The 576,716-nt window shown below is 43.8% G+C and overlaps 1 protein-coding gene across 2 annotated transcripts; it reads right to left on the reverse strand.

Annotated features, from left to right (window-relative positions):
- Positions 1-137,034: 137,034 nt before the first annotated feature.
- SH3D19 (SH3 domain containing 19) lies at positions 137,035-461,967 on the reverse strand. Of its 2 annotated transcripts, XM_069242645.1 has the most exons (21): positions 461,315-461,967; positions 340,636-340,675; positions 273,429-273,469; positions 239,017-239,059; positions 232,067-232,202; positions 225,052-225,241; positions 223,082-224,065; positions 201,182-201,289; positions 199,179-199,297; positions 184,666-184,724; positions 176,372-176,630; positions 170,130-170,198; positions 169,892-170,020; positions 167,739-167,811; positions 167,101-167,231; positions 165,204-165,256; positions 160,579-160,790; positions 156,661-156,713; positions 147,901-148,087; positions 146,276-146,376; positions 137,035-137,967 (listed from the first exon to the last, which is right to left on the reverse strand). In XM_069242645.1, exons 1-21 carry the CDS (start codon positions 461,415-461,417, stop codon positions 137,860-137,862), a joined length of 3,198 nt encoding a protein of 1,065 aa, XP_069098746.1. In that variant the 5' UTR covers positions 461,418-461,967; the 3' UTR covers positions 137,035-137,859. The 2 variants fall into 2 exon arrangements, with proteins under 2 accessions (XP_069098746.1, XP_069098747.1); XM_069242646.1 differs by lacking the exons at positions 169,892-170,020; positions 170,130-170,198 and having other exon boundaries at positions 137,709-137,967; positions 461,315-461,910.
- Positions 461,968-576,716: the final 114,749 nt, after the last annotated feature.

Consider the following 576,716-nt stretch of genomic DNA (forward strand, 5'->3'; position numbering starts at 1 on the left):
TCCTTTACCCTCTTAAGTAGGGGCCAGAGTTGCGGCAGGGTCAGCGACATACAGAAGGACGTCATTAGCATAGAGGGATATCTGCTTCCTCCACCACTATTCTGCCCCTCACCCATGCTCCACAGCTTTGACCCAATTGGCCAAGGGCTCTATACAAAGAGCAAACCAGAGCAGGGAGAGCAGACATTCTTTTCTGGTCCCGTGCCCCAGCGGGAATGAAGTCGAGGTTGCACAGTCCATGTGTATAGCTGCTGTGGGTTCATCATAGATTAGAGAAACCCAGTCACTGAAAGGTGGGCTGAGACTAAAATGTCTCAGTACTGCAAACATATAAGACTAGAGACATAGAAGACCAGTGTATCAAGTCAAATGCCTTCTTGGCATCTGTGGACACAATTGCCAGTGGATGGGGGGTATCCCTTACTGCATCTAACAAGGCGTGTAGTTGTCAAAGGTTCTGTCTCGTTGATCGACCATGCATAACAACTGTCTAATCCTTGTGAATCAATGTAGTTATCACTCCCACTGAGTCTGTGGGCTACTATGGCAGCCAGCAGCTTGGCTTCCACGTTCAAAAGGGTGACTGGGCGGTATGATTCACAATAATCCCTTGGTTTGCCTTGCTTGTGGATTATCAATATGATAGCATGTTGGAGCTCCAGGGGGCACAGTCCCCTTTCATGGGAATCATTATACATGGTCAAGAGATGAGGTCCCACCAGGTTCCACAATCACCTAAAGAATTCTGCCAGGAATGTTTGGGGCCCCACATTTTCCCACTTTGTATGGATGCTAGTGCCTTGTATGGATGCTAGTGCCTTTGATATTTCTCACAGAGTGGACTCGCCATCCAGAGACTCAGCAGCCTTCCTCTCTGAAATGGGGAGGCTCATAGAGTCCAGGAAGCATATTCTCTCCCTTTCAATTCTCTGTGGCCTGGGGGCATAAAACACTAGATAATAATGGGCAAATTCTTCAGCAATATCAGGTGCCTGGGTAATTTTCCTGCAGTTGGTGGCAGTGATCTCCTCCACCTATCTCCTCCCTCCTCTCTATGACTCAGCCACACGAGCAGGTGTCCCTCCTTGTCACCAACATCATACAGTTTTCATTGCTGTGAGAGGTATTGTCGTCTAGCCACATCCTTTGCAGCATCCCAGTATTCAGCTCTCGCTTAGGTCAAAAGGTGGGAGTTCTCTTCTCCGGACCGTAGCACCACCTGCCACTCCAATTGGTAATCATGTTGCTCCAGGGACTGGACTTGCATTGTTTTAGCCTGTTTCTTACAGGCTATCATAGATTGTAGTCTGTCTCGCATAACTGTCTTTTAGGCCTCCCAGGCCTCCACGAAGAATCACTTGAGTCCTTATTTTCTTCAAAATAAACCATAGTATCTTCCCCCATCTGGTTCACTATTTAAGGATCTTGCAGCTCACAGGCAAAACGCCATTGTGGAATTTCCTGTCTTCTACCTCTTTCCAAAATGACCAGTAGAGGGGAGTGATCAGTGATACGACTTGTGAGCTACTCCGTGCTTTCTATCGAGAGGGCCATCTCCATGGTCGAGAAAAGATAATCTTTTGTGGAAAAGGACCTGTGGGCCCCTGAGTAGTAAGAATATGCCTCTGTATTTGGGTGCTTCTGTCTCCAGATGTTTATGAGTCCCAACACCCTTGCAAACTATGCCATGTGTCATGAGACAACCGCCTCCCCCATCTACCATGGTCAACCTGTCCAGTGCTGGTGTGATAACGTCAATCCAGTCACCACCCACTTGTTGAACAGTATTCTCTGCCTCTAACAATATCAGGCCTACCTTCACCATTGCCTCACCCCATAGCTGGGGTGGGGGATAGACATTAATGAATGTGAAGGCTTGGGTACTGCTGGTTTCCTGGACACAACGCCATTCCCTAAGGGTCCTGCCACAATTGTGTTACCATAAAATGGGGTTTCTCTTACCCAGTATTGCTACTCCCGTGGTGCCTTGGAGAACCCAACATGTCCCAACAATTCGTACTTACCTTGTCCCAAGAATCTACAATCTGTACCCGATAGATGTGTCTCATATAGGAAGACGACATTCAGGGCTTTGCGTTGTATATATTGAGCAACTACTCCCCTTTTAATCTTATTGCCTAACCCATTCACATTCCAGGATAAGACTTTAAGGCTGTCTATCTTATTCCTCTCTACCGATATAGCCCAACGGCTGCATCCACCCCATGCCCTGAACCCACCCCTACTGCCTCATATCCCCTCCAACGTTCATGTGACTGCTCAAAAATCTAAACGATACTCAACTTCCCTATCCCTCCTCCCACCCCACATTTCCTATTCATAAGCAATAACATGCTTGTCCCCAACACAGAAAAGTTGTGTCGTCCCCCGGCCCCAATTCAAAAAAAAAAAATGACAGTTACCAAATATGACTGTCTAGTCCACTTCAATCAGCCTGATGGGTAGTGTCAGGGGAGAGGGGGAAGAGGGCAAAGCAGGTATACATACAGGTGGGTGCTCTCCCAGCACCGCACTCACTCCACCGCTTATACCAAACAAGGTCCAACTACCAAAGAGATGCACTGGGCAGCTATGCCTCTTGCGACCTGAGGTGTGCATAGTAGATAGGTGCCACAGACTGATCATATCAGCCCATTCTCAGTCATGGGGGGGGGGTCACCAAGGGTCCCAAGCTAAGGGGGTCCACTGTTGGCTGTCTGTGAAGAATCTCTGAACTCACAATTAAAAATACATCTTTTGGTGAAGTTGTTTTTTGAATTGTGAGTTTGAAAATGCCACTTTTAGAAAGTGGGCATTTTCTTGCTTAACCCTTCTAAGCCTTTGCCTGTCTGCTGAATACACGTTTGGGTCAGGATGACAGTTGGTCTGTTTGTGCATTCACTCTAGACAGTAACCCAAAGTGAGCTGAGGTGTGCCCTGCATATCCTTATGGTTCATTACCAGGCCGATGGGTCTTCCTGAGCTAAAGTGTTGGCAGGAGGGGACACCTGCACCTGAATAAGGATGTGCCTATCCTCACACAAAGCAGTGTCCAATCCCCTGGAGTGTGTCCGGAGCCAGGGCAGGGAAAGCCAGCGTCTTGTGCACTACAAAGACTTCTCTTTGAAGTTTGCCTACTTCAAAGGCAGAAATAGGTATAAGTACTGGACCTCTGACACCACTGAGTTAGAATCATTTTGACCTGAGGAAATTCTGCTAGGAAGAAGAGCTGGGTGCTGCTTCTGTCCTGGGAGTGAAAGGACTGGACTTTGCTTTCTACATCCTGCTTCCAAAGGTTCTCCGAGGGCTTAGACGACTGAGCTTGCCTCCAATTAAGAAGTCTCAGGGACATCAAAGACTTCACCTGCCAGTGCCTGGGCTCTCCTGCTGAGAGTCCTGACTTGCCAAGTAGTGCCCAATCTAGTTCCTAGGCCAATGGGAGTGAGTTCTGGTGCAACAAAAAAGAAACTAGTACCTCAACTTCCAGAACGACTTCAGAACTGGTACTGCTGTCTGACCCCGTGCTACTGCCTGCACCGGAGGTATGGTCCCTGCAACGACCGCAACCTACAACGCACGCCTGACGATGCTGCAGCACCTTCGAAGTCCCAACACACCATGAGTCCAGAGTACCATGGAACCAACGTCCGTGGCACCTGACTAAAACTCTGCCCCAACACCACAAAGTTGACGCCTCGCATTTTGACCTGCTGGATTCATCCACCCTGCCTTGTTGTTAGGAAATGGCGACTCGCCTCCAACGCCACATCACCTCCTCTGTGACCATGAGGAACTAACGCCTAACCTCCTCTGCCAAGCAGTAAGGAACCAATGCCTCAACTTCCCGGTGGCAGTAAGGAACCAACACTGCACCGACCCCAGCGATGCCTCATCTCCTCGACTCAGTGCAACTTCTTTGTTTCATCATCGTTTTCCAAGGTACTGTACATGGGGTGCGTGCGACTCCGGGACCGGCACACACACTTGAGCAATGTCAGACTGTTGGAAGCGTCTCCATCAAGACTCTGAGATAGCCCCAGTTGGAGCCATTGTGTTTGGAAGTGACTCCGTCAAGCCATTTTGATAACCCCAGATGGAGATATTGTTTTTGTAAGCGCTATACTACATTTAATCTTTGAAAATACGTATCTTTATTTGTGTATGTTGGATTTTTGTTGTTTTGGTCTTGTTTTACTCAGATAAATATTGGCTATTTTTCTAAACTGCCAACTAGAGACCCCATTTCTAACAGTAACCACAAAGGCTTTGCTGCTATTTGGTCCCGATGGAGAAACTAAGATAGTTTGGAATCAATAGTGACCTCGAGATATTGATAGTTGGAAACAAGTTCAATTGGGTGCATTTCAATATGCAAGTCAAAATGCTTCCCCTTCTACCTAAAAGCCAAAATTTTAGTTTTGGAGGCATTGATAGTTAGGCTGTTGGCAAAACTGAATGAGGTTAAGTTTGTTAACTGTGTCTGCAGACCCGAAGGGTTTAGAGAGAAAAATCGCCAGATCGTCAGATTAGGCGAGATAGATCAGCCACCCAGTTTAGGAGGTAAACCTTCCGAATGGCTCAAATAATTTGAGCTGCTTTGCACAGCAAGAAAAGCAAGGGAGCGAGTACGCATCCCTGCTTTACCCCATTTCCGATATGTTTTTTAGGAGAAATATCCTTCTGAATGGACAGAATGACCCTTGTACAAGTGTTAGTATCAAGGCTGTAATTAAGTGCAATAAAGGCCGATCAAGGCACTAATCAACAAGTTTCTTCCACAATAAGGTGTGGCTGCTTTTAATAAATGCCAAACTACAGTTGATAAAGCAGACATACAGCAATTTGTTTGTCTTGATGTTTTTTCATCCAATAAAGTTAGGGCTCAAATGTTATCTGCCATAGAGTACCCAGTCCGGAAGCAGTTTGGTTAAATGGTAAAAGCTTATTTTCCAGAACCCATTCCCTGAGTTTGATCTAAAGTAGTTTTGCAAATAGTTTGCCTTCCGCATTGAGCAGAGCAATACGATGACAGTTTTTAGGATTGCTTGCCTATACCTTCGTATATATTGGATATATCAGTGACCCCTTCCAAGATCCATATATCAGACCACTTTGTAAAATTAGACTTAAGAGGGCACAGAGTAATGTAGTCCACAGCTCCGGATTTCATTTAATCAAAGCAATTGGGAGACCATTAGGGCCCAGAGCGCAAGAGGATTTAGCCCGAAAGGATTTTGGGGCATATTTATACTCCGTTTGCGCCGAATTTGCGTCGTTTTTTTCGACGCAAATTCGATGCAAAACTAACTCCATATTTATACTTTGGCGTTAGACGCGTCTAGCGCCAAAGTTCATGGAGTTAGCGTCATTTTTTTGCGTGAACACCTTCCTTGCGTTAATGATATGCAAGGTAGGCGTTCCCGTCTTAAAAAATGACTCCGATGCATATGCGTCGTATTTATACTCCCGGGCAAAAATGACGCCCGGGAGTGGGCGGGTCTAAAAAACCCGCATTAGCGCCGGATTTTAACGCCTGGGTCAGGGCAGGCGTTAAGGGACCTGTGGGCTCAGGATGAGCCCAGAGGTGCCCTCCCCTGCCCCCAGGGACACCCCCTGCCACCCTTGCCCACCCCAGGAGGACACCCAAGGATGGAGGGACCCACCCCAGGGACATTAAGGTAAGTTCAGGTAAGTATTTTTTTAATTTTTTTTTTGTGGCATAGGGGGGCCTGATTTGTGCCCCCCTACATGCCACTATGCCCAATGGCCATGCCCAGGGGACAGAAGTCCCCTGGGCATGGCCATTGGGCAAGGGGGCATGACTCCTGTCTTTGCTAAGACAGGAGTCATTTCAATGGGGGTTGGGAGTGAAAAAAAAATGGCGCAAATCGGGTTGAGGCGATTTTTTTGCCTCAGCCTGACTTGCACCATTTTTGGACGCCCATACTCCATTTTCCCCCTACGCCGGCGCTGCCTGGTGTACGTCGTTTTTTTTAACGCACACCAGACGGCGCCGGCGGCTAACGCCGGCTAACGTCATTCAATAAATACGGCGCCCGCATGGTGCTTCAGAATGGCGTTAGCCGGCGCTAATTTTTTTGACGCAAAACTACGTTAGCGCAGTTTTGCGTCTAAAAGTATAAATATGGCCCTATGTACCTATTCACTTATCTTTCCAGACTTCATAACCCTGTTTAGGGATCCTACTCTTTGAAATGTCCACTAATAACAGATCCACAAGGATTCATACTTCAATATATTTATCATTTCTTTAGGAAGGATGATGTTTTATGGCCATAAACATTGGGAAAGAAACAGTAGGAATTCTCTATTGAATTAGAAGTTTTCTATTCTGGGACTCGGTTCCCTTTCTTGACTTCCATTATCCCTTAAGACATTATTTACAGAGACTACTTGCCTGCAGTGTAGTGGCACATTGTGATCTTTAAGAGTGGCAGGGTGCAATATTTACCCCGAATGTCATGAATGTTAGCGCAGTTTTGCGTCAAAAAGTATAAATATGGGCCTTTATGTTCTGCAAATTGTTTTCCTTTCAAGACGGAACTACTTGGTAAATATGGATCTGTGTTGCCATTCCCAGAGTCACTGGTCTGATGAAAGAATGGTCCTGCTCTCAGTCTGTCAATCCTCGTCTTTATTTACTGCAAGTGTATTACTTAGAAGGCCCCCAGGTAATTAATCCATGTCTGGAAAATGGATGGCAGAAGTAGAATTGGGCTGAGGCTGCTCTATGTCTTAACTTTTGTCTAACTAGGTATGCTCTGAGGTTAGGTTCCTGATTATACGAATCAGTGTTTACATTTTGCCGCAGGTCTGTTTGTCAGAAAGCTTTGAGTGCTTTTACTGAAGGAACATAGCATGGACAGCCAAAGCTCCAAGATGTCTGTGTCTTCGTCACAGAATGTTGAGGCTGACTGAAAGTTGTGAAGCAGTTGATGAGATTGATTCAATGGTGGATTCAAGGTAGAGTTTTTGTTTTGTTTAAAATACATGCGACCCCATCACGGCAGGCCATAGGAGGGAGTCCCAGGTTCCTAATGTTTGATTCCAACTGAGGTGAGCCTAACTATGACATTGCTGTGGTATAGTGAGGTCAGACGTGGATCATGTGATCACAGGTGAATCAATAAGATCCCAAACTAAGCAGCATCCATTGAAGGTATATATTGCCCTTTTGTTTCTACATTGTTATTTATTGTATATAGCAGCATCCATGAACCACAGCATCTGTAGTGTCAAGAACACTTCCTGCTGGCAGGTCAGCCCTTTTGGCCTCTCCGGGGCTCCTCCTGGCAGGAGCCGAAGGGGATTGAAGGGGCCGAGCAATGATTCATCACCAAAGAGCTGATTAGGAAGGCAGCATTCTGCTAATGTATGCCTGGTGCTTAATTCACCTATGGCATCCCTCACATATGCAAAATCCATGTTATTTAGCAGATATACTGGACATGCCCCCAGCATTGCAACATGTCTCCTAAAATTTACCCTCCAGGGCACCAATCATCACACTTGTGTCCAACTAGTTCACATAGAGCAGAAGGGATGGGGCCTCAAGCCTGTTCCAGCTTCTGGTAGGGCTGTGCTTCCAGCCGAAGCAAAAGCTAGTGGGGGGCAAGAGGTAAGTCTTGTACTTGTTACTCCTGGTCCTGCCTCTGTCTGTTTCCTTGTTTCTTGCTGACTCCTATGTCCAGCGCTGGACCCCTGCCCTCTTCCTGCCATGGAGGAGTTGCCAGTAAGCAGGTGAAAACATGCAGTGTTGCTGCTCCATTAATGAGGGAGTGAATGAGAATGTATGTGTATCAGTGCGTGTGAGTGAGAGAGAGGAGAGAGTGTAAGAGTGCGAGTGAGGCAGTTTGAGTGAGGGAGTCAGTAAATGGAAGAGTGAGCGCTTATGTGAGTGAATGGGGTGAGTATAAGAACTGAGTGAGGAGTGTGAATGATGAAGTATGAGTAAGAATGAGCAAGGGGAGATACATCGACTTAGTGAGTATGTGTGTGGAGTGCAAATTAGAAAGAGTGAGTGAAGGTGCATGTATGAGTGAGTGTGTGTTAGGTTTGTGTGTCTGCAACAGGTCATGTCATAATTAAGGTATTTTGTGGGGGCACTCATGGCACGATTGTAGCACTTATATTTTCGAGGTAATTCTTTTGCAAGGGAGGGCACCAATTAGCTAAAATGCAGGCCCTTGCATACTGGAGATACCCATGGAGTTAATTTTTGTTACAGGGGTGCATATGGCAAGATGCTGCTGCTGGTATATCGAACATAATTCTTTGCCTCAATGAGGGCACAATGGCACACAGGATGGGAGCAAACAATGACAAAATGCTGGCCCTGACATACTGGAGATCATTTTTGACATTTCGGTAACTCATGGCACAAGCTGGTATCGATGGCAAAATTAAAGTATTGCCATATTGTATGTAATTCTTGGCATAAGGGGGCACCCATTACATATGCTTGGCACCTGTAACAAAAAGCTGGCAATGTCACACTGGCGGTAATTCTTAATACATTCGAAGTGGGGAACCTATGGCAATTTTTAAAAAATATTGGGTTCACTGGTACACCATAAAATACTCATTCATATGTGCTCCTTGTTTTTTTTAGCACGTTTATGTGAAAAGTGTGGTTTAATATGCACTATTTAACACCGTATTATTTCTTTTTAGTTCCGGGCGAGAGTTCCCCTTCATTACTCCACAGACCCTTCGAGAAGAGTTGACGCTCCTTTATTTTCTCATTGACATTCGGGGTAAATATTGCACCCTGCCACTCTTAAAGATCACAATGTGCCACTACACTGCAGGCAAGTAGTCTCTGTAAATAATGTCTTAAGGGATAATGGAAGTCAAGAAAGGGAACCGAGTCCCAGAATAGAAAACTTCTAATTCAATAGAGAATTCCTACTGTTTCTTTCCGAATGTTTATGGCCATAAAACATCATCCTTCCTAAAGAAATGATAAATATATTGAAGTATGAATCCTTGTGGATCTGTTATTAGTGGACATTTCAAAGAGTAGGATCCCTAAACAGGGTTATGAAGTCTGGAAAGATAAGTGAATAGGTACATAGGGCCATATTTATACTTTTAGACGCAAAACTGCGCTAACGTAGTTTTGCGTCAAAAAAATTAGCGCCGGCTAACGCCATTCTGAAGCGCCATGCGGGTGCCGTATTTAATCAATGACGTTAGCCGGCGTTAGCCGCCGGCGCTGCCTGGTGTGCGTGAAAAAAAATTACGTACACCAGGCAGCGCCGGCGTAGGGGGATATGGAGCTTGGGCGCCAAAAAATGGGGCAAGTCAGGCTGAGGCAAATTTTTCACCTCAACCCGATTTGCGCCATTTTTTTCGACTCCCAACCCCCATTGAAATGACTCCTGTCTTAGCAAAGACAGGAGTCATGCCCCCTTGCCCAGACGTCCCCTGGGCATGGTCATTGGGCATAGTGGCATGTAGGGGGGCACAAATCAGGCCCCCCTATGCCACAAAATAAATTAAAAAAAATACTTACCTGAACTTACCTTAATGTCCCTGGGATGGGTCCCTCCAGCCTTGGGTGTCCTCCTGGGGTGGGCAAGGGTGACAGGGGGTGTCCCTGGGGGCATGGGAGGGCACCTCTGGGCTCCTTCCGAGCCCACAGGTCCCTTAACACCTGCCCTGACCAGACGCTAAAAAACGGCGCAAAAGCGACTGGACGTCATTTTTTTTGACCCGCCCACTCCCGGGCGTGAGTTTTGCCTGGGAGTGTAAATACGGCGCACATGCCTCAGAGTCAATTTTTTAGACGGGAACGCCTACCTTGCATATCATTAACGCAAAGTAGGTGTCCACGCTAAAAAATGACGCAAACTCCATGGACTTTGGCGCTAGACGCGTCTAACGCCAAAGTATAAATATGGAGTTAGTTTTGCGTAAAAAAAAAGACGCAATTCCGGCGCAAACAGAGTATAAATATGCCCCAAAGTCTTCTTGCATGCTAAACGAACATTCCTGTAGATGTTTAGAAATGGTTTAAGGAAGAATCACGAAGCCTATGTTTTTAACTTATCACATAAAACGCAATAACATAATGTTTATTTGTGGAGTATATGTAAACCCCTAGGGTCACCTTGGCATGGATTACTGTTCTGACTTTATTCGTCTCAATGGTGCTCACAGAAGGGTGAAAGGCTGAATTGACTCATTGGAATTTGAACCTGTGACCACCATGAATGTTAGTTTACCAAAATGCCAGGGGTTGCGAAGTGACATTGCATGCCCTTTGACCTTCAATTTCACTCACATACACTGCTTACAGATACACACATTCACACACATTAGGCTCCATGTGTTTCAGCAAACTTGGTGCCTTTAAACTGCTGTTTTTACCCGCGACTGTTTGAAATTTCCCTCCTACTTTTTTACTGACTGCATAAAGCAACCCACCCACTTTTTTGTTTTTTGCTACATACACCTCAGTGGTCAACCAGAGTGTCTTTAGGAGACTGCTTAATCTGTTCTGTGATTTAAACTGTTAGGAAAGGGTATGCACCACTTGTTTTTGCCTTGCAAAAGGCATATATGTGAGTGCGTGGCAAGCAGTACTTCAGTGGTTTCAAATCTCTCCCTTACCTGGAAAGTAGACTCTGGTAGCTTGGAAGTGTGGATTCTGCCTGTCTGTATCCAAGGAGAGTCTGAATAGAGGATCACCTCCCTCCTCCCTTCCACAGGGGCTTGGGCCTGGTGATTGGCTCTCTAGTTCCCAGGCAACCCGAGCCCATCTTTTTATACCTGTACTGGGCCTTTAAGTTTATGGAGGGAACCCCAAAACAGCCACCTCCATTTTGTGAGCCCAGCTTCCCCTGCGCCCTAATACAGCTCAGTGAGCACGAGTCTTAGAAGACTGGTAAGTCCCCAGACTTTCTGTGCATTCTTGTTATTTGTTTAAAAGTTTTTATCTCCTAGATGTGCCTGTTTTCATTAGGCTCCCTGTGTTTCAGAAAACATGGTGCTTTTAAACTGCTCTTTTCTTACCTGTGACTGTTTGAAATTTTCCTTCTAGTTTTTCACAAAGGCTGCAAAAAGCTTCCCCCCACCTTTTTCTTTTACAAAAGGCTACCTACACCTCAGTGGCTAACCAGAGTGTGTTTAGGAGAGTGCTCAGTCTGCTTTGTGATTTAAACTGTGTTTGGAAGGTGTATGCACCACTTGTTTTTGCCTTGGAAAAGGCATATATGTGAGTGCATGACAAGCAGTATTACTGTGGTGTCAAATCTGTCCCTTTCCTGGAAGGTAGACTCTGCTAATTTGGAAGTGTGGATTCTGCCTGTCTGTATCCAAGGAGAGTCTGAATAGAGGAGCACCTCCCTTTCACAGGGGCTTGGGCTTAAGGTAACTTGGCCCTTATATAAGTTTCTATTGGTTGTTGCATATGTATGTGGTTGTGATTGATTGCTGGGGCTAGTATCTCTATTGGCTTAAGGGTAAGGCGTGCGTTCTGATTGGTACTAGGGCTAGAGTTCCTATTGGACTAAGGTTTTAGGGTTGGCTAGGGCTGTGATTGGTACGAGGGCTGTGGTTCCTGTTGGACTGAGGTTTTAGGGTTTCTGTTGTGATTGGCTGCCAATGCTGTGATTGGTACTGGGCCTAGGGTTCCTATTGGACTGAGGTTTTAGGTTTATTGTTGTGATTGGCTGTCAGGGCTAGGACTGTGATTGGTTAATAGGGCCAGGTCTCCCATTGGCTCTAGGGTTAGAAATCTGATTGGTCAGGGTTAGAGATAGGGCTCCATTGGTCAGTAAGGCTATTTAAGCCGAGGGCTCAGGGCAGCTCAGCCCGGGCATCGGGGCTAAGGGTGGAGAAGACAAGGGCAGTTGCCTGGTTGGGGCTGTTCAGGCCAGGTCCAGAATGCTGCCCAATTTTCCATTTACCAGAAAGGACCTTATTCCCTCCACATCCTCCAACATCCAACCACAGTATCAGCAAAGGCATCCAAGTCATGTCACAAACACACCTAATACAGATTTAATTGTCTCAATAACAACCACAAAATCCACACCTAAACACCACACCTAAACACATATCCACCACAACTACAATATTATGACACCTGCATTCTCACACCAAACACAACTCTGTCCATTATCACTTACACATCCACACATCGCTCAAACAACACAAAGCCACATTATACATAAATTTCATCCATCCAGACACACACTCCCTGTTCATACAAAACACCAGCACTATCCTCTAGTTGCTCCTATCAGACCCCCTTTTATCATGAAAAAATCTATACTCAGCCTTCCATCACACGATCCACCAACACCCTCCTCATCCTTTTACACAAAACCATACAATCCTTACGCTCCAATCCACCACACATATTACCTCTACTAGTGATCAAATCTAACACATTCTTTACTCTTGTCCACCCCCTAACTAAAAACATACACTCTTCTCCAAAACAAATCACCACTCCCTGTACTATTCAAACACCACTCACCAGCAGTAGCTCGCATACAAATCCTTCACAGAAAAACCACTACATCAATATCTCCTCACTACTCCACAAAAACAAAAACAAACCACACACATCAAAATAACACAAACTTTCATAATACTTTCCTTCACACCAACTCCCACCCTCATTACTACACAAATACAAATCCTGACCAATCTTTACACCAAAATTCTCACTCTTTACAAACATCAATCTCATACACTCTGACACAGGAACATTCATTCACCTGCATCTCATCCATTTTGCAATTTAGAGCCTTAGATTATGATCCACATGCTCCTCCACCACCCCGAACCCATACTCCTTCCACCCTAAACAGATACAAACATTATAAACAACATGCCACTCTTAACAACTTCACATCCCCCTGTCTATTACACAACGAAGCTACTCTACAAAAAGAACTAAACTCATCAAGTCACTCTCAGCCACCAAGTCCACCACCAACACACACAGACCCCAAAAAATGCCTTTTAAGACTGGTGGACGAGGAACACAATATAGAAAAACACTATTGTGTCCCTCATACAGTTATATCAACTAATAACACACCTGCTCAAAATATACTGCAGACCCTTCTCTAAAACAAAATTACACCACCAAAACACAATTTCTAAACTGCCTGCTCATAAATGCTCGATCACTCTATAAAAACAAGCACCACATCTACGAACTGCTCACTGACACACAACCTGACTTACTATTCATAACAGAATCATGGTTGGGAGATGACATGGCCCCATTGTTGCCTGAAGCAGAAAACCGTATAGACAAAAGACGAGGTGGACTAGCTATTATATTCAAACAAGCAATAAATCTCAGCAAAACAAAAAACATTCCCATACAAGGTTGTGAGGCCCTCATCACCTGATGCAACCCTACACCAACTTCCTCCTGTAACTTTCTCCTCCTTTCTAGACCTCCACCTAACAATTCAACATTCCCAGACACATTTATAGACAGAGTTTTAAACCTTATAACATTATACTCCAACCTCTGCATTCTTGGTTAACTAAACATTTGGTGTGACATACCCAATAGGCCACATTAAAAAACTATCACCTCTGACCTAGTCACACCGAACCTACATAAGATTGTATACAATCCCACACACATCTCTAGACACATCCTAGATGTCATTTTTGCAAACCCAGAACTAGTATACTGTTCAAAACATCACACCAGTAGCATGGTCAGATCACCATTTGGTAACTTTCCAACATAAAACCCCACAAATCAACACACCTAATACCACCTTACCTACATCCATCTATCAACCTTGGAACAAACTCAATTTTGAAAACTTAGAAACACAATTAACAGCCAACACAGATTTAGACACAATAAATTCTGTTCAAAAACTTTATGAGTGGCTACAGGAAGCTTTTGATATCCTAATACCACTCAAACGAAAGCCAACACCTTGGAGAAATACAAAACTAAAAAAGATAAAACAACAAATCAGAAGGCTGCAACGAACCTGGCTCAAGACAAACAACATTCAAGACAAACTTCACCTACCCATACTTAACAGATTATACAATCATCAATCAAAAAGCTAAAAAAGTTACTACTCAGACAGAATTCCAAATGCTAAATCTGCAAATAAAGAATTTTATAAAATTCTCAGCGAATTTCGAAAACATAAATGCATGGAAGGAACTCATCCCTTTACTCAAGATTTCACAAACAAACTGCCAAATTATTATACAACCATGGCAGACACATTGGACTCCTATTTAACACAAAGGAAATCCACCAGCACCAACCCGTTTGGAGCCATTGTGTTTGGAAATGACTCCGTCAAGCCATTTTGATAACCCCAGATGGAGATATTGTGTTTGTAAGCGCTATACTACATTTAATCTTTGAAAATACGTATCTTTATTTGTGTATGTTGGATTTTTGTTGTTTTGGTCTTGTTTTACTCAGATAAATATTGGCTATTTTTCTAAACTGCCAACTAGAGACCCCATTTCTAACAGTAACCACAAAGGCTTTGCTGCTATTTCGTCCCGATGGAGAAACTAAGATAGTTTGGAATCAATAGTGACCTCGAGATATTGATAGTTGGAAACAAGTTCAATTGGGTGCATTTCAATATGCAAGTCAAAATGCTTCCCCTTCTACCTAAAAGCCAAAATTGTAGTTTTGGAGGCATTGATAGTTAGGCTGTTGGCAAAACTGAATGAGGTTAAGTTTGTTAACTGTGTTTGCAGACCCGAAGGGTTTAGAGAGAAAAATCGCCAGATCGTCAGATTAGGCGAGATAGATCAGCCACCCAGTTTAGGAGGTAAACCTTCCGAATGGCTCAAATAATTTGAGCTGCTTTGCACAGCAAGAAAAGCAAGGGAGCGAGTACGCATCCCTGCTTTACCCCATTTCCGATATGTTTTTTAGGAGAAATATCCTTCTGAATGGACAGAATGACCCTTGTACAAGTGTTAGTATCAAGGCTGTAATTAAGTGCAATAAAGGCCGATCAAGGCACTAATCAACAAGTTTCTTCCACAATAAGGTGTGGCTGCTTTTAATAAATGCCAAACTACAGTTGATAAAGCAGACATACAGCAATTTGTTTGTCTTGATGTTTTTTCATCCAATAAAGTTAGGGCTCAAATGTTATCTGCCATAGAGTACCCAGTCCGGAAGCAGTTTGGTTAAATGGTAAAAGCTTATTTTCCAGAACCCATTCCCTGAGTTTGATCTAAAGTAGTTTTGCAAATAGTTTGCCTTCCGCATTGAGCAGAGCAATACGATGACAGTTTTTAGGATTGCTTGCCTATACCTTCGTATATATTGGATATATCAGTGACCCCTTCCAAGATCCATATATCAGACCACTTTGTAAAATTAGACTTAAGAGGGCACAGAGTAATGTAGTCCACAGCTCCGGATTTCATTTAATCAAAGCAATTGGGAGACCATTAGGGCCCAGAGCGCAAGAGGATTTAGCCCGAAAGGATTTTGGGGCATATTTATACTCCGTTTGCGCCGAATTTGCGTCGTTTTTTTCGACGCAAATTCGACGCAAAACTAACTCCATATTTATACTTTGGCGTTAGACGCGTCTAGCGCCAAAGTTCATGGAGTTAGCGTCATTTTTTTGCGTGAACACCTTCCTTGCGTTAATGATATGCAAGGTAGGCGTTCCCGTCTTAAAAAATGACTCCGATGCATATGCGTCGTTTTTATACTCCCGGGTAAAAATGACGCCCGGGAGTGGGCGGGTCTAAAAAACCCACATTAGCGCCGGATTTAACGCCTGGGTCAGGGCAGGCGTTAAGGGACCTGTGGGCTCAGGATGAGCCCAGAGGTGCCCTCCCCTGCCCCCAGGGACACCCCCTGCCACCCTTGCCCACCCCAGGAGGACACCCAAGGATGGAGGGACCCACCCCAGGGACATTAAGGTAAGTTCAGGTAAGTATTTAAAAAAAAAATTTTTTGTGGCATAGGGGGGCCTGATTTGTGCCCCCCTACATGCCACTATGCCCAATGACCATGCCCAGGGGACAGAAGTCCCCTGGGCATGGCCATTGGGCAAGGGGACATGACTCCTGTCTTTGCTAAGACAGGAGTCATTTCAATGGGGGTTGGGAGTGAAAAAAAATTGCGCAAATCGGGTTGAGGCGATTTTTTTGCCTCAGCCTGACTTGCACCATTTTTGGACGCCCATACTCCATTTTCCCCCTACGCCGGCGCTGCCTGGTGTACGTCGTTTTTTTAAACGCACACCAGACGGCGCCGGCGGCTAACGCCGGCTAACGTCATTCAATAAATACGGCGCCCGCATGGCGCTTCAGAATGGCGTTAGCCGGCGCTAATTTTTTTGACGCAAAACTGCGTTAGCGCAGTTTTGCGTCAAAAAGTATAAATATGGGCCTTTATGTTCTGCAAATTGTTTTCCTTTCAAGACGGAACTACGTGGTAAATATGGATCTGTGTTGCCATTCCCAGAGTCACTGGTCTGATGAAAGAATGGTCCTGCTCTCAGTCTGTCAATCCTCGTCTTTATTTACTGCAAGTGTATTACTTAGAAGGCCCCCAGGTAATTAATCCATGTCTGGAAAATGGATGGCAGAAGTAGAATTGGGCTGAGGCTGCTCTATGTCTTAACTTTTGTCTAACTAGGTATGCTCTGAGGTTAGGTTCCTGATTATACGAATCAGTGTTTACATTTTGCCGCAGGTCTGTTTGTCAGAAAGCTTTGAGTGCTTTTACTGAAGGGACATAGCATGGACAGCCAAAGCTCCAAGATGTCTGTGTCTTCGTCACAGAATGTTGAGGCTGACTGAAAGTTGTGAAGCAGTTGATGAGATTGATTCAATGGTGGATTCAAGGTAGAGTTTTTGTTTTGTTTAAAATACATGCGACCCCATCACGGCAGGCCATAGGAGGGAGTCCCAGGTTCCTAATGTTTGATTCCAACTGAGGTGAGCCTAACTATGACATTGCTGTGGTATAGTGAGGTCAGACGTGGATCATGTGATCACAGGTGAATCAATAAGATCCCAAACTAAGCAGCATCCATTGAAGGTATATATTGCCCTTTTGTTTCTGCATTGTTGTTTATTGTATATAGCAGCATCCATGAACCACAGCATCTGTAGTGTCAAGAACACTTCCTGCTGGCAGGTCAGCCCTTTTGGCCTCTCCGGGGCTCCTCCTGGCAGGAGCCGAAGGGGATTGAAGGGGCCGAGCAATGATTCATCACCAAAGAGCTGATTAGGAAGGCAGCATTCTGCTAATGTATGCCTGGTGCTTAATTCACCTATGGCATCCCTCACATATGCAAAATCCATGTTATTTAGCAGATATACTGGACATGCCCCCAGCATTGCAACATGTCTCCTAAAATTTACCCTCCAGGGCACCAATCATCACACTTGTGTCCAACTAGTTCACATAGAGCAGAAGGGATGGGGCCTCAAGCCCGTTCCAGCTTCTGGTAGGGCTGTGCTTCCAGCCGAAGCAAAAGCTAGTCGGGGGCAAGAGGTAAGTCTTGTACTTGTTACTCCTGGTCCTGCCTCTGTCTGTTTCCTTGTTTCTTGCTGGCTCCTATGTCCAGCGCTGGACCCCTGCCCTCTTCCTGCCATGGAGGAGTTGCCAGTAAGCAGGTGAAAACATGCAGTGTTGCTGCTCCATTAATGAGGGAGTGAATGAGAATGTATGTGTATCAGTGCGTGTGAGTGAGAGAGAGGAGAGAGTGTAAGAGTGCGAGTGAGGCAGTTTGAGTGAGGGAGTCAGTAAATGGAAGAGTGAGCGCTTATGTGAGTGAATGGGGTGAGTATAAGAACTGAGTGAGGAGTGTGAATGATGAAGTATGAGTAAGAATGAGCAAGGGGAGATACATCGAGTTAGTGAGTATGTGTGTGGAGTGCAAATTAGAAAGAGTGAGTGAAGGTGCATGTATGAGTGAGTGTGTGTTAGGTTTGTGTGTCTGCAACAGGTCATGTCATAATTAAGGTATTTTGTGGGGGCACTCATGGCACGATTGTAGCACTTATATTTTCGAGGTAATTCTTTTGCAAGGGAGGGCACCAATTAGCTAAAATGCAGGCCCTTGCATACTGGAGATACCCATGGAGTTAATTTTTGTTACAGGGGTGCATATGGCAAGATGCTGCTGCTGGTATATCGAACATAATTCTTTGCCTCAATGAGGGCACAATGGCACACAGGATGGGAGCAAACAATGACAAAATGCTGGCCCTGACATACTGGAGATCATTTTTGACATTTCGGTAACTCATGGCACAAGCTGGTATCAATGGCAAAATTAAAGTATTGCCAAATTGTATGTAATTCTTGGCATAAGGGGGCACCCATTACATATGCTTGGCACCTGTAACAAAAAGCTGGCAATGTCACACTGGCGGTAATTCTTAATACATTCGAAGTGGGGAACCTATGGCAATTTTTAAAAAATATTGGGTTCACTGGTACACCATAAAATACTCATTCATATGTGCTCCTTGTTTTTTTTAGCACGTTTATGTGAAAAGTGTGGTTTAATATGCACTATTTAACACCGTATTATTTCTTTTTAGTTCCGGGCGAGAGTTCCCCTTCATTACTCCACAGACCCTTCGAGAAGAGTTGACGCTCCTTTATTTTCTCATTGACATTCGGGGTAAATATTGCACCCTGCCACTCTTAAAGATCACAAGGTGCCACTACACTGCAGGCAAGTAGTCTCTGTAAATAATGTCTTGAGGGATAATGGAAGTCAAGAAAGGGAACCGAGTCCCAGAATAGCAAACTTCTAATTCAATAGAGAATTCCTACTGTTTCTTTCCCAATGTTTATGGCCATAAAACATCATCCTTCCTAAAGAAATGATAAATATATTGAAGTATGAATCCTTGTGGATCTGTTATTAGTGGACATTTCAAAGAGTAGGATCCCTAAACAGGGTTATGAAGTCTGGAAAGATAAGTGAATAGGTACATAGGGCCATATTTATACTTTTAGACGCAAAACTGCGCTAACGCAGTTTTGCGTCAAAAAAATTAGCGCCTGCTAACGCCATTCTGAAGCGCCATGCGGGTGCCGTATTTAATCAATGACGTTAGCCGGCGTTAGCCGCCAGCGCTGCCTGGTGTGCGTGAAAAGAAATGACGTACACCAGGCAGCGCCGGCGTAGGGGGATATGGAGCTTGGGCGCCAAAAAATGGGGCAAGTCAGGCTGAGGCAAATTTTTCACCTCAACCCGATTTGCGCCATTTTTTTCGACTCCCAACCCCCATTGAAATGACTCCTGTCTTAGCAAAGACAGGAGTCATGCCCCCTTGCCCAGACGTCCCCTGGGCATGGTCATTGGGCATAGTGGCATGTAGGGGGGCACAAATCAGGCCCCCCTATGCCACAAAAAAAATATAAAAAAATACTTACCTGAACTTACCTTAATGTCCCTGGGATGGGTCCCTCCAGCCTTAGGTGTCCTCCTGGGGTGGGCAAGGGTGACAGGGGGTGTCCCTGGGGGCATGGGAGGGCACCTCTGGGCTCCTTCCGAGCCCACAGGTCCCTTAACGCCTGCCCTGACCAGGCGCTAAAAAACGGCGCAAAAGCGGCTGGACGTCATTTTTTTTGACCCGCCCACTCCCGGGCGTGAGTTTTGCCTGGGAGTGTAAATACGGCACACATGCCTCAGAGTCAATTTTTTAGACGGGAACGCCTACCTTGCATATCATTAACGCAAAGTAGGTGTCCACGCTGAAAAATGACGCAAACTCCATGGACTTTGGCGCTAGACGCGTCTAACGCCAAAGTATAAATATGGAGTTAGTTTTGCGGAAAAAAAAAAAGACGCAATTCCGGCGCAAACAGAGTATAAATATGCCCCAAAGTCTTCTTGCATGCTAAACGAACATTCCTGTAGATGTTTAGAAATGGTTGAAGGAAGAATCACGAAGCCTATGTTTTTAACTTACCACATAAAACGCAATAACATAATGTTTATTTGTGGAGTATATGTAAACCCCTAGGGTCACCTTGGCATGGATTACTGTGCTGACTTTATTCGTCTCAATGGTGCTCACAGAAGGGTGAAAGGCTGAATTGACTCATTGGAATTTGAACCTGTGACCACCATGAATGTTAGTTTACCAAAATGCCAGGGGTTGCGAAGTGACATTGCATGCCCTTTGACCTTCAATTTCACTCACATACACTGCTTACAGATACACACATTCACACACATTAGGCTCCATGTGTTTCAGCAAACTTGGTGCCTTTAAACTGCTGTTTTTACCCGCGACTGTTTGAAATTTCCCTCCTACTTTTTTACTGACTGCATAAAGCAACCCACCCACTTTTTTGTTTTTTGCTACATACACCTCAGTGGTCAACCAGAGTGTCTTTAGGAGACTGCTTAATCTGTTCTGTGATTTAAACTGTTAGGAAAGGGTATGCACCACTTGTTTTTGCCTTGCAAAAGGCATATATGTGAGTGCGTGGCAAGCAGTACTTCAGTGGTTTCAAATCTCTCCCTTACCTGGAAGGTAGACTCTGCTAATTTGGAAGTGTGGATTCTGCCTGTCTGTATCCAAGGAGAGTCTGAATAGAGGAGCACCTCCCTCCTCCCTTTCACAGGGGCTTGGGCTTAAGGTAACTTGGCCCTTATATAAGTTTCTATTGGTTGTTGCATATGTATGTGGTTGTGATTGATTGCTGGGGCTAGTATCTCTATTGGCTTAAGGGTAAGGCGTGCGTTCTGATTGGTACTAGGGCTAGAGTTCCTATTGGACTAAGGTTTTAGGGTTGGCTAGGGCTGTGATTGGTACGAGGGCTGTGGTTCCTGTTGGACTGAGGTTTTAGGGTTTCTGTTGTGATTGGCTGCCAATGCTGTGATTGGTACTGGGCCTAGAGTTCCTATTGGACTGAGGTTTTAGGTTTATTGTTGTGATTGGCTGTCAGGGCTAGGACTGTGATTGGTTAATAGGGCCAGGTCTCCCATTGGCTCTAGGGTTAGAAATCTGATTGGTCAGGGTTAGAGATAGGGCTCCATTGGTCAGTAAGGCTATTTAAGCCGAGGGCTCAGGGCAGTTCAGCCCGGGCATCGGGGCTAAGGGTGGAGAAGACAAGGGCAGTTGCCTGGTTGGGGCTGTTCAGGCCAGGTCCAGAATGCTGCCCAATTTTCCATTTACCAGAAAGGACCTTATTCCCTCCACATCCTCCAATATCCAACCACAGTATCAGCAAAGGCATCCAAGTCATGTCACAAACACACCTAATACAGATTTAATTGTCTCAATAACAACCACAAAATCCACACCTAAACACCACACCTAAACACATATCCACCACAACTACAATATTATGACACCTGCATTCTCACACCAAACACAACTCTGTCCATTATCACTTACACATCCACACATCGCTCAAACAACACAAAGCCACATTATACATAAATTTCATCCATCCAGACACACACTCCCTGTTCATACAAAACACCAGCACTATCCTCTAGTTGCTCCTATCAGACCCCCTTTTATCATGAAAAAATCTATACTCAGCCTTCCATCACACGATCCACCAACACCCTCCTCATCCTTTTACACAAAACCATACAATCCTTACGCTCCAATCCACCACACATATTACCTCTACTAGTGATCAAATCTAACACATTCTTTACTCTTGTCCACCCCCTAACTAAAAACATACACTCTTCTCCAAAACAAATCACCACTCCCTGTACTATTCAAACACCACTCACCAGCAGTAGCTCGCATACAAATCCTTCACAGAAAAACCACTACATCAATATCTCCTCACTACTCCACAAAAACAAAAACAAACCACACACATCAAAATAACACAAACTTTCATAATACTTTCCTTCACACCCACTCCCACCCTCATTACTACACAAATACAAATCCTGACCAATCTTTACACCAAAATTCTCACTCTTTACAAACATCAATCTAATTCACTCTGACACAGGAACATTCATTCACCTGCATCTCATCCATTTTGCAATTTAGAGCCTTAGATTATGATCCACATGCTCCTCCACCACCCCGAACCCATACTCCTTCCACCCTAAACAGATACAAACATTATAAACAACATGCCACTCTTAACAACTTCACATCCCCCTGTCTATTACACAACGAAGCTACTCTACAAAAAGAACTAAACTCATCAAGTCACTCTCAGCCACCAAGTCCACCACCAACACACACAGACCCCAAAAAATGCCTTTTAAGACTGGTGGACGAGGAACACAATATAGAAAAACACTATTGTGTCCCTCATACAGTTATATCAACTAATAACACACCTGCTCAAAATATACTGCAGACCCTTCTCTAAAACAAAATTACACCACCAAAACACAATTTCTAAACTGCCTGCTCATAAATGCTCGATCACTCTAAAAAAACAAGCACCACATCTACGAACTGCTCACTGACACACAACCTGACTTACTATTCATAACAGAATCATGGTTGGGAGATGACATGGCCCCATTGTTGCCTGAAGCAGAAAACCGTATAGACAAAAGACGAGGTGGACTAGCTATTATATTCAAACAAGCAATAAATCTCAGCAAAACAAAAAACATTCCCATACAAGGTTGTGAGGCCCTCATCACCTGATGCAACCCTACACCAACTTCCTCCTGTAACTTTCTCCTCCTTTCTAGACCTCCACCTAACAATTCAACATTCCCAGACACATTTATAGACAGAGTTTTAAACCTTATAACATTATACTTCAACCTCTGCATTCTTGGTTAACTAAACATTTGGTGTGACATACCCAATAGGCCACATTAAAAAACTATCACCTCTGACCTAGTCACACCGAACCTACATAAGATTGTATACAATCCCACACACATCGCTAGACACATCCTAGATGTCATTTTTGCAAACCCAGAACTAGTATACTGTTCAAAACATCACACCAGTAGCATGGTCAGATCACCATTTGGTAACTTTCCAACATAAAACCCCACAAATCAACACACCTAATACCACCTTACCTACATCCATCTATCAACCTTGGAACAAACTCAATTTTGAAAACTTAGAAACACAATTAACAGCCAACACAGATTTAGACACAATAAATTCTGTTCAAAAACTTTATGAGTGGCTACAGGAAGCTTTTGATATCCTAATACCACTCAAACGAAAGCCAACACCTTGGAGAAATACAAAACTAAAAAAGATAAAACAACAAATCAGAAGGCTGCAACGAACCTGGCTCAAGACAAACAACATTCAAGACAAACTTCACCTACTCATACTTAACAGATTATACAATCATCAATCAAAAAGCTAAAAAAGTTACTACTCAGACAGAATTCCAAATGCTAAATCTGCAAATAAAGAATTTTATAAAATTCTCAGCTAATTTCGAAAACCTAAATGCATGGAAGGAACTCATCCCTTTACTCAAGATTTCACAAACAAACTGCCAAATCATTATACAACCATGGCAGACACATTGGACTCCTATTTAACACAAAGGAAATCCACCGGCACCAACCCGTTTGGAGCCATTGTGTTTGGAAATGACTCCATCAAGCCATTTTGATAACCCCAGATGGAGATATTGTGTTTGTAAGCGCTATACTACATTTAATCTTTGAAAATACGTATCTTTATTTGTGTATGTTGGATTTTTGTTGTTTTGGTCTTGTTTTACTCAGATAAATATTGGCTATTTTTCTAAACTGCCAACTAGAGACCCCATTTCTAACAGTAACCACAAAGGCTTTGCTGTTATTTGGTCCGGATCAGAAACTAAGATAGTTTGGAATCAATAGTGACGTCGAGATATTGATAGTTGGAAACAAGTTCAATTGGGTGTATTTCAATATGCAAGTCAAAATGCTTCCCCTTCTACCTAAAAGCCAAAATTGTAGTTTTGGAGGCATTGATAATTAGGCTTTTGGCAAAACTGAATGAGGTTAAGTTTGTTAACTGTGTTTGCAGGCCCGAAGGGTTTAGAGAGAAAAATCACCAGATCGTCAGATTAGGCGAGATAGGTGAGCCACCCAGTTTAGGAGGTAAACATTCCGAATGGCTCAAATAATTTGAGCTGCTTTGCACAGCAAGAAAAGCAAGGGAGCGAGTACGCATCCCTGCTTTACCCCATTTCCGATATGTTTTTTAGGAGAAATATCCTTCTGAATGGACAGAATGACCCTTGTACAAGTGTTAGTATCAAGGCTGTAATTAAGTGCAGTAAAGGCCGATCAAGGCACTAATCAACAAGTTTCTTCCACAATAAGGTGTGGCTGATTTTATTAAATGCCAAACTACAGTTGATAAAGCAGACATACAGCAATTTGTTTGTCTTGATGTTTTTTCATCCAATAAAGTTAGGGCTCAAATGTTATCTGCCATAGAGTACCCAGTCCGGAAGCAGTTTGGTTAAATGGTAAAAGCTTATTTTCCAGAACCCATTCCCTGAGTTTGATCTAAAGTAGTTTTGCAAATAGTTTGCCTTCTGCATTGAGCAGAGCGATAGGATGACAGTTTTTAGGATTGCTTGCCCATACCTTCGTATATATTGGATATATCAGTGGCCCCTTCCAAGATCCATATATCAGACCACTTTGTAAAATTAGACTGAAGAGGGCACAGAGTAATGTAGTCCACAGCTCCGGATTTCATTTAATCAAAGCAATTGGGAGACCTTTAGGGCCCAGAGCGCAAGAGGATTTAGCCTGAAAGGATTTTATGTTCTGCAAATTGTTTTCCTTTCAAGACGGAACTACTCAGGTAAATATGGATCTGTGTTGCCATTCCCAGAGTCACTGGTCTAATGAAAGAATGGTCCTGCTCTCAGTCTGGCAATCCTCGTCTTTATTTACTGCAAGTGTATTACTTAGAAGGCATACAGGTAATTAATCCATGTCTGGAAAATGGATGGCAGAAGTAGAATTGGGCTGAGGCTGCTCTATGTCTTAACTTTTGTCTAACTAGGTATGCTCTGAGGTTAGGTTCCTGATTATACGAATCAGTGTTTACATTTTGCCGCCGGTCTGTTTGTCAGAAAGCTTTGAGTGCTTTTACTGAAGGAACATAGCATGGACAGCCAAAGCTCCAAGATGTCTGTGTCTTCGTCACAGAATATTGAGGCTGACTGAAAGTTATGAAGCAGTTGATGAGATTGATTCAATGGTGGATTCAAGGTAGAGTTTTTTTTTTTTTTAAATACATGTGACCCCCATCACGGCAGGCCATAGGAGGGAGTCCCAGGTTCCTAATTTTTGATTCCAACTGAGGTGAGCCTAACTATGACATTGCTGTGGTATAGTGAGGTCAGACGTGGATCATGTGATCACAGGTGAATCAATAAGATCCCAAACTAAGCAGCATCCATTGAAGGTATATATTGCCCTTTTGTTTCTGCATTGTTATTTATTGTATATAGCAGCATCCATGAACCACAGCATCTGTAGTGTCAAGAACACTTCCTGCTGGCAGGTCAGCCCCTTTGGCCTCTCCGGGGCTCCTCGTGGCAGGAGCCGAAGGGGATTGAAGGGGCCGAGCAATGATTCATCACCAAAGAGCTGATTAGGAAGACAGCATTCTGCTAATGTATGCCTGGTGCTTAATTCACCTATGGCATCCCTCACATATGCAAAATCCATGTTATTTAGCAGGTATACTGGACATGCCCCCAGTATTGCAACATGTCTCCTAAAATGTACCTGCCAGGGCACCAATCATCACACTTGTGTCCAACTAGTTCACATAGAGCAGAAGGGATAGGGCCTCAAGGTAGGGCTGTGCTTCCAGCCGAAGCAAAAGCTAGTGGGGGGAAGAGGTAAGTCTTGTACTTGTTACTCCTGGTCCTGCCTCTGTCTGTTTCCTTGTTTCTTGCTGGCTCCTATGTCCAGCGCTGGACCCCTGCCCTCTTCCTGCCATGGAGGAGTTGCCAGTAAGCAGGTGAAAACATGCAGTGTTGCTGCTCCATTAATGAGGGAGTGAATGAGAATGTATGTGTATCAGTGCGTGTGAGTGAGAGAGAGGAGAGAGTGTAAGAGTGCGAGTGAGGCAGTTTGAGTGAGGGAGTCAGTGAATGGAAGAGTGAGCGCTTATGTGAGTGAATGGGGTGAGTATAAGAACTGAGTGAGGAGTGTGAATGATGAAGTATGAGTAAGAATGAGCAAGGGGAGATACATCGACTTAGTGAGTATGTGTGTGGAGTGCAAATTAGAAAGAGTGAGTGAAGGTGCATGTATGAGTGAGTGTGTGTTAGGTTTGTGTGTCTGCAACAGGTCATGTCATAATTAAGGTATTTTGTGGGGGCACTCATGGCACGATTGTAGCACTTATATTTTCGAGGTAATTCTTTTGCAAGGGAGGGCACCAATTAGCAAAAATGCAGGCCCTTGCATACTGGAGATACCCATGGAGTTAATTTTTGTTACAGGGGTGCATATGGCAAGATGCTGCTGCTGGTATATCGAACATAATTCTTTGCCTCAATGAGGGCACAATGGCACGCAGGATGGGAGCAAACAATGACAAAATGCTGGCCCTGACATACTGGAGATCATTTTTGACATTTCGGTAACTCATGGCACAAGCTGGTATCAATGGCAAAATTAAAGTATTGCCATATTGTATGTAATTCTTGGCATAAGGGGGCACCCATTACATATGCTTGGCACCTGTAACAAAAAGCTGGCAATGTCACACTGGCGGTAATTCTTAATACATTCGAAGTGGGGAACCTATGGCAATTTTTAAAAAATATTGGGTTCACTGGTACACCATAAAATACTCATTCATATGTGCTCCTTGTTTTTTTTAGCACGTTTATGTGAAAAGTGTGGTTTAATATGCACTATTTAACACCGTATTATTTCTTTTTAGTTCCGGGCGAGAGTTCCCCTTCATTACTCCACAGACCCTTCGAGAAGAGTTGACGCTCCTTTATTTTCTCATTGACATTCGGGGTAAATATTGCACCCTGCCACTCTTAAAGATCACAAGGTGCCACTACACTGCAGGCAAGTAGTCTATGTAAATAATGTCTTGAGGGATAATGGAAGTCAAGAAAGGGAACCGAGTCCCAGAATAGCAAACTTCTAATTCAATAGAGAGTTCCTACTGTTTCTTTCCCAATGTTTATGGCCATAAAACATCATCCTTCCTAAAGAAATGATAAATATATTGAAGTATGAATCCTTGTGGATCTGTTATTAGTGGACATTTCAAAGAGTAGGATCCCTAAACAGGGTTATGAAGTCTGGAAAGATAAGTGAATAGGTACATAGGGCCATATTTATACTTTTTGATGCAAAACTGCGCTAACGCAGTTTTGCGTCAAAAAAATTAGCGCCGGCTAACGCCATTCTGAAGCACCATGCGGGTGCCGTATTTAATCAATGACGTTAGCCGCGTTAGCCGCCGGCGCTGCCTGGTGTGCGTGAAAAAAAATGATGTACACCAGGCAGCGCCGGCGTAGGGGGATATGGAGCTTGGGCGCCAAAAAATGGGGCAAGTCAGGCTGAGGCAAATTTTTCACCTCAACCCGATTTGCGCCATTTTTTTCGACTCCCAACCCCCATTGAAATGACTCCTGTCTTTGCTAAGACAGGAGTCATGCCCCCTTGCCCAATGGCCATGCCCAGGGGACATCTGTCCCCTGGGCATGGTCATTGGGCATGGTGGCATGTAGGGGGGCACAAATCAGGCCCCCCTATGCCACAAAAAAAATAAAAAAAAATACTTACCTGAACTTACCTTAATGTCCCTGGGATGGGTCCCTCCAGCCTTGGGTGTCGTCCTGGGGTGGGCAAGGGTGACAGGGGGTGTCCCTGGGGGCATGGGAGGGCACCTCTGGGCTCCTTCCGAGCCCACAGGTCCCTTAACGCCTGCCCTGACCAGGCGCTAAAAAACGGCGCAAAAGTGGCTGGACGTCATTTTTTTTGACCCGCCCACTCCCGGGCGTGAGTTTTGCCTGGGAGTGTAAATACGGTGCACATGCCTCAGAGTCAATTTTTTAGACGGGAACGTCTACCTTGCATATCATTAACGCAAAGTAGGTGTCCACGCTAAAAAATGACGCAAACTCCATGGACTTTGGCGCTAGACGCGTCTAACGCCAAAGTATAAATATGGAGTTAGTTTTGGGTAAAAAAAAAACGACGCAATTCCGGCGCAAACAGAGTATAAATATGCCCCAAAGTCTTCTTGCATGCTAAACGAACATTCCTGTAGATGTTTAGAAATGGTTTAAGGAAGAAACAGGAAGCCTATGTTGTTAACTTACCACATAAAACGCAATAACATAATGTTTATTTGTGGAGTATATGTAAACCCCTAGGGTCACCTTGGCATGGATTACTGTGCTTACTTTATTCGTCTCAATGGTGCTCACAGAAGGGTGAAAGGCTGAATTGACTCATTGGAATTTGAACCTGTGACCACCATGAATGTTAGTTTACCAAAATGCCAGGGGTTGCGAAGTGACATCGCATGCCCTTTGACCTTCAATTTCACTCACATACACTGCTTACAGATACACACATTCACACACATTAGGCTCCATGTGTTTCAGCAAACTTGGTGCCTTTAAACTGCTGTTTTTACCCGCGACTGTTTGAAATTTCCCTCCTACTTTTTTACTGACTGCATAAAGCAACCCACCCACTTTTTTGTTTTTTGCTACATACACCTCAGTGGTCAACCAGAGTGTCTTTAGGAGACTGCTTAATCTGTTCTGTGATTTAAACTGTTAGGAAAGGGTAAGCACCACTTGTTTTTGCCTTGCAAAAGGCATATATGTGAGTGTGTGGCAAGCAGTACTTCAGTGGTTTCAAATCTGTCCCTTACGTGGAAAGTAGACTGGTAGCTTGGAAGTGTGGATTCTGCCTGTCTGTATACAAGGAGAGTCTGAATAGAGGATCACCTCCCTCCTCCCTTCCACAGGGGCTTGGGCCTGGTGATTGGCTCTCTAGTTCCCAGGCAACCAGAGCCCATCTTTTTATACCTGTACTGGGCCTTTAAGTTTATGGAGGGAACCCCAAAACAGCCACCTCCATTTTGTGAGCCCAGCTTCCCCTGCGCCCTAATACAGCTCAGTGAGCACGAGTCTTAGAAGACTGGTAAGTCCCCAGACTTTCTGTGCATTCTTGTTATTTGTTTAAAAGTTTTTATCTCCTAGCCGTGCCTGTTTTCATTAGGCTCCCTGTGTTTCAGAAAACATGGTGCTTTTAAACTGCTGTTTTCTTACCTGTGACTGTTTGAAATTTTCCTTCTAGTTTTTCACAAAGGCTGCAAAAAGCTTCCCCCCACCTTTTTCTTTTACAAAAGGCTACATACACCTCAGTGGCTAACCAGAGTGTGTTTAGGAGAGTGCTCAGTCTGCTTTGTGATTTAAACTGTGTTTGGAAGGTGTATGCACCACTTGTTTTTGCCTTGGAAAAGGCATATATGTGAGTGCATGACAAGCAGTATTTCTGTGGTGTCAAATCTGTCCCTTTCCTGGAAGGTAGACTCTGCTAATTTGGAAGTGTGGATTCTGCCTGTCTGTATCCAAGGAGAGTCTGAATAGAGGAGCACCTCCCTCCTCCCTTTCACAGGGGCTTGGGCTTAAGGTAACTTGGCCCTTATATAAGTTTCTATTGGTTGTTGCATATGTATGTGGTTGTGATTGATTGCTGGGGCTAGTATCTCTATTGGCTTAAGGGTAAGGCGTGCGTTCTGATTGGTACTAGGGCTAGAGTTCCTATTGGACTAAGGTTTTAGGGTTGGCTAGGGCTGTGATTGGTACGAGGGCTGTGGTTCCTGTTGGACTGAGGTTTTAGGGTTTCTGTTGTGATTGGCTGCCAATGCTGTGATTGGTACGGGGCCTAGGGTTCCTATTGGACTGAGGTTTTAGGTTTATTGTTGTGATTGGCTGTCAGGGCTAGGACTGTGATTGGTTAATAGGGCCAGGTCTCCCATTGGCTCTAGGGTTAGAAATCTGATTGGTCAGGGTTAGAGATAGGGCTCCATTGGTCAGTAAGGCTATTTAAGCCGAGGGCTCAGGGCAGCTCAGCCCGGGCATCGGGGCTAAGGGTGGAGAAGACAAGGGCAGTTGCCTGGTTGGGGCTGTTCAGGCCAGGTCCAGAATGCTGCCCAATTTTCCATTTACCAGAAAGGACCTTATTCCCTCCACATCCTCCAACATCCAACCACAGTATCAGCAAAGGCATCCAAGTCATGTCACAAACACACCTAATACAGATTTAATTGTCTCAATAACAACCACAAAATCCCACATACCACACCTAAACACATATCCACCACAACTACAATATTATGACACCTGCATTCTCACACCAAACACAACTCTGTCCATTATCACTTACACATCCACACATCGCCCAAACAACACAAAGCCACATTATACATAAATTTCATCCATCCAGACACACACTCCCTGTTCATACAAAACACCAGCACTATCCTCTAGTTGCTCCTATCAGACCCCCTTTTATCATGAAAAAACCTATACTCAGCCTTCCATCACATGATCCACCAACACCCTCCTCATCCTTTTACACAAAACCATACAATCCTTACGCTCCAATCCACCACACATATTACCTCTACCAGTGATCAAATCTAACACATTCTTTACTCTTGTCCACCCCCAACTCACAACATACACTCTTCTCCAAAACAAATCACCACTCCCTGTACTATTCAAACACCACTCACCAGCAGTAGCTCGCATACAAATCCTTCACAGAAAAACCACTACATCAATATCTCCTCACTACTCCACAAAAACAAAAACAAACCACACACATCAAAATAACACAAACTTTCATAATACTTTCCTTCACACCCACTCCCACCCTCATTACTACACAAATACAAATCCTGACCAATCTTTACACCAAAATTCTCACTCTTTACAAACATCAATCTCATACACTCTGACACAGGAACATTCATTCACCTGCATCTCATCCATTTTGCAATTTAGAGCCTTAGATTATGATCCACATGCTCCTCCACCACCCCGAACCCATACTCCTTCCACCCTAAACAGATACAAACATTATAAACAACATGCCACTCTTAACAACTTCACATCCCCCTGTCTATTACACAACAAAGCTACTCTACAAAAATAACTAAACTCATCAAGTCTCTCTCAGCCACCAAGTCCACCACCAACACACACAGACCCCAAAAAATGCCTTTTAAGACTGCTGGACGAGGAACACAATATAGAAAAACTCTATTGTGTCCCTCATACAGTTATATCAACTAATAACACACCTGCTCAAAATATACTGCAGACCCTTCTCTAAAACAAAATTACACCACCAAAACACAATTTCTAAACTGCCTGCTCATAAATGCTCTATCACTCTAAAAAAACAAGCAGCACATCTACGAACTGCTCACTGACACACAACCTGACTTACTATTCATAACAGAATCATGGTTGGGAGATGACATGGCCCCATTGTTGCCTGAAGCAGAAAACCGTATAGACAAAAGACGAGGTGGACTAGCTATTATATTCAAACAAGCAATAAATCTCAGCAAAACAAAAAACATTCCCATACAAGGTTGTGAGGCCCTCATCACCTGATGCAACCCTACACCAACTTCCTCCTGTAACTTTCTCCTCCTTTCTAGACCTCCACCTAACAATTCAACATTCCCAGACACATTTATAGACAGAGTTTTAAACCTTATAACATTATACTCCAACCTCTGCATTCTTGGTTAACTAAACATTTGGTGTGACATACCCAATAGGCCACATTAAAAAACTATCACCTCTGACCTAGTCACACCGAACCTACATAAGATTGTATACAATCCCACACACATCGCTAGACACATCCTAGATGTCATTTTTGCAAACCCAGAACTAGTATACTGTTCAAAACATCACACCAGTAGCATGGTCAGATCACCATTTGGTAACTTTCCAACATAAAACCCCACAAATCAACACACCTAATACCACCTTAAATTCATCCATCTATCAACCTTGGAACAAACTCAATTTTGAAAACTTAGAAACACAATTAACAGCCAACACAGATTTAGACACAATAAATTCTGTTCAAAAACTTTATGAGTGGCTACAGGAAGCTTTTGATATCCTAATACCACTCAAACGAAAGCCAACACCTTGGAGAAATACAAAACTAAAAAAGATAAAACAACAAATCAGAAGGCTGCAACAAACCTGGCTCAAAACAAACAACATTCAAGACAAACTTCACGTACCCAAACTTAACAGATTATACAATCATCAATCAAAAAGCTAAAAAAGTTACTACTCAGACAGAATTCCAAATGCTAAATCTGCAAATAAAGAATTTTATAAAATTCTCAGCGAATTTCGAAAACCTAAATGCATGGAAGGAACTCATCCCTTTACTCAAGATTCCACAAACAAACTGCCAAATCATTATGCAACCATGGCAGACACATTGGACTCCTATTTAACACAAAGGAAATCCACCAGCACCAACCCGTTTGGAGCCATTGTGTTTGGAAATTACTCCATCAAGCCATTTTGATAACCCCAGATGGAGATATTGTGTTTGTAAGCGCTATACTACATTTAATCTTTGAAAATACGTATCTTTATTTGTGTATGTTGGATTTTTGTTGTTTTGGTCTTGTTTTACTCAGATAAATATTGGCCATTTTTCTAAACTGCCAACTAGACACCCCATTTCTAACAGTAACCACGAAGGCTTTGCTGTTATTTAGTCCGGATGGAGAAACTAAGATAGTTTGGAATCATTAGTGACGTCGAGATATTGATAGTTGGAAACAAGTTCAATTGGGTGTATTTCAATATGCAAGTCAAAATGCTTCCCCTTCTACCTAAAAGCCAAAATTGTAGTTTTGGAGGCATTGATAGTTAGGCTGTTGGCAAAACTGAATGAGGTTAAGTTTGTTAACTGTGTTTGCAGGCCCGAAGGGTTTAGAGATAAAAATCGCCAGATCGTCAGATTAGGCGAGATAGGTGAGCCACCCAGTTTAGGAGGTAAACATTCCGAATGGCTCAAATAATTTGAGCTGCTTTGCACAGCAAGAAAAGCAAGGGAGCGAGTACGCATCCCTGCTTTACCCCATTTCCGATATGTTTTTTAGGAGAAATATCCTTCTGAATGGACAGAATGACCCTTGTACAAGTGTTAGTATCAAGGCTGTAATTAAGTGCAGTAAAGGCCGATCAAGGCACTAATCAACAAGTTTCTTCCACAATAAGGTGTGGCTGATTTTATTAAATGCCAAACTACAGTTGATAAAGCAGACATACAGCAATTTGTTTGTCTTGATGTTTTTTCATCCAATAAAGTTAGGGCTCAAATGTTATCTGCCATAGAGTACCCAGTCCGGAAGCAGTTTGGTTAAATGGTAAAAGCTTATTTTCCAGAATCCATTCCCTGAGTTTGATCTAAAGTAGTTTTGCAAATAGTTTGCCTTCCGCATTGAGCAGAGCGATAGGATGACAGTTTTTAGGATTGCTTGCCCATACCTTCGTATATATTGGATATATCAGTGGCCCCTTCCAAGATCCATATATCAGACCACTTTGTAAAATTAGACTGAAGAGGGCACAGAGTAATGTAGTCCACAGCTCCGGATTTCATTTAATCAAAGCAAGTGGGAGACCTTTAGGGCCCAGAGCGCAAGAGGATTTAGCCTGAAAGGATTTTATTTTCTGCAAATTGTTTTCCTTTCAAGACGGAACTACTCAGGTAAATATGGATCTGTGTTGCCATTCCCAGAGTCACTGGTCTAATGAAAGAATGGTCCTGCTCTCAGTCTGGCAATCCTCGTCTTTATTTACTGCAAGTGTATTACTTAGAAGGCATACAGGTAATTAATCCATGTCTGGAAAATGGATGGCAGAAGTAGAATTGGGCTGAGGCTGCTCTATGTCTTAACTTTTGTCTAACTAGGTATGCTCTGAGGTTAGGTTCCTGATTATACGAATCAGTGTTTACATTTTGCCGCCGGTCTGTTTGTCAGAAAGCTTTGAGTGCTTTTACTGAAGGAACATAGCATGGACAGCCAAAGCTCCAAGATGTCTGTGTCTTCGTCACAGAATATTGAGGCTGACTGAAAGTTATGAAGCAGTTGATGAGATTGATTCAATGGTGGATTCAAGGTAGAGTTTTTTTTTTTTTTTAAATACATGTGACCCCCATCACGGCAGGCCATAGGAGGGAGTCCCAGGTTCCTAATTTTTTATTCCAACTGAGGTGAACCTAACTATGACATTGCTGTGGTATAGTGAGGTCAGACGTGGATCATGTGATCACAGGTGAATCAATAAGATCCCAAACTAAGCAGCATCCATTGAAGGTATATATTGCCCTTTTGTTTCTGCATTGTTATTTATTGTATATAGCAGCATCCATGAACCACAGCATCTGTAGTGTCAAGAACACTTCCTGCTGGCAGGTCAGCCCTTTTGGCCTCTCTGGGGCTCCTCGTGGTAGGAGCCGAAGGGGATGGAAGGGGCCGAGCAATGATTCATCACCAAAGAGCTGATTAGGAAGGCAGCATTCTGCTAATGTATGCCTGGTGCTTAATTCACCCTAGCATCCCTCACATATGCAAAATCCATGTTATTTAGCAGATATACTGGACATGCCCCCAGCATTGCAACATGTCTCCTAAAATGTACCTGCCAGGGCACCAATCATCACACTTGTGTCCAACTAGTTCACGTAGAGCAGAAGGGATGGGGCCTCAAGGCCCGTTCCAGCTTCTGGTAGGGCTGTGCTTCCAGCCGAAGCAAAAGCTAGTGGGGGGCAAGAGGTAAGTCTTGTACTTGTTACTCCTGGTCCTGCCTCTGTCTGTTTCCTTGTTTCTTGCTGGCTCCTATGTCCAGCGCTGGACCCCTGCCCTCTTCCTGCCATGGAGGAGTTGCCAGTAAGCAGGTGAAAACATGCAGTGTTGCTGCTCCATTAATGAGGGAGTGAATGAGAATGTATGTGTATCAGTGCGTGTGAGTAAGAGAGAGGAGAGAGTGTAAGAGTGCGAGTGAGGCAGTTTGAGTGAGGGAGTCAGTGAATGGAAGAGTGAGAGCTTATGTGAGTGAATGGGGTGAGTATAAGAACTGAGTGAGGAGTGTGAATGTTGAAGTGTGAGTAAGAATGAGCAAGGGGAGATACATCGACTTAGTGAGTATGTGTGTGGAGTGCAAATTAGAAAGAGTGAGTGAAGGTGCATGTATGAGTGAGTGTGTGTTAGGCTTGTGTGTCTGCAACAGGTCACGCCATAATTAAGGTATTTTGTGGGGGCACTCGTGGCACGATTGTAGCACTTCTGTTTTAGAGGTAATTCTTTTGCAAGGGAGGGCACCAATTAGCAAAAATCCAGGCCCTTGCATACTGGAGATACCCATGGAGTTAATTTTTGTTACAGGGGTGCATATGGCAGGATGCTTCTGCTGGTATATCGAACATAATTCTTTGCCTCAATGAGGGCACAATGGCACACAGGATGGGAGCAAACAATGACAAAATGCTGGCCCTGACATACTGGAGATCATTTTTGACATTTCGGTAACTCATGGCACAAGCTGGTATCAATGGCAAAATTAAAGTATTGCCATATTGTATGTAATTCTTGGCATAAGGGGGCACCCATTACATATGCTTGGCACCTGTAACAAAAAGCTGGCAATGTCACACTGGCGGTAATTCTTAATACATTCGAAGTGGGGAACCTATGGCAATTAAAAAAAAATATTGGGTTCACTGGTACACCATAAAATACTCATTCATATGTGTTCCTTGTTTTTTTAGCACGTTTATGTGAAAAGTGTGGTTTAATATGCACTATTTACTATATATTATTTCTTTTTAGTTCCGGGCGAGAGTTCCCCTTCATTACTCCACAGACCCTTCGAGAAGAGTTGACGCTCCTTTATTTTCTCATTGACATTCGGGGTAAATATTGCACCCTGCCACTCTTAAAGATCACAAGGTGCCACTGCACTGCAGGCAAGTAGTCTCTGTAAATAATGTCTTGAGGGATAATGGAAGTCAAGAAAGGGAACCGAGTCCCAGAATAGCAAACTTCTAATTCAATAGAGAGTTCCTACTGTTTCTTTCCCAATGTTTATGGCCATAAAACATCATCCTTCCTAAAGAAATGATAAATATATTGAAGTATGAATCCTTGTGGATCTGTTATTAGTGGACATTTCAAAGAGTAGGATCCCTAAACAGGGTTATGAAGTCTGGAAAGATAAGTGAATAGGTACATGGTCTTCTTGCATGCTAAACGAACATTCCTGTAGATGTTTAGAAATGGTTTAAGGAAGAATCACGAAGCCTGTGTTTTTAACTTACCACATAAAACGCAATAACATAATGTTTATTTGTAGAGTATATGTAAACCCCTAGGGTCACCTTGGCATGGATTACCGTGCTTACTTTACTCGTCTCAATGGTGCTCACAGAAGGGTGAAAGGCTGAATTGAATCATTGGAATTTGAACCTGTGACCACCATGAATGTTAGTTTACCAAAATGCCAGGGGTTGCGAAGTGACATCGCATGCCCTTTGACCTTCAATTTCACTCACATACACTGCTTACAGATACACACATTCACACACATTAGGCTCCATGTGTTTCAGGTGCCTTTAAACTGCTGTTTTTACCCGCGACTGTTTGAAATTTCCCTCCTACTTTTTCACTGACTGCATAAAGCAACCCCCCTACTTTTTTTTTTTTTTTGCTACATACACCTCAGTGGTCAACCACTCCCTGTACTATTCAAACACCACTCACCAGCAGTAGCTCGCATACAAATCCTTCACAGAAAAACCACTACATCAATATCTCCTCACTACTCCACAAAAACAAAAACAAACCACACACATCAAAATAACACAAACTTTCTTAATACTTTCCTTCACACCCACTCCCACCCTCATTACTACACAAATACAAATCCTGACCAATCTTTACACCAAAATTCTCACTCTTTACAAACATCAATCTCATACACTCTGACACAGGAACATTCATTCACCTGCATCTCATCCATTTTGCTATTTAGAGCCTTAGATTATGATCCACATGCTCCTCCACCACCCCGAACCCATACTCCTTCCACCCTAAACAGATACAAACATTATAAACAACATGCCACTCTTAACAACTTCACATCCCCCTGTCTATTACACAACAAAGCTACTCTACAAAAAGAACTAAGTCACTAATTCAAGTCACTCTCAGCCACCAAGTCCACCACCAACACACACAGACCCCAAAACATACCTTTTAAGACTGCTGGACGAGGAACACAATATAGAAAAACACTATTGTGTCCCTCATACAGTTATGTCAACTAATAACACACCTGCTCAAAATATACTGCAGACCCTTCTCCAAAACAAAATTACACCACCAAAACACAATTTCTAAACTGCCTGCTCATAAATGCTCGATCACTCTAAAAAAACAAGCACCACATCTATGACCTGCTCACTGACACACAACCTGACTTACTATTCATAACAGAATCATGGTTGGGAGATGACATGGCCCCATTGTTGCCTGAAGCAGAAAACCGTATAGACAAAAGACGAGGTGGACTAGCTATTATATTCAAACAAGCAATAAATCTCAGCAAAACAAAAAACATTCCCATACAAGGTTGTGAGGCCCTCATCACCTGATGCAACCCTACACCAACTTCCTCCTGTAACTTTCTCCTCCTTTCTAGACCTCCACCTAACAATTCAACATTCCCAGACACATTTATAGACAGGGTTTTAAACCTTATAACATTATACTCCAACCTCTGCATTCTTGGTTAACTAAACATTTGGTGTGACATACCCAATAGGCCACATTAAAAAACTATCACCTCTGACCTAGTCACACCGAACCTACATAAGATTGTATACAATCCCACACACATCGCTAGACACATCCTAGATGTCATTTTTGCAAACCCAGAACTAGTATACTGTTCAAAACATCACACCAGTAGCATGGTCAGATCACCATTTGGTAACTTTGCAACATAAAACCCCACAAATCAACACACCTAATACCACCTTACCTACATCCATCTATCAACCTTGGAACAAACTCAGTTTTGAAAACTTAGAAACACAATTAACAGCAAACACAGATTTAGACACAATAAATTCTGTTCAAAAACTTTATGAGTGGCTACAGGAAGCTTTTGATATCCTAATACCACTCAAACAAAAGCCAACACCTTGGAGAAATACAAAACTAAAAAAGATAAAACAACAAATCAGAAGGCTGCAACGAACCTGGCTCAAGACAAACAACATTCAAGACAAACTTCACCTACCCAAACTAAACAGATTATACAATCATCAATCAAAAAGCTAAAAAAGGTACTACTCAGACAGAATTCCAAATGCTAAATCTGCAAATAAAGAATTTTATAAAATTCTCAGCGAATTTCGAAAACATAAATGCATGGAAGGAACTCATCCCTTTACTCAAGATTTCACAAGCAAACTGCCAAATTATTATACAACCATGGCAGACACATTGGACTCCTATTTAAGACAAAGGAAATCCACCAGCACCAACCCGTTTGGAGCCATTGTGTTTGGAAATGACTCCGTCAAGCCATTTTGATAACCCCAGATGGAGATATTGTGTTTGTAAGCGCTATACTACATTTAGGCCCATATTTATACTTTTTGACGCTAAACTGCGCTAACGCAGTTTAGCGTCAAAAAATTTAGCGCCGTCTAACGCCATTCTGAAGCGCCATGCGGGCGCCGTATTTATGGAATGGCGTTAGCCGGCGCTAGCAGACCGGCGCTGCCTGGTGTGCGTGGAAAAAAAACACGTAGACCAGGCAGCGCCGGCGTAGGGGGAAAATGGCGTTAGGGCGTCTTAAAATGGGGCAAGTCAGGTTGAGGCAAAAAAATCGCCTCAACCCGATTTGCGCCATTATTTTCGACGCCCAGACGCCATTTAAATGACTCCTGTCTTAGTAAAGACAGGAGTCATGCCCCCTTGCCCAATGGCCATGCCCAGGGGACTTATGTCCCCTGGGCATGGTCATTGGGCATAGTGGCATGTAGGGGGGCACAAATAAGGCCCCCCATGCCACCCAAAAAAAATTAAAAAATATAAAAAATTATACTTACCTGAACTTACCTGAATGTCCCTGGGGTGGGTCCCTCCATCCTTGGGTGTCCTCCTGGGGTGGGCAGGGGTGGCAGGGGGGGTCCCTGGGGGCAGGGGAGGGCACCTGTGGGCTCATTTTGAGCCCACAGGCCCCTTAACGCCTACCCTGACCCAGGCGTTAAATAGTGGCGCAAATGCGGGGTTTTTTGACCCGCCACCTCCCGGGCGTGATTTTTGCCCGGGAGTATAAATACGACGCATTTGCGTCGCCGTAATTTTTTTAGACGGGAACGCCTTCCTTGCATCTCATTAACGCAAGGAAGGCGTTCACGCAAAAAAATGACGCTATTTGCCCATACTTTGGCGCTAGACGCGTCTAACGCCAAAGTATAAATATGGCGTTAGTTTTGCGCCGAATTTGCGTCGAAAAAAACGACGCTAATTCGGCGCAAACGGAGTATAAATACGGGCCTTAATCTTTGAAAATACGTATCTTTATTTGTGTATGTTGGATTTTTGTTGTTTTGGTCTTGTTTTACTCAGATAAATATTGGCTATTTTTCTAAACTGCCAACTAGAGACCCCATTTCTAACAGTAACCACGAAGGCTTTGCTGTTATTTGGTCCGGCTGGAGAAACTAAGATAGTTTGGAATCAATAGTGACGTCGAGATATTGATAGTTGGAAACAAGTTCAATTGGGTGTATTTCAATATGCAAGTCAAAATGCTTCCCCTTCTACCTAAAAGCCAAAATTGTAGTTTTGGAGGCATTGATAGTTAGGCTGTTGGCAAAACTGAATGAGGTTAAGTTTGTTAACTGTGTTTGCAGGCCCGAAGGGTTTAGAGAGAAAAATCGCCAGATCGTCAGATTAGGCGAGATAGGTGAGCCACCCAGTTTAGGAGGTAAACATTCCGAATGGCTCAAATAATTTGAGCTGCTTTGCACAGCAAGAAAAGCAAGGGAGCGAGTATGCATCCCTGCTTTACCCCATTTCCGATATGTTTTTTAGGAGAAATATCCTTCTGAATGGACAGAATGACCCTTGTCCAAGTGTTAGTATCAAGGCTGTAATTAAGTGCAATAAAGGCCGATCAAGGCACTAATCAACAAGTTTATTCCACAATAAGGTGTGGCTGATTTTATTAAATGCCAAACTACAGTTGATAAAGCAGACATACAACAATTTGTTTGTCTTGATGTTTTTTCATCCAATAAAGTTAGGGCTCAAATGTTATCTGCCATAGAGCACCCAGTCCAGAAGCAGTTTGGTTAAATGGTAAAAGCTTATTTTCCAGAACCCATTCCCTAAGTTTGATCTAAAGTAGTTTTGCAAATAGTTTGCGTTCAGCATTGAGCAGAGCGATAGGATGACAGTTTTTAGGATTGCTTGCCCATACCTTCGTATATATTGGATATATCAGTGACCCCTTCCAAGATCCATATATCAGACCACTTTGTAAAATTAGACTGAAGAGGGCACAGAGTAATGTAGTCCACAGCTCCGGATTTCATTTAATCAAAGCAATTGGGAGACCATTAGGGCCCAGAGCGCAAGAGGATTTAGCCTGAAAGGATTTTATGTTCTGCAAATTGTTTTCCTTTCAAGACGGAACTACTCAGGTAAATATGGATCTGTGTTGCCATTCCCAGAGTCACTGGTCTAATGAAAGAATGGTCCTGCTCTCAGACTGGCAATCCTCGTCTTTATTTACTGCAAGTGTATTACTTAGAAGGCATACAGGTAATTAATCCATGTCTGGAAAATGGATGGCAGAAGTAGAATTGGGCTGAGGCTGCTCTATGTCTTAACCTTTGTCTAACTAGGTATGCTCTGAGGTTAGGTTCCTGATTATACGAATCAATGTTTACATTTTGCCGCCGGTCTGTTTGTCAGAAAGCTTTGAGTGCTTTTACTGAAGGAACATAGCATGGACAGCCAAAGCTCCAAGATGTCTGTGTCTTCGTCACAGAATATTGAGGCTGACTGAAAGTTGTGAAGCAGTTGATGAGATTGATTCAATGGTGGATTCAAGGTAGAGTTTTTTTTTTTTTTAAATACATGTGACCCCCATCACGGCAGGCCATAGGAGGGAGTCCCAGGTTCCTAATTTTTGATTCCAACTGAGGTGAGCCTAACTATGACATTGCCGTGGTATAGTGAGGTCAGACGTGGATCATGTGATCACAGGTGAATCAATAAGATCCCAAACTAAGCAGCATCCATTGAAGGTATATATTGCCCTTTTGTTTCTGCATTGTTATTTATTGTATATAGCAGCATCCATGAACCACAGCATCTGTAGTGTCAAGAACACTTCCTGCTGGCAGGTCAGACCTTTGGCCTCTCCGGGGCTCCTCGTGGCAGGAGCCGAAGGGGATTGAAGGGGCCGAGCAATGATTCATCACCAAAGAGCTGATTAGGAAGGCAGCATTCTGCTAATGTATGCCTGATGCTTAATTCACCTATGGCATCCCTCACATATGCAAAATCCATGTTATTTAGCAGGTATACTGGACATGCCCCCAGCATTGCACCATGTCTCCTAAAATATACCTGCCAGGGCACCAATCATCACACTTGTGTCCAACTAGTTCACATAGAGCAGAAGGGATAGGGCCTCAAGGCCCGTTCCAGCTTCTGGTAGGGCTGTGCTTCCAGCCGAAGCAAAAGCTAGTGGGGGGCAAGAGGTAAGTCTTGTACTTGTTACTCCTGGTCCTGCCTCTGTCTGTTTCCTTGTTTCTTGCTGGCTCCTATGTCCAGCGCTGGACCCCTGCCCTCTTCCTGCCATGGAGGAGTTGCCAGTAAGCAGGTGAAAACATGCAGTGTTGCTGCTCCATTAATGAGGGAGTGAATGAGAATGTATGTGTATCAGTGCGTGTGAGTGAGAGACAGGAGAGAGTGTAAGAGTGCGAGTGAGGCAGTTTGAGTGAGGGAGTCAGTGAATGGAAGAGTGAGCGCTTATGTGAGTGAATGGGGTGAGTATAAGAACTGAGTGAGGAGTGTGAATGATGAAGTATGAGTAAGAATGAGCAAGGGGAGATACATCGACTTAGTGAGTATGTGTGTGGACTGCAAATTAGAAGGAGTGAGTGAAGGTGCATGTATGAGTGAGTGTGTGTTAGGTTTGTGTGTCTGCAACAGGTCATGTCATAATTAAGGTATTTTGTGGGGGCACTCATGGCACGATTGTAGCACTTATATTTTCGAGGTAATTCTTTTGCAAGGGAGGGCACCAATTAGCAAAAATGCAGGCCCTTGCATACTGGAGATACCCATGGAGTTAATTTTTGTTACAGGGGTGCATATGGCAAGATGCTGCTGCTGGTATATCGAACATAGTTCTTTGCCTCAATGAGGGCACAATGGCACACAGGATGGGAGCAAACAATGACAAAATGCTGGCCCTGACATACTGGAGATCATTTTTGACATTTCGGTAACTCATGGCACAAGCTGGTATCAATGGCAAAATTAAAGTATTGCCATATTGTATGTAATTCTTGGCATAAGGGGGCACCCATTACATATGCTTGGCACCTGTAACAAAAAGCTGGCAATGTCACACTGGCGGCAATTCTTAATACATTCGAAGTGGGGAACCTATGGCAATTTAAAAAAAATATTGGGTTCACTGGTACACCATAAAATACTCATTCATATGTGCTCCTTGTTTTTTTTAGCACGTTTATGTGAAAAGTGTGGTTTAATATGCACTATTTAACACCGTATTATTTCTTTTTAGTTCCGGGCGAGAGTTCCCCTTCATTACTCCACAAACCCTTCGAGAAGAGTTGACGCTCCTTTATTTTCTCATTGACATTCGGGGTAAATATTGCACCCTGCCACTCTTAAAGATCACAAGGCAAGTAGTCTCTGTAAATAATGTCTTGAGGGATAATGGAAGTCAAGAAAGGGAACCGAGTCCCAGAATAGCAAACTTCTAATTCAATAGAGAGTTCCTACTGTTTCTTTCCCAATGTTTATGGCCATAAAACATCATCCTTCCTAAAGAAATGATAAATATATTGAAGTATGAATCCTTGTGGATCTGTTATTAGTGGACATTTCAAAGAGTAGGATCCCTAAACAGGGTTATGAAGTCTGGAAAGATAAGTGAATAGGTACATAGGGCCATATTTATCCTTTTTGACGCAAAACTGCGCTAACGCAGTTTTGCGTCAAAAAAATTAACGCCGGCTAACGCCATTCTGAAGCGCCATGCGGGTGCCGTATTTAATCAATGACGTTAGCCGGCGTTAGCCGCCGGCGCTGCCTGGTGTGCGTGAAAAAAAATGATGTACACCAGGCAGCGCCGGCGTAGGGGGATATGGAGCTTGGGCGCCAAAAAATGGGGCAAGTCAGGCTGAGGCAAATTTTTCACCTCAACCCGATTTGCGCCATTTTTTTCGACTCCCAACCCCCATTGAAATGACTCCTGTCTTAGCAAAGACAGGAGTCATGCCCCCTTGCCCAATGGCCATGCCCAGGGGACGTCTGTCCCCTGGGCATGGTCATTGGGCAGAGTGGCATGTAGGGGGGCACAAATCAGGCCCCCCTATGCCACAAAAAAAAAAAAAAAAATACTTACCTGAACTTACCTTAATGTCCCTGGGATGGGTCCCTCCAGCCTTGGGTGTCCTCCTGGGGTGGGCAAGGGTGACAGGGGGTGTCCCTGGGGGCATGGGAGGGCACCTCTGGGCTCCTTCCGAGCCCACAGGTCTCTTAACGCCTGCCCTGACCAGGCGCTAAAAAACGGCGCAAAAGTGGCTGGACGTCATTTTTTTTGACCCGCCCACTCCCGGGCGTGAGTTTTGCCTGGGAGTGTAAATACGGCGCACATGCCTCAGAGTCCATTTTTTAGACGGGAACGCCTACCTTGCATATCATTAACGCAAAGTAGGTGTACACGCTAAAAAATGACGCAAACTCCATGGACTTTGGCGCTAGACGCGTCTAACGCCAAAGTATAAATATGGAGTTAGTTTTGCGTACAAAAAAAGACGCAATTCCGGCGCAAACAGAGTATAAATATGCCCCAAAGTCTTCTTGCATGCTAAACGAACATTCCTGTAGATGTTTAGAAATGGTTTAAGGAAGAAACAGGAAGCCTATGTTGTTAACTTACCACATAAAACGCAATAACATAATGTTTATTTGTGGAGTATATGTAAACCCCTAGGGTCACCTTGGCATGGATTACTGTGCTTACTTTATTCGTCTCAATGGTGCTCACAGAAGGGTGAAAGGCTGAATTGACTCATTGGAATTTGAACCTGTGACCACCATGAATGTTAGTTTACCAAAATGCCAGGGGTTGCGAAGTGACATCGCATGCCCTTTGACCTTCAATTTCACTCACATACACTGCTTACAGATACACACATTCACACACATTAGGCTCCATGTGTTTCAGCAAATTTGGTGCCTTTAAACTGCTGTTTTTACCCGCGACTGTTTGAAATTTCCCTCCTACTTTTTTACTGACTGCATAAAGCAACCCACCCACTTTTTTGTTTTTTGCTACATACACCTCAGTGGTCAACCAGAGTGTCTTTAGGAGACTGCTTAATCTGTTCTGTGATTTAAACTGTTAGGAAAGGGTATGCACCACTTGTTTTTGCCTTGCAAAAGGCATATATGTGAGTGTGTGGCAAGCAGTACTTCAGTGGTTTCAAATCTGTCCCTTACCTGGAAAGTAGACTGGTAGCTTGGAAGTGTGGATTCTGCCTGTCTGTATCCAAGGAGAGTCTGAATAGAGGATCACCTCCCTCCTCCCTTCCACAGGGGCTTGGGCCTGGTGATTGGCTCTCTAGATCCCAGGCAACCGGAGCCCATCTTTTTATACCTGTACTGGGCCTTTAAGTTTATGGAGGGAACCCCAAAACAGCCACCTCCATTTTGTGAGCCCCGCTTCCCCTGCGCCCTAATACAGCTCAGTGAGCACGAGTCTTAGAAGACTGGTAAGTCCCCAGACTTTCTGTGCATTCTTGTTATTTGTTTAAAAGTTTTTATCTCCTAGACGTGCCTGTTTTCATTAGGCTCCCTGTGTTTCAGAAAACATGGTGCTTTTAAACTGCTGTTTTCTTACCTGTGACTGTTTGAAATTTTCCTTCTAGTTTTTCACAAAGGCTGCAAAAAGCTTCCCCCCACCTTTTACTTTTACAAAAGGCTACATACACCTCAGTGGCTAACCAGAGTGTGTTTAGGAGAGTGCTCAGTCTGCTTTGTGATTTAAACTGTGTTTGGAAGGTGTATGCACCACTTGTTTTTGCCTTGGAAAAGGCATATATGTGAGTGCATGACAAGCAGTATTTCTGTGGTGTCAAATCTGTCCCTTTCCTGGAAGGTAGACTCTGCTAATTTGGAAGTGTGGATTCTGCCTGTCTGTATCCAAGGAGAGTCTGAATAGAGGAGCACCTCCTTCCTCCCTTTCCCAGGGGCTTGGGCTTAAGGTAACTTGGCCCTTATATAAGTTTCTATTGGTTGTTGCATATGTATGTGGTTGTGATTGATTGCTGGGGCTAGTATCTCTATTGGCTTAAGGGTAAGGCGTGCGTTCTGATTGGTACTAGGGCTAGAGTTCCTATTGGACTAAGGTTTTAGGGTTGGCTAGGGCTGTGATTGGTACGAGGGCTGTGGTTCCTGTTGGACTGAGGTTTTAGGGTTTCTGTTGTGATTGGCTGCCAATGCTGTGATTGGTACGGGGCCTAGGGTTCCTATTGGACTGAGGTTTTAGGTTTATTGTTGTGATTGGCTGTCAGGGCTAGGACTGTGATTGGTTAATAGGGCCAGGTCTCCCATTGGCTCTAGGGTTAGAAATCTGATTGGTCAGGGTTAGAGATAGGGCTCCATTGGTCAGTAAGGGTATTTAAGCCGAGGGCTCAGGGCAGCTCAGCCCGGGCATCGGGGCTAAGGGTGGAGAAGACAAGGGCAGTTGCCTGGTTGGGGCTGTTCAGGCCAGGTCCAGAATGCTGCCCAATTTTCCATTTACCAGAAAGGACCTTATTCCCTCCACATCCTCCAACATCCAACCACAGTATCAGCAAAGGCATCCAAGTCATGTCACAAACACACCTAATACAGATTTAATTGTCTCAATAACAACCACAAAATCCCACATACCACACCTAAACACATATCCACCACAACTACAATATTATGACACCTGCATTCTCACACCAAACACAACTCTGTCCATTATCACTTACACATCCACACATCGCCCAAACAACACAAAGCCACATTATACATACATTTCATCCATCCAGACACACACTCCCTGTTCATACAAAACACCAGCACTATCCTCTAGTTGCTCCTATCAGACCCCCTTTTATCATGAAAAAACCTATACTCAGCCTTCCATCACACGATCCACCAACACCCTCCTCATCCTTTTACACAAAACCATACAATCCTTACGCTCCAATCCACCACACATATTACCTCTACCAGTGATCAAATCTAACTCATTCTTTACTCTTGTCCACCCCCTAACTCACAACATACACTCTTCTCCAAAACAAATCACCACTCCCTGTACTATTCAAACACCACTCACCAGCAGTAGCTCGCATACAAATCCTTCACAGAAAAACCACTACATCAATATCTCCTCACTACTCCACAAAAACAAAAACAAACCACACACATCAAAATAACACAAACTTTCATAATACTTTCCTTCACACCCACTCCCACCCTCATTACTACACAAATACAAATCCTGACCAATCTTTACACCAAAATTCTCACTCTTTACAAACATCAATCTCATACACTCTGACACAGGAACATTCATTCACCTGCATCTCATCCATTTTGCAATTTAGAGCCTTAGATTATGATCCACATGCTCCTCCACCACCCCGAACCCATACTCCTTCCACCCTAAACAGATACAAACATTATAAACAACATGCCACTCTTAACAACTTCACATCCCCCTGTCTATTACACAACAAAGCTACTCTACAAAAAGAACTAAACTCATCAAGTCACTCTCAGCCACCAAGTCCACCACCAACACACACAGACCCCAAAAAATGCCTTTTAAGACTGCTGGACGAGGAACACAATATAGAAAAACACTATTGTGTCCCTCATACAGTTATATCAACTAATAACACACCTGCTCAAAATATACTGCAGACCCTTCTCTAAAACAAAATTACACCACCAAAACACAATTTCTAAACTGCCTGCTCATAAATGCTCGATCACTCTAAAAAAACAAGCACCACATCTACGAACTGCTCACTGACACACAACCTGACTTACTATTCATAACAGAATCATGGTTGGGAGATGACATGGCCCCATTGTTGCCTGAAGCAGAAAACCGTATAGACAAAAGACGAGGTGGACTAGCTATTATATTCAAACAAGCAATAAATCTCAGCAAAACAAAAAACATTCCCATACAAGGTTGTGAGGCCCTCATCACCTGCTGCAACCCTACACCAACTTCCTCCTGTAACTTTCTCCTCCTTTCTAGACCTCCACCTAACAATTCAACATTCCCAGACACATTTATAGACAGAGTTTTAAACCTTATAACATTATACTCCAACCTCTGCATTCTTGGTTAACTAAACATTTGGTGTGACATACCCAATAGGCCACATTAAAAAACTATCACCTCTGACCTAGTCACACCGAACCTACATAAGATTGTATACAATCCCACACACATCGCTAGACACATCCTAGATGTCATTTTTGCAAACCCAGAACTAGTATACTGTTCAAAACATCACACCAGTAGCATGGTCAGATCACCATTTGGTAACTTTCCAACATAAAACCCCACAAATCAACACACCTAATACCACCTTACCTACATCCATCTATCAACCTTGGAACAAACTCAATTTTGAAAACTTAGAAACACAATTAACAGCCAACACAGATTTAGACACAATAAATTCTGTTCAAAAACTTTATGAGTGGCTACAGGAAGCTTTTGATATCCTAATACCACTCAAACGAAAGCCAACACCTTGGAGAAATACAAAACTAAAAAAGATAAAACAACAAATCAGAAGGCTGCAACAAACCTGGCTCAAAACAAACAACATTCAAGACAAACTTCACGTACCCAAACTTAACAGATTATACAATCATCAATCAAAAAGCTAGAAAAGTTACTACTCAGACAGAATTCCAAATGCTAAATCTGCAAATAAAGAATTTTATAAAATTCTCAGCGAATTTCAAAAACCTAAATACATGGAAGGAACTCATCCCTTTACTCAAGATTTCACAAACAAACTGCCAAATCATTATGCAACCATGGCAGACACATTGGACTCCTATTTAACACAAAGGAAATCCACCAGCACCAACCCGTTTGGAGCCATTGTGTTTGGAAATGACTCCATCAAGCCATTTTGATAACCCCAGATGGAGATATTGTGTTTGTAAGCGCTATACTACATTTAATCTTTGAAAATACGTATCTTTATTTGTGTATGTTGGATTTTTGTTGTTTTGGTCTTGTTTTACTCAGATAAATATTGGCTATTTTTCTAAACTGCCAACTAGATACCCCATTTCTAACAGTAACCACGAAGGCTTTGCTGTTATTTGGTCCGGATGGAGAAACTAAGATAGTTTGGAATCATTAGTGACGTCGAGATATTGATAGTTGGAAACAAGTTCAATTGGGTGTATTTCAATATGCAAGTCAAAATGCTTCCCCTTCTACCTAAAAGCCAAAATTGTAGTTTTGGAGGCATTGATAGTTAGGCTGTTGGCAAAACTGAATGAGGTTAAGTTTGTTAACTGTGTTTGCAGGCCCGAAGGGTTTAGAGAGAAAAATCGCCAGATCGTCAGATTAGGCGAGATAGGTGAGCCACCCAGTTTAGGAGGTAAACATTCTGAATGGCTCAAATAATTTGAGCTGCTTTGCACAGCAAGAAAAGCAAGGGAGCGAGTACGCATCCCTGCTTTACCCCATTTCCGATATGTTTTTTAGGAGAAATATCCTTCTGAATGGACAGAATGACCCTTGTCCAAGTGTTAGTATCAAGGCTGTAATTAAGTGCAATAAAGGCCGATCAAGGCACTAATCAACAAGTTTATTCCACAATAAGGTGTGGCTGATTTTATTAAATGCCAAACTACAGTTGATAAAGCAGACATACAGCAATTTGTTTGTCTTGATGTTTTTTCATCCAATAAAGTTAGGGCTCAAATGTTATCTGCCATAGAGCACCCAGTCCGGAAGCAGTTTGGTTAAATGGTAAAAGCTTTTTTTCCAGAACCCATTCCCTGAGTTTGATCTAAAGTAGTTTTGCAAATAGTTTGCCTTCCGCATTGAGCAGAGCGATAGGATGACAGTTTTTAGGATTGCTTGCCCATACCTTCGTATATATTGGATATATCAGTGACCCCTTCCAAGATCCATATATCAGACCACTTTGTAAAATTAGACTGAAGAGGGCACAGAATAATGTAGTCCACAGCTCCGGATTTCATTTAATCAAAGCAATTGGGAGATCATTAGGGCCCAGAGCGCAAGAGGATTTAGCCTGAAAGGATTTTATGTTCTGCAAATTGTTTTCCTTTCAAGACGGAACTACTCAGGTAAATATGGATCTGTGTTGCCATTCCCAGAGTCACTGGTCTAATGAAAGAATGGTCCTGCTCTCAGTCTGGCAATCCTCGTCTTTATTTACTGCAAGTGTATTACTTAGAAGGCACCCAGGTAATTAATTCATGTCTGGAATATGGATGGCAGAAGTAGAATTGGGCTGAGGCTGCTCTATGTCTTAACCTTTGTCTAACTAGGTATGCTCTGAGGTTAGGTTCCTGATTATACGAATCAGTGTTTACATTTTGCTGCAGGTCTGTTTGTCAGAAAGCTTTGAGTGCTTTTACTGAAGGAACATAGCATGGACAGCCAAAGCTCCAAGATGTCTGTGTCTTCGTCACAGAATATTGAGGCTGACTGAAAGTTATGAAGCAGTTGATGAGATTGATTCAATGGTGGATTCAAGGTAGAGTTTTTGTTTTTTAAAAATACATGTGACCCCCATCACGGCAGGCCATAGGAGGGAGTCCCAGGTTCCTAATTTTTGATTCCATCTGAGGTGAGCCTAACTATGACATTGCTGTGGTATAGTGAGGTCAGACGTGGATCATGTGATCACAGGTGAATCAATAAGATCCCAAACTAAGCAGCATCCATTGAAGGTATATATTGCCCTTTTGTTTCTGCATTGTTATTTATTGTATATAGCAGCATCCATGAACCACAGCATCTGTAGTGTCAAGAACACTTCCTGCTGGCAGGTCAGCCCCTTTGGCCTCTCCGGGGCTCCTCGTGGCAGGAGCCGAAGGGGATTGAAGGGGCCGAGCAATGATTCATCACCAAAGAGCTGATTAGGAAGGCAGCATTCTGCTAATGTATGCCTGGTGCTTAATTCACCTATGGCATCCCTCACATATTCAAAATCCATGTTATTTAGCAGGTATACTGGACATGCTCCCAGCATTGCAACATGTCTCCTAAAATGTACCTGCCAGGGCACCAATCATCACACTTGTGTCCAACTAGTTCACATAGAGCAGAAGGGATGGGGCCTCAAGGCCCGTTCCAGCTTCAGGTAGGGCTGTGCTTCCAGCCGAAGCAAAAGCTAGTGGGTGGCATGAGGTAAGTCTTGTACTTGTTACTCCTGGTCCTGCCTCTGTCTGTTTCCTTGTTTCTTGCTGGCTCCTATGTCCAGCGCTGGACCCCTGCCCTCTTCCTGCCATGGAGGAGTTGCCAGTAGGCAGGTGAAAACATGCAGTGTTGCTGCTCCATTAATGAGGGAGTGAATGAGAATGTATGTGTATCAGTGCGTGTGAGTAAGAGAGAGGAGAGAGTGTAAGAGTGCGAGTGAGGCAGTTTGAGTGAGGGAGTCAGTGAATGGAAGAGTGAGCGCTTATGTGAGTGAATGGGGTGAGTATAAGAACTGAGTGAGGAGTGTGAATGATGAAGTATGAGTAAGAATGAGCAAGGGGAGATACATCGACTTAGTGAGTATGTGTGTGGAGTGCAAATTAGAAAGAGTGAGTGAAGGTGCATGTATGAGTGAGTGTGTGTTAGGTTTGTGTGTCTGCAACAGGTCATGTCATAATTAAGGTATTTTGTGGGGGCACTCGTAGCACGATTGTAGCACTTATATTTTCGAGGTAATTCTTTTGCAAGGGAGGGCACCAATTAGCAAAAATGCAGGCCCTTGCATACTGGAGATACCCATGGAGTTAATTTTTGTTACAGGGGTGCATATGGCAAGATGCTGCTGCTGGTATATCGAACATAATTCTTTGCCTCAATGAGGGCACAATGGCACACAGGATGGGAGCAAACAATGACAAAATGCGGGCCCTGACATACTGGAGATCATTTTTGACATTTCGGTAACTCATGGCACAAGCTGGTATCAATGGCAAAATTAAAGTATTGCCATATTGTATGTAATTCTTGGCATAAGGGGGCACCCATTACATATGCTTGGCACCTGTAACAAAAAGCTGGCAATGTCACACTGGCGGTAATTCTTAATACATTCGAAGTGGGGAACCTATGGCAATTAAAAAAAAATATTGGGTTCACTGGTACACCATAAAATACTCATTCATATGTGCTCCTTGTTTTTTTTAGCACGTTTATGTGAAAAGAGTGGTTTAATATGCACTATTTAACACCGTATTATTTCTTTTTAGTTCCGGGCGAGAGTTCCCCTTCATTACTCCACAGACCCTTCGAGAAGAGTTGACGCTCCTTTATTTTCTCATTGACATTCGGGGTAAATATTGCACCCTGCCACTCTTAAAGATCACAAGGTGCCACTGCACTGCAGGCAAGTAGTCTCTGTAAATAATGTCTTGAGGGATAATGGAAGTCAAGAAAGGGAACCGAGTCCCCAGAATAGCTAACTTCTAATTCAATAGAGAGTTCCTACTGTTTCTTTCCCAATGTTTATGGCCATAAAACATCATCCTTCCTAAAGAAATGATAAATATATTGAAGTATGAATCCTTGTGGATCTGTTATTAGTGGACATTTCAAAGAGTAGGATCCCTAAACAGGGTTATGAAGTCTGGAAAGATAAGTGAATAGGTACATAGGGCCATATTTATACTTTTTGACGCAAAACTGCGCTAACGCAGTTTTGCGTCAAAAAAATTAGCGCCGGCTAACGCCATTCTGAAGCGCCATGCCGGCGCCGTATTTAATCAATGACGTTAGCCGGCGTTAGCCGCCGGCGCTGCCTGGTGTGCGTGAAAAAAAATGACGTACACCAGGCAGCGCCGGCGTAGGGGGATATGGAGCTTGGGCGCCAAAAAATGGGGCAAGTCAGGCTGAGGCAAATTTTTCACCTCAACCCGATTTGCGGCATTTCTTTCGACTCCCAACCCCTATTGAAATGACTCCTGTCTTAGCAAAGACAGGAGTCATGCCCCCTTGCCCAATGGCCATGCCCAGGGGACTTCTGTCCCCTGGGCATGGTCATTGGGTATAGTGGCATGTAGGGGGGCACAAATCAGGCCCCCCTATGCCACAAAAAAAATTAAAAAAAATACTTACCTGAACTTACCTTAATGTCCCTGGGATGGCTCCCTCCAGCCTTGGGTGTCCTCCTGGGGTGGGCAAGGGTGACAGGGGGTGTCCCTGGAGGCATGGGAGGGCACCTCTGGGCTCCTTCCGAGCCCACAGGTCCCTTAACACCTGCCCTGACCAGGCGCAAAAGCGGCTGGACGTAATTTTTTTTGACCCGCCCACTCCCGGGCGTGAGTTTTTCCCGGGAGTGTAAATACGGCGCACATGCCTCGGAGTCAATTTTTTAGACGGGAACGCCTACCTTGCATATCATTAACGCAAAGTAGGTGTCCACGCTAAAAAATGATGCAAACTCCATGGACTTTGGCACTAGACGCGTCTAACGCCAAAGTATAAATATGGAGTTAGTTTTGCGTCGGAATTGCGTAAAAAAAAACGACGCAATTCCGGCGCAAACAGAGTATAAATATGCCCCAAAGTCTTCTTGCATGCTAAACGAACATTCCTGTAGATGTTTAGAAATGGTTTAAGGAAGAAACAGGAAGCCTATGTTGTTAACTTACCACATAAAACGCAATAACATAATGTTTATTTGTGGAGTATATGTAAACCCCTAGGGTCACCTTGGCATGGATTACTGTGCTTACTTTATTCGTCTCAATGGTGCTCACAGAAGGGTGAAAGGCTGAATTGACTCATTGGAATTTGAACCTGTGACCACCATGAATGTTAGTTTACCAAAATGCCAGGGGTTGCGAAGTGACATCGCATGCCCTTTGACCTTCAATTTCACTCACATACACTGCTTACAGATACACACATTCACACACATTAGGCTCCATGTGTTTCAGCAAACTTGGTGCCTTTAAACTGCTGTTTGTACCCGCGACTGTTTGAAATTTCCCTCCTACTTTTTTACTGACTGCATAAAGCAACCCACCCACTTTTTTGTTTTTTGCTACATACACCTCAGTGGTCAACCAGAGTGTCTTTAGGAGACTGCTTAATCTGTTCTGTGATTTAAACTGTTAGGAAAGGGTATGCACCACTTGTTTTTGCCTTGCAAAAGGCATATATGTGAGTGCGTGGCAAGCAGTACTTCAATGGTTTCAAATCTGTCCCTTACCTGGAAAGTAGACTGGTAGCTTGGAAGTGTGGATTCTGCCTGTCTGTATCCAAGGAGAGTCTGAATAGAGGATCACCTCCCTCCTCCCTTCCACAGGGGCTTGGGCCTGGTGATTGGCTCTCTAGTTCCCAGGCAACCGGAGCCCATCTTTTTATACCTGTACTGGGCCTTTAAGTTTATGGAGGGAACCCCAAAACAGCCACCTCCATGTTGTGAGCCCAGCTTCCCCTGCGCCCTAATACAGCTCAGTGAGCACGAGTCTTAGAAGACTGGTAAGTCCCCAGACTTTCTGTGCATTCTTGTTATTTGTTTAAAAGTTTTTATCTCCTAGCCGTGCCTGTTTTCATTAGGCTCCCTGTGTTTCAGAAAACATGGTGCTTTTAAACTGCTGTTTTCTTACATGTGACTGTTTGAAATTTTCCTTCTAGTTTTTCACAAAGGCTGCAAAAAGCTTCCCCCCACCTTTTTCTTTTACAAAAGGCTACATACACCTCAGTGGCTAACCAGAGTGTGTTTAGGAGAGTGCTCAGTCTGCTTTGTGATTTAAACTGTGTTTGAAAGGTGTATGCACCACTTGTTTTTGCCTTGGAAAAGGCATATATGTGAGTGCATGACAAGCAGTATTTCTGTGGTGTCAAATCTGTCCCTTTCCTGGAAGGTAGACTCTGCTAATTTGGAAGTGTGGATTCTGCCTATCTGTATCCAAGGAGAGTCTGAATAGAGGAGCACCTCCCTCCTCCCTTTCACAGGGGCTTGGGCTTAAGGTAACTTGGCCCTTATATAAGTTTCTATTGGTTGTTGCATATGTATGTGGTTGTGATTGATTGCTGGGGCTAGTATCTCTATTGGCTTAAGGGTAAGGCGTGCGTTCTGATTGGTACTAGGGCTAGAGTTCCTATTGGACTAAGGTTTTAGGGTTGGCTAGGGCTGTGATTGGTACGAGGGCTGTGGTTCCTGTTGGACTGAGGTTTTAGGGTTTCTGTTGTGATTGGCGGCCAATGCTGTGATTGGTACGGGGCCTAGGGTTCCTATTGGACTGCGGTTTTAGGTTTATCGTTGTGATTGGCTGTCAGGGCTAGGACTGTGATTGGTTAATAGGGCCAGGTCTCCCATTGGCTCTAGGGTTAGAAATCTGATTGGTCAGAGTTAGAGATAGGGCTCCATTGGTCAGTAAGGCTATTTAAGCCGAGGGCTCAGGGCAGCTCAGCCCGGGCATCGGGGCTAAGGGTGGAGAAGACAAGGGCAGTTGCCTGGTTGGGGCTGTTCATGAAGCAGAAAATGAAGGTTTTGATTTATTAACGCTTAAACGTAGTGCTGAAACAATCATGTGTGACATTAACCGAATTAATAAAGATTGTACGGGGACAAAATGTGCCCTCAGAGTAGTTTGCCATCATTTATACGCGTGCTTTATATAACGTGGTGAATTAGAATTGCACTAATCCGACATAATCATAAACGTGTGCTACGATTTGCTTGTTTGGAATGTTTTAGCTTAGCATTACTTTAGCAGAGGCTTTGGCCTAGTTGCCTGGTCTCACGGTCTAGATGCTCGTATTTTTCCACTGTGCTAATAAACGTGTATTTTTGCTTGAAGCTGTACTTTTCCACAGAAACTGTTCACATGCTTATCTTAAAGTTAGTGCCAGCCTGGCATATTTTCTCTTTAATTCAAGGTCGACTTGCAGGTGCGGACAATGGAGGCTCTGAGAGTAAGCTAATTGGGAAACAATGTTGCGATCTGCGTACCCATCTCCAAGGATAATGTATGCTTAAGTAAAAGCTTGAGAACTGTCGTTTTTGATTGGTCAATTTGAAGCTAACCTATGAACCCTCCAATGGAGACCCTACAGGACTTGAACTGTTGTCTATAAAAATCAGGTGCACGAGAAGAAGGTAGCCATTACAGCCATTTGCCATTTGCCCGCGATTACGCCATTTTGACTTCGTAGCTATTATGGCCCACTTCGCTGCGACGCCATTTTGAGAGACTTTGATGCTTTCTCCATTCGAGAGAAAGAGACTTTAATGATTCTTGCCCTAGAGACTGTAACTTTGATTTGATCCCTTTTGCATGATGTAATAGTTTCACCTTGCCGCCGTGAGGCATTTGCCCCGTTCACCCCTGCCCCTTTGTCCCGTCCCATGCTGACCGAGAAACGGTACCCATGATGACCGAAGAACGGTACCTGTGAGACGAAGACTTCCTTGTATGCTGATCGTAATTGGTAAATATGAAAGGAAATTGTAAAATTGCATTGTGTTTCTTTTAGGTAACCAACTGCTGATTTTGGTAAGAGCCCTAGTTAAGAGTTTTCTAAATTAATGTTGCTAAATTGTTTTTGCATGAAGTCCCACATGCCGATGCTAATTTGAGGTTAGATGAGGATTCCATATGTCGCACGATGCAATTTGAGATCTTGTTATGCTGACTAAATGTATGCCATTAGTTCATTACAGATTATCGTATTAGTGATTTGCATTGCCATCATTGAGTGCCTTGTGATTCAAATGCTTCATAGATTGCACTTGTTTCGACGTTATGGACAGCTATTAATGTTCATATATGTTTATCATTTGGTGTTGAGACACATCTATATTGTGCTAGCTTTGTTAATATAGGGAAATAAATTCACTAACTTTGCATTAAACTGGTGTGGTTATTCCTGACTGAAAGGTCAGGGTTCGCCGAAATGTATTCTGGATTAATTGTAAAGTGTTATGTCGTTCAAGGGGTTGCTTATGTTCGTTATTGATTATTGATTTGATGTGATTGATCGATTAAGAGTACAGAGAGTTCCCACTTAGTCAAAAGATTCATCGGCCTAAAGAGCGTCCAAACGTAGGTAAATTTGTTACCACGTTCCGCTCTATCAGTAGATGGTAGCAGAGGATGGTTACGTCTTTTGGGACCCTGTACTCCTAAAGTACATGGTGTTGAATTAACGGTTACGCATTTTGAGACCCCATTCGAAAAGTTGAATTAGATTTTCTTGGATAAAACAGATTGACGAGATGATGATGGGCTAGGTCCACCGCGACTTTCCCGGGATCTCGGAGCTTGCGAATGGAGAGAACGGAGATGTGGAATCAGCGCTGGCGGTACTAGTGATGGTATGAGTGAAGTTAGGGTTTTGCGCTTGCACAGCTTATTGCCGCAGGGTGTGTGTGAAAAGGTTGCGAGGGTTTTCTTTTTGAGGATAGCGGAGGTGCGACTCCGAGTGTAGAAGTAGTGAAGTCGTCGAACTTCATAGAAATAACGGAGGTGCGGCTCCGAGTGTGAGAGTAGGGAAGTCGTCGAACTTCATGTGCGTCTGGCGCTTTGTGCATAAAAAGGTCCACGTGGTTGTTGCTGTTGAGACGGGCCCTGCGAGGTCAAGAGACTCCGGAGTATGTTGATCCATGTTGTGGTCTGGGCGGTTTAGTAGGTTGATCGGGCGTGGTCAACAAGTCGGGTACGTGTGTTAAGGAGTGAAAGAAACTTCGACTTCGGGCTTTGACAAGATTCTAAGTGCACTAGAACAGATCATTGACAAGTTGAGAGTAGGTCTGCGGGTCAGATTTGCTTGCGAATGTGGGGACTGAGAAAGACCGAATAGCGGCCGAGGCTGGTGAAAGAGATCGAATAGTGGTCACGGTTGGTGAAAAGTCCCTAAGGTCCTGAAGCGACTGTGTTACCCTTCCTGTAGTAAACCGACAGATCTGTTTTATTTTTTGGTAGCTCGCAATATAAGCAAGAAGTTGTTACGAGAGGAGGTGAGTGAAGGAAGACTAGCCGCGAGGCTTTGTCAGCCGCAGTGTGTGTGAGTGTGACGTCACTAAGAGCCGCACTGAGATAGGTTGGTGGGTGAGACGGGTCGCGCACGGATTGGACGCAGTCCGTGGGACTCGATTGGAAGGGGAAAGGCAGGTGAAGAGTATTCCGGGAATTAAAGTCACCTATTGATTACAAATTTTGTGCAATTAAAGTTACCTATTGGTTAAAGTTTTGTGGAATTGAAGTCAAATATTGGTTATAAACTTTGTGAAAATAGAAGACGAGAAAATGAAATTCCTTAAAGCATTCTGGAGCGCGATGAAGGGTGAGTCTTACATTAAAGCGAGCGTAGGAGAGGAGACGCCGCCTGAGGGTACACCAGCTTACATTGTAATGGAAGAAAAGGGGGTAGCTCCGTGCCTTTGGCTAAAGCAATGGCATAAGTTGACAGAAAAACATGGGAGCGTTCCCGATATATGGGACATTCAATATAAAGATTTTAGAAAATTTGAGATTCACGATGTACGACATGAAAGTGCCTCCAAGGCCAGCACAGTTTGAGGCTCTAGCAATTTGGGAACTGATGGCCAGACAGCAACAGCAAAAGAAGTTCGAGACCAGAATGAGGAAGGTAGAAAAGACATTAGCGGATGCTAGGTGGGATAATGCACAGAAGGTGTGGAGGTCAGATGTATTGCAGGGGATAAAATTGTTCCCCGCAATTACTAAGGAAGGAGAAGAAACAGGGAAGAAAGCCACCTGTAAGACAGACAGAAAGTGTTCCAAGGATAGAGAGGACGAGGAAAAGTTGAGAAGAGAAGAGGAGTTAGAGGATGAGGAGTTGATAATGCAATTGCTGAACGACCGTCCACCGCCTTATGCAGAGAATGGACAAGGTCCAAGTACCAGTTCTGCCCCTCCAGCACCGATACAGAGCAATGAAACCCAGAGTTCTGGAGCATCATCGGGATCTAAGGACCCGAGTCTGCTGCTCACCCCGCAGATACCGCAGGTTAGGAGAATATATCCAGATGTGCCCGTGTTGAAACCAGCAGAAAATGATCAGCCGCAGATGCCAGGGTACTACAGTAGTGATAACGGTGCAGGAATGATTTTAGATCCAACCGTAAGGGGAGTACAGAATGGTTACAACCAAGCAATGACACAAGCTGAATCAACTCAGTTTATGATGCCTCAAAAGCAGATGCAGGGAGGAAACGCACATGCTCAAATGACGGGGAGCCAGATGGGCATGCCGGCAATGATGTCCCATGGTGTGGGAATGAACATGCCTCAGAACATGGGGAACGGACAGAACCCAGACGCGATATCGTTACCCATAACTGTAGGTCCAGTGGTACCTCTGTATAGTCAGCCTAATTCGGGCCTGAACAGTCAGGGATCAATGCTGCAGAATGGGACAGAAAGAAGGTGCATAGAAAACATTCCAGGGATAACTCCGATACCGGCTCAGCCAACTGGGTCTGGATCCTTGATGGAGTTTAGTCCCGTATGTGCTCAGTCAACACTGGTGAGGTCGAGCCCCCCACTGATAATACCTCTCACATCGAACACTGAAAAACTGCCGCAGCCATCGATGGCAGTCGATGTGAACGCTACCCTGATGGGGGTGAATGCGCAACAGTTGACACAGTGGTTCAACAGTCTGAATTCCACACAAAGTCCAGCTAGTGGGAAAGGAGAAGACTACATGAATAGGGTCAGGTTGAACATGGAAGCACAAGAATTGGTGGAAGGAACTATGGGTGTGAACAGGTTAGAGTCCTACACGGAAGAAGAGCTGAGGTATCTATGTCCCAGAATTACGAAGGAAGTGAACAAGATACATAAGAGCTTGCAAGAAGCAGCTGACAGAAACGGGATTGACATAGACAAGACGAAGCACTTGAGCAGGAGCTACAGGTTAGATTTTGGGACCACAGATTTTGAACACATGAGGTCAGCAGGCATGAAGACACACCTTAAAGAATTGCTGCAGAGTGCACAAGTGTGGAGGTGCTTAGACAAATGGGAAAGCAGGTGGGTAAAGAGGAAGGACAAGAGGAGGGACAGTGCTACAGAGCACAATGAGAAAAGACCACAGAGTGGTGATACAGTAACAATGTTACCAATGAGGGAAACAGCAGGAGGAAAATTAGTACATGTACCATGGCACAGAAGCGACATTCAGTCCTTTACGGACGATTTTCCCAAACTAAGAGAGAAACCAATTGAATGGTACCAGCAGACTGATAGGTTTGTGAAACTTGCTAAATGTCTCTGGGAAGACCTGAATACCCTGTTTGAGATTGTGGTTCCGGCAGATTTGTGGGAGGATTGCAAAAGAGCTGTAGGTTGGCCGACAAGTGAACCAGAGAGACACAGGGAGACGGGCGCACCATCACCTATGGTGATGAGCTTGTACTACAAGGTGATTGAGCATTTGAAAACGAAGGTACCCGCGAAAAACGTGGATTGGCAAAAGATTGACCGAACTGCCCAAGAGACTAAAGAATCGATTCATAGTTACTATGAGAGATTGTTGAAGGCGTTCAAGAATTACAGTGGCACGGAAACAATTGAGGCGAAAGACATGTTCACTATGTCTTCAGATTTGTGGAAGGGCTGAGGCCAGAGATAAGCCAAATGATAAAGTCGCATTTGATTTTTTGGCAGTCTAAACCGATTGACGAGGTTTTGACTTATGCGAAATACTGTAGCGACGAAATTGAAGTGAAACAGAAAAGGCTGAAAGAGAAGGTGATGATGATGCAGCTTAAGGCAGCTCAAACAGGTTTCCAAGGTTTGCAAGGTCTGCAAGGTTTGCAAGGGATGCAAGGGTTCCAACAGCAGGTACCGCAACAGCAGTTGCAGTTGCAGGGAAACATGGCGTTTCAGCCACAGGCCAGAGGCAGAGGTCGAGGAGGTTTTGTGAATAATGGTCCGGATTTGAACACTGTTGTGACGGGTGTGCAGGCAATGAAGAAGGTGATGCCGTGTCACGTGTGCGGGATCGTCGGTCATTGGAAACGCGAGTGCCCGATGGTGGTGCAGGAAGGTGCAGGTGTAGGTGCGGGTGCAGGTGCAGGTGTTGGTCAGCAAAACAATGATGTCAATGCATTTCAGACAATGAGAGGACCGAAAATGAGAGGTCCAAACCCAAATTTTCAGACTGTAAATCAATTGCAGGGATTACAACCTATGCAGCCGCAGCAGATGCAGATGCCTCGTGTGCAGATGACGCAAATGCAGCCGATGCAACAGCAGTTACCTATGGTACCTAATCAGCAAATGCAAATACCCTTGGCACCAATGAGTCAGCAGCAAGTGATGGTTCCTCCACAGGTAACGGGTCAGGTAATGAGTACAAATGGCACCGTACAACAGTTCCCCTTACACAGTGAGAGTGGAATAAACAACGTATGGGAGAGCGAAAGTTCAGGAGAAGAAGGAGACTGTGTGCTTGCGGCATCCTTGGAAGTTGATCAAAGGGGTCCGTACGTAGAGGGAAGAGTAATGGGTCATCGTGTCTCATTCTTGGTTGACACGGGAGCCACACGTTCAACAGTCAAGAGCAGTGAAGTTCCAAATTTGCCACTCTCAGGGAGGACAGTTCAAGTGGTGGGAGTAGCAAACAGACACCTGACGAACCCAATTACAGATCCGGTTCCAGTCAGCATCGGTAACTATCAAGGGGTACATCAGTTTGTGGTGTGTGACTCAAGCCCGATAGCACTGTTAGGAAGAGACCTATTGTGTAAATTGGGTTGCTCGATTATGTGTTCGAACGAAGGAATAACAATCCAGACGAGCAGTGATGGGGAAGAAGAGGACAGTGTAGAGGGGGATGAGATGGAAACTGTCGATGAGGAGTATCCTCTGATTTGTCTTTTCCCGATGATAACTGAAGAAGACATCCCAGCTGAATTACGGGAAACAGTCGGAAAGGAAGTGTGGGACATGACAGGGAAAGAGGTGGGATTAATGAAAGGAGTGGAACCAGTAAAAGTGATGGTAAAACCCAATGCGATCTTTCCCCAGACCCCACAATACCACATGCCACAAGACACCCTCATGAAAGTTGCCCAACTCATTGACGAATTTGTAAAGCAGGGGGTACTGAAAGAAGTGCTAAGCAGTCCATGTAATTCACCAATAATGGGACTAATAAAGCCAAGTGGAAAGGTCCGACTCGTGCAGGATTTGAGGAAAATAAATGACATCATAGTCAAGTGCTGCCCTGTCGTACCGAATCCAGCTGTGATAATGTTTCAAGTTCCTTGCGATGCTGAATGGTTCTCAGTCATCGATTTGTCACAGGCATTCTTTTCTGTGCCTCTTCATGAGGACAGCCAATTCCTCTTTTGTTTCAAATTCCTAGACAGAGTGTATAGTTGGTGTCGAATTCCTCAAGGGTTTTCTGAGTCACCGTCAATATTCAATCAGATTCTAAAGAAAGATCTGGAAGCATTAGAACTGCCATTCGAGTCAATTCTAGTACAGTACATTGATGATTTACTGGTTGCATCAAAGACAGAAAGTGGCTGCACAGCCGATACCATTGCTCTGTTGAACCATTTGGGAAGGAATGGACATAAAGTCTCCCCTTCCAAATTACAGTTTTGTCAAAAGAAAGTGAAATATTTGGGTCACCAAATAGAGAAAGGGTCACGGAGAATAATGAAGGAAAGAGTCACAAGTATACTCCAAATGAGTCCACCAAAGACAAGGAAAGAGGTGAGGAAGTTTTTGGGAATGGTGGGATATTGTCGCCAGTGGATACCCAACTTCTCGTCTCTAGCGAAACCCCTACTGAAATTGACCCAGAAGGATGCCTTGGATGAAATTGAACTGAAAGGAGATGAGATGGATGCTTTTGTTGAACTGAAGGAATGCATGTGCAGGGCTCCAGCTTTAGGTATGCCTGATTACACGAAGCCTTTCACATTGTTTTGCCATGAACGTGATGCATGTTCTTTGTCTGTCTTGACCCAAGCCCATGGTGGCGTAAACAGACCAGTAGCGTATTTTTCAGCTACTTTGGATCCGGTTGCAGCAGCACTCCCAGGGTGTTTGCGCGCCGTAGCAGCAGTTGGTATCAGCCTCACTCAGAGTGAAGGAATAGTGATGGGACACCCAGTAACAGTCATGGTCCCTCACTCAGTTGAGATACTTTTGACCCGCTCCCGAACGCAACACATGACTGGAGCAAGACTCACGAGGTATGAAACGATAATTCTGGGCTCACCGAATGTGCAGCTGAAAAGGTGCACTACGTTGAATCCAGCTACCTTGCTTCCTGGAGAAAATGCTGAAATTGAGAACGCTGAAGACGTCGAGCATGACTGCCTTCAGGTGACTGAATTTTGCACAAAACCTCGACCGGACATTAAAGATACCAAGCTTGATGAAAATGACCAAATTCTTTTTGTCGATGGTTCATGTCTAAGAGATGGGATGGGGATTTTGAAAGCAGGATATGCTGTATGTACTGTAACAGGTGTCTTGGAAGCGGGATGGCTTCAAGGAGTCTATTCTGCACAAGTAGCAGAACTTGTAGCCCTTACCAGAGCATGTCAACTGTCTGCATTGATGAAAGTCACCATTTACACTGATAGTCAATACGGGTTTGGGATTGTGCATGACTTTGGACAACTATGGTCACAGAGAGGTTTCCTGACTTCTTCGGGATCCCCAGTGAAGAACGGGGAGAGGATAAGGGAATTGTTACATGCCATTCAAGTGCCAGCCGAAGTTGCAGTGGTAAAGTGCAGTGCTCACACGAAAGGACAGGACTATGTGTCTCTGGGAAATGCATATGCGGATCAAGTCGCAAGATTTTGTGCTTTGAACTGTATATTACTAAGGGATGATTGGAATACAATAAGTGAACCAGAACTCGAACCAGCTGAAGCATTTGCCTTAAAGGTTGTAGATACAATAGAGGAGCTGAAAGCACTACAGAATAATGTTGGGGAGGATGAAAGAGATTCCTGGGTCAAATCACAATGTATAAAGAGACAGGACGAGTTATGGGTTTCACATGAGGGAAAATTTGTTTTGCCAAATAGTCTCTTATCACAGCTTGCGCGGTTCTATCATGGGCAAGCTCACCTAGGGAGAGATGCCATGATAAGATTGTTCAAAACTGATTGGTTTAACCCCAGATTTCGTCAAGCTGCAGAAGCAGTTTGCCATCGATGTGTCACTTGCCAGCAGATGAACCCAGGAAAGGGAACAGTTGTGAGTGCGAGTCACATTGGTAGGGCAAGCGGTCCTTTTAGCCGAATGCAGATGGACTTCATTGAGATGCCTGTGCATGGGGGTCTGAAATATGTGTTGGTGATTGTGTGCATTTTTAGTCACTGGATTGAGGCATATCCTACACGTAGAAACGACAGCCTTACAGTTGCCAAGCTATTGTTGAGAGAGTTGATACCACGTTTCGGATTCCCGATCTCTTTAGAATCAGATAGGGGAAGTCACTTCAACAATGAGGTAATGAAGTTACTTTGCGAAGCACTGAACATTGAGCAAAAGCTGCACTGTAGCTATCGCCCTGAAGCATCAGGACTGGTGGAGCAGATGAATGGCACGCTGAAATCGAGAATGGCAAAAATATGTGCATCGACAAATTTGAAATGGCCTGACGCATTGCCCTTAGTGCTAATGTCAATGAGAAACACTCCCGATAGAAAGACTGGATTGTCTCCGCATGAAATTCTCATGGGCAGGGCTATGAGACTTCCTGCAGTTCCCGCAAACATGCTTTTGAATATTACAGATGATATGGTGTTAGACTACTGCAAAGGACTGGCTGACGTGGTTCGCTCTTTCTCTCACCAGGTGGAAGCGACCACCTTGCCACCGATCCAAGGTCCAGGACACGCACTGAAAGCAGGTGACTGGGTCGTGGTAAAGAAGCACGTGAGAAAATCGTGTCTGGAACCCCGTTGGAAAGGCCCTTTCCAAGTGATCCTGACGACAACTACCGCTGTGAAGTGTGCGGGGGTTCCCAACTGGATTCACGCCAGTCACACAAAGAAGGTGTTGTGTCCCACAGATGAGGAAGTTGAAGCGCTGAAAGTACCAGTGCCTGATAAAGCAGTTCCGAGTGCTGAGACAGAACAAAAGCGAACTGAAAGCGAACAGGCAGAAGCAGGAGAAAAAGAGATATTCTCCGACAACGAAGACACCAACTCACTTGGGGGAGACCAAGGAGAAAGTTCAGACAGCGACGAAGAAGCTGCAGGTGACAAAGAGCCTGAAGAAGCTGAGGGTAGCAAAAAGCCTGAAGCAGCTGAAGGTGACAAGGAGCCTGAAGCAGCTGAAAGTGATAAAGAGCCTGAAGAAAGTAACGGTGACGAAGGGCTCGAAAAAGGTGAAAAAGCAGGAGAGCCTGATCAGAGGAGGGCGTTCCCAGAAGCAGACGATACAGAAAAAGAAAAGGAGAACGTGATCGATTCCCCGGAAGAAGGGGACAAGGGAGAACAGAACGAAAGAGTTCAAGCCTCTACAGAAAAGATCGCAGGTCCATCAAATGGACATGGTGCAAAGAGAAGACTAAGTATCTCACCAATAAAAGAAAAGGGTAAAGAAAGTTTGAACGAAGGAGGAAGGCCGAAAGTGAAAGAGAAAAGAAAAGAAGTGACTGTTGTGGATCAATCGTCAAGTGAAGAAAAAGACTTGACAAAAGAGGAAAGTACCAGCGAAGCAGAATCAAAAAGGGAAGCTAAATTGAAAAGGAAAAGAATACCAAACAGGAGGTATTCCGGTCCTGAATGGGCATATGCAGTCAATGATGATTGGACTGACGAGTTTGTATCTCTAAGCATCGAGAACGAAGAAGAAGAAGAGATACCGATAGAAAAGAAAAGTTTCATAGACTCTGTCGATTGAAAGAGTAAATGACATCGCTTGCTACAATATAACGTGAAAGAAACAACCAGCTGAGACATTGTTAAACCGGATGAGACATTTGCTAAACTGATAAAGACTGAGTTATTGCCGAATTGAGACAAATGCTGCTAACCGATAAGTGACTGGCCTTTTGAAGAAGACGGTGTGAACATTGGGCTCGTTCAGCTTTGCAACTGAATTGCTAAATAGTTTCATTTATAAGTGCTTCTAGCTCTCTGATGCTATACAGATCATGACGCAAAACAATAGAAAGAAATTTTGTAAATATGTGTGTATAGGCTTGGTAATTACATGTGTAATAATAATAATGGCAATTGTGTTTGGAATGCATGGAAAGGGTGAGAATGAGACTATTGCTGCTTCTACTATTGCTCCTGTTACTGTCACTGAATTAACACCATTGAAAAGACTGGCATTGGATGAGAGACTCTTGCATGATAAGAAAGAGCTTTCGTATAACGTTTTCTATCGCTTACTAACAGAATATGTTGAGACTATGGATGCGAAGGATTGTTATGTGTGTACACAGATACCGACATCAGTAAAGGAAGGGGTAACTTATCACCACATGCCTCTTACATATGGGATTACGTGTAGTATAGTAATGTCTAGGTTTTATGGTCAAACTAACATACAGTATTTTTACTCGAATTATGATGTTACCTTTGCTTATGTTCCTATAATAGCGCAGCTAAGCGAAACTGCAAGATATTGGGATTACAAAATTATGAGGGACTTTTTCGAGCCAATGCAACCTTTTGAAACGGCTCATGCTCATAGGGAAAACCTTACCTGCTCAGTCTCTGCTGTAGAAATAAGCTTTTTAGATCGCACAGATGATAGAAGGGCTCAAATGAAAGCGAAATTAGAAAAGGAGCTACATAAGAGGACTTCAGTAGATAATTATGATTTTGCTGCTATAAAGACACAAGGGAAAATAGCTTTAGATGCTTGGCATGTAGGGAAATTTTGTATATATCGAGGAGAATCTTATTACGACAATATTTTTGTAGGAGCGAGTGAGTGCAAACATACGTTTATTTTTAAGGCCAAATGGACATTCATGATGGACGGACTTGACCCTGTCATTCCAGGTGTATATTACATTTGTCGGCATAATGCTTATTATCGTCTTCCCAAGGGATGGTGGGGGAGATGTTATTTGGGTATAGTGTTTCCAAAGGTTTATCAACTGGATGACGTATCGATGATTCAAAAGACATCTGGATCTCATAATATCCAGAAAAGAGAGACCGCAGCTGCTGTGGTAGGTGATATATTTGGAGCCATGATTCCTTCATTGGGAGTTGTGCTGAATTCCATCAAGATACGAAAGTTGTCTACTATAGTGGATAACATGCTGACAAAGTTTTCAGGTGCTATAATCCTGATAGATGCTGAGCTTGCAGCGGAAAGAGCTATGACTCTTCAAAATAGGCTTGCTTTAGACATTCTTTTAGCAAAGGATGGAGGCGTTTGCAAAATGATTGGTGCACGTCACTGCTGTACCTATATACCTGATAATAGTGTGAAGATTAAAACTATGCTTGCTAATCTAACAAAAGAAAGTGCAGATTTGAAGGAACTGAAAGAACCAGGAGTGTGGGAGAAGGTTGGAAAGGGAATAGCTTCAGTGGGACATTGGCTTGGGGGAATTTGGAATGGAATATTATTGAAAATAATAGAGGGAATATTAATAGTAATAATTTGTGTATTTGGAATTTGGGGAATAAAAAGGGGAATAATAATGATTATGAAAAGAATTAAAAGAAGAAAGGACGAGAAAATTATGAAAAGAATGGCAGAAGAATACAAAGCGCAAACTAGGGGAACTAAAAGGAAAAGGGAACTGACAGAATTTTAATGGGATAAAATTTGTGGGCTAAATTTGTGTGATGACTAGTAGTCATCAGAGGAGGGATTGATGAAGCAGAAAATGAAGGTTTTGATTTATTAACGCTTAAACGTAGTGCTGAAACAATCATGTGTGACATTAACCGAATTAATAAAGATTGTACGGGGACAAAATGTGCCCTCAGAGTAGTTTGCCATCATTTATACGCGTGCTTTATATAACGTGGTGAATTAGAATTGCACTAATCCGACATAATCATAAACGTGTGCTACGATTTGCTTGTTTGGAATGTTTTAGCTTAGCATTACTTTAGCAGAGGCTTTGGCCTAGTTGCCTGGTCTCACGGTCTAGATGCTCGTATTTTTCCACTGTGCTAATAAACGTGTATTTTTGCTTGAAGCTGTACTTTTCCACAGAAACTGTTCACATGCTTATCTTAAAGTTAGTGCCAGCCTGGCATATTTTCTCTTTAATTCAAGGTCGACTTGCAGGTGCGGACAATGGAGGCTCTGAGAGTAAGCTAATTGGGAAACAATGTTGCGATCTGCGTACCCATCTCCAAGGATAATGTATGCTTAAGTAAAAGCTTGAGAACTGTCGTTTTTGATTGGTCAATTTGAAGCTAACCTATGAACCCTCCAATGGAGACCCTACAGGACTTGAACTGTTGTCTATAAAAATCAGGTGCACGAGAAGAAGGTAGCCATTACAGCCATTTGCCATTTGCCCGCGATTACGCCATTTTGACTTCGTAGCTATTATGGCCCACTTCGCTGCGACGCCATTTTGAGAGACTTTGATGCTTTCTCCATTCGAGAGAAAGAGACTTTAATGATTCTTGCCCTAGAGACTGTAACTTTGATTTGATCCCTTTTGCATGAAGTAATAGTTTCACCTTGCCGCCGTGAGGCATTTGCCCCGTTCACCCCTGCCCCTTTGTCCCGTCCCATGCTGACCGAGAAACGGTACCCATGATGACCGAAGAACGGTACCTGTGAGACGAAGACTTCCTTGTATGCTGATCGTAATTGGTAAATATGAAAGGAAATTGTAAAATTGCATTGTGTTTCTTTTAGGTAACCAACTGCTGATTTTGGTAAGAGCCCTAGTTAAGAGTTTTCTAAATTAATGTTGCTAAATTGTTTTTGCATGAAGTCCCACATGCCGATGCTAATTTGAGGTTAGATGAGGATTCCATATGTCGCACGATGCAATTTGAGATCTTGTTATGCTGACTAAATGTATGCCATTAGTTCATTACAGATTATCGTATTAGTGATTTGCATTGCCATCATTGAGTGCCTTGTGATTCAAATGCTTCATAGATTGCACTTGTTTCGACGTTATGGACAGCTATTAATGTTCATATATGTTTATCATTTGGTGTTGAGACACATCTATATTGTGCTAGCTTTGTTAATATAGGGAAATAAATTCACTAACTTTGCATTAAACTGGTGTGGTTATTCCTGACTGAAAGGTCAGGGTTCGCCGAAATGTATTCTGGATTAATTGTAAAGTGTTATGTCGTTCAAGGGGTTGCTTATGTTCGTTATTGATTATTGATTTGATGTGATTGATCGATTAAGAGTACAGAGAGTTCCCACTTAGTCAAAAGATTCATCGGCCTAAAGAGCGTCCAAACGTAGGTAAATTTGTTACCACGTTCCGCTCTATCACTGTTCAGGCCAGGTCCAGAATGCTGCCCAATTTTCCATTTACCAGAAAGGACCTTATTCCCTCCACATCCTCCAACATCCAACCACAGTATCAGCAAAGGCATCCAAGTCATGTCACAAACACACCTAATACAGATTTAATTGTCTCAATAACAACCACAAAATCCCACATACCACACCTAAACACATATCCACCACAACTACAATATTATGACACCTGCATTCTCACACCAAACACAACTCTGTCCATTATCACTTACACATCCACACATCGCCCAAACAACACAAAGCCACATTATACATAAATTTCATCCATCCAGACACACACTCCCTGTTCATACAAAACACCAGCACTATCCTCTAGTTGCTCCTATCAGACCCCCTTTTATCATGAAAAAACCTATACTCAGCCTTCCATCACATGATCCACCAACACCCTCCTCATCCTTTTACACAAAACCATACAATCCTTACGCTCCAATCCACCACACATATTACCTCTACCAGTGATCAAATCTAACACATTATTTACTCTTGTCCACCCCCTAACTCACAACATACACTCTTCTCCAAAACAAATCACCACTCCCTGTACTATTCAAACACCACTCACCAGCAGTAGCTCGCATACAAATCCTTCACAGAAAAACCACTACATCAATATCTCCTCACTACTCCACAAAAACAAAAACAAACCACACACATCAAAATAACACAAACTTTCATAATACTTTCCTTCACACCCACTCCCACCCTCATTACTACACAAATACAAATCCTGACCAATCTTTACACCAAAATTCTCACTCTTTACAAACATCAATCTCATACACTCTGACACAGGAACATTCATTCACCTGCATCTCATCCATTTTGCAATTTAGAGCCTTAGATTATGATCCACATGCTCCTCCACCACCCCAATTCCATACTCCTTCCACCCTAAACGGATACAAACATTATAAACAACATGCCACTCTTAACAACTTCACATCCCCCTGTCTATTACACAACAAAGCTACTCTACAAAAAGAACTAAACTCATCAAGTCACTCTCAGCCACCAAGTCCACCACCAACACACACAGACCCCAAAAAATGCCTTTTAAGACTGCTGGACGAGGAACACAATATAGAAAAACACTATTGTGTCCCTCATACAGTTATATCAACTAATAACACACCTGCTCAAAATATACTGCAGACCCTTCTCTAAAACAAAATTACACCACCAAAACACAATTTCTAAACTGCCTGCTCATAAATGCTCGATCACTCTAAAAAAACAAGCACCACATATACGAACTGCTCACTGACACACAACCTGACTTACTATTCATAACAGAATCATGGTTGGGAGATGACATGGCCCCATTGTTGCCTGAAGCAGAAAACCGTATAGACAAAAGACGAGGTGGACTAGCTATTATATTCAAACAAGCAATAAATCTCAGCAAAACAAAAAACATTCCCATACAAGGTTGTGAGGCCCTCATCACCTGCTGCAACCCTACACCAACTTCCTCCTGTAACTTTCTCCTCCTTTCTAGACCTCCACCTAACAATTCAACATTCCCAGACACATTTATAGACAGAGTTTTAAACCTTATAACATTATACTCCAACCTCTGCATTCTTGGTTAACTAAACATTTGGTGTGACATACCCAATGGGCCACATTAAAAAACTATCACCTCTGACCTAGTCACACCGAACCTACATAAGATTGTATACAATCCCACACACATCGCTAGACACATCCTAGATGTCATTTTTGCAAACCCAGAACTAGCATACTGTTCAAAACATCACACGAGTAGCATGGTCAGATCACCATTTGGTAACTTTCCAACATAAAACCCCACAAATCAACACACCTAATACCACCTTACCTACATCCATCTATCAACCTTGGAACAAACTCAATTTTGAAAACTTAGAAACACAATTAACAGCCAACACAGATTTAGACACAATAAATTCTGTTCAAAAACTTTATGAGTGGCTACAGGAAGCTTTTGATATCCTAATACCACTCAAACGAAAGCCAACACCTTGGAGAAATACAAAACTAAAAAAGATAAAACAACAAATCAGAAGGCTGCAACGAACCTGGGTCAAGACAAACAACATTCAAGACAAACTTCACGTACCCAAACTTAACAGATTATACAATCATCAATCAAAAAGCTAAAAAAGTTACTACTCAGACAGAATTCCAAATGCTAAATCTGCAAATAAAGAATTTTATAAAATTCTCAGCGAATTTCGAAAACCTAAATGCATGGAAGGAACTCATCCCTTTACTCAAGATTTCACAAACAAACTGCCAAATCATTATACAACCATGGCAGACACATTGGACTCCTATTTAACACAAAGGAAATCCACCAGCACCAACCCGTTTGGAGCCATTGTGTTTGGAAATTACTCCATCAAGCCATTTTGATAACCCCAGATGGAGATATTGTGTTTGTAAGCGCTGTACTACATTTAATCTTTGAAAATACGTATCTTTATTTGTGTATGTTGGATTTTTGTTGTTTTGGTCTTGTTTTACTCAGATAAATATTGGCTATTTTTCTAAACTGCCAACTAGATACCCCATTTCTAACAGTAACCACGAAGGCTTTGCTGTTATTTGGTCCGGATGGAGAAACTAAGATAGTTTGGAATCATTAGTGACGTCGAGATATTGATAGTTGGAAACAAGTTCAATTGGGTGTATTTCAATATGCAAGTCAAAATGCTTCCCCTTCTACCTAAAAGCCAAAATTGTAGTTTTGGAGGCATTGATAGTTAGGCTGTTGGCAAAACTGAATGAGGTTAAGTTTGTTAACTGTGTTTGCAGGCCCGAAGGGTTTAGAGATAAAAATCGCCAGATCGTCAGATTAGGCGAGATAGGTGAGCCACCCAGTTTAGGAGGTAAACATTCTGAATGGCTCAAATAATTTGAGCTGTTTTGCACAGCAAGAAAAGCAAGGGAGCGAGTACGCATCCCTGCTTTACCCCATTTCCGATATGTTTTTTAGGAGAAATATCCTTCTGAATGGACAGAATGACCCTTGTCCAAGTGTTAGTATCAAGGCTGTAATTAAGTGCAATAAAGGCCGATCAAGGCACTAATCAACAAGTTTATTCCACAATAAGGTGTGGCTGATTTTATTAAATGCCAAACTACAGTTGATAAAGCAGACATACAGCAATTTGTTTGTCTTGATGTTTTTTCATCCAATAAAGTTAGGGCTCAAATGTTGTCTGCCATAGAGCACCCAGTCCGGAAGCAGTTTGGTTAAATGGTAAAAGCTTATTTTCCAGAACCCATTCCCTGAGTTTGATCTAAAGTAGTTTTGCAAATAGTTTGCCTTCCGCATTGAGCAGAGCAATAGGATGACATTTTTTAGGATTGCTTGCCCATACCTTCGTATATATTGGATATATCAGTGACCCCTTCCAAGATCCATATATCAGACCACTTTGTAAAATTAGACTGAAGAGGGCACAGAGTAATGTAGTCCACAGCTCCGGATTTCATTTAATCAAAGCAATTGGGAGACCATTAGGGCCCAGAGCGCAAGAGGATTTTGCCTGAAAGGATTTTATGTTCTGCAAATTTTTTCCTTTCAAGACGGAACTACTCAGGTAAATATGGATCTGTGTTGCCATTCCCAGAGTCACTGGTCTAGTGAAAGAATGGTCCTGCTCTCAGTCTGGCAATCCTCGTCTTTATTTACTGCAAGTGTATTACTTAGAAGGCACCCAGGTAATTAATTCATGTCTGGAAAATGGATGGCAGAAGTAGAATTGGGCCGAGGCTGCTCTATGTCTTAACCTTTGTCTAACTAGGTATGCTCTGAGGTTAGGTTCCTGATTATACGAATCAGTGTTTACGTTTTGCCGCAGGTCTGTTTGTCAGAAAGCTTTGAGTGCTTTTACTGAAGGAACATAGCATGGACAGCCAAAGCTCCAAGATGTCTGTGTCTTCGTCACAGAATGTTGAGGCTGACTGAAAGTTATGAAGCAGTTGATGAGATTGATTCAATGGTGGATTCAAGGTAGAGTTTTTGTTTTTTAAAAATACATGTGACCCCCATCACGGCAGGCCATAGGAGGGAGTCCCAGGTTCCTAATTTTTGATTCCATCTGAGGTGAGCCTAACTATGACATTGCTGTGGTATAGTGAGGTCAGACGTGGATCATGTGATCACAGGTGAATCAATAAGATCCCAAACTAAGCAGCATCCATTGAAGGCATATATTGCCCTTTTGTTTCTGCATTGTTATTTATTGTATATAGCAGCATCCATGAACCACAGCATCTGTAGTGTCAAGAACACTTCCTGCTGGCAGCTCAGCCCTTTTGGCCTCTCCTTGGCGCCTCGTGGCAGGAGCCGAAGGGGATTGAAGGGGCCGAGGAATGATTCATCTCCAAAGAGCTGATTAGGAAGGCAGCATTCTGCTAATGTATGCCTGGTGCTTAATTCACCTATGGCATCCCTCACATATTCAAAATCCATGTTATTTAGCAGATATACTGGACATGCCCCCAGCATTGCAACATGTCTCCTAAAATGTACCTGCCAGGGCACCAATCATCACACTTGTGTCCAACTAGTTCACGTAGAGCAGAAGGGATGGGGCCTCAAGCCCGTTCCAGCTTCTGGTAGGGCTGTGCTTCCAGCCGAAGCAAAAGCTAGTGGGGGGCAAGAGGTAAGTCTTGTACTTGTTACTCCTGGTCCTGCCTTTGTCTGTTTCCTTGTTTCTTGCTGGCTCCTATGTCCAGCGCTGGACCCCTGCCCTCTTCCTGCCATGGAGGAGTTGCAAGTAAGCAGGTGAAAACATGCAGTGTTGCTGCTCCATTAATGAGGGAGTGAATGAGAATGTATGTGTATCAGTGCGTGTGAGTGAGAGAGAGGAGAGAGTGTGAGAGTGCGAGTGAGGCAGTTTGAGTGAGGGAGTCAGTGAACGGAAGAGTGAGTGCTTATGTGAGTGAATGGGGTGAGTATAAGAACTGAGTGAGGAGTGTGAATGATGAAGTATGAGTAAGAATTAGTGAGGGGAGAGACATCGACTTAGTGAGTATGTGTGTGGAGTGCAAATTATAAAGAGTGAGTGAAGGTGCATGTATGAGTGAGTGTGTGTTAGGCTTGTGTGTCTGCAACAGGTCATGGCACACTTAAGGTATTTTGTGGGGGCACTCGTGGCATGATTGTGGCACTTATCTTTCGAGGTAATTCTTTTGCAAGGGAGGGCACCAATTAGCTAAAATGCAGGCCCTTGCGTGCTGGAGATACCCATGGAGTCAATTTTTGTTACAGGGGTGCATATGGCAGGATGCTGCTGCTGGTATATTGAATATAATTCTTTGCCTCAATGAGGGTACAATGGCACACAGGATGGGAGCAAACAATGACAAAATGCTGGCCCTGACATACTGGAGATCATTTTTGACATTTGGGTCACTCCTGGCACAAGCTGGTATCAATGGCAAAATTAAAGTATTGCCATATTGTATGTAATTCTTGGCATAAGGGGGCACCCATTACATATGCTTGGCACCTGTAACAAAAAGCTGGCAATGTCACACTGGCGGTAATTCTTAATACAGTCGAAGTGGGGAACCTATGGCAATTAAAAAAAAATATTGGGTTCATAAAATACTCATTCATATGTGTTCCTTGTTTTTTTAGCACGTTTATGTGAAAAGTGTGGTTTAATATGCACTATTTACTATATATTATTTATTTTTAGTTTCGGGCTAGAGTCCCCCTTCATTTCTCCACAGACCCTTCTAAAAGAATTGACGCTCCTTCATTTGCTCATTGACATTCGGGGTAAATATTGCACCCTACCACTCTTAAAGATCACAAGGTGCCACTGCACTGCAGGCAAGTAGTCTCTGTAAATAATGTCTTGAGGGATAATGGAAGAAAGAAAGGGAACCGAGTCCCCAGAATAGCAAACTTCTAATTCAATAGAGAGTTCCTACCGTTTCTTTCCCAATGTTTATGGCCATAAAACATCATCCTTCCTAAAGAAATGATAAATATATTGAAGTATGAATCCTTGTGGATCTGTTATTAGTGGACATTTCAAAGAGTAGGATCCCTAAACAGGGTTATGAAGTCTGGAAAGATAAGTGAATAGGTACATGGTCTTCTTGCATGCTAAACGAACATTCCTGTAGATGTTTAGAAATGGTTTAGGGAAGAATCACGAAGCCTGTGTTTTTAACTTACCACATAAAACGCAATAACATAATGTTTATTTGTAGAGTATATGTAAACCCCTAGGGTCACCTTGGCATGGATTACCGTGCTTACTTTACTCTTCTCAGTGGTGCTCACAGAAGGGTGAAAGGCTGAATTGACTCATTGGAATTTAAACCTGTGACCACCATGGATGTTAGTTTACCAAAATGCCAGGGGTAGTGAAGTGACATCGCATGCCCTTTGACCTTCAATTTCACTCACATACACTGCTTACAGATATACACATTCACACACATTAAGCTCCATGTGTTTCAGCAAACTTGGTGCCTTTAAACTGCTGTTTTTACCCGCGGCTGTTTGAAATTTCCCTCCTACTTTTTCACTGACTGCATAAAGCAACCCCCCACTTTTTTTTATTTTTTTTGCTACATACACCTCAGTGGTCAACCAGAGTGTGTTTAGGAGACTGCTTAATCTGCTCTGTGATTTAAATTGTTTGGAAAGGGTATGCACCACTTGTTTTTGCCTTGCAAAAGGCATATATGTGAGTGCGTGGCAAGCAGTACTTCAGTGGTTTCAAATCTGTCCCTTACTTGTAAAGTAGACTCTGGTAGCTTGGAAGTGTGGATTCTGCCTGTCTGTATCCAAGGAGAGTCTGAATAGAGGAGCACCTCCCTTCTCCCTTCCACAGGGGCTTGGGCCTGGTGATTGGCTCTCTAGTTCCCAGGCAACCCGAGCCCATCTTTTTATACCTGTACTGGGCCTTTAAGTTTATGGAGGGAACCCCAAAACAGCCACCTCCAGTTTGTGAGCCCAGCTTCCTCTGCGCCCTAATACAGCTCAGTGAGCACGAGTCTTAGAAGACTGGTAAGACCCCAGACTTTCTGTGCATTCTTGTTATTTGTTTAAAAGTTTTTATCTCCTAGCCGTGCCTGTTTTCATTAGGCTCCATGTGTTTAAAAAAACATGGCGCTTTTAAACTGCTGTTTTCTTACCTGTGATTGTTTGAAATGTTCCTTCTAGTTTTTCACAAAGGCTGCAAAAAGCTTCCCCCCACCTTTTTCTTTTACAAAAGGCTACATACACCTCAGTGGCTAACCAGAGTGTGTTTAGGAGAGTGCTCAGTCTGCTTTGTGATTTAAACTGTGTTTGGAAGGTGTATTCACCACTTGGTTTTGCCTTGGAAAAGGCATATATGTGAGTGCATGACAAGCAGTATTTCTGTGGTGTCAAATCTGTCCCTTACCTGGAATGTAGACTTTGGCAATTTGGAAGTGTGGATTCTGCCTGTCTGTATCCAAGGAGAGTCTGAATAGAGGAGCACCTCCCTCCTCCCTTTCACAGGGTCTTGGGCTTAAGGTAACTTGGCCCTTATATAAGTTTCTATTGGTTGTTGCATATGTATGTGGTTGTGATTGATTGCTGGGGCTAGTATCTCTATTGGCTTAAGGGTTAGGTGTGCGTTCTGATTGGTACTAGGGCTAGAATTCCTATTTGACTAAGGTTTTAGGGTTGGCTAGGGCTGTGATTGGTACGGGGGCTGTGGTTCCTGTTGGACTGAGGTTTTAGGGTTTCTGTTGTGATTGGCTGACAATGCTGTGATTGGTACTGGGGATAGGGTTCCTATTGGACTGAGGTTTTAGGTTTATTGTTGTGATTGGCTGTCAGGGCTAGGACTGTGATTGGTTAATAGGGCCAGGTCTCCCATTGGCTCTAGGGTTAGAAATCTGATTGGTCAGGGTTAGAGATAGGGCTCCATTGGCCAGTAGGGCTATTTAAGCTGAGGGCTCAGAGCAGCTCAGCCCGGGCATCGGGGCTAAGGGTGGAGAAGACAAGGGCAGTTGCCTGGTTGGGGCTGTTCAGGCCAGGTCCAGACTAGGGCCAGAATTCTGCCCAATTTTCCATTTACCAGAAAGGACCTTATTCCCTCCACATCCTCCAACATCCAACCACAGTATCAGCAAAGGCATCCAAGTCATCTCACAAACACACCTAATACAGATTTCATTGTCTCAATAACAACCAAAAAAAAACACATACCACACCTAAACACATATCCACCACAACTGCAATATTTTAACACCCTTATTCTCATACCAAACACAACTCTGTCCATTATCACTTACACATCCACACATCGCCCACACAACACAAAGCCACATTATACATACATTTCATCCATCCAGACACACACTCCCTGTTCATACAAAACACCAGAACTATCCTCTATTTGCTCCTACCAGACCCCCTTTTATCATGAAAAAACCTATACTCAGCCTTCCATCACACGATCCACCAACACCCTCCTCATCTTTTTACACACAACCATACAATCCTTACGCTCCAATCCACCACACATATTACCTCTACCAGTGATCAAATCTAACACATTCTTTACTCTTGTCCACCCCCTTACTCACAACATACACTCTTCTCCAAAACAAATCACCACTCCCTGTACTATTCAAACACCACTCACCAGCAGTAGCTCGCATACAAATCCTTCACAGAAAAACCACTACATCAATATCTCCTCACTACTCCACAAAAACAAAAACAAACCACACACAACAAAATAACACAAACTTTCATAATACTTTCCTTCACACCCACTCCCACCCTCATTACTACACAAATACAAATCCTGACCAATCTTTACACCAAAATTCTCACTCTTTACAAACATCAATCACATACACTCTGACACAGGAACATTCATTCACCTGCATCTCATCCATTTTGCAATTTAGAGCCTTAGATTATGGTCCACATGCTCCTCCACCACCCCTAACCCATACTCCTTCCAGCCTAAACAGATACAAACATTATAAACAACATGCCACTCTTAACAACTTCACATCCCCCTGTCTATTACACAACAAAGCTACTCTACAAAAAGAACTAAACTCATCATGTCACTCTCAGCCACTAAGTCCACCACCAACACACACAGACCCCAAAAAATGCCTTTTAAGACTGCTGGACGAGGAACACAATATAGAAAAACACTATTGTGACCCTCATACAGTTATATCAACTAATAACACACCTGCTCAAAATATACTGCAGACCCTTCTCCAAAACAAAATTACACCACCAAAACACAATTTCTAAACTGCCTGCTCATAAATGCTCGATCACTCTAAAAAAACCAAGCACCTCATCTACGACCTGCTCACTGACACACAACCTGACTTACTATTCATAACAGAATCATGGTTGGGAGATGACATGGCCCCATTGTTGCCTGAAGCACAAAACCGTATAGACAAAAGACGAGGTGGACTAGCTATTATATTCAAACAAGCAATAAATCTCAGCAAAACAAAAAACATTCCCATACAAGGTTGTGAGGCCCTCATCACCTGATGCAACCCTACACCAACTTCCTCCTGTAACTTTCTCCTCCTTTCTAGACCTCCACCTAACAATTCAACATTCCCAGACACATTTATAGACACAGTTTAAAACCTTATAACAATATACTCCAACCTCTGCATTCTTGGGGACCTAAACATTTGGTGTGACATACCCAATAGGCCACATTAAAAAACTATCACCTCTGACCTAGTCACACCGAACCTACATCAGATTGAACACAATCCCACACACATCGCTAGACACATCCTAGGTGTCATTTTTGCAAACCCAGAACTAGTATACCGTTCAAAACATCACACCAGTAGCATGGTCAGATCACCATTTGGTAACTTTCCAACATAAAACCCCACAAATCAACACACCTAATACCACCTTACCTACATCCATCTATCAACCATGGAACAAACTCAATTTTGAAAACTTAGAAACACAATTAACAGCCAACACAGATTTAGACACAATAAATTCTGTTGAAAAACTTTATGAGTGGCAACAGGAAGCTTTTGATATCCTAATACCACTCAAACGAAAGCCAACACCTTGGAGAAATACAGAACTAAAAAAGATAAAACAACAAATCAGAAGGCTGCAACAAACCTGGCTCAAAACAAACAACATTCAAGACAAACTTCACGTACCCAAACTTAACAGATTATACAATCATCAATCAAAAAGCTACAAAAGGTACTACTCAGACAGAATTCCAAAGGCTAAATCTGCCAATAAAGAATTTTATAAAATTCTCAACTAATTTAGAAAACCTAAATGCATGGAAGGAACTCATCCCATTACTCAAGATTTCACAAACAAACTGCCAAATCCTTATACAACCATGGCAGACACATTGGACTCCTATTTGACACAAAGGAAAACCACAAGCACCAACCCGTTTCCTAAAATCCCCTCCAAAAGTAAGCCAACCCAGCCTCTGCACTCCTTCAAACAAATATCACAAAGAGAATTTATGGATTTGATCAAAGCATGCGAACCCTTGTCCAGCACACATCTTCAAGAACATTCTTTTATCTACTTCTGCTGCCACACCAGTAAGAAGAATCATGAATAATTCTTTAACTATGGGAACCCTTCCAGAAGACCTTAAAAGGCATATATAAGCCCGTTATTAAAGAAAACAAACCTAGACCCTCATGGCCCCAACAACTATAGACCAATTACAAATGGACCTTTCCTGGGCAAACTGATAGAAAGAGCAGCATTCGCCCAGATGTTACAATTCATTTAAGATAACTCCATCCTTTTGAACTACCAAACTGGATTACCCCCAGGAAGAGGCACTGAATCCGCACTCATTGCAATCTGGGATGATATTACAAACACAATGCAATGGAGTTGCTGCACTACTTCTTGTGGACCTCTCAGCTGCCTTTGACACAGTTGACCATGACACCCTAATTCAAAGACTTCACAAAGCTGGCAAAGAAGGGATTGCTCTCAACTGGATCACATCCTACCTTCAAAATATAACAAATGTAATCTATTCTCCCTCTTTCTTGTCCAAATCCTACTTCACAAAAGCAGGGGTCCCTCAAGGATCAATCATCTCACCTATGCTTTCCAGCATCTACATTATGTCATTACCCGAATTGATCAATTAATTACAACTATGCAGATGACACACAAATTGGAATGCCCCAAAGATGTCGGAAACTCACAAATCTTCAGTTGCCTCAGAGTTGTTGATCAGTGGATGACTTGGAGCCATTTCAAACTAAATGCTTCCAAAACGGAAATACTCACATGTGGCAACTGGAAAAATGATGACCCACTCTGTGCCTGGCCTGACGATCTGGGACCACCTCCTCAGGTATCTAAGGGAGCTAAAAACCTTGGAATTACCATGGACTTGAATTTAACAACGAATGACCAAGTGGACAAATTAGCATGATCAAGCTTTATCTCCTTGATAACTCTGCGATGCATCTTCCCCTACCTCGAGTTAGGTAGGGGAAGGTCCAGGTCCAGGCTACTATCTCTCTTGTAGTATCTAAACTAGATTACACCAATGGCCTCTACCATGGATCATCTCTATCTCCTATGAAAAACTAAAAAGCATTCATAACTCTGCTGCCAGACTACTACATGTAAATCCACAAGTCCACATCTCTCCTGCCTTGAGGGCACTATATTGGTTATCAATTGCCAGGAGATCTACCTTCAAGCTGCTTTTTATCACCCACAAAGCAGTACATGGAACAAGACTGCTTTTCATCAGGAAACAAATTCACCAAATACATTCAACAAAGAAAGCTTTGCTCAAGATTGGCACCCAACCTTAAAACACCACCATACAAGAAAAAGACAATAGGTGGTACATCCTTCTCTGTTCAAGCAGCTAAACTATGGAATTCATTACCCCAAATATAAGATCCACTGATAACTATCTTGTCTTCAGAAGAATACTCAAGAGTTGTCTCTTTCCTTCATAACCAACAAATCTAAACAGCAATGGCCTGCATATGCCTGTGTTGGTAAACATTTATAATCTGATTATGTGTATATATTTAGATATGTGTATTTCTTTAAGAAATAGTTATACTTACTATTTCATAATACTAAAATATATACATACTCTTTAAGCCTGTTTAACAAATGTATATTTACTCTCGGTTAAATGTACATATGTGTGTGTGTATGTATATATGTGTGTGCATATATGCACATATAAGTAGGTATATAATGTATGAATGTGTGTGTGTATATACATATATATATATATATATATAAACATGAGTAAGGCTGTTGCCGAAACGCGTTGGATTTTGTGCTGAAATAAACAGAATTTTCATATTGGAGGTGTCCTGGTTCTCCTGATATTGGAAGGAGTGTCTAAGGTTATATTAGGGTCTCTCGGAACCCATCCAGGACCGCTGTGTGGAGCACCTGCATTCCGGGACTTGGTTACGAATATATATAAACATATATATATATATGTATGTGTATATTTTATGCCTAACAGGTTCATAGGTCATTGCATAGTTCATAGACAAGTTGTTAGATTAGGTACTTATAAATCCCTGCTTTCAATTGATCTATCACAATGAGCAAATGTTATCTTAACTATTTTAGCAGAAAGCATTTCACTATTGAAAATTGAGGAAAGATAAAAAAATGTTAGAAAAGTACAAAGAAGTACACAAATAAATTAAGTTCAAATATTGCAAAACTTGAAAATCTGTGTTCATACAACACAACTTTAAATCTCAAAATATGATATCCATTATTTTATTTCTTACACACATATTCCTTTACTATATATTTATGTATCTATTTATTTATTACTTTAGTCCTACTTTACAAGAGGGAGATATAAATATTATTTCATAAGCTTTGCTCTGTCTCCCCATCAGTCTATACCTCTAGCAATCTCTCCTCCATCCCCACTCTCTGACTCATCCCTGGGCCATCCTACTACTGTGATCTCCCAAAAAACCCTACTAAATTCTCCCCACTTATCTCACCTTTGACTCATCCTAAACCTCTTCTTTTACTATGATCTCCCTAATCCCTTTCTATAGACTCCTCCTCCTCCATCTCTCCTTTACTCAGCCCAAGCCTCATCCTGTTACTATAAACTCCCAATTACCAATTCTGGATTCTTCCCTCTTCTATCCCTCCATTATTCTATTCAAACCTACTAACAAACTCACATATAATCTGCTCAAATTAAGTCATACTAATACTGTACTCATATTTCCCTATACTAATCCACCACTAATCCTTTTGGCAGTGGTGGTTTCTGGTCCAGGGCAGCGGGGGTCCGCCCTCTTTACATTCACAATGAAAAATAATGCATTGAAGCAATGCTGAAGTTGCTTCTTTAAAAAAAACTTGTATACACTTTGAATTATCTTGCTGGGGCTGCTCTACACTCCCACTCACCGTACTCATTGTTGCTGTAATGGCAGTGAGGTGACACTTTCCTTAAACATACCCCCCTGGGGGGAGGGCCCATAGCCTACAGTAATTGCCAGGCTGAAAATCTCACAGTCCTGAGGCCTGTGAGGTCATCAGCTCGGCAAGGACACTGCATCAAGGACCAGTCTCCACCCACTGGTGACTTTAGGGTAGAGTTAGACCTGGGGGTTTTAGATTCAAGTCCTGCAGAGCTAGGCCTCCAGGTCAATCAGGGAGTGGAGAATATTGTCACCACACCCTTTTCCAACTCGTCACCTGGTGGGGTGGTACCACACCCTGTGATGAGTTGGCTGTGTTAGCGTGTCGAACCTTAATGAGTAAACTTACAAGGGGACGCATATAGGTTGATGAACCTTTTGATTGGTTCAAGGTGTTCTTACCATAGTTTTGGTACAGAGACAATAATAAATGCATAATAATCATTAACCATTAGTCAAAATCAATGGAGTCAGTAAAATTCACACATCATGACTTTTCAGCCATGAATAACCACACTTTTAGTAAAAGTTTAGTAAGTTTATTTCCCTATTATGAACAATTTTAAAGTCATGAATTTTAATCACAAAATCAATCAAACAAAATTAATAATGCTTGTTAATCAACAAATCGCAAGAAACATGCTCTAATCAAAGCTTGAATCAAAAGACATTCCAAAGCATCAAAACATTAATAAAAATAATTTCAGCAAGGCTAGGATATCCATAATGTTCAGCAAAATAGTCCGGCAACCATTTGTCTCTGCAATTCGTCAGTCATCATGTGAATAACCCTAACTAACCCAGATTAGCATCAGCATGTGGGTCTTCATGCAAAACAATTTAGAACACAAATTTGGAAAACATCTAGCTAAAGAAAGTATTTAGACAGCGCAGTTGGTACCTAGAAAGAAAAGGCATAACATTAAAATTCAGTCATTGTCATATCTACCTATCCACGGTATGGGTCAGCAAGCAGAATCAGTCTTCGTCCTCAGGTCATCAATCGATCAGCAAAACATCACGCTCTCAGTCAGAGAGTATGAGCCCAATGACAGAATCTTGAATCTCTTCTTCTTCTCAATATCGCATAATATGGTCTCACCTGTAGTCTCTCTCCAAAAAATCTGAAATCTTTTTCCTCTGTCACGTTGTTATATCAAAATTCCCCAAACTATCCCCTAATTTCCAATTGGTCAATTAATCGTACGTTTTCTGTCCAGTAATGTTCTTGTACCCAATCTATGAATTCTAATATTTCACACTTCACACATCATTGATTGGTCTGCTTTATGATGTTCTCATCATCCGGCTCGTCAGATATCAAGTTTGTGCATCTTCCTCTCCAGTCAGTATCTTCGTTGTTCGCGTCCTGGGAGAGTACATCTCATGCACATTACACACATTTGGATACATTACTAGAGTCATAATCTCCTGTCCGTCAGAACCCATAGAAAGCTTCTGCTAAGCATTTTATTTAACCAATGAGCATTTCACAGTTAGTTCACTCTGTCAGTGTTTTTTTCATTAAACGCTAACAAATACAGCTTCTGCATGAGGCCTACAATTAATAAGCAAAAACATAATTCATAAAACTTAATATGACATATTACTACATTAATCTAATACATTTACAATATTTCATATGAATTAATTACAATTAGTGCATTTCATGAACACTGGTGGCAATTCTTCGAGGTCACATTTTCCAACGTGCACATTATTTTTCTCTACATTCTTTATTTTCTACAGAATTTATTATTCAAGAGACATAAAAACTCATTAATACATTTTTAATTAAGACATCGGCTTCAGCAATCCCTCCTCTGATGACTAAGTGTGTCATCACATCAAATTTACCACCCACAAGTTTACAGTGCAATTTCTTCAACATTTTGTTTTCTTCTTGAATTTTCCCTATAAATTCTTTCCCTTTTCTTTTCTTCCCTCCTCTGATTATTTTTAGACCTTTTCAATTTGATCCTTTTGCATAAATTGCATAATCCCCATATTCCCAATAAACACCCTATAACAATTAATATTCCCTGTATAATTTTTTAACAGCACCCCATTCCAAATACTACTCAGCCAATTTCCCACTGAAGCAAACCCCTTACCAACCTTCTCTGAAACACCTGGTTCTTTCAGCTCCTTCAAATCACTATTTGCATTAGTCAGATTAGTAAGTAAGGCCCTCATTACAACCCAGGCGGTCAGTGATAAAGTGGCGGTAATACCGCCAACAGGCTGGCGGTAATAACTGTGAAATGAAGACCACAGCGGGAACAGCTCAGACAGACAGCTCCTTTAACACACCGACCGCCAGGGCGGACTCAACAGGCACCACAGCGGTAACCGCCTACAGACTGGCGGGAGACAAAGTTCCACCTACTGTATTATGAGACAGAAAACTGCCACCTTTTCCAGGGCGGTACCAACGACATCAAAAGCCGCCGGAAACACTGCACAGAAGGGAAAAGACTCACCTGTGGAGACTCTGGGAAGAACCACGCCACCATGGAGCCTGAGTTGCATGTCTACCCCATGCTCTTCTACGTGCTGCTCCACTACGAACACCAACGACGGCGGGGATGACGATGGTGAGTACTGCCGCCTAGCACACGGGGGGAGGAAAAATAGAGTGACACACACATGCAACACGCTACACCCCCACCCCCAATACCATACACACAAGCAGATGCAGAAACATAACATATAGACTCCGTACCCCTCAGGAATAATGCAAGGACAACTACAATAGAGTAAAAAGATAAATATAGCAGTAATACGTGAATCCAAATAAAAAGTATAAACATTTTCCAAATCAAGGGATACTGCCAAGTTCTCAATGTTCGTGGGCCACAGGGCCACATCAAAAAGTTCAAGGCCCCACCTCACTCCTGCAACAACACAGAGAGAACACACATCAGGTCGAAAATAGCCAGGCACCTCAGGGGGACGAGAAACAGGGGGGCCCCTCAGCCGGAAGATGTTACAACGCCACTGGTCCTGGAGGGGGCAACATGCCCATCACTCTGTCCTGGGGAGTGCAAGGCCACAGTCTCCCAAGTGGGTGACTTGCCCACATGCTCTGGAGGGGACTTCGTGCCCAGTGAGCTTCATCCTGTGGAGGATGGGGTTAGTGGATGTCTTCTCCACTGGTTCTGGAGGGGGCATCGTGCCCAGTGAGCTTCATCCTGTGGAGGGTGGGGTGAGTGGATGGCTTCTCCACTGGTTCTGGAGGAGGCATCGTGCCCAGTGAGCTTCATCCTGTGGAGGATGGGGTGAGTGGATGTCTTCTCCACTGGTTCTGGAGGGGGCATCATGTCCAGTGAGCTTCATCCTGTGGAGGATGGGGTGAGCGGATGGCTTCTCCAATGGTTCTGGAGGGGGCATCGTGCCCAGTGAGCTTCGTCCTGTGGAAGATGGGGTTAGTCGATGTCTTCTCCACTGGTTCTGGAGGGGGCATCGTGCCCTGTGCTCTTGATCTGGGGAGGCTGGGGTTGGTTGGTGTCTTACCCACTGGTTCTGGAAGGGCATCGTGCCCTGTGATGCAGATCTTGGGGAGTGCAAGGTCACAGTCTCTCAGCTGGGTGTCATACACACAGGCTTTGCAGGGGCCAGGCCGCACAACAGCCCATGGACGCAGGACTACACACTGTCTGCCGGCGGTGACGGCTGTTCAGTGGTGGCAGTGGTGGTGGTGCTGCTGGTAGTGGTGGGGGGAGGCTCCAGCCCATCCCTTGCAGCCTCGGACGGCTGCCCACTGGGGCTGCTGGTGGCGGTGCTGCTGGTGGCGGTGCTGCTGGTGGAGCTGGTAGTGGTGGGGGTAGGCTCCAGCCCATCCCCTGCAGCCTCGGATGGCTCCACCACCATGGTTGGTGGTGGCTCTGACTGAGTCCCAGCACCAGGCCCCTTGTCTCTACTGCCTGTTGTTGCAGGCCCCTTGCCCTTCTTTCCTGCAGCTTGGGTTGGCTCCTTGCCCTACCTTCCTGCAGCTGGGGCTGGCTCCTTGCCCTTCCTTCCTGCAGCTGGGGCTGGCTACTTGCCCTTCCTTCCTGCAGCTGGGGCTGGCTCCTTTCCCTTCCTTGTAACACTTGGGGCAGGCACCTTTTCTGTCTGACTGGTTGGTGGCCTGGATCCTTTCCCACCTGGAGTTGCTGGGGATACTACTGTACCGTGGACTGGGTAGCTAAGGTGCTTGCCTGGGTTTTGACCCCTCTGGCCTGACGTGAGGGACGGGGGGAAGGCTAGGGAAGAGGTCAATGGTGCGAGGAAAAGCTTCTTAGGGACATTGGGGCGGGAAGAGGGAGATGGTTTGGGAGTGAAGGAAGAGGGAGTGGTGGTAAGAGGTGTCAGTCTGCTGTGTTTGGGTGCAGGTGCATGGGCTGGATGCTGTTGTGAGGTGGATGGCTGTTGGGTGTCTGAGTGCTTGTGTTTGTGTGTTTTGGGAGGAGGGGGCACAGACACAGTGGAAGAGGACACAGGGGACATGTGCATTGATGTGGAGGTGGTGACTGCCAGTGAAGGGTGTGTACTGATAGGTGTGCTGGTGATGGTGGTAGTGGCGGAGGATGTAGTGCATGTAGGTGTGAGTGGAGACGCTACTGGGAGAGAGGTGGATGAGGAAGAGGATGGGGCCACAGTCGAGGCAGTGAATGTTGTTATGTCTGCTTCTGGATGGTGTTTGTGTGAGTGCCTGTGGGATGAAGTGTGGTGCTTGTGTTTGCCATGTACACTCTTGTGTGTTGTCCTGTGTGTCTGCTCGTCTGACTGTGTGCTTGGGATAGGTTGGGGTTGAGGGGAATGGGATTGGGAACAGGAAGTTGGAGGGTGGAAACAGGGACAATGACTGCCATCAGAGAGGAGGCCAGAGCCTGGATTGATCTCGGTTGGGCTGCCAAGCCAGTGTGACTGCCCTCCAGAAATGCATTGAACTGTTGCATTTGGGCTGCCAGCTCCTGGATGGCATTCACAATGGTTGACTGCTCCACAGAGATGGATCGCAGGAGGTCAATAGCCTCCTCACTCAGGCAACAGGGCTAACTGGGGTAGGGCCTGATGTGCCTGGGGCAAAGAAGATGCCCACCCTCCTGGGTGAGCGGGCATGAGAAACTCGCTGAGGGGCTTCAGGGAGGGTGGTGTTGGTACGGGGGGTGGTGGCTGTACCAGTAGCTGGGGTGGGCACAGAGGTGTCCGCCACCACCAGGGAGCTTCCATCGGAGGAGCTATCCGTGTCCGAACTGTCCCCTCCAGTCTCCGCCGTGGTGCTCCCCTCGCCCTTCGTCCCACTGGTGCCCTCACCTGGGGTGAATTCGGCCTCCTGGGTCCTGTGGGATGCAGCTCCCTCCGTCGCTGGTGCCTCTGCTCCTCCGCCAGATGATGCTAATGCACATAAGGACAGGGTGACAAAACAAAAAGGGGGGGAGAGACAAAGGATACACTTGGTCAATGGCGGCACCAACACCACTGTTGGTGTACACAACACACACACACACACACAGGTAACAGCCCTACGCATTAGGCAATGCACTACTAGTCACAATGCTAGTCACCAGCCCATGGATAGGGACACCTAATGCAAATTGCAGCATACCTGAGACCCATAGACCCCTGCCCAGTAGTGGATGCCTACTAGCTTGGTTGGAGAACTTTCACATCAGAACCCTGCCCAACATGGGACCTACTCTGCAATGCCAGGCCTGGCATAGGGGCACCCACAGTTCCCACACACCCCACCCGGATACCACCCCACCAGGCGTAAGTTGTAATGTAGGGCACTGTATTCACCCCCTTGTTGCTGCTGTGATGCCCCCAAGCACCCATCTTGCTCCGGATAGGCCACCGCCAGTATGTGGGCCATCGGGGGGTCAGGCTTTGACGGGCACCCCTTCCTCGTTGGGAGGCGATCCCCAGCTAAGCCTTCGCCATCTTCTGTGCCCAGCGTCTCAGGTCCTCCTACTGTTTCCGACAGTGGGTGCTCCGCCTGGCGTAGCCCCCTCAGGGTCTGCACGTCCTTGGCACGCCATATACCCTTCTTTTGATGGGCGCTAACCTGCAGGGAAATAGACACAGAGAAAGGTATTAGTCCGACCGAACTGTCTTTACACTTATGGCCCACCATGCCCCTTCCCATCCCCATTAGCACAGACATGGCCCAGCATAAATGCTGCATGCTGCCCAGGGCCTATCCATCAACCCCCTCCCTACATGAGGCTTTCACACACAGCACTCCATGCATTCACGCCCCATGCATCGTACTCACTGTGTACTCGCCTGTTGGTCTGGAGGCCCATACAGCAGTTGGTACTGGGGTAGGACCCCATCCACCAGTCGCTCCAACTCCGCCGAGGTGAAGGCAGGGGCCCTTTCCTCAGTAACATGAGCCATGCCCGGTTCCAGACACAGGTCACCGCAGCTCATGCAGTGTAGGTCCTCTCCTGTTGAAGGCCAGGTAGTAAGTGAGTGAACAGAATGAAAATGGCGGTCACGTCCGCGGCGGTGCGTACCGTCACTGCCGGCGTGCATCACCATTGGCCACTGTACCCTAATGATAACCAATGAGGAGCTACATGGCAGTTCTCGCCCGCCTCTCGCAACGGCGCACAACGTCAGAGGAATTACCTCATTTACACCTGTCCCTCCATACAGGACAGGTGGACGCCATTTCAGGGTGGGTTGCAAGCCATGGATCCTAACTGCGTCACAGTACACAAATTTACATTTTGGACATATCCCACCAAAATAATGTTACAGTCACAACATGCATTGAACTGTAGTGGTACATATAATGAACAGCTGCTCACTCTTTTGCACCATAGATTGCAACCGCTGCGGATGAATAGGAGATGGAGACATCACCCATGTACAGACCCCTGGTGGACTTGGCAACAATGGAGGACAGGCACATTATCCTCACCTATAGACTTGGCAGGGCCACAATCACTGAGCTGTGTTGCCAATTGGTGCCTGACCTAATATCTGCTATCCTTAACCCCATCGGGATCCCTCCGCTTGTGCAAGTCCTATCAGTGCTCCATTTCCTGGCAACTGGTTCTTTCCAAGTGACAGTGGGCTTGGCAGCAGGAATGTCACAGCCAATGTTCTCAATAGTGCTGACCAGAGTGATATCTGCCCAGATTAAACACATGTGCAGCTACATCGTTTTCCCCCAGGTGGAGGATTTGGCCACAGTGAAAGCTGACTTCTATGCAATCTGACATATCCCCAACATCATTGGGGCAATAGATGGAACACATATTGAATTTGTCCCCCCAGGCGAAATGAACAGGTGTTCAGAAATCAAAAGAGTTTTCACATCATGAATGTCCAGATGGTGTGCCTGGCGGATCAGTACATCTCCCAAGTCAATGCTAAGTATCCTGGGTCTGTACATGGTGCCTTTATCCTGAGGAATAGCAGCATCCCAAATGTGATGGCCCAACTCCAGAGGCACGGGTGTGGCTAATAGGTGAGCCCTGGTTCCCACCCAGTGGAGGTTGGTGTATGGGTATGTTGTGGGCCCTAAGGATGAGTGTGTGGCTAAAAGTTGTCCCTCTATATTTGCAGGTGACTCTGGTTACCCCAGCCTCTCATGGATACTGACCCCTGTGAGGAATGCCAGGTCAAGGGCAGAGGAACGTTACAATGAGGCACATGGGTGAACAGGAAGGATTATAGAAAGAACCTTCGGTCTCCTGAAGGCCAGGTTTCGGTCCATCCATCTAACAGGTGGATCCCTGGGCTACTCACCCAAGAAGGTCTGCCAGATCATCGTGACATGCTGTATGTTGCACACCCTTGCCTTGCAACGCCATGTGCCTTTTCTGCAGGAGGAGGAAGCTGGAGATGGCGGTGTGGCAGCAGTGGACCCTGTGGACAGTGAAGATGAGGAAGCAGAGGATGAGGACAACAGAAGTGCAGTTATTTGTCAATACTTCCAATGAGACACAGGTAAGACAGTGTTATTTCACATATAATTGACAGTTTGATGTGTGACATTTTCACTGGCAGGCTGTGAATTCCTACTTCTATGCCCACTCACTGTAACCTTTGGCTCCTGGTGTGTTCAGTGCAGCCAACTACAGGTCCTTCCTATGTAACCATTACTGTACAGTGGAATTGCAATGTTTTAACCTGGTTAAACAAACACATTTTGAAAACATTTGACATACACTAGGCTTGTATTTTATCAAAGTGTGTTTATTGCAGTGCTCTGAAGAAGAGGGGGTAGTGCAATGGGCTGGGGTGATGATGGAGGAAAGTCCAAGTTAGAGTTCAGTCTATTTGTATCACAGGTGCAGTGTCCAAGGGGACATAGGAAGGGGAGCAATGGCAGTTCAAGGTGGACAGGTTGACAGAGTGGGACACAAGAGTGACAATCAGGAGAGTCTTATTTCCTGGCGGGGGTCTTGGCAATAGCCTTTGGCTTCTGCCTGGATTGCAGGGAACGTTTGCGGGGTGGTTCTCCTTCTGCAGGGGTAGGGGTGCTGGTGGCCTGTTGGTCGTGTATCCGCAGCGGAGGTGGAGGGCTGTTCAGTAGTCTGGCTAGTGTCAGGGGCCCGCTGGTGTGCCACTGCCTCCCTCATACTGTTGGCAATGTCTGCCAGCACCCCTGCAATGGAGGCCACAGTGGTGTTAATGGCCTTCAAGTCCTCCCTGATCCCCAGGTACTGTCCCTCCTTCAGCCACATGTTCTCCTGCATCTTGTCCATGATCTGGCCCAGGGTATCTTGGGAATGTTGGTATGCTCCCAGGATCGCGGTGAGTGCCTCCTGGAGGGTCGGTTCCCTGGGCCTTTCCTCCCCCTGTCGCACAGCTTCCCTGTTGTCCTGTGCCTCTCTCCCCTGAACCGTGTGCCCACTGCCACTGACCCCAGGCCCCGGATTGTCCTGCGTTTGTGGGGTGCCCCGGGGTCCCTGTAGTGGTGGACTCCCTGCTGATTGACGTGTCCTAGAGAAAGATGTATGGGCCCGCTGGGTGGGTGCTGTGGTGTTGTTTTCTGAGGGGGAAGGATCTGTGGTGGTGTGAGACTGTGGCTGGGTAACCGACTGTTCGGAGGTCCTTGATGGGCCAGGTTGGCCATCCAGATCCAGGCGACCAGAGCTGCTGTCATCACTGTGGGCCTCTTCGGGGGGGACTGGATGTTGCTGGCACCTCTTCGCCGGTGATATTGGCTGGGTTACCTGTGGGGATGCAAATGCAGTGTTATTGTTTCTGAGTGTGACATATTGTGCATGGGTGTGTTGCCCTCTACGGTTGTTTTTGCCCTGGCAGCTTTGCCTTGTGTGAGTTGTTATTTGGTGGGCTAGGTGATTCTCTCTAGTGTGCATGCTGTGGTGATAGGTGTCCATGCAGGTCTGTGAGTGGTATCCATGCATTGGGAGAGCATGCAGGGCTTGGCAATGGGATGAGTGGGTTGTGATGGCGGGGTGTGTGGGAGGTGGTGGAGTGATGGAGTGATGGAAATGAGGGTTAGGGTGGGGGTATGTGATGGCATTGAGGTAGGGGGGTGATAGTAATAGAGAATTAACTTACCAGAGTCCAGTCCTCCTGCTACTCCTGCCAGGCCCTCAGGATGCATGATTGCCAAGACTTGCTCCTCCCATGCTGTTAGTTGTCAGGGAGGAGGTGGGGGTCCACCGCCAGTCCTCTGTACAGCGAGTTGGTGTCTTGCTGCTATGGAACGCACCTTCTCCCATAGGTCATTCCACCTATTCCTGATGTCATCCCTTGTTCTGGGGTGCTGTCTCACGGCGTTGACCCTGTCCACTATTCTCCGCCATAGATCCATCTTCCTAGCAATAAATCTCTCCTGCACCTGTGATCCAAATAGCTGTGGCTCTACCCAGATGATTTCCTCCATCATGACCCTTAGCTCCTCCTCTGAGAACCTGGGGTGTCGTTATGGTGCCATGAGTGTGGTGTGAGTGGTGTGGGTGAGGGTGTGTAGGGTGATGCGTTGGGGTGTGTGATGTGGAGTGCGTGGGTGGTGTATAGGTGTAGGTGGTGTGTGACTCTGGTCTTGTCTGTGGTCGTGGTGTCTGTCTCGTGTCAATGATTTGTATTCGTAAAGGGCTGTGGGTGATGTAGGTGTGTGTTTTATAGTGGTGTGGGTGTGGTGTGTGTATGGGTGTCAGGTCTGTGTAGTTTGAATTGTCCAATGTGATGTTGTTTTGTTAGTGAGTGTGTATTTTGAGCGTGGCGGTATGTACCGCCAATGGTTTACCGCCATTGAATGTCCGCTGTGTTGATTCGTGGGTCATAATGTTGTGGGCGTAGTTCTGTTGGCGTAATGGTGTGGGTTTTGATACCGCCAGTTTATCACTGACCTTTGGGCTGGCGGACTTGTGTGTGTGGCTGTATAGTGAGGGACTGGTATGTACGTGTCATAATATGGTTAGTGGATATCTGCCGCGGCAGCGGTATGTTGGCAGCAGTCAGCATGGCGGTAAGTGGAATTTACCGCCAATGTTATAATGAGGACCTAAGTCTCTTATCTCCTTACTGTTGTTAGGAATGTAAGAGCAGCAATGCTTAAAGTTAATCATTTTACAGACTCCACCGTTTTTCGCTAAAAGAATGTCTAAAGCAAGACAATTTTAAAGAGTCATAGCTCTACCCGCAGCCAATTCAGTATCGATCAGGAGTATAGCCCCTGAAAAATTTGTCAGCATGTTATCCACAATAGTAGACAACTTTCGAATCCTGATTGAATTCAGGATGACTCCCACTGAGGGAATCACCGCACCAAATATATCTCCCACTATTGCAGAAGAGGACTCGCTCCTCTGTCTCTTTTGATGTAATTCTGTCAATTTCGGAAACGTTTTCAAATCCTCCGTTTGGTTAGTCTTTGGGAATACTATCCCCAAATCACATGTCCCATACCATCCTCTTGGAAGACAGTAATAAGCATTAAAACCACAAATATAATGCATCCACCGGAATCGTAGGGTCCTGCCCATTCAACATAAATGTCCTTTTATTCTGAAACAAAAACACATGCCTACATTCACTCGTACCCACAAATAAAGTGTCAGTGCATGACTTTGGCCTATATGCACAAAGCTTATTTACATGTAATGCATCTAAAGCTAATTTCCCTTGCATCTCAATTGCAGTGTAACCATCATCATTTCTGTAATTCCTTTTCTCTAAACCTTTTTCTAATTTCTCTTTCAGTGCCTTTCTCCTGACATCAGTATGATCTAAAAAGCTCTTCTCTAATCAATCAAATTAAATCAAAATAATTTCTTAAGCGCACTACTCACCCGGTAGGGTCTCAAGGCGCTGGGAGGGTGCCATGTTTTAAGGTGCTTTCTGAAGGTTAGGAGGTCCTGAGTCTTGCGTAGGTTGGTGGGGAGGGAGTTCCAGGTCTTTCGGCGAGGTGGGAGAAGGATCTACCACCGGAGTTGGTGCGTTGGATGCGGGGGACTGTAGCGAGGGCAAGGTCGGCGGAGCGGAGCTGTCGAGTTGGTATGTGGAAGTTTACTCGTTCGTTGAGGTAGGCCGGTCCAGTGTCGTGGAGGGCTTTGTGAGCGTGGACGAGGACTTTGAAAATGATCCTTTTGTTGATGGGCAACTAGTGTAGGGATCTGAGGTGGGTGGATATGTTTTCCTGGCGAAGGAGGTTGAGGATGAGACGTGCGGCTGCGTTCTGGATTCGCTGGAGTTTTCTTTGAAGCTTGGCTGTGGGTGGTCCCTGCATAGAGGGCGTTGCCGTAGTCCAGTCTGCTTCTAATGGTGTAAGCAAGCATGTAAGATTATTTTTATGAGCATAAGCTGTCCCAAACGTTAGTGTAGATTCAAAGAATCCTCCAACTAGTACTCTGTCATTATTTTTAGCTACTTTGCTCAAATAGCTAATAATAGGAACAAACGAAAACACAAGGTCTTTATTAGAGTACAAATACTGCATGTACTCCTGGTTATAGAATCTTGTTAGTAACAGATTACAACTTATCCTGCATGTTAGTGGAAGACTATGGTAAGTGACTCCTTCCTCAACTGATGAAGGAATCTGCGTACACACAAGACAGTCCTTTGCATCCATCGTCTCAACATACTCACTCATCAAGCAATAGAAAACATTAGAAGAAAGTTCTCCTTGAACATTAGTAAAGTCATGCAAATATTTTTCATCTAACTTGAACCGTTCTAAGGCCATTAGTGTAGTAGTATGAGAAGCAGAAGTATGATTGGCTCCTTTTGCATCAAGAACAGACACACCCACAATCACCACTATAGACAAAATCCCACACATAATTGCCAAACCAATGCTCATATATTTACAGCGCTTAACATCCCTAATTTGCTTATCTACATCAGCCATGATCTGTAAAGAATCAGAAAGCAGAAGTAACTTAGAAAAACATGCAGCAAAATCAAAAATAGCCAATTCTTTCAGCAGATCAGTTTCCCTTCCAGGAACCCTTCTCCTTGTCAAAATCGGTTAGCAGCTTTGTCAAAATCAGGTTGAAGAAGTTATATCAGGTTATCAATGTCTTTTTCGGTTACTTTCATCAGTCTCTTAAAAATATTTCTCAGATTGTTTCAACAGTTCAGTTCATCTATCTTCTTCAGTTCACTTCAAAATATTGACTCAGAACTTCCCTATCAAAACAAAAAGACAAACTCTTGTTGCCATTCGTTTGTAGTTGCATACGCCCATTCAGGACCTGCATTGCTTTGACTTGCTCTCTTTCTTTTCAACTTCCAATCACCATTCAACTCTCCTTCAATTAATTCTTCTTTTCTCGTAGGATCTACTTCTTCTATTGTTTCATCGATAATCACCTCTTTCCTTTTCTCCACTTGCAAACTCGGCCACTTGTCTCCTTTTCGTGTACCTTCCTTCGATATTCTCTTCAGGACTGAACTTGAATCCTTTTCTTTCTTTATGGTGTTTTCTCTTGACGGACCTGCAACAGGTTCAGGAGGAGTCAGCTCACTTTGACTCTGATCCACCTCAACTCCTTCCCCTTCTGGATCTGGCACTTGCTCTGACTGTCTCTCTGAATCGTCTGCTTCTGGGAGAACCCCCTTAGTGCTAGGCTCTCCTGCTGGTTCAGTTGCAATAGGTTCCTCAGCACCCGCGTGGAGATCTCCACCTTCGTCTCTCACAGGGGTGATGGAACTGTCCTCAACGAGCTCAGGTTCAGCTTTAGCTCCTCCTTGCTCCTTTTCCTGTTCTGGTGCTTGGATTTGTCTCACGGCTGTTGGGACTCTCAACAACGCTTCTTCATGATCCAGTGGACATGCCACTTTCTTCGTGTGACTCGTGTGAATCCAGTTCGGGATCCCAGCACACTTCACAGCTGTCGTAGTCATTAGAACCACTTGGTATGGACCCTTTCAACGAGGTTCCAAGCAAGTCTTGCGAACAAGTTTTCGTACAACAACCCAGTCGACCAGCTCTCAGGTTGTGCCCTGGATCATGGATTGGTGGCAGTGTGGTGGGCTCCACCTGCTGAGAGAAAGAGTGGACATCATCAGCCAGACCCTTGCAGTAATCCAACACTGTATCATCTGTGATGTTGACAAGTGCATTTGGTGGAACTGCTGGCAACCTCATTGCTCTGCCCATGAGAATCTCATGGGGCGACAATCCTGTCTTCCTGTCAGGTGGGTTTCTCATTGACATCAACACCAAAGGCAATGCATCAGGTCATTTCAAATGTGTAGCTACGCACATTTTTGCAGTTCTTGACTTCAAGCTACCATTTATCTGCTCCACTATTCCTGATGCTTTTGGGCGGTAGTTTAATCACCTCATTATTGAGGTGCGTTCCCCTATCTGATTCTAAAGAGATTAGGAATCCGAAATGTGGTATCAGTTCCCTAAGCAACAATTTTGCTACTGTGAGACTATCATTTCTTCTTGTAGGCTACGCTTCAATCCAATGACTAAAGATGCACACAATAACCAACACATATCTCAAACCTCCACATGCAGGCATCTCAATGAAATCAAATTGGATTCTGCTGAATGGACCTCCTGCTCTTCCAGTGTGGCTCAAATTTACCACTGTCCCTTTCCCGGCATTTAATTGCTTACAAATGACACACCGATGACATACTGCTTCAGCTGCTTGTCTAAACTTGGGGTTAAACCAATCAATTTTAAACAAACAAACCATGGCATCCCTCCCAATGTGTGCATGACCATGATAGTACCTCGCCATCTGTGACAACAGGCTATTTGACAAAACCATCTGACCCTCTTCTGAAACCCACAATTCATCCTGTCTTTGAACACATTTCATTTTGCTCCATGACCGTTTCTCTTCCTTGTCGACATTACTCTGCAAAGTGTTTACCTCTTCTAAAGTATCAACTACTTTTAATGGAAAACTTGTACATGTTGTGTTTTCTTCAGGTAACAATTCTCACTTCTCTTTGAATGATATACAGTTCAATGCGCAAAACCTTGTGACTTGATCCACATATCCATTCCCTAGTGACACGTAGTCCTGTGACTTTAGATGTGCACTGCATTTCACCCCAGCAATTTCTTCAGGCACCTGAATTGCATATAACAACTCCTTTATTCGCTCACCATTTCTTACCCGTGATCTGGTAGAGGTCAGGAAACCTCTCTGTGATTACAATTGACCAAAATCATGAATTCCGAATCCGTATTAGCTATCTGTGTAGATAGTGACTCTCAATCGAGCAGAAACATGACACGGTCTAGTAAGAGCGACCAACTCCGCTACCTTAGCAGAATACACTTCTCGAACCCAGGAAGCTTCTAGAGTACCTGTAATTGTGCACACTGCATATCCTGCTCTCAGTGTCCCTGTGCTGTCTCGTAGACAAGAACAATCAACAAAAACAATTTGGTAATTTTCTTCCAATCGGGTATCTCTAATGTCAGATCTCGGTTTTGTGCACAACTCAGTTACTTCCAGACAATCATGTTCAACATCTTCCTCTTTCTCAATTTCAGTAGTATCACTTGGAAGTAAAGTTGCCGGGTTCAGCACTGTACATCTTTTCAGTGTCACGTTTGGAGCACCCAAGATGCTCGTCTCATATCTAGTCAGCCTAGCACCAATCAAGTATTGAGTTTTCGTTCTTATCAGTAAAATCTCAATCGAGTGAGGGACCATTACAGTCAGGGGATATTCCATCACTACGCCTTTGCACTGTGAAAGACTGATCAACTGCGGCAACAGCACGCAAACAACCTGGTAAGGCTGCTGCAACTGGGTCTAAAGTAGCTGAAAAATATGCTACTGGGTGATGAGCACCTCCACAGACCAGCGTCAAGACAGACAATGAACATGCATCACGCTCATGACAAAACAATGTGAATGGCTTCATGTAGTCAGGCATACCCAACCCTGGAGCTCTGCACAAACTCTCTCTCAATTCAGTGAACGCTTTCATCTGATCTTCATCTAGCGCTATGGGGTCTGTGACATCCTGTTGAACTTCTACAATGATTTTGAGATTTCTGAAAAATTCGGAATCCATTGGCGACAATAGCCCACCATTCCCAGGAACATCCTAACATCCCTCTGCAAAGTCAGGGGATTTATTTGCAGTATCATTGTGATCCTTTCTCTGGATATTTTTCTCAGCCCTTTCTCAATTCGGTGTCCCAAATACTTCACAACCTTCTGACGGTACTGCAGTTTCAATGGTGACACGTTATGACTATATTTTCCCAAATGATTCAACAGGGCAATAGAGTCGTACTTACACTCGTCCCTTGTCTTGGATGCAATCAATAAGTCATCAATGTACTGTACCAGAGTCGACTAGAAAGGTCATTCTAACGACTCAAAATTCTTTTTCAAGATCTGATTCAATAAAGAAGGTGACTCTGTGTACCCTTGAGGAAGTCTACACAAGCAGTTGACCCAATCTAAGAATTTGAAACTGAAGAGAAATTGACTATCCTCATGAAGAGGCACAGAATAATGCTTGTGACAAATCAACCACTGTGAACCACTCTGCATTACATGGAATCTGGAACATTATTACAGCTGGGTTGGGCACTACGGGACAGCACTTAACCACAATGTAATTTATTTTTCTCAAATCCTGAACAATTCGAACCTTCCGACATGGCTTCTTCAAACCCATTTTTGGTGAATTACATGGGCTGCTTAACACCTCCTTCAAAACTCCCTGCTCCACAAAATCTGTAATTATCTGAGCCACTTTCAGCAGAACATCTTGTGTCATGTTGTACTGGAGAAGCTGCGGAAACACTGCATTCAGCTTTATGGTGACCTTAATCGGCTCCACTCCTTTGATCAGTCCCACTTCTTTCCCTGTCAAATCCCACACGTTCTCTTTCACTGTTCCCTGCAAATCGGAATGGAGCTCTCTCACTGTGAACATCGAGAAAACTCAATCAAGGGGTACTCCTCATTTGTAGTTTGACACTCTGTTTCTGGGGCTGGGTCTTCCTCATCATCACTATTTGTCTGAATCTCAACTCCATCGGTTGAACAAGTAATCAGACGGAATACCGGACTTGAATCACAGACTACGAACGTATGCAGTCCCTGGAAATTACCAATCTCAACTTGCACTGGATCTGTAATTTGGTTTGTCAAATACTGATTTGATACTCCCACAACTTGAACTGTTTGACCTGAAAGGGGTAAATTCAGAACTTCTGCACTTCTTACTGTAGAGCGTATAGCTCCTGTGTCCACTACAAATGAGACTCGGTGACCCATCACCTTTCCTCTCACAGAGGGTCCTCTCTGATCTACTTGTGGAGAAGTCACAAGCACACATGGCTCCTCATCAGAACTATCGCTCATCCATTCACCGTTTATTTCATTCTCACTGTGTAATGGGAATTGGTGCACTGCGTTACTACTTCTGTGTCTGACCTGTTGAGACAGCATCATCTGTTGCTGCTCTATCGGAGCTTGAGGTATCTGCATTTGTTGTCTAGGTACCATAGGAACCTGCTGCTGCATTGGCTGCAACTGTAACATTTGTGCACAAGGCAATTGTACCTGTTGCATGGGCTGAAAATACTGCATTTGATTCTCATTATTCTGAAAATTTGGATTCGGACCTCTCATTCTTGGTCCTCTCATGTTTTGAAATGTATTGATGTCATTATTTTGCTGAACAACACCCTCTTGCACCATCATCGGACACTCCCGCTTCCAGTGTCCCACAGCTCCACAAATGTGGCACGGTAGTAGCTTCTTTATTCCCTGCACATCATTCTGAATTACTACAGTATTCAAATCTGGACCGCAATTCATGTTGCCTCGGCGACCCCTACCTCTCATCTGAGGCTGGAACATGACATTTCCCTGCTGTTGCGGCATCCGCTGTACAGAAGTTCCCTGCAACCCAGTTTCAGCTGCCTTAATCTGCATCACCATTGCCTTCTCTTTCAACTTTTTCTGCTTCCATTCAATCTCATCACTACAGTATTTTGCATACTGCAACACCTCATCAATCGGCTTAGCCTGCCAGAAAATCAAATGACTCTTAATCATCTGACCTATTTCAAGTCTTAACCCTTCTACACATCTAAACACGAAATGCAGCATGTCTTTTGACTCAATTGCTTCCTTACCACTGTACTCCTTGAATGCCTTCAACAATCTCTCATAGTACGTATGTATCGACTCCTTTACTTCCTGCACTGTCCTGTCAATCCTCTGCCAATCAATATTTTTGGGTGAAATTCTCATCTTCAGGAACTCAATCACCTTATAATAATGTTTCATTACCTCAGGAGATGGTGCACCTGTACTCTTATCTCTCTCTGGCTCACTTGTCTGCCAATCTACTACACTCTTACATTCAACCCATAAATCAGTTGGGACCACTATTTCCAGTAAGGTATTCAGGTCTTCTACAGACATTTCGAGAGCTTCACGAACCTATCTGTCTGCTGATACCTCTCAACCGGCTTCTCTCTCAATTTTGGATAATCATTTGTGAATGACAGAATATCACTCTTACGCCAAGGGACATGAACAAACTGTCCCCCTGGGATTTCTCTAATTAGTAAAATCTTTACTGGATCCTTGCCCTGTTGTACATTCTCAGGCACCTCTAGAGAATCTAGTTTCCTTTTATCTCTTTTCTTTGCCCATCTGCCTTCCCACTTCTCTAAGGCTCCCCAAACCTGAGCACTTTGCAATAATTCTTTAAGATGCACCTTTATTCCGGCTGACCTCATGTGTTCAAAATCCTTTCCCCCAAAGTACAATCTGTAACTTCTCTTCAAATGTTTAATTTTCTCAATTTCTATGCCATGCTTCTCTGCCAAATCTGCCGATCTCTGATGTACCATGCTCACTTCCCTTGTGATTCTCGGGCATAAGTATTTCAACTCTGCCTCTGTGTAAGACTCTAATCTATTCACCCCCATTGTCCCCTCGACCAGTTCACCTGCTTCCATGCTTAGTCTGATACAATTGATCTGCTCTTCTCCCTTAGCAGCATTCTGCAGAGTATTCAGCTTGTGCAACCAGTCGGTCAACTGCTGAGCTGTCAATCCCTGTAACGAAATGTTACTCGCGTTCACCTGTGGCACCTGCTGTACCACTGCACTTGATGTCTACGGTGTCACTAATTTCAAGCTTCCATTCACAGAATCTGGAAGTGCAACTGGTGGAATAAGATCTAACAATGATCCTGACCCATCAAAGGTCTGACCCATAGAAGAGACTACCTGCACTTGTTCATTTAGTCCCCTCCTCACTAGACTCTGGGACATCTCTACTTGCTCACTCATGCTTGGTTTCTTCTGTGCAAATAATGGTACAGCTGGACCAACAGTAATTGGCAGTGATATTGCATCTGGGGCTGCTCTAGCACCCGAACATTGTGGGAGATTAACTCCCATACTTTGATGCATTACTGGAGTCAAGTCTGACTGTGTCCCTGTAATTGGCGTAAATCTCGGCATCACTTGCGGCTGCACCTGGGGTAACAAAATTGGAGTCGACTTAGTCTGAACCAACAGTGGTCTTGGAACCACTTGCTCTGTAGATACCACTAAGTTCGAAGTTGTCTCTAAGACAGGCACATCAGGGTAGATTCTCTGTATTGATGGCAGATGCATCTGTGCCTTAACTACTGGAGTAGTCAACACATTAGGTCCTTGCACTACACCCTGTGTCTGGCTAGTATTAACCTGTATCAGACTCACTGTCCCCACTGGGGCTGTTGGATCAGCACTAGTACTCGGACCGTCGTCATATACCGCATACAGTGGTGGTACAGTATCTGTGTAACAAGATCCTCAGCATCAGAGTCCTCCTCTACTATGGAAGACTTTCTTGCTTCCTTACTTTCAGACGGACCTTTGCTAGACTTTCTAGTCGCTTTCTTTCCTTCCATCTCATCTTCCTGCTTAATTGCCGGAAACAATTTAACATCCTGCAATGTCACTGCTCTACATTTCTTCTGCTCCCAATCCCATCTTGCCTCTGCTATTGACTTTTCTACTTTTTTTACTTTCCTCTCAAATTTCATTTGTTGTTGCTGACTAGCTACCAGCTCCCAGACTGCTAATGCCTGAAACTGTGCTTGTCTCAGAAGGGGCTTCGATTCATATAGCGCAATCCGCAATTGCTCCAGAATCCTCAAATTAAACGTCCCATTCTCAGGAAACGCCAAGCTCCCATTTTTCTCTGTCAACTTGCACCACTGCTTTGACCAAAGACATGGTGCGACACCTCGCTCCTCCATTACAATGTAAGCCGGTGTATTCTCTGTCGGGGTAGGCTCTCCTACACTCGCTCTAATGTATGTATCTCCCCTTAGGGCACTCTTTTATGGCTTGAAAAACTTCATCTTTTATACTTTTTGTTTATTGAAAATCGGATCAGGAAATGACTTTTACTCCCAAGATTTCTTTCAACCACGTTCTCAACCAATTGCCTTTAACAGATGGCTGCCAATCCGTGCGCAGCCCTTCTCACTAACCAACCTATCCCAACGCGGCTCCAATGACGTCACACTCACACACACTGCGGCTGACAAAGTCTTGTGGCTCGTCTTCCAAAACTTCAATCCACACAAAGCTAATGCAAATTATTGAGAGCACTAATCAAAATCCAATAATCCAGAAAACAAATCTGCTGGTTTACTACAGGAAGGTCACACAATCGCTTCAGAAACCTTACGGATTTTCACTGATGGCCCTTTCGCTCATGGGGCGATTCCTCTTTCTCGGTCTCCCATGTTCGTAAGCAAAATTCGACCTGCAAATTTTACTCTCAACTGATCAATGGGTCTGTCCTGGTGCACTTAGGACTCGCCAAATCTCAGTCTAAATTTTCTCTCACCTACTTCAACTCACACACTGACTCGTTGACCATGCCCAGTCAACCTACTAAACCAGACAGATTACAACATATAACCAAGTGTTTCATACACTTTTGAATATACTCCAGAGTCTTAGACCACGCAGGGTCCGTACATCAACAACCACGTGGATTTTTTTTTAGCACAAAGCGCCACACACATGTGAAGTTCGATGACTTCCCTACTCTCATACTGCGGAGGACGCACACTCCTACTAAAACTTCATCTGGAGTACGCAGACTCCCTAAATTCCCTCACATAGGTCACAATTCATCTGCGATTTGCATTAGCTTTGCAGGCGCAACCTATCTCTCTCACCCTATCACTAGCTGGCCATCAGTCTCCTACCACAACTGCTAACTCCTGTCACCCTGTACCAAACACCTATGGCAAGCCCCTAAAGAAACAAACCATCAGTCTGCTACCATAACTGTTAGCGCGTCGATCCTTAATAAGTAAACTTACAAGGGGACTCGTATAGGTCGATGAAACTTTTGATTTGTTTAAGGTGTTCTTACCATAGTTTCGGTACAGAGAGAATAATCAATGTATAATAATCAATAATCATTAGTCAAAATCAATAATCAATGAAGTCAGTAAAATTCACACATCATGACTTTTCAGCCATAAATAACCACACCTTTAGAAAGTGTAGTAAGTTTATTTCCCTATTCTTAACAATTCTAAAGTCATGAATCTTAATCACAAATAAATCAAACAAAATTAATAACAAATTGCAAGAAACATGCTCTAATCAAAGCTTGACTCAAAAGACATTCCAAAGCAGTAGCACAAAACATTAATAAAACCAATTTCAGCAAGGCTAGGATATCCATGAAGTTCAGCAAAATAGTCTGTCAACCATTTGTCTCTGCAATTCGTCAGTCGTCATGTGAATAACCTCAACTAAGCCAGATTAGCATCAGCATGTGGGGCTTCATGCAAAACAATTTAGAACACAAATTTGGAAAACATCTACCTAAAGAAAGTATTTAGACAGCGCAGTTAGTACCTAGAAAAAAAAGGCATAAAATAGAAATTCAGTCATTGTCATATCTACCTATCCACAGTATGGGTCAGTAAGCAGAATCAGTCTTCATCCTCAGGTCATCAATAGATCAGCAAAACATCAGGCTCTCAGTCAGAGAGTATGAACCCAATGACAGAATCTTGAATCTCTTCTTCTCCTCAATATCGCATAACATGGTCTAATCTGTCGTCTCTCTCCAAAAAATCTGAAATCTTTTTCCTCTGTCACGTTGTTATATCAAAGTTCCCCAAACTATCCCCTAATTTCCAATTGGTCAAATAATCGTATGTTATTACTCTGTCCAGTAATTTTCTTGTACCCTATCTATGAATTCTAATATTTCACACTTCACACGTCGTTGATTGGTCTGCTTTACGATGTTCTCATCATCTGGCTCATCAGGTATCAATTTTGTTGCATCTTCATCTCCAGTCAGTGTCTTCATTGTTCACGTCTTGGGAAAGTACATCTCATGCACATTGCACACATTTGGATACATTACTAGAGTCATCATCTCCTGTTCCCATAGTAAAGCATAGTAAAGCATTTTATTAAACCAATGAGCATTTCGCAGTTAGTTCACTCTGTCAGCATTTTTTTCATTAAACGCTAAGAAATACAGCCTCTGCATGAGGCCTGGCAAACTAGGCTAAGACACTTGCTAAATTAAGGCCTACAATTAATAAGCAGAAACATAATTCATAACACTTAATATGAAATATTACTACATTAATCTAATACATTTTCAATATTTCATATGGATTAATTACAATTAGTACATTTCGTGAACACTGGTGGCCATTCTTCGAGGTCACATTTTCCAACTTGCACTTAATTATTGTTCTCTATGTTATTTATTTTCTACAGAATTTATTAGTTGAGATAGTTAAACACTCATTAATAAATTTCTAATTAAGACAGCTTCAGCAGCTGCAAGCGGTAAGCCACGAAATCGAGCCTGTGCAGTTTGTCATCTGGACTTTTGAAGGTACACTACGCAGACTCGAGGTGCTGCTTCCCACGCTGCAGTTCATGCTGAATGCTATTTGAGCTCTTGTGTGTCCTTAGATTTCCTGCCAGCAAGCAGACTCATGGAGACAGTGGAGCAAAGAACAAGGTGCATTGCAGGTGCTTGTGTTTATGTGAATTAGTCAGCATCCCTGACTCACCTGGCTTGAAGCTTCCCTCCATGTCACCAAGTGAGGCAACAAAAATGTCAGCTGTGCTTGGCCCATTTTGGATAGTTGCATTTATTGAAGGCTTGTTAATATGAATACCCATTGCGTTGCTTAGATAATAATTACCTCCTTCGTACTGTTTCAAGGGTTTTGGAAGCCAGCGGCTATTATTATTGGACTATTATGTGGGGATTACAGAGACACTCAACACGTTCCTATGTTGAACTTTAAGGTCACTGAGCCTGAGATCAATGACATAAATACATAATTTGAATCACTTGGATAAGTGATTGGGACACTCCAAAAAGCAGAATAAATCATTGCACTGTAGCACTCTCTAATCGGCGAGGAGTTGAAATGGAAGGCTGAGGACGGCATGTATATTTGAAACTTTTTCCACATAGAGGTGTTTTATCACTGTGAACTTACGTACCACAGTCCCTGCTGTCTATGCAGTCAAGCTGTAAAATGTGAAGTAAGACCCTTAGGGGAGGGGTTGCCTGAAGTTCTTAGTATTCATACGAGTTCTTTATAATAGCCACCAGTTTCAGCGTTTCCCTGTCCACCTGTGCCAGCTGCTAGCCACTGACTCCAGATTTTCACATACTACCCACCAGAATGTTGTGGTCAACACTCCATGCCCCTTCATTACAGGGCTTCTCCTGGAATTAAGGCCCCATGCTGTAATTGTAGCCGTTTTCTGGATAAATCTCAGCTGTGTAACACAGTCAGTAATTAACACCAATTTGTAGTAGAGTGTTTAATATATTTTTCTTTGTTCCTAATTAGTATTCGCTCCTGAACAAAGCAAGATAGCTTGTCTCTACTGTTCTCATACATTTCTAGTGCTCAAGGTTTAACCTGCAGTTACCTTAAGCCGCTTTGCATTGAGATACAGTACGTAAGGAAAATAATTGTGCTGCACTAAATTTCAAGCAGCAGGATAAAGGATGACTTTCACCTTTCTCCGATGGAGCAATCACGCACAACAAGTAAACTGCGTTTATTTTTATCGCTCAGCATTATTTGTCAAATGCAATTCTTGGATGTCTGTGGTCTGGAAAGTGACATCAATAGACATTATTCTAAGTGGTCAGGGGTTAATATCGCTTATCTATTTCCTTGTAGCCTGCAACCAGTATGTTTTAATAGCCTTAAAGGCTGGGCCTGAAAGCTGTGCTCTTCAGAGTCCGATCAGTGTGTATTGGAAAGCATGTAAATGAGCGAGGCAAAGTTCAGGATTTTATTTTGTGTTAGTGAAATAGTATTTGTCCCATTTTGTTTTCAATCTCTCTGATTACAATGTTGCAGTAATATCCGATTGAAAAGAAAACATGCATTTATTTTCTTCGAGCTGGGCATGATTGGATATTCATGAGGCATCTATAAAAACTTTTGATTTGTGTAGTTGATGTTCTCCGACTTTAAAAATAGTTTAGTTTTGGTTTCTCCGAGAGCACCTTGGGGTACGTCAGTCTTCTGCCACTGCCTTCTTGGATGGGTGTGCGTTTTTTGCGTGGGCAGAGCCGCACACTAGTTTGTGGACAGACGTTGTGGGCGCGTGTTAAAATAAAAAGGGCTTGTTTTTATTTAGGTTTTTTTTTCGGCATTTTCTAAGCGCCGAACAGTCGACATACATGCTTTCACTGTACACTATTCTGTGCAGTATTAACTTGTAGAGGATTTGTTTTTAGAGTATATGTTGTGACAATGCTATTAGTGCTCATAATATTGGTTTATTTAGTCTGTGTGCATGAAAACACGCTATTTACAGTATATTTGCATGTGAGCTTTGCATGGGCACAATTTAATCCGTGCATATTATCAATGTACAGTTATTTTGATGTGCATGTAGAATGTATATGGTTCGTACAGTCTGTGGCATACTGTGCATACACATTATGTGCCCAGTTTATGTGTGCATTGCCTATACAGTAATACAGAATACATGACAATTTTGCTCATTTTATTCAGTGCATATTGCAAATGTGGCTAGAATATAATGTAAGCATGCTCCAACTCACTGCACCATTTTATCTCCTTTACGTTAAATAAGATGTGCACAGGAAATGGCGACTAGCCTCCAAAAAATGCCATCCCCCCTGCCCCCTGATGTGACCCTCTTTTCCCCCCACCCTATGCCAAGCACAGCCCCACCACTCCCAAACTTCACCAGCTGCCACTGCCTTTTGGGTTCCGGAGTAGCATGCTACTCCCCGAAAAGCACTTCAACGCCTCTTCATGGGTAGTAAGCGCTATATAAATACAATTACAATTACATTCTCATGCAAACACACTCACCCTCAAGCATGCACACAACATACATTTCAAAGCATATTTTTTATTTACCTCAGCTGCCAGGAAGGGCCATAGTCCAGCTAATTATACTAATAATGAATAATTAAACATTAATTACTATTAGTGTAATAAAAAAAATGAAAGAAAACAAAGAGAAAAGAGCCCCAACCCACGTGCTCCCATTGTGTTCTAGGCACTGTTTTTGCCACCTCTGAATCTAGGGATCGCAAAGACAGTGCCAGGGGCTGCAAAGGTCAAGGCGACCCCTAAATAGCGTCCATGGTGACCATGAGGCCAAACACCGATTGCTGAAATATAAGTATCAGTTCGCTAGACCACAAGATCCGGCATATCTGGTCCGTTAGTACAGGCATCTCAATGACAGCCTGACGCACTATCCTTCCGATATTCCGACTCACCAATGCGTACGTCGCACGGTCGCACCATAAAATTCGCAGCAGTGGTTCCCAGGAAATGTTAGACTCGCTCACCACACTTTGCAAAGTAAGCCTGATTGGTAGCCCTCTTAATGCTATTGATACATTGGTATGTGAGGATTGTACTTTATATCAATTTCAGAGATTCAAATTCAAGGCCACAAACTTCAAAGGGCCTCTAGATGGCAGCATTGTCTACACATTGCGGGTATCCATTGAGTAAAACAGGACATCTAAAATATTTTTTTTTAAAGCCGCGCTCTTTTTTCCCTTAAGGTAGTACTTTATCTGCAGACGGCAGTAGAATGCAAGGTATAACTAATATTAAAAAGGGAGCTCCACTAAAGCAAACTTTCAGCGCGGAATGTGTCAGTTGACTATTTCGACAAATGGCAGAGCCGGTATCAGAAAACAAAACATATCAACAGAACGTACGCCTGAGTTTTACGAATAGACATAAATGAGTTAACTCGCTTTAAAGGACGCTGATCCAGGTATTGTAATAGTGTGATTGTTTTAATTTATTGGCAGCACATTTTTAGTATGAACAAAAGTGCAGTTTTTTTCCAAGATACGATGGCCTGGAGCAGTTTAAGCCATGACGCCAGGGTCGTATCCTGAAACATGTTAACCTCTTAGCTACTGGGCCTTTCCCTCCCCCCCCCCCCAGTGCTGAGCCCTTTTTTGGCTATTTGGGGTAGTTGGCGCTTAGGCCTTCATAACTTTTTGTCCACATAAGCTATCCACTCCAAATTTGCGTCCTTTTTTTCCAACATCCTAGGGATTCTAATGGTACCCAGAGTCTGTGGTTTCCCCTGGAGGAGACCAAGAAAATAGCCAAAATACAGTGAAAATTTAGTTTTTTCCAAAAAAATGGGAAAAAAAGGGCTGCCGAAGAAGGCTTGTGGTTTTTTCCCTGAAAATGCCACCAACAAAGGGTTTCTGGTGCTGAAATCACTATCTTCCCACCTTTCAGGAACGGGCAGACTTGAATCAGAAAACCATATTTTCCAACACAAATTTGGCATTTTACTGGGACATACCCCATTTTTACTATTTTTGGTGCTTTCAACCTCCTTCCAGTTAGTGACAGGAATGGGTGTGAAACCAATGCTGGATCCCGGAAAGCTAAACATTTCTGAAAACTAGACAAAATTCTGAATTCAGCAAGGGGTCATTTGTGTAGATCCTACAAGGTTTTCCTACAGAAAATAACAGCTGAAATAAAAAAATATTGAAATTGAGCTGAAAACAACAGCCATTTTTCTTTATGTTTTACTCTGTAACATTTTCCTGCGATGTCAGATTTCTGAAAGCAATATACCGTTTTGTCTGCTGGACTCTTCTGGTTGCGGGGATATAAAGGGCTTGTAGGTTCATCAAGAACCCTAGGTGCCCGGAGCCAATAAATGAGCTGCACCCTGCAGTTGGTTTTCATTCTATACTGGGTATACAGCAATTCATATGCTGAAATATGAAGAGTGAAAAAGAGGTATCAAGAAAACCTTTGCATTTCCAAAATGGGATCAAGATAAGGTTTTGAGGAGCAGTGGTTATTTGCACATCTCTGAATTCCGAGGTGCCCATACTAGCATGTGAACTGCAGGGCATTTCTCAAAAAGACGTCTTTTTTACACACTCTATTATATTTGGAAGGAAAAAATGTAGAGAAAGATAAGGGGCAATAACACTTGTTTTGCTATTCTATGTTCCCCCAAGTCTCCAGATAACAATGATACCTCACTTGTGTGGGTAGGCCTAGTGCCCGCGACAGGAAATGCCCCAAAACACAACGTGGACACATCACATTTTTTGACAAAATACAGAGCTGTTTTTTGCAAAGTGCCTACCTGTAGATTTTGGCCTCTAGCTCAGCCGGCACATAGGGAAACCTACCAAACCTATGCATTTTTTTAAACTAGAGACCTAGGGGAATCCAAGATGGGGTGACTCGTGGGGCTCTGACCAGGTTCTGTTACCCAGAATCCTTTGCAAACCTCAAAAAGTGGCTAAAAAAACAAGTTTTCCTCACATTTCGGTGACAGAAAGTTCTGGAATCTGAGAGGAGCCACAAATGTCCTCCCAATCAGCGTTCCCCCAAGTCTCCCGATAAAAATGATACCTCACTTGTGTGGGTAGGCCTAGCGCCCGCGACAGGAAATGCCCCCAAAACACAACGTGGACACATCCCATTTTTTGACAAAATACAGAGCTGTTTTTTGCAAAGTGCCTACCTGTAGATTTTGGCCTCTAGCTCAGCCGGCACATAGGGAAACCTACCAAACCTGTGCATTTTTGAAAACTAGAGACCTAGGGGAATCCAAGATGGGGTGACTCGTGGGGCTCTGACCAGGTTCTGTTACCCAGAATCCTTTGCAAACCTCAAAAAGTGGCTAAAAAATAAAGTTTTCCTCACATTTCGGTGACAGAAAGTTCTGGAATCTGAGAGGAGCCACAAATTTCCTTCCACCCAGCGTTCCCCCAAGTCTCCCGATAAAAATGATACCTCACTTGTGTGGGTAGGCCTAGCGCCCGCGACAGGAAATGCCCGAAAACACAACGTGGACACATCCCATTTTTTGACAAAATACAGAGCTGTTTTTTGCAAAGTGCCTACCTGTAGATTTTGGCCTCTAGCTCAGCCGGCACATAGGGAAACCCACCAAACCTGTGCATTTTTGAAAACTAGAGACCTAGGGGAATCCAAGATGGGGTGACTTGTGGGGCTCTGACCAGGTTCTGTTACCCAGAATCCTTTGCAAACCTCAAAAAGTGGCTAAAAAAAACAAGTTTTCCTCACATTTCGGTGACAGAAAGTTCTGGAATCTGAGAGGAGCCACAAATTTCCTTCCACCCAGTGTTCCCCCAAGTCTCCCGATAAAAATGATACCTCACTTGTGTGGGTAGGCCTAGCGCTTGCGACAGGAAATGCCCCAAACCACAACATGGACACATCACATTTTTTCATAGAAAACAGTGCCTACCTGTGGATTTTGGCCTCTAGCTCAGCCGGCACCTGGGGAAACCTAGCAAACCAGCACATTTTCAAAAACTAGAAACCCAGGGGAATCCAAGATGAGATGACTTGTGGGGCTCTGACCAGGTTCTGTTACCCAGAATCCTTTGCAAACCTCAAAATGTGGCTAAAATAACACATTTTCCTCACATTTCGGTGACAGAAAGTTCTGGAATCTGAGAGGAGCCACATATCTCCTTCCACCCAGCGTTCCCCCAAGTCTCCCGATAAATATGATACCTCACTTGTGTGGGTAGGCCAGGTGCCCGCAACAGGAATAGATCACACAACGGTCAATGTTGGTCCTTACGTGAGGCAGCTGTTGACCCTGGGGTGATCCATTCCTGACACAGGCACTAGGTGTAGGCACTCAAGTGGGGTAGTGTTTTTATCAGGACAGGTGAGGAGTCACTGGGTGGTAGGAATGTTGTGGATCCCAGCATATTCCTGTAGTTTGTGTGACAGAAATGCGAGAAAAATTGAGGTTTTTTTCAACATTTCAGCTTTGCAGGGTATTCTGGGTAAGAAAACTTTGGGGAATCCACACAAGTCACACCTCTGTGGACTCCCCCCGAATGTCTAGTTTCCAGAAATGTTTGGGTTTAGTGTGTTTTTCTATATGGCCGCCGAATCCAGGACCAAAAACACAGGTGCCTGCCTTACAAAACCAGTTTGTTTTGCCATAGATAATTTTGATGTCTCCACAATATGATTTGGGTGGTGGAATTTGGGGCTGAACTAAATTGGGGAGCTCCCAAGAGAGCACTCTCTCTCTCTCTCTCTCTGCTTGCCGCCACATTCACCTGCTCTCTGGGTTGGGCTAACCCACTATTACCCAGTTGTACAAACAGCTTGCGAAGGGACAGCAGGACTGTCCTCATCACCTCGCTCATAATGTACTGGAAGAGGAGTTATCGAATGGGACTCCTCTGACTGAAAAATCACTCCCAGAGTCTGCGCCATTGTCCTATCCCTCAGATGCTGTCTCAGTATCTGATGTCTCAGTCTCTGATGTCTCAGTCTCTGATCCTATGTCAGAGCGGTCCTCCGTAACCCGAGTGCAGGCAGCAGTCATCCATCAAGATGCCATCTCTGCTATTGGCTAAACTGTTGCTCTAAAACACTAGCCTGCGTAGACAGTCACAAAATCGATGGTGTGTGTGAGATACGTGCAACAGTAGAGGCCACCTTACCTGCGCTTCTTCCCTCAATCAGCACGTACTTTCAAGACACTCAAAAAACACCTTGGCACATACCATTCGTCACAGTCTTTAGCACCTCCTGTGCCCAGTCCAACAATCATTATTGGTGCTCCCACTCCCTCCTCCTCGGATTCCCTCATTACCACCCAGCAAAAGTGCCCTTCATCTCTCCATAGCTGCCGTCCACCCCGCACATACATTTCATTGGTATTATAGCGCAGGTAATGGCTGACTTTACTAATGTACTCAGCTATTTACATAAAATACAGATTTGCTCTTTGCAGTAGGCATATAAACCTTCTGCGCTTCTTTATGGCACTAAAACTGCCACTAGACAAGTCGGACCCTTTTCCCCCCAGGGAAACCACACACATATTGACAAAAGTGATATATATATGACAGCCAACCACCTGAAACTCAACTCAAGCAAAACCGAAATAATCCTCTTTGGCCTACACAAAAACACCTGGGACCCCTCATGGTGACCCACCACGCTAGGCCCTGCACCCACCCCCGCCAACCACGCATGCAACCTCAGCATCATCTTAGACTCCTCCCTCTCGATGACCCAACAAATCAACGCTCTCACCTCCTCATGCTTCAACACACTCCGTATACTGAAAAACATTCAAATGGATCCCCACAGAGACCAGAAAACTGTCACTCACGCACTCATCAGCAGCAGGCTTGATTACGGAAACGCCCTCTACGCCGGCACCACTCTAAAACTCAAGCGCAAACTACATGCATCCAGAACTCAGCAGCACGACTCATCCTCGACCTCCCCCTACACAAACACATCTCTCCACACCTCAAATCCCTCCACTGGCTCCCCATTGACAAAAGGATCACCTTCAAGATCCTCATCCTCGCACACAAATCACTCCACAACACAGGCCCTGCCTACCTCAACGAGAGTCACCTTCCACACCCCCACACGAAACGTCCGCTCAGCTGACCTCTCTCGCGCCTCTGTCCCCCGCATCAAACACACCACCACCGGGGGTAGATCCTTCTCCTACCTTGCACCCAAAACCTGGAACGCCCTCACAACCCACCTTCGCAAGACCCAAAACCTACTTCTTTTCAGGAAGGGCCTCAAAACCTGGCTTTTCGAACAGTGAACCTCCCAGCCCCTTTCCCTCCCCCAGCGCCTTGAGACCCTCACGGGTGAGTAGCGCGCTTTATAAATCTCTTTGATTGATATATATAGATCTACCTCTATATATATATATATATACATATATATATATATATCTACATAGATATATCTACATAGATATATCTATGTACATAGATATATATATATATATAGATCTATATATAGATCTATTTTTTTTAGTTGTTGAATGGTTTCCTTGGGGGCCAAAATGGCCCCCAGCGAAACCCTACAACATCTAAAAAAAAATATTGCCCCCACAGGGGGGTCACCCTGCCCACGGGCGACCCCCTGTCATTTTTTTTTTTTTTTTTTTTGGGGGAAAAAAAAAAATTCCCGGGGGGGGGGGCCTTTTCCGAGGGGGCCGCCCCCCCCAAAGTGAAATCCCTGGCATCTAGTAGGGCCAGGAAACAGTTTCAGAAGGCCTCGTAAGAAAGGGGAGAGTCTCCCCTTTCTTACGAGGCCTTCTGAAACTGTTTCCTGGCCCCCGATCGCAGCTGTGCTGCGATCGGGGGCCAGGAAACACTTTCAGGAAGGCCTCGTAAGAAAGGGGAGAGTCTCCCCTTTCTTACGAGGCCTTCCAGAACGTGGGGAAGGCCGTTTTCCCCATCGAAGCAGGAAGCGGCCGCAAGGCTGCTTCCTGCTTCGATGGGGAAAACAACTTTGTAACGTCACAAAGGGGCGGGTGGGGGGCGGGGGGAGACACAGAAGCTTCCGTGTCTCCCGGGAAAAGTAAAAAAAAAAAAAAAAAGTTGCACCCGAAGATTTATTAACACCCTCCCTGGTGTCGGCCACTGGTCGTGACCCGCACCAGGGAGGTAGTGAGGGCGTCGGCCAGTGGCCGTCGCCCGCATTTAAGGGGTTAAAGGTTTCACTTGCCTCTACCTTCGACGTGGTGTGTGTAGTGTTCTGGGCGCTAAGCCCACATGCTACTTAGAATGATGAGATGGACACCAGTGGGTCATGTAGAGAACTGGCTGCGGGCACGTGCACTCAGGCCCCTGTATTGGCAGGGTCACCTGACCAGTGATGCCTGTGTTAGATGGGTGTAAAGTCCATTCCTCGGGGAGTGTCTGGCAAAATACTACGTGCACAAACGCACTTGTGTCCAACAGGGCACTACATTCCTCTCAAGCTTTATTGAAAATGGAACAAGTCCAACCTGTAAGAGCAAAACAAAAAAACACATAAAACACCAACTATGTTTCTCAGCCTCGAGAGGCAGTCCGCAGGATGGCAGTCGACAGGTGCAGTTGGGAGGACACGGACATCTCTGCACGCATCCATAATTTAACCAGCTGCTGCTGGGCAGGAACGCTGTGTGAATGGAGTCTGGACATACTCAGTGACGGCGGGTTGGTTGGTTCAATGCCCACTCACGCACTGTGGGTTAGTCCTGCGAGTTCTTGCGGTGGTCCGGTTGGTGTGAATAGTTCAAACTTGATGCATCAGGAGCATTAGTGGAGTCTGCTGCAGATATACTTTGTGAGGCATTCTGACTTCATGAAGGCTGATCCCGCTTAGACTGTGGTGATATGATGCCATTCCCTGAAGCCCTGGTGCGTCCTGATACCTTGTCAGTGGAGCAGCTTCCAGACCACCTCCGGTTTACGGATTCCTTACTCAGGAATTTCCTTAAAGCCCTTTCAATGGGTCACCATGGGACCGTCGTGCACTGTGCTGGGCTGCGTGTGGGCCATCTGCGGGCTGCTGCAGGCTCTCCGACAGAAGCCACAGTCAAGTCATTTGTGCAATTGCAACGGTGGATGATAACTGGTCAGTGCACTGGCCAACAGAAACCAGGTGCGGCTAGGCTCTCAGTTTCTGGGCAGTTGGTATCTCACATTGCTAGGAGTGCCTCGTTGGTCTCTTGATTTTTTGCGGAGGTGCAATTCCACTTTGGTGTTGAGATACTCCTTTGTTGGATCAGGTGATGCACATGGCACTGATTGGTGTTTGCTGTTAGTTGACCTGGACGTTAGGTGTTGATGTTGCTGGAGTGAGTGTAACTGGAGAACATCAGCATAGCTAGTGCAGTCTTTCTTCTTTATCATATGCTGTTGCTAGCAGAGATGCCTTCAAGCAGCCGATGACAGGTGGCTGGGCGGTCGCACTGTGAAGCGTGGGGCAGGTACGCGGTTCGAGCATGCAGGCGGCTTACATTCGGTACACTCGCTGAGCTATCTCTAGTGATGTTGCTGCACCCCGTGGCTGGCTTGTCTCTAGGTGCACTCTCAGGTAGTAGTATAAGTCCTCCATCTGGTCCCCTGTGATCTTCCGCTCTTACTCATCTGTTGTCACCAGGTATCCATCGTCACACGATCTTTTCTCCTCTCCCTTTCCTTCCTTTGTGGTGTGGCATCATGCCATGCTCTAGACTTGCTTAATGTGGTGTGGCATCCAGCCACATGTCCTTCTTGTGTGTACGTCTCGCAGGCGCGGTGCTGTCTGAGGACTAGGCATCTTCTCTGTCTTACAGTGGTGGCAGCTTGCTACCTAGGGTGTGCGACTCTCCTCTTGCCCGTTGTGGGTCACTGGCACCTCAGCCTTGATGCAGTGTGAGGGAGGACACTCTTTGAACAATCTCTGGCCCACTGCGGGGCAGTGAGGATGGGTCACTTCCTTTCCACCTCCTCTTCGCTCGAGGGCGCAGTGGCAGCACCTCAGGGCTGACCCATCACAGCGCTCAGTCCTGCCTTAGTTCGTGTGGGCGGGCTTGGCACTCTGGGTCGCACCTTGTGACATTCTCCTTCACAGGCCAATGCTGGCCATTGGGTTTGAGGCAGCCAGCTGATACAGCCTTCATGGCATTGTCTCTGGGTATGTGTTGGGCTATTCTGGCTGTCAGAGGGGCACCGCTCTGAGTGATGCCCCCCCCCCCTTGCGCCTGTTCCTGAGGCTCCCTTGAGGGGCAACACGCCTGCAGCCTGAAGAAAGCTGCTGCAGCAGAAGTGACTGTAGCGCCACCTGCGGCATCTTGCTGCACCGCAATCAGCCACATTGGCTTGGAGCAGAAGATGCATGAAGCTGAGGCTTATGGAATGGTTGCACTGTGTCCGACAGCTTTTCAACCAGGCAACTTAGTCTATGACCAGGTACGGTCCTATCTCAGCGCCTCTCTACTCTCTCCCGCCCAGTATTAGCTTTTTTGCCAGTTGCTTCCTAGTTTTTGCTGGGCACTCTGTTCACAGGTGCAGACAAAAGTTGCAGTGGCACACACTGTGCAGTCCAACTTTGCTGGGAAAGCGCTCCCCCTTTCTTTTCTCGCCAGGACTGTTAGAGGCAGACGGGCAGCTTGCTGGAGCCTTTATGACGTAGGAGGCGCAGGGTCACTTGCTGCTTTCCTGCTGGTGACACTCAGCCGCTGGCCTTTTCACAGCTTACTGTGACAGGCGGGGGCACTCCTTTGTCACGGCAGTGACCACCTCAGGCCACATGCAGCAGCGAGGGTCATGCAGGCGACAGCTTGGTCACCTATGGCAGTAGTGCGGCTGACTGGTGCTTACAGAGAGCTCGTCAGGGTGTACATATGCTGATGCTGCACTGTGGCTGAGGTGCGTGCCTCACTGGAGGTAATGTGCATGCACTTATTTTGTTGGGAGTGCACTGCTCCTCTCACCTCTTGTTATAGAAGGAGGCTGTCTTGGACAGGTTACGGGGCCTGCTTGTAATGTTGTAGGCTGTGGGCTCCGTCAGACCCGGAGGGGTCACAGCGCATTCCCCCTTCGGTGTCCTGCAGACAGCACTGCCAGCTGATGGCAAGATGCTGGAGACAGACAGTCTCCGTCCTCTCCACCTTTTGGGCAAAACCAAGGATCACCCTCTTCTATGGGTGACATGCCCACTTACTATGGGCATGATGCACTGGCAGTACAGACCCGAGCTCCTCCACAATCATGGGGGTCACCTCCTAGGCAGCACAACATAGGGACAGAACCCCCATCGCCAATGTAGTGTTCTGGGCCCTCAGCCAACATGCTACTTAGAATGATGACAGAGACACCAGTGGGTAGTGTAGAGAACTGGTCTTGAGCACTTGCACTCAGCCCCTTTATTGGCAGGGTAACCTGATGGTTGACACCTGTGTTGGATGGGTGCGGGGTGGGTGTAAAGTCCAGCCCTCTGAGAGTCACTTGCAAAATACTACGTGCAGAAATGCACGTGTGTCCAGCAGGACACCACAGTGTGCTTTATTGAAATGTTAGAATGTTCTGCTTACGTGCATTCTGATTCCAGGCTGCTGAAGTAGTTGAGCAGTAGACAGTTGGAGCAGAATTGCATGGATGCCATATGGTGGGCTTGTTTCTTCTTCTAAGAATCTACAATAAATATCTAATGTATTAACTTATTTTTCGCCTGGAAATCAGTCATTATCACTACATATTTGGTGACGCGTTTTGGAATGGAAAGAAACGGCTCATCAGCACTATGGGAGCAATTTTGGCACCCTTTAGCATAATTGTAAAGCAGGATATTGGTTTAGGAGTGGCGTCCTCCAAAGTACAGAGATTACCACTTGTGATTTTGTGGAAGTGAGGCAATTCTGAGCTGCATCGGAGGAGTACTAATACTATAAAAGGGCCTTTAAAGAAGGGCAAGCAGCTGAAGCAGTGTTGTGGTGTGTCACCTTCAGAAATGTAATGGGACTAGTCAGGCAGCGTTGAGAATGGTAGAAGCCTTGGACAGCGCATAGCAACGTAAACAGCGTTGTGACGTATTATCTCCAGGCAAGCAGTGTGACCAGTCATGCAGAGTCCGTCAAACAGAGAAGGCGGTCATTTTAATAATACGTGGGTATGCACGCAACGTACTGGTAGCCATCTTGAAAACAATAACATCCACTGTGGGCAAAGACATGTTACATCCAACGTGCAAGATTGTTTATAATCTTTTTAAATGTGAAGGCTTTCTTCATTGAATGACACTGCCATGCGACCAATGCTTATATACAGTAAAAGGCATAAATTGGAAATTTTATTTAATAACATTTTACATCTGAAATATTATAAAATGAATTATTATTGATAGTTTTGTTCATCATGGCTAGTGGCGGGCAAGTACAACAACCTCCACATTTCGTGACTAGTCCAGGCAGATTAGCATTAGAATGGAAAAGGTGGCCATTTCACAACAATCTGGAGGCTACAGGTGCTACTGGATTTTCACCGAATAGAAAGTTTGCAGTATTATTTAACTGTTTGGGTAATGATGAACAGAAAGTTTTTGACCATTTGCCAGCTATACAACCACCAAGTGGGGATTCAGGCAATTCTGCAGATTGGAATGTCTTCTTTGAGGCTGAGAAAACACTATCACAGCATATTTCAGAAGAACGTTTTAAATATTATTCTTGTAAGCAAGATGCTGGAGAATCTATCGATCAATACGTAGCTGCACTAAGGGTATTAGCTAGTACACATACATTTGATAAGTCAGTTGATCAGTATCTTAGGGATCAAATTGCATTGAATTGTCAGTTAAAAAAAGTACACGAACATCTACGTTGGAACAAAAAATAAAAATTGCAAAGGGGATTGAACGTTCTGTTCAATCTGTGAAAATTCTGGAAAAAGCGGATGACTGCGACAAGTCAGAGTGTAAATCTGAGTGGGGTTAAGAAGACTCAAGATGGATTGAAAGAAAATAATTGAGTACTTCGCAGTGGTGTATGTTTCAGGTATGATTCATGCTACCATATGGGCAATATTGTAAAGTGTCCTGCACTAGGAAAAAAGGCAACAAATGCAATAAAGTAGGCCCCTTCATGAGAGAAAGTAAAAGTATCAAAAGTGAAGTAAAAGTAAGTTGTCTTACTGAAATTGGACAACAGAATATAAGTAATACTACAACAACTTCTATTCCTACCGTGGAAGTGAACCAAGATGCAGGTGAGGTTCCAACTAAGAAAGGACCTTATTGCACTTGAAGATTGGTGACATATGTTTAAGTATCATGGCAAATTCTGGTTCACCTGTGACGATGTTATCGAAAGAAACATTCAAGTTTTTATGGAAAAATATACAGCTTTAGAAAGCAGACATTAGAGCTGTAGCTTATGGAGATACAGAGATTGAAACACTGGGATTTTTTGTGGATGAGTTACATTTTTGTATGGAATGATTGTTACTAAAATGTATGTGGCAGTAAATTTCAAAAACATTATGAGATGGATAGATCAAGGCAGATTAGGTATTGTGTTGAGACTGGGTATGAATGTTCTGATTATGCTGGTCGAACATAAGTATGACAATGTGAATGACATATTGAACAAATGTCCTCAAAGTTTTGTTGATAAGATAGGCAGTGTGAAGGGATATGAGTACAAAATTATTTTGAAGCAGAATGCTACACTAGTGGTGCACAAGGTTTGTGATGTTCCTTCATGCGTAAGAGAGGAGTTGAGGGAACATTTAGATAAAATAATTGAACCTGTGACTGCAGTGGAGTGGGTGAGCGCTGTAATGATAGTTTTTTTTCAAGATGTACCTGGAGTACAGGCCTTTCAAGAGGACATCATAAGTTTTTACTAAAACCATTAATGAACACAACTGTATTTTAGATAAAGTTTGATCTACCTTCAATGATCATGGAATTACTGTATTGAGGGACAAATACAAGTTATTGACCAATTCTGTAGAATATCTGGGTCATTGTATAATATCAAAAGGTATAAGATCAAAGGAGGATTTGATCAGGACTTTCAGAAAGGGACCAGCTCCACAAAACAAGAATGAGCTTAAATCGTTCATTGGCTTAACTCAGTGGTTCCCAAACTGTGCGCCGCGGCTCCTTGGTGCGCCGTCAAAATTAGCCAGGGGCGCCGCACACAGTCTGGAAACCACTCGGAGGTGCTTTTAATCGGTAGCTTTTCACCGTGGTTTTGGAAACAAAACCCCCTGCATTAATTATTGTGACCAGCGGAGGGCGCCAGAGTACCATTAATAATATCCCTATGACAAAAGAAAAGAAATAGTTTAAAATAAATGGTTTTCAGGAACCTGAACGAGAGAATAAAGAAGTCAAACTGTAAATAGTGTAGGTACAGGTACAGGCTGGGATTACGTTCCCCCACCCGCCAAAAAAAAGTAACATAATGGGGAGCCGTGGCCAACACGGCCAATAGGTCAAAGGAGCCGGGGATCGAAAAAGTTTGGGAACCACTGGCTTAACTGAGTACTATGCAAGATTTGTGAGTGGATATGCAACTCTGATGGAACCACTCAAGGACCTTAAGGAAAAAAGAAAATTTTGTTTGGGAAGATATTCAAACAAAAGTATTTGAAGATAAAAAGAAAATCCTTTCTGCTGTACCCGCTCTTAAAACCTTTGTCAGTGGTTGTGCATGTATAATATCTGTTGATGCTAGTACTGTGGGACAGGGAGCAGTCCTATGCCACAGGATAGGTACAGAAGAGTATACCATGGCTCATGCTTTAAGGGTACTTTTGGAAGTGGAGAAAAGATATATTACAATTGAAAGAGAAGCATTAGCATGTGCTTGGGCAATTGAGAAATGCACTATGTATATGTGTGGGGAACTCAATTTGTGTAATGCACTCATAAGCCCTTGGTGTACCAATTGGGGGAGGGAAAGGATGGTCTGCAGTCTCCTCTACACCGCTTCAGATTCTTTTGAAATTGCAAGTATACAACTTTGAAATCAGTTACATACCAGGAGCAAAAAATGCAAGTGGGATTTGTTTGTAAAGATTACCTCTAGGGGAGACAAAGGAAATTATGGATTCTGTGAATGCTGATCTGAATGTGTAGTTGCTGGCATTGATGTGACTGATGTATGTCAAGGAACTGTTAGCAATGAAGAGTGGAACAAAGAATATGAAGAAGACAATGTTTTATCCAAGATGATAGATTATGTCAACAAAGAGTGACCATCACTCAAACAGTTTTAAGTGATTTACATTGCTTTGGTCAGATGGCAGCTCAGCTAACAGTAGAATCAGGTATTTTGTTGAGAGCTGGCAAATTTGTTCCACCAACAAATCTAAGATGTAAAATAATTGGGCATTTGGGAAACACTGCCACTAAGAAAATGCTAAGATGTCATTTTTGGTGGCACTGAATGGATGCAAATGTGGAGGATTATGTTGAGAAGTGTGAAAAGTGTTTGCTATCCAACGAAAATTAGCAACTGAGGGAAACATCTTTAGTGCCTACTCCTTCACCAGACTGCCCCTGGAGTAAAGTAGCATTACATTTTTAAGGACTCATTCCAGTTTTGCCAGAAGGCTTGAAGAACTTGACAGTACTTACTGATTATTATACTAAAAGGGTCTTTTATGAGTTTGTTAAGGAAAAAAAGCACACAAGTTGCTATTGAGTTTTTAAACAGGGTCTTTGTAATGGAAGGTTATCTTCAAGAGCTGGTAACCGATAACGTGTTCAGTTAGTTTCTGAAAAAATGAAATCTTTTCTCAAGAACTAAGGGATCAAACATTGCACTGCTGTATTATATAGTCTGAGTTCTGACGGAGCTGTTGAGAGGTTAAATACATTACTTAACCCCTTCCCCGCCAGGGACGTAATGGTTACGTCCATGGCAGCGCCCGTGTGGCGCCATGGACGTAACCATTACGTCCTGGGACTGGCAGTCGGGGGAAGCGCTAGCGCTTCCCCCGAGGGCCGCCCCCCAACACCCCCAGGCCAGGGCTGAAAGGGGAATCCCTTCCCCTTTCACGCCCACCCCCCCCCCCTCCATGACATCAGCGCGCGATCGCGCGCTGATTTCATGGAAAGGGGGAATGACGCGCTGGAAGCCATTTGCTTCTAGCGCGTCAAGGGAGAAGGTGAGTATTTCACCTTCCTGCGGGGTGGGGGTGCTCTGAGAGAGGCATCGAGGGAAAGGAAAGGGTTTTCCTTTCCCTCGATGTCTCTGAGCATTCCTGCTGCCCGATCGCGATGCGATCGGGCAGCAGGAATGCCCACTAGACACCAGGGATCTCGTTATGTGTGTGTGTGTTTATTGGTGTGGGGGAGCGACCCCTTGGGCAAGGGTCGCTCCCCTTTGGGGGCAAATGTTTTTTACGTCGTTTCTGCCCCCCCTGGGGGCAGATTGGCCCTATTTTTAGGCCGATCTGCCCCCAAGGGGGGCAGAAAGCCACTAGACACCAGGGATTTCGTTATGTGTGTGTTTATTGGTGTGGGGGAGCGACCCCTTGGGCAAGGGTCGCTCCCCTTTGGGGGCAAATGTATTTTACGTCGTTTCTGCCCCCCCGGGGGCAGATTGGCCCTATTTTTAGGCCGATCTGCCCCCAAGGGGGGCAGAAAGCCACTAGACACCAGGGATTTTATTGTTGATTTTTATTTTTTGTGTTGGGGGGCGGCCCCTTGGGCAAGGGTCGCCCCCAGAGGCCCTCATGTATTTTTGGGCAGTTCTGCCCCCCTTGGGGGCAGAGAGGCCTATTTTTTTTAGGCCTTTCTGCCCCCAAGGGGGGCAGAATCCCAATAGCGCCAGAAATAGTATGTATGTATGTGTGCTTTGTGTTGGGGGGTGGCCTCTTGGGCAAGGGTCGCTCCCCCCAGGGGCGCAATGTATTTATTGTCGTTTCTGCCCCCCTTGGGGGCAGATTGGCCCTATTTTTAGGCCGATCTGCCCCCAAGGGGGGCAGAAAGCCACTAGACACCAGGGATTTTATTGTTGGTTTTTATTTTTTGTGTTGGGGGGCGGCCCCTTGGGCAAGGGTCGCTCCCCCCGGGGGCGCAATGTATTTATCGTCGTTTCTGCCCCCCTTGGGGGCAGATTGGCCCTATTTTTACGCCGGGCAGAAAGCCACTAGACACCAGGGATTTTATTGTTGGTTTTTATTTTTTGTGTAGGGGGCGGCCCCTTGGGCAAGGGTCGCCCCCAGGGGCTCACATGTATTTTTGGGCAGTTCTGCCCCCCTTGGGGGCAGATATGCCTATTTTTTAGGCCTTTCTGTCCCCAAGGGGGGCAGAATCCCCATAGCGCCAGGGATACTATATGTGTGTGTGTGTGTGCTTTGTGTGGGGGTGTGGCCCCTTGGGCAAGGGTCGCCCCCCCCAAAGGGTGCAATGTAATCTGGGCGATTTCTGCCCCCTCCCCTTGGGGGTAGATTGGCCTATTTTTTTTTAGGCCCATCTTCCCCCAAGCAGAGAAGACTAGACACAAGGGAAAATGAAAAAATGGTTAGTGGCGGAGTGTTTGTCAACTGGCGAAGTATTTGCTTTTATGATAATAACTGTTTTTCTCCTTTTTGTTCTAGTTCAAAGCTTTTGCTGACTTTGCTGTGGCTTGTTGCAGTTTTGGCAGTAGTTGTCCTGCGGTTTGCGTAGTTGCATGTTTTAGGTAAGTAAATAAATTTACTCCAAGTGAGTATTGTTGCAATGCATGAATGACACGTTTGTAGGTGGTGTACTGAATGCAGGATTGTGTGTGAAATTGTCCTTAGAGTTATGCACAATGATTATTGTGTTGTCTTATGTCTAATTTGCTTTTTTTTTTCTCTTTTTAGTGGGATATCGTTGGTGATTGCTGTGGCTGTGCAGAGTAGTTGCTGGTGAGTCAAGCTTTTTCAGGCAAGTGAGCAGTATAGTTTTTGAGTTTATAATTCTTAGTGATAAACCTATACTTTGTTACTTATCTTACACAGTGCTGGTTGTTGGTGGTGTATTTGTCCAGTTAATTTTTGTAGGAAGGATCATGGCCAGCCGTAGGATGACTGCTCAGCAGGTTGTTAGTGTGCTTTTTGAGTCATCTTCTGACCATGAATATGAGACTGACTCTGCATCTGAGGCAGAGGAGGAAGTGCAGGATTCTGGAAGTGAATTTTCTGTCAGAGATGAATCATCTGATGATGAAGCCACTCTCAGTGCTGATGAAGGGCCTGTTTTAGAGGAGGACAGTGATGTGCCAATGGTGCAGGAGCCAGCGGCTGAAAGGCTTCCCATTGGAAGACCTGACGCATGGGTTGCACCAAACATGGAGCAGCCACAGTTGCCTGCGTTTACTGGTTTTCCAGGGTGTCGAGTTAATACGGAAAACTTTTTGCCCGTCAACTATTTTGAGTTGTTTATGGACGATATATTTTTGGAAGAGATTGTTGAGCAGACTAATTTGTATGCAGAGCAGTTTTTGAGGGACAACGCTGCCAGACTTAGGCCACACTCTAGAGCTAGCCGGTGGATTCCCACAAATCTGGAAGAGTTGAAAAAGTTCTTGGGTTTAACTTTTTTGATGGGGCTGATAAGGAAGCCGTCGCTGTCTTCATATTGGTCTACTAGTCCCTTGATGGCAACTGCTATATTTCCTGCCATCATGAGTCGTAACCGGTATGAGCTTCTTCTTCGGATGTTGCATTTTGTAGATAATGCTTTAGCCTTGCCACGAGATCATCCTGATTCTGACCGTCTTTTTAAGATTAGACCTGTCCTTGATCATTTGGTAGATCGGTTTTCAGAGATCTATGTTCCAGGGAAAGAAATATCTGTAGATGAGTCTTTGGTCCTGTTCAAGGGTTGTTTGGTTTTTAGGCAGTACATTCCTAGCAAGAGAGCACGGTACGGAATTAAATTGTATATGCTGTCAGAAAGTAGTACAGGATATGTTTATAATTTCCGGGTCTACACTGGTAGGGATTCCAATATTGACCCCCCTGGTTGTCCTCCCACTTGGAGTTAGTGAGAAAATTGTGTGTGAACTTGGTAGACGACTGTTTAACAAAGGTCACCATTTATATGTAGATAACTTCTACACTGGAGTTCGGTTTTTCAAGGAGTTGTTCAGAGTGGACACTGTTGCTTGTGGCACAATCCGCTCTAATCGGAAAGGCTATCCAAAAGAGCTTGTCTGTAAAAAACTTGAGAAAGTGCAGTGCCTTGCGGAATGATGAGCTGCTAGCTCTGAAATTTGTAGACAAGAGGGATGTATACATGCTAAGCACCATCCATGATGAGAGTACTTCACCTGTGGCTGTTTGGGGTCAGGTTGCCGAAGTGCGCAAACCTGTGTGCATCTTAGACTATAATAAGCACATGGGTGGTGTTGGTAGAGTAGATCAGAGGTTAGAACCTTACACTGCTGCTCGTAAGTCTTATGTGTGGTATAAGAAATTAGCGCTTCACTTGTTCCACTTGGCAACTTTTAATGCTTTTGTTGTGTTTAAGGATAGTTCTCCAGAGTCAAGGATGACATTTGTGAAATTTCAGGAGTCTATCATAGCTAGCCTTGTTGTGCTGGAACAGGCAAGAGTTCCTAGAGAAGCAGTGGTGGAGGATGTGGCTAGATTGAAAGATCGTCACTTTGCTGAGCACATTCCTCCCACGGCCAAAAAAAACTTTCCTGCTAAGAGATGTAGAGTCTGTGCTCGAAGAGGTATCAGGAAGGAGACTAGGATGTACTGCCCTGATTGTCCTTCAAAGCCTGGGCTGTGTGTGGGTGGCTGTTTCAGGAGCTACCACACACAGAAGAATTATTGGGAAATTCCGTGAGCGTAAACTGGTGTTTTATATTTTTATATGTTCGGTTTCACGGTTGGCATTAGTCATGTATTCAGTTAGAGCTTTTGTGTTTGTAGTTTTGTACTAATTTATGATTAGTGGTTTCTTTGTTGTTTAAAAAAAAAAAAAAGGGGATGGCATGTGTAGAGTGGCGCTTGGCTGGCGGCATGGGTGGGGTGGTGCTTGGCTGGCGGTGTGTGTGGGGTGGCGCTTGGCTGGCGGTGTGTGTGGGGTGGCGCTTGGCTGGCGGTGTGTGTGGGGTGGCGCTGGGCTGGCGGTGTGTGTGGGGTGGCGCTTGGCTGGCGGTGTGTGTGGGGTGGCACTTGGCTGGTGGTGTGTGTGGGGTGGCGCTTGGCTGGCGGTGTGTGTGGGGTGGTGCTTGGCTGGCAGTGCCGGCCAAACGCCAGTCCACACACTCATCAGCTGGTGTGATTGCTGTATCAGGCATGTGGGCGTATGAAAGTGATGGGCCCTTGACTGGCGCTGTCTGTGGATGCGAGTCTTGTAATGTGCTGGGCCCGTGGCTGGCGGCGTGAATGGTCTAGTGCATGTCATGTATGAAAGGTGTGTGAATGGACTGAAAAGCGGTTGATGCCTTGTCGTGGCTTTACAGCTCACGAGCTGTGAGTCATTGGTTCAGTTTTTTGGCCTTTCAGTTATTACCAGTGCATTTCACTTTTGTGAAATCTCTTGTTAATAAAATTTGATCTACTGAACCATCACTCACCCTCGTGCCAAATCCAACCAGTATGTGTAGTACAAATGACAAAACCTGCTCCGCTGTAATCAGGCGTCGCAGCACACTTGAGACACGCTAGGTGCCTCGGGTGGGACCCCGATGATGAAGCATGCCACCAACTTGGTTGGTGGGTGAGGGGTCTTCTTCACATAACCTAAGTGTGTTTCTTTTCACAATTTTAGTGTTTGGCACATCACGGACGTATGGGCACACATCAAAGTGATATATTCCAAAAATACCTGTGTTTGGGGGGGGAGGGCCCACCTATGTTTTTGGTCCTGGGTGCGGCCGTCATGTAGGGAAACCTACAAAACCCAGAAACTTTTTAAAACTAGGCACCCCAAGGAGTCTAGGGAGGTGTGGCTTGCGTGGCTCCCCCAACATTTTCTTACCCAGACTCCTCTGTAAACCTCAAAATTTGCATAAAAAAGCATATTTTCCTGCTTTTTCTTAGTAGGATCACCGCTCCAGCACAAAATTCCTACTCCCCAGTTTTCCCCTCAGTCTCCCAAGTAAAATGACACCTCACTTATGTGGGTCCCCAAAGCAGAGTCCGTCTAAAGATGTATAAAGGAATATGCCCTTATAAACTTGCTGTGCTATCCCTTCTATCCCTTCAGGTTTTGGGCCTTATTCTGTTGCAGGCACCTGGCCCACCCACACAAGTGAGGTATCATTTTTATCGGGAGACTTGGGGGAACGCTGGGTGGAAGGAAATTTGTGGCTCCTATCAGATTCCAGAACTTTCTGCCACAGAAATGTGAGGAACATGTGTTTTTTTAGCCAAATTTTGAGGTTTGCAAAGGATTCTGGGTAACAGAACCTGGTCCGAGCCCCGCAAGTCCCCCCTCCTTGGATTCCCCTAGGTCTCTAGTTTTCAGAAATGCACAGGTTTGGTAGGTTTCCCTAGGTGCCGTCTGAGCTACAGGCCAAAATCCACAGGTAGGCACTGCTTTCTTTCAAAAAATGGGATGTGTCCACGTTGCGCTTTGGGGTGTTTCCTGACGCGGGCGCTAGACCTACCCACGCAAGTGAGGTATCATTTTTATCGGGAGACTTGGGGGAACGCTGGGTGGAAGGAAATTTGTGGCTCCTCTCAGATTCCAGAACTTTCTGCGACAGATGTGAGGAACATGTGTTTTTTTAGCCAAATTTTGAGGTTTGCAAAGGATTCTGGGTAACAGAACCTGGTCCGAGCCCCGCAAGTCACCCCTCCTTGGATTCCCCTAGGTCTCTAGTTTTCAGAAATGCACAGGTTTGGTAGGTTTCCCTAGGTGCCGGCTGAGCTAGAGGCCAAAATCTACAGGTAGGCACTTCGCAAAAAACACCTCTGTTTTTTTCCAAAATTTAGGATGTGTCCACGTTGCGCTTTGGGGTGTTTCCTGTCGCGGGCGCTAGGCCTACCCACGCAAGTGAGGTATCATTTTTATCGGGAGACTTGGGGGAACGCTGGGTGGAAGGCAATTTGTTGCTCCTCTCAGATTCCAGAACTTTCTGCCACAGAAATGTGAGGAACATGTGTTTTTTTAGCCAAATTTTGAGGTTTGCAAAGGATTCTGGGTAACAGAACCTGGTCCGAGCCCCGCAAGTCACCCCTCCTTGGATTCCCCTAGGTCTCTAGTTTTCAGAAATGCACAGGTTTGGTAGGTTTCCCTAGGTGCCGGCTGAGCTAGAGGCCAAAATCTACAGGTAGGCACTTCGCAAAAAACACCTCTGTTTTCTTCCAAAATTTAGGATGTGTCCACGTTGCGCTTTGGGGTGTTTCCTGTCGCGGGCGCTAGGCCTACCCACGCAAGTGAGGTATCATTTTGATCGGGAGACTTGGGGGAACGCTGGGTGGAAGGCAATTTGTTGCTCCTCTCAGATTCCAGAACTTTCTGCCACAGAAATGTGAGGAACATGTGTTTTTTTAGCCAAATTTTGAGGTTTGCAAAGGATTCTGGGTAACAGAACCTGGTCCGAGCCCCGCAAGTCCCCCCTCCTTGGATTCCCCTAGGTCTCTAGTTTTCAGAAATGCACAGGTTTGGTAGGTTTCCCTAGGTGCCGTCTGAGCTACAGGCCAAAATCCACAGGTAGGCACTGCTTTCTTTCAAAAAATGGGATGTGTCCACGTTGCGCTTTGGGGTGTTTCCTGACGCGGGCGCTAGACCTACCCACGCAAGTGAGGTATCATTTTTATCGGGAGACTTGGGGGAACGCTGGGTGGAAGGAAATTTGTGGCTCCTCTCAGATTCCAGAACTTTCTGCGACAGAGATGTGAGGAACATGTGTTTTTTTAGCCAAATTTTGAGGTTTGCAAAGGATTCTGGGTAACAGAACCTGGTCCGAGCCCCGCAAGTCACCCCTCCTTGGATTCCCCTAGGTCTCTAGTTTTCAGAAATGCACAGGTTTGGTAGGTTTCCCTAGGTGCCGCCTGAGCTAGAGGCCAAAATCTACAGGTAGGCACTTCGCAAAAAACACCTCTGTTTTTTTCCAAAATTTAGGATGTGTCCACGTTGCGCTTTGGGGTGTTTCCTGTCGCGGGCGCTAGGCCTACCCACGCAAGTGAGGTATCATTTTTATCGGGAGACTTGGGGGAACGCTGGGTGGAAGGCAATTTGTTGCTCCTCTCAGATTCCAGAACTTTCTGCCACAGAAATGTGAGGAACATGTGTTTTTTTAGCCAAATTTTGAGGTTTGCAAAGGATTCTGGGTAACAGAACCTGGTCCGAGCCCCGCAAGTCACCCCTCCTTGGATTCCCCTAGGTCTCTAGTTTTCAGAAATGCACAGGTTTGGTAGGTTTCCCTAGGTGCCGGCTGAGCTAGAGGCCAAAATCTACAGGTAGGCACTTCGCAAAAAACACCTCTGTTTTCTTCCAAAATTTAGGATGTGTCCACGTTGCGCTTTGGGGTGTTTCCTGTCGCGGGCGCTAGGCCTACCCACGCAAGTGAGGTATCATTTTGATCGGGAGACTTGGGGGAACGCTGGGTGGAAGGCAATTTGTTGCTCCTCTCAGATTCCAGAACTTTCTGCCACAGAAATGTGAGGAACATGTGTTTTTTTAGCCAAATTTTGAGGTTTGCAAAGGATTCTGGGTAACAGAACCTGGTCCGAGCCCCGCAAGTCACCCCTCCTTGGATTCCCCTAGGTCTCTAGTTTTCAGAAATGCACAGGTTTGGTAGGTTTCCCTAGGTGCCGGCTGAGCTAGAGGCCAAAATCTACAGGTAGGCACTTCGCAAAAAACACCTCTGTTTTTTTCCAAAATTTTGGATGTGTCCACGTTGCGCTTTGGGGTGTTTCCTGTCGCGGGCGCTAGGCCTACCCACGCAAGTGAGGTATCATTTTTATCGGGAGACTTGGGGGAACGCTGGGTGGAAGGAAATTTGTGGCTCCTCTCAGATTCCAGAACTTTCTGCCACAGAAATGTGAGGAACATGTGTTTTTTTTAGCCAAATTTTGAGGTTTGCAAAGGATTCTGGGTAACAGAACCTGGTCCGAGCCCCGCAAGTCACCCCATCTTGGATTCCCCTAGGTCTCTAGTTTTCAGAAATGCACAGGTTTGGTAGGTTTCCCTGGGTGCCGGCTGAGCTAGAGGCCAAAATCTACAGGTAGGCACTTCGCAAAAAACACCTCTGTTTTCTTCCAAAATTTTGGATGTGTCCACGTTGCGCTTTGGGGTGTTTCCTGTCGCGGGCGCTAGGCCTACCGACGCAAGTGAGGTATCATTTTTATCGGGAGAGTTGGGGGAACGCTGGGTGGAAGGAAATTTGTGGCTCCTCTCAGATTCCAGAACTTTCTGCCACAGAAATGTGAGGAACATGTGTTTTTTTAGCCACATTTTGAGGTTTGCAAAGGATTCTGGGTAACAGAACCTGGTCCGAGCCCCGCAAGTCACCCCATCTTGGATTCCCCTAGGTCTCTAGTTTTCAGAAATGCACAGGTTTGGTAGGTTTCCCTAGGTGCCGGCTGAGCTAGAGGCCAAAATCTACAGGTAGGCACTTCGCAAAAAACACCTCTGTTTTCTTCCAAAATTTTGGATGTGTCCACGTTGCGCTTTGGGGTGTTTCCTGTCGCGGGCGCTAGGCCTATCCACGCAAGTGAGGTATCATTTTTATCGGGAGACTTGGGGGCACGCTGGGTGGAAGGAAATTTGTGGCTCCTCTCAGATTCCAGAACTTTCTGCCACAGAAATGTGAGGAACATGTGTTTTTTTAGCCAAATTTTGAGGTTTGCAAAGGATTCTGGGTAACAGAACCTGGTCCGAGCCCCACAAGTCACCCCTCCTTGGATTCCCCTAGGTCTCTAGTTTTCAGAAATGGACAGGTTTGGTAGGTTTCCCTGGGTGCCGGCTGAGCTAGAGGCCACAATCTACAGGTAGGCACTTCGCAAAAAACACCTCTGTTTTCTTTAAAAATTTAGGATGTGTCCACGTTGCGCTTTGGGGTGTTTCCTGTCGCGGGCGCTAGGCCTACCCACGCAAGTGAGGTATCATTTTGATCGGGAGACTTGGGGGAACGCTGGGTGGAAGGCAATTTGTTGCTCCTCTCAGATTCCAGAACTTTCTGCCACAGAAATGTGAGGAACATGTGTTTTTTTAGCCAAATTTTGAGGTTTGCAAAGGATTCTGGGTAACAGAACCTGGTCCGAGCCCCGCAAGTCACCCCTCCTTGGATTCCCCTAGGTCTCTAGTTTTCAGAAATGCACAGGTTTGGTAGGTTTCCCTAGGTGCCGGCTGAGCTAGAGGCCAAAATCTACAGGTAGGCACTTCGCAAAAAACACCTGTTTTTTTCCAAAATTTAGGATGTGTCCACGTTGCGCTTTGGGGTGTTTCCTGTCGCGGGCGCTAGGCCTACCCACGCAAGTGAGGTATCATTTTTATCGGGAGACTTGGGGGAACGCTGGGTGGAAGGAAATTTGTGGCTCCTCTCAGATTCCAGAACTTTCTGCCACAGAAATGTGAGGAACATGTGTTTTTTTAGCCAAATTTTGAGCTTGGCAAAGGATTCTGGGTAACAGAACCTGGTCCGAGCCCCGCAAGTCACCCCATCTTGGATTCCCCTAGGTCTCTAGTTTTCAGAAATGCACAGGTTTGGTAGGTTTCCCTGGGTGCCGGCTGAGCTAGAGGCCAAAATCTACAGGTAGGCACTTCGCAAAAAACACCTCTGTTTTCTTCCAAAATTTTGGATGTGTCCACGTTGCGCTTTGGGGTGTTTCCTGTCGCGGGCGCTAGGCCTACCCACGCAAGTGAGGTATCATTTTTATCGGGAGAGTTGGGGGAACGCTGGGTGGAAGGAAATTTGTGGCTCCTCTCAGATTCCAGAACTTTCTGCCACAGAAATGTGAGGAACATGTGTTTTTTTTAGCCAAATTTTGAGGTTTGCAAAGGATTCTGGGTAACAGAACCTGGTCCGAGCCCCGCAAGTCACCCAATCTTGGATTCCCCTAGGTCTCTAGTTTTCAGAAATGCACAGGTTTGGTAGGTTTCCCTGGGTGCCGGCTGAGCTAGAGGCCAAAATCTACAGGTAGGCACTTCGCAAAAAACACCTCTGTTTTCTTCCAAAATTTTGGATGTGTCCACGTTGCGCTTTGGGGTGTTTCCTGTCGCGGGCGCTAGGCCTACCCACGCAAGTGAGGTATCATTTTTATCGGGAGAGTTGGGGGAACGCTGGGTGGAAGGAAATTTGTGGCTCCTCTCAGATTCCAGAACTTTCTGCCACAGAAATGTGAGGAACATGTGTTTTTTTAGCCACATTTTGAGGTTTGCAAAGGATTCTGGGTAACAGAACCTGGTCCGAGCCCCGCAAGTCACCCCATCTTGGATTCCCCTAGGTCTCTAGTTTTCAGAAATGCACAGGTTTGGTAGGTTTCCCTAGGTGCCGGCTGAGCTAGAGGCCAAAATCTACAGGTAGGCACTTCGCAAAAAACACCTCTGTTTTCTTCCAAAATTTTGGATGTGTCCACGTTGCGCTTTGGGGTGTTTCCTGTCGCGGGCGCTAGGCCTATCCACGCAAGTGAGGTATCATTTTTATCGGGAGACTTGGGGGCACGCTGGGTGGAAGGAAATTTGTGGCTCCTCTCAGATTCCAGAACTTTCTGCCACAGAAATGTGAGGAACATGTGTTTTTTTAGCCAAATTTTGAGGTTTGCAAAGGATTCTGGGTAACAGAACCTGGTCCGAGCCCCACAAGTCACCCCTCCTTGGATTCCCCTAGGTCTCTAGTTTTCAGAAATGGACAGGTTTGGTAGGTTTCCCTGGGTGCCGGCTGAGCTAGAGGCCACAATCTACAGGTAGGCACTTCGCAAAAAACACCTCTGTTTTCTTTAAAAAAAATGGGATGTGTCCACGTTGTGTTTTGGGGCGTTTCCTGTCGCGGGCGCTAGGCCTACCCACACAAGTGAGGTATCATTTTTATCGGGAGACTTGGGGGAACATAGATTAGCAAAACAAGTGCTATTGCCCCTTGTCTTTCTCTACATTTTTTCCTTCCAAATATAGGAGAGTGTGTAAAAAAAGACATCTATTTGAGAAATTCCATATAATTCACATGCTAGTATGGTCACCCCGGAATTCAGAGATGTGCAAATAACCACTGCTCCTCAGCACCTTATCTTGTGCCCTTTTTGGAAATGCAAAGGTTTTCTTGATAGCAATTTTTTACTCTTTATATTTCAGCAAATGAATTGCTGTATACCCGGTATAGAATGAAAACGCACTGCAGGGTGCAGCTCATTTATTGGCTCTGGGTTCCTCAGGCTCTTGATGAACCTACAAGCCCTATATATCCCCGCAACCAGAGGAGTCCAGCAGACGTAACGGTATATTGCTTTCCATAATCTGACATTGCAGGGAAAAATTACAGAGTAAAACGTAGAGAAAAATTGATGGTTTTTTCACCTCAATTTCAATATTTTTCTTTTTCAGCTGTTATTTTCTGTAGGAAACCCTTGTTGGATCTACACGAATTACCCCTTGCTGAATTCAGAATTTTGTCTACTTTTCAGAAATGGTTAGGTTTCTGGGATCCAGCATTGGTTTCATGCCCATTCCTGTCACTGACTGGAAGGAGGCTGAAAGCACAAAAAAATGCAAAAATGGGGTATGCCCCAGTAAAATGCCAAAATTGTGTTGAAAAATTGGGTTCCTGAAAGCTAGGAAGCTGCTGAGTTTAGCACTGCAAACCCTTTGTTGATGCCATTTTCAGGGGGAAATCCACAAGCCTTCTTCTGCAGCCACTTTTTCCAATTTTTTTGAAAAAAACGAAATTTTCACTGTATTTTGGCCAATTTCTTGGCCTCCTTCAAGGGAACCCACAAAGTCTGGGTACCTCTAGAATCCCTAGGATGTTGGAAAAAAAGGACGCAAATTTGGCTTGGTTAGCTTATGTGGACAAAAAGTTATGAGGGCCTAAGCGCGAACTGCCCCAAATAGGCAAAAAAAGGCCTGGCACAGGAGGGGGAAAAGGCCTGGCAGCGAAGGGGTTAAAGAAGGAATTAAAACAGCTTTCACCTGTGTTATGAATATGGAAGAATTTGTGAGGAGGAAAGTATGGGCATATCATAATACCCCTCACAGCAATACTGATTTATCATCTTTTTCCTTGTTGAGGGGTAGAAGTGCCAATACTGGTTTGGATAGTTAGATGAAAAGTCATCCTCTAGAAATGAACAAGAGCAAATGGATATGATGAAACAGATTTAAAGTGGAGAAACCACAAGATAAAATGAAAAAAGATTATGATCAAACTCATTAAGTGAAAAATAAGGACATTTGTATTGGGATCTGAGTAATGTTGAAGAATATGAGACCTAAAAAAGCAAAATAACGAGTTTCATTTTAATGGTCCATTTAAAGTAACAAATGTTGCTCGTACAGCTGTACAATTGGAAGACGGACGTTGGTGGTCCAAGAGGAATCTAATTCTTCTACAGGAATTTAAAAAATATGTCATAATGAGAAGATTGGGTGAACAAAGTAATGATTTAAATCCTTTTTTTATTTCCCAGCAAAGTGATGATGTAAATAATTCACAACAAGAAGTGCCTAATGTAAGTGCATCAACATCTGATGAGATTGATTCTTCTAGGTATGTTCAAGGAGAGATGTCTCTAAATGATCATCAATATAGTGATCAGTATTTTAATGCTAACAATAACATCATCACCACGAGGTTCGGTCGTGTATTGAAGAAACCCAGATATTTACAAGAAATCGAAATGTAAATAGTTATTTAAAGTAGCACCATTAAAATGAATAGAAATGTAATTATTGTTAAAATATCTTATTTGTTTATTTTAGGAAGAGACAAAATGTGTAGTGGTAATGATTGATTTCCAGGTGAAAGGTAAGTTATTACATTGGATATTTATTGTAGATTCTTAAAAGAAGAAACAAACGCACCACATGGCATCCATGCAGTCCTGCTCCAAATCCAACTGCTGACCTAGCGCAGCAGATTGGAGTCAGAATGCATGTAACCAGAACATGCCAACATTTCAAGAAAGCACACTACATTTAAGGGACAAGTAAGTGAAACCTTTAACATGTTCCAGGATACAACAGCCAGCCCTATGCAATAAATTATATATGAAACATACATACGTATACATACACATACAAAAAAGGAGGCTAAAGTATCGCTCTTTATTCATTGGTCTGTTCAGATGTCATTCACGCTTTGCTTTTGCCTACTGCAGCATATGAGAGCGGGGCACGACTGGAGTGAGAATCAAAAGCAACTCTGGTGGAAATGTTCAAAACAGCTTTGCTCCCTTCCTTCCTCGCTGACCCTATCTTACTCTTCCCACCCAAGCATTCTCAGGCCCTCATTCCTTTTCTCCCCTCTCCCTTTCACTCACACTGTGTCTGCTGCGCTGGAGAAAGTAACAACACTAGCCTCTGTCTTCAAAAACGGTCTGCAATGGACCCAGCCTCCCACTGACCCCGAGGAGACTGACCAGTCCATCTATGGCATGGGATAAAAGCTAAGTCCACTTTAGCCATTGGTTTTCTTGGACTAAATTAATATTCCTGATCATGTGTACAGCTGTATAAACAAGCATTAGCACAGCCAATAGGTTTCACCTATTCAAGAGCTATTGGCTTTGGTAATATGTTTTTGCCATATTAGGCACCAGTGTGGCTGCCGTTCAGCATAGCTTAAAGTTATTGGTGTGGAGTGTCGAGGAGTGGAGTGGGGGAGTAGAATACCAGAGAGTGGATTTGTTGGAGTAGAGTGTTGTAGAGTAAAGCAGGGGGAGTAGAGTGTCGTAGAGTTGAGGAGAGGAGAGTAGAGTTGAGTGTTTCGGAGGCAGAGTGTTGCAGAGTGCAGTGTCGTGGAGTGGAGTGGGGTGGAATAGGTGGAGTGGGTTTGAGTAGATTGATGTAGTGGGGTGGAATGGGGTGAGGTGGATTAGATCAGAGTGGGGAAGATTGAGAGGGGTTGGGTTGACGGGATGGGGTAGATTAGAGTGGCATGGATTGAAATGGTGTGAGGTGACAGATTAGATTGTATTGGGGTGGATGGACTGAACAGGAGTGATAGGACTGGGGGGATTTGATTGTATTGGGGTGGGGTGGATTGAAGTGGTATGGAGTGGAGTAGGTTGGATTATACTTGGCTGGAGTGTGGTGGATTGTATTGGACTTGAGTGGGTTGGATTTGATTGGACTGGGGTGGACTGTGTTCACTGGATTGGAGTGTGGTGGACTGGACTGGGGTGGGGCGGACAGGAGTGGAGTGGACTGAATAATGCAATTCCAAAAGGCAAAGAGCTACTTTTGAATTTAAGTGAGTTTGATGTATCAGTGATACTAAGAAATGAAATACTTCAGTTGCAAAGTAAGTCCAATAGGGAATCATTTTTCTCTCCTTTTTATACCAACTGTATACTTGTTGAAATATACAAACGGGACAAAAAAAAGTACAGCTAAAGCACCAGGCATCGTGTTGAAAAGATGGTAGGTATTTTTGGTGGGATTTCCAATAAAGGTTTACTTCAACAATTAGTTTCGGAATAAAATAGAACAGTACAGCCATTGTAAAATTATCACAAATCAGTTTCACGCATCTTTTCACTAACCTAAAGATTCTTTGCATTGCTACTGAACTCCCTGAAAATATTTTAACCATCTAGTTTCTCACCATACGCTCACAGTCACCCACCCTCCACTGACCCTTTGTTCATGTATAGAAGGTTTTTGCGGAGGAAACGTTTCAAAGTTGACAACAACTGCAGTTGCCATGGTTCTCTGCTTGCTGAGATGTACCAGACCAACTTATGGCTGAGAGGATATGGGCTCCCAGGTGTCACTTTAGAAACATCACATCACTTTAAGCAATCAAAGGAAATTTGAGAGGTCAAATTGATGACCAAGTGCCGACAGATTCTAAGGAACATACATCCATCATGCAACAAAAAAACTTGACTAAAAGGTTTTGAGAAGTGGTGCAGCGGATTTCTAAGAGTTCACATTTAACTGATCATTTAGAATTTTGGATGTTGATACTGTAAAATTACTGTGATACGCTATTCTTGCACAGCACTTTACATAAACCCAATAGAAAAATGGAGAACTTACATGTGGGCAAACTGCCAGTCATAACGTGACAAAGTGAGAATGCCCTTAGATCCTCCGGCATTGGACAATATTGGAAATCATACGATGTTCACAAAAAGAAGAAATTTATTGTGTGAAAGTCTATTGAACTAGACTATGTTTCCTTTACAGACTGTCATAATGAATACATGTTTAGATAGTCAGACAGATGACACACCAAAGTACACAAATAAGGCAATACGGCCTTCCTTTTAGAGAATGACACTGAAAGTTTTGGCTGGAAAAACTACAAGGGCCAAACACTACCTCTGGTGGCACATGTGTAATGGAATACTGGCATGTCAGGCTCTCTGCACAAAGATTAGGCTTGTCAGATGTGTCACTATGCAATATATATCGCACAGCACATGAGTGTTAATACATTTGTCATGACTGTTTCTAAGTAGACTTTTCTCTGTTGTTTCTGTGGTGGGTCTTCTTAGTCCATCGATATGCTCAGTTGTGGCTCCTCTAATGTCCATGTTCTCTAGGTTTCCTCATTCAACAGTTTTCCTCCAAATTTCAACACTAACTATAGCACCATCCTGCTGTTCGAAAAATAAAACTTCTTCTAATAAACAACAGATTAAAAAGTCATGATCGACCTCCTCTACAAATAGGTCATTTGTTGAAAAAAGGCATTTTTTGAGTCTTTAATAAATCCAGTTAGAAAGACCTACTTTATCAGACAATATATACAGACATAGAACACGTGTTTTTCTTACAAAGCAATAGTGCAAAACATTTTCACACGTGATTTTAGAGAGTAAACGTTCAAGTGGCACCAAGCGTGGCATTTCCAGTCTGAAGACTGAAGATGGTTGTAGATCGCCATGTTGCCCTAAGTCTCAGTTTGTATGAAAGAAGTGAGCGTTCAGGTTCTCTTTAGTGTGCCTAGAGAACCTGCACAAAGTTCCTGGGGAACATTCCAGATCTTCCTTGCAGTTCTCCACTCATCCAGTCGTCATCTATATATTTGAGCACCGTGATCATGCTTCCTGCCTGCAAAAGAAAAGCATTCAGATTATTACAGACCCTAAACATGCTTACTAAAACTGCAGGAATTCACCCTATTGCGGACACAACTGCGCTTTGTGCCCGAGGAGAGCACGGTTAGAGGCGCTTCAGTCTGCCATTTTTTGGGAGTAGAGACCTGACAGGTCTGTGGGTCATTCCTATTTTTAAATATTTTTTTATAACAATGCTTTTCACACATGTAACTTGGTATACTTATACAGTGCATGACGTCACTTAAAGGTACAAAAAAAGTACAAGGGAGAAAATGCTTTTTCAGTCCATAATGAGTCAGGTAGATCAATCAGAAATACCAGAAACAGGGAAACAACAAGACCAACTTTTTGTTGCAGTTGAACCACAACTCCTCCGCTCTACTTAGTCTTCCTCTGGGTGTTTTGGTTGGGGGTGGTGTAGTATGGGTAAAGGTCTAGCAAACAGAGTGAACAGAATGGGACAATCAAGTGCTCAGGCTGCTTGCTTGTGTAGTTTCAATCACAATAATGCTATTTTTATGTGCATTAGAGGCAATGTTCTCTCTAATTTTTTTCCACTGTGTGCGGCAGTGTGCGGTCTCTGTGTGCTGCAGCCAAGGATACGTGCGCCAAGAAATTGACCATTCATGCGCGCGCAGCCCATAACTAGCCAAGATCTTTGGCACTGACCTCTCCATACCACTAAAGCAAAAAAGGGATATCATTGTTCCATGCAATAGGGCATCAAGGCAGTTTTGTGACCTGGTTGCACACCCCAAGGACATGACCTGTTAGGGGAGCACGTATATTGCTCTAAAAGGCTTATTTAGGCTTAGAAAGTGATAACGAATATAAACTACCACAAAGTATAGGAATGGTGGAACATTTGATACCAGCACATTTTCTACTGTTCTGAAGCATTTCCTAGCTCATTAACCATTAATTTCCAAGACAAATATCACTTTCTCGCTTGTATGTTAAAGTACTCCAAATGATGTTTAAAACACTCCCCGCGGCATTTAAACGCTGTTTTCATGGACTTCAATCCAGATTCAAATATGAGCATTATCTGCCTTAGGGGAGCACGTATATTGCTCTAAAAGGCTTATTTAGGCTTAGAAAGTGACAACGCATATAAACTACCACAAAGTATAGGAATGGTGGAACATTTGATAACAGCACATTTTCTACTGTTCTGAAGCATTTCCTAGCTCATTAACCATTAATTTCCAAGACAAATATCACTTGCTCGCTTGTATGCTAAAGTACGCCAAATGATGTTTAAAACACTCCCCGCGGCATTCAAACGCTGTTTTCATTGACTTCAATCCAGATTCAAATATGAGCATTATCTGCCTTAGGGGAGCACGTATATCGCTCTAAAAGGCTTATTTAGGCTTAGAAAGTGATAACGTATATAAACTACCACAAAGTATAGGAATGGTGGAACATTTGATAACAGCACAACGTGCGCGCTTGCCAAAGGGGCCTGCGCGATGGGGGAAGGAAAGGTGCGCGCGTGCCTTACAGGGAACATTGATTAGGGGTATATTCACATAAATCAAGTGTTATAGCTACAGCTAGTTCCGAGTCTTGAGCACAAAATCTCTTCCTCTCAGCTTAGGAAAGAAGACCAAATTCGATTAAACACCTTTGTTGATTATGAATGCTATGGACGATTTTCTTCGTAAGGAGCAAACCAGAAAATCTCAGTCATTCAACGTGGGTTGCAGTGCCGGGTGAACGCCAGTGTTGGAGTATGCATACTTTCATCACTGCCAGAGCAATGGAAAATTCCTTTGTGTGATAGTAACAGTATTTACTGTGACTGGTCAATATTTAGTGAATGTTCCACATGAATGAATGACAAATACATTAATTCTTATTTTAAATAATTGTAGTTCATGTATTTCTCCTAGAGGTATTTCTTCTTTGGGATACCACAAAATGCGATTCACTTTTGATCCATGGGATAATACAGTAGACCCATATACAATGAGGCTCAAGGCACTATACCTTGACTTGGCAGTCGTGTTTCTCTACTTATTGCTATGTTGCCTATGTGGCATACACAATTGCCAACTTATCAGAGCTGACGGGAAACCCACAATTCAAGGTAAAGTACATACATTAGAAACAACATTATGAGAACTCATATTGAACGCACTGGTTCACTGAAAACCTGACAATCCAGTCAAAGCCCTCATCACCCTGGTACACTCAAGAGCTGAATGAGAATAAATTTACTATACGAAGAAAGAAGAAAAGGAGACAATCAACCTCATGGGTGACCTCAACCTTCCCAAACACTGCTCTCATCGCTGATCCCTTATCTTCACAGTTAAAGCATCTTCATACAATACTACCATCAGTTAGGCAATCAATAGAAGCAAAGCCCTCATCAAGGCTGTCAAACACTGCAGCAATTCTCTCCCAGAATTCACAGTCCCGGCTACAGTTGGGAAATACAGTGCCATCAACTCCTCTACTGAAATGGACAAAATCAGATCCACCCTTGTTAACACTTTACCTTCACTTCCAGCCATGCCCCATTGTCTCCAAATGGACCTCTTTCAATCAGGTCTCACAGAGGAAGCTCTCCAATAGCCTCAAAACTCTCAGTCTAACTACTTATGAAGATGATGCCCTTTAGTCTTCCATCATCAAACTACTCCAAGAAAAGGTCTTCATATTCCTTCTTCATATGCCTCCCTAAACCAAGATGCCTTCCCAAACACCCTTAAAACCGGCTTGATGTTTTCCAAGCTGAAGAAACCATCAATTGATACTGCACCTTCACCAACTTCCACCCTATTAACCACCTTCTGTTCAGTACTGAAAATCATTGAGAACCAGCTAAAGGAGCACATTGCAAGAATAATCTACAGAACTACCAATCAGACTTCGGCCATGATGCAGCACTGAGGTAGTCCCACACCAAGTAGTTGACAACACCCCCTCAACAAAAGAATGACATCCAATGCTTGACCTCTCTGCAGCCTTCATCACAGTCACCCACCCAGTTCTGATCAGTAACCTGAAATTATAATTGCGATTTTCAGGCATTGTCTTGAAATGGTTCACAATATAGCTACTGGTGATAGCTCACACATATACGTTACTTAAGAATACAGACACTCCCCGCTTCCTGCAAAGTACCCCAGTGCTCCATCCTCACTCACATCAACTATAATCTCTACATGGATCTCCTTTGATCCATTCTCACAGACAGCAACATAAAGATCCATCCATATGCAAATAATTTCCACTTCTACCCAACAACATCCTCAACCAATGACATACCGATACTCACATTTTGCAGCAGAATCAACCAATCTTAGATGTCAACAAACTTCCTGAAGCTAAACCCCACCATGACTGAATTCCTTATGTTTGGCAATGGCACCAAACACCACCAGATCCAAGCCTGGCTCTGCAATGTAAACCTACCAGGCTTCACCACCCAGCTAACAGAATGTGAAAGTCCCTAGGATTCAACCTCGACATAGTCCTCTCATTCATAAGACAAATCACCATTATGACCAAGGGACCTTGGTTCCAACTATCCCTCTTGAAGAAAGTGAAGCTTTTTTTTCTCCAGAAGATGACCTCAGAACAACCATATTAACCATATTCCTTTCCCATCTGGACAGAGGAAACACATTGGTTTCCCTGGTACCGCCCTAGCACCCCTGGAAAGGTATCCCACATGTAGTGCCACAGCTCACCAAGGGCTCAAGGATATTCATCCCAATCACCTATACATTAAAAGCCATATGCTGGCTTCCTCCTCCAAACAGTTTTATCTTCAGGATCACCGACACCACTTGTAAAGCCCTTAACAATAAGACCCCAGCTTACCTGATAAACAAATCAACCATACCTAGGGGACAATACTCAACTAGTTGCTTGGATGGTGCCAAGCTGGAGAAATCTTTTTCCATGAAGTGAAAATCCAGAAGGCAAGCCTTCTCCAAGGATCTGGAACAGCATCCCCATCGCACCAGTGTGCATTTGCAACAGTTAGAATGCTTATTGCTATGTTCTAATCCCATTTTTAGAGTCAGAAAACCACAACTTGAGGTAATGATCTCATTCACAAAATTGTGAATTTTTAAAAAAGTGTATTGCAGAGTAAGTAGTCTAATTGGGGTTGGGGAGAAAAAAAAAAAAGTAAACTTTGCTTCTTAAATGTAACCCCATTAAAAAAAAAAAAAAAAATCACAATCCCAGATATGGTGGTCTTCTGACCCCTGCAGGCTACCATTCCTGTGAAGGCCTGCAATTGACCTGAGTCACAATTTGCATACTCCCTCGTGAACATTAATGAGGTAGATGGGACCGTGACCCACTTTGAAAATTCATTTTCTGGACCAAACTATTTGTAAATAGGTCAGTTAAAAAAAAAAATTCAAGGTCATACAAATACTGGTAGCAAATTGCAACGTTTATTTTAATACTACGCCTGGCCCTTAATCTCCAAACTATCCATAATGGGTCTCACTAGCTGGATGCAGGATCTTCTGAATCATGGTTGCACAAGTCTTATGTCATCATTTTTGAGGGCATCAAGCAATCAGGAGCTGACTTAGGTGTCTGGTATTTTCCTTTAGTGTGAGCAGGAATCACCATGATAGAAATAAAAAGTATACATGCTCTAAAGAAATCTGTGATGGTTGGCATTACTTCCATCAGAGCAGAACACCTGCAGCTGCCTTGCTCATATAGGCCAAAAAGACACAGTACCCCCAAGAAGCAGCACTGTGGCTTAAAACTGAATGTATTTTGGGTGCCATCTCAGTTTCCCCCAAAATCATCCCCACCTTGCTTCCCAAAAAAGGGCGAGACTGATAGGGAACTAATTTTCATCTCAGAGATGCTCGTTTAGGATCTGTCTTCATAAGCCCCCTCCGTGGGATTAGCTGCATTACCTTCCTTTTTTGAGCATCTGGGAGTGAGTCTCCCACCACAAAAAATGCTGGTGCTGATAGCAGTAATTCCTACTATGCAAATGCATCAACGGAGCTGCACAATAGCACCGATCTGCAGAAATGGATTAAGTACTGGTAGAGGGAACTGCAGCAGCCTTACAAGGAAGCATGGGGGAGGTCACACCTGAGGTGGCAAGGATAAGGTTTTTGTTCTGCTGAAAATGAAACTTGCTTAAATGATCTTATCTAGAGCCTGCCAGACTATTTCTAAGCAGTGTCATCAAACTGCAATGCCACAGCGGCAAAGACTGACTATGAAGCATTCCATGACAATTTAACACCACATTGTGACCAGTACTCTGAAGTGCCCACGAATGAGAAAGTCAGAAACAAACGGTTTCTCTTTCCTCAGTTACAAAAAACACTTATCAAAAGGATTTGCTTTACAAAAGATTTACCGATGCTCAGCACATAACACGTGTAATACACAAGGAGATGCTCCCAAATACAGCTCTGGCAGAAAGGAAAAGAAACAATGGCAAAGCTAATAGGTCTCGCCTTTACAACAACTATTGGCTTTGTGGATGTTGTTTTAGCCATGTTGTACAGCAGTGCGGCTGCTGTGCAGCATGGCTAAAAAGTTTTTTTTTTTTTTAAGTGCTATGACGCAATCAGAGCTAGTCCTGTCATAGTGCTTTTTTTTTTCTTTCAGCCACTTTTCACAGCAGCTGTGCTGCTTTACAACCTATCTAAAAAAAAACACTGACAAAGCCAACAAGCTTTCACAAAAGGGACACTGATTGGCTTTGCCAATACTTACTCAATCATGTAGCAAAGCAACAAAGTAATATACAACTATACATTAAAACACAAATATGATGCTGATGTACATGTAATGTTCTATTAAACACAAAGATTAAAGCCACGTTAGGCTAATGTTCGACTGCTATATGGGTAGTGCTATGTACACCTTACAATTTCACATGCTGACCGGTCAAGCTACTATCTTGTGAAAGAGGTATGTGATTTAAAAAAGAAACTCAAAGAGTAATGTTGTCTGAGAAGTAAAGAGGAATCAATAGCAAATAATATGTCTCCAAGTAAATATGAACGTGAAAAAACCTCAAGTGCTGCCTATGGTGGATAAACATGCATCATTCACATGTAGGACAAGGCGCAGCTATATGAAAAGACCTCTTAACATAATTCCCTTTTAGTAGGGATAATGAGAGCTAATTGTTGCTAATGATTGACGTTTGATTTACATGCACTGCGAATGAAAATAATCTTGAATCAGAGAGAAAATTACGGAGCACCCCATGGCCTCTGAGCAAGTGCCAGCTGGCTGTTCTCGGAAAGAGCTAGCAGGCTGGTGTCAGGCAGTCAGTATTTGTTTAAAGAAACGTTCCTACCTAAAGTGTTTGTCGGTCAACTGGACAACCCTAATCCTGGGAACAAAAGGAGTAATTAGTCAACCGAACTTCAGAAAGTCATGTTGTACTCACGAAAGAGAAAAGAACGAGAAACACCATCCTTTCCACTTCTGTACAAAAAAAACCCAAAACCCCAAAACAAAAACAGTCTCTTAAGGGGTAAGCAACAATGTGGGTGGGAGGGGGCAATCAAAAATGGGGTTCAAGCAAAAATGTGGAATGAAAGGGAGCAAGCAACAATGGGGACAAGCAAGAGCGCTGCATGGGAGGGTGGACGGGGGCAAACAGGACGTCACAGTTGAAGGCAAACAAGCATTTACAATGCAATAGGTCTCTCATATTTGGACACATTGTCATCTTTGGACAACAGCGCCCACAAGCAAAAACAAAAACAAAAGAAAACTTAAGAATAAACTGAGAAAAGACAACTTGGCAAAATAAAATAAAGTTAGCTTTAAAAAATAAAACTTTGCAATTTTGTGTCTGCTGGGCATGTTTTTGCCAATCACAAGTTTTCTGTTTGCGGGGCACTCGATGTTAAAAACAACAAATAGTACCTCGATCAGCGCAGGAGCAGTGGACGGGCACTAATTAAGTTGCATCAATTAGTGCTTGATCCCTGCTCTACACAGAGAAACGGAAGTGATGCCAGACATGCCTTGACAAACTATGATGCTGGAAAGAAGAGTGGCACGCAAATCAACAAATGTTGAGTGACAGGCAGGCTTCAAGCCCTTTACTGTACACAACATAGTCTCACATACGAGACGCATGCACAATCGCATGCACTCGTAGGCTCAACCCTAAAAAGAAAAAAAAAACAATGGCCACATCATTGAGCTTTTCCTTGTTATGTTGGGTTGGGCACAGACAACAGAGCAAGAGCAAAAGAGGCAAGGAACACGACGGACGGTGAAGAAGGCGGCAGGAGAAGGCAAGCAACATGACGGATTGCGGGAGAGGGCAGGCAGTATGAGTGACAGCAGGAGAAGGCCAACCAATAGTAAGTAACTGACGGGCTCTAAGCCCGTACAAGTAAACAAAATGCCTCGCTGCCTCGCAAGCTACAGCACATTTGCTGTCTCAGGCGAGACCTAAAAAAGAACAGATATAAAATGTTTTGCTTCGTGCAAAACTCTCTAAGGCAGAGGTCTTCAAACTGGGGGGCGGGCCCCCATGGGGGCCTCTAGTGATCCCAGTGGGGGTGGCGCCAGACAGTGGCAAAAAAAAGCATTATGCAGAGAACATGCCTTTGTTTTCAGCAGAAGCTTGTTATTGCATTTTTAAAAAGGTAACAGTACTTAACTGCAATGTTTAAATAGGTTTAGAAATATTTAAACATTGCCATTTTTATAAAACAATTGTGAACAATTCTGAGGGGGGCCAATGATTTTTATTTTTCAACTTGAGGGGGGGGGGGTGGGGAGGGGTCGCGTCATTAAAAAGTTTAGAGACCACTGCTCTAAGGTAATGTAAGTTGTATGTTGCAAGATTCTTCCCTTCTCTTATCGTCAAGTCTTACTCCTTTATCGCCCCTGGAATGCCTCGCGCACGGTAATGTCATGTGAGGCACGTTCGTGGAGTGGAAAACTGTTCATTTTACTGGTGTACAGTGCTGAATAAAACGAGGTGCGCACTTGCATCACATCTACTTCTCAAAACCCCAACTAAATGTAAAAACACTGTACACAAACAAGAATCCTCGTTGTCAGCATGCTCCAGTTTTAAAACTTTTCTTACTGAATAAGGAAAAAAGCGCAAAACAAAAATAGCAATAAACAAAGGCGATTCCAGGAATTATTTCAGTCATGAATCTGGGAAGGACCACTGGTGGAGAAAGAAAGTCCTCTGATGTCAGATGTCTGTCTGGTGTATGATACAGAATCCTCTCACATGACAATTTAGCATCTTTCTGTTGAATAAACAGTCCGTGCAGTTCAGTACCACTGAACAATACCTTGAAAGTGAGTTCATCCTCGTTCTCGCCGTTAAAGTCGTACAAGGCCTTAGCTTTCGATTTCTTCTGCCCCCGAGGTTGCTGCGAGGGCTGAGATACATCTGTAAAATGAAAAAGCAGGAACTGACACAGCAGAAATTCAGTTTCACCCGGAAGACAATAGGCAGTGACCAATCTATCACACAACAGGCCTCAGAAAAATCATTAAGTCGAAGAAACATCTTTCCGAGGTGATGCAATGTAAACAAATAGTCCTGTTTTGAAAATGATTTGTCTGCTGGCTGCAACGAAGCTTATTAAGAAGCAGTAAAATATTTTCGCTCTATACTATCGAAACAGTAAAGGGCAGCAGTTGGTTGCAAATACTAAGGAAAACAAGCATCAACACTTTGAAATTGTATTGGTGTTTATTTACAAGATCCGCGCTGATGGTGGAGACTACTCCGATCTTTTTATGTGCAGATTCTCCACCACGAGTGTGGATTCTCTGCAGTCAAACGTACTACTTGTAAACATTGTTTGTTAATATAAAAAAAGTCCTAAGCTTACACAAAAGCAAGTCTACCTCTGTGAATCAGGCCCACACTTTCTACCCAGTATTTGTCATGAGTATTAGGAGTACAGATGTTCTCTTCTAAGGGGCAACAGGACAAATCAGTAGGGCTGCAACAGATGAGTGCAAGAGTTCAGGCAGTTGTTGCCTTTATGGTGATGCGTCGCTATTTCTCCCTCTTCTGTCGGGCTTACATCATTACTTTACAAGACTGCTCATAATGCTCAGAGTTTGTTCTCAGCTATGCTATAATGTTCCTCGAGAGGTGTAAGGGGGCACCATTATACCTGACAACACTATTGCCTCGAAAACGTTGGATACAACATTTCATTTGTATTGTATCACATAATGGAAATCTAAGTGCTCTCTACAGCAAGGTTTGACAACTGCAGTTGACTCACTAACCACACCAGCTGCCCCTTACCATTTGGGTACCGTCCACTCCTTGCCAGTGACTGTGCCATGTGTAACTGTTGTCCATATGTTCAGTCGCAGTCCAAGATGCCTTAAGCTCTTTTACTCTCACCGTTCCTTTGGCTCAAGTCACATAGGACTACTCCACTACATCCTTGGAAAAAAAAGATGTGAGGCAAACCTAACCTTTTACCTGCCCACCCGCCTTTAAGAAACACGACTGAGACACACAGGAGAGGCCATCTTCTGCCAGCTGGCACTCAGTCGAACAAACCAAAAATCATCCACTTTCCTATTACAAATGGCGTACAGCCATTAAAAGTGAGATATGGCACTTCTGCAGTATTATACTATTGGATTCCATGTTAATGGGCAGAAAGTACAATTTGAAGTGACAACAGCAGAGTTGGATGCTGCACATTAAACCTGACACTTAATAGGCACTCTAGGCCTTTGCTTGACAAACAGAACGATATATTGGTACGGTCTAAAGAACGAGGATCTCTTCTTTCATTGAACATATGCTAAAACTTACCCAGCTATGAGGCACTGATGTCAGAGTAAATATCATAATGTACAAAAAACGTGTAAATATAGCAGTACAAGTTGGCAGGTAAGGACCAGAGAAATGTAAACCACACCACATAATCGTGATTACCTGATATAGCCTGAACAAATGATTTTGGCACTAGTCCTTCTCTGCTATTCACTCTACCGCGGTACCATTCCGAGTCCAGTTGTTCTGTGATGAGAATTCGTTCTCCTTTCCGAAAAGGAAGGTCCTTGTCGGTTTCCGCTGTGAAATCATAAAGTGCTTCATACCAGTCTCCAGATGAACAGTTATTCTAGTAAAAGAAACATCGAGGAAAAGTGAAATGTTACTTACCCAGTAAGCATCGGTTTGTGGCATGTAGTGCTGTAGATCCAAATGTTCTCCATACTTCAGCAATCTAGTGTTTGGTCCGGAAGACTGCAAGTTGTTTTCTTCTAAAAGTATTTCGAGTCACGAGGTGTAGTGACGCCTTCTGCTGGTGATTTGCCTGGGCATCAACTCCATTATTAGGTTGTTTTCCCGCAGGCTAGTGAGAATAGAGCGTAGCGGAAGAGAAAAGACAGATGTCCATGCAAATGAATATACCAAAAACGGTGAAGAGATTGCAATGGCCACAGGTGTCTGGGGAGGAGGGCGGGCACATGTGATTCTACAGCACAACTTACCACAAACAGATGCTTACTGGGTAATTAACATTTTCAATTTGATGGCATATGTGGCTGTAGATACACATGTACTCCATAGACTGTAAAGCCCCCTAAAAAGCAGTGGCTAACCTGTGGGTGTTGCAGTGGTCTGGAAAAGTGTACGTAGTACCACCTGTCCTACATTAACTTGTCCACAATAATGCTTGGAGAAGGTGTGCGGTGTGGACCATGTAGCTGCCTTACATATGTAAGCTATGAAAATAGTTTCTAAAAAGGCCATGGTTGCTCCTTTTTTTTTTTTTTTTTGTTTTTTTTACGAGCGGAGTGGGCTCCAAGAGAAACAGGTAATGTGGTCTTTTGGCTATAGCATAGCAGGCCTGGATCCATTTTACAATCCATATGACTATGCCAGATTTTGATATAGGGTTGCATTTGTGTGGTGGTTACAAAGAAAAAGAAATCTGTTTGGTCTTTCTAACAGTGGCGGCTGCCACTGAACTGGGGTGGCAGGAATGAAAAAACAAAAAAAAAACAAAAAACCACTTAACCTCTTTCCTACGGAGACGGGTTTGTCTTCTCAGTCATCTTCCTGGAAGCACACAGGCTTCCAGACTCTCCCCTCCCCAATCACGACTCTGCTGTCACCAGCATGACAGCAGTGCCATGGTTGGTGTGAGAGCCCTGCTTCGGTGCTCACGGAGAGAGTGGCACCCTGTGCACTCTCTCATCGCGGCTGTTCAATTCAGCCAGATGGGAAAATGTAAAGTGCCCATGTCTGTTTGGGTGGCTGAAAAAGCCGGCCAACCACACATGTGCACTTATGGTGCACCAACCACTTATCTGCCCAGCCCTCTCCAGCTCCGCCCCACCCTAACCTGGCTCACCGAAAAATAAAATTATAATAACGATTTGTTATTATCATTTTATTTTTCCTTCCCCTTCTGCTGAAAGCAGGTGAGTGACGCCGCCCCTGTTTTCTAAAGATTTTAGTTTTATCAATGAGGACCATTAGCACTCTCTTAACATCTGGAGTGTGGCGACCTCTTTGAGTAACAGAACCTGGTTGCGGACAGAAGACTAGCAGTTTGATAGATTAAGGTGGAATTGAGATAACACCTTCGGTAGGAATTTAGGGGTTGCTGCAAAGAACTGCTTTATCCTTGTGTACATGGAAATAGGGTTCTTGCAGTGTTAACGCCTACAGCTCACTAACATGCCTAAGTGAAGTGATAGCAAATAAAAATGCCTTCCACGATAAGAACTGAAACGGGCTTGAATGTAAAGGCTCAAAAGTTAAGGAGGATGGCAAAATTGTTGTTTGCCCCCAGAAGATTTTCCACTAGTAAATGGATGTTGTGCGAATGGCCCAACACCAGATCTTCTGCGAAAGGTGAGACAGCTGTACAGAATGTACCCCCTCTCACCTGGTTTCTGCAGATAATACATTGTCATGTTGTCTATGCCTATCATAACAACTTTGTTGGTCAGGTCAGGTGTAAATACTTTCAGCGCTAACTGAACAGCAAGAAGTTCTAGGTAGTTGATATGCATACCTCGGTGTATGGGATCCCATAGACCTTGGACTGTGAGACACTAAAGGTGAGCATTCCATCCTGTCTGTGAAGAGTCTGTTAGTATGGTCTGAGGAACAGGGTCTAGGAAAGCCCCCCGCTTCAACAGTTTGTTTTTGTTACACCACTGCAGAGAGCGATGGGTGCGGCTGTCTACCAGCAGATGATCTTCCAGATAACCATGTGTCTGAGATCATTGACGTGCTAGACTTTCCTGTAATGGACGCATGTGTAGATGGGAGTTTGGCACTACGGCGATGCAGGAGGAGATCATGCCTAGTGGTCTTGTGAAACATCCAACTGTGACTTGCTGGTCGGGGTAAAAACTTCAAATTTGTGTTTGAAAGTTCTGTATTGTTGCTGCATTGGGTTAAACTAATCACAGCTGGTTTAGAACGGCCTGAGATAAGGCTGGATCTGAACAGGCTGAAGATGAGATTTTTAGAAGTTGATGGTGAAGCCTAGTTGATGAAGCAAGCCTATGGTATTTTAGATGTGCTGTAGACAAAGTAAGAGTGCTGGCTTTGATAAGCCAGTCGTCTAGATATGGGAAGACATCCATGTTTTGTCTGGATAAGTGTGCTGCTACACCGCAAGACAATTTATGAACACCCTTAGTGCAGTAGTTACCACAAATGTGATAACTTTGAACTGATAGTGCTTGCCTGCTTTCACAAATTTGAGGAATTAGCGATGAGCTGGGTATAAAGGGGTGTGAAAGTGGGTGTGCTTCAAGTCTAGTGCTGACAGGAAGTCGTCTGGCTGAAGCAGTGGGATCCTGATATGTGCAGTCATGCATGCTTGCGTAAAAGGGCACTGGTATTAATTCCTCTGGCAGCTATGTCAGTGGAATCTAAAGCACACCAGATTGAATTACTGGAGATAAGTTGGCCCTCGCTAACTATCTCCTGGCCTCTTTTTCTATGCTCCTCTGGGTGGGGGAGGAGCTTCTTCATCGTATCTCAGTGGGCACGTTCATATCTGAATAACAGCTCCAGAGTGTTAGCTATATGCCAGTGGTTGTCTGCAACCCATTTCTCAGAGGACTCTATAAGCTTGCTCTCCTTTCAGGAGATGGAGCATCACTGGTGGCCTCAGAGTTTGCTCTCTTTCTAGCACTGGAGATCACCAGCGAATCAGGACACATTTGGTATCTGATAAAAAAAAGGGGTCAGAGGAGGAAGCCTTTAATTTCTTTCCACTTGTGGTGTAATGATGCGTGCGCTAGCGGGATAATTACAAATGTTATGAGTGCCTCAACATTCCTTTCAGCATTGGGAGGTACTGTGTTGCCCTGTGAGAGGTGGAGAGGGTTTGAAACAGAAAATGGGCTCCTTATCGAAGGGTACCTGGTGAAATGTGGCTGCCCTACCAATAAGCTCCTAAAAAGAGGTGGTATCGTCTGGAGGAGACGGCCCATCAGGGTAGACATCTGGGTTGGTGTCAGTGTGCAGATCTACATCATAGGCTGACCAAAAGTCTGTGTTTTGGGAGCAATCAAGAGTGCCATCCCTTGTTCTATGAACACTTGTAAAAGAGTGGGGGGACCCCTGAGGGGTACCGCCAAGTGGGTCACCCTGTGAATGAAGAGGTTAGGGTGGAGGAGAGGGAGGTAGAAGAAGGTGTGAAGTAACAGAGTCCTTATCTGTCCTTTTTTTTGGCAGCAGGCACAGATACATCAATGGCCTCTGCAAAATAAAACTCTTTGATGGTGTAGTGACAACAGCTTTTAACAGACACAGCCAATCTGTGCCTGTATATGTAGTTGTTTATGTTTAGCATTGAGATGCTCTTTCATCTTATGGAGGATAGGCTCAATCGAGGAGCTCGGTTCCTAAGTATGTGTGGCCTTTGAATCACTCTTATGTTTTGGAGCCAAACCTGACTCAACATCCTGTTGTTGAAAGATGTCAGGTATATCCTCAATCTCCTGTCGCTGCATTTCTCTACAGCGTGCTCTTCGGTCCCAGAAAGTTTTTTTGGATTGAAAGGACTGGCAAGCCTCGCAGTCATCCTCTCTGTGGTTGACAGACAAACAAATATTGCAAACCTGGTGTTGGTTAGTCAGCAAGAACTTTGCTTGGCACTTAGGACAGAAATGGAGGGAAGTCAGTTCCATCAGAAGTTCATCTTCGAGTTTGACAAATCAAGAAAATGCCGGCCTGAAAGGTGCGGCCCAGATGGCCTCTGTCGAAGAGCATAGTTCCAATGGGCGGTGTTTGGCTGGTCCTGAAATGCAAGGGAGAGAGGTGTGTGTTCGACAATGGTACCGATGATAAGGGGTGGATCCCGAACAGAAAGAGTCCAAAAAGACGGCCTCAACTAGGAGCTCGGTGAAACACGACCAGACGGCAGAAGAAAAAAATCTAACAATGGAGTCGATGCCCATGCACAATACAAAGAAAAGGTGGAGTCACTATACCTTGCGATTCGAAAGACTTTTCTAAGAAAAACGTGCAACCTTCTGGACCCAACACTAGATGGCAGAAGTATGCAGAGCATGTGTATCTACAGTCACACATGCCATCAAACTGGTATTACTGGTTAAATATTAAGGTGCATTGTTGTACACAAAGGACCGAAGTGATATGTCTGAGGATTCCAAGTGTGCTTTGGAACAACAGGGACATGTACACAATTGGTTGCCCAAGATATAAACAGTTTGATTGAACACATCTTTCTACATAGACATGGCAGGTATCCTTGCATTGGTTTGTTTTATGCCATTGGTGACGTGTGTGAATGTTGCCTAATTTGGAGTTGAAAGAGATTATCCATTCTCCAAGAGATTCAGCTTTGATATGTCACCTGATCAAATAAACCTTGCCCTCAAGAATATATGTGTAGTTTCAATAATGGATTTACAAGGTATTTTACAATTTGCTTAAGTGCTGGATTTGTTGGTAGGTTGCTGCTCAGTATTCAGTTTGATGTCTTGTGCATTGTCAAGGAGGATTTGATTTAAGATCAGGTTTTAAGTTTCATGTCTTATCGATAATAATGAATATCTAAGCACAACTTGATGTGTTAAAAGAACAAGATGCATGCCAGGAGGGAAGCAATGTCACTTAAGAGAAAAGATAAAATTACGTACCTTCAAAAACAATTTTGTAATACCTGGTCTACATCCATGCAGCAGAATGATCACTTTGTATACTATCGGGGATCAGAAAATTCTTCAATTCCAGGAAGTAGTGGCAGACTGGGACAGGTATAGAGCTGCATAGGCGTAAATGATTGTGTATAATGTATCTGATTTGCAAATGTGCACCCTTCTGCCTATTGACATCAGGTCTGCCTAAATATCCCATTCCACACAGGGCAGGGTAAAGTCTCAGTAAAATACAAATTTAGAAACAAATATTAGCAATTTAGCACATAGCCTTCGGTAAGAAGAGCAGGGTTGGTGTTGATGAATTTGAATGAAGGTGGAGTGTCAATCAAAAAAACTGTAACCAGGGGCGACTGACTTGTTCTTCTAATGGATACTTCTATCAACAAAATCCACACCTTCTACAAACTCCCTTTGCCCTCGTCCAATGGAAGTAGTAGGTTCCTAGGTTACGTAGCATGCAGAAAGATGACTAACATATTTCAATAGACTTAATAAGCAAATGCAAATTGAAAATCAGGTAGAGGCATCCACCCCTACCCTTTTTCTTTACCAGGAAATAGCAGGCATACATGCTGGAACTAAGTTCTCCAGGCAATCCTGGTTGGAGTACCCCTTTCAGACATAAAGCTTGTACTTCTTCCTTTTGGTTTTCCACAAAGTAGGAGAGTAAAAGTTGGCCACAAAGGTAGTGAATTCCTGATGAAGGGGAGGGAAAAATAAAATAAAAATATAACAGTTAAATAGTCAGAAGGGTCCATAGATCCTGGTTCACTTCTCTTCTACTGCAGATATAGCATATCCCTTCTCCAATGAAGTTCCGTTTCTGCTAATATTACCACATTATATTTGTTTGCCTGCTGCAACTGATACCACAGCTGTATGCTGGAATCATGTGATATCTGCCGCATCAACCACTGAGAGAAATTGTTACTGTTGTTGGGGTTTCAGGTAGGGAGAAGGCTCTGCATTGGGAGTTGTTCTGACTGTTCAAGCTATTGCAATGCTCTATTTAAACCTTGCTAACGGCACTAAAAACATCTTACCATCAAACAGCATATTGATCAAGGAAGCCTTGTCTTTCACTAAGAAACTAGTGTAACTCACACAGGCATTGCAAGGGTAAGGTACCAGAGTACCACTCGAGCATAAGGTGTTCAGTGAAGATTTTGCCTCAAAGAATCCATTCCTTCACTGAAATTCTGTGCAAAAGAAGGTTGCTTATCTTCCAGTTAGTGTTCCATCATCACTTGAGTTGTATCCCACAAAATGCCAAAATAGCACGCAAAAAGCTAATCACAATACAACAGAGCACAGTAAAGATATCAGAAGCAAAACTCTTCCAATCCATGGCATCCAACATCTTGGACTCCCTCTCCAAGAGGCAGAGGAACATGATGGCACGGCACTTGACTGAACTATCCTCAAGCACTAGACTATCTGGGATGGGCCCTTGGAAACATAAGGATGACCAGGTTCCAACTGTGCTTACGTGACACTGTGCCTACTAAAAGCAAAGGCCTTTGACAATTTTTACAGACGCACAAGAATAAGCTTCATTTAAGAGGCAGGAGGGTGTTTAACAGTTGGCACATTGTACTCCTACCCTCTCTGAACTCATTAATTCCTATCACCAAGGGTGAAAGCAGTATCTCCAGGTACTCATCTGCCCTGCCTACTATCAAGGTAAAAGAGAAGGCTCCATCATAGTGGCATACAGCACCGGGAGCTTTACCTCCACATAAGTGTGCATGCTGCAGTGATACTGAAAATGGGCCAGCATACTCATGTTTAAATTCAATGGGGGCGAGAGACTGCCATCTGAATCATGTGTCGAGACTCAGGGAGAAAAATCGGGGTCACTCATAATTATTTTCCAAAAGGCCAAAGATTTAGCTTTAGAAGAGATTTCCCTTCTCTTTGTAAAATTTCAATTGTTTCGCAGACTGACTAGAATATTTTGAGACTGTGCGAACACTGATACTGGCCCTAACTAGTGGAGTAAGGATCTCAGTCACAGAACGCGAAGGTCAGGAAATGTGCTCTAAAGGGCCCAAAGGGCCGTATATTAGAGCTCGGAATGGAGCAGAGCCATAGGTGCTTGTCCTAGAAACAGTGTTCAACATTACAATAGATTTAGCATCCTACAAGGGGTGCCTAAGGCCTGATCAGCTGTGAGAGTCATATCAGCAAAATCTTGGAGTATGATTTCCTAAAAACAATGAAACTGCTTGAGATCAAGAGTGGACTGTAGAGGAATAAGGACTTTACACAACAATAGTACATTATCAGACAAAGACGCTGACTTTCTTAAAAAGTTGTCTCATCCTGAACACCAGATGAGGACGACCACTGATGCTGCTTCTAGTTACAGTTTTGTGTTAGGCTTCCACTGGTGCTGGGAAAGAAGTCACTGCGGTTTTTCTACCATCCAAGAAGAGGTGAGACCAGGAACTCCAGCCAGCTATCTGTTAGGCCACAAAAAGTCTTCATGCTCCCAGATCACAGAGAGAAAGCTTCAATCACAGTCCATCCCCAAGCACAATATGCAATGTGTGTCAGAGATGAAAATCCAACACCCCTAATTATCGGGACGTGTCTCCACAGAGGAAAAAAACGTCCTTCAGAAGAAAGTACTCTGAGATGACAAGGTGAGTATCATGCAAAGTGATCTGGGCTGTGCAAAAATAACAAGGAATGTAAAGGGTGCAAGCTAGTAGTGTTTTGAAAACAATACATCATATACTGTGATGCATATGCAACTCCACAACTGGAACCATTTAGGCCTCATCTGGAACCACGTGGTGGAACTGAAGATTTTCCCAAGCCTTTTATGATATGTGGGGGGGTGTATCAAGACATAAAAGTAAGATCCATTTACTGCCAAAGTAACACACACCAGCCCTAAATGTGGTAAAGGACCTTGGAAATAAGTACACATGCACTGATTCGTTTCATTCCCTCCTGCTCTTTCCTTCAGTGGCCAGCTTTAAGAAGCCTACTGTAGGCATGGCACCTTTAACAACACTTTTGTGGTGAAGCGATTCTATGGAGCAAAGGCATAAAAAGATATAAGAGGTACTCATTCAGTAAAAAATATACACTTGGACACTGTTATTTGCTAGAAACTATTAAAAATAGTCTGTGAACCAAAGCTCAGGGGGGACCGTGCTAGTTAGTAAGCTACTTCTCTTGCCTGTTTCCTGGATCTCTAAAATACTTGGTTGCCCTGCTCACCTTCTGGATCAACATTCAACTCTTTCAATGCACTTAGGCATATAACAATGAATTGAAATAAGGAATCAAAGGCAGAAATGAACAAAATAAACATGAAATAAATATAAACATTAGATTCACAACACAGACCGGAAAGAATGTACACGTTATTGAGCATTACTGACCATATGTGTGATACATAAATAAGACATGGGCAATACCATTGAGTGGAAAACCAAAATGAAAAATTCTGTTAAAAACAGCAAACCAAACAAAATATTTAATATTAAACATTTTGTTTACTACCCAGTTCGCTTACCTGAGAGTCAGATCCCCAAGAGTCTCTCTTGCTATGCAGCTGGGCACCAAGACCTAAACGACAAAGTTCGTTGGATAGTCATTGCCGTGTGCTAGTTTAGTTACCCTATTCTCCCTGTACACAAAAAATATCTTTATATTTGGTCACAATGGAAACACAAACAAATTTGAAACCAAAGTACATACATTTCATCTGTCATTTTTATTTAGAACTACGTATTTCCACTAATTTTCTACATTTAGGGCAAATAAAAGGAAAGGAAACTGAACACTAAGAAAAAACTATCACAATGGAGGTAGTGTTATACAGTTTCTACTCAGATAATAGAAAATTTTATTTGGGACAGCAGAACTTCATAATGTGGGAGACTGAGTCCATCTACACAATCAACTGTAAGAATTCCTGGCTAGCTCAGAGTGCCTCACCTGAAACCCCATACCTAAGGGGTGAAAGGTGATTATGGCAACCTGAACATGACACTGACTCACCAGGGAAGTTGTGGAAACATATCTTACCCTTTTGTAATATTACTCATGAATACCAAGACGAGACACAAAAAGATCCAAGCTAAGTTTTCAATACATTTATTGAAACAATCGCAATCTGCCATATAGAGAGCGAACTGCGATAATTAGGCAGATGAAACAAAGAGAAGTAATCTGCATTACAAACATGATAAAGAAGATAAACAATCCAACCATGCTGTATGTAGTTCTAGATGTTCTAGAGATTCTAGAGGCTCTTGGAGGTTCCTACCAAAGTCTACACTGAGAGCATTGCGGGTATACCCTTCTGCCTGGCCTGGTCTAAGGGATTAGCCCTAACCTCTTGCCTAGAAACAGTGTCAGGAGTCAGTCTGTGGTAAAGCTGGCACTCCTCTCAGGAGGCTGGTAGATTGGCACAAATAAGCTGCATGTCACACAGCAAGTGTACCAGGATGATTGTGGCCAGAATGTCTTCTGCCCCTTCCAGGTCAGTGCACCATTTATATAATGGAAAATACGGTGTTGGAAGTACAGTCCCAACGCAGTGCTGGGTCTAGATGTTAGAAGCTGTCTCCTGAATGGGCAACACGAACTAGCATATCGTGTACAACTTTTAGTCTTGGGCAGAAAAGTACTGATTACATGTTGTGCAAAGGCTAAGTAAACAAGCATTTTGTCCCGCCTATTCCTAGAATAAAAACAAGCTGATAAAAATATGTCAAAATTATTGCTAAAAGAAGCCTTACTAAAACAAATAAAATATGAACTATAAAACTAAGCTAAAACAGAGGTGACCAACTGGGGTCCAAGAGGCCTTCACAACAACAGACTTTACAGTTTTTAAAAAAATATTAACAAATATTAATTTCCACATAAGATAGTAAATACTGTCCTAAAACGAAAATCTGCCTGCATTGTGTTTGGTAGTGTATGCCAAGGCAGAGGGTGTAGAGTGCGGAGAAGCACCCTACTTCCAATCACATTTCCAAAAAGTTCCAGCACTCATAGAAAAGAGGGTTAAGTGTACTTAGTTTCCTCCACTTCCCTGCAAAGTTCACTTCAGATCCATGTTATGTATAAAAAAGTAATACTTCGGAAGTAAGAGGACAATGAATGTTATCAAACACCAACACACACAAGTGCAGTCAGAAGGCAATACACCATACACCCCTTCCTGTGTTCTTTTTTTATTTATCATCTCACTCACCCTCTTCAAGAGTATCTCCTATTTGGCAATTATTTCCCCTCTAACTGTTGTCCACTTCACACTGACTAAAACTTCCCTCTGCCATACGTATTCTAATGTCATTGTGAACAATACTGGAGCAGAACTTAGACTGAATGCGAGAGCCCTGAAGTAAAAGCACTTTATGGATAATTTGGGCAATGGGAAAAATCCCAATTTATGTCACATGTCTCTTTTGATAGAAGTTACCATGGTAAAACAGGATTTTTTTTTATAAGTTTAATTGAGTTTCTTAATGCATGCATGTATTTTGTCCTACACAGTACAAAAACATGTACGACTCAGTAGACTGTTATACATAGCTGAACGTGCTGGGAACAAGATGAGACTGTGCAAACACAGACAAGTAGAGGGAATGCTCTTCACCACGTAGCCGATTTCCATAACCACTTTTTCTTTTAAGTCACTTCCATCTACACCCATTCAGCTCACATGGTCTTTATTTCTTGTGGTAACACTGAAAGATTCAGCACACACGCTAATCTGAATGTTTGACCACAAAGCTCTTAAGGGATGGCTATTTGTAGGGCATAAGCTCCACCACTATTTTCCATAAAACATTGGTATGAAAGAGCCTACCATATATAAAAGACAAAGGGATTGCCCTCTTGCTGTGGAGTGGTGTGGGGAGATCCATAGCTGCTGACCAAAGGGTTGCAGGCCTGCACTATGATCAAGATGATAAGAGGATGACCCGATACTCTCAGTGCAGATACTGATGATCTCCAGCAGGACCACTTCAATTTTCACCACAAGGTGTGAACAGTTTCTTGGACTGTTGCTGTTGTTTACACAGTTATTTTCATTGGTGATGCACAGGCTTCAGCTGCATGCCAAGATACCTTACCCAAGACATGTACAGCAGTAGGAGAGCCACAGAATCACACTGGGGAAAAATGCTTCCTATTTTTATTTTTTAACAGTCACAAGTAACATATACTTGAGATAAAAATGGAACATCCCCAGTTATGCTCTGGATTTCCTACTCTAGGACCTATCTTTAGAAAGGTATCACATCACGTCAGCCTAAATGTTATGCCCTTATCAGTGGAACATTAATGGGAGAACCTGTCATTCTTCTTCTTCTATCTTTTGGTTATCAAAACAGTGCTCCTGGAGGCTGACTATGGAAGGCAACAAATGGGCGATTTCCCTTCTTTAAGCAATTTTACCTATGTAAGGTTCCAGCAATGTTCATGCAATCCTAATTAATAGGGAAAGTGATCTTCAAATAAGATCCTCTCCTGCGGGCATCACCTCCAAGCCACGCCCCCTTCCTTCACTACCTGCGATATGGCCGCTACCCATGCTTATGGAATCTGACAAGGTAAAGATTCTCAGACGGAGCCACAGCCACAAAGAAAAAGTGAAAGCCTCAATGTCATTAGTAAGATACAAAAACAAAGCTAACACATCATTTAGCCAATGGGGGTAGACTTATAATATTCTCTTTGGCAATGTCCGATAAATTCACCCTTCCAAAAAAGAGAATCTTCAGTACTCTTTACCAGAACAATAGCACCAAATCTCAAAATGCAATTGGGCGGGTGCATAGTAAGCTGTGTATTCTGTGGCAAGAGAGATCATTCTTGCTTTTTTTCAGGGTATTCAACTGGTGTCTGATGCTGGCAGTGAAACAAGCTGACTTAAACTTTACTAAGCTACTGTTCCTACAGGAAACAAAATCAGAAGGGAAGGCTAGGACTACTAACTGCTCCAAATGCTAATCTGGATGCTAATCCATAATATGGATGACCTATAAAACAAAGAAACAAGCATAAAATTACTACTGGTCCACATACCAAAGAGACAGAGACACTGCTTGTACTCTGCTACTGGGATGAGAACATCTCAAACTTCAATTATTGAAAAATGCCACTTTGCAGATCATTTGTAATTTAAAGAAGGCTCACCATATCCCTGATTACTAAATGAAACATAGCACATGTTCTATAGCACACAAAGAAACGAGTCAAAGAAATGTTTAGAATGCAAGGGTATTTGTTTACCTGAATGCTAATGGTCTTGGCAAAAAGAGACCACTGCTCAACAACAGAATGTGTTGAAAAATACGGCTGTTAATAGCACAACTAAGAAAAGTACCTTTGAACATTGGTTTGTTATTGAATATCCTGCAAAGAAGCTTCAGTTCTCCAATATGTTTATCAAAACATGCTAATTGCTTACCTGAACCTGCAGGCACACTTTGCAGAGTACTTGGGAGGTCCTCAACCACTTCCACAAAATTCAGCGGGAAAATTCCAACTTGTCCTTTGAGCTCACCTTTCGCCCACTCTTCATTTACGTATTCTTTAAGGCGAATAATTTCTCCTTCAACAAAACTCAGCTCACCATCCTGTTCTCCACTGAACTCAAACCTAGCCATGCATCTTGGTCCCCTGAAAAGACAAAGAACATGGTATTAAAGCCTGCCCCAAAGACAACAAGAACGTGCTTTTCATTACATGTTTTTTTACGTGTTAAAAAGATGGACATATTGCGGCCCCATGATGCACACAAGGGAAATCTGTCCAAGATATTATCTGGGCACAAGCATTTTTCACAGATCTAGAAGCAATCAGATTAGGTGCAAGGCTAGTACTGTCATTGTACTGCTGGGTATGGCTACAATGTAAGCGCTATCATGACATGTGAAATTCAGTGTTTGAGCATTAGCAGACGGAAATTAATTTAGAGAGTCACTGATTGACTAGCACAAATGATGTGGGCTGTAAACAAAAAGTCACCATTTGAACCCTGCAACTGAAGGAAAGAAAACGAGATCTGGAGAAAGTTAAACGAATGTTTCAGTTATAGAGTAATCAATACCACAAAGAACATGTAGGGAATATATATTGGTTAAAATGTAGTTGCAGTTGTGACACTATCCCATTAATTATACAACTTATATTTTTAATTCCCGTTTTCTCTCATTAATTACTGTATACCTACAACCGAAGTTCCTAAAGGTACAACTATTGCACATTTCGACATTAATTTGTTCTGAGAAGTGTCGTAATATTTGTTTCAGCTGTATACTGTACCCAACTGCAAGCACGGTGTATATATATATGCTGCATTGTACCAGAACTCATTAACTATCCTTTGTAGTTCTATTGAAGCTACTTGTTCTTGTATCCGTTTTTATTTCTGCAAAACTCTCTGATGTCAATGTGGCCTGGTTCAACCATATAACACTACAAATATATAAGTTAAAAGAAAAATAAAACATGTGCTCAATCTGAGCACGGCTTTGTGTTCACAATAGTGCAAGTGGTAGAAAGCTGTTAGCAGTATTAGCACACACCAATAACAATCTACAGCATCACTCCCAATGCATTGTTATCTGGAATCAGGCAGAAAAAGTGACGAGTTTAGTGTTGCTGAGTTTCACGATGCTCGATTTCAGCTATGGCAATAACACTGGCCTGACACCGTAAAACGTGTTGTTGTCAAGCAGGTGTTACATCTGTCTAGTTGTAATTAAACACATAAAAGGTGATTAGGAGAATGTTTACAAATAGCCTAGACCATTGGCAACTGCTCTAGGTGGCATTCCAACCCATCGTTTTTTGCCCACAGTGCCACTCTCGACAAACAGGCTACCTTATGCAACTTAGTACTGACACTTCTACTCATGGGAAATGTCAAACTTAAACTGCCAGGCGAGACCTCCCTCCCGAATGAGCCAATAGCATCCCCCGGCTGGTCTCAGCCTTCTTAGGGCTCGTCAGTGAGGGACAGCTTGGATCCCATAGCACAGTGGGCAAATGATCCATCTCTGTTCATACCCATGGCCGCATAGGACATGTGTATGATTTCTAGTGGTAATGCCTATGGAGAGGAAATGCATGTAAAAATCCCTTAACACCAGGGAAATGTAAAAATGGGCTCAGAAGTCAGTTTTAGGCTTGGTTGTCTACTTTACTGCCTGCTGCTATTGTCTCCAAAAAGCAGAGGGCCTCACACACTAGCAAGAGGGGGCACTGTAGCCACCTTTCCAGGTTAGTATTGAGACTAGTCCCCCAGGACCATCGAAAATCTGGGGGATTTAATATATGTATTCTCTCTCTCTCTCTCACCTCAAACCCCATTCTACTTTCTAACACCATACTCCCTTCAGTAGCCCCAACTGCTCTACCTTTGGCCAGTGCTTGCATTTACATAGGTGCCAGTAACACACTTTGGACTGTGGTGCCAGTGGCTTCACCGTGGAAGATTACCTCTGCTTGTAATACCCCTATGCTTATGTGGCCCCCCACCTATACTGGTGGATCTGACGGGGCTGAAGTCACCGCTGTTTATCCCTGACATTTGGTAGCCTCACTCCCTGTGAGGTGGAATCTATTGATTGAATGCCTAATTTGCCTGCTTAAGAATGTTTCCCCACATACTGCATGATAAATATAAGATTGTGTTAAGCATTAATGTAGACACAGATATAGTTTTTATGCAAATTAATGCCAAATCACACAGTAGCTAAGGAAACATATGAGCTCAGGCTGTCACCACTAGTTGCCAGCTATATTTGGTCATAATTGCTTGTATGCAGAGGCATAGGAAAAGCAAGGTGGGCAATAATGCAAGCAAGAAAAATGGGTCCCCAACCGTCCATTTAAGAAGTATAAGATGTCCAATATTTAGATGCAGTGGGCCCATCACACTCGGTCCGGGTGCTACAGTCCCTGACGCACTAATGGTGGCTATGTTGTTCCTTAAATGCATTCTTTAATTCTGTCTATATAAGGCTTAATTGTACTCTCTACCCAAATTATTATTGTTACAGAAACAAAATACATTTCCTTGGAGGAAATTATGTTCCAGTAAACAGGAAAGGTAGAGTTTGTGACGCTTAATTTGCAGTGGGCAAGTGTAAATGCATATTAAAATCGAGAGTAGTTATACAATAGAAATTCTGATATTAAGATGCTCATTTTCTGAGAGAATAACTTTAGGTAATATGTTTAACTAAAATCAGCTGGAATTTGTTCAAAATGGCAACCTTAATGAAACTACAAAATGCTGGATGGGGTTGATGACCACTTATTGGACTTCCCTTGTGGGGACCTTTTTGGATCAATGGTAGGTCAAAATGAGTAAAGTCAGCCAATGGGAAGCCTGGTATTACGCAATAACGGATAAGTACAGCATTTACAAAGGTACCTGGAGAGACTGGCCCTTTATAGTATAGGTGAAGGAAGGGTAGGACGGGGGTTCAGGAGGGGAAAAAGGTGCTATAGTGGGTTGCATTTAGGGAAAGACTAGCTGGTCAGAGGGTGTCTCCTGAGAGGCCCTATTAAAGTTTAAGTAAGCACTGTCACTTTAGTGGGAAAGGTAGAAAATATTTGTTTGATGATTTTTTAAACAAATTCCGTTTGAAAGGATTTGATCTGATTTGACCTGTGTTCTGTAATATGGTTAGTTATTAATGCTGAATATCACGTTTCCAATAGAAAAAAATACTGGGCTGCAGGATTATGATGTTATCAGTGCTCTCAATGTAAATTAATCGTTTTGCAGAAACATAAAGACATTGCAGGGTAATGCTATTTATTTACTATTTTCTTGCAGCCTTGAAATGTTAATGCAAAACACTAAATGTATGATGGCTGTTGATCTAATGAACGTCAAAGTAATTCAGAAACATGGTTATGAATAAAAGGATGGATAAAAAAAAAAACAAGAAACTACCTCTGGATTTTATTTTTAAAAAGTGATGCTACCTTAATTGATGTAGATACCAGCTATGTGTCAATTTCATCCTCAGTCTGGCCATTCACTCACGTGTAGTTAAAAACTAATGTGGCTCATAATGTGGCTCAAAGTATGGATAACTTTAAATATACTCTGAGTTATCTGAAAGATGTCTTCCTACATAAATAGCTACGAGGCATACATAGTTGAGATCAGGTGTGCCTCCTTCCTATTATAGTCTGATATTGGTATGTTAATATCCCATTCCTGGATCATTAGAACTAGCTTAAAATCCAGATTTACTTCTTACTAAAATAAGGATGATAAAACAGCAAATTTATTGGCAAATCATAGAGTGAAATAAAAAAAACAACAACAATACCAGATGCTAGTCTGAAGCCTACTGGGGATGCCCCAGAAGGTTGCTGAGAGAGAGAGATGTAAAATCCACCTTAGAGATAATGATACTGTCCTTAGCAGGAAAATCGTTTGCTATGAAAGGAATCCATACAATTGGTAGAAATGCTTGCTTCCCAAATGCTGACTCAGTAATGTCAATTCAAAGGGAAAAAATACTTTCTACATGTTGCCCGACCACATTTACAAAAATAATAAACTAATGTAATGCCAATTGTTTCTCAATTATAAACCTGATCCTCACTAGGCATGGATGATTTTTCCTTACAAAATCCAGAAGAAAAGGAAAAAATAAATAAGGTAATTAAGTTTGTGTGTTTCTTCATCCATAAAAAGAGATAACATTTTGCAGTGGTTTTTGGTTCTTATAGTGGGTTGGAAGCATGAAAAATTCCATGAACACATAGAGATCTATGAAATTCTGCCCAGAAGAATAAATTCAGCAAAAGTGGTAAATTTGCTTGAAAAAGAAAATTTCTTAACAGATGGATTTCAAGTTTCACATTTCAGCAGAACATTTTGCACATTGCTAATTCACACCACAACCACTGCAACAGATACACCACGTTCAAACACATTTGTAATGCATAGCATGACAAAATATGCCAGTGCTTGTATTGGGATAAGATGTGATCCCACTGCTACATGGAGAACACACAATTTCAATTTTTTTCCCAAACCTTAATATTAATAAAACTCACGTAATGCTTGTTAACGATTTCTGTTTACAATTATCTGGCCCAGGAACATCTACCTAGATTTTAAAATAAAAGGAGAAAATATGTAAACTCAAATGCTGTAAAGTCTAATTACATAATCATAGGAGAAGCAAATGTTTGTACACAAGTCAAATAATTGAATTTTGACTTTCATTTATTTTGTAAACACGGTAATCGTTACCTGCATATCTGCAGTCTGACAAAACAGTTTTAGTCACATTATTTTTATTTTTTGGCGTTAAAAAACAACAGGTATGCTTGTAATGGTGATATTGTAATTAGATTAATTAATAATTTTGGTTGTTCTCCCCTACGTGGGGGTATCAACTTCAAATTATCAAGTAAAAGAATCCGTTAGCTTCATTACAAAGGGTTTATCCTCTAAAGCAGGTCTGCTTTTCTGTTATAAAAACTAAGTTACTTTAAAGCACCTGAATTAATGCAAGAGTATAGATTAAGTATGTACTGATAATTTAAAGAAGTGATATTATTGTACTAAGAAATCAAATGATGACATTGATTGTCAATGAATATACAGCAATGACAAGTACAACAGATTTGAAACACTGTCAAAGTATGTAATGGAAAGAGGCACACCAAAATCGCCCATTTATGTTTAAGTGCAAACAACACGTGACTCACTCACCTTCTCCCTCATTACTAAGCAGGGCCTGTGGATGATCACATTTTTTTTCAATGCAACTCTGGGATAAAGTGATGAGCGGACCTCCAAACCCCACTGATACTATTGAAATGTGCAGTAAAATAGTTGGTTTATACCTCATTGTGCATACAATAACCTGCATTGAGGGACTTTTCGTGCTAAAGTACTCTCACATGGGTCATCTTTATTTAGTAGCCAGGTCGGCCATTTGCCTAGCCCATCTCTATTCCACCAGTCTCTCTGATGCCATGTTATATTTTTCAAGTCTAAACATTAAATCTAATATATTTGTTTTACCTTGGCTAATTGTACAGTTAATGGTACATGTACTTTTGCTGCATCTATCCATATTTTTGCAAGTGGACAGTCTTTATTTGTAATTTCTAATTCAAGTGTTTGCTTTACTCTGACATGTTCCTATTGCAAAGCATATATACCACTACCTTCATGGCCACCCATTTACTACCTCCAGGTGTGAATATTTTATTATGTAACTGAAAATGATCTGTTATTGCACATCTAAGGTCTTCCCTAATAGGGGCATCTGTTAATACATACATTGGTGCTTTTGAGACAATTCTCATAGTACATTGCTATGCAGTGGGAATGATCTTATAGGAGTCTACCGAGATAAACAGTTTGTGAAACTATTTGATGCTAGTTGACAAATACATTGTATTTATTCTTAAAAAACTGGGGTGCACTGGTGAGAAGTGTAACTATAGCCTTTTCTCCATTTTGTAACTGACTTGTTAGTCAGTTCGATTCCTTAATTCCCTGTTTTAGTGTAGGACTGATCAATCACTGATCACGTCATCTATAGTCCTGTTAAAGGTTTTTGCCCACATTATTAACACACCACTTGTGGCACATACAGTTTCACTATTTCCTTGCTTGGTGCAATACCACCAATTAATTAGTAGGCTTCTTCCAGATTGTCACTCCCCAGTAATGTCAAGATTTAAATTGCTGTGAAAGCAGCTTTGATATTGGCATCATAATATCCCCCTCTAAAGGGATCACACACCTTCATATGCTAAAGTTTATTTTATTGAAATATGATAAAAAAAGAGGAAAATATGCAAATATGCCAAAAGCAGAGAAAACAGAGCAAAACATAAAAGTTCATCTTCAATTACACCAATATACACCCTGCACTGATTGAAAACTTGATTGAAACCCCTTACATTCAAATTTAATTGAGCGACTACTTACAAGAACTTTAACAAAGCTGGCAGGAAACATCCCAGTGCGCCCTTTAATGTGTCCCTGATACCATTCATCGTCTAGCTTCTCCAGCAGCTGGACAAATTCTCCAGCTGTCAGACTCAAATCATCGGAATTCTCTGCAAGAGACCATAGTTTTAATTAAGGAGCAGATATCATTCTAAAAATGAGTACCTACTGCTGTGAGTTTCAGTTCATGTTTTACTAGGGCCTGTGGAGATGATGGATCACAACAGAAGAAGCATGCATCCTGCGGGGTGTGTTGATGGAGTGTCACCATAATACTTAATCTCATATTTACTTTTCAGGCGAATTTTCACACCGACTTCGACAGCATGAAAATGCTATGCACAGTAACACATACAGAGCACTAAATGAATAGACCCTTGAATACAAAGTGCTATGTCCCATTTAGTTTCTATTCCATGTTTGCATGGATATGTCACTAAATCATTTCACAGATGGCTTGAAGACAAATTATATATCCCATCTTTCGTAATCGTATCTAGATTGTGTGGTTTCACATTCATTTGGAGGAAATATTGGAACTCTGAATTAAGGCTTGTCAGCATTATGGTTTCAGAGAGAGAGTGATGTAGCTCCATGCATTTCTACCCAATGCTCACCTCCGGAAAAATCATGCAGCACAAGGGCATGGGGAGTGTCGCTGTCGCCATTCTTGCATGCACTATTCCGATCCTATAAAAGAATGACACACTGAAGATTCATGCAAATTTAGCAAGAAACATAATTCATTAAAATTACAAAAAGGCTCCTAAATATTCTGCCAAATGTATAGTGGTGAGGTCTGAGGCCAAACAATGGCTCAAAACTACAGACATGTGACAAAACACCTGGAGTAACATAAGCTCTATAAGTAACTATTTGTACCTGCGTCGTGTAAATGGAAAGTACACAACCACTGCACTGAACTCTGCAGTAGTTACCTGTTCCTAGCTATACAGTTTTTACCAAAAGACACCAACCCTCCGATTCACAGAACCTTTTTAACACATTACAATAGCCTACAGTGACTCTCCACTTACAAATCCACGGTTCTGATTCACAAAACCAGGAATTACAGATATTTCAATGCAGAGTGTGCACTTACAACTGTGACAATTTGGCAAAATGCACAGAAAGAAGCACAGTTAGCTGTAATTGTGACCAATATGTTTAGAAATTCGGTTTCCAAGGGACATTTCATGAATGTCAAAAATGCTAAGATGGTGACACCAATATCATACCTTTTTTAATGCTCCCCAACAAAGCTAATGTCCTTACACTTTCTGCACTCCTTAATTTGCACCTCAGAAAAGAAGGTGTAAAAAATGTAGTAAGCCCCTACACTCTCTCATTAAAACGAGGGAAGAGGGTCTAGATTAAGTGATTACTTCAAATGTAAAAGGATTTCCAAGTGAAGAAAAAAAACAACTAAAAGCATTGTAGAACTACATCTATCCCTAAACAACTTCCTGAAGATTATTTATTATGTGGACATTCTACACATATAAAATTAGTCGGAACAGGTGCATGTAGGAAAAAAACTGAAATTCATAGTTTTCTGTGCTGTAGTTCTGAAACTCTGTAATAAAGCAAAAAGGTGTAAGGCATTCATTTTAGAGAGAGAGATTTATTACGTTTTTGTGAATCAAGCCTTCCACCAACACTTATGAAATGAAGCCAAATAAAAAACAGTAAACACCAACACTGATGAGATGTAGTAAATTAGTAGCCAGGATGATGACGTGACTAGAAATCAAGTGTCCATCATATTTGTGAAATCACAGCACTCCTTAGAACCACATCACAAACAGGAAAGGATTGCAAGATGAAAATTGTTGGAAGAAAATAATGTGGATCAGAACCACAAAACTGTGGTCAAAAAAGTTTGACATTAAAATAAAACACCATACCATAAGGTGTTGTGGAAATTAATAGCAATTAGAATTTATGTAAAAATGGCAACCACATAATGTGAGGATAGGATGTGTGCGCAGGGGAACAGAAGGCAGCACTGGTGACAAAGGGTGAGAAATGAGTCTTTCCAGGCAGTGCAGAAATATGCAGGATATGGGTCAGTCGTGGAGTGAAAGTAGTAACAGAAACCTGCAAAACGGAGGAACAGAGGGAACCCCTCCTCCCTTGTTAAGAAGATAATAAATTAATTAGTTTTATATTTAAGGAGATATTATTGTAAAGAATGCTAGTTAACACCAACAAAGCACAACATTTCTATAACAAATGTATTTGCATGTAACAGAGACGAACACCAAGCTTAGCTACTACAGGTCCTTCCAGAGAGTCTACTCCATTACTGCCTCAACTTTGGCCAGAACACAAACACACTGGCAAAGCACATTCAGACTTGAAGCATCATTGTGGATTGGGCATGATTTGACACCCATCAAAAATTGATAACCCTTCAGTATGTGATCGGGAGGAACGCTGCGTTTCCGGCAACCAAGATGGAGCCTGCACCGCCTTCAGAAGCACCCTCTGCCCCGCCACCATGGCCACCCTCAGCAATTTTTCCTTTTGTTCACCACATTCTCAACAAAACAAAACTTGTATAGGTCCATAACTAGGCTCCAAAACACGGGAACACAGCAATGTTCGCAAAAACGTTTCACAATCGTGGGTTCATGAATTGGGAAACCTCTATGCAAACATCCCATACTAACTAAATTTCATACAAATTCATCTGAAGTTAAATACAACCAAAAAAATACTAAGCTTTGGTAGATGCTAGCTGTGACAGATTGCTCCGAGTGCTTACCTTCCTTTTGTTTTCAAGAGGGGTAATTATTTTCATCTTTGACATGTGCACTTCACCACTTTCCTCTCCCTTTTGGCACTGGTAGTGATTGCTGTCAACCTGCTCCAGCAGCACCAACACGTCTCCTCGCTGCAAAGGACATCAGGCCAATTATGCTTTAAACTGAACACACCCAGCATTCCTGCTGACAAGAGGGTCTCCAGAATGGAAAATGACACAGAACCAAAGCCAGTTTTACCTTGCAAGAGAGTTCTTCTGGATTTCTGGAGAGAAAATCTCGCTGCGCTATCCCATGAGGCACAGGCAACTAAAAGGCAAAATGGAGGAGTCAATTATATAAAGGAGGGTAGTTCTTATATTCACCCAGGCAATCTACATCTGTATTGTGTAGCAAATAGGTTACCGCAACTTTTGAGTGGATTTAGATGTTTGGTATTTATGAACAGCGAGAGACAATTTTGCTCATGTTTATTTTAGCCCTTTGCACATTTGTGCACACAGAAAGATGTTACAAATAGTTCTCACTAGCCAAAGAGCGTAGAAGAGGGCACAAATCTGCACACATTAGTTGCCAAGTCTGATAAATAGAGGACACCGAGATCTGTGCATATTAGTAGTCAAGGCTGGCAAACAAACGCAGGTGTAGGGATGAAAGACGCCAGCTATCAGAGCAGCTGTGCGATCAGTGCCCTTCGTCCCCATTGCCATGAGGTTCCTGTGCATTTCTTTCACATAGGTTATTCGGTACCTAACCCTGAAGGGTCCTACGAAGTGCTGGTTTCATACTGCAGAGACACACGGTTGGTGTGCCTTGAGAACTGGCAGATCCTCCACTGGTTTTCCCCCACCTTTTAAAGTTGAGGGGGTGCCAGACTTGACTCCCCTTGCAGAGGCCTTGGTTGATGCAACATTATATGGAGCAGAGTATGTTGCAGTAGAGTACCTGCACCCAGAGTTAATGCTTATCGGCCTTCTCCTCTAAAAAGAAATCCTAGTTTCCAGGGTCAGATGAAGTCCTATTATGTTTATCTGGTTTTAGGACTAGAAATGTCCGTGCGTGGATTTTACAATAATGATTGCTTGCACATAAATCTGGCTGCACAGAGGATAGTCTCTGACCACTATATGTGCACCTGTCATTAGAGTTACTTGTACCTGACTGCAAACATCCTTCCATTTCTATGAATGGCAGTATTAAGATGGAGGATGTTGCCCCCAACAAGGACAAACCATTCCCTACTTCTTCCATTCTTGTTCTTTTGTCTCTCTGACATGTCTGAATGAATACACAAGGTTTACCGAAAGCAAGCCCCTGTCTCCAGCTGCAGAGTCAGTGTCCACTTGTGTGCAGTTTGGGAAGAAGACAAGCAGTGCGGTTCCCATAACACTATCAGAGGAAGTGAACCGGGTTGTTAATGAGATCTTGACACAGCAATTAGAAGGACTCTGTATCCCTCAGCACCGACCAAAGAGGGGATGGATTGAGATCCAACTTGATACTTCTGTAGGTGAATGAAATGTGTTATTGCTGCTGCTATTCATAAAGAAGCACCATAAATTATAAAAACTGATTACTGACTGCAAGGCAAGCACACTTGCTAACTGCACTGAAGATGATTGTTTTTATGATGCTCTGACCCTGCCTTTGTGTGCTCAATCTAGTACAGTATACAGCTGGCCTTTACTGTAGCTGGACAGAGATGGTCTTGATTGGTTCCAGTTCTTTTTTTTGTTTATTTTTTTGGGTTTTCAATACACGGACACATACTATAACGAACTAGAAACGACTGTCTGAGGCATAGCACTATATAGTTATGATGATGTTTTACCCATACAAAAACCACAGGAATTCAACAGTTATACTTATAGTAATGTTAAGAAACTAGAACTTGTGGCCTAAAGTTACTTAACGGCACAAGTTTGTTTCTTCAAATAAGTACTACTGAATTTCTATGGTTTTGTGCTTTAAATGGCCCTTTCTGCAGGGTCATCCCCAGACCTTTTGCCTCCCTTTGCCTCGTTTTCGGCCCATGTTTTTTGTTGGCTTTGGGACTCTGGGCACTTTACCACTGCTAACCAGTGTTAAAGTGCATGTGCTCTCCAAGTGAAACATGGTAACATTGGTGTGTCCTCAATCGGTATATTTAATTTACTTGTAAGTCTCTAGTAAAGTGCATCATATGAGCCCAGGGCCTGTAAATGAAATGCTAGTAGTGGGTCTGCAGTACTGATTGTGCCACCCACTACAGTAACCTTTCAAACATGTCTCAGACCTGCCACTGCAGAGCCTGTGTGTGCAGTTTTAAACTGCCATTTCGACCTGGCAAGTGTACCCAACTTGCCGGGGCTCAAATCTTCCCTTTTCTTACACATAAGTCACCCCAAAGGTAGGCCCAAGTTAGCCCCTAGGGAAGGGTGCAGTGTATTTAAAAAGTTGAACATGTACTTTTAAGTTTAACATGTCTTGGTAGTAAAACAACTATTACATTTATTTTTCACTACTGCAAGCTCTATCTCTCTCATAGGTTGACACCGCAGTTACCTTGAAGCAGCCTTTAAATGTAACTTCCAATTAGGAAAAGATAGAACTTTGGAGTGTGGTGTCTCTGGACTCACAATTCAAAATCATAACTGATGGTGAAGTCAAATTGTGAATTGTAAGTCTGAAAATGCCACTTTTAGAAAGTTGGCATTTTTTTACTTAAACCATTCTGTGTCCCTGCCTGCTACTGAATACACATCTGGGGTGTATGACAACTGGAGTTTATGCATTCCCTCTAGACAGTTGCACGCAAAGAGAGCTGAGGTGTGACATTTGCATCCTGTTGGCCCGTCACCAGACTGATGGGCCATTAACTAACTTGATCGGGAAGTGGAGCTCAGCAATGTCTCACACCTGAATAGGGCTCTGCTTTCCCACACAAAGGGTTGCATAACCCCCTGTAGAGTGTCTGGAGCCAGGGAAGGCAGGGCAGGGAACTTGTGATCTTCAAAGGCCTCTTTGAAGTCTCCCCCACTTCAAAAGCACATTTGGGTACAAGTACTGGACCCCAAGACCTACCAAATCAGAACTCTACTGGAACCAAGGACAAAGCTGTGCTGCCAGGAAGGACTGTCACTCTGTAACTGCATTGCTGTGTTGGCCTACTGTTTGCTGTGTGCTGTGCTGCGGGAGGTACTGCCAATATGGTATTTGCTTTGCTGTGTTGGCCTGGCGCTTCTTTCCTGCAGTGAAAAGGACTGGACTTACTCTCTACATCGTTCCACCCAACAGTCTCCAAGGGCTTGTTGGCTTGCCCCTTGTTCTCCTTCAGTCTTAGGGACATCAAAGACTGTCTGCCACTCCCCTGGTGCTGCTGGATTCTGCCATCTGTGAGTCTGACCCTTCCCCCGGCTCCAGTCCTGGGTCTCAGAAGTAGGTTCTGCAGCTCTGCAGCTGATTTCTGCAAATACCGACATCTCCTCGAGTGCTCCCTCCACGCTGACGCAGAGGCTCCTTGGCTACAGGGATTCACAGCCTGCATGGCTCGACGACTAAGCTCTGCACGGCTTGACGATGACAGATCGCATTTGCTTCAGTGGACCCTGACGACTGCATGAGAAATACCCATTGTGCCCTTTATGTCAACACTTCAAAGGTACTGTTTCAGCAGGCATGGGTTCTGTAGCTGCCCTGCCATCCACTGTGGTCAGCTTGGATTTGCACCAGTCCCTCGCAACCTCACGTAACTTTTTGACCGCTAGTGGCTTCTAAGCACTGTTTTCCCATTTAATCTTTAAAAATCCATATCTCGACTTCTATGTAGTGGATTGTCGTCGTTTTGGTCTTATTTTACTCTGATAAATATTCTCTATTGTTCTAAACGGTTGGGGACCATTGTTGTGGTGCCTTTCACTGTGTTACTGTAAATTAAATGTTGCACAAATACTTTACACATTGCCTCCTAAGTTAAGTCTGACTACTCTGTGCCAAGCTGCCAGAGGGTAAGCAAGGTTAATTTAGGGTGTGTATCTGACTTACCCTGGCTAAGACTGTGGTCACTACTTGGACAGTGTACATACTTCTGCCAACTAAAGACTCAACTTCTAATATTAACTATAATGTACCTGTAACCTTTGTTTTTTTCAGTGAATTTCTATTTTTTGTTTTGTAACGTAATATCGGTTTACCGCATGTTAATACAACCACTGCCACGAAGAGGCTTTGGCGGTGTGCAGCGGGTTTTGGTGAATGAGTGGGTTTTCTTTTAATTGTTTTTTGGATCCGTGGATCCTTCGCAAGTTTACCTGCATACTGATCCTTTAAGTCAGTTTATTATTGTTTTTTTCTACCCCTGGCCCGAAGCAAAAAAGAAAACAGCGGCTGCAACTTTCCTCCAAGGTTGCAGCCAGCCAATAAGGGCCTTGCTTTTTCCCTCTATCCGTGATCCTCGCGGGTGGATCCGTGAAGGGTCCGCTTCCCTAGATATCTTTATCTCGTTTTCCTTTAGTATCTCCAAAACTACTGAACTGATTTACACCAAATCACATAAAGCACTCTTTCTGCACGAAAGCCTAGCTTTCAGCCATATTTGGTGTAATTCTGTTCGGAAGTTTTGTCTATAGTAGAGTTCGAAATCCTTATTCGAAATGGCATGGGGAAAACATGTTTTTGGCCCCTACTTTTTTTCTCAGTCCCCACTAGACGAATCACCTTGAAACTTTCCATGCAGAACTAGACAAAGTAGGGCACTTTTTGGGGGAAAATTTCATGAAGATTTGTTAAAAAAGTACCAAAGTTATTAGCAAACAAAAAAATGCCTTTGTCTATCGGAATTAGGCCCTAACTATAAATACGTTCTGGCGACAGCCAGAGATATATACATATATTTGCTTAAAAAAAAAAAAGGTTACAGGGACATTATAGTTAGTCTCACGTTTTAAACTAACCAGACCATAGAAATTCACCTGTTTGAGTTATCGCAAATATCTATAACTCCTGTCCAAAGGTAATTATAACTCGCGCCCCGCCATGCAGTTATCTGATCAATAATTTTACTGCAGATGTTACAATGCCATTATAAATTATGTTATAAAAGTTGTCATAAGTGCAATAATTTGTGAGGTAATTAGCAGTGCATGGCGATAGCGCAAGTTATAGTTGCCTTGGGGCACGTGTTATAGTTACTTGAGATAACCTACTATAACAGCTGAATATCTATGGTTTGGTATGTTTAAAATGTGAGCCTAACTATAACGCCCCTATAACCTCTGTTTTTTTAACGAATTTCTATGTTTTTTTAGTTCTATTTCCTAACTATAAAGTCCCTGTAACCTTTGTTTTTTTCAGTGAATGTCTATGTTTTTTTAACAAAGTGCCGTAACGTAAAGTAATGTTATTCCAACCAAAGTGGGGCCAACCCCCTAACCACCCAACCCCACCCTGTGTAGCTTGAGTTGGCCACTGCCCATCTCTCTGGGTGTGAGAGTGGATGCATCAAGTTGTAGTGGGTGCGTCAATTTCAGTGGGGGTCTGTGAGTGGGTACGTAAGGGTTTCAGTGGGGATGTAGAGGTCTGAATGCATCTGTGAGTGGGTGCACGGGGGTCTGAGTGGGTGTGTGAGTGTCTAAGTGGGTCTGTGAGTGGGTGAGAGATTGAAAAAGAGAAATTGAGAGAGAGCGAAAGAGTGAGAGATACAGAGTTTTGTAGGCTTTTGTGAATGATCTACTTAGAATGAGATATTTCTGGACAAATTGAAAATAAAAATGTATTTGTCAATCTACTCATGGGAAACTCGTTAAGAATTGGGCCCACTGTGTTTATTTGCAAGTCAGCATGTGGAATACCACGCTTTGATTTCTGCCAGCAAATATTTCTTTTAAAGAAGTAAAGGACTGCTGTACTCCTGCTGGACATTTGTGATAGTTGTTCCATCTATCGTATCTGCGATTTGTGCACAAGATATCCAGCAAGTAGCGTTCTAGTGTGTTTTCCATCTTGTGCAGAAAGCACAGCTATATATGTTGTTATTAAATGCAGTTCAGAAACATGCACAGAATATCAAGGTGGGCCATTGTCCCACAATGACACAGATGGGATAATTGGACGTTGACCCTAGTAACCAGGGGGGCCTCACTGTGATGAACACAAGCACGTATTTTGTGGCTCTCCATGGGCTACGAGTGCACATGGGAAGCATCCATCATAAAACATGCTTAGAGATAGAAAATACAGGGTGCCAAAGCAGTGTAAGTGCCACAAAGTTAATTGTTGTCTGGTTCCCACTGAAAAGTAATTAGTTGCTTTGATTAGGTTTTATCAGTTATAATCGATTTGAAAATCACTCTATGGTCTCTGGAAGTTAACACTTGATTTTGATTAATTATCTTGTCAGAGCATTTGTTTGCAGTCATTTCAAACCTTCAGCTTACTTATCACTAGAAGCTGTAACAGCAGCACGTGGTAGACCACCCTAACTGATATTTTAGAGCAGCTCTCACCATGTATTTGCTGTAGAGTAGATGACCTGGTTTGGGCCGAGGAGGTAGTTCTGGCTCTTGTTTCCGTAAGAGTTGGCTCTTCGATCTCTTCATGTTAGTCTTTGTGTTTTTCATACTGAGTCCAGCGTCGGAGGAGGAACGATGAAAAGAGTCTTGTTGCCCCCGAGCTCTAGAAGAAGACACCTTTGGTGGTGGAGGTCTCCCTGGGGCACCTTTCTGTGCTGCTGGTTGAGCCGGTACAACTTTACCTCCTGTTGGCCTAGAAATGAAGTAAATTAGCAAACCCAGCGTTAATTTGACATGGATGATTATGTGCTCTGTCAATATGCTAGCTTCATATATTAGTCTGCAGTGTACAAATGGAAGTATGGGTAGAAAAGATTCCTTGGTTTTTATCGGTCTATTTCCTAGTTTTCACTAATTTAAAAAAAGGTGGCTGGACTTTTTGCTTTTTTAAACATACAGCTGGATTTCATTACCTTTTACTTAGTAAAAGAAGAACTAAACATTAAACAGTATCAGTGGAGGAGGGTGAGGGGCGATAGAAAGGGGCGAGCTGCACAAAAGAGAAAGGGATCTTAATGCTTTCAAAGCAAAATCCAGTCAAGTTTTTGTAGTCTCTTATTTGCTTCGGTTTTTTAAACTGCAATTTGCCTGGATTAGATCCCAGTTTACACTCATGGATAATTTCTAATCTTTCTATTTTATTGCACAGAAAGGATCCTAATGCTTTGCAAGTGCCCCGCTAATTAATATTGCTCTGCAAGCATCTTGCTTGGTCTGTCAGAACTGCGCTACAAAATTACATTACTAATTGAATGTACCATGTGCTAATGCTGCTTAATAGAGTGAAATACTTACCCATGGATTCGTAATTTTGCTACTCAACATACTTGCCAATTTAAGTGCTTGGCTGGCAAGGTGATAAACTGCATCTTCTTGATACAAAGTACTGTCTACTCCAAAGTACTGTTCTCTATTTAATTGGTTCCAATTTGACTTGCATACCCTGAACAAACTGGAGGCGCTCCTTGTCAAAGTTTCTGGATCCTAGACACTAATAAAGTTATGGTTCCGATGAAGGGTAGAGTATTCAGTTTTTGAGTACTTAGATGTTAATATCATTGTGATGAGAAATCTATGTGATCCACGTCACTGCTTTGACAACTTCAAATGAGTGAGATGATGCAGGAATGGAATGCGGCACTCTAGGACAATATAGGCGCACCTCTTGATTCACTGATGCACAAAACCAAAAAGCTTCCCCAATGCATCATAGCAAACACTCTGCCAACTATGCTCTTCCGGCAGCGAAGCTTGCTACCAGTTCACAAATGCCACAATACAATTGCGCTCTGTTGCTGAAGCTACTAGGTGACCATTTTGAGGGACTGTAGCTAGGTCCCTCTGTTTTTTTATTTGCTTATGTGTTATGTTTTCCTCAATTTCCTACATTATATTGATCTTACTGCCACTACTCACTCCCACCTTCCTTTAACCTAGGCTCACCTGTACCTTCAGCCCTCGGTGCTCCTCCCTGCCCTGGTACTCCTTCTCACTCCAGTGCAGCCCGCCTTTTGCACTGAGACACACACAGAGGTTCTCTGAAGGAGCCAGAACACTAAAGGCCTGATTTAGATGTTGGTGGTAACAGCCCCGCTGTCAACTTTTTGCACCCCGCCGTCGACGGTCTGGCCACCGTACTTAGATGTTGGAGGTCTCATACGCTAAAGATCTAATTCGAACCGCCGTCTCCGCCAGGAAACACTGGGCGCATTGACGGCAGGAAAGGGAAAAGGGGATGCCAGTGGGACTGCAGCCAGCCTTCCTGCAGTGTAGATTTAGATGTGCCTTACCGCCACTCGCGCGGTCTGGCCTCCACTCCTAAATTGGTGGATTGGGTGTGAGGGATTAGGAAGGGGGGTGAAAGCTCATCTTTTTACCACCCCTGCCCATGGTCTTGGCATGAGGGGGGTTGGGGAGGTGGGGTGAAAGCTCATCATTTTACCACCCCCGCCCATGGTCATGGCATGACTGGATAACACCCTCCATCACTGCTGCCACCAAACCATGGAGAAAACACAACCCACCTCATCGATGGACTACAAGGTAGGGACGCCGCATTGCCAGTGTATGCTGGATGTGCACTGCATGGATGGTGGGGACCACTAGAGACATATACATGTCACAGTAATTTTTTTTCATCATTGTGACATGCATATGTCGGAGACACGAGTGGTTCAGACACAGATGGGGATACACTGGTACACAACACATATTGCACACATACACAACTATCATTATGGTGCCAGTATTCGTTGGCAAATGAATGCTGACACCACAATGACGGTACATTCACACCTGTCAACTGTGTTCATGTGTGCACATTGCTAGGGGACCTGTACCCGTCATGTTGTACTGCGAGTTGTGTGTCAGTCATTACATGCATGTGTGTATGTGATGCGATTTGCTTGTTGAGGTAGGGGGAAGCGGGTGTGCGTGAGTGTGTTTGTTTAGCAGAGTGTGTGGGTGTGTTAATTGTGTTTGTGTGGCGTGTGGGTGCAGTGTCAATGGTGTGTGTATGTTGTGTCATGGATGTATGTCAATGTCTGTGTTCAGCAATGACGGGTTGTGTTGTGTCGAATGGCAATGTGTTATTGTGCGAATGCGTTGTGTTGAGTAGTATGGGGGTACACCTATGGCTAAGGGGCAGTGTCTGTCACTCTCTTTCATAGCCCTTCCATTGTAGGAAGTCCCTAGAGTCCCGCTGCCGTCAGCGAACCCCCGCCATTCAGATCGCCCGCAGAACTGTAACATCTAAACAAAGCTGGACGAAAATCATCAGAGTGACGGTATTCTTGGGTCCGCGCCGATGTGGCTTTGCGGTGCGACCGCCAACATTTAAATCAGGCCCCATGTCTGGTTTCTGGCCCCACTTAGTGAAATGGGACAAGCACAAATGTGCGCAGTAAAAATTTACTGAACTTCACGACATTTCTGGAACCAATGAACTGAAAGTCAGGTGCACTGTGACAGTTCTCTAATTCCATAACTCTTAAAGCTTGTTGACGGCACCAATTAATTGAATGGGACAAGTAATATGAACATTGCTAGTTTTTTTTTTCTAGAATGCGGAGACTATTTTCTAGCACCTCTACACTTAAACTGCATTAAAACAGTAAAGTCTACACAAGAGCACCACCTTCCATATGCCCTTCTCTCATCGATTTGGGACCTTGTTGGGTTTTATTAGCTTTAAGAAAGACAAGAATCAATATTTGGGGAATTGCAGGCTTGTTTGTGTTTATGTAGTTTCTTATCACACATGGGTGGGTCCCTGCTTCTTTCTATTTTCTTCTCAGACTCTATCCATTATAGCCTCCTGGGACGGCTATCCTCCTTTCTCATCCTCTTTTTAAATTAGAGGTTGTGTGAATATGCCCACGGGGTCACATAACTCATATTTCCCTCACCCTAGCCTCTAATGTACCCTTCCCCTCTTGCTACTATTCCTTGCTCATTTCACCTCTGACAGAGAGGGACTAGCTAGTACTGAGAGAAGGTGTGTTTATGTCTCTACTGACCTCAAGGCCATTTGGAATAGCAGGAGCGGACTTGATTCTCATGCTGCTGTCCTAGCTGAAAGTAAGGAAGCAGTTTAATTTTCCTTTCACCATATTATCTCTGTTTTTTTATCCTGGAATGTCGTTCCCTATTAATAATTAAAGTCGAAGCCATGTGGGAGTAAATTCTAGAAGGGTAAAAGTATGTCTCCTCATGTAAAAATAGAAAAACCAAAGGTCTCTGGGATCTAAGAAAAAGTACTAGGCTCACCTGGAGGGGTGAAGAAAGAAGGATAACATGGGATTCTGCTTTGTTCTCAGTGCTGTCAGGAAGAAACATAACAAACGCTATGTATCTCTATCTTGCATGCACAGTGTGTCATCCTGGCTAAGGTCTAAGATATCACCTGAGTAGGGCCAGCCGAACTGGTACTTGTTGGCTTTAGGTAGCCCTCAGACGCATGAGAGAGGCCTGGGAACCATACACCTATTCAAAAAGTTTTGCTATCCCTCAGCTTAGCAGGGATTTGTGAAATCTGCACCTTCTAAAGATAATTTGTCTTCAGGTCGCCAACCTTGTTTGCCCTTCCACCGCACTCCTGAAGAGACTGCAGACAATACAAAAATCAGCAGGAAGACATTTCCTTGACCTCCCCACACAGACCCACACCGCACCTCAAGAAACTACACTGGTGCTTGATTCAAAAGAGATGCCAGGTCAAGACATTGACCCACGCATACAAAGCCCTACATTACGAAGGACCAATATACATTAACAAACGAATGACCTTCATCAACCGAGCAAACTCCCTCTTTCTCGCAGATACCCCCTCGGATCCACCAAACCAACAGCAGAGGATGTTCCTTCTCTCAACTGGTGGCCAAAGCCTTGAAGACCATCCCCTGCATCTTAGGACCGCCTCATCGCTCCAGGAGCTCGGAAAGGACACAAGACCCAGCTGTTCGAGCAAAGCACCATGAAGCAGCTAGCAACTCAAGCGCCTTGAGACCCTCACGTATGATTTGCTGCACTTTATAAATCCCGATTGATTGAATTCTTTCCTCATCGATGGAGAGTATTTGCACAGCAGAAGGAAGTATTCCTGCACGTAATAAAGATGCATGGCTACTACTTATGCCACGAACCCCCATTTCTACCAATCAGACATCATTTTACTAATTACAGAGTATTTCTGCCTTGCTCAGGCTGCCATACTAGCACCCAGAACTCTGTTGCATTTCTGGCTAGGTCAGTGTGGCCGATTTGTGTTAGTCCTAACTATAATCCTGTTATGTATGCTTATCTCTCACACTTCTATCTCTAACATACTGCTCAGTAATGCACTCCAAAACGAGATAAGAGTACCTCCCTGGTCTCTCACGACACCGAAATGCTTTCCATGTAAGATCACAACAAATACAACTCTCGGCTCTCTCAATTATGTAGCGAATCACCCGTTCTTAAAAGTGCTTTCAAGCCTCACCTAGAGGTATTTAGTGCTATAATATAATACAATTTGACACCAATATCTATTCCAAAAAATATATTAGACTCTTTGTTAGGAGGACATACAGGCATATACAGAAGACATGTTGGTAAATACAAAATAGATATAATTATGCTGACATACAAAAACATATCAAAGTCTTAAAATTAGCACAAATATGAAATCTGAAAACGAAGAGGGCTACAAAATCCCAAATTGGTCATAATTAGAAAAAAATGGAACCTCAGAAATTAATGGATTTTAATTACATGCTGTAATGAATGCTCTGTTGATGGAGTGCAGTTTGCACACCCTAGTTAACTTTTAGTTTTGGATTCAACAATTGCAGTAGCAAGTTAAATAACTATAAAGCTGTTTAGTCTGGGGGCAGGCAAAATGAGAGATTATGATCTTATTATTTATTCACGCGTAAGGATTGAGAAGAATAGAAAAACCCAAGAGGATTATCATCAGGTCTCATCCTGGTCCCTATAAACTAGGATTGGCTCAAACATATTCCTGGGAGAATTTTAGATAATTTATCTACTAGGGTGTAAAGACTAAAAACAAAATACCTCAGGGACATCCAGGCTTCCTCATGATGATGATGGGTGGATGGGTGTGTGTGTATGTGTGTGTGTGTGTCATATATGATGCCACTACACGTTCTGTGAAAGCAACATGTTTCAGTCTTCTTTTAGTGGCCTCTATGGGTCCAAGACTTTCCTCAGAAGAGACTGTCTCTTTACCCTCGGCTGAGAGGTGATTCAAAATAGGTTGTCCTATCCCTAATAGTCTGAACATATGACATACAACATATAACGTATGCAGGCCTACACACTCCTTTAAAATGAGCATTAGTGTCCTAATTCAGGATTCTGTAATATTTCTTAAGGGTCTAGTTTTCACCCTGCTCACTTCGGAGTAAAGTATATAAACATTTTGAAAGGCCCACATCCGCAACTATTTACTGCATACCTGTGTGCTGCTGATCTATCTTCAAAGAAAGATTACTGTGCCAAACAGGAAGTGCCACCTCTGAGGAGCCACTGTAGACATACAAATTCTGAGCATCCACAACAAAGTAGCGCTATATAAAGTACTTGCAGGAGGGCAGCATTCCTGACAGGTTTTTCAGGAAAACCTCTGACTGAAATTATTTACATTGAGTGCTACTGTATGTAAGCTGTCTTGCTTGGATGTCCCGGAAATTCGCCCTGGACTTGAACCCTCCTTGAGCCTATATGATGGACACCAGTGACATAAAGCTTTTGGACGTTAAAGGACAGAAGGCATGGCTCATTATCTGAAAGCATGATGGATATTTTTATGGTTAGTCTAAACCTGAGGAGCAGATTTCTGTAATTTCATCCTTGTCACAACTGGAATCAAGCATCTAAACATTAAACAATTTCATTTATGTCTGCCCATCTCGACGTTAAACGTTGCAGATAGTTTTTTTTCGATGACTGAGATACTGGGAGAGGCTGAGAGCCACAATAATGCAAATTTGCTGAAAGAAGAGCCATATCCATTGTTTCAAAGTCTATACAGCTATTTAGGAAAATTCAAGCCAAAATGAGCCTTTACAGTTCAGTTATATTATTTGCTACAAATATGTGTAGAAAGTACTGTAACAAACTGGGTGTTTATAAAGAAATATTTTTAACCGCACTATGTCATGTAACTAAAAAGTTTTAAAGTGATGCTAAATTACATTTCCGCGCCTCCAAGCTGGTTAGTGAGACCTACAGAAATCTATGTCTCTACAATAAACAGTCAGTTTTTACATGTCACAATCCAGGTCAATACGAAAGTTGCTAGAGCTTGTTCTAGGTCGGATGCCGGCAGGATTGAATGGCCTGCAGGGAGTGTTAAGGTCATGCTGGAGTTAACTTATCACATGAGAAAATATTACCCTCAAGATTTATACTGCACAGTTCTGGGAGTTGGGAGAACTAGAAATGTCATGGAATGCACATTATGTCAACAAAGATTGGACAACTTGTCAAGTAAGGCATCAGCAATATCACCCTGATACTGACAATGCAAACTGAAAGCATAATAAATACTACTTTTGGAAATTGGACATTAGAAATCAAATGCATTAAACATTGTTTGAACTGCCGGATTCATAAAGGAATCAAACGCTGTCTGCAGATCGTATATCACTGTGCATTAAAAGAAGCAAGGAAAAGAGGTCACCTTAGTGTGGTGTATAATTTTGCATCACATCCATGCACAATGCCTAGGAAGTTAGCTGAAGGGATACATAATTGCGATCGTGCTCACGTGTTTGGAAGTTGATTGCCTTTTAGTAAAGAGGTGGAGGAAACTTGATGCTTGGTTAGACAAGGATTAATATGGAAAGTACTCATGATGAAAATGGAGGACTGAGAGATGTCAATTCAAGAACAGAAGAAAAAATATGCAATCTTATTTATAGGTGGCAAAAAATGTTTCTGGTGCAAACCATTCCACCAAGGAATAACTGTGTAGATTAATTCATTCAGACAATATTTTTAAAGCTAAAATATAATTTCAGATTATCTGCATCAAAAATATTACTAAATACTAAAAACAAATTCTTACTTTTAAGTTACCAATTTAAACCTTTTAACAATTTGTGAGCTTTCTAAATAAGTGATTTCACTTAAGATGGCACTGTTAGTTTAAAACGTATTAAGGTTATTATAGAAAATTACAAAACAGGATTGTTTAAAAATATGTTCTGACTATTCAAAATGCTATTGATTATAAAAGTTATGCAACAATAGTATGTCTGTTTAAAACAGGTTTATAATGGGTTTAATAGTATAATGAATGTACAACTGAAACGTTTACATTGTTTTTCTAGTGCTGAATATGAGTAATGTGATGTTTCATAACAGTAAGGCATTTTGACTGAGCATTGTTTCTATTAATATATTAATTGCGGGATAAATAAAACGATGTTTATTAATCCCTTGCTTTGATCTGAAACTGAATACATTTTGTAGCTTTGGGTTAAACCACCACAGAATTAAATAGTTTAATACAGCAACACTATTTAGCAGAGACATGTTTAATGGATCACATTTCTTTTCCAACCTCTTTAGTTGGTTTGGCCTTTTGCTGCCTTTTAACAAAGGGGAAAACATCACTTTTATTCACTGCATTTTTACTCTCTCAGATCAGCACTTTAAGATACGTTGCTAAAACGTTCAGGAGCAAAACAAACTGCAGTTACTTCACGTGTGCTCACCTTTTAGGCAATGCCGGCAGAGCCCAGGCTCCTTCTGCCCAACCTGGCTTATCAGCCTCCTACAAAGACAGCAACATATATATGTTTACTCCAAAGCATAAATTTTTTTTATCTTTCTGGCTTTTTTAAAGAGCAAACCCCTGTACCTCTAGACAACAGATTGCTGCACGGGGAAGCGGAACACTGATGCAAGATGGGATCAAATTCAAGTGTTAAAAGGCAGAAGTAAATTCAAAAGTACATTATACACTGCTTAGTCTAATAAATGAACATAGCATGTTATGTTATTTTATTGCGGTCTCAGATATGTGTTGGAGGGAGAGTGGCTACGTGAGCCTTATTCAAGAAAAATGCCCTGCAGCCCAGATTAATCCTGTGCGCCTCAAATAACAGAAATGCAAGAGAATTCCTAAAGTACGTTCGAAAAGTAATTTCACAATATCTGTCAACTGAGCTGTAGGAGCAGGTTGACACAACATTTTACACCAGATGAGGCCATGGCGACTGGTAAGGACCAGTGTGCTGTCCCTAATCCATGGTAAAATATATCACAACCCTTTATAAAATAGCTAAGCCCTCCACTCTCTTCCAGCTGTGCCACAAATAAGTGTCATTTGCTTATTTCTGACATTTCATGATGCAGGTCTTCATCACTGGAGCCAGATGGAGCATTCAGCCATTAAAGAGGGGTGAGGAGATTGTGAAGCCCTGTGATACCATAACATTCGTTGATTGAAGAAGGTGGGGGTGTCCTCACCAGACATGATGAGGTAAGTCAGTTGAAGAGTGACCTATCATGCTTTGACCATCACTTTTACAAACCGTCCATGAGCCACAGTTTCCAGCAGGATCTACTACTCATTGATGCAGGAAACTAACCTATCCTAAAGGAATAGGCCTGCTGGCTAACCCCCTTGATCAGTTTCCCACAGCAGCTCAACTCGGATGGGTGTGTGTGTATGTACACACATACATTATTTCTGCTGGAGCCGGGGGGTGTTGTAGTGGCTGTACGAGGGCAAAGGACACGTTGGGATCACGATGTAGCAAGTAGGGAGCACAGATAAAAGGAAGAAATCTCAGTATTTTAAGCCCTTGTGTACATAGACTAGTTGGGCCAAGAAGAGCAAAATACTACGAGAGAGGCAGACAAAGCATGAGGTTGCACTTGAAAAGCAAACCCCAGAGAACGAGGCACAATACAGAAAGCACCTAGGTGTAGATACTTTAAGTGCACTGGTATTAGAACAAAGAAGCGGCTCCCCAGCTAAACCCCAGGTCATAGGAAGTGCAATATACAGTACTCAAATGCATGTACGCAGACGGCGACAGCCCAGGCAGCGCCCGCATAAGAGTGGCTGACATTCTGTTAACACGTTACAGCAGGGAGGAGACAATTCCCTGACGTTGGTTTGAGACAAATCATGGGTGATGCCCAGAAGAAGGTAGGAAAAATGGGCAAAAAAAAAATCACTAGAAACCATGCAAGCATCACACACTGGAGGTAACTGGCATCCATTTACGGAGTCAAACACAGGAGTTATGAAGCAGGTCACAAATCGCAGGTGAAGAGAACAGGGAAGAGAAGGGAGGGTAGTTCTGAGGCAGCAACCAGGTACAAGTGAAGCACATCAAGGGGGATCAGAGGAGACTGGGCGAATAAGAGACAGCTGGGCACAAAAGAGGGTGTCTGGGCCAGAAGATGGGCAATTCAAGACCAAGATTAATGTTTGGGGTCTTGTGAGGTAGGGGAACAGAAAAAGAATGTTGTCAGATCACCTGTAGTTAAGGGGTGCACGCAGCTAAGGGCCACCCATCAGGACTAGGCCCTTTGCTTCCCGGACCATTTAGTAATGTGGCTGACCCACTGGGGAGAGGAAACATGTTGGGCTGGGCAATAAATCATCAGAAAAGATGAAGAAAATCATCAGAACATAACTCCACACCTTCTGGCAAGGGCAAGATGGCAGCCCCGACTTACTTATTTGTAAACAACAGGAGGTGGTGCCCGTGTAATGTGAAGCAAGATTATCTACATGGGCCACAGATGGCAAACATTTTGCCAGGAAACAAACAAACAAGCTCAGTTTGACAATACTACCCAGCAAAGCAGAATCTCTCTGTATCTCAGAAGGCAAAAAGAGAGACCAATGTCAAGTCTAAATCAAGCCTCCAGAAAGCTTTGAATAAGTCTCGGACAACCCCCTTTCTTGCCTTTGATAAAGCTGGCAGGTTTCAGATCGAGTGCAATAAAACACTTAATAAAAATACGATTGCAACACCCTAATGCTGCGCATAAAAGAGTTTCTAGTATGCAACACTTAAAAGCAGATTTGCTTACACAAATATAATCTGTTAAACTATAGCCATTTGGCGGCTTGGAAGAAAGAGACCGCTAGTGGGAGTTATCTAAGAGTAGCACAAAGAACTGCACGACCATACTCAATGACAGGCTACAGCATCCATGAAGGAGTGAACACTGGACAAAAGCATCTGTGGGCACCTGGTCTTATACTAACAATGCAAACTTCGTTTAAGGAGTACATAAGTATGGAGGGTGGTGTCGAGTCTGTTTGAACGGAGGTATATTGGTTGTGTTAGGATGCGTGGGTCAGGTACTTCGTAAACATGAACATTTTAAGGTATTCTGGGAATTAAATAAGGGGTGGTGTACGATGCAGCCCTGGCAGGCATGCCTTCTAGGAGCTGCTCTACAAAAAAAATTAGCCGAGTCCAAATCATTTCCTTAAGCTTCGGATATCCATTTTATTAGTCCCCATTTTTATGCAATCTGTCTGAACCCCCAATTATTAGTTGTAGTAGTTAAGAAAAGTTGAGGCGGGATAAAGCACTTCTAACAGGCTGTTTCGAAGACATGTTTAGCATCAATGGCAAGTCAGTCTACGAGCATAAAGGACAGCGTCTTTTTAGTTTACAAAAAAAAAAGCGCTGCATTTTACCTGTGCGTGCAGTCTTTCTAGGGGCGTTTAAAGGATGTTTTTCTGTAGTCCAGTCCGGATATGTGCACAACAGTTTCCTTTCCATCATTTAGGACAGCATGAATCACATCAGGGGCCAAATACAAGTTCCACTACTGCACTTATCTGTGCGAATTCCTAAGCACGGTATTAAACGCACACGGCAAACATAAAATGGGACAAAGAAATGTTTGTGCGATAGGTTTTATGGCATTTTCACGTTATAGTTCCGATCTTTGGAGGCCCAGCGTGCACGCTCAGTGTAATTTAAGGTCTGTCTCCCCTGTGTGAATGTGTAAGGTACACTTAAAGTGCCATCCTGGTCATTATTATGTGGCAACCATGTATGCATGGTATTTGAAGTGTTTACTTCACTTTGGAAAAGTGATGCCAGATGCAGCGACTGGAGTCTGGTGCTCTTTTAAAGTGTTCTTGGGAAAGCGGGGGGCCCCTACTCTACCCAACAAACACTCCAGGAGAAGATCGGGGTAGCTAGTCAGAGTCCTTCTTTGCTGCAGCGGATCATGGACGCTCTCCAGTGAACTCAAAGGAACAACTGCAGCGTAGCAGCCAGGGCTCTTCTCACTTGGCATACCTTGCTCTGCCCCTCAGACTGCCTAGGAGTCACTGATTGAGGCACTGCATTGGATACGTTCGAGGGGAGTCTTGTCGAGGCACATATTCTGCGAGAAAGTACAACGCAGAAGAAAGTTTCTAGCTCAGAAAAAAAGCTTTTGTGCAAAAAAAAAAAGACATTCGTAAGTTTGGCCGCAGTCATTTTACTTAGTGGTGGACCAACAAAGCTAGCTCAAGACACCGACCCCCTCCTCAATGTGGGAACAAATGTATTCTTCTAAACACTTTATGACCGTGTGGTAGGGCAACCCTAACCACAAGGAAACAGAGTACTGTAAAGGAGTGAGGTGGGATACAATGGAATTGGAGAGGGTGGAGGAAGCGGTGGCCAGCATTAGGTAAGCATGGAAGTGCGAACAGGGTATACAGGTGACAGGTGGTGGTTCAAGTGGCTGTGTCACAACACAGCAGGGTAAGGAAGGGAGGAAGGAAGGAACTTGGAAAAAGGGGCTGGATGGGTGAAGGGTCAAAAGGATGCATGAGGTGGGGTAGGCTCCCGTGAGAGAGGAGAAGGGCTAGAAAGGATGATGAGTTAGAGAACACTCATCCAATGTGCACGATAAATGGGAGCTTATACCGAGATCAGGTGTTGCTACCAAAGTAGAGACCTGAGCTAATTTCTTAAGTTGAGGAGGTAGGGTGCCTGGCAGATTTTGCCTGGTATAGAGTTCCAAACCCTCGAAATATATAATAGGAAAGGCCTGCCATATAGTCTTTTCCTTTCTGCACTTTCTGGATTTAAGTCTGAAATTATTTGAGTATCATTAACATTGCAAATCTTGGAGAAAGACGCCTTTAGTAAGTATGTGCTCTACATTTACCAGTTTCATGAACATTTGCTGGGAAAGAAACTGTGCACACGCTTCCTTGTACTGCCTGCTCAGGGGTTTATCATACATTGTTCAACACACCAATGTCAACTTCCATGCTCAGTTTTGGGTCAAAACTTGGGCATTACAATGCTAAATCACAAATCCAATAATCAATAATTGCCAGGAGAGCTCACCATCCTGAGACCAGACATCTGCCCTCTGACTCTCGGATACGGACGTGCTTGAGAACAAAACTCAGTACCAACAGGGACAAGTCCTGAGCCCACAACTGAGCAGGGTAGTGCGAGAAAAATAGATCGCAATCTTGTGCTGTCTCATCATACCAGATTCTCTGCGGCAGATATCTGTATACTCATCATAGCCCTGAAATAACCCCCTAGAAAGCTTACGACTCCTCAATGCCAACCAACTAGAGGCATAGGAGGAAGTCAACTGATTTAGTGAATCACCTGCACTTAGAAGTAGCTCAATGTCAGTCAACATGTTAAACACTATACAAAAACCCTAAATAAATATGGGGATAAATGTTCACTGTTAAGGGACATTGTGCTTGTATCGTTCAAGGGACATATGCATTTGCTCACCCTTATATGCTTCCTGCCAGAGCACACCACCTCAGGATCTATCATGCAGAGACAGACTAATTCAAACACACCCATGTCAACCCCCAGTATGAAAGGATTGAATAACTCTAAAACTCAAGGAACACCACAAAATAAAACGACAAACGGAGTGTTGAAACTTTTCAAACACTCGCCCTGCCAGTCACACATCTGGGTTTAATCCATCGTTATTTTGGAAGCAGGGTCAAGACTGATTTGCATATGGTTGGGTCCAAACTGGAATGGCATGGTGAGCAAAAAAAAAACAAAAAAAAACTGACAGCTTAAACCCAGATCTGTGACTGGGGGTGAATGTTTGATTTGCTCCGCATTCCATCCATCATCTGTTATTTCTGGAACACTACTTATTTATCTCTTTCTACTGGTCGAACTATCTTCAACACCACCTCCCAGAGAGTGGCTGGTGATCAAGAGTGTGTTATACAGTTCAGCATCTAAAAGTCTACTCACAGTTTAATAACAAGTCCGCTGGATGCCTCTTGAGTCAATGTTTCATTAGACCCCACCCAGCACTTGGATACTGTCATATTTAAGTGCTACAAAAAACCTATTAAATTGATACACTTGCAGGCAAAATGTGGGAATTCCCATTGTTGCAGCATTTGACACTGACTGCTTTGATAACATCATTTGTTATAGCTAATTTCTGATTAGAATTATATTTGCTTATTAACACAAATCTATTGCCACAAAACAGACCTTTGTTTTCCAGTCATAGGCCAAACTAAGCCTCATGTAGGCCTTGACTCCACTTTGTTCCCTAGAGCATCCATTTTATTCATTGTGTGTTTATTTCTTGTTGACACCATACTGAGAAAATGTGCACTGTTTTGTGATGACATGTTGTTCTCGAAGAACTTTGTAAGACACCTTCAGTTATTTCTCATGGCTCTTCTTGCTCACTCACTGCAGTATGAGTTTTCCATTGTTTATGTAACCACATTTGTTCCAACACCACTGATGACATTAGGTCAGAAGGATCATATTATTCCTTTAGGGGGATAGTGCTAGGATGTTGGCAATGTAAGACTTTTTATAATGCAAAACTGTGATTTGACAAGGTATTGTTACATTTGCTAGCATTTTATTTTTTTAAATAAATGCTGACTGTGCGTTTTTCATTGAGTTCCACTGTACAATTCACTATAAAAGGTCCTATTTTGGGAGGTGAGCCAGGTAATTTTTTGGGTCTCTATAAGGGATAATACCTGATTTTCTATAGGTTTTCTGGACACTTTGGACTTAGTTGGTCTTGAAATTTTGCTCACTGTTGCATCTAGTCTAGATATTAAGAGCCTTTATGACAATGTATTTCTATGTTCTATGACATATCTGCTGAGTATATTTTTGCCTTTCTGTATTCCACTGTATTATTATCATTATTAAACCTTTATGGTTCTCTAAATTATTGACCTCAAACTCCCTTTTTAGCCACTCTTATTCATTGGCTGTTTTTTTTTGTAAATGATATTTTTAATCTTATCTTTAGGGACACATTGCCACCTCTTTTCTTGAGGACAACACTGTTCCTGACCCTGCACTGGAGCACCACTATCCTGTAGATTACCCGAGAGACAGCGCAGTCTGAAAAGACACTGACCAACGGAAAAATGAACTGACGTAACAGAACAGCCTGCTTACTGTGCTCGACAGCAGATGCAATTTTCAGGCATGCCACAACCTGAAGCTTGACCCAAAATCTCCAGATATTAATAGATGCTGGAGCAACTGTAACCACAGGCATGGACAGTTTAGGTAAACACTCTAGACGACACAAAGACAAAAACAGAGAGGCAAAATAATGAAAATGTCACTTACCCAGTGTACATCTGTTCGTGGCATCAGTCGCAGTAGATTCGCATGTTCTGCAATAGCTCGCCATCTGGTGTTGGGCCGGAGTGTTACAAGTTGTTTTTCTTCGAAGAAGTCTTTCGAGTCACGGGACCGAGTGACTCCTCCTTTTGTCTCCATTGCGCATGGGCGTCGACTCCATCCTCGATTGTTTTTCCCCGCAGAGGGTGAGGTAGGAGTTGAATTGTAGTAATAGTGCCCATGCAATGGAGTGACTAAGTATGCACTTATTTAAGGTTGAGATGATACATATATAAATAATTGAAGGTAACTTCCAAACTGCTTACAGGCTCCCGGGGAGGCGGGTGGGCACATGCGAATCTACTGCGACTGATGCCACGAACAGATGTACACTGGGTAAGTGACATTTTCAGTTCGATGGCATCTGTCGCTGTAGATACGCATGTTCTGCAATAGACTAGTAAGCAGTTATTTCCCCAAAAGCGGTGGATCAGCCTGTAGGAGTGGAAGTAGTCTGAAATAATGTCCTTAATACAGCTTGACCTACTGTGGCTTGTTGTGCGGATAACACGTCTACACAGTAGTGCTTGGTGAATGTGTGAGGCGTAGACCATGTGGCTGCCTTACATATTTCTTGCATTGGGATGTTTCCTAGAAAGGCCATGGTAGCACCTTTCTTTCTGGTTGAGTGTGCCCTTGGTGTAATGGGCAGCTGTCGTTTAGCTTTAAGGTAGCAGATTTGGATGCATTTAACTATCCATCTGGCTATACCTTGTTTTGAAATTGGGTTTCCTGCATGAGGTTTTTGAAATGCAATAAAGAGTTGTTTAGTCTTTCTGATGTTCTTTGTTCTGTCAATGTAATACATTAATGCTCTTTTGACATCTAATGTATGTAGTGCCCTTTCAGCTACGGTATCTGGCTGTGGAAAGAACACCGGAAGTTCCACTGTTTGATTTAGATGGAACGGTGAAATAACCTTTGGCAAAAATTTAGGATTGGTCCTTAGGACGACTTTATTTTTGTGTAGTTGTATAAAAGGTTCCTGTATAGTAAACGCCTGAATCTCGCTTACTCTTCTCAGGGAAGTAATGGCGATGAGAAATGCCACCTTCCAGGTTAGGAACTGTATGTCGCAGGAGTGCATGGGTTCAAAAGGTGGACCCATAAGTCTAGTTAGGACAACATTTAGGTTCCATGAAGGAACAGGTAGTGTTCTTGGTGGTATAATTCTCCTAAGGCCCTCCATGAATGCTTTAATGACTGGTATTTTATATAGGGAAGTTGAATAGGTAGTCTGCAGGTATGCAGATATTGCTGCAAGGTGAATCTTAATGGAAGAGAAAGCTAGGTTAGATTTTTGTAAGTGAAGCAAGTAACCCACTACATGTTCTGGAGTTGTGTGTAATGGTTGTATTTGATTAATATGGCAGTAGCAAACAAACCTCTTCCATTTACTTGCATAGCAGTGCCTGGTGGATGGCCTTCTTGCTTGTTTTATGACTTCCATACATTCTTGGGTAAGTTGTAAGTGCCCGAATTCTAGGATTTCAGGAGCCAGATTGCTAGATTCAGCGATGCTGGATCTGGGTGTCTGATCTTTTGGTTGTGCTGTGTCAACAGATCTGGCCTGTTGGGCAATTTGATGCAGGGTACCACTGATAGGTCTAGCAGCGTTGTGTACCAGGGTTGCCTTGCCCAAGTTGGTGCTATCAATATGAGTTTGAGTTTGCTTTGACTGAGTTTGTTTACCAGGTAAGGAAGGAGAGGGAGAGGAGGAAAAGCGTAAGCAAATATCCCTGACCAGTTCATCCATAGGGCATTGCCTTGGGATTGTTTGTGTGGGTATCTGGATGCGAAGTTTTGGCATTTTGCGTTCTCCCTTGTCGCAAACAAGTCTATCTGAGGTGTTCCCCAGAGTTTGAAATAAGTGTTCAGTATTTGGGGGTGAATTTCCCATTCGTGGACCTGTTGGTGATCTCGAGAGAGATTGTCTGCGAGTTGATTTTGTATCCCTGGTATAAACTGTGCAATTAGGCGAATTTGGTTGTGAATTGCCCAATGCCAAATTTTTTGTGCTAACATGCTTAACTGCGTGGAGTGCGTCCCTCCCTGCTTGTTTAGATAATACATTGTTGTCATGTTGTCTGTTTTGACGAGAATGTATTTGTGAACTATTATTGGTTGGAAAGCTTTTAGTGCTTGAAAAACTGCAAGAAGTTCTAGGTGATTGATATGCAGTTTTGTTTGATGTACGTTCCATTGTCCTTGTATGCTGTGTTGATCGAGGTGTGCTCCCCACCCTGTCATGGAAGCATCTGTTGTTATTACGTATTGTGGCACTGGGTCTTGGAAAGGCCGCCCCTTGTTTAAATTTATGTTGTTCCACCACAGAAGCGAGAGGTAAGTTTGGCGGTCTATTAACACCAGATCTAGAAGGTGACCCTGTGCTTGAGACCACTGTGATGCTAGGCATTGTTGTAAGGGCCTCATGTGCAGTCTTGCGTTTGGGACAATGGCTATGCATGATGACATCATGCCTAGGAGTTGTAATACCATCTTTGCTTGTATCTTTTGTGTTGGATACATGCGTTGTATGATGGTGTTGAAATTTTGAATTCTTTGTGGACTTGGAGTGGCTACTCCTTTTGATGTGTCTATTATGGCTCCCAGGTATTGTTGTACCTTGCGTGGCCGAATCTTGGATTTTGTGAAATTGACGGTGAACCCTAGTTTGAAGAGGGTTTGTATGATATGATTTGTGTGATTTGAGCACTCTATTAACGAATGGGCCTTGATTAGCCAGTCGTCTAGATATGGGAACACATGTATTTGCTGCCTTCTGATGTGTGCAGCGACTACCGCTAGACATTTGGTAAAGACTCTTGGTGCGGTTGTTAATCCGAAAGGCAGTACCTTGAATTGGTAATGTATTCCTTTGAATACAAACCTTAGGTATTTCCTGTGCGATGGGTGAATTGGTATATGGAAATAAGCATCCTTGAGGTCTAAAGTTGCCATGTAGTCGTGCAGCTTTAGCAATGGCAATACTTCTTGTAGTGTGACCATGTGGAAGTGGTCTGATTTGATGAAAGTGTTGACTACTCTGAGGTCTAGGATTGGTCTCAGTGTTTTGTCCTTCTTTGGTATCAGAAAGTACAGTGAGTAAACTCCTGTGTTTATTTGTGTGTTTGGCACTAATTCGATTGCATTCTTTTGCAATAGTGCCTGCACTTCTATCTCTAGGAGATTGGAATGGTGTGTTGTTAAATTTTGTGCTTTTGGTGGTATGTTTGGAGGGAACTGTAGAAATTCTATGCAGTAACCATGTTGGATAATTGCTAGAACCCAAGTGTCTGTAGTGATTTTCTCCCATGCTCTGTAATAATGACCTATTCGTCCCCCCACTGGTGTTGTGTGGAGGGGGTGAGTGACATGTGAGTCACTGTTTAGTAGTAGGGGTTTTGGGGCTTTGGAATCTTCCTCTATTTCTAGGGAATTGCCCTCCTCTATATTGTCCCCGAAAACCTCCTCTATACTGTCCTTGGTAACTGGACGGTGTGGCTTGTGAGGTGCTGGCTTGTGTGCTTTGACCCCGAAACCCCCCTCGAAAGGGCGTTTTACGGAATGAGCTGTAATTCCCTCTGCTCTGCGGGGAGTAGAGTGCGCCCATGGCTTTGGCAGTGTCCGTATCTTTTTTGAGTTTCTCAATCGCTGTGTCCACTTCTGGACCGAACAGTTCTTTTTCATTAAAAGGCATATTGAGAACTGCTTGTTGAATCTCTGGTTTAAATCCAGACGTTCGGAGCCATGCATGCCTTCTGATAGTTACAGATGTATTAATTGTCCGTGCAGCTGTATCTGCAGCGTCCATGGAGGAGCGGATCTGGTTGTTGGAGATGGCCTGTCCCTCCTCAACCACTTGTTTTGCCCTATTTTGGAAGTCTTTGGGCAGATGTTCAATGAGATGTTGCATCTCGTCCCAGTGGGCTCTGTCATAGCGCGCAAGTAGTGCCTGGGAGTTCGCGATGCGCCACTGGTTTGCAGCTTGTGCTGCGACTCTTTTACCAGCTGCATCAAACTTGCGGCTTTCTTTATCTGGGGGTGGTGCATCTCCAGATGTGTGAGAGTTGGCCCTTTTCCTAGCTGCTCCTACAACAACAGAGTCTGGTGGCAGCTGTGTTGTGATGAAAGCCGGGTCTGTAGGAGGCGGCTTATACTTTTTTTCCACCCTTGGTGTGATTGCCCTACTTTTGACCGGGTCCTTAAATATGTCTTTTGCGTGCCGGAGCATACCAGGGAGCATAGGCAGGCTTTGGTAGGAGCTGTGGGTGGAGGAGAGTGTGTTGAACAGGAAATCATCCTCGACCTGTTCTGAGTGGAGGCTTACGTTGTGAAATTGTGCTGCTCTAGCCACCACCTGAGAGTACGCGGTGCTGTCTTCTGGTGGAGATGGTTTTGTAGGGTATGCCTCTGGGCTGTTATCTGACACTGGGGCGTCGTATAGGTCCCATGCGTCCTGGTCTTGGTCACCCTGGCTCATGGTGGTGTGAGCTGGGGAGTGTGATGGCGTTTGTGCTGGTGAAACGTTAATCACGGGCGGAGGAGAGGGTGGTGGTGTAACTCTTTTCACCACTTTTGGTTGTGGTACTTGTTCCGCCTGGAACTCCAACCTTCTCTTTCTCCTAATGGGGGGAAGGGTGCTTATTTTTCCTGTCCCCTGCTGAATGAAGATACGCTTTTGCGTATGGTCCGCATCAGTTGCTTGTAGCTCTTCCTCAAACCTATGCTTCTGCATTTGGGAGGTTAGCGAGTGCTCTTCTGTATAAGAGCCTGAAGCTGGGTCGCTTGCAGTTTGTTTCGGCGTCGAAACTGTGTCTGCGTGTTTTTTCGGCTCCGAGGTGACTTTTTTCCTTTTCGGTGCCGAAACCTCTCGGCGTCGATCTGTTTCGGTGCCGCTGTCTCGGCGTCGAGCCGTGTCCACACCGGCATCTCGGTGTCGAGGCTTGTCTCCAGCACTTTCTCGGTCCCGAGAAGGCTGCGTGCCGGTGTCTCGACCGGAGTCGGACGATCTCGGCACTGTTTGGGCCTTTTTCGGTGCCGACGGTCGGTCACCGATTTTATGGGTTGAGCCATGGCCTGGTGGCAGTGGCGTCCCCTGGGCCTTGTAAATGTTTCTTTGTGTGGTTTTCGACGTCTTACTCACGGTTTGTGTATCGTCGAATCCTTCGGAGTCTGAGTCTTGGATCGAGAAGGTACCTTCCTCTTCCTGTTCCTCGAACTCCCGTTGGGCTGTCGGTGCGGACGCCATTTGAAGTCTTCTGGCTCGACGGTCTCGGAGTGTTTTTCGGGACCGGAACGCACGACAGGCCTCGCAGGTGTCTTCGCTGTGCTCAGGTGACAGGCACAGGTTGCAGACCAAGTGTTGGTCTGTGTAGGGGTATTTATTGTGGCATTTGGGGCAGAAACGGAACGGGGTCCGTTCCATCGGCGTTCCTCAGCACGCGGTCGGGCCGACCAGGCCCCGACGGAGGATCGAAAAACTACCCCGAAGGGCACCGGAGCTCTTCGATCTTCGATGCGGTGTTGAATCTAAGTACGCCGATCCCGAACGCAACAATACCGACGAAAATCTTCCGAAATTAACTATTTTTTTCCGTTCCGAAACTCGGAGCGACAGGAACACGTCCGAACCCGATGGCGGAAAAAAAACAATCGAGGATGGAGTCGACGCCCATGCGCAATGGAGACAAAAGGAGGAGTCACTCGGTCCCGTGACTCGAAAGACTTCTTCGAAGAAAAACAACTTGTAACACTCCGGCCCAACACCAGATGGCGAGCTATTGCAGAACATGCGTATCTACAGCGACAGATGCCATCGAACAGATTAAACCCTAAAAAGTTTTTGAAAGAGGGGTAGTTACATTCCTGTCTTTCCAGGACTTACCTTAGCAGTTCAGTCTAGTCTGTTCCTGTTCCTCCTGGCTGGAGTGGCGTAGTGGTGAAAAACCAAACTGATAAACAGGCCCGAGCAGTTACCAGTGGCTGAGATTTATTCAAGCATTCAGCCCATCGCTTTTTTGTTTCAACTAAGTTTTTTGCAGCAAATTATAATAGCAAAAGTGCTCAGTCTTTAAGTTCTACTACCAATGGCTCAACTAACGCACCACATAGGTTTGAAATGTATGCAATTCACAACTCAAACATGCCCGTTAAATTTATTACATATTATATACACACATACACACACACACACACATATACACACACACACACACACCAAAGTTCCTGCTGATTGCGGACTACTACAGCCAAGGGAGTTGGTGCTCAGCAGCGGGCGCAGGACCCGTTAATATCTATAATAGCCTTCCACATGTTTTCATTTGCACTCCTGACTCGTTTATCCATGGATTTATTTTTCATCCATCATCGGCTGTATAACATCAGTTGACGTGTTTCAACCATTGCAGTCTTACTCATAGCCCAAAATTCTATAACAAAGCCCCACCCCTTTTAGAAACTATATCCTGCAATTCAATAGACGTGAAGTAAATGCCCAGGCATTGAATGGTGGTTTACCTTAAAATGAATAATTTCATAAATTTAACAAAACTTAAAGATTTTAAATTTCTTTGGTTAGAGAAAGGGTGATATTTTTGGTTGATATGGTATGATAAAACAATATGTTTGATTTGTTGACAGGAGGAATTGCGGATAGTATTTTTTTTTCCTTCATGTCTATTGAATTTCAGGATATAGTTTCTAAAGGGGGTGGGGCTTTGTTATGGAATTTTGGGCTATGAGTAATGAGTGCTCTGATGACGGGGAACGATTCAAGATTACATGCAAAGAGGGAGTGCAAGAACATTTGGGGGGGGGTTGAGGGGATGGAAGAGGGGGTTCTGTTCACAGCATGGATGCAAGTACAGAGAGAACACTAAGTTTACTCATCTGTGGTGGATGAGGTATACCTTGAGGTGGAGGAGGAAAGGAACATGACTGATCTGCAGTATTATATTATTCCAGATTCTGAGTGTGAAGCCTGGAAAGGTTGGTTGTCTGGTCTCTTAATTTTGTTGGTTCTTTTATTGTAAATTCTGTTTATTCAATTCAAAGCAGGCAACTAAGCAATTAGCATTTTCACAGACATTAACACATTTAGACTTAGGAGTTCTTTTACCACTGTCACAGGAGACCCACTCCCCCCTCCCTCCCTGGATGAAGGTGTCACGTTGAGGGGTGTCGTCCCTGCCACTGTTGCAGATGTTATTGCACAAGGGCTCCCTCTATAAGCATTCCATATGCCCCATACTTTCCCCATTCGCAGGATAGTCGCTGCTTTTGTACGGTGTACAGGAAGCAAGGATGGGACATCATTTTAAATCGCGCCACCCTGCCAAGTAATGAGTGGGGCAGTGTTCTCCAGTACTGAACATCGCTCTTCAGACTAGTTAATGGAGCTTGCAAGTTCTTGGCATTGAAGATTGCTGTTTTGGTGGTGACAAATATTTCTAAGTACAAGAACTCTTCATGTGTAACACAAATAACAAAAAGGTGCTTTCCTACGTAACCTGTGCTTGTCCGTAGATAAAAAAAAAAAATATATATATATATATAAAACTCACACTTACCCGATTTCCCATTCCCATTCGTCCTGAATTACTAGACCTCTCATCTGCATCACTGCAAGATACACCAATGGGTTTTTCTGAGGGAAGCGGTGGAGGATACTGAAGATCTTCTGACAAACCTGGAAACGCAAAATAGAAAAGAGGTTACCTTCCTATCGGTGATCTGAAGATTGGAAACTCAATTAGCAAAAAGTTAATTGCATAGAATTGGCCATTCATTTATACATGGAAGGTCGAGGCAGGGGTCGTACCGAGCTTTTACCTACGAACAGGCGACAACCTATAAAGAAGTGGAAGAATTTATTTTGGCTAGGCATGTCAGTATGCGTCTTCAACCTTATAGAACTCTATTTCACATAGTTTAGAACAGGTCAAAGTGCTAAGTGGCCACATTCTTATAAAAAACTTCCCATTTGTCAATGTTTACCAATAGATCACAGATACTGCAGAACAAGGGACTTCTACTCATTTCTCTGTATGTTGCAAATTTCGACTGAACTTCGTCCCAGTTCTGTCTTTGCTCTCAAAATATATTAGTTCATTTTCTACCTTATGCCTTTTATAATTCTCTTCCTTAATGTTCTTCACCATTTCCGCTTGAAGTGGTTAAATCTATTCATTGCAATTTTTGTGAAAAATAACATGTCCTTTAGTTCTTATGTTCTTCCCCTGACAAGTCTAATCTATCCCCTCAGTATTTGATCAACTCTATCACATTCTTATTTCATCCTTTAAGTCATGCTTAACCAATATTTATGGACTACCAAGTAGCTCACTACTTGCTTGCAGCCCTGCAAACACAAACATGCTTATGGCAATCAGAGTACCACAATGCTGTACGCCATACATTGTAAATTCAGCCAATACTTTGTCACCAGACATCTTGGACGTTGGGGACAGCAAGATGAAACAAACATAAGTGATCACTACACTGAGGTACACTTCACCATTTCATATCTACAGGCCGTAATGCAACAAAGTCATGGATTCGGGCAGTAACTGGAGGGAAAAAATGAGACGTGAAGTTACTATCTCTCTATACCCATTCACATCTCCGGTGCTTCTCAGCTTCAAACATGGGCCAGTGCTGAATCCATATATATTTTTTTTTAAAGTGTTTTAGGGGGCAAGGGGCACAGAGTACGCCCCCTTAAACACACCGCCAAAAAATATTTTAAAATCCCTTTACTGGTCACAGAACTCTAAATACTGTTTACAGTGCTGTACACTTACACATCTCTGGATCCTAAATTCCCTTGCTTCCCTGTACCCTTACCTAATCCTTAACCCTAAAAACCCTTAATAGCCTGTACTATTATTCAGCCCTGAATCCTAAAACCATTTACTAACTGTACGATTTCCCATCCCTGAACCCATAAATACACCTAACTGGAATGTGCTCTTAACCATATCCGACCTTAAAAACCACTTACTACCTTGCACTTTTACCAAGTCTTAAAATCTTAAACCTCTTACTACCCTGTACTTTTACTTATCCCGGAACCCTAAAACCCCATACTATCTCACACCCTTACCTATCCTTGAACCTTTAAAAACGCTTACTAACTCCATTGCTATCCCCAATCCCTAAAAGCTCCTTAAAGCTGTTACTACTGCATTACTGTTGCCCATCCCTCAACCCTTACAATTATTTACATCCCGCATTTCCCTTAATAGATGATACCTTAAATGACTTACCTATGTTGTAAAGTCTTGCACTGTAAAACACTGAAGAAAAAAAAACAAGCTGTACTTACCTGCACTGTAAAGACCTAAAATAGGTTAATTTGCTCTTCATGAAGTTGCCACAATTAACATTATGTTCCTTTTAAGCAATGCCTGCAACATTAATTATTGTACCATGGACTGATTGGTTAATTTGAGTAATTAGTATTTGGTACAGGGATTAGATTAGGATGTTGTTGATATTACAAATAGTTATTGACTAAAAACAGACCCACACATACTTTGGTAATGCAATAATAAGACTGTGGGATACTTACTTTTGCTTGGTTTGCTGGGGATTCTGATTACAGTGGGCTTGCGCAGCAAAGCAGGTGCAACTGGCTGCTCTTTCAAAGGTTCAGTTTTAGAGAAGGAAACGAAAGGATCTAGAAGCACAAAACAGTCTTGTAGCATTGTTTTTAATAACTTGTCACGTGATAATGCTAATGTTTATTATACCAGCGAATATAAATAAAATATAGCTATGAACTAAAAATCTGCTAATTATTTGAGAAAAATTAACATTTCCAGAGAAAATCTTTGTGAGCAGACAATGAATACACATAACAGCATATTTCACAGTTATCTAATAAAACACAATGAAACAATCCATATTTTTATTACGACTGTGACAAACTGTAATGACCGTTGGTCTGCTAATGTGATAAAAATTAAAAAGCAACCTTTTTCTCATTTGAGATCGTGCAAAGTGTGATGCACAGAGTGCGAGAAAAAGAAAAACTATCTACAGTGTAGCAAAGCACTTAAGTTTAGAGAGCAAGTTATTAATGTGTCATTTTAAAGACCGACAAATTTAATTTTACACTGTCAAATAAACAATTAACAAAATGTAAACAGCCTCTGACACCTTTGTAGAATTAAAACAATGCAAGGATGAGGCCAGGAATAAGATAAACAAGCATTTGCCAGGCAATTGGTCTCGCATATGCTCCAGTTAGAGCTGTTAGCGTTGTAAACTCCTAACATGGCTTTTCTTGCCACAAATTTAAAAGTAAAAACGTTTCACATAAGTGAGCCGATTCACAGCGCCACAGCGGCCATGAACATCAGCCTGAAGAGACACACAAAAGGAAAAAGAAGTTTGCTTGCAATTAAATTTATCAGCAAAAGTGCAATTAGCCATGTAACAGTGGCGATGCCCAAGGCGGTAACAAAACCTCCCCAAGGAGGGACAAACGTAAGGCACTTCCAATACCATCGAAGGATTTTTGAAGGGCAAGTCTACGAACGAGAGTTAGTGATGTGGGTGTGGTTAAAAGCCCAGATACATATCAACATGTCAGAGAAGCAGCGCTTGCGCGCAGCTATCCTCAATCTAAAAAGGCAAAACAGACACGGGATACTATCCCATTTCTGTTGGCTTGCTATTTTGTGTTCTGGTGATGCTATTTCATATCTGCATTTTCCAAACTGCCCAGCAAAATGTGAGAAATAAGGTCATCATTTATGTCAATGAACAGAACTGAGAACACTCCATTACAGAAAGACATGGCTAGGGGACAGAGGGAACTAAATAGGTTCTTCTTTGATTTGCCGGGTGGGAAAAATTTCTCCTACTCGTCCAACTACATTACCAATTGACTTCACTTGATGTGCGACCTGTTTGCGACAGCCCTGCTGCTGTCAGTTACCCATGAGTATCCAGGAGTGAAGTGGTGTGCCTGGAGCTGGAGGGAGTTTAGAACGGAGACAGGGAAGACGAGGAAATCTGTTACAATTCAGATGAAAGTTTGTCGGTGATGAGCAGAGTTTATTTTTCTGGCGCGCTTCGGGTTCACGATGAGGCATAGATGGGGTAGATACCGAAGTCAGAGTAATTCAAGTGAAGTGGTGCTAAACATATAGTTCCATAAAGAAACTTTAAAAAAAAAAAAAAAAAACTGTTCCTAGCTCATATGAGGAAACCCGCAGCAGCACAGTAAAGAAATAGAGGTCAAACTACACACATTGTTTGATTATGACCGATTTAAATCACAGGATGCAGTGATCTGACAAAAGACAATCACAGAGGGCAGCATGACACAGAAAGAGGGGAGAAAGCAGATACGACATTAGAGAAGAGACTGTGTTAAGAGGAATGTTGCACAATATAATATAGCAGAAGATCATGCAATTGTATGCATAACATTAGCATATTTATCCACTGTAATCACAATACTAATTTACTGCGGACCTGATACCAAGAATCTACCAAAACTATGTATAAATGTGTTCTGCAAGTGCTAACATCCTTATAATTCTTCAATTTATCAAGGCGTGGGTGGGAGGATGTATCTTCTCAGTTCAAACAACACAATTGCTGAACTCTTTTCCCTTTCATGCTGACCTACACCAATGACTTACTTACCTTCAGGAAAGCACCCAAATGTGGCTTTACACCCATTAAGACACAACTCTAGGATTCTCAGTTATTGTCAGGCGGCCATACCGATTCATTGAGGTCTACCAGCGCCAGGAAACCTTTTATGGTAATAATTATATGCCAAAGTCATAGTGAGTACTCAAACAACAAACCAAAAGAAAACACAAGCCTGTGAGTGAAGACAAGTCACACCCGAGTAGGGAGATCTAGGCAGATCAAATGCTGCATGTTGCCAGCTGATCATCCTAGTAACCAGAACTCATGGTATCAGTAGCTTCCCCACTGGCAAGATAAGTACTGTAGTTGGGTGGGCTTTTTTATCTTATACTTAAATCTTTTTGTGCACTTTGTGGAAGCCTATTTTGTACAGTGTGTAATGTAAGTTTAAAATAATAATGTACATGGGCAGGCACCTACCACAACCAGAGGTCGGGTGCCATTAGTCACGCCACGAGCAGGAGCCCACCCATGGATCTCGGCTGCTGGTTGGACTATTGTGATGTCATCACGCGGCGTCAAGAGATCAAAGTGGCATTTAAACCCAGCATGTTACAGGAGGTGTCATTTTTCACCCCCACTTCATCATGCCTGCGTAGCTGTGGAATTGGCCACACATATCTGAAGAGATTGCATTAACCAGCAGAGGTTTCACAACGTAAAACAGTGCATCTCCCAGTGATTAGTTTACTTTGCAATTATTTTTCATTTACGATGTGTGTTATTTTAACATGCAGTTTCTTAAAGGTGAAAGACCAACAAAAGAATTACAGAATATTTTATTCTTTTCACCCACGCTTTTGATCCTGCCCCTAAGCCTCCTGACCACACCCCAGTTGGACTCAGGGTCACAGTTCCTGTACTTTATTTAACGCACTTCGACCGCTGCTGTGAACATCTTCCACAGGTGACTAAGATACGCAGGAACAAACAAGAGTGGTGGGGTGACTCTCCAAGCATTATACATCGAGTGGAACTGTGTGTTCTAAAGCAGTGATTCCCAACCAGTGGTCTGAGGGCCCCTTGGGGTATGCGACGCCTCCTCCGGGGGTCCATTACTGCTTAGAAAATTAACTAATGTTAACAGATTATTGAAGAATATATAAAGTGGCTAAGTGTACAATCAAAACATTTTAAACATTAAAAAAATGACACCTCCTGTAAATGTCAAGGAATTTGAAATTGGAACTAAAAATGTAATTAGTATCCTTAGATCGATTCATCGGAGCAGTGAAGGAGCATCAAACAGAATATAGTATGGATAATGTGTGGCTTCAATTGAATTTATAAGATCTCCAACCTTCCTATTATTTTTTTTTAATTTCTTTACAAATTAAATAAAATGTGTTATTTGTGTATGTGTTTGATGGGATGCTTGTTTCTTTTTTTTTTTTTTGTGCATTGTTTTGCTGTTCAAATCATCAACAATGTTTACGCCTGGGTCCTCAGCTTCCAGTAATGACTGGGTGGGGGGAGGGAGGTTCCCAGATTCCAATAATGATTGAGTGGGGGTTCCCAGGGTTCCAGTAATGATGGGGCCACAGAAGTGAAAAGGTTGGGAACCGCTGCTCTAAAGCTTACTGGGCAGTAATATCGGTCAAAACTGCCCAACGTCCTACGTGTCTTTTCCCGGAAGTGCTTCTTTCATCACAGTGACAATGCTCAAGTTGTGACGTTAGGAAATATAGATGATTTGCACGAATCCTGGGAGAAAATTGATAGGTTGAGTTTCAAGATTCCAATTTGTCTCTGTTCCTCAAACATGTATGTGCAGTGGAATAATTTTAGCTCACTCCCCTGACTGCATTTTCTAAATTATGTCACAGTTTCCTACATGTATAATGATGCGTTCCGAAGCCGTCAAAAAGAGGGATGCTGGACTACGGATTACAGCTCGATCACAGCTCCTGGAATACTTTATTGGACTTTTAGGTGCACGAACCAATCCTCAAGTAAAAGAGCACGGCAATGCTTGTCATATTCCAAATAAAAACACCATATTGTGCTTTTTAAAAACGCCTGCAGGTCGCTAAAAAACAGACGGGTTTTGCGTTGGGTAGATTAGAAGAGTCCGAAAGGAAAGCGCTGCCTTCTCGGCGGGCAGTCAACCTGAAAAGTCCTCAGTGACGCACCACTTCCGGCAGACTGTCCGTGGGGGCGGTAAAACGTCTGGAGGAGAATTTCCCATTACTGCATGTCTGCCCGTTTCTTCGACTGCCTCTTAATTAGCTCACAGCTCATTTCCCGCACAGCTCACCCCCTCGGTCAGCGGCGGCCGTGGCTGCCGCGCATTCATTACCTGCGTCTCACACGTGAACTACGTCTCTAGAAACGAGATCCAACTTCCGGAACGAAGAGAGGTGCAGTTAATGAGCCCCTAGCTGTGATTTAAATTCCTTGTCAACTTCATTAAGCGGCAAGCTATTTACCTGTTCAATTGTTTGTCCAAAAACCGATGCAAACACGCTTTTCCCTAATGGTTTGCATTTTATTTAAGTGTTTTTGTGATCTCTTCTCAGTTCGCATGGCTCCTGTGCAAACCACGCTCTCCTTTGGAATTTTAATTAGCTCATGTAGAAGTACTTCAAACCATTGCATGAATAAAAGTAAAACATGTTTCAAAAGTTATTACAAGTCAATTTGTGAGTGAGTTAAACGTTTATGCAATGTGTTTGAGGGCAAAGCTATAAAATACACCAGTGTATCACCTAGTGAGTCTGCCAAAAGTCAAATGTTCAAAGATTCACATTCTAGCTCCATTGTTTCCAGTAAAGCCATATACTTAACAAAGCAGATGCTCAGAACAGTGTTTGGATTCAACAAGTCAATAACTGCTTGTTTGCAAATCCGTCCAGCCAGTTGGCTGAAGGCATTATGCAGTAATGCTCTTCGCTCCTTTGGAAGTAACAGGGAAGGAATGGCCGACAGGCCTCTTTGAAATGTTGCCATCCATTCTTACTACTGGCGACACTGCAAAAAGTTTTTTCTGATGTGCAATTCTGGGTGACAAATAACTTGTGTGAATCAATTTTTAGATTGCATAGGGTAGTACTGATGAACTAGTGATGTTGTACTTGAAACAACAAAATGATATGGTTTAGAAGTATATTCTAAACGTGGTTTAGTTATGCCACATTTTCATGCGAGACAATATTTTATTAAACTGGATGCAATCTCTGGTGTTCTGTTCATCTTTCTCCTGCTCATTTCCCCTCCCAATCAGTGACCCACTCTACGTCTTCTCGCCTCCCAGTTTCCGCCACAGTGTACTATGACATATATGACAACATTACTTAGAGTGTATTGTGAATTAATCTTTCACTGTGTCTCTTATGTATCATTTTGAAGGGCTTCTGCTGGACGTTCCGCTCTCGAGCCTTCGTTTTAGAATGTTTCATAGTGTATTATATAGCTCCGGACTGCAGTTGCTTAGGAAGTGAATGGAAGATTTATTTTACATTAAGAATTGGGTTAGTGCTAGGGTTCATAACTATTATGATCTTGCTTTTGACTTGTCAATAGTAAACTATCCATGATCATGTCATGCTGAATTTCGTAAAATTTCCCTAAAAACCCCTGGTTTTGGAGGATCCAGGGCGACTTCTCATTTTCCTCTCAAGCCTCGGTACGATTTACTGAGACTTTCTTTTTTACCTTAACATGCTGTCAGTACTCTTTACGACACATAGTTTATGAAGCGATTCAAATTCTTAAATGGAGATTATTCTGATTTCTGTAATCTGTGCTTGAGTCTTTATGACATTTGTTGCATTTTCTGTAATGTTTTTATTAAGATTTTCTGTAATACATTTGTAAAACGTATTTCCTGATCTAGAACGCAATCACTGAGTGCCCCCGCTAGTATCTGGTTACACGATGTGTACTCTCCTAATCTGATGGGCTTGATGCAGGAGGGAGGTGTCTTTAGACGGCAGATCAACGGAAACCGTGGAGTTGAATTGCTGGAGATAAATCTGGGTTGACTGGATTATTGGGGTTCAGTGGATTATTGGGGTTTGGCACCCACTACAGTATGCTTCTAAAAGAGGCATGGGCTCCAGAAACCAACTGGGCAAATCATAGAAAAGGATACATCATTTTAAAGTGGTTTATCCTCCAAGTCACTGCCGATGCACAGCACTCAAGGCAGGTAGCAGCTAAGATGTGAAGATTGTAATTGTATGCTTACTGACCACTACATTCGGCACGTGTGCACCTTATCTCATAGTTCTATCACACTTCACTCACAAACAATCCTGGCTGACATATGGAAAGAGTTAAAGATGCAGGTGTCATTCATGTCGGATGTATACAAGATAAGGTGCTACTTACTCCAGGAAATTCATGTTGATTGCCTGTGCAAACATGACACAGCAAACTCACCCTTAGAGGGTAAGTATGCATCAACCTATTCCATTGAAATACATGGGCACTACAGTCTGTGTCGTCATTCTATCTCACCAAGGCACGGAATAGCAATAACTGGCTATCTACGCAGATCCTCACTTCTGCTTTTCAAATCGGTGCTTGCTGCTGCAGCTCACCTCTTATTTGTAGACAGACGGACGTTTCGGCCTACAAGGAGTGAGGTTATTTTCAAGTGGAAAATTCCTTCTTTAAATATAATCAAAATTCTAAAATAGTCATATTCTGGATTGGCAACACAAGCATATCATTCTCTCCCCGTGTCTTCCATAGTAGAACACACTCCTCTCCTCTCTTAAAAGGTATAAAACATAGTTTATTTTTCTTTATATCACCTTTCCTCCTTCAGGTTATGCCTGGACAGAGAAAGCTCTCTCTTCTGATGGGTTAATGCCTCACAAAGAATCTTGGAACCAATAAAGCATATCAGGCTTTTCACTGAATAAATACATCCTAGCATTCTGACTGGTGGAATCTGACGTTACTCTATGCATTCATCCATCAACAGAAGTTTACTCCCAGTAGACCAGGCATGGCGCCAAAATGAAAACGCTATCCCCTTCATCTGACTCCCACTGGAATAAGCTGGCTAAGCATTTTTTTGGTAAGTCAACAACATCTGTTACTTTTGCAGATAAAGTGGAGCACTGTAAGTTCTTTAATTACACCCATCATGACAGTGCGTTAAATGATGCTTCATTGACTTTTTCCCTTGTTAGGAAGGAAGATGTGGAAGCGGTGCAGCCTTAATGGAAGCACAATGTTGTGAGACCATTATTAAAGAAACCTTTGTTGTACCCTGTATTAGCAGAAAATTATTGGCCAATATCCTTACTTTCGGGTATAAGCAAATTGCTTGAAAAATCTGTCAACCAACATTTGTTGTTATTTTTGGAAAAGCATAACAGGATTCCATCCAGGATGTGACATGGAGAAAGCACTTTTAGCTGTTATGGAAGAACTGAGGAAAATTATTGGTCAGGATGGGTCAGCTGCATTGACATTATTAGACTTTAGTGCAGTTTTTGATACCGTATCACACTGTACTCTCCTACATCGACTGGAGGAGGCTAGAGTGATCAGCCTAACCTTGAAACGGCTTGCCTCTTTTCTTGATGACAGGAGTTTCCAGGTCTACGAAGAACCTATTTATTTTGAATCACACCCCCTAAAATGTTGAGTACCCCAGGGCTCCACACTAAAACCTACCTAATTCAATTTGTATGTCTGTGCTCTGGCAGAAGACCATTCACATAGTTTCTCAATAGAGCCATAAACACAGATGACACTGAAATTCTCCTCTTACTTACTCCTGACAAGGTGGCAGATTCTAATTGGCTGGATTACTGCTTAAATTAGGCAACAGATTGGATGGCAGCCAGTTGTTTAAAGCTCAATGGAGTTAAAAATTAGGTATTAGCAGTCAGGAATTATTCTACTTGCTGGTCCACGTTGCACTGGCCTGACCCTCTAGATCAACGGTACTCAAAGTACGGCCCGCGGGCCGCCAGCGGCCCCACGGACCTAGCTTGGCGGCCCGCGAGACGCACACCAAACGCCATATCATAATGGCAGCAGTATGTAAACATAGAAGAGGGCCGCGGGAGCATGCTCCCGCGGCCCTCCTCTATGTTTACATACGGCGGCCATTGTTTATGGCGTTGCCCTGACGATCCTGAAAGCCAAAGCCCCATAAAAGTCAGCGCTTGCAGCTAACTTTTATGGGGCTTTGGTCGTCTGCTTCCTGTCACCGGCTCCACGTCTGCTGCCCGCCTGCCTGCCTGCTGTTCCACATTTGTGGCATCTTTACAGTGCTTTGAGTCAGGCAAGGCTCTTTGGTTATTTATTTATTTGTTTTTAATGTAGTGTGTGTTACTGGGGTAGGCGTGAGAGCAGATTGCGCTGTGTGTGTGCGCTGTGTGTGTGTGTTACTGGGGTAGGGGTGAGAGCAGATGGCGCTGTGTGTGTGCGCGCTGTGTGTGTGCGCTGTGTGTGTGTGTGTTACTGGGGTGGGGTGAGAGCAGATGGCGCTGTGTGCAGATGGCGCAGTGTGTGTTACTGGGGTAGGGGTGAGAGCAGATGGCGCTGTGTGTGTTACTGGGGTAGGGGTGGGAGCAGATGACGCTGTATGTGTGCGCGCTGTGTGTGTTACTGGGGTAGGGGTGAGAGCAGATGGCGCTGTGTGTGTGCGCGCTGTGTGTGTTACTGGGGTAGGGGTGAGAGCAGATGGCGCTGTGTGTGTGCGCGCTGTGTGTGTTACTGGGGTAGGGGTGAGAGCAGATGGCGCTGTGTGTGCGCGCTGTGTGTGTTACTGGGGTAGGGGTGAGAGCAGATTGCGCTGTGTGTGTGCGCTGTGTGTGTGTGTTACTGGGGTAGGGGTGAGAGCAGATGGCGCTGTGTGTGTGCGCGCTGTGTGTGTGCGCTGTGTGTGTGTGTGTTACTGGGGTGGGGTGAGAGCAGATGGCGCTGTGTGCAGATGGCGCAGTGTGTGTTACTGGGGTAGGGGTGAGAGCAGATGGCGCTGTGTGTGTTACTGGGGTAGGGGTGGGAGCAGATGACGCTGTATGTGTGCGCGCTGTGTGTGTTACTGGGGTAGGGGTGAGAGCAGATTGCGCTGTGTGTGTGCGCTGTGTGTGTGTGTTACTGGGGTAGGGGTGAGAGCAGATGGCGCTGTGTGTGTGCGCGCTGTGTGTGTGCGCTGTGTGTGTGTGTGTTACTGGGGTGGGGTGAGAGCAGATGGCGCTGTGTGCAGATGGCGCAGTGTGTGTTACTGGGGTAGGGGTGAGAGCAGATGGCGCTGTGTGTGTGCGCGCTGTGTGTGTGCGCTGTGTGTGTGTGTGTTACTGGGGTGGGGTGAGAGCAGATGGCGCTGTGTGCAGATGGCGCAGTGTGTGTTACTGGGGTAGGGGTGAGAGCAGATGGCGCTGTGTGTGTTACTGGGGTAGGGGTGGGAGCAGATGACGCTGTATGTGTGCGCGCTGTGTGTGTTACTGGGGTAGGGGTGAGAGCAGATGGCGCTGTGTGTGTGCGCGCTGTGTGTGTTACTGGGGTAGGGGTGAGAGCAGATGGCGCTGTGTGTGTGCGCGCTGTGTGTGTTACTGGGGTAGGGGTGAGAGCAGATGGCGCTGTGTGTGCGCGCTGTGTGTGTTACTGGGGTAGGGGTGAGAGCAGATGGCGCTGTATGTGTGCGCGCTGTGTGTGTTACTGGGGTAGGGGTGAGAGCAGATGGCGCTGTATGTGTGCGCGCTGTGTGTGTTACTGGGGTAGGGGTGAGAGCAGATGGCGCTGTGCGTGTGCGCGCTGTGTGTGTTACTGGGGTAGGGGTGAGAGCAGATGGCGATGTTTTGAAAAAGGGGGTGGGGTGGTTGTTCCCCCTCTAAGCCCCGCCCCCTCTAAGCCCCGCCCCCCGCTGTCACTTCAGTGCGGCCCTCGGCCGCAAACCATACTGCAATTTTGGCCCCCGAGAAAAAGTTTGTGAGTACCCATGCTCTAGATCAATGGTCTTCAAACTTTTTTATGTTGTGCCCCCCGTGGGGAAAAAAAACATTGGAGTTCCCCTCCAAATTTATTTTATTAAGTTGGCAACGTTTAAAATGTGTAGACTTATTTAAACATTGTAGTTAAGTTCAGTTACTGCTTTAAAAATACAATCAATTACATGCCTGGCACCTCCCCCCCAGGATCATTTGAGGCCCCCTAGGGGGTACAGCCCCGCAGTTTGAAGACCCTGTTCCTGATCATCCCACCCCCAAATCAGCTATAAAAAGCTTGGGGGTATGGACTGACGATAAGCTTACTTTGCAGATATAAGCAAAATGCTAGTTGTTTTGGTCTGCTGAGAACACTTAGGAAACTGTTAGAATTGCTACCTTTGTGCGGAGAGTTGTGGTACAGGCATTGGTTCTATCGTGATTGGACTATGATAACTCGCTTTACCTTGGAAGCCCTCTGTATGTTGTAAGAAGACTTCAAGTGGTACTAAATGCAGCAACTCAGATCTTGTTGAAGTTACCTAATCATAATTCTGTCTCTGCAGCATTGGCCTCTTTATACGGAGTCCCTGTTCCTACTCTATTCATGGCCCTTCAGGTTCTACATAACAAAAGCCCATCACTACTACAGCATTTAGTCTGTCCCTATCTTTCCAAGAGAACATTACGTTCCTCTGCATTATGTTTATTAACACTTCGAAAGATTAACAAATCAAGAAGCGGATGGCGATCTTTTCCTTACCTAGTTCCTAAACTATGGAACTCACTGCCTACGGAGTTGAGGAAGACTAAAGGTGAGTTAAGTGTTATGAAACAGTTAAATTCTGTCGCTTACTTAACTCGGTTAGGGTAGGGTATTGGTATGATTGGTCAGAGTTGGGGGGCACCTTGAGTAGCCATGCATTTTAGAAATGGCAAGAATAGAGTAGAATATAATAGAATAGACACAGGGCCTGACAATAATACTGATGACTTTTTCAGGATAATCTGCGTGCTTGCTCATAAGACTGCTGATGTAACTAACAGGGACTGCTTCTGCATTTGTTCTTTAAAGTTTAGATGATAGAGATTTAGGTTGTGTGACACTATGTAAGGATAATTAGCTTATGCGTTAAATTTTATTGTGCACCCATACCATTCTACTCTGGCACAAATTACCTCTAAAACACTGTTAATTCATTTGCCATTATGTGTTCTCTATCACCCGTAAAATAAAATGATTACTTAAATGAGGAAAGTTAATTTTATTCAATCTGATTTAATTTAAATACCAATTACCAATGCTATGGTATAAGATGAACGAACACCTAAAAAGATCCTATAAGCGCTATGAAATCTTTGTGAGGTTAATGTTAATTTTGAAATCACTTACCCAAAACCTACTGGGCAGGGCCATAATGAACATTACGTCTGAATGTTGCTTTGTGCACTTGAGAGTAAAATGTGTTGTGGTAGTTTGATTAGCGCCAGTCATCGATGCTTCCTTTTATGTCTAACTTCACTTCTCTCCTAGAAGGGAGAGAAGTGCTCACCTATCCAACCACACCCAACATGCATCTAGATGTACATCCACTTCAGCTCGCCATCTCTGTATGTACCCAGACATTCATGCATTCATCCACCCACATACCATGTGAGTCAAACTGAAACTTACATCCATCACTACAAAAATACACGAACTTCGAATATTCGCTCTGTGTGTGCATGCTTTTGCTGCTTTTCTCTAGTTTAGTTATCTATTTTCCTTCTTTATTTGCTTCGAAGGCCTATGGATTTCTGTGTGGGATAGTCCTGAGATTGTATAAACTTGTACATAAACAGACGTAAACAAATACACAAGTCTCCTGAGAAGGACCAGTAAAAGGCTGACACGTACTCCCGTACGCAACACTACTGCGGAAAGCACCAGAGTGCATCAGAAGCGAGGAGACTATGTTTTACCCCACACTTCTGTTAGGGGGTCGGCATGCTGTGCTGGCTAAATCGTGAGGTGTAACGCTGAACAAAAACACACGGGCAACAGAAAAAACAAACCGCGCAGAAGTCACACTGCCCTGTTAACAGAACAGCCAACCCACAAGATAAGTGTTAAAAAACACAAAGTGGTTTATTCACATTACCCGATATTGTGATCTTCCCCCAAAAATGTTTCTTTCACATTTTTCTGGACATAGCCAAAGCAGCTTAAAGCCTTTTGTGCTTGCTGACTGCAGCTAAAACAAGCGCTGTAACCGAGAGGACTCAGGACTGCCAAAGGAACAGCTTTGAGAAGTCTGGAGCGACTCCAAGCAAGGAAGAAAGAAACCAGTCCTGGATTTAGAAAATGAGAAAATCAATGACTCGGCAATTCCTGTTCCGGGAGGGACATGAAGCTGTGTTTAATGACTGTGCTATAGGTCTTCAGAGCAGGGAGTGGCTGTGCTTCAGGAAAAGCCTCACAAGCAAAGGGAGATACTGTGGACCAGCTACAGGAATACTGGGCAAAAGGTCCAACCGTATGCACTCGCCACAGCCCCCAGTGACAGCTCACCCTCTATAACACAAGAGCAATAACCAGTGATTAATTTGAGCCGGTGGTTGCAGGTGGTGCCCACCAACTATATTTTTGGGGGGAACAGCACTTATTTTTCCTTATTGGAGTTCGACTCAAAGTGAGAGAAAACACAACAGGGAGAAAAGGGGGAGAAAATAGGTGGAGGAAAAACAGTAAAAAAAAAAAAAAAAGGCAGACGGGAGGAATGAAAGGGGCAGGGAGTATCGGGCAGTGGATGAAAGAGGCATGAGGTGGAACCAAGACTGGGTACTTTTAATATTTGGCAGCCCAACATTCTATAGAGCCAGCTACAGGATTCTGAGCAAACCTTGGCCTTATTCTTTTACAAATTAAACACTGCCTATTACCAAGTACAACTACACAAAGGACTGCTTGCTATGTTACCAAAGGCAATTTCAATATAATGAATGGAATATACTGATCACTTAAAGTATCTAATTTTACTCTTCTATGTTGGAAGATTCAAAGAAATATCGGTATGTGGCTTCCTTAATTGTGCCATATTTAAAAATGTTTTTGTGCATTGCGCATACGGCTAATCCCTGTTTTAATCCGTGCTTTTTTAGCATAAACGTTAAGGCGAACGCGAAAACAAATATTAAACAAACACGGGAATAGGCAAAGTGTATAGGTTCTTCTTTTTGTCTTTACACTGTCCACTCCTCCCGACAGATGCTGGCGAGACCCTATAAGCAGGTCTGACACGTCTACAACAACCGGAGCCTGACCACTACCCTCTTACTGCTCTGGGTGGCAGAATAGGCGCAGCCACGTGTCAGCCGTCCGTCACACCTGCCGTCATGCTTGTGGCAAGGAGGGTTCTTTCAAAGAAGCCTCAAGGGCTCCTTCATTGAAGTGTTTATAAGGCAGGGCTACCCTGCAGATGAGACAAAATGGCACTTTTAATCCATTTACCACAACCAGAAACAACTTTATGTACCGTCGATGCTTCTATGCCCAAGTGCAGCCTTCAATGCCTGGGTGCACCATGACATGCCCATTTACTGCTATCATGTACTATCTACAGCCAATTATAGTCAGTGACAGCCTTGTATTGCCAGGATACATCCCCATCTTATCTATACACAGCTCATTACCTTAGAGCAACTAAGCATTTTGTCCAATGGGAGTGATAGCTTCTCAAGTACTCAGACCCGTGATATCTGTAGAGCCTTTCTAAGCAGAAGGCGCTGCTTAATGACCTGGTAAGGCAGGCTGCTTTACGAAGCACTAGCTCACCACTGGAACATCCAGAAGACTAATGTGATAAACAGGTTTGGAGTATTCAAGAGTTTCTTTACTTCTGAAACACAATGCTCTGCAAGGGTGGTGCAAAGGGACTTGTTGAAATAGTCTGGTGACCTCCTAAAATCACTGTGTGTGTCAGCATAAGGATCTTCAGCTTCACTGCGGCATGCAAGATTTTTTCATGATTGTTCCCCGTCAGTAAAAACTCATTTTTGCACAACTAAGACAGCATCAACTCGCGTGCATCCTCCTTTGAAAATTATTTAAAGTGTATGCGCTGCGTAGCTACACAAAAGTACCTCAAATCATGCAGCTGCTGAAGACAGGTGTTTAACAGTACTGGTGACAGACAGGAACCCTTCGCTAACCTAAAAGAATTCATTGGGCTGGCCGGTAACAATGCTTTCCCAAGCTTTTCTCGAGCATATTGCTCTGAAAAGATTAAAAGCGAGCTCCGAAACCTCCTGCGGACTGTGTAACAGAATACTATGTTTAATAATTTCAAAGACTGTAAAGATTCAGCAACATCTGGAGGACCAGAACCCTCTTTGTCCATGATTTTGAAGATGGTAGTTGGCACGTGAGGCCAGGCAGATTCAGTACCTCTGTTAGGTCTAAAACTAGTCTGTTATTTGCCCAGGTTGTGAAGTTGCTCTAGGTGAAGATGCAGTTGGATTATTGCAGCTTTTGTAAAAAAAAAATTAAGAAGGGTATATTAGAGATTGGTTTATACTTTTTGGAGCCTAGTGGATTAAAAATAACTTAATTACAGGTGATGTCACTCCAGATGCTATATGGGTGTACATCTGAGTCCTCCCCGGAGTGTGCTGTATGGACTGCCTGCTTTGGAATACCCATGTTTCTCCTTTGGTATGTGTAGAATATATTGAGGGCTGGTAAAGGATTACTGGTCTTTATTGGGTATGTGAATAGAGGGGTCACCAACCTTTTTTGTATTAAAAGTTACTCATGTTGATGAAAATCATCCAGAGCTACGAATATTATAAGAATTTTAATACTGACCACATCAGACATGTTTATATGTTTGTTTTAAATATAAACATTTACATTTTTGTAGGCTGGGGTACACACAGGAGAGCTACTTATAGGTAGCTTGAGAGCTACTAGATGCTCCCGAGCTACTCGTTGGCGACCCCTATAGATAGTATGACACTCCAAGGAGAAATATTTGTGTAGAAAATGTATGAATGAACTGATATCTGGGGTTGAGGCTGTTTTGTGCTCTGGACCACACCACCATTTTAGGTATGCAAAATACCCTCTCCACTGAGGAAACAAAATGGAGAAGGGTGGAAGGGGAATGAACACTTGCTGTCATGCTGTCTGAGGGGGGTGACTCACTGCCCTAGAGTCAACTCTATGGTAAGCATGTTCAGTGATAGCTGGCAAAGGTGGGTGTCACCCTCCCAGATCATGAACACCTTAGGCATGCTTTCTAATCAACCCCCCATTCCTTTGGGATACTACGGGAGGGGTGAGGGTGGGTTTCCCATGTGGGGGAGGCTCTCTCGGCCTGTTATCTGGAGATGGAAGGATGTGGTCTATGCTTCCGCACAGAAGAGGGCCCTGGCTGAATTGAGTCTGTAAGTGCACTGTGAAGTAGGGCTTCTACCTGTGTCAGGTCTGTAAGTAGGTGAGAGCTGGCAGCTGATTTCTGTATTACATGGATGTTTTCCTAAACTCCAAAGTGCTTAAAATTAGGTACTAAAATACTAATAATTGATTTTCTTTGATGAGCTAAATTAAAAATCTAAAGAATCTAAAATGGTGCTTCACGCATATTTAAGAGTTTGGCCCTCATTACGAGTGGCCCATTAAATTCCGGTATGTGCAGTAACAAACTGTATGTACGAGTTCTGCAACTAACTCCACAAACCTGCAATTGGCTCCTAGGCATATTTTGACAGGTCAACCCTTCCGAAATATACCAGGGGAAAAACACCCAGTAGTTAATGGAACGTGCCTGGTTTGGTGTGATAAGCATCAAAGTCAGCACGTTACTGCCCAACTCGTAATAGTTAATCGTTGCACCTGATACATTCTCACCGCGGTGTTAAATTGCACTGGGTGCGTTAATAATTGCATCCGATAACAAGCCATTCTGAATAATGACACAATTTCGATTATTAAAAAATTAGAGGTATTTTGTTAGGTAAATATAGACACCAGTCAGGGACATGACCGCAGCAAACCGATTTACACAGGGCCATAAGTCCTTGTAGGCGGTACAGTAGGTGTTTATTTCTTTATTTAACAATATTGTTGAAACAAAGCTAAATATTATTACTGAGGAGGCCACAAACACTTCAAGTTTCACAATTTCAGGTATCTGGAGGACTGCTTGATGGATTTTTCAGCCGCAAAATGGAAGGAAAAAGCAGTTCAGAAAAGAAACCCTAATGTTTTGCCAACAAGCTCAGTAGACCTCTTCTTGTTTCCAATCCCAGTCTCTCCATCAAAGCCAGAAAGCATTCTCAGACAAAACACATCTATATCAAGTGAAAGGATAAAATGACAGTGCTGCGCTTGTTTCTACGGCAATATAGTAGCCGGAACGAATGAGACCTGCCAAGTAGATACGCGAATAAACCAGTCAGTCTGCCGGCTGCATCCCAGCAAATAGCTAGTATTTAACAGACACTCGGAACTGCTAACTTGCAAGAGGAAAAGGTCTCAGTTCAACGTTCGAGTCTTCGGGCCTGATTTAGAACACTGCGGATGGGTTAACCCGTCACAGCGGTGACATATACCCTGTCTGCCGAAATCTAAATCCCACAGAACATAATGGGAGTTAGATTTCGGCGTACGGGAAATCCGTCACTCTTGTGTAACGCCTCCGCCGAGGTCTAAATCAGGCCCTTAGTTACTTGAATAACACATCTGCAAATTGGGGGGGACTCAACTAATTCACTAAACTGCACAACAATGAACAAAAACATCCGCACTTAGCACAATGAACGTCAAACGTGGACGCAAAAATCACTGAGGAAGATGGTTGTGACTTTTTTAACCTAAATTTCGCCATACTCTTGCACAGTCGTCTCCAGGTGTTTTACTTCAGGAAAATCCTACTACGTCTAAGCATAAAAGACCTGCAGGAAGATGCTAATGGAATATAGGGGGACAGGGGAAGGGTTCAAATTTCTTGGTCACACTGAGAAGAGAGAACAAAGTGCACGGAACAAAGAGGCATGTAAGTATTGCTCTTGGTGAGGTGATTGGTGATTGCAGATGTAAATCCCATACATTCATGAATAGTCTGTAGCTCCAAACCGGTCTCCAATCTCCATGTCGAAAGGAAGACATGAGGCACGTGTGAGGGCCTAGGCAAAGCCAAGGTTGGGGCTCATCGGTGCTTCTCCTTGAGAAGAAGCAAAGGTGATGAGCCTACACTCCCGGCAGCTGGACCCACAACAGGCAGCAACAGGCAAATGCAGTACTTTGAGAGAGGATCCTTTGAAGAGGCCATCAAGTGAAAATAAAAGCTAGTTATCTTTCCCAACCTTAAATTATTAATAATCATTCAAAAACGAGGGTTTCGTAATGTACCTGTGTTTGATGAGGTCTGGATGGAATGCAAAACCTACTGTGACACCACTGCGTTGACTGCTCTTTAAGACAGTCTGTGCAAAACAGTAACGCCTGGAGACCAGTAATCTTTTGAGAGCAGGAAAAAAGTAAGAGTGGGTGTATGTAATACTGTGACCCCAGTTTACTCAAATAATCCACCCACAGGCATGGGTTTTGCTACTGTACAGGGGATTGGTAAAGTCAGTGGAACAAACCTGACAACAGGTAGTAGATGAGCCCGCTAGGCAGAGTTGATCGGTGCAGTCACACATTCTCCATGCCTGCCAAGTGTTCTGTTAACAGTCTTTTATGCACCTTTCGCAGTGATATGCAGGGGTTCAGACTACTCGTTTTTAGAGTTCCCACTCGGTTAGCAGCCATATAACCAGCAGTAATACACAACATCCTGGTGCATGAAAGGATCTAACTGATTAGACTAGTATGATCAAAGGATGTGGCATGGGACAAGCAAAGGAGCCCATAGAATAGACTTTTGGGGATAGGCGGGGCTTAAATACAGTATCACTTGTATTATTGTTAAATTGCCAATCTAGAGCTGTTTTAACAAATGTTGATTGTAACTGGACAATAATGGGAATGTTGTCTTTGAGCTATTTTAGTAAAAGAAATGTAAATAATACTGGAACAGAAGGTAACTCCATCTCCAATATATCAAACATGTCATCAGAAGGCTGATCGTCTTGAGGTACAAAATGGCAGCAATTGCAGCAGGTTATCTCTGATCACGCTGTTCCCTAGCTCTGCTAACACTGGGGAAGCACTCAGACAGCGGCCGGGGATGTCTGGTGCAGAACACTGAGACACCCAAACTCTTCCCTGCCAGTATGCTGAAAAATGAGCTGTGCATGGGTGAAGTGCCGCTCCCGTGGTGCATTTCCACATCTGGAGAGTGAGCTGGTGGTGCTGAAGACTTTTTCTGTCCCGGGAGGCGTAGAAGTTCACGATGCTCCCAGGGGTGAAACACAAGACTCTACTAATCAGGAAGATAGACGGGGAATCAGCCAGAAGTGGTGATCACCACAACACACGTAGCGGTCCACAATTATCAGGAGCCCACCCATCTTCTTTCGGTATCCTGTTGGCTTGCCCTCACCTATCTTTTACCACCCTCGAACAAAAAGCAGTGTTTTCAAAATAAACTCTATTTAAACGCTGGTTAGGGATGTGCCTGAGTTCATCTGAAATCGTTGTGCAGTGATGCATGTGACAATTATCTTTATTTTGTGTTGTTGATTTGTCTTTTGTTAACTGAAGTGAAACAAACACATTACACTACAACACAGCATGCTCATGCTGGAAAACTACGACATGCGGCACAGTGACTTGCTAACACTCATGGCACATTATCCTTCCACCATTACAGATCAGGATAATCCTGCCTTCATGAGTAATGTTTCATAACTCTATATACATATTCCTTGCAGCAAAGCCCTACACGGATCACCCAATCTTTGATTCTAAGTGGCAAGTGTTACGGCCCTTCCAACATCAATAATATGAAATGAGTAACAGGCTTCTATCATATACTAAAGTTCGAGAATTCTAGATTAAAATAATTCTGTTTTCTCTCCTACAGAGAAATGCCCTGGAAATTAGGCGTTTTGGAAAGAAACATCTAGTATAGGATACAGAATTGAAAAGAACATGTTTTTTAATATGTAAAATACCGTGTGTGCCCTACAAGGGATGCAGTTTCCACCCATCTTTGTAAACGAAGACAGTTTTACTACCAAGTGGAAGAAAGAAGCTGCTGGCTAAGTACACATAAAAACAATTGTTTCATATTTAATACATAAAAAATATTATATACTATCAAAATAAAATGCACAAAAGATAACTAGATGCGGTGTACTTCGGAGTGTCTGGGGGAGATCTAGCCATTTTTAGGTCGCAAGTGCTCTGACGTGGTGTAATGTAGCCCACAGCACACCCATCATAATCACTCAATCATGGGCTTGCCTTTCAAAAATTCTTTGTCATCATTGGTAAATGCATTACGTTTGTCCCTCCTTGGGGCAGTTTTGTTACCGCCTTGGCCATCGACCCTGTTACATGGATAATTGCACTTCTGCCGATGCGTTTGACTGCGAGCTACATTTTTTTTTCCTTTTGTGTCTCTCCTTTGCGCTCATGGTGGCCGTGGCACTTTGAATTGGCTTGCTTATGTCAACTGTTTTACTTTTAATTTTCAATTTATATGGCAAGAAAAGTCCAGTTAGGAATTTACAATGCTAATTGCTTTAACTCGAGCAAACGCGAGACCCACTGCATTGCAAATGCTTGTTATATCGGACCCTAAATGGGGCTTACAAACAGCTTTGTAACCTAAAGGGGCTTAAGTATTTCAGGACGGAGGTATAAAGATCACTCGGAGCAATATTGGTGCACTGTCTGCTGCTTATTTTGAGATGTTATTCTTCACTAAATATAAGTGAGTCCTTTCATGGGGCACTGATATCAAGGTGGCATGTCAACCGATAATTAACCAGTGTACACTTTCCTTAACCATACACTAACTGTGCACATCATCCCTAGATGATTATAGACTGGTAAACATCGTGTAATATAAAGAACAAAATGAACTATTAAGACAGATCCCAGACTAGATAGTTCTATATAGAACACGACTGTCCTGAAACTGTATTGTGCAACGTGGTCTGTGCTACATTTTATTGTTTTCATGTTGCATTTATACAGCACATACCCCCGACCAGGCATCAAAGCACTATAGCGGATAGGTAGCACACTACTCCGTAGATTGCACTTGGTTGGAAGAGGATAGATAGGTGCTGCACCTTAGCTTGTGCTTGTTTGGAAGGATGTGGGTTGTAGAGGACAGGCAGCACACTACACCATAGATTGTGTTTGGTTGGAAGGATGTGGGTTTGTAGTGTAGTCTTTATGGGAAATGTTTGGGTGTTGTGCGTGATGACCATGCGAAGGGACACAGGCCCGGTACTAAGGTGAGGTTGCAAAGGAGTCAGCGATTTTTGCACACATTTTGAGATTCTATCTTCAATTTGCACTGCGACTGATGTACTTAGGATGCAGGACACGACAAAAGTGATATAAATACTGAATTGCAATAAATTACTGCAAGAGACTAATGATGCAATTTTCTAATCACAGGCACGTTCAGGTGTCAGACTGTAATCAGGGAGTCTGACGATCTAACCTTACAATCAGCTGTGTGTCATCTGCCCAGACCACTGTGCAGCCAAAAGTGAAATCAGAGGCTGAATATATGTAATAGCAAGCACATCACCCCTAGATAATTATTGACTGGTAAACAAACATAGTATAAAGAACAACAATAATTATCAAGACAGTGTGTCACACCTACGAGAGATATTGGGTTTGTCAATATTTTGTAGTCATGCTGTACAGTAGCGTGGATGCTGCGCAACATGGCCAAAACTATTTTAAAAAAAAAAGGATGTGGCCAGCATGAGTCAACACAGAGCGAGGGAGGGAGACGAGGACAAGTGAGAGAGGAAGGGGCAGCACACGGACATCCGAGGGCAGGTGTGAGAGGATGAGGCAAGCAGACAGACAACTGATGGTGGGTGGGGGATGAAGCAGTTGGACAATAGAGGGTGGGCAGGGGGTGGGGCATAGAGGCAGACAACAAAGAGTGGGTGAGAGGGGCAACTACACAGACACCAGAGAGTGGGCAGAAAAGTGGGATCAACTATTTGGACAATTGAGTGTGTGTGGGAGGGGCGGGCAACCACACGGACAATGGAGAGTGGGTGGGAGGAGCGGGGAACCACACAGACAAATGAAAGTCGGTGGGAGAGGTTGGTACAGACAGAAAGTAAGTGGGAGGGGTGGGGCAGCCACACTGACAACAGAGTGGGTGGGAGGAGCAGGTAAACGACACGAACAATGGAGAGTGACTGGGATCAGCAGGACAACCACAGGAGCAATGAAAGGGGGTAAGAGCGGCGGGGCAACCACATTGACAGTACACTGAATAAATAAATGAGGAAGACAGCTGAAAATGATGCACTCTTGTGAATTGCTTACACAAAAAGGGAAAAGTAGCACCTGAATAAATTAGCAGTGGAAGGACACAAGAAATGCATCCATCCTCCAGGGGAGAGAGAAACTCACGAAGAGGAAGGAAGTCTATGGAAGTGGCTGAATAGAAAGCAAGCAAATGAGTGACAATCAGGTCAACCAAAAGCGAGCAGTGAGCGACACCTAAGCCCCCTTTAATGTAACAAGAGGTCTTGCAAGAGAGAGTGCATGTGTTGTCTTAGGCAAGACCTAAAAAGGGGTTGTGATAGAGGGGATCCTTAAGGCACTCCAAAATTCACTTCTTAAACAATGTACGCTCTCCCATATATTATAATAATGAGCTAATGTACATGCTTCTGCATCCGCATCTCGTCCACTATACACTAAAATACACATTTCTAAGAATATTAAAGATGTCCTGTGGAAATTAACAAATGGAACATACCTGGTGACTTATCAGAATTAAGAAACTCTTCAGCAACTGGAGAAACAGGATTAAAATCATCCTCAAAACTGATCAAGTCCCAGTCGCTGGCTGCTCTACTCTGCACAGCAGAAGTGGAACGGTTGACTGTGGTTTCCTCTCCCAATGATGCAAATGCTTTTGCCTGACTGGCAACAGAGAGCCGGGGCCCGGCAGGTATGGGTTTTAAGGCTGCGGTCCAGGAGGCAGGATTTTCAGGGGAAGCTGGCTTTTTAGGGAGCAATGGCCTTGGAGCTGGAACTGGAAATTTTCTTTCTCCAACACCATTGCTGTTTTCAAAAGCAAGCCTGCTTTCTAATTCAGGAGACTCACTCGTAATCACGTTAGGTTGGGGTTTCTTTGGCAACTCTGGCTTGCTAAAAGCACCTAATCCAAGATCATTTGGTTTAGGCAATAGGCAAGGTGGTTCCCTATAAGCGGCCTTTGGTTTTCTTTCAGTAAAGCATTCCCACTCTCCTGAAACTCTATTTGCTGCAGGCTTTGGAGCCGGTATTGGTTTTGTGACAGGAAGAGCAGGCTTTGAGACAAATGATCGCGGAGCAATGTCTGGTTTCCTACCCAGGCCAGAGTTTTCAACTCCTGACTGGGATTCAAAGGCCTTAATCCTTGAAACAACACTGCTCTGGTTGCTTCCTGTGCTCATGCTGTCCATCAGCACTTGATCATCAAGGAAGTTATCTTCAAAGTGAGGCTGTAAATGGCTGGGGGATAAATCCCTTCTGGCACTTGACGGGTATATTTCCTCTTGAAAGTCTTCTTGGTGACCATCAGTAACTAGGGGTCTAAGGTTGGATTTTGACCTTGGTTTTGGCATAGGGCATCTTCCAACACTGGGGTCGTCTTGGCTCTTCTCTTGCACAGTGGTTAAGGGAGGCACATTTTCTTCTGGAAGGCTGGTCAGCGGAGGCACTGATGGCCTTGGAGGTTTTGGTGGAGTAAGCGGTTCTGAAAGAGTTTAGAAACAAAATTTAAATGTCACTGAAAATTATATTTCCAATGAGCACTTGGCGACAACAACACTAGAGTACCATACATGAGTCATTTGCATTCAAATTGATATTCTACAACTTGGAAAAAAATTCCTAATCAGAAATGATAATTTCATATTTTTGAGAGATTGCCACGGTACAAAAAGCTTCAGTTTCTGGTGTGCATAACAAGGGCTCACTTATTTGTGATATACTTAGGGAATGCAAATTCTGTCATAATTAAAAATGGAAATAATGTCCCTGTAAACCTTCACTGTCCATAACTATTTTTGAAATTAACAGAACTAATTTTGTATTTCTTAGAAAAAAAGAAAAAAAAGGTATGGTAAAGGCTATGGCGCAGTTTACAGTTCAGCACAGGGTTAGATGCAGTTCTGCACAGGGTTAGAGAGACCTTCCTCTTTGGCCAGTTGGGTTTTCTAAAAGCCATTGCAGGAGTGACCGAGGGCCCTCTTTAGCACTCGCTGGTAATAGATCACACCGAGTTCTGGAGGAAGAGCAATACCCAGAGAAGAATTCATCAATACAATTTCCTAAACCACAGGGACATCAAGATGGAGATAATTCCTCCACTGGATTTTCCCCAAAATATAACACTTTCTCCTAAAACCTGAAGATTTTGCATTAACACTTTCCCTTACCATCAGTTAGACGAAAGTCATAAAATCGAACATTTTGGGTCTCTTAAATGGAATGAATTGGCGAGACTAAAACAGCAATGAAAAATGAGGCACCAAATGCTATTTACTGCAGACCAACACACAATTTATATACACAAAAATTAGCAAAACCTATCTAACTTAATATTACAGTAATGTACTAATTGTACACGGAGCCCTGCTCAGATGTACACTGAACAGTAAGATCAATGTGGGTGCTATTCTACCAAAAAATGAAAAGCTTTACTAGGCCTTTGTAAACTTGAGAAGCAAAACTACTTACGTGGAACAGGTAGTACTTCACAAGGAACAAGCCGGTTCACACTGCTGTCTGGAGTACAGCCATCTGCGTCCTCTGGAAAGTCAGTCTGTGTTGCAGATGTAGTGGTAATTTTGGGAACCGCATTACTGGTAGATGTATTAACCTGTACTCGATTGATTTCTTTGATCACCTGCTCGTAAGATGGAGGAAGCTAGGGAAAACAAGAATGGGTGGAGGGAGAAATTTACATACAAAGGACTAAAAGTGGCTCAACATTTTCAGTAACAGCCAGTGTGCCTAATACAGTCTTTTGAGCAATTTTGTAAACTAAAAATTCTGATGTTGCATTTCCTCTAACTTATTGGGTTGTGGAACAAGATATGTATGTGAGGACTGAACCACTGGGAAGGTATGATTGTGAAAAAAATGATCAAGAACATGTTTCAAAGACCCCACAATTGAAATGAGAAATATCATTTGGCTCTGAAGTGCGCAAATAAATATCTTGAAAACGATTGGCTTCATTGTTCATAGAGATGTAAGCATCATCTACATTGAGGTTTGGCCATGCTTCCCATTCATATCTTTCATCATTCAGAAGGCTGTAAAAGTCCTAAAATACAGCACAGCACTTCATATTTGGGCTAAAAAAATACTAATCAGTAGCAACCCAGCAAAGACTCAACAAGTAATAATCTCTTTCAAAATCCTAGGCGCCACATACAAATGTCTAGAAGGCCCTGAACCCAAACACACCCAATGCAACACTGAACCTTAAACACCACTGAGCAACTCTGCTCGAAACAATGTACAGGTCACTCATAAATAAACATACAGTTCTACACGCAGAGGTGCCAGATTTATTAAAACACATCCCACAACTCTGGAACAGTCTACCACCAGAAATCTGCAATGTAAACACCGTCTTGGTTTTCAAGATCAGACTGAAACCACACCTCTCCTAGCACGGACATCATCCAACAAACCAATGAATGCATAACATTAAACACCCAAAAAATGCTTGCTAGGAAACCAACTATGTGGCTTGCTCTTTTGATGTATTTTGTTCCCGCTGGTTACTTCTAAGATATAGGCACACTCAAAAGGGATCCAACTGGAGTTGGAAAGTCCCACCTTCATTGTCATCCTTCCACTGATCGCATTTTGAATCAGGTATTATTATTTTTTTTGTATCGCTTTCTCCCAACAGAAGTACACAGCTACACTGAAGAGGATGAGAAATATCACTTAGAACAGAAAGGGTTTCAGCTTTTTTCGGAAGTACAAGTTAGCTATTTGCCCTCGAATTCCAAAGATAAAAAGTACCAATTATTGACCCTCAAAAACAAAAAATAGATTTTGTTCCATCTAGAACATTTTTAGGGGGGAACAACAAATAGGGATGAGATGCCGAACGAAGATTAACTCTAGTACATCACTTTCTACATTGATCAGTCAAGAAAGAGGGTAAACATGATTTAAAAAACTGTGTATCAGTCAGGCCACTTTCAATAAACTACTTTTATATACTGGCAACCAGTTCATTTTTTTTTTCCAAACAGGCAGAAAGAGAAAAATGCAAGCAGCGGAATTCTGGATACGCTGTAGTCTCTTCATTGATATGCCAGCTTTCGAAAGACTGCAGCACATCTCAGGACCTGAAGATGGTAGGAACAGGCTTTAAAGACAGCAAACCTTTGAGGAGACAGGGAGATCCCTGCGTCAGTTAAGACAACAAAACTTCAAAAAACGTCTGAAGGTACAGGACAAGGACTCTTAGACATAGGCTAGGATTCTATTGGAGAATAAAGCACCTGGTAAGAAGAATCTCCAATTTAGTGGCACTAAGCTTCATGAAGAGGGTGTTCATCCTCCACCACAATGCATCCAATGATCAAGGAAACAAATCTGACGAGGAATCCTCTTTATTCTTGATGCAAAATAAATTCTGAATAACATCTGCAGTGATCTGGGCATCTCTTCTATCAACCATAACATTGTAGGAATGAATATGCCAAGCTAGGAATTCCTTGCTCAGTACAATAGCAATGCTGCCTTCTAAAGAGGGTTCAGTATAACCACCATTTACAACCTGGAGGATCAATGGAAATCCCACCTCCTTTGTTCCAACCTTTGAATGCCCAACTTGTGAAAGACTGCTGTCACTGATATGCTGAGGTCAGGGAGGGTCAAGGAGTACCCAGGATGTATGTTTACTTTTTTAATTCTCACAGATAGACATCCTCTTGTTCAAAGTGAATACTTCAGACGTCCTCCTTTCCAGTCACATACACTGCGCTGCATTATTTGCCCCTGTGTTCAATCTCTGCATCAAACCATTAGGGCACTTTTTAAACACCTACACAATGCATAAAAACTAGCACATGTATTTCTCTTGCCTTTTCATTTTACTTTTCCTTAGTGGCCTAAGATCTAACCATCCCCTGTTAAATTTTGGGGATTTCATCAGGTCAGTCAGAGCTGAAATGGTGTGCTTCATTCTGCAACTTTTTGACCTCCATCTGTCTGTTCTCGACATTCTAATCACCAATAATTGACACCTATATTTTTAATAACTAAACTTGTTGGAGCATAAAGTGCTATACTTAGATGGAGTTCTGATGAATTAATTAATGCACTGCTCTCCCCACTTTACTCAAACAATTCTTTAGGTCCACCTAAATTTGGATCTCCACCACAAACGTGGAACTCAGTTGGCTCCAGGCTGGATTTGCACTCACCAACAACATCACACTTAAGTAACAGATCCAGGAATGATGATTAGACATGAGCTTCAATGACAGCTCTCACCATATTACCCCCTGCTTTAGTCAATTGAGGCTCCAGTATTACCTTCAAGAGTCACAGGAACACTATCCAAACAATCCATTTGTAATAAAGCCTCCTTTGCAGAATCAAACACATCTGGCCACCTAGCAAATGATGCTGCACTGGGGAGACCCTTATCCTGTCTCTTACAGATACTACCAAAGGCCTATTAAACTGTTTCCTTTTCAACGAACTGACTCACCTGAAATCTTTTCTGTACACCACTCCCTTTTTCATCAAGAATCAAAGGAAATCCAGACACCTCAACTTCATACTAGAATAACCTAATTGGCTCTCCATAATAACTAACATTAAATGCAAATCTTAAGGTGTGATCTGCATAGCCATCATTTATAAATATAAACGATTTTTCATACAAACGCCACATCTTTGCACCCTCTGGGTGAGCAACATCACATGCCTAAGAAGGTCAGAGATCCAGAATGCACAAAAAAAAAACACATTTGAAAACAAGCCTTTGTGATCTTGTCTAAAGACTCAGGAATAAGCCATATCGGCACATCACAATATGTTGCACTTCTGGAATGAAGTACAAACAAACTGTTTCAGAAGCCTTAACCAGCTTCAATTTCTCTGGTAAGCACCGAGGTCTTCGAGTGATGATAATTGTGTGAATAAGGGTAGAAACTTCTATGCCATGGTTTTGCCCCATCAAGCTACTATTTATTTTCTGATTTGTTTCCCTTAAGCTCTATGAACATCTCCCTTGGGAATCACCAATTTTGAAGGAGACCCCTTGCATGAACTTTTAATAAACAGGGGGGATCCTGTATTTCAGGGTCGGTCACCATCCTCCTTGCCATTTTTGGATATGAGCTTCAATGCACTAAGTGAGGGACAACCTTAGTTCAGAATGGGTTCTTTGCTGAGACCAAGCACAGGTGGATGCGTCTACACAGTGCTAATTTATTTCATTTTCTCCTTGTGGCTGGATCACATGGGAGGCAAATCTCTGCTCCAGTAGTGTGATTTCTCTTTACCTTTCTCTGGTGGTGCAGGCCAATTCTAATCGGCAGTCTACATCAGGGGTAACATTCATGAGCTATTTTTTCCAGGGGAGAAGAGTGCATGGTATTTATGGCTTCCCTGTGAGCTTCAGAAATGCGTAGCAAGACCACTGTGCTGTCAAACAAGACAACAGGATTATATTAGCATTCAGAGGAAACTAATGGCCAAATTTAATTTTCACCTTATTTTTGAAGTAGCAAAAACGTTATGCTGCATGGTGCCGTTTGACATGTTTTTGTCCGCAAAGTTCTATTTTATAAAGTTTCGACATCAACCAACATTTCCAATTAGTCCCACACGCATATTGTGTTCAATGAGAAAGAAGCAAGAACAAAAAAAAAAACACAACCAACCATTTTAATGCCGTACCCCTAAAATGCCTCTAGTTAAGGATGCCAACGTTCACAGACACAATAGCCTGTTCAAGGTAAGATCTTAAAATGACCAAATGTCAGCTATTGCAGAGGAAGTTGGGTCACGTGCTAACAGGAATAAACAGACCCAGTTTAAATGTATGGGAGATGATACAGTCATTAAAGGAAAGGATGAGGACTTGCGTGAGAGTGGTTGACACCGTAGGAACCCAAAACACGTGTTTTGTTTCTAGCATGCAAGAAGAAGAATGACAAAGAAGAATAGTACTTTGGAATTCAACTCATTTTTTCACTACCATTATATTGTGATGGTTGATTTTGCCACCTATTAGAGAATTAACAAACAATATCTACTGCTCCAATCAATTCAAATAATGCAGTCTACCTCTTAACATACAAGACTGGACAGATAGTATTGATGAATGTTGGAAATGGCCCCTTTTCCAGGGTCATCCCCAGTCTTTTTGCCTCCTTCCTCCTATTTTTTCTGGCCTGTTTTGTTGGCTTTAGGACTCTGGGCAATTTACCACTGCTAACCAGTGCTAAAGTGCATATGCTCTCTGGGTAAAGTGTACTGTTGATTGGTTTATCCATGATTGGCATATTTGATTTACTGGTAAGTGCCAAGTAAAGTGCACTAGAGGTGCCCAGGGCCTGTAAATCAAATGCTACTAGTGGGCCTGCAGCACTGGTTGTGCCACCCACATTAGTAGCCCTGTAAACATGGCTCAGACCTCCCACTGCGGTGTCTGTGTGTGGAGTTTTAAACTGCCAATTCGACTTGGCAAGTGTACTCACTTGCCAGGCCTAAACCTTCCCTTCTAATACATGTCAGGCACCCCTAAGGTAGGTCCTCGGTGGCCCCAGGGGCAGGGTGCAGTGTATGTTTAGGGTAGGACCTATACTACTGTGTCTTATATGCCCTAACAGTGAAATGCTGCCAAATTCGGTTTTCACTGTGCAAGGCCTCTCTCTCTCATAGGTTAACATGGGGGCTGCCTTTAAATATCGTTAAAACACAGATTCCCTTTGAGAGCAGATAATAATGTGAAGTTTAGGGTCTCTGAACTCACAATTTAAAAATACATATTTTAGTGAAGTTGGTTTTTAAATTGTCTGTTTGAAAATGCCACTTTTAAAAAGTAGACATTTTCTTTCTTACACCATTCTGTGACTCTGCCTGTTCGTGGATTGTCTGTCTGGGTCAGTTTGACAGTTGGGCTGTTTTGCACCTCTCTAGACAGTGACACAAAAGGGGGCGGGAGTGTAGCCTGCATAGCCTGATGAGCCATTTGAGCTAGAGAGGAGGGAGGAGTGGTCGTTCACACCTGAAAGGACTGTGCCTGCCCTCACACAATGCAGTCTCCAACCCCCTGGTTGGTATGCGTCTGGGGCCTGGCCTGGACAAGGAAGGATCTTGCAAACACTTGAAACTTTGCTTTGAAGTTTGCTAACTTCAAAGGCAGAACTGGGTATAAGAAGAAGAGCTTGCCTCCTGTTGGAAGTCTCAGGGACACAGAAGACTTCAGTTTCCTTGACCTGCAGCACTGGGCGCTGTGTGTGTTTGTGCTGTTAAAGAAGAGAAACCACTGCGATGCCGCCAACGACGCCGCTGGCCTTCACCGTGACCTGCCGACGACACACGGAATCGCATTGCCTCGCTTCGCACCGCGACCCTGATCTCCCCGACGCCGTCATCGGACGACTTCACTGAGCCGCTGCTCACACCACGACCTGTGGGCCCCGCACTCTGGCCTCGCCTGCTCACACTGCAGCCTGGGCTTCCCAGACGACGCTCCTGCTGACACCGGCACCAGCACCATTGACTCCTGTGTCGTAACCAGGCATCCTGCCTGCACCGTGGCCTGTGGACACCGCTCGTGGGGGTCACAAAGCACTGTCCCGTCGGCTTGGGCCTACCAACAACAGCGCTTCAGCAATGAGGACATCGCTGCCTGTACAGTGACCTGTGGACACCGCACGTCGCACCACCCCGCTTCACATTGCAGCCCTTGTCACAGATGCTGCTGGACGCCGACACCGAGCCGCTGCCTGCACCGTGACCTGTGGGCACCGCACGTCGCATCGTCCCGCTTCGCACCGCAGCCCTGACGCCATCCACACCAGCACACCTGACTTCATAACCCTGGAGTTCGATCTGCATCGCGTGTGACCTCAAGGGCCCGACGACTCCTGCACCAACACCGGAACTGACACCGTGACGTCAGCGATGCTGCTCTTTGGAGCCCACCACGAGGATCAAGACGCCCTGCAAACCCAAGGTACTGTTTGCAGGTCTTCCCGACACTGCAGCTGGCCCGCAATGCCGCAGCTGGCCTGAACTGTTGGTTTTCTGATCATGACGCCGTGATAGCCCCAGGTGGAGCAATCAACTTCAAGGAACTGCATTTTTGAGTAAATCTTGCAGAATTCATATTTTTATTACAGTATGTTGGATTTTTATCGTATTTGGTCTTGTTTTATATAGATAAATATTGACTTTTTCTAAAACTGGTGTGGTGTCCTTTTGTAGTATTTTCACTTATTTCTGTGTGTTATGTGCAAATGCTTTACACATTGCTTCTGAGATAAGCCCGGCTGCTCATGCCAAGCTATCAAGGGGGTGAGCAGGGGTTATCTGAGCGGGTATCTCCCTTATCCTGACTAGAGTGAGGGTCCCTACTTGGACAGGGTGCAAACTGACTGCCAACTAGAGACCCCATTTCTAACAATGAACTTCCTCTTGTGCAATAGATTAAATGAGTTTTCTGTTACACAGGGGGCTTTCTTATCCAGTTACTCACCTCCGCTGGTCCAGGCTCATTTCTCCACTGCGAGGCAGGAGGAGGGTACGCTAGGCTTCCTGAAGTCCCATGGCAGCCACTGGGAAACCACGCAGGTCCAAGGGGTTCGGCTGCGACTATGGTAATCTCTGGGCGCCTGCAGGAAAAGGGCACAGTTCAGTCAATGCTTTGAACAAGGGTACACAAGCGAGAGGGTCACCGCAAAACCTACAGGTTTACCTTCTTGTAAAAGATTTGAACAATTAATCTATCTAAAACAAGCGATGGGTTACGCAGCAAAACAGTAACATGCCTCCCACAAACAAAAAGAATAAATGCTAAAATGCAAAATGTATGTATGTAGTGACATTTATATAGTGCAACTCTAATTAGGGAGCGCCAGAGAACTGTGTGTAGCAATGAATTAACAAAGGAACTATGCTGGGAGAGGGGAGGGCATTATTCAAGTTTGTGTGTGGTACAAAGGGGGGGGGGGAGGAAGTCTGTTGCTGGGACACTGGAGCTGGGAAAGTCCTTGTTGATGGTCTCTGTAACATTCACACCTAAATAGGAGACGTGATTAAAATAATTACCCATTCAATTAGCACAAATGACATGGCCCTTCACAGGCAATTAATTTTAGTCATTCAGCATATTTATAATTAGAAATAAGAGGCACCTCAACATTTTTTCTTCCCAAATGGAAAATACTAGGATTCAAAACTCTTCCTCCAATTCCACCACCCCCTTTTTAAACATGGTGGTATTTGGGGATTTTTACACCATATTTACACACCAACTCAAACCTTTTTAAGGAACAGTTTAAGGCATGTAAATAAAGTGGAGTTTTTTGCTGGAAATATTTGTGTTTACCTACAACTTTCTGGAATCTAATCTATTTCAAGTGGTCAACCCTTGCCTCTTCCCTGGGAAACACCATGTTCCAATCCAAACCGTAAATTTATTATGGACACAAATCTGCTCTGTTTTTAGCTATGCGCTGGTGATTGATGACCAATGCTAAAGTAGCCAAATATTGATGGGACTTTCCTTTTGTTTTTAGTGTTTGCAACCCTACTAACACAAAACAAATTCATTTCTAAATTATGGGTCACAAGAGTTTCTTGCTAATATCTCACAATTTTCTCCTCAACACAATATCAATTCACGGAAACTGTGAATTCTTGCCAGCAAGTATATACTACATTGTTGGTAAGAAAAAATGTGATTGGAAATTAGAAGAAGGTAAGATGATGCAGTATTTAATCATATGCCTTTGGCTTTAACACATACAAATTATACCTGAATAAGTGAGGTCTGTCATAATATTCCAAAGAAATTCTGAATTAGAAAATGTCCTTCTGAGGACTTATACGAAAATATTCAAGTTTTTGTTCACTCTGCAGGGACAGAACTTATTGATCCTGGGGAATAGGACGAGATAAGTAAATGAACCCAGAAAGAGAGAAAACTGAACATTATCTGTGAATCATCAATTTATATGCAACCTTAAGAACATCCTTTTATTGATTTGTATACTATGCAATCAGCATTTGTGTTTCTGCCATTCACAGGGTCTTGTGGACCTTACTAAAAATGTATGTCCTATTCAGATGACTGCAGGGCTTCTCATTGACCAGTCTTGGCAGTCTAGAGTCATTGTGTTTGTCGGTGAAGAGAAGAACTGTCTGCTAGCTGTACTACTTTGAAATGGTGTAGTATGTACAAGGGTGTGTGCGCTGTAGAATTTTGTCTTTAGAGCTGTCTAACGACAAGCGGTATTCAATTGCCCAGACTGAAGTCTTCATGCTCTTGAACAGCATCATTTGATACCCAGCTGCACTGTGCATGTGTTAGTGGATTGTCTTAGCTAGCTTATTTTGATGTTTCTGTGATATAATGCTTTCAAGAAATAAAAGTACTAGTGGGGTGGCAAAAGTTGAGCAATTACACGGCTTTGGTGCCACGTTGTGCTTATTAAGTTGGGCTTTGGTATGGCAATTCTATTCTGTTGGTTATGCGAGGCTGCTGATTTGGTAAGGGTTTGTCAACTAAATGGTTTTGGTTCCATGATGGGCACAAGTTGGAGCAGGGAGGGCACAAGATAGATATGGGAAGTCTGTCTATTACAGTCAGTTGCTATTGAGGAATTTCAATATTCGACTAAGCCAGTCAGTGCGAGATATTCGGTTTTTGTTACACAGTAATTGTTGGAAGCAGACCCAAGATAGGTGACTAAAGGACACATGTATGCTTTGCTGAATGTATGTGATAGGCTCTGCTTCAGGTGTGGTACTGTATATTCCAAAATAACAATATCCAACAAGATATAATTTGCAAAGAGCTAGGGAGGCATTGCTTGATATGTCAAATATGTAACAGTACACATGAAATGTAAATGGCAAAGAAAGTCTTTAAATTGTTGGTATTACTTGCAACTACACCAACACAAGTTCTGTGGGTTACTTTTGTAGTCTGGTCAGTGAGACATATCCTGGTAACAAAAGCACTTCTTTGCTTTTTGATAACAGAGTAGACGTCAGATCTCATCTATGTTTTGTGTTTGAATAAAGAAAAGGAGGAAGACAGAAGCTCTGTTTAGAAGACTATCAGATCCCTAGAAACAGGTATAGTGCTTAGCTCCCGTAGCACTATTTTCATGAATTGCAAAGAGAAGTTGGTTCGAGGTCCATTATAGCCTTAGAACCCGCCGTAGCGGGCTCTACCGGCTATTAAAGGCCCGCTCCCCGCGTTAAATTTAACAAGGGAAAGGGCCTTTAATAGCCGGTAGAGCCCGCTACGGCGGGTTCTAAGGCTATTAGAACATTCTGCCACTCAGGGCAGAATGTTCTATTTAAAAAAACAAATTGCTAACGGAGCCCGAGGGGATTAAAATCCCCTCGGTCTCCGTGAGGCTTTGTTCACAGCTACTGCTGTGAACAAAGCGAACATTGGAATGTTGGCGCTGCGGGCTTTTACCGGCCAGTAAAAGCCCGCAGCACTCCATTGTTTTCAATGGAGCTTCCAGCATTCCACTGTTCTAATAAAGTATTGCAAAACCAAAGTTCATTAAACATCCACCTAGACTTTTGATGCCTTTTTCTAATTAGTTTATTATTTCTTTTACCTGCCCCCCACCACCCGCTCATCAATGTATTTTTTGGGGGATCTCTCCATAGCCCTAGGTGAAGTGAATGCACATGCCCCAAAACTTGGAGGCAAATGAATCTGCTGCCTCCTTCACACAGATGATTCCCTTCTAATATGCAGAACCTGAGTGGGAATGCGGTGGCTTCTGGACAAACTGTATATCTACAGGAAGTGCAATAGACTTACCATCAACCCTGAAAAAACAATGATAATGATTATGGGCAGAAAGAAAAATAAACCAGGCCTGTGGCATCTGAATGGCCTCCGTGTTAATATCTCAGTGGATTACAAGAACTTGGGTGTGATCCTGGACAACTGTGGAACTTCCCTCCCTCAAAAGGCAGCTATAAAGACAAAAGCAGCCACCCTACTATTTGCATTCTTAAAGCTCTCCAAAAATCTCTCCAGTCCTTCCCTCAACCCCTTAAAAAAAAAAAAGCGATTTGTGCTAAACTGCTGACCACTATTGCCAATGGATCATGCTCGGAAGCAGTTCCCACTTGCTGGGTAAACATGTAGTGAGTACCTATAAAAGTTTTTTGCACCTCCTAAAACTTGCGCCTCGGCACAAGTTTGGCTAGAATTCTGCCTTTTAAATCAAAACCTGGAAAGATAAGGTGCCTTCTTAAAAACATACTTCAAGTTACGCTCAGCTAGAGCTGACTCATTGAAAAATTAATTTTGGCTACAAATAATTAAACTTGATAGCCAATCTGCAGCTCAGGCCTATCTGGATCAATCTTCAACAGAACAGAGCTGTAGGCAACTTCCATCACAGTTGTAAGTTTTAAAAGCGTAATTTTGAAAGTGGTGCATCAGACATCATGGCCAGCAGATAAACAAAAACTGGTTCCACGTTCGCACGCCTGGTCTGTCTTAGGCAATTATGCTACACTGGGACCACAATCAATCATAAATGTTTACATGTCAAAACACTTCAAAACAAAAACTCATCCAATATAGGTTAGGAGGGCTGCCAACCTCAGACTACATATCAGCAAGGAGAGGGAAAAACATCAACACTTTCTGCAGGCTCTGCCAATCCTAATGTGAAACAATCCTACAAATTGAATGCATCCGCCCTGTTGTGCTGAAAGGTGGGCACTTTTAAAATCCCAATTTCAGGCACTGGGCATACGCTCCTGCAGACCCACTGTAATCGCCTGTCTTACAGCAGAGCATCCAACTGTGACATGGAGAGCTGTGAAAATCATGCAAGCATTTGAGACATTATTGAGCAAAATAGCCCACAGTGATTAATATGCTAATCTGGCACTTTAAGACCCCACACTATTTTTATGAGGCCCGTCCCTGGACATGTAGGATTTAAACGGATTGAGACCAGTTTTATTTTAGACCTATGGGTACTAAGAGTAAGAGATGTACCAATTGGCAGCAACCTGAAATCTGGCTTTTGTGTGAGATACAGTGATTTTGATAGCACTTTACTCACTTACCACACTTTCGGGGATTTAACTTTCTTTTCATGAGGCTTGTGTCTGGACGTGCATGCTATTAACGGACTGAGATTAGCTTTATTTTTAGACCTATGAACTGTAAGATAAGAGATGTACTGACCTGCAGCAATTTTATAGCACTTTATACGTTCTATGCATTTTCGTGGGAATATACATTTAAAAAAATAATAATATTAAGTCTTTTTTTTTTTAACAGATTGATTCTTTTATTTTAGAATTACGAGTTGTTAGAGTCCCTGTGTACTTTTACAATGTGTATTCACTGAACCATATGGAAGAGGGAGAACGTTCTGTCAATTCGATTTGGACAGATCTGATTGAAACTGAACCACAGCATTTTTATTATGTGAGTTTAATGAAGTTTTGTAATGGTTTTTATTAACCACACACATAAATAAATGGAATATATTTCTTTTACTCTGCCAAACACAACTGGCCAACATATGTTTTCCGACCTGTACAATTATATAAGTCGATCCATCAGGGCCAAAGACTTTTTAGACGTTGAAGTGCTAATACGCATGACACTTCTATCTCATCATTTAAGTTGTTGTCTCTCCTTGTCTCCCAGGAAGGATATTCTGTGCTCGAACGGATTTCTCCCAGAGAGGAGTTAAGCAGAGACACGATTAATGGAACGTGGCTGTCATTCAGGCTGTTGTTAAAACGTGATAATCCATTTTATTGTCTGATCTACTAAAATATTGGAAAAACAGTGTGATACAATATTTACATTTTTCCCCCCAGACTATATCCTTCCTCGAGGACACATAAGCAGGGCTCCCTACTCCATTTTCTTACCAGCTCATCTGTGACAACACAGTAGTCCTGGCCATGGTTCTCCATGTTGAGCTGCACTAGGGTGTAAAGCACTGCAGGGACTAAGTTCAAGAAAGGGCTGAATGCAGTGAAGACGCCTGCTGGAGGGAGGGCCCATTGTGAGGTCCGAGGGTACATCATTATTTATGTGGGCTTTAAACCAGCCCTTTTTATCAATGTGTCTATTGTTGTGTAATTCACATTTACCCCTCCATGCACTACAAAATACAGCCAGGGGCAAAGGGTCAGCTCGTCTGAGCCATTGGCTAACTTCATTGTGAGGAGCAGCATTTCACAGTAGCCCTTCTACACTTTTGCTTTGTGAGGCCAAAATAATGTGTTTGCCTTCATTTAAGGAGCTGCCAAGTATAAATAAAATAATAAAAAAAATATATATATAATTATATATATATATATTTATATATATATATACACACATACACACACATATATATATATACACACACATTTATTTATTTATATATATGCCTGGCAGCTCCTCCGGAAAACTTTTTTAAAAAATTGCAGGAAAATGACTTGATATATTGGGTACGGATAAATTATGCTCACGTTAGTATTTTCCTTACTTTCTCATCAAATAGCTTAAAGATTTACTACATAATGTCCTTAAGGAGAGACAATTAAATTTGGAAAATAGGGGGATACATTTAAGTATTACTTTTCTACAATTACACTATTAATTGCCATTGGAATTAGATTTATTCAGCACAACCATTATATTTTTGATAAAAAGTTCATAATAACAACAACAAAAAAAGACAACAAAACATCCAAATGAAGTCCCAAATGTGTTTGATAAACACAAACCATCCAAATGCAATCCTTAATACACCAGGTTCCTTGTATCTTCCCTAATTATTATTGAGGTGGTTGGTTCCATTCTTATGGTTGTAAATTCCACATAAAGGTAGTCTATCTTGTGCTGAGGGATCCTGGGCCAACTGGCCTCTTATTACCCTGGCTACACCTATTCTAATTAAATTCAAATTTGTTGGACTCCTTCCAGAAATGTTGAGGTGTTTCGGCCCATAACAATTATGGCCTCATCAGGACACAGGAAGACAAGGAACTTCTTAAGGCCTGGTTCAAACCAAGTGGGGGTATTGTCCAACAAAATTGAATTTAGTTAGAATAGATGTAGCCAGGATAATAAGAGGCCTGTTGGCCCAGGATCACTCAGCACAAGATGGACTACCTTTAGGCGGAATTTACAACCACAGGACTCCCATCACCCTTATTTGGATTACTGCAGAATGTCCTTAAAATAGGACTGATATTCAATAGCATTGTCCAGTGGGGAAATAACTGCATAATTCCTTCTTCTCATGCACACAGAAAGCAGGCATTGAAATGCACGGTCGCCGAAACTAGTTGTTCAACCTTACACTAAAAGTAAAACTGCTTCAATTCAAATCACATGAGCCAAAGCAGGAATATTCAATTAAAAAACTTTAATAGGGAAAAAAAACAATATAAAAATGAATTAAAATGGATTTAACCTACCTCCTTTCTCTCTGCGGCTCACTCTGGGCAGTAGTTCTGGATGCTGCATTAAAAAAATATATATATATGTTAACCGGAATTCGGTATACATTATAGAAAGACGAATAATCTCCCGATAGACTGCGTCGGGCCAACCTTTAAAAAATGTTCTATAATAACCTTAGATCATTATTGATGAGGTTTTAAAACATTACTGATGATTAGCAACAAAAAATGCAAATAAAAGGGGAAAAGTGACAAGGGCAAAATCTGCATTTGTTTTGACAGCACTGGCTTTTGAGCTATTTCACCACTTTAGAACATTTGAGAGACTGGGGCTAAATCGTATCCAGCGAAATGAGGTTCACGCATTTGCCACTCATGAAGTTCCACCACTATCTATCAGTGTCCATACCGATTCAAACATATGAAATATGGATACGTGATATACCTGTATAGTATTACTGCAAATGGCATCTCTCCCAGCTACATTGATTAGTCTCTCCATAAACCTGCACAGGTTTTGACCCCTGAGCTGCAGTTGATATAGTGAGATTAAGGTTGGTTGACAGGAAGGTTTTAAATGGGCCATCCGGAGAATTATGTAACAATACATCAAAAACAAAGCAGACGTCATCAAACAGAGCAAAATGCTACAGTGAGAATGGAGTCATGGTTAGAAATACAGGACTGGGCAAAGAGATCTGTTTTCTCTACACTCGATGGCCCTTATAAACGTAGTGCACGATTTTCTTCACTAAGGGCCAGATGTAGCAAAGGTTTTTACCCATTCTATGTCTATGGGAAAAAGTGTTCGTACATATGGCCCTAAGTATGCATGTGCAGTGAAGAGAATTACTGCAGCAGCAGGTGCTCTCTTTTGCAAAATTCTGTTGCAAGGTCGGAAAGAAGCATACATTTGCATCACTCAGTAGGAACGATGGAAGAGGTAATCATGTATGTCTGCAGAAGTGTCCGGTATGAGGGTTGGTGACAGCAGTTATCCCGTTAGTGTGTTCCTTCTAGGGAGTGGCTACTCAGAGTGTGCATGCAAGGTATGGAAGAGTTAGTCCCTCAGGGAGCTGAAAGTTAGGTGCTCAGCTTTACACAAGTAAAACCAGTCTTGTGACGCTGTACTAGTGTACCAGCCCTCTAGGACGTTGGCCTTACACAGCCCATCACGGGGTTATGAAGAGGCAGAGACTTCCCCTCTGGAGAATCCTAGAGAAAATCGGGAGTCCAAACTCTTGAGCATCACAGTGCTGGATGGTCTGAAACTATATCGGGTCTCAGCAGGTGGCTGGCAGATGTTCCACTGCCGCAGCCCATTCTCAGCAGGCATGAGGCACATGGAACCTGGGGAGTAGACGCACAGGCAAGGAGGAGAAAAGGATTGTTACAATGTGTCTATATATACCCTCTTGCAGTTATATGTATCACTGCACAAAAGTTTTCAAGCTAAAAAAAACTACTCCAACAGTTAAGTAACCATTTCATTTTGAACATTAAATCTTTTCAGGAATAACATACTGTGCATTATGTAGTGGTGTTCACTTGGAAGAGGCCGTAAGACCCTCTGTCCCACCTGAGCTTCCCTGTTAACTTGAATGTCTACGTATTCATGATTTGTGAATGTGTGCACTGATGACCACATGGCTACCATTCAAATGACATTGATGAATATATCAACAATGAAGGCTAGGGTGGCCCTCTTTTCCTAGTGGAGTGGGATCTTAGTCTTTCTTCTAAATATACCACATTAGGTTTGTAGCAAGTTTGGATGGTTTGTACAATCCACATTGCAACAGTTCCTTTTGTGATTGGCAACCCTATCCTTCCAGGTGCAAGTGGGACAAATAATTGCTTCCCTCTCCTCCACAGACTCATTTTTTGCAGGTTATACACTACTGCTCTTCTGAAATCTTGTGAGTGTACAACTCATTCTCCATGTATTTTTGGCTGTTTGAAAAGGCAGGCAGCTTTATCATTTGATGTACATGGAAATTAGCTATTACCACAGGCAAAACACATAGTTTGTCCTCATGACTACTTTATTCTTGCAAATCTGAAAGTATAGTTCTTGTACTGTGTAGGCTTGCAATTTTCAAACTCTGCACAGTGATGTGATGGCAACCAGGAATTATATTTTAATTGTTAGGAATTTCAAATCCTGTTTTGTGCAAATGGTGCTTTATCTGTGTCAGTACTAGGTTATGGTTCCACATTGGTGTGGGTGCCAACCTTGTTGGTGCAGGCCTCTTTATCCCTTTCATGAGTTCTTTAATGACTACTGTGTTAGACAAACTTTTCCATTTGGTGCCCCTGGTTAATGCAATGATAGCTGCAAGATGCACTTTGATGGATGTGTTTGAAAAGTTCTCCCCTAGGAGGTATGTTACATATGTTATTATAACAATATTTCCATTTATTTCATGTGCCACATTTTCCTTCCTGCACCAGTGGATAAATCTACTATATTTGGCGATATAGCATGTGAATCACACTGCTGAACAGAGTGGTTGGCTTTGGAGGACATACTTGTCCCTCTTATATTGCCAGTAAGTCTTGCGAAACAGGTAGTATCATTAACAAATGCTGTGCTATCTCCATCAGATCTGAAAACCATGTGTACTGCCATTTGTTAAATTTTGTTTTGACCAATGACTTTGTGTTTCACCACTGCGCATATTAGTTGCTCAATGTTTACCAGTAGCACATTGTATGTTTTGTTCAGTTGAGCCGCCTATTGGCTTTGACATGGCATTAGCCATTACTTTCTGTATTCAGTTTAGCCGCCTATTGGCTTTGACATTGCATTAGCCATTATATTCTGTATTCTGCCTATTGGCTTTGACATGATATTATACATTGCATTTTGTATTCAGCTCAGCTGCCTATTGGCTTTGACATGATATTATACATTGCATTTTATATTCAGCTTAGCTGCCTATGGGCTTTGACATGACACTAGACATTGCATTTGATATCTAGGTTAGCTGCCTATTGCCTTTAACGTGGAGTTAGATCTTGCAGTTGAGAATCCAAGCTGTATTTTTCCAAGCTGTGTTTTTGCACCAGATGAACCAAGATGTTTTTTCTCACAGTAGACTAGACCTGATAAGAGAGAGTACATGGGTGTTTCCGCTTGAGCTTGGGAACAGGAGTAGTCTCGGAGACCTGGCCAGTCTCCAAAAGGCTTGCTCAGTTTCCCAGGTCTGAGAGGAGGGGGCACACCTTTGTAACGAATGACACAGGCTGCAGAGATTCAGATTCGAATCTGCCGGACCTCGTGCTGGAGCTTGGCGCCAGCTGCCAGCAATCCCGTGTGGGTAGATGAATCTCTTTCTCGCGGCTGACAGGGGGTCATCAGCTTGCAGACCTTAGAAAGATGAAGCTGTAAATAGTTTCCCACACGATTAAGTATTTGTTTTGCTTTGCATTCAATATCTTATAAATATAACCTGCTGTGTATATTGCAAACTGATATATTTTGTTTGATTAACGCGGGCGTGAAAGCTACTAATTCGTCAACATAAATATTGTGGTTGGGGAAGAATTAACAACAATAAAAGTCTCCTTTGAACTCAGAAGTGCATTTCTGGTGTGTTATGTTAGTGCTTAGAAACTAGCTAAGAGGAAAGCACTACAATTGGTACCAGAAGTGGGGTCGATCATTAAGAGTTGATTAAGGGGTATTGACGAGTTGGTAGATTTCTAAGTGCACACTTTAAAAGTGTAATTGTTTTTTTTGTTGTTTGGAGAATTACAGGAATTGTTTTTGTTGTTTGGAAAATCACAGTAGCACTGCAGACCATGTTTGAGAATGCATGTGTTGTTAAACTGCCCGATGGTGCTAGTAAAAACTGTGAATTGTTTTCTGTTTGGAGAATTACAGAAGCACGGCAGACCATGTTTGAAAATGCATGTGTAGCTAAACTGCCTGATATTGCTTTGAGAAATAATTTCTGTTGTACATATGTAGAAAGCGTGTCTTTTGGAAGTAATGATGACAGAAAGGTCTGGATACCTTTATCTGCTTATAGAGAAATGCAGGAGAAATGTAGGCAGTTGGAACATGAAAATAGGAATTTACGTGAGCAAATTAGCCAGACTGAAAGTTATAAAAATGCTGTTGTAGAAGAATCTTTCTTGTCCCATTCCAGTAATGAGGGGGTTAAGACAGCTCCGAGCTGCACTGAGTTTTCGTGTGAGCCAGGGTTTTTGGCAGCCAAAATGCATTCCTTAACTGATAACACAGACGAGAGAGACCAGAATGTGATTTACGAGTTACTGTTGCAGAATGAAGCAAAAAGAACATTAGCTTGTTTGATTTTTGGAAAAAGAATAGCTCTCATTTGAGAGAAATCCTAACACTTTTGTATATGGTCACTGTGAAAAATTATATGCAGCTGCGCGCTTGTGATTTGGCAAATGAAATAATGCAGACTTTAGGTTTCTGCGCAGTGCAAGAAGGAAATACTTATGTACATGTAATTCAAGAACAAGGAAAGAAAATAGTGCCCCTAGCTAGAATCATACAATGGATCTGGTACTTGCGAGACAGGGCTAGAGTACCACAGATAAAAGAGTTACCGATGAGTGCACCATTTGAATTCGTGTCCACTGAAGATAAAAAGCATGTTTGTTTTACTAATGATTCATTGACTGAAATGTTTTCTGGCACAGGAGAAGGAATGGAGTTGAATAATGTGTGTCAGATTTTAAAGCAAGAGCTACGTGAGATGTGTCATTTTTACGCTGATTTTTGGTTCATTGCTAATGTTTTAGCACCTAACTGGTTCAATTACCTTGCAGATGTTAATGAGAAAAATGCAGAGAGAGAAGTGTACACCCAGAATTCTGCCTTAGTGGGGATGGCTAAGTGGGTGCCCCAGAAATGTGAACAGCTGAGAGAAAAAGCCACTTACAGGTGGGCAGAGATGAGAGAGATGCACATTCCCCTAGATTTGATAAAAACTGTGCAGCACGCACAAAAGCAATCTGTCATGCAAGCAGTCACAGAGCAGTTGGGGAGAGGAAAGTTACCAGATCAGAAATGGCAAATTGATCAGGTTTTAGGGAGAGTGATTGCTGCAAATTACCAAGGAAAAATCGAAATTATGCTGATACCTAGAAAAGAATCTGATTCATTCATACAAATTCGAGACAGAATGGCCCAAATTGGCAAAAATGCAGTGAATGGAGGTTTGGTAAAGAAGGAGTCTGCCCCAGCCCTTCTGACAGTGCAAGAAAAGGGAAGCTGTGGCGCAGCAGATAAAAACCTCAGTGCTGATGTGTGGGCTGAAGCCCCAAGTGATCCTCCAGAACCTGCAGTGAATATAACAAAGGGCCCCAAAAAACGTCCTGCTGATTATAAAACAGGGAAAGAAAGAGGAAGGGTGCAGTTTAAATGAAAAATGTTATTTGCAAGAAAAGTCATACTTGTTTCTTTTGCAGATCCTACCACGTTTCGCCACTGTCCCTGAGTGTGCTGTGTGGTCCCCCTTCCGGTGTGTGCGTGTGGGGTCGGGGAAGGGACCGAATCCCCAACCTGAACCTGGCTGAGTAAAGTGCCAGCACCATGGATCCATTTTGCGCAAACTGCGCCTTCAGTTCAAGTTCAACTTGTTTGATTGCATTCTTCCACTGGAACTAAGCTGTGATTTTTTTTTTTTTTCCCTCTCATATGGAACTCTGACTTTTGCTTATCTTCCAGCAAACCTTTCAGGTGGACCGTGCACCTTTACATGAGTAGAACTCATGCCACATCAAATTGCTAACACTGTTGAATTAGAGACTCATTCAGAGTACAAATTGCCCAGTCTTTTCTATGTAGATGTATCTGATGTGAAAAGTTATGAGATCTATATGTTAATTAACTTCTATTGCTTTACAGGTATTGCTTTGATCATTCAAATCTGACTTGCTGATAATGTTTTTTTTTTGTGCTGATGTTTTTTTTTTGTTTTGTTTGAAACAAGAGATATGTGAAACAAAAATTCATTGGTCAAAGGGCGGAATGTACTGCCATTTGTTAAATTTTGTTTTGACCAATGACTTTGTGTTTCACCACTGCGCATATTAGTTGCTCAATGTTTACCAGTAGCACATTGTATGTTTTGTTCAGTTGAGCCGCCTATTGGCTTTGACATGGCATTAGCCATTACTTTCTGTATTCAGTTTAGCCGCCTATTGGCTTTGACATTGCATTAGCCATTATATTCTGTATTCTGCCTATTGGCTTTGACATGATATTATACATTGCATTTTGTATTCAGCTCAGCTGCCTATTGGCTTTGACATGATATTATACATTGCATTTTATATTCAGCTTAGCTGCCTATGGGCTTTGACATGACACTAGACATTGCATTTGATATCTAGGTTAGCTGCCTATTGCCTTTAACGTGGAGTTAGATCTTGCAGTTGAGAATCCAAGCTGTATTTTTCCAAGCTGTGTTTTTGCACCAGATGAACCAAGATGTTTTTTCTCACAGTAGACTAGACCTGATAAGAGAGAGTACATGGGTGTTTTTCTCTCCGCTTGAGCTTGGGAACAGGAGTAGTCTCGGAGACCTGGCCAGTCTCCAAAAGGCTTGCTCAGTTTCCCAGGTCTGAGAGGAGGGGGCACACCTTTGTAACGAATGACACAGGCTGCAGAGATTCAGATTCGAATCTGCCGGACCTCGTGCTGGAGCTTGGCGCCAGCTGCCAGCAATCCAGTGTGGGTAGATGAATCTCTTTCTCGCGGCTGACAGGGGGTCATCAGCTTGCAGACCTTAGAAAGATGAAGCTGTAAATAGTTTCCCACACGGTGAAGTATTTGTTTTGCTTTGCATTCAATATCTTATAAATATAACCTGCTGTGTATATTGCAAACTGATATATTTTGTTTGATTAACGCGGGCGTGAAAGCTACTAATTCGTCAACATAAAAAGTGTGGTTGGGGAAGAATTAACAACAATAAAAGTCTCCTTTGAACTCAGAAGTGCATTTCTGGTGTGTTATGTTAGTGCTTAGAAACTAGCTAAGAGGAAAGCACTACACCATGTCTGTCTGACCCGCTGTGGGGTCAGTATAATGCACTAGTGGTATAAGAGGGATTGGTGGAAAAGCGTGTGCAAAGGTCTTTGACCAATTTATGGACAGGGAATTACTCTGAGACACCTAGACATGACATCTTGGCATTTTGCATTTGCGCGTGTTAGAAATAGGTCTGTTTGTGGTGTACCTCATTGCAGGAGTATTTTGTGCACTAACTCGTGTTTGTGCTTCTTCTCATGGGCTGAGCCACCTTACCTGATTAGCATGTCTGCTTCCATGTTTCTCACACCTGGCAGATGACAGTGTTATACCCCTTTATAAGGATCGGTTCCATGTCTCTTGTAACAGTTTGGATGTGATATAGGATGTTGTGCCCTTTTTTTTGTTGAGGAACTATATCTTTCTTATGGTGACTGTTTGGATCTGTACCATCCTTCCCTTGACATGTAGGCAAAAGTATATTACCGACAGAAAAACTGTCTCGAGTTCTACCACATTTATGTGTTTGATAGCTTCTTAAGTGTTTCATCTGCCTCTCCAGTTCAGCTTCCCCAAGTGTGTGCCCGATTAATCTGTTGTGATGTCACAGGGAGGGAAAGGAGATCAGTTTACATAGCCTGCCAATTAGGTCCTTCCTTTCCCCTGTTGCCTATCACCCCGGGCTTTGGAGCCATTCATGGATTGGTCTTGTGGAGTCTGGGATTAGTGGGATACATGATGCTATCATCCCCAACAGTTTCCTCACAGTTCTCATTATCAGAAACGGTATCCACCCAGATATCAGGTACATGTTTCCCCTGCCTTCTGATGTGAGCTGCCAAGACTACAAAGCGTTTTGTGAAATTTCCTGTTGCTGACACAGGCTCAAATTAAAGCGCCTTGAACTAGTAATGTGAGTTTTTTACCACAAACCAGAGGTACTGCTTGTATTTGTTGTTCAGAGGGAGACAGAAGCAGCCACCTTGTGGCTAATGTTCGCCATCCAGACTCCGTCCTCCATCATTAGTTTGACCATGTGCAGTGTGGTCATCTTGAATTTCTGCTTTTTAATAAACTTTTTATGAATCTGAGGGCTATGAGGGGGCCTTACTGTCAAAAACTGTTTTGAGAGTAGGAAGTACATAGAGAACACCGACTGTTGTGCTCTCATGCTGGTACTTCCTCTATGGCTCATCTATGTTCTTTTTAACTTCTGTTGCAGGAATTTAAATTCCTGGCCTTTGTAAACTCTTTCTTTTGGCTTTACTTCTAATGGTAGATCCTGTAGTTCTATGCAATATCCCTGCTGTGTTATAGTTAGCACCTATTTGTTGGAGGCAATTTCTCTCAACTCCTGGAGAAACTCTTAATTTGCCCCTACTGGGGTCTGTTGGTTGGTTTCTTTGGTTGTTGTGGACCTCAAGTTGTATGGTAATTTCCTATCACTCTTCCTCGCAAGAGGTGTTTCAGGTACTGCCATAAATTGCCTGTTCCCTTGGAGGTGGCGGGCTGTGGGGTATGCATTTGTTGTAGAATAGGTTGGAAACCTCAGCTGTCCATTGGTTCTCTAGCAGGGGCAATTCCCTTCTTGAAAGTTCCAATAAATTGTAAGCTCCTCATCACTTTGACTGTCTCAGTGTCTTTTTTCATTTGCTGTAGGGATTTGTCCACAGCTCCACCAAACAAACTTTTAATAGTAAATGGAATACTGGGGACAAAGGCTAGACTTCCAGTTTAAAGCAAGAGACCCTCAGCCCTGCATGTCTCCACAAGTGTAGTGCCTGGGCCTTAAAGACCGACTTTAGGCACGGGCTGGCTGTGACATGGTCTTCTGGATGATACTCTTGGCTTTTCATATTTGTCAGGGAGGTGTTGCATTAACGTCTCTATTTCTTACCACTTGTTGATGGCTGCATCTGACTGTGTCTGTTCAGCAGAGAACTGGAGACTACACTTCTGCACTGTGTGGCAGCTAATTAATCTTTCTGCCTACCGCGTCTATACACTTTCCCTCTCTATATGGTGATGGTCCAGGAGGTGAGAGTGTTGGCTCTTTCCTAGCAGCTGATACAAAGATAAGAGTTGGGTGCCATATTGTTCCTTTTACAAACTGGATCTAGAGTGAAGGGTTAAGCTTCGTCTCTTGTGCTATACAGCAATATGTCGGGTGGCGAGTTGCCTACCCAGCAATGTGTCAAACCCTCCCTCTAGCAACTCAATTTCTAGGTCCTTCAATATGTTCGGACCTTCTGTCTCAGAGACCACTTGTTCTTACTGTTCATAGTCCTGAAAGCTGTCTTACTGTACTTGCTCTTCCTTTTGTTTTGGTGTTAGTGGGGGTCATGTTCTAAGTGGCCCTCTGTCTCAGCTTTGCTCTGTAGGCTGCATTAAAATTCAAAATACCATGTAGGAATAATCAAGCTCTTTTGTAAAGGGACTGCCATTTAAGCCTTGAGTCAGTGCTTCTTCCTATCAATGTCAAGTGCATTGACTATCAAGGCAGGTCCTCTTCCTCTTTTTGAAGTTGAAAAGTCTCTCTCCTTTGTAAATTTACTGTTCAGCCAATCTCAGTCCCTTTCAGAGAGGATATGGAGTCATATGGTTGGGTCCAAAACCTTTGGCTTAGCCCCATTATGACCCTTAGGTACTGTGGGCTTTTGTTTTTTTGGTATTTTATGGTCTTTTGGTGTTCTTTTTGACACCTCCTTCCCTTATAGTTCAATGTACACTGTCTTCTGAAGGTCAGATTCCAAGTCCCCCTGTGCTTCCTCTGCAACGTCTGTCAGTCAACAGTCCGTACTTCTTAACAAGCACGTTTTGAATGCAGTATTACATAATTTGCCCATCTTTGCTTCTCTCTAACCTTAAGGTTTCTAGAGAGGTATTCTTTGAATGCCTAACAGCCTTTTGACTTGTGGTTGTTATGTAGACAGAGGGCACACACTGTGCTCATTCTTTTGTGCTGGCTTGTGGCGGTAATCTGTACCAAATTTAAAAGGGTTTTATCAGTCCCTCCAATCTACAACAAGGAAAAAACACCACCACCCGACTAAGCATCTTCCAACCATGCGGCTGAAACCCAAGTGAAAAACCTGTTCATTGGTTCGCATGGCATTTTCTGCAGTTAATGTGATATTCCTTGTCTTTCTGGTGCTTTCTGGGCTTACTTTTCGCGTTTTCCTCGGACTAGTCAACCATCACCAACCTGGAGCTGCAGATTGTTCTTACAATCACAAAAGTGGAAAAAAGAATCTGATGGTTGTGACTGTGCATTGTAGAAGGACGTCTGGTACCACAAGAGACATCTCTAACCACTTACTGTTTGATAAGGGGAGGTGGGAGTGAAAACTAAGAATGCCGGACATAACAACCAGACGTCAGAAAAATGTATATGTTAATACAGAAAAGAGTAACACTGCAAAAGTTCAATTTTTACTTCAGTGGCAGGCATAATACCTAGGAGCATTATTACTCTGCAGTAGGCCTCAAGAAAATGTAATTTTCGTCCACCCCAGTCTGGCTTTTTCATTAAAAACAGGTTTGGCATCCACCAACCTCACAAGTGCAAAATGATTTATGTAGTATTCTATGGGTTGCACCATTTAATTTTGCTAACCTCATGCTCTAAATATAGCTTCAAAGTTGTTTTGATGGTCCAAAATCCAGAAACCGTTGAATCATCAGAAGACAACCACATATTGCCACATATAACCTGACCTCAGTTTGTAGTTATGTGTTGGCTTATTCACATTACTTATTAGGTTTTTGGACTCAAACATCTTACTGGAACATAATATAAACCCAAACCAATAGGGTATACATCATGTATAATCAGCCCCATCCTACTTTTCTCAACATACAGAAGATAGCCATCTATACTAGAGCACGATAATGATCCCTTAAGTACATTTTTTAAGGTATCTGATATTTATATTTTCCTACCCATTTCTCCTGTCAAAAGTAATATGCTTATAATGGCATTCTAATGCTTGGTAATTGCTAAATATATAAACTGGAATTAATCTGAAGTATTTTGGGCACAGTATTAATGAAACCAACAGGGAACAGTGGTACGGATGGGGCCAAGCTCACAGGGAAGGAGGTCGTCATGACTAAAGACACCAGAAGAAATTAAGCACAGGTACCAACAGAGAGCCATTCTGAGTTAAGGTACAGGTGAGAAGTCTACATTAAATGTTGTCAGTTTGTCAAGAATGCAGTGGTCAGACAGGCCTGTGAAAAGATAAAAGGAGAAATCTAAAGCACTGGTAAAATATCAGAGGCAAAAACGTGGCTTGCCTGCGGAAACAAAATAAATGTTGCTACACAACAATTTGTGTGAAGCACAAAAAACCCCTCTCCCCCTGCAACCAATTTAGGTAGAGGTACGTGAATGCACAAATCATAAAAAAGGCTATGCTGCGTTTGAAAAATAATCTAGGAGCTAAGAAGCATCAGGTAAAAAGTTGAACATGCTGACAATCTCAGACAAAGAAAGCCACTGGAGGTCAGGTAGAAAAATACACATTCTAGGAAAAACACTGTATGAACTAGGGAGGTAACAGGCTTTTGTACAAAGATATATTGTGCTGTGATCTGACTGCAAGTGCGAATGTGTTATGGTAGAATACACAAGGTGTTTAGAGTTGGACCACAGCTTGCTTCTAAGGAGAATAGAGCAATGTCCATGTGGCAGCTCTGCAGTCCTCTGTCCTCCCATGCCCAAAATGGGTGGCAGAGACCTGACATTATGCCCTAGACGGGAGAACTCTATTTCAGGCTTCCTATGAAAGAGAAGAACCAGACTTTCTGTAGGACACAAGCTGAATGGCCACAGACAAAATCTCATCATGCCACTGGCAGACAGTCTCCAGTGCTAGCCATGTCAAAGATCCTGCCATCATCAAGTGCAGAGGTAACGCAGAGGTGTGCTGGACCTGCAGTCCCTTGGTGGGCAACAAGGGGAAAACATGCAGTGAATCAACGTTAAGGTCTGTCAGTCTCATAGACAAATTGCTGGGCACCAAGGGAAAGGAACTATCTGTAGGAGGTAGTGTCTTCCAACAGACTTTAGACCTCGGCCTGTCACTTTTGGCTTTGCCAATGCTTGTTTTGTTTATCACGTCTTTTGTAAAACTTTATGGTTGGGGGAGCCGTCGGGTCCTCGAATTTGCCTAAAGGCAGAAATATTTTTTGTCAAAAAAACAAAGTTTTCCCTAATAGTCTCTGGCACTGAAGGGAACTACTCTGTGTGCAGATGTGTTCCATTTGACATAGGTGAATACAGACACGCACAGTGAGGTCAGCCAGTGGTTGAAATGGGCTGACCCACTGCCTCATGCAGTATGCTGTAGAGGATGGATGACAAATATGAATGGCATAAGAGATGACTGGATGAATAGGGCTGGCAGAGAGCCCTATAAATATGTATATTATATAATTTTAGAAAATATAAATATGTATATTATATAATTTTAGAAAAATCTAAAGATCTTGAGTAGAGCCAGACCTAAAAATGCTGGACTATCTTTCAAAAAGAATATACAAAAGGGACGTTGGATACGGCACTGTATGCAGGGTTAAACCCAAACGTTTTGACTTTCTCCTCCTATTTTTCTGACCTTCTTGTTGGCTTTAAGACTTTGGGCAAATGACCACTGCTAATCAGTGCTAAAGTGCATGTGGCTCTTTCCCCTAAAACGTGGTATAATTGGGTTACACGTATTAGGCTTATTAAATTTAACTATAAGCCCCTTGTAAAGGGGTATACCACATACCCAGGGCTTGTAAATTAAATGCTACTAGTGGGCCTCCAGCGCAGATTGCACCACCCACAGAAATAGTCTTTCAAACTTATCTCAGGCCTGCCACTGCAGTACCTGTGTGATCAGTTTTCTACCACCTTGTCTTGGCATTTCAAACTAGCTGCCAAGGCCTCAACGTCTCTTTTACTACACCTAAGTCACATAAGTCACCCCTAAGGGAGGCCCTAGTTAGCCCTATGGGCAGGGGGCTGTGTATGTGAAAGACAGGTGAAGTACACGTTTGTGTTTTACATGTCCTAGTACTGACAAACCGCCTATTTTGTATTTCACTACTCTCATGGTGGTTATTTCTGACCTGAAAGGAGCAGCATGGTATGTTTAGAATGGTAGTGAAAAATCTGGCTTACAGGTGTAGTTGGATTTTACATTACTATTTTAGATATGTCACTTTTAGAAAGTGGGCATTTCTCTGTACTTGTAACTCTATGTGCATTGCAGCCTGACTCCAATAAACGTTTAGGGCAGAGTGACAGCTACACTTTCTGCATACTTTCCAGACAGCCACAACACAGGAGAGAGTGGGTGTGACAATAAAGGCATCTGCATTCATCTGCATACTGATAGTCTTTCTGGGCTGGGAAAGGTCGTTCACACCTTAAACATCATTAGGCTGTGTCCTGCCGTCACAAAAAGGGCTGATTTACCCACTGGGTCGAAAGGGGTTGTGTTAAACTTGAAAGGGTTCCTTTGAAGTCACCCCTTGAACAAAGACAATTTGGAGTATAAGTACTGGGGCTCTAACCCCATGTTGTAGAGCACTTTTGGAAGTGGAACTAAACCTCTGTCTAATCAGGGCTGCTCTTCTGCGGTTTCCCTTTTGCCTGCTACTTGCTGGGTGGCCTAAAGGACTCACTGGATTGCTTTTCTGCTTGGTGTCCTATTGCCAGCTGCTCCCTGACTTTGGTTTTATCAGGCACTGCTGGACTGCCAGGAGGAACCGCCATTGAGAGTACTTGACTTATTGTGCTGATGTGCTGCCTGCTGGATTACTAGGTCTGCTACTCTGCTGTAATGCAATCCAATGTGCTGGCTTGCCGTCTGCAATTCCCTTGGAGTCCCCCTCCTCCTTGTTCGTGTGGGCACCCTCTCCTCCGCAAGAAGTTGCTTTCCAGTGTGTGGTGAGCGCTCTTTCTTTGTACCTAGCGCATCGAGTGCTTTATACTCTGCTAGTGTGTGGTGAGCGCTTTCACTTCTATTCTTAGCAGGACCAAAACCAACATGGGGTGAACAGTTGGTGGTACCCAGCATGTACTGAATGCTGTCCGTACGAATCCACGAGAGGCACTTCCTTGAGGGGCAGAGGGTAGAGTGGCATGTGTTCCCCTTAATGCCCAGGAAGCCCCCCTCTGCATTTCGAGCCACTGTGCAGAAGGAAAGACAGTGCTGAAGGGTGGCAGCCACAGCTCCCTGTGCACTCTCGCCCAGCAGCAAGTATGACGGGGTTGGCGGCACGCACAGAGGTAGGTGCCACCATCCCCTGTCCCAAGCAGGCGCAGGGAAACGGAGAGACCAAAGGAGTACTCCTCCTTCCCCACCTTCCCTTTCCGAGGCCTGGAGGTTGTAGGAGCCCACAACGGAGGAACCACCACATAAAACCTAACACAGGTGTGGGACACCTTTGCACGCCGCTTGGCGGCCTTTACTCTATTACCAATAAAGGGAGTGGCCACAGTCTCAGAGGGCAGTCTTTCAAAAGAAAGCTACGGTACTTAAGCTAGTAGGCACGTGGGAGTCCTGGCGCCCTATATTTGAATTTGGTGAATTAGGTGCTGTTGCACTGGAATATCTTACACAAGTTAAGGGGGTGGTTTTTGAACTGTTTGTACACATAGCTGGGTTCTCTTCAAGGCCTTAGTAGTACTGACTTTTGAGGGGCTGCTTGTGTTGGTCCTGGCAATATCGGGGTACAGAAGCCTGCAGACATATGCTGTGGAGCCATGTATGACTTCATGTACATAATTGGCATGATTCTTATGCTTTACTAGTGCCTGAAGTTACCTTTTTACACGGTAGCACTCATGTTATTCCACATATGCCATGCTATTACTGGGAAGTTACAGCATTGTGCATGTGTGTTTCTAATATTTTACCTTGTTTTCTTTCCCCCAAAGGTTTTGGTGACATGTGGGGAGAGATGTATTTAGGGAGTCTGATGGTAATTCATATGTACCTCTCTAGAGCCAATATTTATTCCCTACCCTCGGCCTTCACTGTTATATGGTGTGATTCACACTACTCAGGATAACTAGCTTTATGGAAGTGACTGTCTCATATACACAGAAATGATGTTTTATGACATTTACAATCTATGAGCCTGCTTCTTACTGTATACACTGTGATGCTTGATAATTGCCAAGGTTGTAAAGTAATTTGTTTTGGGACTAATTACGTGTACATTATAGAAACATATTTTTATATAACCCTATGTGGAGTCTCTTTTGTGGTGTATTTACTGTGTCACTGGTGCGAGGGTGTTGCCCAAACGCTTCACACATTGCCTCCGGGGATAAGCCTGACTGCTCTGCGCCAGATACCAGGGGATGAGTACAGGTTATCTTTGATGTGTAACTTACCTGTCCTGACTAGTGTGGTAGGCTCTGCCTGGCTTAGGTGAATACCATAGCCAGCCAGAAACCCCATTTCTAACAAGGGAGCTCAAGCATATATTTCAAACACAAGAAAGGGATAAAGAATATGGCTACAGACATCTCCGTGGCCTTTGGATGTAACCTCATCCCAGCCAAACGGCAGAAATCTGTATTAAATTCTTTGCTGAAACAGCAGGTGTACAGCGTGGATTAATAAAGCAGTAACACCCCTCGAGACGCTTCTACTAAGTACATTGAAACCAGTGAGAGCCTGAGGTGGAGTAGATGGAACGGAAAGAGAAGTCAATAATCATCCATTAACGCCTCACATTGGTTTTGCTACTGGGTAATTGAGTAATCAATACTTATTTTTTACTACATTATACAATTACCGACTGAACAGTTGCAGAGTGCTTGTTTTACACATGGCACATTAGATAAATAACTGATTCAAACCAATTCAATATTTTCCAAATGCATCAGTGACTGAACAACAATTTGACAGCAATTTTTTAATTTCATGGTGTGACATTTATTTAAGAATATTGACAGAATATGGGGTAATGATATCATGTAAGAGGGTTTTACAGTGACTTTCACAAACCACTGTTATCGAGAACTGGAAAAAAATGAACTCTTATGCAGAGTGTAATCCTGGAATTTCATTCTGTTAATGCCTAGTAATAACTGTAGAACTGTTGCATACTTCAATTGGAATGCTTTGGTCTCACTGTTAGAGGTGCTTTGGCATACAATGACCGTACAAGCACAAGAATCTTGAAAAAACAAGTAGAATCATAAGGAAAGGTTCAGGGACATCAATCAAAATGCAGTTTTAATCCAGATGCAACTGATCACAGGTGTGATAAAAGGGTATTTTCAAAAAGTGGCTTTTGGTGGTGAAATAATTCAAACTTTAGCAATACTAACCAAATTGCAAAATCGGTAAACGATACAGATGTGCTTACTGGGACTAATCACTCATAATAAACACACTGATTATGTGCCAGGCCTCACTGTGGCAAAGAAGTGTATAGCAATAAGATGGATGCTCAAACAACTGCCCACATGAAAGTAATGGTTATGGGAATTTGTGAGGTGGGTATGAGCTGAATGTGGGTTACGCCACAGGTTAACAATGGAATAGAACAGGGAGGTATGATGGAATGGGACTTGGTAGAAGTCCGGATATAATAGGTGGGAGATCCTGAACCGAGACAAGATGCGGAGGGGACAATTGAATAATTCTCTTTCAACATGTCTGTGATGCTGATATACTGTAATTTGATGCAGTAGTACCAATTATGCTGTTTAATTGATCCAAAGTTATCTATGGATTTATATTTATTTGCAAATGGTGTGTCTCACACCTCTCTTCTTGTTTAGGAGGTGTGGGGGGTGACAAGTTAATGAATTGTTATGTTCTTTTGTTTTTTAAATTAATGAATTTAAATAAAACAATATATTCATAAGAGAAGGTACTCAAGAGATTGACCCTTAATGGGGTTAGTTAAACAAACAGAAATACACGGGCACAAAAGTAAAGCACGATTTCTAGAATCCGTGATCCCAAACAGACCGCAAAGCCACCAGACCTAACTGTAGGGAGCTGTCATGTTCATGTGAGGAGTAGTGGGCTCCTGGAAGAGTGTTGTGGTCTCACTCTGAAATCTTTGACTAAGAATTTTCAAGCTGAAAATACTGAGTTAGCAATGACTTGAGGAGAACTTGCACATCTGAAGCTTTTAAGTGCTATGCAACCTTCTGGATAGAGTTTCTTACTAATTGAGGAATGAGTTAGGGGACAAAATCCGGAATGGGACAGTGCCTTATATTAATTTCTACCTTGGTGAAGCTAAATGAGGAAGGTGGCTTTCTAAATTGCATGTAAAAGGGTCACATCTCAGAAAGCGTGGCCATATTGTGTCCATTCCGAACCATTGTAAGCTTGCAGGAAATAGAAAATATGTACACTACTTCCTTCTCTTGCAAAACTGAGGCAAACTTCTAAATGGAGCTCCCTGTCTGTAAACAACACAGCAACAATGTACTTCACAGTCTCAAGTGTAGTCCTTCAATCCCTGGTCCCTTTAGCAGGGCTCTCAGGTTGACTGTAGAGTTTAGGACACCAAAATAGAGGGAGTAGCTCTGCCACTGATGCCACTATGCTGGTTTATGAAACTAAGCCATCAGGAACAAACCAGAATGGGTAGGCAGCCATAATAATTTGCTGTTAAACTGCAATACATGGATACCACCACCAAAATAACAGATGTTCTGGAAGAAGTTTTCACTTCCTCCCTGCAACCAGAGCAACTCAGTAGAGATCTAGCCAAAAAAACTTGATATCCCTAAAAGTGATGACCAACCATTACGCTTGTGCATGGCAATCACTCTCACAGGATGCACTTGCCTCTAAACCTTGGACAGTAAAGGGGTCATGGCTAAGGCGTCAAGATGGTGGTTGTACTCTTGTAGTGCTCCGGATCCCTCCGTCATCTGCCTTAAGCCGCGTGTAATCCGCCTTAATCGGCGGCACCTACCTGCTCCGGGGGTTGCATTGCCCCCCTTGGAGAAATTAGAGAAGCTGTCCGACTTTCCAGCTCAACTGTGCGGCGCTGGGCACCTGTGGCCATCCGCACTTAAAATGGCAGACAGCGGGTGAACGCGGCGGTGCTGGCAGTGATGTCGGCCTGGGACGACGTGGTGTCGGCTTTGATCGGGGGCCGTTCAGAAGCAGAGCAAGGATGCGCTAGGGAGGCGCAGCTGGTAGCTGCGGGCAGAGTCGCCGGCAGGCGCGCCCGACGCAGGAGCCGGCAGAGGAACAGACCAGGCAGCCCAGACATCGGGCGGCAAGGGGCCGTGAGATTGAGGCCTGGAGATCAGGTGAGCTGAGGGAGACGGCGCTGGGTGGTGAATCGGGGGGCCACGCATGCAGTAAGGAAGAGAGGCCCCCCTCCCCCTCCTTGGCTGGATCACCTGGACCTTTTGGGACGCTGAGGAGGGGGTGACCCGACGGCTAACAGCGGCAAGCTGGCGGTAGATTGCTGGGGAGCCTCCTCTCCCACCCCCCCCCCTGAAGCTGTGGGACCCACAGAACAGCCGCAGGAAAAGTGTGAGGCTCGGGGGTGTTGATACAGCGTCAAAGGAAGAAAAGCGACCTGGGCAGTCCATAAGACCAATAAGCGGTCTCTGATGATTCAGTGCTGGACAGCTACAGGCGGCGCTGAGTGCAGTCTACTGGTGACCATAGACCTCAGGATCCTTGAGGCAAACCTACTGCCCTGCGGTGTGCGACAGTGCGCGTCAGACTTGAGCCGTGGAGGAGGGCGATGGCGGCCCTGGAACCTCGTACGATGAATTAGCTGGGCCTTCTGAGTAAACTTCAATCAAGGAGACATATACTGTATCAGAGCAGGGGAGGCAGCAATGGGCAAGGACAAATTGACGCGGCAGTCGACGGCACAGACACGCATAGATCAATTCACTACAGGCTCTGGTGGGACCTGAACCGAGGAACGTGCTCCGAGTGGTGGTGGTGATCCGCCGGCAGCGTACAGCGACCTGGTGGTGATCCTCCAAGCTACTCAGGCATCCCAGACAGCTGTAGAGACTAAGATCGGAGAAGTCAGAGTGGGCGTGGCCCTGGTCTGTCAAGACCTCTGCAACGACACAGCCCGAATCACGGAGGCAGAATCGAGGATATCCACAGTGGAAGACGACATGACTGCCCTAAAGGCACAAGTATCTGCATTATCAGCCCGCACGTCGGAGCTCTACCGGAGGGCCGAAGATGCTGAAAATAGGTCCAGGCGCAACAACCTTCGTATTGTAGGTCTTCCGGAGAACACAGCAACGTCATCCTTGGTCTCGTTCTTAGAGGAATGGTTCCGCTCTTGGATGCCGGCGGACCGTCTCACCCCATGGTTCGCGATTGACTGGGCTCACAGGGCTTTACAGTCAAGGCCTCCGACGGGCTCCCCGCCCAGGCCGGTGATACTCCGTCTCTTCAACTTCAAAGACCGAGACGCTGCGCTACAGGAGGTGCGCTCCAAGGGAGATCTCTTCTGCAACAGGGTGAAGGTCCTCCTTTTTCCTGACTATACTAAGGATGTACAACTGCAACGTCGCTCCTTTCTTGAAGTGAAGCAGAAGCTGAGGGAAATGGATATATTGTACCATCTTCTGCTTCCAGCGAACGTCGAGTGGTACATGGAAATAAAACTCACTTCTTCGAACAGCCAGCCACGGCGTGTACTTGGCTGACGGAGGAGGTACCGCTTGGCCCACCCAGTGAGAGTCAAAGGCTGACCCGGGAAGGAGCGCTGCCGAACAGCCAGCAGAAGCGGCCATCCAGCCTTCGCCATCGAATGCGCTCGAGGAGGCGCAGGGCGTGCCGAAACTCCTGCTCGGACTCCCCCTTGGAAGCCCCATAAATGGACCGACAGGGACAACGATCGCAGGTGGGTCCCGAGGGTGACCGAGGGAGCCCGGAACCACAGAGATTAACGCAGGCCCATACGGGGTCCTTGGAGGACTCGGATCTGTCCCGCAGCCCGGCACTGTCGCTTTACATGAGGGGAGGTGATTTTGGGGAGGGTGCTTCATGTCTTGATGAAGAACACTGCTACAATGTGACTACTAACCATTTAATGTGTTTCTGTGTCTGATTCGACTATGCTCAATCAGTTACTGTTCCAACTCACTATGTTCAGGAGTGAGATGATATATAAGGGTGACAGATGCTTCTGGGGCAAAGTATGGGGTGGGACGGGAGTTGGGGGGTATGGGAGTTTAGACCTTGTGTTAAGATATTTGTTATTGTTTACTAATATGTTGGTACACGTGTTCTTGCTTGCTAATGCACAGGAGAAGGGGTCCAGGAAGCTAATTGACAGAGTGCGAACACTCATTGTGATGCCGAATGGGTGGAACAAAGGGGGGAACCCAGGCCAAGAAACAGCAGAGTCCAGTAGCAACTCTGCGGCAGCTAACACTCACCATACCAATGAGCCCGACAGGTTATCTCGTTGGACGTTAACGGTCCCTTAGACAAAATTAAGCGCACCGCAGGGTTTACCCTCATGCACCGATACCGACCTGATGTACTCCTGCTGCAGGAGCCACACCTCTTGGGCGATCACTGTCCCTATTTAGCCCGTAGGGGTTTTGATAAGTGTATCATGCAGAGTTTGCTCGTGGATTATTGGGGGGTGGCGATACTGCTGCACCGTTTCCTTTCCCATAACGATAGTCCAGGTATGGAGAGACCGGCAGGGACGCTATGTGGCCATTACTGTGAGGGTCGAGGGCATCACGATCAATGTGGTTAGTATCTACGCCCCACCCACGATGGTACGTGGGACCCTTAAGGACCTAACCCAATTACTCCTGGACCTACCTCCGGGACTCACCATGCTGGGAGGAGACTTTAACGCAGCCCCAGACCCTGCCTTGGACGTGGCTGGCCCGCTCTCGACTTACAGACAGATCATGGCGGCAGGACTCACAGCGTGGCTATCTGCCGCGGGAATCTGCGATGCGTTGCGGGTATGGCATCCGCAGCGTCGGCAGTTCACACATACCTCGGCGGCCCACGGCTCGCAATCTAGAATTGACTTGGTGCTTCTGCCAAGTTCGGATTGCAACTGCCTCTTCCATATTGAAATCTTAGCTCGAGGAATTTCCGACCTTGCACCCCTTCGATTTGCTGTGGGACCCATTCAGTCTCTGGTTCGCCCTATGTGGCAACTGAAAGCATGGTATCTGCAGGATTGGTCTTACGTCGGGCAACTGCGGTGGGCACTTCGTGAATACTTTGTTCTTAACGAGGGGTCCGTGGCATCACCAGGAACCTTGTGGGCTGCAAGCAAGGCGGTCCTGCGGGGTGCGGCTAGAGGCCCGATACGAGATCAAGAGCGCTCTCGGACTCGTAATATTGAACAACTGGCGGCACGGGCAATGCACTTAGAAGCTGAACAATAAGCGAGGCCCAGCGATGGGGTAGCTAGACAGCTTTTATTAATACAAGAGGAAATACAAGAGGAAATCCAAGATCAATCCCTGGAAGCTGCAAAGTACCTTTGGAGGGCTACCACTGCAAGGGTTTATGGTTGGGGAGACAAAACTGGAAAGTTGCTATACTGGCTGACATCCAAACAGACCTCTAGGATCATTCCTGAAATCTAACACGAGCAAGGGGTCCGCATCTCAGGACACCACGACATAGCTTATGCTTTCGCCCAGTATTATCAGACACTGTATCAGGCTTCAGCAGTGATCGTGCCGGGCTGTGCCCGCCGGTTTCTGGAGGATGCCCCCCCTTCCACGGTTGCCCCTGACAGAGGTGCAGAACCTGGACAAACCTCTCAGTGCAAAGGAAAATGGGGATGCTATTTCTGCGCTGGTAACGGGGAAAACCCCGGGACCTGATGGTTTTCCCTCTGAATATTAGAAGGCATTCCGGGAGGATCTGGTGCCACGCCTTTCAGAGCTCTTTACGTAATTGGAACACCAGGGGTCATTCCCGGTGGGACTGGACGCTGCCACCATTGTGGTGCTTTCTAAAACTCAGCTGCCCTTTGTCCCCCCTTCTATTTACCCTGGCTATAGAGCCACTGGCCCAGATGGCTAGGGCGAACCATTGTATCGTGGCTGGAGATGGGGTCTTTCTCGTGAGGATAGGGTTGCCCTGTACGCAGATGATGTCCTGCTGTATATGGAAGAGCCCAGTATAACGGGCCCACGAAGCCTCCACCTTCTACGATGCTATGAAAAAGCATCAGGGCTCAAAATGAACCCAACCAAGTCAGTGTTGGTGCCTCTGGCGAGTTCACGTGACTGTTTCGACGGGCAGGACACAATACCCTTACGCAGACTCAGTTTTAAATACCTTGGTATTTGGGTGACCCTTCTGCCCAAGCTGATGTGGGCCAGGAATCTGGCCCCGCTCTTGGCACGCATCAGGACAGACTTGCAGAGGTGGCAAGCATTGCAGTTAAATGTGATGGGTCGTGTAGCCCTGTACAAGATGATGGTCCTACCATGACTTTTATACGCGTTTCAGAACTTTCCTCTCCCAATCACACGCTCATGGTTCAAGGCTCTAGAGCGCGCCACCACTTTATTCCTCTGGAAGGGGGCGACACATCGAGTGGCTGCATGGCACTGCCGGAGAGGAATATACGACGGGGGCTTGGGCGCGTCGGATCCTTATCTATATTACCTGGCGACCCAGCTCCTGGTGATTCATGATTGGTTCAGTGGGGGGTGGGCAGACCCAGCCTATCAGGTGGAGTTGGAGATATTGGGTTTCACTGGGTTTCCCCGCGTATCCTTGATTTGCTCTTTAGTGCGCCTCTCGCCTGGGACATGGAAGCGGTAACCAAGGTGGTTTTCTTGGCATGGCGCGCTGCGCTACGGCACACCCACTGGAATGCTATAGTCACCTATCAGATTCCGCTGTGGTGGGGGAGGTGGCTGAGTGAAACAGCGGCATTGGAAGGGTTCGTGGAGTGGGATCTGTTGGGTATTTCGCTGGTAGGAGATGTGTGGAAAGGTGAAGCATTGAAATCATTTCAGGAACTGCTGGCTGACTTTCAACTGTCCCGGACGCATTTCTTTAAATACCTCCAGCTCTGGCATACTCTGGGGGCTCACATGCCAACCGCTGGCCCTGTGCCAGAGTTCAGCCCACTCGAGGCCGAGCTGCTCATGGGTAATCTGGGAGGGAAGGGTGTTTCACAGGTTTATAAAATGTTAGTTAACAATGCCCCGGGATGTCTGGATTAGACTAGGAATAAGTGGGAGTCATGGGTTGGGGCTTTGGAGGAAACAGAATGGAGAGAGGCATTGATGGCACCTAGGGTGCTGGCAGTGTCGGTGAAGCATACCTAACACATGCCAGGCTGCACCGGGCGGGTCTTCGCCCCACTGCTCAGTGTCCACGATGTGCAGAGGAACCAGCCAATTTTTTTCATATGGTGTGGTCCTGTCCAATATTGAGGCAAAGTAATACACGAACTGAACATGGTACTGGAGCGGGAGCAACAGATGTCCACCAAACTAGTCTTATTGGGTGTGATGGAGGAAATGGGAGGCTCACGAGCGAACCGTGCCTTCGTGGGTATGGCCCTGCTGGTCGCAAAGAGAGACACTGCTGCCGCCTGGAACTCTTCTACAGGTCCGTCCCTCAAAAAGTGGAGACGGGGTGGAATGATGCGCAAACCAAGAAAAACTGGTGTATGAATCTAGGGGTTGCCCCAGAAAACATGAGAAGATATGGGGAGGGTGGCTATGTCTGCTGCCGTAGGCCAACAGAGGGGTCGTGACTCTCAGTATTGTGTCAAAGAAATGGATCGTAGTCTATCACCTGGACTGTTTTAATGTCAAATGTCACTGTAGTTTGGATTTGGATCTCACTGTGCTTACCTGTGCAAGCTGTTTGTATTTTCTTTTCCACCTGTTCCCCCCCTTTTTTCAAAACAATAAAAATGTGTTTATCAAAAAAAAAAAAAACCTTGGACAGTAAACAGGGAGAAGCCTATTCTTAATTTGTATAACCATTTGTACAATTCTACCCAATTTAGGATTCCTGCACCTCAAGGTCTAATTGGATTAGCCACTAAATAACTGTCTTTCTTTTATCTGTATCCTCAAACTTCATAAAAAGCAAGGTATACAATAATCTCATCGGTGGGCCAGTGACTGTATAGAGCTTAAAGCCTTCCTGGGGCATTCAAACTAGTAGCATTTTCAAATTTAGAATGCTGAATGCAAATGTTCTGAAGGTTTTGCATGGGTCCATTCGTGGTAATGAGTCTTGTTTCTGAGTCGAAGTATGTGATAATACAATTCTGCACTCTAAGCATCAGAGGATCCTTCCAAGCTCTGTATGCCCAATGTTAAAATAGAAATGTTGTGGCTTTTTTTACTTAAGATGTTTTTTCCTCCTATTGTTGACAGGGTGCACAGCAGCATAACATCACTCGAGATGCATAATTACTTTGTGATGCTTCAGCACTGATGTGTGCCAATCAGACCAACTCCAAAGCCAGGATTCAAATAAGGCAACTTCTGAACTGTATGCAATGTTTCTGCGTCTTCTTTATGCTGTGTTAAGCTATAAATTTTGTAGCACAAGTTTTATTAGAGGAGATGTGTGGACGGATGCTTCCTAAAATGTACATAAGATGGCACAACTTCTATCTGCTTGGTAGATATTCTGTGAGAAGAAGTGTACACTGCTCCAGTCTAGATTATATATGTTGAGAGAGAGGAAGGAGCATGTGCTTCTGTAAAGCCGTGCTTTATCTTCCCTGTATCTTTTAGCAATGCAGAATTCTGTTAGAGCATGTTCAAAATGTTTACATTTAAAGGTAATGACCCCAGCCACGACTACAATTTGGTTACTAAGGTTGTGATGGCTACTATTAGAATCATTTTTTTTCTTTGACATTAAACTGATTATAAACTGAGCTGACGTTAATTTAGATTGTACTTACACTGTCCTCCATTTTGCACAAATGTCACAATGTTTGTTCTACATAAAGCATTGCTGGGGTACACACTAATAAACAGTGATCTCAGAGACTTTATCTCACTCTACCTAGCCAAGGAAATGTCTACTGTTCCAGGCTGTTATACAATGTATCAACTGAATTTCTCAAGTAAACAGAGAATAACTAAAAACCAATGTTTTACTACCATCAGAGAATTCTCAAATGTATTATTTAGTAGAATGTTTCTTCATGCTCGTTCTCTGTTGGTGCACATCCTGAGATCCGCGAGTCAGACGTTTGTCCCAAGATCTAAATTATCCCAGCCTCAACCCAATCCTGGTTCAAGAGAGGTGAGATGGCCAAAGAATGGCGACTTGAGTATCAATAGGGATTGCATGCGAAATGTGAAAATGAAGTGACTGCAGGGCAGTGCATGGTCTTTGAATAGAGGTACCTCAAGTTTGAACAGTGAACTGCTGAACTTTCAGTCTAAGTGAGGTTTACTCTGAGGCGCTATCAATTACACCAAACTAGAGATGTAATCTTTACTTGCATGAGGATATTAACCGAGCTTGGTGGTGGTTCATTCCTTAGTGCACAGGGAGTGGATGTGCTGACAATAGTGATTTTCACAGGTCTTGCTGTTGCATTAAAGTAGCATTCTTACAGCTATAGAGACTTTTGTGCAGTCGAAGCAGGCAAATGATGGAAAAGTTGTAAAGTGGTTCAAAAGCTGTCTGGTGGTATTGGAGCGTTGCGTCATCAAATTGTTGCGCAGAGGTTGGCTTGCAGGCGCCATAGCCAAGCTTTGACAGGGTGACCTTAGACAGGGAAGCATTGGTATTGGCAGACAGAACAAGTGCTTGGTGGTGCGGAATAAGTCAGTTTGAAACAGGGGGGACTAACACTTTGTTAAAATGGGGATGCCCTTGTCAAATAAGGAGAAAGATGCAAAAAAGGAAGAGATGTCTCCTCCTGAAGGTACTTCAGATAGGGAAATGGTGGCAAAGGAAGGGTTACACACGTGCATGCTGCTAAACTAATGGCACAAATATACGTCCAAAGATGGGGGAACTTCAATTCCCATTGAGTGGGACCTTGCACATCCCTCAAATAGAGATTTGAGGATTAGAACTTATGATATAGCCTAGACCCACACAATTTGAATACCTAAGCCTTTGGGAATAAATGGCAAGTGAAAAGGAAATAAGTTTGAACTAAAAATCTGCAGTAGGGCTCATTCATGGAGAAGCGTCAGGATGAGGAAACACAGAGAAAAAGGAGAGAGGTAGTCATCAAGACTGTGGGGGCCTATCCCTTGTAAGAAAGTGAAGAGAGGAAAAAAAGAAGAACCGAAGAGGGAGACAGAAACAAAGTGAGGAGGAAAGCGTTTTGATAGGCGAGATCCTAAGCACCTCCATCTAATGCAGCACCTGGTGCACCAAGTGCTACTGCCCTGGTACAGATCGAGATGAGAACAGTTGCGAAACCCTCAACAGAGGTCTGAGCACCCCCAAGTCATACAGAAAATGCTGATCCATTCTTTGCTCAGACCCCTTTGCAAGAAGTACCTTGCCTGTATCAGGTGCCCCAATCATTTCACTTCACACAGGGAAAGCGAGAGGAGACCAACCTATTTACGTTCTCCCAAAATCATATCAATACACAAAAGGGCAATCAGGCTTTTTTAATAACAAGAAAGAAAGTACAGGGGAACCCCTAAGATAACCTACTGGAAAATCCAAAAGATTTTGGAGTAGACACCGCACCCACTAGTGTGTGAGGAGCACTGGAGAGGACTCTACCAGGTGATCCTGGTCACCAACACTGCTGTCAAGGGTGGTCTGCTGAATTGGATTCACATCTACTACAACACGAGGGCAAGGCATGAAGAGGACGAAGCGGAACCAACATCCATCAATTTCACATGGCCATAGCTTGAGGTGTCTAAGGCTTCTGAAGAAGAGGAAGACCAGACTGAGGGTCCACAGTCCCCATCAGACAAGGAGCATACAGAGCAAGAGACTGATGCAAGCGCCATCATTCCAGCCATCACTGTGATACTGACCACAACGGATTGAGAATACACATTCACAAGGACAGTGAAAATTCAAAGAAGGCCAAATCTTATCTGCCACAGCAAATACCTCTAAAGGCAGAGAGAGTTCTGGGTGGGACAAGGAAGTTCCACCTCAGAGAGCGATCAGCCTCATCAGAGCCAGAGATATCAAGCACTTCCAAGGAAGGGTGGCTGAAAACTACAACCACACGAAAAAGACTGCTGATGTCTAAGAACAGACCAGAAACAATTAGGGAAGACAGTGAGGTAGAAGAACAAGAACAGGTTGACCAGATTGAAGTTGTGGATGAAAGTTTGGACTCAACCAGTACCAAAAGACCCAAAAGAGAGAGAAAAATCAACCACAAACATTCAGGCCCTGGCTGGACATATCTCACAAAAATCAAGTTTGGCCTTGGCGATGGCTTGACTAACATCGACAAGCTTTCCTGAGACAAAGATGTGCCACAATGAGAGAAAATTCTCATTGACTACTAACGCTGAAAGAAAGATCAGAAAGTTAGATCAATGGTCAGAAGTCAATAGCTCCTTTAGACCTCCGGTTGACGCAGAATAAAAATCCTGGTAGCTTTCGAGATAGGGTATAGATGACAGGACAGCACCTGGAGGACTAACTCTTTATCTGGGGTTTCATTTATCTGATTTAAGATAACATGGCGCAGTAACACTGCAAAATGTTTTTTCTGAGATTGGCAGTTGCCATTTCAGTTCCCGTTTTTGGATGGCTTTTGGATATTTATTTGTTGGGAGGGGATAGCGCTCATGTTTCAACCAATTTCACCCTTAGACCCATAGACAAATCCCCCTTTTCTGAGAACAAGGTTTCACACATACCATGGCATGAGAATGTGTATAGTTTAATATGCATTATGAAATGTTTCAGTATGTAAAGGTCATGGAGGTAGAGGACTGTTTCATTTGTTCTCATCTTCCCACTTCTGTAGCTGAGGGAGAAGCATATGTTCACCTTTTCCTGTCCTACTCCTTCTCCTGCTCACTTTTCTTAAAGATATTTTATCAACAAGATACCATTAAATTGTTTTAGTCGGACTTTGATGATTTTTCTAGAGAATGTGCCAATTGTCAGTGGGGAAAATTTATATTTGTGGGGGACTAAACATATTTCGCTCTTCCACAAAGGGTCAAAATCAAGGGATCAGCATGAGCATATAATGAAAGGATAAGAACAGACAAAGAAAGGGTAGAAAAGAAGACAAGTGCAGAACACATCATTGAACAAGACAAGGAAACATTAAGGAATTCACCCCCAAGGTTAAGTATTGATGTCACCTAGAAGGGATCTTTATGCATAATACGGCAGCCAGAGGGAAATGAGACAGTTGAAAAATTAGGATGGAGCAAGTGTGATCAAAATCTTTCAGTTAAGGGAAAAACGTTTTCGAATTTAGAAGTAAGCATAAACAGTACCTATTATGTGCGTGGTAGGTCAGCTTATTTTCAGCTACCACACAACTAGACAGGTAGTTGCTACACGGCTCTAGTTTTCCCTAGGATTTATCATACAAACAAGCTATATTTTCCTCTTGGACAATTTATCAGGTGAAGTAAGTGTAGCTTTAAGCAGATTCTTAGCAATATCTTTGAAGCACACATCCCTTCTACAGAAGTGGCATTGAATGAGGTAAAGATTAGAAAATTATCCATCTTAGTTGATTGGCTTGATACTAATACTAACATTGCTTTAACAATGAAAAATAAAGAATTGCTTACAATGAGACCCATGATTATGCAAAATTGCCTCACGTTGGATTTACTCCTCGCTAAGTAAGGCAAAGTTCACAAAATCATTCACGCTCGGGAAATGCTGTGCTTATATGCCACGTGTAGGCAAGCAGTTTAGTGGCTACATCACTAACACTACAAACATAATGCATGAACTAACAGACCTGGAAGAGTCAGGGGCCTGGAAAGGATTAGGATCTATATTTGGATCCATTAGAAAGGTTAGTAAGATAGGAGAATGGCTTCGTAGTGTAGGTGGAGGAATTCTTAAATTGTTTCTTGCTCCCCTTTTGATTATACTAATTGGCACTGCATGTGTGCTTATATTCAAAGTGTTTTCAAAGGGATTTCATCATGGAAGAGCATGGAGTGTAGATTTTAGAAGCACTCAGCAATAAAGAGGATGCAAAGGAAAGAGGCTTGATGTAAAGGTTGATAAAATGCAAAGTGAACTCTATGACACCTTAAAGGACCTGGGAGAAATAAAAAAAAGAACAATGAGTTAATGAACAATGTTGTATAATAAGAAAATTAAGTGATGATTGAGAAATCATCGGGGATGTGGGAGTTGTTTTTTTCTTCCACATTAAATGCATTATAAATCGAGTTTAAGCTAATTTAGATTGTATTTACACTGTCCATCATCTTGCACAAACATCATAATATTATGTGAAGACTACTGAGTTGTTTTGTTCTAAATAAAGCATTGCTGGGCTCCACACTAATAAACAGAATGCTCTCAGAGACTTTCTCTCACTGTACTTCACCAAGGACATTTCAACTGTCACAGGTTACTGCTATACAATGTATCAATTGAATTTCTCGAGTAAACAGTGAGAATGACTACAATTAAATGTATTACTACCATCAGAAAATCTTCAAATATTTCTTATTGCTCATTCCCTATTGGTGCATATCGTGAGAACCATCTACACGTGTAGAATGTATGAATGTCTTTATTTAAAGTCCTATAACAGGCCATGTGAATTTCAGTATGTAGGGAGACCCTTTTCCCCACTATTTGAAGGTCAGTCGATGCGGAACAAATGTAACATTCGCCCCCAGTCTCGTTTTAATTCATCAGTTGTTTTGCTTGCCATGGCATTTCAGTTTGTATCCAGCCATACGCAAATGAGTCTTGACCCCAGTGCCCATGGGAACAGTCCAGCCTGAAACTGCCAGGTCAGGTCCTCCCTGGATAAGAAACAAGCATCCTGGGATCAGTTTGGGGGGGATCGTCCCTCATCAGCCAGGCTAGCTTAAAACTGGTGGCATAAGGAGCACAGGACTCACTCTGCCACTGGATTCAAGCTAGCCTAGCTGATGATGGGTGATACACCAAAACCAGTCCCAGGATGCTTGTTTCTAGTACATGGAGGCCCTAGCTTGCCAGTTCTGGCTGGACTATTCCCATGGGGAGCAGGGTCGAGACTATTTTGCATATGGCTGGTCCAAACTGGAGTGGGTGGTATGGTGAGGAGAAAGAATTATGGATTAAAAACAGATCTGTGACTGGGAGTGAATTATTGATTTGTTTTGCATTCCGTCCATCATCTGTTCTTTTTGCTTTTGTTACTCTAAGTGAGAAGGGTATGCCCAGACGTGGGTCCCATGCTCACTGTGTCACTGGATTGAAGCTAGGCTGATGAGGGGTGATACCCCGAAACCGAACCCAGGAAGCTTGTTTCCAGTCGAGGGAGGACCTGGCCTGGCAGTTAGGGTTGGACTGTTTCCATGGGGAACAGGGTCAAGACTGATTTGCATATCTCTGGATCCAAACTGGGGTGACATGGTGAGCAGAAGAATGATGGATTAAACCCAGATCTGTGACTGGGGGGTGAGTGTTTGAGAAGCTGCAGCACTCCGACCATCATCCTTTTGTGTTGCTAAAGAATGAGCCAGGTCGGAATGGGACAGAGAATGGGCTCTGGTACCAAAATAAGAGTGGCCTCTATTAAAGAATCAGATAGCCGAAAAAGTGGCCCTTATTTACAAATTAGGGCAGTTTTGAACTTGTGAAGACAAGGGGTATGAGCATTTTGAAAGATATATGTGTCAACTGCGTGCACATGTGCTTGCTATAGGCAATGTTTGTGGTAATACCAGAGAAACCAATTGTCCATCCAGACCATAAAACAGGCCCACAAGCAGCAAAGAAACACACCTGACACACTGACATGTAAGACCAGCCCTTCGGGCACTGCCAGATTGCCCTGTAGGCCAGTCTGACCCCAAGAATGAGGATGAATCCAATATTCAGTGAGAATGGAAATAAATCAATACGTATCTGTCAATCAAGTCATAAATCTTCCAGCAGCAAGCCAGGGGCAAGCCCAATCTGAGTAGTGCATGTGAGAGGTCAGAGGAGGGCCGTTTAAGCTTTGGTAGGCCTGACAAAGGAGCAGCCAATCATGTAGGACTGCCCGAGCTGCAACTGACAATACCCAAGTTCATGAACAGTGCTTATGTTTCTGAAGAGGGGGAGAAAGCCTCACTGTGTAAGTGTAGCAGTTCACTAAGGGAAAATGTTACACATGGGATGACTACTGAACTGGCATACTTGCCCACCAACAGCCTAGCCTTAGCAATCTGGTGTCCCCTATCCACGACATGTCTGAGTATGTGCCTGGAATGTAAAGAGCGAATGATGCAATAGAATGTAAATGTATGCTGTGGAGAGGAAACCTAGGCGAGACGCAGCTGGACGGAGAATGGAGCCTTGACAGAACTTACACCCAAACTGTTAAAGGTGTTCCAGCACCACGGTGGCATTGTAAGACTATACAAAGCTGCAGATCGTGAACATCAACGCCCCATCCCTCAGAGGAGCAATGCCTCTTGCACAGAAAAGGTGAGCACACACTCAATTGAAATAACATTATCACACTGAATGGGGAAAACAAAAGTTAGATTTCCAAAAAGAATCAGTTTAACAATAGTAGACATGGGCAAATTACATGCAAAATTATGTTAGGCACTTTTGTACAGCACACATCTACTGAGTGTCCTTATAGATTTCAACTGAGTTAGTCTCCTGCTATTAATTTAGAGATCCCTCTGTATCAAAGCAGACTACATAGTTATTTCATTACAAAAATGTATTTTTATTTATCATTGTATACTGCATCCCTCGTTCATAAGCATTCTAATTGCCAGCATCAGTATTACATTAAGTGTACTAGAGGACCAACAGTCGTATATGCCTCCTTTGTGCACCCCCAGGGCACTTTGGTATTTGCAAAGTGGCCAGAGATGCTTGCATGACCCCTTCTGTAACACAGGCGGCACCAGTACCACGTGTGCCGGCATGATCTCAAGGGGATGTTCCCTCATTTGCATGGAGGCATGGCTCCACGCAAATGAGGAAACACTTTTACTCTGTGCCTGCACAGCATTACAAATGTAGGTCATAGCAGCAAAGGACCTGCCATGTGGCACAACTATAGTGTGCAACACTGAGTTGTTGCACAGTCAGTGCACCCAGAGGGCCCCTCTTAGTAGGAAGGCAAAGGGGGTGTTATGGCTCCACCAGACATCCCTCTGAAGGTGGGTGCAATCTTTCACTGCCCCCTTATAAAGTGCGGGCCACATTGTTCCCTCCCAGGGAAAGGTGGACAGGTGGCTTCAAAGATCTGGTCTGCCTTCCACCCGCCTTAGTCCCAGAGCAGGCGTGAGTCTGTAACTGTGGTGGGTGAGTGCATTAATTCATTGTGACAGGGCGCAGTGTCTGGGTCTCTGCCTGGTGCACCTCATTTAAAGGTGTGCCATGGCATGGACCAGGACAACGAACTATATCTGTGATATGGACGCAGGAGTTACTATTAACCAATTTAGCGGTACTAAGTTTATCAGATCTGGGAAAGATGGAAGGCAGAGTCAAACTTGCTAGCTTTTAATCTTGTGGCTCGCAGAACATTGTACACCTCCACAGTTTGCCTCGGTGAGCTATTCCGCCAGCTTAGCAAAGCTATGTATTTGCCAAGGAAGAAAATTAGAGCCTAGAATTGTGCATGCGTATGTACTGTGGTACAAAAGAGTCATGATTCACATACGCTGGGCTGTACTGCCCATGGAAATGTTTACAGAAGCAAACTTTGATGTGATGCACTGTTTGTTTGTTTTGAATTGTAACCAGAAGACACGTACATTTAGGGGCTGTCATCTGCACGGGGGTTAGTTAACAGTAAATTTAGGAAAATTCAGCAAGTGATAGTATTTTTCCATGTACATTTTTTTCAAAATGGAAAACCAGATGGGAAACACATGCTTAATTTTTAGGAGCCTTCAAAAATGTTCCAAATATATATCGAAGTAAAAGGAACCAGAGTTTCCCTATCAAGAATAAATACTGCCAGGTTTTAGCAAATGTTTAAACATGCACCAGGGCCGGAAACAAACACCTCTGAAACAGGGCATCTTTACGATGTGCTTAAATAGCTAAAATGCCCACTTCCAGCACTTCTAAGAGGTGTAAATAACATGTGACTATTTCTTAAGCCATGGTACTCAATTTACTCTCCTCGGAAGAGTGTAAGACTGAGGCGGCCCCATCAGAGATTCGACCTCACGACCTCCAGAATGGAGTACAGCTCACCGAAGACCAATCTAGCACATATAAACAGACAGTGATACAAGTTTAGAAAAACAGGTTGGGTCGGATTACATAAACTGCCCGGGGGTGCTAATTTGCATGAGTTGCCAGTAACATCATATCCCAAGGGTGTATTGTTTCCGTCCATTTTTTCCTGCAGTAAGTGCTGTTTTGCGACGGGAGGTATAATTTTCCTAATTTTGTAGAACATGACAAAATACAGACAGTTGCTGACTCACCAGAACAATGAAGACTACAAAACAAAAAACACAATAAAAGAGCACACTTCACAATATCATATACAGGGCTTTAAGTGGACATGGTCCCTCCGGGTCTCAGATCCGGTAGTAATTAAAAACAAACATTAAAACGGGTCCCTGTGGGACCTGATACCATTGTCCTTAACTGAACTAGTAAAACCACTAAACGATTTTTGAGCAACGATTGTAAACGTTAAGGTAATGCATGTCACTTATTTAGTCCCTGTCTATATTTCACGTTTTTTTAAATCTTGCATTCCATGTGAGAGACTCCTTCCAGTGTGTGTTTTTTGCATTCTTACTGTGTAACTTAGTTATGTGTGGTATAGTGCAAACTTTAAACGCAGCCGCCTCCAGGTGCTTATAATGGGCCACGACTGAGAGCTCTGGAGCGGAGACTGAAGGCATCGCGAGCTTCTCACGGTGCCCATCAGTGGGTCAAAAAGGTATGTGGAATACGTGGTCACGCAATCCTTGGCTTTTCTTATATATCTGGATGCAATAACAGGAAGCACCGAGAGGCACTAAAATGCCGGTTGGGTAGCATTGTATCGGAACCACAGAAAAAAAGAAAAACTATATATATATATATATAAAATTTACGTATTTGAGCCACGACCTTACTTACATAGACTACACCCCACTCAGAGACCCCATCACACTTTTTTTTGATCCCACTTAAAGCCCTGATCATATCTAACCCGGGTCCAAAACCTGGGCAGTTTTTGACTTCTGGGTGAGTGGAAAGTTTCACAAAGTGAACGTAACAGCTAAGGGTGCTCGGCATTAAACAACGCACAGGAGTAAAATGAAAAGACTTACTTCTCTTGATGGCTGCGCGGATGGACGACAGGGCTCCCTGGCTGCAAACAAACGAGAAAAGACAACAAGTCAGACCAGTCGTGAACTACCAGCCCCCGATCACCGCACGTCTCCTCAGAAAGCGCACACGAGAATGCAGTCACGCAGCCAAAGTCCTCGCCGCCCCGTTCAGATTACAAAAGCAGGGAAGGGCGGTTGTGCTGCGGTCCCAGGAGCCAGAAAATCATCTGCTAACTCTCGGAGGCTGCAGTACACAGCGAAAATAGGTGCCGCCCACTGCCGGCCCCACATAATGAGAACCAGGACACCCCTTTAACGCTGGAACAGGCAGGGCGGGCTCGTGTTGTTTCCCAGATGCGACTCCCCCTTCCTCTTACATTCCAAGTTAAAGTTCACTTTCAGTCTCGGCTCTTCCGGTCACGGCAGCATCCCTTGTTATCGTGCACCACACGCCGCCCTGTGGTCCGCGCTCCTCTAAACCCTGCACGGTTCACTATTAAACAGGCCCCACAGGTGGCAGCTTAGTGTTGCATGCAGGATATGTAGGCTACATTCAGACTGAGCTGACAACCTGTTGTTTCTAGTCAGGTGAAGTGACCCACAGCGGCCTTCGGTCGCTCTGACGTCAGCAGCAAGCCCTTCCTTAAACCTATCATGCGGAAAAATGCGCCGATGCACCACCACATGCCTCGTTCAGCAATGAGACGCCTTCAACACCGGCCCAAGCCGTTGAGGACTGACTCTGCTCTAGTACCACCTGGAGCAGTGTCCCCAGCATCAAGGAAGAAACATTGGCGCACTTCTAACACACACCACTGACTCCCAGAGGAAGCACACACGCGGGAATTCAACCTTTTGTTGTCAAGTAGCTGAACAAGACGAGCACAGTTTATTACAGAAATGGAGGAGGGAACCCTGGGAGCCAACATTATAGCAGATTGAGAGAATAAAGCAAGAACAAACTGAAATAACTACCAGTCTGCGACGTGTTTTAAGCACTATCTGGCTGGTGTTTATTGTGTTGTGCGCGCGCTGCAAACAGTATCGCCTCTGATAACGCGTCCTTCTATGTCAATTTATACACATTAGGACTCGTTTTAGGCCGATTAATCTTTGGACCCAGTGGTGTGACACCCTAAGACGAGGTAACTGATCAATATGTCAAACAATATATCAATAATATCATCAACATATATCACCACAATATATTTCAGTTTAGACATAGGTTAAAACTGTCGGCACAACCATGACCTTTCAGTCATGAATAACCACACCTTTATTGGAGTTTTGTGAATTTTATTCCCTATTGATTACAATCTAATAGCAAATGTATTAATCTCAAGACCAAAAAGCAAAAGAGCATAGTCACGATATGGCAATTATGATAAGATTTTGACAATGCCAAAGATCACAACCATTAAGACACTAACATAGGAGATACATAGATCAGAATACATAGAACACCATATAAACTCAGTTCAGCATAGTACAATGTCAGTCACGTCTATTTGTCAGTCAAGGTGAATATCTAATCTAACCACTAATTAGCATCAGCATGTTGGACTTCATGCAAAATAATTTAGAACACTAATTTGGAAAACATCTAACTAAGGTCTCTAATCAAAAATACAGCAGTTGGTACCTAGAAAGGAAAAGCAAATAGACAAATTACAAGAGCAACTGTCATAATTACCCTCCTCGGAATGAGTCAGCATACAGGATCAAACTTCGTCTTCAGGACATCAGTTGGATCGTCGTCAGTCTATCTAGTCTAAGGACAGGGGGCACTTCCCTCATAAGGAGGAAAAGTGTAATGGGGCGAGCTAAAGGGTGAGGATAGTTTATTACGTCTCAAGTCACCAGACAGAGTGACAGAGTTTCTGGATGCAATCAATATCATTCCCTACCTAGATTTCTCGAGTCTTCTGTGTCATGAGTTTTTATCCCTTTTTCGTGATACCTTCCCCCAAAATTCTATTGGATAGTCATTACACCCCACTATTTTTAACCTATCGAATTATACATTAAGTAATGCACTTGTCATTTCATGAAAATTCATAACATTTTGATTGGTCTTCATAATTGACGTTTTTCGTAGGTGGCACATCCGGGGTTACTTCATTCTCTGGCACATTCTTCGGGTCAAAAGTTCTCTTTTCCATGGTTGAACGTCCTTGGATGTTTCAGTAAATGTTTCAAAAACGTATAAAACTTATACTAAAGCAACTAGCATGCGAGTGAGAAAATTTCTCACTTGCAACATAAAACAAAGAAAAGAACACATGCTGGGTCATGGCCTTTTGCTAGTCAGTACACTGGAGAAACAGAAAAATATGCTTTAATATGAGAGCTACACAGCTAATTCTTCGACTCACGCTAACTTAAGGCTTATGGATTCTAATAAATGCAATCTTCGTACGTGTTAACATATTCAATTAATCATAATACAAGGAATCATTTCTTATAGTTGATATTAGTATATGCATACAATAATTCTTCACGTTTATAATACGTTTCAATGAATAATATTTTGTTAATGCAGCATTGTTAAGTATAAGCATTTCCACATCTAAAATAAGTTTAAATTACGCTCTCTCAGTCCCTCCTCTGATGACGCTCGTCATCACACAAATCTTGCTTTGATCTAATTTTTCACCTTGCGCATAATACGCATTTCAACATCTTGCCCTTTATGAGAACTTTCCCATATTTCATTGAACATTTTCTCTTTCTCACTTTCTTCATTTCGTCTGGTTCTTTTGGTCCAATTTCTTTTTACTTTGTCATTTATTTTACATGCCCCCCATAATCCTAATAAACAAACCAAAATAATTAATAGACCCATTAATATTTTTGCAAGTACCCCATTCCAAATGTTGGTAAACCAGCTTCCCACTCGGGCAATTCCTTTCCCAAATTTCTCCCAAACACCAAGTTCTTTCAGATCCTTCAAATCTGTGCTATCTCTAGTAAGGTTAGTAAGCATGCTCCTAATTTTCTTACTGTTATCAGGTATGAATGAGCAACAATGACGCTCATTAAGCATTTTGCAGACACCTCCACTCTTTGCTAAAAGAATGTCTAAAGCAAGCCGATTTTGAAGAGTCATAGCTTTTTCTGCAGCAAGTTCAGTATCCAACAGGAGTATAGCCCCTGTAAAATTTGTCAGCATGTTATCCACTATAGTAGACAACTTTTGAATTTTCATAGAATTCAAGATAACCCCCACTGAAGGGATTATAGCTCCAAATATATCACCAATGACAGCCGCCACTGATTCTCGTTTTTGTCTAGAATGTTGCAGTTCAGATGTTTTAGGTATTTGTTTTAAGTCATCAATCTGGTATATCTTTGGGAATACTATTCCCAAATAACATGTCCTATACCATCCCTTAGGGAGACGGTAATAAGCATTTAGCCCACAGATGTAATAGATTCCAGGGATCGCTGGATCTTGTCCATTCAGCATAAAGTTCCATTTACTCTGAAACAAAAACACATGCCTACACTCACTCGTACCCACAAACAAATTATCTTGATCAGATTTTGGTCTATATACACAGAGCCTACCTACGTGTAATGCATCTATAGCTAGTTTGCCTTGTGTTTTGATTGCAGTATAAGCATAATCATTTGCATATGTACGTTTCTCTAATCCTTTTTATAATCTTTCTTTCAGTGCTTTGCGTCTATCATCTGTGTGATCTAAAAAGCTTTTTTCTACAGGTGACAGTAAGCAAGTCAAATTATTGCGATGTGCATAAGCAGTCCCAAATGTAAGTTTTGGCTCAAAGAATCCTCTAACTATTTTTATATCATGCTCTTTAGCTAATTTATTCAAAAATTCAATCACAGGCACAAAAGAAAACACAACATCCAAGTTCGAATAAAAATATTGTACATGCTCTTGATTATAGAATCTTGTTAGTAGCAAGCTGCAACTAATTCCATAAGTGAGAGGGAGGCTATGATAGGTAACTCCCTCCTGTACAGACAAAGGAATTTTAGTACATACATAACAATCTTTCGCATCCATGGTTTCCACATATTCGTTTAGTAAGCGATAGAACACATTAGTAGAAAGTTCCCCTTTTGCATTAGTTCCCTCATGCATATGTCTTGCATCTTGCTCAAATCTCTCCCATGGTGTTAGTTTAGTAGTAGTCTCAGGTTTTGAAGTTGCATTAATAGTTTCTTTCTCTCTCCACGGCATTCCCACAATCACTCCTACAATTATCACTGCACACACAACACCTATTATAAGACCTAACCAACCACACACCTTACTCCCTTTTACTACTGTTTCTATTGTAAGCCATGTTTGTATAGAATCAGAATAGCAGATCAACAATCAACTTGAGAATAAGCCTCTGCGGATTTTTACAGCGTCTTCACTCACTCCAGGACCCTTTTTGTCAATTCAGGTTAGCAGCTTGTCATAATCAGGTTTCTCTAAGAGTCAAATTCAGTTTTAGTGTCACTTCCGGTAGTTTCTAAAGTCTCTTTTTTTTTTCTTTTTTTTTTTTCGGAATTTAAATTTTTAGCCATGTTTTTCTTTGAATTCCTTTTCAGGTACCGTAGTATTGACCTGGTACTTCTCGATCAAAACAGAATGCTAGGAATTCTTGTTGCCATTCAGATGTTGTAGCATACGCCCATTCAGGACCTGTATATCTTCTGTTTGCGATTCTTTTTTTCTTTAATCTTCGTTCACCTTGTTGTTCTCCTTCACTTAGATCATCTGCTTGTGAGGTATCACTCTCTTCTATTGTGGTGTCATTCGATACCTCTCTTATTTTAGGATGCGACTTGTCTGGACAATTATCGCCTCTATGTGTCTTTTCTCGACATTTCCCTTCAGGACGTTGGACAGCACCCTCCTCTTGTGATATGGTGTTTTCTCTTGACGGACCTGCAACTGGTTCGGGAGACTCTGACACGTTTTGATTTGTATCTACAATTTCTCCTTCTCTTTCTTCTTCTGGTTCTATGTTGGGTTCAGATTCTAACCTGTATTCGTCTACTTCTGGGAGAACCTCTCCTTGACTTAGTTCTCCTGCTGCCTCTACTGAGATAGGCACTCCGTCACCTCTCTCGAACTCATTGACTGCTTGAGGGACAAGGCTGTTCTCAGTGGGCTCTCCAGTAGTCTCAGTTCCTTCTTGACTGTTCTCTGACTCTGAGACTTCTCTTCCTGAAGTTGCTGTACTGGATACTTCAAGTTCCTCTTCAACAGGACACGCTACCTTTTTCGTGTGACTGGCATGTATCCAGTTGGGAACCCCTGCACACTTCACAGCAGTGGTGGTCGTCAATATTACTTGATACGGTCCTTTCCAACGTGGCTCTAAACACTATTTTCTCACGTGCTTCTTGACAACCACCCAATCTCCAGCTTGCAAAGAGTGGCCTGGATCACCAATTGGTGGCAACGTGTTAGCTTCCACCTGGTGAGAAAAAGAGCGAATTACGTCAGCCAAACCTTTGCAGTAATCCAACACCATATCATCTGTAATATTCACTAGTGCATTTTGCAGGTACTGATGGTAATCTCATAGCTCTGCCCATGAGGATTTCATGGGGGGGACAGTCCCGTTTTCTTGTCTGGGGTATTTCTCATAGACATCAGTACTAGAGGTAAGGCATCTGGCCATTTCATGTTTGATAGCTACAATGCAGCTTTTGTTCAATGTTGAGTGCAGCACACAGAAGTTTAATCACCTCATTGTCAAAGTGTCTTCCCCTATCTGATTCTATAGAAACCGGAAACCCGAATCTTGGTATCAGTTCCCTGAGTAGTAGTTTTGCAACTGTAAGACTGTCATTCCTACGTGTGGGATATGCCTCAATCCAATGACTGAAAACACACACAATCACCAACACGTACTTCAATCCGCCACAAACAGGCATTTCGATAAAATCCATTTGCATTTTGTTGAATGGACCTCCAGCTCTCCCAATGTGGCTCAAAGTTACCACAGTTCCTTTTCCAGCATTCATCTGTTGACAGATGACGCACCTGTGACAAGTGATTTCTGTGGCATGTCTGAATTTTGGATTGAACCAATCAATCTTAAAGGACCTGATCATGGCATCTCTTCCTAGATGTGCCTGCCCATGATATAGCCGGGCAAACTGTGACAAAAGGCTATTTTGCAAGACCAATTTTCCCTCTTCTGAAACCCATAAGTCATCAGCTCTTTGTACACATTGCATTCTTTGCCAAGAGCGTTTCTCCTCTTTGCTCGCACAACCTTGTAATGTTTTCAGTTCATCTAAGGTGTCAACCACTCGTAATGCCATATTTAAACATGTGTCGTTTTCAGATTGTGGTAACAATTCCCATTGTTCCTTAAACGATATACAGTTCAATGCACAAAATCTTTCGACTTGATCTGCATAGCCGTTTCCCATAGACACAAAGTCTTGTGACCTGATGTGAGCACTGCACTTCACCACGGCAATTTCTTGAGGTAACTGAATCGCATGCAACAAATCTCTTATTTGTTCACCGTTTTTCACAGGAGAACCAGAGGAAGTCATAAAACCCCTCTGTGACCAAAGTTGGCCGAAATCATGCACAATTCCGAATTCGTATCTGCTATCAGTATAGATAGTAACTTTCAAATTTACAGCTGCGTGGCATGCCTAAGTAAGGGCGATTAATTCTGCCACTTGTGCAGAGAACACTCTCTCGAGCCAGGAGGCTTCGACAATGCCAGTTATGGTACATACCGCGTAACTGGCTCTCAATGTCCCTGCTGAATCTCTTAGACAGGACCCATCAACAAACATAATGCAGTCATTTTCTTTTAACTGGGTATCCTGTATGTCTGAGCGAGGTTTGGTACAGAGTTCAGTCACTTCAAGACAATCATGTTCAAATTCTTCCCCATCTTTGATTTCAGTATTTTCATTAGGAAGTAAGGTTGCCGGGTTCAGTACAGTGCATCTTTTAAGAGTGACATTCAGTGACCCCAGTATGATCGTCTCATACCTAGTGAGACGTGCATTTGTCATGTGTTGAGTCTTAGTTCGTGTCAAGAGAATTTCAACTGAATGTGGAATCATTACTGTCAGAGGGTATCCCATGACTATGCCTTCACATTGTAAAAGGCTCTGACCAACTGCTGCGACTGCTCGCAAACAACCCGGTAAGGCTGCTGCGACAGGGTCCAAAGTAGCTGAAAAATATGCTACAGGGCGATTTGCATCTCCGTGGACCTGTGTTAAAACAGACAAAGAACAAGCATCACGTTCATGACAGAACAACAGAAAAGATTTTTCATAATCAGGCATTCCTAATGCTGGAGCCCTGCACATGCATTCCTTCAATTCTAGAAATGATTCAAGCTCCTCTTTTGTCAAAGTGATTGTGTATGGTTCGTCTTTGACTTCTTTTCCTGTCAGTTTTATTAATGGCTTTGAGATGATTGAGAAGTTGGGTATCCACTGGCGACAGTAGCCCACCATTCCCAAAAACATCCTGACATCTCTTTTTGTTGTTGGGGGATTCATCTGCAAAACAGCTGTTATTCTTTCCTTTGATATTCTTCTGGACCCTTTCTCAATCAAATGTCCCAAGTATTTTACTTCTTTCTGACAATATTGTAACTTTCTGGTGACACCTTGTGTCCACTCTTTCCCAGATGATTCAGTAATGCAATGGTGTCGTATTTACAACTGTCTCTGGTTTTGGATGCAATTAGCAAATCGTCAATGTACTGCACAAGAGTTTAATTAAAAGGCAGCACAAGAGGTTCCAAATCCTTTTTCAGTATCTGATTGAAGATGGATGGTGACTCTGAGAACCCCTGATGAATTCTGCACCAACTGTACACCTTATCCAGGAATTTGAAACTGAACAAACATTGGCTGTCCTCATGGAGAGGTATCAAAAAGAAAGCTTGCGATAGGTCTACTACAGTAAACCATTCAGCATCACAGGGAACCTGAAACATTATTACCGCTGGGTTGGGTACCACAGGACAACATTTTATCACAATTTCATTTATTTTCCTCAAATCCTGCACAATTCGAACCTTTCCACAGGGTTTCTTTAAACCCATTATAGGAGAGTTACATGGACTGCTCAAGACTTCTTTTAGGACTCCCCGTCTGAGAAAATCTGCAATTATTTGTGACACCTCAATGAGGACATTTTGGGTCATGTGATATTGTGACACCTGTGGGAACACTGCATTTGATTTTATCTGAACTTTGACTGGTTCTACTCCTTTTATCAATCCTACTTCTTTCCCAGTCAAATCCCACACTTTCTCTGTCACTGTCCCTTGCAATTCGACAGGTAAGTCAATCAAAGTATGCATCGGGTATAGGGTAATCAAAGGGTAGTCTTCATTTGTCCCTGTTTCTTCCTCTATGAAATGACTCTCATCTCCCTCATCATCACTATTTGTCTGTACTTTAATTCCATCGTTGGAACAGGTAATTGAACATTTTGTCTTGCACAGTAAGTCCCTTCCCAGTAGGGATACTGGACTTGAATCACATACCACAAATCTATGTAGTCCTTGGAAGTTGCCAATTTCAACTTGTACTGGATCAGTAATCGGGTTAGTCAGGTACTGATTTGCTACTCCAACCACTCGTATGGTATGCCCTGAGAGAGGTAATCTTAGGACTTCTGCACTTCGAACTGTAGAGCGTGTAGCTCCTGTGTCAACCAAAAATGAAACCTTATAGCCCATCACCTTTCCCTCTACATATGGGCCTCTCTGATCCACCTCTAGGGATGCTGCAAGCCTGCACTCTTTACTGTCTGAACTATCATCTGACCAATCCGCATTCATGTCATTTCCACCGCGTAATGGGAATTGTTGCACGGTATTGTTTTGATTCGTTACTTGACCTGTGACCTGCTGAGGAAGCATCACCTGTTGCTGTCCCATTGGAGCCATTGGTAATTGCATTTGCTGTCTAGGCACCATAGGAATCTGCTGTTGCATTGGTTGCACTTGTATTGACTGAAAACGCGGCATTTGCATCTGCTGCATGGGCTGTACCCCTTGCATTTGTACCAAATTATTCTGAAAATTCGGGTTTTGATGTCTCATCTTTGGACCTCGTGAATTTTGTAATGTACCAACATTAGTGTTCTGCTGAACTGCACCATCCTGCACCACATTCGGGCACTCCAGTTTCCAGTGCCCCACGCCCCCGCACTCGTGACATGGTGCCATCTTTTTCACCCCTTGAGCATCATTTTGAACAACAACATTATTCTTATCCAAACCGCGGTTCACAAACCCTCGACCTCTGCCTCTTGGTTGTGCCTGAAACACACCATTCATTTGCGGTTGTTGTTGTATCATCTGCTGAACTCCATTTCCCTGTATTCCAGCCTGTGCAGCCCTTATCTGCATCACCATCACCTTTTCCTTCAGCTTTTTCTGCTTCAATTCGATCTCATCACTACAGTACTTTGCATACTGCAATACCTCATCAATCGGTTTAGCTTGCCAACAGATCAAATGATTCTTAATCATTTGACTAACTTCTGGTCTCAATCCTTCGACAAATCTAAACACAAGGTGATTCATGTCTTTTGGTTCAATTGTCTCAGTACCACTGTAATGCTTAAATGCTTTCAACAACCTCTCGTAATAAGCATGAATTGACTCTTTAACCTCTTGAGAGGTCCGGTCGATTTTCTGCCAATCAGTCACCTTCGGCGACACCTTCTGTTTTAAAAACTCAATCACTTTATGATAATATTTCATCACCTCTTCTGAAGGTGCTCCAGTCACCTTATCTCTTGCCGGCTCCTTTGTCGGCCAATCTACCACTCTCTTGCACTCGAGCCAAAAATCAGGTGGAACAATGATCTCAAACAAAGTATTCAAGTCTTCCCAAAGACACTTTGCAAGTTTCACAAACCTATCCGTTTGTTGATACCATTCGATCGGCTTCTCTCTCAGTCTAGGGTAATCATTAGTAAAAGATAGAATGTCTCCTCTAGTCCATGGCACATGTACTAAAACACCACCAGCTGTCTCTCTCATAGGTAATATTTTTACTGAATCCAAATCAGGTGAGGTCCTAGCTTGATTAGACCCTGGACTATCACTCTTTCCCTTATCTCTTTTCTTTGCCCATCTGCCTTCCCACTTTTCCAATGCACGCCAAATCTGTGCACTTTGCAGCAATTCTCTCAAATGTGCTTTCATGCCTGCAGATCTCATGTGTTCAAAATCTTTTGAATCGAAATCTAATCTGTAACTCCTTTTCAAATGTTTAGTGTTTCCGATATCAATATTGTATTTGTCTGCTAAGTTTGCCAATCTCTGATGTACTTTGCCTACCTCCTTGGTAATTTTGGGACACAGGTATCTTAATTCTGCTTCTGTGTATGATTCCAATCTATTTACTCCCATTGTCCCTTCCACTAACTCGGCAGCTTCTGTCCCTAGTCGTACAAGGTTCAGGTATTCGTCTTGTTTCTCTTTCTCGGGTTCAACTGTGGTCACTGCAGTCTTTTGCAAAGTATAGGTTTTCTCTAACCATTCGTTTAACTGCTGTACCGTAAATCCCTGCAGTGAAATGTTCCCTGCATGTATAATTGGAGAGTGTGAAGTATTCGTACTCATGGTTTGGGGAGTTAGAACTCCCAAACCTGCTTGACGCATTGCTTCAAGAGGTTCCCCCACTGGACTAAGGTCCATTAAAGGTCTCGGTGGCTCATTTGCTTGCTCTCCAGGGGCCATTATCTGTGGAGTTCCCATAGGCCCTCCTCTTATCGCTCCCTGAGTCATCACTCCCTGATCACACACCCCTGCTTTACCTTGTGCATACAATGGTACGGGGGGACCAACAGTAATAGGTAATGATATAGCGGCAGGTGTCTGACCTGGACCCAGACTTCTTGGAGCTTCGACACCATAAGTCTGTTCCAATGTACCCGGAACGGGTACTAACGGTGGTCCCGCTGCAGGGTTATACCCTGGTATCAACTGTGGTGGTTGGGACATTAATTTCAGAGTTGATTCAATCTGTATTAACTTTGGCTTCGTGTATATCGGGTCTGGCGGTACTATTAAATTTGTGGTAGTCTCAAGCACTGGAACATCAGGGTAGATTCTCTTTATCTGTGGTGGTGGTTGCAACTGTATAGGCATGTCGGGTGCAGTGGGTACACTGACACCATTCTGTGTCAAAGCTGTATCGCTAGTCTGTACCGTATCAGTAACTCCCTTTTCCTGCGTCTGGTTCCCAGGATCCAAGCTAGTGCTTGGAGCGCTGTCGCTCACCGCATACGGTGGCGGACGATCATGTAACAATCTATCCATAAATTCCTCATCGTCTGAATCATCGTCCTCTTCCCAAGATCTTTTATTTTCTTTAGATTTGCCTGAATCTTTATCGGTTTTACAAGAGGCTTTCTTTCCCTGTGTTTCTTCTCCCCGAGTTATTGCTGGGAATAACTTCAGCCCATCTACAATTCCCCGTCTCCACATTTTGCTCTCATTATCCCATCTGGCCTCTGCATAAGATTTTTCTGCCCTTCTCAGTCTTCTCTGAAACCTTTCTTGTCTATGTTTAAGAGCCATTAAGTCCCAAATTGCTAAAGCCTCATATTGTGCCGGTCTTGGAGGTGGCTTTTGTGTACTTAACATCCACCTCAGATTTTCTAGTACCTTTGGATTGAACGTCCCATGCTCTGGAAACACTAGACACCCTTCTTTTTCTGTTAGTTTGCGCCACTGTTTCATCCATAAACAAGGCGCAACACCTTTCTCTTCCATAACTGTATAAGCTGGAGTACCCTCAGGTGGTGTAGGTTCCCCATCAGTTGCAACGATATACACATCTCCCTTTAGAGCGCTCTTAAATGCTTTGACAAAATTCATTTTGCAATTCTCTTATTTTGTATTCAATCAAAATGGCTTAGTTCCCAGGACACTCTTCACCTGCCTTCTTCAACCTATTGCCTCTCACGGACGGCAGCCAATCCGTGCGCGACCCCTCTCGACATCTGACCAATCTCAGCGCGGCACCACTGACGTCACACTCACACACTCTGCAGCTGACAAAGTCTTGCGGCTTGTCCGCTCCTCACTGAACCCTACAACTCACACAAACTAATGCAAATTATTGCGAGCACCTTAAAAGACAACACAAATCTGTCGGTTTACTACAGGAAGGGTAACACATTCGCTTCAGAACTTTACAGAGATTTCACTTGAAGCCTCAGCCGCTACTCTCTCCTTATCAGTTCCCGCATACGCAAGCAGAATTCGGCCCGCAAATTCTACTCTCGACTTGTCAATGACTCCTTCTAGTGCACTTTAGAATTTGTCAAATCTCCATCGAAGGTTTCATACATGCGTTATAACTCAAACTCGACTTGTCAACCACGCCCGATTGACCAATTAAACCGCACAGATTACAACATAAACCACATTTATCTTCATACTCCGGAGTCTTAGACCTCGACAGGTCCGTACACAACAACCAACCACGTGGATAATTTTGAGCAACAAGCGCTACATTCACATGAAGTACGCCGCCTTTCCTACTCTCATACTGTGGAGTACGCCCACTCCTACTAAACAACACTTACTTTGGCCTAAATTCACACAGATTTTCACAAACACCTGCAAATTGCATAAGCTTTAGGCAAGCGCAAAAGACCCTAGCCACACATATTATGGCGCCGAGAACATTCCCAACTCATTTAGGCAGGCTCAGAGATCCCAGGAAAGCCATGGTGAGCTTAGAAACCCATCATATTTCCAAATTGCATTATCACAGAAAAACAAATTAAACAATGAATCTCCGTCCTAGGGCCCCCAAGGGCCAAACCGTTGCTCTGCTACCAGAACTGATAACGCGTCCTTCTATGTCAATTTATACACATTAGGACTCGTTTTAGGCCGATGAATCTTTGGACCCAGTGGTGAGACACCGTAAGACGAGGTAACTGATCAATATGTCATACAATATATCAATAATATCATCAACATATATCACCACAATATATTTCAGTTTAGACATAGGTTAAAACTGTCGGCGCAACCATGACCTTTCAGTCATGAATAACCACACCTTTATTGGAGTTTTGTGAATTTTATTCCCTATTGATTACAATCTAATAGCAAATGTATTAATCTCAAGACCAAAAAGCAAAAGAGTATAGTCACGATATGGCAATTATGATAAGATTTTGACAATGCAAAGATCACAACCATTAAGACACTATCATAGGAGATACATAGATCAGAATACATAGAACACCATATAAACTCAGTTCAGCATAGTACAATGTCAGTCACGTCTATTTGTCAGTCAAGGTGAATATCTAATCTAACCACTAATTAGCATCAGCATGTTGGACTTCATGCAAAATAATTTAGGACACTAATTTGGAAAACATCTAACTAAGGTCTCTAATCAAAAATACAGCAGTTGGTACCTAGAAAGGAAAAGCAAATAGACAAATTACAAGAGCAACTGTCATAATTACCCTCCTCGGAATGAGTCAGCATACAGGATCAAATTTCGTCTTCAGGACATCAGTTGGATCGTCGTCAGTCTATCTAGTCTAAGGACAGGGGGCACTTCCCTCATAAGGAGGAAAAGTGTAATGGGGCGAGCTAAAGGGAGAGGATAGTTTATTAAGTCTCAAGTCACCAGACAGAGTGACAGTTTCTGGATGCAATCAATATCATTCCCTACCTAGATCTATCGAGTCTTCTGTGTCATGAGTTTTTATCACTTTTTCGTGATACCTTCCCCCAAAATTCTATTGGATAGTCATTACACCCCACTATCTTTAACCTATCAAATTATACATTAAGTAATGCACTTGTCATTTCATGATAATTCATAACATTTTGATTGGTCTTCATAATTGACGTTTTTCGTAGGTGGCACATCCGGGGTTACTTCATTCTCTGGAACATTCTTCGGGTCAAAAGTTCTCTTTTCCATGGTTGAACGTCCTTGGATGTTTCAGTAAATGTTGCAAAAACGTATAAAACTTATACTAAAGCAACTAGCATGCGAGTGAGAAAATTTCTCACTTGCAACATAAAACAAAGAAAAGAACACATGCTGGGTCATGGCCTTTTGCTAGTCAGTACACTGGAGAAACAGAAAAATATGCTTTAATATGAGAGCTACACAGCTAATTCTTCGACTCACGCTAACTTAAGGCTTATGGATTCTAATAAATGCAATCTTCGTACGTGTTAACATATTCAATTAATCATAATACAAGGAATCATTTCTTATAGTTGATATTAGTATATGCATACAATAATTCTTCACGTTTATAATACGTTTCAATGAATAATATTTTATTAATGCAGCATTGTTAAGTATAAGCATTTCCACATCTAAAATAAGTTTAAATTACGCTCTCTCACCTCCATTCGCATTACAGATGGGCGGTCGGTGGAAAAGGACATCAGGAGCAAAGAATAATAGTGTGTGAGTGGGCGAGGGAGAGAATGTGGTTAAAATGTGTGTTTTTAGAGTTTTCATGAAGTTGAGGCGTTTCCACCCTCAAAGCATCCTCTGCAACATGGCTCTGCATTTTAGCTCAGTCTAAAAAGGCGCACAGTCCAGTTCTGGTCAAATAAGGGCACAGACCCTGCCAAAGGTTCATCATGCAAGCACATCTAAAGAGGACAATGTTGTGGTAGATCATTATAAAAAAGACAGTACGCATTTACCCGTGGCCTAAACTAGGAGTATCAGCTCCGCTCCCTCTCTGATCCATCAAACATAAGCCAAGGAAAAGCCTCTCGGTCTTCATAGCTGTGGAAATAAAGTTGGTGCTCTCCCGCACCTATCATCGATCATAGACTGGTCCATCATCTACCGCTGAAAGTACCCTGGACCTGTGGACCTCCAAGGCTTCCTTAAAGCGTCTTACAATCCTAAGAAATAAGACCGGGGAAACTGGGCAAATTGACAGGTGGGGCAAGCAGAACCCTACAGTTCGGGATGCAGGGGAACCACATTTGCGGCATCTGAGGTGACATTTAACAGCTGACAGCTACTTTAGCGGAATCATGTAATACGCCCTGCGGACAGGTGAAGGAGCACAGACGTGTCCAAACCATCAACAATGTGGCTTAGGGTGAGACGCGCGGAAAGCCCAAGCACTTGCAGATAGCAAACCCACTCTCTAACATTACATTACTGTGCCTGCCGAGCGTGCGGCGCCTGCATAAAGAACTATGCCTCAAGCCACCTGAAATAAAAGGCTGAATCCCTTTTTCTGCTAACGTATGAAGTCACATTTCAAATGTGAGTGCACTGATCCTGTGTGACGCCAATGGAGAAACTGATCAAGCACTGATCAGGCTAGGTATGGTTCCATGAGGTTGGAGGGCGAAAAAGTGGAGGGCAGAGCACATGTGCGAGGCTGCGAGGTGGTGCTATGGGATGCAGAATGGTATCCTTTTCTAGGAAATATATAAAGTTTCCATCTTGCTTTTTTGAAGCCTCCATGCACCTGCTCCTCCTAACAGGAAACACAGTGATGCTGGTCAGAGGTATAGCCGTGCTCCTATGAATCATTCATTGATTAATTCTTTCATTCACTCTGATTAGGTCTCATAATATATGCTGAGAACACTGCAAACTTCCTCAACAATTTAAATTATACATCTAGTAGTGGGGTGTTCTTCCGCTTGGGCCTCTAAAATATCTCAAGAGTACATTCTGAATTAGGAGGAGATCAACACCCTACTGGAACTTAGAAACAAACCTAATCGATTTACTACTTGCAAGTTACACATGAATTTGAGTGGTTTACCCTCGGCCCAACCTCAACATCGCCCATAACTGAACTGATAGAGCTGACTCGCAGTGTTGTCTGATTCTGAATTCCTCAGAGGTCTCCAGCATATGGGCACACACGTACCACACCATGTGGCAGGGCGTTAGCAGGGCGAAAAAGACTGGTATCCCATGTGCACTGTGAAATATGGACGGTATTAAGAAAGCTCTGGTATTATGGGAGGTTGGACCACCCATGCCAGTACCTATAGGCTGGTCTTGAATAGATATGATTTGGCCAGATATAGAGAGTGAACCGCTACTTCCTAGGAAGTGCCCCAGCGCTACAAAATGAGTCACCCTTACGAGCACAACACTGGAAAATGGAAATTAGAAATGTGACTCTTCTTTGTGTACACGGAGTTTAATAACATCGTTCAGCTGCTTCTAAACACACCCAAGTTTGGCAGATGACCGCACTGAAGCAACACCAGGGTTAGTAATTTCCATGGGTCATGCAGTTGCAGCTGGGAAACGTTATTTAGCAATTTAGGTTCCAATTTATGCTGGAACACATTCATTGGTAGTTTTGAATTGCTTATACTGCAGGGATGGGTAATCCTGGGGTGAGAATTATGAGCCCTATTCTAAGTTTTCTTTTTGTGAAAATGTAGAATGACAAAAGGAATGTGTTTTCCGATTGATTTCTGCCAATTTTCGGCCATTCCAGGCTGATTTAACACGTTTACCAGTTATTTCCTGAAAAAATGTGCACAAGTAAATCGCTAATGTGGTGTTCATGCACATCAAATAACCTGATTCTGCCAGTAATTTATTTTCAGGGCGGCTCTGCAATGGCGGAGGAGCATCATCCCACTGACTGAGCCAGCAGCTGAAAAATAAAACAATATTTCATTATCATTTTTCTTTTCTGCTGCTGGCTCAGCCAGCATGTGAAAGAAGGGGCGGGGCTGGGCCATGGTCGGGGAGAGGAGGAGACAGTGCACCTAAGTGCGCATGTTTGTTTGGCCGGCCATCTTATTGCGCAGCCGGGTTGGAGAAACTGCACAGACTCACATGCAGTGTCTGAGCGACAAATCAAGCCGCTCAGACCAATCCTGATGCTGCTCTCATGCTAAGCTTAGCATGAGAGCAGCGCCAGCATTTCTGGGAAGCCTGTGCTGGTGTCCCAGGGAATTTTGGGACACCAGAAGAGCAGAGGCGGCAGGAGGCAGCGGCGACGGGAACAGTGAGTGTTTTTTAAAAAATTTGTTTCCCCTGTGAATCCCCAGCCCCTCCTCTTGACATTTGCGGTGCCGGCTGCTGTTCCTTTTACCAGCTGAATCTGGATTCATGAGACACTCCAGTAGTCAGGTAGATCACAAGCCCAATGTGTTTTCAAACTTTCAAAACAGGTCACTCTCTGCATAAAACACTGCCTGGGTTTTGTTTTTGTAATCAGAGTGGGGGAAGATGGGTACAAGGTTTGATAAGATTTGATAAGATTGCTTCTCAGGAAGGATCAGGCACTAAAAATGGTGAGGTCAGAAGGGGAAATATGTGCTGTTCTGCTCCTCTTCAGCAGCTGCAGTAGTAAGACCAGAAAACCAGGTACGTTTCCAAAAGGACACTTTTTTTTTTTCTTTTAAGATAAAGAGTTTGAGACTGTTATAGGCAGTTCATCATTTATAAAGAAATATAAGTGCAGGAGCCCAAAGTTTTCCTTAAAAGCTTGCTGCTGGCAATTCTAAATGCCTTTCTTCCTCCACCACCTTACACTACCGCTTTCTTCATGTATCATTTTTTTCCTATCATTCAATTCTTACTTCTTTCTTTTATAAGCCTTTCTCTCTTGTGCTCAGTTAGTCTGATGATAAAAGACTTGGTTAAAACCATGTAGCAGGCCTTTAAGGGTTAGCTGTGCGGCATATGCATCGCCACACAACATAGCGTCCATAAAGCTCTGCAGTCACGCCCTGACAAACTTGAAGACAAGATTAAGTGCCTTGAGGCAGAGAGGTGCAAACTGCAATCCGCCCAGACAATGGCAAAACTGCACCAAACTGGATGAACTTGAATTTAAGGAGGTGGCGGACCAAGAAGTCAAACATCTACATAAGCTGGTGAATGCCAGAGAATACGGAGAGGAGGAACGCCCGAGCAGTACCTTGGCTAGACTCCTGCATTGGGAACCCACACCCCAGGAGATCCTTCAAATTAAGGACACTGGTGAGATCTTTTATGAAGTGGAAGATATATTGGAGAAGTTTGTCCTCTATTACTCCAATTTATAAAGATCCCGCACTAATCCAGACAACTGATTACTCTACTATTTTGAACTCACTGCCCTTACTTGCTTAGAGGGTGCTAGATGGCAGTTCTTCAATCCACCCATTACTCTAGAAGAGATTGTTGTGGTGATCTCAGGCCTCTCCCACATGCAAAACTCTGGGAAATGATGGCTTCCCCACAGAACTTTACAAAGCTTATGTTGTGTTAGCCCCCACAGGTCTACAAAGAGGAGCTGTCAAGCTCCTTGTCCTCCTCCTTCAGAGAAGCTATGATCAGAGCCCTCCTATAACTGGGAAAACCTCTTTCACAGTGCGACTCGTACCACCCACTGTCCCTACTAAATGTTGATTTAAAAATACTTGCTAAAGTGCTTGCTAACTGGCTGTTGATACTCCTCCTGGACCTGGTCCTACCTGACCAGGCGTGCTTTATTTTGCAGAGGTCAACTTCACATAATCTTTGAACTCTATTTGCAGTGATGCACCAACTAAACCCGGACCTAAATTCGGCAGCAGTCTTGTTGGATGCCACAAAGGTGTTTGATTCCCTAGAATAGGCCTACATAGTTGCTATTCTATCCAGGATAGGGTTCCTCCTCAGCTTCATAAATTGGGTCAACTATTATATCATGAACCAACAGCCTAGATCAGACTAAACGGCCTCCTATCATCGCCCTAACCGGTTGGCAGAAGCACCTGCCAGGGGTGGCCACTCTTCTCCTATCTTAAATGCATTGCCGTCAGAACCACTGCCATGTGCAATCAGATAGATGCACGTGGTCAGGGGTCTGTACTTTACCCAACACAATCTGATTGTCTCCCTCTACGTGGGTGACATCACTATCTCCATAGGCCAGCACAAATCCTGAGCCCTGTTATAAGGGAATTCTCCCTCTACAAGACCATCTCAGGGATCACCGTCAATCGGAATAAATCCACTGTGTTTCTCTTACTTCCAGCACTTCTGTGTGTGCCTTGCACTAGCCCTTCCGTAGTGCATAATGTCCGTTAAATACCTTGTACCTGGATAAGCTGGAACAAAGATACGGTTTTGGCTTTGGAGACCAAGTCAGACAATTAAAGTGTCTTACTCTACCCCTGATGGGAAGACTAGCCTTATTGAAAATGGTCATATTACCTAGATTACTTTATTTATTTTACTATGTACCCATTATATTGACCCAGACTGCTCAAAGCAGTCATCATTTCCTTAGCTTGGGCAGGCAAGCAACCTCAGAACCGTTAGGAGGTGCTACTCTTACTTTATGAGCAGGGGTTTTGAGTGCCCCAGATTTCAAATTATTTTACAACTGTGCCCAAGCACAATTTGCTCACCACTAACTACACCCACTCCAACATATGGCACATGTCAGGATAGAGCATGAAACTGCGCATCCACACACACTGAGGTTGCTACGGGGCCAAACGACAAGAGTTATCCGTACTGAAATCAACAGGGTGGCTAGTGAACAGTGAGCTTGAGATAGACTCTGCCGGCAACTGCCACATGCTGTACTCTCCGGGACAAACCCTGAGTCACTATCCACTCATATGACTTATTGAAGAAACGCTGACTCTCCGCAGACTACAGGCCTTAAGAATACAGAAAGCTAGAGCATCTTCCCAGGTGGTCAAGTCTTTGAGCACTTGGGGAAAGAAAGCGAGGAACACTGTCCGACAATGGACACCCTCATATATCTTAAGCTACGTGTGCTATGCAGTGAACATGACCCTTCATTCCCATGGTAACCCCCAGCTTGCAAAGAGCTAGGACTACTCATATAAAAATACATCCAGCAGACACCTAGTTACCTCACTGTACTACACAATACAAGTGGAAGCCCTGCAACCCAAGGCTAGAATGAGAAGGGAAGCAGACCTAAGGGTAGAACTCACGTATAAAGAATGAGCATATTGCTATGAACCAACTGGTAGGCTATCCCCAATGGTAGATAGCACCTCTTTGACTTGAAATACTTGGACCAATTGTACCACTCTCCCCCGAGTATGGCCAAGTGGAGGGGTGATGTTGACTCCTGCTGCAGATGCAGAGCCTCTTCTGCAGACCTTATTCACTTAGCATGGAACTGTTCATGCACTGGGGGTACTGGTCCAGAACATTTGCCCTTCTTTTGGACATGATTGGCACACAGGTCCTCTTGGCCCCAAAACTAGCCGTCTTAGGATATACCATCAATATACAGAGGGAACAGATGTTTTGTGTCTCTTGTGCTGCTGTAGGCGAAGCGTCAGGGGCAGAGATAAAGCTCCCATTGTCAAAAAATGGCTGGATGATATGGTGTATTGTAATGACCAATGGGCATTGTATTATTCCCTGGTTCCGGCAGGGAGCATGCCATAAGAGATTTCAAAACCTGCTGCAGACCCTACTTTTTGAACACAACTGCACAGGTCGACTGATAGAAGCCATGAGATGTGACAAATCTTCCTGCTCCGTAATTTACTTATGTGTACAAGTCAAACTCAGTATTAAGGTACTAGTACCATTGTGGTGGGGGGGGATCCTTTGGTATTCTAGCCGTTTAATAAATATGTACCTGCCAGACTCGATGGCTCCAGCCAACAATCTATTCTAGGTTGTGTAATCATTTTTGACCTCTAGGTTGGTTTCTTGTTCTTTGTAATTACTTTTTTTAATTTTTTTGCTGTAAAACATCAAAAAACAAATAAATAAAAAAAAGTCTGATGATGAAAAATAAGTTCTGGTCCCCAATGAAGGATGGTGCCCGACAACTGCGAGCAGCAGCAAATTTAAGCACTGATTCTAGGCCAACTGCCTATCTATAGCATGCCATTCCCTTTAACTCTTACTTATACTAAACTATTGCTTCCTCCTAATCCCTTATCCATGGAATCAAACTGACTGGAGTCCTGTGTCGTGCTCCTGCCATAGTGCTGGCAATTACATTACCAGGGGAGCAGGAGGACTACGATCTGTGCTTTGGAGCAAGTAACTAAGAAGCTGCCTGACGGAAACATTTATATTAATTCTTGGGGGCAGCATTTCCACTCTTCGACAATAGTCTCACCACTGCCAAGCATTCTAAGCTCACAAACGTATATATAAAGTTATGGAATGGAATGTTTGAATTAATCTCAGTCACTGGTAATCACTAGGGCTGCATCCCTGGCCATTGATCTTTTGCACACCATGCCACCTCAGTTTGGACCTAGCCATAAGCAATTCAGTCTTGAACCTGCTCGAACTGGAAATGCCCAGATTGAATTGCCAAGCCAGGTCCACCTTGAACCAGAACACAAGCAAACCAGGACTGGTTTTGCCCTAATTTGGGCTCATCAGTCAGATATAGTTTGGTTTCAGTGACACTGTGAATGGGACCCGTGTCTGGGCATACCCGTCCCACTTAGGGTGACACAAAATTATTCAAAAAGTGAGGAATAGAATGCTTGAATTAATGTAGGCACTGATAACTACTCGGGCCACACACCAGTCAATCATTCTTTTGCACACCATGCCACCTAAGTTTGGACTTGGCTTGGCCATATGTAAATCAGTCTCAACGCTGCTCCAATGGGAACTAATGAGGGTGAAACCAGTCCTGGATTGCTTGTGTTCCTGTTTAGGGATGACTTAGTCTGGTTCTACATTTGGATAACAAATAGTACAGATCTTTTTTTCCAAAGTAAACTGAGTAACATCATGAAGTCAGCAAAAAATATTTATCTACTACATGCCACACAAATGCTAGATAAAACGGTTGATGGCCACAAGTCAAATTGACTAGTGCCAAGAACCCTGTTGTTCACTATATATTGTTAAATGTGAAAGACCTTAAAACACCCAACCCTTTTTTCTCCATACTAAATTCTAAATGTGTCCACCCAGCACCTCCTGCCATGACCTAATTTATGGCTCTTGGGCTTCCAAGTTGGTACAGACCTCTAGAGGAACAAGAAGATACAAAAAAGTTTTAAAAAGTCTTTAATTGCACTTCTCAGAAAAATGTAAACAACTTTCCTGCCTGTTCCCCACACATGCATGCCCGGCATCTTTCTTTCACACTCGTAGCTTGGAAATCTATTCTCTGAGCTCACGTTTCTTGCCGCACACCAGCACTGTTTTTTGGGGGTTTGAATGCAGACTGTTTAGGACAATAATTTATTGAATAAAACTCATGTAGAAGAAGCACACTGTGAAGATTTCCATAAGAAGCCCATATTTTGTTTTTGTTCACAAAGTTGGAATTTAGGGCCACATGTACGCAATTCAGGTTTTTGCGACTCGAAAATTGCGAGTCATGGCGACTCGCAATTTATGAGTCGCAAAACCTGATGTACAGCAGTGTCAATGACACGGTTTGCGATTCCCAATGGGGTTGCAAATGACCTACCTCATGGATATTCATGAGGTAGGTTGCTATTTGCGACCCCATTGGGAATGGCCGCCCTCACAGGGATGGTGGCCTGCTGGAGACAGCAGACCACCATGTTTGTGACTGTTTTTAAATAAAGCATTTTTTTTTTTTTTAATGTAGCGGATTTCAAAATCAAAAATGAAAAGTTTTCTTTTCATTTTTTCCGTGGGACCACTGCCTGCTCAGAATTTATTTTTGCTGCCATTCACAAAAGGGAAGAGATCCCATGGAGACCCCTTTCCGGTTGTGAATGGGTTAGCACCAGTTTGAAATTGGTGCTAACTGCGATTGTTTTGCGACCGCATTCGCGGTCACAAAACAATCATACATACCATCGAATTCACTTCAGAAGGTAACCCTACACAGGTTTATGTAAGAGCACGACTGCCTTGTGTATACCCTTCATAGCTTGCACGAGGTAGCAAAACCTTCCATCTGTAAGTGCACTATTCAGCAGGTTTCCTGACACATTAGTACCGAGAGTCACAATTATAGCAAACTAGCTTAACTACTTTCAGCACTGACACTGAAACTGCATGCTAATTACAATAATATTCCATCAAACTGGATTCACAGAAGTGAATCTGATTCGACCCGTGGTTGCCTTAAAATAAAAACATTCCTTGTCTGTGAGCCTTACATCATGCAATCTCATAGTAATTAGGAAAATAACCCTCCCCTCCCCCAACAAAAATAGTCCATTTTTCTACTGGATCTTAGAGTTAAACTAGAGCTTGCTACTATTAGCGGAGATACATTGTTGATAAGGTCAAGTTGAACTCGGTTAGCAAAAGAGCTCAGTTAGTTGTATCACTAAGTGTTCCTAGAAGGGAATTAAACATTGGGCATGAGTCCACCTTGACTCAATATTTTTGGTGTATGGTCTTGTTTGTCATCTGGGCTGTGGAGAAGTAGCAGCCTCCACATTTCCATTTTAGTTGCCCAGCTTCAACATATTCAGAAAGTCATGTACCGCTTCTACTTGTGTCACTAGATGCAGCTTTGGATCACATAGGTTTTCCACCTTAGAACACTTCCACCTTCAAACTCACAAGCTCCTTCTCAATATGCAATAGTTTTTGTCTTTTCTCTTAGATAAATTATAATCAGGAGTAGCAACACCATCTTCTCTCTCTCATGTGTACCATGTCTTTTATTAAACGCTCAGAGTAACTCTTCCTTTTCCTTTGGGCTTCCTTATTCTGTGATTACTGTCCCCTCCACTGCCTGCTTCTTCTCCGTTGTCCTCTGGTTAGTAGTAAAAAAAAAAAAGCCAGAAGCCCCACAGCTTTAAAGGAGGATAGAATTGTGGCCAACAAGATTTCCAATTCATGTAATATTTGCACAGACAACAGTGTCACTCATGTAACATTTTCAAAGTGTTCCACTTGAGCTTCCAGGTGCACATTAAAAGTAACCGTACACTGTCTGAACACCTTTTGGGACTCCCTCTGATCATTCAATCTCAAAAGACTGGCTTCAAACTAAATGAGTTTTTACATAGCACCCTAAGGAGATTGGTTTTGTTGAGGCTTTGGTTCACTGTCATCATTGTTTTCTCCACTAAAGTCACCATCTTCTGCTTCTAATTTGCCCAAGAGTGCGAAAAGTCTTTGTTCTTAATAGAGTCAGCACCTGATTTTTCTTGATTCCATGATATTTGTGGGTTGTATATCATTCAGCTTTACATCTTGCACATTCTAGCCTTTTACACTGGTAAGTTATGTGGCCATGGGTTCAAGTCCTTTATTTGACACTTTTTTTCTAGCAACGTATCTCCATGCAAACCTTCTCCCTACATGCTCTGTTCTTTCTCACCACAGCAGCGAACAGAACGTGGCTATTATCAAGACCAGCCTCCTCACTGGCAGACCAACCCGGGCAAACAAAGACTAACACACAGCAGGTTCAACATCTAGTAGGCCAGAGTATCTCTCCAACATCTCAGCCAGCTATCTTAAATAAACAATGACAACAACTCTCCGTTTATTTAGGCATTACAAGAGGTCACAAATTTGACTTTTACATAAACAGATAAGATTTGTCCACAGATAAGTCACCAAATATGATTTACCCAAGTGCCGAATGCTGCCAGGGGCGTAGCTTGGTCAGTGAGATTGGGGGTGTGTGAACTTCAGACTTTAACAATCAAGCTGACATATAGGGCCTCATTACGACCCTGGCAGCCGGCGGTTAGTTGGCGGTGTTCCGCCAGCTATTATGACTGTGGCGCAATAGCCACAGCCATACCGCCGGCCCCTTCACTATACCCCCAGACTTCCACCTAGCGGTCATAATCCCCAGGGCAGCAGTGCAAGCACTGCTGCCCTGGGGAGTATGAGTCCCCGACCACCAGCCTGGCCACGGCGGTAAACACAGCCATGGAAAGGCTGGCGGTAAGGGGGACTTGGGGTGCCCCTGGGGGCCCCTGCACTGTCCATGCACTTGGCAGGGGCAGTGCAGGGGCCCCAGGCATAGCCCCATCGCGCATTTCACTGCCCGAATTTTGGGCAGTGAAATGTGCAACGGGTGCTACTGCACCTGCTGCACATCAGCATTGCCGCCGGCTCTATTACGAGCCGGCAGCAATGTTGATGTGACTTTTCTGCTGGGCCAGTGGACAGTAACACTGTTACCGTCCGCTGGCCCAGCGGAAAAGTCGAAATAGGGAGCCAGAAATACTGCCAGCACTGGCGGTATTCTGGCACCCGCTGCCTCGGTGGTCTTCTGAGAAGACCGCCAAGGGTGTAATGAGGGCCATAACGTTTAAATATGTTATATGACAAGCAGGGTGCACGAGAGGGGCTTAAGGGGCAGTGGAAAGGGAGATGAATGCTGATTGGTATGAGAACTGGAAGAGAAAACACAATATTTTTTTAAATAACCCACATTTTTGAAGACTTACAAAACAGTGTGTGTGCATTTGTGTTTGTGTGCATGTAAAAGTTCCTAGTGAAACCCGACAGATATCTCACCATACCCGACTGAGCACTTGTACCCAACTATTTATCAGAAAATAGATTTGTTAGAGGGATGTAACACCCCATACGACCCCCCCCATGAAGTTGTGCCCCTGAATACTCCATGACTTGAAACAAAAGCAACCATGATTCTCCTGATGAAGTGTGGTGGCTTTCCCACCATGACCCATGCACGACTAATGAATGCCCTTGTTCTATAAACCACGTCAAATGCAGGCCAAAGGAAGATTTCAATTTCAACTGTCCCGTCATACTCTCACTAAAAGCAGGGTTCATAAAGCTTATTTCGTTTTTAGATGAACATCACTTCTGCAACAATATACCGTTATCCAGAATGAAGGCCGAGGCAGAATACAGTTCCCAATGAAAGTAAAACACGTATCTTGGTAAGGAAAAAAATAACTCATACTGGCTGAACTATCTTGCAGCAGGCACAAACAAGTGGGAGATTGACAACGCTCATGAAGAGTTCCACCATGACCATTAACTTAACATCCTTGCCCTGAGGGTAGGATGGCTAATAAATATTTTGTTTTGTGTTAACCTCAGCCAACCACGGAATCAGGTGATGGGAGTGGAGCAGATAATGTTTGCTGATCGGATCTTGAAACTGACGTTGGTGACCTACTCGTGGCCTGAATTGGGAGGGAGACACTTACCAAGGCCATGAAGCATGCTTAGGGACCAGTCTTCTTACCAATTATTTCAAAACACCTAACCGTACCACGGCTCTGAATTTGGCAGGTGAAAATCAGTGTTTTAGTGAGGAGATAGGAACAATAACAAAAAAATGGGCTCAGCAATTTTTTGGTACACCACATTTTACTTTTAGGGGTTTACAATATTCCTTCCCTGCTCGAAGTTAATTACACTCACAAGTTTGTCAAAACAACACTTCAGAAATCGGACATTAACGATTGGAACAACACAGATGTACCAACATGATGTATTTTATTTTATTTACAGATGCTTTTAAATCAGCTATATGAAAAAACGCAGAGAAACATCACTTATTTAAACTGCTTTTTATGTATCAACAAACACTAAACTCAATGATAACAATCAAGATTCCTTGCATTTATACTTGCAATATTTTCCATAAATATACCTTATATTTAATTTGACAGATTAAATTGTGGCTTTGTATGCTCTGGCCTTGTTGCAGAAGTTAAAGGGACTTGTAAACCCACTGAGGATAAGCACTCTGGAGTCCAGATGGTGGGTAGCCTTGGCAGAAACACAAAATTTGATGGCAGGAGAGGACCGCAAAGCAGCGGTAGAAAGATATAAAAAAAACTTCAGGAACACACAATATTAAGAGAGAAGGCTATCTCGGCCCCATTTTTGATAAAACATTACTTTGGTAGCACCTACAAAAAGCCATCCTTTCCTATTTAGTACGGGTTGCCTTCTATGCTCCAAGAGTTATTCCAGGACGCCAATCCCCATCTGACCAGATGCTGTCCCAATGGTCACTGGGTGCCAGATTAAACAGTGTTTGTCCATTTCATCTTTCTCTGCCCGACCAAGTATGTTAAAAACCCACTCACCAGGGTTTTTGCTTGGTATTGTGAGCTTTCTGATACAGGTTTCCAAGTTGGTACAGACCTCTAGAGGGATGAGAAGGGGTCGAAGGACAGAACAGGTTTCCAAAGGTATTGTGCTCGCTATTAGTGCATCTTGGTGCTAGAAGTGGGTAAAACTGATTAAATCAAATCAGGGGTGCAGGCAACCAACAGTAGTTAACCCATGCACTAGCGGATTAGGAAGGTGTTCGGGGCTTTCCAAAAACTCATATATGAATCCACAGCTTTTGATCCACAGAGAAAGATTGTGCTACAATCAGGGTCCTAAATAAGATAAAGCTTTATCTCCCATCCTAAATTTGTTGATTTGTGGAACAGCAAATTATTAGTTAGCTATAACTGAGTTCTCTGTGAACTCTGCTACTGGAATGTATTTGATAACAGCACCAACACTTATTTTTCCTCATCAGATTTTGATCCAGAGCAACAGAGAAAAACATACAAGGAGGAAAGAAGCAAAAGATGGAAAAACTAACTTGGGGAGAAAGCTGGGCTGAAAAATAAGCTGTATGAGTGAGATGAAGGGGCAGAGAGTGTCTGGTGGTTGATTAAAGTGCCATGAGGTGGAATCAAGACTATGCAGCCCAGGTATTTGGAACATAGACATCCAATAGTTCCAGATGCAGGCTAGAGACCAAAAGTTTGGGCCCTAGCACATATTCTTTTACAAATTAAGCACTGGCTAAAAGGCTAGCAGGGATAATTCAATTCCTGAAAAAACCTAAACATCAAACACAGGGTGTTAATAGTAATCATCTGTCTAACAGTGAGCCAATGAAACCCATCCTCTTGCTTACGAGATGCGATCATGTTTCTGTAAACCACATTCATTTGTAACAGCCAGATTTTAAATTCTCTGGAAAGTTTCAATTACATTTCAGGAAGGCCTCGTTGCAGTACATTACAGTAATCAGTTTTTGATAATATACTTGCTATCATAGGTTTATATAAATGCTCTAGTAAAAACAGCATTTTTCTGATGACCGTGAGTAGATAGAAACAAGATGTTAGCGATTTGATATGTTGATTAATGGACAGGTGGTCATCTAAACAGATGCCTCACAGGTAACGCAGCAGCCCCAAAGGCAGTGAGCAATAATAAATCCTGCCATCCAATGGTATCATTAACGTAAGAAGCATCTCCACTTTATAGACTGATATCCAAGACTGTACTGCTGTAAGGCATGATGGTAGGGTGTCTGCACATGTAGGAGCGTTCCGCATTACTGCAAGTCATCCGCATAGGACACCACTTTGCACCTAATTGATTTAATCAGAAGGATGAGAGACTGTATATAGATGATAAAAAGAGTGAGTGAAAGGGATGGCCCCAGAGGCACTCCACACAAAGCTTCCTGAGATGCTGAGCGATAAGCAGGTAGCGGTTATGCAAATAAGAAGTAAACCATTTGAGTACTACGCCCTTGATGCCTAAATTAATACAGTGCTCAATCATGATATTATGGCCGACTGTATGAAATGCTGTAAACAATCCGACAGGATCAGTACAGCAGTATGACCCTTGTCTACAATTAGGCGTTGCTCATATAACACAAGTGCCATGGCCATTTCTGTTCCTCTTCCAGGCCCAAAGCCTAACTGATTTACCTTTCATGTAATGACACGTGACTGTTTTCCTCGACTTGACTATTTCTTTGTGCCACACACGGAAATTGTGCCCCTCCTGCTGGAACTGAAGGGGACTCAATCCAGATCCGTGGGTTGCTGGAGATTCGGTCCATGGTGGTTACAAAATGTAGAACTGATCACCTCACTTACGACTGAAATTACAATATAGGCTTGGTTGAATCCACTCTCACTTTATGGGACGTCTTTTAAGCAGTGATTAGGGACAGGGCAATGATGTATCTCAGGCAATAATGACGCCACAGGGCAGCAGCAATAACAGTGTTAGAAAACAACACTTTACAGCTAGAACGTGAATCGCTAGGCTCCAATGACCCTTCACTCTTCTGTAAATTACAAAATACTAGAGCACTATTGGATGACACCATGTTAACAAGGTAAGAAGGATGTAGAGGACCTCACGGAGCAGGATATATTAACATGGCAACAAATCAGGTAAATGGTTACATTGGCTTGCCCACTAACGAGGTGGTGCCGCGACTTGTTCCACCTATTATAAACACCACAGGCACCCATGTCACCGACACTAGGTGGTGAACGCTTTCACTACCTACCTTAAGACATTATAAGCAGCCTGCAGACCCTCGGTGAGGGAACATAGCAGACAGCTGATGGCGGATCTCCCCTGAGAGGCCCATCATCTGTGAGCGCGAGTCTCAACAGGTCACTGCAGCCATCATACATTTTCAGCAAGGGAACACACCATGCCTGAATGGGTCCCCAATGAAAATTTTCAGAAATTCTTGTTCGTTATGAGCCCCCACTTACATGCCACCCATCATAGGAGAGTGCTCTATGAGCTGTGGTGAGCCACAATTGTGCTTCTCGTCAATCCCGGAAAGCCCCCAATACCAATGCTCCTCATACCTTCAAATACCGCTCATCAACATAGACTCAAAGATCTTCGCCAAGATTTCTTCAAACCATTTTTTGAAGATTGGAACATCACTGGTCCACAGAGACAAAAATTACTCTATGCCAAGCCAGGGAATCTGACACTTCTTCAGATGGCTGGCTGCACCTAATACTAAACAAGTGTGGTGAACTCACTAGTCCCCAATCCTTGTTAATGCTGGATTCGAAAATGCCTTTGATTTCATTAGGTGACTTTTTCTTTTTCAAGTGCTGTGCAGCATGAATGTAGGACAACTTTCTGTCATATGTGGAAATGGTTTATGCACAACTGTTAGTGAGGGTCGGTGTGAATGGACAGCTATTGGACCCGCTTCCCCTAGAACGAGGAACTAGACAGAGCTTTCCTCTATCTCCCTCCCAATCTCTTTGCATTAGCCATTGAGCCTTTGGCCACATGTATGCACAGGGATGCCTTCTTTTAGGGACTGGAGAGGAATTGCACAAATGAGATGCTCCTATGCATTCAAGCGCCTCACTTGGCGGGACCCCTTGTATCCCAAATACTGTCCCTCTCCAAGGAAGCCTCTTGCCTCAAGGTCAGTTGGAGAAAATCAGCTCTGGTACCCTCAGTGGCCAAAAATCCAGCAGCTCCATGGCAATCACAACTCTGCATCTTGACCACCTGTTTTAAGTACCTGGGGTATTCATGGTACTAAATCCGCAGTCAACATAGACACTTGATATTCCTCCATTCGTTGCCCAGACCCCTGACTATCTTAGAAAATAGAAGAACCTTCCACTGTCCATCATGGGGAAAATAGCGTGGATTAAAATGAGACTGCTCCCTAAGCCTCTCTATACCCTTCAGAACTTCTGCAACATACCCAAAGTCCTACTTCAATACCCTAAACACACGCTTCTCTGTTTGTTTGTGAGGAGGCAGACAACCGAGGATATCCGTGGCCAAATGCAAGCAACTCACATATGACGTTGACTAGGCATCGGGGTCCAACCAACTGTCATCAATGACCTGATATCTGGAGACAGGGGCAACCCAACATATAGTTTACAATAAAATATCTTCCATTATACAAGCCTGATACATCATCTTTACCATATCAAACCCCCTACCTTGCACTCTCCCATGGTGACGACTACAACATTGGCTCTCTGGCAAGCTGCCCTGCAGGAATTCAAATAGCACCATAAACTGACAAGATATACCCACCACCTCCCCAATACCCTGTGCACCACCCACCCAGTCTGAGAGTCTGGCTCCATAGTAGTATCTACAAACAGACTTTCAAATTCACCAATCTCAACTACAACTCAGATACACACTGGACCCTCTCAGGTACATACTACTGCAGCTCCTGGAATACAGTCCATTAGAAGCTAGGTTGACATTGAAACTTCTGGGGAAGAAACACATCACACAAATCCAATGCATGTTATTGGCTCACACTCCTGACTCACTATTACCCCAGAGAGAGGCATGGAACATTGCCCAGGCCCTAGAGAGGATAATTGGTGAGAGGCCAGAATGGCACCCCGCACGCTGACGATGTCGGCCTTTCTACAGTTGCATAACCTCCATAGAATATACTACACCCAAAGCTGCTGGCACAGAATTCAAGCATCCCTGTTCCCCTTCTGCACTAGATACCTATCCTTCTGGAGGTCCCTTCTTCATATGGGCTGGAAGCGCCCAGCTATCTGGCCTTACTGGAAACAGGTTCAGGGTGAAATAGCTATCCCACTGATATGCCACCTACCTCTGGGTATAATGGACAATAACAGTGGAACAAGAGCCCAACGCACCTTTGTTGGCCTATGCTGGCTGGTGGCCAAGAGCAACAGATAAAACCTCTGAAGGGACTCGCGGCCTGCACTCTGAGGGAATTGCTATGGATACTTTCTGTACTCTCGAAAAAATTGTATACAAAGTGATGGGTGCCTGACTAAGCATGACAGGGGGCGGGGACTTTGTGTATAGAATTCAGCCACCCAATGTGAAAGGTACATGGCTGTAAACATCACAAATGCTGGGCTTTTATCCTTCATACTGACCCTGTAGGCAGACTGGTCAATCAAACATTTACAGAGCATGGCAAATCACCTGTGAGGTTCTCAAGGCACTGGAGCTGTATGCTGCTGCGTGGAGGAATGATCATTCAAACATCCATGTCTTTAGTTCTTTTCTAAATTTCTGGAGTGATGGTGCGGTCCTGAGGTGCATGAGGAGGTTGTTCCAGGCCTTGGCTGCCAGGTGTGAGAAGAAGAGTCCTCCATTGTTGGCTTGGCAGATCCCTTAGTGGTCTGCGAGAGAGAGGGAAGCTGACTGTAGGTGTCTGGGGGGTTGGTGGTAGGTCAAGCAATGGTGATGCATTCTGCTTCTTCGTTGTGAAAGGCTTTTGAGGTGTGGGTCAGCATCTTGAACTGGCATCTCTTTTGAATTGGGAGCCAGTGTAGTTTCTTCAGATGGGGTGTGATGTGAGTCCTTCTGGGGAAGTTGAGTAAGAGTCTTGCCGTTGAGTTCTGTACTGTCTTGTGTCTCTTCAGGAGGCGTGCTGGAATTCCTACGTAGAGCGTGTTTCTATAGTGTAGTCTGCTGGTGATGAGGGCCTGTATGACAGTCCTTCTGGTGTCTGCTGGGAGGCACTGGAAGATCTTGTGGAGCATGCGAGGGGGGTGGAAGCAGGGAGGATGAGACTGCGTCGACTTGTGTCTTCATGGATAGCTAACTATCCAGGATGATGCAGAGGAGGTTGCATATGTGGTTTTTCAGGAAGGGTGTGTGGAGCTCTGCGGACCACCATGTGTCAGTCCATGGTGAGGTGTTGTTCCCAAAGATGAGGACTTCTGTTTTTTTTTGGTGTTGAAAATGTTTCATTTTGTCCTTATGACTAATATATTTTCTTTTTGTATTCTTTATTTTCTTACCACTCTGTGTTGTGCAGAGGAAATAAACCATAAGAACAAAAGGGGCTATTAGTAATAGATCTCTCACCTAGTTGTCCCCAGGCAATTAATGGAAAGTGCCACCATACAAAAAAAAAAAAAAAGTAAATTGTGTACCCTAACCATCAAGCATACTCTCACTGCATTAGACTTACGATCATATTGAAACCCCAAGTCACTGGATTTTAAATATATATATATTTAAAGCGGCTCCCTGCTTGTGGGAGCAATGCCGCCTCCTGCAGGACATGGGGAGCTGGCTAGGACCGCAGGGCCTTGAGGCCCTCCCTGCCATCCTTTCACTCTCTCTCTCTCTCTCATAGTGGAATGCAAGAGAGAGAGAGAGAGAGACAAAGAGATAGTCATTGCAATGGTCTCTCCAAGCAATGACTTCAGAGAGTAAGACTAGCAAGATGTTTAGTACGAATCTTATAGTTACGTTTGGATGCAGAGCAGAACAGAGTCACTTCTGGCCTAATGGTCATGGTCTTGTGCTGACACTCAGGAGGCTGAAGGTTCAAATCATAAACTAGTTTGGCGGTGTGCTTGTTTATTTACTGTTTTGACTGTTAAACCTTACTAGTGAGGGAACATTCACATTTCTTTAAAATCACAAGCGTCGGTTGACTGTCATAGGTATGTCTGGAAGCATTGCAGTAAGGAGTCACCTATGGCGTAAGGTTACCGTCACAGACCCTTGCATTGAATGTTGAGGGTTCTACTCCAGATGTGCCCGTGGTCATTTTTCTTCTTAAATTTCTTTTAAACTTCAAAAGTTTAAGGTTCATACTGCAAGGTGATTTCACTCTTAAATTGACAAATACATTTTTCTTTTCAATTCGTCTAGAAATAGCTTATTCTAAGTATATCATCCATCAAAGCCTAAAAAACTCTTTCCTTCTCACCTTTTTCTCTCTCTCTTTCAATCTCTTTTGCACACTCACACACCTAGTCAGACCCTTTCGAACCCACTTATAGCCCCACTCAGATTCTCATGCACCCACTCACAGATCCATTGAAACCCTCGTGCATGCAGCACCTGCCAACGGGTCAGACCCTGAAGCCAATCACTGCGGCACACGGCCTAGGGCCGTGCGCAGCATGGCGTTGAGTTGTTTTAGAGGTAGGCTGCAGGCTCTGCAGCCAACCGCAGCCCTGTATGGTGACTGGTTGGATTAATGAATAGTAATGAAAATTACTTTATGTTAACAAAACCATAGAAATTCACTGAAAACAGAAAGGTTACAAAGGCGTTATAGTTAGGAAATAGAATTAAAAAAAACATAGAAATTCACTTAAAAAAATCAAAGATTACAGGGATGTTATAGTTGGGCTCACATTTTAAACATACAAAACCATAGAAATTCACCTGTTATAGTTAGTTATCTCAAGTAACAATAACCCGTGCCCTAAGATAACTATAACTAGCAGCCTAGACATGCCCTACTAATTACCCGACAAATTACGGCACTCAAGACATCTTTGATAACATCTTTGATAATATCAAATGTAGTATTTGCAGTAAAGTTTTAGACAAAAACACTGTGCATGGCAGGGGACGAGTTATAGTTACCTTAGGGCACAAGTTATAGCTACTTGAGATAACTAACTATAAAAGGTGAATTTCTTTGGTTTTGTAAGTTTAAAATGTGAGCCTAACTATATTGTCCCTGTAACCGTTGTGTTGTATATATATATATATATATATATATATATATATATATATATATATATATATATATATATAACTAAGAAAACAGCAGTGTCACCCCAAGGGCACAAATATCTTCGGCCCTCTACCACCCATCATGTGCCCAGATACCAAACAGACCTCCTCTTTCAGCCCCAAATCAAACACAGCATACACTGTATCCTAAACCTTTCTTTGAGGGAGCTTTCCAAGGTATATTAGTTTTTAAACGTTATTCCTAGAGTTGGCCTGGGTCACGAAATGCCCCGCCAGAGAAATAAAAGTGGACCCCATTAGCGAATAAGATAGCTAAAAACTTGGCTTACGTTTGCAAATTAGGTTCGTTTTCAACTTTTAAAGACAAGCTCTATCGGTGTTTTGCAGAGTATGGGCGTCAGCATGCATTTGAGCTTGTTGCAGGCAATGTTTGTGAAACTGACATTAAAAACCGACCCACAAACAGAAAACAAGCACATACACCCTACCTGTCAGTCCAGCCCTTCAGGCACAGGCTGATTACTTAATATTTGGCATTAATTGACCTGATTCAATGACACAATTTAGGACGCCATCTGGGTAGGGGAGAGGTCAGATTTCCCTCGGCAAGATCACATGTGGCCACCTCACTGGCGAGCGGCAAATTACACTTTGAACACAGCATCAAAAATGTTAAGCACATTACTGGTCCCTGGATAAATGGGCTATGTTGTTCTGGGTACGCAGGCGAGAAGAATAAACAGAAACTGTGTCCAGCTTTTAAAGGCCTGTTTTTAAATTTTAAGAAAAACATTAATTCCTCTCATAAACAGTCCGTGGGAGCACACGGAGGCCCAGGCACATTCCGTTACTGAGGGCCTCATCAAAAGTTACTTAAGTTACATTCGAGCTCGACAGTTTTGAATTTTGCCCCAGTAAACATTCAGAGTGCCAGCGAGCAGGACAACGCGAGAAGACTAGGAATGAGCTCTGCTAGTATCCGATCTTACTGCACGCTCGGCCCCCTGCCCACCAACCAAACACAGAGCGGGGTATGCCCAAGTGCTTAAACCCCCCTACCGGAGCAGCGCAGCTTCTATGGACCCTCGAGGCTGTGCCCAGTTTCCGCTGTTTCGGCTGCACAGCGACATCGGTAATGTTTTGACCAACGTCATCGCTGTACAAAACTTTGAGAAATACAATACCATAGACCGGCCGCTGCTCGGTTTTCCAATCCTTGGATCTTACTGCTCTGTGAGAAACTTAAACACGAGTTCTACTGATAACCTGCTAGAAATGCTTACCAAAATGTCTCCCCTAACCATCTAACCACTAAAGATGCCCAAGGGAGTGAAACTCCTCCTAGTAATGGGCTTCTCTACTCTACAATTTCTGTCTAATTTTACCATCAAAAGTTCTCCCAATTGACGTGAGACGAGCCAAGTAGCCTTAGCATAAATGAAAAGGCCATGCAAAATTGCCTCACCAGGCCAAAGGACCTGTGCAGTTTGTTTTTCCATACACTTAAATAACACATCAGGCGCTCTGTGTGTTTCCAGAAAACCAGCACACATGTTCTTTCAACAAGAAGTCATATTTTTTTCATGTATCTAGTCGTCACAAAATTGTTTAAAGAAAATGCATAATGGCCATGCCCTTCCCTTATCCGGTCTTTCTAGATACATAGGCCACCGTGAAGTTGGAAATAACGTGCAAAATAAACTATGCTAACTGCCCTGGGTTCGTTACACCTACTGAGAACGGATGAAGAAGCTGGGTTGGATGCCATGTTACTTTTAGTCAATGGTATTAATTAGAAACGAAAAATATAACCAAACTGAGTCTCTTTTTTCCAAGGCATAAAAATAAAATGTTTTCAGAACCCAAATCTTATAAGCCAGTAGATGCAAAATATTTTTAAACTACTCTTACTGTTCAGAGTTTCACAGTCTAGAATAGCATCACTTCATACGTTCTAAAATGTTATTCTCAAGAAGCAGTCTCAGCTTGCTGTGCTTTAAAGGGGCGGGCGGCGTGGCACGTGGGAGAGCGGGGCAAAGACATTCAATTCAAGCATAAAATAAAAAAAAAAAAAAGGAAAAGAAAAAAAAAAAAAACACCTGCGCAATACGCCGTGCTCCTTTGTCTTCTCAGCAGGCACAGGCTCCCAGCCTGCCGTGCGGCAAATCCTGTCGCTGCTCAGAACAGCATTAGGATTGGCCTGCTCTCTCCAGCCCGGCAAAACAGTGCCGGGCTGGAGAGAGCACAGTAGGCATGTGCGTTTGGCCAGCCCGAGATGGCTGGCCAAACACACATGCGCACTGAGGGGAGTCCACAGTGCACACCCCTCATCCTTATTCCACATGGCCCGCCCCTTTAACAACTAAAGGATAATAAACATAGTATATTATATTTTCGTTGTAAAAGGCTTGCAGCTGCTGCTGCTGCTCGCGGGGGGCAACGCTCCTCCACCATAGCGGACGATCCGCCGCTGTCAAGAAGACTACTTAAGGGGACAGGATAAAAACAAATCAGATTGTTACTCAGTATTGGTGAGTAGGCCTGAGGGTTGACTCGTTTCTCTCATCAGAAGGACTGCAGACCAGAAGCTTAGCTTAGTACGATCAATACTGATATATCTCCTACCATGGAACCCACTATCTCATCCTGAAGGCCCCGATCACACACGAGTTTCAGATTATTCAATTTATAAGAATGGCAGACTAAAGTCCAGAATCCATAGAGATAAAGTTGGAAGTAAAAGCTAATTTTCATGTGAAAGTGATTCAGCGTAAGAACCTGTGCTATGTAGCTCCCTCGACAAGTGGAGGACAAACGTCATGCACAGAGGTGATGCCAACTGCTAGACAAAACTGGGTTCAACCACATATTCTATACTGAGACAGTAGAATTAATAGATGTGTAGAGAGCTGAAAAGGATCACTACTGTGATACCCATCCACCTCTACTGCTCCAACATCAGTTGGGCGTACAGAGTATAAGGGCCACTATTATAGTACCTGTACTTCCAGAGTTGCTCCAACAACACTTCTAGGTATAGGCCACAAACACCACTACTACTATGGTACCTTGCCCCACACTGATTTGCTCCAACACCACTTCTGAGTATAGCTTCTAGGGACCCATCCTTCCTAAACCGCTTCCCTACTGCTGTTGGCTCATTTTCATAAAGACCACAACTGTGGTACAGGATCTCTCCCAGATTACTCCAACACCACCTAAAAGTATACCTCAAAGTAACCAGTACTGTGGTACCTGTCCATACTGATTTACTCCTACACCTCTTTGGGAATAACCTTTAGGACCATCATGAGCGCCAACGGAGATCATAATCTATAACCAACCCAATCTATTTGCCCTAACTCTATGCCTGGCCATCGTGACACACCAACTATATCCTAGTTGTTTATTCAGCACCCACAAGTTAGTTGTGCAAATTCCATTATTGAATTGGCTTACTGAACTCTAATGAATCATGCACCACCACAAAAGATACATGAGGGATCCTTGGCCATCCACACAGCCTCCCATCAAAACATTTAACTGCACCATACCATACTCATACAATACTCCTATATTACCAGTTCACATTCCTCTCCTTAGACTTCAAACTGATTAAAGACTCCTTTCCACCTATTTTTGTCACCGATTAAACCACAATTTCCACCACCACTGAGCTCCTATGTAACATGCCTAATTATTCCAATCTTCCTCACTCCGCTCTTAAGTCTCAAATAGAACTGCCCAAGTGCTTACTGCACCCCTTTCAATCCGCACACCTATCTCCTTTTCCTTAATCACTGAGCCAAGAAGTAATATTGCTCTACTTGACATCAAACTTTATCCACATAAATACATTTCCACCTGTCTTAATCTTGCCCCCTAATTCATCCTTCTCTCTCCTACTTCAATCCACCTCAGGACCTTTCAATTACCCAAAAACACATCACCAACCACTCCTCTGCCATCAATGAACACACCCTCCTACCAGCCCTGCCTCCCCATCACTCATCTCGTTCTGCACATTCATTCATTCATCATCATCATCATCCATATCTTTCTCAGCCTCCTAAAAGATCGGCAAACCATGTCCCCTTTCGGGCAAGGAATCTAATGTCATCAAACAGGACTTGATGTGGTGGATGAATCCAATTCATCTCTGGAAAATGATGCAATTAGCTCCTCCTAACTGGTGAATAATAATTGTGGATGCCGATGAAGTTACAGGGGAGACTGGATGGACACTCAGGCAGTTCAAGGTCACCCAATTGGAGAGAGAAGGAAGCTATTCATCAATCTTTTCTTAACTTTGCTCCTCTGATAGAGGACAAAGCAGTACTCATAAAAACGATAATATGTTAACAAAAGCTTATCTGAACAAACAGGAGGGCAAAAATGTTTAGAACACTTGTGGAATGTGAAAATTAAATTTTTCAATAGTCAGAATAACATTTTGAAATATCCACATTCAAGGATTTCTGAATCAGAAGGCTGATCAGCTAAGAAGAATCCCTCCCTCTTCCCAGAATTACCAGTTGAACCCACTTCTCTTTGGAGAGATTTGCCAGAGGTGGTGGCCGGCCAATCATAGATTTATGTGTGGACCATCAGAATATGCTTCTACCTCAGTTTTAATAGTAAGGGAGAAGGAGGCTTTGAATGTGAATGCTTTTCTTGCCCTTGGCCTCAGAATATTGTATACCTTTCCCCCATTCCCTCTGATATTGAGGTGTAGTCTCAAAATGAGCATTTTATTCTGAATACACCAGATGGTCTCTCTTTACTTGGTATCCTCTTGTAGTGCAGATGAAGGTGTGCTAGTAATGGTCTCTTCCAATTAGTCCCTCACCTCTAATTTAGGTGAAAAGCTGAAGCACTGAGGTATTTAACTCAAAGAAACGTCCTTATCACTCAATATTGGAGCACCAGAACAAAATTATGTTTCTGAGTGCTTTTAAATGGGAAAAAATTGAAATGAAGTCACCTAAAGGATTAGGTAAACTCTTCATTTAATTTTCTCCCGTTTCAAAGTGTTACATTTACAAACAGCAGACCTCTAGCTCCCAGGGGCCAGTAGAGACTGTGCCGTATTTATAACTGAAAATAGTCATTTGTTTAAATGGGAGAAAGTTAAAGTGAAGAAAATAATTTCTATGAAACTTCATGTCTTTCTCCTGCTTCAAATAAGCGAATTACTTAATGTTTTATGAAGTATGTTTCTTCACCTTAAATTTCTCCAATTTAAACAAAAATAATGGATAAATATGGCACCAAGTCTTCAGGCCACTGAGAGCAAGACACCCAGCTTTTGTAAATGTGACACTTGGAAATGGGTGAACATGTAAATGATTAACTTTATGTTTATATGGATTACATAAAATTAACTTCATTTTAATTTTAGGTGAGGTTTATGGTATGCATATAAACAAAGCTAACTCTTCAGTTAAGACATGGTGCCATATTTATAACTGAAAAATACAATCATTACTTTCAGTGCGAAACATTTAAAGTGCTGAAAAAATTTACCACATTAGGAACATTTTTGCAGAACAATTTTCTGAACTTTACATTTCTCCCATTTAAAAAATGGTTCTATGTTTGTTGTATTATACAAAAGGTTATATGACAAAAAGTCATATAACCCTTGAACACACAGTGATTGATGCTGTGTGATGCCTTCAAAGATAATAATCCAATGGTTATTTAAATCATTATTTTCTTAAACATTTTTATTAATTCTGTTACTTCATGTGTGTATTCTTCAAACTATTGTTTGCTGAGTGCATGATATAATTAGTTTTGGGAAACTGCTAATAGACTCAATAAGAGATACCTATTGTAGGCTAGAATAGTTCTGTTGTAGAATTTCTCCATAGTTGACATACAGAGGCCATTTTGATATCTATCAGTGTGAAGAACCTAGTGAATCCCCGAAAAAGCTTAGAGGAAGTCTATTGACTCCCCGGAGGGACAAGAGTATCTGTGTGACAGTCAACATTCGAGCATTCATCTCTGTACACACCAGATCAGCCTCTATCGAGTACACTAACATACTAAAACTGTATTTTAGCCAAAGTCCAGATTCATTAGGCATTCCTCTAACCTTTTAAACATCATAGAAAGCATACTTTAATCTTGATTTCTATCACAAAGAGGACCAACCACAGCCACAAAGTACGCCAGACATCTGGGTGAAAAATATGGCTCTTCTTCGTGGGTTGTGCTCAGAAAAACAGTTACTGTAAAGCTCAAGACTTGCTCATCTCAGCAGTTATTACAATTGGTAGGGGCATTGTCAGACTTATCTTCCCTGGTAGCTGCCCTATGTTGTAACTTTGTATGCATCATTGCCTCGATGTAGCCAGGTATCAGAATATTTGCTCCACTTTCCCTGCATTGGTAATTGCATTATTTGGTTTGTCTGTTTTTCTCCTTCGTGCCGTTGACTGCAGCAGCCAGCATTTTCTGGAATACCTCATTAGACAGAATTTCAGTTGCATTTCAGTCTGATTTTATATACCTTTGTGGTACACGTGACAAAAAAGCAACCTCGAAGAGCTCCAGAATTCATTGAATGGGGCAAGCTGTCAAGGTGGCAGTCAATAGCTGCCACAGGGATACGTTTTCAAGCTGTTCATATCCTCTGCGATTAAACTTCTGGGTGGAAAAACATTTCTTAAAGGGAGCACATGGCACGTTTGGGCTAACAAAGGAGAATTTGAGGTTGAGCGTAGAGGGCAGGATTAAGGCCCCATATTCGTCTTGTGCAGGTCATTTATTATCCAAATAGCTACATTGCTCAAAGAGTATCTGCTTTTAGGACAACCACTTCAATCAGAAAAAGACTGGCTTTCAACTAAAAAAATAAACAAGCATTTGCAATGCAGTGGGTCTTGCATTTGCTTGACTTAGAGCTATTAATATTGTAAAGTCCTAACCAGACTTTTCTTGCCACATAAATTAAAAATTAAAGGTAAAACAGTTTAAAGCGCCAAAGCTGGAGCTTGAAGCATGAAGGAGAGACAGAAAAAGAAACAGAAGTTCGCTTGCAGTCAAACCTATAGGCAGTTACGCAATTATCCATGTAACAGGGTTGATGTAATGCAAGGCACTCAAATACTGCCCAGTGAGATCGCGCTGCATAGGAAATCAAAAGAAAAAAGTCCAGAAGCCATGCGGAAAACATGGAGCCTCGTATGTTTTCAGTAGTTGGTCGGTGTGGTAGAGGAGGGCTAAACACTGGAAAATGCACGACGTATGCATGCCTGTTACCAATGAAATCAAGTGAATTTTTAAAGGCAAGCCCATGAACCAACGAAACTGATGGACATGCGGTGGGGGTTGCTAAAAGCCCACAGAGAGATTACAGCAGGCTAGAGCGCTTGCACTCGACCCTAAAAACCCTCAATTTATTTCAGGACACAACAGTGTAAGAGTTTCCATTTGGGAACGGTAGAAACAAGCTGACCTCAACTCTTACACCATAATCCACAAATGCAAATATTACAAATTACATCTCTGAAAGCTAATTTTTTTAACACTGACAAGTTGAAGGGGTTGGTGACACAGCGAGCTGGAGAATTACCGGTGACAACCTCTCATTCGATTTCAAGAACCGCTAGAGATTCTGGGAGTGCGCTGGCCGGAAATAATCAGTGCTAATTTTGGAACACTTAGGTCTCAAGAAACACTTCCAAATGTTACTACAGGAAGGAACCTGGGAAGTCCAAGGGGACTGCTTTTTCGGTACATGTTTAAGCGTCTCCATACGCTTTGGCTTTCACCTTGAATCCTGACCTCTGTCCGTCTCCATCACTGTCCGTTGCACTGCAGCTTAAGTAAGTGTGTATGCATATCAATAAAGATGTGCATTCTTTCCCCTTGTATCATGGTGCCTCAACAGATCATGTGGTTGTACAAGGCAAAGTATGCCTGGAAACAGAACTTGATTAAACCAAAAAGACCCCAAATCCGTCTATTTTACCAACAAGATATACTAATTTGGACATCTTACGTCAGACTTGAACATGAAGACAGCAAAAGATAATGGGCCATTAATTGCTGCTGACACTGTGCTTTCATTAAATGCTCAGAATGCATCTGTCTGGTCAGGTCCACCTTATCTGCTGTGATCGCCAACAGCTCGGTCAGTGAATGTGAAAAGTACAAGAATTGGGACATACCTAGGGGTTCTGTATGTTAGCAGGTCAATCATTTGAATATCGACAGAGCAACTTTGATCTGTTGCCACACAAAGCCGACCTCTTCTCAAAGTGAGCATCAGTATTTGAGGGCAGCAGTATCCAGGCTTGTTTCATAGACGTATGAACAACAGTATGGGCAACCGGATGAGGTGCACCCCACTATTCCAAAGAAAAAGGCATAGAAAAATGTGTAAGTGAGCAAAATAGTTCCCTTCTTCCACAAGAGAGAATAACTTCCCAGTATTACCTAATGCAAAAGTGCTACTTATTTTTTCCTTGACGTATAGTTTTAACAAGACCTTCCAGAAATTAAGGAGCCTAATCCTGGTCATTTTTCACAGTATTCGCCAGGGCATCACCAAGGGATTGTACTGGTATGTAAACCAGCATGTTCATTAGGTGAAACTGAAGATGTACTGACATTCCCCGAGAGGTCAGTCTGCTTTGGAAATTAAGGTGATCCACAAAGGATCAGCAGGTTATTTACTCAGGGGAACTATACTGATCTGTCTTGAAAAGAGGCCTCAGTCGGGTAGCAGAATACCGTGAGTGGTTCTGTGACTCTGAAAGTGCCTAAATGACAACATGTCCATTACCCAGCTGCTGCTTTCTAAGAATTTTAGGGTGTGTAGTCGGGAGTGCACAGCTGATGAAAAAACACATTGTTTTAAAGCAGCAGTTCCCAACCTTTTCACTTCTGTGGACCCCCACTTTATCATTACTGGAACCGGGGGACCCCCCACTGAATCATTATTGGAATCTGGGGCCACCCACTGAGACAGTAACTTTTTCAATTGTACATTTATCCACCCAATTTATATACTCTTTATTAATCGGTATTTATTATTTATTTTTCTAAGCAGTTGCGGACCCCTGAGGAGGTTTTGCGGACCCCCAGGGGTCCCTGGATCACAGGTTGGGAACCACTGTTTTAAAGAGGTGTTCCAGGTTCATTCATAGGGTATGTCCACACTGCATTTCTTTAACCTGAATTTTACTGTCTGCATCTCGCTTATAATCTACTTAGACATCCAGTGAATCTAAATACAGTTTATAGGGGGAATATAGCAGCACTTTCAACTTTAAACATTTGGTCATAGCCTCTCGATATCAGTCCTGCAAGTGAGTCAGTGACAATATGACCTGGTGGGTTGGTGCAGCTCTGGTTGCTTCCTATCTGGACCTTCCTCCAACTTTAGCATTGCTAGTGAGGTGAGACTACCGCAGCATTAGGAGATGCCACTTTACTTTGGGATACGAGTATAATCTTTCGGAATATTAACTAAAAATGTAAAACCCACCCACTTTGGTGCAGAGGGGAGATCGGTGCAATTACTGGACAAATATCCGTCTAAAATGCCTTCCAAGGAATGGTCAGAAGCGTAGGCCTTGAATCCCATACTGCACTGCAAGCCTTTCTTGTTCAGCAAAAGGAATTCTCAAGTAGGGCAGCCCTATATCCGGAGAAAGCAAGTCTCACTCTAACAGCACACAGGAGGAAACATTTTTCCTAAAAAAGTCTGCACTGAAGGGACAATCAGTTACCCTCAAATTCTGACTCCTGGACAATGGACAAAAACAGACTCACGTCAACCTATGCTAAACATACCTGTTTATGCGCATTGTGCATGAGCCCAAGTCCTAGCCCCAGAGCTGCACTGTTAAGTTAAAAGGTGCTGCAGAAAATGCCTCCCATCAGCTTTTCACATGTGGCTATTCAAACAAGGAAAGGAGCTTGAGCAAGATGTCACTGGCGCACCTTCACTGAGCAGTGGGAAGGCTGAAGTCGGGAGACGCTATGGGTATATGTACAGAAGAAATACACAAATAATTCTGAAAACAAGCCTCAAAACCTTTGCCTACTGTACAAGGCAATTCATCTAGTTGGGTACGTCCTAACTCTTGACCAAGGTCCCCTGGTTATTCCTGTAAAAGGGACATCTAGGGTGGAAAACTGCTGCAAGAAAACTGATACTGTGACACAAAGCAGTCTGCGGCTTCGGTGGTCCGAACCATCAGGCTCCAAACAAGCTGTGCGAATGAAGGTTTCATTTTATGTGTCAGAAAAATGACAATAGCTCAGGTCGATATTTATGTAGATGTTTTAAAAGGTTTTCTGGGTTTTTGCTTGAACTAGTCTCCCTGTGTGCACTGGAGAAAAACTGGATAGTGAGGAAAGGGAACAATTAAACCTTCCCAAAAGGCACTGGGCATTTTTCCACGTTCCTGGATCCACTGGCAACGTACCCGCTCCACTACTGTTTAACTTCCTTCGTCATTCTGTGGAGCAAGAAATGCAGGGGCTGGGAGAGCAGCGACGTTCTCTACTAGTTCTACTGTTTACTGGATCCAGTGGGGCATGGGTCCTCGCGTCACATGCCCACTTGGAGAACCCCAGGGGTGGTGTTCAGAAGTGAACCAGTGTACCCCGAGGAGAAAGGCTCATGCTGGGCAACCACAACCCCATCATAATCCGATCTATTGGAGAATAAACAGTACTGGCGAGAATCTGACCATATAGTTATGAACTAGTCCACTACAGACGTATCTAGTTGTTCAATCCACCAAGCTGCGCCTCACCTACTCACCAGTATTGTAGCAACTCTAAAATATTCCTTCGGGTGCCAGGTCCTAGATTTTTATTTTTTTAATAGGATTAATGTAGATCAATTGAAAGGGTTCAATTTCCTGCGCACAGTTTGACAGCGATTGCGAGGTTCTGGATCTTCTCTTTGAATTTATCAGTCCGCGAAGGTCAGATGTTAGACCTATCCATCTAACAAGCCCATGGGCATTACCTCATTCCTGGAAAATGAGCAGTGCGGCCTACAATAGAGCAGACTTCATTTCATGGTGTCCTGGAAAAACCTAGGTCAGTCGCTGCACTGTGTCCAACCAAACGAGTCCGTGTAAAGCCTTGGCTGGTGGTCTGCCATTACACGGCCTAGACTGGCTCGGACTGGGCTGCACTTACAGCTCTGCTCACTAACACGCCCAACCTTTCCTGACAGCTTGCAGCACTGCATGCAGCTTCAGTTCAGAAAATCTGCTTCTAGTTCTGGTTTGTTTTCAATGTTCTTGGAAATGCTCCCGGCACACATGGCATGGAGGCGGCTCCTCCCAAAAGAATAGGATAACTTTCACCATAATCAAGTAGGAATTTTTGTGCACACTCAGGGGAAAAACAGCTGCAAAACCGCACCGTCTACTCACGAGCCACAATCAAGGAACTTCCAAACAAACAACAAATGTAGGCGTGCGCGCGACTAGGTTAAAAGTTACACGCGGTTGTTAGAGCACAACGCCTCAATCAGCACCACAGATATCTTTACTGTGGAAATGGTTGGCTTAATTGTACTATAATTAGAAAAAAAACTCCATTGAACTATCCCTCAACATTGCACCTCACAACTGAATGTTCCATATCTTACTAACCACTCCTCTTTGGCCACCAATCACACACACACACCACACAACAGTCAACACAGTAGAAACCATACAAAGAGGCCATGCAGAAATAAGAAGAGTGGTATGACCAAGAAGCCACATGTATGAACCATCAGACAGCAAGCAACCGACGGGACGTCATCAAAAACAAAACTGAATTGCAGAATACCATACAACTGAGATAGCGTAGCACAGTACCTCGTGAGCTACTGGTAGCTCTCCAGCTACCTGTAAGTAGCTCTCCTGTGAGCATCCCAGCCTACTCAATTAGAAGCCTTTGCTTGGCTGAATTACTTTATGTACCCCAGAATTGTAAGTCCTGTGTTCGAGATGGAAATACGTGTCTTTTCAGAACTCATAAGATGATGTTTGGAGAAAAATGGATGGATTTCCAAAATGTATTAAAGGATGCCTTATGAGGCATAAGTCATAATGTGCTGTTGAGACTTATTAATAATATTACCTTAGTGCCAAGGCCATTGCAGTATAACTAACATTTATTACCCATGTTAAGGCATGCCAATCTGATAAATCAATTTTAACATAACTGCTAGAAACCCTGTATTATGAAGTGAGGTGCACACTGTTGGTAATTTTGAATGGTGGTGGCCACTTATGTAATTTTATCTGACGTGGTCACTATTACCACACTAATGTAAGTAGCTCAGTATGATGTTCATTCGACATAAATAGCTCTTATGACAGAAAAGGTTGGAAAACCCTGGTGTCGCATTATCCTATTTTAAAAATGTGATCAGGGGACTATATTTACATCCCAGCAGATCTTGAAGCTGGCTCAACAGCCCAACCACACAACGGTTAGAATTATGTATAGTGCCTTCGATCACAGCACGGTCCCCTGCTAACAAATAGGTCTGGCGAGACCGCAAGCGGCAGGCCACTCTTCCACACCTGACTACAGCTAAAGGCGGAGGGGTAAGAAGACCATCCTCCCATAGACTACCCCACATGGGTCTGAAAACAGTTGGCACATTTCCACAGAAAAAATACAGGCCATGTAATCACATTTTAAGATTCTGCAAAGGGCGTGATACTTAAACACAACTTTGTGTAAACTTGTAACCCATATGAATTTTTAACACGCCCTTTCCATCCTAGTTTACTTTAATGATCATCCAGGATTTATTCAGACAGCTTTAAAAAACATTTTAAATTGTTCTTGTCTTAAACTTACTGTTTAAGGTATGTACCGATAATGAGAAAAGATTTTCCTAATTTTTGTAGGGACAGGAACATTAATATAAACAAGCATTTGCAATGCAGGGGGTTTAGCGTTTGCTCGGGTTAGAACTGTTAACGTAAATTCCTAACTGGACTTTTCTTGCCACTTAAATTGAAAATGAATAGTAAAACAGTTGACATAAGCACGCCGATTCAAAGCGTCACGGCCGCCAGTAGCACAAAGGAGAGACACAAAAAGGAAAAAGAAGTTCGCTCGCAGTCAAGCTTATTGGCAAAAGTGCAGTTATCCATGTAACAAGGTCGGTCTCCAAGGTGGTAACCAAAACGCCCCCGATGAGGGACAAAGGTAAAGGACCAATGATAACAAAGGGTTTTTTGAAAGGCAAGCCCAAGACCCAGTGATAGTAATGGGAGTGCGTCGGGCGTGGTTAAAAGCCCACACGACTTACAACAGGTCAGAGCGCTTGGGCGCCCGACTTAAAAAACGACCCGGTAGTCTAGAAAGCAGATTGCAACACCCACTCATATACACTCAGGCCACAAAACTCCCCACACATCCTTGGGTAAACCAACAAACGAATGCTGTGGTACAAAGTGACACGATATTTATAGCTTGGCCACTAGAGGACACTGTTGCTCCACCGTTCGCCAACCGGAGTCAGGTGTTAACCGAGTCTCCAAAGAAGGCATTATGTATAGCATATCTTGTCAGGGCATGCACATGGATCATGACATTTGTCCACACTTTGGCTGGCATGTAGCAAAAACTGTATGCAAGTAGACCGCGATAAGGCGGGATAGGCGGGAGAGCTAAGCCTGATAGGGCCTTTTAGGACAATGCTGCCACGAGGATGAAGCGCGCGTACTTAAAACGGACCCCTTAACTTCGAGTATTATACCTGCAGCGGAGTCAAGAATCACAGGCACGCTGAAGAGTGGAGAAAGAGTCAGTTCGAGTTTCGGGGTGCCTCCACATCTTGTGATTTTAGACAAATCACTTAATCTCCCCGTGACTATCAAAAAATAAATAATTGATGTGACCTTGTGTGATGTAACTGGTGCTCGTGTAAAGCGCTCCAATACCTTGGGGTCGGGGTCGCGTATATATAAACTGCAAACAAATACAAATAAATTCAATTATAACACTCCCGAGTCAGGCAGAGCCGTGGTCGTTGGTGCTAAAGGATCCCGGTAATCTCTTGGAATCCAGAATGTCCTGTCAGGTGAAGGCTGAGCTTGCTGCATGGTAGTTACAGGAATGTCAGCCTAACTTCACCAGACAGGGAATGGCATATAGGCCCTGCCGTTAACACTGGACAGACGGTGAAAAAAAAAAATACCACAAAAAAAACCACAATCACACATTTTTCTAACGGAATGAGGAAATACGATGTTTGTGGCCCTTTAAGTCTTCTGGGAAAAAATATAGTTTTATTCCCTTTTACTTTTCTCGTTTTCAATTCCACCTAAAGACAGACTTATTTTGTTACTGCCAGCACGACAGTACAACACCGTGTTGTGTGACAGAAATGTATTAACCCGACACAATGTAGCCTAATCGTGGTGTCACTCAAGAAATAGACGAATACGAACATCCCCAAAATAGCACAATTTGTGTAGCCTGAACATGGTTACTGACATGTAGGTTGCGTATTTCATATACATCTAGATTCTTTGAAAATCAGCACATACACACCCTTAAGAGAAACTTTGCATCACCGTCGTTTGGTCCCCGTAAAGGCAGCTTTACAGATGTTATTTACCACAGCAAGTAATATATATAATACTTAAGCGACAAAGTCCATGGAGCGATTACACATATAACAGTAAATCTCCTGTGCACCCCCTCCACCACAGATTCTTACACGAAGGAGTTAAACAGTACAGGGAACAAAGTTCTCATTTCATTAAAACAAAAACAAAAAATCAGCCCTGCACAGGCCCAAAAGACATCTCCGAGTAAAGAAGTTAAATGTTAAAGTATGAATCTTGGCAGGCTTATTTGTTTCCCTTTTTGCAAGCTTTCAAAAATGGCACCTGCAAGACTCGCTAAAAATAGCTGCTAGCTGGATGCAGCATAAGCATTTTCCATAACCACCCCCACTCCAATCACCTTGCCCTCTGACCACTTGAGGTTTGTTTAGCTTCTGAAGTGACTTCCAAAACCGAAGGGGAGGATGAAAAGCACTTGCAAATCCTATATTTCTTTTTCAGTGTTTCATAATAATCTGAAAGTTTATAACTACTTGCACAAAGCATAATTCACGGATGATAAAAAAAAAAAAACACAAGCTTTGCCCTTCAGTAAAAACATTACCAGGCAGTCCTCTTTAATAAAATGCTAGTTTTACTCCTCAAAATAAGTATTTTAAACCAACTACAAGTTTAGTAACTCTACTGCGCTTCCCAAGTCAGCAGAACCATCACAAAATCTAGGAGCAGCCACAAGGGGTTTGCGATTGGTGGCGTTATGACTCAGACTCGCACCTTTCAGGGCCAGAGCAGTGAAATGTACTTACAGATTTTTAAAGGAAGCCTGCCCTCTTTATTGTTAATAAGGAGCTAGGTTACATGGATGGTGGCAGATTAAGAGCTACAGTGTTGGTCTTTCCCTGGGGGTATGTTTTTTATATTTAGAATCAGGTACTTGTGACACCTCGTAATAAAACAAGAAGCATCCTCTGTGGCATCACAACAAGTTTTGACTCCGGCCACGCAGATTATTTCATTTATATAAAACTACACATGACGACTTATCTGCCAAAAGAATGGCAAATGTTTCTAATGCTGGGAACGTTCACACTTTCTCCAGCTCAATCCAACCACGCTTATCAGCTTTGTTCTTTCTCAACCTGAAAGGAAGTGGCGCATCAGCAAAAAAACACAGAAGACCACACAGCCTTCAGGACAGACCTCAACCAGTAACACCGTCTCCTGAAAGAAACCAAGAAAAACATTCTAGCAGAGCGCATCAAAGCCAGCACAAATCACAGCAAAGAACTCTGGTTTCACCAATCTCGCAGCCACAAAGAACAACATCACTCCATCCCAGGAACTGTGCGACAACCTCACAGATTTCTACCATGACAAGATCTAGGCTATCTACGAAAACGTCGACCTCCAACCCACTGCTGCAGACAGCATCAACCTGCTCACATGCACAAACACAAACCCCGAACACCTTCTCATCCACTGGGAACTCCTCACCACGCAAAACACTATCTCCAACATGAACTCCGTACACTTGGGAGCACCCACGGACACTTTCCCCACCCACGTCTTCAACCGCAGAAGACGCAAGGTAATCAGCGACAAGCACAAGAAGGTCCTGAATACCTCATCACCGCGGCCTTCTTCGCGGAGGTCTGGAATAATGCTGAAGTGAGGCCGCTCCTTGAAAAAACCATCTGCAGACCCAGCCGAATTGAAGAACTACAGGCCCAGCTCTCTGCTCCCCTATCCAGCAAATGGCCTTGTGAAAGTGATCAACAAGAAACACACGCAACATATACATGATCATAACCTCATGGACCCCTCCCAATCTGGATTTCGGGCTAACCCCAGCACTGAGCCAGCCCTGATTGCAGCCATGGTGGCCTGCAGAGTTCACCACAGCCCCTGCCCCAACAGGCCAGACCCACAACCTCGGCATCATCCTGGATGGCAAGTTATCCATGAAGAAACAAGTCAACACAGTCTCATCTGCTTGCTTCCACACCCTTAGCATTCTCTGCTAAACCTTCAGGTGGCTCCCAGCAGACACCAGAAGGACCGTCACGCAGGCCATCATCACAAGCAGACTGGACTACGGAAGCATGCTCTACGTAGGAATCACAGCATGCCTCCTGAAGAGACTCCAGACAATACAGAACTCTGCGGCAAGACTCGTACTTGACCTCCCAAGAAGGACCCACATCACACCCCATCTCAAAAAACTACACTGACACCAAATTCAGAATATATGCTAGTTCAAGATGCTGACCCACGCCTACCAGGCCTTGCACAACGAAGGACCAGCATACATCAACACACCCCTGACCTTCCACCAACCAACCAGACACCTCAGATCAGCTTCTCTCACCCTCACAGGCACCCCACAGATCTGTCAAGCCAACAGCGAAGGACGCTCCTTCTCACACCTGGAAGTCAAGGCTTGGAACGTCCTCCCCCTGCACCATCACTCCAGCGATTCAGAAGAGAACCAAAGACCTGGATGTTCAAATGATCATTCCTCCATGCAGCAGCATACAGTTCCAGCGCCACGAGAACCTCACAGGTGATTTGCCGCACTCTCTAAATATTTGATTGATTTATTGATTGATTGTCCCCCTAAAATTGGACTCCTTTTTCAGAGTAAATATCAAATGTATGTGCTAAGGTTTCCTACTAGACTAATGTCACCATCTAAAGCAAATGCTTAGCTCCTCTCTATTGGCACCTTAATTTTTAACTGCAACTACCACCTTGTTTTCTACTAACCTGGCATTTAATCAGGAAGTGATGACAACTTTGCATAAAAAGCCAAAGCTTGTCACTGTCAATTAGTTAACTTTAGGCCAATTTCCAAGACCGTTTTTTTGGAGAAACCTCTGGTAAACATGGCCTATACTGCACTATAGCCTTAAGTACAACAACATCTTTAGATCTGACACAGAGTTTTGCCAGGGTGGATGACATAATTGGTTCCATTGTCCATCACTGATGACAGGATGGACTTTAATAAGGGCACAGCCTCACTGTTTATATCTGTCAGCCACTTTTGACAGTGCCAACCCTGTCATGTTATGTTTTATGCAGTTTGGGTTCCCAAAGATTGTTCCTGGGTGGACGCTAATAATTTCTTTGCTACTACTGGTAATTAATGGCTGTGTCCCCTTTCTCTGTACAGTTTTGCAGCTGATGTGTTGTATCTTCACAAAGGTCTCACTGTCACCTCTATTTCGGACGCCTCTAACTAACCACTAGTGCAGATCATCCACCTGCATGTGTTTTGGTTTTATAACTAAGTTGATAAAACACAAATCATGTGGAAAGCAAGGTGCACAATGTTACCTCATACACACATTTCTACCTTGTTAGAAAATGCTGAGTGCATGACGGTCATCTTAAATTGAAGCCAAGTAAAACTGAGGTAATTCTTTTCAGCTATACCATCCAGAAGTGGACCAAATAACTTTCAAGCCAACACGGGCAACCACAAACTACATAAGTAGTGATAATTGGGTAGTGAGAGTAAACAGATGTTGGAAATGGCCCTTTTTGCAGGGTTATCCTCAAACTTTTTGCCTTCTTCCTCCTATTTTTCTGATCTGTTTTGTTTCTGGTTTATTGTCTGTGCACTTTATCATTGTTGATCAGTGCTAAAGTGCAAGTGCTTCCTATATAAACTGCATTGGTGATTAGTTTATCCATGATTTGCATATCTGATTTAATAGTAAGTCCCTAGTAAAGTGCACCAGAGGTGACCAGGGCCTGTAAATCAAATGCTACTAGTGGGCCTGCAGCACTGCTTGTGCCACCCACATGAGTTTTAAACTGCCGATTCGACCTGGCAAGTGTACCCACTTGCCAGGCCCAAACCGTCCCTGTTACTACATGTAAGTCACCTCCTAAGATAGGCCTTAGGTAGCACCATGAGCAGGGTGCAGTGTATTTAGAAGGTAGGACATGTACTGGTGTGTTTTACATGTCCTAACAGTGAAATACTACCAAATTCGTTTTTTCACTGTTGCAAGGCCCATCTCTCTCATAGGTTAACAGGTGGGCTTCCTTTAAATAACTTAAGTGCAGTTTACCTTTGGGAGCAGATAGAGATGTGGAGTTTGGGGTCCCTGAACTCACAATTTAAAAACACATCTTATTGTAAAGTTGTTTTTTAAATTGTCTGTTTGAATATGGCACTTTTAGAAAGTGGACATTTTCTTGCTTAAACCATTCTGCGCCTCTGCCTGCTTCTTGTGTATTCCACGTCTGGGTCAGACTGACAGTTGGGTTGTTGTGAATTCCCCCCGACAGTGACACAAAGGGAGCTGGGGTGTTGCCTGCATATCCTGATGAGTCTCCTGGGCTAGAGTGGGGAGGGAGGTGCCGATACTTGCACCTGAAAGGGCTGTGCCTGTCCTCACACAATGCAGTCTCTGACTCCCTGGACCCCAGACCTTTAGAACACTCAAGAGGAACCTGTGCCAAGGTGAAGAGCTGAAGAGCTGGTGGAGGAGTACTGCCCCTTTGCTGTGTGTGCTTTGCTGAGTTGACCTGCAGTTGCTGCTTCTGCCTTAAAGAGGAGAAAGCCTGGACTTTGCTGTGTATCCTGCTTGAGAAGTTTCTCCAGGGGATTGGGGTAGAGCTTGCCTCCTGTTGGAAGTCTCAAGGATATCAAAGACATCAGCTTCATCTGCATACAGCACTGGGAACTGTGTGTTTTGTGCTGCGACAGAATTAAAACCACCATGACGCCACCAACGACGCCGCTTACTGCACCATGACCTGATGACGCCACATGGAGCTATGCCCGTCACACCGCAACCCTGGTCTCACCGCCGCTGCCACCTGATGCAGTCACCGAGCCGCTGCATGCACTGTGACCTGTGGGCCCGCTCTCTGCATCGCCTTACTCACACAGCATACTTCGCATCCCCGATGACGACACTCCACGCTGACACCACTGCCGCTTGCTGCACAGTGGCCTGAGTTCACTGCTCGTGAGGTACATGAAGCACTGTCCCATCCTGCACTGCAGCCCTGTTCCACCAACGCCACAGACTCCAATGTTGTCAGATGCCCCAGTTTGCACTGCGACCCGTGGGTGCCGCACGAAGCCCGTGCCGCACCGCCATCTTGGGCCTACCGACGACAACGTTTCAGCAATGATGACGATGCTACTTGCACCGTGACCTGGAGACACTGCACGTCTCACCGCCCAATTCACACCACAGCCTTGGTCTCACTGATGCCTCCAGACCCAGTCACCGAGCCACTGCTTGCACCATGATCTGTGGGCACTGCACGTCGCATCGAAAAGCTTTGCACCACAGAGACAACGCCATCCATCAGACGGGGGTGTGATCTGCACTGCATGTGATTCCAAGGGCCCGATGACCCCTGCACCGACCGCCGGAACAGACTCCAGCGACGCTGCACTCCGGATCTCATCGCGAGGATCACAAAACCCTGCATTTCCAAGGTACTGTTTGTAGGTCTTCCCAATACTGTAGCTGGCCTGACGCCGCGGCCGGCCTGAACTGTTGGATTTGTTGTTCACAACGCTGTGATAGCCCCAGATGGAGCTATCGACTTCAAGGAACTGATTCTTGCAAAATCCATATCTTTGAATTTTCTCATTTTGGTCTTGTTTTACATAGATAAACATTGGCTATTTTTCTAAAACTGGTGTGGTGTCCTTTTGTAGGGTTTTCACTGTATTATTGTGTATTATGCCAACTAGAGAACCCATTTCTAACACTAGACATGTGTCATTCTTTCAGCATATATCTGCCTGAGAACAAGTCTGCTAGCTTTTTTTATTTATTTTTTAACTATCCCTTGGAAGATCTGCAAACGCCTCACTTTCTATCAAAGAGTCGCAGTGTCCAAGGCATTGGTGGTCTCCTGGTTAGACTATACCAATAGATTGGGCCGCTAAGTGTTCTGTGACAGAACAGAAGAGGCTCCATTTGACAGGAGCTTGAATCCCTCACTACCTACCTCACCGTGCACCATCCATGAGTACGGTGTACAGTTCATCAGGATAACTGCTGTCCACAGCCACGTTTTTGTGGAGCTAACTTCACTGCTACAATCCAGGTCCTCCGATTCTTTCCTTCTGAAATTCCCCAGCGTTAGTAGATAATGTTTCCTCTTCACATTCGCTCTGCCCAGCCGTCTCAGCAGCACTCACCCTTAGAAAGCATATTGTACATGAACCTCATTTGCCAGCCAATCAAACAGTCAAAAGAATGATCTCCTAAATAGTAACATATATAACCAAAAAGTCTGTTTATCATTCACAGCAGCATTTTCAGATTTGCAACTAAATTTAAGACAACAGAGTGAACTTGCCACACACCCACTTAGCCATATTGGTGACCAACCTTGTTTCTATGAATTTTTTGACAGACAAAAAAACGATACACCTCGCAACTTCAGTGTTAGCAACCTACCCCTAAAAAACATAACTGAGTAAGGGTGATCCTGGTGACACTGGGCCAGGCAAAAGCAACACACATAAATGTTTTTTTTAATTGTATGATCTCTTTTAGTTATTCTGGTAATTAGCTTTATTGATATGATGACAGCACTTGTATCTATCTTTAAAGGGGAACTAGCTAAAATAAACAGTTCTGCCCATCATCTGCCTTATAGAAAGTCTTTTAATGTAATGTTTTATGTACAGTAATGCATTTAGGTTCTTTCTGGTTATTCAGTTCATTTTTATTGAGTATACAGATTTACGGAAACAACTTACAAACTGAAGTTATTGTCCATTATCCAGAAAAAATATAAGGTGCGTTTTTAGAAAAAATGTACAAGTTCACCTAAACAAATACAAGTACAAAGGACGTTACAGTGGTGCTCTGAAATGTAAAACAGCTAAAATGCACTAATTTGGTTTACTACGCAGCAGTACCCCCAATTCACTGAGGAAGGTGTCAACATAACATGATTCCATAAATGACACCTCCAATGATATCATAGCGGCAATACAAAAACACCTCACCCATGCCCGGCCATCCAACAGTTGCAAATGTGAAGCTGTCTTACCAGTTAAACTAGTCAGTTCATTTCAATACACTACATTGAGAGCAGGCAAATATACAAATATTCTCTCATTTCTCAAAATTATATTAAACCCAGTGAAAAATGGCCACATTCAGCCCAAGTCTTCAAGCTTCTTCCCAGCGATGCAATCATGTTGCCGTGTAGGTGAAAGATGAGGTCAAGGAAACAAACTAACACACCATTGTATGCTATTATATGTAGTGCGGTCATATTATTTAAAAAAACTGACAAATATAAATACTTTTTTGGGTTCGGACTGCAAAATTAATTTGTGACGAGCGATTCAATCGCCATGTTAACATACACATTACAGAGATCTATCCTTAATGCATCATATACGTTATAAATGTTCAAATTTAGAACTCACATATTTACAGTTGTATTGCATGCAATGTTAAGGTTAGAGATACATCAACAGGTGGATCAAATACATCATTCTTATTTGTATACGAGATCAATGATAATTATATTAAGTTCTGTAACAGAATAATTAAAATAAAAAAGGAGCAGTGTTGTAGCCCATGGAAGAAGTTAGTTACATTCCCTGGCGCTATTTCTGATAAAAACTATATATTTTGATAGATTCCTCACCTCAATGGTCCTAAAAACTTTACTCTTGGCAGCAGTACTCAAGCTCAGGACTCTGTACAGCTCAGACTACATGACGCCAGCCTATATATGGCGTAGCTTGGTCCACTAGCATAAGTTCCTTCACTTTTTCCCCGCTCAAAAGCAACACGAGCGTAGAAAAAGTGAGAGGAACCAAAACAAGCTTAATGACAGTAGACCACACTGCAGAAGAAATATAAACCCCCTGGGAACCCTGGTAGGACCAACACTGTGTCGCAAGTGTGGTGAAGGTTCTGCAGGAAGATATGGCATCTTCCAGAAAGCAAAGCTTTGCTAAGCCCTTTCTGGCGGATGCTACATCTTCCTACAGATTCGTCACCTCATGAAGGAGTCCCTGAGCAGAAACCCCAGGGAGACAGGACTGACTAGTGCCAGTGCTTGATTTGTAAAGTAATAAGTGCCAGTGCCTGAAGCTCTGCACAGAAGCCAGTGGCAAGCACCGGCATGCCGAATATCAAGGCAGTGTAGTGTTGAATTCAGGCTTTTTTAAACCAGTATCTGACACTCCTGGCCCATTTATCTCACTCCGCAGGCTTCTTCTTTCTCTCGTTATCACGGTTTTCCATCTTGTTCTTCCTCCTTCTTTCCCCATGCTCTGATCAGGAAAAATAAGTGCTGGCCCCCAAAAATAAGTGGCCACCATCGGCAACCACCGGCTCAAATTAAGCACTGACTAGTGATAACTTAATAAGTATGTCACACAGAACACATATGGCAAAACAACAATAGCTTTTTGCCTCATCACCAACTCAGAGACAAGAAAGGAGCCATACAGGAACGCATCAATGCCATTGCACACAACAGCAAAGAACTCTTCACCGTAGTCCAAGAATTTGCCAAACCCAACACAGAGACAGCATACGTTTCCCCCCCTCCCAAAACCTCTGCGACAACCTCACCATACAAGACCAAGAAGATCTGACAGGTTCACAACCCAAGGCCCATCCCACCCACAACCACTGCACCTTATGGCTCCAGACCCCGGGAGACCTTGTCCAACTGGCTCACCCTCACCTCTGACGACCCCCTCAGGATCATGAGGAGCATCCACTCTGGAGCCCCCTCGGATCCCTGCACTCACCACATCTTCAACAGAGCCGGCACTGCCATTGCACCCGAACTCTGCTGCACCATCAACTGCTCCATCGAGACTGCCACCTTCCCGGAAAACTGGAAGCACGCAGAGATCAACCTCTTGCTGAATAAATCCTCTGCTGACCTGACAGACGTCAAGAACTACAGACCCATCTCGCTACTCCCCTTCCCTGCCAAAGTCATCGAGAAAGCTATCAACTCCCAACTCTCCGAGGTCATTGAAACAAACTACATCCTGGACCTCTTGCAATCGGGCTTAGAAGCAACCACAGCACAGAGACCACTCTCCTCGCCACTTAAAACGACATCCGCTCCCTCCTTGACCGAGGTGAAACTGCTGCCCTCATCCTCTTGGACCTCTCAGCCGCCTTCAATGCTGTCTCCCACCACACTCCCTGCACAAGACTCCACAACGCTGGCATTCGTGACAAGGCAGTAGAATGGATCTGCTCCTTTCTCACAGGCCGAACACAGAGTCAGACTTCCACAGTTCAGCTCAGAACCCACAAAGATCAGCTGCAGAGTGCCTCCCTGAGCCCCACCATCTACATGGCCCCGCTTGCAGTCATCTTCAAAAGCCACGGACGCAACATTGTCTCCAACTCAGACAACACCCAGCTGATTCTCTCCCTCACAGATGAACCCACAGCCGCCAAGAGCAACTTCCACAATGGGATAAAGGTAGTCGCCACCTGGATGAACGACGGGTGCCTCAAGCTTAACTAAGACAAGACCGAAGTCCTCATCTTGGGCTTCACCCCCTCCACCTGGGATGACTCCTGGTGGGCCACAGCGCTTGGAACCTCCTCCCCCCCCCACATACACACACCCACCCCCACACGGACCACGCGCAAAACCTCAGCATCATCCTGGACTCCTCGCCCTCAATTAACTGCCAAATCAATGCTGTTTCGTCCTCCTGCTTCCACACGCTCCGCCTGCATTGTAGGATCCTCAAGTGGATCCAGGAAAACAGTCACCCATGCGCTTGTCAGCAGCAGACTCTACTACAGCAACACACTCTATGCCAGGACCACCCAGAAAATCCTAAAGAAATTGCAGAACACCTCTGCCACACTCATCCTAAACATCCCACACCGTAGCCACATCACCGGCCACCTCAGAGACTTTCAATGGATACCTATTAACAAAAGAATTGCCTTCAAGCTCTTCACGCACACCTACAAAGCCCTCCACAATGCCGGACCTGCATACCTCAACCACCGAATCTCTCCATCTACACTCCCACCAGACATCTGCGCTCTGCCCAACTGGCCCTGGCCACCATCCCACGGATACGCAAGAGCACAGCTGGAGGAAGATCCATCTCCTACCTCACTGCGAAGATCTGGAACTCCCTGCCTCTACACCTCAGACAATCACCATCGCTGCTGCAGTTCAGGAAGGACCTCAATACCTGGCTCTTCAATTAAACCCCCTCAGCACCTTGAGACCCTTACGAATGAGTAGTTATGCTTTCTAAGAATCCTGATTGAATGCCTGGGCAGCCAAGCAATAATGCTTGGAAACAAGAGTGCAATGAAAACAAAGAAATCATCCATCAAATATCAGATGCCCTGACGTTCTTGGCCAGAACTTTAGAAGCCACCACTGCATGGTGGGGATGTGCATGAATGCCTGCAGAAAGACCTTTCTTTAGCAAAGTGTAGCAGATCTTGATGTCTTGATGCAAAGATGGCTCAACGAGAAGTGGTACTCTTTGTCACTGCTTGTCACTTCTTCACCCTAGCAAAACTGACAAACAGCTGATCTGTTCTTGTCCGATCAATGTATTATGAGTTAGCGCTCTTAGGATCCGGATTGTGCAGCTGCTCTTCCTACTAAGAAGGGTAAAGTGGAAGGAACAAAGATGGGAAAGTGACTTACTGGCCCATTAGCAAAGCGAATGGCACATGGCAAAATGTTAGCGCCAAGCGCACAGATCCAACTCATCTGGGTAAGGCACAGTATATACAGAGTAAGGCACAGTATATACAGACAGACAGACAGATATACAGACTGGCCATGTAGGCTTAAGTAATGGTCGCCAGAATCACAGTCTTCAGAGCCAAATGGTGTATATGACAGCTAGGCAGCTACTCAAATGGGGATTGCATAAGGAAACGGAGAACCAAGTTCAAATCACACTGTGAAAACCCACCCCTTCCATTCAGTGTACCCAGTCAGGTGTGCTGACAGTATAAAATCTCTGTGCATCAGTGACCACTGCCACAATTGTAGGGCATATGGTACTGGTACCTGTTCTCTCTTACCTGTTGCGGTAGTGAACCACAGTAGTGTTGTCCGAGAGACCTGAGCCACACATCATCAGATGGAGGGGAGAAATACCTAGGGATAGGTGGATGACCCAAAGCTCCAGCACAATGATATGCAATTGTTTTGTCATGGGCAAATATCCTCACACCATCATCTCCCCTAAGTGAACGTCTCAGCCCAAATAGGAGGCATCAGTCACCACTGTAACCTGTGCCAGTATGGGGCACTATGGAGATGGAAAGTACACATCTGCCAATCTGGAAGGACTTAGGCTAAGATCTCAACTCGTGCAGACGGACCTTTAAAACCTCAGACACCACGGAAAAGACATCATCTACCGCTGAGCATGGGGCACCAGGTATATACACAAGATCGTCATGCCCAAAAAGCAGAATGCTTTTAGGACAGGGACTGCCACCAAAATATGAAACATGGGATCAATTCCTAAAGTCCTAAATCTGCAAAGGAGGAGGAAAAACCCAAATGCAGTTTCTATCCAGGATTGCGCCAATGATCAGCAGATGCAGAGTTGGAGTAACATACAAATTCCGGTGGTAAGTAGAAAATCCCAGTCAATAAATGAAGGCTGGGGTAGATACCAAGTGGTCAGAAACAAACAGAGAAAGTTCACCTTCACCAGACATTCATGAAAGTTTTCAAGTAAATGCCCTCCACACCTGGCTTTCTGAGGGCAGCAGCCCCTCCTGCATGTACTTTGGTGAAAATTCATAGTGACTGTAAGCGCCAAGAGGACCAGACTCAAAGATACCAACCTGAACGTGCCCTGGTAAATAAATAGGTTCCTGAACTGCAAATCCAAAACGGGCCTGAGGCCCCTGTCCTAGCTGGGAACCAAGAAGTAGAGGGAGTAAATCCCTGTACACCTCTTCAATAGCAAGATCCTTTTTGCATTAAGACCAGGACTTCTGTCTCCAATATTATTGAAAGGGCTCGGGACCATTTCTGGGCAGCCTGGGGATATTCCTGAGAAGTGGCCACAAAGGGGAGAGTAAACCCCTTCCGGATCAAATGAAGCACACACTGGCACTACAGACCTACGTGGAGTTGGACTCCCACTGGGTCAGAAAGTAAGAGACTTTTCACTGAATAGAAGCTGATGGGTGGAAGGTGAACAATTAAGAGTGGCTTTGTGCCAACGGAACCAGTGGCTGTAACGGAGACTATCCCTTCTGTTGGTGCTGGTGTCCGTTTGATCTTCCTCTGCCATTTTAGAAGTGGCAGAACTGTTGGGCGGACTGCTCCAACTAAGAAAGTTGCCTCAGCCCAGAAGATTGGGATCTTGAAAAAACACAAAAGCAGTGGTACTGTTGGTTAATTTGCTTACAAGATAGTTCAGGCCTAGACAGCGTTCTGTCGCACCACTATCTTTGAACCATTTCAAGCCAGAGTCAGCCTTTGTTGCCAAAGAGCGTCCCCCTACAAAGGGCCTTTTTCTCCACAGAATTTGCCTTCATCGAAGGGGATGTATATTAAAGCAGCTTAAATGTTTCTGGAAAATCTGGTACAGTGCACACATGCAAAGCTGCGCGTCACCACTGCTGCCACAGAGCTTGCCACAGTATCTGCTGAATATCCACTGCATTTCATTATTTGCATCAAGATCATCCCTGACAACTTTAGAGCTGGACCCTTCCCATGATCAGGGAGACTGACAACAAGTTTGTCCTTTTTCACAAGGGATAGATTCTGTCAAAGAAAGCATGTGGCACTGGAAGTTTGTTAAGCCAGGCTACTTGATTTTATGCCCCGTTGAATCAAGACGTTTGGACTTAGTGTCCAGGGGAACAGTAGGGAATGCCTTGTGGTCCAGACTCATAGTGAATGGCTGTAAAAACAGGTTTTCTATAAGAGGATGGGCCATGAAAAACTGGGTGAGACAGCACAACGGGCATGTGGTGGTGGCGTGCAGTCTGTCCATGGACTGCCAGGCACAAAGAGTGTTTGTCGTAGGTAGTAATCACTGGCTGAAGCAATGCCTCCTGGTTGGTCAGAAAAGGCTTGCTAATGAACAAGCCTTCTTAAAACAATTGTGAGGATGGGGAATATTTCGCTCTGGAGACTTATCCAGCCCTCTGGCATCTGGAAGTTCCAGATAAAGCCCAGGATCAGTATGATTAAGAGTGACAGAGGTTATCAATCTCCAAATGCTACTCCTCAGTGCACTGAAACTCCACATTCGGCATCTCTAGCAAGTCTGAATCTGAGTCGATGAACTCCATCATGTGGGTGAACGTTTTGGCTCCAGGTAGAGACCGCTGGTCCTCAAAAGGTACTTTTACGTTCTTTCTAGTCACCCATTGGATTTCCTATGTTATAAAGGGCTGAGGCAGCACTGAACATGGTCTGAGAACAGCAACAGAGATGAAATCATCACTACGCCAGGTGAACTGGCTTCTTGGGCAGATGATGTGACTTCCAAAGATGTGGCACTGAGTCCTGCCAAGGTGCAGAGTTGTATGGCACCAGGGGCCAGAGATGCCAGAGCTGCTGTTTCCAAAGGCTTCCATCGGAGGAAGGAGGTCTCGAAGACGGAGGATCAGTTGTGAAAAGGCCTATCACACCTTACTGAAAAGCCTCAATCTGAGAAGGGTTGGCAGTAGTCGGGTTCAGATGAGCCTTCTTCAAAACTGGAATCAGTTTGGAGAAAGATGATGAGAAGCTGGTATTAAAGACCAACAGTTTCCTAAAAGAGAAAGAAAAAGACTTGCCCTTCCTATAGTGTTTCTTGTGTTTATGAGAGTACCCTTTGGTGGGTACTCCCTATCAGGAGACTTATGGGGGAGAAGGGACGGGGAAAGGACTCTCTGGGGTCTCTTTATAGTCCCAAGCCAGGAAGCTTGGCCTCCTACTCCCTGATGACCTTCAGATGCATGGAGTTGCAGCAACTGTAGGTTGCGGGATCGTGTTATATTCCCAGATATTGCATGCAAATGCCCTTTAATTGGAAGTGGGAGATCTTTTTACAATATAGTTGACAAGACTTAAAATCTAAACCCTAGATAGTGACATTTGACCAAATCTACAGAAAAAGTGTCATGTATAATTTTGAAGATAGTTGGTAAAAACAGACTAAAAGCTCTGAAAACAAAAAGCTGGCGCCACCATACATAGGTCAGTATTGTCACTTTTGTGATAGACTAAGGCATGTCTGAAGTCACATAGCACTATCTGGTGGCAGTGGAAAGATACCGCTAGGAGAAATGTTTATGGTTTAAACGGGTGCCTGGTTAAATTAATATATTGAGGAATCTGTAGGAAAAAGTGTCCCTCAGAACATACCCAGGTAAGACACCCCACAAACCAGAGAAGACCTTCACAGACTTTAGAACCTTAGGTTTAAGGCTTTACATTCTAATGATAATTGATTCCAAGCACATTCAAAATAACCCCTTCTTGGATGCCATGAAATCCAACACAAACACCCACAAAGTTCAAGTATTTATGATTAACTGGATGCCTGACCAGAGAAGGCATAGATATGGGTGACTGAGGATTTGATGGTTTATAGTCCTAATGTTTTCAGTAATACATAATTTTAATTTCCTTATTGTACTTCCAATATTTTTGAAGGTATCATCATCGTAGCAACCCCCAAGGAGTTCAAGAATGTACAACAGGGTAAAATCACTCTCAGTTGTACAGTAGCAGGGCATGAAAGAGTTGTCATTTCTAAACAACAATACTATCTCCCAACAACCACTTCGAAGGGAGTCCAATATTCAACTCTAGTGATTAGTTAAATTATATTATGTTTTTATATTATATTTGCTTTTGGTTGAATCAGCAGCATGTTGCAGTACATGTTGCCAAACAGAAGTGCTTCAACAACTGTACTTTCCAGACTTCATTTGACTTAATATTTGGCCCAGCATGTCACGCTCTGCACCCAATGCCTACACTAAACACCCAACTTCCTAGAGCTCCCTGCCCCCCCCTAAATGGAAGAAGCTGGGTGCACAGCCTTGCTTTCGGCCAGGACCTGTGCTCAGCGGCCCTGCGTCACGACCCAAGGGGGTTCAACCTTTGGTCGTCGGCAGAAGACTCTGAGAAACGCAACACCACTTTGTGCAGAGTCTACAAAGCACATACACTGGCCATGCCTAGAGAACTCTGTGAACATAGCCTAGCAGAAAGTCAGGAACTAAGCTCAGTACATCTCCCCCACAGCCTGTTTATTAAGACCCATAGTTTATGTCTTTCTATCTCTCAATGACTAACAAGATTGTGTTTACAGTACCGGACAACAAATGCCAAACAAAAAGCAATATTGTGTTACTTCATTGATGTCATCAATTATGCAAATGATGTCACCTTTGACTGAGGAGGTTTTTGCAATGCACAGGATTATGGTTGCACAGCTAGTTAGAGCTGTTATTTTCACGGGGTGGAGAAAATCCTCTGTCCCTTCTGCTGAGGTGTTGTACGAAAATGTCTATTTTTTTCTTCTGGGTAATGGATCACAACTTTCATGACTCTGCTTTAACTAGGGTTTGTAGTGAATATGTTTCATTTTTAATGCTATGCTTTGGCACTGCCCAAAGTTTTGACCAGGTACGGCCACGTGGCAGGACTTCTGCCACCAAAGCTTGCTGTGAATTCCATATGTCATATACAGTGGGTTCAAGATGCAGCCAAGCTCCCCGACTCCAAAGCCTCCTGCGAATGGCTTTGGCTAAGTGAGGCCTGAATTAGGCTCCCTTTGTCAACATAGCCTTATGCATATGAGTCCAGTCATGCGTAGAGAGCTGAGAACACATGGCTGCATGAAGCCTTCGTCCTTTCAAATAGTCCATGCAGGGACATTCTGGTATTGACTGCGGTTCTTCAGCCTTATTACTTTATTTAATGTGCATGACTAGATTTTACCTGGACGCGTAATTACACAAGGCTTTCATGTCTACATGGTTAGTGTCAGAACATATAGATGTACATCAAGGTACTGAAGCCATACAACTGTTTTTAATGTCTAAAGATATGAATGAAATGCAAACACAACTGCAGCGCAATTTCTCCCCTGTGTGAATCAATTGCAGGGACATCTAAATATTGACAGTGGTCCTCTGGCTTGCACCTGCCTTCAGAGTCTAAACATAAGCACTGCTAGTATGTGAAAATGCAGCAGCCTTCCATCTGTGTGACATATGTGTTGATACAGCAAAGATGTCATTTGTGAGCTCAGAAGCAGTGGATTAAAAGTGTGCTTTATTATTGTTTTTGTAATATATTTTTTAAAGATTTCGGGTCATAACGGCCCTTCAACTGAAGCATTTCAGTCCCAATGGACCCGGCCACCGCCAGCCTAAACCAAGTCAATTCATAAAGTGAGGTAACAACCGGTTAGGGAATTCTATTTCTGCCTATCTGAAGCAGCACAACCTATTAGGTCGAGCATTGCTTTTCCGACGTGTTGGTATGTATCTTGGCTTTTAACCACGCCCACCTCATGCCCATCACTCCCACTCGTTCGTGGGCTTGCCCTTCAAAAATCCTTTGATGACAGTGGTAAATGGTTTACCTTTGTCCCTCCTTGGGGAGGTTTTGTTACCACCTTGGCATCGCCCCTGTTACGTGGCTAATTGCACTTTTGCAGATTAGTTTAACTGCAAGCAAACTTTTTTTTCCTTTTGTGTGTCTCTTCACGCTGATGCTCATGGCGGCTGTGGCACTGTGAATCGGCTCCCCTATGTGAAACTGTTTAACTTTAAATTTTCGATTTATGTGGCAAGAAAAGTCGGGTTAGGAGTTTACAACGCTAATAGCTTTAACTCGAGCAGATGTGAGACCCACTGCATTGCAAATGCTTGTTTTTTTATCTCATACTTTCCCAAGCCCCCATTCACACCCTTGCATTAATTTTGAGTACAGAATACAAGAATTTGGAAACTTCCAACCAGGATGAACCTAGACCACTCAAGAAATACCCTACTCAAGCCTCGGAGTACATATTAATACACTACCCTCTTCTGCTTTAGTGCTAGCGCTGTGTTTTTGTCGTGTATTATCAGATTCACAAGGAATTCATTTTCAGTTCACTGATGACTCATTTTCTGGGTTTCCTTTTCGAAATCATTGCCAGTAGCGCCAAACAAAAAAATGGATGGAGACCAATGAGATATATGCCTCACCGACATGCACTTGACTCTAATCAATCCTTTACACAAAAACAAACTGACAATAGGCTGCGCATGACAAATACCAGGTTGTCTGCATGTTTTTTTTAAGACAACAGAACACGCCCTAGTTGAATTGACTTCAGGTATGCAAAGATTCATTCTTGGCTACAAAAAGCTTCAGTTAACCAACTGCACACCATACATAACTTGGGCCCGGGTAGCAATCCTGAAGCCAATAATCTGGTCAGGCCTGTTTAAAGGAATTCTAGAAATAGTCAAATCATACGCCTGATTTAAATAAAAAAAAATGCTGCAGACATCGTCTTAAACCATCTTTGCTGTCTTGGAAATGAGAGATTTCTATGATAACCCTTATTTAAATTTTACTCCAAGCAAAGGAATGTGAACCAACCAAAACTCAAGAATGTTTGCCTTTTTCTAGAAGCTATGCTGCCTGTTTTTGCTGTACTAATATTCATTAAAGCTGACAGTCTGTTAACAATCAACCCCTTTGTATCTATCTGGTGTTGGAATTCAAGGTAATTTTTTCTGTAAGGAATCTTTTCTGCCTCCATAACTGATAATCTGTTGCCCCTAAAGGAATCCCTTTTCTATGAAACTTGGAATGTTTTCTTCCATTATGTATGTCAATTCCTCTTGTCAACTGACCCTCAAGCCCTAACACTATTCTTACCTCAGTTTCTGAGTACAGGTGGATGATCAAGTATTGTGAATAACTGATGATGCCCAACAGCAGCAGTTTAGCCAAAGAAGGGTTCTTGTTAGTTTCATTAAGGACTTTTAAACTCTTCAGCTGAATGGTTGTGCTATTTGCTATTCGTTAGTGAAAGTTGAACAACCATGCACTTATTGATGTGGAGAAGGATCCCTGTAAATCACAACACTATGAAGCCCCACGTAGGTAGCTCGCTTTCGAGATACAATAGGGCATGTACGGGGACACTAGTCTCTAGTTTTCTGCCCACCCTTTCCAACAGGGTGCTTCTTTCCAACAGGGTGCTTCTGCTTACAGCGTTCTAAACATAGAAGGCGATTGATGAGTGTGTGAAAATGTTTCAAAAGATGGAAAGAAGAGAGGTTTGGACGGTCGGATCAGGATTTTAAGTTAAGATAACCTAACAATTAAATCAGTATATTACACAATCAACTTTCCTTAATGTTAATAACCAATACATATCCAAAAGGTGAGATGATTTCCACATTCTCAAACAGTAATTCTTTAACTTTCATGCAGTAAGAAGTATTTATACATAATCTTACCCTGAAAAGCGGTATTCTGGTTTATTTCTTTCAGAGCGGTCTGTAAAGGAAGCAAAGCATAATTTAAGATTGCATCTATTCTATTTCACACACACACACACACACACACCAATGTATATTATGACATATACCAACATAACATTCCTACTGGCCAACCTACAAGGTAACATTATGAATGAATTCCCTTATGAAAATACTGTTCCATTAACAGTTGCATCAATTTTGATTTACTGCCGGTATGCTCTCACACGGTAAAGTACTAAACAACAAACAAAGCTTTTAAAAATGCCAATTGAGAAGTCGGTGACCTTGAGACACATGATACTATCCAAGAGCCATGTTATCAGGCTTATCAGAAATCCTATGGTGGATTGGATTGGTATCAGGAGGAGAGGGATTCTGGCTGGTTATGGATGTAAGAAAGCATAAGGTAAAGCAGTAGGATGGTTGACATGGTCAGGGTAGGAATCTTCTAAAACTGAAAACAAAGTGAAGAAGAAGACAGCGCAATGACGAGGGGTGGTTGACCACATGCAAGGGGAGACCTGGTAAGGAGTATCTAAGGGGGATGAAAACAATTCAGTTCCACTGTAAAGCAAAAAACAAAACAAAAAAAAGATTTGGATAGAACTTATTTTGCTCATAAGGAATACCTCGGAGCCATGTGCTCCCTTTTAGGGCATTAAAATATGGTAGGAGGAGGTGAACAACATGCAGCTAGAATAGAAAAGGAAGTAGGTGCTTTCCAACCTTAATTGGTTTCATTACTGGTGCATAATGGAGTTTTTTATTTACCAAACTTGATATTTAGGTCTTTGCACTGAGAAGCACAAAAAGGTTATGGGTGGAACGTTTCAGTTAATCTTAATCCATTGATAATTACATAGGGCCACATAATATTCCAGTGGTTTTCTGATCACCATGCTGCCTCGGGCCTAATAGGATGTAACAGGCCTGGGGGTTGCTTGTGTTCCCTTCTAAATGGGACCCGGCTGGGTAGTTCTGGCTGGACTGTTCCTATTGGAGCAGTATCAAGATTGATTTGCACATGGCAGGTGTCCATCTGAAGTGGCACAGCAAATGACAACAATGGTATGGAAGAAGGACCACGGCAATAGCAAGGGACAGCTGAGATTATTTCAAGGATCATTTCCATTACCTTGTTGTTTTTGTAGTAGATGCCTTAAGTACGACGGGTATCGCCAGACGTGGGTCAGGTGCTCAATGTGCCATATGATGCAATCTATACTTCAACAGCCATACCCCAAGTTGGTTGAAGCCAGTCTGAGGTTGCTTGTGTTCCTGTCTTGAGGTAACCTGGCCTGGCAATGTGCCCAAGAGTATTCCCATTAGAGTATGATCAACACTGATCTCCTTAGGGGGATTCTGGAGTGGTAAAGTGGGCAAAAGCAATGGTCTGGAATGCAGCCCCAAGCAATAACCAGAAGCCGATTTTAAATGAAGCATTTCTTCCATTTCCTTGTGGTTTTAGCGAAATGTACAGTATAACTTAGCATTAGATCCTGCAAAAATACGTTGCAAAGCCCGACTATAAGATGAAAGCTTCTGACATTTAATCAAACTTAACTGTGTTTTTTCAATTTCAACAAACATCTTCTGCACCCCATTTCCACGCTCACTTGACCAGCTCACCCTTCTTATCCATTACACTACAAATTAGGTGCAAGTCTTTTGCAAACAGTGTGTGGTGAAAAGGATTGGGAGGAAAGTGAAGTGGTGCAACAAGAGGGGACTGGACAAGGGCATGGCCATCCCTTTGATCACCTTTCAGCAAACACGTCAGTCCAAGACACTCATTTGATCCACACTGATGGTTAGGTGGGTGTCATAACCCTGTCTTCTGTCACCTTGTTGGCTGCTGGGATAAATCAAATTCATCCGACACAGGTCACTCCTCAATCCCTCACCACTGGTCCAGCAGTTTTACATGCTCCAAGGCAGGGTGAGCAGTGAGATAAAGAGGAAGGTGTTGGCCAAAAACGCTTCCTGGTCACTGTTCTGCTTTCCTACTTATCTCATATCAGAGCTTACAGAACCTCTCTGGAATGCACTTCTGAGTTCAAAGAAGACCTTTATTGTTATTAATTCTTCCCCACCCACAAGTTCTTGAGAGACGAATTATTAGATTTCAAGCACAAAAGTAGTTGCAGCAAGAAAACAAAATATATCACAGTACTTCTCAGTTGCAATGTACACAGCAAAGCAAAGCATAAAAGTAAAATTCATCACTGTATGAGCAAGTAGGACCTATCTTCAGCTTCATCTTTCTGGGGTTTGCAAGTTGATGACTCCGGTCAACTGCGAGAAAGAGATTATCTACCCACATGGGAGACTGGCAACTGACGCCTAGTTCCAGCCTGAAGTCAAGCAGATTCGAATCTAACTCACTGTAGCCCAGAGTCATCCTTACAAAAGCGTGCCCCCTCCTCTCAGACTCGGGAAAACCACGGAAGCCTTTGGAGACTGGCCAGATCTCCTAGACTTCTCCTCTTCCCAAGCCTGAGCAGAAAGGAAAACACCAAATGTACTCTCTCTTATCAGGTCTAGTCTGGTGTGAAGAAAACAGCTTGGTTCATCTTGTGGAAAAACACAGCTTGGAAGAATACAGACATCTGCAATGTTTCAACTGCAATGTCTAACTCCACGTTAAAGCCAATAGGCAGCTAACCTAAATATCAAATGTAATGTCTAATGTCATGTCAAAGCCAATAGGCAGCTGAGCTGAATACAAAATGTAATGTCTAATATCATGTCAAAGCAAATAGGGAGCTAAGCTGAATACAGAATGTAATGGCTAATGCCATGTCAAAGCCAATAGGCGGCTAAACTGAATACAGAAAGTAATGGCTAATCCCATGTCAAAGCCAATAGGCGGCTAAACTGAACAAAACATATAATGTGCTACTGGTGAACATTGAGCAACTAATATGCGCAGTGGTGAAACACAAAGTAATTGGTCAAACACAATTAATAGCATCACAGTAACTAGCATAAGAAATGAGCACCTACATGGCACATGGGCCAGTAAAGATTATGTTCACTACGTATTTAGCTATGTGATGTTATCCAAGTGCTGAGTATGTTTGGAGGTCAGTCAGCAGAATTTTTAGGTCTAGCTTCACAACGCAGCTTGGTTACCAATTCTTTAAGTATACCTGCAGTTGGCTGTGGCACCAACTAGAGTCGTTTTCTGTCTTGCTCTATGTCCCTGGCAGTTTGGTGCATCTTTTCACCTTCCAGGAAGTGCTTCTATTAGAATACATGACAGGCCATTTTACTTCTGAAAAGTACATCATCATAATCTTTGTCATATTTCAGTGGTTCCCAACATGTGGTCCAGGGACCCCTGAGGGTCCGCAAAACCTCTTTAGGGGGCCCGTGACTGCCTAGAAAATATGATATTAACAGATTAGGTCCACAGCTTTCAGTAATGACTCAGTGGAAGGTCCCTGGATTCCAGTAATGATTTAGTGGGGGTCCCCGGGTTCCAGTATTGAGAGAGCTGGGGTCCACAGAAGTCAAAAGGTTGGGAACCACTGTTGTCACTGAAGTTAAAGAACTGAATAAGTCCATAGGTTTGGCTTTAATGTGCTAACCAGTGTTTGTGCACGCAAAAAGCATTTGTGCATGTTTGCGTTTGCAAAGCTTAGCACATTAAACTGAGGCCTATTGACTTTGCCAACGCTTTTCTGAACTGGAAGACAAACAACATTCAAAATTAAGTTCAGATTTGAATAGAAGATTTTGTGAATAGCAAGTCGCCTCTTAGTCAGTCTGTGGAACGGGGTGGTAACTACCTTGAGGAAAGGCTTCTGCAAGATGTCACTGGCACTCCACACCACCAGAGGGACTGCACACTTCAAAAGCTCAACTCCCACCAAAAGGCTAAATTCAGAATAGCTTGTCTGCAGCCAGACGGCCAGCCCTGAAACACAAACTCTGAAACCAGCTGGATGAGTTTACTGTTTGTAAACGATCGTGTTCAAACAAAAGCCTGCGTTTGTTTTTCTGTAGAGCCTTGGTGTACAGACGACCTTCTCAAAAACAACAATAAAACAAATATTTTCTCCGTTTTTCTTTTCAGTGTAAACAAATATCGCAGCAAATTAAAAGAAAAAAACTGAGCTTACTCCACAACAAAACAGAGCAACGCACATGAATCATACCTGGCTTGGGCCCCTACGGGGAAGGAGGTCGTGTCTTCTCTGGAACTACATAATCGAGCACAAAAATGGCCGAAGCACCATTCATGCCTGTTTTCCTACAGGTTTCCAAAAGCATTCCTTCACATTGGTACAAAAATATCATTGAATATGAATAAAGGGCACATAACGGGGAACCATGTACTACGGCCTAATATTGCTTCTAGCCGTCCTAGTGACATCATAAACCCTGAGATTATAATATAAAACCACATCATACATGTTACCTTGGTACATATTTTTGTGCGTTTATTTTGGGGTAGTTAGCGAGAAAACGTAGTTCTCTTTAAAGTGCAGGTAACAAGGAGTACTTCGAACCTTTTAGGTTTTGTTGACCTTTCATGAAAAAATTGTTGATAAAATGATGGTGTGAGCCGGTGGATTTATGTGACCTTTGGCTTTGTGAACTACATAATCACGCCATTAACAAACCTGCCACATACCTGCAATACATTTTGCGGAATGAAACAAAAATATTGTTTCTAGCTCAATGTCTCACAATAATACCGCTAGAGAAAGTGCTGAATAATTTCCCTTTTACGGCTGCATAATTTGAGTGATCTTGACACATCATTTGGTCCTTTATTTCCAAATACTCTTAGTGCCCTGTCAATGGTAAAGCTCTGCAGAGCCTGCTGTTTTAATGCTGAAATCAGTATTTCACAGTTAACGGTGTCATATTTTCCATATTCCACGGTTTCGAGCCCCAAAACTCACTTTGATTAAGTAACTAGGCACTGGGGTATTGTCCTGAGGAAATTCCCCACAGTAATGGTAAAAGTAGGTGCGGTAATACCCTATTGTTTTAATAGGCAATTCATAATTATGGCCTGTTTGTGATACAATAATTATGCAGAGTTTAATGTAAAGCCTCCTTGTACACCCATTTCAGTGTTGCATTGTTGAATGCCATGTAAATAGGGAGTTCAGCCCAATATATTGATGTCAAACTGTGCACATAAACCGCACTCCAGATATTTTTCCCAGTGTATGTTTTTGCATGTAAATATCTTTGTGTGTAATGTGAAGTTTGAAATCAGTCCAGATGAACCCATTCCTGAGGTAATCTCCCACTCGAGGGTGCCACATTTATAATTACTTGTAAATAGGATATCCGGCGCACAAAAGTATCATTGCTAGCACCAAGACACTCCCTGGGAAAGCAAATTGTGCTTTACAAATTGCCGATTAATTACAAAAATAACAATAATGCTCCCGAGGAAAATACAGATCCCCGTGGTATCAGTATTTCCACAGTGAATTCCAATCAATGGTTTCCAGCAGTCTTATAATCGGGCTTTTAGAAGTGAAAGAGCTGGTACCCTGAGCAGGTGCCTGACAGTGCTTAACTTGTAGATGAAAACGTGCTGGTGCCCAAAGATCACCTCTGAAACACGCAGCTGCTGCAATTAAAGGTGCGAGCACGGAATACTGAGGCAGTGTAATCCTGAAGCAATCCCTGGCTTCTCCAATCCATTTACAGCCACTCCATGCCCCTTCATCTCACTCTAGTAGTTTTCTGCTTTCTCCCTTTGTGAAGCCTTTTCGTTTTTTAGATCAAGCCTATGCAGCGCACGTGCGCTGTCTCTCGACATGCTGCAATTTACTTCTGTAGGCTTTCACCACACTCACCCCTTTGTTCCTTCGCCTGCCGTTCAAAATTCCTTTGGTTTCTTAGGTAAATGCATTAGGTTTGTTACCGCCTTGGAAACTAACCCTGTTACATGGATTATTGCACGATCAGCCATTTACCTTAGTGTTGGCGTGCTACTTTTTTCTTTTGCCTCTCCGCTTGCGCTCATGGTGGTATATTGTTTCTTCCTGTGGCATCTTGCTGTTTCTTTGTGGCGTCTGAACCCAACAAAGGCTGCAAGCTAGAGGAGGATTCTTTTTTATTTATTTATATAGCGGGAACTGGGCCAGAAGATTGGAGAGCTTTAAATGAGCACCAGTTACATTTGCAGCCCCCATTCCCAATTTTTTTCCAAGTTTGGCAGTTGAAAATCTACAAACTGGCACCTTTTAAATAGAAAAAAACACAAAGAAACCCTAAACGTGGCTCTCCTTGGCACAGCGGGAGAAACAATACTACAATATTCACTGCACTCGGGAAACTTGCCCCATAATGCTTTGTGGAGCATTCCTTTTACAACAAATTTTAGCCTATAACTCAGCCTGTGGTGGCTCTTAAACAATGGGGTCACCACCAAAACGATGCTATTTCCTGGCGTGATTTGATGTGTACATATTTTTTGGGGGAGGATGGTGGGGTAGGCCACATCTCCCTTCTTTAGGTTGAGTCCACCAGGAAGCACAATTTGTCTGGCTGCAAAAGACCTATGGTGGACTTACAGCCACTGCTTACCACTGGTTGGCTTTATCACTTCCTTGCTTCATTTTCAATTTTGTGTTCCTCCGCAGCAGGCGAATAGGCTCCTTATGTATGTATTTGTACTGCTTAGTTTTAAAGAAAGTATTTTTTTTCTTTTTGGTTAAACAGATCATGAGAGTGCACAAGTCTTCCACTTCTCTCCCCAAAATGCCCACCCTTGCGTTCGCCATGTTGATCTCATAGGTGTGCTGGTCCTCTCATGTATTTCTCCTCTGCACTTCGTACTCCATGTTGCTCTCTCCCTCTTATGCTTCTCCCCCTGCTTTTATGTTCACCCCTTTCGCAATCATGTGTGGTTCTCTCCCATGATCCTCTTGAGCTCTGCTTTTCAACAATATGTGCTTATCCCCCACCCTCCATGTTGCTCTCTCCCTGGTGAGCTGCTTTTCGCCTTTTCTCCCATATGCTCCTCTGTTAACACAAATTACGTCCCAACAACTGCAGTTCCTTTATTTTTAATTTGTTCTTTTGCATTATGTTTTTCTTTTATTTACCAGGTAAGTAAAAAAAAAGAAAACAAATTATGCTAGTGTCATACCACTGGCCCCCATGTGTTCTAATGAGTGCGCACACATATGCCATTGTGCATTTGTGCAACAATGGAATTGCGTCATCACAACTTTTTTGACAAGACGGTCCAGCATCGCCGAAAGCAATTGGCAAAGCAAATAGGTTCTAAAGGTAAGGTATTACCACATAAACGTATGTATGTACGTATGTACGTACGTGTGCTTGTGTGTGTGAGAATGGTAATTTAAAAAATCTCTTTTATACGTAAATATGTTTATGCTAAATTTCGGTGTTTTGAAAAGTGATTTTTGCAACATAGGTCTTTGTACTCGATATTTTTGCATGCTATGACAGTGGGGACATGCACACTGATGGCCTACTTACCTCTCCTGTTTCCAGCATCTCCTCAATTTCCTCTTCCCATACACTCCTACTAGTGACCCCAGTGCTTAATTTGTGAATAAAAAGGTGCCGGTGCTCGAAGCTCTCCTCTTCTATTGCTGCTGCAATTAGAAGTGCGAGCACATAATGATGAGGCAGCGTAATCCTGAAGCCACCTCGGGCTTCTTCAATCCATTTACATCCACTCCCTGACCCTTCATCTTACTTTTGCAGGTTCCTGCATTTCACCTTTCTGACGCTTTTTCGTTTTCCTCTTCCTACGTCTTTCCCACATGTCTTTTGCTCGCATGAAATGCTTGAGACAGAAAACTATGCGCCGTCCCTCAGAAATAAGTGCCGGTGCTCTGCACCGGAAACAACAAGCACAAATTAAGCACTGAGTGACCCCCTTCCCTCTCCACTGTCGCAGAGCCTCTTTGACAACTTCCGTCCCGTCCGGCACTGTAAACCTTCAACTGGACACAATATAGCCTTCAGGGACGCCACTTCTCCATCCACATGATTAGAGTTTGCTTTACCGTACCTGACTTTAGGTAACTGATTCTCAAGACCATAACACTTCAATATGATGTCTTGCGGACATTCAATCTTAGAATCCTTCTCAAGAGGATTCACAACATATTTTATTGCTCCTAGGCACATGCATTGCTCCTCAATATTGTTTATCCAAGAGTGAAGGGGACATTTTTGAAGACTAGTTAGTAGCATGCTCGGAGAGTGTCCCCTGGCCAATGCACCCTGCTTATAGAACATGGCCACCCTGGGGTTTCAAGGCCACCAGATGGGATTCTCCAGAGAGAACCACCTGCCACTGTATACCCTTTAATGGACAGTATGCAACACACTCAAAATGGGCCTCTGAATTTTGCTTTGTTTTTGGATTTGTGAATCCGTCTTCAAGTGCCCGGATAGGCTGTTGGTTATTTTTTTACTTTAATTGACAATATGCAATACACTCTCTTACACACACTTTTTTACTTTAATGGACAATATGCAACACACTCAAAATGAGCCTCTGAATCTTGCTTTGATTTGGGATTTGTGAATTTGTCTTTAAGTGCCCGGACAGGCTGTTGGTTATTTAGTACCTTGGGTTTATAGTGGCTTATATGCGAACTACTGGCTAATAATTTGTGTTCACAGACATAGTTTCTCTTATAGCTTAAATGTGTTGCCTCGGTGTAGATTTGGGTTTTGCACATTCTGACTCGATGTTGGCATATAGCTCACAATTTGGCTGATCTGTTTCGGTTGAGAGCACATTTTTAATCATGTATGGCACCCAACCTCTCACATGCCCAATTGCCACCGAGCACAGCCTTTGGCCTAGTGCAGCAGGGACTGGCCAAACGATCTGTCCTGAGGCCATGCCTAACCTTCTGCACATCCATCACCAGATGTGCACCCTCTACCCTACTACTTCTTCGGATGGCTGCTGGTCCTGGCCTTTGATCAGGCCCTCCACCCATCTTCCTGCCTGTGTCAGTCCATAGCAGGGAAGGCCACAGACTGCCCTCCAATGCCCAATGTACCCAGCACCCCCATGTGCTGCATAAAATACGTGCATACATTTGGCTATTCAAAGCAGGCTCCTGGTGCAGGCCATGTGATAGTCCAAATTCTTTTTATCCTTTATTTCCTTTTTACCCCCATGTTTTGTAGCCCAGCACACGTTAGTTATTGTTTGGCCACTTTTAGGGAATTCACTGCTTAAATGACTAAATCTGGCTTGTGTTTAAATTGCCTTCATGCTTAGAAGAACTGGTCCAAGTTTATTCTCATTACATCAGGTTCTGGTGCTCATGTTTTGTATCGTATTAATCAAATGCTTAGCCTTACAATGAGCCTTACAATGAGGTACTTGCTTTACGATTTACTGTGGAACATGGTCAGGAATGTGAAGAGATCTGAAAATGAACTCAGTACGGAAATGATGGCTCCTATTCCAGTGACAGTTCTAGCCTTTAAAAGCCTTAAACCATCACCTTTCAAGAACTATAAAGTTCAAGAGTCTAGAACAAAAAAAATGAACTCACAGTGTGGGCTATATAAAAAGTGTATTGTTATGATATACGTTTGTGATGTACTGCAGTGTAGGGTTAATTAACATAAAATAGTGTGAAACCTTCAGGAATGTTTATTTCGTGACTGTGAATACTTAGGTTCAACCAACTTCCTCGTTTTACCAAAAGCACATTGGACTTCAGCAACCCTAATCCAACAAGGGCCTCCATGTCAGACAGTACCACCCCTGCCTCCCGCAACACTCCCTACTACATTTTATTCTTCCAATCGGGATTATAACCAAAATAATCGGGATGGTAGCCTCCTACATAGTTTTATGATGCTCATTTTGCAATTGAGGACAAATCTGTTGTAAAAGAAAACGACTGAAAGATAACCTGTGAGGCCATTTCTTTAAGTGTTTTGAGGGTGGGTTCTTCATTTATGGAGGTACTATAGACAGGGTATGAAAAAATAAACAATTCTATGAATCCCATCACAGTACAAAATCTAAAATAATTTTATTTGGCTAGTACTGGACCGAGTTTAAAAGTTAGATTGCACATGGGGTGCATGTCCGAGCGTGTGAAAGTAGGAGGTGGCAAGCCAAGCAAGCTCGGCCCACGACCCATGAAGAGTGGTGAGGCAAATATCTCAGGCACTGCCTTTTTCCCTCCCTAACACTGCCTTTAAAAAAAAAAAAGCAAAGGAGCCTTCTAAAAAGATGCTTTTGTGCGGTGTGTGTCGGGTGCCCAGCTGAGCCGCAATTCACCTGTCTCACTGCTGACCTGTAACCGGAAATCAATCTCCACAGAATGTCGAGAGGGTTTTTTGTTTCGACAATATATGTTACTGCTGGCAATGAACTGGTGACTCACACCCTCTTTACGCTTTCTTAAATCAGGTGATTTTTACATAAAAACAGACTCTGGACTTTCCTTGTTTTTAACTTTGTACTTTTTCAAGAAAGACATTTTATCATTTTATATTTATTTACATCATGTCAGATTGAATTAGCATGTAATACTAACATTTATTGAACAGTGTGTACTAGGTCATACAATAATTGAGCACCATGCATTGTGCTTCGGTGGTGAAAGGGAGAGAGAGCAAGACCTATTCCTTCGGCTGACTTGCACTGTGTAGAACAAAACCTCGTTTCACAATCTGGCTCCCCAACGTGACGAAATCATGTCATTTGGTGTAAATAAATTACTTTTTTCACTATCCCTTACTGTGATTGTCACATCTGAGAGCACTTCGAGCCAGCTCAGGGTGTGCATTTATATACAAACGTCACTTGTAGATGGTTTGATAATGTTGTGCCGCAACTATAAACTGACTATACATACAGTGAATATGATAAATGGTCATCTTTGCTTCAGTCATGGAAGGGATGTCAGTGCGCTGCTGTGGAAAAAATGAATCTGTAAATACTATTAGCTTTAATAGATGTAATTGTACTGCCATATACTAAAGTGAAACACAAGTGTTCAATAAATAACCTATTTATAATGTGAAAGCAGTTCACCATATCATTATATGACATGTGCTATGTTATTTACAAGACAGATCTTTTGGTGGCTCTGCTCATGGTCTGGTCCCTCGAGCCACGCCAGACACCCGGCTCAGCTCTGGCTAAACTTTTTCTAAATTTGCTGGCTCGCTCAGCTCTAATCTACATACCCTTTCAAACTATCTACCTTGCAATTTGGAAATCCCAGCCAGCATCACTCAGGTTTCAATTACTCTTCTTCTCCAGACACAGTTTACTTGGAGGCTACTCCTTGAAAGCTGGTTTGTCCATTTTCCTTCATGCAGATGTTTAGTAAGAAAATTATGTCACTTTGATGAGATTGCACATTATGCCACCAAATTTGGGAAGTCATTTTGCCTCCACATGTAAAATCTGTATATTTGGTTTCCTTAACCTTATTTTAAAAACAATTAAACAAGATGCACTACTGTGTTTTCATTATTTAGCTGCACTGGCGCCATTATTTTTGCACACTGAAATCCTTGTGATCCAGTTTAAGGTCTGGCTGACAGCACAAATGTCAGCAACATGCATTTTTACCATTTTTTTTTTTTTTAAATACACAGAGTGGGCTTTAGCGCCACCTAGAGGAGTATTACTCTCACATCGAATGTTATAGGGTAAGTGATTCCCAACCTGTGGTACTTGGACCCCCGGGGGTCCGTGAAGCCTCCTCATGGGATCCGTGACTGCTTAGAAAATTAAATGTTATTAACAGATTAATAAAGCATATGTAAAGTGGCTTAAAGTACAATTGAACATTTTAAAATATAATGTAAATGGCAAGGAATTTGAATTTGGAGGCTCAGAATTAAATTAGTATCCCCAGATTGATTTGTGGTAACAGTGGAGGAGCATCAAACAGACGATGTGTGACTTCAACTGAATTTAGAAAAGCTTCAACCTTCCTATTAAAAATAACATTTGTATTTTTTTATTTATATTTGTTTGCAAATTAAATGTGTTATCAATTGTGTATGATGAATGCTTATTTCTGCATTTTTTGTGCACTGTTTTGCTGTTCAAATCATAGACAATGTTTAGGCTGGGGTCCCTGGCTTTCAGTAATGACTCAGTGAATTGGGGGGGAGGGGTTCCTGGATTCCAATAATGTTTCAGTGGGGGTCCCTGGGTTCCAGTAATGATAAAATTGGGGTTGACAGAAGTCACAAGGTTGAGAACTACTGTTGTAGGGCTAGTTGGGTATCACTCCACCTTCCAGGATGTGCAGCCACTGGAATGTATTAGGACCCATTTACATCTGAAAAGTACAATGAATTATCAAGCCAACTGTCACATTCAATACTTCATCTGTTAAATGCATTTTATATAGAAAGCAACATTTTTTCCCAACATTTTACCGACACAGCCAACATAGCAGGCTTTAATGTGATAAAAGGCATTTGTGCACACAATGCATGTATGAAGCACGTATGCCACATTTGTGAATGCATGCATTTACATGTGTTCCCACATTAAAGCTAGGACAGATTGGCTTTGAAAATGTTTGTTTTATTTTGACATGAAGCCCTTGTGATGTTAACTCTCTCCTCCCTGTGTCATTTATTTCACCAACTCGCTCTCAGAACCACCTCTGCATTTTCCCCCACCCCTCTGCCCAGTCTCCCTGCCAGCGCTTTAAGTGGGCTCCAGGTCTCAGACCCGATAGTAATGAAACAGACAATGAAACGGGTCATTGTTAAGCCTTATGTTCATGCCCTTAACGTTACTGGTAAAAAAAACTGATCGATTTCTGCACAATGAATGTTAAAAACTTTAAGGTAAGCCATGTCAACAATTTAGTTCCTGTTTATATTTCACGTTTTACTTCATCTTGCTTTCCCTAGGAGTGTTTGCTATTTCCAGGGTTCTGTGTTTCTATTTTTGGGTGGTTGTGGCACACTACTGTTGTATAGTGCATACTTTAAACTTAGTTACTTCCAGGTGTATAACTCGCACTGCCTTCAGCCTCAACTCCAGGTCTGAGAGCTCTAGAGGTTGAAAGCAGTGTGAGTTTCTCACATCAACGGGTCAGAAAGGTGTTCAGAATACATGGTCATCCAATCCTTGGCCTCGCTGCAGAGCGCACAGAGCAATGGTCATGGATGCCAGTTGCAATTGTGATTCTGTGCAGTATGTGTAAAGTAGGTATACAATTTTCAAAATATAAAGGTGGGTGATGCACTGAAAGCTCATAGATATTCATTTACTGGAGGAGTTGTACAAAGAGAAACAAAAACCATAGATAAATTGAGACTTCTCCATGCAAATTGTGTGAGCCGAGGCAAATATGTTATTTCACTAACACTCTATTTTACTCATTATCGAGTATAAAACACTTTCAAATATTTGCATTCACAATACTGGTTATTCAAAAATGTCACTTTTAAGTACTTCTCAATGCAGTGCTATAATGTTCCCTTTTTTAATGCAAAAGCTTCCATGTATTAAAGAAATACACTTCTTTGAATTTTAAGAGAATTCATCATATTTTATGGGATGGTTGTTTGATGATTTGCACAGCAAATATTTGTAGGGCTCACTCAGCTCGTGCATGGGCTCTAAGATCCGAGCCAGACTCTTGGCTCGGCTCTCCCTGTTAATTTGTTGGCTCGTCCACCTCCATCAACCTATTGACAAGACGACATTAAGAGAAAATGCACTGCTTCAAGGTGAGAGGTTGTGTTGGAGGTTTGGGGGTGGTGGGGTGAGGGAGATGCTATGAAGTGCATTCAGGAGAGGGTAAATAGGGTGATGAAGAGGAACGAGATGACGTGTAAGGTGTGCAGCTGGATGAGATGGGGAATGGAACATAAGAGTGATTGAGACATTCTGAAGACCACCAGGCCTCAGTATTAATTAACGAATTCTCACAATTTCAAAACGGAAATAGTTTCAATATTATTTAGAACAAAATCATTAATGTTACTCATTTATGTTACACAACTAACATCCGTGGACAAACCCAACAGTCCTGGCCGGTTTTACATGTATGCCAGTTCCTGTGTTAAATATCTGGATGCAGCTCGCAGAGGAACCACAATACTGACCAAGTGTCAAACTGTGGGAATCACTGGAAAACAAAAAGTGTGTGTGTGTCAGCCACGCCCTTAATGGCATATGCCTCGCCATTTTAGAGAGCCCCACCCCTTTTTATTCCATTCACCTGAAAATCCTGCTCCCTAAACGTCACATGGAGGCTTCGACGGCCCACTTTAGCCCCGATCAGCGGCGCGGGTGGGGAAGCTTCACGGCCCCACCCTCGCGTAACTCAAGGGCTATAATTCCTATCAGTCCCCTCCGCCACCATTCTGAAACGAGAACCAGCACCACTGGCCCTGCATCCTTGTCACGGGCTCCCAGTTTCCAGGCCCAATGTGGCACCGGCCACGATTACCGGGCGAGGCCGAATGTCCAAGCTCTAGCGTGTGACAGCTGAATATGGGAAATGTGATAGCTAAAGTTGAAATATGTGACAGCTGAAGTTGCATATTAGGTGTGTTAAAGCGCCTCGTGCAAGCATGGCAAACACTCTCTTCCGGCACAGTTTAGTAGTAAAATACCGCCATACATGGAGTCCAGAGCGCCCTGCGCACCCCGGTGCCACTGAACCTACTGCACAGGTGCTATCTGCGCTCCAGCAAGAGGCAGAACCTTTTAATGGTCACTGCAAGAGGCGTTAAGTAGCACGACTCAGCGTTAACTCTTTCTGTAAAGCAGACGACGGATACATCCTCGAGGTCAACTCACCTGTCTTCTCCAGCCCCCGCTTCAGTCTTCCTCGCACCTCAGAGTGGCCGCCATTGCGCAACTCCAGAGTTTTTACCAGCGCCGTAGTAAGGTCGGTTGTCTTGTTACAACTCAGCAGCAATTAGTAGTAGGTTGTTGCTGACGTACAAACCCTGATCGGTTCATGCACCGCGCCTCTGTTAGGCAACAACGCAGTTTTCCTTACCTGAAGCATTCGTGAGGTGATAAGAGCGCGCGCTATTCGTGGACTGATAAAGGCGCGGGACTCTGGTCCGGTCCTCCTGCTTGGCAGCAGGAGCCCAACCCTAGGGCAGCCCCGCAGCAGGGCCGGGCCCGGTATTTAAGGGGGGCGGGCCCAGCCTCGAGGGGAAGGGAGGGTGTGAGCGTTCGTAGCAAAGTCCACATCTGAATGGAATTATCATACTTGCCAAACCTCGGTCCTCAGCTGGAATGTGGTCATTCCGGAAGTGCACGGGCTGCTGTCCCACCTCCACTCCGCGTCGAGGGAGCCATGCTGCCGAGTGTACACTTCCCACCGGCTACTTGAAACAACAACATGCAGCGTGCCACACAACTGTCCCCCAGGCCGATCAATTTTAGCTCCAGCCAATGGAATATTGTTTCTCTGTTGACACTTGGAGCCAATGGAAGGCTCCCGAAAGATACACAGCTCCCATGTATTCATATTAAAATATCACAAATCTTGTAGCTAAAAGAAATTAGCCTTTCAATGTCAGGGTGTGTTTGCATTACTGAGTCAGACGCTTTTTCTCACAATTCCAGTACAACACACACTTTTTTTTATTGTGTTTGGCACTTACAAATCTGCCCTGTAAACGCCCATACAAATCACACAAAGCTAACATTTTTGACATAATTAAAGTTATTTATTGTGAACTTCCGTGTAAACTTGTTTATTTATTAAAAGCCACAACGGGGAAATGAGAAGTGCTGGGGCAGGAATGTCACCTACATGGTGCACGGCTGTGTTTCCTAACAAGACTGCCCAAGTGTAGGTTTCCAATAACTTGCTTTTTTGATTTTTGGTCCTGGCCTCACGTTAATCTAGCGTGTGAGCAAAGGCCTTGGCTTGTCCATCGACATGAGTGTATTTCTGGCCTCAGAGTGGTGCACTATGCATGGTCTCTCGAGTGACATAGAACTACTGTCTCAAACTAATGTCCTTGTCATAGGTATTAAGATGTGGAGTAGTGGTGTCTGACTATTGTGTTTGTCATCATATAGTTGTGACCAGGCACGTCTATGTTTGTAACGTTCTGCTGCTGCAAACTAGACCCATATCATTGTGCTAAAGTCCAGCGCATGTGTAGTCCACATGATACATGCATCATGTCTGTCTGAGTGAACCAGAGTGAAGGAGTCCTGTGAGTTCTTCTTGGGAAAACCCTGACCTGTTCATGTGCACAAGGTGGAGGTGAGGTTACTTTACCGGGCAGTAGAAATGCATTTGTGACATTCCAGGGCCTAGTGGCAAGGGATCTAGACAATGAAGTGGGGAAAGAGGAGACAGGCCTCCCTTCAATGTTCAATAAGGTTCTTCCGCTGCAAAGGGCTGCTGATCAGTAATCCTTAGTACAGCCATCAGGGTGGGACAGAAGCCTCTGTTGTTCATGGTGTGAATGGACCTTTAGAAGAGCCCAGCCTTTTATCACTCTTACTGACCACCGTCAGTGTCACTGTTGATACCTAGGCACAGAATGCTTACACCTCTTTGGGTCTCTGTTGTGGGTCCCCCAGCATAGAGACAACCCTGCTGTGAGGAGCGTCACTCTAGGCAAGGATGAGTAAGGAAGCCAGCCTGAGAAGAACACATGGAAGGAGAACTGACTGAAACCAATTCTGGAAGTGTGGCGGAGAATACTCATCTCCTGTCTGATGTACCCGTGCAAGAGTGGGAGCCGCTGACCCACTTGCGGACCAACGAGGGGGTGCTTGTTCCACAGAGTATCCAGAGGAATACCATGCAACAAAAGCTGGTGTCTGCCTGACAACGAGCTTCCTAGAGATGAGGGGACATCACCAGGAGTCTGATCTGGAAGAATAATTACTTCCCTGTCTTAAGAAGCCAGGAAGGGGCCAGCCTGAGAGAAGATGGAAGGAGCAAGCTGACCATACAGGATAAGTTGACAGCCAGTATGGACAAGAGTGGGTGACCGCGGAGCTGAGGGTCTATCCACCAGAGATTCCTAGGGGCAGGTTCCTGGTTTGGATCCTGTAACTTTAGAGTAATCAAAGGATCTGAGCACTGTTAAAGTATGACTAAGCAGATGGCCCCAGTGAAACTTGCCTGCTGCTGGTCCACAACACTTGCCCAAAGGCCAGAAAGGACCCCTGCTATCTCAGCCAATGACATTTGGCCAAGTGTGCCAGAGTGGCCAGCACTGCTGAAGGGTTGACTGTTGGCCAAAAGTGCCCCTGGCACTTGTCCAAGTGTGCTCAAATGGACTTTGAGTGATTAGCCCATGGCACTGGCCCAATGTAAGCTAGAGTGGACTATGCCACTGTAACTGAAGCTGCCTGGAGACACTTATTCACTGTGGGCCCAAGTGATTGTTTGGCTGCCCAAGGGGCTGATTGGAAGTTCATCTAATCAGATAATGATGGTGCAGTTGATTTGTGAAGGGCCTAGAACCGGCCCAAATGTTGCCACCTGGACCCTAGACCAATAGCAGACTGCATCAGTGTCTCAACTACCTCAGAGATGCGGCCAGCTGAGCTGCAGACTCACCCACCAGCCCAGAGTAGAGGATCTCTCTCTCAAGACCCACAGGTCCCAACAAGCTCACCATGTGCCCGGAAGAGGGCCACCTTTCTGCTTGCTGCCACCTCTAGACTCGCCGCATGGCCCCATGTCTTCTCCATGGACTGAAGCATAGAGTGGGCGCACCTGTGGCCACCGTGTCTTCCCTGCAAAAGGAAGAAGACATGGACTGAAGAACACAGACACCTGGCTGAAGACTGCAGCACAAACTTGCTTTAGGTGAGAGACATAGGACAAAGAGACTAAATGCATGACTCTACCTGAGAAGGGAGTACTGCACCAATGCCTGAGACGCGCGCCAAAGTTACCCTAACAGCGAGAGAAAGAGCGAGGGGAGGTGGAAGGTAAGCACAGGGGGTTTCCTTGCTCACAGGACAATGACCCTCTGCCAGAGACTCCAAGTACCCGATTTTCTGTAGTGGTTAGTGTTAGGTTTTTAAGTGTTTTAAAGTACTTCTCTTTTATAAAAAATAAGTACTGCGCTGGACAATCAAGTTATTATACTTGTGAGTGCTGAGGCTGTCACACTCCCACACTAGGCTCCCAGAGAAGACTGTGACTGCTCGCCATCACTACCACTGACAGTCAAGGGTTGAAGAGGCTATACTTGGCCAGGTTTGCAGAGCCATAGTAGAACGGGCACTGGTAGATCAAAGGCAAATATAGCCCCTGCTTGCCCACTGGCCCATGAATGGGGTCTGAAAGGAAGTTTTTTTCTTTACAAAAATAAGATTAAATATTTAAATGCGCTTCTCACACAAACGCATCTCCATCTTGTTAAGATAATCATTGTAGGTTAGTTTTTACTTACTCATTGCCTAGAGCAGTGGTTCCCAACCTTTTGATTCCTGAGGACCTCCCACTGAATCATTACTGGAACCAGGGGACCCCCAAGCAATTTGTACAATTTAATTTCAAACATTAAAACAGTAATTTATAAAAAATACACAAACAACTGCACACCTAAGAAATACTCAAATTGCTAAAGATGAAATTATTTTATATTGAGAAAATATGCAAAAATCGAATAATGTTAATAGGAAGGTTGGAGCTGCATCTCAGTGACCAACTTTTCAATGTTTGGTTTTATTTAAGAAAGTTGAATCCTGAGGTCAGATTCGATATTTCCCAAGCAATTTCTGTTTTTATTTTTTTTAGGTACATAAGATGTGAGAAAGTGTTTTCACAAATATGTGGTGGGAAAGGAGGTAAAACCATAAGGGACACTCATGTCTCCAAAGCCTCTATGTCACATGTAATTCATTTGTTTTATAGCAACTCTCATGCCAGCGAAGGGTGTCAGAGCACTTTACAGTGGACTACAAGGTGTAGGATTCACATGCCATCCACACTGGTAGGTATCTTCTAGGAGTGTTTGGTATGGAGAAGCACAAACTCAAAATTCAGAACACAACACAGTGGTTGGCGTAACTTTAATAATAAGAATGTATTTCTTCGCAAACAATCCTTTTTTAGCAGCAGAAGGAAAAACTGGAGAAAAAAACATAACTTTCTAATTTGTGCCATGCCGTTTGCATGCGGCTCTTTGATGGCAGTTCATAGCTCACTGTACTAGATTACGATTGTAAATTATGAACTGCACAGTAACAAAAGAATCTTTGTGACAAAAGCAGTAACCCACTGTGCTATGCACATAAAATACTGTTCTTTACATGATACATGTTCTTTGCAGGATGTATATTAACCATCTGCGCCATCGGAGTCAAAACTGCTACTAGGCAAAATTCCCATCTCTTTCCCGCAGGTACATTAATCACCAGAGTTATCTTAATGCTTTTATTTTTGCCCAAAAGCTGCTGGACGTTTTGTGTTTCTTTCAGAGTCTCCAGCTGGAGAAGTGCCTTCCTGCCGGCCCTGGCCTGTGGACACCCTAGGAATGTGTCACGGACCACGGGGGTTCTGCAGACCACAGGTTGGAAACCGCTGGCCTAGAGTGATAGATCTGGGCTGGTGCCTTCACAGATTGTGCCCTACTAACAGCTCATCCTACTAGAAGTCCAGCCCTATGAAACTCACATTAGTGTGAATTAACTACTGGAAGCAACAGCACAAGAGCATCAAGAATCAAATTCGAACTGCATGAAACAATATTTTATTGAACCAGTTGTATCATAATGCATGCAAAGCGGATGTAACTAGGAAGAGAAAATGCAAAGTCAATCATTAACAAAAACAGGAGTCTACCTACTCACTGCAGAGTAGGGCTTCTTCGCACATGCATAAATTCGGCAACATCTTTGTGCAAAACAAAAACGTGTAACAATCAAAGCCATATACAAAGAACAGGGAAATCTCCCTTCCCTTCAACCTTAATGAACTACAGTGTAAGTTGTTATACACATACAAGGGTTGCTACAAGCACCAAGAAATGAATCCTGGATAAGGCTGAATATGTATACTATGTACACAGTGAGGGTCACGCAGTTTGGGTTAGCAGGGGTCATCATTAGGGAAAGGTTTGGCCTGAACAAAGAAATTATAGCGATTTCCTTCACCAAATTAGACTATTCCTTGAGCCAACAAGAAGTTAGTCCTACGCAATTCCACCACATGGAAAAGTTGTTGCTGTACTGCATCCGTTGTCCTCAAGCTCCTTCCTCAGTACACGTGCAGCACTAAAGGGTTTTTTGACAAACAGCAAAAAGTAAATTTTTGCCACATGTTTTGGATACAGATGCATCACTGATTATCACCATAGAGTATCTGATGTTCCCTAAACCAGGGCTCGCAATGCAACAGCAAAGGCTAGCTTCTGTGGAATAGCCAACTTTTGCTATGCCATAGATGCTGCAGAGTGGACACGCCACATAAATACCACCTACGGAAATTATGCTTTTAGAGGGACATGAAAAAACATACTCCATCCCTGTGCAGGCAATAAGATACAAAATACTAATTGTCTGATTCACAAAGGGCCTCTGCACTGGTGGCCCAGCAGTCGTGGGGCGGTCTCCACACTCGGAGCGGAATCTCTTCAAATAGAATTCTCATTGCAGAGATTCCACCCAAGTGGAGACTTCCCCACGACTGCGAATCCTCCACGAGTGTGGAGGCCCTTTGTGAATCAGGGCCTATGTTCTTAACTCCATGACTGATCCAGAACATGGCTGATGGTGCTATATAACAAGCTATCGCTGAATTCGACCAAACGTACAACATTGCAGTCAGGAAGACTGGCAGCATAACAGAGAGGTGTTTATGACATTCTGAAATGATGATAAGCCAGATTTTCACAGCCAGCTGGTTGTAGACTATTGTGTACTCCTACAACAGTATCAACCTCGCCGTAGTCTGTTGCACTTTACACAATCTTCCAGTACGAGGTGGGTATTACTCTTCAGAGCTGTCGAATGTCTGTGTTGATATTTCATGTCTTTACAATACTCAGTCCTACCTCAAAGTGAAATCGCAACAAACAAAACTGCTGACGTCTACCCCACAGTTATGTTAATGTTCATTTCGCAAAAGCGGTTTATTACTTTCCCTGTGTGAAACAGGTTATGGTGGCAATGTCCGGGACTGCTGGTCCCTTATTCCATGCAACTGAAACTCAACCATCTGCACCCCTTGCATACACTTCCTTTCCTCTACTGCATGTTTTTTGTTCTTTTTGTGTATGTTCTACCCTCTAGAGCAGAGTCCTACAGATGGTAGGATATAAAGTTGGCTATAACACCTGCGCAAGGAGCTATGAGGCTTGTAAGGTCTATATGTCTGTTCATGGATTTTCATACCTGGCTTGTGCTCGCTTATGATGTCACCAGTGTTTTGCCTTCTATCCCAGTGGCATTGTAAGTCATAGCTGACTCTGAGCCTAACTGACTGAACCTGGTGTTCATCAGTTCTGGATAAACCTTTAGGGCACACTTTAGAAGCAGTATTTCTTATATCCCAAGGTACACACTGGAGCAGTCTGTACTAACAATAGGCTCTGCAGACACTTTGGGCCCTCTCCTGGTGTAAGACATCAGTAGCACTTTGAAGTATCAGTCACCAGTAAAGTCAAGGCCTACAGGGCACCGAGGGCTGGGCCCAGGTACTCTAAAGCTGTTTAAGGTGTCTGGCTCGGACGAAGACTGTGCCGTACGTGTAGATTTCTCATATATCCGCAGGGCGAAAATACCCCCCACCCCCGGGTCTCAACATGGCAAAGTACACTGGACGGTATAGCCCACGTGTTCATATAAAAGGTAGATAGCCTATTATACATATACACATAGCATCCTTAAAATGTAGTTTTATGAATTAGGGGTCTTTTAAAAACCCAAACAAACATGAGCAAAGTGAATAGTTTTTTCAAGGAATCCAACTCCAATTTTAGACTAACTGAAGGACTGTTTACATTCGACTTGCTACAATAAATCGTCAACACGGAAAACTTAATTCCCTTTATTTTACTATTTGTGCGCCGGTAAAAACAACCCGAGAACAGCTCACAAATCAGCCTGGAACGGTTTGGAAGCATTTCCGGGGAATTTCTTTGCCCTTTTGATATTTTTGGAAGCAGGGCTGCTGTCTGTGACACCTTTTAAAAGTAGAATGAACACTTCCTTGCTCTTCTAACACATTCCAAGCCGAAGTGCTGATGTCACCTTATTATTATTATTATTTTAGATAAGCTTATGATGGAGTTGGAGTAGGAGCACTGCAGCGATAGAGGTAAACAGTTTCACGCTTTTACCAAGTATCAGCTAACCCAACTGTGTCACATTTTGTTTTGCTGAATTGGGGAAAAGTTTTACACTGGAGTGCTTTTCAATAAATCAAATTAATAGTATCTTGTGACGCAATGAGTTTGTTTATGCCCCAATCTGAACATTTCATTCTTGCAAGCGTTCTCCTTCTGGTATGCAAACTTATCTTCCATCTCCAACTTCCTGTCCAGACAAACCCTTAGCCCAATCCAAGGCGCCTTCCCATCTTGAGTCAAAAACATCTGCTAATGGTAAAATATCCCATTTTAATATTGGCTGCGATAGTTACACATTGCACAAGACACAGAAAATACAATGAGTTTATCACGAGTGCGTGAAGCAGGGAAAAGAGGAAACAACTTAACGATGAGAAGACAATCTTCTTTGGACCGTTTTAATATCACTATTTGATTTTAGGTTGAACTTAAGCTAAAGAAGCGATCAGCAGAACGTATTCTTCTTAAACAATGGTACTGCATAGCTCAGTATACATAGCTCCTTCCTCGGATAAATTCTGAAACATAGCTCACAAAGTTTTCAAGACGGAAACTACATTGATTCCAAGTCTAAAGAGTCTTAGCCAGCGGCAAACTTGTTATGTGTACTTAGATTTAAGAAGGTCAGGTACAGTGATAGATCTTGCCTGCCCAATTGGGGAATAAACTCACACTCTTCCTCGGGAGGGAGGCAAACTTGTTTAGTTTCAGGAGAAAGCTTAAAACCTAGGTCTTCACTGAACAGTAGAAGGGTAAGGGTAAATTTCGACTATTCAGGTTTCGCTTAGTTCCTTGTGTTGACTGTAGAAGCTCAGCGCCACGATGCCTGTGAGGTGAACGTGCGGTTAATAAATGAGTGATAATAATTTTGATAATAATGAGAGGAAAGACTTCAGCCTGAAACCTAGATAAAAGCTGGCGATGGTAAACATTATTTAGCAAGTCAAATATGGTTCTAAAAAGTGAACAGTTTTAATCTAACAATAAGTTTGAATAGCTGGCTATCACAATTCCCGATTCTCCCTACATACAGAAAGTTGTGATAAAAATGCTGTTTAACCCATCGGTAGTCCGCCTTGACAATTTCCTCAGGCTTTGTAAAAAGGCCGGGATGGCGGACATCTTGTTTGGGGTCAAGGGCAACAAGTTTTTATGTTCACTTTGTCCTTGGGACAAGTAGGCCCAACCCTCTGCAGCACAAACCCTTTGGCTGCCTGTTTACAGAGAGTGGAACTCTCTGCAGTTGAGGTAATGTGTTTCCAAAAGATAATGCTGTTCGAACTTGTATTTAGGGTTCATTATTTGAAAACCTTCATTATTAGGGTGAGTGCTGTAAATAAATGTTTTAAGGTCACACTTCACTACTGACGTTGGTTCCAGTACAAAAAAAAAAAACGTGTATACACATGTTTGAAAAGTTTAGGCTATGAGGCTAAGTATAATGCTCCCAGAATGCTCTCTGATTAGATGCAAATGAAGTGTCATTTAGTAAAATGTTTGATGCATGCTAGTATTTCCCAAAAATATTTCGAATGGAAAATCAGTGTAACCATTTTCAACACGATTATGGGAAGCATGAAAATAAACAAACACTGACAAAGCCAACTGATCTGACATATTTTTATAAGTCTTTTAGTTTCATCAATGCGTGTCTTGTTTTGACATGGCTTTTGTAACACTTTATTGTTGTGGGAGCTACCAGGCCCTCAACATTGTAACAAACACTGGCAAAAAACCCCCAAAACGTTTTTGAACTCTAAAAGCACACGTTGCCACCAGTGGCATATCAAAGGCCCCGCAGCCGCCCTCCAGGGGGCCCCTTCAGCACAGCACCTGCCCTGAGTGAGTCTGGAGAGGGGGCTCCTCCATGTTCTTTGCAAAGGGGCACCCTCCAGTTTCGTTACGTCACTGATTGCCACTGTTGTTCCTGACACTGAACAAAACTACTTTGTGTGCCAATATGCTCCTTGTGGAAGAGAAGAATGCGATCACTCGCAGTAAAGCCAGCCGAAAGAGAGAGAAATAGAAGTTTAATAAAAACAAAATGTCTTTGTTAACACCAGACCTAATTAGGGACCAAGACCCACATGTAGGTAGCTTTTTGCATGTCGCAAACAGCGACTTTCGCTGTTTGCAACGTGCAAAAAGCACATTGCGATTCACAAACCCAGTTTTGCGATTCGGTAACCTGGTTACCGAATCGCGAAACGGGTTTGCGACTCACAATTAGGAAGGGGTGTTCCCTTCCTAATTGCGACTCGCAGTGCAATGTAGGATTGTTTTGTGAACGCGGGCGTAAGCCAATCGCAGTTTGCACCCATTTCAAATGGGTGCTAACACTTTCACAAAAGGGAAGGGGTCCCCCTGGGACCCCTTCCCCATTGTGAATGTCACTGTAAACATTTTTTCAGAGCAGGCAGTGGACCACTGCCTGCTCTGAAAAAATGAAACTAAAAAGTTTCATTTTTCGTTTTTGTAATGCATCTCATTTTCCTTTAAGGAAAACGGGCTGCATTACCAAAAAAAAAAAAAAAAACTGCTTTATTGAAAAGCAGTCACAGACATGGTGGTCTGCTGTCTCCAGCAGGCCACCATCCCTGTGAGGGCTGCCATTCGCAAGGGGGTCGCAAATTGCGACCCACCTCATGATTTTTCATGAGGTGTGCATTTGCGAAGCCCTTGCGAATCACAGATGGTGTCAGGGACACCATCCTACATTCGGATTTGCGACTCGCAATTTGCGGGTCGCAAATCTGAACCTACCTACATGTGGCCCCAAATTCTTAAAGAAAGTCACAAAAGTGAACCCATGGTATATGTCGTACCCCTATAAAATATTTGTGAACTGTATTTTAGCATGGGTAAATACGCATGTGTAGATTTTCTCATGTGAAAATCTATTGAGCATTTGCAAGTTCATTTTCCCTCCAGCCACTTTCTTCCCAACCCTGGAAGAAGTTCTAATTCTGCCATTGTCAGGAGTAAATGTCCAACCTTTCTTATTATGGGAAAATATTAGAGAGAAGCTGGTGAAAATCTTTAAAACATGTGCAGGTTAGTAGGTTTGCAGACTCAAAGGCATTCCAGCCCTGGAACTATTGCTTACTGCTTCCTCCAGCCCCAGTATGCAGATTTGCAGAAAGGTGGAAAAATAAGGAAATTGCTACAGTAGGGATTGAAACTGCAAGTATTCAAGCCCTACTATGGTAGTAGCCCTGGAATAATCAGAGAGGCTATTATCAGAGCTCTTACATAATGAGATTGCTGCCATAATTTGGCGCCACACTACATGGCACCAAAGGGACAAGTAGATCTTTTTACAGGACAAGTAGATTTGAGAAGCAGCCTGTCCCGTGGACAAGTAGATATTTTAATAAATTCCACACCCCTGGCTCAAACATGTCAATACACGCTGGATGTAGCACACCTAGGGAGTAGGGCTGGCTAAAGAAAGACGATCCCGGATAATCAGCCTGTTGAGAGTTAGCTCACACTTGTACCATATCGTCAGCCAAAGCAATATATGCCTAACTTTAATGATGTCCTCAATGTACCTGAGGCCAAGTTCCTCATGTACCGCAAATGCGGGAGAACGCTGGGCATCTCCAACAGTCGCCTGAAGATCTTGTTTTCCTCTAAATGAAGGGGACCGCAATCGCGATACCCACAGATGGCACTGCTCTAACAGTTAGCAGAGACCCACACAGCCTTATAGATATAGAGCAGTGCTTTTGCAGTTTTCCAGCCCACCCTAAGACTGAAGTTCAAGACCGCACCACACAGTCTGGCTAAAGTGAGCCCTTTCAGCTGGATGGCAGGGCCCCAACAGGACCTATCATCAAACAGGATACCCAGATAATTACAAGAGCCAACTTGCATGATCTTGGCTTTTCCGCAATAATGACTCATGTTTTTGGTGCACTTAGGGCCCCCTGCCATCACAAAAGATTTCGAGGTGTTAGCTGTAAGATCCCGACCCTCCATAAGCTTGACATATGAGTCGCTGAATACCCAGTGCCGTCGATGACATAAGTACGGCAGCGTCAGCGTATAAAAAGACTAGTAATGCCCAAGAACCTGCCCGAGGTGGGTGAGGTTCCCTTGTATTTCCAGCAATGCCACTTCTAGGAAGGGAGCCAAAACACACCCCTGTCTCACACCTCTGGTGATAGGGAATCTTTTTGTACAGGAACCATCCTCCCTAAATCTAACCGAAGTGGACATGTCCATATGGATGTCTGTCAGAAAAGAGACCAGGACCAGGTCAACCCCTAAAGATAAAATATAGGACCACAACGGTTCACCCGATCAAAGGCAGATGAAAGATCCATAAATCCCAAAAAGATGGAACCCTTTATGGCAGCTGTATACTTTTGGATCAGAAGGTGTAAATTTAAACATTGATCAAATGGTACCCAGGCCGGGCCTGAACCCGTACTGAGAATCAACAACAGTATTCTTTTCTTCTGCCCAGTTTGAAAGCCTTGTTAAAACAATCTGACCAAGAACCTTAACTGTGGTGTCAATGAGGGAGATTGGCCTGTAACATTTTGGGTCCTCGGAGCGTCTTTTTTTAAAACCGGCACGATGATGGATTCTGACCAAGAACTTAAAGGGCCCGTGGAAGCTGTGGCATTTAAGATGTTTGTCGACAGTGGTGGCCCCGTTGGCAACATCACTCTTGAAGAGATCAGCTGGTATGCTGTTTGTCCAGGAGTATTATTGAAGGACAAACGTGGGATGGCACTGGAAATTCCACAATAGAGAAGGAGAGACAGGAGAAACAGACTTCCTTCAAACTGAAATTTGGAGTTATTGACTCATTACTATCACTAAAAGAATAGATATGAGAAAAATGATTGAACCAGTTAGCTTCCATTATGATGGTGGCCAAACTGGACGTGGTATCCTCTGTCTGGTAGTGGCGATTCACAGCTCCCCAAAATGCTGCATGGTCATTGGATTCACTAGTGCAACTAACTGATTTCAAATATCGACCTTAAGAGAGTCTTTCCTTTCCTTCAATACCAACTTATAGTTTGATCTCGCACTCCGTATCTTCATGTCCATTCAATCTAGTAGTCCTCCAGGAAACTAGAGAGTGACGTTGAGATCAGAATATGATCTACAGTTAATTCAGCCCCTCTACCAACAAACGTGGGAGCTGCCTGGACACTGGGAATAATCAAGATCTGGGAGTAGATCAGATAATTTAACTGCTGTCCTTAAGAGTCTTCAAAATGGGGAATTAGTGACTCATCAGCCATAGGGTCCTGGAAAACGAAGCAAGGCCCTGGCCAGGGATGGATATTAAATTCACCCATGACCATTATCAACATGCTTCTTGCCGAAGCAGCTCTACAAGGGGTCAGTCAGTTCGTAAGTTTCTCTATGATCATACCAGTCTCAAAAATAACTTCAGAGTAAGGGGAGCGACCACTAGAGTTGTAGACATTCACAATTAGCACCAGCGCCTTATCAGGAAAAGTAAGACAGCTCCTACAAAAGGGCAGTCTGTCTCTACCTCGGTGGCCTCACAGGTTAATGCTAGAGAGACTAAAATGCACAAGCCGGCCTTGGCTCGCCAAGAGGGAGAAGGTATCGCTGGCCAGAAGAAGTGGACAGAATTATCTAAAAAAAAAAAAAAAAAAAAAAAGGAGTGGCACTAAGGGACCAGGTTTCTTAAAAAGCTAAAACATGGCAGGATTTTAAAAAATGAAGTCAATTTGGGTCCCTAATCCTGGCATCTAACCCTGCTATGTTCCATGATAGGAATCCCAACTGGTCACTGGAGATGAGGGTCTGATGCACCGCCTCTCACCTCAGTTTTCATCAATTTCTCATTTGCCCCATGGACAATATTCGGTAGTCAATCCATCCCCTCCAGGGTGCCCAAGGATTCAAATCTGTTAGAGACGGGAAAGTGACCTGGAATATCCCCTAAGAGTCCACCATGAGATGAGAGGGAGCTTCATGTTGTCAGTAGCTATTTACCCGGGGAACAGAAGAAGCAAGTCAAATGTGTTGCTCCTGGGTGGATTTACTGAGTGTGCCTGGGGGGGTCTGGGGTACCCGAACATAGAGGGGGCAACTTTTTGTAGGACCCGGACCTGGCTTGTAAAAGTACACTAACGGACACACCCCAGTGCCTGAGCCCCCTAGGTACTGGGAAAAGGCCAGGATTCTGGAGGCAGCCCAACTACCGTTGGAATTCACCACCATGCAATCCCATTACTCCGCTTAGGGCCACGTCCAACCCACCCTACTCTACGGACCATGTTTATCTGGGTATGAAAACCACTATCCACCCCCGTCTTTCTGGACAACCAATGAGATACCTTGTTCTTAAGTTGAAAAAACCTCTCTTGGATATTGGTGTAATTGGAGGCACATCCACAAGGACTGCTACATAAGGACAACAATTGGGTTCAAGGTCTCAAAAGTCACTCCTCCTAAGGGGAACCCAAGGGCCATTCACCATTGTGGGGGCAGAAAGAACCTCAGAATGAGCCCCAGAGTGGGAACCTCTGGTGGTACCATGTCCTGAGGTTACTTAATGAGGGGTACTAGAAACAGTGGGAATACCTGTATGAGCATCTTCAGGGCTGGAGTTTGTGCTTGATTGTAGGACCCCTTCTCTCACTGAGATGGGGCAAGAGCAGAATCAGAGGCAGCTGTAGAAGCTGCACAGGTTTGGTGAATGAGAGGAGGTGGGCTGTCCTCATTGACGGAGGCTCCTGTCGTAATCACACTAGCACGGGGGGTAATAAAATTAGGGAAAGATGTGTTTGCTCTCATGGGGTTTATACAGGGATCCCTATCCCTAAATGTTGCTAGTAAACCATTGTTTATGCTAATTACGTCCAACACTCTTGAACTCAGGGAAACAACAGCATCTTTGACATACTTATGTTCGGATGTAAGTAGCGTGACTACATTTTAAAAACCCTATGGACAAGCATGGTCATCTACAATAGGGACTAACTTTAAATCCTGATGCCTTGTAGTGCAAGTTATATCAATGGGAACAGGAGCGGGAGCTGGTGAGGATAATGGCTATGCCTGAGGGTCATGAATAGGCGATGCCTCTGTGTGCAGGGGTCCCAAAGCAGTGGTAGACAAGGAAGGGGGAAAGGCCGTGGCACCAAACATTGAACCTGAATCTAACGCCAAATTAGACCTAGACTCAGCAAAGACTTTGTCCCTGGAAAAGTTGAATGCAACAATGTCTTTTCCTTTGTAGAACTGGGTGATCTTAGATTTCGCCTTCCGAGGGGCAGATGTAACAGGGACAGTTCCACTGCCACTATTAAAGTCCTCTACTTCCATAATCAGTTTGTCAATAGCTTGAACGGTGCAGTTCTCGGTCGCATTGCGCCTTGCAGATTTGTGCTTCTTCCCAGGCCCCAGGGAGTTGTCTTGCGCTTTTCGTTTGACCAAGTTGTTAACAAAGAGGCTCAAGTTAAAAAAAAAACCCTGGCGTGAACAGGAAATAGGCTGGTGAGCAGATGCACAATCAAGTAGGTGAGGCAGGGAACAAAATCAGTGTGAAAATCGGGTCCCCTCGAGGAAAGGCTTATCGAACAGAAGATGACAAGTATCACCAAAAGCAGGACCAAGGGGGTTGGGCCCTACCCTGCCTCTTCCACACAGTGACGAGCCAGGTGCGTCCTGCGACACGGGAGATGGTGAGGTGCTGTGTCCAGGGCCTCCTGGGAGTATGAGTCTCCCATTACTTTACTGGTGGTAAAGCAGCAGCAAGCAGTCACGGCCTCCACTAGTACCCCGTATGGCCAAGTAAGACCCAAGAAAAAAATCTATTACATCAGAACCGGTGCAGAGCCAGCAACCTCATGATTAGAAGCCGATGATTATCCACTCCATAGATCAGTGGCGTCACTGAGGATAGAGCAACTTATGCTTGAAAGTACTTTTGCCTATTGGTCATTTTAAAAGTGCTCAAGATAGTAGTGTAGCATATATTCCAGTGGAATGGTGCGAGGGGGCAAGCAGAAGTGAATCCCGAGTCAGCAAACAGGATATTTAAGGATTTGCTGGGGCAGAGAATGAAATGGGAGGCAGGGAACAAAGGGACACAACTTACACCATGTATGGGTGGGGGTGAGGCCATTTAGGGGTCACAAACACTAAGGAAAAATCTATAAACCAGCATATTGTATGCTGTAGATACGCTTAAGTAATCTTTGCATCAATAAGGAGAGGTCCTGAAAAGACTGAAGAAGTGGAAGGTGACCTAATGGAGTGATTTTTCTTGTGGCTGAAAGAAGTAGCAAGGGAGGCTAAGGAGGAGGCGGCTGCAATAGCCCAGCTTACTGAGAACTGGAGCACTAAGGTGTTTGCACAGATGACAGAAAGTGGTGGATTTTGCTGATGTCGGCCACGTGGGCATCAGGTCACTGCTAAAATGAACCTCAATGTTCTGATTAATTGGTTGACTGCATTTGTAAGGGACCCACCAGTCCCTTACCTAATGTTAGAGTGGTGTACAGTGGACTAGCACAGAGTGCAGGGGCATAAAGTTGAGTGTTACAGAGTAAAGTGTATTGCCATAGAGTGCAGTGGTATAGAGTGCAGGGTTTCAGAGTGGCACAGAGTAAAGTGGTGTAGAGTGGAGATGTGCAGAATAGATTGGTGTGGCCTAGACTAGAGTGGTGCACAGTGCAGTGGCTAATAGTGCAGAGGTGTAGAGTAGAGTGGCGAAGAGTGCACTGGCATAAAGTAGAGTGGACAGCAAATATGACGACATAACAGCAAGATTTACAGGCCTGTGTACAGAAAGGGAGCACTCAGAAGGATGCTGTGTAAATAAGGGTTTGGCAAGGGAAGGTACGAAGTCAAGCTGGATAGCTCAAGACAAATGCAGCAAATGGAAAGCAAGAAAATGTGTTACAAACCAAAAAGCCAATGGCAAGCAATGGGCAGAATGCATTCCTAGGTCATATATTTCTTTTGTTTTATATTTCACTTTATTTCTGTTACAGTGAGTAGCCATAAAAGCATATAACTACAAAACAGGTGCACAACCGTGTCATAAAAACAAACAGAGCCACATGCTACACAGTCATAGCTTATGGGACTAATTCACATCAAGGTAAATCCTCCATTCCACCATATAGGTTGTAATATTGCAATGGCAAGAAAACAGGAGTGAACAGATGGGCAGAACTTGAAGAGGAGAACTGCACCTACTTTGAAGAAAGGGTGAGGTACAGGTTATTTACGTTGAATGATATGGTAAAGATGTCAGTGTTTATATTGAAGTCATTAAGATGAAAAGTGTTATGGAAGCAGCGAGGACTGCTGAAAATGAGAAGGGGCAATAGTATCTGCTTCAAATTGACCGAGTGGAGAGAAAATCGCGTTAACAGGGCACACTGTACTGCACACTTTTAAAATAAACAACAAAATCAAGAGATTCTGCAAGAGAAACCGTGAACAATTCTTCTAATTTTGTACGGTGCTAGGCTCCTTCCCTCGTAGTGCTGGAGGCTCACACTTCACAAAAAACCTTTAAAGAAATGGTGGCCCATCACTATTGTCCCACAAATAACCCAGAGTTATATGTATTACAAGCAGTTAAAAAACTGATTATGCAGTTTCACACGGCCTATTTTTGAGCGAGTATACAATCTTTCTTCACTTTATTTTGCAATCCAGGCTCTTCCATTTAGATTCTAAGTCATAGGCCATGAATGAGAACCTACTTGAAAGGGGAGGGGGTGATGACAACTAGATCTCACTGTCTTAGGCAGTAGAACTAGAATGTCCTACAGACCCATGCAGAAACGCTATTACTCAATTAAACAGAGACAACAGAAGAAATCACCTACATTATACCAGTGACACATGCTCAGGCCCTACAGAGGATGAATGATATCACACAAAGGCCTATCACTGTGGATTATGCAATGCCTTCACACAAGTGATGAGATCCAGAGAGCTAAGTACCCTCTGATACCACGGAACCAGTAACACCATTAACTTTGAGAACTCACCATTAATTACTACTCAAGTATCAGCTTTAAATACATTTCTGAAATGCAATTATTTTGTATAAAAATATCAACTTGCCAATTACAAGGTTCATTTTAGACAAGTAAGATTAATCCCTGCAAACAGAACCTTGCAATTTTCATTAAAAAGCAATATGTTCATGAATAAATGCTGGTTTTGATTTTTTTTTAAATGCAGTTTTGGCTCCCTATCTTGTCACTTTCACTATGTACGTTTATGTACTACTGTCAAACATGGAAAAATTCTGCCTTTTATAAGGGGAGTAGAACTCCCACTGCTCAATGCCCAGGACTCATTCTTTGGTATCACGAATACATAAGCCCTATACGCAGCACAAACCTGTTTGCAGTACCTCAGTATGGATCTGTGAAAGAGGACCTCCAGCCACTAAGCCCATATGCAGAAGTTGTTCAATCTTGTATATATGATTTACTAATGGAAAGTCTTTAATACTGTGGCAACTCTTAAATAAAATGCTGTGACCTCAGCTTGTATAGTGGTGAAACATATTCACAAAATGTAACAATGTGAGACTACATATAGTGCTGCCAGGTTGCTCTCGGATTATATGCAAATTCACATAGAACCATGAAAGAGAGATTGTTTTCAAAATAAAATGAAGCAAGAAAAATTGCAGGTTGACAAAAAACGTTTTCCCAATCTACTGTCCAACTTTAAATATAATTGCACTGAGGCATAATTTTGTGAAACATGTTTGATGCATAACATTTCAAATGTTGCTAATAATGGCCAATATAGTTCAGGGATGGGCCTTTATTACAGTATGAATAGTCAGCATGCCTTTGTGAATACCCACAACAGGAAGAGTAGGGGTAATCATTTTTATAGCTCTTTTTATTTATTTTTATGTTCCACAGGAACAATACAACACAACATACCACCCTTACACTCGTATCAGTGTCTGGAATAAACGAAGAGACCACCCTACTAAGTGGCGGGACAAGTCTATTGTGGCTAGCTAGGTCCCTCTCCCGACCTCGATCCCAGAATTGGCCTCTCCTCAGTTGTTTCGGTGCACCCCTCTTCCTGGGGGGACCATGAGATGGCCGCATTAGTCCAGTTCAGGCCGTGGTGTGCCCACCATTGCCCCCACATTCTCTGAAATTTCGTCGTGCAGCCCCTGGCCTCATATATCACTCTTTCTGCTTCCATACTGCGCATCATACCTTTTTGCCACTGAGCCCTCATTGGGGGGGGGGGGGAGAAATCAGGGCTCACCCATTTACTGGCGATGTCCCTTTTGGCTACACAGAAGCCCAGTGGGCAGAATATGACCTGCTTCCTACGGATGTAAATATGAATAGTTATTAGGTTAGAAACAACCAATTGACCATGGGATGCCAAGTTCACAACATGCAACAACCATTTTAAGGCTACCAATGTTCAGGGAGGTGGCACTGAAGAAACACTAATAATGCTACCAGATGTTCATTTTATGCACGTTCTTAATTGCAAGCATTTTACAAGTCTACATCTACTGACTCCCTGTGTACACAGCTCGGATAGCCTGCTAGGACATTATTGGGCATGGGGGCAAGATAAACCGTATGATCAATTAAATCATAGAGGGCTGCTTCCAGCACCTTGTTCTTGGAATGTGTACGGTGCTTCATCAGGCCCCAAATGTAGTATTAATGTTTTGTCCGCCATTTAGGTTTCTCTGGAAGGCAGCAGAGTATCCACTGACTAGATCCTGGTGTGAGACGAAAAAGGATAATTCACAAAGGGAGTTCAAAGGCAAATTATGTCTCCACTGGGTAAACCCTCGAAATACATAAATTCAAAACAATTTACCTAGAACAGATTACCAGTATACAGTCAATCAGTAATACTATTCAAGATGTCTACCATAATGTATACATTTCATATAGGTTGTGTAAGGCTATTTAAAATATCATAACCTTTCACCATCAACTAGCCTATAGGTAATGCAAGGACAATGAAACAGAATCAGCAAACAGAGGTAAGAAGGATATAAGATAAAAAATACCAACACCTAATGGGCATTAGTCAGTCGCATAATCTGACCACCCACATTTATCACTGCAAGTGTTCAATAAAGGGAATAAAGGGAAAGAGACAGGAGAAAATTCCTACACTCCCGAGTCACCAAAGCGTTGCAATTCTTGCCTTTTACTAGTGGCTCCTAGGCTAGTCCCACCTAACTTGTACCTGTGGTGATGTGAGCTTATAACAATAGCCCTGCACTGTGATCATCCCTTTCCTCATTGAGGAGCACACTGGATCTCACTGCTCCAGGCACACATCCTATAAACCACTTTAAGACAAATGTCAGTCAACTGGCAATTGGGTAATTTATTTGTGACTATATAACATCTCTAGGGATCTACAAAGAACTTTTGTTCTGATAAATCCGTTAAGCTATACAGAGGAACATGTTGACATCTTTTAATTTTTGCAGTATTTGTAGTGGGTGGTGTTTTAGCACCTGTACAGTAGACACACTACTAATAAAGTTGTGAGGTGGAATTGTCTGACATTTGTGCTCATGAACCATCAAGCTCCTCATCCAGGGGTGCCTTGCAACATCAACTTAGATGGCTTTTTTCACCACATTTTATTCAGTGATGTATCCTGGGGTTTATCATTAAGCCCTCAATGACCGTATCAAGAAAGACAGGCATTTGCAATGCAATAGGTCTTGCATTTTCTTGAGTTAGAACTGTGCGCACTGTAAATTCATAACTGGACATTTCCTGCCACATAAATTGGTCAACCCTGCCTCATAATTTTGTCCTTCCTCTATCGGCAGCAAAAAAAATGAAAATGTTGCTATTTAGCATCTTAATTTAAATCTGCCATGCTAATTCCAATAGAATACCACTTTCACAACCCCACCATCAGAGTTGCTGGCTGGCTAACACAATTCCCCAAAAAGACACAAGACAGCCACAGAGGAGAAATAAACTAGAAGGGTCAACCAAACATATAAAGAGTGTTCAAACAGTCATAGTGTAATAAGGATGTTAAATTGGCGTGAATCATGGTCACTTGTAATAATAAGAGATTATTAAAACATACACATTTGTCATATAAACCTTTATCAGAAATAAACTTTTGACATTAGACTGTAAAGCTCAAAACACCATAACAAAAATATAATTTGTAAGAAACATTGTCACATAACCATATCTTTAGCCCCTATAGGGCATAACCCCATGAAAAAAAATAGGTGAAACCATTGTCCTAGGACCACCACCACAGGCTTGGTTAGGAGCAAAAATGCTTCGTAAAATGAATGTCCTGCAAAGCATTATGGGGCAAATTTCACTGCCACAAATATTTTAGTATGTTGATATGACTGTAACAGACACTAAAGGACACCACAATGAAAACAGCATTTGTAAGAAATGTGGTCATGTAACCACATATTTAGCCCCTAAAGAGCTAGGGCCATATGTACGAACACTTTTTCCCATAGACACAGAATGGGTAAAAACCTTTGCTACATCTGGCCCCTAGTGTATTACACATTTTCAGGGGTAACAGGTCTACAGAAATAATATTACAAGGACGTTGGAACATAGACTACTCTCAACTGTAAAACAAAGGTTCCAGCCATGAGAATACTTAAAAAGATACTGAAGGGTGGGAGGGGTTATTATTTTGGGGTCCCCACTTACTTAGTGTGGGGACCCAGTGATAATGTAGATAGAAAGATCAGGTTTTGCTGAACCTTTTGGTGGTGGTCCCATTGTCCTGGGACCACCACAGGCGGAGTTATGAGAAAACATGTTTTGTCAAAGTAATGCAGTGCAAAGCATTATGGGACAAGTTTCAGTGTGCCACGAATATTTTAGCATGTTGATATGATTGTAATGCTTAGAACAGCCCTGAGAAAACACCACAATTAAAATAGCATTTATAAGAAACATAATCATGTAACTATGTAGTTAAACCCTAGACGGCATAAGCACACAAAAAGAAAATTACATTTAATAATGTAGCATAACAATATATTTAGCCCCTAGAGGAAAAGTTTTCAGGAGTAGCAGGCCATAGCAATAATATTATAAACAAGGTCCATAGACACACAAACTACTCTCAGCTGCAAAACAAAAGTTCCAGCCATGAAAGCAATCACAATGACACGAATGGTGGGAGGGGTTATTATTTTGGGGTTCCCACTAACCTAGTCTGGGGATCAGAGACACTGTAGACAGAAAGAGCATGTCATGCTGAATGTTTTGGTGGTGGTCCCACTGCCCCAGGACCACCACAGGCTGAGTTATGAGCAAAAACGTTTTGTCAAACTAATGCCCTACAAAGCATTATGGGACAAGGTTCTGTGTGCATGAATATTTTAAGCATGTTGATTTGACTGTAATGCTTAGAAAAGCCCCTAGAGAACGCCACAATGAAAACAGCATTTGTAAGAAACATGATTATGTACTATACCACTAATTCCTTCTGGGTAGTAGCGTGCTACTCGCCGAAGAGCGCTTCAACGCCTCGTCAGGGGTAGTAAGAGCTAAATAAATACTCTTACAATACAATACAATACAATACAGTTAACCCCTAGAGATCATAACTACACAAAAAGGAAAATAACATTAAATATTGTAGCACAACCATATATTTAGCCCCTAGAGAAAAAGTGCATTACACGTTTTCAGACGTATCAAACCTATAGCAATAATATTGGAAGCAAGGCCCTTAAACACACAAACTACTTTAAGCTGTAAAACAAAGGTTCCAGCCATAAGAACACTTAGACACTGAATGGTGCGAGGAGTTATTATTTTTGTGTCCCCACTAACTCATTGTGGGGACCCAGAGATAATGTAAAAAGAAAGGGTGCTTCGTGCTGGATGTTTTAGTGGTGGTCCCATTGTCCTAGGCCCACCACAGGCTGAGGTATGAGCAAAAATGTTTTGTGCAAGTAATGACCAGCAAAGCATTATGAGTTGAGTTTTCCCCAGTGCAGTGAATATTGTAGTATCGGCTCTCCCGCTGTGCCGGGAGAGCCGCTTTCACTTTGAAGATTTCCGTTTTACCATAAAGTGTTTACCAATTTCAAGTGTTTTAAGGAGAGAGTCACAAGAAATGACTCTGATTAGGTACCTGTGAACAATGTGAACAAGGTAACCAGCGCTTCAATACCGCCGATCGAGTTCAAGCTGTTGTGCCTGTTCGCGCTGTGAGCATGCAGCACGAAGAGGAGAGACAAAAGAAATAGTTCTTTCACGCTGAAGTATATCCGCAATCGTGCAATAATCCATATAACGTGGGCAGTCTGCAAGGCGTGAAAAAAACAGCCTCAAGGCAGGACAAACAGAGCATTTACCAATGACTTCAAGAGACTTTTGAAAGGTAAGCCCACAAACGAGTGAAAGTGATGGGCATGAGGTGGGTGTGGTTAAAAGGCACAATACTTACAACAGGTCAAAGCGCTTGCGCACTCGACCTAAAAAGACATGCATCCATCTTACATTACAGCTTAAAAATAAGCCCTTCATCCCCCAATACAAATTCTGCTCCACAGCCCAGGTATCATCTTACCATACATTGACAGGGGCAACACTTCCCACTAGGTCCCTAGAGATCTCCATGGTACCAATTAAACCCATTTTAAGCAGCTGGTCAATAAATCATCTACCAAAGAAAGTTAAAGCACAACTCTGCTACCTTAAAAGAGATCTCCCTCCCAGAATCCACTTAAAATGTGCTGTGTTATATGCAAAGCCTTCCACTTTAGTACGCCTAACCACAATGCCTCTAAACAAGACATTGGCATATCTCCTGGTGAACAGATTATTAGAAGCACATCCCTAGCCAAGCTAGAAATTCAAAAGACCCACAAATAAATCACAAGTCAAGAGGGTTTCCCCAGCATATAGACTGAGTCTGGAACAATCTGCCTTTGCAACACAGACGAGCTCCTCCACTGGGTTAACTCGGGCCAGAAAACCAACCTTTTGACAAACTTCCTGCCACCCTAGACAGCAACACGTCCCCTTCCCCCATCCCACTGCTTTCATGTGTCCTTTCACTATTGTACACATTTATTTTCCTGTGTTCTCACTGTAAATGTATATGCAGGCATGTCTATTCTCACAAGCTACCTACATCCTTGGTGGCACTCTATAAACATCCCAATATCATCAATGAAATAAAATAAGATTACAGGAATAACTTCCTAGGCATTTCTGCATTTCACGAAAAGAGGTTATTTTGTGTAAGGCATAAATGAAAGAGCTATTGTATTAGTGACTCCTTTAAAACAGTAACAAATCATGTTATGTTTTTCCAAATGAAAAACAACCCTTTTTATAGCAACTTTGTCTAAACTGCAGATTAAGCATGTTAAGTACAACAACAAACATCCCTTTTCACGGACACCAACATGGCGGGAATTACTGCCACTTTGTCATTTGTAGCTGCCAAAGCTGAGAGTGGAGCAGGATTCTTCACTTCCATGATGGTGACTTGCCGGCACCAACTGTCTGCACAGTTATATAACTGCAGAAGCATTTTTTTCTTCCCTTGGAGCAAATTTCTATGCTATTTATTAAATACTTGCTTGTCCTAGAATTTCAGGCAAAACCTGCTCTGCAAGCCATTGGTTGGCTCTACAAAATGGCAGCTACAGTAGAAAAATCTAGATTCGCCCATCTGAGAGGCGCTCACAGCTCAAGAAGAGATCCGTAGACTTCATGACAGAACATGGAACCAGGAGGACAGGACAAGTGCCGTATCTGGAAGGAGGGAGCACCTGATGGAACGCAAGCAAAGGTAAAGATTGGAGGAACAAGGATGAGGATGCTGGTAGAAGGCCATAAGGGAAGCGGACGATTAGAACCGGGAAGGAAATCACAAGAGGAGACAGACAGGACAGGCAGACGCAACTCAAAGACAACTTAAGAGAATGTCTGAGGAGAATCATCACAATGTTAGTGTGAAAGAGAAGGCGGGACGCAGTTATAAAAATGAAAACATCCAACGTATGAATAGGCACGAGAATAGGCCTGACAAGCAAAATATCTGTTTAGCCAGAAAAGTGCAAATAGGCTTAGCTGGAATATCCATTAATTTCTCACTTATTGTATTTAATGAAGTGCAACACGCAGCCCTGTCGTCTCTTCAGAGTGCAGAAAGTGCTAATTGTACTCAAAGTGCACCAATTAAGAGAGTGAAAAAAGGTCACAGGTATTATGGAATAACTGGTGTTGTGACATATAAAGTTGTTAAAGTTTTCCCTCTCTCCAGCTTCAGGAAGTTTAATTTTTAGGTCACTCCCTCCCTCCCACCTGGAATTTAGCTGTCTATAGCCAAAAGCCTCTTGTGGGCCATACCAAAAATGTTGTGAGCTTAGAACCTGTCATTGCTTACCTTTAGTTTACTTTATTGTCAGCCCAATTTTCTTAATTCTTATTTGATGGCTTGACTGTCTCTTCTGTTGTTTTTTCTATTGTCAAAACGTTTTATTTTATTTTGTTGAGCAATAATCTTGTGTTATCCCCTCCCTGGAGACACAACCTCTTTCTCTTGCTTTTGATTGCTTGACTTGTATTGCTTTCACTGCTCACTTTTAGGAAACTGCTTGTTTCTTTTTTCATGAGAGTGCATGTTTTTTTTTTTTTCTCTCTCTCTCTGTCTCTCTCTCTCTCTTGCTTACCCCACTGACATATCCACCCCCATTGCGGCTTCTTCATCTGCCTCCCCAATGCCCCTTTGCTCACCTCCACCCTAGGGTCCTTGAAACAAATGCTTTCATTTAATTTTACTTTTTTAGAGGAAACGTCAGCTGCCACTGCTGCCCTTTGCTGCCGAGCTACTCTGCATTCTAGGGCTTTTGAGCACCTCTTTTGCTCTCGCCCCATCCCCACTCATGTAGTGCTTCTCCTTCCCCCACATCTCCAACTACTCCAATTTCTTTTTTCAATCAAAATTTGTTTGATGGCTCGACAGCCGCCATTTGTTGCAGGCTCACTCCTCTATTTTGAATGTTCTGCTGCACCAATTAAATTATTTCTCTTATTTACTGATCAAACAGGTGTCTGCCGCATTATCGGGATTGCAGGCTATGCCCTCACATCTATTTTTCCTACTTTTACTGTTCATTTTTGCTAATGCTGCAAAGCAGTGGCAAAAAGCATTGGCAAAGCCAATAGGTTAACATGGTGAGACCTTTTAGGAGGGCCACTGAAATTTTACAGTAGGGTATGACTAAATTATACAGCAACAACAGGCAAATTATGTGGCATAATATGGCACATTTTGTGAACGTATTAGATCATTGTTTTTAGGAGTGAATGAAATTTGCTTTCACGTAATTACGTAAAATTAATTGAAATTACACTAAATGCCAATATCATGCTATATTTGAGAGTGAAATGCATCCTCGTCAATTTTTGCCACGAGGATGCATTTAAACAGAAGCTGTGTGAACAGCATCTGTTTCTGTTGTGCTGTTCATGTGTGAATGCTGCAATTCACTTTTAAAACAAGCAGTGGCAAAGTCAATAGGTTTTACCTACGCAAAATCTATGGTCTTTGTCAAATTTTTTTTTTTAATGGATGGACAGCAGTTGACTTCCTGTGCAACATGGCTTAAAAAAAAAAAAGAAAATCGTTATGACGTGGCCAGCTTCGACAAACAGAATAGATTTTTTTATTTACTTTTAGCCATGTTCCACAGCACTGTTGTACAACATGTAAAAAATCATTGACAAATCGAACAGATTTTGCATAGGCAAAACCTGTTGGCTTTGTCATTGCTTGTTTTTCCTTCGCATTGTTGTTGGCTTCAAGTCCATGGAAACAAACCAGTAACCCAAGCTGCCGGTAGAATGACACTTAACAGGCTAAATCCGGGAGCCACGTGACTGCTGTCAAACTTCCGGAAGTAACTGAAGAAGGGATTCGTGAACTAAATCAGCCTGGTTTTCTTCAGTTTGCTCCTTGGTGAGTTCGCTGTATTTCCTCTCCCTCATTTTCCCAGAGTTGGGTTTCCGGGTCTGCATGTATTACACACCGCACTCAATTCAAACCACTACTGCACACTGCCACCTTTTACAAATATCACACATTAGGATGTGGGCCCCTGATCAGAATACATTGCATTTTACAGGGAGATATGTGTGTCTCGTGTGATTAGTATGTTCTTCCCCTGTGAACAAAGCTTGGAGAAAATGGCTGCTGACAAAACACACACATTAGGTAGGATTTTAAATCCCAATTACTTGAACTGCCAGCTCGCTTTATCCAGCACATATCGGTATGTCCACCCAAGAAGGCTTTGTACAAAGGAAAAGTTCTGATGTTGTCACATTCAGCTTCTAGCCTCAGTTGAAAACAAACCCAAGTGTTTTTTCGGCCGAGACAAAAGCAACTAAGTACCATTAGCACGAAGCACTATCTGAACCTCGCAGCCACAAGACAAACCTTTTCAGTCTGATCACTGCCTCTTGTGGATGCTGCAAAGACCCCAGAAAATATTAAATGAGAGAGGGTACAAAGGGGAGCCCTGAAGGTACTGCTTTGCAAACAGAATGTTCCGAAAAGTAGCCCATTATCACAAGAAGACAAAACCATTCAATCAAGTGCAGCCTCGACGGGAACAATCAAAACAGGACCAGTTCTTTGTACCGTCGACAGGCGCACTCGAGGCCAGAGGGTCCACAGATCTTTTAAATTCTTCACTGCCTGTGGACTGGAAAGCTCGACCCTGCAGTGGAGCTTTACATATCAGACACCAGGCAAGGTCAGAGGTTGAAAAAAACCTAAAACAAGCTTCATTTGGGTGAGCAAAAAACAACACCATTCATGTTTAAAAAGCTCGCCAATTATTTTTACACATATATATCTTGGAGTTTAGTATAGTAGAATTGCCAATTTAAAGGCAGCTCAAGAGATCCTGCATATGGCCCCAAGCGGAGACTACTGTTCTAAACTCATCTTTGTTGCTGAATTATCCTTGAATACAAAGCATACTCGGTATCAGCATCAAATGCAGATTAAGCATTGTAACCCCAGTAGATAAAACAAAGATAAACAAGCTCTGTGGTGTAGAGATATCAACAAAACAATACTTTGTAAATGTAGAGAAAAATACGTTCATCATTTCAGGGTTTTCCAGTGTGTTTTAAAATAAACGGAGTTATGCTGATTACATTTAGTAGAAAGATTTTTTAAGTAGTGAAAGGAAGAAAATGTTTCATACATTTATATTTATTTCTCCATGGAGGACCCCTTTCTTCCCGATGAAGACTTGTGGGTTTGGTATGATCATGCTAAGAGACCCAAGAGCTTATAACTATTCTTATCTTGGTCTCAAGTGATCTAAAACTAAGTTATGGCAACATTTGTGAGATAATTTCTGCTTGTTCTTCTTGTTCTCGTTGGGCAACCGTCAGTCCTCTAAAAGGGTGGGTGCATTTCTGCATGACTTGAGACACCCACAGGTCTCAGCAGTGTCAGGAGCCCCGCCGTCACATTACACCAGACAATTGGAGACATACCACAAAACAAAAACACTGGGAATAGACAGGTTCCCCACTGAATTGTATTCTATGTTTGCCTCCCAAATGGTCCCGCACCTGCAAAAACTTTACAAAGCCTCTCTGGATGTAGGATCACTGCTGCCAACTACAAGTCAGGCACTAGTTACTTCCTTACTTAAACCCGGCTGGCTCCAGAAGACCTTTGCTCATAGCGACGGATCTCCTTTTGACCTCAGAGTTTAACCCCTTAGCTGCTGGGCCTCCCCTCCCCCCGAACATGCTGAGCCCTTTTTAGTTTTTTTGGGGTAGTTCGCGCTTAGGCCTTCATAAAGTTTAGTCCACAGAAGCTATCCATGCCAAATTTGCGTACTTTTTTCCAACATCCTGGAGATTCTAAAGGGACCCAGAGTTTGTGGGTTCCCCTGGAGGAGACCAAGAAATTAGCCAAAATACAGCTAAAATTTAGTTTTTTTCACAAAAATGGGAAAAAAGGGCAGCTGAAGAAAACATGGGTTTTTTTCCCCTGAAAATGGCATCAACTAAGGGTTTGCGGTGCTAAAATCATCATCTTCCCAGGTTTCAGGAACAGGCAGACTTGAATCAGAAAACTACATTTTTCAACACAATTTTGGCATTTTACTGGGACATACCCCATTTTTACTATTTTTTGTGCTTTCAGCCTCCTTCCAGTTAGTGACAGAAACCAATGCTGGGCCCCGGACAGCTAAACATTTCTGAAAAGTAGACAAAATTCTGAATTCAGCAAGGGGTCATTGGTGTAGATCCTTCAAGGATTTCCTACAGAAAGTAACAGCTAAAATAAAAATATATTGAAATTGAGGGGGAAAAAAAGCCATTTCCAGCCACGTTTTCTTCTACAACGTTTTCCAGCTATGGCAGATTTTTTAAAGCAATATACATGCTCGACTCTTCTGGTTGCGGGGATATATAGGGCTTGTAGGTTCATTGCATACCGGGAATACAGCAATTAAATTGGTGAAATATAAAGACTGAAAAATAGGTGTCAAGGAAACCTTTGTATTTCTGAAATAGGCACAAGATAAGGTGTTGAGAAGCAGTGGTTATTTGAACATCTCTGAATTCTGGGATCCCCATGCTAGCATGTGAATTATAGGGCATTTCTCAAATAGACTTCTTTTTTACACACTGTCTTACATTTGAAAGACAAAATGTAGACAAAGACAAGGGGCAATAACACTTGTTCTGCTATTCTGTGTTGCTCCAAGGCTCCCCCCAAAAATGGTACCTCACTTGTGTGGGTAGGCCTACTGCCCGCGACAGGAAACGCAACATGGACACATCACATTTTTACATTAAAATCTAACGTGTTTTTCTGGAAAGTGCCTAGCTGTGGTCTTTGGCCTCTAGCTCAGCCGGCACCTAGGTAAACCTAGCAAAACTATATATTTTAGAAAACTAGACATCTAGGGGAATTCAGAATGGGGTGACTTGTGGGGCTCTCACAGGTTCTGTTACCCAAAATCTTTTGCAAACCTCAAAATTTGGCAAAAAAACACCTTTTCCTCACATTTCGGGGATGGAAAGTTCTGGAATCTGAGAGGAGCCACAAATTTCCTTCCACCCAACATTTCCCCAAGTCTCCAGATAAAAATGGTACCTCACTTGTGTTGGTAGGCCTAGTGCCCGTGACAGGAAACGCCCCAAACGCAACATGGACACATCACATTTTTACATTGAAAACTGACGTGTTTTTTGGAAAGTGCCTAGTTGTGGATTTTGGTCTGTAGCTCAGCCAGTACCTAGGAAAACCTAACAAACATGTATTTTCTAAAACTAGACACCTATGGGAACCCAGGATGGGGTAACTTGTGGTGCTCTCAGCAGGTTCTGTTACCCAGAATGCTTTGCAAACCTCAATATTTGGGAACAAATAAAATACTTTTTCCTCCCATTTCAGTGACAGAAAGTTCTGGAATCTGAGAGGAGCCACAAATTTCCTTCCACCCACCATTCCCCCAAGTCTCCCTATAAAAATGGTACCTCACTTGTGTGGGTAGGCCTAGTGCCCGTGTCAGGAGTAGATCACACAACGGTCAATGTTGGTCCTTACATGAGGGCAACTGTTGACTCTGGGGTGATCCATTCCTGATGCAGACACTAGGTACAGGCACTCAAGTGGGATAGTGTTTTTATCAGGACAGGAGGGGAAATACTTGGTGGTAGGAATGTTGTGAATCCCAGCATATTCCTGTAGTTTGTGTGACAGAAATGCAAGAAAAAATAGTTTTTATTTAACATTTCACCTTTGCAGGGTATTCTGGGTAAGAAAACTTTGGGGAATCCACACAAGTCCAACCTTTGTGCACTCCCCTGGGTGTCTAGTTTCCAGAAATGTCTGGGTTTGGTAGGTTCCCTATATGGCCGCTGAGCCAGGACCAGAGCCAGGTGCCTGCCTGACAAAACCAGGTTGTTTTGTGATAGATCATTTTGATGTCTCCACAATATAATTCGGTCGGTGGAATTTGGGGCTGAACTAAATCGGGGTGCTCCCAAGAGAGCACTCTCTCTCTGCGTTTTTCGCCGCATGCACTTGCTCTCTGGGTTGGGCTAACCCGCTATTGTCCCGCTGCACAGACTGTGCACGCGAAGGGACAGCAGGACTGTCCTTATCACCTCCCTCAATCACTGGAAGAGGAGTTATCAAACAGGACTCCTTCGACTGAAAAATCACTCCCAGAGTCTGCGCCATTGTCCTGTCTCTCAGATGCTGTCTCAGTATCTGCTGTCTCAGTCTCTGATCCTAGGTCAGAGCTGTCCTCTATAACCCGAGTTAGGGCTTGAGCAGCAGTCATCCAACGAGATGCCATCTCTGCTACTGGCTAAACTGTCGCTCTAAAACACTAGCCTACGTAGACAGTCACAAAACTGCTGGTGAGTGTGTGTGATACCTGCAACAGTAGAGGTCATCTTACCTTCGCATCTTCCCTCAATCAGCATGCTCTCTCAAGGAATCAAAAAAAAAAGACACACTATTACATCACCTTGTCATATATATATATATCTCTCTCTCTCTCTCTCTCTCTCTCTCTCTCTCTCTCTCTCTCTCTCTCTCTCTCTCTATCTCTCTATATATATATATATATATATATATATATATATATATATATATATATATACACACACACACACACACACATACATAGATCTATTTTTTTTTTTTTAACAGCTCTATGGTTTCCTTGGGGGCCAACTGCCCCCCCCCCCCCCCAAGTAAAGTCCCTGGTGTCTAGTGGGGGTTTCCTAGCCCTCGATCGCAGCGACTCCCCTTTCAAACAAGGCCTTCCTGAACGTCAGGAAGGCCTCGTTTCCTGACATACAGGAGCTCCAGTGGGGAAAACAAATAGTAACGTCAGCGTGGCGCAAAAAAAAAAAAAAAAAAAATCCTCCGGTGCGATGCTTCAGAGGATTTCTTTTTAACACCCCTAGCCCCGCCTGTGTCAGCTACTGGTCGTGACCCGCACCAGGGAGGTAGTGCAGGCATCGGCCAGTGACCGACACCTGTACTGAAGAGGTTAAAATATTGAGTAGGGTGTTGGCCTGAGGATTGCTCCCCCTACTCCCTGACCTGATTCATATTGACCAATGTGTTTTTGTTCCATGCAGAAGTACCTCTCTAAATATATGGAGATTGTACCAGGTGATGGAAATAGCAAATTACCTATATTCCAACGTGAGCTGGCCCTCATTAGGACTACAACAGGCATTTGATTCCATGTGTTGGGATTATGTGTTCGACAGTGCAAATTTAACATTCCTCCCACCTTCAAAAATTGGGTTAAACTTCTCTATACTAATCCCACAGCAACGGCCAAAAATGGGACACACATTTCCCCACAATACTCGATCGCCTGAGGAACCCCCTCAGCAGTGGACTGTCACCCCTTTTGTTTGTTCTAGCAATGGAACCCCCGGCGCCGAAGCTCTGACAAGAGTATGTGGACTTGGGTATCCCATGAGGGCTTCAGACCCACGCAGTTTCATTGTATGCAGACAATACGATAGTGCACACTAGGAACCTGGGCATGGATTTTACACCGATCTACACTATATTCCATTCCTTTGGCACCCTATCTGGCCTCCGGATCAATCATACCAAGTCACATGCATTTTTATTCCGTGGCACTATGCCTCACAACATAGTACCTAGGCATGCAGTCCATACTAGTGGCACATCACACCTTCAATATCTGGGCATCCAGGACTACACAACCCCCATAGATCTATTAGTAGGGAGCCTGCTTAAGGCCATCACATCATTGAAAGTGAAATTCTGGGTCACATAGCCCCTTTCAGTGGCAGGCCGCTTAGCACTCTCCAAAACGGTGATGATGCCCAAATGGTTATATTATTTTGTAAACTTACCGATCGTTGTCCCTGGGGCTATTTTCAAGTCACTCACTAATGCTTCATCTCATTTGGGGCTCCGGGCGACAGAGTTTTAGCCCACTCAAGTTACAGCTACCGTCGGAGCGAGGTCAGCTGGGAGTGACAGACTAAGTCTTACTGCTTTGCTGCCCAGTTACAATAATTATCTTATTGGCTGGCCGGGATACACCTACAAGAAACTGGCTACTCACTGTATATGCTGAAATCGGGCAAATAAAATAAATTGCTACTACCTGGAGTGGCATGTCCCCCAGGGCTTAACAACACCATCACATACCAGAGGACATCGCTCCGTTACACACATACCCCTACAATTTATGCCCCTAATATCCATTTGAGTGGCCTGCCTACCCCAGTGGGCACACTTGTATCTGCCAGACTATCACCATGGGAGAACATGAGGAGCACTACTGTGGACAACTTGTTTATTGATGGTACAATGATGCAGCATCAGACCTTTATGCAACTTCATGGTCTCCCTGGTCCCCCTCTTTCTCCCACATGCTAATATTCTGCACTATGTCAGTATGTATTGGTCACCAATAGGCTGAACCTGATACGCATGCACTGATTCAGGCTGTCCATGAAATGGGCACTGGCAGATATCTGATCAACTGGCTCTACAAGGGACTGCATACCCATTTACATACCTCGCTGACCCCATTGAGACACTAATGGGCGATAGGCTTCAAACATGCTTTTTTATGACAAAGAATGGAGTTTTCTTATGGAATACCCCAGCATGATACCCAGGAATAAACATTTTAAATTCATCCAGTTCTTGTTATTACACAGGGCATATTTAACACCATCAAAACTCTATAAGATATTCCCTGCAGTTTCACCTTCCTGCCCGAGATGCCAGGCTGATGACGCAGACTTGCTGCATATGCTGTGGTCATGTTCCATGTTATTATCCTATTGGAAGGACATCAGAAACTCACTCATGACACTTATGGGGTCTACGCACTGGGATACAGCTGAGCACTGCCTCTTAGGATTATACCCTTGACCAAAGGCCTCCGAGACTGAGGCATGCTTTATTGATTTAAAGCGTCTCTTGGCCAAATGGAAGATCACACGCTGTTGGAAATCTCCTGCTGCACCCCCCTCATATGACGGGTTGGCAAGTGGAGGTTTGGCGTTGAGGCTCTACTGAAAGGCACTCATTACATAGGGAGGAATATTGTGGTTTGCATAAACAACCTATAGCAATGGTGTGGGATGCCCTACTGGATCAATTTAACTCCCAGGATGAGGACGTCGCCTGATCTCACTACATGCGTTGGTGCTTGCACTCTCATAACCCTGCCTCTGGTCATTCCCTCGCTATTCATTTTCTGTGATGTGTGTTGACTCTTGTGATTCCTAGCAGGGGTGGACGGCTCTCACTCTCAATCATTTGTGTTGATTGCGAAGCAGACATGAACTTCTTGTGGTGGTCAATGTTGGGGTGTGAGTGGGCAGTTGTTTTGTAGATCACCTTTCGGTTCTTTTCTGATTTGATCCTTATATTGGGTATGCCAATACGATACCATGCGCTTTGCGTGGCCCACCACTGGGCATTCATTTCATATGCTTATTTCTATGTAGGTATGACTGCTTTCACACTGTAGGCGCACAATACAGTGTATGGCAATGACACTGTAATAATATTCAGTTTAGGATTATTGAAATGCAATAACATAGGTTTTAAAAAAAGTTCTTGCTGAGCAACCGTTTGGAAACAGTTGTGTTAGGTATACAAGTTCAAAATCATATGTATTAAGTGACAATGTTCAGTGACATTTTCAGCAACAAAGTAAAAGCTGAGGTCTTTTACTGAGCTAGGTTTACTTAACTATGGTTAATTCACATTTGTGTCAGTTTTCAGATGGTTACACCCTGTTTTGAAGGCAGTGGGGCATGTCAAGCATGTGTACAGGAAGAGAATTACTACTGGGATGGGCCCGCAAATGTTTGTAGTATTTCAAGTTATACAATTTAAAATGGTTGACTAACTACCAAAAAATGTACCTCTTGCTCATTTGACGTGTGCGCTTCCTCCCTGCTCATATGAACACTGTGCTGGAGGTGGAAGTATTTTGAAAAAACTGAGTGGCACAAGTGCACTTAACTTCTCTTCTAAGTAAAGAATATTTTTGAGTACTACTTCCTGCACTGGGAAATCGAAGAAGGAGGTGCGGAGAGGGGTGGGAGTCGAGGTACTGAGTTTGTTTAACCTTATTCACCCAGTTAGTTATTGCTCAAGCAAAGTGACAAGGATTCTTCTCTTAATGCATAAAGTGCACAAAGTACAGGTATATGCTGTTTGGTCATTTGGTCGTGTGGATATGGGACACAAATGTCTGCTCTTAAAAAGGTACAATATACGAAAAGCAAAGCCTAAAACAAAAGCAATGGCTGTAACTAAATTAGAAAGTAAGTCTGCTGTAGGAAATAATTAAATGCTGAAATATGTACAAATTTTAACTAACTAAGCAACTTCTTCAGGGACCATTATTCTAATATTATTGAAGTACTGAGATGGAACTTAAAAAAAATCAGTACAGTGATAGATAAACCACAATAGGGAACTCCCCAATAATTTTCTTCCCAATCAAGATATCAAACAAGGATTGCAGGGGAGAGGGGAGATTCAAGAGCCTGTCTTCTAAGATTCAGACACAAAATGGATTGAAACAGGGCCGTATTTTTGCTCTTCTTTTGTTTTCTATTTATCTTTGTGATCTACCTGCTTACTTCGTTAATATTAAGAATTTTCCTCCCCGAAACACTGTTTAACATTTGCTTGTTTTATTGTATGCCGACTATGTTGATTTTATTTCAATATGTGGGGGAAATCTTTTTGAAAATAAATATTGCTAAGACCAAGGTGTTGCCATTCAGATGATATGAACAGTACCGTACCTTTAACTGAAGCCAAGGTGAAATTCCCCTGGTTATAGTGAAAACACATGCATACCTAGGTAGAGTTTTTTCCCAGTCTCTAGAAAATATGTCCCATTCTTTGCACATAGGTACCAGTGCATTAGCGCACATTGGTGCTTTATAAAGTTTTTACAGTTCTTCTGGTAAGCGACACTTTGAAGCTTTGTTAGATACTTACAGAGCAAATATTCCTTCTATTCTGTCTTATGCCCTTGAATATATCTACCTATATAAATAGTCAGCTTTAAATTTGTACTAAGGAAAGTTTTCTTCAGAAGATAATTGCTTTAAGTCATACAATTTCTGTCCAAGTTTTACATCTAGAATTCACTCTTAGTAGTGTCTATGCAATATCTCTGGTAAATGTAATTAGATGGGCTTATAATTTATTACATGCATCCGAAGGCACCTTAAGAGACTATTTAACGCAGGAAACCCTTAGTCTAATGGGAAAGCAAAAAATTATACTTTTAATAATATCTTAATGCTGTCCTTGCACAATTGCAGTGTACGGGTGACCACTTTCAGATGTGGACACCTGCACAACTCAAGGTGTTTCTAAAAAACACTGCAGTCAAGATAAGCTATACTAGTGATATTTTCCATTGTTCATCCTTAAACATGTATAAGTCTTACACTGATAGTATAACCTTTAAGAAGATTCAAGGATATTTACTATTTTCTCTGGAACATAGTGTCAGACGACTTATACTCAGGTTAAGATTTGGTATTTTAACCCTAAATGGTAATAAAAGATACTGTTCCGCTAAAGGAAACCAGACTGGAATACGTGATCTTTGTAATGGTGGGATTCAAGATACTAAGCGTGTATTCTTGGTCCGAATGTGACGGTGGTGGAAGCTTGAAATCAATTTATAAAACCCTTGTGCTTCAAATATAAAATTTCTAAAATTGGTGAATTGATTGCTTTGGCAAAATCACCTCCCAATGAGTTTGTTTGTTATAATCTTTATACATTTTTAAAATTGTTTTTAGTAATGTATTAAATGCTGACGGCATTACCCGAGATTGTTGGTTTTTCTAATTTGATGATTTCATAAGGGTCAATGAGGTTAAAATCAACAAAGAGATCCAAAAGGAAGATGAGGTCATGAATTGCCATAGTTTTTACCCCTGTATAACTGACATTTTAAATAGAGGGACTGTTATTAAACTGTAATTCGTGAGAGTCTGTGTAATAAAGTACAAGCCTACAGGCTTTAGCACAATGTAATAACAATACACCCATAAAAGCCTGCTGCCTTTAGCACATGCTTTTCACAATAATTAAATCAGAACATTTGCGTTGTCATAACTTTTCATTATAAACGTATCACACCTAAGGAATCTGACATACCTTTTCTCAGTGAAACAATAATGAATAGTCTTGGATTGACTCCATAACCACCACAGGCCTATTAAAGTGCCCATAAGCTCGCAATGATCATGCATACGGTTTTAAAATTACAAATATGTCCCAAAATACTGTAGGATAAACAAAATCCAACCCCTCTCAATAGGGCCTATCAAGAATCATTACAATGAAAATATTCTACTCCCAGGGTTTGTCAGAGTGGATGACCAACACCAAAACCCCTGGCAACCCTGGTAATCTGTGAGATTACATATAATAAAATACTCACCCGCGACCTATAACATAGTGTGATAGCAATCCATAGTTAGAGTCTGATTGATTTTAACAAATGTTTTTTTCACAATAAATAAGCCAAACCTACTGAATTTGGACCACTAACACTGCCTTTATGATAACTTTTCATAATAAAAAGAACAGACCTATGGCACCTCTCATACCTTTTCCCAGCACTCCAAGCAAGACATTGTAGCTGTTATTGTTGGCTTGTCACCATAACTAACTAAGGCCCACTGTGCTAAGCTTAATCTTCCCCACAAGGCAACCATCAGACATACAGTTACAAAGTTATGAATGTATGCACAGTTAAAGTTGGCAAACAAGGATTCGCACAGTACAAATCTACTAAGCCCACGTTTTGTCAGAAGGGGTACCCAACACCAAACCCCTTGACTACTACGGGGATCTGTGAGATTCCATCTCACAACATACCTGCTGGAAGATTTACTACAGAGTAAAAACAATCCACTGTTAAGTGCCCACTGACTAGCACATGCTTTTCAGAATAAATATGTCAGGCCTGGCCTTTATCGTATCTTTTCATGTCATACAACCAGGCCTATACCCTTTATCACTGGCTTATCACATAACCAACTCCAATCTACTTTGTTAGGCATACACTTTCCCACTAGGTAACTATCAGGTATACCATAGTAAAATGATTAATATGTGCCACATTACAATTGTCAAAACAATATAAAAATCTTCCAGAGAGGGCATAATAAGGATTATCGTAGCACAAATGTTTAACTTCCATGGTTCATTGGGGTGGGTAACCAACACCATAACCCTTGCCTGCTATGGCAATCTGTGAAATTCTATGTAGAAACACTGCTGACAGGCTTTTAGCACAAAGTAATAACAACCCATACTTAAAAGAGTATTGCCTTTAACATGCTTTTCACAACAGGCATGTCTGGCCTACTAACTTTGTCATAATGTTTTATAACGAACAGATCAGACATATAGAATCTGGCATGACTTTTCCCAGTGAACCGATAAGGCCTCTAGCCTTTACAATTGGCAAACTATAACCAAAGCAGGCCTATTCAAGCGTACATAAACTGGCAACCACGATGCATAAAGTTACTGTATTACAAATATGAAGAAAAAGAAAAATACCATTTGCAAAATATACAACTCTAGCAACAGGGCCTAACAAGACTCATCACAGCGAAAACCCCCAGGGTTTGCCAGAGTGGGTGGCCAACACCAAAATCACTGCCTACTACCATAATCTATGTGATAACATGTTACAAAATACCTGCCTACAGCCTGGTTATACTTGTGCAGCCATCTCAGCTTTTAATCAGCATTTGCTGGGAGACAATTTTGCAGCCCTGATGGCTATGACGCCCTGAGCCTGGCACTCATATGCTATAGGACCCATAATGACACACAAGTAATGTCAGCCTTGGGCTATTTAGGATTCAGCCCTCCAGTGACAGGAGCCACACATCAATCATTGGCCCCATCATTGGCCTGGAGCCATGACACCAGCCGTTCATAAGTTGCCATAGAGTGTAGTGAGGTGAGAAAACCTCAATCAACCCTGTAACAAATTAGAAAGGGTGAGGTAAAAGCAGAAGTGATAGCAGGTGGGAAGCTGAGCACTGGTGCCTGTGCAGTGTAGCATCATAACGTGGAGTAAAGGCATCAAGCCTCACTGACCCCAACAAAACCTTGAAGAAACTGGGAAGGGTGGAGTTAAAGCAGGAGTGGCTGCAGGCAGAAAGCTAAGCACTGTTGCCTGTGCAGTGTATCACCACGAGCTGTGATGACCCACTGCGCAGGCTCCTGCTCTCAGCTTACCAAGCTGTGCCGAGAGCATTATTAGCTTTCTGGGAATGGGAAGCCACTATGAGTCCAGACCGAAGCAGGTAGAATACATCAGGAGGCAAGGAAGAGTGAGCCATCTCTTAAAAGTAGTCTTCAGTGGTGATGTCCATCTTTGCTTTGAGTGTGGGGATGTTGGGGGAGGGGAAGGGGCATCCTATCCTATATTCAAAACAAATGTCGACATGTTAAGACCCTTTAAGGACAATGAAGTAGGAAGAGTGGATCACAAAGGACTCAATAAAGAAAACAGGGTCTTAAAGAGGCTAGGCAAACAAGGGATGCTATATGCAGGGAACCGGGGTGAGCAAGAATTGATTGGATTTGAAGAGGTGATCTTGCATAGAGAAACTAAGGAACGACAGAACAACGTATTGTAAATGGAACTGAGCAGTCCAGGTTTAGATTTTGTGGTAGCACATAGCGTCCGACTTCAGAAACAAGATCTGGCTTTAAATCGCTGCTTCCCTACTGAACTGCTCTGTGTGATCCTTGAAAGATAACATTGCCGCTCTGTGCCTAAGAATCCCCAATCTATCCAAAAATTGAAAGCACCTAGAGATAACCAAGTCTGCACTTGTGTGGGACTCGTAAAATTTCAGCCATTCCCAGAACTAAGTGTAGCATGGAATTCATACTAGCCTTGTAGTTATATTCTCACTAACACTGCTCAGTGGCTGCTTAATGGCTGCACTGTTGTTGAACACAATAATTACATTTTCCACTAAGTACACTCTAATTCCTCGATTGACCAGTATATTCTAATAAGGTGCTCCTGGGTTAAATGTTTCCACCAAGACTGAAGTTTTTGAAGATCCTCTCTAACAACATAATGTCTTTGTTTTTTTAACTCGAGTATTTGATTTAAGTTAACAATCACATAGATATTACAATGCCAATAAATACAATTAAATGATGACACATACACAAGAGTTAACATCATTCAGTTGAAATTACACCATCTGAAAATATATCAATTTCATTGATTAAGTCCAGCATCTGAGATGGCATTTTAGGATTAACCAATGTCAGTAATCAGCCATTAAGTCTGTGAGCTCCTCATCTTTAGAAAAACAATTATCGTATTCTGATCTGAAACTGTTCATATGGACAATTTAACTGACTGACAAATCACAGGCTGGTACCATCTCCCTCCGTATGGCACATTGTTCTATGCCCCAGGTACTTGGGATAGGTGCTTGGCAGGCCTAACTCAGGTGCTCACACCTGGATGAGGTCCTGAAGCAGTAAGATGGGACGTGGAAGACAGGGGCAGGCAATATAGTGCTGCATTATCCTAGCAGACTTTATTTAACTGAGCACAATACTCTCAAGATGCATTCATCCAGTCACTGCAGACTGTTGCAATCAGTGTTCTAATGGTATCTTCATCATTGCACAGCAGTCTGATGCGTACTTATAGTGGAGAATGTATTCTGAAGACATAGCTCGTGTTCACCTCTTTTGGGAGGAAATGCAGTGTGCAGAGATTTTTTTCTGATGGAGTGGGGACGTTGAAGTAAAGCGGATGGCTTTACAGATGAAATAACGATGTCAAAACATGTAGATCACAGTGTAAGCTTTATTCCAGCAAACAAAGGTCCCATCCAGACAACATCCAACTGCCAACCTCCAACTCTGTCTCCCAACCTTCTACATGACCTCATCCCTGACATCACATAGTTCATTCCACTCCCAAGAACTCTTTATTCATATAGATACTACACACCTCCCTCTCTTAACGAAACAAACAAAAACAACATACAAAGAAAAGAAAAAAAACAAAAACAAAAAAAACAACAAAAAAATTGTCGTTAAAACACGCACAAACAGTTAATTAAACTTGTTATATTTGATAACCACCACCCAATAGAGATTCCACATCTTGGAATCCTCTGTTCTTACCGCATTGTTGAACAATTTGACCACCTTTACAGGTTTAGATTTATTTATTCCTCTGCCTTTGTTCGCAGGTCTGCGAATGAGTACCCGATCCCCTACATTACCCTTAGTTACTTGTGCTGACTTTTTTGAGTCAAAATATCTTTCCCGAGCTTCTATTTTCTTTTGTTCACTCTCTCTCTAAACAATCATCTGATACTACCACCCCTGTCCTTGACTTCATATCATTCACCCAACTGGGAGCTACAAAGGTATTCGGGTGTCTGGCTCTAAGTAATTCAAATGGTGTCTTTCCTGTAATGGAGTGTGGGGAGACCCTGTGTGCCTCAACCGTTTTAATTACTTATTTTTTCCAATTCAACCCATTATCCTTGGCCAAAGCTATAGTTTCCTTCAACACCCTATTGGAACGCTCTACCATGCCGTTGGTTTCTGGATGGTACAGCGCACATTTCTTGTGCCGTATGGAGCAGTCCAACTGTACCCCATTATCAGGGAGGATAATTTTTGGAATACCCTCTCTCCCAAACACCTCTCTCAGAAAATCAATTCCATGCCTCGTCTCAATGCCTCTGGTAAACCTGATCTCCGGCCACCTCAAAAAAACATCCATCAGCACCAGGAGATATACATCACAACCATCTCCACAAATGGGCCCCAGAATATCCAATGCAACCTCCTCCCAAGGCAGATTGGGGCGATCTCTAATTTCCATGGGTTGGACCCTGGGTTTGACAGTTTTCTCGCTCATCATGCATTGCATACACTCCCTACTAGTTCTCTCTACCTGTCTGTCCATTCCTGGCCACCAGTATGTCAACCGCAATCGTCCTTTGGTTTTGGATATCCCTTAATGACCCGAGAAGGGCAAGAGAAATAAGCTCCTGTCTCAGCTAGATGGGGAGGAACTAGTCTTGTACCCCTAAACAGCAGACCATCTCTACTTGGCAATTCCCCTCTCGCGTGCCAAAATTTCTGAGTTTCCACACTCCCATCATTCTTGTTTTCCCAATCTTTCTCTATCAAGGAAAGCACCTCAACCATTGTGCAATCCAAAGCGCACTCTCTCCTCCATCTTTCTTCTGTCACAACGCAGTCATCAAAACCACTTCCTCCAATTTCACATACTACTTCACCGTCCAGATCTCCATCACTCCCTTCTCCTACTTGAACATGTCCTGTTGACTGTACCAACCTGGATAATGTATCAGCCACCATGTTCTGCACTCCAGGAATGTATTTAACTTCAAAATCAAAATCCTGTAGCGATACCACCCATTTTATGATCCTGCTTGATATTGCATCAACTCCTTTTCTTTTATAGATCTCACAAAGTGGTTTATAATCTGTCCTGACCTCATATTTGCTGCCCCACAGCACATTCTTAAGCTTCTTCACAGCCCAATGTACTGCTACGGCTTCTTTCTCTATAACCGAGTAGTTCAACTCGGCATTTTTTTAGAGCTCGCCCTAACTAACTTCTCTTTAATTTCCTTAAATTATCTTTCACACTCTTTACTCCATATAAACTCTACACCTTTCCGCAACAACCTCCTCATATTCACACACATTTCTGCAAAACTCTTGATGAACTTCCCATAGTACTCAGCCATACCAATAAATTTAATCAGTTCCTCCTTATTAGATGGAGACTGTAAATTCTTAATGGTATCTACTAACTCTCTCTTCGGAGATATACCTTCTCCAGTGATCGTATGTCCTAAATATTCAATGGAGTCCCTTTGAAATTTACACTTCTCCATTTTAATGGTCAACCCACATTCTCCGAGCCTCTCCAACACTCTAAATACTCTTCTTTCATGCTCAGCATCGTCCTTCCCAAATACCAAGACATTGTCTTGATATATTCTTACACCTTCAAAGCCCCTCAAAACTCTCTCCAACATTCTTTGAAAGACCGAGGCTGCAGATATTAGCCCAAATGGTAATCTAGTATACCTAAATGTTCCAAATGGGGTCACAAAAGCAGTGAGATTTTTGGACCCTTCAGTTAGTCTGATCTGATGATATGCCGATGTTAGATCTATAGTGGAAAACACTTTTGCTCCCTGAAGCAACATCAACATATCTGAAATATTCGGTAAGGGATATCTATCCACAATTACATTTTTGTTCAGTTCTCTTAAGTCCACACATAAGCGTAGACTGCCATTCGCTTTCCTGGCTGCAACCACTGGTGCCAACCATTCAGTTCCTTCGACCTCCTCAATAATTCCTTCTTCCTGAAGTCTCTCCAGTTCTACCTTCATTTCTTCACGCAAGGCCACTGGTACACCACAAACTTTGCTGCATACTGGCTTTGCTCCTTCCTTGAGGTGAATATGATGTACCTAGTTTCGAAGACACAATTTATCTTGAAAGACGAAAGGAACTCTCGATTTGAGTTTCTCCACAAAATCACCATCTCCTGTGGTTTATTGACCAATAGACCCATCATGTTCTACAATCTCGTTCACCCCTTCTTTATCCTTAATCTTCACCGGAGGGTCACTATTTGGATCAAGTATCACCCCCAATTCTGTCTGATGAAACCAACTTAGGACACTGTCTCCCTTTTTGGATACATAAATCTTTGCACTGGTATATTTATGTTTAAATTCTAGTAAGCCCCTAAAGTACCCATGCAGCTTAATAGGTTCCCCACCATATGCATGAGTCGTGATATCAGGTTTGAATAGTTTGCCTTTGTTTTTTAGTTTTCCCAAGTAGAATTATTTTGATACAATGGTAATCTTTGCCCCAGAGTCGAAGAGAACCTTAGTTCTTTCACCATCCACCAAGACTTCATCAATGGGTCCTCGTATTCTCTCACCTCCAACCCGAAGAACAATTTGGCCACACTCAAAATCATCTCCATCCTTGGTGTTTGAATCATCGTTAACCTCATAGATGCCACCTTTCCCATTCTTAGTTCTGCACAAACTGGCAAAATGGCCTTTCTTTTTGCACATATTGCATGATACCTTAATGGCTGGGCAACTCCTATCATTCGCCATATGGCCCTGCTTGCCACAACGAAAACACTTCCCTTGAAAGGTACTTCTCTGTTGCTTTTTGTAATTCTGTTTTACTGAACTTTCTTGTTTATCCGTATGGCTCTTGATCAGATGTACACTGTCACATTTGTTTTCTTCCTTCTTGATGGCCTAGACACATTTGAGAGAGTGTTCAATTTGTTTTGCCAGTACCACGACTTCATCTAACATCGGATCATCCTTTTGCCAAATTTCCTCCCTAACCTTTTCTATGTTACAGCCCAGCATGAACTGATCCCTGATCATCTCCTCCAACAACGATCAAAATTTACAGGATGAGGCTAGTTTTCTTAGGGCTGTAACATAACCTTCCACAGTTTCACATTCTTCTTGGTTTCTCCTGCCAAAGTGATATCTTTCGAGTATGGTGCTAACCATTGGAATGTAATGCCTATCTAATTTTTCTATGCATGTCTCATATTCATTTAGGTTCTCGTCAAATATGTCGGGAAGATTGTCAAAACACTTCCTGACCATCTGAACCTAAACAATGTAAAAGTAAAGCAGTTTTCCTTTCAATGCTTAAGGATGCACCACACACCTTTGCATATCTTTCAAAAACCTTCTTCCACTTCTGCCATTTTATGGGTGGTTCTCCTGGCATAGCCAAAAAGAAAGAAGGTGCAGTAACATTCTGCATAATGATGAGTTTCCAACAGTGAAAGAAATGACTAAGAAGTGAAGAGAAAACACCATACAAGAGAAAAAAAATGTGAGTTCAACAAAACAAAACAAAAAAAAATCCTAAACAATGTGTCTTTCCAATGCCATCCTTCTTCTAACAGTTTGTTTAGGTTTTTCCTTGTTCATCCAGTCCTTTTAAACTTTCGTCCTCCTGTCTTTCCTCTTTTATTTTTAAAGAGTATGCAAAAAGAACTTGTGTTTGAGTCCTTAGGAATTAGCTATTAGGAAGAAATCCCAGGTTGATTCTTTGCACAGGCCGTCACCATGGAAATGTGATTACCTCGGGTGTAGACAAAAACAGCTGACGCGCGGCTCAGTTGGAAGCAACAGCTGACGCGCGGCTCATTTGGAAAATACCGTGGTGATTAAACAAGGCACAGCTGACACGCGGCTCATTTGGAAGTATTCAACCGTAACCGGAGAGCTGAAGCACACGCGGTACAGCTGGCGTGTTGCCCAGCTACCATGGAAACGCACGCGGCACAGCCGGCACGCAGAAAGCTGACCGCGTTTTTAAAAAAAAAAAAAAAATACGGGGAGCTCAGAGTAGATAAACAAAATTGAAACTGGGATGGCTCTCAAGATGAGTTAAATGTCAGAAAACTGAAGACGAAAGGAGCACTTATCACCTTTTCCTTATTTTTTCTCCCTGGTACACGTAACAACAAGTCCTTTGTTGAGAACTCTGTATATCCGAAACGAAGAGAAGATGACACAGGATAAAAAACACTTGTATCCCATACTAGTCGCCAGTGAAGTAAAGCGGATGGCTTTACAGATGAAATAACAATGTCCAAACATGTAGATCACAGTGTAAGCTTTATTCCAGCAAACAGAGTTCCCATCCAGACAACATCCAACTGCCAGCCTCCAACTCTGTCTCCCAACCTTCTACATGACCTCATCCCTGACATCACATAGTTCATTCCACTCCCAAGAACTCTTTATTCATATAGATACTACACACCTCCCTCTCTTAACGAAACAAACAAAAACAACATACAAAGAAAAGAAAAAAAAAAAAAATTGTCGTTAAAACATCACATAGTTCTATTCCACTCCCAAGAATTCTTTATTCATATAGATACTACAGACGTCTCCTCAGAAAATACTAAGGGTAAAGAGAACAGCAGTTTTACAATGCAGTCATATAGCCTAGATTTTTGCTTGACATGTTTATCCTGGTTCAGTCATTTGCAGACATTTTTTAACTTTAAACAACATTGATAACATATTAATAAGGCATTTCCTTAAAACAACCCATTCATACTGATGCTTACTACAATACTGTTGTCCACAGAAGTACCATAGATTACAAATCTGCACTTACCACACCTGACAGATACCGAACAAAAGAACCTTTTTTAGGTCCAGCCTGCAAAAGTGCTTGCACTGTCACTTGCTGGGCAAGTTGTTTACAAGAAAGGGCTTGGAGCCCACCCACTGCTCACCATTCACTGGTTTCATTGTCACTCTTCTTTGCTGCCTCCTAAATGGCCAGCACATGCCAAGCGTCACCTCCTTTCATTTCTGTGGAGCAGGGACCAAGCACAGATTGACTCAACTTAATTAGTGTGCTGTGACTCAGGTACTATTTCTTCTTCCCCCTTCCATTTGTGCGTGGTGCTTCATTTCCCTCCCACCCATTCATTTTCTGTGTTTCTGTCCCTTGTCTGCTGCTCCCTCCCTCCTTCCCCACACTTCCCTTGTTTGCTTCACCCACATCCCCTTCTCCCTCTGTGCATTATTGTTGTTCCTGCACCCACCCTCCTCCCACTGTGCCTCCCTTGTGCTGCTTCCCCCTCACTCTGTCTGTTGTTGCTGCTCCCTCCCTCCCTCCTCCCCCACACGGCTTGCCCTCACCCCTGAACTTTTCTTTAACATATTGCACAGCAGTGCGGGCTGCTGTGCAAAATGGCTTTTAAGAAAGTCCTAAGATGCTGTCAACTTTGGCTGCATCATAGCGTTTTGCTTTTCTTGAATTTAAGCTATGTTGCACAGCATCTGTGACACCTATTGGCTTTGACAATGCTGGTTTAGAAAGAAGTAGTATCTTACATGATGTGCTCACTAGAGAACAGAGATCAAGAGATTTCAAAACTAGATCCAAAGTGTATACACGTTTGTGTAAGGAGAACGAAGGGCGGGCGGTGGGTGAATATGCACATTTGGTGGCAGTTATGTATTTTTGGGCAATATCTAGTTAGGCTGTCTCCAGTAATTGTGCCGATTATTGTTCATTATTCAGCTTTACCGAGCTTGTGTCCCAAAAACAGCCTGACTCATGCGAAAGGATTAAACAAAACCAGGGTTTATGAAGATGAAGCACAGATGAGCATGCACACAGAGCTACTAAGAACACAAACAGGTCATTGTTGTTGCAGCATCGAGGCGCTTGCTGGCTCTGCTCAATCTAACAGGGCCCTGTCAGGTACAGGCCCTTTCCAGTCGGGAAACTCGCACAACTCCGTGCAGGCCTAAGGCCTGTCCTCTCTGCTAAACATGCAACCTTAGCTCTTCCATCCCTCAGAAAGAGTTGTTTCATCGGGTTCCTCAGGAGCTGCACAGATAGAAATAGCTGTCTGTAGACAGTTGGATGATGCCCGTGTCCCTACTGCCCCATTCTGATAATAGTTTGAACAGTGTCCCACTCTGCAAGTGACCGAAACAAAGCCACTGTTCACAGTGATCCAGTGCGTAAAGCCTCATGGGTGGCCGTGTCGCGGGGTTCACCACGCCAAAATGTGTAAAGCTCCTTACATATGCCAGTATCTACAATGGCCCTGTACATAAAGCACCAGTGACAGTTCAGTACTTCACCGGTATGTAAAGTACCACAGCCAGACTCGTGTGAGGGAGGTATGCAGAGCAACATAGTTAGATTAGTTTCGACAAAGTCCGAGTAGATAAAACACCAAAGTGTGGACAGTATTTCTCCACTACTTCAAGTACCCCACGCAGGCCACTATTGACAATGTAAGTAAATTCATTTGCCAGGCTAGTATGCACTGTGCCCCAGGATATCAAGCACACGTCAGGTCAGGTGTCCCACTGCCACACTATACCCCTCGACGTACCCCGCAACAGCCACATCTCCGCACACCTGAGTCACCTGCATTGGCTCCCAGTCAGCAAAAGGATCACCTTCCGACTTCTCACCCACGCACACAAAGCCCTCCACAACAAGGGACCGGAATACCTCAACCGTCGCCTCAGCTTCTACGCCCCCACCCGTCTCCTCCGTTCCTCTGGCCTCGCGCTCGCTGCCGTCCCTCGCATCCGCCGCTCCACGGCGGGCGGGTGGGAGGTCCTTCTCCTTCCTGGCAGCCAAGACCTGGAACACCCTCCCCACCAGCCTCAGGACCACCCAGGACCACTCCGCATTCCGGAGACTCCTCAAAACCTGGCTTTTCGAGCAGCAGTAACCCCCCCTTCCCCCTAGCGCCTTGAGACCCGCACGGGTGAGTAGCGCGCTTTATAAATGTTAATGATTGATTGATTGATTATACACCAAAGCTTATCTACACTGTAGAATACAATGCCAGGCGAGGATGAGCCAAATTTACATAGAAGAGGACAGTAAATCTCATGCTTCGTTGTCCGGGTGAAGGCTGTACCCTCAACTATGAAACTGTGCATTACTAACCAGGTTACTCCCTTGAAAATAGAAAGAAGGAGCACTTTGGGTGTTGCTCAACCAGGTTCAGTACAACCTTGTCTGGTAGCAGCTGGCACCAAGTGAAACAAGCATTTGCAAAACAAGACTTTTACTACCACATAAAAGAAAATGAATAGTAATACAGTTTTACATAAGCGAGCCGATTTAAAGTGCCAAGCCATGAGCGTGAAGGAGCACACAAAATGAAACAGTTCGCTCGCAAACGTATTGGCAAATGTGCAGTTTGATCATGCTGCATAGGAAATAAAAAGAAAAAGTAGTCCAGAAACCATGCGGAAAACACAGAGCCTCGTATGTTTTCAGTAATTTTCCGGTGCTCTCGAGGAGAGATAAACACTGGAAAAGGCATGACGTATGCATGCCTTTCACAAATAAAATCAAGCGATTTTTAAAAGGCAAGCCCACAAATTAACAAAACTGATGGGCGTGAGGTGGGCGTGGTTAAAAGCCCACAGAGAGATTACTGCAGGCTATAGTGCTTGCGCGCTCGACCCTAAAAAGTACACAGCATATCCCAAATGGAAAAAATAGAAAATGGTACAGCTGTGCCAAGGCTTACTGGATATTCATATTTGCGGGCAATCGTTTAATCAGCCTTGGAAGGATAGAAGCCTGCAGCAAAGCATTTCAAACCGAGGAAGTTATGTTTCACTCTGCACAACAATGTGTGTCCTGAGAGATGACAAAATGTATTACAGTAAATAGTCGAAAAAAAGTAACTTGAGTTCATTTTTTCAATAGCTTGTTATAAGTTATTGCTTATCAACGACGGTGTTGACTAATTTATCCCGCTAGAGCCCCCTATTTGATTTCTATTTATGGCATAAGTCCAAGCTCTAGATAGTGATTTAGGCCTACTCATTCATTTTGTAGACAAAAGTTATATTGCAGGCACATTTCTACAGCAGATGCATTAACCCACTGAAATTTCATAACATTTTGTGAATGTGTTTAATATGGTTTACTTCAAATATCTGCGCTGCTTTAAAGTGTTGTAGGGTGTTTTTAAAATTCTTAAGTTTCCCAAGTGGTAAGTAACAGGAAGCACCCTACTGTACGCGATCTCTGATGACCTGGGTAATGGGGCAAGCAATCAAAGCCCAAGCTTTTAATGGACGAGGGTATTTTTCTGGTACCCAATTAGTGGTGCAGTTTCGCCCAGTGCTTAATCTGAGACTGTGTTTGCTGATGGGGGTCACCGGCACTTATTTCTGGGGGACCGGCTGTTTTTTTCCACATCAGATATTTACCTAGTGGAAGAAAGGGAAAAACAGATCAGAAAGATGGAGGAAGAGAAAAATGATGAAACTGTCAAAGTGCAAAAGCAGTAACCTGCAAGAGCCAGCAAAAGGGTATGGAGTGTCTGGTGGCGGATTAAAGAGGTAGGAGGTGGATTTAAGGCTACCAGCTTTGATATTTGGCCTCTGAGCAGAGCTTCGGACACCGGCACTCTTTCTTTCACAAATTAAGCACCAGTTGGCCCTAAGCTGAGAAAATGGTCACATGACCCCAAAATGGGGTTTTAAAAGACTTCTTTAATTAGGGCGCAGTGGGTCTGTTTGAAACACAACTGGTACCAACCCAGCAAAAGTTGTGCCACCTATGTAGACTGAAGTTCAAAATAACTGATTTTGTTATCACTTCCTGCAAACGCATCCTCTCAAATATGAGTATTGCTGGCCACCTTAGAGGCCATGTTTCCATGAACTGGACCCTGTAAATAGAACTGAGCCTATGCAAAGAGGGACGTGTCACACATCAAAGGCCTACCTAGAGAGGGCAAATGTTTTTACAGTTCAAATGGGGTTGTTGGGTTTGGATGTCTAAGGGGGCTAACTGTCCTTCACGAAGCTTGTGGAGCTGGGCAGCTGTGATCCTAGGTAACACACATATATGATGTAGGGTTTTAGGGGAAAATATTTTTAAGTGAGAGAAGAAAGGTTACCAAAGTTAATTTAGTAACATGGCAAATTTACCAAACTTGTGTATTTTACTCAATTTCTGAAATACACAACATTATGGTTAAAAAAACTTTTGCAAGTTATTTTTTACAGTTAAATCCAACAAACAATCCATTGTTTGGGAAGGAAATTTAGAAAATACACCCAGTAAGTGTAACCAGTGCAACGTCACAATTTATAAATATTTTAGTAAATTGGACACCAATTTCACCCTATAAATTTTCAAAAGTGCTCTCCAATTATCTCCTCGATATGCTGTCCCATTCAGATTCTCTTCCTTTACCACTGAACTACAGGCCAACCCAAGGTCATGTGCACCTTTTCAGATATGCCTGGCCCTTCTCCTAGCTCCATATTTTGAATCCTTTGTATTTGCTTTTCATAATCTGTGCCCATTCCCTCCTCCTCTCACTCTATAATGCTTGTATCATTCAAGTGTGCATGTTAGTTTCCATCTTCCTTACACAGCTACTCGAACATTCTAACTAGATGGGAATTCAGAACCCTGTGAGCCTTAGACCTGGCATGTCGTCTGTCTTTGATGAATTGGTTTGCATCAAGCACGGTCCTTAATTCCCTCTGTAAACCATCTATTCCGTGATAGCCTGTGTTTGGAAATGTAGTTCAGTAGACCAAGGATTTTACATTTTAAGGTCTGAATAACACATGCATGCATACAGGGGCTTTCGGTCAGCCCTCTCCATCTACTGGAATGTTCAATTCTCATTCACATTTTGCTTTCGGCCTCCACAGTATACAACAAGGAGCTATGGGTCAATCCACTTCAGCCACGGACTCCTTTGTACTCATTTCATTTTTCCTCATCTTATGTAGGAGTGGTGGGCCGATACTTTATTTTGCCAATGCTGTTGCTTCCATTATATATATATATATATATACACACATATATATACACACACATATATATATATATATATATCTCCTCCCATCAACGGGTCTCCCAACCCTTCAGGGTGGCTTCACAACGGGGACGGAGAATCCTGTTACATAAATCCAAACAGAACAAAATCATGAAGCCCAGTTTCAACCAGTCTTGTGTTTCTTTTTTTCGTAATAAGGTGGCAGCAAAATTATAGTTATCCTTCCTGACGGGTTTTGGCAAAAAAATGCCTTGTTCACATGACTTAGTATTTCAGGTCCCATAATGCACCAACATGTCATCATATTCTGTGTTCTGTGGTGTAAATCAAATATTGCTTAAATGGCATCACTTCACCACAATACCATGTACTGTTCATATTTTATTTAAGGAGCATAAACATCTTGAATAAAGTGGCCAAGTGCAATAAAATGATAAGTACGTTCAAAGTCAGGCAACCCTCGCTTCATCATTGATGCGGTCACCAAAAAATATATTTTAATGTCTCTGACACGTGGACATCTGGAAAAGTGAAAGAGAAGAAAATCACTCAGTCTTCTTCCTTTCTCACCTTCGTGTCCATTAATCATTATATATATATATATATATATATATATATATATATATTTATTTATAGCTACCTTAGGGAGTGAGTTATATTTACTTGAAATAACTAACTATAACTGCTGAATGTCTATGGTTTTGTACAAGTAAATTCAGAACCTAACTATAACGTCCCTGTAACCTTTGTTTTTCCCATGAATATATATATGTATAATATGTATTTTCATCGTTGTGGGTTTAAATTAATTCTTCAGGTTACAGTAATTCAAAGCCATTAGTACCTTTTCTTGTCACAATATTTATCTTATTTTCGTGTGTCAGTAACCCGTACTGTTAAAATTGTATATGGTTAAAAAAATAAATATATATATATATATATATATATATATATATATATATATATATATATATATATATAGATTTTGTTTTAAGCAATGGCTGTCACCTTTCTTTTTATTATCGTGGTCTATACTTACAATAAAATATAAAAGCTGCAGGTCAGTGGCAAACATACTAGCTTTGGCAATGTTTGGTTATGTAATGTATTGTATTTAAAATGCATTTTCACCAGCTTCCAGTCATTTTAGTTATTATGTGGTTTTGGGATATTGGAATGAGTTTAGGTGCAGTTTTACAAATTTCAGGAATGCTTTCTGTCAAAACCAACTTTGTGATATCGTTATCCAGCCAGCAGGGGCGCTAGGATACCATTCCTCCTGGAGCGCGAGAACTTTTCCCAGGAACGTTAAAGAAGTACTTGAGTATAACTTTGCATTGGGATATCAAGCAAAGTTTGCTGCCAGAATAGAACTTATCCCACTTCTTTAGTGTAATCAGGAAAAAGCACTTCCAACACTACGGGAGGGATGTCAAGTCTCCGGATATTAAGTACACAAAACTATTTTCTCCTTCAGCACTTCTAAACAAGCTATACTCTCCCTGAGGGTCAAACATCCGCCCAGTACAACGCTCCTCTTTTTGCAGTTTATTTTTGATATCCTGTAGAGTGGGCTCTCCAAATAGATCAAAAGATGTACAACAGGCTAGCAAAACTAAATACAAATCTGAGTAATATTTTTAAGGTCCTCGCCAATTTGACTGTACATGGATACATGGGTAATATCAATTCTCCTAGCTATGCAGTTCTAGTTCACTGAATGTTCACAGTGAGAACCCGCTCTGTCTTTGAGGGAAGACTATTGCCCATCAAAATATTAAATTAATTGCAACATGTAAAAATAAAAATGTTGTATACAAAAGAAAAGCGGTGAAAAAATGTGTCGGAAACAAATTAATTAAAACAGTACAAAATGACTTAGAGGTTATAGCCTGTTATAAATATACTGAAGAGGGATTATTTGCTATTCGCTTTTAACAGTGAATCCGGAAGGATCCTAGTGTCATTACTATCCTTCTGGGTTTTGTGCTCGAGGTAACCAAAGATGAGGCTCTCGCTGTATTTTACCCTTCCCCTAATACCTGGGGAATTGTTGTTTTGTTGTGATAACTGCTTACAGAGTAAAGAGATTAGAACTTGGACCAGTTCTGAAATTCTGGACCTAGACTGTGCTTGTATAGTCTTTGAAGAGTTTCCAGTTGTTACAACACCATGGTCAAGAAGCTTGACTTGTATCTTGTTACCCATGCTAAAACTGCACTTGACGTGCCAGAATTCTTCCTTTTACTATCTGCTAAAATATTTTACAATTCAGTGACCCACCAGCGTGTAGTGCTTCTGTTAGGACGCTTAGGATTTGGCGGGTCTGGCCTAAGTGGGTATTTGATGCATTACGCCAGCAATGATTAAGGTCCTCTGGAGTTTCTGGTTGCACCTGTGAGTTAAGCTGGATTTGAGCACTGTGAACCAGGTGAAATACGCATTACTCTGTAGGATAAGTACCTCATTATCTGTGATTTGCTTTCCATGCACTTTCTTCTCTTACATTTCCACTGCTGAACTGGCTATCCCCAGTTTTCTATTAAAATATGCTACACATCTCATCCTCATTCAAATCTATTGGTTTGGTGTGATGTGCATGATGAGTTGGCTCTGAAGATACATGCCTGATTAGAAGGCCTCCTCTTCCTCTGGGTTTCCCTCCTTAGAATTGTTGCTGACCTATATTTAGATAAAATGTCATAATAAAAGCATTCTTCTTCTGAGTTTTAACATTTTGGATTATTCTGGGCACTTAAAGATTTGTGAATTTTCTGTAATATTTTCAATATTCATAACGCTTCTGCCAGGGATACCGGTATCTCACTAGACAGACTTTTTGTAAACGCAAAAGAAAGATATTGATATTATCAACAACATTGAGGGACACTATGTGATCTGATGAAGTCGCTTGCATTTTTTTTTAAAGGAAGCAGAGAAAGGTTTTCAGGTTATTACACATTCTCTATTGAATAAAGTTTGGCCTCACCTACAGGATGTTTGCAAGACTTCTGTAACACTCCTCGAAGAAATAAAAAAAAAATGTGTGAATACTTGAGGTTCAGACTTTATTACCTTCATGAACTTTCTTTGTAAAAGAGTTAACAAATGTTCTATCTTATCTGTGTTCGTTGATAGATTCTTTGGGCCTCAGGAAATGTATCCCCCACTTAAACATCGATTCATCTGCAATATGAATATCAGGTCTATTGCTGAATACCTTAGAATTGAATTGCTCCATGGTAATGCAAGAAAGCCATTTAATAACTATGGAATAGATCTCCTAGATTGTTTAATTATTGTAAAATCAACTGTGTATTAACCTGAGACTGGTGCAAGTCAAAATACATCTCGGAGGAGGTGTGCTTCCTTGCGCTAGTTGGGAGAGCAAAAGATAGTTTTGTGCTTTGAAGTGGTGCGGAGTCCTGTAACCTTCTTTTGATGCAGCACCGATCAGAATGGGTGTTTTTTTGACAACACTGTCAGGCGCAGGTTTGATTTTTTGTTAGTGGTGTCCACAATGGCAAATGCACCTGGATATTTCAGACGCCAATTGGACAACGCAACAACCGCAGTACACTGATGGTAAAGATCCACGTCTAATGTTAAGCTCTCTTTGTGTGCCAGTAGTTCCTCTTGTTGCTCTTTCAGCAACAGAGTCCACAGGCTTGGCTTACAGCACTTTTTTACATCTCTACTATCTTATGCAAACTTGCACCTATTATGGTTACTGCCAGGAGTTGGGAGGGTCAATTTATCTAAGTTTTTCTTTCATTAATGTATTTTATAGTAAGAGATGCCAGTTCTCATTTGCAGCAAAATCCAGAGTGTATCCATCTTAGTTTTAGTGTTCACAGCTTGAAAATGTGGGGATATTCAACCTCCCCCATTTGGAGGCTTTCTCAAAACTATTCCGAAAAATGTTAAGTGGTAACATGCACAGTACTTTTGAACTTGTATTCTTCAGATTGCCTGTGTTCTAACATTTGCTTTTGCTCCAGTTCTAGGTCTGATGCCAGCTCCTGATCTGGATTCTAGACAGGGTCCTAAAACGGAACAATGCCCTTGCTTAGGATCGGACAGCGTGTGCTATTGTGCAATGAAATTTTGCAGTGAGGAGCACCAAAATCTTTCCTTGTGGCCAGTTCCTAACTTGCCCCACCTACTTTTGTTCTTCCCCTCAGATAAAACATACCATGCCCTGAGTGGCTACATCACACCCTCGAGTACATGAGGGTACACAACTTGAACTGGATAGGGTCTGGTCAGGGAGTCTATAAATGTGTGTTATGAGGAACGTGGCATAAGACCCATAAGCTAGTGTTAGACATGACAGCCTTAGGGTGGTCTTCCCTCAACTTTTTTGCCTACCATCTTCTTTTTTCTGACCTTGTTTTTGCTACTATTAGGACTCCGTGCACTTTACCACTGCTACCCAATGCTAATGTTCTTGTGCTCTCTCCTCTAAACATAGTAATATTGGCTTACCCCATTTGGTATATTTTATTTACTTATAAATCCCTAGTGAAGTGCACTACATGTGCCCAGGGCCCGTAGATTAAATCTTACTTATGGGCCAGCAGCATTGATTGTGCCACTCACCTAAGTAGCCCATACCAATGTCTCAGGCCTGCCATTGCAGAGCCTGTGAGCAGTTTCACACAGCCATGTTGATGTGGCAAAATAACCCTTTTGCCAGGCCCAAACCTTCCCTTTTTTTACATGTAAGTCGCCCCTAAGGTAGACCCTGGACAACCCAGAGGGCAGGATGCAACATATTTAAAAAGACAGGACATACTTTCAAGTTTTACATGTTCTGGTAGTGAAAAAACTCCCAAAGTTGTTTTTCACTGCAGCAAGGCCTATCTCTCCCATAGGATAGCTGTGTGATTACCTTATTACATTGTCTAAGTGTAATTCACATTCTGGAAGAGATAAACTTTTCGAGTTTGGTTTCTCTAGAGTCAAAGTTTAAAAGCAAAACTTATGGTGAAGTTAGATTTTAAATTGCAATTCTGAAAATGCCCGTTTTAGAAAGTTGGCATTTTGCCCAAGGGTCTTCAAACTGGGGGGTGGACCCCGTGAGGGGGGCCTCAAGTGACCCAGGGGGGGTGCCAGGCTCCGGCCAAAATAAGCATTACACAGATAAATGTGCTTTGTTTTGAACAAACAACAATGCATTGCATTTTTAAAAAGTAACATAAAACTTAACTACAATGTTTAAATAAGTCTAGACAAGTTTAAACATGCCATTCATAGAATAATTGTGAAAAATTCTGAGTAGGCCGCTATGATTTTTATATTTTTACTGGGGTGGGTACAGCATCAAAAAGTTGTTAAACCTCTGCTTTAACAATTTGGGGCTTGCTGCCTGTCTCTAATCACTTGTCTGGGGTGTGTGACAGCTGGGCTTTGTGTATTCTCCCTTGACAGCCACACACAATGGACGCTTAGGTGTAACTTGATAAACTATCCTGGGAGGATGGGACGGAGGAGCTGGGCGCAGCCCCACTTACACCTGAATAGCCTGTGTTCTGTCCCCACAAAAAAGGGCTGCATAACCCCCTGTAGTGAGTCTGGAGCTGGGGTAGGAAGGTAAGGACCCCTGTGCACTTCAAAGGCTTGTCTCTGAAGTCTCCCCCACTTCAAAGACTCAACTGGGTACTATAAGTACTGGACATCTGACACCACCACTTCAGTACACTTCTCAACCTGTGAACACTCTGCCAGGAAGAACTGCTGTGATGCTGAAGAACTTCCACTTTTCTGGACTGCTGCATTGCTGGACTCTTGCCTTGGTGTGGTACTCTGCTGCCTGCTGTTCCCCTGCCTGGGTAAGAAAGACTGGACCTGCAACACTTGAACCCAGAGTGACTCCAAGGACTAGCTAGCTGGTCTTCTGATCTGAAGTCTCAGGTACAGAAAATACTTTTAACGTCACTGTTTCTGCACCAGGACTCTGCCCACTGTGAGTCTGCCCTGCCAAGTGGTGCTCCCCCCCCAAAGTCCTGGACCCTTTGGAAGTGGGCCTATGGTGTTTGCACCAGCAAAACTGATGCATCCTATGTGGAATCCACGCATCTCCTCAGCTGAGTGGCATGTCTTCGAGTAGAACTGCTTTGTGGATCGGACCAGATGCATTGCCTTTGGAACCACGAGCGACACTTTTTTTCTGGCTCAAGATCCTAGCATCCCAGTCAATGGAAGCCTCAACGACAAATCACCTCGACTAAACAACGTATCCTTGACACCGGTCTTAGCATCGTCAGCCCCGTCAACAGGATTCTTGACTTTGACACATCAGGATCTAGCACTGTAGGGGGGCGAGGCCCCACACCGACCAAGATGGCCGCAGCCTAGTGCAGCTCCACGTCGCCATACCCTCATCCTCCACAATCCGCTCAATTATCTGCCTAAAAATGCACCGAACGTAAACTCCTGCAGTCGATAGAGCTGTGGTGCGGGGATCGCTCTCCTGGACTCGGGGTGGACCAGAGGCGGAGACGCGGTAGTGAGGTCTGCTGGGCCCTGGTGCTCGCAGGCCAGCCCACAGCGTAGGAGTGCTGAATGCGGTCTGGTGGAAGAGCGAGAGCCTGGCCTCTGTGGCGCTGCTTGCCGAGATGTGATGGACAGCGCGCTGTCTGGAGTGTGGAGGTCTGTGGAGCTGGCCGGGTGCTGCAGGCGCTGTGGCACCCTGTGGCTGCGAGGAGCAGCAGGACCGAGGACCGCTGTGCCTGGAGGGGCACTGATGACAGACACAGGCGTGCAGGCTTTGAGGAGGGCCTGTACGCTAGATTGAGGTGGTGAACAGAGGACCTCGTGTATAGAGTGTGTCACAGGTCCCTGGAGGTGGTGGCAGCGAGTGCGGCCAAGCTCTTTGGCACGCAGAAGGTGAGGTGGCCTGGGGGCACCCCTGGTGAAGAAGAGAACAGATGACCTCAAGGCCCCGATAAGGAGTGGCTGCTGGAAGAAGGCCGGCAAGGATCTGGTGAGCTGGTGGAAGAGCCGTCTGGGGCTGTGGGGCCCTGTGTCCAGGTGGGATGCTGTAATGGGGCTTATGTTCATGGCCAGGTCCATTGAGCTTCCTTGAAGGAACTTCTCGGAGGCTCAGAGGGGGGGTGGAGTGCAGGTCGCAGACTAGAGAAGGAAAGATTTACTGGAACAACATCTGGCCCACCGGGGCATGACATGGAAGAGTAGGAGACGAGATGAGAGCATTGCTATCGATAACTGGAGTTGGGTGCCGGTGTGTCGCTCAAGGCAGAGAGACCTGCTGGACAGGTGATACTATGAGGAGGTGCAGCCGGGGGTAAATAGTGACCCCTGGGGCGCAGGGAGGCAGACAAAGTCGATGGTGGTGTCAGCATCCTATCTGCAATCACAATGGTGCATGACAAAACAGCGGGCATGCCGGCACAGCAACAAACAAATTGAAAAATTAAAAAATATGCCAAGCAAAATATCCCCGGGAATGAAGCGGGAGCAGCAGGTGGGGCTCCTGAACTAAAGAGTGCTACCCAAACAGCAACTATCCTGCAGGCCATCGGAGATTTGAAAGTCACTATGGAAGGATCTCGCACCGCAGCCACGCCGCATCTTGGAACCCCTGCATCGCCTCCACTGCGCGGCTTATCTTTAACCTGAATCCACACAATGCTCTGCAACTTCTGATGAAGGAACATTTGTTCAGCAGGCCTAACTGGGTCCTTGTAGCTGGCCCACGCTCCATTGAGGTCAGTCTGAACTCGTTTTTTTTTTTTTTTTTTTTTTTTTTAGATCAAAGCCTTATTGTTGACACTGGCATATTCACCTAACCATAACGTTACTTTAACCTTTATCGTTTTCAGTGAATATATATTACACACACACACACACGTATATACATACATATTTACAGATAGGTGTAAAACATTAGTGCAAGAGCCAAAAGGCTTTGTTAGGAGCTCACTGTCTGGGACGGAGAATACCAAGACAGCCTAGTCCTGATTGTACAGCACGCCCTTTCTTTCACCGCCCTACATTCCCTGTCCCTAGCACATTTTTGTAGGTTTCCTTATTATCTTTTCTTCTCCCTTTGTTACTCTTTTTCTGTCTTTTCTTCTTTCTCTTTCATGCTCTGGGTCAAAAGCAGAGGGAAATAAACTTAAGTGAAACCTCACCCTCCCTGGTGCGCTCTATCTGCCCATATTAAGGACTGATACAGGGGAATATATTGGTAGACTTCGTCTGGATGGGTTCAATGCAACCGAAGCCTATTGGGTGGGTGGCTTCATGCTAGGGTTTCTTTTCCTACACTATAGCTTTAAAAACAATGACAATACAAAAAAAGACTGCACTACAACATGGAGTTTGTGTTGGACACAAGAAGTCAGAGTAGCGAAGAGCCAAGGACCAGTGGTCAAGCACCTTTTCCAGTTGTGTCCATCAGTCACTTGATCGTTCAAACGTCTGTTGATCTTTGCGGAACGACCATTTGTTCATAAGGAGACATGGGCAGGAAGCCCAGTGTGGTGCACAGTACACGCGAGGCGGTTCTGAACTGGAAGTTTGTGACTCCCACTTATGGTTTTGGATGTACTTGTCAGTAGCAACTTCCGCTGTTATTTCAACAAATAGTTGTTAGACTTGGACCTGCACCAGTTTAATGAATTGCTTACATAGCAATAATATTTCATGTTAGGTCACTGGGAAAACATTTTGTCCAAGCCACAAATCTCAGATATGCAGTTAGGAAAGCTGAGCACTGATGCAATAGTGTATCTACTGTAGAAAGAAGCAGAAGCCTAGACACTTATGGTGGTGCCTCCACGCTCCAGAAATTGCTCACTGTTTAAAGTATACGTATTTATATTTATGATGCCTTCGAGCAGAAATATCCGAATTTGTTTTCATGATTTTATAGCTTTGTATAGCGAGAAAATGGAAAAGGGGTGCAAAAATGCTTTATGGTAGACCAAAAAAAAAAAAAGTTGCAGGTGTCATGTACTAATGCACAAAACATATAAACATGGGGGTCACTGAATATAGAAAATCATATTAACAAATGCCCAGCAAGAACAACAGGGTGCCTGTAAGAACAGGGGACTCTACTAGTAACAGGATTAGTTACTAAAAGATTCGGCCAGAAAACAAATTAGAAACAAGTCCTAACAGGTACAGTAAGCCAGAAAGGTCAAATTATGTAAATGAATATTACAGCTTGTTGGATCCACGGGCGACCTTTTTGAATCTGTGCTTGAGAGGTGCAGAGCTACCAGGAAATGTAAGGGACCATGGCTACTTGCAAATTTCATATAGCAGAACAGACACCAGGCAGAACTAAACGGTTCATACACTTTACTTTTTCAAACATTTCCATAAAACTATTAGCCATACAATAAATCTTGCTATGGTGTAAACTCTAAAAGTCTGTGAGTAGGAAGATATTTGATAGTACCCAATATTTGTTAAACTGGTACATGTTCCTTCTCAACCACAACATGCTAGGCACCCCGTCAGCCACCAGGACTCAAACTCAGATTTCTGGCCACCATCTTCATTGACCTCTCTCCACTGGAGGCTTCAGGTCACAACTCATGGCATGCGGCGCCACATACAAAACTCTGTCACATGCTACCAACAGGACAACCATTTAGATACCAACTATACGCACAGCAAAGATGATAAGGTACACGCCTTTTCAGGGCTAATCTCAAAACTAATCTCAAAGCCATATCTGCACTTGCAATGCTGGGAGAGAGAAAAGGATGACAGTGTGTATTAGGTAGGTAAACCTGTGAAGCAATGACACAGGTTGCTCCATCTATTTAGTTCAATCTTCTACACATCCAACATTACTTACACTGCAATGCTTCTACACAATTCAGACATGTCACAATTTCCTTCCTTTTGTTTAAATTCATTAAATAATTCAGAACTGCCAGCTCTCCATTATCCTAGGAGAGGTATCCTGTAGTTATGCGTTTGTCCCATAACACTCTTTCGATAATGCCATTAAAAACCAGTGCAAGCTACCATCAATTGTGTGCCTGCAAAGCCTACATAGTCCTATGTATAGGGAGAGGTTTGGGTGAAACCACAAGTACTATGCACCCAGCTCATGATCATTTAATTAACCTCCCATTAAAAATGTGTAGATTTTTTTAAGATGGTGGAATTTAATTGCCATTTTTGTGCATTCTTTTTGATCACTATGAAAAGGGTTCTTAAAAGACAATATTAGATGTGCTCTTGAGGTAAAATACTACCTTCATTCCCAGTGCTTTTCATATATCTAGAGTGATAACAATGACTCTTTCACTCAGCAGCAGATTGCACAGGTCTAGCCACTGCCAACTGGATATATTTGACTCCATTCTTTAATTTGCATCAGAACTTCAAAAAAAAAGACCGATGCTTAATTTAAAAAATAAATTTAAAAAATAAAGAGTGCTGATGCCTAAACGCTCTGCTCACAAGCTCTTGGCATGCGAAATACCAAGGGTGGTAATCTTAACACCACCCTGTACCTCTTTAATTAACCAGCAGACACCCCCTGCCCCTTTATCTCATTCTTGCAAGCTCCTGCTTTCTTTCTCTATGAAGGTTTTGGCGTCTTTCTCTTCCCCGGTCTTTCAGATCTGTGTTTTTTCAGCTCTGCAAATATATGGTGTGGAAAAATAAGTGCAGGTCTCCAAAAATATGTGCCGGGCCCCCCACTGGCAACCACCTACTCAAATTAAGCACTGCTCAGGTCAGTAGCCATGGCTGCGCCGAGTGTTTAATTTGAGCTAGTGGTTGCCAATGCTTGGCACCGGTGTTTAACTGTCAACACTGGCACTTATGACATTCTATCACGCTGTGGCGCTGTTTTTCTTTTTTAGAGACAAGAATACCAACAGTTGTTAATTCATTCAAAACACATTAAACAGACTAATGCATGCCACCCAAACCACTCTTATGCTTCGTGGACTGGAATAGTCAGAATTGTCACACTTATAGGAGGGTGATGGTTAGTGGTTGATTTGTTCTGTAATTGGGCAGTGCAAATGGAACAGGCCTCCTGACGAAGGCCCTGGCACTTATTTTATTTTTTTACAAATTAAGCGGTGGTTGCATGCTCCATGTACTAAATATTGAGGTCAAGGAGACTGGCCTTTGCAGGATATGATCTCCGTTGTGGAATTTTGCCTCATACTGCGACTTCATACAAGTCAAAATTTGTGTTTTTAGATTCCGGGAACCGGGCAGTTGCATCATGTATTAAGGGTGGGACCAACTTCGCTTGGTGCGCTTTCTTGAATCCATCCCTGGAGAGTCCTTCAAAAGCATGATAAATGCAATGGAGCGCATTTTGGATGTTTTGCACCCATCCTACTTTGCCATCTTCTTGAAGGCGTCGAGAGAGAGGATCATCTAACACAAGATCTAATGAATGATGTCTTCATTTGATATGTATGTTCCCTCCGCTCAGGTGAGGCCTTACCAACTCTTCTAGCAATAAGGTTTTTCAAATAACAAGATAAAAACAAGCAGTGACAATGGCAAAAGGCTGACAGCCAGAATCAGGCCTAGTGACTTTGCCAATGCTTATTTACTTGGTATTGGAGTAATCCATGTTCAAATACTCTGTAATACTGCCCTTCAAAGCATTTTCAAATTCTTTAAATAAATACATTTAGTTGACAAAATGCTGCTGGAAATTAACAAGAGTTGCATTATTTGACATTTCGAAATAGAGCACTATAAATGACTTTTAAAATCAGAACTGAATTGGCTCCATCTTCTAATGAGAGAAATAAATAATTGCTGAAGAATTAATACAAAAACAGACTGATGAGAAGGTCACAAAAAATAAGTAGTCAACAAAACAGAAAGAAGGCTTCTGTGCAGAATTATCTTGGTGGCAGTATACAGTGTCAATTTTCTGGCCTGACTAGATTAGCACACATGCTACCGACCATGGATTTTATTACATTGACAACAAATATAAATGCTGTGCTCTGTTCCTTATTAAAGATACATTTCGTCTGCTAAATGGAGCTGAGCAATTCCACGAAGTAAAAACAAAAGAAAACCGTTTCCAGATATTGCAACACTCCACAAGTAAAGATTAAAAATAACATTTCCATTGGTTAATTGTTAAACGGGCTGCAATAGATTCTCCACACGTTTGGACTCAGGCCATTTTTATCTGCAACGAATGCAATGAAGAGAACAAAAATGCTGCTGTGAGGTAACCTATTTTGCAGTGCCCTCACTTATTACTGCAGACTCTTCTCTCGCATGAATATGCTAGAACACCGACACAGTAACATCATCCGTGTCCTGGGCACAGATGATGTTTTTTAGATCGAATCTGCAGGCAAGGCACATGCGCTGTGGGGCAAGGATCTCTTGTGCTTAAAAAAAAAAAAAAAAAATCTCAACCAAAAATGGGCCTTTAGCCCTCCCAATAAATACCATTCGTTGCCATCTTAATCACCCTTCTTTGCTACCTTCTAATTCGGAAGCAATCGCTTCCTGCATCACTTCTTGCTCTTTGTGTAGAGCACAGACCAAGCACGGATTGATTTAACTTTATTAGTGTCCCTTTGCTGCTCTAACTGAGGTACTATTACTTATTTTTTTGACATTTTTGTTAGTGCAAGCTCGACCCAACCCAAACCAAGCTCTTTTGCTGCCTCCTTTGAGATTTTCTCCACTACCCCCTGCTGTTTTTTCCTTTCTGCCTACCCCAAACCCCTTTGCCATTATTTTTACCCACTCCTGTTAGAAAAGGGGTTTCTGGTTGGCTAGGGTATGTACCTCAACCAAGCAGAATCCACCCACTCTAGTCAGGGAAAGTCAGAAACAAAAGTCAGACTAGCCTTCGCTCAACCTCTGGTAGCTTGGCGCAAAGCCTTATATATATATGCTTAGAAATGTATGCAAACGACGAAGGTCAAATTATCAGAAGGTACAGTATGTAACTTATTCTCCGGGTGCCGTAGGCAGAGGTCGTTCAGTACCTTTACGTGTTGGGCGCAAGGCGCGAGTCGTGAGGCCTGCAAAATGTGGATGCGTCTTCCTCCCAGTAAATATGGTAATTCTACAGTCGCACTCACCACAATCGAGCTGCCGGGAATGGTGTTTCCAATGAGGCTGGGGTTTTCTAGCTTGCGCAGAGAGGAAGAATTGCTGGTGCAGCAAGGACGCAGGGACCAAATAAGAGCAGTGGATTCCTCTGGTGCTCTCCGGTCCCAGACTCGTTGGTTCCGGTGAGTGAGGATCGCTGGGGGTGGAGGCAGCCTCTTAAGTGCAGGTGGTCCCAGTGTGTTGGCACGACAGCTACGCCGACTCCTGTGCCGACTTGGGCAGGCCACAAGTGTTATTCCAATGGGGAGGAAGCCTCCTTGAAGACTCCTCTTGTGCCGCCCAGCCCCAGATTCGTCGGTTCCAGTGAGTCAGGAGCGCTAGGGAGGGCACAGGCAGCTTCCTCAATGCAGGTGGTCCCAGTGAGTCAGCAAGACCGATATGTTCTCCTGGTGGGAACGGCCTTGCGATGGGGTGTGGAAGGCCCGTGAGCATGGCGGTGGTCCCAGGGATGGTGCGGGACTACTCCGTTGTCTTAAGAGTAGGGACACGCCGATAAGGCGACGCCAGCAGAGAGCACCTCGTTCAGTTCGAGTGGTGACGCCCATCGGCAGAGAGAGTCTCCGGGGTTCCGGGAGTCAGCTGGTAGACGGTACTGGGTGCAATTTGTGGAAAGACAGGGCACGCAGAAAAAGCCCTGGAGAAACCCTGGTAGGGTTTGGCGTGAGATGGGGCTGGGCAGCGGTCAGCAGGCAGCAGCGCAGCTCAGCAAAGTCTGACAGCTGATCCTGTAAACAGTCAAAACACAGCAAGGTGGCAGTCCCTCTTACACAGCAGCTGTTACTCCAGCAGGATTCCTTCTTGGTCCAGGGGTGATCTGACTAATAGGACAAGGGGCCCACTACTTATACCAAAAAAGTGCCTTTGATATGGGCAATGACTAACAAAGGAGACTTGTGAAATGTGCAGGTTCTCCTTTCAAGACCGTCTCAGCTCCAAACAGCCAGTGGGTGGTAATCAACTCTCTTGTGTGGACCCCAGCCTTAAATCTTTGAAATCTAAGTGTGAGATCCTCCCCGTCCCTGGGAATGCACTGGTGGAACTGTCTCCCCACCCAAGCCAGACCTGTATTGGAGGAAGGCTGTAGGCTCACAGGGTAGTGAGTGCAGAGAAGTATCCACTTTCTAAAAGTGGCATTTCTGGACTAGTAGTAATAAATCCAACCTTAGCAGTAAAGAGGATGTATTATTACCATTCCAATGGTACTGAGCATGACCCAGCCACTCCTCTCAGATCAGGGATTACAATTTAAGGTTACTATAAGGTTATTATAAGAAATTCCTAACGCTGGCCTGTGAGAGGGGTAGGCCTCACAATAATGAAAAAGCATCTGAGAGATTTTTCAATACCAGGACATGGAAACAGCAAGGTACATGTTCTGCCTTTCTATTTATATGGGACCCTGCCCCATGGGCTCCCTAGCGCCTACTTTAGGGGTGACTTAGATGTAAGAAAAAGGGGAGTGTAAGACTTGGCAAGGGGTTTAAATGCCAGGTCGGGGTGGCAGTGGGACTGCGCACACAGGCTCTGCAGTGGCAGGCCTGAGACAGGTTTACAGGGCAACTTAAGTGGGTGGCACAATCAATACTGCAGGCCCACTAGTAGCATTCAATCTACAGGTCCTGGGGGTATGATTTACCACTCTACAGGGGACTTACAGGTAAATTGAATATGTCAATTGTGTGTATACCAATGTTACCATGTTTTAGGGGAGAAGCACATGCATGTTAGAATTGATTGGCAGTGGTAGGGTAAAGTGCTCAGAGTCCTAAGACTAAGAAAAAGATGCAGCAACAAAGCAGGAGGGAAAAGCAAAAAGTCTGGGGGAAGACCATCCTAAGGATGCCAGGTCTAACAACTCCCTATGTTTATTTTTGCATTTTTATATAGCTGGAACACAATCTGAGTGCTTCTACAAGAGCACCAGTAACAATAAAAAAGGTCACATTCATGTTTTTAGGAACAGGATAATAAATTAATTTGTCCAGAATCACAGGATGTTGAGCCGGCACGGAGTCTTGCATGGCTAAAAACACTGACAAAGTAAATAGATCTTTCATCTGAAGACCTACTGGATTTGCCAATGCTTGTTCCTATTGGTGCTTTGGTTCCCATTTTCATGCTAGTACTAGTACTATAATCGAAGTGTAGTCCTCGAGGATATCAAGTTATTAGCATGAGTTGAATGAGGGACTGAAAAGTAAAAATAAAAAAAAATAAAAAAACAATCCTTAATGAATCGGTTTGGACGTTTCTGCCATAAAGCCCATAAACAAAAGTCCATTAATGCATGAGCACCATCTACAGGACTGAAGATGCACCCTACTGACGAGGCCCAAATGAGTCAAAAGTGTTGCTTGTCTTCCCATTCTGAGAAACCTGGCCTGGCAGTGTGAACTAGACTGATCCTAATGGAGCAGGACCAAGCCTGAGTTGCACGTGGTTGGCCTCTATCAGAGTTGGCATGGGGGGTGAAAAAAAGAAGACTGCCTTTAAGGCCAGAATAATTACTAGTGTCTTAGATTAATTCAAACATTCCACCCATCGGTTTTTATTTTCACCATCTACAAGCTGCATTTGCCTACAGCCAGGAGCTTGCCCGCATTCAGTGATGCAACATATATTGGAATGGAGCCCTTGCAGGACATTAACACTACACAAATGAATCTCTTCAATAATACCACACTACAGAGATTTCCAAAGTTTATTACAGACCGCAGATACTGTTGATTTATTTTTCCTAAATCATGTATCCTATTTATTTCGCCTGCAGTAATTATAGTATCATGCACTGCTCACGCCTGTATTAGCACATTACCAATCTTTCAAATAAGAGACATAAACAAAGCAAGAAACCATAACTAGGGTATTTGCTACACAAGGGAAACGACACACAGTGGCATAAAAGTGTGGATCCAACATATGAGGTTACACACTGCTTAATTACAAAAGACCACAGCTCTATAACACATTGATCACTTTCTTGCACGACTGGCGTTTTTCTTTGTGTACACTCAACGGGCTTTAGTCTGAGCTTGAAACAGAAGCAACGCTTCAAGCTGAAGGTTGACCTAATCCAAAGGATGGTTAAGCTTGAATTGGATGGTGAGTTGTAAAACAGAAAGGATAAACCAATAGCAGGGCAGCCAGGGACCCCCACAGGCTGCTCAAAGTATGTGGCTGAACTATTTCCACACCGAAATCATCTTCCAAAAGCGTCCATGCACTCTAGGTTCAACCAGCAATCGTCACAAGCTTTTTAGGATCCAATCATCTCTGACCTGACCAAAGTCAAACCACCTGCCTCTGTTCCACTAACAGTAACCACATACAGCCTTTAGCTGAAAAACCTACAAATTTAACAATAATCACACCCGAATTCACTACAGCCAAGATTATATCAATTGATCTACATAATAAAACTACAAATCCCGGAAGGTAGGGTGCTGCAGGCTTAAAACCCCAGGATGACTCAAGGGGTCACTCATGGCATGAGGCAACCTGGCAGCACCACAGTAGTCTCTCAGGCCCATCTCTAAGAGATGGCAAGGCCTGGCAGCGGTGAGGTCAGTCACGTGTTACGATCACCAGAAAAAGCTATCAGCAATGGGTAAGGGTCAGCCACATGGCAGATTTGCCTCTGTGAGGCAGGTAAAGTCATGTCAGACCAGTAACTGAACTATTAGTAGTGCTGGTCACAGTCATTCACTTTTCACAAACACATCTTGAAGGCCGGCCAGCCCAAGTCAAAATCAAGTGCCAACTGGCATCTGAAAGTTCAATAGCATTGGGCAGTCAGTCACACCCCAAGCACCCTCATACACCTAACTCTGCCACAGAACTACTGCACTGCGTGATGAAAATTGCGTAAACATAGTGAAAAATATCGGGGTATTTGTAGGTGCACTAATGGTGTCTACTGGTGCGTGTGACAGATAACAGGTGATTACTCAATAGTGCTAGTTTTTATTAACCCCGAGAGGATGAAAAGCTACATGGACCTGACAGGATTTGAACTAGTGACAGTGGAATCAAACATAGACCTGTGCAGTAGTTGTACTGGTCCCTGTGAGCCACCATCCTTGGCTTGGTGCAGTCTTTTGGACAATTAAACAACATGCACCTAAATATAAACTTTACTCCTACATAAAAACAAGGACAAGTGGAGACTCTGTGGGGTGAGTAACTTTAGTGTTGTCTGACCTGGAGTTCTAGTGGTAATCTGTTGAGCTTTCAAGCTCAGCACATGATAAAACTACCAGAAACTATTTAAAAAACTTCGAGAATCAAGATAGGCAAACCAACGATGACTCAACTACAAAAACAGTACAAAAGACGGTGGTTATTTGAAAAATTGGTGTAAAGCATCTGCCTTGCTCTCCACAGCCCAAACTCAAGTGTAATGAAGCCAGACACTATATCTTCATTATAGGCAACTCCTTGGCCTTGAGATGTCAAACTGTTCAGACAATAAGTTTGCAGAAGGTGGCATGAGCTTGTCTTCGGCTTGTACAAGTCTAGTGAGGCAGACTTGTAAACCTCAGCTCCGCTAAGACGTTTAGTTTCTTATTCCGCGTTTATTTTTTAACTCCAGTTTCAAAATAAGACGAAAAATAGATTATGGGTACTAAATATGGAGGGCACAACATTGATTTTCTTTCTTCTTTTTTTTTTTTTATACAGAATTTCAATATGGAGCGTAAAGAGGGCTTTCCCTTTGCTTGGCCTTGGAGAGCCATTCAAATGAGGCCAGGCGTCCAAGAAAGATAAAGTTAGGGTAACTCTGGGTGGTTTTAAAAAGTTCAAGAGGAGAAATGGTGGTCTATCGGTCATGACCTTGGAAAAACGCAAACAATGCTAAAAAGTACTCTCTGCTCTATTTTATGGGGCAGCCACATAGCTCTTCCAAACCTAATTACAACATAATATAGGAGTGTGGACGCATGCGTAGACATCAAAGAGCGCCATCAACACCCCATCTAACACTCAAATTCCACTCACCAGCACTAACTCACATACAAATCCCTCACCAAAAACAACTACACCAATATCCCCTCTCACTATTCCACAAAAACAATACAGACCACAAACATCAGCACATCAAATCAACACAAGCTTACATTACACTTATCGTCATACCCACCCCCACCCCCACCCTCAGGACTACACAAAGAATACAAATTCCATCCTATCTCCACCCCTACTTTCTCACTCTTCACAAACACCCACCACAAGCACCCCAACCCAGCAACTTTCATTCACTCGCCTCTCCTCCATTGTACTATTTAGAGCCTTAAATCATGATCCACATGCTCCTCCACCACCCCTAACCCATACTCCATCCACACTAAACAAACACAAACAAAATAAAAAAAACATGCCACTCATAGCAACCTCGCATCCCCTTGTCTATTACATAATAAGACTACCCTACAAAAAACAGTACACTCTTCATGGCTCTCTCAGCCACCAAGTCCACCACCCACACACACAGACCCAACAAAATGCCTCCTTAACCTGCTGGAAGAGGAACACTATATTGAAAAGCAAGACTATTGTGAGCCTCAAACAGTTATCACAACTAGCAACACTCCTGCTTCAAACTCATACTATACTAGTTACCCTTCTCCTAAACAAAACAACACTACCATGAACACACCTTTTCTAAACTGCCAGCTCATAAATGCTCAATCACTCTCAAAAAACAAGCACCACATCTACGACCTGCTCACAGACACACAACCTGACTTACTATTCATAACTGAATCCTGGTTGGGAGATGACGTGGCCCCAGTGTTGCACGAAGCCGTTCCTCCAGGCTATCAAACCATCGCACAAAACTGTATATGCAAGAGAGGAGGTGGACTAGCTATTATATTCAAACAGGCATTGAACCTCAGTAAAATAGACATCATCTCCATACAAGATTTTGAAGCTCTCCTTACCAGATGCCACCCTACTCCAACTTCCTCCTGTAACTTTCTCCTCCTTTACAGACCTCCACCTAACAACTCCACATTCCCAGATGCTTTTCTGGACACAGTCTCAAACCTTATTACACTATACTCCAACCTATGCATTCTTGGGGATCTAAACATTTGGTTTGACAAACCCAATATGCCCCATCCAAAAGCTATCACCACTGGCGTAGTCGCATTGAACCTACATCAGATTGTACACAATCCCACACACATCGCTGGATACATCCTAGATGTCATTTTTGCTAAGCCTGAACTAGTTACTCTTCATAGCATCACGCCAATCACTTGGTGAGACCACCATTTGCTAACTTTCCGACATACAACTCCGACATACAATTCCACAAATCAACACACCCCACAACTTCTAACATACATACACCTATCGACCATGGAGCAAACTCAATTTGGATGACTTAGAAACACAACTAACAGCCAACACTGATCTAGATACAATTAATTCTGTGCCAAAACTTTATGAGTGGCTACAGGAAGCTTTTGATATCCTAATAACACTCAGAAAAACTAAACACAACAAAATCAAACCAACACCTTGGAGAAACACAGAACTTAAAAAGATAAAGCAACAAATCAGAAAGTTGCAGAGGACCGGGCTAAAAACAAACAACAGTCAAGACAAACTGCAGCTACACAAACTTATCAGGATATACAAATCATCAATCAAAAAAGCTAAAAAAGGTACTACTCAGACAGAATTCAAAATGCTCAATCTACAACCAAGGAATTTTATAAAATTCTCAATTAATTTAAAAAACCTACATGTATGGAAGGAAGTCATCCCACTACTCAAGATTTCACAAACAAATTGCCAATTCACTACACAACCAAGGCAGACACATTGGACTCCTATTTAAAACAGAAGAAAAACATCAGCACCAACCCCTTTCCTAAAATACCCTCTAAGAATAAACCAATCCAACCTCTACAGTCCTTCAAACAAATATCCCAAGGTGAATTTATGGATTTGGTCAAAGCAAGCAGACCTTCCGGTTGCCTTTCTGACACTTGCCCACCGCAAATCTTCAAGAACATTCTTCTATCTACTTCTGCTGCCACACCTGTAAGAAGAATCATCAACAACTCTATAACTTCAGGAACTTTTCCTGTAGACCTGAAAAAGGCATACATACGACCGTTATTAAAGAAAACAAACCTAGACCCGCAAGACCCCAACAACTACAGACCAATCACAAATGGACCTTTCCTGGGCAAATTGATAGAAAGAGCAGCATTCGCCCAGATGTCACAATTCATTGAAGACAATTCTATACTTTCAGACTTCCAAACTGGATTCCGCCCAGGAAGAAGCACTGAATCGGCACTCATAGCAATCTGGGATGATCTTAAAAACACAGTCGACCGCAATGGAGTTGCTGCACTACTTCTCTTGGACCTCTCAGCTGCCTTTGATACGGTTGACCATGACACCCTAATTCAAAGACTCCACAAAGCCGGCAGACAAGGGATTGCTCTCGACTGGATTACTTCCTATCTTCAAAAAAGATCTAATATCATCCACTTGCCCCCCTTCTCATCCAAACCCTACCTCACAAAAGCAGGGGTCCCCCAAGGATCAATCATCTCACCTTTGCTTTTCAACATCTACATGATATCTTTACCAGAACTGATCAATGATTTCCATCTCACATGCTACAACTATGCAGATGACACACAAATACTACTTAAATTAGAATGCCCCAAAAACATTAAAACTCACAAATCTTCAGTTGCCTCAGAGCCGTTGATCAGTAGATGACATGGATCCTTCTCAAACTAAATACCTCCAAAACAGAAATACTCATATGTGGTGACTGGAAAAATTATGACCCTCTGTGCGTCTGGCCTGACGATCTCGGACCACCTCCTCAATTATCCAAGGAAGTTAAAAACCTAGGAATCACCATGGATTCCAAGTTAACTATGAATGCCCAAGTGGACAAATTAGCACGAACAAGCTTCATCACCTTGAAGATGTTACGACGCATCTTCCCCCACCTCGGATTTCCACACAAGGTGCAAGCTACTATCTCACTTGTACTATCCAAACTGGATTATGCCAATGGCCTCTACCATGGATCATCTCTATCTATTATGAAAAAACTACAACGTATCCAGAATTCCGCAGCCAGGCTACTATTACGTGTAAAGCCGCAAGCCCACATCTCCCCTGCCTTGAGCGCACTACACTGGTTACCCGTTGCCAGAAGATGCACTTTCAAGCTGCTTTGTATCACCCACAAAGCTATCCATGGAACAGGACTGCTTTTTATCAGAAACAAAATAACCAAATACATCCAACAAAAGAAACCTCTGCTCAAGATTGGCACCCCGCCTTAGAACACCACCATACAAGTACAAGAAAAATACTTTAGGCGGTACATCCTTCTCCGTTCAAGCAGCCAAACTATGGAATTCGTTACCCCCAACTATAAGAGCAACAGATAACTTTCTTGTCTTCAGAAAACTACTCAAGAGTTGGCTTTTTCCTTCATAACCACCATATTCAAACAACTATGGACTGCATATGCCTATGTTGATAATTTTTTTTTTCTGATTATGTGTATATTTCTAGTTATGTATAGTTCTTTCGAAAATATGTATCGCTACTATGTCATAACAATAAAATACACACACACTCGTTAAACCTGTTTGACTAAGTATATTTTACCTGTGGTTCTAATTATGTATTGTATGTTCATATGTGTGTGTATTCATGTGTGTTTGTATGTGTGTGTGTGTGTGTGTGTGTATGTGTGTGTATATATATATATATATATATATATATATATATATATATATATGTGAATATGTTGTTTCTGTGCTTGGCATGTTCGTGGGTCATTGCATGGCTCCTGGGTGGGTTGTTATACTAGATATCTATGAATTCCTGCTCTCATCTTATCACACTTATCTACCCATCATCATATGTCATGTCTATCAAACTATCCTCCATTCTCACTCTGACTCATCCCAAATCCTTTCTACTACTTCCATCTCCTAAATAACTCTGCCTAAGCTCTTCCCTCCGCTTCCACATCTAACTCACCAAACCTCACTCTACTACCGTGACCTCCCACACAACCCTACTAAATTCTCCCGCATTTATCTCACCCTGCTACTATGCTCTCCCTAACCCTTCCACATACTCTTCCCTCCTCCATACCCCTTTACTCATCCCAAGCCTTTGGGTTGAGTAAATGAAGGATATACTCCCAATTAACACTTCTGGATTTCTTTCCTCCTCCCCCCCTCCATTACTCCAGTCAATCTAACTAACAAACTCTCATATCCGCGGCTCAAAATAACTCATAATAATAGTAAACTGTACTAATTTTTTCCAGATACTAATCCATCACTATTTCTTGTTGGGTTCCAGAGTAGCGTGCTACTCACCGAAAAGCGCTTTGACGCCTTGTCAGGGGTAGTAAGCGCTATATAAATACGATTACAATACAATACAATACAATACAATTATCTTTCAGGAATTATGCTCAAACAGGACTTTAAATCTAGTTTGAGTTTAGCACTTGCAAGTGCTCATGTGCCAACACAACCCTCTGCAAGCCTCGCCTGAATGAGAGAAAGGATGGAAGAGGTGGGTGGTATAGCTAAGGGGGGCTTTGGGTCTCCAGGCTGGGCTCACATGAACATTCCTGAAATTAAATACCTAAATTCGCCTTTAAAGGGGCCATCTACTGAAAGATGCCACAATAGATCTCAAAACCCAAGCAGACAACATCAAACAAGTGGATATTCTGCAAGGCTGATTGTTAACGATGTCGGCTGCCTAAAGAGAACTGTTCATTATTTATTGCGGGTGGGGCCTCTAACGTAACACTTTATGCACAGGACATTAGGGGTGTGTGCTTGCTGCAGGTCACTTCCGCCTAGCAGCAAATCGAAACTCGTCTTTCTGCTCTCGGCTGAACCTGTGCACCCACATTTGGCAACTATTTTTTCAACCAGAGGACAGAAGGCGCTTTTGCACTATGATCTCAGTGTTTAGCACATTTGCATCCATTCAATGTTTAGGAAATCTTCATTTCCCACAGAGTAGTATTAACAACTTAAAGAATGTAAACAATTAAAAAATACATGTTTTTTCCGTTCGCAGAAGAAAACGAACACATTAAAAAAGAGACTTCTCTCCTTGCTTTGGAAGTTACAGATTTGTGGGAAAGCATGCTTGGACTTGCAGGAGACGACAGACAAATACCGTTCCAGCCAACTATTTTTAAAGAGGCTCGCATTAGGAAACATCTGTCTCAGTTTTAGCTACTTTTGTTCCCACAGACTTCAAATGACCGCTAATAACAGACGCCAAATGGATGTGTACAATGTACTTTGTCCATCGATAAACAACTAATTCCAAAACAGACATCTCGAAGGAATAGCACGAGGATACCATCAGTGCGCTGGTTTAAAGGGGCCACCCGCTGAGTGACGTCACCAGAGGCCTCAGTACCCAAGCTGACGGCATCTACCAAGGGGACATCCTGCAACGCCCTCTGTTGATGATTGTTAGCAGTGAGCTGTGGGGCAAAGAGAACTGCTGTCTTTCTCTAATCAACTCCATTAAAACTTGTTTGGATACAGCTGAGGAGAGCAGAGAGGAAGGCGCTGTCAACTAACCACTGATCTTGCAGATCATTTTGCCCTGGAGATCTCAGGAAAACCCGAGGGCACGCTTCAGTTTCTGAAAAACTGAAAGCAATTTCTTCAAAATTTACCTTGAACTTAACAATTTCAGTTTAAGTGGCCTCCCCCACAGCTATTGCCTTGGATAATCATACCCTCTATCTTTAACCCTATCTGGCAGCATCTTTCATGTCTCTATCTATCCGCTTCACATTTTCAAACATTTTACTGTTCCCTCCCGCCTCCTCCCCACCTCTTCTACCAGTTATTTCAAATCTATTAATATTGCCCTTGGCCTCTTTGTGGCTTCTGGTTTTCTTTCTTTGGTTCAATGTTGATGGACTCCTAGTTAAATGTGAACTATATAGTGACCGTGTGAATGGTAATGCACGTATTTTCGTATGAAAAGAGGTTTAGAATGGAGCAATGCTAGTTCTCATTTTTTGAAGGAACAGAAGTGCTGCATTAAAGCCAATAGGTCCTTCTCTTCCCTCAGACTGATCCATCAACTGTTGTTAAAAGAAAGTATACGCAAGAACTGAGAAAACATTTTGCTGCACTAAGCGCCCATTCTAGGGTGTTATACCCTGACAGATTGTAGCTGGCTTTAGAAAAGATCCACTTTCTCTCTCAGGTGAATCCGGACTACAATTAGCTGAACTTCTCACAGGGGAAACGTTACCAAGTCCAGATGCTTGAAGTTTTTCTAAGGTGGGGTTTCTAATAGTTGCCCCCTGAGGATCTTCTAGGTCAATGGTTCCCAATCTGTGGTCCGGGGACCCCTGGGCGTCCGTTAAGCCTCCTCAGGGGTCCGCATCTACTCTGAAAATTAAATAATATTAAAAGATTAGGTCCCCAGCTTTCAGCTATGACTCAGTTGTGGGTCCCCAGATTCCAATAATGATTCAGTGGGGGTCCCCAGGTTCCAGTAATGATAAAGTGGGAGTCCACAGAAGTCAAAAGATTGGGAACCACTGTTCTAGGTCATGTGGTTGGATAGGAATCTTGAGCATCTGGATACCTGGCCAGACATATAGCTTTATTCCTTTTTTAGAGGGTTTTCTAAGGTTGGTGCCTAAGTCTACAAGACTGCTGCCTTGTCCCACTCAGGTTTTTCCTATTTTGGAAATATTTCTCCTTTTTGAACAGTCACCCTGTCACCATAGGTCTTTACAATTTTCCATCAAATGCACTGTTCCGGTTGAGGCTATTTTCTCATTGTCACATGTATTGGCTGTTTTGTTTCGTGTACAGTCTTCTAAAACAAAAAGAGGTTATAAGAAAATGTTGCTCAGAGGGATAATTCGTTTGTTGGCAACCATAGGCGAACCCTTCTCTTTGCACTTTGGATAAGTTTCCTTGTCATAGCTAGAGGGAAGTCTTTATTGTTAGCTAGCAGGTGAAAGAAGAATTCTTGATATATTGTGTCAGAGGCACTAAGCACTTCCTCAAGAGTAGTATGTGTGGGGTCAGTGACTGGAAGGTGTTTTAGGGGGTGCAATGGAGTAATTATTGTCTAGTTCCCTTCTTCCAGTTTATAGCCACCCATCAATTTCAATTTTTTGGGTCACTCTTCGAATAGGCGCGAGTATTGCTTTTCTGTACCACCTACAAATGTGTGGCCTTTCATAGCTCTAAAAAATATTGCCTTATTCTTGAATTCCTCCCCAGCCAGAGTATTCTGACGTAAGCTTAAATCAGATTCCTAAAGTTAGCATTCTTTATGTATTGTGAAATCGATTTGTAGAGGGTTGAGCAGCTATGGGAGGATAATCACATTCCCTGAAGATACTTTTCTAAGCAGAGAAAGGGGAACATAAGCACCTATTAATGACAGCCAGGATTTTAGCTCTTTTGTTAAACGTGATTTGTCCTTCACATTTACAGATGATTGATGAAATGCTGATTTGTTATGTATTTTATGAGACCTTGAAGCCTGTGCCAGAGGAGTTTAATTACTAGTGCATCCCTGACTGTTATAGCTATAGATTTCCAAATACAAATTTTATAACTAGAGACATTCCCATACTCATTAAGCCAGGCCCTCAGAGTTGGAAGGAACTGTTCTGGAAAAGAGGCTCCTTGCAGTACATCATTTGCATGTGCGCAGGTGCCTGTAGAATGGCAAACACCATTATCCTCTCCACTCTCCTTTACCATCGCTGGTAACTAGGATGTAAAACAAAGGGTAACAAATTGTCATGTATTTTCACACAGAGACAAAACATGGGTTGGGAACTGCACACATTTTGGAGAAAACATATAAAATGTTTTACATATCTCCCAGAGTTGACTTCCAATTCTTAATGTTCATGGACCAGAACTACAGCCCCTGTCTGCAATTACAAGCCTGGTTCATATCTAATAAACCGGTTACTGAATCTGTAGTCATTTTATCATGGTAAGTGAGGGAGCACACTGTCAATCACAAGAGACTGAGGTTGAGCTTATGGCAATCCCTTGGGCGTACAGCCATATTTCCAGAGAGAGAGACTTTCTAAATGAAGAATCCTACACTAATACTCATTATTCGGCTCTGGGTGTGAGGAGTTTAACCAAAAGATATGTACATTTATTGAAGGATAACGAGCTTGGACTCGAACCGGGTCTTTGACAGGATCTGCTAGATTGGGGAGTGAAGTTCCATCAGTGTATACCTTGCAAGAGCTCTGTTCTGGGTCTTCACACACCCAGAGTTTATCAACAGAGGTTAACCAATGTACATTGTATGCATTAAACACTGTGATCCCCCGCCCCCGAAAGGCAGTCGCTGCTTGCTGTGCTCTGAAGGGGCGGGTGCGGCGCGTAGGGTGGTGGGTACGGGGGGGGTAAGGGAATCAGGAGGATGGGGGGGGGGGAAAACATTTAATTAAAAGAAATAATAAAAAAAAAGCGTACCTGCTCCGTTGCTGCTGTGCCGCTCCTCTTTCCCTCGTCACTCTAGGCACAGGCTCCCAGCCTGCCCTGCGGCCAATCCGGACGCTGCTCAGAGCAGCACTAGGATTGGCTGGGAACGCCTAGCCAGGGCGCTCCCAGGCAGACTGGGAGCCTGTGCCTGCTCTCTCCAGCCAGGCAACACAGTTCCAGGGTGGAGAGAGCACTGTGCGCATGTGTGTTTGGCCAGCTCGAGACGGGTGGCCAAACATACATGTGCACTTAGGGGCGTGCACAGTGCACTCCCCTCGTCTCCGTCATCCCCCGCAGCCCCCCCATGGCCCGCTGCTGCTGGCGGGGGGTGAGGGCGACGCCCCTGCTGAAAGGCATGTCATCATTTAGGTGTTTTGCAAGATGACAGGAAATGTTGAGTGCAGCATAGAATTGGCGACGGACACCCAGTCAGCTCAACAGCGCTATGGAACAATGTTGTGGGTAGGACTATGTAGAACATGTAAAAACTCGTTAGTACAAGAATTAAGACAGGCTGTCTTACCTCATAGCAGGTATTTTTAATGTTTTATGTCAACATCTAGTATAATTTCATGAAGACTACGGTAATATAATGCATGTTCTCAGAAAAAATATTTATTTGGTAACGCGCGCCACGCAAAAGCAAACTAGAGAACTTAGTTAGGGAATGTGAAGTATGCAAGCAACAAGTGAAACCAAATGTTCATCAAGAACGGCTGCGTGCACAAGGGTTCAAATGAACCTGTGATGGGTGCCAGGCAATTAAAATGTTCATTCCTAAAGTTTGGCACTGAAAAGTTTGACGCCTGCATTGTGCATTCTGCATAAAAAACACAAGGACAATACACATCCAGATTCGGCCAGATAAGGATCAGGACAGAAAATCAGTAATCTCCATGGCCCTGTGGTATTTGACGTCAAGATATTTGTTTTGAAATGTTAGTGAAGTGGAACGAAAATTAACTCTGCAACTTATGGTTTCGGAACACATTCAATTTGATTTAAGTTTCCAGAAGCAATTGAAGACTTGGCTGTTTTCCCTCTAAGCCCAGCCTGCTCTCTCCTACTTTATGGTCGTTTTACCTGCGACTAGCGTGGGAAGCCCCCTCGGGGGCATCCAAGCGCTCTAGAAATCGTATTAACATAACCATCGTAGGAAGACAAAGGATATTATCCCAGCACACATGTTTTATCATGACCAGGGCCACTGGAATAATATGGCAGGGAGGATCAAATTATGCAGTAGGGTGGACTAAATTACGCGGCAAGAAAACTCTAATTTTGTGGCGCAGTGTGGTGTAGGTTGCACCTCATTAGTACCAGTTTAACACCCAAATATAGCAGCAATAAGCAAGAGAAAGGTGAACAGTCAACCTCTGCAAAGCGCCGTCCATTGCATGACAACATGTGTTGCTGCGTTTTTAGTAACTTTTGAACCATCTGAGCTAAAAACAAAATTTATTTTTGTTAAAATCTGCAGATTATGCAACAGAATGGATTAAGTGGAAGGGGCAGCAAATCTATAATTATGAGAAAACTGCCGCAGCTGTAAAATGTCATTACTCCAGTGGCCCTAATCATGACTTTCCTCTCTCTGTGCCAATTCAGAAAGGTCCCTTGTTTGTCAAACATGACATGGTCTACTTGATATCCATAATTATCGATTGGTGGGTCCCTTTGTTGCCTGACGGTTTTCTTTGTTCTTGAATCCCTTCCTTTGTTACCTGTCATCGTTCCAACTTTGCTAACCCTCATGAGATAACAGGAGGTTTGCTCTTACTAACTCACACACTTATTTAGATGGCTCTTGCAGGAACCTATAGTTTCTGTAGGCTTTCTAACTCATGCGCATACTGAAACAGTGTTTTTTCTATGACACATTAACCCTCGTCTTTATGGTGTCCAGTGTACTTGTTACCTAGGGTATATAACACTTTTATATCGCCTGCGTTGCTTTAGATTTTCGTTTATTTTAGATGTTGCACTTTACTAACCCCTGATGTTGCAGGCCAGGGCTGTACCATGGGAAAAATAATCATTCAGTAGAATGCATGAATTCATCTCAGCTAATGGTAGTTACTCTGGGCTGTATTCCAGTGCATCATGTTTTTTTGCAAACAAGGACCAACTGCAAGCAAATCAAACTCGCTCCTGCTCTAGTAGGAACATTGCCAGCCACGTTGCCTCTGAAGGAGAGCGAAAACATAACTAGACAGGCACTGTCCAAATACAGGCAACTTAAGGTAATTGCAAATACTACACACTGGGTGCGTAATACCATATAGGCTCAGGTCTTTAGGTTTTACCTTCATCAGCATCTCTCCTTGCTGAAAGACCCAGACTTCAGAAGCTCACCGCCCATCCAATACCAAACAGTACCCCTACTTACCACCCTTTGGCAGTGCACAGCCATCCCTCAATGCCTGCCCAAGCTGGGGACAGGAGCTGCTCCCCCAGCACCAGACAGTACAACCTGCAGCATCTGTACTCTGCCCCACATCTAGGGAGAAGAATATCATCTCACTTGGCACCCAAACGGGACCAAGGCAGGAGGACAATGGGTTGCAATGATGCCAAGCGGTACCAACAGATTTTGCAAAACTGTATTTTTTTGTGCAACATATTGCAAGGGGTTTTCTAACTAGATACTTTGACAACAACACGAGAAACACAAATCCTAACGTAGTAGTCAAGAGAAAGCAAATTATCAAGGTGCCCATAAATGAAATTAAATTGGTACTTATCCCTTCTCAGAGACGCTTTTCTATTCCAGTAGATACATTCCTAAAGGGTGCCAAGATTCCACAGAGCTCAGAGCAAACATTACTTCAGGCAGCTACTTCCATACATACGTCTGGCCTCTCAAAAAGCACATCGCCGCCCTCCTTCTCGATATGTCACTGCACAGATGGTTTTACATTCTAGGACCGACATGGCTGTTATCACCCACTGCTCCTGGCATTAACAGTCCCTCTGCAGAAGGCATTAACTCTTAAATTCCTGTCCTGCAGTAGTGAAGGGAATGGTAATTAACAGCACTGTTAACGACCACCAACCCCCCCCAGTAAGTGGGCAAAGTGATGAACCCCTAATCTCGCCGAACACCCGCAAATAAAATGCCATCTGCCCGAGACTGCCTCAAGTCTCTGCCACTGAACCGAGAATTAAGACAAACATTAGTGGTTCACAGCAGCATTCTAAGCAGTCCGACTGGCTGAGCCACTAACAGCATTACAGGGGGACAATGAGGAAGCTGCCCAGCAGTGACAGTCGATCTCGGGTGGCTGTTTTCAAAATTCTCAATAGCAAGAGAGTGCAATCTCTGCAGCAGAAAACTGAATGCAAAAGTTATAATAAAAATGATTAAACTTTTGTGTGTCATATCCACTTAATGTGCAACAGCAAACTTCAAAGAAGCACTGGCAATGCCAAAAGATCTGGGTTATGACTGAAAGAGTCTCTTCAGTTACTTCTAAATGTGGGTACTGTAAATGCACTCAGTCACTCACCTTTGCACTCATGCATTCGTTCGCCAACCCACTGACTCATTCTTACATTCATCCACAATTACACACACACAAACTCAACAAGCATATTCAAGATATGTTGACAGAATAAAAGTAAAAAAAGAAAAATTTTATTACAATTTGGCGGGCACAGGATTGCAATTAAGAATAAATAAAACGATCAAACGCAGCACTGAGCGTCCATTTTATAATGATATTTTGTACAGTAATTTAATAAACACATCACTATATGCTACTCATAAAATGATGGAGAATTAGAAAATTACATTTGGCAAAACTCTACACAACCAGAGAAAGCTTCTCAAATGCAAATCATCTAGCCTCAAGGTTTGTCACGTGGGGTAACAAACATTAAAACCATTGCTTACTTCTCTAATCTGTCAAATTTAATGTAACATAATTCCCATCTACAGGTTTTTATCATAGTGTAATAACAATGTTTTCTTAATGACATACTCTTTTTATCATATGTTTTTCACTATATGTATGTTACCCTGACTGACACCATTGTACCTTTCTGTAATGAATAGGATATGTCTGTCGCATTCATTACTGGCTTGTCCCCATAACTGACAATGACCTACTGTACTGTGGAGACGCTTTGCTACAATGAAAACACTAGCATGCATGCATAAAATTACAGTTGGCAAAGCAAAACACAACCCCTTCTAATTGGGCCTAATAAGCAGTCTCACAGGGCAAATCTTATACCATGAGGGTTTGTCAGAGACAGTAACCAACACCAAAACCTTTACCTCCCACAGCATATCCTGTGTACAGGCATCACCACAGTTTAATAACAATCCACCATGAAAGGCCTATTAGTTGTAACACACGCTTCTCACAGTAAACAAGTCAGGCCTATTGCCTTTGATGTAACTTTTCATAATAAACAGATTAAAAATATGCCAGACAAATGCATCATTGTCTTGTCATCATAGCCATTTCAAGCCTAATGTATTGAGCAGAAACTTTCCAACAGGGCATACAGTGTAATAGAAGCACCCTTTGTCAGAGTATGCACACAGCTTCTACCCAATCCAGTGCTGTAGTTAACTGTATCAACATGTAGAAGGAGCAGAAACTCCTCTCCAGTAGTGTTTCATAAAACCTTTTTTCTGTTGATTACATAAGGTCTGGCGACAGCTCTGCTGTTAAGCCAAACCTAAAAATACCAGGTAGAAATGATGACAAGGCCTAATGACAGTGGCACAGCAATAGTTGGCACAAACCATTCTTATAACCTATGATTAACGCTGTCCAATACCACAATACCCGTATAGACATAATTAGCAGTTTTGTGCTCTATGCAATCACTCAAAATTCTTACTGACATGCAAGGGCCATAAGGCTTATTTTACCCAATGCATTTTCATTTGAGTTACCTACTACAAGATGCAAATATATTTTAAAGGCAGAGCACTCAAGGTTGTCATACACTTTGTTCTATGCATCCCATACCTTGGAGAAATGTCTGTGGCTAACATAATTAACAAAGGTTAGTGGCACCTTACGCAGTTTACTAGGTCTCACCTACAGGCAGTTTTAGTTGCCTCTTGTCAAAGATCTATTGTGAATAATACAATACATACAGAAGGCTTTGGGTCACTTTCTTATTTATGATTTGATGGCTTTCCTCTGTATTCTTTTGTTTGTCTCGCTCAATGATTATTTTGGGTTCACAGTGTTTTGACTGGATGGCGTGTATTCTTCCACAGCGGACATCAGACTGGTTGACATATAAGAGACTATTTTCTACATCTCTCCCTACTTCCACTTCTCAACACCCCCTCTCTTCATTAAGCCTCTTCAGCTTTCCCTTGAGCCTCTTCAGACTTTGAACACGGTCAGCCACTGAATCAGGGATGGCCATTTCAAAACGTGCTTTTTAACCACTGCAAGATAGTTGCAAGTCTTCAGTTATTTTGTTCGTATTAAACACCATCATAAAGACGCATAGCATGGTGTTCTTTTTCAAAGGACAATTGTAGTGACTCCAGCAGATACGAATTTCTGTACTCATTGTTATATAAGTGTTACTTAACGAGTGCCTCTTATCTGTCTATTAATAATTATCTTTTTGGCTTGCCACACAGTTGGGGATCAGTGGTGTGGTCCTCCAAGTGTGCACCGTGTGATAATTCATGTCAAGAACCTATATTTATCTTGTTGCCTTGAGTGCCATTCTTGCCATTCTTTCCCTCAAACAACACACATTCTAATTGTGAATTTACATGTACACGACTGAGGGAAATTTCTTAACAATTTCTTATACTTTTAAGAAAATCCATTCAAAAGTAGCTCCCACAGATTCATAGAACTATATACTGGTCATTTTTGAACAGATTGTCTTAAAGCATAACTACAAGCATTCAAAGATGTCTGCCACCATACACATGTGCAGCAGCCATCTAGAGAAAAAAAACAATTTGGCAATGCCAATATGTTTTACAGAGGGACCTACTGGCTTTGGCAACGCTTGTTATTCTTTTATCTTTTCACTATCTCAATGGATAGCACTACTCACAGGCCTGGCCACTCATAAACCAGTAACAGAATTACGACTAAGGAGCCAGCATGTTTTTGTATATGTATTTTATTGGGTAAATGACACAAGTCTCATTGCTACCACCTCACAAAAGAAAAGTAGCTACTCACATAGCAAGGTGTTTAGCAAACTTCCACACATTGCAAAAGAAGCTTCGGAAACACTCATGTATAGCGCCTGCTTGCCTTAGAAATAATGAAAACCTGCCCGAACAAATTCTGGGCGATGCTGACTGCAGTACTTTGAAAAGTATGTGGCCCCTTTTTATGAAATGGAAAATGTGAAACTGAAACAAAAAAGTGCCTGAACTATGTGCACAACAACATGCAAGATCTTGGAAGGGATTAGCCCATTGTCGGTTTTAGGATGAGTATCATTTGAAATATAATAATGAAGACAAAGGCAATAACGATGGCAATCGCTAAATAATAATATGGATATGGTGCAAGGAGTAATATTTTGGGGTGAGGAGCTCTTTTTAACAAATGTTGGCAAAACATGATAGCATATGTCTGTGTGTTGCTGCATACATACATTTGAAGCTTCAAAGAAGGCTGTACGAGCAGATTGTGAATTAAAGAAGTTAAAGATCATCTAGATTCAATCCTGGATTGAGAAGACATATTGCTGGTAGAAAGCTGCTCTTGTTGCTTTCATCATCTTTTTTGAAGACTTGTATGGCGACTTAAGTTCTAGTGCACGGTAGTGATGTCTATGGCATTCCATATGTTTACATTGACTTCTCAAAGAGGCTAGAATAACCAGGTCTTTGAGGGTGCAGACCTACAGGGCTGAAGGAGCTTTTTAGGAGCAATATTGTTGAGGGGCCATGTTGCAATCACCTCTCAAGGATCACTCGCAAGTTGATTACATGACTCCTTTTAAGTTACAAAGCAAATGTCTGACTTGTTGGTTGTGGCAAGCATCTGCTTTAAGCCTTACCTTACGTAAAATCTCCATAAACCCCATGACTCTTAATACAATCATTAGGGCTGGCAATCTTTGCTTATGCGGATGGCCCCTCAGTGAGCGCCTGGTTAAATGTGGACAGCACATACAATCAGATGCAGTTAAAATATAAGGTCTGTCCTTCTTGGCTGTATGGATGAATGCTAAATGTCTCTGGCTTAACTTTATAAAAAACACAAAAATTATCTTCGTCTTTGGGAGCAAGGGGCCAGAACGGCCTGATACCTGGAGGCCATCCAACCTAAGCATCCCCACATCAGAATCCATTACCTGGAAATTTGGCGTTATCTTTTATGCTCATCTTAGCTCAACAGCACATGCAGATCAGCTTACTACTTCACGCGTGCTACTCCTCAAGCTTTTGAGGAAATCCTCCTTTGCTTCCTTCCTCTTTTAGGAAAACTCCGATTCAAGAGGCACTTATGTCAGTGGTAGCCTATTGTAATACCTTGCTTCTGGGCCTGCTGCATATTTAACTCGAGATGCTTCAGCTCTTCCCGAACTAGCCTACTAAACTTATTCTGTGTTTAAACTGTAGGTTCCACATATCCTCCCATTATGTGGCTCTTCATTGGTTTTCAACGAGAGAGTAAGTACTACCTAAAACATTGTACATCACTCATCTACTTTGTAATACTCAGTGCTTTCGAAAGACTGCACGAGTGACTAACCCTTTTCCTCTCTTACTCCTAAAGCCTGGAACAATCTTGCTCTTGCCCTCATTTTGGAATCTTAGCTGCTCTTTTGTAAGAAGGAGCTGAAAAACCATCTATTTTCAATCTCTCTTTAGATTACTATGTATGCTACTCACGTGCTCCTCGATGCTACAGCAGCCTGTTCCTGTGTTCCAGAATATTCTATAAACTAAATAAGAAATAAATAATGGAAATAAACGTATTCCTTTAGATCACATAAAATGTTAGTTGGGTGTAAAGAATGGTTTGGGAAGTACAACTACCCACTGTCTAATCCTCTTATGTAGATGCTCGAAAGACGTCAAGGTGGGAGCAACGAGGAACATAATTTTAGATAAGCCTTTCTTTCCATTTCTGGTTCCACAAATGTTCTCCATTCTTGAGAACATTAATAAGTCAGGGTCAAAACGCTACTAAGCCTTCAAATTGTTTGATTAAAATGCCGCTTTATGCAAAGACTTGCTAATAAATTAAATGGCTCTAAATGCAATTCACCCTTCAACTTTACTTTTACCAGCATGCAAGATTGGGCTTGGCTGCTTGTTGCTGTTAAGAGTTCAAATCAAATACACAATCAAAGATGCAGAAGAATTATGTCATACAGCTTAATTTGCAACACAAGGCACTGGAAATCTAACCAATTCTCGTTTTGGAAGTGGAGTTATCATATTAAACACATAGCACAACATTTGGCATGAAACTAGCCAAATTTGAGCTAAAGTATGGAAGCGCCACAATGCCCCAGCACAGACTCTTCGCCAGATGTCGCATATATGACCCTCATATGATGGCAACTGCCTCAAACTACAATCCCACAGGGGATAGGGATAATTGTGCCTGTGATCGCCAGCGATTTCCCTTATCGCATCAACAGTGGTCCACTCAAGTAGCCTGCAGTTCCTTGTTGTACAATCACCCTGAGAGAGACCCAAGTACAAATCTAGAAATTCCATGAGAAACTTGGGACAGAAAGACACAAGAACTCCTTAACAGAAAGGGGCAAGTGGGAATCCCAGTCTTTGACAATGTGCCAGCCTGCAGGAACAATAAAAGGGTGCACTTCTAGATGCCCCAAGGCTGTATGTCTTATGTGACGTGGATCAGAAGAAACACATGTAACCAGACATGTAACACAGAAATACAGAGTATATTATGACAACTGTCTGTCTACATTTTTGTGTGGGTTAAGGAAAGGCTCCACAAGAGATAAACTTCATACTGATAGATAATTTAAAACCAAAATGGCTCATAACCCCGTCCTATTTGGTTTGAATTTGGCTGGTTTACGAAGCGTTTATTAGATATTCTCTCTCTTTTTCACACAAGATGGGTGGTGTCCGCATTGGTTGTCTATCATTGTAGATATTTTTCTCCTAATAGACTACACACCTGTGGGGTCCCAATGTAAATTCGAAGCCCTTCATGTTTACTGTGTTGCTAATAAAAATCAGCAGTAACCACATAAATCAAAATTTAATTTTTGATGAAACAAGGATTACATTTATTTGGTGGCTGCCTGGTTATAACTTGGGAGAACTAATAAGCATCTAGGCATAACTTTCACCATTCTTTGAGCTGCTTGTTGGCACATGAACAATAGTACAGTGGTACAGTCAAATCAAAGTTTCACATCGGTGGTCTCTCAGCGGTCTACATGTTGAAGCCTTACCAGAGCAAATCCATTTAGGAGTTACCAGTCCAGGATGGTAGGACAGATTTGACATCCCCCTAAGAGAAATGCCTTCGTCACCATCTTCATCCCCAAAGCATTTCCCTATCTCATGCATTAAGGGTAGAACTGGGATTAATATCACTGTAAACGTTGGTTAAAGCTCAACTATTAAAATTCTTACGCGTGAAAGAGGACATTATATCGTCCTTGTGTTTGAGAGTGAGTTCGAACGACAACAGCAGGAGTGCACATTTAGTACTTTCTTGGTGGGATTACCTGAATTCCTCTAAGGTGTCTGTAACCTTTGTACTGTGAAAAGTCAACAATAAAAAACCTTGATCTAGAACTCGGGTTGAGCCTCATAATTTCAAAGGATACAGATTACTTGACAAACAAATTGTCCTTTAATTTGACAGAGATTTTACTAGGTGATGGTCAGGTCTTTCCCTATCTAGAAGGTCTCTCAGATACAAGATTATGCAATTAAATTATTTGTTTCAGGATCGAGTTCAATCTACGTAAGAAAAACCCAGGTTTCATGCAACATGTTATAGCAAAATATGGGGTAATGTGAAGTTTAACGTGTTACCTGCTGATGTACTGCACATGTTTGCAGCCCACATTTTATTAAAAAACAGACACTAGCGATGCTGCAAATTAATCTTACTGTGAAGATGTGTTTTCTAGATGTTGCAGTTTGGTTGGGGTAGTAAGTACATCTGTGCTATTAAGAAACCTGAACGTTTATGTATTGCTGACTGTGGTTCTGTGTACATGGCTTTTCATGAATCCTTCCTTAAAGCACGTCTGATGATGAGAATTGTTCACAGACAGTGCGTTGGCCACTCACCTGTGCCTCATGACAGTCACACATTCTAAAAAGGTTTGCAAAGTGCCTGCCAGAGACTGGGGCAGGACACCGAGGTCTCACAGACATGGCCTACCCACTGAAGAGGTTTTTCATCTTAGGACAGGATATGTGCATACCTGTCTGGATCTCCATCCGCTAACCTAAGTGCTTGCTTCTGATCAGGTAGGAGGTCCAGGTTTGTACATCCCCTATCGCCCAGCACCCACAAAGTCTAAATATATTCCTTCACAAACGTTTTGGGAAATACTACTAGATTCAGAGCATGTGCAACATAAATATTGGGTAAGATGCTATTTATATCAGACAAGACTCCACATTCTGTGAGATCGTTTCAGTCAACAATTTAGCCCTGATCCCATACCATGTTATGGGTCACTTCCACAACGAAGACGGTGTTGAGCTGCATAGCACCCTCTCCTGCCATAAACACACCACCATATTCTACAAAACCAAAAGCACCCAGTGTGGACAACTTCCCTATCAACACGTACATGTCAATGTCTTTCACCACTCATTGAGACCAATGATCTGTGCATCTCAAACAAGAACAAACCGTGGAAAATGGCATTTGGGCATGACGCCAGTGTGTAGCGGCAGGCATTAGTACCTGTCTCAGAAATTTACCAACAACATTCCTAAAAAGTTCTTCCAACAAAGCACACGCACCACACAGGAGTCACAAGAGAGATTTATTAAAGGGGAGATTTTTTTAAATGATTCTTCGTTTTCATTGCTTGTTAAAAGAAAACTTAAATAGCAACATTAGAATACATAGTTCTTGTTGTCCCTGCCAAGATTCGTGTTTCAAGCCACCAACTGGGCCTTCATCAGGGTCTCGTGGGATCATAAAGCCATCATTTCGATGTTCTTCAGCCACAAGATGAGACTGATCAGCTGAAGATCAGTCTTGAATATCACAACACACAGCCACTAACAGCAGGGCCCATTTGTCAGCATAAAAACGTGTTTCTAAAAAGGAAAGCACAAGCACGGCTCCACCTCACACAATAATGTTCACAACATCAGGTGCACAGTAGCAATGAGCACATAGGTTTCCTTAACAAGACTACTTTATTTACTTTCTGTCTATCCAGTGAGGCGTACACATTCGTCCACTCTCTCCTATTGAGCACAAAGCTGTCGAGGAGTGCAACCGATGGATGCATTGGCAGAGGCAAAGCAGACACACACTGTGTGCCCTTCTGGTCTTTGAAGTTCCTACTGCTAACAAAGAAAACGCTGCAGCATGGGGGTATGGAAATTACACCTTAGCAGTACAGAGCTGGTGCTCCAGATCTCCTAAGTTGTACTTAGCTGAGTAAGTCCTATCAGAATTGCTACACACAATCAGAAGATAAAAATTAGCCCTCTGCTCACTTAAAAGGGGTAGCTATCCATGCCAAATAGGTCAATGAAACTGCAATATTTCTCCTGAGAATTACCAGCTTCAGTCCAGGAGAGATTGGCCCATACCTTGGTGTGACATAGTCTAATCTATGTAATGTCTAGGAGACTGCGTAATCAATTGTTGACCTCTGATAGTATTGTATTCAGCAACGTCACTTATGTAACTGATCAGTCCACAACAACGATAACGGGAATTCCTCTAATCTTAAATAAATGAAATATTAATCTACACATGGATATGTGTCCAACCACATTTAATAACGAAGAAAAACGTGTTTTCGTTTTTAAAGCCTCTCTTATTGAAGTTGTTTTGAAAGTCTGCAGAGGCAGGAACACATGGATTCCAGCTTTGTTGTTCCTTTCTTTTTCATGCAATATTTACAAGTTCATAGCAGAGACCATCTTATGCATGAGTTGCAGCAGAACAGAGAGCGTTTTATTTTTTTGCACCAGTCCCATAAATGACGCAGCGAGGCGTAATCACAGAATAATATCCTACGAACGAGAAACCAATGCCAGCTGCTTTGTGGCACGAGCCCCAAAATCTATTCTCCAGACCTTGGACCTTAAAAACATATAAAAATGAAGGTCAAACACATTGGCAGCCCCTGCTTCTGACTCACAGAAATACACAAAGTGCTATTGTGCAATCAGCAGCACACTGTGTGTCCAAAAACAGGACTGATGTGTAAAAACACGTCATGCTGCTGGTGAAGAAATTCATTATTCAATTCTAAACTATGTAAATGGATATATAAGTAGCACACCACTACACACAGGCTCTGGGCAACTGCCTTACTATCCCAAGACCAATCAACAGAGTGATTAGATATAGGAATGGCATGGCAGTGGTGGCTGTCAGCATTCGCCTTTACTAAAAACAGAGCAATTACTCCCTGCACACCTACTTCCCTGCAGCTAAGAACAAGGGCTGGCATTGCATTTTTCCATTTTCAAATCACCAGTGATTCATATAGCACCTAACAGATGCCAACATGAACTGATAAAGTGGCACTGTCAGTGCCAGTCACAAGGCTAACCCTGAAGCCAAAGAGGAGATAAGGACTAAGTCTGGTGGATGACATTCTGTGTGGAGGGAAGCGGCAGAACATTACAAGTTCGTTGAATGTATGGTTTATGATCTGGTGCCAGTGAGGATCACCACTCACCTCCCTTGATGATCCTAGAAGATCATATAGTGTGCAACACCAGGACTGAAACATCAAGAAAGAAGAAGTAACCAATTCATGAGGTAGAAGCGCTTGACCTACATGTTCCTTAAGTTCCAGAAGCAAAGAATCAGAGGTCGAAACCAAGGATAACAAATTGTAAAGGTACTGCACCCTTGTTACAGTTCCCCTCCGTAAGCATCTTTGTAGAACTCCTGCTGGGGTTTGCATGTCAGAGGTGGCCATGCCGGGTGACCACCCAGTAACATCTGTGAAGGGCATCGTATCAGACGTCCTCATCGACAGAAGACCAAGATAAGGATTACCACTGTCAGACAGTGAAATAGTGAGCTATAAAACAACAGATTTAGCTCAGACACACTTGAAATTATAGATGTCTGTCTCTGCATTTTGTGGTGAATAGGGGCACATTTGTTATGCAAAATTACATCCAATATTCCCTGAATTTAAAAAAGCAAGCCAGTCGTCAAATTTTGTTGCTGTTTTGGAGCTACATAAAGGATGAGCGCACTGTGATGCTTCAGGGAGCAGTCATTGTCACAATAAAAGGGAGCTGAACATGCTCGGGCATCAGGCCCAAGTAAAAGTCACCAAGTGTACTGTGCGTACTCGGTTTCACGCAGCTCACCAGCATATTGTTGTTAAGTTCAAAGCCTACGGAACAGTGCTGCTGTCTGGTTTCTGAAGACTTCTTGGGGACATTCTGAAAGCTAACACTGGAATGCATTCCGCCCCCTGCTTACCATTGGCTTTGTGGTTTGTAACTCACATTTACTTGCTTTCTAATTGCTGGCTTTATTTGTTTAGGCTGTCCAGTACGTCTTTTTCCATCACTTGGAGCACAGCCGGTTCAAAACCTCTCTGACTCGCTCCTTACAAGTGCTCACTTTCTGTAACAGGCCTTTGCATTTTGCTCGTATCTTGTCACACTTGCTGTGCATTTAAAGACATAGATCAAATGTCAGGCTCTGTATTATGAGGAAACTTGGTGTTTACTTTTATTTCTCTGACTTCAATGTGAGAGGATTTATCTGACAATCTTTATGCTGCTGTAGTACAGTCCAAGCAACTTCACCCCACCCTACGTCACTCCACACCACTCCACTCTACACCACTTAACTCAAGGCCACTCTCCTCCACTCCACTCTATGGCACTCTTGGCCCATCCACTCTATGTTACTCTACGATACTATATTCCACTCTATGCCACTCCCCAACACTCTACAACATGAGACTCTACAACATTCCACTGTACTCTACTCCAATACCCTCCACTCTACCCCACTCAATGCCACTCCACTCTGTGCCAGTCTATGCCCATCGACTCCACTGTATTACTTTACTCTATGAGAATCTACGCAACTCCCACTATGCCACTTTACTCCACTCTACAAAGCACTACCCCACTACAGCACTCTACACCACACTACTCTGTCACCCCACTCTATGGCACTCTATGCCACTCTAATCTACGCCCTTGCGCTCTACGTCTCTGTACAATACTCTATGCCCATCAACTTTAAACAACCTTACACCACTCTACTCCACACTGTTCCAAGCCACTACACTCCATTGTACTCTACCCTATGACACTCCACACCACTCTCCTCTACACCACTCACTTTTAGCCCCAGCAGCCACGCTGGAGTTCAACATGGCTAAAACACACTAGAAAAAACATTTGGTCTTGCATAGGCAAGACTTAATGGCTTTGCCATTGTTGTTCTTGTGTCTCTTCAGCAACGATTGGCTGCCTACTGCAGATGAAAGGAGTGGAGGTTGGAGACGGTGCTATTTCGGAGCACTCAAACTCCATGTTGGCTCCCACTGTTCCCTGTAACATGAGGTGCATTCAGCATGCTCCTTTGTTTTAAAGGGGTGTTCAAGTTAGCCCATTAGCAGCGGGATGACAGCATCCAGACGTGAAAGGACATCTTAGCTCTTTCCCCTACTGACTGTTTAACTTTATTTTGTGCAAGTGAAAAGGGCATAACGCCAAACTGATTTTATTTTACTTTTCTCCCAGGCTTCCCAATGACTCAGTGAGATGTGGGACAAAAAAAACAGGATTTACTTTTTAGTAAATAGCGTGTTGGTTGCATTCTGGGGTCTGTAGTTCTGCTTTGAGGACTGTTACAAGGGAATGAAAACCACAACACGCAAAATGTTGGCTAAAAAGCCAGATTGGAAGAAGGTAAATAACATGGGACTAGTTGGCAACTATGTTTTAAAATGCTACAAAGACGTCTTATCCATTTTGAAAACTGCTCGTTTCCCACTGAAAACAGAGTAAATTCTGTCAACTTACTCCACACTACTCATTGGCATCTTGCATTAAAAAACATTGACAAGGCCTGTCATTTGGATTTTTTGTACCTGACAGATTTTCAGCACAGATCACTAACACACAAAACAAATTTAGTATGGACAGCAGAATTGCAAGGTTTTCTAACACAAACAATATGTACAATACAGATGGCACCAGCCGGGAGGGGTGCAGGGTCTTTGCTAAGTTCAACCTCTCACACACAAGTACAATACAGGTAGAAACAGCGCAAGCTTCCCTTCCTCACAGAACAGGTGCAACGGGTACATCAACAATACAAGCGCCTCTACCTCATAGAACAGGCACAGCCAGGAAGCAATGCAAGCTTCTCTCCCACACAGAACGCAGACGTGCAAGCTTTACTTCGTCACAGAACAAGTACAGCACAGATGCAAAAAACAAGCTTGTGTCTCTCGCAAAGAGCGGCCATAGTGAAAGCTTCCCTTCTTTGTAAACATTTCCTGGAGATCCTCCCACTGCCATGTTGTGCCATTCTTTAGAACTACTGTGTTCACTCTGAGGCCTGCTGCACTTCTGCTGCCGTCATATCCTGCAGTCTAGCTGCTGGCACTTTTTGTAGATCCTGGTGCTGCATTCACTGCAGGTCCTCACTGCTACAGCTGCTGTCACTGCATGCAGCACCTGCTGCCATCATATCCTGTAGTCTAGTTGCTGACACAATGTACATCCTAGTGCTACATTCACTGCAGGTCCTCACTGCTACATCTGGTGTCACTGCATGCAGCACCTGCTGCCATCATATCCTGTAATCTAGCTGCTGGCACAAAGTACATCCCAGTGCTGCATTCACTGCAGGTCCTCACTGCTACATCTGGTGTCACTGCATGCAGCACCTGCTGCCATCATATCCTGTAATCTAGCTGCTGGCACAAAGGACATCCCAGTGCTGCATTCACTGCAGGTCCTCACTGCTACAGCTGCTGTCACTGCATGCAGCACCTGCTGCCATCATATCCTGTAATCTAGCTGCCTCACTGCTACAGCTGCTGTCACTGTATGCGGCACCTGCTGCCATCATATCCTGCAGTCTAGCTGCTGCCACTTTTTATAGCTCCTGGTGCTGCATTCACTGCCGGTTCTCACTGCTACAGCTGCTGTCACTGCATGCAGCACCTGCTGACATCATATCCTGTAGTCTAGCTGCTGGCACAAAGTACATCCCAGTACTGCATTCACTGCAGGTCCTCACTGCTACAGCTGCTGTCACTGCATGCAGCACCTGCTGACATCATATCCTGTAATCTAGCTGCTGACACAATGTACATCCCAGTGCTGCATTCACTGCAGGTCCTCACTGCTACAGCTGCTGTCACTGTATGCGGCACCTGCTGCCATCATATCCTGTAGTCTAGCTGCTGGCACTTAATGTAGATCCTGGTGCTGCATTCACTGCAGGTCCTCACTGCTACTGGTGGTGTCACTGCATGCAGCACCTGCTGCCATCATAACCTGCAGTCTAGCTGCTAACACTTAATGTAGATCCCAGTGATGGGCCTTACTGCTACTGTCACTATATACAGCAGCTACTGCCATCATATCCTGTAGTGTAGCTGCTGATACTTAAGGTGGATCCTAGTGTCGGGCCTTACTGCTGCTGTTACTGCTACTGCATGCGGCACCTGCTGCCATCATATCCTGCAGTCTAGCTGCAGACACAATGTAGATCCTACTGCTGCCTTCACTGCCAGTCCTTACAGCTACCTCTGTTGTCAATGCATGAGGCACCTGCAGCTATCATATTCTGTGGTCTAGTTGCTGATACTTAACGTAGATCTTAGTGTTGCATTCCCTGCTGGACCTTACTGCTACTGTTGGTGTCATTGGATGTGGCACCTGCTGCTAGTATATCCTATAGTCTAGCTGCTGACAGAATGTAGATCCTACTGCTGCATTCACTATTGCTGCCTACTGTTGCTGTCACTGTATGCAGCACCGGCTGCTATCATATCCTGTAGTCTAGCTGCTGACACTTAATGCGGATCTTACTGCTGATCCTTACTGCTACTACTGCTTTCATTGCATGCAGAACCTGCCGCTATCATATCCTGTAGTCTAGCTGCTGACACTTAATGCGGATCCTACAGCTGGTCCTCACTGCGACTGCAGCATTCATTGCATGCAGAACCTGCCACTATCATATCCTGTGGTCTAGGTGCTGATATTTAATGTAGATCCTACTGCCAGTCCTTACTGGTACTGCTGCCATCATATCCTGTAGTCTAGCTGCTGACACAATGCGGATCCTACAGCTGGTCCTCACTGCGACTGCAGCGTTCATTGCATGCAGAACCTGCCACTATCATATCCTGTGGTCTAGGTGCTGATATTTAATGTAGATCCTACTGCCAGTCCTTACTGGTACTGCTGCCATCATATCCTGTAGTCTAGCTGCTGACACAATGCGGATCCTACAGCTGGTCCTCACTGCGACTGCAGCGTTCATTGCATGCAGAACCTGCCACTATCATATCCTGTGGTCTAGGTGCTGATATTTAATGTAGATCCTACTGCCAGTCCTTACTGGTACTGCTGCCATCATATCCTGTAGTCTAGCTGCTGACACAATGCGGATCCTACAGCTGGTCCTCACTGCGACTGCAGCGTTCATTGCATGCAGAACCTGCCACTATCATATCCTGTGGTCTAGGTGCTGATATTTAATGTAGATCCTACTGCCAGTCCTTACTGGTACTGCTGCCATCATATCCTGTAGTCTAGCTGCTGACACAATGCGGATCCTACAGCTGGTCCTCACTGCGACTGCAGCGTTCATTGCATGCAGAACCTGCCACTATCATATCCTGTGGTCTAGGTGCTGATATTTAATGTAGATCCTACTGCCAGTCCTTACTGGTACTGCTGCCATCATATCCTGTAGTCTAGCTGCTGACACAATGCGGATCCTACAGCTGGTCCTCACTGCGACTGCAGCGTTCATTGCATGCAGAACCTGCCACTATCATATCCTGTGGTCTAGGTGCTGATATTTAATGTAGATCCTACTGCCAGTCCTTACTGGTACTGCTGCCATCATATCCTGTAGTCTAGCTGCTGACACAATGCGGATCCTACAGCTGGTCCTCACTGCGACTGCTGCTTTCACTTAATGCAGCACCTGCTGCCAGCATATCCGGTAGTCTAGCTGGTGACACAATGTGGATCCTACTGCTGCATTCACTGCTAGTCCCTACTGCTGCTTTCACTTAATGCAGCACCTGCTGCCAGCATATCCTGTAATCCAGCTGGTGACACTTAATGTGGATCCGACTGCTGCATTCACTGCATGTCCCTACTGCTACTGCTTCTGTCAGTACCCACAGCATCTGCTATCATAACTTGCCAGTCCTGCTGTGTCCACTCTGAATCCTGCAGTCACTGCAATAAGAGTGCTGCTGCTATCGTTTCCCACAGTTGTGCTGCTCGCACCGAGACCACAGACACACACATGACAAGGAGTGCTGTGTTTCTCACACTTCCGATCACCAGTACAATTGCACAATGATTATTTTTCAGACTGCTACGTGAAAACAAAGTTTCGCCCTAAAATTATGCAAGACAGCTGCCAGCCTCTTCGAAACGGTTTGCACTTACCTAGCGCTTTGACCCCAGCAGCTGTGTTGCTCCTGTTCAAATTGTTGAGAACCACCGCTGTGATGCACCATCGTTGAGATAGGCTTTATCTTTCGGGCTTTCCAAGCTCTTCATAAGTAAAGTAGGGTGAAATCCCATAACCAGAAGCAGACATATAAAAAGTGCGTGTTTGCTTGCGTCATCATTTCTGCCCACATGGGTTGGAATTAGATCCCTATTCCAATTCCAGTTTTGCTTCCTCAAAGGTCCCTTTATGAAAATAAAACCTGAGTTTTTTTTTCTAAAGTACACATACATTAAATCTCCTTTCGGAGCACAAAGGGCCTGCTACCTAGTCCATCCTATTTACTCTTGTTCAGATTGCGCTAATAACATAGGGGCACATGTATGTACCATTTTTCGTGTTGCAAACGGCCCGATTCAAAGAATCGGACCGTTGGCGACAGGGAAAAAACATTTTGGTATGTACAAACCCTCTTTTGCGATTCAGTAATCTATTTACCGAATCACAAAATAGGTTTGCAAGTTGCAACAAGGAAGGGGTGTTCCCTTCTTAATTGCGAGTCACAGCGCGACGTAGCATTGTTTTGTGACCATGAATGAGGTCACAAAACAATCACAGTTCGCACCAGTTTCAAACTGGTGCTAACCTATTCGCAAATGGGAAGGGGTCCCTTCAGGTAAACGGGCTGCATTTCAAAAAATATATATACTGCTTTTTTTAAAAGCAGTGACAGACATCCCCAGCAGGTCACCATCCCTGTGAGGGCGGCCATTCCCAATGGGGTCGCAAATTGCGACCTACCTCATTGCGACCAATTGAGACCTACCTCACAAACGAGTCGCAAATTGTGAGTCGCAAAACTCTGGGTCGTACATCTGGCCCTAAAGGCAATGCTTCAACTCGGGTAGGCTCTGTGTTCAGAGGTATCACAAGAGCGAATCTGTAAACTCTCCTCCATTCTTTTATTCCTCCTCCCCATGCTATTTTCTTTAGGTATTGTTGCACCCACAGAACCTGATTGTGCCCTCTTTGCTTCCTGTCTACATTCCTATGGATCTGTCTGCTTACCTACTGAACTTCAGAAGAACAATCTACTGCATGCATCTATCAATAACAAGTAGCAACCCGTGGCCCAAGATATATACCCAATTTCTTGTACACAATCCTGAAGTTGAGCGTTTTCAAGCTATATAACACAACTCAATCTTCCTATCCACGACACTTTGTCCTGGTAGTAAAGAAATGAAACTCATGCCACTGGTTTGCTACACAAAATCAAGATAAATCTATTATCTGTGACCCACGGCTTCATAGGAACCAATTATACACTGGATGAAAAAACGTGAGATGCTGCTCATTCCTATTTTCGTTATCCTAATATTGCAGGCCCATTAGACAAACTAAACTAATGCCCATGGGATGCCAGTGCTTAATCTGTAAAATCAATAAATTAATAAATAAATGTAGGGGCCCATTTTTTGTTCTTAGGAGCCTGCTGTATGGCTGTTCAATTCCGTGTTGCCGAAGACCAGGCTGTCTGACGATTCTACCTTGTGCATCCAAACACCTGGCTGCCTGCCGATTTCACCTCGTGGATCCAATCACCAGGCTACCGGCCGATTCCATCTCATGGATCCAATCACCAGGCTGCCTGCCGATTCCACCTTGTGCACCAAAACACCAGTCTGCCTGCCGATTCCACCTTGTGCATCCAAACACCAGGCTGTCTGCTGATTCCACCTCATAGATCCAAACACCAGGCTGCCTGCCGATTTCACCTCGTGGATCCAATCACCCGACTGCCTGCCGATTCCACCTTGTGCATCCAAACACCAGGCTGCCTGCCGATTTCACCTCATAGATCCAAACACCAGGCTGCCTGCCGATTCCACCTCGTGGATCCAAACACCAGACTGCCTGCCGATTCCACCTCGTGGATCCAAACACCAGACTGCCTGCCGATTCCACCTCGTGGATCCAAACACTAGGCTGCCTGCCGATTTCACCTTGTGGATCCAATCACCCGACTGCCTGCCGATTCCACCTTGTGCATCCAAACACCAGGCTGCCTGCCCATTTCACCTCATAGATCCAAACACCAGGCAGCCTGCCAATTCCACATTGTGGATCCAAACACCAGACTGCCTGCCGATTCCACCTCGTGGATCCAAACACCAGGCTGCCTGCCGATTTCACCTTGTGGATCTGAAGACCAGGCTGCCTGCTGATTCCACCTCGTGGATCCAAACACTAGGTGGCCTGCCGAATCCACCTCATAGAACTGAACATTAGGCTGCCTGCAAATTCCATCTCATGGATCCGAACACCAGGCTGCCTGCTGATTCCACCTCATAGATCCAAACACCAGGCTGCCTGCAATTCCACCACGTGGATCTTTCGTCCACTACAGTACAATTTATGTCACTTTATCTCAATCTTGAGGGTTGTTTCCATGGCTTTTTCTTATCTCACTCTTTTTGTTTCACTTGTTTCTTTGTTCTCCCTTTTTTGCTTTTCTATATTTACTCTGGGTCAAAATAAGAATGACAAAAATAGGTCAGTGAGACCAAAAAATCTGTGCCAGTGCCCACAACATGCAAACAATGAATCAAATTCTGCACCACAGTGACCGCTGCTTACCCTGGATTATAACTGGATAAAAACACCTTTACGTTCTATATAAATGGGAGAATGCCAGCTTCATAACAACTGCTACCCACAATTCCTGATGCAGACATTTAAGGCTTGCCGCTTGCCAGGTGTTGCACTTCCAACTCATATATTTCTCACCACCCCACCCCTCTTTCTCTCGACTGACCCAATTAAGCCTCAAAGACTCAAGTATCCTTTGAAGTTGATAAACTCCTGGGAGTGCAGATATAGATCATTTTATAACCCACAGCCTTCCCTTAGAAACAAGAAAGTTACTGATGGAAGGCATTCTGTGACCCAATAACTGAAGCCCCATGCTTTTTGTAGGGGTCCTATGTACTATTCAAACCCTAGGCCTTCTTGTGTGATTTTCTAATCTGACAAGCAGGAGTTCTGACACATAGACATGCAAGAGCAGTTCTGTGAATGCTCTTTTCAGATGCTTCCTGCCCAGTTACTTATCCCTTTTATCCATCTCCCAATGTCTGCCAAGCAACTTGTGTGTAGGACAGTCTCAAAAAATGCTTCCCAAGTAATTTCCAAGCAACAATGCGAACTGGAGGCAAGGAACCACCTCCAGCTACTAGGGATATTGAGGTTGGAGCTACAAAGAAATGGGATAGCAGAAGGGCCTGGCATCACTGGAGGCAACCATCCACCGAAAGTTCATCTGGCATACAGAGAAGCATCCTTTGTATGCTGAGCAGCACCCAGCATTCTGATCAGATACCTGGGATGGGGAGCAGCAGTACAGCATTCTGAGCCTCAAATCTACCCTCCAGAGCCCTGTCCTGCACACTGAGCAGGTCGCTGGTGTATTGATGTTGCTAGCATCAAGAAAGAGCCCCGATTTAATTGACATCATCCTACAATATTTGGGAAGATATTTCAGGCATAACTATTCTATTATAAGAGGCACTCTGATATTCTTTGTGGCACCCTTGAATCTAGGCACTGTAAACTTTGTTTATTAATTATACTTGTACTGCTTGTGTATATAGTATACAGCACATAAGGAGTAGTTTTTGACATTCAGTAATGGGTATAAATTACCTCTCAGTTCAATGGCATACAAAGCCCTGCATCAACAAACGCATGACCTTCCACCAACCAACCAAGCACCTACGATCCGCCTCCCTCTTCCTCGCAGACACCCTCCTGATCCGCCATGGCAACGGTGGAGGACGATCCTTCTCACACCTGGCAGCCAAAGCTTAGAACAACCTTGCCCTGAACCTCAGAACTGTCTCATTGCTCCGGCAATTCAGGAAAGGACTCAAAACCTGGCTGTTCAAATGAACAAGATCACCACAAAACAGATAAAAACTCCTGCGCCTTGAGACCCTCGTGAGTGATTTGCTGTGCTTTATAAATCACTGAGGATTGATTGAATGGTGCTTATTTTATCACCCTCCTCCGCCCCAAAAGACAGCTTTAGCTAGTTCTGCAAAATGGCAAACAAAGGCTCTTCATATTACCTGCAGGGTTCTGCATCCTGTACATAACTATAACTCACTGAGTTCTCTTATCAGCAATATAACTTGTGGCCTTCAGCTACCCCTGAATCTTTACAACAAATGGGCGAACTCACTGAGGAATATTCTAGGACTCAAACCTCGAGCTGCAGATTGCACTGCAGAAGTCACATTATTTTACTAGTATCAGAACTTGAGACTTGCTGAATACACATCTGTAAGATGTTTTTCCTATTCCAAGGAGCAACCTTATTAGCTGATACACTGAGCAGCGAATATAACAGTTTAGATGGCTCAGTGGGTTAATATTCCTAAGGTGAATATCTTTAGGCAATGGGGAAGATGTAGGTTCAAATCTGATCCAGCTTTTCATCTTTTTTAAGGTCGATAAAATGAGTAGCCCCGGGTGAGTAGCAGTAACATCCAATATATACAGTGATGTTTAACAGTAACCGGAGGGTATTAAAAAAAACAAAAACAAACACAAGCATAAGTGTATGGTGTGCTCTTATGTGACTATTTTTGTAAGCATTATGTGTGAAAATGGGTGCCAGAAACAAGGGCAACCCTTTTTCACACAAGTGGTACTGAAATTTAGGAAGTAAACCGTGGTAACTGAACGATAAATGTTTAAAATCCTTTGCTCTGCTTGGAAGCTCCACATACCACGTCAAAGACATAATTACTAACGGCCCAGAGTGAGGTGCTATAAAACTGTCACTATGTTGTTGCGTGCTGACTTCAGTAATTCTCTTTGGAAATGAAAGCCATTTATGAATTTGGCAAGCACATGATCCTAGTCCATAGGTATTTGGCCACCTTGTTAATTTCACTGGCCACGCCTCTTCTAAAGGCCCTTAGTTAGGGCCTTACACAGTTTTCCAAGGAAGTCACTCGGGGGTTGTCAAAGGTAGCAGTTGCTACACCTGCTAGCCCCTTGCCAAGAGCAGAAGGTAAAGAGTGTCCTCGTGAGCACTGTTTACTCTCTGTGGCTGCCACTGGTACATTACACTTTCAGTTGTATAAAATAAACACATTCAGCAGTGAAATGCACACTCGATGGAATATATCAAAAAATTAAAAATAAATTGTAAAAAGCATAACAAAATTACATTTATTCCCATGCTACATTATTGTGAGTACATGAAAAATTGGTTGTTTGAATAAAAAAAGAAGAAGAAAAAAAAAATTGCTAATGTGATCCATACAAACGAAAGTGCCTTACACTTGATCAGAAAACAAAACTAGCAATGATAAGGGGTATTTCAAGCTAATGAAATAGTTCATATTCAATATACGGTCTGTATGAATTACTATAGGTGGACATAAATCAGTGCTGTTTTTTCAGTCTCTTTTTTGTGCATCTCCTTGTTATTTATAATTACGTTCTCTCTTTGACATATACATTAGGCTTTAGCGAGGCCGAGAATTTGAATATCAGAATCAACATAATGTATTATCACTTCCTGGGATTTAGAGTCAAAAGGTAATGCGATGTCACTGAAGTCAAATGGCGTGTGAGGTTACTTCCATTATTCCTGATATGCTGGTGAATTGCCATACATGGTTTTTCACCCCAATAAAAAAATACAATTAGCATTTCTGGGTCTGCAGAATATCCTGAAGTGCAGAATAAATTCACAATCTCCAAATTCAGACTGCTCTCTAAATATGTGACCTTTAAACTAAGATATTTGTAAATGTGCACACCTTAATTATTTTGTTTTAACCCTAGGGTTTACAAAAATAAAATTGGAACCTCTCCCAAAATGACTGATGAAAAAAGGTTGCCTCACTCAGATATATGGAGATCTTTACAGCCTTTATGATGCATGTAAAATATGCTGTTGAAGGTAGAACTTTAGACTGTAATGAAATGTTAAATACATAGCATTAAATGTATGAGGTAGTTTCTGACATGTACCCATTCACTCTTCAGCTCTGTACTTCCGGAATTTCCTCCCTAAACCCTCCTGACACCACAGGCCACTAGTCACGCCTCCAATCGCGCCCTTATCACCGGGGCCTGAACTCTAGTCCTTGCCCAACAGCTTCCAGTGACGCATTTGCCGGCGATCTCCTCAGGAACGCTGCTCGTTTGCCGTAAACAAACAGATATGCACAGCCTCTGCTTGGTCTGCTAACAATAAGCAAATATATGCAAAGCGCCACGACAATTCGGTGATACTGCGCTTCAAAAGACAACACTGTGTCAGACTCGTCCCTCAGAAGGCAGCACCACAGTTCTATGTAGGTAGGATCCAACGTTTGTACAAAGGTTAACTCTTACAGGCTGAAAACTCCCAGTAAAGTTATAAACTGACTGCCAAACGGTACAGAGGGCTCCAGTACTACAGATTGTTTCATCCACACGCAAGCTTGGGTGACATCACACTTGTCTGATTGAATGGCGCCCTGGCAGAAATAATAATCAAGAACCTGTGAGAACACGTCCCCTCTCTTCTTGGGAACAGAGGGTGCATGCCGAAACCTTTCCTTAGCCTGAGATGGTTTCTGCTTGCAGCTCATATTTGTCACTAATTTACATTCCCTCCCAAAGAACACTGCAAAACAACAATTTTGTAGCTTTGCAAACATAATAAAAATGCCCATTCCCGCTAAAGGGGATGGATCCATACAATTCTCTGAATATTTAAGCAACGTGAGAATAACTCATTGGTTCCCATCACATGACCAGATACAACTTGACATCCCTTGTCAAATCTTTCTGCCAAATCAAACTAATTTGTCAAAACATCCCCAAATGTCTTTGCACTACCACCTGTACTTCAGTCTCCAATCCACCAATTACTAACTGGTGAAAATGAGGTTTCTTAAGAGCCGAGTGCTATGGCAGAACTTTTATTTTGTGATAGGCCTCTTCTCTGGAAAATCTACTGATGACCTGTGTCTCTGGAAAAGTTTCTGCTGTGCCTTCATGTGCAATAGTTACTGGTGGGCCTCTTCTATGGGTGGTCTACTGACTGACCTTGAACCTAGAGTTTTTTTTATTATGGGTCCTGCATATGTAATACCTCCTGATGGCTCCTGTATACGGAATACATCTGGATGGGTCTTAAATATGGATTAGATCCGGATAGATCTTGCATATAAAATAGATCCAGATGGATTTTGTGTATGGAATAGGTCTGGATGGGCCTTGCATACGGAATAGATTCGGATGGGCCTTGCATACGGAATAGATTCGGATGGGCCTTTCATACGGAATAGATTCGGATGGGCCTTTCATACGGAATAGATTCGGATGGGCCTTTCATACGGAATAGATTCGGATGGGCCTTTCATACGGAATAGATTCGGATGGGCCTCGCATGCGGAATAGATTCAGGTGGGCCTCGCATGCGGAATAGATTCAGGTGGGCCTCGCATGCGGAATAGATTCAGGTGGGCCTCGCATGCGGAATAGATTCAGGTGGGCCTCGCATGCGGAATAGATTCAGGTGGGCCTCGCATGCGGAATAGATTCAGGTGGGCCTCGCATGCGGAATAGATTCAGGTGGGCCTCGCATGCGGAATAGATTCAGGTGGGCCTCGCATGCGGAATAGATTCAGGTGGGCCTCGCATGCGGAATAGATTCAGGTGGGCCTCGCATGCGGAATAGAGTCAGGTGGGCCTCGCATACGGAATAGATTCAGATGGGCCTTGCATACGGAATAGATTCAGGTGGGCCTTGCATACGGAATAGATTCAGGTGGGCCTTGCATACGGAATAGATTCAGGTGGGCCTTGCATACGGAATAGATTCAGGTGGGCCTTGCATACGGAATAGATTCAGGTGGGCCTTGCATACGGAATAGATTCAGGTGGGCCTTGCATACGGAATAGATTCAGGTGGGCCTTGCATACGGAATAGATTCAGGTGGATCTTGCATACAGAATAGATTCAGGTGGATCTTGCATACGGAATAGATTCAGGTGGGCCTTGCATGCGGAATAGATTCAGATAGGCCTTGCATACGGAATAGATTCATACGGAATAGATTCAGGTGGGCCTTGCATACGGAATAGATTCAGGTGGGCCTTGCATACGGAATAGATTCAGGTGGATCTTGCATACGGAATAGATTCAGGTGGGCTTTGCATGCGGAATAGATTCAGGTGGGCCTTGCATGCGGAATAGATTCAGGTGGGCCTTGCATACGGAATAGATTCATACGGAATAGATTCAGGTGGGCCTTGCATACGGAATAGATTCAGGTGGGCCTTGCATACGGAATAGATCTGGATGTGCCTAGCATATGAAACAGCACTTGAGTGCTTTGTATCTCAATGGGTTCCTGGAAGGCACTGTATATGAAACAGCTGCAGATAGGCCATGTTTCTGGAAAATCTTATCTACTATTCTGCACTCGGAATAGATTCATACGGAATAGATTCAGATGGGCCTTGCATACGGAATAGATTCAGGTGGATCTTGCATACGGAATAGATTCAGGTGGATCTTGCATACGGAATAGATTCAGGTGGATCTTGCATACGGAATAGATTCAGGTGGGCCTTGCATACGGAATAGATCTGGATGTGCCTAGCATATGAAACAGCACTTGAGTGCTTTGTATCTCAATGGGTTCCTGGAAGGCACTGTATATGAAATAGCTGCAGATAGGCCATGTTTCTGGAAAATCTTATCTACTATTCTGCACTCCATCAAATACCTGAAGTTATTTAGGCAAAAAATAAATCTTTTCTTCGAAGACGTTTGTGCTAGATCTGGGTCTACCAATGTAGGCAGGTGGCCACTCCTGTCCAAAACCCATCCACGCTCTAACACGGCCCAGCAAGCAACATTGTAAAAAAAAAAAAAAAAACATATAAATAATTTCAGTAATGCAAATTTAGAAACAAAGGTTTACATGTACATCTGGTCCCACTTTTTTAAATATATACATACAAATCTCATAATGCTGACTAAAAAGATAAATAGATCCTTTCGGAAACCATAGCTGTTACAACTTGTTTTCACTCTCACCCAATCATATGGATTCGGAGAGATTTCAAGGTTACCAGCAGCAAATGCTGACGGAAAAGGAAGGGGGGGGGAGGGGGCATTAACCACTGCAAAGACGATCTTGCTCACTTTCATCACAATATTTTTTTTTTTTTTTTTTTAACATACAGGCCTTTTCAAGTTAAAACGTTACTGTGGATATATGGGTCTGACAGCTTAGGGCACGGGGAGCCCAGCAGTGACTAGGAGACCGGCAACTTACCTGTTGCAGGGTTAGCGCTGGCCCTCCTGTTCCTGCGGCCGCCAGCGCTATCTCTGAGCTCCCTCAGCTCCTCCTCTTCTTCCTCCAGCCAGGCTTCAGCCATCAGCAGCGCGAGGGGGAGAAAGACATGGAGAAGGGGCTGGAAACCACGTCCGAGGTCACTCGACCAGCCGGGCTAGAGCGGCACCGGGGCCCTGCAGCCGGGTCGGGCCGGGACGGGGCGAAGGTCCATCACACCGAGCGGCGGGGAGGAGGGTCCAGGGCCGAAAGCTTGGGTCAGCAGGCTCTCGGGGGCGGTCACTCTCAGGGCAGCCCCGGTCCAGAGGGGAGAGGTGATTCTTGGGAAGCAGCAAGGCCTGCTGCTGCTGGGGTTCCCTGCTAAGCACCCCGCACACGGGTTCCCTCACTCTGACCTGCACCAGCTCCTCATTAGCAGCGTAGCTCTTTGTTGCGCTCTCCCTCTGTGCGAGCGTTCCTGCTACCGCTCCTTATCTCGTCTCCAGCACTTCCTTGTCTGAAAAGTTTTCACTGGCTCGGGGATTCCTGCTCCGCCTGTCTCCCCGGCGTCCTCCTGGACTACGGCAGGGGCCGGGGATGCTGCTGGGAGGGGCTGAAGCAGAGCGCCCTGCCTGGAAGGTGAAGGGAAAGGGACTGGCGCTGCCTCGCCTGCCCTCCAGTCTAAAACATTCCGGTGTCAACAGGAAATTGGGCCGCCTGGTGCTTTAGTCGGAGGCGGAGATACCTGCAGGAGGGGGACACCAGAGCAAGGGGGGTTGAGGGACTGAGAGGAAAACGGACCCAGAGGGAGGGAAGTGGGTAGATTAATTATCGTAATAAAGGGGTGATGTGGTGGCGACTGCTTCTGTTCAACCCACAGAACTCGCACTTGCATACATTGACATATCTAGCCTAGGCCACTCGGGATTAAAGAAAAAGACCTTTTTGTACATAAACATTCTGCACACGAGCCAGTGAGATCCTCGATGTGTGGCGCACTCTTATCTGGGGGTTTCCGAACAGAGAGCCGTCTGAATGTGTCACTTACATGCAGAATTGATTCTTTTCTGAATAAAGAAGACATTTCCATCAGAAGCATACAGCTGCATGCCTGATGGATGGTCAAATGAATACGGTGCAGCAAACGGTCATGAGTGCATAATTGTATAAGGACGGAACTGTGTAGTGCAAAGCCCTGCTTGTGTTTACCTTAGTTCAACGCAGCAATTCAATTAGAACTGGGCATAACGCGTATAACTCGTACCTAATAACTTATTAATAAAACACAATATGTTTACTGTATGTGGCAACACACTCACTGCCTAAAATGATTATTCAAAGACATTACAACTGTCAGATAATTCCTTATCGGGAAAACTGCACAAAACATGAGCATGAAACAGATACCACGAAATTGTCAGTGTCTGCTTACGTTTACTTCAGTGATTTAATATTATAATAGCAAATATTTTTGTTCTGTCTGTCACATGAGCTTGCACAATTCGTTCTCATAGATCTACAGCATTAAAATTACGTAAATATATCAGACGTGATTAATTAAGGTGACATTTAATTTATTGCTAAGAGGAAGTTTATCTTTCATCTCTTCTCACATTCTACTCCTACGTGGTATACATGTGAAGAGCCTCATTATATATAAACAAGGCCACTGGTATAATGTGACTGTGCGGTGATTTTCACACAATTATAGATTTACCACATTTCTAACATAATCCATAATCTGTTGCATAATATACAGAATTTAACAAAAAACTTTGTTTCTAACTGCAAACGGCTAAAAAGGTCTAAAAATTCAACATGTGTTGCTGCGCCGTGGAAATCCCCTTGCAAAGCTGGTCTGGTCACCTTTCTGTTGCTTATCACTATATTTGGATACTAAACTGGTACTAATGAGGTGCAACCAATGCCCAGAGAGTGTTACCAAGTTTAAAATGGATTAAATAATGAAGTAATGCTATTTCAAACTGTTTCGCATTATGCTGCATAATTTGCCGTTTCTTGCCTCATAATTTACTCAACCCTGCCGCATAATTTGGCCCACTCCTGTGGCATAATTCCAGTGGCCCTTTATATAAGGTCTACCGCGCTTGTTTAAAGATTAGCCCCTGGGTGGGCCAGGTCCCGGGGGCATGTAAATGTATATTTTGCAGGGAGTGGGTGAACGCAGCCCCCATACAATGGACAATCTTGGCACTGGGGACCACCACCTCCCAGGAGCAGGCTGATTCTCTTTTCTATTGGAAGGGGGCCATGCAGCCCCCCTCCATCACCCTGCAGGGCCCCGGAGACCACCACCTCCCCGGGGCGTCCACAAATATAATTTAAAGGGAGGGCTAGGGCATTGTGCTCTAAGGTAACTTTAAATCGCACCCTCGACATGCACTGCTACTTACCCCACATATTTTATCAGTAATGACATCTTCCATGACATCATTGATAATATCACTGCAACATTTGCAATAAAATTATTGATGATAAACTGTGCATGGCAGGCACATAAGTTATAGTTACTTTAGAGCACGAGTTATAGTGTCTTGAGATAAGTATAACAATAACTGTTGAATTTCTAAGGTTTCGTGCATGTAAAAAGCGAACCTAACTATAATGTCCTTGTAACTTTGTTTTTTTCAATATATATATATATATATATATATTTTCACTGAATAAACCAGAGGTTACAGGGACGTTATAGTTAGGTTCTGAATTTACTTGTACAAAGCCATAGAAATTTAGCAGTTAGAGTTATTTCAAGTAACTATAACTCGCGCCCTAAGGTAACTATAACTCGTGCCCTCGCCATGCACAGTTTTTTCACTAATAGTTTTATTACAAATGTTGCAGTGATAATATCAGAGATGCCATTGAAGGTGTCATCAGTTAGATAATATGTGAAATAATTAGCTGTGCACAGCAAAGGCGTGAGTTATTGTTACCTTAGGGCACAAGTTATAGTTACTTGAAATAACTCTAACTTCTGAATCTCTACGGTTTTATATGAGTAAATTCAGAACCTAACTATAACCTCCCTGTAACCTTTGTTTTTTCTAGTGACTTTCTATGGTTTTATAATGTAAAGTAATTTTAATTACTATACATTATTCCAACCACCGCCAAGCACGGCCGTAGGCCATGCGTGGCGGGGGTTGGCCGCAGGGGCTGGCCTGTGGCCAGGCCCTGCAGCCAAGCCCTCATAACCAACCAACCTGGTGCTGCGACGGCCAAAGGGCGTTGACCCCAGGGCCTGTCTCTGTCAGTGGATCTGTGAGTGAGTGGGTCTAAAAGTGGGTGTGTGAGTCTATGAGTGGGTCTGAGTAGGTGTATGAGTCTCTGAGTGGGTGTGCAGGTGGGTGCATGAGTCTCTGAGTGCATGTATGAGTGAATGAATTAGTGTATGTACAGTCTGCGAAGGTTTTTTAATAACTTTTTTTTTGCTTATTTGCGATTAATCTCGATTATCGCACACAGTGAAACAAAATCATTTAAAACACATAATTTAACCTCAAACACCCCTATATCACACCCCTGGGGTCAGGGTATCTCTACCCTGACCCCTTATGCTAATTTTCATTTTGTTTTTCAGGCCCGGGACCATGTCCCGAAACCATATATTGGCAGCCGCAACTTTCTGTTTAGGTTGTGGCCAGCCAATTACAGCACTTCTATTCACTGTGCATTTGTGAAAATTCATGAATATTTGCAAGTTATTTGCAACCTCAGATATACAAATTTAGATTTTCTTTAATTTCTGTAAACTAATGAATGGATTTACACCAAATAACTGAAATCGTAATCTGCATACCGAAAGCTAGTTTTCTGCCAAATTTGGTGTAGTTCCAAACAGTGGCTTGGGCTGTAGTCGTGTTCAAAGCTCCTATGGGAATTAACAAGGGAACCACATGTTTTTTACCCTCCACTTTTTCTCGGCCCCTGCTTGACGGATCAACCCAAAACCTTTCATGTACAACAAGAATTATGGAGGCACTTTTTTTTTGGAAAATTTAGTGAATATTCGTCAAACGGCGACAAAGATATAGGCAAGTCAAAAACGCTTTTTCCATGGAAAAATGGTCGTAACTGTAACAGCCTACTGGCGACCACCAGTAGGTAATATATATATATATATATATATATATATACACACACACACATATATACACACCGAAAGCTAGTTTTCTGCCAAATTTGGTGTAGTTCCAAACAGTGGCTTGGGCTGTAGTCGTGTTCAAAGCTCCTATGGGAATTAACAAGGGAACCACATGTTTTTTACCCTCCACTTTTTCTCGGCCCCTGCTTGACGGATCAACCCAAAACCTTTCATGTACAACAAGAATTATGGAGGCACTTTTTTTTGGAAAATTTAGTGAATATTCGTCAAACGGCGACAAAGATATAGGCAAGTCAAAAACGCTTTTTCCATGGAAAAATGGTCGTAACTGTAACAGCCTACTGGCGACCACCAGTAGGTAATATATATATATATATATATATACACACACACACACATATATACACACATATATATACGCATATATATATATATATATATATATATATATATATATATATATATAACAAAAAAGCAAGGAACTCTGGGTAGTTCCCATGTTTAGGTGGAGATCAGCTCTTATATAGCACACCCTACAACACCAGTGCTACTCTAAATCTGTTTACCTCAAATGTCTGTTTTTCTAGCAAAGTTTCCACACTGATTTAGAAAGTGACAATGTCCTTTGCCATTTTTACAGCAAAGTCTTACTCATAGGATTACCTAGTGCCATTCATGCCAAGCTGTAAAATGACAAATGCATTTTACCACTCAAGGCACGTTATTACAAATTTGGATTGGTAAGATATATATATACTTTGCATCTGTCTAAATGTGTCAAACTAATTTACAGCATGTGCCCTTATATTGTGCAACCAATTTGCATAGATTTGGTAATCTTTCCTCATCTGAACCTTTCACAGCCTTCTTTTGCCGGGAAAAAAATAAGCAAGACAGATTTCCTTATATATGGTTTCTGCTTTTATCTGGGTCATCATGACTCATACATAGAATGTAGGCCTACATGGTTCATTGTAGTAACCATATAAGCACGCCACAGCCTAGTCCCAAAAGACAAACGCATTTGCATTTTTACAGATAAGATGTTGCATTTGCTGGCCTCTTAGGCATCCATTTGATTTGATTGAGTCGGTCTTATGCAGGTTCACAGTGGTAGAATACGCTCTAAGTGTATGGTTGAACCGGAACAGCTTAAATACAGCATGAATGGATTCTTGCTTAGCCTGTGTACATCAGTACATACATTGAGCATGAGTCACTTCTCCACTCATTTCCTTCAGCCAGTGTTCTCAGTTTTACAAGTACATCTGTTGTAATGCCTTACACCAATGACCCCTCTCTGTCTCGTAGTAGTCTGAAGTGAAAGAGCTTGTGTCACCTGAGAAGCTCATGTATAAGAGAGAGGAAGATATTACTGCATTGAATGTACAGAAATATATACTTTTCCATAGTTCATTCTTGGTAGAGCATATCCAATGAAATAAACACCTCATTGACGAAAAGGTCAAAGGCAATCCATATCTGTAGATTTTTAAGCTTGGCTGGCAGTGTGATCCTGCACAGGAGATATAAGATTGCCACTTGGCCCATAGGGTGGTTCATGGTGTTTTAGTACCAAGATTTTTGTTTGGTCCCAAACTGCAAGGGATGATTTGGGTGGGGTTTTTACGTCCCACAGCTGCTTACCAAAATTACACTGCATGGTGTGTAGGTTGTAACCCCCTCCAAATGCTGCTCTGGGGTATGAAGCTTTCCCTCAAACCATATCACCATATTTTGCAATTGAGATATACCGTTGTACCTCAGTATACTACGGATATCTCCATCTTCGCTTTAGAATATCCCAACACATACTGGTTTACCCGAATGAGGTCCTGCAGTGGTCTGTGGGATTCCATAAATGTGAAACAGGATAATAAAATATAAGAGGAATTCAGGAAGCGCTATCATTTATAACAGGGCACTCCTCCCCATCATAAATAGCAGTAGCTGACTTTTTAAAGGAATTTATCTGGAAGTGCCTTTATAAGTATCAGGATAATATGTCTCAAAAGTCTCTATTCTCCAAGTGTGATATGCATTGAATTGTGTGTAAGGCATGTCTATGCCCACCTGAGCTCTATTTCAATCAGCTCTCCCTCATTCAGGTCTGAACCATAAGGGAAATCTCGGTTTTAGTCCAGTTCATCTTCAAGCCAGCCTCCCTAGAATTCTCAGATTTTTCCAAGCAAGTTTAGAATAGTATTCTCAGGGGCATGGAAGAAGTATCCAACTCTCGAGACTACGTCAGTTCCTTTTTCTACTTACTACTAAGTTAAAATTCTCATGTTAATCTAGGGTCACCAGTTGGTGCATGGTGGGTGCAAAGAGGTAGGGCTTAACTTGTAACGGTGTATTGTCCCACACCTGAGTTTCAGTTCAGCTGAGATCTTGCCATTATCACGAACCACTGCTATTGGGTCTCTATATAAAACCTGGACTATAGAAATTTCTGCACCTGTTGCACCTCTGAGCCTATAAAGCCAGGACTAGTATTTGGGACAAACTCTTTCTGTCTCCATTGTCAACTATGTTTTTTAATTTGTCAATGACAAGTGAAGTTGTCTCAGATTACTTGCTGTTTTCCTCACTGAAACAAATCTTATATGATACTAGTACATCAATGTGGATACTATCCACAGGATGCAGGATCTGGTGGTTTAGTAGACTAATGTGTCCACTGTAGGGGTCTGTGTTTGACCTCATGGCCATAGATTCAAATCCTGGGGGGCCCACTCAGCCTTTCATCCAAGTTCTGAGGTTGATAAAATGAATACCATGGAGTTGGGTAACAATAAACATCTGTTATTCAGCGCCAAGATGCCTGCGAGTGAACATGCTCTTTACCAATACACGTTATCCCACCGATCTGTTTACTATTAATTTTTCTTTTATCTTACTTTCACAATTCAGCAAAGATAAGGCACAGTAACCTATACACTTGGAATTATATTCGTTCAGGATATTAACAGCCCAGAGGAGGGATGGGAAGTCAGAGAGTGTGATGACCTCTACCCCTTGAAAGAGGTGCAGGTGCCCCTTTCCTTTGAGCAGATCTTCTATTCTCATATTTCATTCTTGACCGTATGAAGAATATGAATAACCCTGCAACTGGCTATGCGTAAACATTCAAAGATCTGAGATTTAAAAAATTTAATGCAGTATTTGCAGGAAATAAACCCACCTAGAGTACAGTTTGGTCATATATGATGATCTGTATAATGTTGTGTTGAGCAGGCTATTAAAGTTACCTCCCAAAACAAATAAATGGTCCAGGGTGCACCTCATTCAATTTTCAGCTCTCAACCTCAGCTCAGCAACAGGATTCCTATTACCTCCATTATTCTCAACCGGATGAGGAACTACTGGACTCAACGCCACTTTCCAACATTGTCAGATTTACAGACAAACAATATTGTATTTTTTTCCTTGCCGTTTGTCAGATGGGAAAATACAGATCAAGAATAAACAATGAAGAACAATAACTTAGTACAGCACCTTCATATTTCATTAAGACAGATACAACCAGGTGGTTGGCGAACATTCAATCAGTTGGGGTTTTAACATAAGTGGCTACATTTTGTAAGGAAACAAAGCAAGATTGATGGTCTTTTTCAACTGCACATACTAGTTCTCTGACAAGCATGCCAAACTCAGTCTTACCTAGTAACCTACCGTTTTTTCCTCACCTGTAACAGGGCATTTGAGGTTGTGCTTGGACATGCCATGCTGTTTTTGTCCACTAAGAGTTTTTCCTTTGTATTCTGTCAATTTGCCTGGGTAATTTGAAAATGCCTGGGTTGTTCTGATTGCTGTGCCTGCCACTTAAGCCTGTGAGTAAGCACCTGAGGCTGTGCTGAAATATATAATGCTGTGTCTTGTCACTGACCCATTTAGTGGTTGTACCTACACATTTGGAGCGGTACATGATCAGCCAAGGTTGTGCGTTGGTATTTTTTTTTAGCTGTGTCAGGCATTTGAGCCTGTACCAGATCATCTGAGACTGTCAATATTCATTTGAAAATATAATTGGGAACATGGGAATATAGGTTTGTATTTCAACATATAGAATTTGTATCTGCCAATTAATAGCTGCACCTGGGTATGCGTCTAGTCCATATCATAGCAGCACTCACTTGTTGTATTATTTGTAACTATAATAGCTATGTAACTACGTTAATTAACTTTTATTTGTTTTATTAATATTACACTTACTGTAGGGATTTCACTTCAGTAATGCCACACCCTGTGATGTCATCAGAGTTAAAGTCATATGGTGTAATTTCCTGTGATATTTAAGCACCTCTAAATATTGGGCACAGCCTTTGTGCATGATACTCAAACCTTCTTCCTTCTCTTTTTACCACAACATCTCCTCTGAACTGGCAGTCATTGCCAGTGAGACCTGTAATAGCTGTTCTGGTGATGGTGGGTGGCGGACGCTGGCCTGGAGGTGTTCTACAGATGATACCAGTTGCCATGACACTAATGACAGTCATTATTACTCGGGTGTGGATTGGCAGGTGATAATGGAAATTTCACGTGTGCATTTCCCTGCTAATTGTATTCTGTATCTAAGCACGTGATGTTTTGAAATGTAGTTCCTGTAAATGGCATGCTGCACAGAACACCATAAAATACCCGGAAGTACCTCTGCTTTTCCGCCCTGTAATTCCAGTATTGGTTGTCCGAGGTACATAGCAATTTTGTGCAGCAAGAGACATACATGCACCATGTCCTGTGCTTTACAAGGGTGTCTTTGGCAGATTGCATAGTTCAGGGACCTGAGGCACTTTCTTGTGGGTAACAGATACGGTTTCAAAGTACCAGTGAGTTGTGTTAAAATCTGCTACTTAATGCTAACATCTCATTAACCATAATGTTGTTAGCTACCTTCTGTGACCTATTACGTGCCAAAGAAACCACCTTGCACACCCCTTAGAATCTGACAGCTTTATTAACAAAAGGACTATAAATAGACTGTGATTCACAGAGTCAACTGACCAAGAGTTCCCCTGAAATCATTGGTGGAGTCAGGCTCTACAAGTTCAGACAAACCCACATTTACAATGTACTACGCACAATTTTCCACTATTGGCCCCTTAGTGAGATTTCACACAAAGCATATTACCATGTGCCTATGATCATGAGATCAGCGGGGTGTCCTTCACTAGTCACAAAAATGTAAAAGGATTTCAGCTGAGTAAGCTACTTCTTTATTTTCATGCTTCAGGAGCCAAAATGCATAGTGCCTCAATTTCTTGTTCTTTTTGTGGGCAGTGATAGCCTTAGCAAGAAAAGTGTCTGATACTGGTTTTAGCTATGCTTATATGAGTAAATGCATCTAAAGTTATTCGGGAAAACCAGGGTCAGACTGACCCATAGGGCAGTTTGGTAGCGTGCGAGGTGCTTGTCTGACAGGTCTCTATGTAGGCTGTTTTTCTGTCTGTCTGTGGACCTCTTATATAGTCTGGTGGGTCGGTTTTTATAGTTGATTTCCCTGATATTACCACAGACATTTCCTGCAGCACGCACAAAATGCAGGCAGTCTACCATACCATGGTGAACACCTGTAAGCGTTTCTTTACAAGCTGAAAACTGCTCTAATTTGCATATGTTGGCCAGTTTTTTAGCCATCTGATTTTCTAATGGGGGCATGTTTATTTTGGTGCCCTGATCCATCTTCTGTCCCAGTCTGACTCTGGGGTAAAAGTGCCTTAGTTTCACATATATGTGTGTTTTATTTCACTGTTATGGAGATTAGCCTTTCCACATTTTCTCATAATTATTCTGACAGTCCATGCATCTGTAGCTCTGTCTATTGACCTACAACTGGCCTGGAAATGATGAGAGTGCACCAGAGTGCGGGAGGCATTTCCAAATACACAGTGTCTCTGAATAAACAGTATGTATCTAGCCACCATGCACCTGCTGGAACGTAAAGCTAGGATGTCTCTTATATTTCACAGAAGGCCACAACAACCACCCTACTACTGCCACAATCCACCTTTGAGGGAGTCATTGGCATGACAGAGGCAGAAGACCAAACCTGGACCAACTATGTCAAGTATTCTTGATTTAGTTGTTGTGAAAGTCGAGCTAGAAGCATGAAGGGTTTTATTTACAGATGAGCTTTAATGGGGAAACTGCCCAAAAACTGTAGGTTTACCAACTACCCCGCTTGCAATTCTCCTGTCTTAGTTACAGATTGGGGAACCGCTCAGTTTCGAACAGCAGCTGGCTATGCTGTCAGACACTTCTCGCTTATACCCCATCCGCCTCCAGCTCAAGTGTCTTCTGATACTGGATTTTCTTAAATAGGAAAATAATAAAATGTCCCACCACATGCTGGAAAAAACATCATTATGTGTCAGGGACATTTCATTGTTTTACAGAAAGAAACTGCTGCTTTGGGTATTTGTTTCTGTAAAACAAAATGCTAACCTGGCCATCATTGACATTTTTGCCAAAAGTACTTGACGAAAATGCTTTTGGCTAAAATTCCTACTGAAGCAGCGTGAAACTTTAATTTTGGTGGACATGGCCACTATTGTTTAAACTATTCGTAACTCCATCTCCCAGCCAAGTTTTAGGATGCCATATTACTTTTTCTTCCACCTATTTCATGACAGTGACTCGCTGATTCGGGTTCAAGTCTCTAAGCTTATCAATGGAAATTCTCTCATACTGGACACCCTTTGCACATTCACAACTTAGGGCCTGATTACAAGGTCCCGGTGCTGGTCTGGTTAAAGCTGACTCCTGGAGTTACAGGTATGAGAGGTACCAGTAATTCAGCAGGGGGGTGTAGCCCTTCAGACAACAGAGAAAAATGTCACATGATTTATTTCTATCCAAACCCTCAAGCCTATTTTCTGACAAGGAACATGGCTACCCGAAGAAGAAGTTGGGAAACATGTTGTCCCAATGTTGGCCTTTCTGTCAAAGACAACACAGGGATTTTGACACTTATGGACCTCTATGAACAAACACATAGAATGTGATGTGAGGCATGCTTGCAATAAGTCTATACAGGGGCAATAATTTTGTTAGCATTCCAACCCATCATTCTTTTGGCCACCATGCCACCTCATTTTAGACCCAGCCATTTGCAAATTAGTCTTCACCCTGCTCCAGTAAGAAGAGTCCAGCCCGAACGGTTAGGACAAGTCTTTCCTGAACTTGAACACAAGTAACCCAAGACTGATTATGCCCTGATTAGAGCACTTCAGTCAGGAATGGTTTGATTCCAGTGGCACAATGAGCTTAGGGCCCACAACTGGACACATTTAGAGCATTATATCAAAAACACAACAGGTGACAGGAGGAATGCTTGCATTCATTTTAACTATTGACAACTGCTTGGGATAGCATTCTGACCCATCTGATCAAAGCCTTCTTTTTGTCTGTCTGCTCCAAACTTCAGTGTGTTCTAGTATAAGAGCTGCTTTCACAACAGTTGCACCCATCTTCTGTTAACTGATAGCAAATTATCTGCTCTTTGAATACCAAACCTAAATAATTTTGCAATCTCCAGAAACAACCAGCTAGCTGTTTGCTATATTTTTAAGGCAGGTGTTCTGTATAAATCTTAAGGTCTCATTTAACATTTGGCAGCCAGACCATTCAGCCACTAATGAAGATAGATCAGCCCCACCTAAAATGTCCTGCATGGAGAGATGCTATTTTGCTCATAGCTGCTCCCTTTGCCATAGAAAGTGCCACCTTATTTGAAAAACTCATTAATGACAATTCCCTAATTTTTGTGCATTCATATATTGTGGTTCCTGGAAAAGGACCCCACTGACAGGGTAAGTGTGCATACTGCAGATTGTCGTTAACTTGCATGATAGCAACACTTTTTCTGCGGTTCTCTGCAAGAGTGTCACAGTTTACATGGCAGTCTTGATCACAGGGAGCAGTGCTGAAAATGGTGGCAAGCTGGTTTATCTGGATTGGGAAGCCAGTCTGACTCTTTTTTAGGTCGAGCGTGCATGGACTCTGACGTGTTATAATCTATCTGTGGGCTTTTAACCACGCCCACTGCACACCCACCACTATCACTCGTTTATAGACTTACCTCTCAAAAATCCTTTGTTTTCATTGGTAAATGCTTTATGTTTGTCCCTCCTTGGGGCGGATTGGTTACCACCTTGGCCATCGACCCTGTTACATGGATAGTTGCGTGTATGCCGATACGTTTGACTGCTAGTGAACTTCTTTTACCTTTCGTGTCTCTCCTTCACGCTCACGCTCATGGTGACTGTGGCGCTTTGAATGGGCTTGCTTATGTCAACTGTTTTACTTTTCATTTTTTACTTTGTCTATTTTAATTACAGTTGTGTAGACTAACCTCTGGAAATGTGGGATTTGTAACTTTTAATCCATCTTCAGATACTTACAGATTGCCTTTTGTCTTTTCTTCTGCCCTATTCTGATCACCGGAACTAAATTTGTAGATGTTGGGCAAATGGGTTGGTTTACATTTCACTCTGCATCTGTCAAAATGTATTTGTTTTATAATATTAACCAATATTGTCTTATAGATGCTTGAAAATGATAAATGTTTTCTAGCAGAAGAAAATATATTGTCTATCGTCAAGCACACAAAGAACTGATAAAAAGTACAAAAATAAAGTTTAGTTTCTCTCTGGTAAACACAGTTTTATTGTGTTCTGTTTGACTGGTAGTCACTACTGATATTCTTTGGGCTTCCTGGCCCGCTGAAAGGTTTTACAAGCATTTGTAAGGAATGAAGTGTTTGAGCTGTGTGTTTTAGGAGCCAAGATAATATGCAGGATATCCTGGCTCTTGATGTTCATTTTTTAAAATTTGTGTAACATTTTCACTTACTTGCATACCTGTTTTAGGGCTGACTTTTTTTTTACCCTTCACACCTAAGTATAGGGATTTCATGGCACCTAAGTGAACAGCAATGTTTTTCTTCAATGTTGTATTTCCTGCATAGCTTCTCAGTGGTTTGAAACCTTGGTACGATAATGCCTGCATGAAATCCAAGACATCGCTAGTATGGGTGGACCCACCATCCTGGATGAGTAATTTTGGGGCTTCCAGAGTGCCTGATGAAAGTGAAACCATGGTTGTAGTCCCTGCATCAAAAGAAGTTGTGAATGTTGTGAAATACACTGCTCTTGAGGTCTCCAGACACCATAGCTTTCACCAAGGCCACTTCAATTGTTTCAGCATACAAGGTTTGACATTGCAAGTCCTCCCATCTCCCCTCCCCACCTCACGTCTTGCATTGATTATTGATGCGGTCTTAGCTTTAAAATCCCAGCCTGTTTGTTTTATCTGACTCTATTTTTATTATTGGTAGTATTTCTGTGTGCTTAAGTAAATTTATTACTAAGAGCTGACACTCTAAATGTTTTGGTTTTCTTGCTTATAAAAAGTCATGTTTTTGTAGTGTCTCAGAGAGGCTAAATGCTTGGTTATATGCAGCTCATATATTGTAGCAAGCACCACAACATGGTCATGTTTTCTTGCCAGGCATTGAACTATACAATTCATGATCTTAGCCTGTTAGTGTTGACATACCAGTTATATTCCAATTCTTATTTTGTGGCTGAAACAGCCATTCTATTCTAGGGGAATCCTCATTAATACTCATAAGCACTGTGCTGCCTCCCGTAGCACTTTTAAAAATAACACACTTATATATAGCTAACCATATACAACAGTACATTGCATATATGTTTGGAAGGCTAAAATGGCCAGATTTCATTTTATTTGGAGGTCGAGCATAGCAGCGCCCAAATGCTGCTCTTTTCAACATGTTGTCATCTATTCTGTAGGCTTTAACCACGCCCATCTCACACCCATTACTTGCCTTGCCCTGCCTTTCAAAAATCCCTGGATTTCGTTGGTAAATCCTTTACGTTTGTCCCGCCTTGAAGCTGTTTTGTTATGCCTTGCAGACTGACCCTGTTACATGGATTATTGCACGATCGGCCATTTACTTTAGTGTTGGCGTGCTACTTTTTTCTTTTGTCTGTCCCCTTCTCACTCCATGGCGGCCTTGGCACTTTGAAGTTTCATATAGCACAAACTCAATTGGAAGTATTCTCATTTAACTCTAACTTTAACTCTCAGCCTTTTGGTAAACTTGGAAGCTTGCATGTTTTTTCTTAAGAACATCCTAGTATGCCCCAAGTTTCTTAGCTGTCGGGTTGATGTTGTTCAACATTAGCAGGGTTCCATGTACACTGGCCTGCATGTTTTGCAGGAACAATACTGAAAGTGGTGGGGTAGCGGTCCGCAGGCAGATCGCAGTCGAAAACCCAGTGTCTGCCTTAACATTAATAAACAGCAGGAGCTTGCCGTGACCTGTGGGCCTCATATAGTTCAGTCTGCAACAGGGGAGTGCACACCAGGCATGACAGCGCTCTAGGGGCCTTCGAAGGCTACCACACCACCCAGGTAAGGTGGGCTGGGTTTGTGCTCCTCAGGGATCATTGGATTCTTATTCGAGAGCGCAAAACCAACACCGAACTACTCTATGGGCATGAAAATTGGACTTTTCTTCTTGATAGTAATTTTGAATTTGGAATTGTCTGTGGAGTTTTATATCTGTCACTATTTATTAAGTACTTTTGGGACTGTGTGGAAGTGAAGTAGTTACATTTTTGGGAGAGATTCCGAAGCCTACATTATTTCTTTGGAATTGTTAATTGGTGGCTTAGACCAGTATTTGCTTTGAATCTGGCAGTTGTTTTTGAGATATTTATATAGAGATTTTGATGTTTCTTGTATGAGTCCCATTGAACTGGCTGACCGTAAACTCCTTTCCAATATAGCCGCCAGTCAGTCATGGTGCTCTGATTGGCAGAAACGTATGGTTAATTTTTTAAAGGAGTGTTGTTGGCTCTAAGTAATAGCGGGCCTGTCCTATGATGTATGTTTTGCGACCATTTTGGGACGGTATCTCCTCGTATGTGATACAATGATAGTTACGGATGCTTATTGAGATACTCCGGCGCCATCTGGAAAATAAGTTTTCCCAGTTCCAGTCGATGGATGCTCATCTGTTTAGATACATTTTTTTTAATTTTAAGAAGCATAATTCAATAACAAAATTGAATTGCAACTATTTTGCACACCTGTTCTTTTTGACATGACGCAAGACTAAAACAATCTCCTCCCTAAACCTGTTTAGCACTATGGGGTACTTGTTACATCTGCAATTTTAAACCAATCTTAGAACATCTTTTACTCTTGTCGTAGCATTGAATTACCTTGGGTGAATCTAGATTGAAAATTGTTGCTTATGACTGTAGAAATGTATACTTAATACCCGACCAGCACCAGAATTATGTGGCAGGAAAGGCTCAAATTATGAGGCAGGGTTGACCAATTTATGTGGCAAAAAGTCCAATTAGGCATTTACAACGCCAATAGCTCTAACTCTCGCAAATGCGAGACCTATTGCACTGCAAATGCTTGTTTGACATTAGCACAACCTCCTTAACAGATTTGTCATTAAGGACTCCACCTTTTTAAGTCTTATTCCCTCCACTTTCATAAGAGGGTTCAGGAGTGCAGCAATGGGCTTCAAAGATGGAAAATCTGACTTTTGTGAAAGAAGCCCTATTCTTCTTATTTATAGATGAAGGCCTTATTCTTTAACCGGAAAAAAGTAACTCATTTTAACTCCTCAGACTTGATTTTAGGAATATACTTTTGTTCAATCGTAGATAGCAGTTTTGTTGTTAAGTATAAAGTGGGACCATGCCAGGTACAGCTGCAGTACCTCCAGGGCCTGGTTCACTGTTGCACATCTTAAACACAATTGTTTTGATGAGTATGGCCAAACCCTGTGCTGCTGGTAAAACAGAAATGGGATACTGTTGTATCATTTCTAAATCATATAGTAACATTGTAAATTGGAAAGTGTTGAGCAGACAGCTCCTGCAATACTTAACAGTGATTCAGTTACAATTGTGGCAAAGGATGTCATTAAAAAAACACACAAGAGTCCGGGAACATTGCACTGGGCCAGGCCCAAGCTTAAGGTGAAACATAAGGTAAAGAAAAGAAAGAAATCGTGAGCCGTGGCAGAAGGATCATCTAAAACAACAAACAAGGTAGTGAGGCAGGAAAGTCAGCCAAGAATGACAACTTAATGACAAACATAGTAAAATCCAATGCTCCAATGACAGTGTTTGCAACACCTACCTGCATGAGAAACACGATGGTCTCTGAGGGTAGCACATGAACATCAGTGAAAGATCCAGTAAATGAAGGAGAAGCGTGGTTACAGAAGAAAAGTAAATCCCACAGGTCCAGCATTCAACTCACCAAATCCAGAAAGAAAATAAGAAAATTAATCCAAAGAGTGGGCGTAACATATATTCGATACAAAACTTCATTCAAGAAACTTCCAGGAAAGGGTCAAGTCAATAAGGTTTAAGGCCTGAGTGCCCTGCACACATTTGAATTCCTCGTTTAGTGGCAAACACACCACTCCCACAATTTGCCACTGCTAAATTTCTGCAGGTAAAACCTGCCAAAGTGTATTGGGTAATAAATGGTCAATAAATACCACGACATGCTGATTTCTGGGCGTACAGCACCACAACTGCATGATATGCCCGATTTTCAAGGGCGAGAGGTGCTATTTATTTCACCTGGTACATTCCAGCCCCCGAGGAGTCAGATTTTATTGAGTGCGATAAATAACACTTCTCCTTAGGGGAAATTATAATGAGGGCCTAAGTAGACAGCTGATCACTACTTTCATTCTATTCCACAATGAAACGATGAGCCCTGGGAACCAGCAGCTCAACAGAAAGACATCTGAAGCGAAGCTCCAGGTTACTAACATGAGCCCTGGGCCTCCCGAGCTGCGTGGGTTCAAATCTGACTTCTAAAGTAACCAAGTACTTGCGGGACTTAATGGCTGCAGTGCCAGGTGTTGTACTTCTCACATGAAAATCTAACCTTGACGCTAGGCTGAGGCCTTATAAGTAGCCAAGGAATGATATTTGTATTTTTAAACAATTTGATTGTATTTTGTGCAATAAACGTGCAAAGTGAATATGAGTTATTTTGTGTATTATTTTTGTCACAACCTAATCCAGTTAAGATAGTTAGGTATGTTACGAATCTATTTCATGTGAATCTCCTTTCTCCTCTGTCTTTCTCCTCTATTTTCCTATTTGTTGATTTAATGCAATTCATGTTGCTGCCTCCAGTGCCTCATATTTTCTAAATTCCTTAGCCACCCTCTGATTTCAGAAATCAGATTTGCACTTATGATGCAACTATCCTTGACCCTGTTGTGGGTGAGACCTGGGCCTTTCCATCAGGGCACAATCTATCTTTTGGCTTCTTTGATGTGCACTGGTACCACTGATTTAAAGATGTGTTCTCTCTGTTACCCTCAATATACACAGAAAAGCAAATTTGGGGTCTAATTTGACCTCCCGACTTTGGTCATCATTCTGTATTTAATTTACCCAATAGTGTTATATTTTCAGATATGTCAAATCATATGTGGAATAGTTCCCTCTTCGATCTCGAACATTGAGGGGGTTACACCACTCAAACCTCAACCGGTAACAGTTTCATTCATGTGTACTATATATTATTAAACAGCTAGAAGATAGAGCTAGAGTTGCATTACATGAAACATATGTTGCTATTTCTCTGTGGCATGCCATCTCCTCACCCACTGACCATGTGCCACCTCCCAAGGCTGACCCCTGAAATCTCCCTCAGATTACTGATGGTGAAATTAAAAAGATTTTCTGTTTACCTGCTTAACTATGATAACTCGTAACTGCTATGTTTTACTCATGTTACCTATGTTAATCTGGAGTACCCCTCTCTGAGTACAGATATGAAGTGATGTTGGCACCGGAGATAAGGATTTTAGGTTTTGCTTGTTCTGCTGAGAATGTTGTAAATCAAAACAGACACTCGGGATTGCACACAGGAGTCTAACACCCTTGATCTGCTGGACCGTCTAATGCTGCAATCCACATATTTTGTTGCTACATTTATACACTTTATGATAGAAACAGGAACAAGTGACAGACTGAAACCTACAGATATGTGTTAACGAACACGTGCTTGGGTCTTCTTGTTGGAAGAATGGAAAAGACCTTAGGATACTGATACACGTTTCTTCCAGCAAAGCCCGACTCTACTACCTTCTGCAAACCTTTCATCACTGTTCCAACTTCAGAAGGAGTTTATGCATACCTTAGACGGTTAAAGTAAAATAAGCAGTGTACAACACAGGGTAAGAAAAGTGTGCAATAATGCTAGGTTTTTAATTAACTTCAAACAGGTTCAGTAGATTAGCATTAGTTAAGGCATATGCACATTTAGAATCACACATTGTATAAGCAAATGTTAAGGCACGTATATGTGCTTATTTACGTTTCCACTATGTATTAGTATTGATACTGTCTGAAGGTTGCCTGCACCTGCTCCCATAAACTCATATATGCAATCGCCTTTTTCTTAGTAAATTTCCATGAACATGTGAGTAAATCCAAAAACCCCAGGTATTAGGGTATTAGTTTTGCCTTGCCTTGGGGAGCTTGATGCCACCCATGGATGCTAACAGGGATCCCTTTGCTCATTAGCTCTGTGATTCACAGACCTCCCCCCTTTTTTCAAATGAATACCTGGAGGAAATTTGCCCTTTCTGCTTGGTCAGCCCAGATTTGTTTGGCTGTTGCTGACCCTAAATGTTTACTGGCTGTAGAAGTCTGTGCACGTTACCTCTGCTAACCAGGGATAAAGTGCCTGTCTTCCCTCTTACAACATGGAGAAATTGGCATACCACTGAATGGCATATTTAACTTACCTGTAAGTCCCTAGAATAGCACAAAGGGTACCCAGGACCTGTAAGGTAAATGTTACTAGTGGATTGTAGCACCCATTATGCCATCTACTACAGTGCAAACATTACTGCAGGCATACCATATGTACCTTGGCTGTTGCATATTTAGGTTTAAATTTCTTTATTGAAAAATGTAAATAAAAGGTTGTACAGCTGTTCTACCTACACCCACGGGCTGGTGGATAGCGAGAACATATAGACAAAAGGAAATAGGGAAACAGGGGAAGCAAGACAGATAGCACCAGCATCAATAAATAATCATTGCAGCAAAGCCTGCTCGTTGACTCCCATGCATGGGTAAACCTATAGCTCTTATGCAGTGTCTGCTGTCTCTAATCAATCGTAGGACACATAAGTAATGTGGACACATCAGCTCCCTAAATTCGTGAGAAAGCTAGGAAATACAGGGACCCCATGTTTTGTCAAAGGAACGCAGGGTTCCAGTAGCCGCCGCTTTCAGTTTCTCCATTCCCAGGATGTCTCATTGACAGGCTTATGTAGCCAGTCAATGAGTGTGGGATTCACCTCGGAACCCCATTGGGTCAAAGGAAGCTGTTTAGCTGCTCCGATCACCAGTGTGATGGCTCTACCTTTTTGGTGCCTTGATAGGATATGTCTGCGGATTTCGGAGCCCTAATAGAATGTAATAAGAAAAGTGTGCTATTGTTGTATCATGGGCCTCATCAATGGTGTGCAGGTTGTTGTTCCAGAGGGGCTATTTGGAGGCAGTGCCACAAAATATGTGTTAGTGTTCCAAGCTGTCCACATTGTCTCCAACACCAGTCGGTGGTGCCCCTCCGCTATCCGGTGACCCTTGCTGTGGTAAAGTACCAGTAGTGTGCTATTTTCAAAAATAATTCTTTGGTGTCCATATTGTGGGCTGTTTCTCGCGAGTGATGTAGCACATCTCGCCATTCCCTATCTGTAAAGGAACAATCACATTCAGCTTCCCAACTACGCCTCGTGGGTGTCTGGGGGAGGAGCGGTGGTGTTAACAAAAAGCCATACATGTCAGAGATAAACCTCCTATCATTTGTGAGTGTTAATAACCACTTCTCAAAGGGAAGGAGAGACCTACTCGCATGTGGTCAAATTGTTGGGGAGGACACCCATTGCCAGATTGCCAGATATTGCCAGTGTACCTCCTGTGGGAGGCCATAAGCCAGTTGGAGCTGGGTAAATTCCATTGTGCCTTGAGCATCAAAAAGATTCCCAATTACAGTTGGAGTCCTACCATATCCTGAAGGAGGACACAATAAGTGCTGGAGGGAAATCTAGATTGCCGATAAGTGGCGTTTGCAGAGATATGGAGGAAGATAGACTCTTACGCGTCTGCACCTTGTCCCAGACATCCAACGTTGCATGCAGGATGGGCCAGATATATACCCCGGGGGACGATATGCCCATGGGAGCCAGGGAACCTTCAAAATATGTTGCCCAGCCACTGCTTGATCAATAAAGCACCAGTGTTTCTCAGTGCTCGTACAGGGCCATTCCACCAGGTTGTGCAGTTTGGCAGCCTGGTAGTAACTAACCAAATGAGGGACTCCCAGCCCTCTCTCTGACTGTGGTAAGTTGGCCCGCTCCCATGCCATTCTGGCCTTTTCCCCAGCCCAGATGACTTCCCATATCAGCCTCTGTATTGTATCAAGTACCCTGGGTGGGGGTTTTAATGGCAGAGTTTGCATAATAAAGAGCACTTTGGGTAATAGCGTCATCTTTATAGCCGCCACTTGGCCCAACCAGGGGAGACCATAGCCTCTCCCCTTGGCCAAAGCCCCACGAGCCTCACACAACAGGGAGGCATAATTACATTTGTCTGTAGCTGCTGGGGTGGTGCGAACTTGTAAGCCTAAGTATTGCACTGCTTGGTTTGTCCACATGAAGGGCAGGATGGGTTTCAGTGCCTCCACCTCAGTCTCTGACATTGTCAAGTTGGGAATGGAAGATTTAGGCAGATTGGCCTTGAAACTGGCAATTGTTCCAAAAGGCAGCAGCTCTTCTAACACTGCTAAGCGCGATCTATTTGTTTGGGTCAAGTAGAGCAGAACATCATCTGCGTAAAGTGCTATTTTGTGGGGTCGACCCCCCATTGGGATGCCACTTATATTCAGATTTTTTCATATATGCTCAGCAAAGGGTTCCAAATATAGGGCAAGTGGTAATGGCGACAGGCGGTGAGCCGTGCTGGGTCCCCTGGCGATAGGAAAAGACTCAGATAGGCCACCATTGACGATCACTGTGGCCTGGGGGAGAGTGTGATTACATTGTACCCATTTGCAAAATCTCTGGCCAAAACCATAGCAGGGAAGGAACGCAAACATGAAGTCCCAATGGACCTGGTTGAAGGCCTTTTACGTGTCAATGGAGAGTAGCAACAAGCAACAATGGAATTTGGGCCCACTGCACCTTGTCTAAAAGATGACAAAGCCTCCTAGTATTGTCAGCACAAGTTCTCTCAGGGATAAAACCGGTTTGGTCTGGGTCTATCAAGCCCTGCATATAAGGGCCTAGCCTGTTCTCTAAGATGCCAGTAAAAGTTTAGCATCCACATTCAATAGCATAATAGGGCGATAAGATGAGCAAAGGGTAGGATCCCGCCCGGGCTTTGGAATAACGGTTATCGTGCCTAGTTGCATCGACAGGGTAAGTGATCATATAGGGACAAAGCCATTAAATAGCCATGCCAGCACCAGAGCCAGGAGGTCCCCAAACGTCTTATAAAACTCTGCCCCAAGTCCATCCTGCCCCGGCACCTTGCCCGTGGAGAGGCGGTGTTTAGCCAATAAATCTTCAGTGGGGGTGATATCTTTATCCAATGCACTGGCTATCAGCTGGGGGAGTTGGGACAAAGGCACCAATTCCAGGTACCCCTTTTATTGCATCAGCTTCCAGGTGCTCTGCTGTATAGAGAGAGGCATAAAACATCTCAAATTCCTTCAAAGCAAAACTCTTATTATTAGTTACAGCACCGTTCTGGGTCTGAAACGCATTCACCCACCATTGTGCCGCCTGTGCATGGAGCTGGTGGGCCAGGAGTCGTTCTGTCTTATGTCCCCCCCCCCACATAGTACATTTGTTTGGTACGCAGTAGAGCGTGTTCTGCTCTATCCATTTCTAATGCCTTTAATTGTTTATGAGTCACCGCAAGCTGTCGTCTTGTTTCAATACGCCCGTTTCCCTATGGCTCTCATCCAATTCCTTTATCTTGGCCTCCAATTGTTGACACTTCTCCCTCCGGAGTGTGTTAGCACGTGCTGCAATGGATATAAATTGACCCTTTAACACCGCCTTCAGAGCCTCCCAGATTAGTACCACTGAGGTTCCTGGTGTGTCATTTATGTCCAAGTAGGATCTAATCGTGTCCCTCATTTCTGTGCTCACATCAGCATATGCAATGAAATAGATAACCATAAACTGAACCAGTTCCCCACCTCGGAACCACACAAGGTTTATCGGGTGTGGGGGTACATCGTAGTGTACCAGGTGGTTCTCCTCCCCATCGTCGTCCTCCATGTTGGGAGCTCCGCCATCCCTCTTGTCTTTTCTCCTGCCTCCGGCCTCTGTAAGCTGCTTCCCACTGTCTAGTAGCTCATGTCCAGGAAGCTCCTCTATGGGGGAAAGTACAGGGTGACCTCATCCGTCAATGCCCCCCAAGCATGCCCATCCCCACCAGGCACAAAGGATCTGCTTTTGCCTCTGATACACTCACTTGGTGCTGTAAGCTGCATAGCTGGTCCATCCTCTCCTTCTTGCTCTCCTTCTCAGATGGTTTGTGGGCATTCTCCTTTAGTTGTTGAGCTGCATGCCTATGGCCCCCAGTGGATGGCTGTGAGGCCCAGTCCTGGTCCTCCGAGGGAGGTCCTCTCCATCCCATGTTCATGTCTGGGAGAGATTCCGCCTCCACCAGTGTATGGATAATTTGCATCTCATTATGCCAAACTGTAGACAGAAGGGGTGGCCCCACTTACAGCGAATTCCTCTCTCTTGGAGCATGGCCGTGACAGGTCGAAGGGCGTGACTGTGCGGTAATGACAGCGAGGAGAGATCCTGATACAAATATATTTTGTGCCCCTCAAAGTCAATTGTGTTCAGGTCGCACACCACTCCTAATATTTGCTCTCTCTGTTTGCAATAATGGAGGCATGTGAGTATGTCCTGTGTTTGGCCTGGGGTCTGGGACGGGCAACCAGTCCTATGTGTGCAGTCCCATATTATCTCTTGATCTTTAAGTGCTGGTGCAACATGTCGAGCAGGCGGATCACAAAGTCCTCCAGGGACCACGGTGTCACCTTTGTTAGTAACCCCTAATGCAGATGTTGGAGCGCCATGATCTATTCTCCAGATCTTCAAGTCTGTATTTCAGGTCACGATTGCTGACTTTGAGGGAAATAATTTCTTGCCTGTAGTGGTCCAGTTCTTCCTCTTGGGCATCATACATGGGTTCCATCATGTCAATTTGCTGCCCCAGCTCTGCAACATCGCTTTTAAGTTCCTTAATCCCGTTGGCAATCTCCTGCCTAAGGGCAGAAAGGTCCTCTCAAAGCACCCCAAATAATTTCTCCAAGAAAGATCTCATTATCGGGGTGGTGACTTTCCTCCACCGGTTCACCACTGCTTGACTCACTGCCATCCACTGTGGCACCCCAGGGGAGTTCCTGTGTTTTTTGCTTGGGTTTTTGCAAAGAGCTCTTTCATGGTACTCTCCTTCTTGGCTATGTTGCATATTGTTCAGATGATGGTTTGCTTTCTCTGCAGCAAAAGTCTGTGTGACCCTCACATGGATCATCTGGAGCAATGTCACAGGGTGCCCTGGTCCTCCACCACCAGCCCCCCGCCCATCTGTCGGTCCGCAGGCTCACACCTACCAGCGAGGACCACTCCACTTCACAGCAGCCACGTTCAAGATTCGCTCCCCCTCTTTATGCACCACTCAGCCGCCTTTTGGGGGTGGGGGCTTTTCTAGTCCTTAGGCCCTGCACACTCGAACTCCCACCCCCTTGAGGCAACCAACTCTCCCTGGGCGGTACTCACTGTGCAGTGGGTAGGGGTGCCAGCTCCCGTGTCCAGAGCGCCAGGAATGCACCTACTGTAGTAACCACGTGCCACTGGGGGAGCTTCCACTCCCTCCATGAAGCATTGGCAGTCCAGTTCCTCCTACAAAAGGAGGGTCTCCTGCTGCCCCTTGTTGCTCCTCAGCCCCAACACACTCTTCTTGGCTCAGCGGCTCCGCGCTTGCTCTCCACCACACTCGTCAGGCCTGCTGCCGCCTGGCTTCTTCTTGGCTGGACCATGATCCAAGCGCCTCTTCCCTGGACTCACCCGTCTCTCCTCTAGCCTCTCCCCAAATGGAGGGCATCTCTGGCCATGCCTCAGTAGCTCCCAGGTGTTCCAATGCCCGTCTCCTCCTCTCAGTCGGTGGCTTGCCGATCCCAGGGATGCCTGTTCAGTCCTCTCAGGCTCTGGGCCTCCATCTCAGGAGGGGGTGGCATCACACCTCTCAAATCTGCCCGCGGTGCAACCCCCTTACTGCACCAGTCCCCAGGCTGTGTTTTCGATGCTCCTGTTCGCCAGGCGCCACGATCACACTGCGCGAGTGGGGGGAGTAGGATATGCTCCCTTTCTATGTTGCTCAGGCCGCCTTTCAATTCCACACCTGCCTGACACCAACCTCAGGCAGCTCTGACCACGTCCTCCATCTTCAGGTCATGAGGGCGCCATTTTGTCCTGGTTAGCCGACCACCTTTAGGGCTGCTGGGTGCCGCTCCTCCTGCTTTCCTTGGCTCTAAATGGACGTTGCAGCATGCTCAGGACTTCTGATGGCACAGTGCTAGGATGGGGGGTGTTTTACATGGCTCCAGCCACTCCTGGCCTGTGACCAACAGCAGAGCTCCGTAGCGGTGCTCCTACTCCGCCACCATCTTGAATCCTCCCCTGCTGTTGCACTTTTAAACAGCAAATCTGACCTTCTGATGGGTCAAAACCTTCATTTTAAATATTTATAAGCCACCCTATTGTGGGACTTACTGCCCATAAGGCAGGATGCATGGTATTTAAAAGTAAGACATGGGGCGTGTCCAAGATGGCGGAGCGCAAAGACGTGCCTGCCAGCGCTCCACCGCCTCGACCCACAAAAGCGCCTTGCAGCCCGTCTGGGGGAAGCCTGGAGGCTACCCCCGAATCATGAAGCTCCCCCGGGGGTTCCTTGCCACTCGGCGGCGTCCGGGTTGGGGCTGCGCCGCTCCCGTGGGGAGAGCGGAGTTCGGGCGGGGGCGCGGAGCGGCGCGAGAGGCGGACTGGCCCGCGGGACGGGCTCTTTTCCCGCGGCGGCCCTCTTGAGCGTGGCGCTGAGGGATCAGGGGGCTTGGGGGCTCACTCTGGGCCCCGGAACAACCGGACTACACCGTGGGCTGTGGCCCCGATACGCCTGAGCGCCCTGAAGGAGAGGGGCGCTCCCTCATGTGCTACTGGATTGGGGGCTGCAGGCTGGTGCTCTTCACCCTGGCGCCTATGAGGGGGGCCTCGTAGAAGTGCGAGGCCCGATAGAAGTTAGGGGCCTCGCTGATTGGCCCCCAGGCTGCTCCACTTCATCACTTAAACTTTAAATAAGCGTGGGCCCGCATACACGCTGGAGGAGGCATCAGAAGCGGATCGCTGCAGGTGGTGGCTGCTGGGTGTTGGATCCAGGCGCGGTCTCTGACAGGGTGGCATTTGCTGATCGGCCTCAGACGGAGACCCTGGAGGCCCTGCGGGATTGAACCGGCGAAGCGTGACCAGGCCGGTGTGCCATGGCGACATCAAAATCCAAACGTGAGCGCTCAGTGAGGGACATGCTTGCGGGGGCCCGCCTGACATCTGGGACTACGGCGGAGGACTTACCTGGGGTGAGGGCCCTGGAGAGTCGGGTGGTGACAGACTCAGAGGAGAGTTCTCCCGTTACGAAGGGCTTTCTGACCTCCTTGTTTGATTTGCTCCGGGGCGATATCCAAGAGCTGCGTAGGGACATCTCACAGGAGGTGAAGGAGTTGCGAGGAGAGGTTACCTCCTTGGGTGAACATGTATCGCAGTTAGAGGATAGTGAGATCCCTCGCGGTGAAGAGGTGGCGTGCCTGCAACAGGAGGTAGTCTGCCTCCGAGAGCAGCAGAACCTCCTCCAGATGGCGGTCGAGGATTTGGAAAACCGCTCGAGGCGACAAAATATTCGTATTAGAGGGGCTCCGGGTGGTGCTGAAAAGGAGGACATTGGGGACTACGTGGTGGACCTGTTTCGCTCTCTGCTTGGTTCGGATGAGACACAGGAGGTGGTCCTGGATTGGGTTCATCGGGTTGGGCGTGCTGGGGGCCCTGGAGACCACCCTCCGGACATCCTAGCCTGTCTCCATAATTTTGTTCTTAGAGAAAAGATTTTACAGCGGGCCCGCAACCTTCAGCATGTACTCTTTCGAGGGCATGAAATCCAGCTCTTTCACGACCTATCTGTGCGGACCTTGCAGAGGCGGAGAATATTCAGACCGATCACGGATCACTTGAGAGCGCACAATGTGTCCTATTCCTGGGGCCACCCGTTCCGCTTGGTCTTCCGCTGGGAGGAGCAGCTCCGGCAGGTGAAATCCATCTTGGAAGCCAGACGTGTCCTTGGTCTGGAGGATATAGTCCGGGAGGCGAACGAGGGGGCGATCCTGCCGGCGGGGGTCCTGCTCGTTGGCGGAGAAAAGAGAAGAGAAGGAAGCTGCAGCGCCCGACGGCCTCGGAGCTGAGATCAGAGAGAGAATCCGCTTTGAACAGTGTGGCCGCCGGAACTTCAGCCTAGGGAGGACACCCGGGGGCGCCCCGGATTGCTTTTGGCCGCATTGCTAACAACATGTTGATTGTCGAAGAGGGTCGGGGCGGCGGGGGTGATGGACCTGGTTACCTGGCATGGCTGGATATATTGCCCCGTGGAGGCTTTATCTCGCGAAGATGGACAACAGAGGACTTCTGTGTTCTATGCACCTGTTGTGCTTATTAGTTGTCTGTTGTTGGGTTTCCCTGCGGAACTGGCTCTTTGTAGAGATACCCTCAGGCCTGAGTGTTCTAGGTGGTCTAGATCTCTATGTAGGGGGTGGTCCTCTGTCGTGCTCTTGTCTCTTCTGCTTGTTCCCCTCAGTATAGGCTATGACCATTAAATGTATAAGTTTAAATGTTAGGGGGCTCCATAACCCTACCAAGAGGCTAGCCATCCTGTCAGCCTTAGAGAGATCGGGGAGTCATATATGTCTCCTGCAGGAGATGCACCTTGTCTTCAAAGATACTTACCGTATGCGCTCTAAGTGGTTCCCCAGGCAGTTCTGGTCTTCGCTACCATCAAAGCATGCAGGGGTGGCAATACTTTTATCACGCTCATTCCCTGAGGAAGTGATATCAAAATTGCACGAGGTTCCAGGGAGGCTTTTGGCCATGAGGCTTAGACTGGTTTTTTTTTCCTTCACAATCGCTTCCCTATATGCACCTAACTCCCAACAGGAAACCTTCCTAAGACAGGCTTTGACTCCGCTGCTCCAATCCCCTGATGGTGCTGTATTGCTGGGGGTGCGATTTTAATTTGGTGATGGACGGGGACCTGGATCGTTCAGGCCATCGGTATGGGCAGACAGGGTCTTTGTCGGATGCTGGTCGGCAGTGGCTGAGTGAGTGTGGCCTGGTGGATGTGTGGAGGAGTGCGCACCCCTCGTGGAGGGACTATTCCTTTTACTCATCAGCAACTAAAACATACGCTAGGTTGGACCTTTTTCTGGCAACTCAGGAGCTTCTCCCCCGGGTTAGAGACTCAACGATTGAGCCGCGGGCCCTGTCAGATCATGCCCCGGTTACAGTTGAGATTCACATGGACATGGAGCGGGTTGGCGCATCGGGGTGGCGATTTAGGGACTCAATGCTTCAGAGCGGTGCAACGTTAGAGGCGATCCAAAGGGCAATAACAGATTACCTTAGCCTTAACGATGATGGGACAATAAGCATTGCAACGCTGTGGGAGGCACTGAAGGCTGTGTTGAGGGGAGAGGTGATATTGCTTTCTTCTAGGGACAATAAGGCAAGGAGTCGACTCAGGGAGGACCTAGAGCAGCGAGTGAGGGTGTTGGAGCGTTCACACAAACATACCGGCGCTCCTAGAATATGGCGAGAGCTCGAGAAAGTGAGGAAGCAGCTGAGGAGGTTGGACTGGGACAGGGCAGAGTGTGCGGTAGTCCACCTCAAACAAAAGTATTATGCAGGAAGTAACAAGTGCAGGAAGCTACTGGCACATAGGTTGAAAGCGCAGCGCGCAGCGTCAATGATAAAAATGTTGCGCTCCCCCTCGGGAGCAGAAGCGCGTGCGAGCGACCAAATAGCAGAGGCCTTTGCGGAATTCTATTGAGGTCTATACCGGTGCCGAGGAGCACGGCACCTTAACTCCAGAATCCTTCTTAGAGGGTATAGCAATTACTCCCTTGACTGTTAGAGAGGCAACCTCGTTAGATCAACCTATAAGGGCAGAGGAGGTCATATCAGCGATCGCACGGCTGCAGACCGGGAAGTCACCCGGCCCCAATGGTTTCTCTGCGCTTTTTAGTAAATCCTTCTGTGTGGAACTTGTACCCGTTCTAGTGCGACTCGTTAACTCCTTTCGTCAAACGGGCGCTCTCACGCCTAGCATGTTAGATGCTGCTATCGTGGTTATCCCGAAACCGGGGAAGGACCCTGAGGAATGCGCCTCGTACAGGCCGATCTCCCTCCTGAATATTGATGCCAAACTATTCACTGGCATTTTGGCACACCGTCTCAACTATTATATGCCGGGGCTTGTGGATCCCGACCAAGCGGGATTTATACCGCACAGGCAGTGTAGCGATAATACCAAGCGACTGCTCCATCTATTGGATAAAACCGAACGCTCTCGTAGGGCAGCGCTCTTCCTATCTATCGATGCTGAAAAGGCGTTCGATAGGGTTTACTGGCCATATCTGTTCAAGGTGCTTGAGCGCTTCGGACTGGGACCGGGCTTCATGGCATGGATTCGCTGCATTTATCAGGCGCCTCGGGCGGCGGTTCGAGTTAATGGGACGCTCTCTTTACCATTCGCTGTCCAAAGAGGGACCAGGCAGGGGTGTCCGCTTTCACCCCTCCTGTTCGCGCTTTACATGGAGCCCATGGCGCAGAAGCTCCGGGACAACCCTCAGATCATGGGCGTGAAGTTTGGGGGGGGGATGAACATCTCATATCGCTATATGCGGACTACGTCATCTTTACTTAGGCGGAGCCTATGACCTCATTGCTGGCGCTAATGGGTGTTTTAGAGGAATTTGGACGGGTTTCGGGGTTCCGAATGAACATGCAAAAATCGTAGGCTATGGGCAAGTTTATCAGTGCTGAGCATGAAAGGGACCTGAAGGCCCGATTCCACTTTATATGGTCCTTCTTGGGGCTTCCGTACTTGGGGATCGAGCTGGGCTCCACAGTCGCCTGCACGCCGTCATTGAACTACGCGAAACTAACCTGGGAGGTGCACCGCGACTTAGAGACATGGGGGAGACTCAAACTGTCTTGGTTGGGCAGGGTGTCGGCAGTGAAGATGACCATCCTACCACATATACTCTATCTGTTTCAGGCGCTTCCACTGGAGCTCCCGTCGCGAGCGATAGCGACCCTCTAAACAGCGGTTCTAAGATTTATATGAGAAGGGAAGGCGGCGCGGTCACCGTGACAGGTGCTGTATCGCCTTAAGAGGGAGGGTGGGCTGGCGGTCCCCTGCCTCCTTCGATACTTCCAAGCAGCACAATTGCGTTTCCTCTTGGAATGGAGCCGACCGTCTTCTGAGAAGCATTGGTGCTTCATGGATCAGGCAGTGGCTGGCTCTCACATATGGAAGGAACCCTGGCTTAAGTGCCGTCACAGAGCGTGGGGGTTGTATATATCCCCAGAGGTTTCGATGAGAGTGTGGGATCGGGTGGCCGGCAGGGTGGGTTTGACGACCTTCCTATCCCCAATGTCTCCCTTGGGTGTGAACCCTGATTTTGGTCCGGGCCTACAGTCTGAATCATTGCGTCGATGGTATGCGGGGGGAGGCCTGTCCACCCAAGACTAAGGGTCAATTGAGATGGGATAGGGAACTAGAGAGAGAGCTATCAGAAGACGAGTGGGAGAGTGTTTTTTATAGGGCGCACAACACAGCTTACAATTCATCAGGTACAGAGACAGCCTATAAAGTGGCCTCCTCCTGGTATTACACCCCAACAAGGATCCATGCTTGGGATCACGATAAATCTAGTCTTTGCTGGAGAGGGTGTGGGGAGGGGGGTCGCTTGTACATTTACTATGGCACTGTCCCAAATTACATTGGTACTGGAAGAACATAATAGACACTGTTGACATGGCTTTTGACACTCAGATCCCTAGATTTCCTGCGTATATCTTGTTGTGCCTTCCCAATCCTCTCACTTTTCCCCTGAGATCATTGAAGGGACGGCAGATGGCTTTAGCTTTAAATGCTGCAATACAGCTGTTGCTAATCGTGTGGGGGACTGAACAGATCCCGACAACAGTTTCATGGCTACACAAGCTCTGGTTTATCCTCGCTATGGAAAAGCTCACCTTTGACTTCTCAGCAGTGGAGCGGGGACTTTAAAGAACTTTGGCAACCATACTTACGTATTCTATCCGGAGAGTTTTCAGAACTGACATGTCCAACTTATTTGAGGGTTCTGAATTTGAATTGAGTGGAGCGGAGCGAACCTTTAAGGAGATGTATATATAGGACCAGGACTAAATTGTAAAGGAGCCTGAGATTGTTTGATTCTTGTACTGTCAGCCAATTGTGGGGAAACATAGTTGTATTTTGTATTTAACCTTTTTCTTTTCTACTGTTTCCCATGCAGTAAGCTAACTATAAGCCTACTGGCAATACAGTGATGTGGTGCATATGCGATGTTTTATCATTGAAAAATCAATAAACAGATTTGATCCATAAAAGTAAGACATGTAAGAATTTGATGTTCAACATGTCCTTACAGTGAAAAAGCCCCCAAAACTATTTTCACTGACGAAAGGCTGGCTGTAGAATAGGAAAACACCGAGTTGCATTATTCCATTTAATATTGCCAATTTTTGTTAGGAGAAGTTCAAAAATACTATTTTTAATAGTTAGTAGAAATATAATCCAATGCTGAAGTCAGATGTTTGATCAATATTAAGGAAAAAGTACCTTTAGAAATGTACCTTTTCCCTTCTTAAATCCTCTTAAAGCCCATTTTAATCTACTGTCCCTCTTCTGCTGGCCACTAATTAACATTTCAATAAGTGTGAAAAGAATAGGCTGGCCTGAATGGTCAGGCATGACCCCTCTGAACCTTATGGAATATGTATGATGGGGCTGTAAGCATCCTTTTTGACACTGCTGTGTCAAATCCTGCTGGACATGTCTGCTGAGGTTTGACATATAACACTTGGGGAGCACTTCAAAGAGGCATCCCCTGTCATAGGTAAATATTTACTGGCACAATGAATGGCCATTCCTTTGCCCCCTGCCCCATAAGTCAGACAGGCTTTGATCAGAGTGGGCCTCATTTTGACATTACAGTGTCAAATCCTGCTTGAATGTCAAATCCTGCTTAACAGGTATGCTGCGGTTTTACATGTAACTCTTGGGACACACTTCAAAGGACAAAGACAGTATGCCAAAACAATTCTTGTGTAGTTACTCTCTGGTTGCTGGAAAACTCTGTTTTGTTCTACCAGACTTCTGTCTCTGGGTTTATTGGGGGATATGGTGACCGGCCCAAACTGGATTTTAGTGTTAGATGTGGGAAGACAATAAGGTTACTATAGTAATTACCCCACATGCACACAAACACACACTCAGCCCTCAAGTCCAAGTTTAGTGTGGCTGAAAACATCTGCCCTCTTAGAAATGCCCAAAGTATGTAGGGTTGCCCCCAGGAAGTTTGACTCAAATAATTAGTGTGTGCCCATGAATCATTCCCTATTCACTAGCTCGGGCCATGCATACACATTGCTCCTCCATCCACCCACTTAAGAACCCTAGAGTCTGGACCTGCTGTCTCTTGTAGCCAGGACAAAGATATACCAAGCTTCAAGAGACATTTTCCTGCAACTAAACAGCTGATCAGTTGCAACTGGACCTGGACTGGACCCTGTTATCTGGCCCCTGCCTGACACTCTGTGAGTCTAAAAGTGCCTTCCCAGAGGTCCTGGGGTCTTTAGATGTGTACTACTGTGATGGATTTGGATTTGGATTTAAAGTACTAAAGTCAGGAAGTACAATCTTTGACCAGGACGAACCTGGTTGGTGTATCTGACCTGCTCCCCATCACAGTTATGGTCAAATCACGCATAGGTCCCAGTATTTCGCGACCATCGATTATCAATTGACTATCATTGGCACTTTATGCTTCTCTGTGGTATTCCTACTGAAAACCTTTTAAAAATCATATCAAAATCATATCTCCATTTCCCTGTATTATTTTTTTTGTCATTTTGGTGTCATTTTGTTTATTACATCTTACTGTAGTTTTCTAATTCGATGTGAGATTTTTATTTTGTTGCATTTCAACTTTTATTTAGTGGTTTTGGTACTGCATAAATTCTTCACACATTGCCCTAAGTTAATATTTTTTGCTGTGTGCGGTAGCTACTAGAAAGTTAAGCTCAGGGTAATTTAGTAACTTTTAGGGTTCCCCTGACAAGTTTGGCCATGTTTTCTTGAGGTAGGTATGTACCCTCCCAAAATAATAACCCATTAAATTACAATACTCTTTCAGACTCAACCAATTTTCTTTCACACTGGCATCTCTGGTGAGGTTCAAGGCAACATTCTGACTTCTTGGGAGGGGGAAATTAGTTGACTAGTTCTTGTTGGTTTATATACTTTATCAGAGGCATGGCTTAGTTTCAGAAATGCATACAATTCCTCAGTGTGTATTTTACACTCTTGAGTTCCTCAAATGACATCATTACATTTGCTGTAGGTTATCCTCTAAACTAAAAATACCAAAAAGATTCAATAATTTAAGCCCCACAAGGTTGATTATCTCCTTAAAGGCTTTCCCTACTCATAGTGGTCTTTCTACTTTTATCGTACCCTTACATAGCATAAAAGAACGCACATCTAGATTTCTATTTTCTTGACACATTCCTATTCCCCATTATTAATCCCCCTAGAGGAAGTGAACACACTTATGACTTCTCGCCCAAGACACATAGGGGGTCATTCTGACCCCGGCGGTAAAATGCACTTACCGCCGGTCATAAATCCTCCATAATCCCGCCGCGGTCGCGGAAACCTGCCACGTCATTCTGACCCGCAGAAGGCAAACCTCCGAAAATCCGACAGCCACAACCGACTGCCAGACCAGCGGTCGGTGGAAAAGTGGAGGTGACAAAACCTCCACCGCCACGCCAACAGAAATACGCCCATGCCATTACGACCCACGAATCCACGCGGCGGTCATTCAAACGTGGTATTCCATTGGCGGGACACACCGCCGCGGTCAGAATACACACAAACGAACAAAACTCAGCCACATTGGACGATTTGAATCCCACACACCTGATACACATACACACACCACTCCCACACACACAATACAATATAAAACACACACCCACATCACCCACAAACCCCTACGCAAAAAAATTCTGAAAGACGGCCAGAGCGAGACACCACCATCCACAAACTAGCAGCCACAGCCACTCCACACCATCACCCACACACTATCCACACACAAAACAACACACACCACCACACTCAACACACTTAAATACACATACTCCACCCCACACATCATACACACCACCCCATGGCACCCCAAAGACAACCCCGCTTCACAGACGAAGAACTCAGGGTCATGGTGGAGGAAATCGTTCGGGTAGAGCCCCAGCTGTTCGGCACACAGGTCCAATACACCAGCATTGCCCGGAGGACGGAGCTATGGCAAAGGATTGTCGACAGGGTCAACGCTGTGGGACAGCACCCCAGAAATCGGGAAGACATCAGGAAGCGATGGAACGACCTACGGGGGAAGGTGCATTCCATGGTATCCAGGCACAACATCGCCGTGCAGAAGACTGGCGGAGGACCCCCACCTCAACCCCCACAATTTACATCATGGGAGGAGGAAGTCTTGAACATCCTGCATCCTGACGGCCTCGCAGGAGTCGGCGGAGGAATGGATACTGGTAAGTTGAAGCTTCACTACTGCTTCCCCCCCACCTGCATGCCAAATCATACCCCAACCCTCACCCCCATCCTCGAACCCCACCCTCACCCCCACCCCCACCACCATCCTCACCCCCACCACCATCCTCACCCTCACCCCCACCACCATCCTCACCCCCACCACCATCCTCACCCCCACCCCCAGCACACCTATTCCCCGCCAATGTCTCACCATCACAACCCACACATCCCAAAACCTAGGCCTGCATGCGTCCACTAAGCATGGACACCCATCACCAAAGCATGCCCAATGCATATACACATCCCCCCCACAAGCCACCCTCACCAAAGCCCCCACACACGAATGCCAGCACTTGGGGACACAGGAACCCACAGATACACCCATATGGCACACATTGAAACTATAACCATACCTCTATACCCCTGCAGGACCCGACCGTCAACACACCGCCGCGGAGGGCCCAGAATTCTCCACACCCCCCACCCAAGAGGCCGTCAGCGATGACAGCAGCTCTGTCGACCTGGACACCGATGACCAGCCCGGACCATCGGGGACCTCTGGACAGTCGGTTCCCCTCACACAGGCCCAGGCCACTACAGACCCAAACCCCTCTGGGAACACCAGCACAGCTCCCACCCAGCGGGCCCATGCCTCTGTCTCCAGGGCGCGTCAATCTGCGGTGTGTCTACCACTACAGGGCACCCAGGATAACCCACCACCCCAACAACAACAGGGACCTGCGGGCAGTGGTAGTGGGCACACCGGCCAGGGGGCAGAGGCCCAGGGAAACAGGGCAACTCGGAGGGCAGCTGTGCGACAGGGGGGGGACGGGCCCAGGGAACCCACTCTCCACGAGGTCCTCACCACCATCATGGGAGCATACAACCGCTCCCAGGAGACGATGGCGACGGTACTGGCCCGGTTCCAGGAGATCCAGGTACTGCAGGAGGAACACTATCGGGGGTACAGGGAGGACATCAGAGCCCTCACCTCCACCCTGGTTACCATGGTAGGGCTGCTGCAGGACCTCGTCAACACCAGGGCGGACACTCAACAACACCCAAGGGCCCCTGCCACTAGCCTGGACCAAGAACAGCCAACCACCTCCGCCGGCGCTAGTGGACAGGAGGCCCCCGCACAGCAGCAGCCCACCAGACCCCCACCTCCTGCAGGAGAAGAACCACCCCGCAAGAGGGCCCTGAGATCTCGCAAGAAGACAGAGTAGGATGTCAAGACCCCCGCCAGCAATGGATACCACCTGATGTCATCCCACTGTCCCACATTGTCACCCTGTCCATCCTTGAACTGCCCATGCTCCATCTCTCCACAGGCCTCTGGACAATGCACCTGTGTGACTGTTACTCTGGACTCTGCCATGGACATTCCTTCACCATAGCCCCCACCCACTTGAAACCACCCATCCCATTTTGAGCACTTCAATAAACACCTATTTTGCACAAAACTATCTGGAGTCTGGCTGTGATTTCAATATATTGTAATTGACATGACAGTGCAAATATGTCCTTGTACATGGTGAAGTCAACAAACAGCTGCCACAAAGCTGTAGTCCATGGGGAAACGAAGCACAGGACTCGTAGTGGGGACCCCAGATCTGAAATAGGGAGGGAAAAGCCACAACTCAGTCATCATACACTGGGGCAAATAGACAGGCAGCAGAGATGCAGGAGAGTAGTTCACATTTACTAAATTATCTTTGAATTGTTACCTGTGTCCTATTGGAAGTACTGTTCAATGATTCTGTCCCTGTTGTCTGTTTCAGCCCCGTCGTCTTCCTCCTCGTCACTCTCCTCAGGTTCCACAGCTGCCACAACACCACCGTCTCGACCATCCTCCTGCAGGAAAGGCACCTGGCGGCGCAAAGCCAGGTTGTGAAGCATGCAGCAGGCCACGATGATGTGACACACCTTCTTAGGTGAGTACATTAGGGATCCACCTGTCATATGCAGGCACCGAAACCTGGCCTTCAGGAGGCCAAAGGTGCGTTCGATCACCCTCCTAGTACGCCCATGGGCCTCATTGTACCGTTCCTCTGCCCTTGTCCGGGGATTCCTTACTGGGGTCAGTAGCCACGACAGGTTGGGGTACCCAGAGTCCCCCACTAGCCATACACGGTGTCTCTCTAGCTGTTCCATCACGTAAGGGATGCTGCTATTCCTTAGGATGTAGGCGTCATGCACTGACCCTGGGAATTTGGCATTTACATGCGAGATGTACTGGTCAGCCAAACACACCACCTGGATGTTCATTGAATGGTAACTTTTTCTGTTCCTGTACACCTGCTCCCTGTCTCTTGGGGGAACCAAAGCCACATGGGTCCCATCAATGGCACCAATGACGTTGGGAATATGTCCAAGGGCGTAGAAATCACCCTTCACTGTAGCCAATTCGCCCACCTCAGGGAAAATGATGTAGCTCCTCACGGATTTCATCAGGGCAGACAACACTCTGGATAACACCTTCGAAAACATGGGCTGAGACATCCCAGAAGCAATTCCCACTGTTGTCTGAAATGACCCACTTGCCAAGAAATGGAGTACTGACATGACCTGCACCAGAGGGGGAATCCCTGTGGGTTGGCGGATGGGGGACATCAGGTCGGGCTCCAGCTGGGCACACAGTTCATGTATAGTGGCACGGTTAAGACGGTAGGTCAGGATAATGTGGCGTTCTTCCATTGTCGACAGGTCCACCAGCGGTCGGTACACGGGAGGATTCATCCGTCTCCTCGCCAAACCCAGCGGACGGTGCCTAGGAAGGACAACATGGAGCACACAGTCAAGCAACCCACAGGTACGTACTCACAGCTAGCACAGTAAACGATTCTCTATGCAGTGAATGGCGTGTCTGAGTGGCTATGCAAGGCCTAGGCCTGTGTGACGCAGTTGAAATAGAGCCATGTGGGCCCTGGAAATGGCGGCTGCCTGACCTGTGAAGTGTGACAGTGGGATGTGAGGTCAATGCGCTGGCGTGGCACACCGCGGCGGGCGGCGGGCGAAGACCGCGGCGCGAAGCCGCATTGGTTAACATTGAAGCCTATGGGTTTCAGGAGCCAATGGCGAAGGGCGCCGGCGGTGGCGGGACGCACCGCCGCGGTACGCACCGCCGCGGACGTGACCGCCATTTTCTATCTACTAATCCACTTGCGACTTGAACTTTCACAGGAGAGGACCTATACTGCAAGTGTTGCTGTGACCTCGGTCTGGAAGGGACAATGGCTGCTGCGCCTGGGGAAAGGGCCCCTGCCTTCACTGGAGAGGAGTTGGAGAAACTTGTGGATGGGGTCCTCCCCCAGTATGCGCTACTCTACGGTCCTCCAGACCAACAAGTGAGTTTAATTCAATCTGGATTTGGGGCCACTGGCTGGCTTGGGGGCCTGGCGGGGATGGGGGGCATGTTGGGCCTGGCGGGGGGCATGGCGGGGATGGGGGGCATGTTGGGCCTGGCGGGGGGCATGGCGGGGGGCATGGCGGGGATGGGGGGCATGTTGGGCATGGCGGGGGGCATGGCGGGGATGGGGGGCATGTTGGGCCTGGCGGGGGGCATGGCGGGGGGCATGGCGGGGATGGGGGGCATGTTGGGCCTGGCGGGGGGCATGGCGGGGATGGGGGGCATGTTGGGCCTGACGGGGGGCATGGCGGGGGGCATGGCGGGGATGGGGGGCATGTTGGGCCTGGCGGGGGGCATGGCGGGGGGCATGGCGGGGATGGGGGGCATGTTGGGCCTGGCGGGGGGCATGGCGGGGATGGGGGGCATGTTGGGCCTGACGGGGGGCATGGCGGGGGGCATGGCGGGGATGGGGGGCATGTTGGGCCTGGCGGGGGGCATGGCGGGGGTCATGGCGGGGATGGGGGACATGTTGGGCCTGGCGGGGGGCATGGCGGGGGTCCTGGCGGGGATGGGGGGCATGTTGGGCCTGGCGGGGGGCATGGCGGGGATGGGGGGCATGTTGGGCCTGGCGGGGGGCATGGCGGGGGGCATGGCGGGGATGGGGGGCATGTTGGGCCTGGCGGGGGGCATGGCGGGGATGGGGGGCATGTTGGGCCTGGCGGGGGGCATGGCGGGGATGGGGGGCGTTGGGCCACTGGCAGGGAAAATGCAGACAAACTTGAACGTGGTATTTCTCCCTCCCTGTACGTGTCACATAGGTCCGCGCCCATGAGAAGATCGGGATTTGGCGTGCCATCGCCAAGGGAGTCCGGACCCTGGGGGTCCACCATCGACGGGGCACCCACTGCCGCAAGAGGTGGGAGGACATCCGCCGCGGGACCAAGAAGACCGCCGAGTCTCTGCTGGGGATGGCCTCCAAACGTAGGCGGGGTGCCTGCCGTCAACTAACCCCCCTGATGTTCCGGATCCTGGCGGTGGCCTACCCTGATTTGGATGGGCGCGTGAGGGCAGCACAGCAGACACAAGGGGGGTGAGTACAAGCATTATCTACTCTGTTGTCGCGCAGTGGAGGTGTCTGGGTGGGGGAGGAGGGCTGTGGGTCCCCCTAGGCCAGGGCGATATCTGTAGGCTGGGCACCCCCGTAAGCCCCTGTGTCCCCAGCCACCACCCTCAGTAGTTTGTCAGTACAGCCATCCCTGGGTCGTGTCATCCATGGGTGCAGTTGTCAACTCTAGGCGTGTAGGGCATGTTCCACGGAATGCGTAGCGGACCACAAGTGCGCAACTTAGTGCAGGGGGCATCTGTGTCTGTCATGTCCGCTAACTGTACCGGAGATCCATGTACTCAATATCCCTTTATTTCTCTCTCCCCCCCCCTTTTTGTTTGTCTTTCTGTGCTTGTGTGCATCAGCATCATCAGGCGGAGGAGAAGTGGCATCGGGGCAGGAGGGAGCTGCATCTCACATGGCCCAGGAGGGCCATGCCACAGAGTCAGACTGGACCAGTGAGACGGAGGGCGAGGGGAGCTCCACGACGGGGACGACTGGACCCTGCAGCGACACGGACACGTCCTCGGAAGGGAGCTCCCTTGCGGGGGTGGCACCATCCGTGCCCCCCGCCATTACAGGTACAGCCGCCACCCAGCGCACCATCTCCGCCCTCCCAGCAGCCCCTCAGCGTTCGCCCCGTGCCCGCTCTGCCAGGAAGCCGGGCATCTCCTTCGCCCCAGGCACCTCAGGCCCTGCCCCTGTTACCCCCGCTGCCCTCAGTGAGGAGGTCATTGACCTCCTCCGAACGCTCATTGTTGGGCAGACTACCCTTTTGAATGCCATCCAGGGGGTGGAGAGGGAGGTTCATCGCAGCAATGCGTACCTGGAGGGCATTCATTCGGGTCAGGCTGCCCATCAGCGATCGTTCCAGGCTCTGGCCTCAGCACTGACGGCAGCCATTGTCCCTGTCTCCTGCCTCCCTCTACTAACTCCCTCCTCCCAGTCTCCTGTTCCTCTGCCTGTCCCACCCACACCATCAGACCAGCCTGCACACACCTCAACACCCAAGAGAAGCTCATCCAAACATAAGCACCACAGATCACGCAGACATTCACACACGCAACATTCCGATGCAGACATGCCAACAGTCACTACCACCTCTGTGACCCCCACCTCCTCGTCTCCCTCCTCCCTCCCTGTGACGTCTACACTCACACCTCCATTCACCTCACCATCAGCCAGTGTTTCCATCACCAGCACACCCTCCACTCCAGTCCGCACACGTGCAGTCACCACCCCCACTGCCATTTACACGTCCCCTGTGTCCTCTCCCACTGTGTCTGTCACCCCCTCTTCCACACCACACAAACGCAGCCACCCACCCACCCAACAGCCATCCACCTCACGACAGCCTATCCCTCCTGCACCTGCACCCAAAGACAGCAAACGTGACTCACCTACAACCACATCCTCTCCCTCCACTCCCATTCCCACTGTACCTACCACTCTCCATTGTCCCAAGAAACTCTTCCTCGCCACTGCTAACTTCTTTCCTGACCCTGAGCCCCCCCCTCCTTCTCGTCGGGGTAAGAAGAGCACCTCAGCCACCACCAGCCCTGCAGCCCCCTTGACAAGGGTGCAGGGGTATTGGAGCCCGCCCGCCCGCATGTCTGGATCTTCGCCCAGCAGCAAGGGGACAGCCAGCCCACCCCCTGGGAAGAGGAGCAGAAGGCGGAAGGGGCGCCGCAGGAGCCCGCCTTCTACATCCCCCCCGGACACCACCCAGAGACAGTCACCAGCCACAGCTCCAAAGGGAGGAAAGGGCCACAGACTCACGACTAAGGAGGGCAAGGGCAGCAAGTTGGAGAGGTCAGGCAGCAGGCATGCTGCCCAGGAGGAGCCCACAACCCCCATAGCCGCTGCCCCGGGAGGAACCGGCACAGCTGCCCCGGGAGAGCCCACCACCCCCATAGCCGCTGCCCAGGGAGGACCCAGCCCAGCTGGCCAGGAGGGCCCCACCACCCACAGCCCAGGTGGGCATTGAAGGAGCACCATCCCCGCTGCCCAGGAGGGCACCACCAGGCAATGAGCAGTTGGCCATAGACCGGCCGCCGAGAACCGCTGAACTGGGCCCCGCCGTCTCAAGCACCGCTCCGCTGGGCCCCGCCGTCTCAAGAACCGCTGAACTGGGCCCCGCCGTCTCAAGCACCGCTCCGCTGGGCCCCGCCGTCTCAAGAACCGCTGAACTGGGCCCCGCCGTCTCAAGAACCGCTGAACTGGGCCCCGCCGTCTCAAGCACCGCTCCGCTGGGCCCCGCCGTCTCAAGAACCGCTGAACTGGGCCCCGCCGTCTCAAGAACCGCTGAACTGGGCCCCGCAGTCTCAAGAACCGCTGAACTGGGCCCCGCCGTCTCAAGCTCCGCTCCGCTGGGCCCCGCCGTCTCAAGAACCGCTGAACTGGGCCCCGCCGTCTCAAGAACCGCTGAACTGGGCCCCGCCATCTCAAGAACCGCTGAACTGGGCCCCGCCGTCTCAAGCACCGCTCCGCTGGGCCCCGCCGTCTCAAGAACCGCTGAACTGGGCCCCGCCGTCTCAAGAACCGCTGAACTGGGCCCCGCCGTCTCAAGAACCGCTGAACTGGGCCCCGCCGTCTCAAGAACCGCTCCGCTGGGCCCCGCCGTCTCAAGAACCGCTGAACTGGGCCCCGCCGTCTCAAGAACCGCTGAACTGGGCCCCGCCGTCTCAAGAACCGCTGAACTGGGCCCCGCCGTCTCAAGAACCGCTGAACTGGGCCCCGCCGGGCCCCGCCGTCTCAAGAACCGCTGAACTGGGCCCCGCCGTCTCAAGAACCGCTGAACTGGGCCCCGCCGTCTCAAGAACCGCTGAACTGGGCCCCGCCGTCTCAAGAACCGCTGAACTGGGCCCCGCCGTCTCAAGCACCGCTCCGCTGGGCCCCGCCGTCTCAAGAACCGCTGAACTGGGCCCCGCCGTCTCAAGAACCGCTGAACTGGGCCCCGCCGTCTCAAGAACCGCTGAACTGGGCCCCGCCGTCTCAAGCACCGCTCCGCTGGGCCCCGCCGTCTCAAGAACCGCTGAACTGGGCCCCGCCGTCTCAAGAACCGCTGAACTGGGCCCCGCCGTCTCAAGCACCGCTCCGCTGGGCCCCGCCGTCTCAAGAACCGCTGAACTGGGCCCTTCAAGGCAAGACCCGCTGAACTGGGCCCTTCAAGGCATGAGGCGCTGAACTGGGCCCTTCCAGGCAAGAACCGCTGGCCCTTTGGCAGACGTGGCAGGGCAGGATCTATCTCGGGCAGGGCTGCAGGATGTCCTCTGGCCAACATGCCTCCTCCAGTGGCAGTGGGGTCTGTTATGGACTGTATGGATGAGCTGTATCGTCTACCGTCCTCCCGGACCTCGCGCCTCTTTCAGCGACGCCATCGCCGACTTCATCTCCCCGCACGCCCTCGCCTCACCGGACTACATCCTCCTAGGCGACCTCAACTTCCATCTGGAACAAAACAACGACCCCAACACCACCACCCTGCTCGACAACCTCGCCAACCTCGGCCTCAAACAACTGGTGAACACCGCCACCCACATCGCCGGACACACGCTCGACCCTATCTTCTCCGCCAGCAAACACGTCTTCTTCAGCCACACCTCTGCCCTACACTGGACCGACCACAGCTGCGTCCACTTCACATTCCGACGCGAGACCTCCCACCTCCGCACTCAACCCATCCCTCGTCGACAGTGGAACAAGATCCCTGAAGAGCAACTCTTCTCCGCTCTCGCCGCCAACCAACCCACCCTCACCACCGACCCCAACGACGCAGCTCTCAACCTCACAAACTGGATCTCCAACTGCGCTGACAACCTTGCTCCCCTCAAACGCACGCATCGACAGACCAACACCAAAAAACCTCTCTGGTTCTCTGACACCCTCAAAGAATCAAAGAAAACTTGTCGTGCCCTTGAGAAGGCCTGGCGCAAGGACCACACCGCTGACAACATGACCGCCCTCAAGAACGCTACACGCGAACACCACCACCTGATCCGCACTGCCAAAAGGAACTTTTTCACCGACAGACTAGACAAAAACAGCCACAACAGCAGAGAACTCTTCAGCATCGTCAAAGAGTTCTCCAACCCCAGCGCCAGCGCCAACGCCGTCACGCCCTCACAGGATTTGTGCGAATCCCTCGCCACTTTCTTCCATCGCAAGATCAGCGACCTCCACGACAGCTTCGGACACCAGACCCAACCATACACCACTGAACCCGCTTCCCCGGACATCACCCTCAACAACTGGACCCACATCAACACGGAAGAAACCAAATCCATCATGAACTCTATCCACTCCGGCGCCCCTTCGGACCCCTGCCCGCACTTCATCTTTAACAAAGCCGACGACATCATCGCCCCGCACCTCCAGACCGTCATCAACTCTTCTTTTTCTTCTGCTACCTTCCCCGAATGCTGGAAGCACGCTGAAGTCAACGCCCTACTAAAGAAACCTACGGCTGACCCAAGCGACCTGAAAAACTTCCGCCCCATCTCTCTTCTACCTTTCCCAGCCAAGGTAATAGAAAAGACCGTCAACAAACAGCTGACCACCTTCCTGGAAGACAACAACCTGCTCGACCCTTCACAAACCGGATTCCGAACCAACCACAGCACGGAAACCGCCCTCATCTCAGTCACAGACGACATCAGAACCCTGATGGACAACGGTGAAACAGTCGCCCTCATTCTCCTCGACCTCTCGGCTGCCTTTGACACCGTCTGTCACCGCACCCTAATCACCCGCCTACGCTCCACCGGGATCCAAGGCCAGGCCCTGGACTGGATCGCCTCCTTCCTCGCTAACCGCTCCCAAAGAGTTTACCTCCCTCCGTTTCGCTCAGAACCCACCAAGATCATCTGCGGCGTACCTCAAGGCTCATCGCTCAGCCCGACACTCTTCAATGTCTACATGAGCCCCCTCGCCGACATCGTACGCAAGCAGGACATCATCATCACCTCCTACGCCGACGACACCCAACTTGTACTCTCCCTCACCAAGGACCCCGCCAGCGCCAAGACCAACCTACAAGAGGGTATGAAGGACGTCGCAGATTGGATGAGGCTCAGCCGCCTAAAGCTGAACTCTGAAAAAACGGAAGTCCTCATCCTCGGCAACACCCCGTCCGCCTGGGACGACTCCTGGTGGCCCACGGCCCTAGGCACCGCACCGACCCCCCAGACCACGCCCGCAACCTCGGCTTCATCTTGGACCCTCTTCTCACCATGACCAAGCAAGTCAACGCCGTGTCCTCCGCCTGCTTCCTCACTCTCCGCATGCTCCGCAAGATCTTCCGCTGGATCCCCGCCGACACCAGAAAAACCGTGACCCACGCCCTTGTCACGAGTCGCCTGGACTACGGCAACACCCTCTACGCCGGGACCACCGCCAAACTCCAAAACCGCCTGCAACGCATCCAAAACGCCTCGGCCCGCCTCATCCTCGACGTACCCCGCAACAGCCACATCTCCGCACACCTGAGACACCTGCATTGGCTCCCAGTCAGCAAAAGGATCACCTTCCGTCTTCTCACCCACGCACACAAAGCCCTCCACAACAAGGGACCGGAATACCTCAACAGACGCCTCAGCTTCTACGTCCCCACCCGCCCCCTCCGCTCCGCTGGCCTCGCACTTGCTGCCGTCCCTCGCACCCGCCGCTCCACGGCGGGTGGGAGATCTTTCTCCTTCCTGGCGGCCAAGACCTGGAACTCCCTCCCCACCAGCCTCAGGACCACCCAGGACCACTCCGCTTTCCGGAGACTCCTAAAGACTTGGCTGTTCGAGCAGCGATAACCCCCCCTTTCCCCCCTAGCGCCTTGAGACCCGCACGGGTGAGTAGCGCGCTTTATAAATGTTAATGATTTGATTTGATATGGACTGTGGCTTTGCACTCCCCAGGATGGCCCAGTGGGCAGGCCACCCACTGTATGGACTGTATGGACTGTGGCTTTGCACTCCCCAGGATGGCCCAGTGGGCAGGCCACCCACTGTATGGACTGTATGGACTGTGGCTTTGCACTCCCCAGGATGGCCCAGTGGGCAGGCCACCCACTGTATGGACTGTTTGGACTGTGGCTTTGCACTCCCCAGGATGGCCCAGTGGTCATGGAGTCCCCTCGTGGATCTGGCGTCGTGTACTCAAGTGGCTGAGGTGCCCCCACTTCCCTTCCCCCTGAGGTGCCTGTCCTATTTTCTTTCTGATGCCCCTGCTGTGTTCTCTCCGTGGAGTTCTTGTCGTGGGACTGGGCCTTGCCCCTTTGCACAGGACCCCTGTGGTCCACGGACAGTGGTTGGACTACATTTAGTAGCTGTGTATATTTTGTACATAGTTTATTTATTTATTGGGATTACTGGTGTCCATATTTCAATATATCTGCCCGTTTATGATCTCTTCTTTTGGTCTTTGCATTATTTCGGAGGGGGGGGGTTTGTGGGTTGTGACAGTGATCTGTGGGAATGCATTGATGTGTGTGTTGTAGTGGGTATGGGTGGGTGGGTGTGTGCCGGTAATCTTTTCCCTCCCCTGTGTCGTAGGTGCAGTACTCACCGATGTCTTCCGCGCCGCCGGGCGTGCTCCTGGTATATGAGCAGGTATAGGAGTGCGGGGATGACCTGCAACTCTGGTTCCATACTGCCGGAATCTCGCGTGGAGTGCGTAGAGGTGAGCGTTTTCCCGTTCGTATTCTGTTTCCGCCGTGTTTTTATCGGCGGTGCTCCCGCCCCGGAAAAGGTGGCGGATTGGTGGGTCGTGATAGGGTGGGCGGTACATTGTCTGCCGCCTGGCTGTTGGCGGGGACCGCCGCTCTGTTTGTTTGTACCGCCGTGGCGGTCGGAGTGTTAATGCGGCGGGCTGTGTTGGCGGTTCCCGCCAGGGTCAGAATTGCATATTTTGGACCGCCGGCCTGTTGGCGGCTTGGCCGCCGCTTTATCACCGACCGCCAGGGTCAGAATGAGGGCCATAGACTGTTCCTCTTGAGATAGGAAGAGTCAGTTATGGATCACCACAAGCTGACATGCAAAATAGTTGCTTTTATATTGCATGATCTAATGTTTCTGCTATTTACTCTCCTACATAGGTTTTCCAGAGTAATCTCAGCAGTCCTATCATTCTTCAGAAGACATTGAAATGCTCCCTCCTATCTCTTAAAGATGGCTCACCATATTTCAAAGAGTATGCTCTGTATAGGAAGCATAGTAATTAAATAGTTTTGATCTGGGCCTGACAAGGAGAGAACGCATAAGTCTTCTTCAAAGTTTCCAAAATGAAAGTCTGGAATAACACCTCCTTCATGGGCCCCTTAGTCCCTCTTTTTTTGCATTCCTCATATATTTAGTATGTAATGTAACCTAGTTGCTAAATCTCCCCTATACTATGAACAACACATTGCGTCCCTACGTGTCTTCTGTACTCCCCAAATATATTAGATCGGGAACTATGTTTTCCTGACATACACCAGCAGGTTGACCACACACAAAGAACTCTATTCTCAACCCCACTTGTCCCTACACATCGGCCTCCTCATAGCCAGTTTACCAGCGAATTTAACTTTATAGTAAATAACCCTGCCAAGTTCCACAACCCATTGAAAACAAGTCTTAAGTCAACGTTGTCTGGGCCAAAGGCATATTGTACAGTAACTTCACCGAGCCCAGAAATTCAACTTACAAAAATGAGCCCTCATTCCAAAGAGTCAAAAGCTTTCTCAGCATAAACGACAGACTGGAGAGAAGACTGGGGTTAAGATGAGCACAAGTCAGACCGTTTGGCGGTATTCTGGTATTCAGTGTAGAGGAGTGTCACTGCATAAAGCCAGACTGGTCTGGACATACAAGCTTTTCGACCAATACACCCAGCCAACCCATTAAAACTTTACCTAATATGTATATATATATATATATATATATATATATATATATATATATATATATATATATATATATATATATTTATTTAATAATGAATGGGCCTGTAAGACTCATTCACATTTATTGCCTCTCTCTGTTTCAGAAGTAGGGTGATCATTGTGCTATACAAGCCCTCTAGTTTCTTGAATTACATGTAATAACGTTTGCTGGTTATTCTTTCCTAACGATCCACATAGCTCAACCAGTAGTTCAAAGAACCAAGGGGTATAGCCTGCCTGCATCTGATCTATTGCCCTTTTGACCTCTTGCTCCAAGAGTCTGCCTTCCATTGGTTCTCTTACTGAATTATTGAGGTGTATCATATGCATAGACCTCAAGAAAATAACTATCTGATCTGTCTATGTCTGCCCTAGATTTGTAGATGTTCGCATAATACTTTGTGAATGCTTGGGGAATTGTTATTCTCATATTATTATGCCCCCATTCACACCCTTCACCCATTATGAATATTGTGATTGACTTTCTTAATCTGCCAGGCTAATACATTCCCATCTTTGTCACATTGCGTTACATTGTCCGCTGCAGTGCAATATAATGGGCTGCTGTTCCATCTGTAGACAGATTATTTTACTATACCATAATGCTAAGTCAGGGACTCAATGTGTCCTTGTCCTGGTTTTCCAGGTACACATTCTCTACTCATGGACAGTGATTCATCAAAATGCCATTTGTAGTATACATTATATCAGGTTCCCTTTGACCTTTTTGATATTACACAAAATACTTCAACTTTGTTGTTGGTGAAGAAGTTAATTGATTTTGGAATGTCTCCCATAAAAATTGGATGTGGTGTTCCTGAAAGCAATAGTACACAGATATAAAAATAGATATTGGGAAAATTGTGTGGTACCTCCTGATTTATTCCATAAGGGACTAGTTTAAAGTCGTTGTTGATTTTTTAAAACAATGTTTTACATTTTTTAATATGAAAAGAGGAAATGACATCATTTGACCCTGATGACACCACAGGGAATTGCTCCACATTTCCTTTTATCCTGATAATATCCCTTCAAGTGACATCACACATCCTTTTGAAAAAAAACAGGATAACACAGGAAGTGATGTCATGCAAACAGATAAACAACATCCTATTTCTAATCACTGAAAAATTATTTTCGGTGTTCTTGCTGGTAAATAGAAATACACAAAATAAATACCATTAATCCTGCTCCCATCAGATAGTTCAAAATTAATACCCAGATTGCTGAACTTAGAAAACACTGGGCCTGATTCACAAAGGTAACTTAGGCTTTTTGAGTGAATTTTAATTCACTACCTCCATTATTTTCTATGGGAGGGTGTTGTGGGTATCAGTGGTTGGCTATGTGTGGTGGTGGAATTACTACTATTTTGGGCTTCTTTTAGTAGTTATTTACACCCTGATGTCGAGACTAAGCAAAAAGTAGTAAATTTACTCAACTGTGTAAATTACTCAAAAGTGTAAGCTACCCTTGTGAATCAAGCCCGTTGTTTACATAAATATGCATCCCAAGACTGATGCTGCAAATACGCTGACAATCGTGCCATAACTTGGCAGATGTCTAAGACTAGTAGACATTCTTCGCATCTGCTTTTTCAGCCTGGGGTGACTCACAAGTGTAATAGAATTCGAGTCAGTCTGCACTGCTATTGGTGATCATTTAAAGTGGTGGCCGTGACAATGTGCAGTACACTTGCAGTAATCCAGGGCTATGTACAGTACATGCAATATGCGCAGATGAAACAGAAAAAAAGCAGAACCGGACGTCTTCTTGTCTCATATGGTATAGGAAGTCACCATCTCTCAGCTTCTATACAGCCTCTCCTCACATACATAGAATGAAAAGGGGCAGCCCGCTGAAAAATCTGGATCAGATGCAACTTGAGCCCACAATTTGTGCTCATAAAAAGGTGTATGTGCCCGAAATGAGTATAGCCTGACAACTGCATCAAGATGTAAAAGGCCTGCTCGAACTTCACACTCACAAAACCTCCTGGAGCAAAAATGCTTGTCATTGGCGGTCCTTGTTTAGAGAGGGGCGAAAGGCCTGTCTTGTGGGGAAGAAACAATTGAATGTAGGTGCCCATTGTAGGTGGGTTCACCTGCAGGGCCCAGTGCACCCCAATTACGACTGTTTCTTATTACCATCGTAGGGGCAGGAGCCTATTTTCCTGGCTTGCATTAGGACCCGGGGCACCTATGCTACTCTGCAGCTTATATTTTTTTCATTGTGACTCGTGTATGTCACAACAATAAACGCACAGTGGTGTAAATAGATGAAGTATACTAAAAGCTGTGTGGAGGTTGGAAAATAATGCTGTTTTTGGAACTTTTGGGAGCGCAGCTCAGAGGCCCACAAGAAGAGCTTTGGAAGGGATTCCATTTGTGATTGCAACATCACCATAGCATTTTTTGCAGTAAACATTTCCACAGTCTTGCATAACTTTCCTTATTACCTTCCTTAGTCTTGTCACAGAGGAGCTATGTCTTCTCCCACTGAGCCGACCTTAGCTTACATCCCTCAATCCGTTACAGCTTTGGACGGGTTTTCTGTTGGGATATCCTCTGTAGTGTATTGTGTGGTACATTCTTCCTCACTCTCTTTCGCTTTCTCCTTCTTCTCGTTGAGTGAGGCTGCAGTGATGTCCTGTGTGTAAACCCAGTTTTCTTTTCATCTGCAATTTAAATATGTGTAGCTTCTCTTTCACTGGGAGTGGTGCGGGGAGTTGGGAGGAAGGGCAGCCATTTTGCATTGCTGTTGTTCATTTATATGAATAGCACCCCATTTGCCTCTGCAATGTGTATCCCCTCCAGCGGGTTTTCAAGAATGTCTAAGTGGTGAGAACAGTGCTACAGGTTTTGAGGTCAGCTTTCCAGCTTCTCCATGCACTGTGCTCTCCCTTTGGGATTATCAGCGCTGTCCCAGCTGCATCACTATGTTACTGTTACAGTCATTTGGGAGGAGTTTTTTGGTGTGCATCATGGCTGACAACTATAGTTATTTCAGTGGTTTTTTTAATTTCTCATTACTTGTGGTTTCTGAGTATTCTGTTGCAAGTTTTAGGTAAATCATACGAGCCATCTCCCCTTTGTCTCCTTCAGTGCTTCTAATCCTTTATGCCTGGTCTTTGCTGTATATCTTTCTCTAGACGCCTGAAGGGTAAAGCGCGTCCTGATTCCCTCCACCCAGTCTGCTTATCTCCTCACCACACATGATATGGTCGGGAACACCTTAAGGAGGTGCCCGAGGAGTCCTCTTTCACAGCCGGAAGTCTCTCACCTCCACTTGCAACACTGGGCTTTCTTTGCCCAGCTCTTGCTGGCATCATCATTTTTTTCTCTTGCAGGATGCTGAACCACTACTTTGCGCCCACCATGCTTGATGCTATCTTTCTTCCCTCTGTGCTTGAGCAGAAGGCACCACACTCTGGGGCAGTCTGCGGCTAAACTATGTTTCTGGAGGATTTCTGTGTCGCTTTTCTGTTTTTTTTTTCACCACGGAGAACAGAGTTTATCATGGTGTGTGGGCCTGCTTTTCTCTGCAGCTGGCCACGCCTCCTGGGAATTATATTTCTTAATGATTAGGTACATTTATGGCCATCAACTATATACACTCAGGGGACCTTTCTGTCTTGATGGCTTGTTTGTCCTTCAGGGCCCCGTGATGGGGTGGACTGTGATGTGCCCTACTGCATCCCATATGAATGACTGAAGAATGCCTTGGGTGTCTCTAGGGAATCTCTGCATTGAGATAGTGCATAGAATAATTGTAGGGCATTCATGAGTTTCAGTTATGTAGTCATAGCTTCACAAGTTGGCTTGATGCCAGATTTGATTGTGGCGAGATTATTTAGTTCCTAAAGATGAATCTATACAGACAATACGGTTCAGACAGTTACCAAGGGGCCTCATCTGTAATTTGATTTTGATACATGCCTGAGCCATATGTACACCCCCTTATGAAGCATACCTGTGCCTTTCGTTCCACTTCCCTACCCTGTTACTTAATCTCCATGGTCAAAATGTGCATGTGCACACAACACCAATAATGTACTAGTGTGACATTACATTAAACAAATTGTGCATGCATTGTAGCAGAAATTCTTAATGTTATGTGCGCTAAAATAAAATCTCATTTGTTGAAGATTTGCTGATAGACATGCTTCCTTTTCTAGTAACAGTCAAACTTTTCCTTCTACAAAAAACTAAATCTAGAATTTTAGTCCGAATGGTTAATTTGAAATATACAAAGATGAGGGAGTACAACTCCCAGAGTACATTTGGTTTAAAACTCAATTCTGGTGCATGGTGTTCCTGGTGACATGGAGTTATCTCATAACTTTATTTAAGCACAAATACACTTTGGGTGCAATTTTTGAGTTAGCTATGTGGCTGTGATACAAGTGTTGCTTTCAAATTGTTCAGAGCTGGCCATACTCAGGTTCCGTTGTCTAGCTGTCAGGTTCAGTGCCGGACTTGGGGAACCACAAACAGGCCCAGCAATATTGCTGAATCCAACCCTACTCACACGTCTCTCTCTTTCTCACTTTTTCCAGCCATCCATTGCATCCCTAGTGCCTCTCTTCACACTCTTTGAGCCACATCGTTCTCGCTTGCTCTCTCACTTCCTCTCGTTCTCTTTCTTGAAGCCCCACTGTGTATGCTGCAGTTAAACTTTGGGATCTTGGGAAAGTGAGCGAGGCAGTGGCCCTGGGCTTTCAAAACTGGTCTCCAATGGCTCCAGCCCCCCGGGAATGCCCGATAGAATAAACGGCTAGTCCGGCCCTGCAACATTTTTCCCTAACAGTTGTAGTTACAGTCGGGGATTGGCATTCCCAAGCTAACTCCCATATTTACTATGAGCCTGATTTAGATTTTGGAGGACGGGTTACTCCGTCCCAAATGTGACAGATATCCTGTCCCCCATATTACAATCTGCATATGCTATAATTAGATCGTAATACGGCGGATGGTATATCCATCACGTGTGTGATGCAGTAACCCAATCACCCAAACTCTAAATTAGGCCCTATATCTTTGCACAATCACTTGTACCATCTTTATTGGCACACAACAATGCAAACAGGAGCATTGTTCAGTTTTTGCATGCAAAAACAATTTTTGCTGAAATGTCATATTGCAGCACGAATAGAACTTTGTGTCATGAAATGCCACTCCCTTCATGCAGAAGGAGCCGGTTCAGATGAAACATAGGTGGTCATTCTGACCCTGGCGGTCTTTGACCGCCAGGGCGGAGGACCGCGGGAGCACCCCCGACAGGCCGGCGGTGCTCCAATGGGGATTCCGACCGCGGCGGTAAAGCCGCGGTCGGACCGGCACCACTGGCGGGGTCCCGCCAGTGTACCGCGGCCCCATTGAATCCTCCGCGGCGGCGCAGCTTGCTGCACCGCCGCGGGGATTCCGACCCCCCCACCGCCATCCAGATCCCGGCGGTCGGACCGCCGAGATCCGGATGGCGGTAGGGGGGGTCGCGGGGCCCCTGGGGGCCCCTGCAGTGCCCATGCCACTGGCATGGGCATTGCAGGGGCCCCCGTAAGAGGGCCCCTACATGTATTTCACTGTCTGCTGCGCAGACAGTGAAATACGCGACGGGTGCAACTGCACCCGTCGCACAGCTTCCACTCCGCCGGCTCGATTCCGAGCCGGCTTCATCGTGGAAGCCTCTTTCCCGCTGGGCTGGCTGGCGGTCTGAAGGCGACCGCCCGCCAGCCCAGCGGGAAAGTCAGAATTACCGCCGCGGTCTTTCGACCGCGGAATGGTAACCTGACGGCGGGACTTTGGCGGGCGGCCTCCGCCGCCCGCCAAGGTCAGAATGAGGGCCATAGTCTTTCAAGTAAACTAAAATAGCGTGACCTGGATTTACATGAACGACAAATGACAAATGAAACAATTAAGGGACATTTGAAAGTTTGCATCCTATTGTTAAGTGTAATAATTGTTTGTGAAGCAAATTTACACATATGACATGGCTTAGCCTTGGGCAGATATCCTCTCATCGAAAAATATACTGAAGGATATACCTCACACAAGACACCATTAACTCACTGCAACGCTTGATGATATTTTTAGTGAGAACAAGGCCAGTGACTTATCAGTGCCCAACTAATAATGCATCCAGCTATGTGCTTTTTGTTGTTGTATGTGCATTGTTGCAAATTTTCAAGTAGTATTGCATTGTAAGAATGTTAATCTATGACTTACATTTTGACACTAAGCTCCTGCAGCTTGTCTTCCACCCATTTGACTTAAAGGCAGATATAGGAGTCCTGTCAAACGTGTTACAGAATCTCTGCTTTCACTTGAAGGAAGCCAGTCCATACCTTTTTAGAGTCAGACAGCAATATTAGTAGCCTGATTCTATACAATCAGGAACGGTTCAAATATTATCATTGATCTAGGTAAAATGCTACTTTTCCTCTGGAGCGCTCCTCATTTATAGGAAAAAAGACAATTCTTTTGACCTTTTGATGTGTTACCTTGCATTACAGAAACACCAGCCCTATATAAATGGTTATCTAGGTCAAAAGTTGCTCCTTTTTCACCCTTTGTAGATCACGAGGAATCCTCAGTGCCTGGGAGTCCCTCAGACCCACAGAGGGTTGAAAAAGGGTTCTTGTCACTCCTGAACGTAGGTGTCTGTAAGATAAGGCTGAATGAAGTTCCACAGTAATTAAAAGATGTACTGTATTATTATAGATACCCCAGACACAGCCAGAGCAACAGGCGTCTGATTCAAACACACACAGCTCTTACACGAACACCTATGCATTCTGGAGTCACGTTGTTTGAGAGAAGATTATTCTATTTAAGAATGAAGGAGATGGACTCATTTGGAAGATTTCACATATCTTCCTCTTTACAATGTAACATGTAAACAAAAAAGAAAATAACAAAAAAGTTACACTAGAATATATTAACTCTAATAAAATAAGTAAACATATTATCTGGTAATTGAGTTGTTGGTGTGAGCCCTGGTCAAGCAACAGCCACAGTCCCTTGCAGGGCGAGCCTGTGCCTAACCTTGGGGAACTTGGCACAAAAAGCAGTCAGGCTAACCTTAGAGGCAATGTGTTAAGTATTTATGCAGCTCTCAAACAGTAATAAAGTGAAAACACTACAAAAGAGAAATCCCAAACCCATTTTGAAATTTTTAAAGTTTAAGGTTCAAAATAGCAAGTCTATAGTTTTAGAACATGACCACATGTGCATTTTTAGATCCAGGAGTTAAAGACCTCTTGGGGGTTCAAGACCCACTAAGGCTGGGTCCTGGTGGGGGTTCAATGTGGTAGGAGCCTGTTAAGTCCCGGTAGCTCTGAACAGGAGGCCAGCTAAACTAGCCTTAGGAGTCACTTCTGAAATCCTGGGTGCAGGTAAAGATGCAGGGATCCACAGCAGGGCTGTCCTCTGATGGTTCAAGGCAGGTTCCAGGCAGCAAAGCAGTCCTTCCACCTATAGCAACAGTCTGGTAGAATGCACAGCAGGTTACAGCAGCAGACAGTCCTCTGAGAGTCCTACCTCAGGTTCAGTAGGGAACAGAAGAGTGGGTATGAGAGCCCTATTTTTATACCCTGGTTCCGTGCTCCTAAAGTTGGGAGAAGTTTCCAGAAGGGTTCTCTGAAGTTCCAGGAGTTTCCCTGGCTCCTAGCTAGCTGCACTGACAATACAGGGCCCTTAAGCCTATTGTGTGGTGGCAGAACTCAGCCTATTCAGCTGCAATTTGGGCTGTGCTTAGCTCTGCCTTCTCCAATCAAGTCTTTTTCAGGCCCATTCAGGCTCTGTTAATCCCACTACTATGTGACTGTCTGGGGTGAATTCACAAAGTCTCAACTGTTGGTTACTCCCAGTCATTTGACCTAAGGCAGGCTGCAGGCACAGAGGGCTAAGGGCAGGAAAATACCATGTAAGAAATGGGGTCTCTAGATGGCAGAGGTATACACCCTTGTCCAAGTAGGAACCACAATCCTAGTCAGGGTAAGTCACAACACAACCTAAATTATCCTATGCTCACCCTCTGGTAGCTTGGCACAGAGAAGGGAGGCTTAACTTAGAAGGCAATGTGTAAAGTATTTGTGCAATAAATCATACAGTAACACAGTGAAAACACCACAAAAATACACCCATAGGTTTAGAAAAATAGATAATATTTATTGAAAAAAATAAGGTAAAAACGACAAAGATCCAATAAGCACAAGTTTTAATATCACTTTTAAAAGGTTTAAAGGAGTCTCAATCCTTAGAAATCGCTAGTTGTTTCTTTGTAACACACAGTACCTGGGATGCGTCAAGAATAATGATGCACGGGGACCACAGAGGAGGAGATGCATGGAAAAATAAGGTCAATCCTTGACAGGCTGTTAGAAGGAGCAGGTGCTGCGTCGATCCAGTAAGCAATACGTCAAATTTTCCATTGCAAGGCAGGCGCTGTGTCAAATTTTCCACAGGGAAGTCGGTGCTGTGTCATTCAGGTCGACGATGCTGTGATTTCCCAGCTGTGATGCAGGGTTTGCGTAGATTTATGCAGGCGTTGCATCGATTTTCAATGGACGTGGTTTTTATTGAAGAGATTAAATCTTTTTTGGCTCTGAGATTTCAGAAATAGGAGGCAAGCTCATTCCAACCCCTTGGAGAGCACGTCAGGAGGAAGGCAGAGTCAAAGGCCAGCAGGGCAGCAGTCCTTCTCAGCAAAGCAGTTCAGATTTAGTCCTTTGGACAGCCAGGCAGTTACTCTGACAGAGTACAGGTGTAGGCCCAGAAGTGTCTGATTTGGTGGGGTCAGAGACCCAGTTTATATAGCCAAAAATGCCTTTGAAGTGGGGGAAACTTCAAACAGTGGTTTTGGAGTGCAAAAGTTCCCCTTTACGCCCAGTCCTTTCTGCCAGGATCCCTATGAGGTGTTTTCAGTCCTTTCTGTAAGGGCAGGCCATGGGCCTTTGAAATTTAAATGTGAGTCTCTCCACCTTTTCCTGCCCAGGAAGCCCCATTCAGTATGCAGATGAATGCAGATGTGAATGAGTGTCCTGTGTTTGTGGTTGTCTGGGTGGAATGTTCAAGAGGAGTTGACAACCAGCACAGACCAGACATTGATGGGAGACAGGCTGTAAGGCACAGATGGTAGTAAGTGCAGAAAAATGCCCACTTTCTAAAAGTGGCATGTCTAAAATAGTGATAGTAAATACAACTTCACCAGTAAGCAGGATTTTCTAGTACCATTCTGGCCATACTAAATATGACATGGCTACTCCTTCCAAATCAGAATCTACCACTCAATAGTAAATGAGGTCCTTTCTATTGCTAGTCTGTGAGAGGAGTAGGTCTCACAGTAGTGGAAAACAAATGTATGAGTTTTTCAATACCAGGACATGTAAAACACATAGGTACATGTCCTGCCTTTTACTTACATAGCACCCTGCCCTATGGGTTACCTAGGGCCTACCTTAGGGGTGATGTATATTTAGATTATATGTAGAAAAGGGGGAGTTAAAGGTTTGGCAAGTAGTTTTAAATGCCAAGTCAAAGTGGCAGCAAACCTGCACACACAAGCCTTGCAATGGCAGGCCTGAGACATGGTTAAAGGGCTACTTATGTGGGTAGTACAATCAGTGCTGCAGGCTCACTAGTAGCATTTAATTTACAGGCCCTGGGCACATGTAGAGCACTTTACTAGGGACTTACAGGTAAATTAAATATACCAATTGGGTAGGAACCAATGTTACCATATTTAAGGGAGAAAGCATATGCACGTTAGCACTGGACAGCGGTAGCAGAGTGTGCAGAGACCTAAAACCAACAAAAGCAGGGTCAGAAAAATGGAGGGAGGCTGGGAAAAAGTTGGGGGATGACCGCCCTAAGCCTGTCAGGTCTAACATGCCAACTCTCTGAAAGTGGCATTTATAAACTAGTAATGATAAATCCGACTTTACCATTTACGAGGGTTTATAATTACAAGTTCATAAATGCCAAACATGACATAGCTGCTACCCCTGGTTTAGGAATGAAATATAATTTAATTTAGGAATTTAATAAGGAATCCCGAATGTTATCCTATAGGAGGGGTAGGCCTCACAGTAGCGAGAAAAGAAATTTGGGAGTTTCCCACTACTAGCACATGTAAAACAAAAAAGTACCTGCCCTACCTTTTAATTATACAACACCCTGCCCTATGGGCTACATAGGGGAACCTTAAGGGTGACTTGTATGTAATAAAAGGGTAGTTTAAAAATTGGCAAGGGGTTTTAAATGCCAAGTCGACATGGCAGTGGGACTCCTCCTTCAGGCTGCAATGGACGGCCTGGGATAAGTTTTGAGGTGCTACTTAAGTGGGTGGCACACCAAGTGCTGCAGGCCCACTGGTAGCATTTAATATACAGGCCCTGGGTATATGGTATTCCACTCTACAAGGGACTTACATGCAAATTAAATATCTTAATCAGTAATATGTCAATCAAACCATGTTTAGGGGAGTGAGCACACGCACTTTAGCACTAGTGAGCAGTGATAAAGTGCACAGGGTCTCAAGGCAAACAGAGAAAAAAAGATGGAGGCAAGGAAAACGTTTGGAGGAAGATCACCCGAAGGCTGACAGGGCTAACATTTATCCTTAAGAAGTTCTGGAGGCCATGAATGAGGATCATCTGACCTGCAAACAACACAACAAGGCCTACTCCACCTGTTATTGTACATCTCATTCCCTTTGCTCCCACAGAATGTTTTCAGAACCACCCATATGAGACCCAGAACATTTGGTAACCCTTCCAAGATTCTAAAAAAAAACCACCTTGTAATTTCATAGCATACTGAGGTAGTATCACTACTTTAATAGGTTTGGGAAATTTTGACCACACAATATTTCCGCTAGGAGTCTCACACTATACCTATTCTCCTATTTTCACCTCTACTATACCAGTGTTATGCAAATCATCATATTCTTCCTCATATCTACTCTCTAAACGTTGTCCTCTTAGTCTTCAGGAATCACCAGTATCCACATTCACCCAACCTTTCTGCCATTTCATCCATCCAGGATCATATTTAGAGTTAGATTTCCAGTCTCTAAACAACATAATAGGGGACCTATCAGTGACCTAGTGTGGGATAAGCAACAAGATGTGTCATAACTTTATCCTTCTACTTTGGTCCATTGATTCTAACTAACTGAATGTATTCTTTGAGCGTTTGGTGGACTTTTCTATGGCTCCATTACTTTTAGGACAATATAGGGCACAACAGTGGTGTACAATACAATTAGTTTCTATGAACAATTGCATTTCCTTAAAACATAAATGTACCCCATTGCCAGTCAGAATTGAAGTAGGTAGCCCCTCTGTCATGAGTATCTCAACAAATAGCTTAGGGGCTGATTTAGATAGTGGCAGGAAGCAGTTTTGCTGGCAGGGTGATGGAATAAATTACTTCGTCACACTGTCTGAAATGCTGCTTGCCTAATTTAGGATACACTGCCAAGCTGGCGGTCATTTCCAAAGCATTGGTAGGGCCTGCCGTCACAGCAGTATCTGCCAATACTTTTTGCAGTTTGCTGTGCCAAACTGTTTTATTATTTTCAAAAAGAAAATCACAAAGCTGGATTTTCTTTTTGAAAATGAAAAAAATAATTCCACCTCACCCATAGGAGTCATCTCCCATACAGAGAGGGGGCATTTTTTCTTTTTTTACTGTCCCTTACCACCAGGGTTGCCTGGTGGTGATGGACAGTAAAAAATGGTTATATGTCTGCCTATCCTAATTGGGCGAACATAAAGCCAATGCTCCGACGACCCTTACTCTGTCAGGCCATTGGAGAAGTTTGGCTATGGCAGTGATGAAGCAGACCCAGCTATTGTTGAACTTGTTGGTTCATCCGTATATAAATCAGGTGGGTGGATCACTATGCTGGTGTGGAGGGAACAGCGTTGCCGTTGCAACAGACTTCCCTCTCCTCTAACATCTACATCAGCCCCTAAATGACACTTCTGGTGCTGGTGTTGGAGACACACTTAATCTCTGACCATCTTGAAAAAAGATCCACTAATACCAACTCACATGGAAAGCGAACTTCACCTGTCAAAGTTCTCACTATTCGCATTGGTACCTCAACCCATGGTCCATCAGGAAGCTGAAGACAATGCATGGGTGGTTTCCTAGTAATTAATACCTTGTCACTGTTACTGCACTGCAGATACTCTCTGACTAACCTCTCAATTGGAACATCTATTGCAGATCTGTCTTAATCTTTCCTTTGTCTTGCAAAAACAAAAATGCCCCTTAACGTGCCATGTTGATCTCTCACTTAATACCCTAGGTGGGATCAAGTTAGTACCCCCCCTTAAACAATTTACTATTAACCTCTGCCAACTCTTAACTGATCAACCTAAAAGATATTTAGCACTCCCACCCTTCCTCTTCTCGTTTCCACCCATCGGTGACCATTCCCTTCACCTTTATCAAGACGGTCATTTTTTAACCCGTATTTCCACTTTTCTACAATACCGTCAGACACAACTCATACCATCTACGTAGATCATTCATGTTATGTTATGTTATGCTGTGCTATGTTATGTGTATTTGTATAGTGCACAACTCACAGAGGAGGGTATCCTGGCTCTGAAATGTCATAGAATCATCCACCAACCAGGACAAGCAATGAGTTGCCCTGTTTTTGAATCCTTGTATATACTCTACATCAAATGTTCTCTACATTAAACTGCAGGTTTATCACCCACTGTCTGATCCTACTTGAAACTCCCTCTAAGACTTTTTGTGAAGATTTCTTTCAAAAGTTGTGGTGCATTTAACAGGCACTTCTTCATATCATCAAATTCATCTCAAGATGTAAGTGCACCAGGTGATAAGATAATGCCAGGTCCAATGTTGGGGAAAACTTGGCTCCAGCCAATGCCTCCATCATCTTGGAGATGTTTGACAATGGACCTTAGCCGCCATACCTAATTTACTTAAAACTCCTAAATCAACATACAACCCAATCTCCCTATCATGCTTGCGACTGCTACAATAGGGGATAACCACTCAGGATCTATTACACCCGTTCTGCACAATATTTTTAGTTCTTACTTCCATACTCATTGTACACTGAGAGGTAATTTTGTTCTTGCGATACTATAGAAACAGCATTTTTCATTAGTCTAATCTTGTATATGTATGTCTAAAGCTCTTCCATAAATACTCCTGGAAATTCTTTCACAAATGTTAATTGTTCTCCTACAACAATATTTGAACTTGTGACTCAGCATTAGGGTTTTAAATACACCCCAAAGTACTTTTGTACTGGTCAGTCTAAAATAATGTTTCCTTTAACAGAGACATACATTTTACAAACCTCAAAACTACTTTTGTACTCACTTTCACTGTACTGTTAAAATATCCTCTCACTTTTATTGGTTGTCCTCCATATCTGCCAGGATGAAAATCCATTTTCTTAAGGTTCACTCTCCCTCCTAATACCTATTTGAACACTTGCATAGAGATAATGGTCAGTCATGAACAGGAGTTAAACAGTACCTCAAAATCCACACTTTCAATGCTCAAGACATCCTTAGGATTACCTGGATTAGTATCACCCATCTGTAAAACAATCTTTTTACACACTTCAGTCACTGTTCTATTATTTTTCCTAACCATATTACTACTCCCACCCTTGCCACATAATGACCTTTCATCCCACATTTTTGCAGGGAGCGCCAATCGCAAGACAGTCTTTGGAGTGAGTCATGTGTCCCATTTATCCATAAGAAAAGCACTGACCCTTAAATCACCCTCAGTCCCCTTCTTGGTTAATTCTTTGTTTTCTGTATCTTTTTAAATTTTCATTACAGAAAACAGCATCTGTTTTATATGTTTTGGTATCAACAATACTCCACTAAGAGGAGGGTAATCGGTAATCTTTTACAAGATTTCCTCCCTGCTTTTCTCGATATAACAAGTAAGTAAAAATTGATCTCAAACACACTCAACACATAACCCATCAAATTTGCACATTGCAGCTAATTTTTTAAGGGCAGAGATAAACTCTTCCACCATCCCGCCTTCTTTTTGTGTCTGTTTATCAAAATGGTAGTGCTCTAAGATGGTATACATACCTCATATGTATTTAAACCTCTAGATCATTCTACCTCTAATTTAAACAAATGTTCTAACTTTTCTTGTCTTTCTACATTGAAACAGTGTTGGAACAAAGATACCTTTCTTCCCAGAGGTGTATGAGGACCAGCTATTGCTTCATAATTCTGAAAACCTTTCTTGTATTTACTCAATTGCAATGGAGGTTCTATTGGGTGAGGCATGAAGAATGGTGGCGGGATGATGTTGTGCATGTTAGTACCACAAATATCCCTTTACAACATTTCAAAATTATCTAAAGCGCTTGTATACTAACATGGCAAAGATATTAAAGAAAGAAGAAAAGAACAAAGCCTATAAGTTTTAGAGCCTAAGATAACTAGAGGTCAAAGTTTGTTTAGCACACAGTTACAATATGATTCACATTAGTAGTTGTAAAAGAACTAAAACATTAAGGGCCTGATTACAACTTTGGAGGAGGTGTTAATCCGTCCCAAAAGTGACGGTAAAGTGACGGATTTATCACCAGCCGTATTACGAGTCCTTTATATCCTATGGAACTCGTAATACAGCTGGTGGTATATCCGTCACATTTGGGACGGATTAACACCTCCTCCAAAGTTGTAATCAGGCCCTAAGTGTTTGGATCACCGTAAAACACACATTTGAATTTCATTCACAATAGTAGTTGTAATATAGATGAAAACTCAATGTCATATTTACAATATTTTGGTACAGGGCAGCGCTGCAAGGCTTCTTGCTGCGGTGCCCTGCATCAAAAGAAAAGGGCAGGAATGCGTTGTGTCTATAAGATATGGTGCATTCTTTGTCCTCTTTCACTGTACTTGTGCACAATTGCCTGCCATACGCCAACGCAGTGTATGCGTTGTTGGAATTATTGCTTTTGTGCAGGAAGGGACATCTTCCTGCACAAAAACAATCAATGAAGTTGTGTTTCTCCTTCAATGTCTGCTGCATAATGCAGCTGTGAAGAGAGAGCCTCCCGTACTCCCTCCTTACCTGATAGTCCAGCAGGGATCTCCCATCTCCTTTCCACAGGGTCCCGCATTTAGGAGCACCTAACAGGGAAAAGGGCAAACCAGTAGAAACCAGGTAGCAAACACAGAATAGATAACCAACAGTAATAAAGGACTTGCCATTGCAGGAGATGCAGGGCAGAGTTGGACTGAGAAGAGGAGGAGCGGCTCAGCTGGAAGGGTGTGCCCACCTCGTGGAGTGCAACAGGTGAAGCCCTTTTGGGAGAAGGACATGGAGAGGAGTCCTGACAGGAATACGGAAGAGCCCAGCTGAGACTGAAGAGGGGAAGCAGCTCCCTGAGCCACCGACGAGGAAGAAACAGAGAAGGAGAGCCACCACACCAGGGCGAGAACGAGGACGCTGGGGCAGAGACCAAAGAAGTGACAGAGGCGTGAGGGCTGATGGACGCTGCCAGTTGACGCTCTGGAGCGTGCCACAACTCTGGAGAGTTGTGGCTAGCGCAGTGAGTGGGGTGCGCAGGGGCCACAGCAGACTTGTGCACAAGGGAGAAGGTAAGGCGAGGCCTGAAAGCAAGGCGCTTTTTATGTTCACCCGGCATTCTAATTTCTGAAGAGTGTCATTGCACCCCACATATATATATTATTTGTGTTGTTTGCTTTGCTCACTTGACCTCTTTGACTTCGCTGAGTGCAGGGGATTTGTTCCTTTGTAGTTACGCCTACCCTTGAGGACCTTTGTTTTCCACTTCCTCATCACCACCCATAGAGGAAGAGAACCAGACGAGATAGGGAAACACCAGTGTTATGGTGACGGTGATACCACTCATGCACAAACACTAATACTTAGGGCCATATTTATACTTTTCGACGCACAACTGCGCCAACGCAGTTGTGCGTCGAAAAAGTTAACGCCGGCTAACGCCATTCTGAAGCGCCATGCGGGCGCCGTATTTATACAATGACGTTAACCGGCGTTAGCCGGCGGCGCTGCCTGGTGTGCGTGAAAAAAAATGACGTACACCAGGCAGCGCCGGCGTTGGGGAATATGGAGCTTGGGCGCCAAAAAATGGGGCAAGTCAGGCTGAGGCAAAATTATCGCCTCAACCCGATTTGCGCCATTTTTTTCGACTCCCAACCCCCATTGAAATGACTCCTGTCTTAGCAAAGACAGGACTCATGCCCCCTTGCCCAATGGCCATGCCCAGGGGACTTCTGTCCCCTGGGCATGGTCATTGGGCATAGTGGCATGTAGGGGGGCACAAATCAGGCCCCCCTATGCCACAAAAAAAAAAAAAAAATGACTTACCTGAACTTACCTTATGTTCCTTGGGATGGGTCCCTCCATCCTTAGGCGTCCTCCTGGGGTGGGCAAGGGTGACAGGGGGGTCCCTGGGGGCATGGGAGGGCACCTCTGGGCTCCTTCCGAGCCCACAGGTCCCTTAATGCCTGCCCTGACCAGGCGCTAAAAAACGACGCAAAAGCGGCTGGATGTCATTTTTTTTGACCCGCCCACTCCCGGGCGTGTGATTTTTGCCCGGGAGTGTAAATACGGCGCACATGCCTCGGAGTCAATTTTTTAGACGGCAACGCCTACCTTGCATATCATTAACGCAAAGTAGGTGTCCACGCTAAAAAGTGACGCAAACTCCATGGACTTTGGCGCTAGACGCGTCTAACGCCAGAGTATAAATATGGAGTTAGTTTTGCGTCGAATTTGCGTAAAAAAAAACGGCGCAAATCCGGCACAAACGGAGTATAAATATGCCCCTTACTGTTTTGCCTGTGTTCCTCTTTTTCTTCCGAGGGGAATGGCGGCAGTTTGCTGATCAATGTTATCCTTCACATAAACCCTTTTTTTTCTGACTATGTGCTGTGCTATGGTTCCCCTCCAAGGCCACTCGTTGCAGTGTAAGATCCGGTTTCAATTACTTAGGCTTCACAGCTATCCAGTGAAGTATTTAGTTGGCTTATTATAAAGACACCCCAGCAACAGAATTCTGATTTAAACATAAAGAGTGCACGTTACGTTACATTAATGCGTACACATTCTGGAATCATCTTGTTTGAGAGAGGATGATTCAATTTAAAATTGAAGGAATTGAACCCCTATGTGAGATACCACAGGCGCATGAGTAACCCCAGAAATTACCCTTCCTGTAATGCATGTGCCACCTGCCAGGGAATTAGCCTTGGTGCTCCTTCATGGCCAGGGAGAAGGTGGCTCCATTGATACTTAATGTCCCTGGGCCTACGTAATTGAAGACATTTTGACACTTTTCCGCGTATGAATGGTAGCAGGGGGAATCCCAAATATTTCCCAGGGCCCTGTCCAGAAGTCCTCCACCCACCAGTTCGGCCAAGTAACCCTGCAGGACTATCTGGTTTAAAAGGGAGGGAACACGGGTGGAAACAATTCTTTTGTGTGAACAGAGTGGTGACTGGTCAGGAACCTGAGCACAAGCAGCAATTCAGTTCAATTTTAAATTGGGCCCATTGCGTTTAATCTCCTCGGCCAATGTAGTTGCTAAATATTTATGATTATGGGAGTGTATTTTGGGAACTTCCCACAAAGAGCACTGGAAACACTACTTGTTGTCATGACTACAGCTCCGATTAAAGTAATATCTTTAAGAACCGACTCTGTCGATATGAGCATAGATGACCACAATCTAGAAATACGTTTTGGTGATAAGTACAGTCTGTGGTGTTATTAATTACTATTGCAGTTTAAAATGCAGACATGGTTCACAAAGCGTTACATTACAGACAGCATGCCTTTCCTCAGATCCCCTTTGCCTGAGTTCCCTCACTCGCTCCTCTTACAGTATAGCCAAAAATACGAAACTATAATTATGCAATAAGCCACAGGTGGGTGCAGTATTTCTTCAAGGCATCACCACGCCTAGATGGTGCAGACAAGACACAAATCTGACTCCTTTCAAGGTGTGGCTCAAAACGCCATTCGATGATGGTCACATTGTCTGTGTAGTTGAAAAAAAGATGCTCAAAGACCAGCTGTCTGCACTGACAAGGCTTCGTTCAAGACGTGTGGTTAGTAGTAACCCTTCTGGAATTCTCGTTGCAAAGCCGGCATTGCATAGCCAGCATTCTGCCTCCGTAGGCAGAGGCCTTCGTGAGATCACATCGGCTTTGGATACTCACTTAGAGCTGTCTCATCATGTCGCCTCGACTTCCCTTCAGATTCACCTCTGTTATCCCGACGCGTTTTCGTAAAAAAACAAAGGCGTCGCCGTACACTTTTGAAATATACACACTGCCTTCTCAACCACCATCCACCTAGACATATATTCAGTGCTTTAAATGGGCCGGTACCGTCCGGTACTGAGTACGAGGCACTTTTTTATTTTGAGAGGGAGAGTACCGGCACATCTAAAAAAAAAGTAATACTTTTAATTGGAGAGTACCGCCACTTCTCAGAAACAAGCAGGTACTCTGGCACAGAGTACCTGCACTTTAATTTTTCCATTGAAAGCACTGCATATATTTGTACTAAAACAATGTCTGTTTTGACTTTGGCTGCTTGAGAGGTCGCAGGCAATACGCATATTTCCACCTTTTAGGTCTGTTTCACCGGTATGGCAGCGCTTTACATGGGGAGGTACTGAGTACCTGCACTTCTTCAATTTGAAAGGGAGAGTACCTGCACTTTTCAGCTCTGCTGCAGGACATTTAATGGGAGACTACCGGCATTTCTCAGGAACAAACCGGTACAGTAAAGAGTGAATATCTGGATTTCTGTATTTCCATTTAAAGTACTGCTGTATAGTAAAATCAAAACATTAGGAAACCAATTGTAAGTTGTCATGTAAAATGGAGTAGTCATATTGTGCCAATGAATTACTAACATTTAGCAGCCATTGCTTTACCACTACATTGACTGCCCATTATAAGTCAGAGATCTGCTATCGGAGATAAAGTGCTTCAGCATTAATGTGCTGTTTACTACGTGATTTCCTGGATTTGGAGCCTCTTCCCGCTCACGTTTTCTAACTGCTTTTAACTGGTTGATATTTGAATTTATGTCAGGTGACACTACTGGGTGCAGGGGGGTAATTCCACAGAAAACTTTGAAGTTACGTCATAAAATAATCTGGGGCCAGTGTTTTGGGCAGAGTTGTTCAGAAAATCTTGGTTTATCGATTCACAAGCTTTTTCTTCAGAACATATTTCTTTACCAATTCATAATGTAAGGCAACAGTGTCAACCCATATGTTTTCAAAATACAGCCCCCGCTGTCTGACTCGACTTCAAGCAATGCATTTGCTAACATGTTATTACGTTTGTGGGTTTTGTTTTTACTTAAAAATGACCAATTTTCTAATATTCTATGGAATAAAGAGACAAGAGTGTAGGATAGAGAAAATACAACTATTACTTCCTCGTGGTCTCTTTTGACCGGTGATGCCTTCCTCATCTAAGTGCTGAATGAGTTGTATCCATGCCTCACCATAATGGCATCTTATTGCAAAGTGAAAGAATTTATTAAAAAATGCTTTTTCTCTATTAGGAGCTGAGATGATTACCAGATCAGCCTTCCTCCTCAAAACTAATGGGGAGGCTTCTAGAGTACCAGCCCATAAGGCCATAAACCACTACTGCAAAACAAACCACAAACTTGCAAAACTCATGAGGATTTAATAAAAACTTTGTTAACAAGTTTAATACAGAAGGCTGAAACCTGGATTGCCCTACTATAACTTGTAACAAATCAGAATTTGAAAGCCTGACCCCAATGGTCTGCCGAGAGGGAAGAATACAACGACGGATAAAAAACAACAGGAGTGGTAACCAAAGAAGGACAAGCATATTTTTGCAGGCAAACTGGTGGTGGAGAAGAGGTGATTACCGCCACTTATTTTGTGCTGTATAAATACATTTTCTAAAATGAACAAAATAACACATAAAATGGATTTAAAGGAAATGCATTAACTTTCAAATAGTGATTTACTCCATTTCAACACAGATGTTTAAATCAGAACCAATATGTCCTACTCAAGTGGCGGCCATATCCCTTCCATACCCGCACTGATCTTGCTTGGGACATAGGTATGAAATAAATAATTCTGTGGAGATCACTAGGCAGGACCACTAACTCAGAGAAAGCCTGCATTTTATGTCTGAACTATTGCATCGACAAACAGAATTGACTTTATTTAAATACATCATCACAGATCAGTGCATGTCCAAAAATTAAAGCTAGATCATTTTGTGAAAGTGGTTTAGGGGCTATCAAAAGGAAGAGAGTCTGACTTCCTGTGATGCTGATTTGATCTTGTGGCAAACCCTTGACTGAAGAACAACCGATCTGACAGGAAAAGTATTGAGGTGCTGAGTGTACTCACTGTTGGAATAAGGTGGTGTTGAGAGAAAAAAGTGAGTGTGAAGGCCTCAGTAGTCAGTAGGAAGTGTAGACTCATTCACATGCTAAGGTAACAGATAACATTAATGTAAGGCTATCCAAAACTTTTCTTTTCATAGGTTATATCTACTGTACAGTCCATGTCTTGATCCTATGCTTGGGGGAGGTTTGATTGATTGCACTGGTAGGGCAACACTGATTTTTCCATTTTTGTGATCACTAATCAATGCATATTTCATATGTTACCAAAATTGCAGAAAACAGAATTATACTTCCTCCAAAGATGGGTGGTCAGGGCCAGCTGAGCTCCAGAGCAGCCACCATCTCCCAGAGCTCTGGCACAAGATTCTTCCTCTGCCAGCCAGTGGGGAACTTTGCATCCAAGATTGGAAAACCTCAATGCGTGTGGGGTAGACAGTGGTGAGCTCCCTGATCAAAGATGGAGGAGGAATGCTGTCCTAATTCTTGGTGCAAGTGCAGCAACTAGCTCTGAATTCCTGTTCCCAAGTTATTCTTTTAAAACAGAGGAAGGTCAGTACATCCTGGGGCTGGTGACTTCACTGCAGTCTTCTGAAAAGGAGGACAAAGTTGTGTGGGGTGCTGAGACTCAACTTTCTTGTGAAGACTACTTTTTATTGGGACTGGCTTTTTCTGTTGACAGACGATTTCCTTGGGGAGGTGGAGGTATAGAACACAGGTTCCCAGTAAAATGCTGTTAATAGCACTAAACATTAAGAAGTATCACACAAATATATAGCATATTATATAGATCCATCACATTCATATAACACAGCTCAGATAAATGATATAGGCAGCTATAATGGGACTCTCAATAACACATACCATCAAAAATGCTTGTTTTATATTTTTGATTCACCTTAGCTAGACAGTCTGACACTCTCATGCAAACTACATGGCTCCATTGCCATTGAGCCGGCAAAGTGTTACCATCTTTAATAGTGCATACCGTTCTTCACATCATCTTATATAGCGGAACGTTTCAGAACTTGTTAGAGTAACCATACCGCACCATCATATGCACAACATAAAGTCAACTGCATATATTTGATAAAACAAAATGCTGTTCAACAGTACAGATATCTCTTGTCCATGCAATGGATGGCTCTTCAGCCCACAGAATAGAGAAAACAAGTTTTCTATGAGCATGGATGCATGATCCGTGCACATAGAAAACTACATAGATTCCTATCAGGATCAGAAATGGTGCTAAGCCTTTTCCCCATGTCTCAATGTTCAATACTTTAGTTTGGTGTTTAAGGCAGTTCTCAGTTGAGGCCTTCATATTATTTTTCGAAAAAAGATATCCAGGCTAAATTCATATCCTTGTTGTCCACGTACTGGGGATCGTAAAGGTACCCTGTGTTTATGATTTATTCTGTAGGGGCCTAAGAAAATGGGCAAAATATGGTAAAGTGTTATGTTTTCCTGAAAAATGGGAGAAAGCGCTGAGCACAAAAATGCAAATTTTTCTGAAAATTCATCACCGAAACGTGTGCTGTGCTATGATTGTCCCCTTGATACATTTCAGAAATAGCTATAGTAGCAACACATTGAGCATTTTCACCATGTTTGTAATTTTCTAATTGTCAGTCAATATTTCCCTATTTTAGTTGTAGCTACCCACTTACAATTTGTGAAAGAAACAGGTGTGTTACCCATGGGAGAACCAAAAATGCTACGAAGTTCTGAAAACTAGACAAAATTCTATATGAGTTGTAAGTAGAGAAAAAGTTACAAACTTTTTATCTGTATATTTTTGCACTGAAAGTCAATCAATTAAAGTGCTATGCTATACTATTGTACCAACTAGACTCTATAGATCACAGAGAGTTACAGCATTTGTACTTTGCCCAAAAACGTGTGAAACTCAAAGCAGCGTATTCCAACAACTTCATTGCTTACCGACCATGCATCACTCTAACATGCATTTTTTAAATGTGGCCAAGAATCTGAGTTTAGGGATATAGGACCAAGGCCCGACTGACCATCTTGAGCACAAGGCATTTCCACGTGAGACTGGAAGGTTGAGGGGCTGCTTTTGTTACTGCGAGGTCAGTTTATAGCAGTGCAGCAGTTTTAAAACACTGCAGAGTTCCTTGTATATCCAACAATTTTCAGGCAACAATAAAAGTACCAAGATAACTCTGGTGATTAACGTACCTGCTGGAGAGAGATCTGAGCTTTGTCTAGTGGCAGTTTTGACTCATCTGAGGTAGCGCAGAGGGTGAAAATGCCTGCTGCAAAGAATGTGTACTATGCAGATTACAGAACAGCATTTAATGTGCATAGCTCATTGGGATACTGCTTTTGTCACAGAGATCCTTTAGTTACTGTGCAGTTCATAAGTTTCAATCATAATCTAGCAGTGAGCTATGAACTGCCATCAAAGAGTGGCATGCAAACTGCATGGTACAGGTTAGAAGGTTATGTTTTTCCCCAGTCTTAGATTATCCTCATTTTGCTAAAAAGGGTTTGTTTGGGTAGAAATAAATTATTAGTAAAGTGAAACCTAACCACTGTGTTACTTTCTGAATTCTGAGTTTATGCTTTCCCAGATCAAGCACTCTTCAAAAATGCCTAACAGTATGGACGACATGTGAATCCTACACCTTGTAGTCCCCTATGTCTTATCTAACATTTTCTATGCACTGATTTACACCTGTACGATTCACTGTCTCTGTGTGATGTAAAGTGCTCCAACACCCCACGCTGGGAAGAGAGGTACTATGAAACAAATGGAATACATGTAAGAGAGGGGCTATGGAGAGATGAGAGGCACTGTTAGAGGGTGATGGTGAGGGAGTCATTGAAACACCCCAATAAAGATTGCCACATCCTGGTGCTCTGTGAGGTCATCATTTACTATACTTTCAAAACAAATAAACTAGAATATATAATGAACATGTGTTGTATAATGAAACATTTTGCCTCATCGGAGTGGTGAGGCTGGCTCGCCATGCAATCTATCGGGGATGGTCTGATAAAATTTGCCAGGACTGCTTTGGGTTCCCAGTCCTGCCCTGTACAGGACATTTGTACCACTCTGAATTTAGGATTCCCCATAATTCCAGGTGATTGTGAGGGAGTTCCTTCATAAAGTTGTTTTTCCAGATAGTGACTTATAATTAGAACCCTCAAAATATAGATGCATTTATTAACTAATATCAAATGTCGAACAGCCTATGTTCCCACACTTCTGTCCTTAGAAATGGTACCAAACATGTGGGTGAGTTTATTGCCCTGGACTGGGATGAACGAAAAAAGGATAATTGAAAGGTCTTCAAAACTCATTTGTCAAGGATATTTTTTAAGATGTGCATAGGTGCCCTATTTGGGCCTTGGGTCGACCGTCACTCAAGGAATCCTACAAATGACAGGTATTTATAACTACTGACCTAGGAGAGCCCAGGGTTGTGCTCCTTATGTGGATGATACCAGTATTTTCTTACCTATTATGTTCTGCAAATGTCAACTTTTACCTAAAAAGGGTGTGTGGCTTGCAGCTGTTGAAGTAGGTCATGTTCTGTCACAACTCCTCTGCTGGCCACCCTCTTCCAGGTAAACTCTTTTAATAATTAACCACCTGAGAGTCTCATGCTGAGGCTTATGTGACAGTGCTATCCACAGCTATTGGAGCAACAGAGGATTGTGAATTATGAGTGTGGGAGACCGGGTCGAAAATAAAGCTCCAGAGGCTTTATATGATGAGCAATTTTGGCTGACTTAATTGGATGATGGAATAATAAATCATCAAGGGTTGCTCTGGGTGGATGTCTTAACCGTTTGACAAATAGGGGATGATGATGGTAAATCTTCTTCTTTCTTTCACAGGTTCGCCTTTGAGAGGTGTGACTGCTTGAGCCGGAAAGGAAAGGAAAAAAAAATGCCAACGGTAAGTAATATTGTCTGGAAAGGGAGATTCCCCCCATCACCAAAACACCAGAGATGCAGCAGCGGTCCTTGAAATTCCAATCGTGCATGTATAGCAACAGAAAAATAAGTAGGTGAGTTGAAGGGACATGTGGGAAAAAAAAAACTAACAGTATTTCTGAAATGTTACTTATCACGTAGCTTAGGGACCCGGTGATACCAGTGCAGGGACCCGAGAGCTTCACTGAGGATAAGTGAGTCCCCAAAATGTCAACAGGCCTATAAATGAAGATGCATTTCCCCCCCCTTGTTTCCCTCCCCCTCTCTCTCTCTCTCTCTCTCTCTCATTATGGCCCCATCACTCACCGATGAAGCCACGGCCATCCTGAGCTGTGGTGGGAGCTGCAGTGTCTCCGGCAGAGCACTCTGCCTCGGACCACTCATCTTTGGCCTCATGCTCTTCATCTTCCTCTTCTTCCCGCTTCTTGTCTGCTTCTCGTCCTTGTTTGGGCCAGCATTTGGCTCTCCTTCCCACCTGTGTGTTGTCGCTTGCCCTCCTCTCTTTTGCTTCTTCCTCCCCTGTTCCTCGTCGTGTCTCTCTTCCTCCTTCCTCCTCCACGTTTGATGTCCTTCCTCTATGCCCCTTGTCCCATGTTTCGGTCTCTTCTTCCGGGTCTCCTTCCTGTTTTCTTTTTTTTCAATAAGGCAGTTTAAAAAAACATCCAGTGTCATGGTGAGCTTTCGCATAACTGTTCTGTGTTGGTTTCTTTGAAGGCTACACAAAGAAGACCTTGCTGGAGGACCCCTTCTCCACAGTATCGGGTAAGTCAAGAGGGCGGGAGGGGGTTATTTCACACATCTCTTCCCCTACTTTCTCCCTGGGAAGAAATGATGGTATGGGGTACCGGGAAAGAAATTCAACATTACCTTGTTCTTGCCCCTTTTTAAGATAGGTGGTGAAACGGAAGGGCTGTAGAGAAAGGAACCATCTTTGTATGCAGGGATTCTTGCCTTTATTCCTAGTCATCCACTCCCAGGGTGCATGATCTGTGTAGAGCTTGAATTGCCTCCCTTCTAAATAATATCGTAGAGCATCTATAAGCCACTTAATGACTAGTGTTTCTTTTTCATGGTTACATAGCTCACTTCCAGAGGAAATAGCTTGCAGCTTATATACAAGGTGGATTTTTCTCCCCCTTGTTGGTTTTCCTGGGACATAATGACCCCTATACCTATCCCTGAGGCATCCGTTTGGAGGATAAATGGTTGTGAAAAGTCCAGGCTATGAAGAACGGGTTCAGAGGAAAGGCTGGTTTGTAACATTTGGAAAACTACTGATACCTTTGAGTCTGGATGTTTTAACTGCAGGTCAGTGTGTCTACCTTTCTTTAATAAGTCAGTCAGGGGGCAGCGAAATGGGAGAAGTTTGGGAAGGGTATCCCTAAAATGGCCTAGAGTTTTCTTTCTGTGGTTGAATCAGTCTTTTGCCTAATACATAGCCCAAGTACTTCATGGTTCTGGCTGTTAAGTGGCTTTTCTTGGGGTTTACCTTGAGTCCTGCTACTTTGAGGGATTTTAGAACTGCTCCTAACTGCTGTAGGTGCGTCTCTCAGGAAGGACTATATATAATAATGTTGTCAATATAAGTGGCAGAGTAGGCTGACTAGGGTTTCAATATGATATTCAACATGTGTTGAAAGGTGGCGGGTGCACCATGGAGGTGAAAGGGAAGGAAATTAAACTGGTACATACCCACCGGGATAGAGAATGCTGTCTTTTCTTTGTCTTGAGGCCTTAGAGAGACTTGCCAGTACCCCTTGCATAGATCCAAGGTTTCTATCGTTTCGTCAATTCTAGGGATGGGATGCGAATCAAATTTCCATAGCCTATTTACTTCTCTAAAATCAACACAGAATCTAATGGAACCATCTAGCTTAGGAGCCAAACTGACAGTGGAGTTCCACTCGCTGCTTGATAGCTGTATGACACCCATTTGTAACATATTTTGTATCTCTTTTATTACAGTGGCTTTAGGGCTTCTGAGAATTTTGTATGGTTTTAGTCCCACTTTTTTCTCTGGGTTGGTGTGAATGGCATGTTCTATGATGTGTGTGCTTCATGGTGTTGTGGAAAAGGTTTCCCTTAAGTGGTATAGGATTTTCTCTAACTTTTTCTGTCTTACTGGGTCCAACTCAGGATCGAGACACCCCTGAACACGATTGTATCCTGCTGACAAGGTCATACTTAACACAGGAAGAGGGCCTTCCCATTTCTTCAGCAGATTAATGTGCTATAATTGGGACTCCTTTCTGTCTTTATTTAACTCCACTCTATGAGTGACAGGAGTTACTTTTTCTAGGATGGTAAAGGGACCTTGCCACCATCCGAGCATCTTATTTTCAGATGTGGGTAGCATTAAGAGGACCTGATCTCCCATAGAATTCCCACAACTTTATACTTTTATTATGGTGGGCCTTCTGTTTCTCTTATGCCTCTCCCAAATTATTCACTGTTATTTCATGTAATTGGTAGGGGTATGATATTGTTATTTTCTTTTTCCCAGGCCTCTTTGGCCAATTTCTTACAGGGTTCGGGGTTGGCACTCAAAAATTAGTTTGAAGGGGGAGAATCCTGTGCTGCTCCGTTCATGGTATAGTATACAGAATAACACAAGGGGTAGCATTTGTTCCCAATTCCTGGCTTTCAAGTCCAAAAGCTTCTTCAGCCTTATTTTGAGGGTAGCATTATATTTCTCCACAAAACCATCTGTTTGAGGGTGGTATGCAGCAGTGTGGATTTGTTTCAATCCTAACTGTTGACATATTTGCTTCGTTAACTGTGAGATAAAAGGTGTGCCTTGGTCGGGGAAAGCCTACTCTTGAAAAGAGTTCTATTATGGCTCTGGCCACTCCTTGCGCATTTGGGTGGCATAGGGGATAGTGGATAGAGGGTAGTGGATAGTGAGTGGCGTAGTCAAGTATTACTAAAACATATCTATAATCACTATGTGAGGGGACTAGTGGACCAATGTTGTCCATCCCCATTCTCAAAAAGGGTTATTCTATAATGGGAAAAGGACATAAGGGGGCTTTTTGTGGGGATGCGCGACTGTGGAGTTGACAAACTTGGCATTCCCTACAGTATTTATTTACCTGACTGTGAATACCAGGCCAGTAAAATCTGTCCATTATGGTCTTCCCAGTCTTTTGTGGTCCAAAATGCCTCCCCCCCCAATATATGGCTGTGCACCCAGTATAGTACCTTATCCCAGAAAGGGGAAAGAACTAGCAATTGTTTCACCTGAAGGGTTCCACCCTTTCAGTATAACAACTTATTCTGTATGAGAAAATAGGGACATACCCCTTTCGGGTCTTGCTCATTTTTGCCTTGAGCCCAGGCTTCCTAAAATTGTGCTTCATCACTTTGCGCTGCTCGAATGTTTCCCTCAGTTTACCAAGTGAACGTTTCTCGATATGCTGGAAGTCCTTCGGAAAACTGGTGTTTCTCCTTTCTTTTCATTCGTTTACTCTTCCTTGTCTTTGGGGTCAGCCACTTTAGGTTATCGAACTGGGCAAAAGGGGCTGAACTCCACCACTTTTTTTTTCTTCTTTCGCTCTCTTTACCAACCCGCCTAGATCAGGATGATCTGATCCTACTATGAGACACTCTGGAAGCCGAGGTATTAATCCTACTCGTACCAGATCCTCTTCGTGCTGGAAGTCGATAGTTGTGGTCGGATACTTTTTCTTATAACCATGGACATATTGAACGGTGACTTCTCCTTGTGGTTCCCCTCAGATCCCAGTATTACCTGTGGTTGAATGACGCTTTGTCTACACCCTGTATGAAGGAGGACTGTTACAGAAGTGCCAATGACTTTCATTGTACAATAATACATTGGCTTCCTATCTCCAGTAGTACAATATGAAGCTCGGGTTAAACCAACGTTAAAACCAACGTTAAAAGCTGCAAGTGATTTTCCACATTGTACAATGTCCATTCTGTCTTGTTTTTGTACTTTTTCCCATCAAGGGCTTTAGCTGATAAGAATGTACTTAGATGGCTCGGAACGGCCTTGTTTTGGGTTGGCACCTTGGGATTGTGGCCAAATCACGACGTGTTATTTCCAAAGCTAGCCGAAAGCAATCAGCATTTTTTGAATAAATAAACTTCTGCAGGGAGAGGGAAGTCTCTGGAATTTTCCTTTCTTGTTTGTTCAAAGTTTAAGAGGCCGAGACCAGAGGACAGAGCAGACCTCCGGCGCATACAGGACGCTCCAGTGTGTCATCGTTCCTGTGAGGATAATTGATCTCTCTCTCCTCGATCGATTCTGGGATTTGGTGATTTGATGCTGATAGGAGGGAGATGAAGGAGTTTTGCCCTTGCCTCATGGTGATGCATACTTTTTAATTCATTATTTGCTTTGCAGTATAATATAGATGCATATATTTGCTGTGTATATTGCAGTGGAGAATCATTTGTGTATGTTTTCATTTCATTGCTGTGACCATTTTGAAATGTGTGCTTTCAACATGCTAATCTCTTTTTGGGAACCTTGCGTAGTGAAATAATAAATGTGGTGTTTGGACTAAGAAGCGCATTCCAGAGATTTTTGTCAGTGCATGAGTGTTTCAGCTCGGTCATTAGTGAAAAGCAAAACACACAGTGAGCTGCATGAGAAGATCTATCAGTCACTCAGCTGGCAGAGGCTCACTTTAAGGCTGTGGGTAAAGGTAACAGTAGCTGATCAGGTCTGACCTCACCTCGATTTTGGCAGAAATCAGAGGAGGTAGAGGCTGGAAAATGTGTATACAGGTTTCTGACCTGGAAGATAGGGTCAAATATCTGTACTATCCATTGATCTGTCTTAGGGATAACAACTAAAGTCGCTAAGTCAATTTCTCGTTGGAAAGACCCGCTCTGTATAGCCTTATTATAGACATGGAGTAGGTGTGGGGATAAGATATCACAAAAACTGAAGCAATAGTCAAGTGAAAATCTATCCAGGCCTGGGGTCTTCCCGGGTTTTAAGTTTCGGATAGCTGCCTGAATTTCCTCAGTCATGAAGGGTGCATTTAAAGACTCCTGTTGGATGCTGGTTAGGATCGGGAGGGGTATGTCTGTCAAAAATGGTTGAGCATTTTCCAGCACGACCCAGTACATGGTTGGCAGGCATATAGGTTTGCATAGAAGGCAGCAAAGGCTGTCACAATGCCCATGGCCGATGTAGCTATGGCACCTGAATGAGTTTTCATGGCAGGGATGAAGCAGGATTCAAAGTTTTTGGCTGCTAGGTGGTAGAGGAGGATGCTTCTGTTGTCCCCATGTTCATAGACACATTGTATTGTTGCTCACCAACGTTTGTGGGCCTCGCGAGAGACCAAATTGCACAGCGCTGTTTTATCTCGTTCAAGTTGCTGTGTCAGTGCCTCGGTTGCGTGAAGTGCCAGTGATGTTTCAGTGGTGAGTATACGGTCTTCAAGCTCCGCTATGCCGCTTCCCTCTCCATGCCATAAGAACCCTCTTGCCACTCCCTGGAGCACCAGTTTACTCACTAACCGAGGGTTGCCCACAGTATCGAATGTACCTTTATTTGTATCAAAATATATTTGGAGGTTCGCAGCCAAGTATTCTACTAAGTAGTCATCTGTGAGGAACCAGGTGTTGAGGTGCCGCATTGTGCATCTATGGGAAGTCAGCCAGCAAAGGTGGATAGTTTGTGGTCAGTGATCGAATATACCACCAGCAAGCATGGAGGCCTCTAATGTACCTGGAAGGTCAGTGGCTGGAAGAAGAATGTAATCAATACTGGAAATAGTGCGGATGGATACTGAAGTGTGCCTGTATGCAGTACCATGAGGATTCCAGACCCTCCTGCAGCGCAGAAACCGAATGAAGACAGCCAATGAGAAAAGGAATGGGAGCAAGCGTGATGATCGCACGTGACTAGGCCAAAAACGACAATCAGAGGCCAGGTCAGCCATGTTGCTATCAATTGGATCAGGTCTTGAAATGTGGGCTGGTGTAGGTGAAGGGGGACATAGACGCTGGAGAGAGCATAGGGTTTTCCTTCCAGTGTTCCCAACACCTCAACATACCTTACAACAGTTGAGTCCCCACCAGGGGAGAGATTTATGGAGTAGGATTGTCGTACCTCTGGAGCCCCAAGTAAAACCTGAGTGTAAGGCCCAGTTGTAACGGAACCTGCAGAGGAAGGGGCTTTGAATGCCCAGGAGATGTGCCTCTTGAAGTAGAGCCATGCCGCAGCAGTAGAGCTGAAGGGATTTAAGGACAGTGTTGCGTTTAATGCAATCCAGCAGGATGTTTACATTCTAGGAGAGGAGAGGAGAGTAGACTCCATGTGAGGCTTTGTGGTGATCATGTGATTATTGATAAGGGGGTAGAGGAAGCACAGTCACACACCAAACAGGTCATATGGAGGAACATGCTTTTAAGAGAACACAAAATAATAACAGAGAGAAACAATACAAAACACCCCATGTAACAATCACCACCTCCCTCCACCACACACTTCTACCGGGAAGCATCCGTCACCCTCAGAACAACCCTCAACAGTAATTAAACACATACACAGTAGGACATTTTAAAAAAACCTCCTGATCTTCAATATCACATGAAAGGATACAAATGTCATTGAGTACCCTGGGTCTAGGGTTCAGTCTGTAAGTTACTATGGAGACAGTCATGATATCAGTAAGTCCACTGGAAGGTCCATGACAGCTGTAGTGCCATCTTTGGCAGACACAGGCTGAGCCTGGGACAACAGAAGTGCGGCACCATCACCCAATTCAGGCTGGGAGTCACTATGGTCAGAGTCAGAAACCGCAGAAGACTGTTCTCGTCTTCCCTTCCGCCGTTTAAATTTGGGACGTGGCGAGACCTGGATTGGGCGTTAGTCGACCTCAGAACAGTGAGGGTCAGTTGCAGGCCACCTGGTGGGGGGTCATATTTGCAGAGGGACTGTCGTTCAGTGGCCCATTCCCAGACGGCTTCCGGAGTGCCAAAAAACAAAGAGCGTGAGTTGTGAAGGACATGTAGTATCTCTGGGAAGAGCAATGCATAGGGAATGGATATTGAGCTTGTGTTGCTGTAGTGTAGTCCGAGAACACCATAATACAGGAGGCTGTATAGAGAAGATGGGATTGAGCACAGGCCATGGGAAGAACCGCATTGCTGTCGCAGAAGTTTAAGAGTTTTACAAATAATGGATTTGGGGGAACCCCTGGCGGTGGGGATCGCTGAGACAGTGAGGGATGTGCCCATTCCACCACAAAGCAGGGCAATAAGGAGCCACCTGGCATCAAGGAATGGAGCCAGACTTCTACGAAAGGTGTTAGGTGAGCAGATTTCACCACCTCCAGGAAGTCCACCAGGTGAAGATTGCTCCTCCGGGAGTGTTTTTCAGCATCCTCCACTCTGGCCTTCAGAGTATGGACCGTTATTGTCTGTGACACCACCTTGGACTTAAAGATGAGAAGAGTCATCTTCTAGTGTGGAGACCCAGCCCTCCACCTCTGTCACTAGACCTGCCACTGTTCTAAATCTTGCCGTAGCAAAGCAACTTCAATACCCACCTCTCCAATCTTAGTCTCCAGGGCCTCTTGGGATGCTTGAATAGCCTGGAAGATGTGATGGGCACCAGAGAGCACAGAGGACGTCAGGCAGGGCAGGGGTCTCTGGCACTGGGTTTCTTGGCAGCATCAGTGGCATTGATAGTGAATTTATCAATTTTAGGTTGTGAGCTAGTTGCTGGAGGTCTGTCCTTGCCCATATTGACTGAAGAGGGAGGGTGCGGGGGTGACAGTCCACAAGAAGCCGCATAGCTGCAAACACAAGAACTCCACTAGAGGAGGGAGTGGGCCATGGAGGTGTGGGGACAAGAAGAATCCCAGCTCAGCTAAACTCACAGAGATATTGAGTCCGAGGGGGAGCTGTAGGAATCACCAGCTTGCCCCAGGCAGTGGGCAGCACGAGTAGTTGGGGAGAAGCGGCCAGAAGAATAGTTGTGGTTGGGCAATGCCAGCCTCTAGTCCATGCCTCTACGGACACCACACCTCCCCAGCCAGATGACCCAAGACCCCCGCGTGGCTCCAAGGAGGTCAGGGTACTCATAGGTATGATAGGGCCTCAGTGATGCATTGTCACGGGGGTGTGTGTTACTTCTCAGGCTCTGCAGGATTGTCAGAGAGAGCCATGCAGGGTCCATGAGAGCCCACGATCACCAGGACTCAGTTGGCATTATGGCGACAAAGATGCAGAAGCATGGTACTGAGATGGTTAGGCAATGGGGGGTGTGAGGTCTGTACTATGGCAAGTGAGAATGCAAAATGGAGAAGGAGGGAAGCAGTGTCTCTAGGCTGCAATGGCACAGGTGAGTGAGGTTTTGTACCCCCTGTGGGAAGACCCCCACAGGAAGGGCAAAGAATAATGCAGGGTAGACTGCACAGTGATGCTGGGCAGCCCCCAGTACCTTGCCCATACCAAGGCTTCAGGAGTGAGGGCTTGGGTGGTCCAACAAGTTGGTGATGAAAGGCCTCCAGGAGTCTGGGAGGCACCAGGCATTCCCAGCACACTCCCAGCAGGGATTCCATTACGGGCAGCCTGCTGCAGCCAGAGCCACCAGGAGGAAGAGGCACCATATAGATGGGGGAAAGGCCCAGGCAGCCTGCCGGAGGACCAGGGCCAACGCAGGGCACAGACATCGGCCTCCCCTCAGTCGTGATTAGGGAGCCAGCAGGTAGGCCCCAGCTCTGGATCCAGGGGGAAAACCACACTCAAGCAGCTCCTCCTCAGCTGCCCCACTGCAGGCAACAGATAAAAGGAAGGGTGCTGGCACCCAGTCGGGCACCGTTGGGGCCTATCACGGTAGTGCAGGGTCAGCAGGGGGGCCTGGTTGATCCCCTGAGAGGAAGGAGAAGGGGGTCCAAATCTCTGAAAGGGTCCACAGGGAAAAGGGTCTTCACCAGCCGGCTCCCCCCACAGTGTACAGTATGCGGGCATCCACCATTATCCACAGCAAAGAGGAGAGACCGTGTCCGGGCCACATCAGCAAATAGAAACCTCAGGGGCAGCTTCAAAGATCACACACCCCAAAGCTGCAGTCAATAGAGGTCAGCAGCCAGCACTGTCAAGCCATAGGGAGGTAGGGAGACCCAGGGTGGCGGAAGATCCCAGATAGTGGGGAGGCTTCGGGAGCATCAGGAGAACTCGCCCACCATCTTGACAGCTCTGGTCACACCCTCACAAATATATGTACTATCACATTGAAGATGTGAAAGGGTGGTCACAAGGAAGCAATGTGAAGATTGAGGGGCTGTCTGGAAAGGGGTTAACAACTTTACTTTAGAACATGCTCACAGATTCCTTCCATTCCTGACTCCTAGGGCATCACCAAGACCTGTTATGCCCCAGCTGCTAAATTACAGGGACCAAGATCAAATCCTGTAATGAGCTTTGGGGCTTTTGGTGATCCACTTGAGAACTTTTACCCTTTATCTGTTATAGAAGCCAATGTTCTGGGCCTGGAGATAATGGGCAGGAGGAAGGAGATGATGTCACACATAGTCCCAATGGTGGGTGTAAACTGGGGCTAGAAAAGGAATAATGGGAATCTGGTGTGTCCCTTCCCTTTACAAAGTACAGTATCGCAATATTACCTAAATATATGTTTGCCCCTGGGAATGCCAGTAGTATGGATTACATGTCTAAAAAGCATAAGATTCATGCATATCTAATGAGGCTGTTGAAGCTTTGCATCAATAAAATGCTGAAGGGCTTATATACATGGCTGGGCCATGTGAGTCCCAAAGGCAAATAAAGTAAATCTATGTAGGACAATATTCAGTGTCAAATCCATTAAGGATTGTTCAAATTTAAGAATCATTATAGAAAGTCAAAAGGTAGTTAGTCAGGTAATGCAATAATTCATAATAAGAGAGAGCTTTCAATATAAGGTCAACCTCCAAAATAAATCAGTAGCTAGAGTAATTATTTCAGTACATAATCAAACAATAGTCTGACATTGGGACTGCTCATTTAAAAAGGCAAATAAATTCCTAAGCATGTAGTCAAATGACAGACTATCATTGAGTCTGCTTCATTAAAGTGAGCAAAAGGGCTCTAAAACCTCTAAGTACAAAATCAGTAAGTGGATTGACATGAGGTTTGCTTCTGGAGAATATGTGAAAAGCTTTGGCAAAATATGTGAGAAAAGATGAACAGTCCTTCAAAGGGACATGCTCTATAGAAGGTTCAGATAGGTCTGGCACACATCCCAAAAGAAGCCCATTTTACGTTTTTGTAAGAAAATGCCCTTATGGCATGGTCACCCCCCCCTACTTTCTGATAGATTGTATTTATGGTGTATGGACTCTGCACACTTGGGTGCTACTAGTGTATGTGCTCTGACCCTTAAAAATATGTAGAATTGGCTAATCTCTGATTGGCATGATTAACTAACCTATAAGTCCCTAGTACATGGTACTCTGTGTACACAGGACCTGCAAGTTAAATGTCAATAGGGGACTGCAGCAGTTACTGTGCCACTACTAAAATGACGAATGAAAACATGACTCTAGGCCTGCCATTGCAGCCTAGCGGTGCAATTTAAAACTGTAAATTAATCGTGGCAAAATACTTTTTGCCAGGGTTCAACCTTTCTTTTCATTACTTTGAAGTCACTCCTAAGGTAAATCCTAAATGGTTGCAGGGCAGAGTGCATGGTATTTAAAACAGTAAGACGCGCACTTGAGTTTTACATGTCCTGGCAGTGAAACATCTCCAAAGTAATTTTTCACTGTAGCAAGTCTGGCTCTTTCATTGAAAAGCACTGGTTTACATTATAACACCTTAAAATGCATAATGCACCAGCTAGAACAGTGATTCAAGGATTTATATTAACAGTAATTTAAAATCAAAGCTAATGGTGAAGTTGGATTTTAAATTACTATTTTGAAAATGACACCTTTAGTAGCATTTCCGGGATAATCCCCAACATTCACCTGACAGCCCGCTGGACCCCTGTAAGGTGTGAAAGCTCTTAGGAAAAGAAACAAAAGGACCATGGCTTAGAGGAGGTATGGAAACCACATGACAGCATTGCCTGTAGATGTGCCTACCAACTGCAAACACTTCAAAGGGGCATCCCCGTCACAGGCAGATGTAACTCACAACTTGGCCTGCCTCTGCCATTGTCCAAGTAGCCAGAGTTACACCAATCCCACTGTGAGAGCGGGCCTGTTTCAATACTGGTTTGAGGGGGTATTTCCAATTTCCCTAGACACACTTCAGAGGTATGCCCAAAGCGTTTCCCAAGAGAAGAACGGTTTTTCCATGTTGGATTTTGGCAGAACAGTGCACTGTGGGATTGTTTAGAACCAAACTCAGAGGAAGTGCCCTGGCAACTTTTTCTCCATTGGTCATGGAGTCTCCCCCACCCACAGACTAGTGCCAGGCCTAAATGTGACACCACTGGGTACCTTCTTCAGAAGACCTGTGGACCTGTAGAAGACAGAAGAAGGACTGCACTTGCTATTGAACCTGTGTAGAGAAACCCCAAGGTCTGCACCTGCTCCTCACGTGCACCCAGAAAAGAAGAGTGACCTCCAAAAGCTAGTTGGCTAACATCCCGTTCAGCCCCAGGAACACAAAAGATGTAAGAAGCCCAAATTTGTGCTGAGCCCAGCTGACCAGTTTCAACTGGATTTGCCCTGGACCCTTCTGGTGGTCCTGGAACATTGGCTAGTGTTAGAGTGTACACTTTCCCTCTTCAAAAGTGCACTTAAAAGCTTTCTCTGAACTTTTGGAAAAAAGACCCATACGGTACAACTGGACCACTGCCAAGCTGTGACCACCGATATCAAACAGCTGGTCGGGCTTACTTTCTGGTTTGCCCTGCTGAAAGGATCCCGACATCCAGAAAGGTTTCTAAGTCCCAATGTAAAGGACTTCAACTGGACTAACACCCAGCAGCACCCCGGCAATGATGACAACTTCCCAGGCCTGGACTTCAGACTTCTCCAATTTGGAGTTTTCCCCCTGTCGGCTTAGAGAGCCTCGAACTTCACACCGGAGCCAAGGCACCCATGAGGTGCTGCACTTCACCCAGCCACTATCAGCAAACTCCTCTTCAGATCCTTTTGGAACCCTGACCCACCAATGTGGACTTTTCTCCAGAAAAACGACTAAGTTAGAAGGTAGACTTTCCACTGGGACAAACCTGGTGCCGGTATCTGACCTGTGCTCTATTGTGGTCAGCCTTAACTTTTGACTTTGACCCAGTCTAGCACAAGCAGATACCTGGGGTTGGCATTCTGCACATTTTGGATATAGAAATATGTAATACTGAAAAATCATATTTATGGTTCCCTACATTCGTTTTTTTGTAATTTTGGTGCCTATTTGCTCAATAAAATTGACTATTTTTTATAAATTGGAATGGGATTTTGATTGTGCTGTTATTCTACTTTTTAACTAATTCGGTACTGATAAATGCTTTACCTATTTCTTTTAAATTAAGCATGCCTATCCTGGACTACAACTACAAAGGGTTAAGCTCAAGTTTAAGTTATTGAGACCTAACTGGACCTAGTATGGTATTGTGACATTATTGCTTGGTGAGGACTCACATCCCCTCCAACTAATAATACACTTTCTCACAGTTTCCAAAAAGGTGAAAATCCTGGTGTGAAATAAAGTAATGATGGCAACAACCAACAGATTTACATAAACACGATACATTAACCGCAACAGTGCTCAAAACTAGTTCACAGAGCATAGTTAATACTAACCCTTAACCTAAGAACACGAGAAAGACACTACTGCTTTGTATGCAAAAAATGTAAATTAGCTCTTGTATAGCGCACTACTCACCCGTTAGGGTCTCAAGGCGCTGTACTCATACCGCTATGGAACCCCTCCTGGCTTTTCCCTGTGAGGCACCCACTCCTGAGCACCCCCAGAGTGAAGCCAGGCATCCAAGCGCTGTTGGGGCCGTTGTGGAGATTAAGCAAGCTATTGCCCAGAGTTGCAGAGTGGGACCCATGAATTAGATTAGGCACCAAGGCGAGAATTATCTGGTCAAGGGGAATTGAGCCCAAGACCTGCCAAGCGGGACTTGAACCCTGGTCTTGAGCCAGATCTCTGCTTCAGGGTCTGCCACTCTAACCATTGAGCCACACTAGACTCTTTAGAGTTATCCGCAGGAACAGGAAAAGTCATTGATTTGTGGCACCTGTGAATACAATTAGAACATAGCTTCCTTCTAAACTACAAGGAAATTGCATTTCGTTTCAGCACATCACCACAGAATAGACCCTATTTCGGGTATGTTCTGCTAATGGAAAACAACACCAGCGGGTCTTTGGAACATAAAGAATAAAACATAACAATAAAGCATTTCTTTCATAACTGCAGCAGTGCATGTCAGTACCGACAATCTGAGGCCCAGTCATATCAACTAGGGGCTTGGTTATGCCAAATTAAATATACACCAATGGACATTAATTTTAATTAATAAATCTGTTCTAACAAGGTACATAGTTCATTTTGCCCTATTACAGGAGACGCATCTCTGCAAGTTCGAGAGTGAGAGATTACAAAAAAGATGGATTAATCAGTAATAATATACATAGCTGATGCAATTTGTATACCATAATATCGAGGAAAGAAATATGGTCCTGCAAAATATTGTATTTGTAGACAATGCATTTATGTTGGTAAACCCCAAGAATTCTGATTCAATGGATGCATGAAAGTGAATGCAGAGAAATCAACGGCTATGACATTCAGGAAATTAAAATATGTCACATAATATGATTATCTAGGTCTTAGGTATTCAATTGTCATAGTTGGAGTGATCAAAATCTGAAATTAGCAAGAAATAAAGGTGAGTCAAACGCTGCTGACTCGAGATTCCATAAAATCACGGGGTAACGAGTAGTGACAACTTTAAGTTTACTTTGCAAAATTGGTGGTAGATAATATGATAAATAAAGTTCAAAATAAATTCAAGAACATTTCACATGTCACCTCCAATTATGTTGTTAATTGTGAATTAGCCCACTATGTGACTTTCTTGAAATACGACTCACCGTGTACTGGATAAATATTTCTACAAACGTACCAATTCCTTTAACCCACCAAACCATCTAGAAATTGATGGGGAGTTGTCAACTGATCAACATCCCGTCGTTTAGGGCACTGAAACACCCTAAACTTAACTTAAAACTTAAACATTGTTTTTAAAAAATCCTACTTGCATTGCAAATCATGTTTTATTAATGTTAAAGGAGTCCTCAGCTGTTTTTTTATTGTGGGCAAAGTTTAAAGATTAATCTAATTAATTCAATGATCGAATGTTCCCATATGTAACTATAAGAGGCACAGACTCCTATCTGATGGAAATACCTTCCCACCTGCACTCTTAACATGTTCAAGACTAGGTAAATAACCCTTACAGGCCTATGACGAGGCCAAAATTGCTGTGCTAAATTCACAAAGTGGCACAATGCATGCATTGTGCCACTTTGTAGCCCTGTGTGCTACATTATGCCTGCGGCAGGCATAATGTATGCAAAAGGGATGTCCCCCTGTTAGGTGGGCCAAAAAATGGCGCAAAGAAATGTAAAAGATTTCTTTGCGTCATTTTTTCCGGCACTTTTAACGCCTGCTCAGAGCAGGTGTTAAAAGGAGCCAGGCCGTTGTTTACAATGGGCCTCAATGGGCTTTGCAGGATTATTTTTTACGCTAATCCTACAAAGCTCTGAACTAGCGTCAAAACGTTTGACGCTAGTTCACCTAACTGCTGCCATGGTGCACCGTATCTTTCATACAGCACACATATGGTGGCGTCAGGGGGCGCTAAGGGTTCAAGAAAAGGTGCGCTGCACTGTGTGCACTGCTACTTTTTTTTAAAATAAGGCCCAAAGTATCTTGATATTTGGAAATGTAGGCATTGACGATAATTGCTGATTTGTTGATAATAGTGATGACTTACTTTTTTAACCATAATAAACTTATGATGTTAAGGAGAATGTGTATTTACACCTTTTATGGAGTCTGCTTGGTCCTTGACAGGAAGATGGAGAAACTTGAGAATGAGATGAGAACATTGGAAAAGGTTAGTAATTCCCAAATGTGAATGACTCTATGCAATTGCACCCTCCTTTTTTTTGCCTCTCTGTGAAAAATACGTTTTGTGTGATTTGTTGCGCATAGAACCACTTCTCATATGCTGACTCTAGAACAAAAAGAAACGTTATACAAATCCAATCACTTTGACTGCAGTTAGGGTAGCCGGATACATGTGGCAAGTGGAAAAATCCTCTGTAGCATAGGGTTGTTATATATTACCTTTCATTTTACATTGGGACCTTAACCTGATCAATATGAAATTTATTTGTTGGATAGGAAAAAGTGTCTTTTACCACCTATAATGTGTGCAAGAGAAAAAACACTGTGTGAGGTCCACTGAAGTCTAATACATGTTTACATGTTTAACGGCAAAAGTCAAGTAAGCAGCAAAAATGTTCTAGTGCAAATTCAGAAAACAATGGACCAGTGTGCCTGAGCCATTGGGGCAAACCATGCTAAATTCAGTTCAATTACCCATTTCTTTTATACATTTCTATACTTCAGCAAGAGGCGGATAGGACATGTGATGCTATACATAACTTTAGATAGCAGCCAATGACAAGATACCTGGCTTTTCTCATGGGAAGAATGGTAGAAGACTTTGAAGACTTGCTACAGAGTGAACAGGTGTACAGAAACCGGAAGAGTTACCATTCCATGAATGTACAGATGGTATGTTTTGCAGACCAGTACATCTCCCTTGTTAATGCCAAGTTCCCTGGCTCAGTGCATGACGCCTACATCCTACGGAATAGCAGCATCCCTTATGTGATGGGTCAACTCCAGAGGCACCGTATGTGGCTATTAGGTGAGCACCTGGAAGCAAGACAGTGGGAATGGTTGCTGGGTCTGTGGATGTCCCTATAAGTTAGTATGTGTCTAACAGTTGTCCCTCGCCATTTGCAGGTGACTCTGGTTACCCCAACCTGTCATGGCTACTGACCCCAGTGAGGAATCCCAGGACAAGGGCAGAGGAACGCTACAATGAGGCCCATGGGCGTACACGGAGGATAATCGAGAGGACCTTTGGCCTCCTGAAGGCCAGGTTCCGGTGCCTCCATATGACAGGTGGATCCCTATTCTACTCACCAAAGAAGGTGTGCCAGATCATCGTGGCCTGCTGTATGCTTCACAACTTAGCCTTGCAACAACAGGTGCCTTTCCTGCAGGAGGATGGTCCAGATGGCGGTGTTGTTGCAGCTGTGGAGCCTGTGGACAGAGAAGACGAGGAAGCAGAAGAAGAAGACATGGACAAGAGGGACTCAGTGATCCAGCAATATTTCCACTGAAACACAGGTAAGAATACAAACCTGCCTACTACATGTACTTTAACACTACTACCTCTCTACTGTCTGTTGTTTTCACCCAGTGTATGCTCACTGAGTTGTCACTTTCCCTTACGATTTCACAGATGTGGGTCCCACAGTGTGACATCTGCTTTGATTCCTCATGGACTACAGCTGTGTGACATAGGTATGTTGACATTACAAATGAAAGAGCTTTTTAACACTGTAATTGCTAATACACTATTCCGAAATCACACACTGACTCCAGATTGTTTTGTGCTTTAAGGGTGTTTATTTTAGTGCTCAATGTTGGAGGGGGTAGCAAAATGGTGAGGGGTGATGGTAGAGGAATGTCCATGGCAGAGTCTAGTCTATTAGTCTCACAGGTGCATTCCCCAAATGGGCATAGGAAGTGGAGCTGGGGCAGTTTAAGGATGGACAGGGTGACAAAGTGGGACAGAAGGATGATATTCAGGGTGGTCTCATTTCTTGGCGGGAGTCGTGGCATCGTTCTCTGTCTTTGTCCTGGATCTCAGGGACCATTTGCGGGGTGGTTCTCCCTCTGCAGGGGGTGGGGTGCTGGTGTGGTGGTCGTGTGGCTGTGCCTCCTATCCACTAGCGCCGGCGGAGGTGGTGGCCAGTTCATCGTCCAGGCTAGTGTCAGGGGCCCCTTGTAGTGCCACAGTGTCCCTCCTGGTGTTGAGTACTTCCTTCAGCACCCCTACAATGGTGCCCAGGGTGGAATTGATGGCTCTGAGTTCCTCCCTGAAGCCCAAATACTGTTCCTCCTGCAGGCGCTGGGTCTCCTGAAACTTGGCCAGTACCGTTGCCACCTAGTGGTGGTAGGCTCCCATGATGTTGGAGAGGGCCTCGTGGAGAGTGGGTTCCGTTGGCCTGTCCTCCCCCGTCGCACAGCAGCCCTCCCAGTTCCCCTGTGTTCCTGGGCCCTGGACCGTGTCCCCACTGCCACTGCCCCCAGGTCCCTGTTGTTGTTGGGGTGGTGGGTTAGCCTGGGTTCCCTGTAGTGGTGGATACACTGCTGATTGACGTGTCCTGGGGACGGAGGTATGGGCCCGCTGGGTGGGTGCTGTGCTGGTGTTTCCAGAGGGGGGAAGCTCTGTAGTGGCCTGTGACTGTGTGATGGGAACTGACTGTCCAGAGGTCCCCGATGGGCCGGGCTGGTCATCTAGATCCAGTTGGACAGAGGTGCTGTCATCACTGTGGGCCTCTTCTGTTGGTGGTGTGGACATGTGTGGACCCTCCTGTCCGGTGACGCTGGGTAGGGGTCCTGCAGGGGTATAAAAGGATGTTTATTACATCTGTGTGTGCCATGGTGTGCAATGGGTGGGTGACCGTGTACCCCAGTGCTTGCATTCCTGTGTAGGACCTTGTGTGATGATGGTTTAGCGGGGTGTATGGGTATGTGCAGTGGACATGCTTTAGTGATGGGTGTCCATGCTTTGTTGTTGCATGCAGGGCTTGGTGTTAGGATGTGTGGTTTGTGATGTTGGGACATTTGTGAGGAGTAGGAGTGATGGGGGTGAGGGTGAGGGTGGGGGTATGTAATGGCATGCAGGTAGGGTGGGGGATGTAATAGTTAGGATTTGACTTACCAGAGTCCATTCCTCCACCTACTCCTGGGAGGCCCTCAGGATGCAGAATCGCCAAGACCTGCTCCTCCCATGTTGTTAGTTGTGGGGGAGGAGGTGGGGGTCCGCCGCCAGTCCACTGAACCGCAAGGTGGTATCTTGAGACCACGGAACGCACCTTCCCCCGTAGGTCGTTCTACCTCTTCCTGATATCATCCCGATTTCTTGGGTGCTGTCCCACTGCGTTGACCCTGTCCACTATTCTTCACCATAGCTCCATCTTCCTTGCAATGGAGGTGTGCTGTACCTGTGATCCCAATAGCTGTGGCTCTACCCGGACGATTTCCTCCACCATGACCCTGAGCTCCTCCTCCGAGAACCTGGGGTGTCTTTGCCGTGCCATGGGGTGGTGTGTGGTGATAAGTGTGCTGATATGTAGTGGGGTGTTGTGTGAGGTGCGTGGAAGTTATGTGGGTGATGGTGTTGTGTGCCTGTGGATGTTAGTATTGTTGATGGTGATGTCTCTCTCTGTGCTTCTTTCTCAATTGTGGTCGTAGGGGTTTGTGGGTGATGTGGGTGTGTGTTTTATATTGTATTGGGTGTGTGGGAGTGGTGTGTGTATTTGGAATTGTCCAATGTGGCTGTGTTTTGTAAGTGTGTGTGTATTTTGAGCGCGGCGGTGTGTACCGCCAATGAAATACCGCGGTTGAAAGACAGTCGCGTGGATTCGTGGGTCGTGATAGTGTGGGCCTATTTCTATTGGCGTGACGGTGGAGGTTTTGTTTTCGCCAGTTTATCACTGACCTTTGGTGTGGCAGACTTGTGTGGGTGTCTGAATATTGGCGGATTCCGTGCTGTGGGTCATAATAGCTGTGGTGGAATTCCGCGGCCACGGCAGTGTGTTGGCAGTCTTCTGCACAGCGGTAAGTGGCTTTTACCGCCAATGTTGTAAAGACCGCCAGAGTGTCTTAGAGTGGAGGGGAGGAGAGTGGCATGCTGGAGAGTGGAGTGGAATGTCACAGAGTGGAGTGTCATAGAATAAAGTGGCAAGCCATAGAGTAGAGGAGCATAGAGTGGAATGGTGTAGAGTGGAGTGGCATAGTGTGGAGTATGCATGGTGTGGTTGTGCACTCCCATTACAGACAACAGCTTTTCAATTGAAATTACCATTACATTTTCACAGACATGCAGTTTCACTGAACACAAACAATAATGTGTGCAAATGTCATCACCTAGTGTATTGATATGTTTTAATCGTATTCAAATATTTGTTTCCATCACACTTGAGAAATACAAAGAAACGTCATTTGTACTTTCATAATTCTTATATATTCTGAAATATCAGCATTATTCATTTTTGTTCTGTACTAAAAAAAAACATCCTACAGCAATCCTCCCACATGGCTATCCAGCAGGATTGTCACATGAAGTATCTCACTTTGACATCTGAGAAAGTAAACACCAGGTTCCCTGGAAGATAAAGACTGACATTTGATCTCCGTCTTTGACTGCACAGCAAATCTAACATGATAAGAACAAGATTTAAAGGCCTGTTTATAGAGATCCAGTACACATGGAAAATACAGTAAATAGCATTTGGGGAAGGCTCACACTCAAGCTGGACAGCCTAAAATAAACAAAGCCAACAAATAGAAAGCAAGGAAATGTGAGTTACAAACCACAAAGCCAGTGATAAACAATGGGAAGAATACATTCCCATGGAAGCATTCCTAATATCCCTAAGATGTTGTTGCAAACCAGACACCTGTGCTGTCTGGTAGGCTTTGACCTAAAAAGTCAACCATTCATAGGGCCTTCAAATGCAAGGCAACACTGGTTGCTGTGATTTTAGTAACTTTTGACCTGTTTGAGCAAGAAACTATTTTGTTTTGTTACAACATGCAGATTGTGTAGCAGATGATGGATTAAGTGGTAAATGTGGCAAATCCATAATCATGCTGAAAACGCTGTGGCCACAAAATCCCATATTTCCATCTGGCCCTGATTATGGTAAAGTTAAATTGCGAAAAGAAACATACCCATCAAGCTTGGTGACTATTCTTACACTGCAATTTGTAAATTCCTGTGGTCAGTTGGATTTGAAAGGTTCCTTGGTACCCATCAGATAATATTTCCAAAGAACACAAGTCTTTTTATAGCTAATAACTTTCTTTCTGACACTCAATAGTTCTATCCACTTTCCGCCAAGACATGAAGGCAGGATGCTCATAGTCATAATTTTCTTGCAATTATAACAGAGAAGCTGCCACTTGTCTTTCAGAAGCCCCACTCTCCACTATAAAGTTATTTGTGGTGTCACGATAATGTAGAATGGAGGGTTGAGTGAACATTCTGTTGAGTGAATTAAATGCTTCTTAAGTTTGAGAGTCCCAATGAAAACCTCCTTTTATATTTTCCCTTTTTAAGACACAAGTAATATCACCAGTGAGATTTGTGAAATTAACAATGCATTGTCAATAAGAAAAGGCAAAACTTTGGGTTTCCTTCACATTGCTGGGAATGGGTTTTTCAAAGATGTCTGACACCTTCTTTGGGCCCTCAGACAAACCAGGCACATTCACTCTAATCCCAAGAAATTCATTACCTTCCTTCTCTATTTCACATTTCTCAGGTTACAAGTTGAGCGAGCGTGTAATGAAAGCGCTTAGGAAAGGGTTAAAGACTCCCCTCTTTAAAGAACACTACATCACAGTGCATTAACCATTCACAACCAAACTTTCTCTCTGATTACTCCTTGCCCTTATGCTTGTCTTTGACCATGTACAGCACTCCACTGACTTTAGGTTAGGCTGTGCTATAGAAATATCATATACATACATAAATACATCTATACATACATATATACCTATCTAGAAAGTGCAGGGTAACACCATGACTACTACGAGAAGTTACCATTTGTTTGGGAAATGATGGAGAAAATGCAAGAGATGTTCACAGCATCAGGTCCTTGGCAGATTGTTATGTCAATGGCTATGTACATCTACGCTAGCCATGGATGCTTCTCTGAACCTAGCTCAAGAGTTACAACAACTTTGTCTTGTAACTACTGCTTTAAAAAATACCTTATTACCGTCTTTAGATATCCCAGTAGTGCCATCTGACAATTCACCTTTTCTGAGGTGCCATGAAAGTGAGGACATTTTGGGATTTCCTTACGGCATGCCCTGTTTTTCATTCTAGACAGTTTTCTCCTAATCATGCAAAATAGGATCAGAAAGCTGTTTCAACAGCTTGCTATCTAGCATTCCATTGAGGAGGCTCTTTGTGATATTCAGCAAGGAAGTGTAGATATACCTACTGATGTGATCTACTTTTGCCAATTGGCTGCTGAGACTACTTCGGTTGATAGGACCCAAACTACATTATTTCAGCATTGTTTCAACATGGAATAAAAGAAAAGATCAAGTATGAATTCCTTCATTTTCATTGTCCTTTCTGATATTATTAACATAGGTTAGTTAATTGAATAACGACTTTGAAAACTATGTAAAAAGAAAGTCTCAAGTTAGGATTTTAAACTTTCCAAGAGTTTATTCTTTTTGAAAACAATATTAACTCATCTTTTCTAGGGGAACCTATGCACCCATAGGCCTTTTGACAGAGAATGACAAAGAAAGACATATAAAGGCAGGTTTTTGGCTTATTGCAGCAATTGTTCACTCTTAATTAGTGTTTACTGCTTATGTGCCCAAAGTGCAATTTCATTACAGCCTTCCATTTTGGGCATAAAAAGCAATTTACCAAATAATTCTTGAATACTCCTCAGAACTTGTGTCACAGGTCCCCATGCTATTGACTCCCTTGCAAATTCTAAAACAGTCAAAAATGTACGCCAAAAGTAGGAGGGAACCTACGGAAGTAAATTGAAAACCTTTTCGGTCTAACTTTACAGTTCAGCACATTGAATTCCCAATACCGGATCTTCTAAGGGCGCTTCAGATAGTCATTTGTTTCTTTGCCCATTTTGTAGTGTAATCAAAATGGATCGACTACAGATGTTCCTGCACAGGTGGGTAGCGGAACCTGTGGAATCCTGATTGGATGATCAAGAATAAAACTTCTGAGAGGGCTGAGAAGGTTCCCAAAGTAGACCAGGCTGACAGGCTGCAAGACATCCTGTTACCAATAAACAAAGACTGGGATTTGACGCCACCCAGATTACCCTCTCACTTCATGCTATTAGATAGTTGATGTATGTACATTACTGGAAGTGCTTCCATTGACATGCTTGAGGAGCTATTCTATATCTGAAAGGAACACTAAATCACAACACACACTGGAAATTGTTACTGCACCACTGGTAACACATAGCCCATAACACATGGTAACGCATAGATACATAGCACATCGATCATGGACCAAATGTGTTTGAAAATTTCGATCAACAGTGGCATTGTGACTTCATCTCTAGACAGAAAGGATCAGTTTTAGGCTGGCGATTGTTTCGTGTAAACATGTGCATTCGGTTTGGTGGTGGCATCCTTGCTCTAGCCCTCTCCTGTGTGCACCCAAACCTCACACGCAAAAGAAATGTATAGTTTCTGGAGCCTAAATAATTATTTTCAGAAAGATTATTTTAGTCAGTTGTCATGGGACATTGCTTTGAATAATAAACAGATCTGCATGTGAAGACGCAAAGACCCACTGCAGTTCCTTTACGAGCCACAGAGGGGAGGAATAAGAGCAGGAAATCCGCAAAGTAGTAGATTCAGGTTGCCGGATGACGCGAGAGATGTGTTGAAATTGCATTTGTACATGACTATAAGGGAGACAAGTTAGCCAGTATGAGCCACGGCACAGAATAAACCCGTCCCCTTATCTATCTGTTCAGCGAAAACAGTTATGCACGCCAATATTTATTTTATTTGCTCGCTCTATATAAAGGCTATATAGTGAAAATAATAACAATGTCAATTGTTAATGGTGTCTTTTGCATTATTATCAATAATAGTATCTTTTGTGTTTGCCCGCGCGCATCTGTGAGAGTATGTTAATGGCATACCTGACCTAATAAAACTTGTAATTTAGAGCAACTTCATCCGTTCTCCCATTTTCAAATAGATCACAATACATATTATCACAGAACAGCCCAACCAATGTTGAAAAAACGGATCACTATCTCACAGATGACACTTTACAGAGGAAAACAACTGTTATAAAATGCACCTATTCGGTGTGATTTTATTATCTTACTGCTGGAGTTTAACTTACTGCGTCCTGGTTCCAGTTTCTTCCTTTGTTTATAACAGGGCGGCTCCTCCGAGCGTGCCCCCCTGGCCAAGAGCCAGGAGATGAAAAATAAAACTATATTTTAATATTGTTTTATTTTTTAACTGCTGGCTCAGCCAGCAGTGCAGGGAGGGCGGGGGCTGGGCCACGGGAAGTGGGAGGAGGGACAAAGGGAGAGTGCACCTAAGTGCGCATATGTGTTTGGCCGGCCATCTCAGGCCACCCAAAACACACATACACATTTCATTTTCTCCATCCCGGCTGTGTTTAACAGCTGGGGTGGAGAAACTGCACAGACCCCAGGGCAGTGTCTGAGCGGCAGTCACCGCTGCTCAGACCAATCCTGACGCTGCTTTCATGCAACGCTTAGCATGAAAGCAGCACCAGGATTGCTGGGGAGCCTACGCTGGTGTCCCAGCAGTGAATGCTGGGACACCTCAAAAGGAGCGATGAGTGAGGCGGAAGCGTCAAAACCTTAAGTATTTTTCCCTGTTTCCTCCGTCCCCGTCGTCCCCGTCGTCCCCCCAGCCCCCTTGACATTTGCGGTGGCCGCGGCTGACCATACATGAAAAAAACTGCATGATATGACAATGTAGCACATGCACCAGAGGTATACGCTATTTACTACCATTGTTGAGGCGGTGCAGAATTAAGCTCACAATAAAGTGCATATATGAAATAGCAGAACAGAATTTAAAGCAGCTCAGTAAATAATTTCAGAACAGTCCAGCAAAGTGTCGCCTTCTAAAGATCAGGGGAGACTGAACCCAGCACTTTCTGGATAAGGCTCATTTTATTGGGTTGAATACAATAAGGTTCATACATTTGGTGTGACTGGCTCTACAGTCAGGGTTAAGTTCTCAAGAGAATCACATTGTGGTCCCACTAGGTGAGACCTTGGGAAACATTAATTATGCTAGCGCCAGCAGCGGGTGGCGCAAATCTCAAGTGAAGGGGCGGGTGAGGAGGGGTGAATCGGGGGGCAGGGGGGGGGGGTAAATAAAATATTATAAAAAAATAAAAAAATTACCTGCTGCTGCCGCCTACCTCAATCCTCTTTTTATGATTGTGCTGGTGTCCCAGCATTTCCTGGGACTCCAGCACAAGCTCCCCAGCAGTCCTGGTACTGCTCTCAGTCTATACCTAGCATGAAACCAGCGTCAGGACAGGTCTGAGCGGCTTGTTTTGCTGCTCAGACAGTGTCCTGGGACCTGTGCAGTTTCTCCAGCCCGGCTGTGTAGCACAGCCGGGCTGGAGAAACTTCAGTGCACATGTGTGTTTGGCCGGTAGGGACGGCCAAACACACATGTGCACTTAGTGCACACTGACCCCACTTCCCCTCTTCCCCTGAACCAGCCCCGCCCCCCCTGCACCTGCTGGCTGGGCCAGCAGCTAAAAAGTAAAACAATAGTAAAATATAATTTTATTTTTCAGCTGCTAGTTCAGCCAGTGGGGCGACGCTCCTTCGCCATTGTAAAGAAGCCGCCCTTGGCTAGAACAGCATGAAAATAAACTGTCACAAGGTTTTGAATCTTGTGAGTCACAGCCCCTCCCTAATGCAATTACACTACCTTCATCTGCAGATATAATACTTATTACTATAAATATTATTGTGATTATTATTACTTTTACTATCATCATTTAAGGATGCGTGTTGAGAAGAATACTTATCCCCTCAGCATAAAAATTTCAACAGATATTTTACCCAACAACTATGGTAACTATATACTATCTGAGGACAGGCAACCCCAACAACTGCAAGCACGCGATTCAGATGAATATTTTTCACTCCATAATAAAAGCACACATACTCTTGCTCTCATGCCTCACTAGTAGTCCAAAGGGCCAGCATGTTCCTTTGCATATAGTCCTCTCCACCGGCCTCCCCCATCATTCCTTTCCAGTGGACAAGTATTACATTATTTTTTTATACACTTGAACTGGTGAAAGTTGCAACACTGTTCTTTGCCCTGGCCAGCTTCAGCTGAAGATCCCGCACTGCATGCATAATGCCTCGATACTCCATGCTCCTTGCCCTCCTGCTGAAGAATTCAATATTTTTGTGTGAAACCTATTTGCAACATAGCAATATTTGAAGCCCTTACGTACAGAATGCAAAAAGCAGACAACGTGGGTTAAAACAATGGTTGGAAATGGTCTTCACCAAATATTAATCCCATTTGTTAAACTCCATGTAGCCACCTTATTATACATGGGAGACTACAATTCTGTAAAAAACTGTCTATAATTTGATTACTGTAATTGGTTTGTGACAACTCTAGTAATTGGTAATAAGAAAATGACATAGTGGCTCAACTGTAATAACGTATTACAGTTCAGTTCAGAGGGAATAATGCTTTCTGCAGAGCCAGCAGCTAAGTTGAAAAACAGGCCAGGGAGCATGATTAGAGCTGCAGTTTAAACAATGAAAAAGAGAACTGCCTTTTTGTTTGTATACTGCATCTGTTGACTGGTTGACTAATACATCCACTGCAGGGAGCCATGTTTGATCTCATTGTCAAAGATTTGAATCCCTGATGGTCTGCCCACCTTTCACCCTTTGCAGGTTGATAAAATGAGTATCATTGAGTCGGATATCAATAAACATCTGTTATTTCAGTACCAAAATACCTTTATGTTTAACATGGACTTTATAAATACACATTACGTTCTGATCTGTTTTTCTAAAATAAACAGTGATTTGCAGGAAAAAGATATTTATGATAACATGTTTATTTTTTGTACGCTATAGTTCATTACAGGATAGAGTCTGAATGTTACTATTCTTCTTATCTACAGAATTTTATGATCTGATTTCCAACACGTTGTTGGTACCAGAGGATGGTGTGAGAGATAAGGATGGTTAAAGAAACCATTTTTGGCCCAGTCCCTAGACTGGTTTCTGTCTGCATCCCTGAATTTACGTTTGGATTATATGAGGAATCCTGGAATGTTCCAGTGCTGGTACTCAGTAATATGAATTATGAGTGATTTTGGGTAGTACTGATATTTTGAAGGTGCAAATCCCACAATGATTTGTTGGCGAGGGTGTGATTTGTGTTGAGTCATTAATTGTTTTACTGTGTGTGAGACATTTGGTTTGATTACAGTGATTTTGATGTATTTGTCATATTTATGAAATGTGTCAAAAATATTTTTTGTTATTTGTGGGTTAAGGGAATCAGATTTGTCATAATCTAAGTACTTAAGATATTTTTGAACTTGTCTTTAAAGTGGTAGTGTGATTTGCAAGGCACCACATTCACACTAGATAGGATTTTTCAGAATTAACCAGTTTCTTCAGGTTTAAGTGTTTAATCTGGGTTTGTATTATGCGTTCCTCGGCGCACAAGGGTAAGCACATTAATCAGAGATGGATTAAGGCTGAATGGAAGTCTGACTTAATGTGAATATGTGATTTACATGTGCCGCAAACGTACTAGTCTTGTTCCTGTTGATTGTGAGATTCTTTCTATTTTATCTCCTGATTTTCTTCGGCTCAGCAGACAAAATTGTATTTGTTTATTTTGTGTGTTTGGTGGCGAATAGATTTGCATTGTTTTTCCTATTCACGGAGAAGTCGCAATTGGCTAGCTAACACTGAGGGCCATATGTACGAACACTTTTTCCCATAGACACAGAATGGGTAAAAACCTTTGCTACATCTGGCCCTTAGAGTGGTTGCTGCTGTAGCCATGCTGTGATTAGTTGACCTTTGCGAATAGCTAAGATGGGATTAGTTGTTGTTCGTTTGGTATTTTGCAAAGTTTTTGGATCATTTTGAGTGAAAATAATGGATATTGTACTCTGAAAGTTCATCTGTGTGTTACACTTGTGAGTGACTGAAATACTGGTATGAGTATACTTCTAGTGACAAGGACACGTAATTTCCCTTAGAGGGTAACTTCAATACAACAAATATTGATTTCCTGAGACACACAATGTGTGAGAGAAAGCTGCTACCTAGACCTATGCAATTTGAAGCACTGTATGGACTGAATGGCCATAGCAAGAGCTAGACAGAAAATAAGGAGCCAGTGTAAAGGTGCAATGAGTCAGTGGATGAAACCAAAGTGGGCCAATGAGAAGAGGGCACATGGAAGAAGGACTGAGAGTTTCCCTGCAGTAGCTGATGAGTCAGAGAAAAAGAAAGATGAAAGCTTTGGAAGAAACAGGTGAAACAAAAATAAGGCAATTGTTTCAGATGAGGAGGATAGCTTCTTAAATGATCTATTGGATTCCATCTTTCATTCTTCCACAGATGGTGCACAGGCACTAGGACTGTTGATACCTAGTATATGGGTGCAAGTGGTGAGCCACGTACAAGTGTTCAGGAAATAACAACCCTTGCAGTACCGAATGTAAGTACTACTGGAACTACAAGTGCTCTGCCTTGGAGTTCACTATCAGTTTTACCTGGTCCTAGTGGGATTTCAACTGCTATGGATACAGAAGTTACTGTTTCTGTATTAGAAGCAGCAGCTATCATACCACCTGAGAAGACAGTGCTAATTTGAAAACTGAATTTGAAGAACGTTTACAAGGAATGATTGGTTTAGACAGAATGATGACCCATAATCCAGTTTAATTGAGATACCTAATGAAAGAAGCAGCTTGATGCACACATTAGAAACATGATAGTCTTGAAGACTTAGCTGGTGGATTTGGAGTAAATATAAACAAAACAAAGTGCCTGCAGAAAAATTACAAAATCGAACTGAGTGAAACAGAAATAGGAAAAATGGGTCTAGTTACTTTCCGAGTTCATATAAGGACTTAGTTGAGTACATGAATATATTGATTAGTGGAAGATGAAAGCTTGTGCTAAAAAGAAGAATATTGACTCATGAAGAAAGAGAGTGTGGTCATGAGTTATCTAGAACCAGGGTCTGTGACAGAATCTCCTTTACATGAAATATATGAAGGGAATTATGTGTGTGTGTCCTTGGGACAGGGATGATTTCTATGCTTTTACAACACATTTTCAAAAACTTAGAGGGGAACCTGACAAGAAGTTCACAGGTTAGGACAATTCAAATGTACTTGGACTGATTAGGATAGGCTGTTTGAGATTGATGTTCCAAGTGATCTGTGAGCAGAAAGCAAAATGGCTGATGTTTGGCTAACACAAGAACCAATAAGGATTCTGTCTAATAATACTTCAGCTGACATAGTTATGGAAAAATACAGAGCAGTGATAGAGCATTTGAAAAATAAAGTGATGGAGAAAGAAATGAACTAGGCAAATATAATGAGAGATACACAAGAGGTAAAAGAGTCAGTTTATGCTTATTACAAGAGGCTTATGCAGATGTACAGTAAATACAGAGGAGTCGAACAGAATCAGAAAGGGAAAGCCTCAGTAGATTAGTATCAGCTTTCGTTTTTGGCTGTGTCCAGAGCTTATCTCTCATATTCAGCAGAGTAAGAGTATTGACAAGATATTGAAGTACGCCTGTAGGAGGCTGGCCTGGCTTGTAGTTGGTACCAAGGGGTACTTACACTCTGTACCAGGTCCAGTTATCTCTTATTAGTGTAGAAGAGGTGTTTCTAGAAGCTTAGGCTGATAGAAGGTAGCTATAGCAGAGCAGCTTAGGCTGAACTAGGAGACATGCAAAGCTCCTACTATACCACTGGTGTCATATGCACAATATCATAAGAAAACACAATACACAGATATACTAAAAATAAAGGTACTTTATTTTTATGACAATATGCCAAAAGTATCTCAGTGAGTACCCTCAGTATGAGGATGCCAAATATACACAAGATATATGTACACAATACCAAAAATATGCAGTAATAGCAAAAGGAAGTAATGCAAGCAATGTAAAGTTACAGTAGATTGCAATAGGAGCACATAGGTATAGGGGCAACACAAACCATATACTCCAAAAGGGGAATGCGAACCACAAATGGACCCCAAACCTATGTGAGCTTGTAGAGGGTCACTGGGGCTGTAAGAAAACAGTGAGGGTTAGAAAAATAGCCCACCCTAAGACCCTGAAAAGTAGGTGTAAAGTGCACCTATAACCCCCAGAGAGCACAGAAGTCGTTATAGGGGGTTTCTGCAAGGAAGACCAACACCAGCAAAGCAACCAAAGTGGATTTCCGGACCTGAGTACCTGTGAAACAAGGGGACCAAGTCCAAGAGTCGCGACAATGTCGAGAGTGAGCAGATGCCCAGGAAATGCCAGCTGAGGGTGCAAAGAAGCTGCCACTGGATGGTAGAAGCTGTGGATTCTGCAAGAACGAAGAGGGCTAGAAACTTCCCCTTTGGAGGATGGATGTCCCACGTCGTGAAGAAGCATGCAGAGGTGTTCCCACGCAGAAAGACCGCAAACAAGCCTTGCTAGCTGCAAGGGTTGCGGTTAGGGTTTTTGGATGGTGCTGTGGCCCAGGAGGGATCAGAGTGTCGCCACTTGGAAGAGGAGACAGAGGGGGCGCCCAGCAAGTCAGGGAGCCCTCACAGAAGCAGGCAGCACCCGCAGAAGTACTGGAACAGGCACTTGGAAGAGGAGTGAACCGGAGTCCACCCGAAGACACAAAAGGGAGTCCCACGACGCCGGAGGACAACTCAGAAGGTTGTGCACTGCAGGTTAGAGGGTCGGGGACCCAGGCTTGGCTGTGCACAAAGGAAATCCTGGAAGAGTGCACAGGAGCCGGAGCAGCTGCAAATCACGCAGTACCCAGCAATGCAGTCTAGCGTGGGGAGGCAAGGACTTACCTCCACAAAACTTGGACTGAAGAGTCACTGGACTGTGGCTGTCACTTGGACAGAGTTGCTGAGTTCCAGGGACCACGCTCGTTGTGCTGAGAGGGGACCCAGAGGACCGGTGATGCAGTCTTTTGTTGCCTGCGGTTGCAGGGGGAAGATTCCGTCGACCCACAAGAGATTTCTTCAGAGCTCCTGGTGCAAGAAGGAGGCAGGCTACCCCCAGAGCATGCACCACCAGGAAACAGGGGAGAAAGCGGCAGGATCAGCGATACAAGGTTGCAGTAGTCGTCTTTGCTACTCTGTTGCGGTTTTGCAGGCGTCCTGAGCAGTCAGCGGTCGATCCTTTGGCAGAAGGTGAAGAGAGAAGTGCAGAGGAACTCTGATGAGCTCTTGCATTCGGTATCTGAAGAATTCCCCAAAGCAGAGACCCTAAATAGCCAGAAAAGGAGGTTTGGCGACCTAGGAAGGAGGATAGGCTAGTAACACAGGTAAGAGCCTATCAGAAGGAGTCTCTGACGTCACCTGCTGGCCCTGGCCACTCAGAGCAGTCCAGCGTGCCAGCACACCTCTGAATCCAAGATGGCAGAGGTCTGGGGCACGCTGGAGGAGCTCTGGGCACCTCCCTTGGGAGGTGCAGGTCAGGGGAGTGGTCACTTCCCTTTCCTTTGTCCAGTTTCGAAGCCAGAGCAGGGCTGGGGGATCCCTGAACCGGTGTAGACTGGCTTATGCAGAGATGGGCACCATCTGTGCCCATCAAAGCATTTCCAGAGGCTGGGGGAGGCTACTCCTCCCCAGCCCTGACACCTTTTTCCAAAGGGAGAGGGAGTAACACCCTCTCTCTGAGGAAGTCCTTTGTTCTGCCTTCCTGTGCCAGGCCTGGCTGGACCCCAGGAGGGCAGAAACCTGTCTGAGGGGTTGGCAGCAGCAGCAGCTGCAGTGAAACCCCGGGAAAGGCAGTTTGGCAGTACCCGGGTCTGTGCTAGAGACTCGGGGGATCATGGAATTGTCACCCCAATGCCAGAATGGCATTGGGGTGACAATTCCATGACCTTAGACATGTTACATGGCCATGTTCGGAGTTACCATTGTGACGCTATACATAGGTAGTGACCTATGTATAGTGCACGCATGTAATGGTGTCCCCGCACTCACAAAGTCCGGGGAATTTGCCCTGAACGATGTGGGGGCACCTTGGCTAGTGCCAGGGTGCCCACACACTAAGTAACTTAGCACCCAACCTTCACCAGGTGAAGGTTAGACATATAGGTGACTTATAAGTTACTTAAGTGCAGTGGTAAATGGATGTGAAATAACGTGGACGTTATTTCACTCAGGCTGCTGTGGCAGGCCTGTGTAAGAATTGTCAGAGCTCCCTATGGGTGGCAAAAGAAATGCTGCAGCCCATAGGGATCTCCTGGAACCCCAATACCCTGGGTACCTCAGTACCATATACTAGGGAAATATAAGGGTGTTCCAGTATGCCAATGTGAATTGGTGAAATTGGTCACTAGCCTGTTAGTGACAATTTAGAAAGCAGAGAGAGCATAACCACTGAGGTTCTGGCTAGCAGAGCCCCAGTGAGACAGTTAGTCATCACACAGGGAACAAATACAGGGCACACTTATGAGCACTGGGGCCCTGGCTGGCAGGGTCCCAGTGACACATAGACTAAAACAACATATATACAGTGAAATATGGGGGTAACATGCCAGGCAAGATGGTACTTTCCTACAACACCAAAGATTGCAGTTACTGTTTTGATGCAAAGCAGAAAAAAGTCAAAGAGAAGTTGATGATAGTGTAGATGAAGCAGATTCAGAAAAGCAATGCAAAACAGATAATGAGTTCTGATTTAGGTTTTGTATAGCCTGTCTATAGTTATTCTATTTTTGATCTGAGGAGTAGAAAGGCAATTTTAATGAAATTGTCATCATTATGTGGGTTTATTTCAAGGGATAGAATACTACTGCATATAAACTCTACAACTACACTGACTAGGTGTGTATGTGATGTAATCAGTCACAATATGGACAGTACATCTATAGGTACTCAATACCTAAATCTGGCAGTAAGTCCAAAGTTAAACATCCAAAAGTATTGAGAGGCCCAATCCTTACTATACTCTCTTCTGATGGCCACTAGTGTAACCATCCCAGAAGTAGAAGTGGGAGAAAAAATGAGGAATACTGGCTTCTGCTTCTGCTGCCTCTGCTGAGACGATACGATTAATTAAAGTAACATCTAGGTGTATTTCCACCTGGGAACGTCATACTACTTTGCTACTCATGCAAATATGTGTTTTGAACATCAATGTCATCAATTAACTGTGACTGCTTTCCAGTCTGTGTAAGAGAGGTTTCTAATGAATACTCGGAAGAGTTGGACACACAGAATGAAATTATTGGGCACTGTAAACCTACACTAGTACAAGACCTGAGAGTACCAGTGCATGGAAAACATAAAAAAGATGCAGGAATAGAAAGCTCAAAGTGTAAACCAGACTAAAGTATGAACACGCCACGACAACAACTTCAGTACAAGTATATGATAGTTTAGATAACCAGAAGGCCTTTGAATATGTCATGAACAAAGTGCTGGAGCATTTTGCAACTGGGATAGCGTGAACAGACATTCGAAGTAGTAGTTTTCAGATGTTAAATATCCGTAGTTTCCTTCTCTGATTCTCATGATTGCATGTCCGTCTTACATAAGATGTGGAAAAGATCTAGGCAGTTTTGATTTTGTCGAGAAGAAAAGAAACCAGAGGAAGAGAATACCAGTTGTTGGGGGTAACAGCGTTGATGTCTCTATAGGTGATGCAGGAACAGTATTCTCCATGAAGCTTCGTACTAAAAAGTGAGTTCAGCCGGTGCGGTGGAGTGCCAAAAAATTCTCTCTCAAAAATTTCTGAGAAATAATGACCTAAAAGTTAATCTTCTTTAATAGCGAGAGGGCTGATCTTGCAATGCTGTATCTATGCTCTGGGAACTAGGTGGGTAACACAGTCTCATTCACTCTGAGGTGATAACCTGTATCCCCCTTTTCTTGTTGAAGATGCCAGCAATATCTAGAGAGTTTACTGTTTTCGGTGACGTGATCTTTGGGTCTTACTTCCCTTGCTCTGTTTCAGGAGTTGTTTGTGGGGCAAAACAAGATAGCTGCTGTGTTGAAGGAAAACATGTGTTGGCTAAACCATTTCTCTAAGTAAGTTTGAACAGAAAGTGGTCTTTTGCTAGCACCGGGTTATCTGTGAATTGTGAGGGCAGAGTCGGGTTGTACCTAATACAGTTGGAAAGGCGTGGAGACTAATGATATTGATTTGTAAAGATTCTACATGCTGATTCTGGGTTGCAAACAAGAGAGACTCGTAGATTCGAAAGCAGAAAGAAAAGGCAACAAGAGGTGAAAGGAAAGAAAATAAACAGATAGGAAAAGAGAGAAGCTAGATCGGCATAGACATAGGCACACTGCTTAATTTGTGTTGGTGGTTTCCGGTGCTGAGGGTCGGCACTTTTTTTTCTGCCTCAAGTATTTACTGTGAGATAAAGGCAAACATGGGAAAGATGGAGGAAGAGAAAAACGAAAAAGCGTCACGAAGGGAGAAAGCAGAAAGGTGCAAGAGTGAGCTGAAGGGGCAGGGAGTGGTCGTACATTCAATTGCAGTAGCCACGTGTTTCAGAGGAGAGCTTTGGGCACCGGCACGTTTTCATTTACAAATTAAACACTGCATAAGAGTAAGTAAAGACTTTAGAGTGTGCAGGAGAGGGCGTTGTCACGAGGAGAGGATGCAAAGCCAAACACCGATTGGGGGCTGCAGCAAGATCCCAGCTAGGAAAGCATATCAGACAGCAGAAGAAAATTAGCACATGCACCTAGCGGGCCCAGTGGACGAGAGCGTAATCCTGTACAGACAGCAGAGGAATTCCTTAGATTTGAGCCATTGGAGAAGGATGTCACAGGCGGCTGCAGTTTCCCCAAGAACCACGAAGGGAAAGTGAGCAGCTCCTTCCATAGTCCGAGGACGGACCATAGTGCAGGAATGAGTGCGAAATATTTTTTTTTTTAAAGTAGGGAAAGAGGTGAAATGAGGATCTTCCGAGAAACACCCCAGCTTATAGAGAGAGAAAGAAAGAGAGAGAGAGAGATATTTATTACAGCCAAAGGTCTCTTAAGAGAAGAATAAATCAAACAGGCACAATTCTATTTTGTGTTATTTATTGTTTTAAAAATATTTTAACAAATCATCAGGAAAGTAGTCAATCAAGCTTTCTTAGGAAGCCTAATAAAGAGAAGGCAAATATAGGAAAGATCTAAGAAAACTGAATGACAAACAGCGAAAGAAGGAAAAGACAGAGATAAAGAAATCAAGATAATAATACTGACAAGATAAGAAAAGACAGGTAACTGTGTGGCCTTAAAGTTTCTGTTCTGTGTTTTTTAAATACACACTTACCTGTGCTTTCTAAATGGTAATGTCCCATGTGGGAGAGCTCACAAGTGATGCCAACCTTCCTGGAAGGAACTACAAAAACAGAACAAAAAGACTTTGTGAGAAATATAACTCGGTTATGGAACATTCTCTCTAGAAATACACTAACGAATGAGACAGTAAGATATAATACTGACAGAAGTGCAATACTAAATTAGCCATCCACTGTGAAGGCTGTAATCCAACAATTGGCAGAAGGACAGACAAATCTACAATGGGAACTGGAATATGTTGTGTGCATGTCACAACAGGAAAGGGCACATTTTCAACAGACTCCACAGTTGGAAGCTGATCAGATGGTGCAAATGGCTGCATCCCAAGACAGCGCTACAATAAAGTTGGTAGAGGATAGCACCCAAGCAAAGGGTGCTATAAAGGTATCATCAGTAGTCATGGAAATATACAGCACAGGAAGACCCCGATTTTTTTTCCATTACCTTTGAAAACAATTGCTCAGTACTATTTTCCATTGCATCAGATGAGCTATAGCCAGCCTACCAGGCGGCCAATCTTGGTGAGAACACCCATTCCTTAGATAACAAAAAGATGTCTTAGGAATTCTAGGCATTTATGCTAAAACATATATTCTTTGATTTAAAGAAGAAAAATGTGTGGGTGGGGAGATGCCTCAGCTATGTTTCACACACTCAAAGCTACAGGGGACAAATGACTGACCCCTAGATTCTTCCACAAAGGAGGAGCTAGTGAAAAAAAGACTATCTAGTGCGGTTGTACATGCCCTTCCTCCTAGTATACAGACGTAGGCCAACCAGCACCAAGATACTACACAGGCTGGTGCTATTGACTTAGTCTCTGCCTACTAAAGGGCCAATAATTGGAAGAGAAAAATAGTAATAATAAGGTTGCCATGGTGGTCAAGGGTTTAAAAAAGTCAGCCAAGGGAAAAGTGGAACCTCCAAGAGTAGCACCTAATATACCTATCGCTATTACCCAGGGCACTCAATGGTTCAACTGAGAGAATGGGCCACATAGCCAGGTCTTGCCTAAGGAATAAAGAAGAGGAGCCCAGGGACATAGGGATAGTTGATAGGACCATATAGTTTACACAGGAAAACCATAAACCCATTCAGTGTATGGCTCAAGTAAATAGAAACCAGTACCTGCTCTAATTGACACAGGCTGCAAACAGTCTCTTATACAACTCAGCTCATAAATAAACAGATCTACCCCAGACAGGAAGTGTATATCAAATACATCCACAGGGTCAAACAAAGTATCCCTCAGTTCAAGTAAAAGTACAGTGAGGAACAGATAAAATACAAACTCTAGTAGAAATAAAACCCAAACTGCCAGAGTCTTTCATTATTGATAGAGTGGACCCCCAGTTTCACCTGTTCTTGAAGAACTATACATACTTGTAATCATAAACTATCCGTGGCAGCCGTCAGCTTTAGGAGGGAGGGGGATAGGCGGGAAGCACACACACACTCATTCTTTCACACACACACACACAGGCACGCACGCACATCCATTAACAACACTCATCACATTCAAACATGCACGCACGCACCAAATATTCATTTTAAAAGATCCCCCACTCACACACACACGCACACACGCACACACATCCATTAACAACACTCATAACATTCAAACATGCACGCACGCACCAAACATTAATTTTAAAAGATCACACACACTCATTCTTTCACACGCACCCACATCCATTAACAACACTCATAACATTCAAAGATGCACGCACGCACCAAACATTCATTTTAAAAGATCACGCACACACACACTCATTCTTTCACACACACACGCACGCACATCTATTAACAACACTCATAACATTCAAACATGCACGCACGCAACAAACATTCATTTTAAAAGATCACACACATACTTACCTTCAGCCTCGGAGGTCCCAGGAGGGTTGAGACTGCTGCCTTCCCTCATTGGAAGGCAGCAGTCCCAGCCTCGTCACAGAGTGGGATGGGGTCAGTGAGACTGCTGACCCCACTCTGTGACGAAGTGTCACTGATTTACACTCGCCCTGGGTGCTTCAGGGCTTAAACCTGAGGCGCCCAGGTCGAAGTCAATGTGTGACGCTTTCCTCGTCACCCATGGGAGGGCCTCGAGGCACCTTTGCTGAGCCGAGGAAGCCACGCCCATAGGAGCTGTGACCTCCTCATCCCAGCAAAGTTCAGCTCAGGCAGCCAGGAGTCTGCGCAAATCGCGCATGTCTGCTCCTGGCTGCCTGACCTGAACATGAAGAGTGTCTGTCAGGCTGACCTTTGTTCAGCCTGACAGACACTCTTCATGAGGGGCAAAAGGTGGGGGTGTGTGGCCCCTCTGCCCTAGATGATGGGCAGCGCCTGTAAACTATGCCACCAGATATCCAGAAACCATTCTCTTAAGGCAGTTATTCCAAACAGTGCCAATTCAATGATTGATTTCTTTTGATGTACAGGGTTTCCTAAGGACATTTTAACTGACCAGAGTACTTATTCTGTGTCCAAATTAATGTATCAGGTTTGTGAACAATTAGGAATAAAGAAATTATGGTCCTCAGTTTACCATCCCTAGATGGATGGTCTTGCTGGACGCTGCGGTAGCAGGCTATTCAAAACAATAAAAAAGATGCAAGACAGTGAAGAGACACATTGGTATCACAAGCTACCATTTGCCTTATTTGCTATACATTGTCAGACTCAAGCTACAATTGGGTTTTCAGTATATGAGCTACTATTTGGACAAAATCCTTGAACCCTGCTAGAAATAGCTACAGACACCAGTGAAGAGTAGTTGTGCCACTTGATTCAAGCTAGTCTGGCTGATGAGGGGTGATACCCTGAAAATGGTCCCAGGATGCTTGTTTCGAGTCAACTTAGGACCTGTCCTGGCAGTTCGGGCTGGACTGTTCCTATGTGGAATGGGGTCAAGACTGATTCGCATATGGCTGGGTCCAAACTGGGGTGTCATAGTGAGTAAAAGAATGATGGATTAAACCCAGATCTGTGACAGGGGGTGAGTGTTTAAAAAGTTTCAGCACTCCATCCATCATCCTTTTGTGTTGCTAAAGTCACCCTAAGTGGGAAGGGTATGCCCAGACATGGGTCCCATGCTCACTGTGCCACTGGATTCAAGCTAGCCTAGCTGATGAGGGGTGATACCCCAAAACTGGTCCCAGGATGTTGTTACCAGTCTAGGAAGGGCCTGGACTGGCAGTTCCAGCTGGACTGTTCCCACGAGGAACAGGGTCAAGACTGATTTGCATATGGCTGGGTCCAAACTGGGGTGCCATGGTGAGCAAAAGAACAATGGATTAAACCCAGATCTGTGACTGGGGGTGAGTGTTTGAAAAGTTTCAGCTCTCCGTCCATTATCCTTTTGATCCTTTTGTGTTGCTGGAGTAGTTCATAATGGGGAAACCCTTCTTGGAGTATGATAATCAGCCCAATTTCATTTTAAATTGTTCCCAAAATAGGAGCCTCTTAACAAATCTTCTTATGCCATGAAACATTTAAAGCCATGAACAGAAAATGTACCTTTTCACTGAATCTGCAATATGCATTGGATAAACTTTAGTACGGTATGTTTCATACTGATAAAAGCGGAAGCAAATCTCACCTACATTTCAACATCAGTCTTCCATCATATCATGAATTTGTTGTTGCAAGGCTTTGCTTACATGCTGTTCAATATGGATGACAATTCATGATGTCACCAACATAATTGAAGGTATGTGAAAGTTTTTACTTTTTAAACATTACAGCCCTCATTATGAACACGGCGGTAAAAACCGCAGTGTTCATGCTGGCGGTCAAAACACTGACAGCCAGCGTCCCCGGATCCCCGCCGGCCGCATAAAGAACATTCCTGTGGGTCGGCGGGCGGAAACATTGTTTCCGCATGCCAGCCCACAGGAAGGCCTGGCCAGGAAGTTGAAGGCGGCTCCACATGGAGCCATCGCCAATGCCTCTGTGCGCAGTGAGTAGATCACTGCCCGACCTGCGCAACGGGGCACTGCACCGGGGCCCCTGCACTGTCCATGCCAAGTGCAGGTGCAGTGCAGGGGCCCCCAGGGGTGCCCTGGTGCACCCCTTCCGCCAGCCTTTCCATGGCGGGAAAACCAGCCAGGGAAAGGGTGGTGGCTGAGAAAACATTAACCAAGGGGCAGCACCGCTGCTCTGTCGGATAATGTTTCCGACCGCCGCCAGGCTGCCTGACGGAGCCAGCCTGGCGGTGAGTGAGGGCTGCCGATGGCGGCCCTCATGGGTTACATTATATGGAGGTGTGGCCTGACATGCCGGCTGGCGGTTTCACACCGCCACGTTCATAATGACCACCTAAGTACCCAGTTCCGAAATGTGATGTTTTGGGTTAAAGTGTAATTTTACATGTTTATATGTTATAACTAAACATACCATAATATAATGTGGAGTAAATTTATTGTTAATGTTTACCTTTAACCTTTTTAAGTTATTACCAATTTATAAATCCACCTTCTATATCCTTCTTGGTTTCACACAGTAATTTTCATTGCAATTTTGACATACGCCTCTGTCAGTATGGCGGAAGTACACCCATATATAGTACATAAATGAAGTACAAATAAACCACTAACTTAAAAACATAATCTTATGAATACTTCTATAACACAGACACTTAAATGTGTATAGTGTTATGTTTTGAATATTGTATAACAAAATTCCTGACCTTGATCTGGACATATCAGGCATGAACATATGATGCATTTCAGTCTAATTGGAATACATTTTTTGAAACGCATAACTCTCACAACTTTTGTCTTTATATTACGTTCATTCCATTCTTTTATTTCATATCTTCATACTTGTCTGTAGAAATGCTATCATATGTACCTGTATCAAAAAGGAGATGCATATAAGTATCATGCTGTCTCAAATTGATAATGGTATATGTGGTGCGCAGAAATATAATAAAAAAAACATTCCTTTGTACATACTGTATGTAAAAAATAAGAATGAATCAATGGGAACGGAACCCCAAACCCCAAATTTTAAGACACCCCGACATTTTGATCACCCAAAATTTACCTCTGGCATGTCTGCTCCGAGGTTGATCTTGCACTAAAAGGCACCCTTCTCAAAATCAGACCCAATATTAGTTTAGCAGAGCTGCAAATAGTACATTTGGACCACTCAATATCTGAGTTCTAGATCAGGGTAAAGTTTTGGGGTTTTATTACAAAATCTCAGAATCAAGCGGTACAGTACAAAAGATAAAATGCCATGAAGGCTCATATACAGAATACATAGTCAGAAATCATAATTGTTCTATGTACGCATTGAACAACAATATCATAGGAGAAATCTAAATATCCCTAGCTGTTAGATGTTTAGGACAATCTCTAGTTCATCTCCAAAATAAAAGGATTCTTATACACAATTCTTGCATAGGAAATTAGCTTAGCTACAGATTCAGCTTTATATGATCCCATGTATCATTTCTTTTGACAAATCAACTAAATCCACATCAATGACTTTATATGTTAGCACTAACCCATTTTCTGCAAAAATGTTGAGCATCTTCGATGTCATAATATTATAGGAAGTTCAAATAACATGCAATATTTCTAGACAAAGGACTATACACAAGTCAAAAAGTGTTAAGCCTAACAACGAAACAGCAGAAGAACCTTGAACAGTTGCAAAAGTTGGGAACACTAGAAAAATCCTTCACAAAACATGCAAATTAGGGAAATTATTATTACAGTCTGTGAAGCCAGTTGGATGAAAAGACACACAGGGGAACAAGATGGGAGGAGGAAGAGCAGGAGTGAAATGAGCAGCTTTAAACTGTATCCATGTTAAATAATTTGACAATTTTATGAAAATGTGGCACAACCAAACTATATTAATAAACACTCTTCTGCACATCATAATAAACTTGTTTAAACTACAATCATATTAATTATCAGTATTGGATCAAGCATAAAAATCCTTAGTTAGTCACAAAAATATGCGTCTAAAAATGCTATACCAGTTCCCCCCTAAGATTATTCTATATTCACTAAAAACACATTGATAGCACTTTATTAATCAAGAAATCAGCCAATATGGTCAGGATTTTCACTTGCTTTCTGGAACTCTCCTCTGTCATCCTTATCCAGATGTAGACATGATCCTTAATATTCTCCATCTCCATTTCCATAAATCTCTATATTTTAATCAATCTATTTTCATGTTTACCTTTGCTTTTACATTTCCTGATCACACACAGAGGAAAGTTTAGCAAAATACACAAAACAATTGCACAAATCATTATGATTGTTACAGGGGCTAGGATTATTTTAAAAGTAGTCCCACCTAAATTAACTAACTATTCACAAACTTTACTAAAGCCCTTCCCTAACTCACGAACCCATGAACCCACAGTTTCCCATAAGGCAGATTCCTCCAGAGATTTAATCTCATGTGAAAGATTAGTCAGATTACTAATCAAAAAATAAATAGCCCCTACTTTTATCCATTATGAATGTACATCACTTCTCAGCCATTATTACCTTTCAGACTCCACCCTCTTTCCCCAGAAGAATAATTGATGCTGAACGATTTTGAATTATCATTTGCTCTAATAGCCATCATCTTCATGTTTACTTGCTTCAGTGACTCTGCTCTATCTACAAGTGTAGACAGACACCTAACTTTCACATCATTCATTGCCACACCTACAGAAGGAATAATAGCATCTAATGTATCTAGGTTTACTTCTCTAAAACTATATTTCACCCTTCTCATACTATGTTCTCTATTCATATGATAAACTGTAGGAAACACTAATGGTAAGTAACATGCCCCAACCCAGTTTCATGGTAAATTAAAATAAGCAGTGTGCCCACACACATAATAAATCCCCCCTCAAAATTGGTCACCGTGCTGCAAATAGTTTCCATTGACTCGATAAGTTCTGTCGCACTCACTCTACAAATTCAGCCATTCCTCTGTTCAAGCGCTATGCATTATCATACGCGACCTACCTCTTCGTCCTTGTTCCATTCTCAATCTAGGATGTAAACTTGAAAACCTAAATTTTTCTCCTTCTTTCATTTGCTCTAACACAGCCTTCTGTCCCTCCCAATTTCTCACAATCGTTAGTCCGTTGTCATTATATTTTCTAATAAAACATGATGCAAACAACACGGGGTATACCACGATCTGTCTCAAAAGGAGTGGGAAGGCCAAGCCTCTGTATCAACTCTCTCAACAATTTGGCAACTGTAAGGCTGTAAGATATGCAAATGGCTAATGGAGCAGTACCGATGCAAGATGGTGGGAGAGGGATAGTGAACAATGATGGCATGACTATGAATGTTGAAATGTTGAAGAGAACACTGCTTGTACGTCTGTGGCAAAATCGGTCAGGGAGTATCATCAGAATCCAAACACATTCAGGGAGAAGGTGTTCCAGAAATGCAGAAAATGTGATGGTCCTGAATTCTGAGTATGTTGTACAGAGTCAAATGTTGATGACTCCATCCCCAGTGATGCAGCAAAACATGAGAAAGAAGATAGCCTATCATGCAGGGTACCAGCAGAACGCTTTGATTCTGAATGATGATCAAGCAGGGAACAGTTCACAATGACAGTGCCTGTGGAGGGAGGAGGATTTCCTACTAGGAGCAGTCCTAGAGGCTCTTGGGAAATAATCACAATTTGTACTCAATTTATGCCCTTTTCTGCCACTTGTTTGTTTCAAATACTCAGTTACCTTTCAGTATTTTTCTGTCATCTACCCAGCAGGAACATTATTAGGAGGCACCCTAGCTGGATCTTGTGCTGGCCATCCAACCACAGCCTTACACTCTATCCATAGATCACTTAGAACCACAATCGCAAACAGTGAATTTAAATCAGTCCATAATATCTTAGAAATATTGATTGTTCTGTGTATCTCGTCATACTATTTTCCTGGTTCCTCTCTCAATTGTGAAAAATTAGTATCAAATGCATACAAGTCAGCTCATGACCATGGTACATGTACCAAATTCTCTCCATGAACTTCTCTTAAAGGAAACCCTAAAACTGTTCCAGTCCCAGCTTCTGAATCATTGGCTGTACCGCTTGCTCTACCTTCAGTCCTTTAATTTTTTTATTTGCTGTTCCTTCCACCCAGTTTTCTTGATAGTTCTTCAAACCACTCCATTCCCTTGTTTTCTCAAATAAATCTTTACAATGGACTGTCAACGCGATTAAACCAAGTTCTCTAATTTCATTGTGTGTCAAATCCATTATAATTTTCTTTTTACATTTTTCATCTTGGTGATGTCAACCTCGTTATTTAAGAGCTCTTTCTTAATGTATTATGTGCTTCATTTGCACATCTGGCTGCTTAATCAATCAAGTATCAGCATTGTAAGTCAATCGCCTGTTCAAATCAATGTTTCCCTGTAAAATATCACCAAATTAAAATTTTAAAATGCCAATATTAATTTCTCTAGGAACCCCTTTAACTTCCAGTGTCCTTAAGGGTGCAGCAGTGTGAATTTGAGCATCAAACTGTGTTTCTCTGCTTGTACTAGGCACATCTGTCATCAACGTCTCAGTTGGTTCACTTGGTACCTCTACAGAAGTGGTAGCAGCTTGTACAACTGCACCATCATCTCCCTCAGCACCTATATCAGATTCTGAACTAGTACAAGTTATCCCTGTTTCTCTTGCTGTGTACGGAGGATGTCTAGAATTCAAAAGTTCACTTATAAAATTATCCTCTGCATCAGAATCATTTGCCTGATTCTGTCCCTTGCTTGTCTTGCCTTGGTCATTAGTTTCTATAACTGTGGCAATATAAGCTCTTACACCTTCCATCAGTTTCTCCCTCCAATATTTCTCTTGCCGATCCCATTCGCTCTCCAGCCACTGCCTAAAGAACCGTTTGTGTGCTTTTTCATTTTCTTTCGCCATTCAATCCTATTTATTTAGCTCCTTACACTGTGTGGGTGTGGGCATTTGCTTCATGTCATACATTATTTGTCTAAGGAAATCTAACTTTTTAGTATTGAAGATGATCTAAGGAAACTGCAGTTCTTTGTTAAACACAGTATAATCATGGCACTCAGAAATCCAGCTAAATATGTGCAAGAGTTGTCCATGGAGCTTCCTTGTCCATATCCTGTGCTTTAATACCACACCGGCTAAATAATTAAGATGCACGCGTTTTAAATATATATATATATTTTAAAATCTGTTTATTGTATTTATGATGTCAACAAAAACGCATCAATTTAAGCAGTACAACCGAGATACTTAAAAGAGATAGGAACAGAATAGGAAATAAGAATGAGTAGTAGGGGGTGTGAAGTTTATAGATTGTTTAGTGAATGACCACTGGTCTAGCGTTTGGTGGTCCGGCGTGGGGGGCAAGGCAACCGAGGAGGGGGCACGCATAAGAGGCAAACAGGATATGAGTTATTAATTTGGAGCAGGGTGTGTTTGTCATGGGAGGAATGTACCACCGTGGGTGTTGCTTCGCAGCAATTCGTCTTGGGCTTGTGCTTGTATGCTTATTGTCTACGTTCAAGTTAAGATTCGTAGCTGAGTGGTTGTGCGTACGGTATGTGTCGGTTGTAATGTCTTGGGTGTTTATTATTCCAGCAGTCTAGGGAGGTCGGGTATCATCTTTTTCCTGTAGTTGGTCTGCGAAGGAATCCCATATGTCTGCGCCCTTGATTACCACCCCTATGTCGCGCAATGTATGCAGTACCCGTATTTCTGCGTTGGCCCATCGCTGTAAGTCAGATATCCAGTGGCGGGAGTCTGGGGCGCTAGGTGATTTCCACTGCGCAGCGATGAGTCGTTTGAGGATAACAAATGCAAGATCTGCACATCTATGTTTTTGTTTATCTTTGCTATGTCTATGCCGGATGCCCAATAGGCAGGACTCAGGGGTGGGTGCTAGAGGTATTCCCAGACATATCTCAGTTTGTTGTGTGATGTCTTGCCATACGCGGAGTAGTGGTGGACAGTTCCAAGTCA

Source organism: Pleurodeles waltl, chromosome 1_2 (assembly GCF_031143425.1).
Source record: "Pleurodeles waltl isolate 20211129_DDA chromosome 1_2, aPleWal1.hap1.20221129, whole genome shotgun sequence".
In the NCBI taxonomy this organism is placed as follows: domain Eukaryota; kingdom Metazoa; phylum Chordata; class Amphibia; order Caudata; family Salamandridae; genus Pleurodeles; species Pleurodeles waltl.

Excerpts from the sequence above, each read along its gene's own strand:
- SH3D19 (XM_069242645.1), bottom strand. The coding sequence starts at position 461,417 with ATGGCTGAAGCCTGGCTGGAGGAAGAAGAGGAGGAGCTGAGGGAGCTC. Across the intron at positions 225,242-232,066 it reads ATGAGCCTGGACCAGCGGAG|CTTCCTCCATCTTACGAGCA; the intron begins GTGAGTAACTGG and ends TGTTTTCCCTAG. Across the intron at positions 201,290-223,081 it reads TAATTCTGATAAGTCACCAG|ATCCTTTCGTTTCCTTCTCT; the intron begins GTATGTTCCATT and ends TTGTGCTTCTAG.